This window comes from Phascolarctos cinereus, unplaced genomic scaffold (assembly GCF_003287225.1).
Source record: "Phascolarctos cinereus isolate Bilbo 61053 unplaced genomic scaffold, phaCin_HiC Scaffold_1;HRSCAF=81, whole genome shotgun sequence".
Classification (NCBI taxonomy): domain Eukaryota; kingdom Metazoa; phylum Chordata; class Mammalia; order Diprotodontia; family Phascolarctidae; genus Phascolarctos; species Phascolarctos cinereus.
This window is the reverse complement of record NW_027555514.1, coordinates 223,551,725-224,128,440: the sequence shown is the minus strand read 5'-3', so window position 1 is coordinate 224,128,440 and position 576,716 is coordinate 223,551,725. Positions and strand designations below refer to the sequence as shown.

Sequence of the window (576,716 nt, the reverse complement as noted above, 5' to 3'; positions counted from 1 at the left end):
GAGGCTTTTTTGTTGTTATTATTATTATTATTGTTGTTGTTGTTGTTGTTGTTGTTGTTATTGCTATCATTATTTATTTGGGGGAGACACACACATACATACATATATACACGCATACTATATCTGTTCATGTAGTACAAGTATATAAACATATATGTGTATACAGACATGTGTACATATTATATATGTGTAGTGTATGTTTCTATATGGACATATGTGCATACATATGTTTGGTTTTTTGTTATCATTTGCTGACTGAGAACATATCCTGTATGCTATTCCTCTGGGGTATAACAGGAGGCAATGCCTGATTGTCAGTCTGTGCAACAATCAACATTATAAAGAGACCTAGGGAAATTATAGCAGCAGGGAATCCATTCTCTAGTAAAAAGCAAGCAAACTGAGTTGTGACAAAAGTGATCCAAATAACGGTAAGTAAATGGCTCATTGTTAGATATAGGTTTGGCTTTATGTAAGACCCGGGTGTCACAGCTGTCTCAATTTGTTCCTGTATGTGTTCTGTGAAACAAATGCATCCGTGTGCATCATGCTCCTTTCATGCTGTCTTTCTGTAGTGCTACCAATAGTGTATTCTTTTGTACTTAGATAGTACATTTTTGCTTCAATCAATCAATCAATCAATCAATTAACAAACACTTTTTAAGTGCCTACTATGTACTAAGTGCTGTGTTAAGCACAGAAGTAGATGATCCCAGTACTATTAGCATAAGTGAAAAAAGATGGAGTGGGGCAATGGAGAATTCAATAGACTTATTTAGCCTGGAGAAGAGGAAGACTCAGAAGAGTACAATAACTTCTTTTTTTTTTTTGCAAGTGTTTGAAGGGCTCCCATGTGAAAGAGATATTCGCCTTTTTCTGTTGAACTCAGGGTTATGTTGACTTCAGAAGTCATGGTACTTTTAAACAGAGTCATCAGGGGAGCTGATTGGTTTGCTTTTTACAGTAGCTATAGCTATATTGAGTTAATTCATTTCTCCAGAGTTGGAAAATGGAAGAAAGGGAAAGAGAGAAGTGGGTACATACATGGTAGAAGAGAGAGGAAGTGGTGGGTACATATATGTTGGGAGAAATGAAGCATAGCTGGGAGTCACTAGACATTGTGGGCTTCTGACACATTCACCTAATAGGACAACATGGCCCAGACTAGGAGTTCCAGATCTGCAGCAAAGAAAAAAAGATTAGAATCAAAATTAGGCATAAAGAAAGAATGGTATTTCAAGACTTCAAATTATACTCTGCAGAAATAATCACCAAAATCTTGCCTCTTTTCAATTTTTACTAATTATTCTTAGTTCAGTCTACTAAATATCAACTAAATATACTCTCTCCCACTCACTGGGTCCTCCAAGAAGCTTACTTGCATTTCAAGGTACTCTGTAGGTCCATAGCCACTCAAATGATAAACTCTCATGAGTCTCCACTGATCTGTTTATTTTTATTAGACAAAGGACATTATCAGTGCAAAACCAGATTTTTTTTATTGGTTATTCAAATGCTTAAATATGAAAATGATCTTTGATCTCATTGATTCAGAAGTTCTTTCCAATGATGCAGATCAATCCAATCATACTTGTCTATCCTTTTAGACTCTTGTCCAATGACCTAATAAGTTTAACACAAGGAGTGTTATCCAACACGTCAAAGGGCTTTCTTATTTTCTCTTTGCATTATAATGGTACAAACAGAGTTCTCTGAATATCCACCTGCCATTCCTCACTTTCATCACATATTCACTCCCTCTTCTTTTCCTAATATAATTCCTTGACTGCATCTTTTTTTCTCCTTTTTTTCAAAGTTGGCTTATTGGCTATATGTTGAATCCCATCCAGATCCACCATATGTATATATATATTGCTAATTATTTGGAGACTATCGTATCCCGATTTCAGCTAACCCAAGATTAAAATATAAAAAAGAATCCTAAAAAGTTGACCTCAATAGTTCCTCCCACTTACATAAAATTCAATACAGAAGGAAAGAGAGAATGAGAGAATGAGAGAATGAAAGGAAGGAAGGTAGGAAGGAAGGAAGTATTTGGGTTCACTATAAAGATAATTTGCCTGAGTTAAATTAGCCATTATGGGTCGAAAGCTTTTTTTCCCTAGATAATTATTTTTTAAGAAAGTTTCATTACTCTCTTATAGGATAATCTGCCAAGGATTAAATTATCCATCATCTGTCAGAAGCTTAACTTGAATCCATGTCTTTCTGACTCTGAGGCCTTCTCTTTGCCATATTGTATCTCCCACAGGTTACCAGACCAAAGAGACAACACCCAGAGAGATCACATGTGATCAGAGAATAACTTTGTAGGAAATATTATAGATAGGAAAATTTCCTGAAAGGTCATATTAGGAACCTGTGTGTCCATAACACACTGTGGAGGACACACATGTAGGGGAACAAGTACTCAAGACAATATCTACCTCAGTTGCTGAAGAGCTCCCAATTTCCTGTAGTGATGTTCTCACATTTTTCTCTGCTGATCTTTGATGGGCATGGAATTTTTCTGTGCTGGATGTTGAACTTTTTTCTAGGACATTGCTTTTAAACTGTGTCATCATCTCTGTTGAACATTTCCATTAGTCTAGAATTAGAAGGATAAGTAGTTTAGAAAAGAAAGTGGTAAATATTACCCAAGAAAGGGACTCCCTAAATATCAGAAGAGACCAAACAGAAATCACTGACACCATCAGATAGTAAGAAGTAACAGAACAAAAGCTTTAAAAATTGAAAATAAATAGAAGAAAATCTAAAATGTGTGTTATTAAAACTATTGACTTGAAAACCAGGTCAAGGAGACACAATTTAAGAATCTTTAGATTCCCTGGAAGCAATGGGGAAATAAAGGGAGAAAAATCCTGGACACCATGTTTCAAAAACATTTATAAATGAAAACTACCCAAGTCTGTTAGAACCAGATGTAAAATTGAAATTGAAAGGTTAATCATCTAATAACCTCCTCCTGAAACACTAAAAGAAAAAGTCATTCATGTCATATCAAAATTCAGAACTTCAATGTCAAATAAAAATACTATGAGCATTCAGAGAGACATCACTGAAGTATCAAGGGGCTATAATCAGGAGAACAAAAGACCTGATAGCTTTTATTATGAGAAAAGATTTTAGAATTCTATTTTTAAAAGTAAAAGATTCAAGCTTGGAACCAAGAATAACTTACTCTACTAAGGTCAGTATAATTCTATAGGGGAAGAAAATGGAATTTAAATGGAAAAGAGAACTTTAAAGTATTTCTAATGAATAGACCAAAGTTCAATAACAACTTTGAGATATAAACACATAATTCTAGAAAACCTAGAAAGGCAAATGCATTTGAATAAACAACTGTATGATTCTGTAATGTTAACATTCTTAAGTGTGTCTCTTCAGAAATTTAATGCCTTCAAAATATATTAAGGGAGTTAAATAAGAAAAACAGAAGCCTGGTGGGATGAATTGCTCCTGTTTTGAACATTTTAAGAAGGGAAAGAGAAGAGAGGATAAATTAGTATAGCAAGAAAGAAGAAGGGGTTATACTTCTATTTCTCATTATTGGAGTGCATGAGAAGAGTGTGCAAACATGGAGGAAGGAACAAGATGGGAAGTGGACATTGACAAACCTCACTCATTTGAAAGAGGGAAAAGAAAGTAAGGATGAAAACACATAATGTAGAGTATGGTATAAAAATAACTTGAAGTCATCAACAGAAAAAAGTAGGAATGGAGTTAAGAGGGTTGATTCTACTGGGGAAGGAATCATTGTAAACCAAACACACTTCCTAATAATGAAGGAGAAAGTATAAAGAGAATGAATAAAATATAGAACTAAAAGCTAAAGAAGAACTTTAGATGTCTTTGGCAACTAGGAAATGGCTGCATAAATCACAGTACATGATTGCAATGCAATATTATTACGCTACAAGAAATTATGAAACAGATGATTTCAGTGAACAAAACCAGAACTGTTTTACATGGACAGAAATTTTGTAAAGAAAACAAGTACAAGTGGTTTAAGAATTCTCCTCAATAAAAAAGACCAACCATGTCTCCAAAGGACCTCTGACAAAACATGTTTTGAACTTCCTGATGGAAAAATTATGGGCATGAAGTACAATGAGACTTAAAATTTTGAACATGGCCTCACTGTGGTTTCTTGTTCCTTGACTGTGCCTATTTGTTATAAGTTTTTCTTTCTTTTTTCTCTGAATTTTTAGTTAAATGTGGGATGTGGGAGTGGGTTATCAAAAGATACAAAAAGATCTATTAGAAAAAAAACAGAAAGAAGATTAGAGGGAAACACAGACAAGCAGGGCAGTTTTGAAAGTAACATGTATTACATATTTTATACATACATATATATGTACATATATATTAAAAGAAAATCATATGAAATAGAGATCCATCTTTTGATATATTATCTTCCTTTCTGTTTATATACATATATATACACATATATATGTGTATATATATATATATATATCATATATATATATATATTCACACACATACATACATATATGGAAATGTTATTTTTTGATGTATAAGTTTAAATTTAAAAAAAATTATTACAATTCCTGTTGATCCTTAATTATGAATCTATGTCACAAAAACTACTGTATCTACCATTTGAAATCCCGTGTAATCTATATGATTGGCTGGGCAGCAGAGTTACTAAGATTTCTAAGATACTCCTTAGCAGGAAACAAGTTGAGATAGAGCTTATAGTGCTTCAAGTCACGCAGTTCTGACTTTTGTGTTTCATTATTGCCAGAACCAAATCTCACACATCTCTTTAAACTTCAGTAGGCAATAGGGAGTCAATGATGGGTTTTGTTTATTTGTTTGTTTTTTTACTTAATATAATTTTATTTTTCCAATTACATGTAAAAACAATTTTTAACATTCATTTTTTAAAAGATTTTGAGTTGCCAATTTTTCTCCTTCCCTTTCTCTCCTTCTCCATTCCCAAGATAGTGAGCAATCTAATAAAGATTATATATGTGCAATCATATAAAACATATCTCTACATTAGTCATTCTGTAAAAAAAGAAACAGAAGAAAAGGAAAACAAAAAAAGTGAAAATAGTGTGTTTTGATTTGCATTCAGATTTCATCAGTTTATGAGTCTTTTGGAATTGTCTTGGATCATTGTATTGTGAGACGAACTAAGTCAATCATAGTAACATTGTGTGATCAATTATGATTGACTTAGTTCTTCTCAACAAATACAATGATCCAAGACAATTCCAAAAGGCACAGGATGGAAAATGCTATCCACATCCAGAGAGAGAACTCATGGAGTCCAAATGAATGTTGAAAATTATCTTTATATGTAATTGTCTTTATGATGGTATGCATTGTGAATTTTTGTCTATATGTGTTAGACCACAATTTCTGCCATAGTTCCCCCACCCCAGCTTTTGTCAAATAGTGAATTCCCATTCCAGAAGCTAGAGTCTTTGGGTTTTTCAAACAGAAGATTACTATAGTCATTTACTACTGTCTCTAGTGTTACTAGTCTATTCCACTGATCCACCACGCTATTTCTTACAGTACAAAATAGTTTTGATGATTTCCACTTCATAATATATTTTTAGTTCTAGCGCAGCTAGGCCACTTTCCTTTGCATTATTTTTTTTTATTAACTCTTTTAATATTCTTGAGCTTTTGTTCTTCAAGATGAATTTATTTTCTAACTCTATAGAATAGTTTTTGGTAGTTTGATTTGTATGGCACTGAATAAGTAAATTAATTTAGGTAGAATTGTCATTTTTTATTATATTTGCTAAGCCTGCCCATAAGCAATTGGTATTGTTCCAATTCTTTAGATCTGCCTTTATTTTTTTGAAAAGTGTTTTATAGTTGTTTATAGTCATTGAGTTTGTCTTGGCAGGTAGACTCCTAAGTATTTAAAATTGTTTACTGTTATTTTAAATGGAATTTCTCTTTCCTTCTTTTGCTGCTGGATTTAGTTAGTAATATCTAGAAATACTAATGATTTATGTGGGTTTATTTTATATCCCACAACTTTGCTAAAGTTGTTAATTGTTTAAGTAATTTTTTAGTTGATTCCATCTAAAAAGAATGATAGTTTTGTTTCCTCATTGCCTGTGCTAATTCCTTCAATTTCCTTTTCTACTCATTGCTAAAGCTAACTTTTCTAATACAATATATAATAATAGTGTTGTAATGGACATCCTTATTTAACCCTCAGTCTTATTAGAAATGCTTCTAACTTGTCCCCAATACATATAATGCTTGCTGATGGTTATAGATACCTACCTATCATTTTAAGGAAGACTCCATTTATTCCTATGCTTTCTAGTGTTTTCATTAGGAATGTGTGCTATATTTTGTTAAAAAGCCTTTTTGCCTGCATCTATTGAGATAATCATATGATTCTCTTAACTTTGTTATTGATGTGGTCAATTATGCTGATAGTTTTCCTAATATTGAACTAGCCCTGATGTCCTGATGTAAGTCCCATGTGGTCATAGTGGATTATCCTCATGATAGGTTGCTGTGATCGCCTTGCTAATATTTTACGCAATTTTTTGCATCAATATTCATTAAGGAAATTGATCTACAATTTTCTTTCTCTGTTTTGGCTCTTCCTGATTTAGGTATCAGCATCATATTTATGTCAGAGAGGGAATTTGGTAGGATTCCTTTGCCTATTTTCCCAAACAGTTTATACAGAATTTTAATCAATTGTTCTTTAAATGTGTGGTAGAATTTACTTGTGAATCCATCTAGCCCCAGGGATTTTTTCTAAGAGAGCCATTGATGGCTTCTTCAATTTATTTTTTTTTAATATTTTATGTGAAATACTTAAGTTCACAACAAAAGAGAAAAATATTTAAAGAAGAATAAAGGTAATTTTTTAAAGAAGTGTAAAGGGTGAATATGCTACCAATGAACATGAAATCAAAGCACTTATAAGGACTTATTTTGCACAATTACATGCCAATAATTATATCAATTTAATTAAATTTATTTTTAAAGGGGTTATTTAGAGCAAGCATCCTCCAGTAGCCAAACCTCCACTTATTTCAGCAAAGCCCAGGGCAAGTAAGCATCCTCCAGAGGTGAGACCTCCATGTGCTTCAGTGTAGCCCCAAGGAAAAATCCCACCTTGCCTTAGCACATATTAACTGAAAAATAATTGTTTAAAAAGTTAGAATTTGGAAGTGGAAGCTAATGATTCCATGAGACATCAAGAATCAGTCAAACAAAATAAAAAAAAAATAGAATAAAATGTAAAGTACCTTGTTGGAAAAAACTGGAAAATAGATCCAGAAGAGATTAGTTTAAAAATTATTGGGCTACCTGAAAGCCATGATCAAAACAGAGCCTAAACAGAAGCTTTCAAGAAATTATCAAGGAAAACTGCCCTGATATCCTAGAACCAGAAGGCAAAAGTCATTGAAATAATCCTCTGATCACCTCCTGAAAGCAATCCAAAATCGAAAACTTCTAGGAATATTGTAGCTAAATTCCAAAATTCTCAGTGCAAGGAAAAATACTGCAAGTGGCCAGAAATAAACAATTTAATTATCGTGGAACCACAGACAGGATTATGCAGGACTTAACAGATTCAACATTAAGTGATCAGAGGGTATGGAATATGATATTCTGGAAGGCAAAGGAGCTTGGATTACAACCAAAAATCAATTACCCAGCAAAATGAGCATAATTTTTCAGGGGAAAAGATGGACATTCAATGAAATAGAGGAGTTTCAATCATTCCTGATGGGGGGAAAAAACACAGCTGAACAGAAAATTTGATCTTCAAATACAAAACTCAAGAGGAACATAAAAGATAAACAGGAAAGGAAGAAAAAAAACATGTTAAATTGTTTAAATCCCAACATGGGAAGATGATACTTGGAACTCTTAAGAACTGTATCTTTATTATGGCATTTAGAAGGTTAACACATAGATAAAGAATGTAGGTATAAGTTGACTTTTATGTGATAATAAAAAAATAATTAATTAAGGCCAGAAAAAAGGTTGTACTGTGAGAAAAGGGAAGGAAAGGCAGAGTAAGATAAATTACATGAGATGAAGAGGTGCAAAGAGTTATTATAGTATAAGGATGTAAGAGAGGAAAGAAAAGGGAAGGGGGCAGATAGAAGCAAGAGCAGATTGAGAAAGGCAGTGGTCAGGAGGAAAAACTGGAGAGGAGGGAAAGGATGAAAGGAGAGAGAGAGGTATAAATGGAGAGGGGTGGATAGAATGGAGAGAAATGCACAGTTAGTAATCATAACTGTGAATGGGAATGGGATGAACTCTACCATAACATGGGAATGGATAGCAGAATGGATTGAAAACTATAATCCTACAATGTTTTGTTTACAAGAAACACATTTGAAACATAGGGATACACACAGAGACAAAAGTCTGGAATGGAATATTTTATGGTTCAGCCAAAGTAAAAAAAAGCAGGGATAGCAATCCTGATCTAAGACAAAATAAAAGCAAAACAAAAATTGTTCTAATTAAAAGAGATAAGGAAGGAAACTATATCTTGCTAAAATGTAGCATAGACAATAAAGTAATATAAATACTAAAAATATATGAACCAAGTGGTAGAAGCATTCAAATTCTTAGAGAAATTAAGTGAGTTACAGAAAGAAATAGCAAAACTGTATTAGTGGGGGACCTCAACCTTCCTCTCTTGTTAACTAGATAAATCTCAGCCTTTCCCCACATTTTTCTCCTTCTCCTCCCATTATAATATTTTTTTCACCCGTTAATTTTTTTCATACCATCACATCAAAGTCAGCTTATACGTAAAGCCTCTGTCTATGGAAATATTCTCTCTAACTTCCCTAATAGTGATACAATTCTTAAGTTATAATTAGCATCTTCCCCAAAAGGAATGGAAACTGTTCAGCACTATTCAATAACATTTTTTTTCCTGTTTACCTTTTTATATTTCTCTTCAGTTGCGTATTTGAAAATCAAATTTTCTGTTCAGTCCTAGGCTTTTATCTGGAAAGTTTGTAAGTCCCCAACTTCACTGAATGTCCATTTTTCCCTCTGAAAGATTTTCCTCAGTTTTACTGGATAGCTGATTCTTGATTCAAGCTTCTTTGCATTCTTGAATATCATATTCCAAGCCCCTTGGTCCATTAATGTAGAAGCTACTAAGCCATATGTAACCCTGACTGTTCCTCCTTAATATTTTAATTGTTTCTTTCTGCTTGCTAGCAGTATTTTCTCATTGTACTAACAGTTCTGGAATTTGGCTATACTATTCCTTGGAATTTTCAATTTTGATCTCTTTCAGGTGATGATCAGTAGGTTATTTCAATTACCATTTTACCCTCTGACTCTAGGACATCAGGGCAGTTTTCCTTGATGATTCCTCAAAACATCTGTCCAGGCTTTTTTTTTTTTATCATTGCTTTCAGATAATCCAATAATTCTAATTATCTCTCCTGGATCTATTTTTCTAGTAATTGTTTTTCCAATGAGTTATTTTATATTTTCTTCTATTTTTTTCATTCTTTTGATTTTGTTTGATTGATTCTTGATGTCTTATAGAGTCATTAGCTTTCACTTGCCCATTTCTAATTTAAGGAATAATTCTGCTCAGTTAGCTTTTGTACCTCCTTTTCAATTTGGTCAATTGTTCTTTTTCAGGAGTTGTTTTCTTCAGTTAATTTTTGTGCTTCCTTTTCCAAGCTGTTGACCCTTTTTTCATGATTGCCTTGCATCGGTCTCATTTCTTTTCCCAATATTCTTCTATCTCTCTTACTTAATTTTTAAAATTGTTTTTGAGCTCTTCTAAGAGGACTTTCGGGCTGGAGATCAATTCATAGTCCACTTTGATGTTTTTGCATGTAGGCATTTTGACATTGTTTTCATCTTTTGAGTTTTCTTTTTTTTAACCTTCCCTGTCACCTTAGCAGCTTTCTATTGTCAGGGATCTTTTTGTTTGTTTTTTTTCCTCATTTTCTAGCCTATTTTTTGACTTTTAAGGTTGACCTCTGATCCTAGAGTACAGGGGACACTGTCTCAATCTTCTTGCACTGGGGACCAGGGAACCTAGTCACTGAGTTTCTGCACTATGGCCTCATGGGCTGGTGGCTTCCCCATTGCACTAGAGTGGCTTGGCCTAGTCATGCCTGTTGTGTCCCTCTATGTACTCTGCAATCCAACCATATTGGCCTGCTTGTTCCTCACATGAGGCACTCTATCTCCCAAATCCAGGCATTTTTACTATCTGTCCCCCATAAGTAGAAATCTGTACTTCCTCATGTCCACCTCCTGGCTTCCCTGACTTCCTTCAAATTTCAGCTTGAATTATACCTTCTATAGGAAGTCTTTCATGATCCGCCTTAATTCTAGTTCCTTCTCTTTGAATTATTGCAAATTTATCCTACATGTAGTTGATAGTATATAATTATTTGCATTTTGTCTCCTGCATTAGATGATGAGGTCCTTGAAAACGGGGACTTTTTTTTTTAACATTTCTTTGTAATCCCAGTGTTTAGTCACTGCCCAGTACATACTATTAGTTTAATAAATATGTATTGAATGACTAACTTTAGGTTCCACATCTGTAAACTAGGAGTGTTGATAGCTAAAGTTCCTTCATATATAAATCTGTTATTCTATGATCCTAATCAAAAAGACTTTGTGGAAAAGGCACCACTTGAGGGAGAATTGAGCAACAGAAAGAACAGGTAGGATTTTCTCACTGGCCAGAACCACTTTGATCAAGTAATTGCATAAGTCATTTAGCCTTATTATATTTAGGTTCACAGGTGTTTCTACTGTTTCCGTGGTTGCTACGTAAAAATAGACACTGTCATTCTGCAAAACAGAAATTGCAAAAGCCTTCTGGGCATTTATCATTCCCAAAAAAATAGCTTTCAGATTTTTATGGTTAGATTACACAGTATATGTATTTGCTTCTACTATTTTATTAAGCTCTTTATAATTAAGGAAGTAGGCTTAATATACCCGGAACTTCAATTAAGGCTGTGCTTCATAGAGCTATAAATATATTTACAATTCCAGAGAGAGATGGTAAAATTGCCAAAATAGTATTAATCAGCAATTGTCCTTTTTTATTAGTGATGACATTACTAATACTTACAACTTTCTGAAAGGTTAAAAACAAATAAAATAAATTTTATTGATAGCTCTCCCCAAGTTGATTACATATATGACATCTTCTTTATTGGCTACTATTTTCTCTACTCCCTAATTAGTAAATATTTTAGTTGACTCAGAGATATACCCTTTAATTATTACCCATCAGCACTTCCCATTGACCAGAGCCACTCTTTCCTTAGAAAGAATGATACACTGCTTTGTAAAAATTGCTTTTTTGTGGCATAAAAGGACATTGAGTCTAAAGACTTGTCCTCTGCCATGGTCAAACCATATCCATAGTGCTGTGCTTAATTCTGGGTACCACATATTGGAAGGAAGAATGTTGATTATCTGGAATACATCAAATTAACTTAATTCATTTCATTTCAATTCAATTCCACTCAACAAGTAATATGGTTAGTCTCAATATCTCAGAATTTCAGTTTGCAGGAAACCCAGAGGCCGCCTACTTCAACCTGGACTTGAACAGAATTAACTTCTTCAGCATCCCAAGAGAGTATGGTTAAGTAGTCTTTACTTGAAGACTTGACTTCCAAAACAAGGGAGATATTCCATTTTTTAGATAGCTTTAGTCATTGGAAGGTACAGCTAAGTGACACAGTGAATAGAGTGTCAGGCCTGGAATCAAGAAGACTCATCTTCCTGAGTTCAAATCTGGCCTCAGACACTTGGTAGCTGTGTAAATCTAGGCAAGTCATTTAACCTTGTTTGCTTCAGTTTCCTCATCCTAAAATGAGCTGGAGAAGTAAATGGCAAACCATTCTAGTATCTTTGCCAAGAAAACCCCAAATGGGGTCACAAAGAGACAGATATGATGGAAATTATTAAACTGCAACAACAAGAACAATAGTTGTTGGAATTTTTTTTTTAACTTATATCAATGCTGAGTATGCTTCATTGTGACTTTTAACTAGTTTTGCCCATGGGGGCCAAAAAGAATAAATCTATTCCCTTCTCTTTAACCCTTTAAATAATTAAAGTGCCTCCTTTCTCTAAAGTCTTTGCTTCTTCAAGCTGAACAATTCTTTTAGCTGATACTTACATAGCAAGAACTCTAAGCCATTTATCATCCTCATTGCTCTCCTGCAGATACTCTCCAAATTGTCAATATACTTCCAAAAACATGGGACCCAGTATTTAATGCTCTAATTGTGGTCTGACCAGGGAAGAAGTCAATCAACAAACATTTATTATATTCTTATTATCTGCTAGGCATTATGTTCCATGCCAGAGAGAATATAATAAGACTACAGTGTCACTTCCCTAAACCTACACAATAGGCTTATCAATGTCACCTAAGAATTCTTTTTTTTTTTACTACTGAATTATGCTGCTGACTCATTGACTCAGTTTGAGATTTGAATTCACTAAAAACTCCGAATCTTTTTCATATGAATTGCTGAGTAGTCACTATGCACAAATTACAGCACAAGGTATATGATTGCTAAAGATACCAAGAGATGGAGACCATGCTTTATGAGGAAAAAATAAGGGAAGCAAAGATGGAGAAAAGGAGGAAAGGGGGAGCATGGTAGCTGTTGTCAAGTATGTGAAGAGTTGTCATGTGGGAAAGGGAGGCTATTTTTTTTTTAATAACCTGAGCTCAGAAGGGGAAAAAAAGGAGAAATGAGGTGGCACAAGATAAGAAAGGCACATACTCTGTCTATTTGAGGAGACTGGCACAAACTGGTTATATGACCCCAGCTAATCCATATTATATGTTATATATGTTATATGACCTTGGTGAATCCATTGAGACAGGCAGCTCTAAGACTGTAAGCTGCACAACAATTCCTGACCTGCAATGGTAGAAGTATTTTCCTCATTAAAAGTTCCCTAAGGCAATGAGATGTAGGTCATGGTGAAAGAAAGAAAGAAAGAAAGAAAGAAGAAAGAAAGAAAGAAAGAAGAAGAAAGAAAGAAGAAGAAAGAAAGAAGAAAGAAAGAAAGAAAGAAAGAAAGAAAGAAGAAGAAGAAAGAAGAAGAGAGAAGAAAGAGAGAAAGAGAAAGAAAGAAAGAAGAAAGAGAAGAAAGAAAGAAAGAAAGAAAGAAAGAAAGAGAGAAGGAGAGAAAGAAAGAAGAGAGAGGAAAAGAAGGAGAAGGAAGGAAGAAGGAGAAAGGAAAAGAAGAGAAGAAAGAAAGAAGAAGAAGAAGAGAAAGAAGAAAGAAAGAAAGAAGGAAGGAAGGAAGGAAGGAAGGAGAGAGAGAGAGAGAGAGAGAGAGAGAGAGAGAGAGAGAGACAGGGAGGGAAGAAGGAAGGAGGACAAAAAGAAAAGGGAAAAAAAAAGCTTCCTAACAATTATAGGTGTTCCAAAGTGGAATGCACAGTCTTTGGATGTAGTAAGGTTATTGCCAGCTAAAAATCTTCATATAGAGTCTGTATGATTATTTGTTACAGATACTGTAAATGAGAATCTTGTATGACTATGTGACAACATAGAAAGCCTCTGAGATCGTTTCCTACTTTGTGATCCTATGATTTTACATGGGTTCAAGTCCTATTTCTGATTCTAGGCAAATCACTCAAACTCTCTGAACCTCAGTTTTATCTTATGTAAAATGGAACTATCATGCCACCTACCTCCCAGAACTGTTGTGAGAACCAAATACATTAGTTTAATGTATATAATACATCTTATAACCAAAACATAGTCCATAAATGTAAGCTCTTTGACTATGCGAGTCAAGAATGTTTCTACCCTAACAGCCAAGCATTGTTTCTATTATTGTCTTGTATTCCTGGTATCCTATTTTCTCCCATTACCTCATCCCCCCAGAGGGAATGAACACTAAAATGCATTTGGGTATCTTTATGTCTATTTTTTTCCTTATGGTTTGATGTTAATAAGCATAACTCAGTAGTACCCCTGATGAAATGCTGAGAAGGGATAAATGTGACATAAACACATGGAATGTAGAAAGCAAGGAGGAAAAAAAAAACCTGAAAATGGATAGAGAGGTGATAAAGATTCTACCAATTTCCCTATATTTGGAGTTATGATTTTTGTACTGAACTGAACTTGGGGAGTTAAAAAAAAATCTCTGAAAAACTTGCACTAGGATTTACTTTATCCTGCTCATACGAAAAGGGCCTATGAGGACAGATGGGCCTTTTTCATAATGTTATTTGCATAACCATATTTTAGCCTCTTTCTTTTAAGTGTTGCTAAGTATTCTGAGAACTACTTGGGCCAGTCTCTAGAAACCTCACCTCCTTGAAGTCACCTAAGCAGCACCTGCATCAGTTTTATAATGCCCTAAAGAGAGAATTGGGGGAGCAGTTATAAAGATAAAACAGGTGTTCTGCATGGAGGCTGTGAGGATTACGTACATTGCTGTCTAATTCCTGCCAAGGCAATGTCCTAACCGGTTGCACAATATAGCACACACCACCTGCAAGTTGTTTACCCTAAGATTACATTTCACCTGATAACAAGCTAAAAAACATAGCATCATTTTCATCACTATATGGCTTGCTTGGACGCTCTCTTGGAATTTTTTTTCTGTCAAATGACTAGTGCTTCTCCCCATAACTCCCCCACTGCAGCAGCCCCTGCACTTTCCCTTCCTGATACCACCTCCTGAAGTTAAATTAAAAATGCAGAACTGTAAAATAGTATTATAGTATTCCTCTTCAAAAACAGTCTAGAGTTCATTTCTATAAGTATAGCATGATAGTAAGCAACCTCTAAGTAAAAGGCCTATAAAAAAAAAGAGCAACTACCACCTTCCGTTTAGCAATCTGTACTCAGCTGAAATATAAGTTAGACACAGAGATAATGAGAACACACTTGAGAGCAACAGGACACCACTTCAAGGCAAGATCTATGAAGAATGTCACACATTAAAACTCTACACTCTTCCTTCACATCTTATGCTACTACTTAACAAGGTAAAAATCATGAGCAGACATTCAATAAAGAGAGGTAGAATGAGAGCATCATATCTAGTAATGATAATTGCATGTTAGGGCATCTTCTTGAATAGATGATAATCCAAGGGTGGTGATATTAACTAATTATATAGAATTTCAACTGTTGTCTAATTGAGAAGCAATTGGACAGTGGGAAGTGTAGTGGAATTAGGAAAACTGAGTTCAAATCCAACCTCCCATACATAGTAGGCATGTGGCCCATGGTAATTGACTTTACTTCTATGAAGTTGTTTCCTAATATACAAATATAAATAATACTTCAAATACCTATTCTCTATTTCTATTATATATCTATCTAAAACAAAGGATTGTTTTCAGGATCAAATGAGATAATTTATATTAAATCTTTGTAATCATAAGGCAATATGCACATTTAATGGATGGATCCTCCAGAGTGGATAGAGTAACAAAAATCTGGTTCAAATCCTGTCTCTGAGACACAAAACCTCTAGGGCCATATTACTTAACAAATCAGTATTCAATATAATTCTCAAAATCTATAATTTACAGAAGACTTGCTATTGTCCATTGGTGGAAAATGTTTCCATAATGAGAGCTGCCAAAACTGCTGGAGCCATCCCCTTCAAAGTTTCCAAAAGAATCCAGTGTTATTTTTTTTCTATATTGTGTTCTTCTATGACTCAGGCTTCCAATTGTGCTATAACCTTCAGGCAAAATTTGAAATGAATCTCGTCTTACCCATTGGATAATGTTCCCTACCCCTTCAAGGGTCAGAAAAGACAAAGAATGCATAATCACAAATAAACAGATCCTTCAGCAGTAATAGCAGTAAGAGCAGTAAGATCAAGATACTACATGTAGTGTGAGGGAGAGAAGAGGAAGTCTACCAAGTTTATAATAGCAATAATATCTCCTAGGTTGGGCATTTCCTGTCAATGACTAACTTGGTTAAAGAACCCCAAGGCAAAGCTTACTTCTTAAACAGTGAATAAATGATAAGGTTTTTTCTTATTGATATTTGGTAAGGTTTCCCACTAGCCTCTTTTGAAATGTATGTTCTCTATTGACCCACTTCTCTGTGTTCTCTTTTAGATAGCCTTCTCAAAAAATATACAGTTATAGATTAGTAAATTTGTGCACGAAGAAGAAGGCATGACCTCAGGAAAACATCATGGGGCACTGATAATAGCATTCAGTGTCTGAACCAAGGTGGAAACATTCACTTGAGAGGAGGAGGTAAGCAGAGGCTAAATTTCTCCACAAAATAGAATCTTAATAAAAGGATTAATTTTTATTAATGTATTAATTTTTAGTTTCAACATTCACTTTTATTAGATTTTCAGTTCAAAAATTTACCCCTTTCCTACCCTCCCCACCTCCCCAAGAAAGCATGCAATCTGATATAGGCTATATATGTACAATCATATTAAAAGTATTTCCACATTAGTCATGTTGTGAAAGAAGAATCATAACAAAAAGGAAAAACCACAAGAAAGAAAAACAAAACAAAAGAGAAAATAGTATGCTTTAATCTGCATTCAGATTCCATAGTTCTTTCTTTAGATATGATAGAAATTTCCGTGTTGAGTCTTTTGGAATTGTCTTAGATCATTGCATTGCTGAGAAAAGCTAAGTCTATCAAAGTTGGTCATCTCACAATGTTGCTGTTACTGTGTATAATATGCTCCTGGTTCTGATCTCTTCATTCAGCATCAGTTCATGCAAGTCTTCCAAGGTTTTTCTGAAATCCGCCTCTTTATAATTTCTTATGGAATGATAGTATTCTATTACATTCATATACCACAACTTGTTCAGCCACTCCCCAATTGATGGGCATCCCTTCAATTTCCAATTCTTGGCTTGCTATAAAAGGTTGGCTCACCTGTTCAAAAAAGCTGCTATGAACACTTTTGTACATACAGGTCCTTTTCTCTTTCTTATGATCTCTTTGGGATACAGACCTAGTAGTGGTATTACGGGATCAAAGAAGATGTACAGTTTTATAGCCCTTTGGGCACAGTTCCAAATTGCTCTCCAGAATGGTTAGATCACTTCACAACTCCACCAGTAATGCATTAGTGTTCAAAATAATAAAATTCTTAAAGATACAGATTCACAAGGGGAAAAAATCTGATTATTAAGAATGAAAAATGTTTCTACTCCTTATATAGCCAAGTGGGAAATTTTCTGGATATTATATGCTGGATGGTTAACTGAACAAAAACATTTACTGCCATCTTATTTCCTTATTATCTCTCCTAGTCCATGAGTAATCTACTGGTTATGGATATCTCAGAGAATATTAACATTGAAGAAATTCTCTCTCAGATTGGTTAGCCACTAACCTTACTGCGAATTGAACAAAACATCCTCTGCTTTTTGTGTTAATTCACCTTTTATCAATCCAAAATCCAAAATTTAGAGGCATGGGACCCAAATCATTATAAATTACCATACAATTTAAAAGCACTTTCAAGAAACATAAAAGTATCATTAAATATTCATAGAGGAAGGTTTTCATTTGCATGCATTATGATTGTTATCAGAAGCTTAAACCTTTTTCCCCACAAAACCTCTCTCTCCTCCCACCCATCACAGCAGAAACTGGAAGTGAGTGGTTGGAAAGGAAAATGGAGGGTGGCTTCCCCAGATAGGGATCTGGGGAGGCAGGAGGAACAAAGGTGCTATCTATCAACTGGATTCTGTCAGTCTTACCTAACCACATCTGCTGGTTCACATAAGTTTTTCACTTCAGGCTATTCTCCCTGGCCCATCTATTCCAGTCTCCACCTGTGTTTGTGTGTCTGTCACAGCCCATGATCTCTCTCCAGTATCTGTCCCTAAAGCAATCCCCATTCCTCCCTCCCTTCCACCTCTCTTCATGGTTTCTCTGCATCTCATCTGTTTGGTTTCTTAATGGAAGGAAACTCCTTCCAAAGACAAAACCGTTGCCTGGGCAGGTTTACATTGTTCTCTGCATGCATGAAGTAGAATCTTATCCACAATGACTTCTCTTGTTGAGGATTTTAATTTTTAGTACATGAGTCAAAATAGTTCCACCAAATACTTTAAAACTGAAAAATCATATCACAGGTTGTTGCCACCATCACTTTGTGTGGCAGGGCATATTAGCTAAGAATGCCTGGCCAGGTTACTTTTAACTACTGTGCGGTTCATTCAACTATTTTGAGGCCTCTACCTTACCCAAAGAGATTGGCACAGTGATGTGCTATATATGCAATGATGTTTCAAAAAATAATATCATTGGTTGTTGGTATCATAATCACTTATCTTAATGGACAGATGAAGAGTTTGCCTTGAACCCACACACTGAAAAAAAAAATGAATCCATTTGTTGTCCAAGCCAAGCAGGTTTAGGGAAATCCACTTAATACACATATAGCACGCACAGAGTAAGTGGTCTCAGTCCTCACTTCCATAGGTATTTACAGAAGGAACAGATTGCTGTCCTCCTTAGAGTACAGGACCATGTAGTCTCAGCATATTGGGTGACTGCCTGAATCACAATTCCTCAAAGGAAGAGAGGTGAAGGAAACTCAAAGATTTGACTACTTCCCATATGCTGAATGGTAGTTTTCCTACTCATACTGCAAGAATCTTTCCAATAACTGGAATGAGTTTCCCCAAGAAACTCTCAAGCTGTGATCTGATGTCAGAAGCTGGCATCTGGGAGCAATTTTGCAAAAATTCTAGAAATGAGAAGACCCACATTTGAGACTTAAATTTGACAGTTAAACTCCCTTGCCAAGTGATTGAAGCTCCCTGTGCTTGAATTTCCTCATCCTTAAATTGGGAGCAAAAATACATACAGCTATTATGTCACAGTGTTGTTGCAAAAAAAAAAATAGATATTGACCTCCTTGAAGGAAGTTACTATCTTTTGCCTTTCTTTGTATCTTTAGAACTTAGGTGGTAAAAGGATATGAGCAGGCAGTTTTCAGAAGAAGAAACTAAAGCTATCTATTGTCATATGAAAAAAAATGTTCTAAATCGCTATTAACTAGAGAAATGCAAAACAAAACAACTCTGAGGTACCACTTCACACCTATCTGATTAGCTAATATGACAAAATAAGACAATGATAAATGTTGGAGAAGATGTGAGGAAATTGGAACACTAATGCATTGTTGGTGGAGTTGTGAAATGATCCAACCATTTGGCAAAACAATTTGGAACTATGCCCAAAGGGCTATAAAATTGTGCATACCCTTTGACCTAGCAATAGTACTTCTAGGGCTGTACCCCAAAGAGATCATAAAAATGAGAAAAGGACCCACATGTACAAAACTGTTTATAGCAGCTCTCTCTGTGGTGGCAAAGAATTGGAAATTGTGGGGATGCCCATCAGTTAGTGAATGGCTGAACAAGTTGTGGCATATGAATGTAATGGAATCCTATGGGCTATAAGAAATGATCAGCAGACAGATTTTTAAAAAAGAAAAGAAAAAACCTGGAAAGACTTACATGAACTAATGCAGAGTGAAATGAACAGAAGCAGGAGAACATCATATACAGTAACAGCCACATTGTGCAATGACTGACTTTAATAGACTTGGCTTTTCACAGTAATACAAGAATCTAAGCCAACTCCAAAAGATTCATGATGGAAATTGCTATTCACATCCAGAAAAAGAACTACAGAGTCTGAATGCAGTTGGAAACATAGTATTTGCTCTCCTTTTCTTTGTTGTTTTGTTTTATTCCTTCATTTTTCATGGCTCCTCCACTAGTTCTAATTGTTCTTTAGATCATGACTTATGGGAAAATATGCTTAATATGAATGTAGAGCCTATATCAGAATGCTTGCCGCCATCTTGAGGGTGGGGCAGAGGGAGAGTGGGTGGGAGAGAAAATTTAGTACTCAAAATCTTAGGGAAGTGAATGCTGAAAAGTAAAAATAAATAAATTGTCCAACAAAAAAGAATTTAGGACAGTGCCTGGCATTTAATAAATGCTTATTGATGGAATGATAAACTGAGGTAAATAATAAAAGTATTACTATATTCATCTTCCACTTGAGGAAACTGAGACTGAAAGTTTAAGTGCCAGGCCTATGGACACAGAGTAGGCATGTTTTGAGCTCAGGTCTCCTGACTGCAAGATCAGTCTTCCACATGGCCACATAATCAATATCCTGCTTATAGTACTTGCATAAGAAAGATGCTATATGCATCCAGAGAAAGTACTGATAAGTAGAAGTTTGTATAGAATACTTATATGTATGTGTGTGTGTGTGTGTGTATATATGTATATATGTATATGTCACACATATATATACATATATATGTACATACACATACATATATACACATATATTTGTGTATGTGTGCATACATATATATATATATATATAACACATGTGTATATGTGCATATATATAATATAGTCTAATGATTACCATACCTAGCATGGAAGAGTAAGGGAAGGAAAAAAAAGAAATTTGTATGATAATTTTGTTGTATATTTGAAAGGAATAGCAACTCTTGCATAGTAGATTTGCAGTTTCATATACAATCATCTTTTTTATTATATTATGTTATAGAAATGCTTGTGTTATTCCATAAATTAAAAAAAATTAAAAATATGTATTTTGAATTAAAACATTTTTCATACACAATAAATAAATGCATACAGAATAAATAAAATCAGATTTTTAGCAGCTTGAAATAAGGTTGGAAAAATGAGGCAATGTGAGTAATGAAAGAAGGGCAGCCAGATAAATAGTTACTTCTCTTACTTAAGGTAAGAAGTTTAAAGCAGTAATTTATGATATGAAATTTGTAAGGGATAGTTTTTAATTTCTTTTTCTCTTTTCTTTGCTTCTCATTCTACATTAAGTTTTCAATCCTCTGAAGGAGGTGTCCCTTAAAATGACCAATACTTAGAAAATACATCCCCTTCCTCTCTTTGCATAGTGGAAGTACAGGTTTAGAGTTTTACATAAATGATCAGATAAAGTTAATTAACTAATCCATTTTTCTGATTTTCCCCTTTAAAAATTTTATTCTTCTTCTTCTTCTTATATTACAAGAGGTGGCTTGCTGAGTGTTAAAAACACATTCAGAAATGAAGGTAACATAAAAACAAGATTTATCCATAAAAATAAGATGTCTAAAATCCTTTAAGTTCTGCCACCATCAAATAATTGGTTACTATTATTATACAATACATGACTTAGAGTTATGCTGAAAAATCTGAAAGTTGAAGGCTTGAAGAAGAATGCTTGCTCCTTTCACCTCCCAAAGTAATGTTATGCTTGTCATACTGATGTCTATAAAGTAATTTCTCTTGCTAAAGGAGAAACAAAATGGGAGAAAGACATTCTAATGCTACTGAATTTTAGGTTTTGTGAAATTAGAGAACAACAGTGTATAAGTTACCACGAGCTTGTCTCTCCATGCCTTGAAGACCTCCGACCTAAATCCTTACAATATGCTACACCAGAGATAACTCTTGAGACCACCTAGAAACTTAAGTTGATATAAAATGCAGCTCCACATTTTAATTAAGAAGCTATGTATAATAGGTCACATTTCAGTTTCATACTATATGCTTATGTCTATATATAAATGATAGTTTGAGTTAGGGTTGCTTATTTGGAAAATGAAGAAGACATAGGATGAAAAGTTATATATATTCTAAATTATAGAACTAAGATTATTTGAAGTAATCTTTGACATTTCAAGGGATCCATGATCTTCCCCTACTTGATGATATTAATATTGGCCTCTCTAGTGACATAAGTATTAATATTGGCCTCTGCATAATTTTTTGGGAAGTACATACCAAATGCATCCTATGAGACTGTTATTTATGTCCTCCCAGAATACCATCATAATGGGCCTAGTTAATGTGCTGGAGAACTTTCTCTGAGTCTTTTTAGGTTTTATAGGTACCACTTTAGCCTTTGAGAATTCCCATCTGTTCTCCCTTATTCTTTCTACATGGTCAGGCCACCTACTTTTCTGATCATCCATCTGCTGATTAATATGCCATAAAAGGCATTTCTTGAAATTAAGTAATTAATAATATGTTGAAGTTGAAGCTCCTTCACTCCCACCAATACATCATTCAATTGCTTTTTGGCAATTTTAATTTTCCACAATTTTAATTCTTCAGAGATTGTGCTCTTCCTTTTGCCCAGAATTAATTTCTTCCTCACTTCTACCTCTTAGAATTCCTAGTTCACTTCAAAATCCATTTTAAGTGCTAAATTTTGCACAAGGCCTTTCCTGATTGCCTGTGCCCACCAGTTATTTCTGCTATGTCCTCAAAAAATTATTTTCCATGTATTTAACATTTCTTTATATTTGTTCATGGAGTTTTCTCCTAATAAGATGTAAACTCCCTGAAGGCAGGTGACTATTTCTTTTTATTTTTTGTTTTGCATCATCAGAACCTAACACAGTGCCTGGCCTAGCAGTAATGTCTTAGGAGGTGAATGAATTAATTGTACCATAACATAATTTGCAGGCATATACCACCAAAGAAATCAAGTTGGTATTAAATTTTTGTTTGTTTGTTTGTATCAATGTATAGTTTGGGAACATTGAAAGCCCTGTACAATTTCCAAAATGCAGTCCAATCTATTATCTCCCTTCTATTCATTCTTCAGTGTTGGTCCAAGAAACACACAACAATGACCTAAATCAGACCTGCACCACTTGTAAACTTCTTTGGGTCACAGATAGATTAGACTAGAGACAGACTGATGATGGTTGATTGCTGTAGGTCACGTGACAGGTTAAACTAGGAATAGTAATAACAACCCCATTTCCAAAGACATTTTCCAGTAAATATACATAGCATGGAGACATTGGTGGTTGTCCTTCATTCTCGAAAAGGCAGAAAAGGATATCACTTTGTTGAGATCAAGGTATAGTCTGTCTGACTATGGCTGATAAGGCCAAAGTGACCTGGAAAGACTACCACAGTTTGGGCACAAATAGTCCATGTGAACATTTGGAGTGGAGATGTCTTCAAATCTGTGCTTCTTTTGAGTAATCGCAATTCTGCTTTGCTCATGGAGCACAACACCTTCTTTGATGCAGGCAGCAGCGCTGGGTTGCCCTGTGCCAGTGTCTCCCATGTCTATAATTGATTCCAAAGTTCTTCAGAGAAGCTTTTAGCATGTCCTTGTATTGCATCTTCTTACCTGCGTGTAAGTGCTTGCTTTGTGTGAATTCTCCATAAAATATTTTTTCAGGCAAACGTACACTTGGCATTTGAGCAACATGGATAGCCCATAGAAGTTGTGCTCTCTGAGTAGTTTAAATGCTTGGCAGTTCAGCTCAAGATCAGTTGGGGAAATACAAATGCTCAGATATTCCATTGTGAGATCAATTATATCTCCCTATTTACATTATATTAAATTATTTTTAGTTTAATAGTATTTTTTTTCCCAGTTACGTGTCAAGAAAAATTTTAGCATTTGTTTTTACAAGATTTTGAGCTCCAAATTTTTGTCCCTTCCTCCCTCCCTTCCCCACTTCTGCAAATGGAAGGCAGTTTGATATAGTTTATGTATGCACTATCATATAAAAATATTTCTACATTAGTCACAGCTGTGAAAGAAGAAAGAGACAAAGAGAAAAAAAATCACAAAAAAGAATGAAGTAAAAAAATATGCTTCAATCTACCTTCAGAGTCCATCAGTTCTTTACCTTGATATGGATAAGCATTTTCCTTCATGAGTCCTTTATACTTGCCTATATTCAACAGATTCTGTATATTATTACCTCTTTGAGCCAATACTAATGAGAGTAAACTTTAAGCAATGTTCAATGCCCACCCTTCCATCTTCCCCTCCATTGTAATATGTCTTTTGTACCTCTTCATGTGATTCTATCTTTCCCTTTCTTCTACCCCCATCATGCTCCTCTTTTTTTCCTTAATGTTTTGCCATTCCTTTAAATATACCCCCTGTTTATGTATATTCCTATTGTATATATACATATATGTGTGTGTGTGTGTGTGTGTGTGTGTGTGTATTAAGAATTACAAGTATCATCTTCTCATGTAAGGATGTTAATAGTTCAGCTCTATTGAATTCTTCCTGGTTTCTCTACCTTTTTTACATATTTTTGCCAAATTTTTGGTTTCATTCTGATCCTCTCCTTATGGAAGCTCAAAATCCTTCTATTTTATTGAATGAAGATTTTTTTTTCCCTTGACACATTATGCTCAGCTTTGCTGGGTAAGTGATACTTGGTTGTGATCCTAGCTCCTTTGACCTCCGAATGGTATGTTCCATGACCTCTGATCCCTTAATGTTGCAGCTGTCAAGTCTTCTGTTATCCTGATCGTGACTCTGATATTTGATTTTTTTTCTGGCTACTTACAGTATTTTTCGCCCTAACCTGATAGTTCTGAAATGTGGCTATAATGTTCCTTGGGGTTTTATTTTGGGATCTCTTCCATGAAGTGATTGATAGATTCTTTCAATGCCTATTTTGCCCCTTGGTTCCTGGATATCAGGGAAATTTTCCTTAAAAATTTCTTGAAAGATGATGTCCAGGTCCACCTTTTGATAATGGCTTTCAGGTAGCCCAATGATTCCAATATTGTCTCTCCAGTATCTATTTTCCAGGTCAGTTGTTTTGTTTTGTTTTTTCTCATGCAGCATTTTACATTTTCTTCCATTGTTTTCATTCTTTTGATTTTGTTTGATTAATTCTTGATGTTTCGTAGAGTCATTAGCTTCTACTTGTTCAATTCTAACTTTTAAGGTATTGTTTACCTCAATTAGCTTTTGCACTTTTTTTTCAAATTTGGACAATTGTGCTCCTTGAGAAATGTTTTTTTTTTCTTCCTCCCAGGGATTTTTATATCTACTTTTCCATTTGGCCAATTATAATTTTTAAGCATGTTTCCAAGCTGCTGACTCTTTTTTTTAAATAATTCTTTCCATCACTCTCATTTGTTTTCCCAATTTTTATTCTACCCCTCTTGTATGGTTTTTAAGCTCCTTTTTGAGCTCTTCCATGAGTTATTTTTTAAATTAATTTATCTATTTTTAGTTTTCAACATTCACTTACACAAGATTTTAAGTCTGAAATTTTCTCCCCATCTCTCCGCTCCCCCCACCTCAAGACAGCATGCATTTTAAATATCCCTTCCCCCAATCTGCCCTCCCATCTATCTTGTCCCCCCTTCTTTTATTACCTTTCCCTTCTATTTTTCTGTAGGGTAAGATAGATTTCTATACCCCATTGCCTGTATTTTATTTGCCAGTTGTATGTTAAAATAATTTTTAACATTTTTTTTAAATTTTGGGTTCCAAATTCTCAAGCAACTTGATATAGGTTATACAGGTGTAGACATGCAAAACACTTCCATAATAGTCCTGTTGTGAAAAACTCACTATATTTTTCTTCATCCTATGCTGCCCCAGTTTATTCTATGCTCTCCTTTGATGCTGTCCCTCCTCAAAGGTGTTTGCTTCTGATTACTCCTCCCTCAATCAGACCTCCTTCTATCATCTTTTATTCCCTTCACCTCTGTTTTCCTATAGGGTAAGAGAGATTTCCATACCCAACTAAGTGTGTATGTTATTCCCTCCTTAAGCTAAATCTGATGACAGTAAGATTCACTCATTCCCTCTCACCTCCCATCACTTCCTCTCCATTGTAAAAGCTTTTTCTTGTCTGTTTTATGTGAGATAATTTACCCCATTCTACCTCTCCCTTTCTTCTTCCCCCAGTACATTCCTTTCTCACCTTTTAATTTTCTTTTTTAGATATCATCCTTTCATCTCCAACTCACCCTCTTCCTGTGCCCTCTGTCTATATATACATATATAGACAGAGGGCACAGGGTATAGGGCATGTATATATGTGTGTTTGTGTATGTACATGTATGTATGTATATATGTGTGTATATGTATATGTAAATGTATGTGTGTATGTATGTATATGTATGTGTGTATATATACATACGTGTATACACACACACACACACACACACATATATATATATATATTCTCTCCTGCTACCCTAATAATTAGAAAGTTCTGATGAGTTACAAATGTCATCTTTCCATGTAGAAATGTAAACAGTTCAATTTTAATAAGTCCCTTATGATTTCTCTTTCCTGTTTACCTTTTCATGTTTCTCTTGGGTCTTATATTTGAAAGTCAGATTTTCTATTCAACTCTTGCCTTTTCATCAAGAATGCTTGAAAGTTTTCTATTTTGTTGAATGTCCATGTTTCCCCTGAAAGATTATACTCAGTTTTACTGGGTAGGTGATTCTCCGTTTTAATCCTACCTCCTTTGACCTCCAGAATATCATATTCCAATCTCTCTGATCCCTTAAGGTAGAAGCTGTTAAATCTTGTGTTATCCTGATTGTGTTTCCACAATACTTGAATTGTTCCTTTCTGGCTGCTTGCAATATTTTCTCCTTGATCTGGGAACTCTGGAATTTGGTTATATTTTTCCTAGGAGTTTTCCTTTGGGGATCTCTTCCAGGAGGTAATTGATGGATTCTTTCAATTTCTATTTCACCTTGTGGTTCTAGACTATCAGGACAGTTTTCCTTGATAATTTCTTGAAAGATGATGTCTATGATCTTTTTTTTATCATGACTTTCAGGTAATCCAACATTTTTTTTTTAAATTCTCTCTCCTGGATCTATTTTCCAGGTCAGTTTTTTTGTTCCAATGAGATATTTCACATTGTCTTCTACTTTTTCATTCTGTTGCTTTTGTTTTATAATTTCTTGATTTCCCATAGAGTCATAGCTTCCATTTGCTCCATTTTAATTTTTAAGGAATTGTTTTCCTCAGTGAGCTTTTGGACCTCCTTTTCCATTCGGCCAATTCTGCTTTTTAAGGCATTCTTCTCCTCATTGGCTTTTTGGACCTCTTTTGCCATTTGGGTTAAGCTATTTTTTAAGGTGTATTTTCTTCAGTATTTTTTTGGGTCTCCTTTAGCAAGCTGTTGACTTGTTTTTCATGATTTCCTTGTATCACTCATTTCTCTTCCCAGTTTTTCCTCTACTTCTCTTACTGGCTTCTAAAAATCCTTTCTGAATTCTTCCATGGCCTGGGACCAATTCATATTTTTCTTGAAGGCTTTGGTTGTAGGAGCTTTGACTTTGTTGTCTTCTGGTTATATGTTTTGATCTTCTTTGTCACCAAAGTAAGACTCTGTACTCTGAGGGGTTTTTTTTGTGTGTGCTGTTTAGTTATGTTCCCAACCAATTACTTGACTTTTAAACTATTTGTCAAGTTAGGGCTCTGCTTCCAGTGTGGAGGGTGTACTGTCCCAAGCTTCAGGGGTTTTGTACAGCTGTTTTCAGAGATACTTCTAGTAACCTGTAAATTTTCAGGTTTTCCAAGGTGATATAGTCAAAGGTGAGGTGTTTATTCCTTTCATGGTCTGTGCTGTAGTCCATGAATGACCACAAGCACTCTTTTCTGACTTTGAACTGTATAAATGATTCCTTATCCTCCACTACCACAAGCTCTGCCATTCAGTCCCCTCCTTGCCCCAGGACCACCATCCAGGGTTGTAAGTGAGATCCAAACAGAGGCAAAGCAAGAGAATCCTGCCTCAGCAACTGCAAAGAGATCCCTGCCATCCCCCTCTGATTAGCTGCTCAATTCTCCCATAGTCTGTGTGCCAAAAGCTCCAGAAGCAGTTGACACCCTGGGGCTTTGCCAGGACTGGGGCCATACCAAACTCCTTTCTCACCCTGGTTTAGCAGACCTTTCCTATTGACCTTCTAAGTTATTTTTGACATTCATGGGTGGAGAAGTCTGGAAACCACTACAGCTGCTAGAGATTCAGTCCTCTGAGGCTTGCTCTGGGTTGACTGAACCTGATCTTTGCTTGGGCTGCCTACAATGAACCATGCTCCTCTCCCAGCCCAGCACAATCCCAATCATACTAGCTTGAGTCAGGAAGGTAATATAATTCTTCCATGAGTTCTTTCTGGGCTTGAAACCACTTCCCTTCTTTCTTTGGGGTTTTGCCCATAGGTGTTTTGACATTGCTGTCCTCTGCAGAGTGTATGTCTTGGTCTTCACTGTCACCATAATAACTTTCTATGGCCAGATTATTTTTTGTTGTTTCCTTTTTCCTCATCTTTTGGGGGGGGTGGCTTTTTTCTTTTCTTTTAAATTTGATTTCTTCTCTCAGGGGCTCAGTCTCAGGCTTTTTTTCTTTTTTGCCAGTGGATGCAGGCCTTAGCTGTTTACCTGACGCTTCACTGATGTTGCCTGAGGCCCACCAGGGACCCTTATGTCTGGTGTTGTGTTGATGTGGTTGGGTTGGGGGTGGCTGCCACTGCTTGATGCTGCAGTGGTCTAGCAGCTTATCTGGTGCTGAGCTAGGATCCTAGTGATGGTGCCTGGCATATGCCCAGTTGGGTGTTTCTGCATTTCTCTGGGCCTACCCTGAAGCACATGGAAGTCTGGCCACTAGGGGGTGCCTAATTACTCTGGGATGTGCTGAAGGATTTGGTGATTCTCAGAGCTGGAGTCTGCCAGCACATGTGGCATCCTGGTGTTGCTGATTGCCTGTTCCACTACACTGGGGACTCAGATTCTCCCGCTCTTTTGCTGAAGTGGGACTTCCTGCTGCCTTGCTGGCCTGCTTCCTGTCCTGGAATGTGCTCCCCTTTTGCCCAAATGAGATGGACCTTTCTTGCAGATCCACCAAGTCTCCAAGGCTAAAAGACCACTTCACGTTGTTTTTCCACCAGCTCTGCTGTTTCAGAATTTTTTCGGGGGCGTTATTTTATGGTTGTTTTGGAGACGAATATGGAAGAGCTATGGAAATTTACTTCTTATGCTGCTATCTTGGTTCCCAGAACTCCCCCTTTTTTAATTAAATTATTTTTTTAAATAATCAATAAATAATTTTAAAAATGGTGAATTATTGTATTCTCCACACTTCTCAACTACTGAAATTAGTGTAAAGATATGACTTCCTAAACAGGCAATATTCTTAGTCCACAGTGGTAAGCTGATGCTGAAGTGGTAATCAAGAGAGGCTTTTAATAGCCTTAAATCCAATATCTCATAAATATAAAATCAAAAAAGTTAAATTCAGGAGAGTATAGGGAGTAGCCTGGTTGCTTTTTAGTGGATCACCACTACATATCTCATTTTAAAAATTGAACTCATTTGTACCTAGTACCTTGAGTTTGGATTCTTGAAAGAGCCAGCTGGCTAACAAGCAGCAACTGAATATAAGGCAGACATTAAAATGTGTCCTTTTTCTTCCTATATCTGTCTAATAATTTTTGGCAAAAGAAATACTTTTTATCCTATTCTTCAGATCTCTGCCCTAAGCTTTCAGATGTTCTGAGATTAAATCTTGATAACATTATTTGGCAAAACAAAACAATGCATTACTTAAAGATATGATGAATAAACAAAAAGGAGATTATTTAGATTCTCGCCTATTCCTAAAAGGTTTTCCTCTCAACTACCTACTGTCTTTTGTGTCTAAATGGATCTGTGGGCTCAGGAATGTTTCTATGATAATGCAAGGTCACAACCTTGCTCTGAGCATCAAATTCAATTCTTGTTTGCATCTTCCCATAAATTCTTCCCATATATCACATCTTTCTTACATTTCTTCTCATACTTCTCTTGATATTTCATGGATACTGCGACATATATGAACAGTCCATCAATTGTCACTTTCATAACATATTATTGTTTCACCTTCTCTTCCTGTCAAATATCTTTCTCATTGCATCCTTTATACTCTGTTTTTTGTATTATTGTTGAATAGTAATATGTTTCACATCACAATTTGTCATTTGAATGACATTTAATCTTCATCTTCAAACAGTGTTATTCCATGATCCATCATCATACAAATTATTAATGGTTGATTAAAATTATTGTTGACCATATGATAAGTATTTATTTCAGTGAGAAGCTTGAATAATTAAAATCATCAAAACAATTTCTCCAAAGCAATCTAATTCACTTTACTGTCTTCTGTTCAATTCTTTGACAGGAATGTGTTCAAAATATATGTATTGATGGACTGACCCTGTGGATTGTACATCCAGTTGTTTGTCATAGTCTGGAGAACAGACTACCCACTTTTTCCCATAGTGGATAGTTAGGCCATATATAAGAATTCTTGAAAGATGCAATACCACCTATACCTCTGAATAACTTTTTAATTATTAATTCCAAATGAAGCATAAAACAGGGAGACCTAAGTTAATGATGCATTTGCTACCATAAAGGAAGAGATCTATCCCAGACTCCAAAGGGAAAAGAAGATTATAAGTGGTAAGGACCTTCAGGTACTCCCTTTTACAAATTATATTGAACAGTTAATCTTGAATCCCAGAATATCGTAAATTATCCTTAATGATATTGATAATTATTCAAAAAAGTTTAAAAATTATTAAAGATTAAATTAATAACAGCAATTAAAAGTTTATTCAGTCAACAAGCACTGAGTGCCTGCTATGTTTTAAGAACTGTTCTAATTACTAATGATGGAAGGAAATAAGGAAGGAAGGCAGGAAGGCAGGAAGGAAGGAAGGAAGGAAGGAAGGAACGAACGAAGGAACAAAAGAAAAGAAAAGAAAGAAATTTAGGTTTCTGTTTTCAGTGAACTCACAGTTTAATGGAAGAGGGAACATGCTATCATTTAAGCATAAATAAGCATTAATGCAATCAAATAAGCATAGATAGGATAAATTGTAAATAATTAACAGAAGTTTTGCACTAACATTAAGGGTAGTCAGAAAATTTTGTTTTGTTTTGTTTTGTTTTTTAGCATTTTATATTTCCACAGTTACATGTAAAAACAAATTTTGACACTTGTTTCTAAAACTTTGAGTTCCAAATTCTATCCCTTCCTCCCTTTCGAAACCCCTGTATTGAGGAAGCAAGCAATTTAATATAGGTTAATGTGTAAGTCATGCAAAACATTTCCATAGTAGTCATGTTGCGAAAGAAAACATAGACCAAAAAAAAAAAAACCCTGAAGAAAAATAAGGAAAGTTTTAAAAAATCATGGATAAATTTGTATTCAGAAACCATCAGTTCTTTCTCTGGGGATGGATAGCATTTTTTCATCGTAAGTACTTCAGAAATGTTTTGGATCATTGTATTGATGAGAATACCTGAGTCATTCACAGCTGATCATCACACAATATTGCTGCTGTTTTGTACACACTACATTTTACTTTGCATCAGCTCATGTAAGTCTTTCCAGGTTTTTCTGAGAGCATCTTGCTCATAATTTCTTATAGCACAACAGTAATCCATCATAATCCCATACCACAATTTGTTCAGTCATTCCCCAATTGATGGGCATCCCCTCAATATACAATTATTTGCCACCACTAAAAGAGCTACTATAAATATTTTTTGCACATAAAAGTCTTTTTCCCTTTTTATCTCTTTTTGGGAAACACACCCAGTAATGGCATTTTTATGTCAAAGAGTATGCAGGGTTTTATAGCACTTAAGACATAAGTCCAAATTGCTATACAAAATAATTGAATCAATTCACAACCCCATGAACAGTGCATGAATGTCTCATTTTCCCACATCCCCTCCAATGTTCAACATTTTCCTTTTCTGTCCTTTTAGTCAATCCAATAGGTATGAGGTAGTACCTCAGAATTGTTTCAATTTACATTTCTCCAACTAAGTAAAAAAATTTTTTTCAATATCACTATACATAGTGGGCAGCTTGGTAATGCAGTGGATAGAGCACCAGCCCCAAAGTCAAGAGGACCTGAGTTCAAATCTGGTCTCAGATCAAACACTTGACACTTACTAACTGTGTGACACTGGGCAAGTAACTTAACCCAAAAATAAAAAAATAAAATAAAATAAAATAAAAAAATATGGCTATAGATAGCTTTGATTACTTAATCTGAAAACTGTTCAAATCTTTTCATCATTTATCAATTTGTAAATGGCTCTCATTTTTATAAATTGGACTCAATTATCTATATGTTTGAGAAATAAAGCCTTTATCAGAGAAATGTGCTGCAAATTCTTTTTTTTCACCATTACAACTGCTAATTATATGTCCCTTCACTCTGTCCCCTCCCCTGTTTATTGTTATTCTCTCTCTCCTTTCACCCTGTGCCCTGTGAAAAGTGTTTTGCTTCTGACTACCCCCTCCCCCAATCTGCCCTCCATCTATCACCCCCCTCTTCTTGTCCCCTTCCCTTCCTGCTTTCCTGTAGGGTAAGAAAAAGTTCTATACCCAATTGGGTGTGTATGTTATTCCCTCTTTGAGCTAATTCTAATGAGAGGAAGATTCACTTACTCTCCCTCCCATCCTTCCTTCCCTTCCATTGCAAAATCTTTTTCTTGCCTCTTTTATGTGAGATAATTTACCCCATTCAACCTCTAATTTTCCCTTTCCCCTAGTATATTACTCTGTCACCTTTTAATTGTATTTTTTTAAATATCATTCCTTCATATTCAACTCATACTTGAGCCCTCTATCTATATATACTCTTGGCTGCTCTAATAATTAGCAAGTTCTTATGAGTTACAAGTATCATCTTCCCATATAGGAATGTAAGCAATTTAACCTCATTAAGTCCTTTATGATTTCCCTTTACTGTTTTTTTTATGCTTTCCCTGAGCCTTGTATTCCAAAGTCAAATTTTCTATTTAGCTCTCTTTTCATCAAGAATGCTAGAAAGTCCTCTATTTCATTGAATATCAATTTTTCACCTAAAGGATTATACTCAATTTTGTTGGAAAGGTGATTTTAGGTTGTAATCCTAACTCCTATACCCTCTGGAATATCATATTCCAAGCACTTTCATCCTTTAATGTAGAAGCTGCTAAATCTTGGGTTATCTTGACTGTGGCTCCATTGCACTTGAATTGCTTCTTCCTGGCTGCTTGCAATATTTTCTCTTTGACATGAGAGCTCTGGAATTTGGCTATAATATTCCTGGAAATTTTCATTTTGAGATCTCTTTCAGGAGGTGATTGGTGGATCCCTTCAATTTCTATTTTGCCCTCTGATTCTAGAATATCAGGGCAGTTTTCTTTGACAATTTCTTGAAAGATGATGTCTAGGCTCTTTTTTTATATCTTGGCTCTGAAGAAAAATAAAACACTAGAACAAAACAAAAAACAAACAAACAAAGAAATAAAATTGCTGGCTTCCCTTAATGCTAGTGCAAAGCCTCTGTTGATTATTTATAATTTATTCTATCTATTTCTTATTTAGACATATATGTTTGCATGTTCTCTCTTCTGTTGGACAATGAGTTCATTGAAAACAGAAACCTAATTTTCTCTTTTCTTTTTCTTCCTTCCTTCTCCCTTTCTTTCCTTCCTTCTTTTGCTCCTTCCTTTCTTCTTCCTTTCCCTTCTTCCTAAAATATTTTTTAAATTATGTCTCCTGGATCTATTTTCCATGTCAGTTGTTTTTCCAGTGAGACATTTCACATTGTCTTTTTTTTTATCCTTTAGTTTTATTTTATTGTTTCTTGATTTCTTATAAAGTCATTAGTTTCCTTTTGCTCAATTCTAATATTTTTTTTTAAGGAATCATTTCCTTAAGTGAGTTTTTGTACCTCCTTTTCCATTTGGCCAGTTGTTCCTTTTAAGGATCATTTTTTTTTCTTCAGTGAATTTTTGTGCCTCTTTTTCAATTTGCCCTATTATGTTTTTTTTAAGGGATTCTCTTCATTGGCTTTTTGGTCCTCTTTTACATTTGCCCTAGTCTTTTTTTTTTCTGTTATATCAAAATTTATTTATATTTTTGTAGAAATAATGGATATTAAATATCTTATTATCAAAACCAAAGCTTTTGTCAGGGAAACACCATTGTAGTCTTTCTGTATAATTTGCCAAGTATTTCTTTTCTTTCTTTTAAAATATGCTTATCTGCCCAGGGTTATTTGGATGACATTGATTAGTGTTTCTCAGTGGTTTCTATGTTCACATTTTGGAAATGTATTAATAGGGTTTTTTTAATTAAATAAATAATTTTAGTTTTCAACATTCACTTCCACAAAATTTGGAATTCCAAAGTTTCTCCCCATTTCTCCCCTCTCCCACCCCAAGATGGTGTGCACTCTGAATACCCCATCCCCCAATCTGCCCTCCCCTCTGTCACCACCCCCCTTCTCTTATCACTTTCCCTTTCTATTTTCCTGGTGGGCAGGATAGATTTCTGTACTCCATTGCCTGCATATCTTATTTGCCAGTTGCATGAAAAACAATTTTTAACATTTGTTTTTAAAAATTTAGGTTCCAAACTCTCTCCCTTCCTCCCTCCCCAACCACTCTCACTGACAAGGGAAACAACTAAATACAGGCTATATATGTATAGCCATGCAAAACACTTTCATAATAGTCATGTTGTGACTCCCTCTGTAAGTCAAATTCTATGAAAGTAAGATTCACAAATTCTCTCTCACCTTCCCCTCCTTCCCCTCCACTGTAACAGCTTTTTCTTGACTGTTTTATGTGAGATGTTTCACCCCATTCTACCTCTCCCTTTCTCCTTCTCCCAGTATAATCCTTTCTCACCCCTTAATTTTTATTTTTTAGATATAATTCCTTCATCTTCAATTCAACCTGTGCCCTCTGTGTATGTATTATATATGCATATATTTGCGTGTGTTTTGTATGTATGTATTTCCTTCCAATTTCCCTCCTAATACTGAGAAAGGTCTCATGAGTTACAAATATTTTTCCATTTAGGAATGTAAACAGTTCAACTTTAATAAGTCCCTTGTGATTTGTCTTTCCTGTTTACCTTTTCATGTTTCTCAAGAGTCTTGTATTTAAAAGTCAAATTTTCTACTCAGCTCTGGTCTTTTCATCAAGAATGTTTGAAAGTCCTCTATTTCACTGAATGTCCATATATCCCCTGAAAAATTATACTCTGCTTTGCTGGGTAGGTGATTCTTAGTTTTAATCCTAACTCCTTTGACCACCAGAATATCATATTCCAAGCCCTCTGATCCCTTAATGTAGAAGCTGCTAAATCTTGTGTTATCCTGATTGTGTTTCCACAATACTTGAATTGTTTCTTTCTGGCTGCTTGCAATATTTTCTCCTTGACCTGGGAACTCAGGAATTTGGCTATAATATTCCAAGGAGTTTTCCTTTGGGGATCTCCTTCAGGAGGTGATCAATGGATGCTTTCAATTCCGATTTTGCCTTCTTGTTCTCAAATATCAGGGCAGTTTTCTTTGATAATTTCTTGAAAGATGATGTCTAGGGTCTTTTTTTTTTTTATCATAGCTTTCAGGTAGTCCAATAATTTTTAAATTATCACTCCTGCATCTGTTTTCCAGGCCAGTTGTTTTTCCAGTGAGACATTTCACATTGTCTTCAATTTTTTCATTCTTTTGGTTTTGTTTTATAATTCCTTGATTTCCCATGGAGTCATTAGCTTCTATTTGCTTCATTCTAATTTTTAAGGAATTATTTTCTTTAGTGAGCTTTCAGACTTCCATCTGGCCAGTTCTGCTTTTGAAGGCATTCTTCTCCTCATTGGCTTTTTGGACCTCTTTTGCCATTTGGATTAGTCTATTTTTTAAGGTGTTATTTTCTTCAGTATTTTTTGGGTCTCCTTTAGCAAGCTATTGATTTGTTTTTCATGATTTTCTTGCATCACTCTCATTTCTCTTCCTAGTTTTCCTCTACTTCTCTCTCTCTCTCTTTTTTTTAGGCAATTGAGATTAAGTGACTTGCCCAGGGTCACACAGCTAGAAAGTGTCAAGTGTTTGGTCTGAGGCCAGATTTGAACTCAGGCCCTCCTGACTTCAGGGCTGGTGCTCTATCAATTGCACCACCTAGCTGCCCCCCTCTACTTCTCTTACTTGCTTCTCAAAACCTTTTTGAACTCTTCCATAGCCTGGGAGTGATTCACATTTTTCTTGGAGGCTTAGGATATAGGAGCTTTGACTTTGATGTTTTCTTCTGGTTGGATGTTTTGATCTTTGTCACCAAAGAAAGATTCTATAGTCTGAGGGTTGGGTTTTTTTTTTTTTGCATTCTTTGCTCATGTTCCCAGCCAATTACTTGACTTTCAAACTCTTTGTTAAGGTAGGGGCATGCTTCCAGTGTGGAGGATGTGCCGTCCCAAGCTTCAGAAGTTTTGTGCTACTGTTTTCAGAGATACTTCTAGGGACTTATACATTTTCACTTTTTCCAAGCTGGTATGATGAAAGGCTAGGTGTTTACTCCTTTCCTGGCCTGTACTGTGGTCTATGAGTGACCACAAGCACTCTTTTCTGCCTTGAAACTGTGATAAGAATTCCTCCACAAGCTCCACTAAGCCAAAGCTCCTCTTTGCCCCAGGACAACCATCCAGGACTGAGGTCTAGATCCAAGCATGGGAAAAGCAAGAGAATTCTGCCTTAGCACCAGTAAAGAGATCTCAGCAATCCCCCTCTGATCAGCTCCTTGATCCTTCCCCCCCCACCATCTGTGAGCTGAGAGGTCCAGAAGCAGCCATTGCCCTAAGGATGCATCAGGACTAGAGCCAGACCACACTCTTCTCTCACCATGGTCTAACAGACCTTTCCTACTAACCTTCTAAGTTGTCTTTGGCATTTGTGGGTTGAGAAGTCTGGAAACCACTACAGCTGCTAATGATTCAGTCCCCTGAGGCCTGCTCCAGGTTCATTGAGACCCAGTCTTTGCTGAATGGCCCATGCTGAACTGTGCTCCTCTCCCAGCCTGGTGCAACAGACCTTACCCATCAATTATGCAGGTTGTCTTGGGCTGGAAATTTGTTTCACCCCATCTTTTTGTTGGTTCTGCTACTCCAGAATTGTTTAGAGCCATTTTTTTACAGGTATTTGGAGGGGTTTGGAGGAGAACTCAAACAAGTTACTTCTTTTACTCCACCATCTTGGCTCCATTCCCCCCATTCTGTTTTTTTTACGGTATTATTTTCTTCAGTATTGTTTTGTGGATCCTTTGCCAAGCTATTGACTTGTTTTTCATCATTTTCTTGCAACACTATCATTCCTCTTCCCAATTTTTCTTCTACATCTCTTACTTGATTTTCAAAATCTTTTTTGGGCTTTTCCTTGGACTGAGATCAATTCATATTTTTCTTGGAGTCTTTGGTTGTAAGAGCTTTGACTTTGTTATCTTCTTCCGAGTTTGTGTTTTGATCTTCCTTGTCACCAAAATAATTTTCTATAGTCAGATTTTATTCTGTTGTTTGATCATTTTCTCAGCCTAATACTTGACTTTTAACTTTGTCAAACTAGGGCTCTGCTTCCATGGTCAAGGGCACACTTTCCAAGGCTTCAGGAGTTTTGTGCAGTTGTTTTCAGAGATACTTCTAGGGACCTGTAAGTTTTCAGTTCTTCCAAGGTGGTAGATCTAAGGAAAGGTGTTGACTACTCTCATGGTCTGTGTTCTGCTCTATGAGTGAATACAAGCACTCTTTTCTGCCCTGGAACTGTGACAAGGTTTCTTGCTTCAGTGTGGCTATAAGCTCTGGTGTGCTAGTGCTTTCTCTTTCCCTAAGACTGTACCAAGGTTGAAACCCAACTCTGAGTATGGGCAAAACAAGAGTCCTGCCCCCAGTGTCAGCAATCAGACCCCTCTACTATAATTGTTTAACCCCCTTCTCATCTGTAGGCTGAGAGCTCTGGAAGCAGTCACTGCTGATGATGATTCAGTGACTCCCAAGGACTGTTCCTGGTTTTCTGGGGCCCAGTCTGTGCTAGTGTGGCCGGCAGTGGACTGCACTCTTCTCTCACTCTGGTGCATCAGACCTTTCCTGCTGACTTTCTAATTTGTCTTGGGCTGGAAATTTGTTTCACTCCATCTTTTCCATGTTTCTGTTACTCTAGAATTTGTTTAGAATCATTATTTAAAGGTATTTGGAGGGGTTTGGGGAAGAACTCAGGGAAATTCCTACCTTTACTCTGTCATTTTTGCTCTGCCCCTACCAAATTCTTCTTATAGAAGGTCAGATTTAGCTAGCATATGAAAGAGGCCAAGGAGGCTGAGAGACAGAGATGATAAGGGAAAGAATTTCAAGGATGGGGTATAGCTAGTGAAAAATACCCAAAGTTAGGAAACAGGATGTCTTGAGCATTAAATAGCCAGGAGGACAATGTAACTAAAGTGTAGAGTTTATGGGAGAAAGTAAGGTGTAAGAAGACTAAAGAAGTGGGGGGGGGATAAGGCTATGAAGGACTTTGAACACCAAAAGGGATTGTTAATTTAATCCCGAAGCTAATAAGGAGCCCCTGAGTTTATTGAATGGGTTGCTGTTGGGAGTTGGGATGATAAGGTCATGCCTGTGCTGAAGGAAGATCAATTGAATAGTTGAATGGAAGATGCACTTCAGCAGGAAGAGAATTGAGGCAAGGAGCCCAACCATAAGGCCCAACCAATGGTCCAGGTATGAAGTGATGAGGGCTTATGCCAAAATGATAGTAGTGTTAGAGTGACAATGGAGTAAATGTGAGAGATGTTACAAAGATAGAAGCGATAAAACTTGGCAGCTTTTCGGATATGATACGTTAAAAAACTGAGAATTTGAAGATGACACAAAGGTTGTGAGTATGATTAGCTAGGATAATAGTGGTGCCCTCAAATAAGAAATAAGGAAGTTAAGAAGAAAGAGGACTTGTGAAAGAAGATGAAGAATTTACTTTTAGATATGTTGAGTCTGAATAATCTCTAGGATATCCAATTTGAGATACTTTATAGGTAGTTGAAGATGTGAGAATAAAGTTCAGGAGACAGTTTTGAGCTGGATTAGTGGATTTGAAAATTATCAGCAAAGTTGTTAATTGAATCAGCAGAAGCTGATAAGATTTCAATGGGAAGAACATAGAGGAAAAACAGGAGAGGGCCAAGGTCAGGGCCTTGGGCAACATCCATGGTGAGAGGGAATGACCCAGATGAAGATATACCAAAAGAGACCTAGAAGGAGAAATCAGATAGTTAAGAGGGGAAAACCAAGCAAGTGTAGTGTCACAAAAACCTAGGGAGAAAGGAGTAAAATGAAGAAAAATCTTTAGAAGCATTCAGCAGTATCAACATATTGAAAAAAAGAGTCAAGAAGGATGACTATTGAGAAAAGGCAATTAGATTTGTGATAAGAGCTTACTGGTAGCTTTGGAGAGAGTGATTTCAGTTGAATGATGGGACAGGAATCAGACTGCAAAGAGTGTAGAAGGAAGAAAGGAAAAGAATTGAAGGTATTGATTATGTACGTGAAACAATTTCCATAATAAGAGGAAAATACATCTCAGAAATTACTAGTCAGTAAATACCAGTTCTTCTTGCCAATTAGAGAGACATAAAAGACCTGAACAACACAAGTTTGAAATATAAAATCATTTGTAAAACACAACATAGGAAAATTAGAAGATGTATTGTCTCATAGAACATTGAAAAGTAGCAAAGGTGAAAAAATACTGCTTTGGGAAGTTTGGAAAAAGATCCAATTAAACCACACCACCTGAGAAACATTGATAGATGAAAACAGAACTAAAACAACAGTTATTGTAGATTTGCTAGAACATTTATAGCAATCCCTTTGCATCAACAATATAATACCACCACATTTACTCGAGTCCCCAATATGATAAGGCTCAATGTCAGGAAAATAAAGCACAGAATAAGGAAATATCTATGAGATCTGAAACCATCAAGAGGTTGCTTGACAAAAAAAGTCTTATGGTGGTAAGGAGGACAGGAAATTTTTTTTTAAAGGACATAAATGAGGGGCAGCTAGGTGGTGCAGTGAATAGAGCACCAGCCCTGAAGTCAGGAGGACATAAGTTCAAATGCCTCCTCAGACCAAACACTTGATACTTACTAGCTGTGTGACCCTGGATAAGTCACTTAACCTCAATTGCCTAAAAAAAAAAGAGAGATAAATGGCAATATTATGATTCCAACAAAAAGTTACTGAGAAGATATCAATAACAACTGATACGTAAGCCAAATTTTCATCCTTAAGAAATCTCTATGAGGATGATGTACACATGTACTGAGAATAGCATTGATGATGATTTGACATGGGAACAGGTAGGTTTTCAAGACAACATGTTTAGAGTACTCTGCTTTTACAACCACACAATTCACTAAAAGCATCAAAGAATACAAAAGACTATAGTGCTTATTGTTTGATTTTTTTAAAAAAATTCCCCAATTCTGGAGAGCAAATGTAGTTTTAAGAATATATTTTCTGAACTGAATTATCTCAAGCATACATTGCATTCATACAAAATTCTTTGATAAATGCAATGACAGAAATTATAACCTCATTATAAACATTAATTGAGGAAAAAAACAGTGATAAGTATGTTTAACAAAAGTATTCACCACTGTCATGGAGGATGCCAGGTTCCAAGAGCTAATTAAAGAAAGATACCCAAAAGTCCTCCAAACGCTCATATCTGCAGAAAATATCATGCTGATCATACCAAACCACAGAATGTAACAAGACTTCCTTAATGAGATCCTTAATTACTCAGAAGTGATACCTCTTACAATCCATATTTTTTAGTGAAAATAAAATCTTTCTGTCTAGCCATGGAATTGCAAGACGATTCCACTTAATTAGTATATCAGTACAGATTTTGGAACCAGAACTGTATATGAACAATACATTGTAGCCAAATTGAATACAAGTTGGAAAAGGCCTGCATTACTTGTGGAAAATTACGTTATACTTATAATGATTACAATCTGTTCTCCAGCTCAAAAACACAGTTGTGTAACTGATGATTCATGGTTGCAGTTCTTAAAATATTAAAAGCTTTTAATAATAAGATTGCCCTGAAGTTTTAACTTCATTCTCAGTATGTTGGTAAAGATGACAAAAGATGGGACATATTTCAGGGGATGTAGTGGGGAGAACAGAGAGATACATTTAGGGGGCTGTCTAGATTGGTGTTATCAAGCTAAAACAGAAATGGGAACCACTAAATATTACATAAGGGTTAAGGAAGGGGTGGGTGGGTAAGAGGGTAGGTAGATTAAGGGGGGAAGTGGTCAGAAGCAAAACAGATATTGAGGTGACAGGGTAAACAAGAGAAGGATAAACATAAGAAAATAAGATGGAGAGAAATACATAGCAATCATAACTGTGAACATGAATAAACTCACCCATAAATTGAAAGAGGATAACAAATTGGATTAGAAATCAGAATTCAACAATACATTGTTTACAAGAGACATACTAGAAACAGAAAGACACATGTAGAGTTAAAATAGGGGCTGGAACAGAATCTGTTATACTTCCACTGAAGTAACAATTAATATGACCCAGATATGAAATTTAAAAAAAAATTAAAAAGGAATGAGGAAGCGGCAGCATGTCTTAAAATAGAATTTTCCTATATGTTTTATTATTGTAATGATATATGAAAGTTATGTCCATAGAATGTTAGCTGTGAAAGGGCCTACCAAGCTGAAAATGCTTACAGTATGGTTTAATAATGGTCCATGGTATGAGAATCTGACAATTAATGTTTGGAGAGATTCTTCATCAGTTTAGCTAATGAGAGATAAATTTTTCATGCACAAGTAATATAGTTACATCATCTATTGAAAGCTAGAGTCTATCAGTCTAGTGAATACAAAACAAAAATTATAGATACAACCATAAAGGTAGATAGATAGATAGATAGATAGATAGATAGATAGATAGATAGATCGATCATATAAAAAAGATGGATTGGCCTGGGAAGAGAATGTAGTCTGAGAGACTTAAGAGATCATTTACTTAATCTAATTGAGATTTGAGGACATAAATATACTTATTTGCTTATCTCCCTTTAGATTTTGGTAACTCTGAGGGCAGGTCCTATCTTTTCTCTCCTTTTGTATACTCAGTGCTTAGCATAGTGCCCGGGAGTATATTAGCCACTTCATAAATGTTTATTGATTGATTAGTTCATGGGTTCATTACTGCTTGAGTAGAAAGAAAAGGATACATATGAACAATGTTGTCAAAGTAATGCATTTTTTAACTATTTGAATATGTGGAATGGAGGAGATTAGGAAGTTAACACTTATGCCAAAATAATGTATCTAGAAGATGTGAAAATTGTTGGTGCCTTTATTGGAAATAAGGATGTTTAAGAAAAGATTTTTGTTTGACAGGAAAGATGAATTATATTTTGGACATATTGAATTTGAGAAGTCTCCAGCACATCTAGTTTGAAATGTTCAAGACTCAAATGGGTAATGCAGGATGGAATACAGGAGAAAGAATTGGACTGAATTACATATCTGTGAATTATTCACATAGCAATGATATTTAAACTCATAGTAGCTAATGAGGTAACTAGGAAAGATAGAGTACAAAGGGATGAGAAAGACCAGGAAAGAGTATTGGCGAGCACTCAAAGTTTGATAATGTTTCTGTAGTTTTGTCAGAAACAAAGATTTGCTTATTGACTCACATAGCCTACAGGTCTCATTCTTTTTTCCTGTTTACATTTTTTTCATACTTGTGATACCTCTTGAACTCATCTCAGTATTTCAAAGATCATGGATAGTAACAACAACCAAACTGTCAGTTACTTTAGGATGTAGTTATATTGGTTCTGGTGACCTGAACTCATTAAGGAGACCTAGGTATACCATATAACTTTCTACCCAGGGTCACTTCCATCGAATGTAATTCTCTCTAATAGAAATTTGATGGACGAGCAGAGAAAAAATAAATGAAGTCACTAAGCAATTTTACATTGAAACCAGAATATAAATTGCTTTTGTACCATTTTGTAATTGTCACATCTGGCTCTTTGTGACCCCTTTTGGGGTTTTCTTGGCAAAGATGCTGGAGCAGTTTGCCATTTCCTTCTCCAGCTCATTTGACAGATAAAACTGAAGCAAACAGTTAAGTGACTTGCCCAGGGTCACACAGGTAGTAAGTGTCTGAGGCCATATTTGAATTCAGGAAGATGAGTCTTTCTGACTTTAGGCCAAGGGCTCTATCTACTGTGCCACCCAGTTGCCCTTTTGTACCATAGCTTGCACTTATCTGTTGTTGTTGTTGTCGTCATCGTCAATCACGACAAGGACAAAAAGTAATAAATAAAGTATTTTGTCTCCCGTAGGAAGGCATAGGTGGCATAATCAATTTACCCCCATTCCTTTGCTGTCCCATGTTCTTAAAAGTCTTTTTCTAGAGAAAGAAAAATGAACTAAGTGGGGAAGTGAAAGAAGGACAAAAGTGATTGAGTGAAAAATCTAACTTATGGTTTCATAGTAACCAAAATTTTACTATCATTTAAAAAAAAGTAGCAGCTCACATCTGAAGAGTCTTTTTGTTTGTTTGTTTTCATTTGGGAGGGGAGACAATTGGTGTTAAGTGAGTTATCCAGGGCCACATAGCTAGTAAGTGTTTGAGACTGGATTTCAACTCAGGTCTTCCTGACTTCAGGGTCAGTGCTTTATCCACTAGGCTACCTAGCTTCCCCCTGTATTGCCTTTTGAAGTTTATTCTAAAAAGAAATTATCATGTCCTTCTTATAGACAGGAAAACCAGGGCCCAGGAATACATAAGGTGCCTCGACCAGGATCATAAACCAGAAATGTTAAAGCCAGGTCTTAAACCAAAGACCTCTAATTGCAATAATCTTTGCAAAACTCAATTACCATTTGGAGCAAAATTTATATGTGTGTGTGTGTATATACATACATATATACATATATATATATATATGCATATATATATATGTTCTTTTTGTCAACTCAAATACCAATACACTGAAATGAAAATTCAATTGTATCTTTAAGACCTTAGTCATTTTAGTTCCCTAGAGATTACAAAAGCACAACATAAATCTACCACGTAATAAATAATGACAAAGTAGAAAAATCTAGGCATCAAACAACTATGTCCTAGTTCTTGCTCTTACCTTCACTAGCTGTGTAACCTTGGACTGCTGCCTTCTTTTCTCTAGTTCTCAGGTCTTTTTTTTAGAACCAGGTTAACCTAAGTAATCTAACATCCTTTCCACATTTAAATTTCTGTGGTTCTGTATTTCAGTACTTCAAAGGTATGTGCTTTGATCTGAACGGGGAATCCCTCTATTGACTGAAATTGTGACCCATCTCTAATTTGTTTAGATTAATCTCGGAAAATTTTTATGACTGAAAAATCCATCACTGCAGTCAAACTAGTGATCATCTTTTCAGAGCTTCTTTTGAATAATTTTCAAAGGGCAGATATATGTGACAAATTGACAAACCCCTATTCTAACCTTTTATACATAATTCAGACAGAACTTGTACACACCATTTAGTCATAAAATAGGCATTTATTAGGTGGCAACTCTGTGCAAGGTATTGGACATACAAAGGCAAAAAGAGAAAATATACCCCGTTCTCAAGGAGCTTATTTTCTCTCAGGGAATACAAAACAGGCTCCAAGAAGCTAGAATTAGCTCCATGCCATCATGGAGCACCAGAGAAGATCTTTAATTGAAGTTATGATTGGAAGAATCACCCTTTTTATAAAACCATAATTCTATAGGCCAAGATTAATTCTTTAGGGTTGTCCATTGCATCTTTTGTTATATGTGTAATTGGAATTGGTTGATACAGAGAACAAAGTTTGTCTGAGGAAAGCTGCTCCCCTTCCAACAGAAAAGGGTCATGGTTGCTTCTCCCAGAGGAATACCTCTGTCCATTTGGTGGTATTTTTCTTTCGACTTGGGCTACTCCTTTAGCTACAGACTTCTTTTTTTTTCTGTTCCCTCCCTCCCTTCCCTCATAATAGGGGTGGTGGGGTTAAAGATTACCTAACCAGTGATCAAAATATCTCAGCATACTGTAGGCAAATAGAAATTAGCTCATAATTTTATCCTGAAGCAAATTTGTCTACATTTATCTGCATTTTTTTATTCTATAAATTTAGAGAGTTTTAAAAATGCAAATTACAAATAAGAATCATAAAAGCTCATCTCTGGTCACCAGATGAGCAATGAGTATTATGCATTCAAATACCTGCAGCACCCTACATGCAGCTTCTCTATCTGGGCAAAACCAATAGAAGGCAATGAAGTGCAAAGGCCTTCATCACCGAGTATAAGCTTTATACAAAGAGAAAAACTTCAGGATAAAGATAGGGTTAAAGGGAAGGCAAGTAATGTAAACAGTACCCACTAGTACCTGCAAGAGTGGGGAGTGTATGATTGGAAGAGAAAACATTTTTTGGAGATTCTTTAGTCCTAAAAAGGAAGAAAGTTTTATTCAACCTCTCTCATTTTTATTTCTTTATTAATCCATGTATTCATTCATTCGTTCATTCATTTGGGGGATTTTATTCAAACTTTTCGTTGTATAAAACAAAATATAGCTTTGAATCCAGTTTTTCATTCTGCAGTCCCAGGGCTCAAACCACAAATCTTTTGTGGAGTTCTGCAGACTATACCTGCCTCAGTTGCATCTCTATCTCTGTCCCTATCCTGTCTTTCTGAGGTAAGTTCTGTCTCACTGCTCAAAACCTTCCCAGGGTCAATTAACCCCACCATTTTTAGTCCAAAATGCAATAGTGCCTTTCCCCACTTGGGAGAAATTACACATTTCTTATTCTCTAGATAGCCCCTGAATGTCTTCTCTATTACTGCAAAACAGTCATTATTATATGGGTGGGTGGCTTTTGAATATATGTAGTGTGACTGGACAGCTGGATGGTGCAATGGATAGAATGACTGGCCTGGAGTCAGGAAGACTTGAGTTCAAATCTGACCTCAGACCCTCGCCAGTTGGATGACCCTGGGCAAGTCACTTTACCCTGTTAGCTTCAATATCCTCATCTGTAAAATGAGCTGGAGAAGAAAATGGCAAACCACTCTGGTATCTCTGCCAAGACTATCCCCAATGGAGTCATGAAGAGTAAGACATGAAAGAAAGGACTGAACAACAGCAACATGACTTTAAAGGGAGCAGGAAAGTCCCTGTTACATGTAAGCATAGCTATGGTTTTTTTCATAATATTTTGATAGTAAACTCAAATATACTTATGAATTCAAACAACCCACACCCACAAAAGACTCTGTAAAGCCAGTTGATTAAAAAGAAGAAGAAATAAGAAAAGTAGCTCAGTTTTGCAAATGTATCTACTCTTTCATAAATAGAAATCAAGTCTCAGGGGGCAGTTCAAAATTTAGCACTCACAATTTCCTTCTAAAATCACGAATCCATTATCTCATAGCTTAATATTATTAAGAACTGGTTCTGGTCTATCAACAATTCTTTTATTGACACAGGAACTGAAGCTAAGAAATGAGAAAGCCATGTCTCATTATGTCAAACATTTTTTCAGTTTGAGTCATCCGCCAGCTTGTCAGTCCACAAACTAAAATACTTTGGAAGAAAAGAATGGGGGAGTGAGGAAAGGTCAGGTACAATTTCTTTCCCCTCACAAGTGTACTTGTTTCTTGAAATGGTTTCAATGACTCATTTCAAAGTTGAACAAGAAACAGATGTCAGTTAATTAGAGATTTGAATTTAATGACATGGTTGCATAGGTATGGCACACAAAACATCTGTGTTCTAGTACCTAGCATTAATTCAATTTCTTTACAGGAGTCATTTACATTTTTCTTCATTTCCAATAAATTGTTTTTTCACAGCAGAAAATAACACTGAAGTTGTGAAATCGTTGATGCCCTGCAATGATAGCCCACAGAAAAATCCCCTGCAGAATCTCCATGGCTGTCTAGGAGCTCACAATTCTTCAAAATTATTGGTCAGTAGCCTCAAGGGTCAAATGATGTGACCATTCTTGGCCATTACTCATCACCTGTTCACACCTCTATGAAATCACTAGGGAACTCCAGGCCTCTTTTCCTTTAATAAGCAAGCTTAGAATTAAAATATAAATTGTATACAAGTACACACACACACACACACACACACACACACACACACACACATTAGAGCTGTCCAGGTGATCTGCCTTTGGTCACATACTGATGATATTCAAAACGACTTACCAGCTCTAACTTTTATGGTGACCTCTAGTCTTTCATCTCCAACTGCCTATTAGATATCTCAAATTGGATGTCTTGTATACATCTTAAACTCGATGTGTCCAAAATGGAACTATTTCTTTTTGCCCCAAACCCCGCTCCCTTACAAACTTTCATATTACTATTAAAAGCACCACCATCCTCCCAGCACTTTAGGCTCACCACCTAGGTGTCATCCCTGGCTCCTCAATATATCTCTACTACCATATTCAGTCTACTGGAAAGATTTATCTATTTCACCTTTGTAACATCTCACCAATATGCATCCTTCTCTTCTCTGACATTACTATCATCCTAGTGCAGACCCTCTTCACCTCCTTCCTGGGCTATTGCAATAGCCTGCTTCTTGGTCTGCCTGCTACCACTCCAGTCCATCTCCCATTCAGCTACCAATGAAATTTTCCTAAAAATCAGAGCTGAACATGTCACCTCTCTACTCAATAAACATTAATGGTTTCCTATTGCTTCCTAGATTAAATATGAAATCCTGTTTGACATCAGAAGGATTTTATAACATGCCCCAAAACTGAAAATATTCTTATACCTTTCACCCAACCTTCCCCCATAGTACTCTTAAGATACTGGTCCCCCTTCTGTTCCTTGAGCAGAGACACTCCCATTTCTCAGCTCTGGGTATTTTCACTGACCTCCATGCCTGGAATGCTCTTCTTCCTCATTTCACCCTTCTGACTTCTCTGCATTCCTTCAAATTACAGCTAAAATCCCACCTACAGGAATCTTCTTAGTTCCACTGCATTCCCTCAGTTGTTTTTTTTCCTATTTATGTTGTATACACTTTGTACATAGTTATTTTTATGTTGTTTCCCCCATTAGATAGTGAGCTCCTTTAGGGCAAGGACTATACTTTGCCTTTCTTCATATACCGAGAACTTGGTAAAGTTCTTGGCACATATTAGGTATTTTTAAAAATGCTTACTGAGTGAATGACATACATATTGTAGAATTGACTGAGTCCGGGGGAAAAAATCAGCCATCTAATTGAGACAGTGCTTCTACAATGAATTTCCCTTAAAGTTTTCCTAAAACATACTTATGTTCTGAGTGCTGCATTTATTTGTAAAGGGAACATACATTAACATTTTAAAGGGTCTATCATCTTTATTAGGTAGCATCACCAAATCCAAAAGACGGAATTTCCTTTAAGTAATGTCTCTGAATAACTGTTTACAATTTATATCCTTTATCCAAAATTACACAACTAATGAATTTATTAAACAGACACTTATTCTGCACTCTGACTTTCTTATACATTTGATACAATTTGTCAAGTCAACAGGCATTTATTAAATGTCTGCTACATGCCAGGCATTGTTACGTGCTGGGCATGTACTCTTTCCCCTCTAACTTCATATTCTTGTCTGAAAGTTTGAGATTTGTCTGATTCCATCACGAATATCTGTCATAGTCTAGGCAAGTCTTTCAGAGCTTTGTCACAAACATCTGCTCCTTCAGCATCTATCACCATTCCCATCCATAATGGTGCTCAGCCTATAAACCAATGGGCAAACTTTGGATTTTCTTTTCCAGCTACCAAGGTTCAGCTCGTTAACAATTTACCATTTTCACTATACCTTTATCTATACTTTTAAGAAGCCTCCTCAACAATGACTGGGTCCCAAATGTACCCATGTGATTAGTAATCTATAAATAAATTACTCACCATACAAAAGATGACTATAACCCATTTCCAAGTATATCAAAGTTCATAGACATTCTGTTCCTTCATACACTCAGAGACACTTTTGTGAAATTGACCCTATAGGATCAAACTCATAGGGACTGTTATAATTTCACATATAAGTCAAAGAACCATGTTCTCAAAATAAATGTATATCTATATATTTATGTGTATAAATTCTGCATATATGACTTTCCTCATACATTATGAGGAAAGCCGAGTTTAGAAGGGATTAATAGTTTAAAGCGTATTTTATAAAAATGTCAGCTTAGAATTTGACTTTGTTCTGGGTAATGATACATCCAGTGCATTGTTCCATAAAGCACCAAAAAGGGACAAGAACAATTTGATGCTTTCCAGACTGACCTTGGATTGAAACATTGTTTCCCTTTTCCTCACCCACCCATCACCCAAAAAAATACTGTCTGAAGCTTATTTTCTAAGTGAGGAATCTGTAGTGACTGAAATTGCTTACGCTACAAGGACACCGATCTCTTGTCCTTGGTTCAATGCTTAGTAGATGCAGCAAAATTCAGCTGTTATTCCAAATGGTAGCCTTGTCTTTATTACTTCTCTTTGGAAGTTTGAAACTGGTTTCATTGTAGTATCTGACATATGACTCTGGGAAGAGCTACAGTGACTTTCAAAGGAGCAAGAGTTATCTGTGTACTCCAGACAGCTGAATTCTTTAAGGCAAATGCAATTTCTGTGGCATGATTAGTGAATAAATAGCCTGAGTGAAGAGACAACACAAAATGATTATTCCCTCCTTGAATTTTTCATCCTACTCCTTCTAACCTCTCCTATGTATTCAGCCCTTTTCTATCCTATAGGATATTTATCTGTGTAGGAACCCTATCACCCCCTACTCAATTCTACTCTCCCTTCAACAGAATTCAATAAATGTTTAGGAAATGCCTGTGCTACACAAGACATTTTCCTAAGCAATAAAGATAGAAAGGGAGAAATTTCTCCTGCCTTCAAGGAGTTTACATTCTCCTGGTGGAAGGGGTGAGGATTGTACAATGTGTATAAAAATGTTTCCTTATCTCTAAAATGAAGGGACAGTCTGTGTATTCCTTTGATGTCAAGATTTATGATCTTAAGTAAATACAAAATATTAAATACAAGTCACTTGGGGGGGGTGGCATCAATCCTAACAATATGGGAAAGGTCCCATGAAAGAGGTATTACTTGAATCAAAGAATTCAAGAGGTCAAGGGGCTTCCAAACTAAAGAAATATTCATTCTATACAGGACACAATATATTGGTTAAAGTGACAAGAGCACATTAAGGGAAGTGATGAAAAATGAATTTGGAAATTCAGGGGTAAACCCAGATTGTTAAAGACTAAATACTAAAAAGAGGAGTTGAATTTTAACCTACAGGGAAAAGGTTCCTTACACAGGGTATGACATGAGTAGATCTGAATTGCAGAAATAAGAATTTTGAAGCCATGTAGAGGATAAAATGGATCTTGGAGAGACTATAAATAGGATCATTTTAGGAAGGAATTGCAATAGTGAAAAGAGTGTAACCTAAGATTGTGGTTGTGTGTGTAAAAGGAAGGAGGATAGCCTATGAAGAATATTGAGCTAGAATTTTCAAAATTTAAACAATGACTCTATATTGGGATTGAATGAGTTGAGAGTAACTAAGGTTGAAGAATTGGGTAAGTGAAGGACAATGCCAACATTTAAGGAATAGAATAATTGGGAAGTAGGGTAAATTGAGGGTAAGATTGTAAAAAATAATAATTTTTAAAAAGGGGATAACACCTGTCATTCTTGTATCTTTGAGACCTAGCATAGTATCTTTCAGATAGGAGGTATTTAATAAATGTCTGCTGAGCTATTTTTTTCTTGCATTAAAAGTTAACAATAAAATTATAAAATATATAAAAATGCATTATTAAATGTCTTAGGAAAAGAAAATTTTTGTGAAGACTAGTGACAAGTGAACTTGGAAAAAACCATTCAACAACTTACTGAGCATTCACTTTGTGATAAGCACTTAACCAGGCACTACGAGAGATGCAATAATGATTAACTATGGAAATTTTAAGCTCTACGATCTTATTTTCTAGAAGAACTATTATCTGAGTTTCAGCTAACTTGATTGTTAATGCCTTGTGCAAATGGGGGCAAGGTCATGGGTTCCACCACTGATTGGGCCAGCTAGCTACTAAAGAAAAAAACTTCTCTTTTGTGATTTTAGGCCTGAGCAAGCTTGTGTAATAAGTAAAGTTCTTCAGTGCTTTTCCAATCTCCCCTTTCTTTTCCTTCTCTTCTTAAATCTCTTGGCAAAAAAAAAAAAATGTCTTTGCACTGCCTTCTGACTGTCCAGTGTAATTCAATTCTATTCTCCATTATGATAACTTGGTGATTCTAAGCTACCTCATCTTCTTCCTCTGCAATGAAGTTCACACCTCCTTTATTAGGCTTCTCTCTTATTGGGGGAAAAGTCACTAGATTTAACTGATTGAGGCTTAATGTGGTGTCTATCCCTTTGGAACTTTGACTATTTGTATGAAGGAAATATTTTGGGTCTTGATGTTTTCCAGCATTCCATAGTTCACATCCTGGGGATGTGTCTGTATTACTTCTACAGAGGATCTGTCTTGCCCTGTTGCATGGCCACAGATTCAAGCCAACTGAATCAGAAATAATCTGCTTTGGATCACAAAGGGGACTGAATGACAAACATTAAGGTTCTCAGTACAAACCTATATCTATCACTAGAAAAATAATTCAATCCAATCAATCAACAAGCATTTATTCAGTGTCCACTATGTGCATGGTACTGTGATAGGAGTTGGGGATAAAATAACAGAAATGAAACAGTCTCAGACCTTGACAAGTTTTATTCCATTGGGAAGAGATACCATACACACACACACACACACACATACACACACACACACACACACACACACACACACACACACATACACACACATAAGTATATATAAAACATAAAATTAGTAATTACTGGGTTCTAATAGTTCCATATAATTTCATCTAGTTTCATTCAAATCACATTGTTTCAATTTACATAATGTTTTACCATGAAATTTCTTTAAATAATATAATATCAGTATGGTAAAAAGTTTTAGAACTGGAACAACACTAATAGACCATCTAACAGGGGCTCTGAACCTGAGGTCTGTGACCTTTTTTTTTTTCTAAACTGATTTTTCAATATAATGGTTGTTAGGTTGTTCAGCAGATATCGAGCTGGGCTTGGAATCAAAAAGTTGTTGTTGAGTCATTTTTCAATAGTGTCTGACCCTTTGTGACCATATTTGGGATTTTCTTGGCAAAGATGGTTTGCTCATTTTACAGATGAAGAAACTGAGAAAAAGAGGGTTAAGTGACTTGCCCAGGGTCACATAGCTAGTAAGTGTTGTAGGCAAGATTTGAATTCAGTAAAATGAGTCTTCCTGATTCTAGGCCCAGCACTCTATCCACTGTGCCACTTAGGTGCCCCAGGAGTCAGAAAGACCTGAGTTCAAATACAGCTTTGGATGCTTAATAAGTGTTATGACCCTAGGCAAGTCAATTAACATCTGTTTGCCTCAGATTTCTCATCTGTAAGATGAGGATTATAATAGCACTTAACTCACAGGGTTATTATGAGCATTATAACTTAGCTCTTAGCCCAATTCCTTCCATATTAAGCACTATATAAATGATTGTTTTTGTCATTTTTATCATTATTATGATGATGATGATGAAACTTAGTACAGTGCTTGGCTCATAGTAGGTGCTGTATAAATGTTAGTTATCATCGTTAACTTCCTCATCATTATCATTGGGTTTTTTTAAATTCTACTTATTTTATTTTATTTTTGCATTTTAAAAATATTCTCTGTGAAGTGGTTCATAGGCTGCACCGGACTGATGAAGGGGCCTATGATACATTAAAAAAAATGATTAAGAACCCTGATCCAACCTAATGCCCTTGTTTTACAGATACAGAAAATGAGGCCTAGAGAAATGTAACTTTTCCAAGGTCAAAGAGCTAAGAAACTTGAAGACAGTTGCTTTGCTTTTTATGCCCCATATTCCTTACGTTATTCTTCAGTGTCCTCGTCAGAGATCTATGAAAATCCCTGTGGATGGAAAGGCCAGGACAATTACCAAATATGCTGTGCTTTTCTGATATGTGATTTAGTCCTCCCTCTCCATAACTGTCCAATTGCTATTCTGAAATCAAAGCTTCATCAAGTCTGCATTGCCCCTAGGATAAAGCCCAATTTCCTCTGTTCAGTGTCTAAAGGTGGTCACCATCTACGTCCATCCTCTTTCCAGACTGATTGCACCATACTCATCACACTCTCTACCTTCCAGCCAGACTTCCTTCCCTGCTATTCCTCATACACTGAATTCCATCACCTAGCTCTTTGCCTTTGCACAGTCTGTCCTCTAGCCTGACCCTCCCTCCCCAAATTTTAGCTACTTCTAGGTCTCAATTTCAGCCCTGTCTTTCAAGGGGACTTTGCTGATTCCTGTAATTGTTTGTCTCCCACCTACCCCTCAGAATCATTTTGCATATGTTTTATATAGAACCTACATTTGCTCACCTATGAGCAAAAGACATTCCCCCACCCCACAACAATACAAGCTTCTGGAAAGAAGAGATTGCTTGTTTTTTGTTTGTTTGTTTGTTTTTTGTTGTTGTTTGTTTGTTTGTGTTTTGTTTTTTTTAAATCCCCAGCATCTTACATTGTGTCTGACGCATAGCAGGTATTTAATACATCCTTGATGCCAGGTCTAGAAGGCTGCAGAGGTTCACCCCAAGTCTTAAATCCTGTGATTATGTGGTAGATTAATCGATTAAGTAAGAATGGAAAGCTGTTATTGAGTGTTTTATTTTCTTCAGTAGTTTTCAGTCTTGTCTGACTCTTTATGACCATATTTGGGGTTTTCTTGGCAAAGATACTAGAATGGCTTGCCATTTTCTTCTTCAAGTTATTTTACAGATGAGGAAATTTAGGCAAACAGAATAAAGTAACTTGCCCAGGATCACATAGGTAGAAAGTGTCTGAGGCCAGATTTGAACTCAGTCTTCCTGACTCCAGGCCCAACTCTCTATCTACTGCACCATCTAGCTGCCTACTGATTGTTCTAGGCGTTAGTATCGTTGCCTTGTTCCAAGAATATTTTCTTTATTTATCTCTAGAATGTCTCTGTATGGAGGGTGATTTACTCATGACCAGGTCCAACACACATATTCTCGAATGAGCCATATGGCTGGTTAGAATCTGGCTGATCATCTCTTCAAATGCAGAAGGCTGCACCTAGTCTTTCATACCAGTTGCCATCAAATAAGAAAAGGCTAATAAAGCTGTATTTCTATCCAGCATTGTAGTAAATGGGTTTCCCCCTGCCCCCTTGAAGCATTCACTCTTCTCCATACCCCTAAATCACAGTAGCTAATTAATATTACTCAATGTGACAAGTGGTTCCCTGGGAAATATAGTAATCTAAATGGACTACATAGGTAAATAACTATTAGACAGCCAAGTCAGGTCTTCCATACCTATGCTACATACCTACTTAATATTTAGAGATCAGATGTATTTGATTAGAACACTGATGCACTAGTTGGGGGAAAGGGCCTGTTAACGAAATATGAAAATGAATTTTGATTCAAAGGAAGACAAGAAAGCTTGGCTACTCGTGGTCTTAGAAGCAGAGTCTACCCTGCATCAACCACATTTCCCTCAGAATCTACTGTAGCAGACCTGTTACTCTGTGTCTACTTCACCCACATAACGCCAACATTGCATCCATCCACTTTCCACCAGACACTGAGCCAGGCATAATGAATAGTTTTGGATATTTAAACCTTTGAAAACTTATGCAACATATAGGCAGAGATATCTAACTGGCAGCTAGCAATGAGAGAGTAACAATCAGAAGAAAAAATGTGGACTGGTTACATAGATTGGGAAATCATTGGCCTCAAGATGATCAATGAAGTCATAGAAGATCCCCCACCCTCTCAGCTGAAGATCTTGCCTCATAATTTAATAAAAAAAAAAAAAGAGACCATTCTCAGTGAGGTCCCTCTTCCTCCTTCTCTTTATGTAAAAAAAAATTCTTGAAAGAATTGCTCACTATTTCTTCTTTTACATCTGATGAAGATGTAGACCTTCTCTTTACCTCTCATCCTGTGTAATATATTATCTCCATTATCATTTTCTGATAATCTTCTCTTTTCCATTCTACTGGTTCTTTGTTGTTTGCCTGCAAAAATGACCAAGACTCTCCCATCCTTTAAAAAAATAAATAAATACATGTTAAGATCCTCAAAACAAATTTTCTTTCACCCTCAGCTACAGTCATTGGACCAGGAATTAAGAAATTCACATTCTAGGGAAGGTTATCAAGTGCAAGCTAGGAGGGTGGAATCAACTTCCTCAACTTGTCTTTAACTTCCCACACTATCCCAGGGATCTTGGGGGGGAAAAATGAAATGATAACCATAGCTCATACTTAACATTGCATTTTACAGTTTACAAGGCACTTTTTTTTCACAATAATGTAAAGCTGGTCGTACAAGCACTTTACCCTATTTTCTGATAGGAAAACTTAAGAGCAGTGATTGATTAGTTGACTATCATATAGCTCATTAGTGGTTAAAGTACAACTTAAACCCAGGTCTTCTGATCCCAAGTCCAGTGTTCTTTATTCTTTCCAAGCTGTGTGATGGACATTTTTTGAAAAGAAAAAAATGGTATTCAATATCAGGGATTCTTTGACTAGAGAGGCTTTCAGGTTTCTCATTGTGGCATGCTATTTATTAGAGAGGCCACCCAACATCCTGTTTCTCAGTGTTTCAATAATGTCCCATTAAACCTTGTAAGATTCTCTACTTTTCCTGCCTTTCTTATGATTCCCTTCATTGCAACCAGTCCCTGTAGGGTAGGTTTTCCTTTGAGTCCATTAAACCATCATTCAAGCATATGGCCTTTCCTATTTTTGGTACAGAGAAATCTTTACTAGGACTTCCTGGATTGTTTGGATGTTATCAAGCTACCTTTGACCCTTATCTTCTGGCCTAGTCTCTTTTTTTTTTAATAAGTGAGTTCATACCTTGAAAAGATGGGTAGCTTATTTTTATTACTGTTCTAGAAAAATCCATGTTTGCTGATATACATATACCCACATGTATCTCCCAGTTTTGAATTCTGTAAGCCTGTTCATTATGGGAGAAAAGAAATCACACACATACATAAACATACACAAACACGCAGATAGTTAGGGGGTAGTAGAAGGAAGGGGCCAAGAATGCATATTAGATTATTGAATTTATACAGAGATACTGAGAAACAAGGGGCCCTGTGAGGCATATCCCTTCATCACTACAGTTATCAGATGCTTAAGAACAAACTCCATGTCAGAGAATTGGGGGAAGCTAATGCCTCTGGCAAAGTTTAAGTGAAGTTGAAGAAAAATGCCATGATGAGAAGAATGAGCGTTTCAAATCAGATCTGCCCATTTTCAAGTGCAAACAGATGTCTGGGATAAAAATTCCTCTCCCCTACTTACTGCCTTCTATTTAGAGTAGCTTTCAATTGCCTACTTTCTCCCACTTCTGGGGGAGAGGGGTTGATACAGTGCTAACCCTGCTGGCACTTTTTGGCAACTCAGTGAGCAAAGAGTGACATTCCACAGTATTAAGCATGATAGTATTGCAATGGGGATTAGAGTTTACTAAGGACAGTTTTGACGCAATGGATTACTTGTGCAGCTTCCACTCCATCCCTGAGCTACTGTAAAATTAATCTATTCCTTACTAAGACACCTGAACACCAAAGCCAATTTGTGGGAGCTCTGCATTCCTCGCATTATTCTGTTGTGTTATTTATGACTTTGCTATAAATAAGCATTACTAATGTTTGGGTCATTTTTAGAGTTTGCAAGGTCATTTTTTTCCCTTGCCAAATGAATATTTTATAAGATGTCTCAAAACATAAGGATGGAGGGGCAGCATAATTGTATCTTCTTGGTTTACTCATTAATGACCAGAGATTTAAATTTCTTCTGCATTTTGGTTAAGTTCCCTAGTAATACGTGACATATCAGTAAGGGACAGTTGTGATTTTTTTTAAATGAATGCATCCTATAAGTTAAGCAAAAAGAAGGAAGGAAGGAAGAGAAACAAAGAAAGAAAGAAAAAAGAGAGAGAGAGAGAGAGAGAGAGAGAGAGAGAGAGAGAGAGAGAGAGAGAGAGAGAGAGAGAGAGAGAGAAAGAAAGAAAGAAAGAAAGAAAGAAAGAAAGAAAGAAAGAAAGAAAGAAAGAAAGAAAGAAAGAAAAGAAAGAGAACCATTTGAGGGAAAAGAAACAATACCAGGAAACTTTCTGTAATGAAGCACAATGGAGCATTGCAAGATGAAGCAAAGTAATTAGAGATAGTAAAGCTCAAAATATTCAGCTCAATGAAAAATTAAAAAATAAATAAATAAATTTAGGATTTCAACCAAAGATTTTTTTCTCTCTCAGAGGTGTCTGTGATTTTCCATCCACCTCTTTGCGTAGTCTTTCAGGTATTATCAAAGTGTTTCCTATTTTGTTCTTCTCAATTCCAATCTATAATTTCCCTCCGCATCTCAGCTCTTTGCATTGAAGTAGAAATCTTAAATTCACTACTTCTTAGAATTTTTAAGGCATCTGGAATGAAATTTGAAAGATTTTCTTATTGAACACTATCAGACAAATAACACTCATTTCTAAAATAGACATTCCTATGGTTCTGAAGTGGAACTCTAGATTGATATCCTGAAGGGACAAGTCATAAATTAATTCTAGTTCATAGGTGTGATCACCAAGTGTGGCATGGGAACTGAGCCTTAAAATGTAAAGACCTTGGTTCAAAGCAGGGCTTCAGTTATGTGTGAGCTATGTGATGATAGACTGAGCCTCTCATTGCTTCTGGTAAACCTCTTAACCCCTAAATTCCAGAAAAAAGTTTCTTATCTGCATTGACAGAGGGAGTTTCCAAAAGGGCAATTCCCCATGATGATGAAATCACAGGTGTTGTTGCCTGATACTTACTATCCCTCTCCTCTCCCAATTAAAACAAAACCACAAGAAAAATCTAGACAGCTTAGGACAAAAATATAAACATTTCAATAGAAACTGATCTTTTGAATGATAAATTTTTATGACTTAAACTATTCAGGATATAGAGATTAGTGTCCTCTTCATGTGAAGATTGTCAAATTATTAAAAGGTAATTGAATTTCAACCCATGGTTTTTTTTCCCTTTGTTTTGTTTTGTTTCTAAGAAACCTGTGAATTCATTGGTGTTGAAAAACCCTCTGTTAGTGGAGGTAACCACCTTCTCTTTTCTGAGATCATATAGACAATAAGTATCAGAGGCAGTGATTGAACCCTACTCTACTAGACTTTGAGTCCAGCTTTCTTATTCACTGGATATAGCCTAAATGTTCTGGAGAAGATTCAGCCCATATCCAAATTTTATTGTATATTCATCAACTATATAAATTTGCTTCAAAGAATGGGAAAAAAAGAAAGCAATTCCCTTGTGCCCTCTCTTGAAGCAATTCTCAATACTTACATTTCATTGTGAACTTCTACCCCGATTTGGATGCTTGAATTCTCTAATATTTCATGTTTAAAAGGGCAAATAAATTAGACAATGTCATTAATGAGTCCACTGTCATTAAGTCTAAAGCCTACTTCCCTCTCTAAATCCTTGTCTCAAACTTTGCCTTGAAAAGAAGATAGAATTCTTTACAATCTCATCTGTGGATAGGATAAAAACTAATTATACATATATGTTGAAAATTTAAGTATTTTCTTATGATACTGCAGTCTAATATTGGATTAAGAGTCACATGTGCTTCTGGTGTTTTTAATGTGTTTGTTTGTTTGTTTGTTTGTTCGTTTTCCTTCTGCCATCCAACACTAGAAAAGAGATTGGACCATCAAGAGATCCAGGTGTGAGAGAGGGAGCCGAGGAACTTTGGTGGTCTCTCACTGGTTTTGGGTGGTGGGTGGGGGAGAGACAGAGAGACACAGACAGAGACAAAGGGAGAGAGAGAGAGACAGACAGAGAGAGATAGACAGAGACAGAGAGAGAGACAGAGAGACAGAGAGAGAGAGAGACAGAGAGAGAGAGAGAGAGAGAGACAGAGAGAGAGAGAGAGAGAGAGAGAGAGAGAGAGAGAGAGAGAGAGAGAGAGAGAGAGAACGAGAACTGAGGGGCTGTGGTGATTCATGGCTATTGAATCCCAGAGGACATGTGGCAGAGTGTATCCCAGAATTAGAGATTGAGTGTGTCATGCTAGCCTTAGTTTTAGCCCTGAATCTCAGAGTTGGAAGAGACCCTAGGGATTAACTCATCCAACCTGTGCCTGAACACGAATTTTCCCTGGCAATATCCCCAGCATAGCATTATGTAAATGGAAGCAATTATTAAATTAATAAGAATAAATAGGTGCATGATCACAAGGAGTTCATCTTAATGGGAGGGAGAGGTCCATAAGAAAGGGTTAGAGGATTGACCCTCCCAACTCAAACTATAAGGGCGACCATCAAGATTGAGTGGAGATAGACTTGGCTCTTCACAACAATGCAAGAATCTAAGATAACTCCAAAAGGCTCAAGATGGAAACTGTTATCTACACCCAGAGAAAGGAATACAGAGTCTGAATGCATATGGAAGCATACTATTTGCTCTCCTCTTCCTTTGTTGTTTTGTTTTATTGCTTCATTCTTGTGGTTCCTCCCATTAGTTCTAATTGTTCTTTACATCATGACTAATGGGAAAATGCGCTTAATATGAATATATAAGTAGAGCCTCCATCAGATTACATACCATCTTGGGAGGAGGGGAGAGGGAAAGGGACAAAATTTAAAACTCAAAATCTTATGGAAGTAAAGGTTGAAACTAAAAATAAATAAATTAATTATTATTTTAAAAAAGATTGACTATAGGGTATAGTGGACTAGTTAGTGCCTCAAATATAACCATTTGGCTGTAGTTAAGAGGATCTGCTCCTCTTCACACCAACCTAATTTAGGTCCTAGTGGAGAGATAGCATTGTGTAATGGATGGAATATTGGATTTGAATTCAGGAAGATGTGGATTAGAATTGGGCCTCAGACACTTACTTCGTGACCCTAAATGAATCAATTGTTCTCTGACCTTGAATACCTCATCTGTAAAACAAAGCTATTTGCCTCAATGACTTCTAAGGTCCCTTCCAGTTCTAAATCTATAATCCTGTGGTCTTAAATATTCCATGCATAAAAGAAAGGTCACTATATTTGGAATTGGGAAGGTCTGGGTCCAGATCCTGCCTCAACTGCTAACCACATAACCCTAGAATAATCGCTTAACCTCTCTTTGCTTTAGTATTCTCATGTGTAAAAAGAGATGTTTGGACACTATGACCCCTAAGGCCTCTACCAGATATAAACCAATGATACCCTGAGCTATGATAATAGCTTTCTAACTAGTCCCCTCCCTCCCCCACCTATTATCTCTTCTATCACTAATCTATCCTTCACATTACTTCCAAAATTAGCTTTCTAACCAAAAGTCTGAAAACGTCACTCTTCTGTGAATTGGAATTCAGTCCCTAGCTCTCTCTTCTAAGGCGTCAAACTGACATTACTTTCATGATTTTGCTTGGTATTATTTTCTATTATCCTATTGATGGCTTATATTGATAAGCTTTTTTTTAATTTACATATATCTGGTGACAGCAGAAGACAGATAATAGATAGCATAATTGGTACACTAGTCTCCTTAAAATATTTTTCAAATAAAATAAAAAATGTAAAGTAAAGCCTTCCACACTTGGCTGTGATTCTGCTTGTGGTTTGTCCTTTGTTCTTGCTGCTGTACAATTTTTTAGAGCCATTTTTACAGGTATTTAGAGGGGTTCGAGAGAGAGCTCAAGCAAGTCACTGCTTTTACTCTGCCATCATGGCTCCACACCATTGTCCTTTGTTGTTGAAGGGGACCATGAAAGCAGGAAGATGATGCCATGACTTGCAAGTTAGTTAGATTTAAATGACAGAGGGCTGTGCAAAGTCACCAGCTTCACTTTCTCCTCTTAAGCCCTCTGGGTACAGTAGCCAGACATAGATCAGGACAATTGGAAATGACCCAGGATGTAGTGGTAGACCTTGGTCTTTTTAAGCTAAGGTCTTTCAGAGTTCTCATTTTGACTGAGGCAACTATCTGAGGGGGCTCTGTCCAAGGAAGGTAAATTTTGAAGGCTAAAATCAACATAGGTATCTTGGGGTTTACTGGTTAGACTTTTTTTCCTCTTAAAAACCTCTTAAACTCAATTTCCTCTTAAACTCAATTCACTGTGGCTCTCATTAATTAGAAGACAATAGGTCCCTAACCAAGCTGGATGGCTGGTGTCCTTCATTCTCAAAAAGGACCAAAATGTCATCACTACGTTAGAGTCAAGTTACAGTATGTCCGATTGTGGCTGATCAGATCAACATGAGCTCCAAATGTTCTACCACAGGCCAGGTACAAATAGTCCTTGGAAATGTTTTGGGTGGATTCTCTAAATTTGTGCATCTCATGTTTCTTTTGAGCTGCTTCAATTCTGCTTTATTCATAGAGCATAACACCTTCTCTGATGAGGCCACATCATGCTGAGCAGTACTGTACCAGCATCTCCGATGTCACACAGTCCATTTCAACGTTTTTTTTTTTGCTTTAATGTGTGCACTTTTACTTGCGCTGGTGTTAAATCAGTGTACGGGGAAAGCTCCTTCCCTCCCGCGAGTACTAGCACCAAACTCATAAAACTCACACAGAGATTGTAAAGTCTTCATTTACATCTATGTTAGGGGCAGGAAGGGAATTTAGGGCTACATTCATTATGGCTGACCATTTTTTAAAAAGGAACAAGAATTAAGGCAGAAGATACAAAAACCTGTTTTTTAAAGAATTATATAATTTACATGTAAAGCAATACTAGTATCTTTTCCCCTCTCCCTCCTCATCTGGATTTTTGTTATGTAGCTCCTTTGCTCTAGTAGAGGACAACCTTCATAGAGGCTTGCAACTCTGTAATAATACATTATACAATATTTGGAATTATTATTTTAAAAAATGGACAATCAGAGTAATGAAGATCCACTGTAGAACTTTGAGGATGTTTGCCTCTAACATACTTAGACTGCTCATCACCTTAATAGTTCTAGTTTTAAAATCCTGAGTCAAGCAGAAAAACAAACAAAACAAACAAACAAATAAATAAACAAATAAATAAATAAATTGATAGATAAATAAATAAGTAAATAAATAAAGCTATGCCAAACTCACTTCTCTTATTGTGGGGAAAGCAATTATATATCACACCCTTTGACTGGAAAAAAACACACAAACAATCCATTTAGAAGCATTCTTGGTGGACGATGGATGGCCCAGACTCATCATACTCCTGCTTGCTGATCAATATCTGCTGGAAGGTGGAAAGAGATGCCAGGATGATGCCTCCAATCCAGACAGAGTGTTTGCACTCAGGTGAGGCAATTATCTTTATTTTATTGTGCTGGGAGCTAGGGCTGTAATCTCTTTCTGCATCTTGTCAGCAATTCCTGGGTACATGGTGGTACCACCAGACAATATGGTATTGGCATACAAATCCTTACGTAGGTCAACATCACACTTCATGATTGAGTTGAAGGTAGTTTCATTGATTCCAATAGATTCCATACCTAAGAAAGATGCTTGGAAGAGAACTTCTGGGCATTGGAACCTCTCATTGCCAATAGTGATAACCTGACCATCAGGGAGCTCATAGCTCTTTTCCTGAGAGGAGGTAGAGACAACAATGACCATGTCTTGCTCAAAGTCTAGAGTGACATAACACAACTTTTCCTTGATGTCACACATGCTGTTCTTCTCAGATGTGGTAGTGAAATTGCACCCTTTCCTGGTCAAAATCTTCAAGCGGTAGCTCATCAGATACAGATGGAAGTATAACCTTCATAAATGGGTACAGTGAGAATCACACCATCACCAGAGTCCATTACAATGCCAGTGGTATGACCAGAGGCACACGGGGACAACACAGCCTGGATGGCAACATACATGGCGGTGTTGAAGGTTTCAGACACAATCTGAGTCATCTTTTCTCTGTTGGCTTTGGAGTTCAGGGAGGCTTGTGTAAGCAGCATAGGATATTCTTCAGGGTCCACACAGAGCTCATTGTAGAAAGTATGATGCCAGATCTTCTCCACGTCATCCAAGATGGTTACAACACTACGTTCAATGGAATACTCCAGGGTCAGAATACCTCTCTTGCTCTGAGCCTTATTCCCCACATACCTGTCTCTTTGGCCCATACTTACCATCACACCCTGATGTCTTGGGCTCCCAGACAACCTGAGGGCATCGTCTCCTGCAATGCCAACTTGGCACATTCCAGAACGGCAATATCATCATCCATGGTAAACTTTGAAGTGGCAAGTTTAAACCCTTAAGAGAGAGAGAGAGTAGGTGGTGCCATACCTGGAGGCAGGGGGGAGGCAAGTGGACACTGGACAGAAGAGCTAACCCAATTCCAATGTTCTTAAGAGAGACGTTGAGAGTGTCCTTGTATTGCTTCTTCTGACCACCGCATGAATGCTTGTCCTATGTGAGTTCTCCATAAAATATTCTTTTGGGCAAGCAAACATTTTGCTTTTGAACAACATGGCCAGCCCATCAGAGTTGTGCTCTTTGAAGCAGACTTTGAATGTTTGGAAGTTTAGTTTCAGAAAGGACCTCAGTGTCTGGTATCTTATCCTGCAAGGTGATCTTCAGAATCTTCCTAAGATACTTCAAATGGAAGTGATTCAGTTTCCTGGCATGGCACTAACATACTGTCCAGGTTTCACAGGCATACAACAGCCTGTGGCATACAATGGAGCACAATGGCTCTGTAGACCTTTAGTTTGGTACTCAGTCTAATACCTTTTTTCTCCCACGATTTCCTTTGGAGCCTTCCAAACACTGAACTAGCTCTGGCAATGGCTGAGTCGACCTCATTATCAATGTTTACATCCCAGGAAAGCACACTACCAAGATAAATGAACTTATTAACCACAGTATTCAAAACTTCTTCAGGTCCCTACCCAAACATAACTTAATGATTATCGTTTGGGCCCAGATGGCTCAGAGTGAATGTAAATAGCAAATGTTTCTCTTTTGTCCAGAAACCCTGACGTCTTCCCGAAACAGTTTGATTTTTTTTTAAATAAAGGGGACATCCCTTGACTCACTTCTTGAACAAGCCTACCTAATCACTGAATGAGTGTTACCTCAATCCACACTTGGTTGATCCTCAATGGAAGATTAAAGTTAGTCAATAAATATTTATTAAGCACCTACCATGTGTCAGTTACTGTGCTAAGCCAAAAAGAGGCAAAAGACAAGTCCTTATTTTCTTTGTGGTTTTTTTTTTGGTGAGTCAATTAAGGTTAAGTGACTTTCCCAGAGTCACACAGCTAGTGAGTGGTATGTGTCTGAGGCCAGATTTGAACTCAGGTCCTCTTGACTCTAAGGCCGGTGCTGTGTCCACTGCACCACCTAGGTGCCCCACAAGTCCCTACTTTCAAGAAGCTCACAATCTATTTCAGGAGAGAACACATAACTAATACACACAAACTGACTACATACAGAATAATTAGAATATTAGTAAGAGAGAGAAGAGAATCTAATTAGAGAAATTGGGAAAGGCTTCCTGTAAAATATGCAGTTTTATTTGGGACTTAAAGCCAAGGAAGGTAGTAGGCAGAGAAGTTGGTAGACAGTGAACATTTCAGGCATGGGCAACAGCGAAAGAAAATGCCTGGTGCAGAAAATTAGAGTAACTTAGTCATGGAACAGCCAGGGAACCAATGTATCTGAATCAAAGAGTATGTCTTAGGGAACAAGGTTTAAGAATACTGGAAAGGTAGAAGGGAGCTAAGATATGCATAGCTTTGAATGTCAGAGGATGTTTTATTTGATCATAGAGGTGATAGGAAGCCAATGAAATTTATTATTAAATTTATTATTAAAGGGAAGACATAGGTAGGATGAGAAACCATGGACAGGTTCATATGGGCTCACAGAAAGATATGGGCTCATAGAAATGATTATTTATATTTATGAAATCATGGATCCAGAAAACTAGTAAAGTAACCACAGTTAACAGTACATTCCCTTCATGGCAACCCTGTGTGGTAGTCAGTACAAGTATTAACACCATTCTAGAGATGAGAGTCAGCAGGATGTAGTATATAAGGAATTCAAGTCCAACATAAAGAACAAATCCTGTGTTCAAATCCTACTTACACATATTGGCTGTGTGACCCTGAGTAGGTCACTTATCATTGCAATGTCCCCAGCAACTTTCTAGAACTTGCTTAGAAGGTAATAATGTTTGATAGGGTTTCCTCATCATAAGCTCCTAGAACCAATGAAATCACTCCCCTTTTTTCATTTTCAAATATATAAATATATGTCACAACCAGAAGAATTAGAGCTAGTAAAGAAAAATGTTCAGAGATTAATGTTCCATAGTAAAAATATTATATTAATTATGTTTAATAGCAACTCAGATACATCAGGATGAAACACTATGTAAATAAGAGGGGGAATAACTAAACTTTTCCATGATCCAGAAGACAAATTTTGTAAATATAGGATAGGAATATAATTGGGTTCTAACAGTAATAAGAATTCAAAGGAGGGAATCAAGGTCAAGCCTGGGTGCCAGGGAATACTGAGGGAGTAATCATCCTAGAAAATAGCTTTCATTGTCATAGTCTTCTATATGAAATATATTAATAGCTCCTCATTTTCTATTCAACAAAGACTATGTTACTGGACTGGGTAAACAATGCAAAATGGAGCACCAGAATAATATTGTTACTTATGGAAGAGGTGATGCTCAAATGCAGATTGGCTATGACTAATAACTAGATATTTCTAGAGTGCCTTTTATACCTTATCCAAGTTGAATCTCACAACAACTGGGTGAGGTAGGTAAAGGAAATATTAATTCATTACATGTATATATATATATATATATATATATATATATATATATATATACACACACACACACACATACATACACACATATATATACATACACACACACACATATATATATATACATACACACACACACACACACACACACACACACACATATATATATATGTTAGAAAACTAAGACAAAGAATTCTTAAGTGAATTGCATCATGTTCATACAACTAATAAGCATCAGAGATGGGATTTGAACCCAGGCCTTCCTGACCCCAAGTTCAGTGCTGTATTCACTGATTTATACTGCTCCTTAAGATGGAGAGAAATGTATATTTATTAGTAGGTGATATGTAAAGATAAAAAAAAACTATCAAAAAGTGTAAGCTCCTTGAGGGCAGGAATCCCATGTCCACGTGCAGTTTGTGCTTTCCTGGCTGAAGCAGGCCAATGAGGAAATCTGCTTGTATGATAACAGGCACTGGAGTGATGGTAATTGCATGAAAAAGGGTCACCACAGAAGCCACGATCTGATCAAATCATTCTGTGAGTCGACTCAAAGTCACAATCATGTCAACTTAAAGGTCCTTTTCCATTATCTTCTTCTGGAGCCCTTGAAGGTATTTACTAAAATTGGTATGGGTTTGATCAGGAGTTGAGACAAGTTCACATTCCTTGACTTTGCAGTACTCTTTGACTTCAGGTCTAACAGAATCAGAGTCTCCACTGATGTACTCAGATAAGCTCTCCTGCTCTCCTTCAGTGACATGATACAAGTGGTTAGCACCTCCATCAGCTCAGACTTTTAGAAAAGTTTTGCTCCACCTAGGATGAAAATTACTTCTGCCCATAGGTTGATTAGGGGTCAATAAGCAATATTTCAAATTTCCAGTAAGGAGTAGGTATTCCAGCAGGGTGAGGATACACTCTATATCAGATTATTAGCTTCTGCCTTCATCTATCAGCCCTTGGGAAAAAGAACATGGGAGTGGGGAAAGGTGCAAGTGGAGAGAAGATGAGAAGAATCTCAGGCCTTATACCTCCCTGCTGTCTGCCTGTTCTGATGCAGTGGCAGCCGCAACCACAGCAGCAGTGCACAAACATGCAGAGGCTGGTGTTCCATTCATGCAGCTGTTCCAAGGATTTTCTTCAGTGAGATTTTGTTCCTCGTTTTCCATTTGATCAATTTTGTTTTTTAAGGAGATCTCTTCACTGGATTTTTGTGCCTTTTTTTTTTTTACCAAGCTATTAATTCTTTTTTCTTTCATAATTTTCTTGCCTCACTCTCTGTTTGTTTTCCCCTTTTTCTTTTACCATTTTTATCTCTATCTTTAACTCTTGAAGTAATTCCTGTTTGGGTTCATCAGGATTTTTCTTTGAGGAATAGATTGCAGCTGTTTCCATATTGTTTTCTTCTTCTGAGTTTATGTCTTGATCTTCCCTGTCACTGTAATAACTTTTTATGGTAAATTTGTTGTTGTTGTTGTTGTTGTTTGCTTATTTTCCCAGACTATTCTTCAACTTTGAACTTTATCTTAGAGTTGGAATCTGCTCACCTAGGAATGGAGAAAAGCATTATCCCAAACTTCAGGCTTTTTTGTGCTGCTATTGACCAGCCAGTTCTGGGGTTCTGCACATTTTCAGTGCTTTTAAGATGGTATGATCCACAAAGAGGTGTGGTCATTGATCTCCTGGTCTGTATTCTTGTTTTTACCCAGGAAAGGACCCAGGTCCCATGCATCTCCAAGCGCTAGCATTTCTCTTGGCCCTTGATCTGTGATAAGGGCCCCTGCTCCCTTGTGACCAGCCACTAGCACTTCTTTCTACCCTTGAACTGGGACTCAGAATGTCTCTGGGCTGAGAGCTTCTGAACCTGTTGCTGTAGCCACTGTTGCCACTATGGTGTGTTTAGGCTCTGGACATGCCTACAACTTGGTGTAACAGACTTCTGCTGACAGCTTGTTTTCTCAAGCCAGAAAAATGCTCACATCAAACTTCTTTGGCTCTGTCATTCCAAAATTTGATCTGAGGCATTATTTTAAATTTGTTTGGAGGGGAATGTTGAGAGAGTTCATCTAAGTGACTGTCTTTAATCAGCCATCTTGACTGTGACGTCCTCTCCACTCTAAAATGGAAACGATTCTTTAAAAAAAAATGACTAATTATCTGAGAAGAGAGATTTGAATTCGTCTTCCTGACACCAAGTTCAGCATTGTTTCCACTATAAAACTATACTATTTCAAACATAAAATTGCTATGTTTGAAATAGAATTAAACACAGACATAAAATGATAATAAAGGAGAATGAAAAAAGTGTAGTCAAGATGTAGGCTACAAGTATGGAAGATGGGAGTAGTAGAAATGTATAGCAAAAGTGTCAGAAGATAAAAGATCAGCTGTAGGTAAACAACTCAGAGAACAAATTGAATAGGCTAACAAGATGGAATAGCAGTCTAAGACAAAAAAAAAGATCATATAAATAAAAATGTATGGCTAGTATTCAACAATGGGGAAAAATAAAGAGCCAGGGAAAATAGGTATTATATTTTCTAACTTTTGCTATTTGACTTTCACATGGGAAATGGAAAAAATAAGAAGGAAACAGAGATTCAGTGTCAGTGGAGGATTGGAAGAATTTTTAAAATTAGGCTTGGTTATAATGAAGGACGATAGAAACATTGATGAAAAATTTGCAGAAAAAAATTTTTAAAAACCAATGAATTGTGACTCTGTGCGCTACAGACCTCAAGGCATACTGGAATGAGCAATAATTCTGAAGTCAGAGGAACTTTGTTCAAATCTAACTTCCAAAACTTTATATTTGTATGACTGTAAGTTATTTAATCTCCCTAAGCCTCAGTTTACTCATCTGTAAAATGAAAGGATTGAATTGGATAACCTCTGAGGTTCCTTACAGCTTTAACTCTATGAAACTATAAAAGAACAAGTGGGTGTTTGCCAGGGATTGAATATGCAAGGTGAATAAGAGGAGAATTATTTGTGCCAGACACTTTACAAATATTATATCATTTGAGTCTAACAACAACCCTGAGGTGTAGGTGTTATAATTATCCCCATTTTACAGTTCAGGAAACTTAGGTAGCTGAGGTTAAGAGAGTTTACCAGAGTCACACAGCAAGTGAGTGTCTGAGGCTGAATTTGAATTCAGGGTTTCTTGACTCCGTGCCCAGATCTATGCACTGGTCCACCCACATTTAAACCTAGAGAAGGCCACTAAAATATATAGTTGGCTGAAGACAAGGTCTGATAAAGATTTTTTAAGGTAAAAACACAGGAGGTAGTTGTAACCTGTCCACATGTATCCATCCACAAAACCAGAGTTGTTAAGAAATAACAAGAGTAAAGGATGTAGAATATTCATATATGTGGACCAATAACTAAGAGGATATATTGTCTAAGAGAGGGATAGTGTTGAGTATCATGACCTCATGTGCCTACAAAAAATGCCTGACCATTGGTAATAAAAAGAAAAAAAAACACTTGACGCAAAAGAATACCTTTGATCTGGTGGGAAATAAAGAAATAGAGGACAATCACTGAAAATTCCTGGGGCCAAGAGATAGAGTGTCTTACTCAAGGAGGACTGTGTCATTGTATTGGAGGGCATTTGGATTTTATATTTGTTCCTGGAAGTAATAAACTGAAGTTTATTGAAGGGGAAATATAATGATATGGTCAGACTTAATTTTGGAAGAATAATTTGACAGCTAAGTACAGGATGAATTGGAGCAGGGAGAGACTTGAGGCAGGTAGACCAACCCCAAAGCTTTTGGAGTATTCCTGATGTGAAGTGGTAAAACCTTGACCCAGTATTGTTACAGTGTCAATGGAAAAATAATGGGGTGTATGAAAAAAGCTACAAAGGTAAAAACAAAAAGACTTGGCCACTCATTGGAAATGGGGGTTGCGAGTTAGGAATCAAGAATGACAAGTAGGTTACAAACCTGAGTGACTGAGATGATAGTGGTACCCTTGACAGTAACAGGGAAGTTAAGAAGAGGAGATTTGGGGAAAGACAGTGTGTTCAGTTTTGAATATGTTGAGTTTAAGGTGTCTCTGGGACATCCAGTTCAAGATGTCTCATGGACAGTTGGTGGATCAAGATTGGGATTCAAAAGAGAGGTTAGATCTGGACAAATAAATTTGAGGGTCAATGCATATGGATGATAATTGACTTCATGGGGATAGATGAGGTCACCGACTGAAATAATATAGAGGAAGAAGGAAAGATCTACAATAGAGTTTTGGGGATCCCCCCATAGTTAATGACTGTGGAATCGATGAATATCCAACAAAGGAGACTGGGAAGAAATTGTCATACAGGTAGAAAGAGAACCAGGAATGAAGAGTGAAAAGGAAAAGATAAGAGGATATCAAACAGAAGCGAGTTATTGAGAGGAAAAAGCTTCAGAGTAATCAAGAAGGATGAAGATTGATAAAAGGCCATTAGATTTAGGAATTAAGAGAACATTAGTAAATTTTTAGAGAACAATTTCAGTTGAATATGAGGAGAGAAGCAGGATTCCATTGAGAGCACCTACTGTAGATGACCTGTTTTGTGTGTTGAACTATAAAAGGAAGGAGGGATGATAGCTACTAGGCATGGATTGATCAAATTAGGATTTTTATAGGATAAGGGCAATATGAACATGTCTGTAGGGAATAAAATAACAGTCAGTAGTCATGGAACAATCAAAAAATAGTGAAAGAGTAGATAAGAGACATGCTGAAATGCACAAATGGACTGAGAACACTTGTACATATAGAGGAGTTAACTTGGCTGGAATAAAGTTGTATGTGTGTGTGTGTGTGTGTGTGTGTGTGTGTGTGTGTGTGCATGTTTGTATTTATGTATGTTTATCTTTCAAGAATGAAATGATTGTCAAAAGTGATAAGATTCAGCTCTGCTGGCAATATATCCACTGTTGGTCAAATTACCATACTGGACAAGGATTTCATATTTAGAATGCCAATAGTTAAATAGAAGCTTATTGATGGTTTAAAACCTGTATGATGCTTAGCATCATTTACACTATTTCCTATCACTTTACAACAATGATTTAATAAATGGAAGGGTACTGCAAAAGCCATTTTTATTTTTATTTATTTCATAGATTGCCATGGCCAGAAAGAAATCATCACCAAGTGGTCAATCTTCTGATGATGTTTCTTGTCATTGGCTAGATGGGTCTTCAGAAAACAAAGTCAATCTGTTGCTGTTTATAATTGAAATCTCTCTTTTTCTGGGACTTTCTAGAGACTGTCCTCTACTTGCATAGACTTTGTGAACCCAGGTTCATCTCCACACTGCAATAAAGCAATGAACAAGGACTTTGTGAGAGTAATGTTTTAAAAAGGCTGAGTTATTCATTAAGAAGAAGTGAGGATTTTGGGGGTTATTTGCATTTTTCCCAGAATAATACAGGTGTTTATTCATATATCTTCAGTATTGAACTCAAGGTTTTACACAAAATACACACATACTTTAGAAACTTACTTGTGTATGCTTTTTAACATTAACAATTCACTTTATACAGTCCTTTCAAGTCCACAAAGCATTTTACAAATGAGGCTAGTGCTTCTATATCATCTTACTTTGTAGAAATTGGAACAGCTCTTGAAGTTTCCCCTCAGACTGAGACAGGTAGAACAAAATTAGTAAGACACCTGGAGAAGGTGAATTGCTCTCTAAGAAAGAGAGAAGAGATGGGGGAGTAGGATCGCCCTAAGGAAAGGTTTCCAGAGGACAAGAAGCTACCTAAGAAGATAAGAGATCTGTGCATTGGTAAACAGGTAGGTCTAGGACCTTTTCTTGATCATTTGTCTTTGAGATAAGGGTCTGCTAGCTCAGGAAGTAGGGATCAGGGAGCTGTTGTTTACACAGGAGGAAACCTAGGTAAAGCACTTAGGTGATTTGCCCAGGGTTGCATAGAAAACATCTTTAGGAGACAATTAATCTTCAGAGGGAACAAAGGATCTCCAACTCTATGAATAATCTCTCTTTAGACCTGGCCAGTAGACCACCATATACGCAGCACTTGGTCACCCAGGTAATGAGTAGTAGAAGTCCCTTGTCTGTAACAAATGCCTAAGTTGCATACTTTGATGCAGTTTGGATAAAAAAATACTGTCCTAATCAGTTTGTTGAATCTTCCAGTAATGCAGGAAATTCCCTATATAAGGAGCCATTTAACAGAGATTCTACCAGGGTTTTCTCGAGCTACAGAAAAATGAGCTCAGTGGTATGCTGGGAAATATTTATCAACCAGCTGCCTAGGGAAAAAAACACACACTCCAAAGATTTTAAAATTTAACCTTCATTATTTATATTTTCTCCACCTCTTTTCTAAGCAGACAATCAACAGAAGAAATTTAGCCCTAATTGGTAGCATTTGTTAGTGTTCAAGCTGTAAATGCTCACACTGACATTTTTTTTTAATGACTATCCCCAGCCTCTATAAGTAGGCTTCAACACACTCCTAAGTGAGTTCTCTGCTTTGATTTTTATCATCTTCAATAAAAGTTATTTTTTTTTCCTACCATGTCATGGAATTTGTTGACCTGGAATCCTCGTAACCAGAAGCCAGGTCTATATTATAAAAGGCAGGATCTTAATCTAGGTCTTATACTAAATCCAGAACTCTGTGAATTTATTATTTATTATCATTTATATACTCTGCACAATATTGCCAGTATACTAAGATGAAAGAATATATAATAATTGAGGATTATATATAATATATAGTATATAATATAATATACAAAAATATACAATAATTGAGAATAATCTAACAATTGCATAATTAAAAAGAAAACTCTAATTAGAATCTAAGGAATAAGGATGAAATTATTTGGATGGTATATAGTAACAGAAATAGACTTACATTCACTATTTAGGATTGGGAGGAATGTTAGAAGTCATCTAGATCAGCCCCCTCATTTCAGAGATTAGGAAAACTGAGGATCTGAATAGCTAAATGGCTGGCCAAAGGTCATATAGCCACTGAATATCAGACAGGATTTGGCTTTCATTGTAGTATACCAACATGTCTCTCATTGTACCTCCTCATTGTCTTCATTAAAAGATTTTTATTGAGGGGCTCATTACGAATAAAGCTCAAGGAAAGAAAGGCCAGTATCTGCCCAGGAAGTATACATACATATATATATATATATATATATATATATATATATATATATATATATATATATATATGTATATATATATATATATGTATGTGTGTGTGTGTATATATATATACATATATATGTATGTATATATGTAATAAGCTTGAGTCACAGAAAACAAGCACCAAATGAACCATAGAGACAACCAATGCTGAGGAAGTTCAGAGGTATCACAGTGGGCTAAAATAGCTAACTCAGTATCTCCATAACGGCTCAGTTAGAACATAATTTTTTTTTAGGTTCTAGTCAGTTCATTAGTGGTAGAAATATAGATGGAATTTATTTAAAAGAAGATATGAAAATAAAAGCATGTGTTTGGTAATTGCACAGATGCTATTGATTCCTCTAAGCTAGTGTTTCTGTGGCCAGCAAGATTCAATACCATTTGTCATATTGTATAGTTAGAGTGAGGCACAAAACCTGTGCATTTTTTATGGAGTCATAAAAAAAGCTGAGGCGCCAGAAATGATAGCAGTTGAACATGAAAACTTTGCAACTACTTGTTGTTAAAATTTCATGATAATAGCTTTTTAGAATTCTTGCAAAACTCTTTTTTAAATAATAGCTTGGACAACTCAACAACAGAACTTTATTCTATTTAACTAAAAAATTCCTCCCTAAACCATCTGGGCTGGCAGGTGTTCATCATCAGATCTGGGTTGCTATGAGACTGGAACTTGCTAATGCTAATTAGTCATAAAGCAAGAAACCTCAATTCTGCTGGTTTGAAATAACTTTACATTTGCACTACCGGAAAGAAAGGAAACACTGATCTAAAATGTGGCATTTGTAATTAGAGGTCCCTAAAGAAGCATACTACTAGCATAAGCTACAAAGTAAATTTTTAATGACTTCTATTTGACTCTATTTTTAGTTTAAATTCATATGACTATTCTGGTAGATTTCTTGTGGCTAGTGGACTCAATATCCTTCCAATCCTTTTCAGTAGGAAGGCAGGGAAGAAGGGGACAATACGTATTCCTTCACATGTGTTTTATGGCTTCTCATCTATAGGGAACATAACTAGGTTGGTCTCAGACATGATACTTTTAAAAGTCTAATATTTTATTGATGACCTCTCTGAAAAAAATTGAACGGGAGCTCATTAAATTTGTAAAGAACATAAAGGCCATATTCATGTGAGTGTTTGCATAGTCTTAAAGATCAATCTGGTAATGCTATATGGCTGTGAATGATGGAATATCAGAGCTTTAGAAGAATCAAAGTTGTAGGTCAACCAAAGTTCAGTGAAGAGATGAATAGAGGGCCTCAGTAGGCTATGGTATATTACCAAGGAAGAAATGCACAGGTAAAGCAATGCAAAATACATGATCAGAAATCTATGACTAGAAAATCAGAGTTGTCGTACTGGTAATGAGGGTAAGGGAAAACTGATGCACAATTTAATTGTTACCCATATAATTTCGAGAGATCTAGAGGAAGGGCAACATGTTAGAGGAATCTACATATGTGGATTCATAGAATACAGATAAGAGTTTCAAAGAATGAGAAGATTATAATCTACAACATTGGAGAATATCATTTAGATCATGGATCTATCTAAGTATTGATATATTGAAACAGAGGTGGGGATCACTGTATGATCAAGTGAGTGGACAGACAAAGGCATAATTGGCCAAAATGTAACAGGAATCCTCATAGAAAGAAAAGAAACACATCAAAGAAAGCTTAACAAAACAGAAAACTGGTCTCACAGAAAGAAGGGGAAAGTATTGCATTAGATTATAGCTAAGGCTTTTCCAGCTCTAAAATTATATTGATTAGTTGGAGAGAACAAAATTGTTACTTATGTCCTAGAGAACTGAATATGAAATAGACAAATACATAATAAAAAGGTGTATAAAAATTGTAATGGACCACATGCTGATTATGAATTGGCAATATTCACCTCTAGTCTCATTGAGTAAAAACCAGAAGGGACCCAAAAAATAATCTACTCCAACAATGTGATTTCATAATTGAAGAAATTTGGGTTAATTGGAGTATTAAAGTAGTCCAATTAACACAGTTAAGATTTGAAGCCATGTCCTTTGACTATTGAAGAAAAAAATGGTGCTTCCCCCACCCCAAAACCAAGTTGTTGTTGTTGTTGTTGTTGTTGTTGTTGTTTTAATTAGCTTGTATTATCACAGGACTTCTTAAACATTTTCCACTCATGACCACCTCAGTGTTTCTTGAACTGTGGGCCACGACCCCTGAGTATAATGCATAGCATCAAGAAGTAATCCTCCTCCTATAAAGCATTAGTCAAAATTCAACTGCAAAACTATCCCAACATTTTAAAAAGAACATGAAAGACTTAAAGACTATCAAAAAAGTAGTAATCAGAGTATAGACAGGACAGAAAAAATATCTAGTAAAAAAGAATCAGTTGATCTCTGAGTTCCTTTGAACTCTAAATCCATGACCCTGGCACCAAAGTATTGTATTAGATATTAAAATTCAATGACTAGAGATTATACAGAAAATAATCCTGTAGGGAAATGAATACACACACACAAATACATAAACATACACACACACACAGATTTGTATTATACACATACACACACGTATGTATACACATAAATATATACACAGAGAGATTTGTATTACACATACACACACACACACACACACATACACATTTGTTTCACTGAATTAAGTAGCCTGAAGTAATTCATCAGTATAGTAGCTTTTCTAGTAGACTTTACAGAATTTTCTATGCAACAAACATGTCACAAAAAAATGATCTTAATAAGAAATTTATTACATCGTGGAATGCTTTTAAATAGTATACAATTACCTTGAAACTAAAGTCAGACTACTGTATGAGAGCTGAAATAAACTCCCAAGTCAGGTTATAGTTGATTATTTTTTTAACTTAAATTTAGAAAGATTGGGAAGGTTATAAAAGGAGTTTCCATAAACCTCCAAAATATTCTATATAAAGTATTTTTAAATAAATGACTTCTCTCAAACAGTTGTCTTTTTCTTTCTAAAAGAAGCAAATTATCCCAATAGGGATAATATAAATTCTGTTGTCTAATTTCCATAAATAAATTCAAATTCTATCTCAAACTGAGTGGTTTTCTAATTCATTTCTTTTTTTTTCCTTGATAGTCAAAACTATAAAGAGATATCACGAATAGAGCAACTAAAATGTGAGCAACAAAATTGTTGGAATTTTAATGGAAACTCTAAATTTATAGTAATGTTGAAATTATATGTCAACAATAATATTTTCTGAGAGCTTCTTTTCAAAATATAGTAATAGGCGGGGTTTTCTTTTTGTAGGATCAATCTATTAAAAAACATGTGAAGCAATTGTATCTCAACTGAAGAAGCCTACACTTAACTGAAAATGAACTGAAGCAATGTTATGTCCTTCAATTGAAAAATTGTTTGATGTCACACTAATGTCAAGAAAGCCTTGAAATCCTAGGCAACCATGAAGGACTTACTGATTCTCTGAAAACTCTATGCCTTCCTGTATTTTTCTTGATAATGCTGAAGTTAACTTAGTAGCTCTTGATTGGAATATCAGAAACCACAAAGAAAGAATTGTTTTCAAGATCCTGTATAAAAGAACATCAATTTCTACAAGTCATGAAAGACAAAATACCATGACTGTTAACATTTTTCACTCACTATTTAAAAGCCTTGTTTAACTCAAAAATCAAAGTCAAATGGCATTTGACTTTGATTTTAAAATATTCATTCCTCTTTCCCCTTAGGTAGAAGAAGCTAATATTCTTACCTGATTAAGCAATTAACTTCAAGTGAAATTCATATAAAAGACCCTTTTGTCTTTCTCTTAACTACTATAGATGAGCCTTAGAAACATTTTGGTGACTTAAGATTATTCTGTCACATCACCCCAGTATCTGTGAGTGCTTCCAGATTTGTTCCCATTACTCTCTAGAACTGAACCCCATTGGTGGAATCCATTCCAGTGTATCAGAAAGCCTTCATTAGGGGCATATGTGCCTATGCGGCATATCTTGTCATATGGGGTATTTAAACTGAGTTTAATTCCTATCAGTGAAATTTACAAAAAGCAAAATTGCCATCTAACAAAAAAGACCTCACACTAAAAACAAGTAATTAAGAAAAAGGGCAAGTTTCAACATGGATAATATCAGTTGTTTCAGAAAATACTTGTCCCTGAGAGAACTGAACACCAGATACAGAACTAGGAATTTTTGCAGCCTGAAATACTGGTACAAGGATACATCAGGGAAGGAAAAAGTGGAGGATGGAGAAGAGCTCACATAGCATCAGATCCCGTTAGCTTCCTATTTCAACTAATTACCCTGGGCAATCATCTTCCGAGTTTCTGTTGTTTCTATTTTGTTAAAGGACTCTAAATATTATCAACTCCATTTAAATATTGAACACTGGATCAAAGCCCCCATCACTTTACCACATTTTTGTTTGTTGTTGTTCAGTGGTTTCAGTCAGGTTCCACTCTTTGTGACCCCATTTTGGAGTTTTCTTGGCCCAGACACAGGCATGGTTTGCCATTTCTTTCTCAAGCTCATTTTGCAGATGAGGAAACTCAGGCAAACAAGGTCAAGTGACTTGCCCAGGGTCCCACAGTTAGTAAGTGTTTGAGACCAGATTCGAACTCAGGAAGAAAAGTCTTTCTGACTCCAGCCTCAGCACTCTAGCCACTGAATCACATAGCTTCGGTCAAAACTACAAATTCAATATTTTTCCCCATAAAACATAGCAAAAGGGACATATAGAAACAACCAGCATATGAATGAGATGAAGTTCCCTTATCAGCTTATTCAGAAATATATATATGTACACACACATATATGCTATATATATTATATGTCTACCAGCAATATTTGATCATTGATCCAGAAGTAGACACCATAATTTAAAAGAGCTCCTTTATGATTTCACGCTAGTACATAGCTTTAATTTAATATTTTTGTATTCCCTGTACAACACTTACAAACTTAGGTTCATGGATAAAACACAACGATATTTGAATCCATCTGCTTGGGCCTCTATATTATTAAATGCTATCCATTCTTTTTAACAGGTTTTTAATTGGAAGCTATTTGCTGCCCCAGGTTAGGAACTTATGACTTTTTTTACATTAATAAATTGGAGAGATTGTACTGCTGAAGTAATTAAGCAACTGGCTGTCATTAGTGTTGTGGCAGCCTCTTGCCAGCTTGGATTTTATAACTGAAATAAGAGTGAAGATTCCAACTCACTCGTTAGCAGACATTTCAAATAACTGTGCTTTATTTGGCATACCTCAGTAATTAGCTTACTCTCCAACTGTACCATTTTATCTAGTGCCTAGTCTTTTACTCTAAAATAAGATTTAAACAAAATTGGAAAGTCAACCAAACCCAAGTCTTGATCTGAATAACTAATTGTACCATGATAAAAAAAAAAAACTTGTGGGCTAATGGAAAGTGGGATAGGATTTTTAAAATCAGTGTAAATAGGTATGCATATAGACACATGGTTGGAGAGTGGTTATAGCTTTATGCAATTTCTCACTGCATGGAGATGAAATGGATTATGATGGCACCAGAAGAATTGAAAATAAATTAGAGAGAGAGAGAGAGAGAGAGAGAGAGAGAGAGAGAGAGAGAGAGAGAGAGGACGCTCTGATTCTGGAATTTGGAAGCATTAGAAGCTCCTTTATCCAATATCTTCAGAATTTTGATATATAAGAACTAAAACTCAATGAGTTTATAGAGAGGTGAGCCTTTTTTTTTTCAGTTAAATTGCATTTCTTTCCACCCCCCCACCCATAGTGATTATGGAGAAACCCACATGCAACCTGCTTGAGAAAATTAGGAGACATATACGAGGACATTTCCATTGATATCTCATTGAGCCTCTTAAAGAGAAGAGAATTCCTGGAAGGAACCTTGTGGCAGAGAAGGGGGAACTCTGGGGCAGCACTTGCATCCTGGTGAGAAGATGCTTTAGAATGTGGTACCACGTTGGTTAAGAAGCAAGGAACTGAACTGTGATATGAAGGAACAAAGATTTTGTCATCTACCACTGTATGAATTATTTTAATGGTTCAGGTTTTATGTGAAAGGGAATTGCTACTCTAGTAACTTCAAATTCATTTCCCTTAGTGAGGGAGTAGGGAGGATTCAAACTCTTAAGGCATTAGGTTATTATAAGTTTCTATAAATTTATCAGGTTAATGAAGCTTCCTTGATCAAACACCCCACGGAGAGCAATAGATTCAGTGTTTTTAGCGAACTAGATGCCATTTCAATGTCTCTTACATTTCTATTTTATTTTACAAAGGTGTGCCTGCCTCATGGTTACCCTGATATCAGGTGTTTAACTCATACATTTGGCATGAATGATTCAAGGGACCCATAGAAGACATTAAAAAGTAATGTTTAAACTACTTTGTAATTCCGCTATCAAATCTTAGCCCTAGAGAGACACTAAGAAATGTATCTTCTTCTTTTCCTTGGAGAGGTGAGGCACTTTATATACAGAAGGCTACATACATTGTCAAACAAAGTGTTTTGTTAGTTAATTGTATTTAACTTTTTTCCAATGTTACAAAGAAAGACTCACTGAGGGTCTGGGGTACATGCTAGTTTGTTTCTCTTTGAGATTACCTTCCCTCTTCTCTGAATACACACACACACACACATATATACATATATAGGCATGTGTGTATACATATTACACACACACATATATATATGTATAAATATGTATATATATTAAAGTAACTAGTTATGTATATGTTATCTTCCATATTATGGGAATAACATGAAAGAATAGAAGCTCCTTATGGCCAGGGACTATATTGGCCTCTCTTTATATCTCTAGCACTTAACACAGTGTCAAATATCATAAATGACAAAGTAATGCTTGTTCATTGACTAGTACATCTGAAAATGTCTTTGATGTGAAGAAAAGTGACATTCATAAAACTATTTTTAATTAAATAAATGTAATTACTGAAGCTATGTTCACCAAAGCCATCACATTATTTAAAACAATATCTCAAGTAAAAATGATAATAGTTATAAAACACTTTAAAGCTGACAAATTGCTTTTGTCACAAATGCCCCGAGAAGTGGGTAATGTAGATGAGAAAAAAGAAGCTTAGAAAATGACTTGTCCAAGGCCACCTTAAGAAATGTACTTATTTTTTTTCCCCTTGGAGAGGTGGGAAACTACGGGTACAGAATGTGACATACACCAGCAGACATGGTTGCTTTGTTTACTTAACTGTTTTACTTCATTACAGGAAAAGCTCATTCATTGAGTGGGATATGTGTGAGTAGTGCCTTTCCCTCTCTACTCTGTGGATATGAGCAAATTGAAAATCAAGTCTCTTGATGCCAAGTCACTACACTAAAGAAAAGTTTGGGAATAGGCTTGAGAACTTGGACAGCATCTCTAGCTATCTTAACTCCTAAAAAAAAAGGCTGCAATGTTTCAGCTTTAAAAAAAATTACGTATTTCTTTTCTGTCATTGTGGATTTCTCGAAATGTCCCTGTGCCTAGATTAGATGGTAAATCATGCTATCTACAGTTTTGTTAAAAAAAAAAAGTAGGCTACGTCTATTTGCAGCCACCAAACAGGATGAGAGGATGATGGATCTGATCATTTGGGTCATCTTCATTGCTGATATATATTACCACAGGAATGTTTCACATCCATCATTAAATAAGCAAAGTGATCAAAACAAGCAAATGCTATAGTCCTATCATTTTCTGAGCCTAGACCTGGGCTCATGTGAAAGACAAACTGCTCAAAGGAATTGGAATGGGGCTGCTGCTCATCATGCAGAAACATTATTATATATACCTCAGATTTATGGCCATTTAAATAAAAGAACCCAATTCCACACGATAAATTAGAAATGCATAATGCATACTACAGTATTTCCTTTTATACAATGATATGCTTACCACTGGATATCTGAATAGTCCATATATTTCACAATATACCAAGTCCTATGGTATTTGTGTATTTTTCATTTATTTTGTTTCAGGTAACTTTCCATAGTCTTATGAATGACAGCATGGGGGAAATCCCACTAACTAAAAGGAACTGACTGCAGATGTGTGTGCTACACTTGAATTTTGAACATGTTGATTCTATAAAAGGTATATTTTCAGTAAATAAAAATAAAAATTATCTAGCAATTTAAGTCACAAATGGGAAGATTTTTATCAATCACTTATCAACATCAATTATTTATCAATTAACTGTATCTATTTTCTCTCCTACTAGTCTAATCTTTGCCTCATTGGGGGAAAAAATCCTTATGACAAATATTCATTGTCAAGCAAAACAAATTCTATCAATAGTACAAATAAAAGAAGCACTGAAAAATCCTATGGAACAGAAAAAAAGTCTATTAAAAATACTGTCATTAGATTCTTTCCTTAAGTTCTGTAAAGATATGAATTTTCACTGAGTTAAAGTATTGTCACCAGAGGCAGCTAGGTAGCGCAGTGAGTCGGGAGGACCTGAGCTCAAATCCTGCCTGAGACACAAAGTACTTCCTAGCTGTGTGATTCTGGGCAAGTCACTTAAACCCAATAACCTCACTAAAACAAACAAACAAACAAATAGATAAGTAAATAAGTGAATGAATAAACAAACTAACAAACAAATAAATAAATGAACAAAACTAATAAATAAGTATAAGTTAATTAACTAATTAAAGTATTGTTACCTAACTGGTGCTAATATCTAAACTAATCCCTGCCAATGTGTAGGTAGCTATAGGTATTTTGATGAACTCTTCAACTTGAAAGGCGCAGAGTTTCAAAAGAATAGGGAACAGGATATCTAAGTTTTGATTAGGAGGAGAGAAATAGGAAAGGCTTATGAGTCTTGTGGAGAGCTTGATGCCCCTAGCAACTATCACAAAGAAGCTGGTTTTGACATTCAGGGGATAAGATAAGGCTTTCAGGCCTCTGAAGAGTGTGAGTGGGAAGGAAGATCATCTGAAGCTGCAGGAGATGCTGAAAACAAGCCTTGATATTTTGCGTTAGGTTAATCAGGCATGAGTGTAAGTCAGTGTCTGTTTTATGAAGGTTTACACAGATAAAAGAAAAAAAAAAGCAAGTTGGAGCTTAAACTAGCCCAAGAGAGTCAGGCAGCAGCATTTTCCTATGTGAATTCCATGTCTCTTTTCTTTTTTCTGTCTGATCCTGTAATTCTTGAGGAAATAGATCTGACTCATGGCTAATGCATCATCATTTTCTTGGTGTGGGTGTATGTTTTCTCCGCCAGGCACGTTTTGTGCCTCAGAACTCAGGGAGCAAAGTCAAACTTGTTCTACCTGGTTCAGAATAACTTACCCACCTGGAAATTTAAAAAAACAAAAACAAAAGCTCTAGAACTGGAAGAGTTGTAACAAAATGAGCATGAATTATAAAACTATTAATGCTTCTGTTTCCCAAAGAGGGTCTTAACAGGCTAGGATTTCTTCCTTTCTTCACCCTTTCACTCCCTGTTGAATAAGGTGTGCCTCTTCCCTTTACTATACAGAGCTGAGTTAGGTATATGGAAATAAAGCTCATAAAGGGAGATATAATTAGTATCTTCAAATATTTAAGAGCTACCTCATAGAAAAAGAATTAGATTTTCTTCATGGCTATACAACTACAACCGTACATAAATGTCACTGGGAGGGGAATATAACTTCACTATAAATTGAGGAGAATAGTTTCTAAAATTTGGAGGTCTTGAAAAGACATGCAGCATTAAGATTAGCCAAGGGCAAAAGGAAGCACCATCCCAGACAGTAGTAGTATAGGAGTTTAGATGTGGTGGTAGAAAATCATATAGTAATTTAGGTAAGTAGGTTTAGGTAGAGGAATGGTGAGCCATAAGAATGAACATGTAGATTGAGACCAGGCTATGGAGAGCTGAACATAGTTTCAGGGTACTACTTGTAATTGAACAACCAAGCTGGAAGTGTATGAAAGAAACACTGATCAATTGAAGGTACAAATTGAGAGATTCATATGCCTCAAAAACAGAGATTATAGACCTTACCCAGGAAGCTGATCACAGTGTGAAGCCTATATTAAATCTAAACCATCAGAAACAGAAAAATATATTCAACTGGATTATTTTTCCTAAAAGTAATTTTGTTTTCAAAAAAAAAGTTTTGGGGTTGGAAACATGTTGACAGAATACAGACTGGAACCCAGCTGAACTCTCTCAGCATTATACTCCAAACAACTTTAAAAAAAAAAGCCTCAAATCAAATTTTGGAGTGGCAGATCCCACAAAAGGTCAAAAGGAGGCATTTTTCCAGCCTAAAACAACTCAGGAGGTCCACAGACGACATCTGTAACACTGGGGTGGCCAGCCAAAGGCTTGGAGTAGCCACAGGAACATGAGCAATGGGCCTTGGAGGTCCTAGGACGGCAGCAGCTTCAAGAGCTCTCAGCACAGAAAGGTAAGGGGTCAGAAACAAGTCAGAAAGAGATCACAAAGGACCCTTCACTGGCAATGGGTGCAATTGGTGCTACTTGGTAAGTCTATTGCCCATGAGAAGTTCTGGTCACAGCTCCCGATCAGAGAGCAACACTTGCCACTGGTCAGAAAGGAGGAAGGGACTTGGTCACATTCCGGAAAGAGGAAAAGCCTGAAGACTTGCAGCTGCAGGGGAACAAGGGGCCTTCATGGGAAAAGACCAGAGGGCAGTGACCACATTGCTCCCAGATTAACATCACCTTGGGGGAGGCAGTGGTCAAAAGCAAGATAGACTTTTGAAGAAGAAATCCATAAAAAGAGGGAAAGACAAACAAAGGAAAATTGAATAGAGGGAAATGTATAGTTAATGATTATAACATAGTGAATGGGATGATAGCACAATGAATGGGAAACCACAATCCAACAATATGTTGTATACAAGAGAGACAGGTGGGACAGAAGGAGACACACAACATTGAAATGAAGGGCTGCAGCAGAGATGAAGAGGGAAGGACCCACTATAACAATCTCAGACAAAGCTAAAGCAAAAACAGACCTAATTGAAAGAAATAATCAGGGAAACCACATTTTTCTAAAAAGTACCATAAGTTATGAAGTAACGCCAAACAACTTTACAGCAGGTTTATCTGGTAAAGGCATAATTTCTCAAATATATAGGAAACTAAGTCAAATTCATAAAAATAAGAGCCATTTCCCAATTAATAAATGGCCAAAAATATGAACAGGTAGTTTTCAGAAGAAGAATCAAAGCAATCTCTAGTCATATGAAAAAAATGATCTAAATTACTATTTATTAGAGAAAGGCAAATTAAAACAATTCTGAGGTACCACCACACACCTATCAGAAATGGCAAATGCTGCCGAGAATGAGGGGAAATGGGTACACACATGAAATGTTGGTGGAGTGGTAAACTGATCCAACCATTCTGGAGAACAACCTGGAACTTCGCTCACAGGGCTATAAAACTGAGCACCTTCTTATGCAGCTATAGCACTTCTAGGTCTGCACCCCAAAGAGATCAAAGAAAAAGGAAAAATTACTTCCATGCATGAAAATATAGAAACTTTTGTTGTTGTTGCAGCAAAGAATTGGATATTGAAGAGACACGCATCAATTGGAGAATAGCTGAACAAGTTGTGGCAAATGATTGTGATGTAGCACAACTGTGCTGTAAGAAATTATGAGTTGTTAGCTCTAGCAACAAGAAAAGAAAAAGAAATAGAAGAAATTAGAATCATCAAAGAATAAATGAAGCTATCACTCTTTGCCGATAATACGATGGTATGCTTAGAGAATCCTAGAGAATCAAATAAAAAACTACTTGAAATAATAAACAACTTTAGCAAAGTTGCAGGATATAAAATAAGCCTACATAAATTATGGGCATTTCTATATATTACTAACAGAGCCCATCAGCAAGAGATAGAAAGAAAAATTCAATGTAAAGTTACTGTAGACATCACAAAATATTTGGGAGTCTCTACCTGACAAGGCAAACCCAGGAACTATATGAACATAATTATGAAACATTTTTCATACAAATAAAGTCATATCTAAATAATTGGGAAAATATCAGTTGCTTGTGGGTAGGCTGAGCTAATACGATAAAAATGACAATACTGCCTAAATTAATTTACTTATTCAGTGTCATACCAATCAAACTACCAAAAATATTTTATAGAGCTAGATAAAATAATAAAATAATTCATCTGGAAGAACAGGAGGTCCAGGATATCAAGGGGAGTAATGAAAAGAAATGCAAAGGAAGGTGGCCTAGCCATACCAGACCTTAAATTGCGTAATGTAGTAGCAATCATCAAAACTACTTAGTACTGGCTAAGAAATAGAGTGATGAATCAGTGGAATAGGTTAAGTATGCAAGACATGACTACGGTAATCTATTATTTCATAAACTCAAAGACCCCAGCTTCTGGAATAAGAACTCAGTATTTGACAAAAACTGTTGGGAAAACTGGAAAATAGTATGGCAGAAACTAGGCATAGACCAAAATGTCCAAAATCGAATGTCTGTCTCAGTCTATATCTTTAATCCATCACCTCTTTGTCAATGCTTCATTAGTCCTCTGGAATTGTGGTTTGTGATTACATTTATCAGACCTCTTAAGTACATATATATGTGTGTGTGTGTGTGTGTGTGTGTCTGTATATTCCTTACAATGTTGTTATTATATAGATTATTCTTCTGGTTCTACTCACTTCACTCTGAGTCACTTAATGCAAATCTTCCCAGTTTTCTCTGAAATTGTCTTTTATAATTTCTTTTGACATATTCCATTATATTCATATATCAGCCATATGAATGTACATAATATGTTCAGTCATTCCCCAACTAATGGACAGCTCTTGATTTTCCAGAAACTTTTGTTTTGTTTTGTTTTTGTTTGCTTGTTTGCTACTAAAACACTGTTATAAATATTTTGCTACATTTGGGCATTTGAGTGCTTTTGAGGAATGAAAGGGTATGCAATTAAGTGACTTTGGGAGCGTAGTTCAAAATTACTTTACAGAATGATTAAACCAATTCACAGCTTCACCAATGATGAATTAGCGTGTGCCTGTTTTCCTGTACTAAATTTTGTTTTTCAATTAACAAAAATTTATTTTCTCTCAGTCTCCTCCATTGGAAAAAATATATATTGGAGGTGAGTTTTGTCATTTTCCTTTTTTTATTATCTATGTGAACCTAATGAGTATGAGGTCAAACCTCTGAGTTGCTTTAATATGCATTTGTCATAACTTTACAATCCACTTTGACATTAGGTGTCAATACTATATTTAGCTACTTATAATAATTTCTATTCTTTGCAAATATAGAAATATAAGAATCTGATGTGAGTAATAATAATAACTCAGAGTCAGGCAAAGTGCTTTGCTGATATTATCTCATTTCATTCTCACTATTACTCTCTAATGTAAGTGCTTTTGACATTTTTATCCTCATTTTACTGATGAGAAAATGAGGGTGAAATGACTTCTCAGAGGTCAGATAACTAACAAAGTATTTAAGACAGTATTTGAATCTAGATTTTGACTCCAAATCCAGCATGCTGTTACAAAACCTTGCTTATAAGAAGCTTCTCTCTGCAGTAAAAGATTTTCTATCGAAAATAAGAAAGGGAAAAAAAATACTGTATCTTATAGGAAGAAGAGGGCCGTTTTCTGCTAGGACCACAATACAAGGCCTTTTTCACCTACTGTGTGACTGTGTTAAGGATACAAAGGATACAAAGAAAGGCAAAAGACCATCCCACTTTGAAAATATTCACAGTCTAATGCACAGTCAAAGCAGTGAGACTCTAAAAGACTAATACAAAAACTTATCGCAAAATGAAGAAAACACCACCAAGGAGAACAGTAACTTTTCCCTTTCTCCAAGTATCTGAAGTAGAGAGGAAAAGCAATTAGAACTAAGGTGTGTTCATTGGGGAATTTCCCCTTAGGACAAATAATTATGCTACACAATGATTTACATGAGATGTGTTGAAAGCAGATGAATATAACCTCAAGGTTTTTGCTTTTCTTGAATTTGCTGATGCTTTTTATCATCTCTTTTTTGACTCTGGATCCTTTCTCTTCTCAGACTTTAGGTCCTGCTCTTTTCTGTGATCTTTCTTCTAAACTCTGAGTAATTTGGTTTTAACATATAGGTGCTAGACAGAAGAAGTATGGTGTAGAGTCAAGGACTGGATATTGTTGGAAGGTTTGGGTTAAAATTGTGGTTCTATGACTTACTGATTTCTCTGTCATTAGCATAAATCACTTCACATCTCCAGGAGCTAGTTTTCTCACCTGTTAAATGGAGGGGTTGGACTATGTGACCTCTAAGGACTCACCTTTCTCTACAAATATACTCTAAGCTTGTTGTCTTGACGGGTTGCAGTGTTGGCTGTTGTCTTCAGTCTGGACTATACCTAAGAAAAAGCTACTCTGCAGAGTCTAGGAGGTTCCCTTAAGGAAGGGGTCAGCTGAGGCCTTCTGATATATCCACCATTTCTCAGGGTCAATCTCCTCAGTACAAGAAGATGGACAATGGGGGCAGCTAGGTAGGGCAGTGGATAGAGCACCGGCCCTGGAGTCAGGAGAACCTGAGTTCAAATCCAGTCTCAAATCAGACACTTGACACTCCCTAGCTGTGTGACCCTAGACAAGTCACTTAACCCCATTGCCTAGCCAAAAACAAACAAACAAAAAAGATAGACAATGGTTGCTATAGCCAAGCTACCTCATATTGTTGGGGCTCTCTGGCAGTGTAGTCCTGAGGGACAGTGGTTACAATGGCCTTGGTGCTATGCAGTAGCCCTAAATGAGGGGCTGGAAACTCACAGCTTGACCCTTACAGCTTTGCCCTCTAACTAGCCAGGTATTGCTAACTGAACTGTTGCTCTTTTCTCAGCCCTGTTCCTGAGCTTTTGGACTTCAGAGCATGCCTCCCGTGTGGCTAGCTTATTCTGGAACTTACCTCCGCATCTGGGCCTCCTTGCCTGGAAAAGCCTATCACTCTAGTGGTGGCTTCTAGAAAATTTCTCCATAAGTCCTGTCTCACCTCCCACTCCTTCTCCCATTGGAGCTTTCATTTTTAGAAAAACTCAAACTCTGGCTGGTGCTATTTCTATTTCTGACTTTGCTCTGATTTTCTGGATTTAAAAACCATGCCTGAGAGCTGGGGACCTTCATCCTTCCCTTCCTCTGACCTTTTCAGCTCCCTTTCGTGTGTTATCTTCACTCATTTGACTATAAGCTCCCTGCAGTCAGGGACTTTCTTTTTCTTCTAATATTATTTCCCATAACATACAGTGAGTACTTGTTAAATGCGTCTTCCTTATTAAAACTTTCATAACCCTAATTCTTGTACTGTGCTCTTCACACACCCATTGAGTACCACAGGGCCTTTCCATCTGACTTGTAGCTTCTGACTTCCATGTGCATTGTCTCCCCCAATTAGAATGTGAGTTTCTTAAGAGCAGGGACTGTGTCACTTTTCTATTTATATTCTCAACACTTATTTAGCAAATACTTTTTTTCATTCTTTCATTCAACTAGCAGAACATAAGCTCTTTCATAATGCAAGACCCTGAAGAGCACAAACTATTTGGTTTTTGTCTGTGTATTTCTGGTATCTAATTCTGCCTCATAAGGTATAATAAATATCTGTTGAACTGTTGAATCCCATGATTTAACCATATCATTTATGATTACACTAAAATGAAGCTGTTTTCCATGTCGAGCTGGAGAAAGCAAAATTATTTCCTTTCTCAATTCCAGAAGATTTTTTTTTTGTAGTTTGTGGGAATTTTTTTTTAAATAGGAATTTTCTCTTAATAAATCACAGAAAAGTAAGGGTGGGCTCTCTATAGCAACTTTCACTCTAAAAGGTAGATTTTCCAATATCTTCAGTAGCCCAAGGGAAAGTGAATTGCAGGAAAAAAACCTATCAAATATTATTGATTTTAAATTGTTAAAAAGAAAAAGCAAAGTCAAAGGCAGACAAACATCAGATAGAATTGAAAAGGAGTATAACAAACATTTTTTTTTACTTTTGCTAGTTAATTTGTTTAGTTTTCCTCTGTTAAAAGCTAGGTGTTTAAATAAGCTTTTATTCCTCAAGTTTTTTCTTTGTTCCAGTTGATTATGTGTTTTTGTTGATGGTAGTTTATTATGTGTGTGTGTGTGTGTAAGGGGAGGGTGTGTGTGTGTGTGCGTGTGTGTGTGTGTATTCATACACACTAGAAACTCAGTCACTGCCTCAGAGTAAAGGGATAAATTAAGATGCTTTCTACAAGGGATCTAAGTAGGAAAGCAGAATTGATTTCATCACAAGGTTGCCTAAAACCAACAATCTCCACAAAACACTTGCTTTGCAAAATTAGGAACTACAATTGACAGCAAATAAAGGGAATATATTTCTTAGGTTATTCAATGCTCATTTAGTGAAGATACCTATTGGGCACTTTTTGAATTCATTGGTGTTGCTGTTTCCAATAACAATGGCCTACTCATTGTTATTTAACCACTGAAAAAACTGACCGACAACCTAACATACTCAATTTATCGATAGGAGATAAAAGCAGCTACCTTGTAGTTATCCTCCTGCCTTTTTAATCAAAGGAAGTTGGAGTTCATCTTCTCTGCATAGAAGAAAACACATTTGCACAAAAGCTGGCTGACCTGGGCGCAGTTACATCAATAAAAAGATGGGGTGGGGGGCAGTTGGGCACCAGCCCTGGAATCAGGAGGACCTGAGTTGGAATCCGGCCTCAGACACATAATACTTCCTACCTATGTGACTTTGGGCAAGTCACTTAACCCCAAATGCCTCATTAAAAAAAAAGTTGGGAACAGGGGGGAAGGTTAATGAAAATGTTCTTCTCTCTGTTACAGGACAAATTTTTGCCTGGACCCACCTCCGTCCATTATCTTTGCAGACTGTCCAGCTTCTGATGGTATCTTAACCTTTAAGTATTGTGTACATGGAGAGGGACAGATTAATGCAGATTAGACTAGGGCTACATAATCTTTAGCTCCTTTCCATGCTCTGTCCAATCAGATCTTTAACAAGTAAAGAAATAGTCCTTCAAGGTAGACATTCAGATGTGGATATAGTTATCGTAACATCAATGGAATTTGTGTTGGGTGATAGAACTCAGATTATGAGTAGTCAATTTCGGCATCAACCTAGACTTGTATAGTCAAAGCTGGCATTGGGAGAAAGACAACAAGAGATTTTTATAATGTTCTTTTTTATAATTTTTAACATCAGTGTAACTAGAGATTCAGATTTTCCCTGTAGGACAGGAAAGATTCTGAAACTCTTATTGGCAAATTTAAGAGCTATAATCCCAGAGAGATAGCTTCCCTTTCCTGCCCTGAGAAAGATTGATATGCTCATGAATTCTTAGCCAGAGAAGGTATTTTGATCTCATCAAGTGTTGAAATAGTCTGCAGGAGATGGAAAGAGGGAGAAGATGGAGCCAAGAGAGGTGTTTGTTGGTATGGGAGCAGTAATATCCTATCAACACTATGACAATTACACCCTGCCTCATATGGTGTCATAGCCTAGGGGAAGCACAGTGTAGTGGATATGGCAATAGACCCAGGATCAGGAAGAAATGGATTCAAATCCATCCCCAGACACCTACTAGCTCAAAACTGATGGTCAAATCCCCCAATTTCTCACAGCCTCAGTTTCCTCATTTCTGACATGAGACATCTAATAATATCTAATATTACCTAATGTCCAATAAATATAAAAAATGAGATATCTGTCCTCATTTCTAAAATGAGATATCTAAAATGAGGTGATCTTCAAGTTTCCTTCAAAGTCTAATTCCATGATCTTATAGATCTATAACTAAGAGTGACAGTCTCCTTCAGCCACCAAGCCTCTGCTCTATAGAACCAAGAACTCAAATGGAGGCTGGCAACTATGACTGCCCCTTTAAGAACTGAGGGGAAACTGCATGACGTTTTACTCTGACTTTCACCTCCATACACATAAACTTTTTCTTCCCAGTGTCTAGCAAGATTTTCTTGGTATTTGAGATGCTTCTATTTTCTGATTTTGTTTCACATTAAAAAAAAAACTATGAGCAACCAATAATTACTTTGTGGTGCATATCTCTATATTAGTTCCATACTGGCAAAAGTAAAATGGAAGATACCAGTCAGTAGGTAGAAATATACAGATTTGAAGCCACTCAGAAATTTCCCTCTATAGAACATTGAGGTTTCTCCATAACTAGCAGCTGTACAAGGTGTATGTGTGAGAGGATTATGTGGTAATCATTTTTATTAATTATTTTTATATGCTTCTAAAAAAAGCAGTGAGATATTCATTGAAACCATTTCATCCCTAAGTTAAAACAGTCATTCGTTGTTGAAAATAGAGTCAAGTATGGCTTTTTAAAGCGGAAGAGGGTGGAGTGCTTCTGGCAAAGCTTCCATCTCTAAGTGAGGAATGGGATAGAACTAGAGTGGGAACCAAAAGGAAAATCAGACCCAGGTACCTGGACCTCCCAGTGAAAGGAGAAAGGCATGGTCAGCAAATAATCTTCTCTTTATATTTACTCACTGAGCAAAAGGAATAAAAAAAAAAGTGTCCAAGCAAACTTTGCCCTAAAATAACACCTGCTGGTTACACAAATAAGTTCCACTCCCTATAGCACACAAGGGTGTTGTGAGTCTCAAATGAGATTGATGTTTTCTGATGTTGAGTTATTTAATAGCACCAAGAAGTTTTCTGGGAATTCAATAGTGGTGACCAGGAAGACAGGGGCAATAACAGACAGAATCTTATCTCACCTGTAAGATATTTGAGTCTCCTGAGTTGTTAATAGGATTGGTGGTTTGGGAAGCATTGTTATTCCCAGGGCTCTTGTGCTCTGGGTCCTGGGCTGTTTCCACTGAGGCCCAAGAGGAAGTGGTAGTTTGAGCATCCTGTTAGATTCCATTTTCTGGCTCTTCTTTAAGAGGTCAAAATACTGAAATAATATAAATACATAAATTGATACTGGTTTTGTTGTGGTTGTTACTATTCTACACTCATCAATCCTCTAATCTGGCGATCACTTCATCCTCTAACCCTTCTACTCCTCTCATGAACTCAAGCAATGTTTAAAGAACAATATAGGGATGTGCTGATACATGTTTAAGAAACAGGCTCTCCAGACAGGAAAACAGACACACACACACACACACACACATGCATACACATACTTTTAATTTTAATCTGCATTATTAACATTTTCCTAAATCTTACTTTATTTGAATTATCTTGACAAAGACAAAAAAAATAATAAATCAAGCCCTGATTTGTTGTGATTGCCCATTTTTTGAGGTGTAAAGTCTCACATTGAAAATTTAACAATTGACTCTCACTGGTCAGAGATGATGCCAGAATACCCCTGAGTATAGTTTTTTTTTCTTTTCTAGAATAATGAAATATAATTATATATTAGCATATATAAGGTTCAAAGACTCTATTGAATAGTAGCATTCAGGGAGTAACATTTTCAAACCTTTTCCAGGGCATACAAATGCCGTATTCTGGATCTGATGTGTGACTACCATATTAAATGAATTGAATAAATATAGAACAAATATAAAGGGAAGATTTTCTCTTCTTCATACCTGGAATAGTCTCAGTTATACATATAGTAATGAGTTGTCTGTTTTTGTCTTGTCGAATTTTTGCTATGAAGCCAAATGGATTAATTCACATATTACATTTGAGGGCAAAAAGAGTCCTTTTCTACTTCCTTGATGTGTGTGTTGGAGTGGGGATAAGGGGTCAAAGTCACAGAGACATCCATCTACAGGCTTAGCAAATGATGGAGAGATTCTCTCTACCTAATATGAACACTTTACTTCGGAAGGATCCTTGATTTTATCACAGAATTCCCAACTCCCTCTACCAAAATAACCTCTATCTCTAAATTGGGCAAATTTAGAGCCATCTCCACTCCAAATGTTCATATGGACTATTTGTGCCTGACCTGTGGTAGAGCTTTCTGAGCTCTAATTGGTCTGATCAGCCACAGCCAGATGCACTGTACCTTGACCCCAACATAGTGATGCCATTTTGGTCCTTTTCAAGAATAAAAGACAAGAACCAACCAGCCAACCAGTAGATAAATACTCAGGAGTTGCCTGAAGCACACAGAGATTTAAATTATTTGACTAGGGTCACTAAACTAATAAGTTTCAGAATCAGGGACTGAACTCAAGCCTTCCTGACTTCAAGTGTATCAAGTATATAATACTCCTTCTGGCTCTAAGCATGATCCCCTGATTGCTGTGCTCTCCAAGGAGCAGTATGAAAGAACGAATAGAGTGCTGGACCTGGGGTCGGAAAAACCTGGGTTCAAATTCTGTCTCTGACATATTAACTGTGTGACCTAGTGCAAGTCATTTAATTTTTGAGTCATGTGACAAGCAGAAACAGAGAAACAAAAGCAAAGACAATTTCTGCCAATAGTAGCCAGGACAAATTATTTTGCTATTTTAGTATTTTGACATCCTAAAGAAGAGCCAGAAAATGGAATCTAACAGGATGCTCAAACTACCGCTTCCTCTTGGGCCTCAGTGGAAACAGCCCAGGACCCAGAGCACAAGAGCCCTGGGAATAACAATGCTTCCCAAACCACCAATCCTGTTAACAACTCGGGAGACTCAAATATCTTACAGGTAAGATAAGACTCTGTCTGTTATTGCCCCTGTCTTCCTGGTCACCACTATTGAATTCCCAGAAAACTTCTTGGTGCTATTAAATAACTCAACATCAGAAAAGTACATGGTTTTATCAATAGAAATAACATTAAAGAAACTTCATTACCAGTGGTTTTGCCACTGCATCTTAAAGATCACTGGGCCTTTCCATCTGATTTGACACTAATCCCTTTAATATGTGTTGCCTCCCTCAACAAAAGCATAGATTCTGCTTTTATGTTTTTATCCCCGCTGCTGAGAATAGTGTTTCACAAATGGCAAGTCTCAATACTTGCTTGTACATCCATCCACCAATCCATCCATTCATCAGTCCATTCATTTGGAGAGCACGTTAAAATACCCTTTCTAGCAGCGTTGGAAATACTGATTTTATTATGGTTCCAAAACTGAAAGGGGAATTGAAAGGAGGAAGGGGTGAGAATGCCTGGAGGAAATCAATGCACATATAAAGAGGCTGGCAAGAAGATGGCAAGATTATAAAGTTGATCACGGTCAAGATCCCAGATTTAGAGTTGGAAAGAACCTGAGAGGTCATCAAGTCCAACATCTTCATTTGACTTTTAGAGTCAACTGTTACACAGATTCACAGGTTTCAGTGTCTCCATTCCTTCCTGCAAGGTACCAAGCCATCTGGCTGTATGCTGGTTTCATTGGTTGGGAAGTCTGACTTCTCAGTAGGGGAAACAGACTCCATGATTCTCATATTCATTAGCTCCTCAGTTCCACATTAGTTAATCACAGGACAATTCAATTTTTGTCTCTAATTTAAGCTTTTCCACAAGGGGGCAGGGGGAATCTGTAAAAAGGTACTCAATATATAATGATGATTCAGGTGTAATACTGATTCATCCCACATAGAAAAGGGATTACTAAACATAAAAGAATCATAGTGGGAGAGGCTTATATTCAACACTTTGAAGGATTTAAACAATTTTTACAAGGCTGCTAATTATCCAGTTAACATTTCAACTTCATTGAACAGTCCTGTCAAACACCAAGCAACTCTCTCTCTCTCTCTCTCTCTCTCTCTCTCTCTCTCTCTCTCTCTCTCTCTCTCTCTCTCTCTCTCTCCCTCTCCTTTCTTTCTCCCCTCTCTCTATTCTTTCTACCACCCTGTTTCTGTGTTTCTCTGTCTCTGCCTTTGTGTCTCTGTGTCTATCTCTCTGTGTGCCTCTGTGTCTCTGTATCTCTATCTCTCTGTCTCTCTCTCTTCTACTCTTTTTTTTTTTTTTGGCAATTGGGGTAAAGTGATTTGCCCAGGGTCACACAGCTCGTAAGTTGTCAAGCGTCTGGTCTGAGACTGGATTTGAACTCAGGTACTCCTGACTTCAGGTCTAGTACTCTGTCCACTGTGCCACTTAGCTGCCCCTCTTCTGCTCTTTCTTGATAGAACCTACTCTTTCTACAGTAGACCAACATACTGTCACAGGAGACCTACAAAAGTCAACAAGGTATTATTAAATGCAAGCTGTGTACCAGGAACTGGGGATACAAAGAAAGACAAAAGACAGTACCTGCTCTTGAGGTCCTCACAGTCTAATGGGGAAACAATATGAAAACAACTACGTACAGAGAAGATGACTATTTGCTGGGGATGTCATAGACTGCAATTGTGACTTTGGTTAGGATTGAACTAAATAAAATACCTCTAAATTTTGAAGTAAAGTCCTTCTGACTCTACATTAATGATTCTGTGAGATACATAAAAAATAGATCCTGATAAATGTATACAGTTATCCCTTCCACATCTTGAGTGTTAGGAGCATATCACCCCCCCACTCGGTGATCTAGAAAATCTACATAAAATTTTTTGGCCCTTCCGTCATACCAGAGAAAGAGTCTGATTTTTTTTCTTTTTCTTTTATGGGGTGTTTATAGTACCTTATGTGAAATTTGGTTAATATTATACAGTACTATATATATGTATATATATTTTATGCATTTCTGTGTTTCTAAACTTGTTCTGTGTTGTCTGCTGCTCTTTGTGTGTCATCTGTGGCTTCCACAAAACTCCCCAAAAATTCCCATTTAATTTCTTATGCCAACCCATGATGTACTGAAAACATAATGGAAAAAGTCATGATGTAGAAAGGATAATTGTAATGATAGCAACTCACCTAAATATTTTACTTCATGACTATAAAACATACTACATTCATGATGTCATTGAACTTCACAATCATTGTGTGATAAAGATGTCTAAAATAATAAAATTCTCACTTTACAGATAAACAAACTAAGCCCAAAATGTGTAAGTGCCTTATTCATGACCTCTCAGCTAGTAATGGACAAGGACAGAAGTGCAAACATTGACTTTTCCACTAAAAGGTCAGTCTTTTTTTTCTGTTAGATCATACTACTTTAGCCTATACAAACTATGCCCTTGAGAGAGGTCTGTGAGTGGAGCAATTACAAGAAGTATAAAAGACTTAAAGTGTCAGCCATTCATCTTATGGAAAGTCAACCAAAAACTATATTCACTACCCATCCCCATGAAGACAAACGCTTAAGTGAAGGCAATCTATAAGTCCTTGAATAGACTGATGGTAAGAAGAGAAGAGAAACCCTTTTTATGACATGAGAGCTATAAAGTGGTGTGATTAGAACAGGAGACATATATATATATATATACATATATATATATATATATATATATATATATATATATACATATATATATATATATATATATATATGTATATATATATATATATATATATACATATATATATACACACACACACATATATATACACACATACACACACATACATATATAATATATATGTGTGTGTGCATAGTGTATGATAAATGTACATATAGACACATATGTTTATGAGTGTGTGTGCATGTATCCATGCACGCATACATGTGGGAAGTTCTTCAAAACTGCATTCAACAGACAAGGTATGATCTAAGACTGAAACTTTATGAGAAGCAAGTTTTTCCCAATCTCCATTTCATGATGTATCTCTAAAATTGCCATGTTGTACTGTCCCAAGGCAGAAAAAGTCACTGTCTAAAATACATCTGATGCTTAATGGGTTTGATATTAATTTTAAACCTTTGGGAAAATATTTCAAAAGGTTTGCCTTCCAAGACATTTTAGTGATGGGGTAAAGAATCGGTGGGTGTCACAGAAAAACTGAGCAACTAGCTTCCCTTGCCAGCAAAGTCAATCTCTATTCATAGAATGGCCATGCTACTGAGCCTTAGCAATTTATGTTTCTTTTATTCTAGGCACAAATATCACTGAGTCTCAGTTCACATATTTGACAGATTTCAATGTTATATTACAAAATAAAAACTCTACCTGTCCTTGTGCTCTCCGTGTTCAGAAGGGAGCTCTCATTTCACAAACCTATTAGTCATATTCTGCCATGGTGCCCATAGACCCAAATCTCCATTTATATGTTACACATGTAACAACAACAAGACATATAAGTTCCTAATAGTAATAGCAGTATGCTTGCTAAGGAATACACAGATTTAAAATGATTTGTCAGGCTTTCTATCCTTATATAAACATTCAGTGATAAGCTGCTATTTCATGGAAAATTCCAGAAGTGTTATACCTTTTTTTCTTTTTACCTTACTTTTTATTTTGAGTATATATTTTAAAAAATACTGTCAATATATATAACTTACACAATTTAAACATATATACATTTCAAATGAAAACTACTGAGTATGTATAAAAATATGAGGTAATATAATAGCTTATTTTTTTAAAAAGCAATGAGATATTAGACTTATATCACAGAATTTGATTCTAGAATTGTACTTAAGTATGAAAGTTCAAAAATGTTCAGAGGACTTCTCTGGAGGAATTTTATTAAGTTTACTATTTTGTTGTAGACTTAGGTGGTAAAACAGAATGCTGGGTCTGGAGTCAGGAAGAATTATCTTCAGGAGCTAAAATATGACCTCAGATATAATAATTGCATGACTCTGAGGAAGTCACTTCACTCTGTTTGCCTCACTTTCCTCAACTGTAAAATGGACTGGAGAAAGAAATGGCAAACCACTACAGTACCTTTGCCAAGAAAACCCCAAGTGAGGTCCCAAAGAGTTGGACATGACTAAAAAATAAACAAAATAAAAACAAAAAAGACCAAAAATTTCTTTGATTCCCAGGGAACAAACAACTTCTACTTATACGCATTATAACTGTTTTGCCAATTCCATTGTTAGATAGTTGTCTGGGAAACTAGGAATTGCCCAGTGTCAGACATTAAGTGATATGGCCATTAAGTATCAGAGATAGGACTTGAAGCCACAGCTTCCTGACCCTAAAGCTAATTTTCTATCATTCTTCCTGTTGTTAGTTTTCTCTCTTTTTTTTTCTGTTTATGAATGATTCAGTTGTTTCAATGGAATCAAACTCACAGAGTTCCACAAATAAAATATTGTAAATTTTGCCATGAATTGATTTAAATTCATGATTTCAATGATACCTTAATTGCCTAAGAATAAAGGATCAGGTTGAAGCTGTATTTTCCGTAGACTGCTTTTCTCATATTTTCTTAAGAGAAACCCCAGAGACAAACCTTTAAAATCTTATTCTCCGTCTTTGCCGGCACTCACATGAATAGTTATCCTCTTCAAATCCCTTAATATGGTCAATATCTAACATTTCTATACATGTCCCCCTTTTTTTTCTCTTTTCACTGCTGTGTCTCACTGTATCAAAGACCTATAGTGGGGTATCATAGAGTAGTTGAAAGAATATTGTGCTAGAGATCTAGCTAAGTGCCCTTTGTTCTGTTAAGCTGTTATTACTCTTCCTAATTTAGATGCTATTGTGTGATTGTAAAAACATGAAAATGTCTACCTTGCATTTTTTTTCTGTTGTTATTTTAATTCTTTACTCATTCAACAAATTCATCAGCTATTAATTGAATACCTATTGTGCAAAACTTCACAAGTAGCAAAAAAAGATATCAGTCAGTTCTGGGCATATAAAACCATACAAATACAAAAAAGAAAAAAGACATATAGTCCCTATTCTCAAGGAATTTACATTCCAATATATGAAATTAAAATGTAAAGAGAAGCTAGAAAAAAGGAGGAGGAGAGTAAGTCAAGACAGCTTTGTAGAGGCAGAGCAAACCAGCATGGTGAGGTCAATGGGGCTTTTTAAACTATGGTGGTTCCTGGATGTACTCCCCACTCATGAGGGAGAACTTACGGTACAGTCAAACTAGGTCAGACTCATTCTTATGTGGATAAGGTAGCTACAGGGTATGTAGAGGCAATGAAAGAGACAAAGCAGGATGTGAAATAGTATCAGGAAGTGAAATATGAATTCATGTAAAAAATTTGACATATATCACATCTAATAACTCCACATATTTGCATAACTGTTTAAAGCTTTTGAAGAGCTTCCATACTATTCGTGACTCATCAAAATAGGTAAAATTGATGTCGTTTTTTCCTATTACAGAGATGAGGAAGCAGATATTTAAATGATATGTGATACTCTGTAAGTCACTTCAATTCAATCTGTGTGTTTTCCCCTCTCTAAAATGGGAGGAAACTTGCATTACTTAAATCATAGGGCTGTTTCGAAAAATAGATTTTGTCAACCCCAAACTATTCTGTAACTATGAATTATTACTTTTGTTATTACTTCTTTATATTTATGGTATGTTACTTCTTTATGTGTACATATGTGCTTTATTGTTCTAGTCATTTTTCAGTTATGTCTAACTCTTCATGAGCCCTTTTGGGGTTTTCTTGGCAAAGTTATTGGAATGGTTTGCCATTTCCTTCTCAGATCATTTTACAGATGATGAAACTGAGGCAAAGAGGGTTAAGTGACTTGTCCAGGATCACACAGCTAGTAAGTGTCAGAGGCCAGATTTGAACTCAGGTCTTCCTGACTCCAGGACTGGCATTCTATCTACTGAGCCACCAAAATGCCCCTAGCTATAACATATGTGCATGCTACATTCCAGCAAATCAGACTGCCAGCATTTGTCTAAACACAGATTAACACTTTCTCATTTCCTCATCTTTACACATGGGATTTACATTCACTTGGGATGCCTTCTCTCTTTGTATATATTCTTCAGTGCTCAGATCATATTCCTTCCCTCCATTATGCTTCCTCTTCTACTTTTTATGCACTTATCAGATACTGTTGGGCAATTACAAAAAAAAATGCAATTATTTGTGCCTTTCATGTAGCAGGCACTCTATAATTGAAGTGAATTGGATTTATACATTTATCTTGTTTCTCTTGTAGATTTTAAAATGCTTGAAAATAGAAGCAACGTAGGGAACGTCTTTGTGTCTTACACACAATGAATTCACATTCAATATTTTTAAATGAGTGAATGAGTGGATAAGCAAATGCATAATAAACTATACATGGAGTGGTTATCCCTCTAGCTTCATTCTACCTGACAAAATCATGATATCTGCTAATAGAAACAATGGTGATGATTTCACCTATACTGCTATAAAGATGAGAATGCTTCTCCAAGAAAAAAAAAGAGTTTGTATAAATGAATGTTTTAAATCACAAAATACTTTTGCATGTGGAAATATTATTAATGCAGAAGTGAAGCAGATAGAACACAAGGCTAGGATATGGAAACTAGAATTTCCTAGAATTTCTTTCCCCATCCCACCCTTTCTCTCTCTCTCTCTCTCTCTCTCTCTCTCTCTCTTTCTGTAAAAATGCATATACACATATAAATATCTATACATATGCATATATATTTACATTCATATAGTACACAAATATATACTTATTTTTGTTTGTACATTTCTATATTTTATATATGCATATATGTAAATATGCATACATGCGTATCAGATGTGTGTAGCCTCCTCCATAATAAGATAATACCTTTAAAAGAATAAAATAATGACTTTGCATATGCCTGATACACAGTCACATTTAATTACACAGCACAGTAGATGAAGTGCAGAGCCCTAGGCCTAGAATTAGGGAAACTTGAGTTCAAAACTGCCCTCAGACACTTACACCTGTGTGAGTCTAAGCAAGTCGCTTAACCTTTGTTTGCCTCAGTTTCCCCAACTGTAAAATTCATCTACCTCCCAGGGTTGTTGTAAAGATCAAATGAGATATTTGCAAAGTGCAAAACACAGTGCCTGAAATATAATAGATGCTTAAGAAAGTCTTCTTTCCTTCCTTCCTTTTATGAGCTAGGTAATTAATTTAGCATCTTTATTTGCTTAATATCAAAAAAATCTTATTTAAGAAAAGATGGGGGAAATATGTGTGTGTGTCTGTGTGTGTTTTCAAGGAGGCCTAGCATCTCTGGTGTGAGGGCTTGCCAAGCCTTTTTCAGGGCTGCTCATCCACCTTTAGTGTCCACTTGGCACTCAACTCTCACCTGTGGTTCCAAGAAGCCCTAGCATGTGCAGCAGCTATATCTTGGTCAATCATCTTTGTAGATGGGCTAAGCCAGGTTGAGGGTAACTGATGAGCCACAAACCCATTGGCGAATTAGTAGGGTGTCTACCCTAAGAATGTGAAGACATCTCCCAGCAGAATGGGTAGATGAGAATAATTTGTTCCAAGAGCCATGAAGTTGGCTGAAGCAGGTATTGCAGAGTGCTCAGAGCTTGGTCAGGCATCTAAGACACTAAGGTCATGCACTGAATCCCAGGCCATCGCTAATGTCCTGACTTTTGTCTTGCCACTGGACTTCAATGACTCTGGAGGAGTGAGGCTGAGAACTTTGTACGACTCTCCCTCACTTAAATCCAATTTGTGCATGAGTCAAGACGTTGCCCAGCAATGTCATTAGTCTTCTTTGAAAACGAAGGACAAATAGCAACATTCTCTCCCTCTCACAATCACAGCAACAACTAGATGGCAGCAAGAACACATACATACTTACTTGAACTTGAAACTGAACTTTGCGTTTCTTTCCCTGAGCAAAGGTCAGTCAGTCATTTAGTGAATGTTGTTTTTTTTTTTTATCTTAAGCTCATACTATGTGCTAGACATTGTGCTAAGCTCTGGGGATACGAGGAAAGTAAAATTCAGACACTACTTTCAAGGAGCTCACAGCCTAATAGAGAAAACAAAAAGGAAAGAATTATATACAGAAAAATTGGAAGTGTCAGGCTTTGAAGAACCTTAAAGACCAAACAGAGGATTTTATATTTGATCTTGAAGTTGCTGGTGTGACAGTAGGAGAATTACTTCATGTGGAGGAGGTAGACTGTAAGATTAGGAGAAACGTATTTTCCCCAGGTTGGAGGGGGAGGAAGTACTCTTAGATGTCAAAGAAATGGAACTGTAGGATTGCATAAATAAAGACAGACCCACTGTCTGTGTTTTATTCAGCAGTGGTATGACTCCATGGATCATATCTTGAAGAACGCTTCCATTAGCTTACAGATTTCCTGTCCCACCAAGATATTCTGATAAGACTTTCCTCAGAGAACTGCTTTATCCCACTGGAACAAATGTGATCTTCCAATTTCCCAAGACTTTAAGGTAAGCAGTTGCTAGCAAAAATCAGCTGCCATTTTGTCTCTATTACCCAACCTCCCAAATAAGGAAAGTGGCCAAAGAACCTCTCCTGATAGGCTCCTTTTGCTTCCTGAAATGTTAGCCAATCTAAAACTCTGTATGTATTCATCTCACTTTGTTCAGAGTTACTATTCACCTGGAAACTGCCCATCTGCTGATGCTAATTAAACTTTTTTATCATCTAGCCTTGTCTCTGGATTAATTGACCTCCAGTCATAGAAATCAAAATGAGAGAAATTACGCTCTGAGAGGATCTTAAGATCTCTGAGTTGAGGAGGCCATCAACAATGGTGAGATCGAATTTTCACCTAATTGTATTGTGTATGTTGAGAAAAGGAAGGGAGTAAGTTTTTTTGTTTGTTTGATTTTGTTTGTTTTTATATAGCTCCGATTAAGTGCCAGACACTGTGAAAAACACTTTTAAAAATATTATCTCACTTGATCTTCATGATAAACCCTGTGAGGTGGGTGCTATTATCCCCATTTTATAACTGAGTAAACTGACCCAGGTGGTGGTTAATTGACTTGTCCAAAGTAATACACCTAGGCTAGATTTGATCTCAGGCCTGATTCAAGCCCAGAGTTTTATCTACTAGACTACGTAGCTGCCCTTAGTATTGGAATCTAATTCTCCTTAATTTCTACCCATTTTTTCCCAATTCCTTCTACTTCCCCTCTACCCCCCCCACATACACACACACACACACACACACACATACACACAGCCTGATGCATACTCGTTGGGGAGTTCAGTCCTGAACTAGGCAAACTCTAGGTTAATAATAATATTATTATATGAGGAAGAGAAGAACTGCTCACTTTGCCCCCATCCTTATGAAGCAGACACTGCACATAGATGTGTAATTGTGGGAAACCAAGAGAACTGGAATAGTTCCCCTTCACCAGCTCTAAGCATGTGTTTCTAAATTAATACAGTGCTTTGGGAAATGGAGAACATAACAAAAGAGAAGGGAAGAGATGTGTTCTGTAGTCTCAGAAGTAATACAAAGGAGACCATAATGAAAACCATTAAAAGAAGGAAACATCACTCTGCTTTCTAGATTCAAGCATTGACCCTGCCAATCCCTATTACTATTATTATTATTATTATTATTATTGTTATTATTATTATTATTATCATTTTCTGGCTTGATAGTCTCCTGAAGGCATATGGTCCAGGGTATAATAGGCTTGAGCAACATTTCTACTAGGGTTTCCCTGATTTCCCTTAAACTATAATTTGTATCACCACTCCAAAACCTATCCTCATCATTTCTTCCCCCCCCATGTCAGGCTTTAATAGGATACATAATTAAGCCTTTCCCATAGTCCAATGGCAGAGCTTTAAACAGTGGTTAGTCAATGGTCCCTTGATTCCAGACTGTGCTGGATACTGTGAGAATAGATATAATAGACTATAGGAGGGAGGTTCTAACCTTTTAATCTGAAGAGTACATAATAGACACCCTTTCGAGATCAAAGAGGAGCAGAGGATTAAGATTTAGAGCCAGAGATGACCTTAGAGGCCATCTAAACCAACGCCCTTGTTATATAGATCTGGAAAATTATACCCAGAAAAGTTAAGTGGCATGCCCAAATTCACAAAAAGCTAATAAATGGCAGAGCTTGGATTCAAACTCCTGTCTTCTGACTCCAAATCCAACTTTGTTTCTTTGTGCCATAATGAGTTTTATACCTAAAGGATCTAGAGTGTAATATCAGCCACCCAAAAGACCTATGTTTCAATTGTTTCATATATAATTTCTTAAAGGCCAAAGAGTTTCTCAGTTACTCTGATCCCTTTCTTCTTCTCCTTCCTCTTTCACCTATTCTAGAAACATTCTTTTACTGATCTTTTCCACTTCTCTAAGGCAGAGATATCAAATACACAGCCCAGAGGTTTCATATGACCGGACATTGCTCAAAATGGCTATAACCAGATTAAAATGTAAATGGTGAACAGTTAAAAAGATAAATAAAAATACAATAAAATATAGATAATATTGCATTTTAAAACTAAGTCAGGATGTTGTCTGCGGGATCCCCATGTATGGTTAGTTTCTATTTGAGTTTGATACCACTGTTCTAAGAGATCACAGCGGGAAAAAACATTCTTTCTTTTCAGTAATTTTCAGTTGTGTCTGACAATTTTTTACCCTATTTTGGGTTTTCTTTACTGTTCTCTTCTCATTTTACAGATGAGGGAACTGAGGCAAATAGGATTAAGTGACTTGCCCAGGATTATACAGCTAGTAAGTATCTGAGGCCAGATTTGAATTCAGGAAGATGAGTCTTCCTGACTCCAGGCCTGACACTCTATCCACTGCACCACCTAGCTGTCCCTATGCCTCTATTTTTTTCCTGTGCAGGAAAAATAGCACTTTTAAAATGTGCTTTTTGCCAAACAATCACTACTCAATGCAAAAAAGTTTAGTGACTTAAGAGACACCAATAAGACCCTGAATTTTTTTGTGGGTTTCATGTGTAGTTGAGACAGACTGGGGCACTCTCCATGTGTTTGGAGCTGGGAATGCTTTCTTTCCTTCTATGCACTACACGTGTTCTGGCCCCTTGCTAAAAAATTTTGATCCAGCAATAACACTTCTAGGTCTATATCCCAAATATATCAAATAAGAAAGAAAGAAAGAAAGAAAGAAAGAAAGAAAGAAAGAAAGAAAGAAAGAAAGAAAGAAAGAAAGAGAGAGAGAGAGAGAGAGAGAGAGAGAAAGAAAGAAAGAGAAGAAAGAAAGAAAGAAGAAGAAAGAAAGAAAAAGAAAGAAAGAAAGAAAGAAGAAAGAAAGAAGAAGAAAGAAAGAAAGAAAGAAAGAAAGAAAGAAAGAAAGGAAGAAAGGAAGAAAAGAAAGAAAGAAAAGAAAGAAAGAAAGAAAGAAAAAAGAAGAAAGAAAGAAAGAAAGAAAAGAAGAAAGAAAGAAGAAAGAAAGAAAGAAAGAAAAGAAAGAAAAAGAAAGGAAGGAAGGAAGGAAGGAAGAAAGAAAGAAAGAAAGAAAGAAAGAAAGAAAGAAAGAAAGAAAGAAAGAAAGAAAGAAAGGAAGGAAGGAAGAAAGAAAGGAAGGAAGGAAGGAAGGAAGGAAAGAAGGAAGGAAGGAGAGAGAGAGAGAGAGAGAGAGAGAGAGAGAGAGAGAGAGAGAGAGAAAGAAAGAAAATCTATGTATAAAATAATATTTATCAGCCATTCTTTTTTGTGGTAGCTAAGAATTAGAAATTGAAGGAAGGCCCATCAATTGAGGAATGGCTAAACAAGTTGTGGGAGAGAGAGAGAGACAGAGAGAGACAGAGAGAGACAGAGAGAGACAGAGAGAGTCCAATTAAGCATCTGATCATGTAAGTTTATGAATCAGACTGACTCCATAATGGCTATGGTCCAGAGCTACCCACTAGCTCCCTCATACATAAAGGCTTCAAGTCTCACGTACATCCTTAGTAAAATATAAACTCTTCAACCCAGTGTTTAAGGAATTCCGAAATCCGACCCCAGCCAACCTTTCTATCCTTATTTCACATTACTCTCCTTCATTCACTGTGTTCCATCCAAACTAACTGTTGCCCAGAACAGAAACAGAAAACAATTGCTATTACAATCAGATTGATATTTTTGTCATGGTAAATGAAGCCTTCTTTTCTCTCAATTCTCGCCTAGCCCTTAGGCATTGAATGGGTGTTGCCTCAGACAAATTGAGGCCTGGGAAAAACCTTGATTTAGAAAGGCCGAGGTGCGTCCCAGTCTTGACTTTTGTGTCACCACTGGACTTCAGTGTCTTTGGAAGAGTGAGGCTTATGACTGTGCAGCTCTCACTTAAATCCAATTAACAAGCAAGTCAAGACATCGCCCTTGTAGTTTTCTTTGAAAATGAAGGATGAACAACAGAAGAGAGAACTATTGCCCAAACACAATATTCTAGCTCTTATTCACACAATTTGGCTTACATTTTTATGGAATGAATTCCCCCCTCCCTTTTTTTTTTGCCTCTCAGAAAATTTATCTTCCTTCATATTTCAACTCAGGTTCACTTCCACTATAATGCCATCCCAGATCCCTCTAAGTCTTTAGAGTTCAGTCCTCCTCCTCAAATGCCCTTTTATTTATTTGTCTGTATAAGTTAGATCACCTAACAGTAAGTCCATTCCTTGCTTATAATAGGCACTCGATAAATATTTGTTTAATTGAACTTCATCCATGATATTCCTAGGCCTTCCTAGTACAGATACTTAAAACTAAGAGTACTCTGATACAAATCTTCAGTACTGACTCCCGATATTAGTCCCTCATTCTCTTAGCTTTGACTCTTTAAAAAGTCGGCAATGCCTCTCATGAGAACAACTGGTGTTCCCTCAGTGACCTTAACAGAATGAACACTTAGACATGGAAGGACATTGTAAGAAGTGATTGTGACAGTTATGCCCTGAAACATATGTATTTTTTTTCTATTTCATCCAGAGAATATTTCTGTACTAATGGATACTTTTAGTTCTCTTAAATCATCAAGGTTGTTCAAACAATGATGGATTTAGGAAGCATTTGATTCAATTCTCCCATTTGCAGGCAGTAAGATGCTAGTGGTCTTACTGTTTCCACAGATTGTTCCAGAAACTCCCAAAGATTTATTGATACAGGGAAGCCTTTACAGCATATGCATAACAGAATCATTTCTTTAGGGGAATTTATTGGAGTTAGAATTCCTTGATGCCTTTGTGCCTTCTCTAAATCAGTGGTGTCCACCCTTCTTGAGGCCAATTACAAGCAGATAATAAGACTTTGCCTAGAGATCCTACAGCCATATTGGAAGAAGGAGGTACATGCGAACTTTTCCTTCAAGCAATTATATGCTAGGGCAGAATGACATAGGATTATTAAATATCCTGAAACTTTAAAGAAGGTGGGGAGAGGGGAGAGAGATCAAGCTCAATCTTATTTACAATGAAGCTTAGACATTTCATTTATAATAAAGATAAAGCATCCTTATATGTACATATTTGTATAATTTATCAAGCAATATACTAAATCCAAATAATTTTTATTGATGTTTGGAATCTAGAATGTAAACTAGGGTAAATGACTTATAAAACTCAAGCCTTAAACAACTCAATCTTCTAATTCACTTTTTCTTTATTTGGTTTATTGCTACAGAAATATGTCCACAGATATATATTATACATGCACATGCACATACACAAACATGTATGATTATATGGGTATATATTTATGCATATGTATATATATATGTACATATAATCTGCTAATACATCTATTAAAATCCGTTATGTAGCATCTCCATTTTTATCTCCCAATGTAGGTTAAAGCTGTATATTTTCTCACTCTGATAACTATCAAGTAAGTTCTAAAACACCAACGATAATAAATTTAGAGTGAAGGAATAAAGTGTTCCTGTCAGTTGGCTTTCTGAATATTAATGTACTAAGCTTGTTACTAGATTGCATGATTTTTAAAACTGACTTTCTAAATAACTACAGAAAGCATAAAAGTTCATGTTCATCTGTCTCCTTGAATGCATTTATAATTTTACTTAAAGAATCTTCTATACTTGCAAATATGCAGAAAAAAATGATTATTTTACATATAAACAGGATAGACTTTTTTTTGAAGCACATCCCCCCCAACCCCCACAAAGCCAAAGCTGAAATTTAGACTATTTTTTAAAAGGTACATGCTTCACCACATTAGTGCAGAATATACTTTATGGATGTTTATATGACCTTTCAAATATCTCCATTAATACAAAATCTATACTGTCATCCAAAGTTACATTAAAGATGATAGTACTTCAGTACTTGCCAGAAACAACATTATGTGCCTCAGCATTATAAAGAGAAAAATCTTACTCTATTAAAATGCTAGCATAGTGCCTCTAATATAATTTGTCTTAAGATTGTAAGGCTAAAAGTACACATTTTCATGTGACTCCCATTCTCTTCCCCATCTAGGAAGAATGTGGGATGTGCAAGTCACGATGAAATGTTTGACTTGCCCTAAAAATATAGGAGAAGAGTGGGAAAGAGCTGTCTCCCCACTTCCCACTGTCAGTCATACATGCAGGTAAAAAGAATGAAGAACACAAGGTGACCAAAAATTTTCAGACCTAGGTGACTAGGAGATTAGGAATGCCATCAACAGAAATAGGAAGTTAAAAAGAGAAACAGTTAGGGATGGGGTGGATGATTACTTCTGTTTTGGACCCATGGAGTTTGTGGTATTTGGTGAAATGTCTAGGTTGAAATACCCTACAGCCAGATCGAAATTCACAATTAAAACTCAAGAGATAGATTGGTGCCCTGTGTGTAGATTTGTGAGTCGCCTGTACAGAGGAAATTGTAAGATCATCAATACCTTCGTTTTACAGATGAGAAGAATGAGGCTCAAAGAATTTAAGGGCCTTCATTGACCAAGATCAAACAGCCAGAAAGTGGCCCAGCCAGGTACCATGACCACAAGTTCAGCACTCTAAAGTCAGGGCTATTTCCTCAGCACCATGCAGCTTCTCCTTAATTTTATTAGATAATTAAAGTCATATCAGTTTAAAGACTTACAAAGAGATGAAGGGCAAGGGAGAAATGGAGAGAAAGAGAGGTGAAAGAGAGGGAGATGGGGAGAGAAAGGGAGAGAAGGGTAAAGAGGAAGAGGGAGAGGGAGAAAAGGGGAGGAGGAAGAGAGTTATAATTATTTATATTTATTCTCTATATACGTTTATGGAGTAGGCCTCTAGGTGGTACAATGGATAGAGTTTTGGACCTGGAGTCAGGAAGACCTCAGTTCAAATCTAGCCTCAGACAATCACTAACTGTGTGACCTTGGGCAAGTCACTTAACCCGTTTGCCTTAATCTGCTAAAAAAGGAAAGGCAAACCACTCCACTATCCTTGCCAAAAAAACTCCATGGACAGTAGGGTCCACAGGGTCATGAAGGGTAACACAAGTGAAGGACTGAATACCAGCACACTTATATAGTACTAATATCCTTGTATTTCCCATTTAAAAGTAAACATGGTATCATTGATTGTATTTGTAGCCTCAGTACCTAGCAGAGTGCCTGGCACATAGAAGGCAACTAATAAATATTAATTGATTGAATGATTAATAAAGCCTTAGGTAATGTCCATATTTAGTGTACAGGAGCAGGAAGAGGAACCAATAAAATAGATCAAGAAAGAGAAATAAGAAAAATATAAGGGAAACTAGAAAAAAACAGTGTTGGTGGAAGCTAAGGAGAGGATCAAAGAGGATAGGGCAATCAACAGTGCCAAATGCTAAAGAAAAGTCACAGTATTATTGAATGCATTAGTTACATGGGAGAAGGATTAGCTTCCTTTGTCTATATGGAAATGATAAAGAAGAGAATTTTTGGCATTATGGCAAACATTCTGTTGTATACATGATGGTCTACTCTACAGTTCTCTGGTATCTCTGCTGTAGCCATAAACAATGTTATTTATATAGGATTTTATATCTTGAATTAAATTCCATCTTCCAACCAGGTAGAAAATTGAAGAGATAGGAGACTATAATAAAATGAGGGAGGAGGAAGGAAATGGAGCAGAAGTGTAAGCAGTAAAGTAAACCGTCTATTTTAAGAGAACATTTTGTTAATGTTTTACTATTTAAATGGAGAATAAACCTGAAAATATTGCTCTTAACCCTGGTAGACCCTGTTTTAATATTATAGAGTGCTATAAATCATATAAAAGTGATTCTTTTGTGTATTTGCATCAAATTCATATTGTCCTTCATTACAAAAGGAAATATAGTTGCACAGTCCTAGAAAAATAAACATAGGGAAAACCAAGGCTCAAAAGAAACAAGATTGGCAATAAATTTCAGGAAATGTAAAAAAAGAAAAAAAAAGCAACCTTTTGAAAAAGTTATTTGGTGGAGGGGCAATATAAGATTAAAGAAAGAAACAGACTGTTATTTGAGATGGACATTATAACAGTAATGAACAACAAAGACAACAGGACTACTCAGTTATTTTATCTGTTTTCTCTGACAGAAAGAAAGATCTCCTGGAATGGAAATGGTAGGATAAAAATAGTTAATAGGAAGTTGAAACCTCAGATAAATTAATTGATAGGAAAGCACTTAGTTCACTTCAGTGAATTCAAGTCATCAGCTTTGATAAACTATGTCCCAGAATATTAAAACAATGGATGAATCTGATTCCTGAATCATTGTTGATGGTCTTTGAAAAATCATGAAGAATTAAGACATATGCAGCAGGAAGAAAGGTACATCAATATCCTTATTTCCCTTTCCTAATCTAATTTTTAAAAAACGTAGATGGGGAAATAGGTGGTGTTTTAAAATTATTGGCTTGATTTAGACTCCTGACTAAATTCTGGAGCATATTATTGAGGAGGCAGCTTGTTAACATTTAGAAAGGGAAAGAGCCAGCATCATTTAATCAAGAACAGATTGTGAATCAATATCAAATTGCTAGCCTTCTCAAGAAGGGAGAAGTGATGGGAGAAAGGTATTACGGAACTAAAAAAATTTAAAATTTAAAAATGATTATTAATTTTATATGTATGATTAAAAACATTTTATGAAATTTAAAAAGCTTTAAAAAAACAACAGATTGTGAAAAACAATTCTGATTGCTTTTTTAAAGTAAGTACACTGAAAGTACATAGGAGAATAGTATAAACATAGTATACCCAAATTTCCATAAGGCATTATAAAAAGTTTCTCACACTACCATTATTGACTAGATGGTGAAGTATGTGATTTAGTTAGGTAGACTCAGAACTAGTTGAATGACCATACCCAGAAAGAAGTCATTAATGGATTGGTGCAAGGGTATGCTGGTAAATGTGTAACATCCAATTGTCTGGGAGAAAAAAGAAAATACAAACAACACACTTTTAAATTTAATCTCAATTATTAACATTTTCTCCATCACTTTATGAAGCCTAGATAAGCAGCAAAACAATAAATCAAAACTTTATGTGTAGCATTTGCCAGTTTCTGAGGTTTAAATGTTTATATTGGCAATTTAAAAATCAATTATCACAAGCAAGTTCAAGCTGACCCCAGCATACCTATGACTTGATAAAATTTTGGAGAGAGGCCCCTGTATTATGCTACAGTGATATGTCATTTTCTTTATATTGTTAAATCTTTTTATTAATGGTCTTAATGAAGGTACTAGATGGCATGTTTAAGAGTATGCTTTGAGGGAGGGGAGCAGAGCCAAGACAGAGGAGAAGAGGTAGCAACCCAGCAGAACTCTGCCACCATTCCTCTTCAAACAACTTTAAAATAATGCCTCAAATCAAATTTTGGAGGGGAAGAGCTAACAAAAGGTGAAAGTGGGACTTCTTTTTCCAGGATAAGGCAACTTACGAGTTTGGCGGTACAGGTCTGTGACAGTAGGGTGTGCACTTGTCCAGAGCACATGGGACAGCAGTGGGACTTGGAGGCCACCACAAAAGTGTCCGCAGCTTTTGGAGTTCTCTGCCCAGAGATGGCAAGGGGATCAAACAAGAGGTCAGAAAGAGATTAATTATAAGGGACCTTTGCTAATACTGGGTGCATCAGATCCTGTTTGGCAGCTCAATTGCCCATATACAATTCTGGGTCACAGTTCCAAGATGGAGAGATGTGCTTATGATTGGACACAAAGGAGCAAAGGCCAGGGTCACAATTTCCAAGCAGAGAAGACCATTGATATTTGTGGCTGTAGGAGACCGGGGTACCTGGTCACACTTCCAGGGTCAAGAATGCTAGCACTTGTGCCTGAAGAGGACCAGGTGCTCCAGTCAAAGTCCCAGGGCAAAGTAGAGTCCTGGTGGTTGATGATAGGGGATCAGGGACTCTGGTTCCAGTTCTAGGGCCAAGCGATATGCTAGCACTTGTGCTGTAGGGGAGAAAGGCTTTCCCAGGTAAAGACCAGAGCACATACCAGGAGAACAGTGACCAGTCCTCTCCCAGGATGATACCATTTTGGAAGCACCAAAAATGTGTAGATGCCAAGAACTACCTCTGAAAATAACAGCACAAAAATCCTAAAGCTTAGGATAGTGCTCCTCACCTGCAGGTGAGCAGAGCCCAACTTAAACACAAAGTTCAAGGTCAACAAATAGGCTGGGGAAAAGGAGAAAATGACAACAAAAAGAACTTGATCATAAAAAGCTACTAAAATGGCAGGAAAGACAAAGACTAATTCAGAAGAAGGCAATAAGGTGGAAACCGCTAAAAAAAAAAGCCTCGTAGAAAAATGCTAATTGGACTCAAGACCAGCAAGAATTCCTGAAAGAGTTAAAGAAGGAGATAAGAGTGGTAGAGGAAAAATTAAGAAAAGAAATGAAAGTGATGCAAGAAAATTACAAAAGAGAATTAACAGCATGGTACAACAGGCACAAAAAATGACAAAGATGATAACTTTAAAAAAAAAAGGATTTGCCTAATGGGGTGGGGGGAGTCATTAAAAACTCTGTGGAAAACAATTCCTTAAGAATTATAGTTAATCAAGTGAAAGCTAATGTCTCCATGAGACCTCAAGAAACAATACACAAAGTCAAAAGCATGAACAAAAAAAAAGAAGGAAAATGTGAACTCTCATCAGAAAACAAACAAGTAAGCAAGTTATTTGAAAAATAGATGAAAGTTTATTTTAAAATTATTGAGCTACGTGAAAGTCATGATCAAAAAAGGAACCTAGGTATCATATTTCAAGAAATAATCAAGAAAACCTGTCCCAATATCGTCGACTCAGAGGGTAAAATAAAAAGAATCTACCTATCATTTCCTGAAAGAGATGGCAAAAGGAAAACTCTCAGGAATTTTATAGCCACATGAAAGAATAAACAAAAGGAACTCAATAAAGTTAAACTATTGACATTCCTATTTGAGAAGATGATACATTTAACTCCTAAAAAGTTAGCATTTTTAGGGCAGTTAAAAGGAGTTTACATAGATAGAGGGCATAGATGCACATTTATTATGGTGGAATGATCTCAAAAAATGAAGGGGTGAGAAAGAGGGACGCACTGGAAGAAAGGGAAAAGGAGAGGTAAAATGGGGAATTTGTTCTCACATCAAAGAGGTGCACAAGGAAGAACTTTTAGAGTAGAAGGGAAGATGGGGAGTTCCATCAAGCAATGCTTGAACCTCATTCTCATTAGAATTGGTTCTAAGAGGGAAGAATGTAGATAGATAGATAGATAGATAGATAGATAGATACATACATACATACATACATACATACATACATACATACATAGATATAGGTTCTAGATATGCACACTCTGTTGTGTATAGAAACATAATTTACCCAATAAACAAATAGGAAGGGAAAGAGATAAGACAAAGTGGAAGGGAAGGGAATAAAAGGAAGTACAGATTAAGGAGGGAGGCAGTGGTAAGAAGCAAAATCGACTTTTGAGGGGAGACAGGATAAAAAGAGAGAGAAGAAACTGAAGAAAATGGCATATAGGAAAATGCACAGTTAGTAATCTTAACTGTGAAGTTAACTGGGAGTAGCTCACCCATAAAACAAAAGCAGATAGTGGAATGTATTAGAAACCAGAATGGAACAATATGTTGTTTACAAGAGAAATGCTTGAAACAGAAAGATACACACAGGGTTAAAGAGCAGGAGCAGAATCTAATATTCTTCAGCTGAAGTAAAAAAGGCAAAGCTAGTAATCATGATCTCACACAAAACAAAAGCAAAAATAGATCTAATTAAAAGAGATAGTGAAAGAAACTATATTTTGCTAAAAGGTACTATAGAGAATGAAGCAATATAAAAAATTTAAAGCAAGTTTCTTTGATAAAGGTAGTATTTCTCTAATATGTAAGTATTGAGTCCAAATTATATATAAAAAAAGAATCATTCCCCTATTGACAAATAGTAAAAGGATATAAACAGGTAGTTTTCAGATGAAGAAGTCAAAGCTATCTATAGTCATGTGAAAAGATGCTCTAAATCACTATTGATTAGGCACACTCAAATTAAAATAACTCTGTAGTGCTACCTCACACCTATCAGAAATGACAAATGCTGGAGGGGTTAAGGAAAAATAGGTACATTAATGAACTTTTTTTGGAGTACTTAACTGGTTTAAATATTAAGGAGAGCAATCTGGATCTATGGCCAAAGGCATAAAATTGTGCATACCTTTTGAACCAGCAATACCACTTCTAGGTCTGTACCCCAAAGAAATGAAAGAAAAAAAGAAAAAGACCTATATGTACAAAAATATTTATAGCAACTCTTTTTGTGGTGGCAAAGAATTAACAATTTAGTGCATGTTCATCAATTGAGGAAAAAGTTGTGGTTTATGATTGTGATAAGTGTGCTATTGTGCTATATGAAATGACAAGGAAGATGGTTTTAGAAAAACATTGGAAGACTTAAATGAACTCTTGCAAATGAAAGTAAACAGAACCAGTAGATCATTGGACACAGTAACAGCAATATTGTCATAATGATCAACTGCGAAAGACTTAGTTGCACTACTCAATACAATGATCCAAACAATTCTGAAAGCTTGTAATGAAAAATGCTGTACTCCTCCAGAAAAAGAACAGATAAACTCTGAGTGCATACTAAACTATAATTTTCTCACTTTATTTTTCTTCTTTTTTTGTGATATGGCTAATAAGAAAATATGTTTTTCATGATTTCACATGTATAACTGATATATTGTGTGCCTTCTTGGTGAAGGGGGGAAAGGGAAAGGGAAATAATTTGGAACTCAGATTTAAAAAAAAGAATGTTAATAATAAAGATTGAATTAAAAACATAAGTAAAATAAAAGGGGAGAGAGGAAAAATTGTCATGCTTAACAAATTTGCATTTTGCACAAAACTAGAAGGAATAACTAAAATGTTAGATGACAGCCAAGATCCAAAAAGATACAGATATACTAGAAAGTTGGTTCAAAATAATTTAATGAAATTTGAGAGAAAAAAAAACCTATTCCTTCATTTCTGGTTTTTAGTTTCTTTCATAAAGGTGTTATATAACTCTAGGCAGATTATTTGGCAGTTTGTTTTTTCTGTATGCTTAATTGGCAGCTTAATGGTGTCATGGAAAGGATATAGGTCTTAAAGTCAGGAAAATCTAATTTCAATCCCACTTCATACATTTACTAGCTGTGTGACCCTAGGCAATCCACATAGCCCATCTGTACTTTAGTTTGTCATCTCTAAAAATGAAGGCATTGCATTAGTTGACCTTTAACATTACTTCCATCTCTACATCTGTGATCCTAGGATCCCTATTCTGTTCAATTCCCTTACATAAGCACTGAATGTAAAGAAGAGTTTCCTGACAATTAGAACTATGCCAAAGTGGGATGGGCTGCCAAAGTGGCTCCTCTGTACATTTCTTCAAGCAGAGGCTGTCTCCTATTGCCGTAGATACTGGAGAGGAGATTCCTGGTCAGGAGCAGATGTAACTAGATAACTTCTGATCTAGCTTCTTTGTCTCACATTCCATCTTGGATTTAAAAACAGCACCTATAACACCAGCGAAACCTAAGTATGCAATGTAGGAGGGATGACTACTGAAAAGATCAGACAAGATCTGGGATGGGGCTAGAATACTGCATGTTCAATTTAAGTAAATAATGTGCCATAGCATCTAGAACAGCTAATGGAAGGAAGGAAGGAAAGAGAGGAAGAAGGAAGGAAGGAAGGAAGGAAGGAAGGAAGGAAGGAAGGAAGGAAGGAAGGAAGGAAAGGAGAAAATGGAAGAAAAGCTATGTGCCAGACAGTTATGTGCCAGACACCACGCTAATGATAAGTACTTTGTTAGTATTATCTCATTTGATCCTTAATATTATCTCATTTGAGGCTTGATAAGGTAGGTGCTGTTACTATCCTCATTTATTCATTCGTTCATTCATTCATTCATTTATTTATTTGTTTGTTTGTTTATTTATTTATTTATTTATTTATTTATTTATTCGTTTGTTTGTTTGTTTGTTTATTCAGTTGAAGAAACTGATGCCAACTGAGGTTAAGTGTTTTCCTCAGAGTCACACAGCTAGTAAATGTCTGAGGCTACATTTAAGCTCCTGACTCCAGGCGTAACACTGTATCTATTGTGCGGTCTAACTCCCTAGATGCAATCCTGGCCTGCTTTAATGAAAACATGGTAGCCAGAACATGGGAGATGATATTCTCACCGTTCTAAATTACATTGCATCCCCTCCAGTGCTAAGATTCTGTGCTGCTAAGGTTAGGTATTTCTTTACTTGGTTTTTCTCTTACTCTCTGATCTGGGGAACTTGAAGGCAGCAGCTTCTGCCAAGTAGTCCTAACGGATTCATTGTCCCTTCTCCTTTCCAAGGTGTGGGCATCATATAAAAGCAATTATGGTCCAGGCTTGTGGGATGATTGATAGACTGGCTCTTACTTTGTGAGCTTCATGTTTTGGAAGGCAAGTCAGACCTTGCTACGGCAGAGAAGAGTAGCTCTGGGGAGTCTGGTAACCTAGGTGGCTTTTCTCTGTGGGCTTCTATTTATTTTCTACCTGTTTTGTGGATCTCTGGGGAAAGTGTCATATATTGGACTACTCTGGAAACCCCGGGAGCTCTTTGGCACAGTGCACACCAAAGAATTAATTCTATGCCACAAGATCAGAGTAACTTACGACTTGGACAACACATACTACCTGCATCCTTCCTATTCAAAAGGACAAGGGTAATCAACTAATGTTTATGAATTTATTTGTCAATATTTTATAACTATCTTATATAAATGTTTTCCTTTATAATCTTAGGTATTTTATTTTATCTATTAAAAAATTCTTGAGAATATATCCATAGGGTAGCTGGGTTGCTCAGTTCATAGAGGACTGTTCCCATTTGTCAGGAAGATTCAAGTTCAAATTTATACTCAGACACTTACTAGCTATGTAATGCTGGGCAATTCACTTAACCTCTGTCTCCCTAAGTTTCCTCAACTAACTGTAAAATGGGTATCATAACAGCATCTACCTCACAGAGTTGTTGTGAGGATGAAATAGGATATTTGTAAAAGCACTTAGCACAGTGCCTGGCACAGAGTGGGCATCTAATAAATGTTTATTCACTTTGCTTCAATAGACTGCCTAAGGGGACCAAAGTTTAATAATTCCTGGTTTAGGCCATTCCTGTTTCAGAGCTCATGGAACATTCACAATACAGTCCAAACACAGTAGGTTTATTTTACTTCTTACCTGGCTATAACTTGATTAATTTTAACCCTACCAACCAAAATTTTGCTAAGTCTATACATAAATTTCCATGGCCAAATAAATTACAACAACATTATAGTTTCAACCTGATAGCACAATCCTACATGGATCACAGTTGTTTAATAAAATTTATTGGAGTTTGAATGAAGTGAATGAACTAGAGCACTCATCAGAATAACCAAATGCAATCTCTCTCATTTGTAGGGGATGTTATCAACTCTAGAAATCCCTAAGGAAATTAAATTCTGAGAATGAAACCCTTTCTCTCTTAAGCTTTTGAATTTTCCATGCTTTTTTTTTCTTCAGTCCTGTTTGCATCATGAAGAAATTCTGTGTAAAATGTGATGCCAATACCATCTGCTAACCTTTTGACGAGTAAGGTATGCCTTGGGCTGTCTGGAGGCAGCAGCAGCAATAGTTGGCAGTGAACGAACAGGGTGGGGAAGATGCTACAGTGTCACCAAGAATGAAGTGGAAATGGAAATTGTTATGTCACACAAAGAATGTTTAAAATTGTGAACCCTTGCTCATCAAATATGGAAAGTGTTCTGTATTATTATACAGAATAATATCAACCCAACTAAATTTATTTATAAATCCTGTAGTAAAGGAAATACATTCCCTAGAATCATTTAATTGAAAACATAGTATGTATTATTACCTTTAAGATTGAGTAAAGATTTTAATGATGCATAATAAAGTTAATCTTGACCTTAGATTGGAAGGAAATAACAAATGTTTTCACTTCAACATTTTGGGCTCTTAATCTGTGGTTTCGCTGGTGTTATAGGTGCTGTTTTTAAATCCAAGATGGAATGTGAGACAAAGAAGCTAGATCAGAAGTTATCTAGTTACATCTGCTCCTGACCAGGAATCTCCTCTCCAGTATCTACGGCAATAGGAGATAGCCTCTGCTTGAAGAAATGTACAGAGGAGCCACTTTGGCATAGTTCTAATTGTTAGGAAACTCTTCTTTACATTCAGTGCTTATGTAAGGGAATTGAACAGAATAGGGATCCTAGGATCACAGATGTAGAGATGGAAGTAATGTTAAAGGTCAACTAATGCAATGCCTTCATTTTTAGAGATGACAAACTAAAGTACAGAGAGGTTATGTGGATTGCCTAGGGTCACACAGCTAGTAAATGTATGAAGTGGGATTGAAACAATCTTTCACTATTCACCCTCATGTTCATAACTGTCCTCTCAGATCAGGTGATCAATTATTCCTGGATATTTTCTGCAGCCCCTTTTCCTCAGTGAGACCAGCTCTAGGCAAAACAAAGGAAAAGAGTTAGGCAATTCCCAAAAAACACAGTCAAAAGAATATTTTCTTCTGAAGAATCCAACAACAGCAAATATGTGTGAAGATGTGAACATCTCACTTTGTTTAAGATTTAACTATCTCATAGGCACTCCTAAACACAGAGGCTGCCTTTGTGAGAATTGAGTGAACTGCACTGACTCCACGTTGTGACTCAATTCTGGATCTAGCTCATTTCCCTTTCTATTCAATTATGGGTCTAGTCCAATTTCTGTGTAAGAGAAAACTTTATTCAATCATGGAAATTGTGAGAAAACTTTACTACGTTGCTTGAACCTAGCCCTGCATGGCTGGTAAGCTGAACCATATCTACCTGCTGCTTAGACACTCTCAACTAAGGAGTTGGGTTACGCCGACCAGAAACTCAGTAGATAAAAAGATTGATATAAGGATTTTTCTAATTTATACATGTATACATCTTAAGCAACCCAAATATCGTATCTGAAAACTGGCCCCATATTGGTCAAACAGTTATTATTTCTATGTTCCTTTGACTGAATGCAGACACTTGCGGAAAACAGGACACTTCCTTTTATTATTTCAGGGAATTGTACCTGTTTACTCTCCCTTTCCCAGCTTGGAAAGTCCCTAATCTTTCCTCCAATTAGAAATCAGATTACCTAATCTTGTATCCTAGTTAATTGTTTTCTTTAATTAATTGGTCTTATTTGATTGTTTTTAATACAAAAAAAAATCTCTCTCCTCTATAAGTAGGATCTTTGTAATGATTGGAGAGTCCATTGATTCATTTATTATACCTGTTTGCTAATAAATAGAATAGCTCAGAGTGTTTCATTAGTTATTATTAATTACCCACCACATCTTCATCTGACAACATTGAATCACTGATACAGAATGTTTGGTGAAATATTTCTAAGAAGAGAGCAGATGACGTTATTCAGAAACTTTTCTGCCGCATCACGTCCTGCGTGACATTTCTTATCCTGTATTTTTATTTTCTGGATTGTTAATGTAATTTAGTTCTCTCTGTCTCTCTCTGTCTCTCTGTCTCTCTCTCTCTGTCTCTCTGTCTCTCTCTCTGTCTGTCTGTCTCTCTCTCTCTCTCTCTCTCTCTCTCTCTCTCTCTCTCTCTCTCTCTTTCTCTCTCTCTCTCCTTTCCTCCATTCTCCATTAGGAACTACCTCCTCTATCGTGCAAAATTTTTATGCACTTACAATGTAATTCTTGTTTTCAATTTTCCCCCCTCTAATTATTACCTCCAACATGTGCCCTTACAGTAAATAATCTCTATTCTTCAATAGTGCAAAGTATCATCTTTGCTTTAAATAAGATGCAAAAATAAAAAGACAAGCTAGTCATTTGTGGGAGACAGAACTCCATATCCTTTGGTCTGTTTTTAAAAATTTTACATATTTTATCATGAACTTAATGATCATCAAAAACAAATATTACATTGCACAAATAATGATGATGATGACAGTGGCTAGAATTCATATAGCGCTTTAATGTTTGCAAAGCACTTTATATGTATTAGCTCACTTGATCCTTACAACAACCCTAAAGTGTAGATGCTATTGTGACTTCTATTTTACAGATTAGAGCACCAAGGTTGAGAGGATAAGTGACTTTTCCAGGGTCACACAGCTAGTAAGTGTCTGAGGAAGATTTGAACTATATTTGAACATCTATCAAAGTTACATATGAAGTCATAAATTTTTGTTAATGAGCTAGTTACTTGATACAAAAACAATAAAACACTACTATAAATATTTTTTGTACATTTGGCTCTTTTTCTCCATCTATCTTTGACCTCTTTAGGGTATACGCTCATTAATGTTCTTACTAAGTTAAAATATATATATACAGTTTAATCCTTAGCTCTTCCAATCCTGTTTTCAGACATAGGATATATAGCTGCTCAATATTTTCACAATTTAAAGTTATATTCATTCATTCAACAAATATTAGTGTAATACTTAAATAAGGTGAGCCTCTTCCAAACTTGGGGAAATTGATGGATCTTAAGGGCAATTTATAAGAGACAATGAGATGTACAGATGTATACAGATGTATACAGATCTCACTAAACTGATTTTATAGTTTGCAAGAGTGTTAGCCCCTTTTCAGAAGTGAGTGGACCATTCTACATTCCTCTCAGAATATGTTTTCAATCCTCTTCAAATACATCATTCTGTACCTTATAAACAATATGAGACTTGGCTTGTCTCATTTGTATATAAAAAAGATACCATTGACCATGAATTTTCTCCCAGAGCACAGATTGCCACTGTAAATTTCACTGAGCATAGATTCACAGGAGAACCTTTGAGTTTAAAAACAAACTATGGAACCCTTAACCTCAAAGCTGTTTAGTGCTCATTGAGAAAAAGGTCATTGCCTGATTATGTCTTAACCTACAGAGACAAAGGTTGAAAAATGTACTGGATTGTACCCAATCAAACGATTGTAAATAATAATTTTTAATGTGTGTGTGTATACTTAACACACACATACATATATATAAATATGTGAATATATGCATATACATGTACATATGCACATGTGTGTAGGATGTCTATGTATGCTTGTATATATACATATACATGTATATATGCATATATGTATACACATATATATGCATATACATACATATGTGTATGTCTCTATATAGATATGTATGTGTGTGTGTGTGTGTGTGTGTGTGTGTATAATACATTCCAGGCACTGAGTTAAGCTCTTTACAATTATTTTCTCATTTTTATTTTCACAAAACAACCCTGGGAAGTAGGGGCTATTATTATCCTCATTTTACAGATGAGGAAACTGAGGCAAATAGGGATTAAGTGACTTGCCCAAGGACACACAGCAGTGAGGGTCTGAAGCAGGATTTAAACTCACATCTTCCTGACTCCAGGACCAGCAGTCTATCCATTGCACTGCCTAGCTGCCTGTAAAGCACTTAACACAGTACCTGGCCCATAGTAGGTCATTAATGAATGCTTATTCCCCTCCTGCCTTCCACCATGAGTTAAGGTTATGTTTCCTCACCAAGGGTCCCCAGTCTTATACCAGGAAGAACTGTTGAAAGGGGAGGTTTTATCCTGAGCATTTGGCCCAAAAGGCATTAGCTTTCTGGGATGACTGGCTCTCTCACCTCCTTCCAGAGAGGAAAAAGGCCTCAGCACCAAAGCACCAAAGGAACAGAATTAGGGAGACTTTTGCCAGATCTAAGATAAGACTCTTTGCTCTTTCTGAAAGAGAACAGCATTATGTTCAGCTAAGTAAGGGCTGCAGTTGAAACTGAGGCTAGAAGGGGTGGAGGTTATAGATAGCTATAGAGGAGAAAGCCCAAGAAGGAGGGTGACACATCTAGCAAAAATGTCATGCCCTAAGAGGTTGCTATGTGGTGCAGTGGATAGAATGCCAGGCCTGGAGTTAGGAAGAATCATTTTCCTGAGTTCAAATCTGTCCTCAGACACTTACTGGCTAAGTGACCCTGGACAAATCAATTAACCCTGCTTGCCTCAGTTTCTCTATCTGTAAAATGAGCTGGAGAAGGAAATGGCAAACCACTCCAGTGTCTTTGCCAAGAAAACCCCACATAGGGTCACAAAGAGTATTTTTTTGTACAAATATATCTCACAATCTACAGACATGTGAGTGTTTGTAGGACGGTGTGCCTCAGGTTTACCATGGTGGAAGAAGAGGTTTGTAAACACTACCCACTTGAGTATATGCCTTTGCTGAGAGCTAATTCAGTCCACGTAATGATTATTAATAAGAAACACAATTGGTGGCTTCTGAGATATGTAACCTTTGGGGTTTCCTCTCATAGAGTTAACCCTAGGACCCAAAGTAGCTTTTGTCTCTGGGGACCAAATCCATGAATGCAAGTGAAAGCTGAGGGAATATCCCAGAGGTGATGCCACTTTTATTGTGCGTAAGCCACTGTGCAAGAGGGCATAAAAAAAGAAATAAAACATTTTAAAAGCCCTCAAAGAACTTAAAGTCTAGTTACCTCTCAACTCCAAGTGTAATCTATAAAGATTTTTAACAGGTCATTAACATTTAAACCCCTTTTTATGCCTTATTCTACTCAGCAGAAAATAAATCATAGAATATCAGGGGTGAGAAGCCCCTGCATCCTTGAGGCCACATGGGGTTCTCTGCATCCTCAAGTGAGGTCCTTTGCCTGAATCCAAACTTCATGTTATTGTCTAGTCTGGAGGTATTGGGTGTTGGGATATAGGGTGCACTCAGGGAAGACTAGTACTTTGGGTGTGAAGGCTGCTGAGCCCTTTTCAGGGCTGCTTTCCACCTTTGGTGTCCACTTGCTCCTCCTAACTCTCACCTGTGGCTCCAAGAAACTATAGCATGCACAGTGGCCACACCCTCGTAAACCATTTTGGCAAATGGGCTAAACCAGATTGAGGGTAACCGAGGGGTCTCAAACCTGCAAGTATCTACTCAAAGCATGTGAAGAGTTCCTTGGAGTGAGCAGATGAGAACAATTACCTGCTGAAGCAGGTAATGTGAAGTGCTTAGAGCTTGGTTAAACATTGAAGATACCAGGGTCATCCACTTCATCTCAAGCTATCATCAGTTGTTTTGATTCTGTCCTGCCACTGGACTGTGACAATTCTGGAAGAGATAGTGAGGCCAATGATTTCACGCAAATCTGTCTCACTTAAATCCAATTTGTGCATGAATCAAAAGACATCACTCATACCATTTTATCATTTTTAGCTATTTCAAAGTCTTGTCGTGACAGGCAAGTGATGAATCAGCAGGTGAGGATATACTGAGCGTTGTAGTCACAATTCTCACACAGGTGCCCCAGGGCATAGGGTCATCTTCTCAAAAGAAGCAGCAGGGGGATTCGGCAACTCCCCTCCTCACAAATGTCTGAGTAACCTTGTAAGTATTGCACTGCTCATATCCTAGAGTGAGAAAGGTGCTAGAAAAGGTGCTGTAAAAATTGTGTGCTTGCCCAACCCTGGCCTAATTTCTGTGGCAGGTGGAGATCCCATCCTGTGGTTAAAACATACACAAAAAACAAATGTACAAAACTTATGTAAAGATGATTCCAGTCACCATCAGTATATGGAATGAGCACACACTTACAAACAATACAAAATGCAGTAGACCAGAAAGATGAACAGCTTCTGTTGCAAGACAACTTAGCAGATATCACACCCAAAAAGCAACCTTGAGTGAAACAAGAATGCGAATGAAGGCCAGCTTACTGAAGTCAGAGCTGGATACACATTTTTCTGGAGTGGCTGCAGTAAAGGAGAGAACCCTGAAGCTGGCATTGACTAATATCTAGTAAACAAACTTGTATTCATACCAAAAGGAGCAAATGACAGGCTCATGACAATGTAATTGCCACTTGCAGGAAAACATCACACCACCATCATCAGTGCCTATGCTCCCACCATGATGAACCCTGATAAGGTCAAAGAAAAATTTTGTGAAGACCTGAAGACCTGAAGACCTTTATCATCAATGGGCCAAAGAGGGAAAGTGTATAATTCTGGATGACTTTAATGCTAGAGTAGACTCAGACTAGCAAACATAGCAAGGAGTCAGCAGTCCTTAGAAGGAATGGAGTTGGAAACAGCAATAGCAATGGTCACTTACTAATGAAGACTTGGCATCTCATGATCTTCTCATCATCAACACTGTCTTCCATTTACCTAAAAGCAATAAAGTTGCATGGATGCACCCTCACAGCAAACACTGGCATTTAATAGACTATATGATTGTAAGGAGAAGAGACAGACAAGATGTGAGTGACAAAGGCAATGTGCAGTGCAGAGTGCTGGACTGATCAAAGACTTATCCTCATTAAGCTAAATATTACCATTCAATAAAAGCAGCAACCCCATGGCAAAATGACTACCAGAAGAATTAATGTCAACAGATTAGAGCTCTTCTCTGAGTGGGAACAATTTGTTGCTAATTTGGGGAAAAGTTGAGCCAACATACAGTTGGCAACAGTGGAGCAAAAGAGAAGTGGGCAGCTTTCAGATATTTGGTATACAGCACTGCATTTGTTCATTTGGGTCACAGCAATCACAAACATCATGACTGGTTTTATGAAAATGATGGGGAAATTCAGAAGCTGCTTAGCAAAAAATGACAACTCCACAGGGTTTACTAGCATGATAGTTCATCCATCTCTAAGAAGGCAGCATTTAATTCCATCAAAAATACAGTTAGAGCAAAGTTAAGAGAGATGTAAGATTCTTGGCTCAGTAAGAAGTTAGATGAAGTTTAGTTTTATGCTGATAGTAACAATCCAAAGTGCTTTTATGATGTTCTGAAGGCTATTTATGGGTCAAAGACCTATGGTGCATCTCAAATGCTCCGTGTCGATGGAGTCTTATTAATTAGTGATAAGGACATGATCCTGGACAGATGGGCTGAACATTTCCATAGTATTCTCAACAGACCATCATCAATCCTTGCTGAAGCCATTGACTATTTACCTCAGGTTGAAGTCAATACCTCTTCAGCTGAAGTTCTAATTGAAGAAGAGGTTTTGAAAGCTATTAGCCTCTTTTCATGTGGCAAAGCACCTAGTGCTGATTCTATTCCAGCTGAGATTTTCAAGGTGGGGGATACATTGTTCATACAAAAGTTGACTGAAATTTTCTGGGTTATATGGCAAAAGGTGGTTATTCCCCGTGAGTTCAAAGATGCTTCCATTGACCACCTCTATAAAGGTAAACGGTGACAATCAAAGGGGGGGAGGGTCTCTCTCTTAGTTATCACTGCAAGATTATTTCCAGAGTCCTACTTAATAGGTTCATTCTTCACCTACCTGAGAGCCAGTGTAGCTTCAGAAAGGGCCAAACAACAGTTCATATGGTGCTTGCTGCCCAACAACTCCAGGAGAAATGCCAGGAGCCAAACAGGTGTCTGTACGCAACGTTTGTAGACCTGACCAAGGCTTTTGATACTGTCAGTCATGAAGGCTTATGGAAAATTATGTCAAAATTTGGTTGCCCAGAGAAGTTTATCTAGCCTTCCTCTTTAGCAGATGCAAGAACTAAGTAGTTTCCTCACAGCACATTCAATGCCTTAGAAACCTTGCTTAGTGCTCCTTGGGTATCAGATTTAGAAGAAAGGTAAGATCCAATAACAACACCTAACCGCATGGATTCCAATTTTAACCTCTGGGGGAAAGTGCCACTGAGTGCATCATGTCAAAAATGAATGAAAACGAAACATCTATCATACTCCTGGGAAATAACTGAAAGGTTTCTGTGATATGAAGAGTGAGCCAATGTTCTGCTTATAGAAACTGAAACAAAACTTCTGGTTGTAGTTCATTGATGAATTTGTGACCTCATTAATGTGAATACTCTATAATCAAGCAGATTGCAACCCACCCAGGCCCTCTTATTATGCATGACTCTTTTCCATGCCTTATTATAAATCCTAAATAGAGGATATCTATCTGTGCCTTCCTCCTGATATCTCAGTATTATATGGATACCAGTGTAGCACATGGACTTTTCATGTGTTACCCATCATTTGTACTCCATAGCTGCCCAAAATCTTTTTTCTAGTCATATATATCTTGAATAACTTATCCCACATTTTTATCCCACATCTTCCCCACAAATTATTGTTAGAAATTTGCTACTATTTATCCCAAATTATTTCTCTTCCTATTGTTCTTTTTAAGTAATTTTAATTCCTTACATATTATAGTATTCTATGGTCTGAAAACATAACAACGCTGCAAGATATAGGCATTAAGTAGTAGATTTGTTTATTTGTTTGTTTTCAGATAGACAGTTGGGATCATTGAAAATATGACATAATTTATCCCCTCCCTCCCACCCAAAGTCAGTCTAATCCATTTTCTTTCTCTTTTTTTAATTCTGGGTCCATTGTCCATCTACTGTAACTGGCTGAGATATATAGTTGGATCAAATCAATGATCTTTGTATTTTACTCTATATAGTAGGTATGCTTCATCCACTTTTCTCCTTATATGGATTGTTATGCTGAAAATGTTTTGAGCAATTATAAAATCTCATTTAGAAAGCTAAGAGTGTTTAGGGCATGATGAAGTAAATATTTTATTCATAAATAAAAGTATTTTGATATTCTCAATTATCATAGGGAATCTTTTCAAAAGTACTCTGAACTGGACCTTCTCTATAACAGTATCAAATACCTTTGCTAACACACTTAATACTATCATGAATGGGAGACAAATTGTTGGAAAAGAGCCTTTAAGGTAGTATTTTATTCTTTCAAATGAAATGTGGTTTTGTAGTCAATAAATGATAAATGTAGCCTGTCTTTTTTTTGGCAAACAAATTTTATGACTGTAAAGTATGGTGCACTTTAGTACATTTTGAACAAAATTTTGCCTATTCATATTTTCATCAAGGATGGCCTTAATACATGTGAAGATCATTCTCTCAAATATTCTCCTGAGGTGAATTAGGCCTATAGGTCAGTAGTAATTAATACTCTAACACTCTTCCTTTTTGAGTATTAATCTAGTACGTATGCCAGACAAATTATACGGAAAGGATATACATAGAGGTTAAGCAACTTGGAGGATATCAAAGGGTTGATTCTTAAGATATATGAAATCATGAAAGACATTGAATGATTGGGAAAAAATCACATACACTATGAGAAAGCTAGAAAAGAAACTAGAAAGCTTTTCAGTGGTAAATGAAGAAACATGTCATCAAAGGATAAGGGAATCTTAAAATAGAAATTCATGGTAGAAAATTATGAGTGAAATCATTTTGTAAAATAGTGAGATGTAGTAGAAACAAAAATTAACTTATAGAAAATTTGGTGACACTCAGTTCAGCTACATCATTCAAAAAATGCTTAAAGATGAATCCAAAAAATCAGAAATAAAATAAAACATGTAAAAGATCTTTCAACATTTCTATGACCCATTATTCTCTCTAACAAGGATATTGAAACCAGCACATTTTTATTCTGTCAATTCAGGCTCCAGTGTATTGTATGAAGAAATGGAAATGGCACTAAGGAAAACAGAGATAGGAAAACATTTGAAACATGGCTAGTATGATGAACTTTTCAGTAACTAAAAGATAATTTCTGCCTCCAATCTTCCCTAGTCATAATCCCAATGGCATAAAAATCATCTATTGTATAATGGTAACACTATATGATTTAGAGATGGAAATCTTGTGTTTGAGACATGGCTTAGCAAATGACTTGCATTGCAGCCTTAAATAATGCCTTTCATCTGAACTTCAGTATGTTCATATTTATATAAGTTTTTACATTCGACAAAACATATTGCTTACAATGCTACCTGTACAGTTACCTCAAGGGATGTAAAGACTACTATTAAGTCTTGTATTCACATTCAAAAAAAATCATCATCACAAGTTAAATATGACAGAGGGTTCATCATTAATCAATTCCTTTGTAAAAGAAAAGAAAAGACCTGAGGTTTTAGTGGATTTTAATATAAATATGTGGTAAGAGTACATTATGGCAACAGAAAATATTAATATAGTTATTTGTTGCTGTTCAGTCATTTTTCAGTTCCATCTGAATCTTTATGACCTATATGGGTTTTTTTTGGCAAAGATGCTGGAGTGGTTTTCCATTTCCTTCTCATTGTATAGATGAAGAAATGAAAGGAAACAGAGTTAAGTGACTTGCCCAAGGTCACACAGCTTGTAAGTCTAAGGCCAGATTTAAACTCAGAAAGATGATTATTCCTGACTCCAGGTGGCACTGTACCACCTACCTGCCTATGTAATTTTTAGGCTTCATTAAGTATAGCATAGTGAATAGGACTAGAGAGATGGTTGATAATCTTGATATAATTTGTCCCAAATGGACCACATAGAGAACATATGTTATATTCACATCAGGACACTATACTTTAGGGAGGTAGATGAAAATTGTCCAATAAAGGATGAGCAGAGTAGTGAGAAAGACATCAAGATCACGACGTACAAGAATCCGTTATAGGAACTGGGGGATGTTTAGGCTATAGGATAGAATACTCGGGGGAAACATAAAAGTTATGTTCAAGTATTTGAAAGACTAAAGAGCAAATAGTCCTCAAAAAAAGAATTACAAACTATTCAAAACCAGATAAAAATGCTACACATCACTAATAATTAGGGAAATGCAAATGAAAATAACCATGAGGTTTTACCTCACACTCTATAAATTAGCAAAAGTTACATAAGATGGAAATAATGCTAGAAGGGTTATGAAAAGAATAAACACACTTTCATTGCTGATGAAACTATAAATTAGTAAAATCACTTTGCAAAGCAATTTGGAATTATACAAATAAAGGGCCTAAATGGTGTATACTTTTGACCCTAGACAGAGGGCACAGTAGATAGAATATTGGGCCTGGAGTCAGAAAGACTCATTTTCATGAGCTCAAATCTGGCCTTAGATACTTACAACCTGTGTAACCTCGGACTAGTCACTTAACCTCGTTTGCCTCTGTTTTCTCATCTTTAAAATGAGTTAGAGGAAAAAATGGCAAACTACTCCTGTATTTTTGCCAAGAAAACCCCAAATGGGCCACAAAGGGTCAGACATGACTGAAATGACTGAACAACAATTCCATGACTAGCCTTAATCCTAAGTAAGCCATTGATATTAAGAAAGTACTCCAGTGTAGCAAAACATTTGTAGAAACCATTTTTTAAGTGATAGCAAAGACTTGGAAACAAAGGAGATGCCAATCAATTAGTGAATGGATAAAGAAGTTGTAGTACACGAATACAGTGGAACATTACTGTGCTATAAAAAAATGGCAAATATGATGAATAGGGAGAAGGACAAAAAGATCTACATGAACTGATGCTGAATAAGGTAGGCAGAAAAAATATGTGTGTGGTATGTATGTGTATGCATATTATATATGTATATACACACATCTATCTATCTATCTATCTATTATATATATACATATTTATATGCATATACATACACATATATAAATACACAATGATCACAGCAGTATAAATAGAACAAACAACTATAAGTCCCCCAAAAAATCAAAAGCAAATATTCCAAAATGGCAAAGGACAAGCACGGCTCCAAAGAAGACATAGGAAAAGTAGGAGGTCAACAACTGGTATATTACACATAATTCCAGACTTTTTTGATGTAACAATCAGGTTTGATGATTTTTTTCTCTTCTTTACTCTTCTTTTTAAAATATCCATTACACATAATAACTCTTTGGAAGGGAAAATGGGAGAGATATTGGGAGACATTTTGGTGATGTAACAATCATACATATATGGAGAGAGAGATATTTTTTTTATCTAGAAAAGTGATTAGACAGGTTATGTTAGGCCCTCAGAAAGCAGAATCGAGGAACCAGAACTGGATGTATCAATGAAGCAAATTTAGAAGACAATTACATAGATTATTTATTAATTACTTGTAATTCTGTTGTGCACTGTGTTAAGCTCTGGAAATACAAAAAAAAAAAAGTCCTACTTCTCAATGAGCTTACAGTTTAATAGGGAAAGACAAAAGGAAAGCAAGAAGGGGGCTGAAGAGTTCCCACACTGCAATTAAGACAGCTGTGGAGGTGGGGCAAAAGAGACTGGACAATGAGTTGAAGGTGAAGTGAGCAGGGTGGCTGAGCCTCTTCAAGGTAAAGGAATCTTGGGTAATGTCTCACCAATCAGTAAGCAAACCATAAATTTCGGTTAAATATAAAGTAAATTGCCCAACTAATTTGAGCATAACAGTCTAATAATTAGTGGAATGGACTGACCTGGGAGGTCCTGAGCTCCCTCTTGTAGTAACTTGTCAAGAAAAGGCTAGATGGCCATTTGTTGAGTATGTTTGTAGAAGAAATTATTGTACAGGTTTGGATTAAACAATGTTACCTCTGAATTCCCTTCTAACACCACAAATCTGTAAATCTATGAAAATTACATGAAACTCATTCACATGTAAAATATATATTATATTGATATATGCAAATGAGCTATAAACTCCCTTAAATCCTTACTGTGCTTTTAATTTCTTAAAAGTGCCACTCTTAGAAGTTCTAACCAGACCCAGCAGTGGGCACAGTGGAAGTATTTCTGGCCTGCAAATGGCAGCGATACAATGCTGATTGGACAATGACAGTGCAGTATTGGAGTTGCCTGTTATTATCATTTTTTTTAAAGTAACTATGCTTCAGTTTTGGTTTATTTTTCATGCAAACAGAATAACAAGGGTTCAGGTCACAGGTTGGTTGATTTGGCAAATACGATACACAGCCACAAGGTGAGAAACATGACCTTTTGCTAAAGAATTACAGGAATGATTTCTAAATGCATAATGTCTGTCAGGTTACCTAAACAAAGTAAATACTAATCTTTAACTTATCACCTTGAACAGAACTATTGACCGTGAAATGTTGACAGTACATCACACTGAATTATACTCTATTTCTCAGGAAGGCAAGTAATAGAATACTACATTTAGGGAGGGGAGCTACAAATAGTAGGCTGTGCTTTCTAGGAAAAGGGAGAGGAAGATTTGTGTTTTTTTAAACATCAGGTACAAATGATATGAACTTTTTAAGTTCTGTTATCTCTGCAATAGAAGCAAGCTGAATATATAGCCACTCAATAAAATGATCAGATTAAGCAAAACACATTTAGGGTTTTAACTGTCTCAGATTTATAACCCTACTTAGAGAAGATCTTCCTGTGGTTGCCTGTTCTGTAATCCCTCTGCTAAAGATAGGTGTTTGGCCTAGGAGAGAAGTGAGGAGGAAACTGTTTCATCAAATGCTGGGTGGTCATTGGAATAGAAAAATCTATGAGGCTAAGTTTCCCTCTCATTACCACAGGTGACTGCTGACGTTCTAGGCAGACAACGGACTCTATAAAAGTGGATCACAATAGAGTGGCAAGAGGTGGAGGAAGGAGGAAGGAACAAAGTAAAGGAGAATCTGAAACAGGAAGAAGAGATAATGCAGAAAGAACAAACAGGAAAAAATAGTGCTTTATTCTTTAAAAAAATTGAATATATTTGGAATTCTAATGAAGGAGAGAATGTAGTAGAAAGATTGTCATATTTAAAGAAGACCTGAGGGGCAGGTAGGTGACATAGAGGATGAAAGCACCAACCCTGGAGGACCTGAGTTCAAATCTGGCCTCAGATGCTTACTAGCTTGTGTGATTCTGGGCAAGTCACTTTACCCTGATTGTCTCAAAAATAAAAATAAAATAAAGAAGACCTGAGTTCAAGTCATAGCTCTACTATTCACCATCTTTTAGACATTCAGGAAATCATTTAAGCTCTCTGAACCTCAGTTTCAATATCTTTAAATTGAAGGCATTTGTTCAAACTCATTTCCCATTGGATGGGTGAAAGAAGGGAGACTGAGAGGCAAAAGAATCTTGCTTACGTAGTAAGTACCAAAGGCAAAATTTAAATCCATTTTTTTTTCTGACTGCAAGTCCAATACTCTTTCAGAGGTAGCCAGGTGGATAGGGAGAGCATTGGAATTAGAATCAGGAAGCCCTGACTTCAAATCTGGTCTAAAAAACTTACTACCTTTATGATCCTGGGCAAGTTGCCTAATTTCTATTTGCTTCAGTTTGCTCAACTGTAAAATGGGGATAATAATGGTACCTTCCTTTCAAGGAGTGCTTAGCACAGAGCCTGGCACATAATAAGTGATATGTAAACACTTCATCACTTCCCCTCCCTCCTTTTTTCCACTCTGCCTCATCTTCCAACTTATTCCACATGTATGAACAACAAAAAGGTTTTATCAAAACAAAAATCACCTTAATATCCATAGCTTAATATTATAAGAAGAGGATATTAGAAATACTATTAAGAAATATTATACTATACTATATAGAAATGCTATAAGAAAAGGATATTAGATATCCTTTATATGTGATGGTTATTTGTTTTGGATTGTGCTAGTTCACAAATGAAAGTCAAATGAGATTATTCGTATAAAGTGCTTTATGACTGCAGAATTATTATATGCATATATATATACATATATATATATTATATGCATATATAGAGATTTTACTGTGGGAATTGTGTTATTTTCATGAAATGATAAAATTATTATTCAGTCTTCCATCCATTCAATAAACATCTAATGAATGCTTAGTATGAAACAAGAATAGAGTCCCTGTTCTCAAGGAGCTATAGTTTTCCTCAAGGGAAATAATACGTACATAGAAAATTAAATAAAAAATACACAAAGTAATTTTTGGTGTAGATAATACTAGCGACTTCAGCAATTAGGATAAGCTTCTTGAAAGGGTGAAACATTTGAGGTGAGTGTGAACAAAGGGAGACGTACTTGCTAATTGAGCAGGAGGTACACTCCAGAAATGGAAGATGAAGAGACGAAGGGGAGGTTACACATCCAAGGAAAAACAAGCCAGCCAATTTGGCTGAAACAAAGGGAAGAACAGTAATGCACAGTAAAAATACATAGAAAGGTTCAAGTCAAATGATGAAAGATTTTAGAAACAAAAAATCAGAGCTTCTCAAGCTAATGAGTGACATGGTCAGACCTGTCCATTAGGAATATTATTAAAATTATCAATACAACTTTGCTAGTTTTAATGCTGGATAAATATTAGCTCCAGTGGACAACTAGCCTCCCTCCATTTTGAGCAAAATGAAAACCTAACGTGTATGAGTGAAAAAACAACAAACTTAAGAGCCAGTATCTGAGCTTGCATTCTGCCTCTATAACTTATTACTCATGGATTTGGAATACTGCCTAAACCTTTCTGGGCCTCAGTTTCCTTATCTGTAAAATGAGGGGACTAAGTTAGAAAGTCTCTATGTCCTTTCCCATTCTTGATCTATGATCCCATGAAGAACAAAGGAAGTCTGAAATATCTTTCCTAGCAAAATTCTTGTGCCTGTATCAGCACAGATTAAGTATGCCTTGTAGGTATTGAGGGAGATGATAAAGATTAAGAGCTAACGAAGGGATTTTTAAAAGTAAAACAAATACGGGTTACAGTGGTACATCAGGCCAACTTGAGGTAGCTATTTTCAGCCTATATGTTACACAACAGTAAATCTATCATTGACAAATATCCAAAAGTGGATGAGAATTGCATTTACTCTTTGGAGTCCTTGGAACCAAAGAGGTTTGTTCTTCCAACATTTATTTTTCAGTGAACAGTAGATGATATGATAAGTTTAACTTAGTGCTCCAGGGACCCTTTCTCATCTTGCTCTGTGACCCATTATGTAGCTTCCAGATGATCACTTTCATTGACTTCAGAAGACATGTTCCACTCAGATGCATTCATGAGGGTATTGAGGTAGAATAACAATGATAACAATAAAACCAGGGCTTTAGAACAGTCTCAGCTGAAGGGATTGTTCCCAAGTCCCTACTTATTTGACAGGGATGCTTCATAACAGTCCTATGTCCAGTTTTCAAAAATACCTTTAAGCTTGTTTATTTAAATATTAAATCATCATCATCTTTTTGGTGATTCTGGGAGAAAATTGTTAATAAGGAAAAAGCATAATATTTCAAGGCAATAAGTAATGGGAAGAAGAGGGAAGAAATGGGAAAAGAATTTTTTTTTAGTTCACTAACTCTGCTGTTGTGAAACAACACATCCTTATTTAAATGACCTTTCATGCCTCAAGTAGGGAGAGACAAGTGCCCTGGTTTCATAGCAACAGAAAGTATTATATCCATTTCTCATCCCAATATAGCACCACAACAGTAGTGCTAATAGGAACTGATACATATCAAAGTCCTTCTAAAATATGTCCTACTGACAAATGGTGTCTCAATCCTTACACTTTTTGAGAAGTGGTCTTTCTGAATTGCTCCAGAATCTCAAAAAAAATGTTTTATGTGGTTGCATATATATAACCTATATCTAACTGCTTACCATCTCAGGTGGGGAGAAGAGGGACAGATAGAATTTGGAACTTAAAACTTAAAAAGAAATGTTAAAAAAAGTTTTACCATATAATTGGGGGAAAATAAAATATATTAAATTAAGGCAAAAATAAACAAATAAATAAACAAATAAGCTTCCATGTATAATCATAAGGCAAGGAAATCTGGTGACCCTGGTAGGGAGATGACTAGCAATGAAAAAAATGCACCTGCAATGAAAAATCAACAATGAATTAATGAGCAATAAGATGGTACTCCCTCATAGATAGTAAATGGATCATCAGGCTTTTGATAAAATTATCTGCAACATGCGTCAACAATTTAGTTCAAGTCTAATTGACATGGGGAGATCCATTTTCTGTTATACAAAGAGGGGTTTGGGCTTTTTCCTGAGATACTTGCCAGTAGGAGAAGATGGTACTGTTCTCTATTATTCTCTATAATACCTTTATGATTCTACTGACTGAACCTATAAAAATAAAATAGAGTCCCCACAAATGTGCCATGCAGTTACTTGCTTCTGTTACCTAATTCTCACCTTTTAAGTAAAATAGTTACCCAAAAATATCAGCTCTTCTTTTGTATACAGAAGAGAGTGTCCTGGAGGATAACAATAAACTGGTATTCCAGATGCTTAAACTGGTGCATGACTGGAGAGGGGGAGTAGAAAAATGATAAATATTCTAGTTAGATAACCGATTATTCTTGCACTCATGGAGTTTGTAGTCTAGGAAGACTCAATCAAAGGAGAAAGAAGGAAAAAGTGAAGCAGCTCAGTATATAAAAATCAGAGTATTACTAGAAAGAAGATTCAAAATTATAGGCCTTGGCCTCTTAAGTTGACTATAGTTAGTACCAGAATTGAGTCCAGAGTCTGGGGTACATAGAACTTTCCCCATTTAAGAAGATGATAGGCTTCCAGGGAATAAAGAAAAGAACAACTATACTTGCTGGGAGGTGAGGATAACTATAAGTAGTTAGAAGAATAACAGTCAATCAACACGCATTTATTTAGTGCCTACTGTTGCCTGGCACTGAGAGTATAAATAAAATAAATAAATTTATCCATAAAACCAGAGTTCCAGAACTATAGAAAAAAGTTCAGAAGCCAACTAGTCCAACTTCCAAATTTTAAAGATGAGAAGAAAGAGATGAGGGAGAGAGAGAGAAAGAGAGAGACAGAGAGAGACAGAGAGAAGAGAGAGAGACAGAGAGACAAAAAGAGAGAGACAGAAACAGAAACTGAGAGAGAGAGAGAATAAACAAAAATAAAATTCAGAATAGTGGTAATTTACTTTAACTAAATGTGATTTGGAGAATGAGAAGAGCACCAGTTGAGGGGATCAGGAAAGACTTCATATAGAAAGCAGAACTTGAATTTCAACTTGAAGGAAGAGAGGAATTTTGAAGCAAAGGTGAGGAAAGAGGACATTACAGGTCCAGGGGACAGCCATTGCAAAGGAATTAAGATGGAGATGGAGGCTCATGTACGAAGAAAAGAGAGAAGAATGATTTGGTTAGAACATAGAGTGTGATGGGGGAACCATGTAAAATGAGGCTAGAAAGATAAATGGGGTCAGATTATGTAGGGCCTTAAAAGCTAAGCAGAGGATTTTATATCTGATTTTCAGGGGCATTAGGGAGCCACTGGAGTTTATTGAATAAATGAGTAATGCCATCAGATATAGAGCAACAGATTGGTAGTTGTTGTGTATAGGAAAGATTAAAGTAGGAGGAAGGGAGATCAATAAGGAAGCCCATGTGATAATCAATGTAAGAAGTAATGAGAGCAAAAACTAAGATGGTTGCTGTCTGAATAGAGATAAAGGGTCTAAGGTGAGAGATGTATAGTCAGAAATAACAATATTTGGCATTACTGGGATGAAGGAGAATTAGGAATAGAGGGTAATACCATAATTAAGTATTAACCTAAGAGATTGGATAAATGGCAGTTCTTTTGACAGAAATAATGATGTTTGCAAGAGGAATAGGTTTGAAGGGAAGGATAATGAGTGCCATATTGATTCTATTAAATTTTCAGATGTGTCTGGTACATTTAGTTTGAATTGGATATTAGGCAATTGTTAATATGGGACCAGAGTTTAAGGGAGATACTGTTGATGAATATGTGAACTTGTGAGTTATAAGAATAGTGATATTAATTAAACCTCTAAGATTGATAAGGTCACCAAGAAAAAGAGCATAGAGAAAATAGTAAAAGTGGTAATAGTTACAGTATTATAGTATTATGTATATAATATTATAGCATTATGCTGTAATAGTATTATAGTAAATAGTGAAAGCCCCTTGGACAGGGAGGAGACCCAGGAGAGAGTAGCGTCAATAAAACCTAGAGAGGAAAGAGTATTCATGAGTAGAGGATATCAACCTATGAGTCATCTGACTAAAAAAATGGAAGACTAGATACTTTCTCTCATCTTCACCACTTCATAAAACTCTCTAGAGTAAGAATCAATTGCAAAAGGTAAAAGTATTAGTTATCTCTACAGGCTAAGACAACAAGGAACCCTAATAAGACAGAAATCTGATGGATTAACAATAGAGAAGGGTAATCTCTAATGGGCTTGCTCAGGATTCCCTCCTCAAAAAGCCTTTTGTTCTAGTAGACTATGCAACTAGACCAATGGGCTTGTGTTCTTGGAGTTACTCAACAATTCCCTTGCTGTAGATAAAATATTTGCCAACACACCTCATGGCCCTGGCCTCACTCTACCATTTGGTGACAACGAACAAGAGAAGTCAGCTCTGCCTCCCCTTCCTCCTAAGCCCTAAGCAGAAGCATTGGAGGTATTGAAAAGTAGAAGTAAGCTCTGCCTGAGGCAGCAGTGCACAGTATTCATATAGAGAAACTAAGGAATAAAGGGAACAGAGATACGGTTAACATGTGTGTGGGGCTCTACCAGGCCTGAAGGAAAGCAAACTGTCATCCAGTCAGAGCTGGTCCAGGCCCTTCATAAAACATTTGGGACTACTAGCTGTGTGACCCTGGACAAGTCACTTAATCCTTTTGCCCTGCAAACAAAACAAAAACAAAAACAAAACACTTTGGAAAAAGGAGTGAGGCTATTAAAAAGTAAATTTCCTAGTGTAAGAGGAGGCTGAGACAGCATTAAAGTCCAATACTCAGGGGATTGTCCATTATGATCAGTAATAGTCAATAAGCATATATTTAGTGTCTCCATAAAAAAGCAATGTCTCCAGACATTATGCTAACCAAACATTATAGAAGAATTAGTCATAAAGTGTGTGAAAGTAGAATATAAGGATAAGAGACTGGAATTACTAAAGATCTCAGAGGTAAAAAGTTAAAAAAACAAAACAAAACAAAAAACACTAAAAATTTTATTACAAGCAGGTCATCAGGGAAGTTATTCATAACAAAAGGAAAGATGGACTCCAGGAGACAAATAATTCCAAGCATCTTTGTAAAAAAAGGAAAATAAATCAGCATCTAATCTGGTAAAGTAATCTATGGATTCTCAAGAGGTCATGGAACCACAGCAATATATTCCTGAATGGTTCACAAGAAATAGAAATCATGAAAGTCCAATTTTTGGCCTGCACAGAAGAAATAATTTGCAGAAATATATATAATGCATATTTATGGATATATATGTGTGTATATATGTATGTATAGATACATTTGTGTATCTATATATTATACACACACACACACACACACACACACATATATATATAAAATACACATGTATGTATGTGGGGGGGAGTAAATATAAATCCTCCACATTGGAGGATTCCAAAGGGAAAAATAAAAGAGAGAAAACAAACGACTGGGAATAAAAATATGTAAAAGTGAAGGACAATCTAGAAGAAAAAAATAAAGCAAAAAAGTAATAACATAACAAACATGTAATTTCTATTCAAACACAACATAGTGATTTTGAAAACAGGATATATTAAGACACATTAAGAATCACAAGTCTCTCAAAATAATGCAAATCACAACTTGAACAATGTAATGTGAGAAAAAAATAAAAAATAAATAAAAACTATGTGGATATTCTGAATACAGAAAATAAAATGCTAATCAAAAGAAAAACAAATTGCCTACAGAAACCAAGCAAAAATTAGTTAATTAATTAATTATTTAGAAATAATTAATAAAAAAAAAAACTCATGCTTAAAACTTCAAAACACATAGCGGTAAAATTCAATAGTTTCTATGTCAAACTAAAAAATTCTATAAGTGACCAAGAACAATAGATTCAAATATGAAGAAAAGGAAATTCATATAACAAGATTATTTTGCACTCACCAGAAATAAAAGAAGGCAGTGGAATATGTTCTAAGGGGGAAAGGAGCTGAAAATGCAAAACTAGTGTTTTACCGTACAAACCTGAGCCTAATGCACACACACGCATGCACACACACACACACAGACACACACACACACACACACACACACACACATGATTGAGGTCAATAAAATAGAAGCATTTGAACCATTCCTACTCCCCTCCTACTCCAAAAATGTGGGCAAATAATTTGCTTTTCAAGCATTGCAAGACAACAAAAACAAAAACAGTATACAAACTGAGCAAACAATGAAGGCACAAATAATGAGAGATTACCCCAGGGGAAAAAAGGAGGAACATTAGGGGAAAAAAATGCATCTGTGGAGTTAACAATAACATCAGCAGGAAACAATAATTGTAAAGCACTTGGGTTTGGGGAATCTTTCAGCTTTCTGTTTATAATTTTATAAAGTTAAGGATTATAGTCATCATTCCATTGTGATTTTCTTTTTGCATGGCATTAAAGAGTTGAGAAATATACAGTTATGTAGAGTTTAGTAAACTGCTTCTAGATGCATCATCTCATTTCATCCTCCTCTCTTAAATAACATGAATGCTCCTATTTAAAAATGTCAACTTCTTTTATTCACAGTATTTCAACATTTTGATGGATCTATAATATCATTCTGGGTACTCTCTCTTCAATAACATTGACCCACCCCAACCTTCTTATCTTGTTTAAATTTCATTAATTCTCTCTCATAAGTTCTCCGTGGAAAGGCCACACAATGTGTCCCTCTGAATATCTTCGTATGCAGGCTGTCCACTACTTATTCCTCATTATCACTCTGTAATCACTCCACTTCCTCTTCTGGTCACATAATTCTCTTATAATGTATATTTACATTGCTTTCCTTGTACTGATTTTATTGTAAATATGCATTGGCATCTTAAAACAAATATAAAAACACTGCCATGTCTCCCTCATTTATACTTGCCTCACTATTTTTTTTAATATCCATCCAATCATTTGTATTTCACTTTAAGTGCATGTGAAGTATTACCAAGCCCAGCTACAGCTATCATATCCCTGGTCGTTGCTACCATATCTAAGCATGTTTATACCTCTGGATATTTTGGCTTGAAACAGTTCGTCTCTGACATATTTCTCCATGGTGTTTTTAGAGTGAGTTCCTTTCAATTTAGGAGGATTTGGATAATAATCTAATTAAAGTCACATTTAAATAGGTCTCACCAAATTTCCAAGGTAAGGGTGTTATGATCATACTAATAGCAAAGAACAAAGATGTCCAAAGCTCTATTATCCTGGACTTTGTGGAGAGAACCAGCCTACCACAAGCAGAATGAATAATGGATAATGGGCAGGTTGTAGGTTGTTTAAATTAACAAAAAGGAAAAGTAATTCAACTAACAATTCAGTATTACACACTTCACCAGAAAAGAATATAATGGTCTATTCTCACATAAATATATTTCATTAGAATGAAAGAAATAACCTTTTCCCTTCTGAGTTCAAGCTGTTCCTGCAATGGTTGATCCTTTATTCATTAGTTGACTAATGATGAAAGTCCATTTTTTGCTAAAAGTGTGGTGGGGCAAAATGAAGACCTTAAAGAATTATTATGGCCTGTATTCTCAGCATTATGCTCAAAATGAAGCAGAAATCAAAGTAAATGAAACTATTCATGCAAAAAGAGTATTCAAGGAATAACAGTCTCTTTAGCAGGCAGGGAATACAGTTTCTTTTTGCATCCATCTGCCCATTATTCAGTCATTCAACAAGTTATTTATCAAAAGCTTAACACTGTACCTGCACAAAGCAAGCCTTAATAAATACTCGTTGACTTGAAACTGATATATTCAAAGCGCTTCACCACTATGATGCCTTTTATAAAAGACAGTCCTTGTTCTCAGGTAGCTGATAGTCTGAAAAAGGGAGTCAACACACAGCACACATATGCTGTGACAGTCCCGCATAGGAAAATCCTTACCTCTCTGGGGGAACAGTTCTCAACATTGGTTTGGTAGATAGCAGGACTGGCTTGAACTTCTTCAGTAAGGTCAGTCTGGTCTTGAAAAGCATCTACTTTGCTCTAGTGACCTAGACAGAGAAGGTATTATTTTCTTCATCCATTTACTCTCTAGATCCAAAATTGAAAGGATCAATTGTAAGTAGTTGGTTGGGGGAGGGGGAAGAGCTTGGTATATCTAACACTTACCCATGTGCACAGTGTAGAATAAGTGGGTAAAAACTTTGTAATGTGAACTTGAGGGAAACACCCTCTCCCTAATGGGGGATGGGACCTGGACCCCCTAAAAGGAAAAGACCGTGTCTTTGCCCCTGAACTTTCCCACATCTCTCTACCTAGATACTCAATAATCCTTTTAACTGTTCTTTCATCCTGGCCCAGACTGCTTAACTACTTTCATTGTCTGCACCTGGTCCACCCCAGGCTACTTGTCATTCCTTCAGCCCATCCAGATCTTCCCACAGTCTTTTTCTGTATAAAAGCACCAATCTTATCCCCATTAAACTGCTGAGATTCTTAGAATCTCACCCACTCTTGTTGACATCACAATATTGTACAGATTTACTAGAAATCTTGCCCACCTAACCAGTGTCATAACAAACCTCACTACTCTGACTGAAAGAAGGCTTGAATGGTCAAATTCTTTCAAGGCAGACCTGCCCTGTACATTTGCATCTTGGGGTTCCCAGCACCCCAAACTGCAACATCCCCAGGGGGAAAATTGCCTTAGAAGTCAAATAAATGGAGTCTACTGGGTTGTGCAAATAAAACAGACTCTCAAACTCTATTGTATTTTGATTCTTTTTAAAGGAAGCCTCAATTGTCTGATCTCTGATCCTACACTGGATATTCTGATGGGATTAACAAGACACCACCAGCCTCACCAAGATGGTCAGACATGATAAACCATAGGGAAATACACCTACCAGAATAAATCTGATCTTTTCTAACAAAAGTAGCCTTCAATACTACAAATGGACTTTTCATTTTCCATTTAATGACATATACATATATATATATATATATATATATATATATATACACACACACACACACATGTAATACACAAATATTTTATGTATATGTATATGCATATATGTACATGGAGAGAGAGAGAGAGAGAGAGAGAGAGAGAGAGAGAGAGAGAGGTGTAAGGGATTCTAACTTGGCATTAAACATATATGTATATATTTTTGTCTATTTTATAAAAAATATAAATAAAAATAACCTTTTCCTACTAAATATATATTTAGTAAATATATTTAGCATAAACTTTCATACTAAATCACAAATATATATGTTTCTTCTTCCTTTACTTTTTAATTATATGTATGTAGTTTATGTGTGTATGTATGTGTGTGTGTGTGTGTGTGTGTGTGTGTACACTGGTGACACTGGTGTACATTCTGTTTCTCACACAAGACTCTCCATCTCCTTACTCTTTGCATATTCATTGGCTGTGCCTACATGCCTAGAATGGTCTCCCTCCTCATCTTCAACTCTAGACTTCCCTGGCTTCTTTTAAGTCTTAGCTAAAATCTCACCTTCTGTAATAAGTCTTTTCCAGGGTCTCTTAATGTTAATGCCTTCCATCTGTGATTATTTCTAACTTATCCTATGTATATTTTGTTTGTATACTGTTGTTTTCCTGTTGTCTCTCCAGTAGACCTTGATAGCAGGGACAGTGTTTGTTTCTCTTTATATCTCTAGCACAATGGCTGGCACAAAGTAGGTACTCAATTAATGCCTGTTGACTTGAATTAACTGTTTACAAACTGAAATTAATGAAAGATTATCATTTTTCTAGAACATATTTTTGGTGTTTGCATTTGTTTGGAGGCATTTTTTGCTTTGTCTTCTTTCATTCTTATTTAGATTAAAAACATTAAAGTCCCAACCTCTTATTCAAATTATTTGTCATACACAGTACAACAAAATATTCTTGTATCATAGCAGTATGGTAGATTTGTTTTACTCTCTGAATCGGGAAGAAAAAAAATTCAATAATAACAGTGTACTAAACCTCAAGGTGATAGACAGTTGCTTTTGACCTTTATGTGTCTGTCTATGAAAACAAATCATGGGTGTAACTGTGAGTAACTGACGTAGCACTATGAAAGGAGAATACTTCAGAAACTCTACTAAACATTTTTACTTAAGGGAAGATTCTCCAGTCAGGCCACCGTGTAAACACCTTTAATCAAGTCCCAGTCAGATTGTCAACTAGAAAACCAAATTAGGACCTATTATATGAAAAGTTTGGGCTTAGACAGAAATTCTTAATGAGAGAACTCCTCTTCAAAGGATGGGAAGTATAGAATAGGATTTAACAGCCATGAAAGTGGATTCTTTCCCATAGGGAGAATACATGCCCCTAGACTGTGAAGAAAAATCCATCCTTCCAAGCAAATCTCCTACACTACATTCACATGACTTGAAGTCAGGACTTTATGGGAAGGACATTGTAAGATAAGTGATTGCAATTCTCTGACATTTAATCAAAAAGAAATGCATATACACAATGAAATCTGGGTCTTGAAAATAGCATGTTGAAATGTTATATTAATTTTCTGGAAATCTGGAAGAGAAAAATAACAGAAGTAAATATTTTAGAAGCTAGCATGAGACATGTTTAGAAGACTTTCTGACCAAAACTAGGACACTTGATTATGTATCCAAGTGTGATTCTTTACCAAGATGACAGGCAGCAACTGGTCAGAGATCCCAAAACCTTGGAAACGCAATTAGACAACTACAACAGATATTTAATATGAAACTAGACCTAAACAAAGAGCGCAAGAAAAGACTTATCTTCCTCATAGGAGGAAACTGTGGTGAATCAGAAAGCTCAATGAATTTTGAGTTGGAGGCCCTGGAATCAAATCCTGACTCTGCCACTTCAAAACTTCAGCAAATCATGAACTTCTCTAGACCTCTAAGAGTTGAACTTCTAAGGACCTTTCCAGCTCTAAATCTATAAGTCTTATGTAATCTATAATGGAATGAATTTGAAAGCTGAAAAGAAATATCTTTTAAATCGTCTACTATGTTACTCCCTTCCACTGCTTTAGATAGTTGACTATTAAACCGATTTGCAAAATTATAAAAACCTTCCCATGGCCCTAGTGTATGACCCTCATTTTTCCCATTATGGAAAGTACCATTACTGAGTGTTTGATCAGACTCACATATGAAAAAAATTTCCATTTGAAAAAATTGCTATCTTTCTCCAATTCCAAAACTTTAGCATTTACATGTATAGTAAGCCTTAATTGGTGCTTCCTTTTTTATATCTTTGTGAGTTTGCTCCACATGAATATATTATAGCACTGTCACCTCATTTTAGAGAAAATTGCCCTTTCTATCCCTCCATCCCCATGAAGTAAGTAGGTATCCATCAAAGTTCTATCCTGGGACTTCTTATATTGTCATTCTATACTCTCTCACTTAGTAATTTCATCAACCCCCTTAGGTTCAATTATCACCTCTATTCAGATAACACCCAGAGGAATATATCTAATACTTGTTTCCTAAATTCTAATACCACATTACCAACCTTCTCTTAGACATTTTTAACTAGTTATCCTGGAGGCATCTCAAACTCAATATTTTCAAAACACAATTCTTTATCTTTCCTCCCGGATCCATCTTTTTCTGAACTTCTCTATTACTGGGTAAAGCACCACAATCTTTCCCTTCACAGAGGTTCCCAACCTTGGTCTAATACTTAACTCTTCATTTTCACCCATCCAATATATCTACTCATTTAACAAATCTTGGTTTTTTCTACCTCCACAACATCTGTCTCTATCTCATGATTCATACAGTCACCATTCCACCTAAAATCCTTATCATAACTCACTTAGACTATGGCAATAGTTTTATAATTGGCTTCCCTACTTCAAGTCTTTCTCTGCTCCAATCCTACTACCTCTTAGCCACCCAAGTTATTCTACTAAAGTACAGGTAAAGTCATGTTTCAACTCTATAAATTCCAGGGGCGCTCTGTAATATCTAGGATCAAATATAACCTCCATTTTTGTCCATCAAAACACTTTATAAGTTGGCCTAAGCTTCATTTCCAGCTTTGTTGCACATAATTTCCCTCCTCAGAATCTACGGTTCAGCCATACTGATCATCTTGCTTTTTCTCACATATGGCACATCCTCTTTAATGGCTATGCTTTCTTGCTGAGTGACCCCAAAGCCTTTAATATATCCCCTCCTTGACTCTACCTTTTAGAATCTCTGATTTCTTTTGAGCCTCAATTCAAGCATAATTTTTGCAAAAAGCCTTTCCCAGCATTTAGTGCCCCAGTAGTACATGCTTCATGCCAATCTGTTGTGTATGTATTTTGTATGTTTTCTTGATTCCTATATATGTACATGTTTTCTTTGTGTTCTTAGAATTAAAAAAAAAAACCTCTACAAGGATCATATTTTCTGTTTATTCTCAATCTAATGGAATGCTTGGCACACAGTGGATGCATAATAAATACACACTTGATTGATTAATTGACATATTTTCAGTATAAATCCTATAACCTGTTAGAAGGTTGGGACTACTGCCCCAAAATGTACATAAAAAGAGGTTTATAAACATCTAGAGTTTATTATAACCAAAACAAAATCTTTTTAGTGCCTGAGCATATCAGTTTACTAGTGATCTTGATTTAAGCTTCTGTAGGTTCCAGTTTTCTTTTTTTGTTAGCCTTACCATGGTTTGACTTGGCTTGAACTTTGCAAATTGGATGTTCTCATTTATGTCCCTCTTATCTATTTACTCAGATCCTTCTGTAAATAGGGCCTTAGCCAGCTTTCCTGGTAACAACAGCAAGTTAACCTGGCAACTATGAGTTTTGACACACGCCAACTCCCCATGCAGCTTCCCAGCTGGCCTTCTTTAGTGACTCACAGTAGAATCCAGTCAGCCCCAGCTTTACTGCTCTCTAACCATAAATAAAATGGTAGACAACCAATTTAACCCCTCGTTCTCTGATTAGTCTTGATGTTGTTGCAATGACATAGTCATTGGTATAGAGAAATTCTATTTGAGAAAATTCCCTTTATCATTGCATAAGTCTCTACAATTTAAAATCTTTTTTTATTAGTTTATTTTTTTTAATTTTTTTTCCATATGCTTTTGAGTTGAAAATTTTTTCTCCCTTTTTCTTCCCCCCACCCTCCCCAAGACAGCGCACAATCTGACATAGGCTTTATATTTACATACCCATTAAACATATTTTCACATTAGTGAAGTTGTAAGTAAAAATTAAAACCAATAGGAGGAACCATCAGAAAGATGAAACAAAACTCAACTGAAGGTAAAAATAAGTGATAGCGATTTGACTTCCATAGTTCTTTCTTTGGATGTGGACAGCATTTTCCATCCTGAGGCCTCTGGAGATGTCTTAGATCCTCATAATGCTGAGAAGGGTTCAGTTTAACATTCTTAGTCATTGCATAACGTGGCTGCTATTGTATACAAAGTCCTCTTGGTCCTGCTCACTTCACTCAGCATCAGACCATATAAATCTTCCCAGGTTTTTCTGAACTCAGCCTGTTCATCATTTCTTATAGAACAATAGTATTCCATTACATTCATATACCACAACTTGCTCAGCCATTCCCCAATTGATGGGCATCCTCTCAATTTCCAATTCTTTGCCACCACAAACAGAGCTGCTATGAATATTTTTGTACATGTGGGTCCTTTTCCCATTTGTTTGATCTCTTTCTGATATAGCCGTAGAAGTGCTATTGCTGGATCAAAGGGTACACACATTTTTGTAGCCCTTTGGGCATAGTTCCAAATACATTTTAAAATCTTAAAGATTTGTGTATGACAATGATACATTAAGTGTCTTGTCCAGGATCATTGAGTTGGAGTGTCAGAAGCTAACAATATTATAACCTAAACTCTATTTTTGTTCACAATGAATGTTTTCTTTTCCAGGAGCAAGATTCATGCCACTAAAGTTAGCATGATAAAGGACAACAACAACAACAACAACAACAAAAGGCTGAGGGAAAAACCTGAACCTTAATTCTACCCATGAAATTACTGAATTACACAGCTATTCATCAATTCAAACTAGAGAATTAGGAAGATATCACCAATCAAAGTTTTCCTCCTCTGAGTCATCCTCTGCTATTTTTATCATAATATTAGAAGCTGACTTTAGAAAACATTGCTTTATTGTGTTTCTTCCCTGTTCAAAATATTTCAAAGCTTTCTCCTTGTCTATTGGGTAAAGTTTAAACTCCTTTCATATTAGTCACTCTATACCATGACTCAAATCTACCTTTCCAATCACATTCCCTGTTCATCTGAATCCACAAATACACATTTCAAGTAGACCGGTCTACAGATGATATATTAAATACATATTGCTCATCTCTGCTTACATGCTTTTGGTCATGGCATTTCTAAGACATGAAATACCCTAATTCATATTATGCCTTTCCATCACCTCTGCTAAGGGGCAGTGAATTAATTCTCCTGTCTGGATATTTTCTTAAAATATTTCTCAATAGTGGGAAAAGATTAGTTTCCTTTCAAGTCAACAAATCTCTTAGGATACATTCTAGGCATAGTCCTGTTCTTAGGAATGAAATGGTAATAGGTCTGGGAATTAGAGGAGAAGGGGCATTAAGCCTGACTGTGTGAGCTTAGGAATATGAATTATGATTGCCAAACCTCAGAGTTGGAAAGCACCTCAAGAGTTCACCCTGTAAGTGAAATGGAATTCCCACTGTAAAACCACCAATCAGTGGGCAGCCAGGACTGCCTGAAGATTTCCAGGGACATCTTACTTTCTTAAACAGTTTTGTACAGTGCTAATAATTTGGAACTTTCTTCCTTGTAACCAGCCCAAATCTTACTCTATAACTTTTTTTTCCCCATTGTTAAATGTCTGGGACCGAATAGAACAAGTCTTATCTTCTATCCACATGATACTGCCTTCAAATACTTGAAGAAAGCTATCCAGTATCTTGCAAATCTTCTCTTCTCTAAATTAAATATGTTCATTTCCTTCAGTTTATTCCTGTATGACATGATTCCAGGCCTCTCAGCATCCTGTTCCATTCCTCTAGGTAAGGGAGTATTAACATTTTGCCTTTGCTGTTGACCTCTTTGACAATCCAGTAAAATCTACAATCATTATCTGTAAATAACATTTTTAAATAAATAAAGTTAAATATACAACATCACAAAGGAAGTCAAAGCCTTGGCAGGAAGTTTCTCAATAAACATTTATTAAGTGTCAGGCACCGTGCTAAAAGGTGGAGATACAAAGAAAGGCAAAAGACTTTCAAGGAGCCCAGGATGTAATGTGGGGAGATAACATGTAAACAATTATGTACAAACAATGCCTGAGATAAACTGGAGATAATCACCAGAGGGAAGGTACTAAAAGTAAGGGTGATCAGGGATAAAGATGTGTTGCTGGTGCTGTTGTTGTTATTATTATTTTTCCTCTCTTAGGTTAACCCCTAAAATCTATTCATGGAGCCCAAGTTAAAGAACCCCTCCTCCAAATACACTCCATTTTATGAATGGAATTGCTACATGTCATGCTCAGAAACAAACACAATCTTTTCCTTGTGGTTTTGCCAGAGCATAGAATGGTACTCTCTCATTCTGGATGGTCTATTCCTATATCAATACTGTCTGTAGTTGTGTTAGATTTTGGGGGCTGCCATGTCAGACTATTGACTTGGTTTCATTTCTCAGTCCACTAAAAGTCCAACATGTTTGCACAGGAGCTATTACTTTGCTACCCCTCTCTGATTCTGTTCTTCTAGAGTTGATGTTTTGAACCCAAACAGAGGACTTTGCATTTAACCATAATTATATCATCTTATTATGTTGTTTAATCACTCTAGCCTGACAATAAGGCAGACTAATATCATCTTTCTCTGTCTCTGTCTCTGGCTTTCTCTGTTTCTCTTTGTCTCTGTCTATCTCTCAGTCTTTACCTCTCTGTCTTTCTCTAGAGAGAGAGAGACAGAAAGAGAGAAAAGAAAGAGAAAGGACAGAGATAGAAAACAAGAGAAAGCATGTATATGTGTGTATACATTATATATATAGTATACATATATGTATATGTATGTATGTGTATATATGTACATATGTATACATCTTTTGTGTACTTGGACTTGTATTAAGTAATTATATGACTTCTCAGAGTAGAGATGTGAGAAGAAATTATATCCTCCAATTAGGCAAATTAATTTGGAAAAGCACATGATGCAGTACTTCTTACCACGTTGACCTTTATGTTGCTACATTTAATGAACTTGTTGCAACATTACCAACTTCAGCTACTAAGATCTTAGTTTTTAAAAGTTAAAAATGAAATTGGACTTTGGGAAGAATGTATGAGATGACAGTCCAACCTTTATTCATGTGAATGGACATAAATAATACAATTTTTAAAAGGGCACATCCAAATGAGTTAATGCCAGAAAGTGAGCTCATCATTTGAAGCTCACTCAAGTTCCTGATTTTTCTTACACAGTTTTAAAGATACCTTTAAAGCTATTGAATTTGATCCTAAGGCAGCTTTTAAAAAGTCTTCTAAACGGCATGGTCTTAAATTTTTAAACTTGCCTCTCCTATTTGTCACATTCCTTTTAGTATTTTTATTGAACATCTGAAAGTTAATAGTTTGCTTTCTGTTCCAAGAAAAGAAAGGGCATCATGCCAAAGATTATTTGGCTTCTCATCAACAACACACACACACACACACACACACACACACACACACCCTTATTGTCGGGTGGGATACAGCTTTGAATTTCTACAGCAAATTTTCTCTTTCTCAGGTTGGAAGAGTGAGTTGATATGTTTCTGTCTTAGTCATTCTGCTGTTACATAGATGTGAAGATAATCCCCTTCTCTGCCAATTCCAGGCTATATTAAGTGTTACCCAAAACAGAGAAGGAGAGAAATGAAGCTATGTACAGCTACAAGAATTCCACAACTGCGTTTCTTGGCTCTTTATACACCATCCCAATGCTTAACCTTAACCCATAGTCTTCGTTTATTTACACTGAAAATGACAAAATAAAAAAAGGTCATTCTCACAGTTACCTCATAGTCAATTTTTCCTAACATCAATCGTTTCTCAACATTTGTTCCACAACCTGGACAACTAAAGCAGAATACAAGTAACTGTCCTTGCAGGCCAGATTTAAGCCAATATAACTATGAACTGCTAATATCATAATTATTTTTAATAACAGCTAAAACATGATAATAATACTACTGCATGGATTGTTAGAATATCTCCCTATAAATCTTAAAGCACTTATGTAAATGGAAGACTTTATTATTAATAATGATGATAGTGATGATTAAAATAATTAGCTTTGTAGTTATGTCTTAAAGAGTCTGATATAAGCACAGAGGTAGGAGGGAAGGGAAGGGAAGGAGAAGTGGATAAGCATTTACATAGCTATTCCTATGTGCCAGATACTATGATAAGTGATTGTTAAAAGTATCATTTCAGGGGGCAGCTAGGTGGCATAGTGGACAGAGCACTGGCTCTGGAGTCAGGAGGACCTGAGTTCAAATTTGACCTCAGACACTTGACGCTTATTAGCTGCGCAACCCTCAGCAAGTCACTTAACCCTGATTGCCTCAAAAAAAAAGTGTCATTTCATTTGATCCTCATGTCATTTTTGAGTTAGGTGCTGTTATTGTCCCCTTTTCACAGTTGAGAAAACTAGGTAAACAGAGATTAAGCAACTTGCTCCAACTCATACAGCTAGAAAGTATCTGAGACCACATTTGAACTCAGGACCTCAAGGCTCCAGGCCTTGCCCCTTTTATCCACTATATTGCCAGCTGTCTCTAATATGCCAATGTGCTACAGAGGACATGTTGCTGATTACACAATCTTAGAGTTGAGAAGAGATATTAATATTTCTCTCCCTCACTTTGCCAATAATGAAGCTGAGGCCCAGAAAGCCTAAGTGGCTTGCTAAGATTCACACACGCAACTTACGGGAGAATCAAAGCTAGAATCTACATCTTCTGTCTTTGCCTTGCACCATAATCAAGCTCCTTATTATATTTAGGCCTACTGTGCTGAAAATAATTAAGACCTCCTAAATCTGAAGGACTCCTACAGCAATAATCTTCCCTAATTAGGGCCCTTATCAGCTGATGCAGATTCAGAGAATCACAGAATTTGGGAGTTGGAAAGGATCTCAGAGACCATCTAGTCCAAGCTAAATATAAAAGAAATGTCTACTGTAACACATCCTCTGTCCCTCTTATATGACCATTTGTTTACCTGGAGGGCAGAGTCATGAGCTCCCAAACCTCCATTTAAGAAGGAGGCCCAGGAAAATCATTTTCTCATTTATTACCATTTCCCATTAGCTGTTCTACTTTCTGATTTTTTTGAACTTTTCCATCATGCTCCCACTCTGGGAACTGTCTTTTCCCTCCTCCTTTTAGCTTTTTTTGGTACATTACCTTCCTCTATTAGATTATAAACTCGTTGAGGCCAGGGACTCTCTTTCTTTTTATTTGTATTTGCATCTCACAGTGCCTGGCACCTAACAGGTACTTAATAAATATTTATTGACTGATTTGTCTCGTTTCTGTTCTAAGAATCTATCACTTCTTAAGGTAGTTCATTCCACTCTTGTGAAATTCTAATTATTAGAAAATATTTACTGACACCAAGATTAAATTTGCATCTTTGTAACTTCTACCTATTGCTCCTGGTTCTGCACTGCTAATACCAAAAGGGAAAAAAAAAAGTCTTCTCTCTCCTCTGCATTAAAATCCTCCTAATATTTGAAGACAACTATCTTGAATCTTTTCTTTCCCAATTTCTTCAAGCAGTCCTTATATGCCATGAACTCAAAGGCCTTTGCCATCCTGGTTGCCTTCCTCTTGACACCCACCAGCCCATTAAGATCATTTTTAGAACATGCTTTACAGAATGGAACATATTACCCAGTTGAGGTCTTGAGAAACTACTAATATAATGCGATTATTATCTCCCTATTCCTGAAAACTCTGCTTCTCTTGATGAATCTCAAAACTGAATTAGTCTTTTTTGTCACTGTATCACATTACTAACATGTATTGTTTATCATTTGCCAAAACACCAGGTGTTTTTTGTTTGTTTTTAGAGTAGTAATCTATCTCTACTCAGCAGCCATTTGCCTTACCAGTTGCCTTGCAAGGTATACTAGAAATAATGCCTTGGATAAGCTTCTGCCCTCAGCTCCATTGAGCCAATTATTGACTGTTTTCCTTAGACTACTGTATCAGGAAAGCCTCAACAATGTTTCACTTCACTCCCTACTTTTGCTTCATCTCCTCCCCAGCGTGTACAGTTAGGAAACCATGAACTATGATTAAATCAACTCTGCGTAGTTTCTGTATAGGACATAGCAATCTACTCCCCTATTACCCCCATTCACCATTTTTCAAAATGTTTTAAAAGTGTGCATTCTTATAGAGCAAAGGTAGTGCTACTTGAAAATCACGACCACTGGACATTTGCATTCCAAGCCATCTTGAAACCATCTTGGACCATCACTATTGTTTTACAGAAATACACTTTATTTTTCCTTTCATTGTAATATTAGGGATGTTTTCATATGTAAACTTCTCCTCCACTTAACGTTTTTTATGCTACTTTTGTTTGGTAGATTTTGAAATGAACTAGATAGCAATACTAGTCAGTTCAGTATAGGTTTTGTGAAAATATAGCCCAGAGTAGACAGAAAATCACTTCTGAAAATATTATTTCCTTTCAAATGTCAGTTTATATATAAACATTGCTAAAAAATGAAGCAATATATTCAATTGAACTTTTAGTATAGTTGCCATTTGACAAAGTAATTTTTTCACTTATTAGAAAAGTAAATGATTTATACTGAAACCAGCTATTATATTGAAACTAGCTATTCATTTTCCTTGATTGGTTTGGAGGCTAATGTTTCTCAAAAATGGATTTTCATCTCTTTGCAAGAGAACTTTTAAAATTTTCTGATTATTTTTCACTACATATTTGTGTGAGTATTTTCACTTCAATCTTATTTTAAATCAAAATGCAGAATAAAAATCAATTATGAAACCAGATTTTGCACTGTGTTTGTCTGGTATTGAGCCAAGAACTGCAAACCTTTGTTCAAATAAAAAAAAATTCCAACAGAGTAATTGACTTATACACATTTATAATATTATGTTAAAATCTTCAAAGTCATTACTTATTATATCACAATTTTATTTATATTTAACAAAATTTGTGAAATTTTTTTAAAATGACATTTGAAGTCCTTTAGATAACATCGAATATGTAAAGTCTTTCTTGATTACCTCTTTTAATTCAAATAGAATGTACCACATGAAATATTCATAATTATTTTATATTGGAGTTCTATAATTTCATGTGCATAATTTTTATAATCATAGGCAGAATAAAATTTATATTTTATAATTATGTGTTATAAATGACAATTTGAGCTGGGGGGGTAAAAGTTATCATTATAGTTATTATTTTAAAAATCCAAAGGAATATTATGTGTAGTGTATTAAGTTACCCTAGAAGTTCACAATACATTTTGTTATTGTTGTCCCAAGGGTTTATGGAACAAAAAATTTGTGGAACTGCTACTGTAACTTATCAATATCTTTTTAAAATTTTGATATTTTCTAGTATGTTAGGTATTCCTCTAACCCTCGTATCACCTGCAAATCTGATAAGTATTCTATATATGTTTTTATCCAAGATATTGATAAAATATTAAATAGCAGAGGGTCAAACATAGATCCCTAAGGTACTACACATGACATTGCCTGCCATATTGACATTGAACCATTAATAACTACTCAACAAATCTGCTCATCTATCCAGTTCTCAATAATTCTGAAATGCATCCCTAAACAACAACAATAATAACTATGATGGATACAGAGATAACTTTTGGTAAAAATTGCCCTTTTCTGGAGAATGGGAAGTAAAATAATGTCACTAGGAATGGAAAGGAAAGGAAAGAAAAACTCTACACTTGGAGCTTTAAAAAAAAAAAGAGACTGTGAGGGGGAGCTAGATGGCCCAGTGGATAGAGCATTGGCCCTGTAGTCAGGAGGACCTGAGTTCAAATGTGGTCTCACACCAGACACTTGACACTTACTAGCTGTGTGACCCTGAGCAAGTCACACAATTGTGTCACTTAAAAATAATGAGACTCTGAAGAAAGGAGAAAAGGATATTCTCAGGAGGAAGCAATTCCTTATGCTCCAAGGAAGAATTAGGTAGAGTTACAGAAGCTAACCGTTTGGAGAAAAGTAAAGGTCAGAGGAAGAATGGTTAGAGATACCCTGCTCAGGGGTACAGAAAGAGCTACTTGTCAGCCTGTTAACAGCACTAAAGTAGTCTGTTACATATTCAGGATATGACAGATCTCCCAAGACATCAAAGCAGATGAATAATACTCACTTCTGCTTTATGTAGGCACAAATTACAGTGACAAAAGGAACCCAGAAAGTATTGCCAAATACTCTTGGCAAAGATACTAAAGACCATAGGGGCACAGCTTATGTTTACTTCACTGCTTCTCATTGAAATCAGAGGATACAGAAGACAAAAAATGACTTGAGAAATTAACAGATGACTAAATAAGTGGCATCTGAAAATGAGATTTGGATTTTTATACCATGGATTAAAATACAGGCATGGCAAACTCTTGACAAAAGACTGAGTATACCTAACAAAGGCTAGTGGTTGAGGAGGAGGCGGAGAAGGAAGAAGAAAAGGAGGAGTATAATTGTAATGATTATTAATTTTTATAGCACTTTAAGCTCAAAAGGCTTTACAAATATCATTTCATTTTCTCCTCATAAAATCCCTGGAAAGTAGGTGGTATTATTATCTCCATTCTACAAATAAGATTACATAGGCAGACAGATGTTGAGTGTCTTTCCTGGGGTCACACATCTAGCAAGTGTCTGAAAATGGATTTCAACTTGGACTTTTCTGATTCCAAGTCCAGTCTGTTTTGTGTTTCACCATCTATATGCCACGTGTCTTGCAAATTTAAACAGAAGGACCTTAAACTAAAAAGGATGGTGGAAAGAAGGAACCTTTATATGCATCCACCAAGCTAGAGAGTAGTTTCAATGCAAAGAGAAGAATTCCAGCTGATACGTATAATACATCACACAATACAAAATCCAAGAAATGGCTTAAACATGAATGACCAAGGTTTAAGCAACAAACAAGAAAAATTAGAGGCCCAAATACAAGGAGGCAAATTTTATTTTATAGACATCACTTATACTCAGTGGAATAAAACCCATGACTGGAACATGGCTCTGAGTTGTTATACATTAATCAAAATAAACAAACAACATATTTACCACGCAAGAGTGATTCCGTGATCAAGAAGGTGGTTTTGCCAGGGCAAGGCTTATCCATTGTATTCTCAATGGATTGACCCCTGTGATTTCCCCAAATGTGTGAAACTTGGCTTCATAATTTGTGGTAGTGGGGGACTGTGTTTGCACTCTCCCCTTTAAAAAAGAAAGAAAATAAACAAACTATAACAAAAAAGTTCATAAGTAAAAAGAGGTAGGAGGTTAGAATCATATTTTATATTGAGAGTATATGTGTGTTAAATATATAATTATATACATATATATGTGTGTATATATATATATGCAATAAAATAGCACGCTACAGAATGCTTAGATGGAGATTAATGTGGTTAATTAATTAATGAAAAACAGAAGTAATTTTGTTATTGGAGCATACTACAGATCACCTAAAGAGAAAGAGGAAGTAAATGTGCAATTCATTAAACAGATCACATATATGTCAGAGAAATAATAATAATAATAATAATAATAATATAGTAGTACTTCATTTATCCAGATATCTGCTGGAGTTCTATGCCAAAAACAGGGAACCCAATTACTTATTAATATGACAATGATTATTTCATCTTTCGAAAGGTGGAATAAGCGTCAAGTGGGAATTCTATCTTGGATGTGACTTTTACCTATAGGAAGAAATTGGTTGCTGAAACAAAAATGTTGAGAACTTGGAAGGGAAGTTATTACTCCCTTGTAGAGTGTTTGATAGAGGCTCTAGATTCTAGGTGTGGAACCTACCTAGAAGAACAAATTTCAGAGAGTTCAGAATAAGGTTAGGAAAGAGGCCATGGACTAAAATTCTACAAGAGAAATCAATTTAGTAACAATGGTAGACTCTGAAGAATGAAACTCTGAAGACACAAAGGGAAATAATTCCATTGGGAGTTGCCTAAAGAGACCAATGTATATATAAAAAAGAGTTCACTGACAAATTGATAACATGTGTATAGAAGGTGAGAGGAAGGGTAGGTAATAAGGAATGTATATATCAAAGTGGCATGGTCCTATAAAAGTAATGTAATGAATGTGGAAACTCAGAATGAGTTGAGTTGAGGCAAGCTAAGGAAAATTAAACTTTTGGTTTTGTTTTATTTTGTTTTCACATACATGGAGGAGAAGCAGATGACTAAAGAGATAGGACTGCTTATTGTAATGATAGGATAGTGATAATAGACAGTAAAGAAATGACCATTGCTCAGTTTGGTTTTGTTTTTGAATTTGCTTTGTTTTTGCCTTTCCTGTCAAGAGTGACCTTTGTACAAGAAATGATGGCATGAAATGTTTAATAAGGAGTTGATACCAAAGGTAGGTAAATCTAAAAAAAATTAAAACAAACAGCTGCCTTTGATAAATTCAAGTCACCTGGTCCCTGGTGGACTACTTACACAGGTACTGAAAAACTGGTACATGTCATTACTTACCCTCTGTTGGTGGATGTTTGAAAAATCATAGAAGAGGACAGAAGTGCCATAAGATTTTAGAAGGGCAAATGGCATACTGATTTTCAAAAAGGGAAGAGAAGTGATTCTGTAGAATTTGAATCAGTGAGCTTGACTTCAATTCCTGGGGAAATTCTAGAATAGATCATTCTGGAAATGCCTAGAAAACATAAAGAAAAGAAAACAGCAAACAACAATTATGACTTCAGGCCAAACCAATTTTGTTGCATTCTGTAAAATAGTATCAAAACTTAGAGATCAAGTGAGTTCTACATGGTTTACCTAGGCTTTTGCAAAACCATTTTAAAGGCATACCATGATAATCTTATGGAAAAGAAAAGATAAAGACATGTAGAATAGATGTGGATATATTCACCTCTTTTACACATGTCCCTTTCTCTGCATTTACACAACAACCATCCTCATCACCTCTCATCTCTCCTGTTGGAGTATCTACTTTTCTGATCTTCCTATTTCAGGACTTCCCCCCATTGTAATCCATCATTCACATAGCTGACAATTATTTTCCTGTAATGCAGATCTGAACATGTCACCCCTCCCACACTTAAATAATACAGTGACTGTCAGGCAATGTATTAACTACATTCTGTCCTTGCTGCCCTCCACTTCTCTACAAAGAGGAGATAGGTAAGTTGCATTATAAATTCTACTTCTAGAATCAAATATAAACTCCTATGTTTGGCATACTATGGTCCCTTTCTACCTTTTCTATCTTCTTAAATAGTAACTCCTTTATACACATTCTTTTATCCAGTCATACTGGCCTCCTTTTTGATCCTTACAATGATGACCTAGGTATCGTTTCCTTGGTACTGGTTTGCCCCTATACCTTGACATATTCTCTCCTTTACTTCTGCCTCTCAAAATCCCTGGTTTCCTTCAAAGGCTAAGATCGAGCATAGCCTTCTACGTAAATTTTTTCCTGATCTGCAGCAGTTTTTAATGCATGCCACCCAAAGCCACCTTATAGTCATTCTGGATATATTGTATGTATACTTATAATAATGATGATAGTTATCATTTATACAGGGCTTTATCATTTGCAAAGGACTTCATATGTTAGCTCATTTGATCTTCACAACAAGCCTGAGAGATGGGTGGTATTATTATTCATTTTTTATAGATGAAGAAATTGAAGCTGAGAATAATTATCTGCCCCCAGATCAAAAAGCAAACTGGGTGACTGATATAAGATTTGAACTTGTCTTGCTGACTCCAAATCCAGGGTTCTATCCACTGTGTCACTTACCCAGCTATCTCCTCTATAAAAGTAAGCTCAATCAGGTCAAGGGACTGTTTCAATTTTTTTTGCTATTATTATTCTTAGAACATAGTAGAGTGTACATGGCAGGTATTTAATAAATTGTTGAGTAAGTGACTGAATACAAACTGGACCTCTATGAGACCACAGTGAGTAGGAGACTAAGCCACTTGGCTCTGAACACTTTCAGACTGTGCATCATCATCTTCACCCAGCCATTTTTACCTTATTTAATGTGTATTCTCTTCTATCTACTCCTTGCTTTCCACATCTTGCTCTTAAACCTATAATCAAATTAATACAGCCATTACATGTAGAAAGAATGTTAGTGGACATTCACCAACCCTGTGCCCAATCCAAAATCCTCTCCCTCCACTGTCACTCCTATATAAGTATCCCCTTTCCCTTAACTAGCATATAAACTTCTTTTGTATTTTTGTCCCTAGGTCTTAATATATTGCCTGACGTATATTAAATAATTAATAAATGATCTGCCATTCATTTGTTCATTCATAGATGGATTCAAAAACGATTGGATGACCAGACGAAAAAAATAGTTGCTAGTGGTTCAGAGTTTATTTTGAAGATCTCCAGGTCAGTGTCTGAAAGATCTGTGCTTAATGTTTTGCTGTTTAACGATTTAATCAGTGAACTGAATAAAAACATAGGGATGGCATGTTTATCAAATTTACAAATGAGCAAATCTAGGAGGAATAGCTACACACTGGATGATATCCAAGGTCCACCAAGATTTTGACATACTAGAGAAATGGGATGAATCAAATATAAAGAAAAATAATGGAGATTGGTGTCAGCTTTCATAATAAGGCTCAAAAAAATAGGCCTTCTTAGTATAGGATGGGGAGGCATGACTAAATAGCATTTTATCTCTACCAGTCTAGAGATTTTAAATGGCTAGATCATTAAAAGCTCCACAGTGTAATGTGACAGCCAAAGAAGCAGATATGATCTTGGATTTCGTGAATACTGATGTAGCATCTAGGTGATAGTGCCTCCATGATCTGAGGTCATCACACTTCATCTGGGTTATAACGTTCAATACTAGACACAGTTTAAGGAAGGCATTGATCATTTAGAATATATCCGTAAGAGGGGAACTGAGATGGTGAAAGACCTTGAGTCCATGTCACAAGTGGGTCAGTTGGAGAAAGAAAAACTTTGGATACATAAGCTGGAGAAAAAATTGTGGGGAACAAAATAGCTGAGTTTAAGTGTTTGAAGGACTATTCATGTGAAGGTGGGATTATATATTCTCTTTGGCCTCAGAAAGCCTGATGGGTGAGAAGATATAGATGTTGCCAAGATACAAGTTTATACAGTGTCAGAAAAAAAAATTCTACAATTGGACCTGTCCAAAAGCAAAACTGTGATCTATTCTAGTTCTTAAACCTTGTGATTTTCTGTGATTCTGTAATTGATTAGGACCAGTATTAATTTTTACCATAATTCAAAATGGTTTCCTTTTCTTTAGTTATTATGCATTCTTTAGTTATTATGAATACTATTTTCCTAGTTCTGCTTATTATACTCTTAGAATCCCTACTTTCCTTCAAACCTCAGCTAAAATATCACTTCTTATATGACACCTACCTTCATCATCCCTGTTGCCCATGTATCCCTCTCAAAATTGCCTTATAAATTTTTTGCGTGTGTTTATTCATGTAGATATTTCCTAGGATAAAATGTAAGCTCCTTGAGGATGGGAACTGCTTTCTTTTTGTTTTTACAATCCTTATCTATTATTTATGTCCACAAAAAAGGGATACTGCAAATATTTTAGCTAAATACTCAATTCAGTTTTAAAAGTCTTTATTAAGCCATTACTTACATGTGCCCAGTACTTTGCTAGATGCTGGAGATATAACAATAAAACTGAAAACTCTTCAGTTTCTCAAAGAGCTTGTATTTCACTAAAAAACTTAAATATTAAGCCTTACTTCCTATGTCTTTCTTACTGTATATGGCCAGCAAGATTGCTGGGTCAGCTTATGGATCTTTCCATGAGATCAGTCTCCTCTTGATCAAGAAAATAGCTCCATTCAGCCATTATATATCTTAAATATTCTATGGTAGGATTTCAGAGATGACCTCAATTTAAAATTGGTCTAGAGCTGCTAACCACTGTAATGAGGCTTGTCAGTGACTTTAAAAATAAAAGGCCTGTATACATGAATTAGCATATGACCTAAACCTTGAGCTACCCTTTTACTAAGCAGATATTCACACACAAATTGTATGTAATTTTCCCCCAACTCTGTGTGCTCTTTCTACCCTTTTCAGAAGTGAGTGAGTTCTTATTCACTTAAGCCATTGAGCTCTTCCTCACCAAGGTTTAATCAATTAAGAGCAATGTAAAAAATGGCCTACTTTGATAGGAATAATTGAAATTGCTTATGCATACACCTAAAAAAAATAGCTAAAGTGCATTCAGAACCAGATGAATTGAAAAGCATTTATTATGTGATTACTAGTGGCTAAGCACTATCCTGAGCACAAAATACAAAAGTAGAGATAGCCTCTGACCTCAAAGAGTTTATAATCCAATGAGAGAGGCAACTGGCTTACAGAGAAATGGTGGCCAGGGAGGGTATTTTTGTTTAGAAAGTTTTAAGAATGGTGAATGGAGCCATAGAGAAAGATATTGACAGATCCATTCCAGTACCAAATGGCAGTATTACCTTTGATGTGAATAATAAATTAAGAGTAAGCCTCAAAGCCCAGTAGTCCTGCCTCTGACACATATTGGTTAAATGCCACTATGGTCTCATGGAGGTCGAGTTTGTAAATTGGTACATTGGCTCTGCTAATTGTCTTATTTATATATCTTCTTTGTACAAAGTTACTTGCATGTTTTCTCCCCGATTAGACTGTGAGACAGTAGGAACATTTTGTTTCTCTTTGTATTCTCAGCAATAAGCATAGTGCCTAGCACATGCTAAGTGCTTAATAAATGCTTGTTGACTTATCAACAGTCATAGCTTTCTGGAAGTAGTACTAGTAGTAGTAGTAGCAGCAGCAGCAGCAGCAGCAGCAGCAGCAGTTGTAGTAATAGTAGTAGATTGGTGGTCTTTGAGTTAGGAAAGCCTGAGCTCAAATCTGGCCTCAGTCAATAGCTAAATGATCCCGAGAAAGTCAATTAAATTCTCTCAGCCTCAATTTCCTCATGTGTAAAAGGAAAAGTTTAGATTTGATGGCTCCTTAGATCCCCATCTATCTCCCTTGATCCTATGATCGTTAAATCACTCAGTCTCTCAAGGATAATATCATCTAATTAGTGCTACTTAATATCTGTTCAATATCATCAATGTGATTGATTAGTACTCTAATATCATTTAACCAAATAACATCAATGAGCTTTTACAAAACGCAAATTTTCTGAGAAAATATACAAGAAGAGAAATGCAAACACAACTCCCTTTTCCAAAGTGGGGACATATTCTCCCCTATGCCATAGGAAAAGTGACCTCAAAGTTAAAGTGGTGGCCTACAATCTATCAAGTTCACTTCCAAATGTGGCAGGCATAGATAATGGAAAGAGTCTATCCTTTGTTTCTACAGGATACCACTTCCCAAAAGGTAAGCCGCTGCTGAGATGGGTTAAGTAGCTTACTCTTGCCTCTATGGCACCTCGTTTGTCTTATCTGAAAACAAAATCTGGTGTAGGCTTCAGTTCCTGGAGCCCTTATAGCTCTCTTGAACTTTTAAAACTCATGTGCTCCTACTAGGTCTATATTCCAAAGCAATAAAAAAAAAAGGACCTATTTGTGCAAAAATATTTATGGCAGCTCTTTTTGTGATGGCAAAGAATTGAAAATCAAAAGAACTTCTATCAATTGGAGAATGGCCGAACAAGTTGTGATGCATTATTGTAATGGAATTCAATTAAGCTATAAAAAATGGTGAGCAGAATGATTTCAGAAAGACCTGGAAAGGCTTACATGAACTGATGCAAAGTGAAGTGAGCAGAACCAAGGGAATATTGTATACAGTAATATTATATGATGATTAACTGTAAACGACTTAGCTTTTCTCAGCAATGCAAAGATCCAAGGCAATTTTGAAGGATTTAAGATGAAAAAATGTTTGCTCGCCCCCAGGAAAAAAAAATAAATTAAGTTGCCTCCTGTCCCCATGAGACTCTTTTATATGGATGCTCACTTTGGGCTCAGAAGCCAGTTGAAGTGGTACTTTTTTCATCACATGGCAAGCAGACGAGAAAGTAATAAAATATTTGCACATGTGCTGAAGTTCTCGAAGGAGATTGCATCTGAATGAGCATGCTACACAAGCCAATAAAGTCTGAGCTTTCATTGGTCAGTCTCCAATTACATTATATTTGATTCTAAAAAGAACCCTACAAAACAGTATGAAAATAATTATCCCCATTTTACAGATCAGAAAATTAAGAGGCTATGCACTGCCCACAATCACATAGCAAGTCTGTGACTGAGCCCAGACTTTGACAGAGCTGTGTCTTCCTGGGCAATGGTCTTTCTAACACAATCACAGATATAGAGGATCTTTACTATCTTACATATTCTTAAATTCATGTTTTACTCAAAGTCTTCTTTATTTTTGAAGGGCCCTCTTAATTTCATTCTTTCTTTAAGACCTACTTCTCGCATCACAACCCCCATGAAGACTTCCTTGAAAAGACCATCTACTGTGATCTCTCTTGCATCTAGACTCCCTCCTAAATCTCTAACACTCATTTGGTACTTTTCTTACATATTTTGTTATATGTATATGTATATATACATGTGTGTATATATAATATTATATGTTTATATGTATGTATATGTGTGTATATATACACACACATATATATATACATATATATACATATGTGTATGTGTATATATGTATATATGTATGTATGTATGTATGTATATGCATAGTTTCTTTAGGAAAAGAACCACAATATTATTTCCTTAGATTCCTCCTTGACCCTAATATGTAGAATGAGAAACTGCAGGCATGTTTAAAATACTAAAGTGAGAACTGAAATGATTATCAAATATTTTTTTTAATTCTATAAAATCACATAAATGATTTTGATTAGATCTTGTCATTAATCAGTCAACAAGTTGATATGTATTTGGTATCAACTATTGAGCTAGCACCAACAATCAAAAGACAGAAAGAGTCTGCTCCTGTCCTTGGGGAGGTTCTATTCTACCACAGGAGATAGCATTTACATAAATAAGATTCACTTGCCATGGGTAAATTTCTTTGCCTGCTTCCAACCCATTATGTATGCTAGACCAATGCTTGGGCACGCTGGGGATGAGAAAATGCTTGGCTGATTCTACCTGGTTATGTGTATCTTTATTTTAAAATTTATATTGTTATAGTCATTGTGTATATTATTCTATTGGTTCTATTTATTTTGATGTGCATCAGTTCATATACATATTTTCATGTTTCTCTGAATTATCGTATTTATCACAATTTTCTCCACCCTTGGTAGTTTCTTTAAAATTAGTTCAATCTTCTTTTCTAAAAGTGGAGACACTAGCTGGGTAAACCACAGATAAATCTTAACCTCTCAGATATTAATTTTCCTTAGCTATAAAATAAGGATGACAATAGCACTCACCTCATAGGATTATTGTGAGAAGACTCAATTGACATAATATTTGTAAGGTGCCTTGCAACCCTTAAAATCCTATATAAATCCTAGCTTTTATTATTATTCCTTAAAGACTGTTTTAGCTATGCCAGAAATTTTGGTATAGTGTCTCATCAATATCATTATTTTTCATATACTTACTAATTGTTTCTATGATTTTGTTTCTTCAACAAGAAACAAAAGATAACAGTACCGAGTCTTTATGTCTGTATCTTTTGTTTGTTTCCCCAATATTAATTACTATATTTACTGTGTTATGGTTTATAAAAGATATATTTAGTTTCTGATACTATATGTTGATCTGTAATTTCTCCATGCCCTCACAATGACCTTTTTTTTTGTGAACACCCCAAGTGTAGAGAGGCCCATGTACAGTGAAGGACTGTGTAGTGATGAGAACTGTCATTGTGTGGCTGGAAGAGAGACAGAATAGATGGCTGTAGCCCCTTCTTCCTCCACCCTTCTCTGAGACTTTAATTCCTGTCAGCAGAAGCAGAAGGTTGAGGCTAGAAGCCAATCTGCTTTCCTTGGGGAAAGGAGGTACCAGGCTAGAAATATTTCTATTTGCTATCTTAATCTTCATTAGTCAAAGGGATATGATCCAGTTCTAATTTTTTAATCATCTTGGTATTTTGTAGGGTAAAGAGGACCCCAAGCTCCATATCCCTTGACCCCTTTCCCAACAAATGCCACTTTCACAATGAACAGACATGGAGAATGAAAAAGAAAACCCATTTATCCAAATCAGTGACAAAACAGAAATCAGAGCAGGCATACAGGGGAACATATCCACCAGACAATATAGAGTGAAGAAAATCTCCTATTGGGAGTGAGATAACTCAGCTCAACCAAAAGAGATGGTTTTGGATCTCACAAGGGAAAAATCTCTGAAGTGTATAATGTACGAAGCTGAAAGTAGAGATATAATGGATATTGCTGGGCATTATCAGCTGAGGAGTTCAGAAAAAGCTTCATGTGGAAGGTGACATGGGAGTTGAGTTTTGAAAAAAAAAGTGAAAAGGTTTTTTTTTAATCAAATATCACCAAATTCTAAAATTCATAAGGAATTGACAAGAATATATAACACCAAGAATACGTATCCCCCAATCTACGAGCAGATTTTTGTTTCCAATTCTTTGCTACTACAAAGAATATTGCTGTGATTGTTTTATAATATGTTTTGAATTATATTAGACCTTTGTTTCTAACATTGACTTTCTAGGTGTATGTGCCCCACATGGTAAGATTAGTGGGTCAGAAAGCATGTATAGTTTTATCAGTTTTCATGCATAATTCCAATTTGATAGCCAGAACAGTTCTGCTAAATCTAGATTGGTATGCTTGGCATTTGTCTTCCCATAGCCCTACCAAAACTGATTGTTCATATCTTCAGTCATCTTTGGCAATTTTGTATTGGAGACTAAACCATAGAGTTGTTGTAATTTTTTTTTTACATTTTTAATATTAGTGATTTGGAACATTTTTTTTATGTGATCATTTAAAGTTTTCAAGTTTTCTTTTGAAAATTCCCTTATATAATTTATTTGATTTTGCTTTAAGGGTACTGATGTGGTTTTTTTTTTTTTTACATTTTGAAATTCATGCTCAGTGGATTAATATATATATATGTATATATATGCATACACATATACATATATGCACACACTTATATGGATGGATAGATAGAGAGAAATAGATAGATAGATAGATAGATAGATAGATAGATAGATAGATAGATAGATAGATGGATGGATAGATGGATGATAAATTTCTCTTAGGACTGCTTTAATTGCATTCTATTTGTTTTGCTATGCTATTTCATAGCTCTCCTCATATATAACATATTTACATGTTGATTCAATGTTTGGGGGGGTTTTTTGTCCTGTTTAATATTCAGAATGTCACTTCTTAGTCTTTATTTTGGTCTGAATCTTTTGAAAATATTTATTTTGTTCATTAGTAGATTCATTGTAATATAATCTATAAATGCATTCTTTGTATAAACTTTACATGTGTTTATGCATTTAATACTCGTTTGTGAGAAAATGTAATTTTTTTTGTAAAGACACCAAATGCTAAAAAAAGAAAAGAAAAATATGTTATTCAATATTCTTAATCAGAATTCCCTATATGTCAGATAGGCCAGGCAAATCTAGTTTATCTAACAACTTGATCATCCTTATATTTTATTTAGTATTTAGTTGTCTTTTAAATTTCTCTAGTTCTGAGAAGTAAATATTAGTCTGCTCATATTGTTTTATTAGTATCATAAGATTATAGATTCAGAGTTGAAAGGGATCTCAGAGGATATTTAATCCATCTTTTTCTCATATAAGAAGAAGCAACTAAAGCCCATGGATATTAAATGACTTGTCAGAAATTACATAGGTAATCTAGATTCACTGAGTCCCTAAACCAGAGATGGGGAACCCGTGGCCTAGAGGCCACATGTGGCCTTCTAAGTCCTCGGGTGCAGTCCTTTGACTGAATCCAAACTGAATCCAAAAGGGGATTTGTTCTATGAAGTTTGGATTCAGTCAAAGGGCCTCACTTGAGGACCTAGAGGGACACATGTGGCCTTGAGGTTGAAGGTTCCCCACCCCTGCCCTAAACCAATGCTCATTACAATGAATGTTGATGCCTCCCAATGCCTTTTGATGAGACAAAATGAGACAGAATCGCATAGTGTATAGTATGCTGGAATAAAGGTCAGGGAGCCCTAGGTTCACCTCTTACCTTTGACAGTGTGTGATTCTAGCCAAATAATTTAACCAATAAATTCATCAGACAAACCTCTGCATTAGAAAGTGATGTCTTTTAAGTCAGGAACTCTTAATACCAAGAAATCACAGATTTGGACCAATTTTCCCACCCATTGTCTATGGTGTCTAAGTACATAACGAAATTTGCCTATTTATTTCTCTTCATTATATCAACTTTTTTTTTTCTGAGACCGTGATTGTGTCTCCTGGTTTGTTTGTTTGGTTGGTTGGTTGGGTTTTTTTGGGGGGAGGGGTTGGTGTCTCTTGTTTTTTTCAGTCTTCCGAAGCATAATATTTTGTTCTATCTCCTCATCTTCACTTTGAATGTCTCTATGTTTTAAATGTTTTGTTTCTAACAAACTGTTAGTTTCCTTCTCTATTTGGCTATTTTATGATTTTTTTAATTGAACATTTTTTATTAAAAGTTTTGAATTCCAAATTCTATCCTTCTCTCTCCCTCTCCTCCCCTCTCCCTGTGAAAGTAAGCAATCAAATATAGGTTATACATGTGCAATCATGTAAAACATTTCCATATTAGTCATTTTGTACAAGAAGATGCAAATGAAAGAAAGAAAGAAAGAAAGAAAGAAAGAAAGAAAGAAAGAAAGAAAGAAAGAAAGAAAGAAAGAAAGAAAGAAAGAAAGAAAAACAAAGAAAGTGACAAATAGCGTGTTTCAGTCTGTATTCAAACAATATCAGTTCTTTCTCTGGAGGCACATAGCATGCTTCATCATTAGTCCTTTGGGAATGAATTGGATCATTGTATTGCTGAGAATAGCTAAGTCATTCCAGTTTTCACTTCAAAAAAAAGAATAATTGTTTAGAGAATTTAACCTATTCACATATTGTTAAGTTTATGCTTCATTCCACTAAATGCCTGCCCACACTCATGAGCACTCACACAGCCACACACACATAAACACATACACATATAAATATACATTTACCTTTGCTTTTATGGTAGCAATTAGGTTTTGCAATCTGTTTTGTCTCTACTAATATGAATCCAGGCTATTTTCTCAATTCCACCTTTACCCTTTCTATCATGATCAATTTCTAATTTTTAAATTTTCTTTTATTTCTATTTACTCTTTTTTTTACCCTTTTCTTTCCCAGATCATGCAAAAATTATACAACATTCTTTTCTCCATTCCTCTCCATCATCTAATCCATTCTTCTATGTCCATGATATTAATTCATAATGCCACTATCCAAGAAATATTGTTCTCATTTAATCTCTTTCTTTTGCCTTTTCCTCCTAGAATGCTATAGAATCTATAACCAGGATTGCTAACTCTTGACAAGAGAGAGAGAATACTCTGCATCCCTATTTTGGGGAACCATTCTTGTTGCTTTTCTTTCTCTTCATTTTTTTATGCTTTTAATGTCATGCCTTCTCTTTAAACCAATAGCCCTTCTTCACTTTTCTCTGAGCCTGCCTAATAATCTAAAATCTTTCTCCCCAACAGTGGGAATTAGTACCAAGATGCATGATCAGCGTTGTGAAAGCTACTGTGAAGAGTATGAATTTCCCAAAGAGATTTATTTTCAGACACTTGTCTTACTCCCTCTATGATGTCCCTTTGTGCTACTGTTAAGTCATTTTCTTTCTGCTGGCTACACTGCCCCCACTGAATACGGACTGTTTGTGCCCAACCTATAGAGCCTTCTGAGCTCATATTGGTATGATCAGCCACAGCCATACATGCTGTATGCTGACCCTGACATCATGATGTTATTTTGGTCTGCTCTGAACATGAAGGACAAACAGCAACACATGCCCCAACTATCCACCCCCAAGATTCTTGGCTTACTTTCCCACACCCCTAAATGCAGAGGAAGAAATTGAAAGTTTCTCATGTAACTCTCTTCTCAAAACCTGACTAGGTTTGACTTCTTTCTGCTTTTCGAATCTGATAGGCATTCCTCTACATATCATTCGACTATCAAGTTATATATGAGAAAATAATCTTGTTTTGCCTAAAATATTATTTTGCTTTTTTCCCACCTATTCTTCTCTGGATTTTTTCTCACATATTTTTCTCTTATGTTCTTTCACCCATATTCTCTTTACCTTTTCAAGCTCACCCAAACAATGAAATTTGCTTTAAAATAAGTTAAACAAACATGAAGTTTACTCTATCCCACCAATATGCACTTGTCAAGGCCTCAACTTATTCAACTAAAACTTTTTTCTAAAAATATTAAACATTTTTTGTTCCAGTTAATCATGTAGAATATAGAATATCTGGTACATCTATGAGTTCTTCTATAGGAATGTAATATTTCAATTGTTTCATTTACTTCCATTGATTTATTGTAATGATAATACAATTCTTTACTATTCTACTTGTTTCTACTTGGAATTTGAAGGGTGTTTTTTTTCTAGCTACCAGCAAATTTTGGGTATGTATTGGTTAAATTTGTCTGTGATATTTTTAAGTGAGTTGAACTTGGAGGTTATTTCTATGAGTGTTTTGTGTATACTTTGATCTGAACTTTTCTATGTGCTTCCAACATTTGTATCCAGTTTTTTTTTCAATATTTCTTGTAGTGTAGTATTGAGTTTACTTTGTAATAATGATTTTCTGGAACAATAACTAGGGCTTAGATTTTCCTTTTTGCATTTTATCATCAAGTTCTATAGACTCATTTTGTCAAGCAGCCATGTATTCTTCCCATTTTTTTTGAGGGAAATTGCATTAATTTTCATTCTGTTTCTATATTTTTTGCCTTCTGTCTGATATTCTCTTTTTCAGATAACCCCCTATAATAAAAAATGTCCCATTTTTGTCTTTTGTTCTAAATGTTCTTGTCTCATGCTGTACTTTCTGATTGCTTTCTTAAAAGCTTTCTAATTGCTATCATTTAAAAAAAGCTTTCCGTAACTATTTAATTATTTTTAAATTATTGAGCAGATCTGGAAGTTTGTAGGAGTTCCTCCATTGTCATTTCAGGGGAGCATTTAGGAATATGTTATACTATCTGCTTGGAAGGCAAGGTCACATAATGAATAGAGTGCTGGCATTGGGTTTAGGAAGATCTAGATTCAAATATTGCTTCTGACAATTATTATCTGTATACCATCAAACAAGTTACTGGACCTAAATACCAACTTCTTATCTGTGAAATGAAAAGGTTGGAATAGATGGCATCTAAATCCGTGGTCCTATAAACTTATTTTTGGTGAATTTTGGCTCAGTTTCCTTTATTTAGAATTATTTGAACATTGTAATAGCTATTTTCTCTGAATACTTGTTAATTTCCCATTGATGTTTTTTTTTTCCTCTGCCAATCACTCTGTAGATTTTTCAATATCATCCTTACTGGAAAAAAAAAGTTACCCTGGTTATGATCAACACTTTTCTTACAAAAAATCTAGTGTTGTATTTTCTTCTCCCCATCATTCCTGTTATTACTTATTCTCAGACCATTCAGGTTGGATGATAACTGTTTCAGAAGATAAGGGTGACCAATAGAGACACTGCTGTAGGGACAATCTGGTTTAGTACTGTACTAGGGCCTATTCTAAATCTTTACCACTTTCACTCATCTGTGTTCCACCATACTCACTGAAATTGACTCCTCCCCCATCCCTAAAGTGTCCCTGGGAGCCACATGTACAGAGATTGGGTTAGACCCCACATCTACCTGGGACATTGCTAAAAAGAGTGTTCCCTGAAATATTTTCACTTGTTTTCCATCTTTCACTCTTTCTGCCACTGTGGCTCTTAAATTTACTTTATGACAAGTATTCCCTGTGTATTCTGGTGAAACATATAAAGTCTTTGTTCAGAATGATAATGTTTTTAAATACATAAATTAATATATATCTGCAATACATATGCACATATATGCTTACATACATACATACATGCATACACACAGACACACACAGCATACACATGCTAATGAATAGCCCCCAGGTTAAGAATCTCCATTTTACCCTTTGTTGTATTAAATACTTGTAATCAGCGGTGCATTCATGTATGCTTCTTTCCTTCAATTTCTTGACGCCCAGACTCCGTACAATGCCATACTTTCCCCCTTTTTTATTTGCAGTGATTAGTCTGTATCCTGGAAACTTACCTCATCTTGGTCTTTGAGTCCACAGCGGGTTAATTCTAAAAGTCAACACCTAAACTCATCTAAATTGTGAGGGTTGCCATTCCTTGAATCAGATTACATGCCTTGGGAGGAAGGAAGAGAACTGGTTGTGGGAAGTACCCAGAGCCTCCATTCAACCATGGGTATAGGTTCCCCCAAAAGAGATTGCCAAGGGATTTGCATCAAAAGTGTTTTTCCTAAAGTTGTCAAAGCTAAAAGAGTTGAAAGGCTACTCTAGGGGTAGTAGGTAGACTGTGGGATTATGGAAGTAACAGGGAATGGAAATTGATTAAGCAACAGGAAGGATAAACTAGTGAATTGGTCTTTTTTTATTGCTGTTTTTTCTGTAAGAATTACCTTGTGTTAGGTCCTTTCACATTTCCTCTTCATGTCATTGATGCATTTTTCACTATTTGGAACTCTTAATTTGCATTATTTAGTCCTGTAGGGGAAAACGAAGTATATTATTTAGTGTGCTATAATAATTCTCACTCTGCTATCTTCTCAAAATTTTGACCATCAGATTTTAGAAAGAAAATATAGAATGATGATCACAAGGGATGATCAAAGAAACTAACAATGGTTAGCCCAAAAGAAAGAATAATTTCAGGGTTATATGGAGCAGAAATTGAGACTTGTTTTATATGTGTGTGTGTGTGTATGTATATGTATAGTTATATATGTGTGTATATGTATGTATGTGTTTGTATGTATGTGTGTACACACACACACACACACATATATATATGTATATATATATATATATACATATATATATATATATATATATATATGTTCAACATCCATCCATCCACATACTAGTGAACAACCCCCAGGTTAAGAACCTCCATTTTACCCTCCATTATATTAAATAGTTGTAATCTCTAGGGGCTAGAACTAAGACCCTTATACAGAAGGTACAATAAAGTAGATTGTTACTCAAAAGTATAATTTGCCCAAATTTGAGTATTCTAAAAGTGGAATGTCACAAGATAGTAAGACCTGACCCTGTGGTGATGTTTAATCATATGCCAAACAACCACTGATCATGAATATTTTGGATAGAATTTAGGCATCATGGTTCCCCAGTCTCTCTTAGTTTCTATGATTTAATAAACTCTTCTATAATAATGATATCCCTTAGGATCTTGTTACAACTGAGTCCCTTCAAATAGTTTTTCTTCCTGTTTTGCCTGTAATGGGATCTATTTCATATTATTTTTAAAAGGAAGCACTTGCTCATAAGAATAGTAATATAGTTTGGTAAATTCATAATTACAGGACACAGATAAGGATGAATTCACTTTATAGTTGAAAGTGCAGTTGAAATAAATTATGAAATAATACTGCTCTCCCACATTACTGCTCATTTAGAAATTGTTCTTTTTTTTACTAAACATTTCATTCTAAAATTAAGTTGGATTGTAGAGTAAAAATGAGGGCCATTGTTAAATTCTAATAAGTAGAAGATGCATACATTCCGATAGGGGAAGAAGAAACAAGTGTCCCTTGAGAATTGCACTAAATACAAGAGTTACATGGAGGTAAAAGAAAGGCAAACATCAGGCCAGAATGTAGTTTTTGTGTGTTTGTGTGTTTTAAGATGGGGGAAGGAATGGAGGGAGTAGAAGATTATACTATAGAACAAATGGGGAGAGGGAATTCAATATTGCTCGTAATTGGGGTGAACTATATGAAATGTATACAAATGTGAAGGAAGGGGTGAGATGAGAAGGCATTTTGTGAACTATATTCTTATCCAAAGTAGTCAAAGGAGACCTGAACTTATATACAGTTCAGCATAGAAATACATTAATTTCAACAAGGAAATAGTTTGGAAAAGAGAAGGGGAAAAGTGGGATTTAATATGGAGGGCTGATCTTAAGACAGGGGTTAAAATTACAGAAAGAAAGAGGCAGCTAAGTGGTACAGTGAATGGACCACTCAACTAGTAGCCACAAAGATCTGGTTTCAAATATATCCCCAGACACCACATGTGTAACTCTGGGCCAGTCTATAGCTTTCAGTTTTTTTATCTGTATATTGAGTGGGTTGGGCTGAGTGGCCCCTAAATTATCTTCAAGTTCTTAATCTATAATCTATAATCTCATTCATAGCTTTTCATGGATCATTTATAAAAAATAACCACATACCATGACATAGAGAACTAATAAACAGATGTAGACAAATAAAACTATTAAAGATATCCTTTAATAATCATAATGAAGTAAAAATTATAATCAGTAAGAAGAACAAATTTGAAGAAAGGCTTCCAAATCAAATAGAAACTAGATAATATAATTCTAAAAATGTTTGGATCAAAAAACAAATCATAGAATAATAGATACTTTTTTATTTAAAACATATGTATACATATATATGTATATATACATTTTGACAATGTGGCAAAACTTTTAGAAAACTTTTAGATTTTAGGAAATTTTACATTTCTAAATGTATACAACAACAAAGGAGAATAAAGAACAAATAATTAAGGATACAATTAAAATACTAAACACAAGCATATAGACTATAAAAATTAACAGATTAACAAAATTTTAAAAAATCAATTGATAAAATGAAAAGCAGATTAAAAAACTAATAAACTGTGGAAAGGATTGTTCACTAATTTGATAAAAGAGGGGAAATTCTACAATCTGTGAGCATATGATAATATAAAAATAAAAAACTAGAATTTATAACAACTGAAAAGGTATCAAGGAAATTATTAGAAATTAGTTTGTACAGTGTATATAAACATAATAAATAGAAAACTATATTGATACCTATATTGATACCCATAAATGAAATGAGAAATAAAGAACTTAAACAACCTCAACTCAAAATTATAAATTGATGAGTTAAGAATTAACTCTCAAGGGAAAAAAAATACCCAGGTTCAGATGGATTCACTGGGGAATTCTATCAGATTATCAAAGATCAATTAACTTCAGTATGTTACTTGCAAAAATAGAAGATAAAGGCATCCTTTCAAACTCTTTCTTTGAGACAAATATGGTTCTTTTACCAAAACTGGAATAAAGCATGGAAAAAAAGTCTAAAGATATCTCTAATGAATACTTCTGTAAGAATATTAAATAAATTATTAGACAAGAGTTTACAGAAACACATAAAAATTATGCAACATCATCATATGAGTTATACCAGAAATTTAGTGTTTGTTCAATATTAAGAAAACTTCAAGTACTATGAACCATATTAATAAAAATAAAAATTCCATGGTTATATTATTTGCTTTTTACAAAAATGCAATACCCATTTTTATTAAAATCCTTCTGATTTACGGACCTTTCCTTAATTTGAAAGGCACTATTTAAAAACAAAAATAGCTTTGCTTGTAATGAAGAAATGCCAAAGGCCTTTAAAATAAAATCAGGAGCAAAACATGAATGTCTATTTTTACCACTATTAATTACTCTACTTATAAAAATTCCAATAATACATGCTAAAGAAATTGAAAGAAAAAGCAAAGTAAATAAGAACAAAAATTATTACTTTTTTATAGATTATCTGGTACTTAGAAGACCTTAGAAATTAAATTAAAAATGGTAACCAAAACAATCAGTACTCTCTGTAAGGTAGTTGAACATAAAATAAACCTATAAATATTATCAACCTTTTTGTAGAGCACCAACTGAATCCAGCAGGAAGGGATAGAAAAATGAATTTCATTCAATATGTCTATGGGATATATAAAATATATGGGGATCTATCAATCAAATTCACTCATAAATTATATGAAGATTTAAGTCATGTATCAGTCAAATAATTCATTACATTCATAAAATATATAAATAATATAAATGTTATAAAATTGATCCTTTTAATTATATAAAATCGAAAAGAGTTTGTACAAAGAAAATCAATACAGCTAATTAGAAGAAAAACAGTTATAACTTAAAAAAAATCTTTGAAATAAATTTTGCTAATGAAATTCTGATATATAGGAAGTTAATACAAATATATAAACACAAAAGCCATTCCCTAATAGTCAAATTGTACAAGGTTATAAATATTTTCAAAAGAAGTGTAAGGTACCTTCAGCTATATGAAAAATGTATTCTAAATCACTATAAGAGAAATACAAATTTTAGACGTTCTGAGTTGTCACTTTTTTACCCATTTTATTAGCTAAAATGATAATAAAAGAGAAACAATGATTGTTGTATTGGGTGTGGGAGGTAAGTAACACTAACTGATGCACTGCCGGCAGATCTGTGAGATTACCCAACTGTTTTGGGAAACATTTTGAAACTTTATTCCCTAAAATCCTTAAGTTATGTATAACCTTTATCCCAGTGATCCCACTAGTAAACATATAATCAAATATGATCAAAGGCAGTGGGAAAAGATTCATATAAAAATATTCATAGCAGCACTTTTGTTAAAATACCCATGAAGCCACAACATGACATTGAGTTATTTATGATCAAAAGGTGGGAAGATGCTCACTTCTAAACCTTCCAACAAAAGATAATCATGATCTTTGCTCCAATATGACTATACAACACCCTACAACCATCATTGTTCAGTACGCCTCAATTCTGCTGCCTCCCGCTCCTGGTCTTTGTGGCTGTACTTAGGCATTGTACCTGGATAGAGTTATACTCTAGCCATGACCTCGGTCTGACAGCAGTTTTAAGGCAAAATTACTGAATCATATTTAGTAACATTCCCAGATCATCATCTAGATCTGATAGGCACTCTGGTCTGCAATATAGGGCAGCAGCCTATGAGTATGAGCCCCTTCCCCTCCCCCTCATCCCTTTTTATTTTGTTTGAAACAGAGTAAACTACATGGGATAAACAGACTTGGATGACTTGAAATATAAATCACAGATATCATTAGATTATTGCTCTAATCCCCAAACTTACTCCTCTTTGGAGGAGTGAACCATCATTCTTACAGTAACCTATATTTATAACCTCAGTAGCATCTTCAACTTTTCAAATTTTTTGACTCCCCTTATTAAATCAATTGTTAAATCTCATCTTATCAATCTTCATAACACCTCTCACACCTGTCCCCATGGTTCTCCTAATACAGCCACCTCTCTAGTTCAGACCTTCATCAACTGTCACATCAGTTATTGCACTAACCTCCTAATTTAGCTTCCTGCCACTAATCTGTCTCCTCTTCAATAGATCCTCTGAGTAGCTGCCAAATTGCTCTTTTTTTTTTCCTAAAGCACAGGTCTATCCATGCCACTCCTACTACTCAATAAACTCCAGTAACATCTTATTGACTCTACAATCAAATGTATAGTTCATCTTTATGTCATTCTTTTTAATTTCCAATTTTGCATAGATTTTATAAGGTACATATTTATTAGCGTCATGCTAAGAGAGATAAAAAAATCCTATGTCTGAGGTCTGTAAACCTGGGTCTTGAAGCTTCAAATCCTTGATGTCTATTGGATTATAAGAGATGAAGAAAGAGCTCATATGAATATATTTTAGCAAATATGAGTATGTAGTGGGAGATATGTTTGAGATGTTTTAATGCTGGGTGGTTTTCAGACCAATGATGTAGAGGACTCGGATTTCTCTCTCTCTCTCTCTCTCTCTCTCTCTCTCTCTCTCTCTCTCTCTCTCTCTCTCTCTCTCTCTTACTGTGTGTAACCTTGGGGAAATTATTTAAACTTGTTAGGCTTCAGGTGTCTTGTAGCTATAAAGTGCCAGAAGAGATATCTTTTGATTATTAATGCTTAGGATGCAGGTCATGAGCTTTTGCCCTAATGAGGTCCTTAAAATAGCAACCCTAACCAGTATTAAGGTGTTTAGTGGAGCTGCATCTACTCAATATGACCCCGTATTTAAATTAGATACTTACTATTTTCTAATCTACCAAAAGACACAATTCTTGCATTGAATTGAACATAGGCAAAAGGAAGAGAAAGAAGATTATAAGGATCTAGAGAGAGAAGGAGAAAGAGAGGGAGAGAGAGAGAGAGAGAGAGAGAGAGAGAGAGAGAGGGAGGGAGGAGAGAGTGAGAGAGGGAGAGGGAGAATAAAGTAGGGATTATTGAGGTCCTGCAATATTACGGAACTTGGTTTTAATCGTTGTTCTTGATTGTACTGATTACATTTACTCAGCAAAGATCTCATTTATTTTTTTTTTCATTGTAACTTGGAGATCACTTAAATTAAAACTTTCATCCAACTTTAAAATTCCTGTTAAGATAGTTTTGAACTTGTTAAAATTGTTCCTCTTATTTACTCCTCAAAACAATAAAACATGATAAGGATAATTACAGATTGTGAAACTGCTCTCTTCAGTTCCAGCCTGTGCTTTCTCAATTAAAAATGCAGCATTTGCTGATTTTCTCCCAGGAGGTTTCACTTTGCAATTCCTCACAAACTAGGCAGCCATGTGAGCAGATATGAGTTAAGTGATGGAGCTATAATACACAAACCAAGCTAGGAAGCAAATTGATTCTTATATAAGAAAGCACTTTTACCTCAACATTGTTTTTAGCTCCAACTGGGTCATCAGGAAAGGGCTTAAGTAAGGTAAACTTTTGCTGCCTGGAGTTCTCTATAAGAAAAAAGGATATTGTATAAAAGCAAGTCCGTATGATGTCTGGAACATAGTATTCCAGATCCAAGGTGTAACCACAAGTTGCAATATTTTATGAATTCATAACATGGCTGAAATTTGCTCTCTTTTCAGATATGATTTACAGTCCTAAATTTAGGTTTATTCAAAAGTTGTAGGAGGGGTTAAATATTTTCTAAACAACACTTGAGAAAATGCAAAATTTCTGAATAGTTCTCACCCAAAGAAGCTCATTTACAGTTTTGGGTCTTCCAAAGGGGAGAAAAAAGACTTCCTGTAAACTGTAACTGTTGAGTTGCATGTTACCTAAGAATGTTTAGTTCTACAGAATATTAATTTAAACCTCACTTCTTAGCCCATAATACTCTTTTAAAATAAGGTTTTATATTTTTCCTAATTGAATATGAAAACAATTTTGGCATTTTTTTAAATTTTGAATTTTAAATTCCCTCCCTCCTCTCCCCTCTCACTGAGAGGGCAAACAATTTGATATAGGTTTTACATGTGCAATCATGCAAAACATACTTCCATATTAGTTATATTGTTAAAGAAGACCAAAAAATGAAAAAAAAAAGTAAGTAAAAAATAATAAGCTTTGTTCTGCATTCAGATTCTTATCAATTCCTTCTCTGGAGGTGGATAGAATTTTTCATCATAGATCCTTTAGAATTGTCTCAGATCTTTGTATTGCTGAGAATAGCTGTTATTCACAGTTGATCAGCGTACAATATTTCTGATACCATGCACTAAGTTCTCCTGGTTCTGTTCACTTTTCATCGGTTCAGTGAAGTCTTTTTGGGTTTTTCTATAATCATCCTGCTCATCAATTCTTATAGCACAATAGCATTCCATTAAAATTATATACCACAATTTGTTCATCCATTCCTCATACCGAGAGGCATCCCATCAATTTCCAATTCTTTGCCACCACAAAAAGAACTACCATAAATATTTTGTACATATAGTCCCCTTTCTCCTTTTTAAAAAAAATCCTTTTGGGATATACACCTAGTAGTAAACAATAATAGTTTTTGAATATATTTATCCACTGGCATCAGGCCTTTTCTTCCCACCCCCAGGCCTCAGTTTGGTACCTATTGGAAAAATAAATCCATATAGCTTATTTGGCTAGTATAATCAGGAAGAGGGGCAACTAGGTGGCTCAGTGGGTAGAATGCCAGGCCTGGAGTCAGGAAGACTTGAGTTCAAATCCATCCTCAGACTCTTGCTAGCTCTCTGACCCTATACAAGTCATTTATCCTTGCTTGTCTCAGTTTCCTCATCTGTAAAATGAGCTATAAAAGTAATTGGCAAACCACTCTAGCATCTTTGCCAAGAAAACTTCTAAAAGGGGAAATGAAGAATTAGGCACAAATGAAAATTACTATCCATAAACAGGAATACAAAATTTAACTCTCTGCACAGGCTTCTGATAGTGCACTTCTTAAGGTATTTAATGCTTATAGTGACTATATTTTCCGAACTGTAAACCAAAGCACTCAATTTGTTATTAATATGATCAATTATACTGAAAGTTTTCCTAATTTTGAACCATCTCTGCATTCCTGGCATAAATCCTACCTGGTTGTAGTGTATTATTCTCCTGATAAGTTGCTGTAATCTTTTTGCCAATATTTTATTTAAAATTTTTGCATCTATATTCATTAGGGAAATTGGTATATAATTTTCTCTCTGTTTTAACTATTCCCAGTTTAGGTATCAGTATCACATGTATATTACAAAAAGAATTTGGTAGGACTCCTTCTTTACCTATTTTCCCAAATAGTCTATATAGTATTGCAATTAATTGTTCTTTAAATGTTTGATAGAATTCACTTGTAAATCCATCTCGCCCTGGAAATTTTTTTTTTTCCTAGGGAGTTCTTGTTCAAAGATGGCTTGTTCCATTTATTTTTCTGAGATGGGATTATTTAAATATTTTACTTTCTTTTCTGTTAATCTGAACAATTTATATTTTGGTAAATATTCATCTATTTTACTGATTGTTATGTTTATTGGCATGCAGTTGGGCAAAATAGTTCCTAACTATTATTTTAATTTCCCCTTTGTTAGTTCAAGGCACTCAATCTGATAAATCAAATTGCTTTCACAATGTCTCATTAAAAGTTCATTGCATTTTCCTGAAACCCATGTTATGCCAGAAGAACTCACTCATAGAAGCGTAATAGAGATACTCAATTTCATTAATAGATGCATAAATTTTTCATTTTGGAATTAGAAGGAACTTCCAGTGGTCATCAACATCCCCACTTCACACCAGAAAGGAATTCTCTCTACAACAGATCAAATTTGATCACTCTGTTTGATAATCTCCAGTGAAAGGGAACATCCCACTTCTCAAAGGAGTTCATCAACCCACTCTGATTTCAAACAAGTCTTTACTGACATGAAACCCCAATTTGCCTCATTGTAACTTCCACTCATACACATCAAGTCTAATCTTTCATTCATATGACAGCCCTTCAAATAGCCATCAGATTGCCTAGGCTATTCTTTTGTACTGGTCAGAGTAGCAAAAAGTCAACAAAAGGACCATCTACAGTTGTCCTCATCCATATCTTGCCACTGGACCCAGATGGCTCCAGAGGAGAGAGTGAGGCTGGTTCCTTTGTACAACCCTCTTTAACTTAAATCCAATTCACTTGCCAGTCATGGTATCATCTTCCTGATGTCATGGTCCTCTCCCAGAATGAGAGACATACAACAACAAAAAGTCAACAATCATAGAAAATAGAGATGATAGCCTTAGAGCTTGCTGAGTCCTCAGAGTTCATTGAGTTCACCTCAAACATTTTGTAAATGAGGAAGCTAAAAACAGTAAAGTTAAATGACTTGCTCAAGGTGACATGGTTGTAAGTATCAGAGGCAGAATCTGAACTCATGTCCTCTGGTTCTAGAAGTTAGTGCTCTTTCCACTATGCCACAAATGTATACTGGATAACAACTATCTTATTTTATTTTATTTTATTTTATTTTTGCTACATGATGTGAAGAATGTAAAGATGCTTAAGAGGGGATACATGGGGGTGGTTAGGTAATAAAGTAGATAGAGCACCAGCTTTGGAGTTAAGAGGACCTGAGTGGGGCAGCTAGGTGGCACAGTGGATAGAACACCAGCCCTGGAGGACCTGAGTTCAAATCCAGCCTCAGATATTTTCTAGTTGCATGATCTCAGCAAGTCACTTAAACCCACTTGGCCAGGGAAGGAGGATATCTGACCTCTAGATATTTACAATTCAGTAAGGGAAATAAATGTACATAAAATACGTAGAATACAAGGCTCTGCATGATAACATGCCACATTAGTCATAGGTTGCACAGTGGATGGACTGCTGGGCTGGAGTCAGGAAGACATGAGTTCCTATCTGTCCTCAGACACTACCTGTGCAATCCTTGGCAAGTCACTTAACTTCTGCCTCAGTTTCCTCATCTCTAAAACAAGGATAATAATAGCACCTACCCCCATGGGTTGTTGTGAGGATTAAATGAAATAATGATTGTAAGATGCTTAGCATAGTTCCTGGCACATAGTAAGGGTAGTAAATGCTATATAAATATTGTGTATTATTATTGCTGGTATTAATCATAATAATTATAAGAATTCAGAGTAAAAGCAACCTGCGGGCTGGGATTATCATATCTGTGGATAGGAGAACAATCCTTAACCAAAAAAAAAAGGAATAGAGAAGATCATTGAAGATAAAATGGATAATTAAAAAACTTTTTATTTTAATAAAATTAGAAAGACTTTGCACAAATAAATCTAATAAAACTAAGATTAGAAGGGAGACAACTGGGGTAAAATATCTGCAACAATTTTCTTCAACAAAAATCTCATTTCAAGGATGTATCAGAAACTGATCAAAATTTAAAATAATAATTCACTTCCCAATTGATAAATGTTCTAAGGATATGTACAGACAGTACTTTAGGAAAAAAATCCAGACTATCAATAGCCATACAAAAAAAAAGTGTTGGTCTGGGTCTTGAAATTTTTTCAACTTTATTAAATGGGAATGGAAGGAAAGTATTTTAGAGAGTGGATATAGTATAAGCAAAGAGAGGTAAGAAAATATATATGTCTTCAAAGGATTGGGTCGTAGTTCAGGAAATTGATTAATAACTGTTAGTTAAATCAAATTGCATTGAATTTGGCTGGAAGAAAAGGTTCATCTAAAGAAAGAGTTCTTAATCTGTGGTCCAAGGACCACCAAGGCAACCATAGATAAATTTCAGGCTACCTTTAAATTTGGATGCAGAACAGAAAAAAAAAATGTGTGTGTGTGTGTGTGTGTGTGTGTGTGTGTGTGTGTCTCCAAATTTTAATTAACCTCCACTTGGAACTCACCATTTCCTCCAATTATAAATGTAGGTTTAAAAAAAAAACATTATTTTGAGTTCGTAGGTTTTTTTCTAGTACCAAAGGGATCAATGAAAAAAAAAAGTAACATATTTGATCTAAGAAATGAAATAATAGCAGAGAAGGATAAGGCCAGAAAGGTAAGTTATGAGCAGCTTAAACAGGGCCTTCAGTGCCAGGCAAAGAAGTTTGGACTTCATCTGGTAAATTATGGGTAGGTAAACCTTGAAGAATTTTGAGTGAAAAGGATTAGGTAGAGGGGTGATTATTATGATTGTTATGAAAGTGATAATGTAAGATTACTAGGGAAGTAGTGATCAGAAGGGACGAAGACAGTGACATCAGTTAGGAGTCATAGGATTATAGATTTAGAGATGGTCTAAGGGTTAGGGTCATCTAGTTGGATCTATTCTAATTACTTAGGTTAGAAGAAGCAAAGATCTCAACCACACAACTGTGCTATATTAGAGCGATCCCTCCACTTGGAATCAGAATGTCCTCAGCCAAGTTAATTTCCCATTTAGACTCATTTTCCTTATCAGTCAGGTGAGGGGATTAGACTAACTTGATCCCAAATGTGTCTTCCAGGTCTCACATTTTATCAGGGCAATGATTGAGAAATTGACAAGAAACCTGATTATTTCACTTTCTCAATTTTTTTTTCTTGTTAGAGCTGGGCAAAGAAATATTGAAGCTAAAAATTCACATTTGCTCTTTCAGAGCTGAGTTCTGCAATCTTTGAAAAAGTAAAATAAGTTTCATAAATTTCGTATGAACTCATTAACTTCCTCAGTGAAGGTGTGGAAGGCTACACTCTTACTTTTCCTGGACAAGTGGGCTGCATATAATAAAACACCTATCACTTTGGGGACTTGAAATTAGCAAGCCATCTGCCAGAAAAAATTAAAGAGGACAGCATTACTCATGAGGGAGGACTTGGGTCTGACTCACAGGGCTAAACAGTACTGAAAATGATCTAATTTTTTTTCTTTTTTCATTTTCTTTTTTTTACAAAGTCAAAGTTTCCATTCTTACTAAAATGTTACACTCCTAAAGGTCAAACCTTTTAAATAGGTTTCTGTGTTGTGATATCAAAAAAATATGCTGGTAAGAGTACTAAAGGAATTATTAATGAGACGTAGCCCCATTTTCTCAGATCTACCCTACATTCTAGCACTTGGAGATTTTATGTAATGGTATATATCAATCTCCAAGTGTTAGCATTCCTTCCTCACAGACAGGACTTCTACCCTAGCACAGTTGCTTCCTAGTACAATCATGTAAATGGAACAGCCTGTGCAGGTTCATGTGTCAAAGTCAACCTCAGTGACAAACCTAGAAAAAGTGCTGGACCCTTGGAAAAGATAAGCTAAAGTAGCACTTTAGCTCTCTCCACTTTCATTTCTTATATACAGCACCACAATGTAGGACATCTAATAATAAGCATCCTCTTCTTGCAAATGACAGATGGACTTTTTTCCCCAAACACTTTCTGACTGTCCAAGTTATTATGTAATTTTCAACTTTTTTAAATAGATGGGATTTTGTAGTTTTCATCCTTTTTGGTCCTGTAGAAGCCTGTTATGTGCTCCTCCCCCCTCCCCCCCCAATTCCAGGGCTTATCTCATTGTTTTCTCAAACAGCATAAGGACAGATCTCTAAAAGGAAGCCACAAAGTGATCTAAATAAAATTCACAGCGCAAGGACAAAAATGCCTTACACAACAATAGGATTCCAGATTTAGAACTGGACAGGACCTTGGAGATCATATACACTATAGCACTTACTTTGTAGATAAAAAAAATGTCTTGGGGTGAAATGAATTGCTCTAAGCTACTAAGTGACAGAGACAGGACTCAAATGCAGGTCCACTGGCTCCAAATCTAGTCTTCTTTCAACTCTAATACTTTCCAGTTGTAGAGTACTTCATGGGTTCAAAGCTCATAGTCTGATGTAGTGCTGAAATGGCCTTCCAAGGTCATCTAGAGCAATTCTCTCATTTTAGAGATGAAAAAGCTGAAGCCTAATGAGGTTAAGTTACTGGCCCAAGGTCATAGAGGTGGTGAACATCAGAGGTGTCATTTGAACCAGGGTCTTTACTCCAAAGTCAGTACACTGTATGCTAATATCTCATTTGATCCACAGAAGTCAGATGGGAGAGGTATTATCATTCCCAATTTACAGATGATGAAACTGAGGCCCAGAGAGGTTAAGAGACTTTTCAAGTTCTTTGGTTAGGAATATAAGAGATGATATGGCTAACGCAGAACTGCTTTACTATTATTACAGTTCTGTTTTCTCTTCCAAGGAAAATGGGTCTATAGAGCAGAAAGGATAAAAAAAAAGTTTAATATAGAGTTTGAATCCAGGATAAGAATGAAGATAGTAAAAGAGCCATTGTAGGGTTTGTGTCATGAGGGCAACAATAAAACGTATCCCATGGTACTCAAAAAACTGGCAGATATGATCATTTTTGCTGTCCTCATTTTTAGTAAAGGGAAGATATAGTGGGCTCTTTTCAAGCCAGTGAGCTAGAGTTTGATTCCTTAAAAAAGTACTTGAATATTAAAGCAATGATTTTACATACATATTGTCTACTTTCTCCTATTCTAATGATAAGCCAATTCAATCAATATAAATATTACAATAATAAAGCAATAGCAAAATTATTAAAAGAAAAAAAACCTCTTGGTCCAAGCGGCAGCATACCAGTTGAGTTATTTCTAAATAGTTTTAATGGTTGTTACAACATGCTGGCAAGGGCTGAGCCTAAACATGGGCAATATTAGGACACAGAATGGTTCCTTACAGAAGAATGGAGGAAATGATTTTCAAGGTTAATCATATGATGTATCATTATTTGTTATGTCACCAGTGACAGTTGTATTACTCTTTGGAATCCTTATGATACTTCAAGTCTTTTGCTTCTTTTCTGTATCCCCAGCATTTAGCATAGTGCCTAGCATAGAGTCGGTGCTTAATAAATGTTTATTGAATTGAATTGTATACAAGCAGCTGAGGTGCAGTTGTTACTACCCAGAAGCAAATGTGATGAGTTTGACCAAAATGAAATAATATCCCGTTACCATCTCTCTAGAGGTTCTAAACAGTAAGAATTAGAGCAAGGATTATCCTTTAGTGACTATGGAGTCCTATATTTGGGGAAAATGAGGGAGTTCTTATTTTGTTTTGCACTAAAAGAATAGACCTGTAGCTACTAGCCACATTTATGTGGACCAGCAAAGCAAGTCAATAAATCCAATTTTCCTCTGTTTGAGAGGCATGGTATAGGGAGTTGGACTCAAAGCCAGGAAGACCTGGGTCAAGTATTGCCCCTAACACATATTGACCATCTGACCCTGACCAAGTCACTTAATTTCTCAGTCCTCTATGTCAGAGGTATCAACCACACAGGATAGCTAAACCAGATCAAAATGCAATTGGGAAATATTTAGCAAAATAAATAGATAAATAAAAATACAATAAAACACAGATAATTTTCCAATTTAAAACTAAGTCAATATGGGGCTTACAAGGATCCTTATGACGGATTAGGGACCCATGTTTCTGAGTTTGGGAACTCTCCAAAATTAGAAGTTACTGAGAGAGTGCTGAACTCTTCATGTCTTCATTTTCTGCCAGACTTCATTCCTTTGGACTTTACCATGCCCAGGCATTGGGTAGCCTGAACACCTTCAGCTTCCTTTCAAATATTGGCTTCCCCATTAGGATGTAAACCTTGAGGTCTAAGACTGTTTTTATTTTTGTTTGTTTGCTTGTTTGTTTCATTTTGCTTCTTTTGGTATTCTCCACACTTAGCTCTGTCTGCCACATAGTAAATTCTGCATACATCTTTGTTGACTGAACTGATTTGATAGGAGTTTCCTCTCTCAAAAGGTCCCTAAATTGATGAATCACAGGTCCAATCTCTGTATATATCCCTTACTTCCATCCTGGATCCATAATGAAAGCAAAGTCAGAAAATAGCATGCAAGTCATTGGTCACTATTGTTTCTAATTCCTAAACCATTTTTCCCCTAAGAGTTTTTACTATCTTCTCCTATGATCAACTGAAGTTACTAAGTATCAAAGAATATGTTAAATAATTTTAGAAGACAATGTCAAGGACTTTGTAGAATTTCTATACTTCATCTTCTGCAATTGATATTCATACTTAAGCCACAAATATCAAAATGGCAGTCTTTTTTTATGCTGAACAAGGAAACAATCATATGATATGACCAAGTATCCCATGAAATTGTCCACACTGATACAAGTCTCAAGCATCTCCCTAATTTACTGCTATGGTATTTACATCAGTACTTTATAGACATCTGGCTTTGTCTGTGTGGGTATTTCCTTTAACAATGCAGATCACAAGCCCGCCACACTCATAAAGACTAGTTCATGAGTTGTTTTTGCAAAAAAAAAAAATACTCATCACTCTAAGTGCAACCTCTTCAAACCTAATTAGACTGATTATTTTAAAATAAACAGAGTCAGACACTAAGCCTCTTATTGAAGGTTTTATTGCTCATGGTGCCTTGGAATAAAATTGTAGAGGATGTCTAAGATTCTACAAGAAAAAATGTTAAATGAAGTTAGTTTGACATGACTTTTTCTAAGTAAACCTATGCTGGCTTCTGGTGATCACTGCTTCACTGCTTGCATGCTCACAAGCACTCCATTTGACAGTCTCCTTCTTGAATTCTGCCTGGATTAATGCCAAACTCACTGGGTTATATAGCTTGTGAATCATAATATGTCCCATCTTCATTCCTGATTGGTGAGAAAGTGAAGAGCACCTAGAAGTCTTCAGAACTGAGATACTGGAGTGTGAATAAATGATCTCTTTTCTCAAATTTCTCCAACCAATATGGACTATATAAACTATGAAGATTTTTTGCTTTTAAAGTGCAAGTCTGCTCTTGTTATTACTATTATTATTATTTTCTACTCAAAACCGTTTATTTAGGGGCACTTAGGTGACACAATGAATAACTAGAGCACTAGCCTGGAGTCAGGAAAACCTGAATTCAAATTCAACCTCTGACACTTACTAGCTTTTTGTGACTCAAGTCACCTAACATCAGGTTGCCTCAGGATCCTCGTTTACAAAATGGGGATAATAACAGCACCTATCTCCTAGGGTGGTTGTAAGGATCAAATGAGATAATAATTAAAAAGTGCTTAGCATAGTGCTTGGCACAGAGTAAGTACTATGTAAATGTTAGCTACTAGTATAAATTATTGCTAATTGGCTTCCTCTTGCCCCAAACTCCTTTGGGTGATACTTACAGTTTTCCGCAGTCTTTCTTCTATATCTTTGCAATCTTATCCCACACTTCTCATTCTCATATTCTACACTTCATCCAAGTGATTTTGTTTTTCTCCAAAGTAATATTGAGTGTTTTCCTTCTTCCATGGCTTTGTTCATTCCATTCCTTTCTCCCATAATGTCTTCTTCTATGCCTCCAGCTATTGAAATATTTTTACACTTTCCGAGGACCTACTTCCAATACTACTTGCTCCATGAGTTCACCCATATACTAATCGCTTCTTCCAAATCACAAGTGCTTGTTACTTCCTTTATACCATCTAGAACTTAACCTCTTTCTATACTATATTGTAATTATTTCTATGTTGGTCTTAGTTATCCTATCAATTAACAGGGTAGAGATATTCTCTCATTTATATTTGTTTTCCTTTCAATGTGTTTGTGTTTCATACGCAAACACCAATCATAATATGAATGAATGAATGAATGAGTGAATGAATGCTATTGAGAGAAATTTGAATGAAAAAGATCTGATTTCAGTGGACTGAAGTTTAAGAAGAGCTAGCTGTGCAAAATGGGAGCCAAAAGACAAAAGTCTCCACTTCCTAACTCTTCTTTTCAGTTATGTCCCTCTCCTCCCATTTGAATGTAAGCTACATGATGGCAGTATATGCATTCCTGGTGATGGATTGGGGAAAAGAAAGGAAAAAGCATTTATTAAGCCCTTAATATGTTCCAGGAACTGTGCTAAGTAAGCACTTTACAAATATTATCTCATTTGATTCTCAACCTATGAGATAGGGTATATTAGTATTGCCATTCCCAGGTGAGAAAACAGACAGAACACCAGCCTAGGAGTCAAGAAGATCTGAGCTCAAATCTGGCTTCAGACACTTGACACTTACTAGCTGTATAACCCTTGTCAAGTCACTTAACCCTGATTGCCTCGAAACAAACAAACAAACAAAAAAACAGATAAAGGTTAAATGACTTGCCCAGGGTCACATAGCTAGTAATTGTAAGAAAGAGGGGACAGATTTGAACTTTCAGCTTCCTGACTTCAGGCCTAGGGATCTGTGCTGCCTAGCTGCCTAATCAAGTAATCAGTTGATTGATCAATGAATAAGAATCAATGTATTATTACATTTTGGGTACTACATCTTAGGACAGACATTGACATCTGTGAGATTCTGTGAATAACATTTTTCTTTCACTAAATGTTGATCTTGTCTGGGAATTGAACTTTATTCTTTAAGATTGAACACAGTTTCAAAGTGTTGTTTTGAGATCAGTTTTCTGATTTTTTAAATGTTCCCTCTCAGAAACAAAATGAGTTGTGAGAGCAAAACAATTACTTGATGGTTCAGTCCCTTTCTAACTTTGACAGATGTATAGCAACGTTAGATAGGGAATTAAGGTAATTATTAAGATAATAAAAGCAAAAATGTTACTTTTGTCTCAATTACCAACCTATTTTCAGTGAAAGGTCTTTTTTTTTCCCCCCACTTCTTCTTTCTGTAATTAGGTAGATAACTGCCCCTACTCATCATTTGACTTTGCTAATGAAATTGGGCTTTAAGTTACTGAGTTATTGGGATAATTGCCTCAATTATTCAGGTAATTGGCTTGAATCCTGATTCTCTTTGGCATTAGAATTTTTTTTCTTTCTTTGGCTCATAAAAAAAATGCATGGAAAATGGCTATTGCAAATGCATTGATCTAAGACCTAGATAGTAAAGTGGAACACTAGCTAGTATTAAATTGTGACATTGTGGAAACATTGTATGTGATTACAACATTGTCCTTATGTCTTGTCTCTAAAGGAAATAAAAAACTTGAAGTAAATCTTCATCAGAACAGTTATTTGAATAGGGATCATTGTTATCTCATTATATTTCCAGTTTAAATTTAAAATGTTCATCACTGATTATAATTTTAAATGAAAGAAATAACATTTCCAAGCTTCAAATGGCCTGTTTCATTTTAATTTAAATATACAAACAATGTTCACAAAGAAAGATTTGGTGAGGAGGAAAATGTGGGAAAGTGTCCTAAATACATTTTAATGTAGATAATTATGCATGAATAGTAAAGCACAATTTGAATGTTAGACTTTGTAATACTGAATATGCTTGTATTTCATATTCCATTTTTACTGAAAAATAAAATAGTTATTATAACATTAGTTCCAACTTATGAAAATTACTGTACAGTGCAATAAGCAGAAGACTTCATTCTAGCATCTAATTAGTAGGATGGTAATGATCATTGATAAGGAGGAGGGTGAGAATTTTAATTCTTAGCCTTTTTTAAATGTTACTTGTCCCAATTGAAGTGAACCAAAATTAAAGGATTAGCAGAAAGGAAGAAAATTTTATTTTCATATTCTCATCCTGAATATATGTATGTGTGTGTATGTATATATATATATGCATTGAATTCTGTATTCTGTGTAGTTCTTTTATCTCACTTATAGTTTCTCTATCTTAACTAGGATACTTGTATTAACCATCATATCTCATACCCCACGGCAACTATTACTATTTTTCTAACCTATCCTTTTTCCTCAAAATCCCATCCACAAGGTGCACTTATAGCAAATTGGGTGCAATTCAATAAATATTCTTAATCACCTATTATCTTCAAGATATGCGAAGTTTAAGTATAACCCAGAATTGTACTTGAGGGGAAAAAAAGCTCCATTTTTTTCCTGATGTAGTCTTCCTCTGTCCAAAATAAACAGTCTTGCTCTATTTCCTAGCCTTCCCCCCCTCATCCTACTTGATATCTCTTCCTTTCTGCTTGCTCCTTTTATGGAACCCTACATATCTGTAATCTTCTGTTTTGGGGTAGGAATTTATGGTTTCTTAGCTAGCTAGTGTTGCCTTGCCTGTCTTGCAGCACAACAGCCCTCTCTATAAAAGACCTAATCTGGGGCAGCTAGGTGGCGCAGCATGGGTCCTGGACTCAAGAGGACCTAAGTTCAAATCCGGTCTCAGACCAGACACTTGACACTTACTAGCTGTGTGACCCTGGGCAAGGCACTTAACCCTAAATGCCTCACCAAAAAAAAAAAATTAATAATATCTGAGCTGCTCTGATATCAGAGTTCCTATAAACCCCCCACCTAAACAAACTGCCTTCATCCCATAGTTGCCTGAGCTTCCTAGAAGCAGAGACTCATAAGCTCTAGAGACCTTTATGTAACTATGCGCTAAGTCTGGGGAGCAACCTCTCCTCTGCCCTCTAAACTAGAACAATCCATGTCAAACTGAAACAGAAATGAGGCCAACTAAATGCTACCTAAGGATCTATTAGGTAGCATACAGACTTAGAAAACCATAAATTAACAGATCTATATTGTAATGTATTTTTATTAATTTTGTTTAATATTTCCCAATCATATTTTGGGGGGCCTAGGCAATGGGGTTAAGTGACTTGCCCAGGGTCACACATCTAGTAAGTGTCTTGTGTCCTGACTCTAGGGTCAGTGCTCTATCCACTGTGCCACCTAGCTGCCCCTCCCAATTACATTTTAATATGGTTCTGGCTTCACTTTGGAGTGTTGCCATACCTCTGAACTAGGATATCTTTTTTAAAAATTAATTTATTAATTTTAATTTTCAACATTTGCTTCCACAAGATTTAGAGTTCCAAATTTTCTCCCTATCTCTCCCCTCTCCCCACCCCAAGAGGGCATGGATTCTGAATACCCCTTCTCCTAATCTGCCCTCCGTTTTAGCACCTCCTTTTCTTATTCCCTGCCCTTTCTATTTTCCTGTGGGACCAGACATATTTCTATACCCCATTGCCTGTATATCTCATTTCCTAGTTGCATGTAAAAACAATTTTTAACATTCATTTTTGAAACTTTGAGTTCCAAATTCTCTCTTCCTCCCTCCCCACCCACCCTCATTGAGAAGGCACACAACTAGATGTAGGTTATAGACATGTAGTTCTGCAAAACACTTCCATAACAATCATGTTCTTAAAGACTATAATTCCTTGCATCTATCCTGCTCTCCCGTTTATTCTATTCTCTCCTTTGACCCTGTCCCTCCTCAAAGGAATTTGCTTCTGATTACCGCCTCCCCCAATCTGTCCTCCCTTCTATCATCCTCCCCTCTCTTATCCCCTTTCCCCCCATTTTCCTTTAGGGTAAGACGGATTTCTATACCCAATTGATTGTGTATGTTACTCCCTCCCTAAGCCAAATCCAATTAGAGTAAGAGTCATTCATTACCTCTCACCTCCCTCCTCTTCCCCTCCACTTTAAAAGCTTTTTCCTGCCTCTTTCATGTGAGATAATTTACCCTATTCTACCTCTCTCTTTGTCCTCCTCCCAGTACAATTCTCTCTAACCCTTTAATTTTATTTTTTACATATCATCCCTTTGTATTCAACTCACCCTGTGCCTTCTGACCATATATATATAGTCCCTCCAACTACATACTAATCTGAGAAATACTAATCACTTCAGTAGTGTCCCACTTGTTACTTCATTGGGGGTTTTCTTGGGAAAGATACTGTAGTGGTTTGCTATTTTCTGCTCTAGGTCATTTTACAGATGAGGAAACTGAGGCAAACAGGGTTTAGTGGTTTGCTCAGGGTTACTTAAGTTTCTGAGGCCAGATTTAACATGGGGAAAAAGAGTCTTCCTAACTCCGGGCTCTTTGCCTCTATCCACTACACCACCCAATTACCCTATGCACATCAATAACAAATCAATTTCTCCAGACCTAGTCTCTCCCCTGAACATCAGGACCATATCATCGACTACACACTGGAAATTTTAAATTGAATGTCCTGTAAATATCTCAAACTCAACATGTCTAAACAGAGCTCATTATCTTTTCCAACAACTCCATCCTTTTTCCAGATTTCCCAGTTATTTTTGAGGGTCCTCTATTCTTCTAGATAACAAGGTCTGAAACTACAAATCATCTCACTTGTTAATCCCACATGTACAATTTTTCCAAATCGTGTGATTTCCCTCATTTTATATTTCTCAAATATATTTCCCTCTCTTCTTCCACAAGGTCATCATCCTTTTTCAGGCCCTCATTGCTTCTTCCCTGAAATATTTAGCAATTCAAGTCTTCTAATTGGACTCCATGTCTTAAGGATCTCCCTACTGCAATCTACCCTTCACAATCTGCCACAGATTTCCCTAAAGCAATGGTTCTCAAAGTATGGTCTACAGATACCTGGGAGTCCTCAAATCCTTTCAAATCATCCATGGGGCCAAAACTATTTTCATAATAGTACTGTTTTGTTTTTCTTTTTTCGCTCTCATTCTCTCATGAATGTACAGGGGAGTTTTCCAGAGGCTACATGACTTATAAATTAAAGATGTAGATACTAACGTGAAGAATAACTTAACGTCTTATCTGCAGAATTGTACTTTTGAAGTATAAATGAACTAGTCTATCAGTGTGGTTAAACTTGCTCTCTTGCTTGTATTCATCCTGAATAAGCACATCAAAGATCTTTTTATGTTCATGCTTGGCAACAAACGCAAGTTGTGCTGAAATATTTAAAGTGTTGAATGACTTTTTTTGAATCTCAGAGTTTATCCTGAAACAACTGTGTTGACATTTGCAACGATGATGCAAAAGCAATGTTGAATAAAACTGCTGGTGCTTCAGCCTAAATTAAGTCAGTAGAACCAAACTGTACAAGTAAGTATTGTATTCTGTCATGAACTCACAACAACAGCAAAAAAAAAATGCCCTTTGCACTTAAGAATGTCCTCGAGAAGCAATAAAATAATAATCTTAAATCTTAACTCAAGTACATTTCAAAAAGAGAAGAACACATAAAATGCTTCTACTTTTGCTTCTGCTATGATGGTTGTCTCAAAGGAAAACACTTGTACAACTCTGTGAGTTGTGAGCTGAACTGGCTGTTTTTTTGTTTTTATGACGCACCATTTTTCTTTGAAAGAATAACTGAGAGGAAAAGTATAATTATTCAGATTTGATTGTTTCTCAAAAAATGAATGAAGTGAGTCTGACACTTCAAGAAAAACAGCTATTAGTTGCCAATGGTAAACATTCAAGCTTTCAAGCAAAAATTAGAAATTTGCAAAACTGAGTCCACTCTTGTGATCTGGACAGCTTTCCAATACTTAAACACTTTTCTGATAAGCTTGATAGTGATATTAGTGAATTTGTTTTTTCTCATTGCTGTTGTTGTTGTTGTCACATGAAGAAATCTGTCAGCATTTAAAGGAGCTGCATAACTCAACAAATCCATTTATTTATTTATTTGTTTGTTATTTTTGCAAGGCAATGGGGTTAAGTGACTTGCCCAGGGTCGCACAGCTAGAAAGTGTCAAGTGTCTGAGGCCAGATTTGATCTCAAATCCTACTGAGTCCAGGGCTGGTGCTCTACCCACTGTGCCACCTAGCTGCCCCAATACGTTTTTTTTTTAATGACTGATGAATGACATTACAAAATCATGCATGGTGCAGGAGAAATCAATGTATTCTAATGTAACAGAGTATGAAAAGTTTATTAATATGGCTCCATTTTCCAAACTGCTATTAATCTTTAAGAAACGTGTTCAGGTTTGGTGTACTATTCAGGAAGAATATCCAAGATTATCTGAGAAGACTATTAAAATAAAGCTCTCTTTTCCAACTACATGTATGTGGATGGCTGAATTTTCTTCACAGACTTCAACTAAAAAAAAGGCGTTGCAACAGATTCAATGAATGGACAGATATGAGGTATTTTCTTTTAAGCTAGACATTAGAGATATTTGCAAACACGTAAAACACTGTGACTCATTAAATTTATTTTGTTTTGGAAAATATTATTATTTTCATAAAACTTTTATTTCTTAACATACAAAGAGTTTATTACTATCTTAATTTTAATTAGTAATTTTTAAAATTGAGTTTGAATTTTAATATGACGTATGTACATACACACATACTTATATGTGTGTGTGTGTGTGTGTATATATAAATATATATATATACATACATATATATATATATATGTATATATATATACACACACACACACACACATATAAGTATGTGTGTGTGTGTGTGTGTGTATATATAAATATATATATACATACATATATATATATATATATATATATATATATATATATATATATATATATATATATATATATATATATACACACACACACACATAACACATAAACAAAAGCACTTTGGGGTCATCACTAACTTTTAAGATTTCAAAGGGTACCAAAGACCAAAGTGTTTTGGAACCACTACCCTAAAGCATAGGTCTAACCAGGTTACCTCAATACATAGGAACCACCAATTATTCCCGACTACATTTCCTATCAAACATCATCTCCTCTGTTTATTATTTAAACTTCTTCCTATTCTAGTCCCTTTTTATTTCCATTTGTAGGACTTTCTTGGCAGGAGGTTAATGGGAAATCTATCTGTCTGTCTGTCTATGTATCTATCTATCTATCTTTCATGTATCTATCTATCTGTCTGTCTGTCTTTCTGTCTATCTGTCTATCTATATTCCTAGCTGGAGGAAGAGACTGAAGGATCATAGAAGATAGAAGCTTGGGCATTGGCGGTAACAAGGGAAGCTCAGTATTTTTTAAGCCTTTGAGAAGAAAAAAAGGCACTATGAATTGAGACACTTGCCAGCAAAAGTACCAACAGTCAGCTAATTGCAAATCAGAGGGAATACTACCTCTGAATCGTAAGCAATTGGAGCTTTGTTTGGCTCACTGACCCATTTAAAGAATTATCTAGGGGCAGCTAGGTGGCTCAGTGGATAGAGCTCTGGCCTTGGAGTCAGGAGCACCAGAGTTCAAATCCTGCCTCAGACACTTGACACTGTGTCAACAGTGTAGCTATGTGAACCCGGACAGGTCACTTAACCCCAAATGCCTCAGCAAAAAAAAAAAAAATTGTTTTTTGGGTTTTTTTTTTTATCTTTTTGTTTGGTTTGTTTTGCTTTACTATTGTTGCTATTGGAACCTAATGAACTTATACTCTCTATTCTTCTTCTCCCTCCCTTACTTCTTCACTTCTGGTGAGCTGGCATTGTTTAAACTCAGGAGTTTCATACTGTCTCTAAATTTGGTTTATTTACTGTAAGTATTTTTATGATGAATTTTGTCTAATTGTTATAAAACAAGCATGTTTTTATTGTACTCTGAATGTTTGGTATAAAACATTGGATTCACATACTAGAAAAGGGAACTCAAAGACTAATATTTCTAGACTGAGACTTTTGAAGCTCTCCCTCATCCCACTCCTCTCACTCCTCTGTGAAGAAACAAAGAGGGACATTACAATCTTCAGATTACTAGCATCTATGCATGGTATGAGATAGCAATATTGGGACTACTTGCTATTCCTTGCATATCAGCTCCTGTTTCTGTCCCTTTTCGCTGGCTAACCCCTATGCTTGTAATGTTCTTTCTCTTAAGCTGCGTCTCATGGAATTCCTAAATCTCTTTAAGACGCAGCAGAAATACTATCCACTGCAGAAAGCCTGTTCTATTCCTTTTAGCTGCTAATGGCTTCCTAGTCACTCTAAGGCCACCTTCCATTTGTTTGTATTTATATTGCATATGTTGATTTATGTATAGATTGTCTCTCCAATTATAATATAAGCTCCTTGAAGGCAGGAACTATTTTTGCTTTTCCTCTGTACCTCTCAGAGCTTAGCACAGTGTCGCTTGAGGTTACTATGTCTTGGGCTTTTAAATATTTGCTTATTAACTGAATGGTATCAGTTTATAATAAAAAAGGGGGAAAACATATTACCAAAAACTGATTATTTGTAATAGAATTTAGGAAAGTGTTATTTTTTTTAATTATGTTAATGTTAATCATTGGATATGATCATATTTTCTTGTCTCTCAATTCTGACTATTCTAGTCATTGTGTATTTTCCTCTTTTGGCTTTTCTTTCTTCAACCTCAATTACTTAATATTAATGATCCTTGTGTTTCCATGAATTCTTGATATTTGCCATTCCTTAAGTCATAGTAATATTCCCTTGTATTCACACATAATTTCTTCAATCATTCTCTAATTTCTGTGTATACTTTTTCTGCTTTATTTTAATCACAAATAATGCTGTTATTAACATTTTTGCACACATGGATCTTTCTATTTTTACTGTCTCTTATGGGCTTATCCTAGAAAAGGAAATTCTTGGTCAAGGAGTATGAAATGTTTAGGAAATTTTCTTGTGTAACTTACAAAATAGTTAAAATAATTCATAGCTCAATTTAAAGGCAGCAGTAAATCAGCATGATTGTCTTCCATATTTCTTTCAATAACTAGTTTTCACATATTTCATATTCCTTGTTAGTTTGGCGTGAGGCAATATCCAAAGATGGTTTTAATTCTTACTTCTCCAATTTGGGGAGTATCTGAACTTTTCTTTTTCTCCCTAAAGTATTTATTTTGAGTCTCTATTTTTCCAGCCACAGTCGTACAATTTAATCACGTCTTTGGGGCTGGGGTGGGGAATAGTACTTGATTTTATCTATTTATTCAAATGTCTTTGCAGGCTAAATTAGTTTAGGGTTCAGAGTATTTTCATTAGCTCCTCCTTCTTCCATCTTTCCTTTGTAGTTTTTAATGAGTAATCTTAGATGATCCTGAACATTGTCTTTGGGTATATTATCTCTATCTTCCTGATTGATTTCAATACATCTTTTCTAGCCTGGAAGCTTTGCAGTCTGTTCACAGCATTCCTGAAGGACAATAAACATGGGGTCTGTTCTGGTGGTGTTGAATAGATATTATGAATCTATACTTTTCCCTGTGATTCTGATGCTTCCAGCCAATTTTCTTCAGTGATTCCTTAAAACATGTAATTCATGTTTTTGGTTCATCATATATTGAGAACCTAGTGATTCTTACATTATCTTTCTGAACTGTTACTTCCAGGTTTATAAAACTTTATGATGTTCAAATGTTTTTCCAATTGCCTACCTTTTGACTTTGCTCTAATGATTTTTGTCATATCATTGGATATTTTTTTATTTCCATCTTCCAAATTATTTTTCTTGTCCAGAGTGTCGATTGCTTTGCTATGATTCAATTCTAATTCATGAGCTTTTCAAGTTTTTTGATGAAAATATCTAATTTTCTGTCCTTATATTTTCCTTTAGTTCTTTCACTAGACTTTACAACTATTCTTAGCATTTTATGATGACTCCTGGGGTTCTACTTTTAGTTAGTGCAAAACTATTCATGTCTGAATAGTTCTTTCATTCTCTTACTTAAGGCATTTCTTCATTTTAGACAAAGGTTTTCTTTCCTTGCTTATTTCCTCAGTTGCTTTTTCTACTCTTGAGAATTTCTTTCTTTTCCCCTATTCTAACTTTCTTTCTATTAATTTAAGTTAGAAGTTTCTAAGTTTTTTGATGTGTTGAGTGGGGAGCTAGACTTACCACCTCTCTGTGTCAAGTTCTCTGTCAAATTTCTTAGACACGTTGATTATATCTGTTCTGTTTCCTCACGACACAGTCCCTCCTTTCCCCTTTCAATTTAGATTCAATATCAGGTATTCGACTGAAACTTTCCAATAATGATGTCTTAATCGCAAATCCAATGATCTCTTTTCAGCCTTCAAGAGCCATGATGTTTATAACATTTGGTACTGTTGATCATACTATTATTACTATTATTATTATATTTCCTATTTGACTTCGGGAGATATTGATTTATTTTGACTTTTGTTTTTGTGTTTTTGTTTTCTCTGTCTCTTTTAACACTTTCTACTTTGCTGTTTCTTCCTGATTTGCTAAGGGTGTACCTGGTACTTGTCTTTAGCACTCATTTCTTTCCTCTTTATATCCCTATGTAATATGTTTCACAAATGCCACTAATTTGTACTTTATCTTATAGTTTCACTACTTCAAGGCAATTTATTTTATGATTCCTTGAAATATAGAATTCAAACTTCATTTATTTTTTCTTTTTTTGAAGCCTATTAATTCCTAAATTGTTTTTGTAAGTTGAGTCTTCCAGGTAATTCCCCCCAAAAAAATTATAGATAGCTATGTGTTCCTCCAATTTTACTGTCTTTTGATTTAGTTCTAAATTTTCTTTTTTTCCTCATTGTTAGTTCCATTTTCTCCATTTTCAGGATGTGCTCATTACTTTGTCAAGGTTCAACTCTAAGTCATCAACTCTTCAAGTTATTTATTTAAAGGTATAATATAGAGATAACATCCTTCCTTATATCTTCCTTCAATTAGAATAGTAGACCCTCCAACTACTCTCATGATCCTTGTAACAATTCATGACCTAGTTTTCAACTATCACCTCAAAGCAGATTAATAGAAAGTCTATATCAATTTCTAATCAAGCATCTCCAAGTGCTCACAGAGCATCTCTACCTGGATGCCACAGTAGCACATTAAATTAAACATTTCCAAAAGCAAAAACAGCATTTTCTGCCATGAACTTATTCCTACACTGAATTTATTATTTGTGATCTTCCCCTTAGTCTTCTTTGCTTGAGACTTTGAAGTATGTTAGAATGTGACCTCCTTAAAGGTAAAGATGGTTTTCATTGTGGGGTAGGGAAAGGTGGAGGAATAGTCCTAACTATTAGCACAGTACTTTCAAGAAGTACTTACTAGTTGATTGATTGCAATTTTCTTTGACTCTTCAATTTACCTCAACTTTAATTTGTGATGTTGTCAAATTTTGTATAGCTACCTAAATAATACCTCATATCCATATCCATTCCTTTCTATTTCAGTGGTGGCCACCTTAACATAGACCTTCATAATCACTCACCTAGACAGTTTCCTTAATCTCCTAATAGGCTTTCTAATCTTTACACTTTCCTTTTTTTTTCAATTTCAATATATCCCCTCTTTTTCTTTGTCCACATTGCTCTCTAGAAATGGGGTTCACTCTCAAATATTTTTGTTGGGTTCCCCCTACCTCATTTCCAATTATTAAGTACCTACCTTATGCATAACACTATGCTAGGGGACTGAGGGAGAAAGACGCTTAGTTCTTTCTGCAGAATCTATGGGGTTCTTGTCCTAATAGAGCTTACAGTGGAGCATATGGAAATACACTATTGAGGAGGAAGATATCATTCTCTTTTAATTCATATCCATATTTTAAAACAACTTAACTGCCTTATCTTTCAGGAAACCCTCTTTGGTGCTCTCACAAGTCCTAATAGCAGTTTGCTTTCATGTCTCTGAAGTATTTTCCATTTGTTATTTTGTGTTAGTCATTGATTTGTATATATGCCTTATTCTCCAACTAGACTTAATAAATTCTATCCTCTCTGAGAGCTGATACCCTATTTTATCTAAATTTTCTGTCTCTCTCATAATCTACCACAGTCACAGTGCTCCACACACAGAAAATGTGTTGTGGTTGTTAATATTATTGTTACCGTTATTATCATCATCATCATCATTATTTTTAATCTAGACATGTAATTTCAAATGTGCAAGGAGCTCCCTGGTTAGGGATCTCCCTCACCCAATGTAGATTAGCCATTTCTTTCATTTGTAGTCTTAGAGAATTGCCTGTGGATACTGAGAAGTAACAACTTACTTAGGGTCAGACAGTCAGTTTATCAGAGTGGGGAACTGTACCAGTATGTACGTCTCTATCCTAACACCAGCTCTCATTCATTGCATCATGTTGCCACTAATAATAAATGTTTGTGAATTGGCTTATCATATATCCCACCTCTGTCACTAGCATTGTGATCCCAGGCATGTCACCTAATCTCTATGTGCTTAGTTTCCTAATCTGTAAAATGAAGGGGTTGGACATTGGTATCACTATCATCATCATCATCATCATCACTAGTTGCATCATTGTTAGTATTTATATAGTTTATAAATATATTGTATAGAGTAATATTATATTAATAATATTGTATTCGCATTATAATTATATCATATTAATTAGCATGTATTTATATAGTTTACATACTTTACATGATCTCATTTAATCCTCACAACAGTTCTGTGAGTAGGGTGCTAATATTATCCCCATTTTGCAGATGAGGTAACTGAGAGTAAGAGAGATCAAAGGACTTGTGTCTGGTCACACAGTCAGGAAGTTTCTAAGGCAGGATTTGAATTTGATGGCCTCTAATATTCTTTTCAGCTTTAAATCTACTATCTTCTGAAATACTTTACATATCTTAAATTGTTATATAAATATACATTATATTATTTAAGAGTTTTAAATAATTTTGTAGCTTTAATAAACAAAAAAAGGCTTTGTGTAAAAATTATGAAATTATTTTCCTCCCTATGCCCTTCAACAAGTGAGTGTCTCCTGAGGATATGGATTTTTCTGAAGAATATTCTTATGCTTCTATTGTGGCATCATGGAAGCCACTATATCTGTAAGAGATTCAAGAAACTAAAAAAAAAAAATCTGCCCTCAAAGAAATGCAGCTAAGTCTTCATTAGTAAAAATAACACAACCCATAAAGTGTAGCATACATTTGAATTTGAACAATTTGAAGCTTATTAGTATGCAACATATAGCAATTGGTTCCAACTCAATGGAAAGACGTAGTGTGAATTAAAATAATGCAACACATTCAGGGGATTAATTATATGCACTGATCAAGACCTAGTTGTCATCTAGTTGAAGAGAGAACACAAGCTTGTATAACAGAATTGGAGAAAAAAGTACTACATAAGCAAGAACTAGAATATGTGGCAAACACTATAAATATTATATTTGTACTATATAGTACATATCTGTAAAATTCCTGGACACCTGAGTCTTTGTTTTAACCCAAGTAATCAGACCAAATAAAGATCTATACATATGTACATATGCATGTGTGTATACATAAACATATACACACACATATATGTATATGTTCACATATGCGAACATTGTACATACACATGCATGGATTCGTTCGCACACATATATGTATATATATGTATATATACATGTATTTTTTATATATATATGCAGAAGCTGGAAGTGTCTAACTCATGGACTCATTCAGACAAAAGAGAAATATCCTTACATGTTGCATACTTACTTGACATGGTATATCATAATTTCTCTTTAAAGGTCTTTTAGAAAAAGACAGTAGTGACTTCATTTCAGAAACTTAATGTGGGGCTTTCATCTTAATTGAATAACCTAAGAGATAATTGTCTTAATATATAAATATATATATGTATATATATATATATATATATATATAATGCATAAACACCATCTTAAACACCAACACAGGCTTGCAATAGGATTTAATAAGCAATCAAAGAAAGTACAATATAGTAGTATGCAAAAAAACATATACAGTGTTAACAATATGCAAAAAAGGCAAGGCAATAGGCTTAGTGCATTACAAAAATAAATTTCTGCAGATAAAGAGTTTATTATTAAAGTCAAGATTTGGGAAAATGAGTAGCACCCTTAGTTAGTCAAATGATTGTCAAAATTTCTCTAGCATAAGCTAAAATAAAGCACTGATAATTTAGCAAATAAAATTAGCAGTAATTCTAAATGTATTATCAAGCATAGCTACTTCATATTTCAATATTTGCATAGCATATTTGGCTGACAGGATAGAGAAATGAGGAATTTCAGAGTAGAATATGAGCTAAGGAGTAGAGGAAGTCTTATAAAAGCTAACTATGTATTACTTTGGAAATTGACCACACAATTTCCCTAATGTACCTCCTGCCTGGATATAATTGAATACTATTGATATCTTCTAAAGGCATCTGAAAAGACATTGTAAATTCCATGCAGAGCATACACCTTCTGCCCACACTTTGGGGACCCATGATTTCATCAGTGTGGATATTGCCTCCATGAACAGAGATCATAACACTTTCTTGCCTTTTCCTTTGTGAATTGTGATATAAGAAAAGAATACCTCTTATGGCCAATCAGCTAGTGATGATCACATCTCTGGATTTAGGTAGGTGTTCCCTCTCTTGTAAGACATTCAGTCTGTCTTTAGCCTTGAGATTGCCCAAACTATACATAGATTCAAAGTAAACATTGAATAAACCTGAACTATGTCAAATGGGATTTTCTAAAATATCAATGTCTACAAATTATTGTCCTGCAAGGGTAAGTTCAGTGAGCAAAGGTACAACATTCTTATAATAATTGCTTAAGGAAAAGGTTGCTCAGGAATACGTAACAACATAATTATATAGCAGTTTACAGTTTATAAAGCACTTTTCTCTCAACAACCCTGTGAGATAAGTAGTGCAAATATTATTATCCTCATTTTCCAGATGAACAAACAGCCTCTTAGAAGTAAAGAAATTTGCTCAAGGTCACACAGATAGTAAGTGTCAGGGCTGAGTCAGAACTGAGATTCAAATCTTCCACATCATCATGGTGATCCTCTTTCCATTATATAAGTAAGAGGTTTAGGACATGTTGAACAGAATTATGTATAATAAGAGACCAGTGAAATATGACATTGTAGTTCTCTGAATGAAGTGTATTCCTAATAGAAATCAAATGGCAATAATTTTAGTTAAATAATAAAATATGTTACTATAAAAAATTCATTCTTTTTTTGGCAGATCTTTTTCATCTTTTATTTACTAAATGCAGAAACTATTATGTACATATAAAAATTCTAGGAACAAATAAAAATATATTTCTCCAATGACACAAATAATGGGACTTAAAATACATTCAACTGTAGGAAGGTGGAGGAAAGGGAAACTTTTATTTCCATCATAAACTATAACAGGCAATGAGGCTAAAGGAGAGATAATCTACTCTGATCATTTATTTGAGGGGAAAAAAATAGTTTAAAAGGATACAAATCCATGACAGACCAGGTAAATCTATATAACTTGATCAATTCTTGGCTACTTTCCCAGCAAAACAGTACTTCTGGCTATTTCATTCAATTGAAATTGATTGGTCACATGACCATCTGATTAGTTTTTTTCAATGATGAGCAATTAAGATGTTGGAAAACCCTAGCAACAAAAGTCCTCTATATTTTTGTTTAAACTACATGGATTAAGTCATTAGGAATAATCCAACTTAGGGGGAAAAATTAAGTACAAGGAATATTCTGAATCTAATCCCCCCCCCAATTTTTTTTCTATAAATGTTAGCCATATATCTCTTATTGCTGAGGAGTTTTTCGTGGTAAAATAATGATCATGAATTAGGGACCTTGAATCCACTTTCTACATGTCAGGAAATGTTTAGGGAAGAAAAGCTTGGTGGGAAAGGTGCTGAGGCATGAGTTCATTAATGTTGTAGAGTGACCTTCACCAGGAAATGTTTTATCAAGACTTTGGTTTAAAATAATCATTCTCTGTTGTGCTGATGGGATATTTCGATTTAAACAAGAGTAAACAATTCCTTTCAGATCTAAATCTTATGGTAAATAATAATGGATAAGGACTGTTCCTTCCACCTCTTCTAGGATGAAAGGTTAAGGCAGGAGGTAAAACTTTATACCTGGTTTGAGTTCTGAGGCCACCCTTCTGAACTCACATCTGGTTAACATGTTGCCTATTCTGAATACCACTTTTATGTTTTGCTTTAGCAATTCTCTTTTTCTAACAAACAAGAACAGAACAGGTGCTTTCTTTCTGGGCAAAGTAGATGAGCCACTATAGAACAATGGTTGCTATTTGGTATACTTACAGAAAACATGGAAGTTAAGGCACAAATTATATTAACAAATTGTCAATGAGAAATGAAAACATCTGAGCCCAAACACAGTGATTTTCCATAAATGTCTAGAGCTATCTATATATGTCACTATATTTTTATATGTAATTTTGTCTAGACATCTTATCACATTTGAGCTGATGTAGTAATTATTTCTGTGCATTCTCCCTTCTCCTGAATTAGTTTATTAAATGCTTGAGAACTGAGGGGTTTTTTTTTTAACCTTTTCCCCCATTGCCTAGCACAGTGCCTTGTCCCCAGAATATGTTTCATAACCATTTGTTGAATTGTAAATGTTTGTCCCATAAAGACTATCTATAAAATGAATTCAATAGTAACTAACATGACTCATTTAATTACCTTGAGGAAGACATGCCTCTCATGCACATTTAATTATATATGTATACACATACACACATACATATATATTTTTTGTCATGTGTGCACATTTAAATGTATGCTCATAAAAAAAATTGTTAAGAAATTTTTGTATAGTGGATACTCCATCATCCAAGAACCATGAGGTCAACTTTAATTTTTTAGTTTCAAAATTCCGTAGCTGAAAGAGATCATCTAAACCATGCTCTTCATTTTATAAAGCAGAAACCGAACTCCCAAAAGTGAAGTAATTTGCCTAAGGTCCTTAACCTAGGTAACAACAACAATAAGAAGAAGAACTAGCATTCACAGAGCACCTACTATGTACAAGGAAAAGCAGGGACTAGAACTCATGTTTTTGTACTCCAAGTTCAATGTTCTTTCCACTAAGCCAAACTTGAATGTCTCTCTAAGCAAAGCAGGTACCCTACCAGAGAAAACAATGCATAGTCACAGGAATTTTCCTGATGACATCTACTCTCCCACTTTGCTCCAGAAAGAGATGATTTTACAATCACATTTTTCTCTCAGGAAGACAAGGATCATTATAGACTAGAATGAATACAGAGGTCTTAATCTAATTCTTTCATTTTATAGATGAGGAAATGGCAAAGCTGGCATTGGAACCCAGATCCTATGACCCTAGACCATCATGGCCTTTCCTGTATACCAAGCTATCACAAGGACAGTGGGCAAGCTTCACGACAAAGCACCTATTGTGAAGCTGGGGGTGGGTATACTTCCTTAAGGACAAAAGGAGCTAGTTTTGCAGATTCTGGGAGCAGCTAAGTCAAAATTCAACATCTTTTTTTTTAACTTTCAACATTTTCAATTGGGCTTTGACTTACAGAGGAAGTTAAAAGAGTAGAAAATTAGATATTGACAAATTACTAGTAAGCAATAAAGATTTAAGTTAAGTGACCTCTTTCTGAATTATTTTTTTTATTTTTTCTTTAGCCCTCTACTTTACACGTATTACATTCTATCTTAGATCCTGAGATGAGCCCAATCCTGATAGTAGACATTATTCCATCAGCAAGTTCATAAAGTGAATAGTGATGATTTTTAATTAATAATACTTTTAGCAAAATCATCTTCATTGGTTTTTTTTTTGGTTATTTTTAGTTTTCTGCTACAAAATAGCAGGAAAGAAATTAAATTTAAAAAGTCACTGGGGATCCTCTAAGCAGACATTTCACTTAAATATACTAAGTAAAGGGATTTTTTAAAATGCACATAGTGTGTCTGAAATTAGATGACTTAGTGTTGGGATTCTCTCACCTTGTGAAATTTTTGAGAGCTCTCAAATGACACATACAGTGTCACTTTATCTTATCTTTAGACCTTCAGAATGTGCTTGGGGATTTCCACAGGTTCTTTGTTAGGGAAAAATGGTTATCCCTTTGGAGTTCTATACATACACTAGACAATCCCAATGTGTCTACTAATAGAGTCCATAGAACTCTTAGAGATAAGGTATTAATGTACCTTGGAAGATTATCCAGATTTTTAATATCTGTATTATGTCTGATTCTTCCCAATCCAGATATGTGATATTATGCTATATTTCTATATACATGTTTGAATAGGCTGAACCACTTAAGGATATGAGACTTTGAATAGGCTATCTATGTATATAATATTATAGGTACACATTTTTGAATGTAAACCAAAAGTTAGAATTGTTGCTATATTAAATGCACTACAGTTCTAAGTTTCGTTAGCTAGTTTACCTGTTTATTTAGGAACAGCATCCATTTTATCTGAGGGAACTAAAAAAGTCAAAGACAAAGTTTTGTTTTTGTTTTTTCAGAACCTCTTCCATTCACCATTTTATCTGTCTTTTTATAACTGTGTTACATGAGAAAAGAAGCTTGTCCTAATTCTAATTTCTAAAATGTTCCCAGGATTAGCTTCTTACATAGGAGTAGGAAAAATATTCCTTACATTGGAAAATACCCATTGCTTTATAAGCAATCCTTGGTGATGTTCTTCTACTGTCTCAGCTGATCTGCTCCTTTGAATGGCAGAAAGAAACAGACAAAATGAGAGAGAGAAAGAGCAAAACAGAGGCCAAAACAGAGAACAAGAGAAATAGACAGGTGATAGTGAAAAACAGTTTAAGGATTGTGGTTAGGGATTATTTCAGGAAATACAATTCATTATTTGAAGGAAAATTATATTGGTCCAAATATAGACCAGTCTTCTTTCCTATACTTTGTAGAAAGTATTAATGAGGCCTGTAACCAATATTTTATTCAGAGTATGCCTAAGTATTCTTTTTTTTCCCCTTCCAGAGACCTCATGCTAAGAGTACAGTCTTTACTTACTAACAACCTATATATGAATCAATATAATGTCCTCCTCTATGAAGTCAAAAATTTGCAAAGCAGTCTGTGTTTCCAGGATTATGTTTTTCTCATCTCAGTTAAATGGTATGTGATAACATACATACTAAGAATATGTTTTACTACTTCCATAGGCTCCAGATAATGAAGACAGCATTTATCATGAAAAATCAACATTTGCACCTTTTAAGTAGAAAAAAGAATGTTGGCCATGGAGAAAAAAAAAGTTCATATGCAATGTAAGTCACTTATTTTAAAATTGTGGCTTCCACATTTTAATAGAGGAAAATAAATATATGTATGTATGTATATTTGTGTATATGCATATATATGTATATATGTGTACATATATGTGTGTGTGTCTGTGTCCATTGAGGCAAACTTGTTTCTGCTATATAAAAAATACTGAATTGGGACAATATATCTTTAGAGAAAAGCATATTCATGCAAAAGCTTATTAATTATTAACTGAGTTTTACCATATGTGAGTTTTTTTCCTCTTATACAAAGCAAACAAAAAGAGGCAAATTAACTAGAGGAAAATTCATTCTATGAATTTATAAGATTTCCATAATATATATGGTACATATAGATAGAAAAATATGTTAAAAAAAGTTACATATTAGCTTAAAAACATTTTGGGTACTAGAAAACATTACCCCTCCCACCTCAGGAAACACTGTAAAGGGAACAATAGCCGTTTTCCAAGATTTGAAGGGTTATCATGGGGACAAGAGATAAGATTTACTTTGTTTGACTTCAGAGAACAGCACTAGGGACAAAGAGTGGAAGTAGTAAAAAACAAACTGATTTAGACTTAATGTAAGGAATTATTTCCTAACTATTTGAACTAACCCAAAGTGCAATGAACTATCAAAGAAGGGAGCATCTTCTCTCTCTATATAGGTCTTTCTGAAAATATACAAGCTGGATTTCCGCTCCTAGGGTATATAATAGAAGGGATTCTTGTCTCATTTATATGGTCTGAGGTTACTTTTATCGCCAATATTTCACCACAAAAGAACAGCAAAATCTTTTAGCCAGAGGGGAAAATATTGGATACTTAAACAGCAATGAGAACCTATCATAGTAAAAACTGAATGGGTACAAATTGCCCTCTGAAAAAATTGTTAAAAAGACATCCAGATTACAAGCATTTCATCTCATAGGAAAAAAAAATTTAACTAATGAAAAATTTTCAAATGTACCAAAACATTTTTTATCAAATTTGAAAATAACTTCTATTAGAGGCAAAGAGTTCCAGGACATGATATTATTAACAGACCATACTTTAGGCTGTCTTTGATAGCTTTTTCCTACCTGAGGACATTCAGATGCACTGGTGAAAAGCAGGGACTTTTTCATTCACATTCTAACTTGACCCCATTTTAAACAGCATAGCATTCTTTGTATTAACAATTAACTAGTGAAGTAAAGTTTCAGTAGAGTGTCAAAATAAATTCAACAACCCTGATGCTTGAATAAAAGTAGTTACATCTGTAACTAAGGAAAACATCTTCAACACAATACCTCTAAATTAAACAATGTAAAGTTTAAAAACATTCAGACAGTTGGTTAGGTTAGGAAAGAAAAGTAGAAAGATATAGTTTGGGACTCAATTTTCAAATTTTATCAATTAAAGTAAATTTTTACTTTGGTAAATGACATAATATTTTTATATGGCTTCTCTAATTGGAGTTTTCAGCCTTCACACTGATCTCCCACTTCCCATCTTCAGACCATTAGGGATCATACTTGTCCTTAAAATTGGAGACAATTTCCATCTAAATGTTTAAAAAAAAAGATGAAAGATGAAAGAGGAGAGGGACGAGGTTACTGCATGGATATGCCACTGTCTCTTTGGTATAAACATACTTGAAATTGTGTGCTTAAGGTAAAAACATTACTTCAGCAGACAATTTCATCGCTATCACCCAATAGAAAATAACTTTCTTAACAAAGTCTACTTTCATTTTTGTCTTTGCAGCTCCAGAGCTCCACATATATGCTAAGTGTTTAATAAAAATTCACTGAAACAGAATTGAAATTGAACTACTCCATGTCTCAATGATACTACTACATGTAATTATACCTTAATACATTATTCTGTATATAGTGTGTACTTAATAAATATTTGTTGAATTAAAACATTCACTGAATTGTATTCTTTTATAGGTGATTTTTTTTGACCCTAAGTATAAAATTATATATTAGTTTGAGGAAAATACTGTAATAGAAACAACAGCAAGTCCTATGAACAGACAAGCCATAGAACATTATTTTAAGTATTTTAATAGTATTTTAAACCACAAGGGCAGGGGTACAGTGACTTTTTTAATACCCTGGAGCCAGGATAGGCTATTGGGAAGAGAGATTCAGGAATTAGAGGTTCTAGTCCTGAGTCTGTCATTAAATTAGCTATATTATTTTAAGCAAGTCATGTCATAAATCTAAGCCTGAGTTTTTGTTTTTGTTTTTTTTATCTGAAATTTGGAGGGTAGAGGCAGAACTGGACAATGTTTAAGGTCCCTTTTGAGCTCTAATGTTTACATAAAGTTAACAAGACAACGACAAATGAAATTTTCAGTTTCAGTGAAGCAAATTTTTAAAAAGAGAGAGATAGATACATTCTAAAGAGAACATGAAAACTGAGCTGCGGCATAAGGGATAAATTGTGCACAACTATTGAAAACTCATGTATCCCAGAAACATGAATTAAATTGCCTAAATCACATATCCTTTTCCTGTTATGTTTGTTGCTAGAAAGAGCACCAAACATGGAGCTTATCAGCACAACTTGGCATAGAAGATAACACATTCTTTAATGAGCAGATTTTATTTTTTTGCATTACAACAAACAGCTAATGAGCTATTTGCCATTAATATTGAGAATTAGATAATCATAAAAATTAATAACATTTTCTTCTAAACCCAGCCCCAGGGAAATTTATGATGCTTAAGTTAAGTAAATACAAGTCATTATTATTAATGAGGAAAAAGGAGTTACATAAAAAATGACATGGCTATTTTTTCATCATTAGCATTATTTGGAGACTGGGGCAGGAACATTTGCATTTCCTAGAAACGCTAGCAATTAGAAATGATATGTTTGGGTTACAGCAAATCTAGTTTCCAGCAAACTTCTGAGTAAAAACATAATATAAATTATTGCAGAAATGTGGGGCATTTGGGGCACATGTTTGCTAATCATTCTTTGCTGTGTAATTAAATGGCTTCCATTCAATTTTAACCTATCATTAGGTTTAGATACCCTGTGGTTTGGTCCACATGAGGACTAAATTCTCTTGTACTCAGACTGCAATGCCTAATGCAGTGAGCCTAATGCTATGATCAATTTTTATAGCATTTTTTTTTCTTATAGCTGCTCTGGGATTTTATTCTTGATGTTCCTAGAGAAGACATATTTCTTTAAATAGGGAAATTGCCATAAACTTTTCCTATACTTAAATTCTCATGGTGTTTTCCATAGTTTCACTGAAGCAATGTTGCTTATTCAGATATTCATAAGTGAAATGGGTTTATAACATGATTAACATAAACAGCTTAAGCATATCACTATTTTGAAGGTGTTTAAAGTCAGGTATATGGGTATATGGGCTCAGAAAGAACATGATGCTGAGGTAAAGTTTGTGAACCAATTAGCTTTAAACAGAAGGGGGGAAAAGACATTTCTTTCTATATTGCAGTCTTGACTACCTGTCTCAAATTTGTGCTGTGGGTCACAAAAAGGATTGGGCAGGAGCATACCCAATGGATTGATCAGTGCAACCAGATAAAAAGACACAAAGTTCTTGTCTTACAATTCAGCTGACAGTAGTTCATTTGTGCCATATTTGGGGAGGGGGGAGCAAGAAAAATACAGCACATCATTAAGGGGAGGTTTGTGTGTGGTAAAAGGGTTATTCATGAAAACATAGATATGGAACTAAATTCTTTCACATTTTTTCCAAGCCTAAAAAATGAAACTCCTTTCCATAGCAACTCTGGAAATTCCATAGCACATAATTCTCCTACTTGGTGCAAAGAGATTGCATAAACAGAAATCATCTATGTTTCTGGTTTATGACCTTTTGTTCTTATAACATAGCATCAGAAGCTTTCAGAATAATGCTAAAATGGGACTCAAAGAGAATTTAAGTAGTTCATTTCACATGCTATTCGGCAGAGTTGAAGCTTACACAACCTTCAAAATAGGGGAGAACTTTGTCTAACATGTATTGCTCCATTTATATAAAATCTTACATGTGCCCTCTCATGAGACATATTATGATGAATACCCTTGGCTTAAATTCTTCATTCATCTTGGTAAGATTCTGACAGAGGCAATAACTAGACTAGAAATCAAATAAAACAAATCAAATCCTGATGGAAAAACTTTGGGCTACCCTAGCACAGGTCTGGCCCCAGTGGGTATATCTACACCACTATTTCAAGTGTGTTCAGTTTTAACCCCCATTACAATTGTGAGTGGGGATTATATGTGCATATTTGTACTGTTGTACAGTTCAAGTGTGCCACTCTAAGAGTTTTTGCAAGCCCATCTGTTGGGCAATAGTTATATTCTGTTTCTCATTTGAAAAACAAAGTTTAAAAACAAAAACAGTACTAGGAACTGGGAATCAATGACTAAAACCAACAAGCGATAGAACGTCAGCTTAACCAGAAACTAATCAGTGGGAGCAGATTCTAAGAAGTTGCTCCTTTCATTTGGTGAGAGAAAAAAAGGAGCAATGAAAATTTAGGCCACTGCAACAGAGGCCACCTTCAGCTGATAGGAAAGATGAGGATCCCATACTTTGGGGTTATTTAGTTCCTATACATGAGGCTTAAGATCCATATTATTTTAATCATATATCTTCAAAGATTAAGAATTAGGTGTGTTTTTTGTTTGTTTGTTTGTTTCTAGAAAAGGTGTTTAAGTCTAGAGAGGGGAAATACAATTTGTGATTCTGCCCTGTTATGACAAATCAGAGTAAAATATAAAAATATAAATCTATGAAAATAGCTAAATTAAGCATCAGGATCAGACACAACTCACTTAAATACACTCCTGTAGTTGCCAAATTTTCCCTGATTTGTTTACCTGTGATATTGGCACATTTTGTTCTACTTAAACTTTTTTTTTGGTATTCTAACACTTTTACATGTTATTTTTAAAAGGCGAAAGGTAAATGAAATGTGAAATTTCACATATCTTTCTAAACATGTATAAGTATCTTGGATAAACAGTACATAAATATTTTATGAATCAGATCCTCACTGTTTACAATTTCAAAAGGATTGATACGTGTTCTCCTACTGTCTATCAGAAGAGCTACCTTCCCTTAGTGCAAGAAAGAAAGAAAGGGAAAAAAAACAGCAGCAAGAAAGAAAATTCCATTTGACATCATTCAGGTGATTTCATCGCAGTAAGAAAACAAAATATTTTATTAATTATAATACTAAAATTCAAATCTATAGAAGTTAATATTTACAACTGAAATTGTCAGATTATTAATGTTTTCTAATTTAAAATGTTATTTTTTTAATTTGAGACTTTGAAAGAATACGGTTAATATCTGATTTTCCTTAAAATGGTGTTATAGAGTTCCAGAAATCCTACAAGGGTTCAAAGATGAGAAACTGGTCCCTAAATTTGAAAAGCAGCAACACAAGCTTCTCATCATTATATTCCATGCTATAACTATAAAGTAAAAATGGGAGAGCTGAAATGGTCAGAACCCAACTTGACACTGTTTCACTCAGTTGCCTCCATAAGTTGTCCGAGTGTGATTGGCTACAGGATTTGAATTTTCCGGTACTATCATGTTGAGGCATTTTAGGTTAGCTACCTGTGTGCCCAGGACACTGGGAAGACCCACTGGACTGGACCCACAGTAGAGCCAATCAGATTGCTCACCTTCAATGCAGGCACTTCTTCCAGGTATAGGGGAAAGTCATAATTTAGACTCAATAAATGTCTGTCAACAAGAGGGCCAGCTGGTTATACTATATAACATCAATGGACTGTCAGAAAACAAAAATAAAACTCTAACTTGAGATTACTAATATATTCAGCAGAAATCCCTAATTGCTACTTCTTGTCATTATAGACCTAAACCTGTTTTAAATGTATTACTTTAGGTGATTCCTAACCACTTTCCTTGACTCCCTGTCCCTTCTGATTCCTTTATCTAGGATATTTTAATGACTAAAAATCTTCAAAAATAAAATTTGTTTCTTTAGGTCATATTCAATCAACTGACACAAGAAATATTTGGATTAATCATATGGCCTCAAAGATAATGGTTTTAGCGTATCAGTTTCATCAGTTTTCACAAAGTTTACTTTATATATATATATATATATATATATATATATACATATATATATACACACACACACACACACACACACACACACACACACACACACACTATCATTTAGTCATTAATTGCATTTAGAATAAAGACCTACTCATTTAATCTCCTGATTTAACATCGTACTGTAAAGGCTAATGTAAAAATAATACATCCATTTTGTCCCCCTGGGCATACTGTAATTTAAACAAACAAAAATCCCACAAATAGTATGTTATTGGTTGTATTGTACATAGGTCTGGTGTTGGTTTTATCCTCAATACTCTTTGTAGCATTCTTTTACTCCCTTTAGTTGATTCCATTCTTTTTGTCAAGCATTAAACAAACAAACAAACAAACAAACACTGTGAAATGGAGAGATCCATAGGAATAAATATCATCCTGAGGGTTCAGACAAATATTTTCCTGTAGCATATGAAGCAGATAATGTAGTAATGAGAATTTACTTCTGTATTTGTGACCAAGTTCACTTGTCACTGGAAGACTTTAAATCAATATCTAACGCCCAGAGTTCAGAATCATGGTTGAGACTGGACTCCTTTGCATATTCGCAACTCAACAACAACAAAAAATCTTACCACCACCACAATCATAAAAAAACCCATCAATAGCAAACAGATTAGAATCTTGTCGTTGAACAAAATTCTATCTCCAACAATAACTATGGCTGATCATTATAACTAAAAAAAAAAACTGCCTTATGTTTTAAAGGAAGTTGGAAACATTGATATCTGAGTGATGATTCCCATTAAATATTTGTTTCTCTTTCTGAGGGATCATCAAGTACTTTGGTAGCTTGGACAGAAACTTCATCATTTTCGTTATTGGTCAAAGGCTCTACTTCCTTGGAGTCAGCATGGTTTAGGGCTTTCTGCTTTTCTTCTTCTAACATTTTTTCCTTTGCCAACATCTTATAGTTGATAGCATTGCCAACGAACAGCCATATACTAGCTATAGTCACAATCACCCCGCAGCAAAAATACATGTACTTATATTCTCCAGTTTCATCCACCAGTTTACCTGAAACACAAAGAATATGTGTGAGACGAGATAAAGACTAATTTGAAAATTGCAACACTTTCAAATTCAAGTTTTTTGCAGCTATAAATACTGGGTGCCCTGGAAGTTTTAATGTGCAGGTTTAAAGCTTAAAATTTCAAATGCACTAAGATTTTTAGAACATCCTTTATATGGATATAGTCAATTTGAACTAATACTAAGAAATGATGATACTTTAATGTAGAAATTCTTTCATACATCTTCACAGGGCAAAGATGCTCTACATAAATTAGGCTATATTTACAAGAAATTAAATTTTAGGGTTTAATATTATTATGAATTCCTAAAAAGAAAATAGACATACATAGAATATTGTTATGTATAGGTTTCTCCAAAGTGCTTCCTCCTTCCTAAGCTTTCTTTTTCATTAAATAAGAGGGTCCTTAAATGCCATGTTAAGTACCTTTAGACTTGCAAGATACCTCCGTCCTTACATTCCTGGTTAAATGGCATTTTATGCTATAGGCTAATACAATTCTTATTTAGTTTACATGACTCTGGTCAGCCAAATAAAACTAGAATGAAAATATCTTTTTCCCCAAACTTAGGTGCAACATTAATGGAACATATGAATATATGTGAATATGTATGAATATGTATGTATGTATATACACACTAACATATATACACATATGTATACACACATGTAGATAAATAATTTTGAATTTATGTTTACTTACATTATTCCTCTTTCCTTTCTTTTTTCTTCTATAGTTATCATAATGCAAAAAAATAGAGCTAATCATAGACGACAGCGTATTACCATAACTGACAATGGAAATCATTATTCAGTTCAACTTATTGTGCTTTGGTGATTCTGTCCCATTTCTTGTGTTTTCCCCATCTTCTCTTTCATTGATTTAGACTCTAATATTGATATAACAGTTCCCATTATTAGTGAGTCAGATCCTAAGACTATACTTATGTGATGCCAAATCAACAAAGTCATTCCACTAGAGTCAAATAAATTGTTTGGTAATGCATAAAGAAAACAAACAGACTACTGATTTCATTTTTTACTGATATTTTGGGGGTCACATAAGTCATAGTAAGAGCAAAATCAATAAAGAATACATGTGATAGTTAAGGTCTAAACTTGATGAGCAGCTAGGAGCTATACCAATAGATTATAATCAACCAGGCCATGTTACTGAGAGAAATTGGAATTCCTACTGCATGGAATACTGGAAGAAGGAAATTAAAGTTCGGATAACTTGGTTTATTTAATTTTGTTTTGTTCTTACACATTTTAATTTATTCTTCGATGCCAATTAGATCGGAAACTTAAAAATGCAAAAGCATGTGACAATTTAGATGAACTAATTTGCTTTGTGGGCTTATAGAAAGTGACAGATACAATAGGTGCAATAAAAATCTTTCCTTCTCCAACATCAATAAAAGAGAGACAATGGTCTAAAGAAACAGAGACAGATAGGTGTAACTATTTCTTTTGTGCAGTTTTCTACAATCATTCAGTATATGAAATATATCTTAGGAATTTTTTTCCACTTTTTTTGAGGAATCACATATCAAATATGCTTTGAACACTAGAATAATTTAGTGAAAATTTTAATAAAATTGAAAATATAGAGCATTCACTAATCATAGAACCAGATGCCTTCAGGCTATCTGTGTTTATTATTCAGCAGAAGGTGAGGGAAAGGTTAATGAAACTATTCATGGACTGCTAACATCATTTTTAGAACAAAAGTGGTGTTTTTGAACTTTTCTGCAAGGCTATAGTAATGGATAGAAATGTCAAATTTCTCTTCTTTGGAAGAATACAATTATGGAATATGCTATAATAAGGTACTGAACTAGGACTGAGAAGGAATGATTCTAGCCCCAGGTCTGCTCTGAATTCTCTGTGAATTCTTAACCAATTTACTTACTCTTTTGAATCTCAATTTTCTGCATCTGTACAATTAGAAGTTTAAAGGGATCTCTAAGACAATCACTCTTCTCCTTCTGCAATTCTTTGGTTTTCCAAAAATGAACTTACCTGCCAATGGAGGGCCAATCAGAACAGGGCAGCATTCCACAATGGTGACAAGTCCCACTGCACTGGAGAATCTTGTGGCACCGACAAGATCCATGAGGGTTTCAAAGAGGACACTGCTGACCATGCCAAAGGAAAAGCCAAAAAATACAGCATATACCACCAAGCCAGTGTAGCTTTCTGCCAGAGGGCACAATAGATGACAGATGCCATTATACAAGACTGCAAAACTGAAGAAGTACTGGATACGAGGCCGGATCAGCTTGGTGTTTGCCAATAAACCCATGGAAGGCCGAGCAAACATATCCACAAAGGCCAAGATGGACAGCAAAAGGGCTGCAGAATATTCATCAATTCCTTTGTGTTTTGCATATGGTGCCAGGAACACAATTGGTGCAAAAAAGCCAATAAACATAATGACATTTCCTGATAGGTAAATCAGGAACCCTCTGTGCTTGAAAAGGGACAGGTCTAAATATTTATTGATGGTTTCACACGCTGATTTTCTCTTGATGTCTTTCTGTGCACTTGTCTCTCCCACTACTTTCTCAACATCATTTCTAGCAGGAGCTTGTTTAGGTCCAACAGGTCTCATGAGTGAACCAGCCACACAACAGTTCAAAAGGAGCCCTCCTAATATCAAGAAGCTCCCTTTCCAGCCAAAATGATTGAAAAGAAACTGATTGAAAGGTGCCAATGTACTTAAGAACACAGGACTTCCAGCCATGGCCAATCCATTAGCAATGGGTCTCTTCTTGTAAAAGTACTTGCCAATCATGGTTAAGGCAGGTTGTAGGTTGAAAGCTAAGCCCAAACCTGGAGGAAAACAAAATAAAACTAAATGTAAATTATTTTCATAAAATGGGTAATTTTGAAGAACATTAAATTTGATAAGATGACTGAGTCCTGAATATTTGTGATGCTCATTCTCAAATGGAATAGAATTTTTTAAAAAATGTTTTAATCACTAGGTATATAATGCGACAATTCAATATTATGCACTCATCATCTTATAGTCTTACTGTTTCATATGAAGACAGATATAAGAACACAAATTTTTAGTGATATTTGAATGATGTTACCTAGAATGAATTAGAACAAGGATAATGATACCCAGTGCTTCAATACTGCAAAATATCCCTAACTTCCTAACTCCTCTACACTTCAGACATGTGCATGAATGAGTTACTTCAATAAAAAATGAAAATAAAACATCTTTAGATGACTTATCTTCTGATACTGAGCTTCTCCAAATATATGGGTCTTATTCTGAGATAAAAGACCCGGATTCTGTAACCTTTACCATGCATGAAAACTTTCCAGCATAATAAAGCCCACTAGAGCTTATTATGTTCTGTTGGCAAAGCCTTCAAGGAGCTGAGAGCAACCACCCCCTCTTGCTGTTATGAGGCATCTGATATATTTCTAAAGTGTCATTAAACTTAATAAGTGTATGGTACTCGTATGTATTGGTATGCTTTCTTGTGATTATTGTTGTTAATTTTAAAGAACTGCATTAAAAAAGTATTCTTTAAAAAGTTGTAATCATTTTATGGTTCTTTTAGAGAGTAGAAAATATATGGGCTGATTATTCAAAGGTGTCAGTTCCAGAATCATCATCAGGGTGTCATTCACACATGCTTACATGATTTACATATGAGAGATGATCACTATGTAAATGTAAGTGTAAATATAAATCACGTAAGCATAAATAAATTATATTAATTCAAACCTTTTAAAAATACGCTTTACGGATTTTTTTATTTATACATCACTTACATTTTCCATTATATGTCTCCTCTAGTGCCCTCCCATCAAGCTACCTTATTAAAACACACACACACACACACACACACACACATACACACACACACACACACACAACATAGAAGGGGGGGTGTTCAGCAAAACTACATATATGTGTGTGTGTGTGTGTGTGTGTGTATATATATATATATATATATGGAGAGAGAGAGATATTGATAGCAAATACAGTCTTCCATACCCATATACCACCTCTAATACTTCTCCCCACCAAAAAAGATAGGAGGAAGACTGCTGTCATAAGCCAGTTCAGGTCAATCAGGAGTTTTGGGTTCAAGGTTAGTATGAAATGAGATACTCAGACAATCTAACTTTTAAAGGATATGCAGCAAGGATATAGCATTGATTCAGTTAGGTACAACTTCCCTGCCTTTTGTTAGATATGGTGGTCTCTTGGTCTTCTGACCAAAGGAAGAGCCTGTGGAAGGTATTTCTAATTCTTTGTGTGCTAGCTTTTATGTTTAGATCACCAGGAAGCTATACAAGATGGTTTGAGTCCTAAACCTTTAAGCCAATTAAATCTTAAGGATAACTTAAATATATTTATGTCTGTCTGTCTGTCTGTCTATCTATCTATCTATCTATCTATCTATCTATCTATCTATCTATCTACCTCTTACTCATCTGTGTGGGATAGAGTCTTTAAGATACTTCTATCCCACCCTGCCCCTTTCTTTAACAGCAAGGAACTAAGGATCTCATAAAGGAGATCTAAAGCCATCATTTAAATGGATCAAGAAGCTTGTTGTAGGTGACACTGAAGAAGAAGCTTAGTTAAAAGTGAGAGGGAAAGATACTAGGAAGAAAAAGAGTTTTTTTTAAAACAATGTTACAGTCCCCTGAATCACAATATAGAGAAGAAAAATAACAGAAATTTCAGGTTTCACTATACCCTTGAGAAAGAATGAATCTCAGATCTTGATTATATGGCTCATGTGGTAAGTGATTCCAAATCTTTATAGTTCCTAATAGATCCCCTGATGCAAAGCAGTGACAATGACCAGGAGCAACTCCAGGAAGACCAGGACAACAGGACATAGGATGAAATCTTCATCACAGTTACCAATCCTTATCACAGGTTAAGATGATCTTTGCAGGCTAACCAGGCCAAAGAACACTCTTCAGGGGCACATGTTATTGCTCACTCCACCTCCATTTGAGCCTGCATTGCTACTTACTCTTCTTCCTGTCGACATTGGGGTCAAAGTTATAGCTCACCACACTGCCCATCATCACTGGAGCCCCTGCTACTGCCCACTCTTCTGTTGGGCCCCACACTACTGCTCATTATACCAGAGCCAAGTACTAACTTACCATGCAACGGCCAAGGGATGCCAAGTGCTTCCATTGCCCCGCCATGCTGGAACTCATCAATATTCCAATGCCAAAACTTGATCACTCCCCTGTGCCAATCTAAGCTATCACCTATTCCATGCCTCACACACTGCTTTTGCTCCCTGTGCCAAGACCTGAATGTTGTCATCAGCACAACCTCTTCAGTAACTGCTGCCCATCCCTCTAAGCCAGAGAGTTACTTTTCGTGGTGGTTCACCATATTAATAAGGTCATGAAAGGCCACAGAGAGTGGTTCAACCAACTCTTTAGGGATTCTGGTCGGGCAATTCATGGCTTCTTTTCCTCTTCCTGTAACTGACCATCCTCTCCCAAATAGGAAATCCATCTTACCACCAGTCACTCCTAAATGAGGGCCATCTCAAACTCATAATATATTTGCCATGGGTAAGTATATCCAATTCGGGTTCACTCATCAAAGCTCAAATAAAGACACACAAAGTGAAAAGGAGAAACCAGAGACTCTTCTAGGCCAGCACATGTACTTTAGCTGAGATATATGACCAAATATCACATTGTCCAGGTTATGGGAGGGAATCTGGGGGATTGGGGGCTATGTGGGGGCTCACTTTTCAGAGACCTCTTTCCTCTCCTTCATTTGAAGGTTTCAGAAAGAGTTACATCTTTCAGGAATGAGAGTAGGGCTTTGTTTCCTTTTAAACTGATATAGCCCTGCCTTCCTAAGAAAAGTCATCTGGAATACATTTAGCAAATTTGTTCATATCCTTAATTCCAGAAATGTCTCTAGAGTATTGGAGAGGATCAAGCATTATCCTTTTAAGTAACTCAACCAGGACTTCCCACTAAAAAGTCCCCCCAACCAAAAAAGAAAAATCTGTATGCACAGTTCCTGATGGTCTCTCAAATGTCATAAGAAAAAGACCAAGTAGTTTATTCAGCAAAGTTTCAAGGAAGATTCAGGCCTAATACAGCTGGTTATCCCTATAAATCACAATCACTTCCTAAATGCGGCATTATGCAGGTCCAAAAAGTGATAGTTAAGCTTTCTATACGACAGAAACTGTACTAAGCCCTGACAATATTAATAGAAACAAAAATAAAGATGATTCTTGCCCATAAAGAGTTTGTGTTCTGATAGGGGAAGACAAGGCATGAAAGGAAGCCGAAAAAGGAGGTTGCTAGGTACCTAGTACAAAGGTATAATAGAGAAAGAAGTTTGAGAGTGTAGATAGATAGACAGATATAGATATAGATATAGATATAGATATAGATATAGATATAGATATAGATATAGATATAGATATAGATATAGATATAGATATATACATACAAGGCATTATGCTATATGCCAGATTTACAAAATAACCATGTAACAGACACTGCTTTTGAACAGCTTTAATGCCTTAATAGTTTCCTGAATAAATTATATTTGTATCTACCTTGTCTTTCCTTACATTTAAGCCAACAAGAGTAAAGAAAAATTTTTTAGATAATAGGATTTTTTTCCCCAAAATAGAAAATATACTTCTTATCTGATGCTTCAAGGAATACCTTTTGGCTTGAACCAAGCCAAAGATGTAATATTTAGAAGGAGCATTGATCATGGAAAATTAGTAGAATAACATTTGGTAAACAGATAGTTGAGGGCAAGAACCTAGATAGCCTCTTGCAAGTAGAGAGGTAGGTTGGGAGGCAATTTTTTCCTCAAGTCACAGAAAACATCATTGCAAAACTGTTAGGTTTTCTCCCTTTTCCATTCAGACATTTTGACCTTGTGGTTATAAAAAATATAAACTAACAAAAATTACAAATATGAAATGTTTGAGGGCATTTTTAAAAATCAGTTAAAATAAATCCTCCCATATATGGGTTTGTTTCAAAGTACAGACACAGAGTAAGAGCTGGGAGCAAGAAGAAGCATGCAATCCCAATAGTCTACTCAACATCATGCTGTGAGGCACATGCCTAGAAAACACTGATAAATCCAAAGAAAACTCAGGGCTTTTATGGATGTATTTAGGTATTTGTTTCCTACGATGCCTAAAAGAACTGCAGACTACTCGGTTTTGTTTCTAAAATGCTAATTTTCTTGATATAATTTTTTATCTTTAGAGAGTGATCTCCTTAAAACTAGGAGTCAAATCAAAAATGGTCTTAACTTTTTTCTCACTTATACACATGAAATATACACGCAAGGGAAAGATTTAGTTAGAATCTCTGGAAGCCACAAAGTCTAGTTTGTATGTCAACTAATAGAAATTTTATACGTCAACTAATAGAAATTAATAATAATAATAATTATTATTTTATTTGTAGCAGGCACCATTATCGATTGGTATTATTGCTTAACCTCTCTGTATTTGTTTCCTCATTTCTCTAAAATCTCTTATTAGTTCTAACAATCTGCAACTTTATTGACTCATAGAATACTGGGACTGCACATTCCCATGACATATCTCAGTTAAGCTCCCTTTCAAAAGAGATATTCCTAGATGGTTAAGTATAGCTTTTAAAACAACAGATTTTTCTTTGTATCTTTTGCTTTTAGATTGCCTAGATTTTCCCCTGCATCTCTCTCTTCCCCTTCCCTCAGAAAGCCTTTTGAAGTATTTAATGAGAGAGAGAGAGATGGGGGAGAAGAGGGAAAAAAATTCAGCACACCTGATCGTTACATTAAAAAAATACATAATGTTTCACACCAATGGGCCCCCACATCTATAAAGGATTTAGAAGGAGGAGAAGTTGTCTTTGTTACTTTCCTAACTCCCTTAGGAGCACTATTTTAATTTTCATCTTAAGGTATTAATTAATAAAATGCGAGTATAGTAGAAATGGTAGTGGCTTAGGAGGTGGAGGTTCTCAGTTTGAATCTTGGATCCATAAATGAGGATTTATATTTCTGTAAATTTACATTTACATTTTAAATTTATACTTTACATGCCTGGCACTCAGTTTCCCCACCAGAAAATATTTCTACAGCTTTTTCTAATTCTAAACCTTAGTAACCTAAGAGTTAAAAGTGTGCCCTTTCTCCTAGGTATGTTGTCACTTTAGTAAGAGATCATAATCCAAAGTAATTAAAGTATAATAGCAAAGTAATAACAACAACAACTAGCAGTGCTTTAAGGTTTGTAAAGCACTTCACAAATATTTTCCCATTTTATCCTCCCAACTTTAAAAAGTAGCTGATGTTATTATGCCCATTTTACAAATGAGGAAAATCAGACAGGCAGTGGTTAAGAATCTTCCCAGGGTCACAAATTTAGTATGAAGCTAAATTTGAACTCAAGTCTTCCTGATTCTAGGTTCAGAAGTCTATCCACTGCCCTATCTAGCTGGCAGTCAGAGACTATATAATTGATATTGTAGTTGTTGTTCAGTCATGTCCTACTATCCATGACCCTATTTGGGGTTTTCTTAGCAAAGATATTGAAGTGTTTTGTCAATTCCCTTTCCTGTTCATTTTCTAGATGAAGAAACTGAGGCAAACAAGGGTAAGTGACTTGCCCAGGGTCATGCAGATAGTAAACATCTGGGACTGGATTTGAAGTCAGGTCTTTCTGACCTCAGGCTTGGCGCTCTATGGAGTGCACCACCTCACTGCCCATGATTGACATTAGTAAGTCAGTAAACATTAACTAAGCATCTACGATGTGCCATGCACTGTACTAAGCTCTGAAGAATCAAACACTAAAAGGAAAGACAGTCTTTGCCATTAAACAACTCACAATCTAATGGGCCATCCATTTTAGAAAGGAAAACTGAAAAGGCATTAGCAGAATTTACAGAGCAGAGGGACATGATGGAGCAGAGTCCACTGGGAAATGAAGAGATAGCTGCCCTGTGTTCCCTTATTAAATGGAGGTTTAGGGAGGAACTCTTCACTTTGCTCTGTAATCAGAGGGCTCCCAAGGTCAGAGGTTTAGTACTGATGAGGTTTAGCACTAAGACTGATGGCATCTTTCATGATGATAACATTAGGCAAAGGGCCCAGAATCATCCCAAAAAACATTACGTGAGTCATCTTCCACCTTGGAAAAAGAGCTAGGGGAAAGGCACAGGGCAGAAAATGGCCTGGTAAAGTTGAAGAACTGAATATCAAAGTCTTGGTGCAATTTAGAATATATTGCTTTTCATGATTCAGTTATAGTTCCATCCCCCAAATCAAATTCCCATGTCTGGGAGAAGCTGAAGGCCAATTCTAACAATTCATCAGCAGAAAGTGTAGGAGGCTCTGAATATACTAGGTTGGTGGGGGAAGGAAACTCTGCATTTGCCTTGTGTTCAATGATGTTAAAAAGGCTTTAATTCAATATTGTAATTTAATTAATGTTGACTATATTACAGATGAGATTTCACATTCTTTTGTGCTTTATTGAAGGAACTAATATACTAGGACTTTCAAAATTTACAAGTTCAGGTAACTTTGAGTCCACAAAGACATGATGAGTGAAGAAACACAACAATTAAGTGAAAAATACCTTTTTAAAAAATTAGGTAATAACTGCAAATGAACCCTCCTAGTGCTTTTAAAAAATTAGAATCATTCCTGTAATGAAATGTTGTGACACAATCATGCAGATAGAATGTTCATAAAGCAGTCCCAAAGCTACAGAGTTTATTTGTGTTAACTCAGGATTTAGTCAGCAACAATTTTAATATTAATGTTAAGTAAGTGTAACCAGAATATATATTCTTTGGACACATTTGTTTTTTCATGAACATGTGTTTTAAACTGCAGGTGGCCTGAATGTGAATGAAGAGAAAAATGGAAAAAAGAGAAAATAGATACTCCTTGGCATGACCATAAAGTCAAATTCAATATTCCAACACAACTGGCTGAAGAATAAATAACTTTCAATTAAAAATATTGTTTTTGTATGCATAGCATATTATGCCAAATAACCACTTTCACAGATTTTTCTTTTCAGTTAATTGAGGGTTTTGTCACTGTATCTATATAACTTTTGAGTGGAGTGTGGGTTCAGAGGAATTTAGGGTTTGGAGTTAAGAAGACCCAGCTTCACATCTCACCTCTGGCAACAGCTGTGTGACTTAGGCTCTTCATTTAAGATGTAAATGTCCAAGGCAGCTACCTAAAGTTTAGAGTACATGCTTATCTGTTTGGCATCTACAGTCCTTCTTCACAAGAACATGGTTCTAATGTTCACTTTCAATCTTCAATTATGATCTTCCACACACTTTATGGTTCAGGCAAACTTGACTTCTTGCTGTACTTCAATATGACATGCAGTCTAACATCCCTGTGTCTTTGAATAGTCTTTCCTTTCCTTACTGCCTTACTCCTTCCTGATCTCTCTCTGTTAGAAGCACATTCAAGTCAGCTCAGTCAATAAGCATTTACTGCTTGTTGACAATTATGCTTAGGGCACTGTGCTAAGTACTGAGGATACTAAGAATGGAAAAAGGGAGAAAAACAGCCCTTGCTCTCAAAGAACTCATAATTTAATAGGGCAGACAACATACAAATATCCATCCATCCATCCATCTATCTAAAGAACTTGGGAATCAATTATATGATATGGGAGACACTGGCAAAGGACTACCCAGCACATAAATCAAAGGCACTTAAGCTCTTATGAGTGAAGCAGGAATGCAGTAGCTCAAAAGAAATGAGAGATGTGCAAATTTAGAGATATCTTGACTCCAATTGTTCATATGGACTATTTGTGTCCAACCTGTGGTAGAGCCTTCTGAGCTTATAGTGATCTGATCAGCCATAGCCAGACTCACTGTACCTTGACTCCAACATAGTGTGGCCATTTTGGTCCTCTTTGAGAACAAAGGACAACAACCAACCAATCTATACACCCCCCCCGTATACATATGTGTGTATATATATAAACTTTTGCTGTCTCTTTAATATATATACATATATACATACACGTATACATATATATATACACATATATGTGTGTGTGTGTATATATATATATATATATATATATATATATATATGATAATATATACTTAATCTCAAGGGGAAGGCACTAGCATGAACAGGGTTTGACAAAGGCTTCTTAAAGAATGTGGGAGAGACCTGAAGGAAGCCAAGGTAGACAGGAGGTAGAGATGAAGAGGGAGAGCATTCTGGATATGGAATGACCACGAAAGAAAATACACAGAGGTGGGAGATGAAGTGTCTTGTGAACAGAGGAACAAAACCAGTCACTGCATGGTAGAGAACCCTAGAAAGGTAGGAGGTCAGGTTATAAAGGCCTTTAAAAGAAAGAATTTGACATGTGATCCTGTAAGTGATAGGGAGACACTGGGGTCTAATAATGAAGAGATGACATGGCCAGATGTACACTTTAGAAAGATCACTTTGATAGATGAGTGAAGGATGGACTGGAGTGGGGAGAGATACAAGGCAGAAAGAACAAACAGAAAACATTTGTAGTAGTGTAAGCATGAATTTATGAAGGTCTGCACCGGGATGGTGGCAGTGTTGGAGGAGAGAGGGGGGTCATAAGTGAGAGATATAATGAAGATAAAATCAACAGGCATTCACAAGAGAGTGATGTAGAAGATGCAGTAGAGTGAAGAGTTGAGGATGAGATCTAGTATGTAAGTCTAAGTTCCTAGGAGTATGGTGGTGTCCCAGACAGTAACAGTAAAGTTAGGAAGAGAGGAAGGTTTGGAGAGAAAGATAACGAATTCAGTTTTGGACTGATTCCATTTGAGAAGTCTACAAGACATCCACTTCAAGATGTCAAATAAGCAGTTAGAGATGTAAGATAGGATGTCAGGAGAGACATAAGGGCTGGAAAGTAGAATTAAGACTTTATTGCATAGAGATAATTCAATCAATGGGATCTGATGAGACTACCAATTGAGGTAACACAGGGAGAAGAAGGCCCAGGACATAGTCCTAGAAGACCTTCAGAGATATTGGAAATGTGGAGGATGAAGATACAGGAAAAGAGACTTAGAATGAGCAGTCAGGTATGTTGGAAGAGAATCAGGAGAGAATAGTGTCACAGAAACCAAGAGAAAAGATAATATCAAGGAAAAGAACAGTGTTGAAAGTTAAAAATTGCAAAAAAAGGTAAGAAGGAGGAGAATTGAGAAAAGTCCTTTAAATCTGGCAATTAAGATATGGCTAATTTTAGAGAGAGTAGGTTTCATTTGAATACAAGGTTGGAAGCCCCATTGAAGAGAGTTAAGAAGAGAAGGGAGGAAGAAAGTGAGAAGAAATGAAGTGAAAGCACTAATGATAAATAGTCTTCTTGAGGAATTTAGCCATGAAAGGAAGGTGAGATACAGGATGCTGGCTGATGGGAAAGGAAGATTATTTGAGGATGGGGGAGATATGAGCATGTTTGGAGATAGTACGGAAGCAGCAAGTAGACAAGGAGAGATTGAAGATTAGTGAGAGAGTGGGGATAATGGAGAGAGTGATCTGCTGAAGTAGATAGGAAGGAATGGATCACTTGTGCTCATAGAAAGGTCTACTTTGGCAAGAATGGCCACCTCTTCATATGCAGTATGGTAAAGCAAGCAACATATAACAGGGGAAAAAATCTGTGTAATGTGAGATGAAGAGGATGTGAAGAGAAGGAGCCCACAAAAAAATGGCCTAAATTTTTTCGGTTAAATATCAAGCCCAAGATCATGGGATTATAAATTTAGGTCTGGGAAAGCAGGTTTTTGTTGTTGTCATTGTTGTTGTTCAGTTGTTTCAGTTGTATCTGGACTCTTTGTGACCCAATTTGGAGTTTTCTTGACAAAAATACTGGAATGGTTTGCCATTTCCTTCTCTAGTTCATTTTACATATGAGGAACAGAGGCAAACAGGATGGAGTGACTTGCTCCAGGTCACACAGTTAGTAAGTGACTGAGGCTGAGTCCGTATTTGAACTCAAGAAGAAGAGTCTTCCTTACTCCAGGACTGGTACTCTATCCAGTGGACCACCGAGCTGCCTGAAAATATTTGTTAGGGGTTATATATTAAAAGTGCCTTGTTTCACAGATGAAGAAACTGAAGTATGGACAGGTTGAGTGACTTGCCTAGGATCACAAAGATACTCAAGTATCAGAGGCAGGATTTAAATTCGGTATCTTTCTGAATACTTCTTTTCCTTCAAACCTCAGCTGAAACATCACTTCTTACACAAGGCCTTTTCTGATGTGCCCGCTGCTTATACCTCCCTATGAAAATAACTGATGTTAATTTTGGATATATTTTACATACAGTTACTTATGTAGAAATCATCTCCCTTGAAAGAATGTAAATTCCCTGAGGGCAGTCACTATTTCATTTTTGTCTTTGTATCTCCTGTTGTCTATCATAGTGTCTGGAACATGGCAGATACTTAATAAATCTCTTGTGCTTGGTTGACTGACTGACTGACTGACTGACTAAGTCCTGTGATCTTCCTCCTAGTATCATTCATTGGGCTAATGAAATCACTGATCCTTCCCAAAGTCCCATATAGGACCATACCAAGATAGCTCCCAAAATAAAATAAAACAAATCCAATTAAAACTATTAATAATGGAAAATTCCCAGGGATAAACACAGTAATTGAAAACTCAATAACTGACAGCACCTTTAGAACAGCAAAAAGTAAAATATAAGCATAGTGAACTGAACAGAAATTTGAAAAATAGGCTTACCTCCAACAAGTCCCACACAGAGGTAAAGTTGTATTACACTATTACAAAAAGAAGCAGAAATCATTCCCAAAGAACATAGTATACCTCCTGCTATCATTACTGGCCGGCTGCCATATTTATTCACCAAAATACTGCTTATTGGACCTAAAGGAAAAAAAGAAGATAAAGAAATTTTCACTTAAAAAAACCTTTTTTTTAAAATTTAGTTTTGAATTTCAAAGAGCATATTGTTTATATTCAAGAAACAATTTTACTTCATAAAATATAATTTAGTACAATATCTTGAAGTATCTGTATTGTTACTATCATATTTTTAAAATGTGAAAATTCTTGAAATTAATATTTTTCCTTAAATCTAATTTAGCATACATTTATTAAGCATCTCCTATATGTGCAAGGCATGGATCTAGGTGCTATCTATATAAAACCAAATCCTAGAGACTGGTAGATAACTACAACAATGATGTGGTTAGGGAGACACACATTGAAATACTGAATTTCAAAAGAGGAAAGATTATTTAGTGATGGAAGGAGAGGAAGGATCTAGAAATGTCAATGATGAGCAAGGAATATCCTGACCTCCTTTAGCCCAATATGCTGGGGGCACGAGTAAGATAGTCCATCTACTACTGGAAAAAGTAGTGAAGGATAAGTCCTCTAGAGAGAACCTAGTTTCCATGTGTGTAAGATGGAAAGATAAGGAGAAAAGGTCTAGGATGGAGGGAAATTTGTTAGTGATAAAATGGGGCTTCCTGAGGGCAGAAAGGTAATACCTTCCTCCTATCCCTCCCCACCCATGGAGAAGGCAAACAATATGATATCAATCATACACATAAAAGCATCCATGAAACATATTTTCATGTTAGCCATATTGGAAAAAAAAGCAAATATGTAAAAAACTTATACTTTAATTTGCACTGTGAACTCATCATATTTTTTTTTATGACCAATACTTTGTAATTGTCTTGGAACATTTTATTGAAAAGAGCACTCAAGTCTTTCATAGTTGATCATCGCTACAACATTGCTGATATTGTGCACAATGTTCTCCCACTTCTTCTCACTTCACTTTGCAGCAGTTCATATAGGTCTTGTCATGTTGTTTTGTTTTTGTTTTGTTTTCTTCTGAAAGCAACCTCCTCTTGCAATTTTTTTACAGTATAATGATATTGTCACAATCATATGTCACAACTTGTTCAGCCATTCCACAATTGATGAATATCCCCTCAACTTTTAATTCCTTGCTAGCACAAAGAGAGCTGCTTTAAATATCATTGTATATATTGTTCTTTTCCTTTTGCTTTCATCTATTTGGAGTACAGATCTAGTAGAGGTATTGCTAAGTCAAAGGGAATATACACAGTATAATAGCCCTTTGGGCATAAATGCAAATTGTTCTCCAGAATGATGGGACAGTTTACAACTGCACCAACAGTTTATTAGTGCACCTATTTTCCCTGATCCCCTCCAACATTTGTCTTTTCTCCTAGGGGTAAGGTGATGCTTCAGAGTTATTTTAATTTGCATTTCTCTAATCAATAGAGATTTAGAACACTTTTATATGAATATAGATAGCTTTGATTTCTTCTGAAAACTGCCTGTTCACATACTTTGACCATTTATCAATTGGGAAATGACTTTTATTTTTATAAATTTGACTTCATTCTCTATGTATTTGAGAAATTAGGCATTTATTGGAGAAACGTGTAAATATTCACACATACATATCATATATTACTTCACATATCATTTATGGTACTTGTTAGTAAAATATAGTTTTCCTGATTATCTCTTTTAATTTGGTCTATTTTTGCTTTTGCTTTGTCTGAGATCATAATTGCTACCTCTGACTTTTTTACTTTAGTGGAAACATATTGGATTGTGCTCCCATACTTTACTTTAACTTTGTGTGTGTCCTTCTGTTTCAAGTGTTTCTCTTATAAACAACATATTGTTGGATTCTGGTTTTTAATCCATTCTGCTATCCACTTCTGTTTTATGGGTGAGCTCATCTTATCACATTCATAATTGTGATTACTAAATGTGTATTTCCCTCCATTCCATACTCTTCTGTTTCTTCTCTCTCTCTCTCTCTCTCTCTCTCTCTCTCTCTCTCTCTCCTCTCTCTCTCTCTCTCTCTCTCTCTCTCTTTATTTCTCTGAATAAATCTACTTTTCTTCTAACCAGTGCCTCCCTTAATCTACCCTGCCTTATTTATTCATTCATTCATTCATTCATTCATTCATTCATTTATTTATTTATTGATGAACGTATCCTATTGGATAAGATAGATTTCTACACACAACTCTGTGTGTGTATGTGTGTGTTTTTCCTCTTTGAACCAATTCTGATAAGAATGAGATTCAAGCATTGCACATTTTCCACACATTTTGTCTCTCCACTATAAAAGCTCTTTCTTTCAAACCTCTTATATATGAGAAAAAGTTCCTCCTTCTGTCTCTCCCTTACCCCTCTTCCCAACGCATCCGTCTTGTTCACCTCTTCATTTTTTTGAGATTATTCCAACATAATCAACTCACACCCATGCCCTCATCTATATGCAAACTCCATTTAACTTCCCTAATAATGATAAAGTTCTTAGCAGTTATGTGAATCATCTTCCCATATAGGAAGTTTAACTTCATCAAGTCTCTCATGATTATGAATAAATCACTTGAGAAGTCATATTTTCATATCTTAAACACAAAGGGAAGTGAATCTTTTCCATTCTTCCATGGAATTACTAGTTAGAATAATACATGATAGATACAACCCTTTGCAAAATGTTACCTTGTACTAACAGGACACACATAAAACATTCTTGTCAGCTCACTGAAGTTTTGTAATTGCATCCATTAACAGTTGCTTTTCATACCTACCCAGTATCTAATATTCAGAGCCAACCAATAACTACTGTACTGTGCTATATTTGTTGGCCCTAACAGTAAAAATATGAACCTAGAAAGGAAAATCATTTGGTTCCATGGACATAAAAGTAGAGAATTTAAGATACTATAGTTTTAAGAGTGTCTGAAAACACTCAGAATTTTGTTATATGATCTGTTGATATGGGTATATTCAACAGACTAGGGAGAGTTGCAGAAGGTGTTCTAAATGATATCTCTGATTTTTTTTTGCTTGATCTCATTATTTTACAATCTTCTGATATATTTTATGTCTTCAGAGCCCAATACATATGACTTTACCTAAAGCAAGGGTTCTTAACTTGGAACTCTCAGAAAGGAGTCTGTACATAGATTTAAAGGGATCCATGGAATCCGAAGGGGAAAATATTCTTTATTTTAACAAATCTCTAATAAAAATTTGACATTTCCTTTAATTAAGAATGTAGGCAAAAATAAAATTCAAAGAAAGGGTCCATAGGTCTCTTCAGACTATCAAAATCTCTCAAATACTATATAACACAAAAGAAAGTATTTTAAAATATACAAGGAAATATAAACACAGACATCCTGGGGGAAAGAGGAGGAATACTCAGGTAGCTATATATCCAAAAGTTGCATTACTTCACCTCAACAAGATTTCATGTGGTTTTCCATCCTTCAAGAACACAGTTCAACAACTACAGTAAAATTGGTCAGCCTTAACTAAAGACCCAGGCCTTTCTTGGATTTATCTGGGATGTCACAATTCAATAGCTCTACCTTCATTGTTTATGATAATTGATGTGACAATGATTCAGCAACTTGAACCCTAGAAAATTTTGAATCAAAGATAGTTTTCAGCACTTTTCTCTAAAAAAAGATATGAACTGCGGCCAAATCTAACTGAATCTATAGATATCACTATCAATATCAGTTAAAATAGCATTTAATAAGTTTCTAGTATTCCAGGTCTTGAGGGATCTCCAGACATAAAGATAAAATATATTCTTTGTCCTCATGGAATTTGAAATTTATAATCAGAGGACACAACATATACACACATATGTATATTACATACATATTATATAAAAATACAGATGTATGTACATAATTAAACACATCTCTATGTACATATATACATCTCTATATACCCATATACATATGTATATGTATAGATTCATGTACAGATTCATGAAACACAAATGCACACAGACGTGTGTGCATAATAAGTAAATCTTAATGGTAAAAGGAAAGTATTATGTAATGTCATAGAGGAGGCTATTGTTAACTTGGGAGTTTGGGCATTTTTTTTTTAGAAATAGGTGTAATTAAATTGAGCTTTAAATGTTAGGTAGGAATTCAACAGTTGGAGAGTGGATGATTTAATGCATAGGTATAATATGGGCAAAATGAAGGTATTAGGAGAGTATATAACGTATACAGATTAAGGTGAATAGTCCTATTTGGCTGGAGCATTGAGGACATAGAAAGTGGTAGTGTAAGATAAAACCTCAAAAGTAGAATGTTCATCAATAAAGCATTTCTTTTTACAGAAAAAAAAAACAACTGAAGGAAAGGTCAAGTGTTGGCAGACTGTTGCCAGGCAAAGAAGAAAATAATGAACTATTGAAAGTTTTTGAAAGAGGAATGCCTTGACCAGATCTATAGATAAGGAAGATATCTGGCAGCTGGAGGTTTTAGGAAGAATGAGTCAATCAGAGGAAGGGGCTACAGAGGCAGACCATGTGTGAGAAGTGAGAGCATGAAGTGAACTTCAAGGGTGACAGTCATTCTGTAGCATGGTAGAGAAAGTCTGCAGGGTCTTTTCCACAGGGGAAAGAAATTGAGGCAAACAGGTTAAGTGACTTGCCCAGTTCACACAACTGGTAAGTGTCTGAAGCCTGATTTGAACTTGTGCTTTGAATCTTCATATTTCCAGGCCCAGCATTTTATCCACTGTACCACCTAGCTGCCCTAGAGGGTATTGAATACCCTTGCTAAAAGATAAACCTGGGTGTGTGTGTGTGTGTGTGTGTGTGTGTGTGTGTGTGTGTTTTGGAGGAAATGACACATCAAACCCTTACCAGTCATTAACAATAGTTAGTGGTCACCTAATAAGACAATGAGTAAATGGGACATGGCTGGCAGTTTTTTGTTTTGTTTCGTTTTGCTGGAGCCAGCATTCAGACAGTGAGTGACTGAAGTATAAATTATTCACCAAGAGCACCCAAAGAGGGCAAATTAAAGTTGAATGAATGCTGGGCAAGCAGAGGGCAGTGAAGAACTCTGGATGGTTGGAAGAGGAATGGATCTGAATGAGAATGTTTGTGTCTGAAGATAGAAACACAGGGATGGAGGAGATAGAAGAAGGGGAAAAAAACTTTACCATCTTCAAAATCAGTTTGTTTTTAAAGTTATCCTTATAATCAATATAAATAAATGAATACAAATATATTTCCCATAGCAATAGATAATGGTACATGTGATGACCTCCATTTAAGATTTTCTCCAAAAAGAAAAAAAGGCTAATTCTATTGAATTTCAAAGGTATACCCATATTTTAAAAAATTTATTGGATTTTATAACTTGAGGCTAACTCAACCAACACTTTCTTTGTAAACAAATAAGGAAAATGAGGTCTAGAAATGTTAGGTGATTTTCCTGAGGTCACTAGGTCAACTAATGGAACACTCAGGACTGAAACTAAAGAGTCTGGTATCAGTCAGTCAGTCAGTCAGTCAGTCAATAAGCATTTATTAAGCATCTATTATGTGCAACGTGCTGGTGATACAAAAAGAAGCAAAAGATAGTCCTTGACTTCAAGGACCTCACAATCTAAGGAGGGAGACAATGAGCAAACAAATATGTAGAAACAAGCTATGTACAGGACAAACAGGAGATAATGAACAGAAATACCTTAAAACATTTAAATAACTATGTACAGACAAGCTATTTACAGGATAAATTGGGTGTAATCTCTGAGGAATGGCAGCAGCATGGAGAGGAATCAGGAAAGACTTAAAATAGAAGAAGATGGGATTTTAGTTGGGATTTGAAGGAAGCCAGGGAAACCAGGAGGTGGAGATGAAGAAGAAGATCCTTCCAGTTTGGGGAATAGTCAGGGAAAAATTCTCTGAGCTGTGAGATGAAGTGTCTTATGCAAGGAACAGCAAGGGGGCCAGTATCACCAGATTGAAGAGTATATGGTAGGGGAAGGCTGGAAACGTGGAGAAAGGGGAATAGGAAGGACTTTGAATACCGAATAGAAGATTTTGTATTTGATATAGGAGGTGACAGGAAGTCACTGGAGTTTATTGAACAGGGAGATGACATGGTAAAACTTGTACGTTAGGAAAATAACTTTGGTAGTTGAATAGAAGATAGATCAGAGAGGGAAGAGGCTTGGGGTAGGCAGACCTACCTGCAGGCTATATTGGAGGGCCTGCAGTGACAGTATCAGTCAGTGACAGTATCAGAGGAGTCAAGGATGTATTTTCGAGAAATGTTACAAAGGTAAAATCAATAGGCTTGTCAATAGTTAGGATGTGGGAGGTGAGAGATAGTGAAGAGCCAAAGATGGTATCCAGGTTCTAAACCTGGGGCACTCAGTGAATAGTGTTACTTTTGACAGTAATAGGTAAGTTAGGATCAGGGAGGGTTTATGGAAAAAGGTAATGAATTCAGTTTTGGATATGTCTAGCTTCAGATATCTATTGGACATCCAGTTCAAGATGCCTGAAAAGCAGAGATGCTAGCCTAGAGGTCAACAGAAAGGTAAGAGCAGATAGGCAGATTCAAGAATCATCAGCATAGAGATGGCAATGAAATCCATGGGAGCTGATGATATGACCAAGTATTGTAGAGGGAGAAAAAAAGACTCAGGCCAGAGTCCTATAGGAAACCTACAGTTAGAGAAAGTGACCTGGATGAGTATTAAGTAAAGGAGACTTAGAAGCAGAGGTCAGACAGGTAGGAGGAAAACCAAGAGAGTCCCCAGAAGAGAGTGCCTACATCCCAGGAGTGGGGAACCTGCATCCTCAAGGCCACAGGTTCCCCACACCTGTGGGGAAAGCCCCACTGGCTTTGGGGCACATTGCTGAAAGCATTCTTATTCAGGTGTATTTTGTAATAGTTATTCTACAAGGTCACATCTAGCCCTGTGATTCTGGGGCTGTATTTCGTTGCGTGTGTCAACTAAATGATGCTTCTCACGAAGGAAATATTTTCTAAAAGTATCAAAGTCCCATAAGTTTTTCAGCTTCTACTAGAAACCCCAAATAAGAATTAAGATTCTCAGCCAAACTTATTGTGCAGTGTTTTAAAATCTAATAAGTCTCATTGTTCACATTTCAGTGAATATGAATCTCTCTAACTTCCAGGTGTGAACCTGTACTTATCCTTTTATGAACATACCTAGATCAGATTTTACATTTAACTCCATTTAAAATAAGTTAACACTTCCCATCTGTCTGCCTATATACAGGAACATATAGCATCATATTCCTCTTATCTTTAATCAGAAGAAAAATGAACACCAAAATGAAAACCATATATCACAGGACCAAGGACACTAATATGCATTTTTAAAGGCAAAGGGAGAAGGATAGAAGTGGAAAAGACAACACTTTACCTGACCTACTGACAGTATTTTTTTCTGATTAATAATTGGAGAAAAAGCTTTATTGATTCTGTTAAAAAAATAAATTCCCCTTCCCATTTTTAAGATCACTCTACAATTTCTACTTTTGCTATTATCAAAATAATAAAAGGATATGTTGCTATTATTACAATTATTATTTCTACTTTTACTGTGATCACCACTATCCCTCTATAAATGAGTTTCTTCCCAGCTTTTAAAAAACTTGGAGAAAGCAATCACCTGCTCTGGAAGAGAGAATTCTTGTGGGGAGTTCCCCATACCAAGAAAGTCACAGCTCTAGTCTCTATTTCTGTCCTAGGCCTCATGTAATTTCTTTCCTCTCACTGTACCCACTTATTCCTTTCTTTTCTCTTTTCCTATCTTTTTAGTTATATTCTCTGTCTGTCTCTGTCTCTCTGTGTCTCTGTCTCTCTCTTACTTTCTCTCTTACTCTCTCATTTTCTCTCTCTTTCTCTCTGTCTCTGTCTCTGTCTCTCTCTCTCTCTCCTCTGTCTCTTTCAATCCACTTTTCCCTTTCTGCAGTCTGTTTTTTGATGATGAGGTCAAATGATACTGCTCTCTCCAAAGTTACCAGGGATTTCTTAAGTGTTAAATCAAATAGCCTTTTCTTACTTAACCTCCGCAGCTTCTGACAATCTCAATCATCCTTTTCTCCTTGATACTGTCTTTTCTCTGGGTTTCCATGACACTATTCTCTCCTTGCTCTCTTCCAACCTATCTGTCCCCTCTTCATTATCCTTGTTGTAACTTCATCCCCCTCATTGCTCTCACTGCATTTTTCAAGCAAGCAACTGCCCTGAGGCTTATTCCATTTTCCCTCTATCCTGTTTTGCTTAGCAATCTCATCAACTCCCATGGATTCAATTATCATGGTAATGCAGATGATTCTTGGATCTAGTTCCCAGTCCTAACCTCTCTCCTACCCTCCAGTCTTGCATCTCTAACTACCTATTGGGCATTTTGAACTAGATGTGTTGGCCACACCTCAAACTCACTATGACCAAGGCTGAACTAATCATATTTCCATCCAAATCCTCTTCTCCTTCTACCTTTTCTATTATTATCTAAGGCACCACCATCCTCCCAGGAACCCGGACTCCCTACCTATATGCCATGCTAGACTTCTCCCTCACTCTCACCCTCCAAATCTAGCATCTTATCAGAACCTGTCAATTCTATTTTTGTCACACCTTTCATTTTTCTGTTTCTCTTATTTAACACTTTGCTACCACCTTAGCCCAGACCTTTTATCACCTCAAGCCTAAACTACTGGAATGGTTTTCTTCTTCTTACAGATGCCTATTCACTGAATGGGTGTTGCCTCACTCAGAGTAAGAACCTGAAAAGACTTTAGCTTAAAAGCGCCAAGGTTTCCTTTGCATCCTGAGCCATCTCCAGTTGTCCTGATCAATATCTGGCTGCTGACACAAGCCATTCCCCAACTGATAAATGGTCAAAGGATAGGAACAGACAGTTCTCAGATGAAGAAATTAAAGCCATCTATAGTCATATGAAAAAATGCTCTAAATCGTTATTGATTAGAGAAATGCAAATCAAAACAGCTCTGAGGTACCACATCACACCAATCAGATTGGCCAACATGACAAAACAGGAAAATGATAAATGTTGGAGAGAGGTGGGAAAATTGGAACACTCATACATTGTTGGTGGAGTTGTGAAATGATTCAACCATTTTGGAGAACAATTTGGAACTATGCCCAAAGGGCTACAAAAATGTGCATACCCTTTGATCCAGCAATAGCACTTCTAGGGCTATATCAGAAAGAGCTCAAACAAATGGGAAAAGGACCCACATGTACAAAAATATTCATAGCAGCTCTTTTTGTGGTAGCAAAGAATTGGAAATTGAGAGGATGCCTATCAATTGGGGAATGGCTGAGCAAGTTGTGGTATATGAATGTAATGGAATACTATTGTGCTGTAAGAAATGATGAACAGGCTGACTTCAGAAAAACCTGGAAAGACATATGTGGTCTGATGCTGAGTGAAGTGAGCAGAACCAAGAGAACTCTGTACACAATAACAGCCAGGTTATGCAATGACTAAGATTGTTAAACTGAACCTTTCTCAGCATTATAAGGATCTAAGACATCTCCAGAGGCCTCGGGATGGAAAATGCTGTCCATATGCAAAGAAAGAACTATGGAAGTCAAATCGCTATCACTTATATTTACTTTCTGTTGAGTTTTGTTTCATCTTTCTGATGGTTCCTCCTATTGATTTTAATTTTTACTTACAACTTCACTAATGTGAAAATATGTTTAATGGGTATGTAAATGTAAACCCTGTATTATATTGTGTGCTGTCTTGGGGAGGGTGGGGGGAGGAAGGGTAAGAAAAATTTTCAACTCAAAAGCATATGGAAGTGATTGTTGATAAATCAAAATAAATTAATAAAATTTATATATATATATATATATATATATATATATATATATATATATCTGGCCACTGGACACAGATGGCTCTGGAGAAGAAAGTGAGGCTGGTGACTTTGCACAGCTCTCCCTCACTCAAATCAAAGTCAGTTGCAAGTCAAGTCATTATCTCCCTGATACGTTCCTCTTCCAGAATGAAGGACAAAAACACAATCACTCTAGTCCTTCCTCTACTTAAATATCAAAGTGATCTTCCTAAAGTTTCTGTCCTTATTCAATAAACTTCAGTGGCTCCCTGTCATCTCCAGGATCAAATATAAAATTTTCTGTTTGGCTTTTAAAATCCTTCATAATCTATTTCCTTTCTTTCTTTTTAGTCTTCTTCCATATCACTCCCTTGCATATGCTTTACAATCCAGTGACACTGGCCTCTTCACTGTTCCTTGTGCAAGATACTTCATCTCCTTACTTTATGCATTTTCATTGGCTGTCTCTCATGCATGGAATGGTCTCCCTCCACATCTCCACTTCCTGGGTTCCCTGGCTGCCTTCAAGTCTTATCTTAAACCCCACCTTCTGCCTCAAGTCTTTCCTGATCCCTCTCCATGCTAATAGTGCCTCCTCTCTGAGACTATGTCTAATTTATCCTGTATCTACATCCACTGCCCAAAGCAGTTTAACTGTTTTCTCCCCCATTAAACTATAAGCCCCTTGAGGGCAGAGATTGTTTTTTGCCTTTCTTTGTATTCCCAGCATTTAGCATAGTGCTTGGTATAAAGTGGACACTTAAATATTTGTCATCTTGATTTTAATATCTTCATTTCCATGTTACCCAGGTTTCCAGGTAGCTAGCTTGGAGTAAAGGAAAGAGCACTGAATCCAGGAGCTTAAAATCCTGGCTTTGCCTCTAACTAACCATATGACCCTGGGATAAGTCACTTAAACCCTTCGAGTCATTATTTCCTCATTTATAAAACTGAAATAATAATAATGGAAGCGATCACCAAGTCAAGAGTTTTTACTGTTGGTGTTGTTTCTTTTCTTTTTGTTTTCTAGCCAAAGGGAATCATGAAATCCTCTACTTTGGCTTGGCAGAGGGTCTTATGTGTATGGTATATGAAGGGGGAGAAAATACCCCCCTCTGGAAAAATACTTCAGGATGCTTTATAGGTGTTCTTAACCTGGGTTCCTTGAATTTGTTTGTTTTAATATTTTGATAACTGCACTTCAATATAATTGGTTTTTCTTTATAATAGTATTTTATTCTATATATTTAAAATACCATCCCCAAAAGGGATCCCTCTATATACCCCCGAAAGAGGGAGGCTTTCCCAAATAAGTCCATAACAGAAAAGAGGTTAAAAACTCACACTTTAAATGCTGAAGTAATACTATCCATTTTACTGCACTATTGTGAGAACTGAGACAATTATGTGTAAAGTGTTGTGTAAGTATAAACCAAAATGTGTAACTAAGTTATCACCATAAAAGAAGGGGCAGAAACTTGGTTACTTTCAGTGATGAATCTGAAAACAGTTATTCCATTTCACTATATATTACAAACAAGTTTGAGTCTACTTAAACTTGCTTAAAAAAAACACAACACCTTTATGATACTAGAGGAATGAGTAAGAATGCTTTTGGCTGTGATCAGGATTATCTACAATTTTTTTCCCTCTTATGTATTTAAAAAATAATTTCCAAATGTGCTAATTATACTATTTAGAAATGCTTTCAGCTTAAATATTTTACATGTAAATTTGAATATAGTCTATGAATCAACACCTAATTTGCAGAATTAATGAAATTACTGATAATCCACAGTCTACATTTTCCCCATTAGCACTGAATAATTAGCATTAGCCACTTAACCAAATGTTTGAGGGGTTCACCCTGTTTTCTTCTTTTACTGAGCCTGTTAATGCAATTTAAATCAAATTAATAAAATGAGAACTGTGCTGTTTTAAAAAAATATTTTTACATGATAATATTAAATGATTTATTCCAAGTGCATGCTGAAAGAATTTTGTATTTCTCATAATTTTTCTACAGTAAAAGAGGCCTTTGCATAATAAATCTAACAAAAATGCTAAAATAGCTTTGCTCTCATGGTTTTTAAGCATTTAAAGATCATTTAAGTAATAGAGCCATATGTCCATTTCATATTATCCAGAAATACTGTTAGGAGATAAGTTTCAAAGCAATAAATAAAAATGAAAATAATTTTACAATTTCTTCAAATGTGTTTAACAATAGGTCATTGCCTAGAAGCCCACAACACTAATATTGAATGTAAATCAAAATTTCAATAAATATCTCATTTCCCAAACAAAGCTAGTGACAATTTGGTTTACCAAGTCAATCAAGGAAAAAAAAAGTTTTGAATCCCAAATTACATTCCCTTGTCAATTGTTTTCTGGTATTTTCATTTAACTTTAGAAAAGGCCTCAGGCTAATGGAAATTAGTCGCGCGCCCCCCCTCCACATCCTGATCCCATCTTCTTCCATTTCCTCTAGGACTATTTTCTACCCAGTCAATGATTTTTTTTTCTTTCTCTTCTTCAATCTGTCCCTTCTACCCACTCCTCTGCCTATAAACAAGCTCAGGTTTGCTTTGTTCTAAAATTGGGCAGCTAGGTGGTTCATTGGCTGGAGTGACAGGCCTGAAGTCAGGAAGACTCATCTTCTTGAGCGTAAATCTAGCCTCAGACTTTTACTAGCTGTTTCACCCTGGGAAAAGTACTTAACTTTGTTTACCTCAGTTTCCTCATCTATAAAATGAGCTGAAGAAGGAAATGGCAAAATATTCCAGTATCTTTGCCAATAAAATCCCAAATGGGGTCACAAAGTGTCGGACACCGACTGACTGAAAAACAACTGAACAACAACAAAAATTTGAAACTTTAAAAATAATTACTCCCTCACCAAAATCAACAAAACTAAAGTCCCAGTACTTACCCATGCATGACCTTGTTCTCTCTTCAAGTTATTCATATAATTCTTTAATTTTGCTGCTAAACTCCTATAATAATGTACTCTTACTTCATACACTATCTCACTTACTTGTTCATTCTTTTACCGCTTGATAGACTGAAACTGCTTTTTTGAAGATTAACAGTGACCTGTAAATGGCCATATTCCAAGATTTTTCTCAATTTTCATGCTACTTGACTTTTCTGAAGCATGACACTATTGACCACCTCTTCATTCTTGATATTCTTTCCCTGTTTCGTGACAGAACTCTCTTCTGTTTTTTTTCCTACCTGTATGATCTACTCAGTCAGAGTCTACTTTGTTTCTTAATCTTCCTCTTCCTTCCCCTAAAATATGAATGCCCCACTGCAGAACTCTTTCTTTATAGTAACTCCATTGACAATTACAGATCTATTGGAGTGATGAAGTGTGTACAAATGCATTAGTCTATATTTCTATTTAGATATACTGATGCACATTTAAGATATAAGAGATTGGATTTGTGTTTTCACTGGTACAGGGATCTCCAAGATAGAGGAGCTACCAATGACCTTCTCCACAATTTATTTTCATAAGAATTTGCCTCTGACACTGAGAGATTAAGTGACTGACTCAGCAGTCATTCAGTATGTCAGAATTGAGATGGGATTTAAACCCAGGGCTTCCTGACTTCAAAGCCAAGTCCTTATCCACAATGCCACATATCTGTATATTCTGTTATATTATGTTATGATGTCATGTCATGTCAAATCATATATAACATAAACATATAGTATATCATATCATATAAGTCATATCATTCCTTAAAAGACTTACCTCTACTATGCTACATCCAACTATATGTCTCTATTGAGCAAGGATCTAGGAAGGGACCTAACAGGCCATCTAGTCCAACTCCTCTTTTACATATAAAGAAGCTAAAGCCCAGGGAAGTTAAGTGATTTGCCCAATATTACAGAGGTAGTAAGTGCCAAAGGTAGGATTTGAACCAGGTCCTCTGATTCCAGAACCAGTGCTATTTTCCATTGTACCACCAGGATCCTCCAAGTTAGGAGGCTGGCAACTTTGGAATCACCTTTTACTCTTGGTCTCTCTCAATCCCTGCCTGTCACTAGGTCCACACCTAAGATCTTTCCAATGCATAGGACTTCTCAGAGCTCATAGTCCACTGATAGAGTTTTTGAGACTACTAGGTACCCACTATGATGAAATACCATAGATACAGTTTTTTTTTTTGTGTGTGTGTGTGTGTGTGTGTGTGAGAGAGAGAGAGAGAGAGAGAGAGAGAGAGAGAGAGAGAAAGAGAGAGAGAGAGAGAGAGAGAGAGAGAGAGAGAGAGAGAGAGAGAAAGTGTGTAGATCTAACTAATAGTTCTGCAAACTATTTCTCAGATTATCTTTATTTTACATTCTAACTCCCATCTCCCTTAGTTCAGGTGCTCATCAACTTATATTTTTATTAGTGAAATAGCCTCTGGCTTATCTCTCTAATTCTTATTTCCTCTCTTTTTAATGAATCTTGTAAACTACTGTCAGATTAATCTTTCTCCTACACATTAGGTCTATCATGTCACCTTAAGTCTCCCTCTTGACTTTGCCATCATGTCCAATCTCCTCTGCTTAGCTATATTGTTGTTGTTTACTCATTTCAACCATGTCAAATTCTTTGTGACACCATTTGGGGTTTTTGTGGCAAAGATACTGGAGTGGTTTGCCAATTTCTTCTCCAGCCCCTTTAACAGATGAGGAAAATGAGGCAAAAAGGTTAAGTGACTTGCCCAAGGTTACAAAGCTAGTAAGTGTCTGTGGCCTGATTTGAATTCACAAAGATGAGTTTTCTTGACTCCAGGCTATGGATTCTGTCCTTTGTGGCCCTAGTTGTCCCAGGCATTGCTTTATCCTATCTAACAAATGTTTTCACCTTTGATCCTCAATATGAACTCTGCATCCTATACCAGTTAGGTAACAGAATGATTATGCTTCCATTTTCTTTCTCATGTGGTGCTGTTAGGAAATTTTCTTTGGCAGGTTTTATCCCTCTCCATTGTCTGTTCAGATTCCACCCATCCTTCATGACTATTTTAAAACTCCATGTTATTTATGTAGGCTTTCTGAATTATTCCAGGGCTACGATCTCCTTTCCTGAATATAGGAACTCTATTTGCAATTGTAGTAAATCACATGTGGTCTGGAATGTGTTTGCTCTCTAACTGCTTCATGTAATTGTGTTAGCCTTGGCAGTCTTTGCTGGAATTAGATTGCCACAGTAACCATGTTTTATACAGTGCTGGGTACATGATGAATACTCAATAAGGACTTGATAACTAAGTAACCAATTTTGCAAAATAGATTTAACTCTAGATGTAGTGAAAAGACCCCTGACTTAGAGTCAGGAAACACAAATTTGAATTCTGGCTCTGCCATTTACTAGCCATGGGACCACTAGGCCTCAGTTTTCTTATCTATATAATGTAGATGATTATATGTTCCTCGCTTATCTCTCAGGATCATTATGGGGAAAAAACCAACACTGTAAATTTTAAAACATCATATGAATGTGACTCATCCTTTTCACTCTTAATAAAGTATGACCTACATATAAATAGAAGAAAAAACTTGACAACTACCTGATGGTAACTTACAAGAGATCTTTAAAAACTGTTGTCATAGATAAATCTTGATTTAAGATTAAATAATATTTTTCAATACTTAGCAACTTCCCTTCATATCATGTGATATGACTTTGCTTGAGGATATTCACAACTTATTTTTGTTGTGAATACTTATTCATGACCTCCTATTTTCTCTTCCCCACTCCCATTCTATGGAAGAAAGTTTGGACTGAAGGCAGAATTTAGCTGTTAAACTTTCTCAGATATGTAATAAACATCACTGCAAGACAAAATGGATCCTTCAAGTTTGTGGTCTTTAGAGATCTAGCCAAGAATTTTAAAGAAATCTCTCTATGCAGGTTTTGCTTTGAGACATGAATTCAAGGTCTTATCCTGTATTTCTCTTCTCTTTCTCAAACAAACTATTTGAAAGTCTTCCACACTCTAGATTGCCCCTTCTTCCTTCCTTCTCCTTAGTCACTTCTTAGTGATATGGCTTTCAACTCCTTACTAAACTGAAATTTCTCTCCCAAAGCTGTCAATGATACCTTAATTGTCAAATCTTTTTCAGTCTTTTCTCAGACCCAATACTACATTTGAGATTGTTGACCACCTTCTCCTCTATTCTTCTGGATACTCATTCTTCTTTGGTTTTCCTAACACTATTCTAACTGTTATTCACCTACCCGTCTGAATGTTCCTTCTCAGTGCCTCTGTTGGATTTCCATCTGTATCATTCTCTCTGAGTGTTCTTCAAAGTTCTGTCTTTGTTCCTCTTCTCTCTTTGTAATCTCCCTTTAGGAAATCTTATAAGCTCATATAGGTTTAGCTATCATTTATGGGGATGTCTTCTGTATCTACATATCCAGCCTCAGTATCTCCCCTGAGTTATCTCCATATCACCACTTTGCTAGTGAATATTTCAACTGAATGTCCCAAGGACACCTCAAACTCAATATACTAAATCTGAACTCATTATTTCCCCCTCCTAAATCCATCCTGCTTTTAAACTTCTCTTTTCTTTTGAAGCCACCACAATCCTTCCAGTGTCTCAGGTTCATAATCAAAGACTTAACTTAGATCCCTCATGCTACATAGCCACTCGGTTTCCAGATCTATCTGATTCTACTTTGACAACATCTCTTGCATATGAGGCTCTCTCTCCATTCACAAAGCTATCATTTGAATTCAATCCTTCATCTCCTCACATCTAGATTACCACAACTGTTTTCTAAATGATTACCTCTGCCTCAAGTCTCTCCCTACTTCAGTGCATCCTACACACTGCTGTCAAAGTAATTTTCCTTAAAGCAGATCTGAAGAAGTTACTCCCCCTACTCAATAAGCTCCAGTTACTTCCTCTAGGTTAAATACAAAATCTCCTTAGCTTTTATATAGCCATATACAACATGATATAAACACTATATTTCAGACTTCATTGGATATTTTTCTCTCTCATGCATGTTGCAACTCAAAGAGTTCTCTCCTTCTGTTATACAGGACATTCTATCTGCCGTCTCTGTGCCTTGACACTAGCTATCTGTCCCTCATACCTGGAATACCATTCTTCTTACCTAGGTCTCAAAGTCCCTCTCTTCCTTTAAAATGCAGCTAATACATACCATCTTTTGAATGAAGATTTTTTTCATCAACAAAATGCTAATATTCTCTTTCTCTTAACACCTTGTATTATAATAATACTTTGCACATAATACTTTGTATGTGTGTATAAAATCTATACCTATACTCTCTATATATTTATATGTACTTGTCATCTCTTTCATCGGGAGGTAAGTATCCAGTGAGTAGGGATTATTTCATTCTTTGTGCTTGCAGCCCCAACACCAAGCACAGTGCCTGGTACACAGTCAGTTGGTTAGTTGAAGATGGCCCAATACCCTGTGGGGTATCCTGGAACTATTTTCAAGATGCAGTTGTCAAAGAGATATTCCACACTCGTAAGTGGTAAACTTCACTTATCTACCTAGGTCCTTAGAAAAACAAAATAGGACTTTAGTTCATTTATGTTATTGTCATTATCATCATTGTAATGTGTGATAAAATGTCTTTGCATTTAAAAAAGACCATATTAACTTCCTATCAAAGATTAATCACCCGTGTTTATTTTGGAAGATGCTTATTTTTTGCCTACAAAGGCTGTTAGAATTTATCCAATTCTTTGCCCTACTGTTCATCACTTTACTGGGATACTTTTAGGTGTTTCTATCTGCAGGTTATAAACTAGTCTCACTTGGATGTTGGTTCCTCTAAAAGGGAGTTTCTATGGACTGTAAATCTTGATAAGGGTGTTGGCTTGGAAGTTTTCTTTTTCTGTCACTTAGTCATTTTTCAGTCATGTTAGATTTTTTTTTTTAAAAAAGTACTTGTCAGGGTCACAGAACTAGTATGTGTCTGAGGCTAGATTTGAACTCAGGTCCTCCTGACTCCAGGGCCACTTCTCATGTCCAACTCTTTGTAATCTGTGCTGGAACGGTTTGCCATTTTCATCTCCAGCTCATTTTACAGATGAGGAAGCTGAAGCAAACAGGGTTAAGTGACTTTCCAAGGGTCACACATTAGTAAATATCTGAGGCTTGGACTAGAGTCAAGAAGACTCAACTTCCTGAGTTCAAAACCATCTCCTGGCCCAGAACTCCTATCTATTGCAACAACTTTATTGATTATTGCTAGAGCTCTAGACCTGTTACCCAAACCTATTAGCTGAATTTGTGATACTTGATGCTTTTTCAGCTTTTGTGTTTATTCGCATTCTGCCTCTCTCACAATTATGATGACCTTGTTTGCAATCATTTTGCCTGGTTTCAAGATTCTGGTACTTACTTGACCCCTTGTCTTTCTACCAGGCCCTGACTCATAGATAAAATCAATAGCATGACATGGAACACAAAAAACAACCAAAATAAAAAGCTAATGTTATCCTAGGCTGCATTGAAGGAGAATTTAGAATATGCTTATGGATAGAATCACAGTAATGAAAATTTCAGGAACAAATACTAGATGTGTTAATATTGTTTAGTAATATAAAACAGAATTCAATACAGCAGAGCTCAATGGTGACTATAATAGTAAGCACTATATAAATGTTAGCTATGATGATGAATATATTTCTTCTCCTCCAAATATATGTACATACATAAATACACATACACACATACACACACACACACACACACACACACACACACACACACACACACATATATATGTTTATTTGAAATCCATTCTTACTTCCACTATGCCACAGAAGTATCCATGTGTTTGTAGATGTATAAACTTATGTATATTTACATGTCTACTTTTAGTCTTTGAGTATCCCTTCTTTTCCCCTTCAACCTTAAGACACAAATATATACACATGATGCACTTACACATGCACACAAACATTTACGTATGGAATAGTGGGAAGAAGAATAGTTTGAAGGCAGGGGATCTGGGAAGGTGAAAACCTCTGTAAATCTCAGTTTCCTAACCTGCACAGTGATTGGGTTAGAGGAGATGAACCCTAAGGTCTCTTCCAACTCTTAAGTGACAATCTAATGATCCTATGACCACAAAATTTAGAGGAATCTTATACCAGATGTCTTTGTCTGTGTCTGTGCATGTGTGTGCTTTTAAAACTTAAAATCATTTAACAGGTGCTGGTAGGAGTCAGATTTGGATGGTTCTGGGGTAATTAGAAAAACAAAAATGATTAGGTTCAATCTGGCAACAAAGTGTAGGGCTGTTATAAAATTTAATTTGAGGTAAGGTGTTTTGTTTGTTAGTTTGGGTTTCTTAAAGAAGAAGCATTCATAAATGCCACAATAAATTTAATGGAGCTTAGGTGGGCAAAGAGAGTGCAGTGGGTTTTTTTTGAACTTCATGATTTCACATTGAGGAATTGGGAAAATTTATGACAGTATCAGGGTTTCATTTCACCTCCACATAATAAACTACCTCTACTATTGTACTTAAATGTGCAATAAAAATTTATAAATAAGGCACCTACATTCAAAGATATCTCTTTCTATATGGCATACCAATAAGAAATATATCCCATCCTTAGCATCATTTCCATCGGTCTGGAAGAAAACAGGTTGAAAAAGGGGGAAACAATTTTAATTGAGCTAGTGCTTATCCAAAAACACCTACAAGAGCACCATATGGTTTCCTCTGGGATAAACAGTTTAAAAAAAGAAAATGAAAAAAAAAATCTCTAAAATCTTAACAATACATGCAAAGCTCTATATAGACCTAGATGTGCTTTATAAATACTATAACTTTATCATCATCATTATCATCATTTCTTATTATTAATTACTGAAAGCAAAAGGTAATGCTTATGCTGAACATAACTATTCAATTCATTTTAGCAAATACTTACTGAACACCTAATGTGTACAGACTATGGTGATAAATGGGACAGCTAAGTGGGGCAGTGGATGGAGTGTCTGGCCTGGAGTCAGGGAGATCATCCTCCTGAGTTCAAATCTGGTCTCAGACACTTAGTAGCTGTATGGCCATGGGCAAGTCATTTAACCCCATTTGTCTCAGTTTCATCATCTGTAAAATGAGCTGGAAAAGGAAATGGCAAACTACTACTGTATCTTTGCCAAGAAAATTTCAAATGGGATCATGAAGAGTCAGACATGACTGAAAAGACTTAATAATAATAACATGATGATAGGTACTATGGAAAAAACTATTTGGTACTAGCTAAAAAATAGAGTGGTGGATTAGTGGAATAGAGAGGTACACAAGACATGATAGTAAATGACTATAGTAATCTACTGTTTGATAAATCAGCTTCTGGGATAAGAACTCACTATTTGACAAAAAAATGCTGGGAAAACTGGAAAATAGTAAGGCAGGAACAAGGCATAGACCAACATCTTACACTGTATACCAAGACAAGGTCAAAATGTTACATGATTCAGACATAAGGGGTGATCCCATAAGCAAACTGGGAGAACAAAGATGATTAACCTGTCAGATCTATGGAGAAGGGAAGAATTTATGACCAAACAAGAAATAGAAAACTCTATGAAATGAAAAATGGGTAATTTTGATTACATTAAATTAAAAAAGCTTTTGCACAAACAAAGCCAACACAACCAAGATTAGAAGGTAAGTAGAAAGTTGGGAAACCATCTTTACAACGTTCTTTGATAAAGACCTCATTTCTCAAATATGTAGACAACTGAGTCAAATTTATGAGAACACAAGCCATTCCTCAACTGATAAATGATCAAAGGGTAAGAACAGGCAGTTTTCAGATGAAGAAATTAAAGCTATCTTATCCATAGTTATATAAAAAATGTTCCAAATCACTATTGATTAGAGAAATGCAAATTAAAACAACTGTAAGGCACCACATCACACCTATCAGATTGGCTAATGTGACAAAAAAAGGAAAATGATAAATATTGGAGAAGATGTGGGAAAGTTGGGACACTAAAGAACTGATCCAACCATTCTGGAGAACAATTTGGAACTATGCCCAAACAGCTATAAAAGTGCATACTCTTTGATCCAGCAATACTACTACTAGGGTCTATATCCTAAAGAGATCATAAAAAAGAGAAGAAGACTTACATGTACAAAAATATTTATAGTAGCTCTTTTTGTGGTGTGAAGGAATTGGAAACTGAAGGAATGCCCATCAACTGGGGAATGACTGAATAAATTATAGTATATGAATGTAATGGAATACTATTATGCTATAAGAAATGATGACCAGGTGGATTTCAGAAAAACCTGGAAAGACTTATATGATCTAATGCTGAGTGAAGTGAGCAAAACCAGGAGAACATCGTACATAGTAACAACAAAAATGCACAATGGTCAACTGCGATAAACTTAGCTCTTCTAAGCATTATGATGATCCAAGACAATTCCAAAAAACTCATTATGGAAAATGCTGTCCACATCCAGGTGAAGAATTATGGAATCTGAATACAGATCCAGACACAGGGTTTTCAATTTTTCTTTCTTTCTTGTGGTTTTCCCCTTTTGTTCAGATGCTTCTTTCACAATATGACTAATGTAGAAATGTGTTTAATATGATGCAGATGTAAAGATCTATTTTTACATGTAATTGGGAAAAAATAATATTTACAAAAGGAAAAAAATAGTTGCAGATACATATAAAAAGAGGCAAAAGATAATCCCTGCCTTCAAGGAGCTTACAATCTAATGACTCTTTTGTGTTTCAGCATTTCTTTTGTGGTGGAAGAAATAAATAGTCTTAAACCTGGTCAACTTTGTATATTGAATGATTTGCTAGAAGGCTTAATTCATTCTTTAGGCCATATCTTAGACATGATTCATTACTAAACTCTGTTTTAGAGATTTTGCCAGAGTTATGCTCTGGAATGGGAGTCATAATGAATCAGAGAGCTTGAGAACAACCTGATCCTTTCTGTTTGAGGAGAAGGCTAATCCTAAATCCAGAGTCGTAGATTCATGAAAGGTAAAAGTAAATTGCTTTTCTTAAAATTGTACATTTACTCTGCTCTTCAGTCAATGTCATAATCATGTTACAAAGCTGAAGGGAGTATGCCAAGGAAGTCGTCTTGCTACTTTCTTAATGAAATAAAGATAGAAAAAATAAAAGTCTGAGAAAACTCATTTAGTCCCATTTTTGCGTTCAGTTTTCACGGGACAAAGCAGCTTAGGTAAGAAACTTTCCCATTGACGTAAATTTTGTTGAATCTTCCCTCTGCCATATCAACTCAAATTTAGATAGCCTATATTTGTTAGTCATTCCAGTCTTTTATCTTTGGCCAGGAAAGTCTGCTTAAATAAGACACAAAGAATGGAATAAGTACCAATTTAGACAAATCCAATCTGTTTATAAAGTGTTTTATCATCAGCTCAGATTGTCTTAAAGTGTTTTAACAATTCCATTTGACCCAACTGTCTATGTTATTCAAATGCCCACTTTTGCACGAAGGACAATGCTGTTGCAAACTCAATCAACACATTTGCTTGTAACCCATGTTTGTCGTTGGGTGTCTTTTGTGAATATGCAAGTTCTCAACTGCAGACTGTGCTACTTTCTGCTCTACTGAAACTGTATTCTCAATGTCACTAATGGCCTTTTAACTTTTTAATATTGTGGCCTTTCCTCTGTCTTTAGCCTCTTTTACATTTTTACAGTACTCACACTATTGTGGAAATCGTTTGCATGGCTACACATGTATAACCTATGTCAATTTGCTTGCCTTCTCAATGGAGGAGATGGGGTAGGGAGGGAGGAAGGGAGAGAATTTGGAACTCAATTTTAAAAATTTTTGTGACTCTCTTAACCTAGCAGGCACCTAGCGGCCACCTTAAAGGAAGAATATGACTCAGTAAGATACAAATAATGACAGAGTATATTCTAGGCATTGTGGATGGTCAGTGCAAAGGTGCAAGGGCAGGAAATGGAGTCCTTTGGGTGAGGAACAGAGAAAAGTCCAATTTGGCTCAAACTCAGAAGAGTTTAAAAGCTAAATAGATGAGTTTTTATCTTATTCTAATAAATAAGAGACTAGATTTGATTAAGGAGGGATGGTAAGCATGGTTAGATCTGCATTAAAGCAAAATTACTTCAGCAAAGGATAGACTTTAGTGGTTAAAGGTTATTGAGGCCAATATTCTAATTAAGAGGCCATTGTAATAATCTAGGTGAAAAATGTGGAGTTTCTGAATTAAAATGGTAGCTGTGTGAATGCAAAGAAGAAGTGGACATAAGAGATATTGCAAAGGTAGAAATGCAAAATTTGGGGTGAAGGAGAATGAGAGTTGAGAATATTACCAAAATTGTGAACCTGAGATAATGGAAGGATGGTAGTGTGTTCTGATGTAATCGAGGAGTTTGGAAAAGATGATGAGTTCAGTTTTAGATATATTGAGGCATTTAGACATGTTCTCCTAGGAAATCCAGTTTGAAAAATCTAATAGAAAATTGGCAAGGAAGTTCAGGTAGAACAGAGCTAGACTGAATATGTAGATCTAAGAATAGTACACATAGAGACAGTCAAATCCTTTGGAGGTGAAATTACAGAGAGAGGGGTTGGAGAATATAGGGAGACAAAGGGACCTCAGAGAGAACCTTGAAGAATATTCACAGTTAGGGAGCATAACGTGTATGAACCAGCAAAGGAGACTGATGGAGAGCATCATGAACCAAGAGAGAGCAGTGTCACAAAAACCTAGAGGTGAGAGGATGCAGGAAAAGAGAGGTGGTCAAAAGTATCAAATGAACTAGACAGTTGAAATGGTTTAGAATTGAGAAGACTTTTATTTGGGGAATTAAGAGATCACTGGTAAATTTGGAGAGAGTAGTTTCAAATGAATGATGGAGTTCAGAAGCCAGACTGAGAATGAGAAGAGAGCATTGACAAGTTTTGTTTGTTTTTTGTTTTTATTTTTTAGAACTTGACCTACAGGACAGTAGAAGGGGAAAGGGATAAAAAAGAGGGGAGTGTTAAAAGGGAGGGCAGATTGGAGGAGGGGGCAGTCAGAAGCAAAACACTTTTGAGGAGGGACAGAATAAAAGGAGAGAGAAAATAGAATAAATGAGGGGGATAGGTGGAGAGAAATGCAGTTGACAACATTAACTTTGAGAAAAAAATAAAGCAAGGTGTTTTGTTTTGTTTTGTTTTGTATTTTTTTCCTGATAAAGGCCTCATTTCTCAAACATAGAGAATGGAGTCAAATTTACAAAAAAAAAAATGTAAATAAGAGCCATTCCCCAGTTGATAAATGATCAAAAGTTATGAACAGTTTTCAGATGAGATAATCAAAGCTATCTATAGCTATATGAAAAAGAAATGTAAATTAAAACACATCTGAGGTACTACCTCATACCTATTAGATTGATTAATAAAACAGAAGAGGCAAATGACAAATGTTGGAGTGATTGTGGGAAAAATGAGGCATTAATATTCTGTTGGTGGAGTCGTGACAGTTCCAAAGGGCTATAAATCCATGCATACCCTTTGACCTAGTAATACCACTGCTAGGACTGTATCCCAAAAGAGATAATAAACAAAAAGGAAAAGAACTGATATGTACAAAATATTCATAGCAACTCTTTTCTGGGGGCAAAGAATTGGAAATTTATTGGGGAATGGCTGAACAAATTGTGATACGTGATTGTGATGGAATACTGTTGTGCTATGGAAAATGGTGAGCAGAATGCTCTTGGAAAACCTGTAGAGACTTGCACGAGCTAATGCAAAGTAAAATGTGCTATGTACAAAGTAACAGCAATATTGTAAGATTATCAGTTGTGAATGAGCTGTTCTTAGTAATACAGTGATCCAAGACAACTCTGAAAGATACCGTAAACCCTTGAAACATGCTATCCATCCCCAGAGAAAGAACCGACGGTGTCTGAATATAGATGGAACCAAACTTTTTTTTTGCTTTTTTCTTTGAGGTTTTTGTTGTTGTTGTTCTTGTTGTTGTTGTTGGGGGGAGTGGGTCTACATTTTCTTTCACAATGTGACTATTGTGGAAATCATTTGCATGGCTATACATGTATAACCTATGTCAATTTGTTTGCCTTCTCAATGGAGGAGATGGGGTGGGGAGGGAGGAAGGGAGAGAATTTGGAACTCAAGTTTTAGAACTTTGAGAAAGGGAGGAGAGATAAAGGATGAAAGTTTGAGGGAATAGTAAGGTCTAGTGAAGGTTTGTTACTTAATGATGGAGAAAGTTGGGCATGTTTCAAGGTAGGAAGGAACCATTTGTAGGTAGAGGTTAAAGTTTTGTTTTGTTTTACTTTTTCATTTAGTGTTTTATTTTTCCCCAGTTACATGTGAAACTTTTTTTTTTTAACATTTCTTTTTCATATAGCTATAGATAGCTTTGATTATCTCATCTGAAAACTGTTCATATCTTTTGATCATTTATCAACTGGGGAATGGCTCTTATTTACATTTTTTTTTGGTAAATTTGACTCCATTCTCTATATTTGAGAAATGAGGCCTTTATCAGGAAAAAATACAAAACAAAACAAAACAAAACGAAACAAAACACCTTGCTTTATTTTTTTTCTCAAAGTTAATGTTGTTAACTGCATTTCTCTCTACCTATCCCCCTCATTTATTCTATTTTCTCTCTCCTTTTATTCTGTCCCTCCTCAAAAGTGTTTTGCTTCTGACTACCATCTCCTCCAATCTGCCCTCCCTTTTAACACTCCCCTCTTTTTTATCCCCTTCCCCTTCTACTTTCCTGTAGGTCAAGATACATTTCTATACCCAATTAAGTGTGTATGTTACTCCCTTTTTGAGCCAATTCTGATGAGAATAAGGTTCACTCACTTCTCCTAACCTCCTCTATCTTCCCCTAAACCTTTTTTCTTGACTCTTTTATTTGAGATACTTTATCCATTCTACTCCTCCCTTTCCTTTGTCCCACTACTTTCCTCTCTCACCCCTTAATTTTTTTTTAGATATCCCTCCATATCCAACTCACACCAAGTCCTTTATCCATATATACTCCTTCTAACTGACCTAATAATGAGAAAATTCTTGTATCATCTTCCCATGTAGGAATATAAACATTTAACCTTATTAAGTCCCTTATGAGTTCCTATTCCTATTTACCTTTTTATTCTTCTCCTGAGTCTTGTATTTTAAAGTCACATTTTATATTCAGCTCTGGTCTTTTCATCACAAAAGCTTGAAAGTCCTCTATTTCATTTAACATCCATTTTTTTTTCCCATGAGAGATTTTACCCAGCTTTGCTGGGTAGGTGATTCTTGGTTGTAATCCTAGCTCTTTTACCCTGTGGAATATCACATTCCTAGCCTCCTGATCTTTTAATATAGAAACTGATAAATCTTGTGTTATTCTGACTGTGGTTCCATGATACTTGAATTGTTTCTTTCTGATTGGTTGCAATATTTTCTCCTTGACCCAGTTCTGCAATTTATTATAATATTCCTGGGAGTTTTCATTTTGGGATCTCTTTCAGGAGCTGAGCAGTGGATTCTTTCAATTTCCATTTTACCCTCTGGTTCTAAAATATCAGAGCAGTTTATCTTGATAATTTTTTTGAAAGATGATGCTAAGCTCTTTTTTTTTAAAAAATCATGGTTTTCAGGAAGTCTAATTTCTTTTTTTTTGTTTTTGTTTTATTATCTCTCCTGGATCTCTTTTCAGGTCTGTTGTTTTTCCAATAAGATATTTCACATTATCTTCTATATCTTTTTGTTTTGTTTTATAGTTTTTTTTTATTTCTCATAAAGTCATTCACTTTCATTTGCTCAATTCTAATTTTTAAGGAATTATTTTCTTAAGTAAACTTTTGTACCTCCTTCTGCATTTGACCAACTCTAATTTTTAAGGAGTTTTATTCTTCAGTGAATTTTTGTGCCTGTTTTTCCATTTGGCCAATGCTGCTTTGTAAAGTATTCTTCTCCACATTGACTTTTTGTACCTCTTTTGCCATTTAGCCTAGGCTGTTTTTTAAGGTATCATTTTCTTCAGTGTTTTTTCACGTCTCCTTTACCAAGCCATAAATTTGTTTTTCATGATTTTCTTACATCACTCTCATTTTTCTTCCCAATTTTTCCTCTACCTCTCTTACTTGATTTTAAAATCCTTTTTGAACTCTTCCATTGCCTAAGACCAATTCATATTTTTCTTGTAGGCTTTGGATGTAGTTCCTTTGATTATTTTTTTTATCTGAGCATGTGTTTTTATCTTCCTTTTGTACTATAGTAACTTTCTATGGTCAGATTTTTTTTCTGTCATTTGCTCATATTCCCAGCCTATTACTTCACTTTTAACTCTTTGTTAAAGTAAGGCTTTGCTTTCAGGGTGAAGTGCACACTGTCCCAAGCTTTAGCAATTTTGTGTAACTGTTTTCAGAGATGCTTCTAGGGACCTATTAGTTTTGAGGTCTTCCAAGGTGGTATGATGTAAGGAGAGGTGTTTACTCCCCTCCTGGCCTGTGCTCAGATCTGTAAGAGACCACAAGCACTCTTTTCTGTCATGGAATTGTGAGGAGGGTCCTTGTTCCACTGCAGACACAAGCTCTGGTATGCTAGTGCTCCTCATAGCTTTGGGACTGCTACCCAAGACTGCAACCTGTATCTGAGTATCAGCAAAGTAATAGAATCTTACCTCCGGTGCTTGCAAATGGACCCCTGTAATCTTCTGAACAGTTGTTTGGCTCCCTTACTGTCTTTGGACTAAGTGTTCTGGATGCAGCTGCTGCCACTGCTGATTCAGTGGCTCCCAAGGCCTGCTCCTGGGTTGCTGGGGCCTGGTCTGCCCTGGAATCTGCACTGGACTGTGTTCCACTTTCATTCCTACTACACACCTTTTCTGCTGACCTTTTAAGTTGTTTTTGGCATCTGTGAGCTGAGAGGTCTAGAAACTGCAACCACTGTCACTAATTCAGTTGCCCTGAGGCCTGGTTTGCCAGGGCTGTTGTCTTAGGCAAGGAAATGATTGAGATAGCATCAAGTGAAGATTTAGAGGCCTAGGGAAAGAGAAGAGTCAATTCTATTGGAATTTGGGAAATGGGAGAGAGTAAAGGATGATGTGAAGGTATTTTGTGATAAAGAAAATTGTAGATAAAAGAGGTGCCATTAAAATAAGAGGCAAGAGTCTCAGCTGACAGTATGGAGGAAAAGGTGAATGACTTCTGTAGAGAGTCAGAAAGGGAATCAATTATGAAGGAATAAAAGGATTGTCTCATATCAGTAATTTACTTTGGGATGCATGCCCAGGAGTGGTATTACTGGGTCAGTTTCATAATTTTGGGGAGATTAAGTTTCAGATGTCTTTCCATAATAGATAGATCAATTCACAGTTCCATCAACAGTGCATCATTGCCAATCATCTCATATCTCCTTCAGCAATTTTCATTTCCATCTTTTTTTGGTCAACTTTGTCAATTTGATAGACATGAGGCAGAACTTTGGTTGTTTTAACTATCCAGTTGTTTTAATTTGTATTTCTCTTATTACAAGGAGTTTGGGGCATTTGTCATATAGTTGTTGATAGTTTCCGTAAGAACTATCTGTTCATAATCTTTGACCATTTACATATTGGGGAATGACTATTATTCTTATATATTTGCATCTATTCCCTATATATTCCTCTGCAAATTATTGGGATGAAGTAAAATAGCTTATTTACACATGCTAAAATTTACAACTTTTTGTATCTCTGCAAAAATTAATATGAAAAATTTCCTCCTTTTACTAAAATCCATTGGTTTTTATTGTTGTTGTTATTGTTATTATTACTATAATTATTATTATTTTGTTTTTTACTTCCCAATTTGGAATTGTGTTCATAAGATTTGTACAAATATACTTTAATTCTTCATCATGAAGGCACACTTTTATAACATAGCTGTGAAACTAATCTTCCACTAGCACAGGCCTAATGATATACCTTCTCATTTTACTTTCTTTCTCTAGGAGAAAATATAAACATCCTGGCATTTCAGATATTCCATAACCTGACTCCAAACTGCCTATCATCCTTATTTGGTATTATCATCATCCATACACTCTATATTTTATAGAAATTGTACTTCTAACTAGTTTTCTAACTCAAAACTTTATGCTTGCTCATATACCATCCCTATGCTGATAACGTTCTTTCTCTTCCACAACACCTTTCTGAATTTCTATCTTCCTTCAAGGCTTACTTTGCACAGATACAAAGTCCTCCATGAAGTTTTTCATCATTCCCAAAGTTCAGGGGTTCTTAACCTGGGGCCCATGAAATTGTTCATACATATTCACACATTTTATGTATATATGCATCTATATTGGTAACTATATTTCAATATAATTGGTTTACTTTTTAACAATATGTATTTTATATTATCCCTTTTAAAACATTATTCTGAAATGGAGTTCATAGTCTCCTACAGATAGCCAAAGGGACCCATAACAAGGGGGAAGGGAGAAAGAACATATATTATCTGTCCTATTTACTAGTGTACACTCTCCTCAAATTATCTTTTATTTATTTATTTGTCCATATGTTATAATTCAAGTAAAATATAAACTCACAGAAGTCATGAATCATTTCATTTTAGTTGTAGTAGTGCTAATGTTCAGCACAGTGCTTTTCACAGAGTAGACCCTTAAAAAATGAGAAACTTATCTTGGGATATAGGAAAATGGGTAGCCATCTGTTCCTACCGCAATATGACCAATGTCATGAACCCTTTTAGGTTCATGAGTACTGGAGCCATGCCTTGAAACAATGTCCTAGTATTTTATTTGCTCATTGAAGAAAAATAATACTGTGTGTGGGGAAATTTGGGAAGTTGGAGAGGTGGAGAGGCAATAAAAATGTTAGGAAAAACAAAGTATAAGCCCGTGGATCTGTCAATATTGTCCTTAGACAGCCTGAACCAATCCATAGCTAGGAATTATGTCCAGGGAAATCAAGGATAGTGTTTGCTGCCTGTTTATTGTAATGCATAAATACTAGTCTTTATCAACAGCAAAGACTTCTTAGTTTGCAAGAACAAATGGCATGGTGGTATGTAAAACAGAATTTAAAATATTTTGCCATGAAACAGTAATCCTATGTGTTTCTCATCATTGTGGTGAGTTATGAAGAAAAAACGTTCTATATTAGCCAAACAATATCAAAAGACTTACAAAAGAGATTTGTATAGATTTATAATAGTGCATATTGAATCAAAGTGTCCTATGCCCTTTTGTATTACAAACTGCTAGAAATAAAAGCAGCACATGATATGAGATTTGCACATGTCCTATTTGGATGATTCCCAAGTGTAACTTAACTGCTAAATATTTTCAGTTTGAACATTAGAGAAAAAAAAAAACAACTAGCAAACAATATCAGAGATTGAGAGATATTCATATGTATTAAAACTAGAAAACATTTATCAGAAGCTGAGAGATTTTTGTATGTATTAAAACTAGCAAATATTTATCAGAGGTGAGAGATATTTGTATTTCTGAAAGAGTGAAAGAGTGACAAAATCTCAACTACTTAGAATGTAACAATGCTGAATTTCTTTTCCCTAGGTCTCATGAAATTAGGTGTCTCTGCATTCTATCTGTAGCTTTTAAAGATTATGAAAAAACCTGGTATCTTAACTCTGCAAAAGTGAACTTGGAAACAAGACACTGCCCAGAAGTTATATCAAGTATGAACCAAGTAAAAGTCAAAAGCAGAACCAAAAAAGTACATGTGATAAAGGAGCTATTAAATAATTAGTGAAGTAATTCAAATGGTATGTAGTACAAGTTTTAAATAACTTCACCACTACAATTCGCTGATTTAATTCTCTATTTATTAATCCAATCCTACTGGGTGACCATCTAGGCAACAGTCACAAGGCCAATCTTAATAGAATTTCACACCTGAGCTGAGGATATTTTGTTTGAGAAAGGTGTTACTATAAACATAGGGCCTCATCTTATTTGTATACCTGTTGTCCTTGTCCACTGAATACTATTGTTTTCAAATTAAAGACATAGTACTATTAAAAAAAAACTTGGAAAAAATCCAGAGTTTTCAATGATATATGACATTAAATTTCTCTCCAGCTATAAAGAACATTGACTATCTTGATTCACCTCTTAATCTCATTAGAAAACCAGTATGACTAGAGCTTAGGTTATGTTATTGTTAGAAAATAACAAAGAAATCTCTGTCATATAATGACATTATAACGCTAAAGGAATTCAGTCAGGAGGATATAAGTCAAAGTCCTCTTTCCCTCCTTCCTTCTAAAAGAGAACCAATTACATCAGGAGGGTAATGTTTTGACTTGCAATTGAATTGGATTCAAGTGAGGCAGAGCAATGCAAAGTCATCAGCCTCACTCTCTCCTTCAGAGTCATCTGAGCCCAGTGGCCAGATAGGTCAGGATGACTGGAGATGATCCAGGAAGGAGAACTTGGCCTTTTAAAGCTAAGGTCTTTCCCAGGTCTCAGTTCCTCTAAGGTAATACTGGTTCAGTAATTAAAGGCTAGGTAAGAATTGAGGCAAAAAGATGGCCTAGTTTACCTTCACAAAATAATTAGTCTGGGAGGGGAAAATGCTCAAAGTTTCTGGCCACAACAGAAACAATAGCTGTATACATACACTCTCTCTCTCTGAGCCATCAAAACCCAAACAATGAACTAGTGCAGCTAGGGTTGGGACCTTTTATTGGCCAATCAGTGAGAGTCAGAGTGATTTGGGTTTAAGACATAGTCAAGTAGCTCCATTTGAATTCCAGTGGGCCTTATTAAAGTCTGGTTTTCTAGAACTATATTTCAAGAGTGGGGCAGAAATTAAATGTAAAGGGACTGCTTGAAGGTGATACAATGAGTAAATTAGAGAGTCAAGCCTTATATTCTATTCTTCTGACTACTGGCCCAATATTATTTCTGTTACAATACCATACTTCTAAGGGAGGCAAATAGCTTTGGTGATATCTCCTCTCATATTCATGCTACACTACTGTATAGTTTACAGTTTACAGTAAACTAAATTATAAAGAAAGCTGCATTTAAATAAGGGTTATTGTAATCTACCAATATAACCAATCATTTTAAAGCAACGTGGAGCTAATTTAGAAAGGATATTAATTAATCTAAAATATTATTTAAAATATATTTTTAATATAAAAATAAGACAAATAATTCCTTAATTTATACTGAAATCCTTTTTTTTTTTTGGTGGTGGGGGCTATAATGTAATATAATGTTGTAATGTTAACTTCTGATTGTTCTATTATTCAAACATTGCCTTTACCAAAATTCAGTCTCCTTTTATCATTGTAGTGCTAATTATTAGTGGAGCATTATGAATCACTTGAGTAAATGTTCAGAAGTTTGTGCCCCCGTATCTCTAATAATGTGTTCTGTGGCCAATCAACCATTATTCCCCTCCCAACACAGTCTTTTACGTATTAAACTCCATTCTGAACAATTGCTTGCATTTTTGTGGGTGTAATGTCTGTGCTTTCAATCCTCTGCATGTCTAACTAATTGCAGACACAAGTCATTTCTTGTGGGAGGAGAGATCTTCATGCATCCTTTCAATATGAGGTAAGTAATGGAACACAATCAAAGTGAGAAACTTCTGAATGAAACTGAACTAAATAAATTGCATATGTAATTTTACAGAGAAAGTAAAAAAAATCACCCACCTATCTCTTTCTCTATTTAGACACAGCCCACTGAAAGGCAGCATGACCTACAGGATAGAGCACAAGCTAACAAGACTTAGGTCCAAAACCTGCCACTGACACATCTCAGCTATATGACCCTAGGCAAATCACTTAACCACTTTGTATGCTAATGTTAACATTGCAATATGTACATCGATTGGTAGATCCCTATGAAAATTGATTTATTGGCATTCTCTACTCAAATGAAATCACGCGTCCAGTCCCTATCCTCTATATTGCACAAGAGAAAAAAGGAAGACCCTCCCTTGCCACCCCTGCAAGGAGGATCTGCTTCCATTTCTATTGATGGGGGAAAAAAATTACTGGTCCCTCCCCAAACTATAATTTATTGTTGTCGCTTACTTTTAAAATATAATTTTTTGAGAGAAAAGCAAGTAATATAGTTCCCAGTCCTATACTCATATTACTGAGTAATCTTTGTGTTTTCCTGCTACGTTTAGAGCTTTCTTTCCCACTTAGTTTTGCTTTCAGGCCAGACAGTTCATAGCAAATTCATAAGAAAAATCTTAAGCGCATACTCATCAGCCACCTGGGGCTCTCCATAATCTACCAGCTCACTTTACGATTTTTATCCTCTGACGTTATTTTTCTCTTCCCCGGCCTGTCCCCCCTCACTTTTTGTTGTTTTTGTTGTTGCCTGTTACTTCAAACGCCTGCTTTGTTTTTCTAACCTCTGAGGTCATTTCCCTGTATTCCTTTCCAACCATCTTCTATTCAATACCTCTTGGTGTGGGAGGTAAGGAGGAGATCTGTGATGGTTGGTAACAAAATGAGCGCTGCCTGGAATCCCCTTGCTGCCCTGTAATTAACTAATTGCATGTGGTTTAGCACAAAGTGGCAGTCTTTAGTCCACTGAGTCATTGCAAGAATAAGAGAGCTTCAGAGATCCCTGGGGATATTGCCTGCTAAATGAATGAATGAATCTGCTTAGGCTGACAGAGGAGAGGGCAGGGTAGGATTCAAGGTTCAGGTCTGGGGCATTTGGCTGGAGAAAGATTCTTAACATTCAGAGTTTTCTAGTCCTGAAAAAGAAACAGTGTGTCTGTATACCTCTTTGCCTTTCTCTGCTTTCAACCTATATCCAATTGAAGACTCAAGAACCTTAGAAAGAGGGACAGACAATGTGATTTGAGTAAAATACAGAAACAATTCAGTATAACCAAATAAATATACAGTTCTATCATAAAATGAGCTACATGGTAGAGTAGATAAAGCACTAGGCCTGGAATTGGGAAGATATCAGGTCAAATCCAACCTCAGACATTTACTAATTATATGACCTTGGGTAAATCACTTATCTGTTTGCCTCAGTTTCTTCTACTGTAAAATGGGGATAATGATAGCACCTACCTAGCAGGGTTGTTGTGAGGATGAAATATGATAATATTGTAAATGCCTAGTATTTAGTAGGCACTATATAAATGTTAGTTATTATTCAATTTGTCCTTAGACTGTGTGCTATGTGACCCTGGGCAAGATTTTTTTTTAAATGAGAATATACATATATAATAACTGTATATACTTTAATAATTAAAAACACATAGTCCCAATCTCAGAGTACCAGCTGGGAGAAGACTGGCCCCAGTCAATCATACTACTATTTTGCAAATAGTATCAAATGTCCATCAAGCCTCACCTCCCTTCCTGGGTACATTCATCCCAATATCACCTGCCTCCATGGTGCAAGTCTGCTTTCTGACTAGGTCCTTGATGTGTCAACATGGCAGAGTACATATAGCCACTCCTTCAAATGATCAAGGTCAAAAGGTAGAAACATTCCATTTGCTGCTTTGAACTCTTTAAGGGAATGATTCAATATAACTGAATAAATCAGTGATGAATCAAAATGTGATGGTGAATGGTAAGTATCTCATATAATGAAAGCATTACTTTGTGTATTCTCATGTGTGCTATTATTAGGGCAAATAATGACTTGTAGAATGGAGGCAGCTAGGTCATGTAGCACATAGAGTGCTGGACCTGGAGTCAAGAAGATCTGAGTTCAAATCCAGCCTCATATATTTTCTAGCTGGCCAAGGTACAACCTCAGAAGCTTCAGTTTCCTCAGGTGTACTATGGGGATAATAATAGCGTTTATATCCCAGAGTTGTTATGAAGTTAAAATGGGATAATGTTTTTAAAGCACTTTGTAAACCTTAAAGTGCTATATAAATGCTAGCTACTGTTCCTATTATCATTATCATTATTCCAAACTGAGAGATCAAACAACCAAAACACAGGTTGTAAATGGTAAATGGAAGAGAAGAGGACCAGAGTCAAAGGACCTGAGTTTTCTAGTCCTGGCTTTGTCATTAATTAAGTATGTGGCCTTGGCCAAATCACTTGATTTTTATGCTCTGTAAGGTGCCTTCCAGACACTGGGTCATGGGAGAGGGCCACTACTTATGTGGCCATTTTGGATTTTAAAATCACCTAGTCCAGTTCTAATTTCACGGATGACTGAACTAAGACCCCAAAGTGAACCAACATCCCAAAGGTCACACAGCTATTTAGAGTCAGAGCTGGATCATGAATACAGGTCAATGTGCTTTCTATTATGCAACACTATGATCATGAGTGTAATGTTAATGAGAATAGAAGTGATAGTGATATTGATCATGCCTCTTCACTTTTGATATGCCAAATACTACATAACATAAAACAGTACCTTTACTGTTTCAAAAAGGGATCGCATTTTAAAGGGCAAACTAGGTGACCAAGAAGATAGATTGCAGGGCCTGGAGTCAAATGTGTTCAGATGTGGCACCAGACTCTTACTAGCTGTCTAGTAAGTGACCATGAGCATGTCACTTAACCATGTTTGCCTAAATTTCCTCATTTGTAAAAGGATTTGGAGAAGGAAACAGCAAACTACTCCAGTATTATTGCCAAAAGAACTCCAAATGGGGTCACAAAGAATCAGACTTGGCTGAAATAACTGAACAACAGAACATTTTAAGAAATACAAATAAATTTACTGTTTCTTATGTCTCAGTTACTATGCCAAGAACTGGAGACATAAATGTAAGTAAGCAAGATGGCCCTTGCCCTCTAGGATCTTACATTCTAAGTACCAGTGATACAATTCCTAGGAGGCCAGAGGGAATGAATAATGGATAGCCTGCACTGAGGAATCAAAAAATAGAGATCTATTTCCATTTGCCACGACTTTTAGCAACTCATTGATTTGTGCCTCATAAATCCATCTATATATTGAATTGTAAATCATGCTGAGCAGCTACCACAGTACAGCTAAAGCTAGGCAACCAGAGAAAGAAGGCAGTTCATAGGACAGGTGCTCCACCTCTGGAGATTTTTTTTTTTAATTTTGCAATTTAAGAAAGGATCAAGGGAGCTCATACCTAATGTGGGAGAAATGTTATGACGCCATGTTACGGTAAGTTAGAATGGCTGTAATCACTGGGTGGAAGAAGTGCATCACAATGAGAAATGATTGGAAAGTTGATTTGGAAGGGCCCTTTATCCTTCTCCATCTTTTGATTTTCTTTCTCCTTAAGTTGGCAGTGGAGGTATTCTGAAAGCATGCCCCCCCCCATTATCTCTCCAGCCATATCTCTCCTTTCCTTTATGAATACTTGGCTTAAGACAAAGTGACATAATCACCCTCCTGGGGCACTTTGCCCTTTCCACCACTGAGCTTTTGCTTTTGCTGTTCTCCCTGCCCAGAATGCCCCCTCTAAATCTTAGATTAAATCAAAACCCAGCTCAAATCTCCACTTAAAGCCTTCCCTGTTACTCTGATCTGGTGTGATCTTTCCCTCCTCTGACCTTTGGCAGTACTTCACTGGTACCATTCCTTTGGAAATTAATCACTGCACTGCTTTGGGACAGCTCATCAATCATGGCCTTCAACTGTGCAACACTTCTCTTGTGTATTTCATCATATGAATGTATTTTCTAGCAAACTAGACTGTAGGTTACTTGAAGACAGGGACTGTGCCTTGTGTTTTATTGTATCCCACACTGTACCTAGTACAGTAGCTGACATAGAGAAGATGCTCAATTGTTTACTGCTTTGATATTATTTTGAATGTGCTTAATATATGTCTTTCTGTTACAACATGGTTCCATTAGTTAAAATGTGAAGCGTTCTAATCACACTGCTAAACTCCTCTAATTCTACTCCTCTTATATACTAAATTGATAATTGAAAAGAATGTAACACTTACAATGACAGCTTTTCATTTTAAAATCACCTATGTGGTCCTATATGGTAAGTCACGGGGAAACAATAAATGGAAAGGTATGGGGATAATTGGTAGGATACTGCCCTAATCTCATTCTATTGTAGGCTTTTGCTTTTTTTTTTTTGAGGGGGCAGGTTAAAATGGGGATCTTTTCCTATTTGACATCAAGAAATAAAACAACCCACCACAGACAGGATTCATATTCCCCATGAATGCATGTAAAGCAGCTTACATCTAATGGCTGCAATGCATCATAAATTCAAAATAAATTAGTGGCTATTAAGCCACAGGCTCCTCATCATTCCTGTTACAAATGATGCCAAGACATCATACATTACTGGAACTACCTTTCATTGGAGGAGCTGTATTGATATACTTTAGCCATAGCACATGAAAATGATATGGTGAAATATACCAACTTTAGGAAGGATGTGATTCTTACATTCTCTTTATGAGAATATTATTTAGGCTTCCTAGAAGAAAACACTATTTTCTTCCAATATAAAAACTGTATTTTCTACGTAGAGATTAAATATGCTGCAAATCAAAATGACAACCCAGTACCCCAAGAAGTAGCATGCTATTTATACCCTAGCTGTTTGCCACCTAAATTGCCTAGCACACAGATAGCATTCACAGTATATTCATGAGTTGTAAATGACAATATTGCTTCCTTTCCCTTTTCTTTCCTGTATCATGTATATATTTTTTTCAAATGATTTAGTTGTGATACAGGATGGGGCATTGTGCTGTGTTATTGGCATTACAGAAATGGAAATTTCAACCTGGATATTAAGAAACATCATAGAATTATAGAACTTAATGAATTTATATATTAGAACATGATTCTTTAAAACCACAAAATTGTAATTTATTAAAATAGAAAGCTTTGGCCCTTTTATAGTGTTTCTTGTGAATTCCACCTTTTAATTTGTCTCCACACAAATTTAAATGAGGATTAAGACCATGATCTGTAGATCTCGACAAATTGGGCAAAAAAAATGCCTTTTTGTTAAAAGGACATGACATTTTGAGAAAACCATTGTAATTCCTTTTGCTTGTGTAAATATGGCTAGAAAGTCACAACTGGAAGACAAGCCCTTCAGGTTCTAAAAGTGTAATTGTTTTAGCCAAACAACCGGGCACTCAGATGTATGGAGGATTTGACATCCAAAGTGCATATAAGCCTTGTCTTACCTAGATAATCTTTCTGAATTCTCCCTTTTGTTTAAGTTGTTCTTGGAGACATTCTTATGTAACATTGGACACTCAATTACTTGCTCTTCTCCCAAATTTCCTGCCTACTTAAAGTGACATCTGTTCCCCCATGTAAACTACTGAAGAAGTCAGTCCTTCATGTAATAGAGTCTCTTTCAAAACACTTCTACTGGACTATGTGGAGGGAGAAGAGGAGATTGTTATATTTACTAGAGGGTAGGTGTAAGCAGAACTAGCTCAATGATACTGTAAATTTAGTAAACAACTTATACTAACTCTCCCAGGGGACATTTTGCCCAGCACTAATACGCATTGCTCATTCAACTTCTAGACAGTCTTTAGGGAAGTAATAGAAGGAAGTTGAGTCCATTTTCCTACTAATTATCTCTTCTAACCCCCTCCCAAATTCAGGTTTGTATTTAAAATGTTGGGACAATAGGAGAAATTACTGGTCCTGATGTGGAAGTGCAACCTGAGATAGTCTTCTATTAACACTGAACATAGTAATTTTTCTTCTGCTCAGATTTCCCTCAAGTACACTTCATTTGTAATAATAACATTCAGTTAACATTTATGCAGTACTTAATATGTGCCAGGCACTCTGCTAAGCACTTTACAATTTGTATCTCCTCTGATCCTCACAACAGCCCTGGAAGGTTGGTGTTATTATAATCCACATTTTTCAGATGAGGAAACTGAGGCAAATGGAGGTTAAGTGACTTGTCCAGGGTCACACATTTGTGGATGTGTTCTCTGGGATATTTCAGGGAAAATATGAAATAATGTAACTCATTTTATAATAGATGTTCAAAAGAATTAAACATTTTGAATCACAATTTCTTCAGTGGAAAAAAGAGGGGTTAGTAGATAAATTAAAGACAATGACCAAGGTGGGAGATTTTTGAAGAGGTTGAATAGGCTAACTTTTATTTTAGCCTAAGTCTTAACATTTACTTTCAGCTTAAGAAATAAATTACATGCTGTATCTCTCTTCTGAGAAACTCTATTTTTTAAACATGGGATAAAAGTATAAAAAATTCCATAAATATACTTTTAAGTATACAATTTAATTTTATGTGCACCATAAGTCACAAGATAAGTTAAAAAAAGAAATCAGGTCAAGCCACAAGGAAAAGAGGCAGCTGGCACACATAAAGAGAGGGACCAGAATAGTAGTCCCTACTGTCATTGCTAAGGTGCTTCCTTTGTTAAACAGTACCTAACACATGTACATAACAAATGCTATATACATATACATTTGCATATATATTCACATATATTATATATACATACATATACATATAAATATATGTAAACTAAATGAGTGAATGAATGAATGCTGTCAATATTAACTATCACTGATACTAAGGTTTATTCTTGGCTACATGAAGGGAAAGGAAGAGAGCAAGCATTTATCAAGCACCAACTATGTGCCAGGCATTGTGTTGAGCCGTTTACTAAAACCATCTCATTTGATCCTCATAATAGTCATGTGAGGTACAGACCAGTATTATCCCATTTTACAGTTGAGGAAACTGAGGCAGGCAGAAGTTGTGACTTGCCCAGTGTCAAGCATCAAGAAGGGTCAGATTTGGACTCAGGACTTCTGACTCCACTATCTTTTGCTGCTCAGTCACTTCAGTTGTGTTTGACTCTTTATGACCCCATTGGAGGTTTTCTTGGCAAAGATACTAGAGTAGTTTGTCATTTCCTTCTTCAGCTCATTTGACAGATGAAGAAAATGAGGTAAGCAGGGTTAAGTGAACTGCCCAGGGTCACACAGCTAGCAAGTGTCAGGGTCAAATTTGAACTCCGGTTTTCCTGACTCCAGGCCCAATTGTCTATCCACTGTGCCATTTAGCTACCAACTATACCACCTAACTGCCTCTATAGTAATGGGTTATATATTAACATATAAAATATTTTAAGCAAGTTATCATATTTTGGAGTAAGGTCAAAAGGAACCTAGGAACAGGAAATGCTGGTAATGTGGAAAATTACATAATTAGAACTAAAAAGATATGGTAAGCAGTTCCTTGAAACTCTCAAATACAAAGCTTCCCTTCCCATCTTCCCATGAGGAAGAGTTTCCTTTCCTATATCTTTGGTATTACTGATGATGGAAACTGGGGGAGAGGGTTGGGAATGGGGGAGACCTGAGAAGTTACTGAACTGGGAGTAGAAAAGTAGGATAGAGAAGTTGTTGAGTGTAAGTTAGAGTCTATGCTCGTAATTCTCTCCTTATCATAAAGAACTCTAACAAACTGAGAAGAGGAGGGTGTGCACCAGAGGGAAAAATTTTCTACAAAGATAACTGACTTGGGAAATGAGCAAGTAAGCCTCCAAGATCTACAAGTAATACCTGACTTTCTACTTGAGGGCCTTTGCCCTAGGACTCAAGTCTACATTCTCACAGACACTTCTGATTTCATAAACCTCTGTAAGAAGCAAGTAATCAACAGATCCTAAAAGAGGTATTCTGCAGGCCAAGAGGATAGGGAGGATTCCAATGGAATTAAGTCCCGGGGTACAGTGGGAGATTGTCTAGTCCTGCAAAAGAACCTCTGGGAAAGAGAAACAGCTTTCCTATTATGCATTTCTAATAATTCAACTAATCTGTCAGCCTTCAAGGTCTGTGTACCTTCCATCCAACTGTAAGGATGATACAACTATTTTCCTTAATGGTCTTTTTAGTAGCTAGAAACTGAACAGTTCCTCATCTATACCTCTGGCTTAACAATAATCTTTCATGCGTAGCTCCCTGAGGAAAATCAAAATAGTATTCACGATCTAGCCTAAACAGAAATTGGGAAGAGAATCTGATACAGACTTACAGTTGTAGGACCTAGCTCTCTCCCAATTTATTTCTATTATTGTTGTTGTTATTATTAGACAATAATAATAACAGCACATATTTCTTAACTACCGTAAAATTTACAAAGCACATGTACACTACCTACCTCTTGCTACCCAAGGGGTAGATGGCATATGTGTTAAGAAATTCACATAACTTTGTCATATATTTAGAGGAAACAGCAAGTTGTACATGGGAGATTTTCAGTCTCATGTGCAATTATCTTTTTTGTTGTACTTTTTGTTGTACCGTTGTAATAGTCATTATGGAAATGCTTGTTTTGTTCCGTGAATTGAAAATAAAATAAATTTAAAAAGAAAAAACGCATGTTATCAGCAAAGCACCATGTTGAGTTCCTGGAACATAAGTAAGTGCTTAATAAATGTTTATTGAGGTGAACTGAATTGCTGGAAGAGATACAAAGTTTAGCTAAGATGTAGTTCTTGCCCTCATGGTGCTTTAATCCCAGTAGGGAAAAAAATACTGACACCAATGTCTATGATACAGAATTACATGGTAAGGGAATTAGAAAATGACTAGACAATACAAAACAAAGCAGCAGCAGCAGCAACAAAAGCAAATGTAGTGGAGTGGATTATGTGACATCTGAGGGGAAAGTTGTTGCTACCCCAGGGGATATCAGGGAAATCTTGACTTATTGTTGGCATTAAAAGATAAATAGGGATTCAGGGAGAAAGGAGGAGATATGACATTTCAGTCACAGGGTGGTCCTCAGAAAATTCACAAATTTGGAACAGTGCAATGTGTGCTCTGGGTAAAGAGCAATTAATTCATTATACATGGTTCATAGCGTGTGTGGGAATAATATAAGAATGCCTTGTGTTTGCAAGGGAGTTATAACTGACAAGTGAAAATTTCTTCTGTGGTTCAATTTAAAGTGGTCAAATATTTAAAGGGCAAGATCCCTTCATTTTCCTTCTGTATTATTTTAAAAATTGAGGAAAGTTTCCCAGAACAGTAAAAACTGGGCCCTATCATGACTTAGTTTCCTTATTTGTAAATAATAATCATAATGATAATAATCACATCTACTCCATAGGGTTACTGTCAGTATCACATGAGATAACATATGTAAAGTGCTCTGATAACCTTAAAGTGTTATATAAATACTTAACATCATTATTATCACTATTATTATCATGATAATCTTCACCACCACCACCATCATCCTCATCAATAATAAAATGAGATTTACTCTACTATCATAAAATTGACTTTGGAACGCTATCTTGAACTTATGGAAGCTGTCATTGCATAAGTGGAGCATAAATCTATTGGCAATGGACAGTGGCACATCAGACAAATTAATAAGCATCTTTTGGGGGGCAGGAGATCACAAAAAGTAATTGGTTAAAAACAATTTTCCTCAATAATGGCTATGCTTATTATGTCATAGACAATTGCAGATTAAATGAAATTATATAACTTTCAATATGGACATGACATTTAAAAGATGTGTTGTTTGGGGCAGCTAGGTGGCTCAGCAGATAGAGCACTGGCCCTAAAGTCAGAAGGATCTGAGTTCGAATCTGACCTCAGACCAAACATTTGACACTTACTAGCTGTGTGACCCTGGGCAAGTCACTTAACCCCACTTACCAAAAAAAAAAAAAGAGAAAGAGAGATGTGTTGTTTGATAGGATAATGTGGGCTATTCAGTTATTCAAACTCTCCATATAAAATGTTAATAATAAAGTAGACAGTTCAGGGCAATATTTGGCATAACCCTGAAGAGAGACCAGGTTAGATCATCCCCAGTTTCTCTAATAATTTGGGGATGCAAACAAAAGAAATTTAATTTGGAAACAATTTTTAAAATTTTTTAAATTGATGAAAGCTTTGGAAAATGAGACAATTTGTAAGGGTCATGTTAAAAGATTGTGTTTCTAATTATTGAACTTGAGATTTGACCTATTTTTTAAAATGGTCCATGTTCTGACCTCCTTTTCTGGTGTTCTGAGGAAAGGGATGCTAATAATTTCATTCACTGTGGGCATGGGGTAGAGGAGAAACTCTGATTGCCACCCTCTATTATGAGGCTTTTCCTCCACCCACACTTATCACTCTCTTCCTCAAAATCTCTTGTTATCACTTTCTACATACTTGTATTTCTCTATATTCAAATTGTCTCTTTTAGTAGATTATCAACTCTTTAAGGGCAGTGTCACTTTGTACCAGTGCCTGGTACAGAGTTTTGTAAATAATGGATGCTTAATATTTGTTGGGTTGAAATCAATTAAATTGAACCTGTTTTTTTAACTACATAGACATGATTATCTGAATCCTGGGGCAGAAAGTAACATTTAATCCTTACTTGAGTTTAAAACTACTTAATATTCAATATGTACTGGAAATATTAACCTTCAGACATAAAAAGAAGCTCAGAATTGTTGATTTTTTAAAAATCACCTTGCTTAATTAATGGCATTGATGCTCTTTGTTTATATTGCTTTCCTCCAAAGCATCTTACATCTCAGTCATATCTCAGTGAAAATCATAGTCTCCTTCTGCTAGTTAGCTGTTACCAAACAACACAAATTAGTTATGGATAATAACTATAATTATGTTTAAAGTTGATTTTTAAAATAAAAAAAGCAGGAAGGAAGGAAGGAAGGAAGGAAGGAAGGAAGGAAGGAAGGAAGGAAGGAAGGAAGGAAGGAAGGAAGGAAGGAAGGAAAACAGAAGACAAAACATAAATGACAAGGGATTTTGCTGAATCTAGAAAACTGAAAAAAATGGTTAAAGCATTGCAACAAATCCTGAGTCTGATAGGGTTAGTTTGGTCCAGTGTAATTTCTATTGCCTGCTGAGACCACATCAGGCACAATATGGCCATTTTAGTCAACTCACTGAAAAGAAAGATGTTAGGGTTTGAACAGAGCCAAATAAGCTGTCAACATTCCAAAAATAAATTACAATAATAACCACATGTAGGAGGCAGTTCAGGGAAAAACAACTGAAGTGTCTAAGAGGCTAAAGGGGCTGATTGATGAGGTAAGATTAAGAGAACAAAATATAAGTAATGTGGCCAAATAACACCAAAGAGAACTATAGAATAACTGAGCATGTTTTTTTAATGGTATAGAATAGCATAAAAAGAATGGAAATGTTTAGACAATCCAGAAGTATAAAGAAAGATATTATGCAGAAAGGTATATGGCATGTGCCTCTAATCTACTAGTTTAGCAACCATTTCAAAAAAAAAAAAAGAATAAGGTTAGTATGGCATAACTTGTTCTTGATGAAGCCATGCTGGCTTTTTTGTAATCAATGCTTTCTTTTTCTAGCTGTTTATTAACCAGCTTTTTAATGCTCCATTCCAGAATTTCCTTACATTTGAAATAAAGAATTCTAGCCTATAATTTGAAAATTTTGTTCTCTTCCCTTTTTAAATAATTGAGACATTATTTTTTTCCTGCTCCAGTTCTATAGTATTTTCTTATATTCTGTAACAGTTCAAAGATCATGAACAATGCATCAGTGATCACATGCACAAATTCATCCAGTTCAATTACCAACTCTAAGCAGATGATGCACAAATCTATATTTCCAATCCTGGTCTCTCTTCTGAGCCTCAGACCCATACCACCAACTGCCTTATGGACATTTCAAACTGTATGTCTGTAGGCAACATAAACTTGGCATGTTCGAATCGTAACTCATGTTTTCCCTCCAAACTCTCCCCTCTTTTGAACTTACCTTGAAGGCACCACCTTCATTTTGCCAGTCACCCAGCCTTTCAACCTTGGTGTCATCCTTTAATTTTCACTCAAACTCACCTTACATATCCAACCATTTGGCAAAGTCTGTCATTTCTACCTTCCCAACATCTCTTGCATATATCCTCATCTCTTCACTCATGTGGCTATCAATCTGGTTTAGTTCCTCAACACCACTCACATGGACTATTATAATAGGCTTCTAATTGGTCTCCCTCCTTCTGTTCTCTCTTCAGTCCAATGCATTCCATACAGTTGCCAAAGTGATTTTTTCCAAAGTGTAGTTCTCACCAATTAACCTTCATGCTCAATAAACTCCAGTGGTTCTCTATTACTTCTGTGATCTACAAAAGCCAAGTTCTCTGTTTGGCATCCACAGTTCTTCACAACATAGCCTCTTCCCATCTTTCGAGTCCTCTCATGATTATTCCATTCTATATACTGACTTTATGGTGCAATGATACTGGCCAATTTGTTATTTCTCACATACAATAAATACATCTCCTCCAAGTCCCATTTCTACATGTAACAGAAGACTGGCCAATGATCCCAGTCCTTCTGAATGTCACAAGAGTGTATTGATGCAATTCCCCGTGTGTGAGAGACTGGGAGGTCTACTTCTAGGAGGGTTGTAATGGTGTGTAATGCAATTGCCTTTGAGAGACTTTGGAGCATGTGTAGGCATTTTATAATTAGTATTGATCTGCTAACCATGTCGTAGAAAGCAGCCTCTTTGATTGATTAAAGTTGTGGAACTGGGAAAAAGGGGTGAAGTTGCCCTCAAAAGGCTTTAGTGAGCTTTCAACTTTTCTTCTCTAGCTTGTATCTCTTCTATTGATTTGACTGTGGTTAGAGAATTCTGTGAGGCAAGACCAATATGTGACCCCACAAATAGGGGCCTTGGTTTTCCATCTTCGCATTTGTTCTTTGGTTTAAATGAAGCTGGAAGGTATGACCTTATAAATTTCAAAGATTAGGAGAGTGAGCCATCTGAACACCTAGTAGTCTCGGAGTCTGGGAGTTGAGCTCATCCTGGGTTTTCAGCCAGGCCACAGCACAGATGCCCCAATGACACATCTGCATTCCTTTGGGACTCAGGCTAGGTATAACTGAGATGAGGTCTTATTTATCAGTGATATTTCAGTTGGATATTAACTTGGTGGGATCAATTATATGTAGAGATGTCATTGAGTCTGAACCTACTCTCCCCCAGAGACCAACTTAATATAGCAGACATTGTGTCCCTGAGCTAACAGAGGACATGTTTATCCCATTGTTCTCACTACAAATTTCAAAGTAAATATGCCTTTCTAAAAGCAAATTTCTGTTAGCTGTTTAAATGGAACTAGGGCAATAGTCACTTTTGGGTAACAGTAAAGGGACTCACTTGGAATGTTGGATCAAACCAGAGGCATTTGAAAAAAACCCAACTCCTCATGAGTATATCTCAAAATCTAAGGAGATTTAGCCAGTCTTGCTCTGGGAGATATATTGGCCTTATAATGTTTTTCATCAGTTGTCCCTCATTCCTAGAATGCTTTCTTTCCTTACCTCTGGCTCCTGGCTTCCTTGTCTCTCTTTAGGAATCAGCTCAAAGCTTCTGTCCTGCAGTAAGCCTTCCTGGTTCATACAGCCAGTTATCTCTTCCTTATTAATGTTACCTTCCTCATACTCTGAATGGATCTATTTTAACCCTTTTTATGTGCATGTTGTCTCTCATTTGTATTTACAATCTTTAAGAGCAGGGGTAATTTTTAGGTTGTTGTTTTCTATTTTGTTTTGTTTTGGGGTTTTTTGGCTTAATTTTTGGTATTTTTGCCTTTCTTTTTATCCCCACTGCTTAGCACAGTGCCTGGCATAGAGGAGGTGCTTAATAAATGCAGATTGATTTAAGATTAAATTTATATGACCCAGGTCACTTGACCCCATCAAAAGCACTGAAGGCACTCTTACACAGCCATTGACCAGGAAACCAGATGACACGGTTGCAATCTAGGGGTTCTGGGTATGCTGAAATGCAAGGGCATAGTGAGTGAGTCTGCCTCAAAAGAGTTTGACCACTAAAGCCTTCTAGTCCAAGTAGGGAGTATTATTTGTGACACTAAAACAAGCAGGCCAGACTCCTAGTGAGTCTGTACATTCGATGAGGTTAAAATGGATATTTTTATAGGGGAAAAAAGTCTGTAGGAAGATTTGGATGGGATTAAGGAGTGGGAAATAGTCTTGGGTGGTCCAGAGGTAACAGAATGAAGGTCTGGGCTAGGATGGAGGTAACAGAGAATGGAGGGTTGGGGGGAGTACAATGAAAGGACAACTGAAAGGATTATACTGGGATGAGCTTGATGCTTCAGGTGAATGATAGGGATCTGGGTTCAGGGGCTGGGTTAAAGTTGGGGGTGAAGGAAGGCTCTGATCCCATACCCTGGCAATACCAGACAGCTTTACATTTGGCCTGATACTGACCACCTCATCTTCATCTAGAAAAGCCGCCTTTATACACTCAATCTCCAGACACCACGCCCTGACCCTGAATTTAATCTACTAGGAAAGTCACTCTGCACTGGAGTTAAGTTGTCCTGCTTGAATAAATATAAACTCACTAAACTCATTACACCTAGGTGTTTCCTGACCGTGTTTCATATCCCACTCAGCCATCTAACAGGAACCCCAGGTATCTTGATGTGTGTGCTGCCACTCCATCCCCTCCTTTACCCCTTTCCACCTCTCTTTTGGGAATAGTAATCAAAGTTAACATTACTACCTGAAAAGGTAAGATCACAAACTCTGGGACTCTTCAGACCAAAACTCTTTTCTCTACATACCACTATGTGCACAGCCTCCCCCATTAGAATAGAGATGCTACGTAGGTAAGGACTGACTCAATTTGGTATTTCTGTTCTCAGCGCCTAATTCAATGCCGAGCACATACCAAGCATGTAAATGCTCTTCTTTTCTTCCTGTTAATTATGAGACTGTGGAAGAATCTCTGTAATATAAAAATGTCATATGTCTTTAAAGGAAATGTGGAAACCAAACTAATACAGGAATGTGAACCTGCAGGAAGAAGGTATTATGTAGTTTTGAAAGTTTGAGTATTTTTCCTAAAAGAAAAATATTGTATACACATATGAATATGTATATATAGATACATATTTTAGAATGTAATTATGGTATTTTTAATGATCAGTAACTACAAGAAGTCATGAGCTATACGCACAGTGGGTCTGAAAAGTCTGGGTAAAGTTTTAATCTATTAAAGCTTGAAAAGTTGAACATTTATGATATGAAGTCAAATGTCTGACTCTACCTGTGTGTGGTTAAGGTGGAATGAAGGCATAAATCCTTCAAAGTGCAGCGAGGTTGATGAACTGGTAAGCAAAGGTATTTAAAGGGACATCAACATGTAATTTGAAGTCCCTAAGTGCAATGACAGGGTGGAGGGGAAAATGGCGAAGCAGATACTGCACTCCTGGAGAAATGAGGCATGAATCCATTAAAAGTACCTAATGTACTCTCCTACTTTGCTGTCCACCAGGAAACTAGATGTTACTGGGGCATCCATCAATAGGTTATAGCCACCAGGATCTGGTTAATGTGCTAAATTGGAATGAATGTTTGCTTACATCTATCCATGAAAATAAAAAAATTCAACTCATGAGTCTCTTTGGAAGACTGTGAGTCAATTGGGGCAGGAAGTGATTTAAATAAATGAGAGAAGGCATTTCCACCTAAGAAAATGGCACACTTGTCAAGTTCCCTGTCATGCTAAATGTTAGCCATATGTATAGTCCTTTTCAATACCTCCAACTTTGAAAGAAAACACTCCTAAAATGCCAAGCACATTTTCTCAGTTTGAAGTATGTTTTTGATGTAATTCTTCTGACTGCCATTTATTAATCAGTCACCAATGCTTCATATAATTAAGTCCTCTATAAACTCACAGCTTAATTCATGAAAAGCTAGCCATATTGCATGGTGCAGCTTGGCAAATATTTCATATATGCCCCCCACTTAGCACCAGCAACTCTATTTTCTTAGCTGTTTTATTTCTTAAAATACAACATATGTTTACTTCTTTGAGTTAACTGAAAAATAATCAGTCAAATTAGAGAGTTCGGTTAAAGTGACTTATTATTCACTCATAGCCAATCAGCAGCCTTTACATTAACCTCAGTTAGGAGACTGAGTTTATGGGTTTTCAGCATAATGGTTTTGACATTGATATGTGATTGGGTATACACATATATGTTATTTTCTTATAGATATATGCTCCTGAAAATTAACACAGCACATATGATGAAAAGCTTAGCTTTCAGGTAAGACATTAGATATGCCCTTTGGCTACAGTGAGAGGTGAAACACAACACTATTTGACTGCAGTACCATATTCTCTATTCCACTGTAAACTAATCCTCCCTGCTTGAAAGAAAGATCTAGGAGAAAGCTGTATTCCAGTGAGACTTAAACACAGCTCACTCTTTTGCATTTCAAGGACTCCAGAGCCCCTTTTTAATGCTGTTAAGTTAGCTCAGAATATTAATTTGAATTCTCACCAAGGTGAGGTGGCACAATAAATCAATAATTTTCAAGCAACTTTTTTAAAGATTTCCTGACATTAAGATTTCCCTTTGAATATGGGTATGTATATATATATATATACATATATATATATATATATATATATATATATACATATATGTATCCTTGTAAATATATATATCTACACATACATATGTGTAGATATATATATATGTATATATATATATATATATATATATATATATATATATACACACACACATATATTATATTTAGCTGAGGAATGAAGAAAATGGAATTGTTATATGACCATATAACAAAAGTAGGAAAAACAGTTGTCAAAATAAAGGGAAAGAAGTGGCAGGAAAAAAAAATAATTGAGATGCAAATAGTGAAACAGGAGATGAAAACAAATGACTCTGCTTTTAATCTATTTTAGTAACAACTGGTCTCCAGAATTTTTCAAAACAATATTTCCTACTTGTTGCACAATATACGTTCTTCATGGAGTCATATGAAGCAATTCTTTCCCCCCTAAAACTTCCCACATTGCACAATTTGTGCTGACATATGCATGTACAAGCTTTATAAATCAGTATGTATTCAAACATGACTAAACACCCACTGTCTAGAAAGCACTGCCTACTTGACAGGGTCACAAGTAATGAGATTCCTTAACTCATTATCTTCTTGAGAGAGGGACAGGCAAAATAATTTGAGGAAGGAGAGATCATTTCTGATGAAGAGGATAAAGTAAGACTTTGGGAAAGAGAAGGCATCCTGGCATCTCTTATAGACCATGAATGATGGGAAAGATATCCACAGATGAGAGGAACATGAGGGAGAGTGTTCCATGAAATATGTGAATAAAGACATAGACATAGGATACAGTGGCTCAAGTTCATTGAACAGCAATTATATCATCTTTAAGTTTATTGAAGCTCAATTTGGCCTTTTTTTATTTATATTTTTATGTCTATACCACCTTTTGGAATAATGAATTCTCTCATTGTCTACCCGTCTATGTAAAGCAGAATTACTTTTTATATGTTCTAAATTTACTTTTTTCAAAGTTCAAGACACGTTTTGATTGTTGTCCTGCCTCCTGCTATGACCACTTCCCCTCTTCTAGGATTTAGGGAAGAGGTCTGTGGTTACTTGATTTGTACCCTTCATGCCTTAATGGATTTTGATAACAACCATTGTGACTCTTCAACTTGCCAGATTAAAAAGTGATCACCTTTATGGTCTGTTTCCATAACCTACTTGATTATATAAGTTGTCCTTCTCTGCACATTCTGCAACAATATTCTGCTTTGAGATACACTATCTTGCATGTGTACTGTGACAACACTTATTCATTCAGATGAGGCAGGTAGATGGTACAGTGGATAGAATAATGGTCCTGAAATCAGAAAAACATGAGTTCAAATTCATCCTCACATACTTATTGCTTGTATTATCCTGAGTAAATTACTTAATCTCTGTCTGTTTCAACTTCCTCAGCTATTAAAAAAAATTGGGATGATAATAGTGCTTTCCTTTCAGGTTATTGTGAGGAGCAAAGGAAAAATTATAAAATGCTTTGCAAACCTTAAAGCACTTTATAAATGATATTACTATTATTATTATTATTTACTATTTACGAGCAAAGAAGAAAAATTGGATTGGTTTTTCAGAACTATTTGTTGTCTTTACCACTGGGGATGCTCAAATCAGACTGCTATTTTCAGTCATTTGTTAGGGAAAAGATGAAAAGAAACTCACTAAGATGAGGAACTGAAGAGACTACAATTAAATAACAAAAGGAAGAATTAGGATCCAGGGATGGCAGCACTAGAGGAATTATCACTAATACCTATGAGATGATAGAGTCTAGTGAAAAAAATTTTTTTTTAAATTTGGATAGGCAATGGGGTTAAGTGACTTGCCCAGAGTCACACAGCTAGTAATTGTTATGTGTCTGAGGTCAGATTTGAACTCTGGTCCTCCAGACTCCAAGGCTGGAGTTTTATCCACCGCACCACCCAGCTGCCCCTCCAATTTTTTTTTTTAAGAATAAGTGAGAGTATATTTTGTGGCTAACAGAGAAAGAAGAAGTAAGTCAGCAGATGGCGAGAGAAAATAGAGACACAGAGAGAGGGAGGAGGAGTGCTGAATGGGAAGGGGAAAGAGGCAGAGAAGGAAATGCAATTAAGAGTTCATGCAGATTGAATGGCCTTGGTGAGGAGATACACTGCTTCACAAAAGACTTGAATAAGACAGGGGATGATGATAGCAAGGCAATGTGAGAGTAGAAGTTAAAAGAGGGTACTCATGGTGAATGACAGTTTTCTCACAGAAATTCTCAGATGTGAGTGGGGAGGAAGAGGTGGTGGGAGGCTTAAAGAGAAAAGAGATTTGGAGTAACCTCCCTAGGGAGTGATATAGGGAACCTATTAGGGAGGAATAAGAGAAGGGATAAAATTCTATCTGAACCATGGGAATCCCCAAATGCCCCACTGTGCTTGGAGCCTTGATGACAATCTACTTCTCCAATCTATGGTCCAAAAATTAATTTTTCAGTTGATTGATAATTCTGATTTTTCCAAGAGTTAAAATATCAATTCTTAGGACATTCCAGCTACCAGACTAAACCTATAAAGGTCTAGTGAGTTAGACAAATATACCACAAAATCATATTTTCTTTTCTTTTTACTCTTTCATAAGAGGTTATAGATTCAGATAGTCATAGATATAAAGATATGTATCTATAGTTATAGAGAACCAATACAAACCTTGAAACAAGGTCTAGAGGCAAATAACACCAAAAAGCTCATATGCACTTGCCTCAGGTAGGAGGAATCAAAATATTCTTTCTTTTCTCTAATCCACATCCTCTCTGTTGCAAATAAGGTCAAAATAAAGTTAAAGTTTGGGGAGTGAAGGCTACATGTGAAAAAATACAGCCCCATTATTCGTTACTCTCCTCTGACTTTTGAGTAAGCTTCAGAATAAGAATAGGAGTCTTTTTGAGTAAGCCTTTGTTTAACCATTTAGGGTTATCAACTAGTCTTCAGGAATAAGCAAAATATGTCAACACTTAAAATAATACCTCCTGTGATAACCACAGCAAATATAAAGTTAGATTGAAATAAATTGATGTATACCACAACATCATTCAAAAATTAGTTTAACTTGAAAGGGCATCAAAGAAGTTCAGTTCAGTTTGGATTTGCTTCTGAAAAGTCAATGATATACAAATATTTATGTTTTAAATATATAGAAATATATATTGAGGTCAAGCCTGAGGTAGAAATTTGACCTCTTTTCGAGAGGGGGGTTTCCATAAATGAATTATCTTAAATTCCCAAGGGAGGTAGAATGGCAAAAGATGACACGTGTGGTTGGAATAGGAAAAGTTTTATATATAAAGACATATATAGATATAGAGATAAATATGTAGATAGATATACACACAGATATACATATACATATGCATGCACACATTTATATTTAGCTTGTTTTCATACAATTAGACTTTTTTTTAAATCACCCACTCAACTGATTCATTAAGTCTATGTGAAAATAATCACCTAAAAAGAAAAATTGAAAGGATTTGGGAGCATTAAAAAAAATAGCTTTCTAAATTGTATCATTTTGGGGGCAGCTAGGTGGCATAGTGGATAGAGCACCGGACCTGGATTCTGGATGACCTGAGTTCAAATCTGGCCTCAGGCACATAACAGTTACTAGCTGTATGACCCTTGGCAAGTCACTTAATCCCATTGCCTAGCCAAAAAAAAAAAAACAAAAAAATTTGTATCATTTTTTAAAAGAAATACAAATGTAAAAAGAAATTTTCCCCTTCTTTCTCACATGCATATTTTAAAATGTTTATAGTGCAAAAGCCCAAGTAATTTTGTTTTGTTGAGAAGGCTATTTCAAAAACACTCATGAATAGCCTCTAGCTTTGAGTTAAGTAGTATTAGAATGAATAGCAGAGTTATCTTTAAATAGCAAAGGTTATGCTGCCTTTGAAGTGCTTTATCTAGTTCTTATGACATCTTATGTTTGATTTAAGGAGCAACTCTATTATTCTGGGTATTCCAGAAATGCATATACATATATATACCTTTTCTTTCAAGATGCAGTCATAAGCCAAGCTTACAGTTCATTACTTCTGTGTCATTTCATTATGACTGATTTTTCTTTATCTGAAAACACCAAATTAACTCTATGTAGATGTTTCACATATATTTTAAACTAAATGTGAAATATTCCTTCAAGCCCAATAGGCATTTAGAAAGTTGATGATAACTTGTGCATGTTCAAGGATGCTCTAAATGAAGTTATTAAAATTCAACACTTTGCATACTCTGATTGGGGAAAAAAAAAGTTTGTCCCTGACATCAAGGAAGAGGGGAGTCAGCAAAGTTCAAAAAAGTTGATCCTTGCCTGCCATGTTTGAGGTTGACAAAAACCTGCCATGTGAAGAAAGGTACCCATGCATTATAACAAAACAATTTCTGTATTCCAATCCTTGTGCAAAAGTCAAATAAACACCCATCTGTTATTTGTGTTTCATGGATTTAATGAGGGCAGAGACTATCTTTTCCCTCTTTTTGTATCCCCAGCACTTAGCACAATGACTGGCACAGAGTAGGTGCTTAATGGATGCTTATTGATTGATTTCCATGGCCTCTATCATTCCATCTTACTGGCAATATCACTGAAACTTTCACTCTGAAGTTCCAAATATTTTGATTTTATTGAATAACATCTTCTCCAAATTCACATATTTGAGAAGAGGACACCAATTACTTGCCTATAGGTCACTCTTGTACCTTCACATGATTGTGAACCATGAGGCCTACTCTACTTGTAGGATAAATGGAATAAGTTAAAGGAACTCCCATCTGTTTACACAAATATTTTTCCCCCATTTGTTTTCTTCTTCTTCTATCTAAAAGTCAATTATATTCTTCTCTTTGGATTCTCCTAAAACTGGTCCTTTCCTCCCTGATTGTCTGAGGGCTTTCAAATAAATCTTGAGTACTTTGTAGCTTTATCCTTTTGTCCTTCCTCTTTTCTAACTTCACTTTTAGGTTTTAGTGACTGGGGAACTCTCATTGTTCTACATTTGGTTTGCTGTAGGGGACCACTGCCTTAATCATTAATCATACTCTACACTAGGTGTGGAATACCAATCAATAGGAAACTATAATCATTAGACATTGCCTATTTACGTGGCTCATGTTTGATTCTGGGAAGTCCCTGGTGGCCATAATTTCAGGACTGTGAGTCTTAAGTTCAGAATGAGTCTTCTAAAAACTAAGGTCTCATATTGTAGCTAATATTTTCCATAGAAAAAGCTCTGATTGAGCAAAAGGAAATTAAATCAGAGTATAAAATGTTATTTAATAATAAAAATTTGTATCATCATGATAGTAAAATAGATAAATAAGGAAAGGATGGTCATGTAGGACATATCATAATTATGTGCATGTAAAAACTAAAGAATTAGAGATTTAGATGGTTACTCATCCTTATAATTGTGCATGCTAAGTTAACAAAGCCTCTGAAATGGTAGAAAATATTGTTTAGACCCAGATTGGAATTTCATCTATGTGATGATAAGACAATTCCTTCCATTGATATAAATCAGCAACTCACCTTTAACTTGGAGACACAGAGAGCTTTCTGGGACACTAAGAGATTAATTATCTTGCCTTAGGTCACACAGCTAGTATGCTCCAGGGGCAGGACTTGAACCCAGGTCCTCCTGACTCCAAAATCAACTACTATTGCTACCTCAAATAAAGAACAGAATAGCTAGGTAGCATGGTGCATAGAATGCTGTACTTGGAGTTGCAAAGATCTGAGTTGAAATACAGACACAGAAGCTTATTAGGTATGTCAGCCTCTGACTGCCTCCATTTCCTCAACTGAAAAATGGAGATAATAATAGCACCTTCCTTTCAGGGTATTTTTGAGGATAAAACGGGATAATATTTGTACAGCATACTATAAACCTTAAAATGCTACATAAATGTGTCTTCTCCTCCTTATTATTGTTATTATTATTATTATTTATTATATTGATTATTTCAAAAAGCAAATCCAATCCTGGTAAAAAAATATCTAGACTCAAGTTCATATATTATATACCTTGGGTGGAGTTTGAGGGTGCTACTCTGTGTTGCCATTCTTCTACCTTGGAGTCCTCCATTCTCATCTTCTCATTTCATCAGTATGGATAACAGTTTGTGAGTTTTTACTGTTTTCATATACATATATAGCACAAGCCATCATTTCTGGTAGGGTTTGTATTTGAATTGTTTTTCCAATTTTTATGATAGATTACATTGGGCTATCACTGTTCTAAACCAATCATTCCAAGGTTCACACATTCGTGTGATGTCTGGAAATGGTTGAATGTTCGGCATATGCACTGGAAAATACCATTAGCCTATCTCAGAAGCAAATATATAGACTTGACTTCCATTAACATATTGATCTATCCAAGTGAGTTGTATCCCACCTTTATAGTAGATCTAAGAAGAAATTAAGGATAAGATGTCTCTCTTCATCTATTTAATTTATTCACTAATGCCTCTTCTTCTGAGGAGACAAGAATAAGGCTCCAACATATACAGGCTGTTTCCTGCCATAATCCCCAAAGTACACAGCCATGATGACTGAAAACACACTGTACATGTTTGCTCCCATCAGGCCTTTTAGGAACATTTAAGTGAAAATTATAAGTGTTTGGTAATATAGATGCCAAAGTCTAGTTACCTTTCCTATTTTAGCATTCAAAACATGAAAGATAAATAATACAGAAATGGAAATTAGCATTTATAATTTACAAGACAGAACCTGAAAACATTCATCTCTTTATACAGTATACAATGTATACTATACTAATTGTTTTTGGACACATACATACATATAGATAGATAGATAGATAGATAGATAGATAGATCGATAGATAGATATACATTTAATGTGTGTATATATATATATATACACATACCTACATATGTGTATAATATGTATTCACATATATAGGATAGTGAAATTCTTAAGCTTTAATAACTTAAAACTGACAATTGAGGTGACATATATGTGTATATATTGTATAATATGCTTATTCAAATTCTTTAGTAAAGCCAGAATCAAGGTCACTTATTACCCCAATACACTTATGCACATTCACACACATATGTGCATTAAAAAGGCTTTCTAATATATTTACATAGGTTTTTAAAATACTAAAACATAGCGTAAGCAATTCCTGAAATCTGTTTAAGAGGGGCAGCTAGGTGGTGCAGTGGATAGAGCACCAGCCCTGAAGTCAGGAGGACCTGAGTTCAAATCTGGCCTCAGACCAAACACTTGACATGTACTAGCTGTGTAGCCTTGGGCAAGTCACTTAACCCTGATTGCCTCACTAAAAAAAAAAAGAAAGAAATCTGTTTAAGAGTTACATAAGATAAGCTTAGTTTTGTTTGGTTTTCCTCTAAGAAGGCAATATTATGCAAAATATTTCAGTCATGACCACTTTTCTACATATAGAACATAATGTCGCATCATGAAATGAAAGTAATACACACAATTAAAACTAAAGAATGTGCTTTTCACTCTGACCTCCTATGCCTATAACATCCTGTTCCTTGGCCTCCAGGAAAATAAGTTAGGTGGTCTCATGCTCAGTCCCCTGGGTGGAGGAGCCCATCACAAAACCATCTCCCCTAATTTAACACAATTGGCAGGCACTACTCAAGAGAGGCAGAAGAATGGGTTACCATGGAGACTAAGTTACCTCTCCTCTCCAGAGAGGCTGATTCTTCCAAGTCAGAACAGAGATCCTGCTAAACAACATGAGGAACTCACACTGCCACTGGCAGCCTGATACCTGTGCTCAATAATTACGTGGCAGACTATTTCCAGAGCAGACAATTCCATCAACTAACAACAAATATTAAAGCAAAAGATAATTCCTTGCAAGAACTTGAAATCTGATGAAAATGTTCCACCTCTGCTTAGTGCTTTATTAATGGGGTGATCACCGTGCTTGACCGATTTGCTGAAATTAACCAAAACTCCAGGAGTCCATATGGATTGCCAGATGGTCTGCTATAATTTAATGGCATTATTCTAAGTAGGAAGTAAGTGATAAGCATAATTTGCATTCTTTTCTGTTATTACTAGGGGTTTTTATTAGTTACATTTTTATTCATACAGTGGAAGGTGATACCTTGCTACTAAAACACAGATGCCAGCTAATTACAGTGAGGGGCTACACCCCTCTAAGCATAGGCCAGCACTCTGCATATACTCCATCTTGCCCAGCGACCCCGCCACAGTGATTAATAAGTGGAATGCTAAGCCCTAATGAACATGTCAGATCTTCGATGTTCTTCAGGTTAACTTAATTAGCATTATGATGAAGAGAGGATTTTAGTTACTTGTTAGATAGACTCATTACCCTTCATAGAATTCTATGCCTTCTCACCTTGTGGGCTTCTGGCTTATTTCAGCCTCAGAAATATGAAAGCTTAGCTATCAATGGAAATCTTTCAGACAGTAAGAGTTATTCATTCTGCACTCAATCAAAATGTGCTTCATTTATAGTCATTGCTCAGTTTTATCCTAGATCAGTAAAGCTATCTGAAGTCATTATGGCAGTGCATCACAGGTACAGTACTAGCATTAGGTAACAGTTCTAACACTCACATATTAGACTGAACATGTTATATCAGGCTTTTTACTAAGTATAGTTATTATGTTTCAGGGAAAGTTATTTGACTGGCACCATATTCCAAGTCATATAATAATCTACATTCTATTCAAGTTCTGCTAAATTTCAGTAATCATAAAGCTGTTCTGAATGTTTAGAGCTTAGCCAGCTATTGTGGTTAAAATATTAAAACTCAGTATCTCAGTAGTCAACATCTAGTCCCACAGTTGAGTAAACCATTGAGTAAGAAGACAACTGTTCTTTGTTCAGTAGCTGAGTTGAGGACTAGTTTGTGATGTCTCAAACCTGGAGGCCATTGTTCAGTGATAACAGAAAAGTCAGCAGTGCAACAGAATTAATGCAATCTCTGGTAAGCATTCACTTTACATCTCAGATTACAAATATTCTGTCACCACCCCACCATTTTAGATCTCCAAAGTCTGAGAGCAGGTCAACACACTTAAAATCTTCAAACTGGCTTCCCTGTACTTGTTGAGATCTAAAATTTATGGACTTGTCACTGTGTGATGGTATGAAACAGTATAGCTGCCAGATTAAAAGTTCTTGTTGTTGTCAAGCTATAGGAGATTTTAACCATTTATTTTGCTAAAAGTTTTTGAGTAATCATAAAAAAAGAGAATACTGTACTAAACTACCACATTCTTAGAGAACTCTGATATGAAGGACTTTGATGTTGAAAAACTCTGGTAAAGACTATGAAAATTAAAATTAGTATATGACAAATTATGCATACATGTCTATTATGTTCAGCAATATTTTGATACACAGAATTAAGTTTTATATGCATTTAGGTATTGTACACTCAATCTACCCTATCTCATGGTAGAGGTTATAAAAGAAAATTACCATTACTTCATTATGATATTGAGAAAAATGAGTATTAATAACCAATGATCTGAGGATACCCAGAGTTCTCCCATTTTTCTAAAGTCTTGGTTTTTAAGAAGTTCAGGCTCTTCAAGGACATTGCTAATAATGAGATTGGATTAATTTTCTTTTACTGACCCCATTCAAATGGAGTAGCCATTGTGTTCTGCTCAGGCTTTGGTAGGGTACACAGTTTTGAATAGGTTTTTTCCAAGGTTGGGGACGGTTTAAGTCTCTCTGTACAGGGGTTACATGATGTCACTCTCAGCCCCTCATTGAACACCTACTCTTTAAAGAGAATACAAATTATCAGCAGTTGCCATAATTGTCTTTGGTCAAAGAGAATTGGCCTAATGGCCATCCTTTTATTAATAATGAGCTGGCCTTATTAATAAAATGATTAAGTTACCCAGAAACTATATCTCTTAACCTTTTTAAGCATCACAATTAAAGAAAAATAAAAGAGTCATCATAATATGACAAAGATAGCCTTGAGTCAGGAAGACCTGAGTTCAAATTCTTCCTCAGACACTTAGACAAGTCACTTCACCCTGTTTGCCTCAATTTCCTCATCTGTAAAATGCTCTGGAGAAGAAAATGGAAAGCCACTCCAGTATCTCTGCTAAGAAAACCCCAAATGGGGTCACAAAGGGTCAGATGCCACTGAAAGATCTGAAGAGAAACAACAAAAAGGTATGCCTCTATGGCTGTATATGAAGGATGGTGGTTAGGTGTTTGGCCTGCAATAATACCTAACATATATAGAATCCTTTAAGATTTATGAAGAACTTTTACATGTAAAACCCATCAACAAGCATTTAATAAGCATATATTATGTGCTAAGCACATTGTTATATGTTAGGGGTGCAAAGAAAGACAAAAGGCAGTCCCAGGCCAAAGGAGGTCATAGTCTAATTTGGAGTGTGTGTATGTGGGGGGGGAGATGAAATGTAAATAACCAGGTAATATAAGATATATACAGAGTAGATGGAAGGTAATCTCAGGTAGGAAGGCACTAGGAGCTGGGTGGGGCATTGGGGGGGGTGATACACAGTAGAAAAGGAATTTTGAAGAAAGTCAATTTGAGCTGTCTTAAAGGAATCCAAGGAAACTAAGACTCAGAGGTGAAGAGCAAATGTGTTCCAGTCATGGGGAGCAGCCAGTGCATGAGAATCAATCATTAATCACTGTTCATCCTCTACCATTCCCACTGACCCCCTATTAAAAAAAACCTGATGAATTTTACTCAACTTAAAGAGGTTCGTCCTTAGATGACAGAAACAGCACATAATGCTAGGCCACCCTCAAAGACTTTTTGAGTTTAAATAGAGTTTTCCAGAGCTTACACCATACGGGTATAGTGTTTGAGAACTTAAGATCCCCTCCATGCCATGATAAAGCATCAGAGTGAGGACTGTGAATAAGACTTGAAGTGTGAGTACTTGGTGGTGATCAATAGCTTTACTATGGCAGCATTGTATGAGCTCTAGGAAAAGTCCTGTATTTGGCATTTAATGTCTTTCACAACCTGACCCCTTACTACCTCTCACTCTTCTTACCCTACTATCTTTTTACATACTCTCCATTCCTACTTCCTACTTCTTACACTGACCTACTTACTATTCCGTGCAGATGACATTCCATTTTTTACTTCTAGCTTTTCAGCTGTTGGTCCTCCATGCCTAGAATTCTCTCTCTCCACACCTCCACTTCTTACTTTTCTCAGTTTCCTTCAATACTCATCTCAAATCCCTCTTTTTGCAAGCATTTTCCAGTAGCCAGCTGCTAGTGTTTTCTCCTTTGAGGTTCTGTTGTTGTTGTTCAGCTGTTTCAGTCACGTCTGAGTCTTCATGACCCTATTTGGGATTTTCTTAGCAGAGATACCTGAGTACTTTACCATTTCCTTCTCCAGCTCATTTTACAGATGAGAAATTAAGGCAAAGAAGGTTAAATGACTTGTCCAGGGTTACAGCTAGTAAGTGTCTGAGGCCAGATTCGACCTCATGAAGATGAGTCTTCCTGATTCCAAGCCCTATGCTCTGTCCACTGGGTCACTAGCTGCCATTCTGTGAGGTTAATATCCATCTATTCTGTATGTATCTTGTATGTATTACTTACATGGTGTCTCCTTCATTAGAATGTGATTTTTTTTTTAAGGCAGGGACTGTGGTCTTGCCATTCATTGTATCTCTAGCACTATGGTGCTGCACATGGCACCTTGAATGGGAAAGATCTTAATTTAGAAAGGCCAAGGTCTCCCACTGTATCCTAAGCCATCACCAGTCATCTTGACTCTTGTCTTGCCATTGGACTTTGATGACTCTGGAGGAGAGTGTGAAGTTGATGACTTTCACAGCTCTGCCTCACTTAAATCCAATTCACTTGCAAGTCAGGACATCACTCTTGTGATGTCATTGGTCCTTTTTGAGAATGACAGATGAACAACAACAACAAAAACAATGTTTAATAAATGTTTGTTGACTGACTCTCTTCATAATCTTTTAATAAATCACATTTTGAAGATTTGCAGAGGGGGTGGAGAGTCTTATATCCCAAATAAAAAGTTAGATTACTACATGTGGTCAGTTTCACCTTCGTAGCACATGTGTGCACTACACACACACACACATGCATGCACGCACACACATACACACACAAATACACACACACCTCACAAAGAGGAAGCTGCAGTATTTAAAGAATAACTCTAATATGCCTTAAGATCAATGACTATGAGAGAAAGGGCCTGCATTGTGTAATGAATTTAGGAAATCTGTGTCTTCATGCCAACTTTGTCCCTAGCTACCCATCTACATTTTGGTAATTCATTTTAATTCCTATTCTGTGCAATGTGTCCTAGTTTGGGGCAGCTAGGTAGTGCAATAGATAGAGTGATGGCATTGGAATCGGGAAGAACTGAGTTCAAATCCAGTCTCAGATACTGTGTGACCCTGTGCAAGTCACTCACCTTTGTTTGCTTCAGTCTATAAAAACATTAATAATAATAACACCTACCTCCTGGTGTCATTGTATGGATCAAATGAGATTATTGTAAAGTGTTTAGCATAGTGCCTGGCACATAGTAAGTACCATATTAATATTATTATCACCATCATCATAATTAGTATGCATGGACTCTAGTTCTAATTCTAAAATGATGTGATTTTATATCTGTCTATATAAAATAATTTATATACTTCAATACATCCAAATTAAAAAAAAAATCAAAGAAGTTGTCACTTGAACAATTCTAAATATTCAGCTATTTGGCATTATGTAAGAAAAATACGCCCAAATAATTTATTTGGGGGTACCTGGGTATGTATTTTAATATTAGCATTTAGCATTTTTAAGACATTTTGGTTCTATGGAACCATGGTCATTTAGAGAAACCAATGTAATAATACGCCGATGTTCAGGGCTGTGTTCTTTTGATATTCAGTGAAATGTATCAATAACTATATACACATTACAGAATGTATTCATTTTGCGGAATGGAATATAGCTATATAATTCATAGGCTCCTATTTTGGATTTTCAGGGGCAACTAATACACAAAATGGTAGCAATCACAAAAATGAGAATGAGACCTAGTAGTAAGTGCTAACACTCCAATTTCATCACTAATAACAAAGAACTTTGTATGCATGGTAAGTTGACCATGATCTATGAAGTCCTTTTTTTTCCTTCCCTCCAAAAAACAATTACTTTCTAGGCTAGTTATACTCTGACAGTACTTTGCTTTAAAAAATGAGATTGCACAATTAATAATATTTTGTGTTTCAGTCATTCAGTCTTGTCTGATTCTTCCTGACCCTGTGGACCAATTGTCCATGAAGCTTTCTTGACAAAGATACTGAAATGGTTTGCCATTTTCTTCTTCAGTTTTATGCAGATAAAGGCTAAGTGACTTGCCCAGAGTCACACAGCTAGTAAGTATCTGAGGTCAGATTTGAAATCTGTTCTTTCTGACTCCAAGCCCGTTGTTCTATCCACTGCTCTTGCCTAGGTGACCTAATAACATCTGTTGTTGCTCAATCATTTCAGTCATGTCTGTCTTACTCTTTATGACCCCATTTGGGGTTTTCTTGGCAATGATACTTCAGTGGTTTATCATTTCCTTCTCCAGCTCATTTTACAGATGAAGAAACTGAGGGAAACAAAGTGAAGTGACTTGGCCAAGGTCACACAGATAGTAAGTGTGTGAGGCCAAATTTGAACTCAGATCTTTCCAAATCCAGGCCTGGCACTCTATCCACTGTGCCACCTAGTTGCCCTAAAAATATTTAGTTCTAATCAAATAAATTTGTTTTAAGAGAGCATAGAATTACAGTACGTTATTTTAAGATAATGTGACATGAGAAGGGATCGAAGGCTATTTGTTCCAAAGAATCTTACCTCCTCCATACATAACAGCAAGCATAATGGATGATATCCATGCTATCTCACTGTAAGTACTGTGAAATATCTCCTGAATTTCCTTGAAGAACACTGTGATGGCTTTGGGAAATGCATAGGAAAATCCGATGGAAATGAAAGCACCAAGGACCACAACCCAGCCCCATCCTCCATCTGGGGGTGAATACTGAAGTGGACCACTTGCTGCTGGTGGCATTTTGGTGTCCTTTTCTGTAATTCAGATACCTAGAAAAAAAAATCAGAAGCAATATCTTAAAATTATCTTTCAATTTCCCATAGCTAATTAGAATCACTAAAAGAAAAGAATAGCATTACCTAATAATAACCATAATGTGGTTTAGCCTGCATACTTGGCACCTGGGATGTCTAAAAATTTCAGTTACCAAAAATAGGATACCACAAGCTTACCTGAGTATTATGTTTTTGAATGTGATAAGCTAATGAAATTTAAATGATTTACTTTGCATTTAAAAAAATACCTAATTGAAATTAAGAATTAAAATCTGAATCAAAGTAGCTCTCTTGACCCTAAGCAAGTACACAAAACAAGTGGAGATATTCATTCTAAAGTATGTTTTACTATCCTAAAAATTATATTTTTATGTTTTGGAAAAGGCACAAAAGTAGCACAAAGTAATGTTGATGAATTATACATTATTAGACACTTTTTAAAACTGAAATTCTTACCATTTTTATTAAATGAGAATATTCAATCATTTTGGACCAAATATTTTACCAAAATCTATATTTTAGAAGTTTATGCTCCCATGAAATCAAGAAAATTTTAATGTACTTTCAAATTTAGTGTTAGCTGATCATTTTATAAATGGTGGATGACTTACATATTATGTAGTTGATTAATCTACATGTTATATAATTGATTGAATCCTCCACGTCAAGGAGTAAAATGATTTTATCAATATGCCTATTGGGTATTCAACCTCAGTTTTATTTGCTATGTGAGTATCTCAGAAAAAGCATTCTTCTGCAGGAGAAACATATAGAACCCTAGATTTTTCCAAAAGGATATAGCTTGAATTCTACTTAATATCACAAATATTTTAAAGCTTATCAATTCTTCAATAGGTGTGTGATTTTAAAACACACTGTAAATAACAATTAACAAAAGAAAGTCAAGAAAGATATAGTTTCCTTGGAATTGCTTTGGTTTTTCAATATCAATATTGCTTCTACAATCCTACTCCTCACCATTTTTTTTCAAGCTAACTTCCTTTAACTTGCAGATGCCAGTGGGTTCTCATACACTTGCCCCCTCCCCATTCCATTTGTGGACATTTCTCAATGGGAGTGCTATTACTTGTGGCAGGAAGAAAGAACGCTTTTAGTGCAAGCTAATGCTTCAAATGTGTCAATGCCAATTTATTTTGTCAGAATTTGTCTTTAGAGGCCTAACAGTAAAGCTAAACAGATGGCTATAATAATAGAAACAAGGGGACTTTTGTTGTTGTTATACATCTAAATATGTCCAAGGTATTTGCAGTAATCTTCAAATCAGCCTGAGGGATGCGGGGTCAAATATTATTTTCCACATCAGAGTTTGCTTATTTGCCCAATGATGAAACATGGAAGTAGCTTCTTTAATAGCTCAAGAAAGGAAAGTAAACACTATTCCTGAAAAAGCTTTTAAAGGATCCATACATCCACAAAGCATTATGACAGCAAATTGTGATTATGATAGTAACTACAGTGATATTTATGACTCATGATGCTTTTAAACAAGAAATTTAAAATCACTCAGCATAAAGTATTTCAGTGATTTATGGAGAGTACACAATGATTATCCCCATTTTACAAACAGATATTGAGATTTTAAAAGAACTTATTTGTATTCACTAAAGTTTCAAGTACCTGAGGGAATAGAGAATTATAAATATATTCTACTTGAATCCTTCAAAATTAAATTAATTAAATACTATTGACCAGTGACTCTCTTCAGAAATAATCTTTCTTCCCATCTTTATAGATACTACTCTATTTTGGTTCTCTTCTTGCAAATTTACCTATTCAATCTGTTTCTCCTTTACTTATTCTTGACCCCTTTCCATCCTCCTTAAGTGAGGGATTCCTTAAGGTTCTACCCTCTGACACTCTTTTTTCCCTTGATATTTCTCGTCATGAGAATCTCATTTATCCTAATACTTCAAGTATACTTCCTAAGCAGAAGACTGAGCCATGAGCTCAGAATCAGCATTACCAACTACCTACAGCATGTATGTATATATGCATGTATGTGTATGTACACGTACACATGCACACTCACACACACACACACACACACACAACACACACACACACACTCTTCTATTATCTTTGAAATGTAATCTCCTTAAAGGTGGGTACATTTTTAGCATTGTCTTCATATCCTTAGCACTTAATACAGTGTTCTAGATATAGTGGAGGCTTAAACGTTTTTGTTTTGGAATTGTTTCTTGTTTGTTTATTTTTGAAATGCAAGAACCTATTTAAAATATTGTTTCTTTAGATCACACTATATAAGGAAAATAACTGATACTTCTGGTTTCTTTATAGTCAGTAAGAAAAAAGATTTTTTTTTTCAGGGCATTGGGTTAATTTTTCTTATGGACTATGATGAGTGACATTCTTGATATCTCTCTTAAGAGGCGATACTAATTTTAAAACTGTAGGATCACACTGCATCTTTCCTTCTCTCTACAAAACTAAAGAAAAAGTGTTTACCTTCATTCATTAACTCATTTAAAAAAAAGCAGGGACTGATTCAAAGAACATACTCTTGTCTTTTCAGACTCTACAGGTGTGGAATGGAGACTCTATGAATTGGTTAAAGGAGAGGGGCAAATCTACCACCTGGAAGCAATCAACCGAAGAAAGAAAGCTGCAAGATGCAAACTATTGTCCACGTGAAGGAGATAGTCTGTACTATCAGTGCCAGTCTAAGCATACTATCTTTATCATTCTAAAAAAAAAATCACCAACCACCCATTATGCATTGTACTGGGACAGGCATTGTGGATAGAGCATGGACCAAAAAACCGTAGAATAGAAATTAATGCAAAAGTCAAAACTACCAAGATTTTCTGAAATGTTTAAATTGAGGCACACTGAGAAGGATAAGAAAACCTTAACGGTTTTCTCTAACTGAAAAGGCAGGTGTCACAGTATTTTCTGCATTTGAGAACTTCCCTCCAGGCTCCAGATGACTGGTGGCATCCTTTGTGCTTTCAAACATCTATGCAAGAAGGGAAGTAAGTATTTTACTTCTATGCCCACACTTTGCTGCCATGGTCAAAGAAGAGTACTGATAAACAAGGAAGAAAACAGAAATAGGTTGACTTTTGTTGCTGTTCTGGAAAGAAAGTAGTATGTACCAAACCAAAAAGGGCAAAATGGATAAAAGAAAGAAAATACATTTCTACACTTCTAAGAAGAAGAAAGCAAACTATGAAAACTCCAAAACATAAAAACAAGTACTAACAAATGTCTCTGTCACTCCATATTTAGGTGGCATTGTGGAATTATTCAGTATCCTCTAAAGTTAAAATGACTTACTTTAAGATTTCTTCTGTTAATAAAAATTAGAATAAAAATTATTAACCTGATTGGGTAAGAAATCATAGCCTGAAATTCTCATAAAATTAAATTTTTCATATTTAAACTGTAAATATTTAGATGCCTAGTTTAAGTTAAATTGAGTCATTGGTATCTAATTTCCTACAAATAAGAAAATTACTCGAGGCAGCTAGGTGGCACAGTGGATAGAGCACCAGCCCTGGAGTAAGGAGGACCTGGGTTCAAATGTGACCTCAGATACATAACACTTACTAGCTGTATGTCCCTGGCAAGTCACTTAACCCCATTGCCTTGCCAGAAAAAAAAAATGACTTGTAATGTTCATCTTTATTACTGATTGTCAGGTTTATAACATGCAAAAATTAAAATGTTTAAAATTGTGAATTTCCTGTTTGTGGAAGTATATTTGGAAGCCAAAGATTATCCCTACTAAATGCTACAAAAAATGAAAAGGAAGCTGTCTCTAACAACAAGGTCAAATGAAGAGCTGTGAGTAAAGACAAATCATGTCTCTTGGTATCATGCACTGCAGATTCCAGTCAGTCACGATCAGTCTGGTAGGAATTTTTTCTTTGCCAAATGCATCATTAATATTCTGTGATCACCAACAACCAGAATTAACCATCAATACAATAGCATGTAAAGAAATGTTGTGAAGAGGTTTTTTTATATGTTCCTCACATTTATAGAGACTTCAATTTGCAGATTATTGTTCCCTGAAAACTGAATGTAAAATTATTATTTTTTAATGGCAAATTTGTCTGGCCTTTGCTTTCCATATGCCAAGTAGCCACCTGACTTAATGAGCAGTCAGTGGATTGAGTAAAGAGTATTAATATGAAAAATAGGAAATAATTTTGGAAGAAAAAATAAGGGAACAACAAGGGTATATATCGACCATGGGTTAAGCCAGCTGGAGGGAAAAAAAAAAACCCTCTCCTGTCCAGAAAATTCTTTTTTATATGCAACTACTGTATAAGTACACATACTTCTGATTGCTTGAGGTTAAAAATAGTTTTACATCTTTCCAGAAATGTGCTAGTGAAACTTTAAAGAACATTTATACATTATATGAGTTTTTGTAGTGTGATTAGGGCGTAAACAGTTAGTTGAAGTTTAAACTCCTCACTCTGCAATTTTTTCCCTGCAACCACAAAGAAAAATAAACTGTCTTTTATTATTAATTCATGAGTTTAAACTACATTTTAGAATTTTTTAAAATTATTTCTACTATAGTGAATATTTAGAAATACTACCATCTGGTTTGTTTTCTGACCACTACCCCAAAAAAAGTTAACATAACTAAGGAATCTTCAATCCAGACTTTCAAAATGCTATAAATATTAATGTTTAGCACACCAGCAATCTTGGTCAATATTGTTATTGTTTTCATTTTACAAATAGGAAACTAGGGCCATGGCAAGGTTAAGTGATTTATTTAAGTGTGCACAATGAATTAGTGGCAGCATTGGAAATAAACCCTATGAATCTGAGCTATTAAAGTATGGCCTGGCATACTAAAGTAGACTTTACTCTTTGCCTTTTCCAGATTACTTTAAAGATTTAGAGTCCTTTTAAACATTGAACTTAATTCTTCTGTCAGAAGGAGAGTGATTAAAGAGAAGAATAACACTGATTTTTTTTAATGTTAAAGTCTTAAAATCTTTTATATCCTTTTCTATACCCTCACCATACCATGGGGGATATAGATACATACATACACATACATACATATATACATGCATACATATATACATATACACATACTTATATATTATATATAGTTGTAATAATTGTTATCAACTGACATTTTTATATAGTAATTTTTATAGCTTTGGAAAATTTATTTTTCAGCTAAGTTAGATGATTGAAGAGATCTGGTGCTTAGTAAGTCTTTATTGAACTATTTGTTTCCTGGTTATTAAAATATAACGAACTCAATTGATCAACAAGCCAATCGCTAAGGTTTTATTACATATGTGTGAGTGTGTGTGATAAAAGTAACATGATATAGAAGATAGAAGGTCTATGCTATAGTCAAGAAGACTTGGGTTCACTTTCTTTTTCTGATATACATTGACTGTGTAAATATAGACAAGTCTTAACAACTCGGACCTCCAGAAAATTCTAAAACTTTGTTACAGATAAACTGCTAATCTGAGTTGGGGAAAGAATTTCCATACCTGAAATTTCCATCATTCATGATATCGTAGGTCTAGATAGGAGTGTGTATTTGTGTGTGATAAGAAGTTAGGTATGGAGGATGTGTAGGATTAGGAATACAGGTAATTGAAAACTTGGAAAAAGTCTGTTGTGTTAAAGATCTTTCTTTTAGTTATAAAAATCATTTATTCCACACACTAGTATGTGTGATCTCTTTGTCCTACTCACCAGTTTGGTTGGACTTGCCTTGTTCATGACTAGGACCTGTGTGAGGGATGAGGGGAGACCCTAAGACATGTGGTACTCTCCATCCTGATAGGTAGGGCTAGTAACCTTCAGCTCTGCTGTATTTGGATATAACTGATTAATCTTAGGTAAGCTAGACTCCATGAGCCATTGTCAACAAGCCCTTTCCTCCTGTGCTCTATCGTAAGGAAGGTATATTTCTTTTGGTCATTGTATTCCTTCATGGTTCTAAAGCCAACATCACTCACTGCATCCCAAGCCATCCAGTTATCTTGACATATCTTGCCACTGGACTTTGATGACTGTGGAAGAGAGTGAGGTTGACTACTTTGCTCAACTCTGCCTCACTTAAACCCTATTCACTGGTAAGTCCAGACATCACCCTCAGAATAGCTTTGGTCCTCTTTGAGAACAAACATCTACCCAACAAAGGAATATCTACTACTATCAGAAGCAAAATGTCACTGAGTTCCTCTATCCCATAAAGTATGTCACAAGGAGATGGAACCTGACAAAAGGTCTTATTTGGGAAATGCAGACTCTGATGAAAAATAGCACAAGAAAACCGCAGCAATGTTGCTTGTCCCCAGGGCCTGGTGATGAAACTGGAGATTAGGTTAAAACTAAAGTCAGCTGGAGTAGAGCCACTTCAAAAGCCAAGGACCTGGCCAAAGTCTTTCTGAGTAGGTGACCACACCAGGAAAATAGTCATACCTGGAGGAACAGAGATCTGAGAATGTCACAAGGGACCAGATTAAAACCACTGTGATCTGGTGTCAGGACAACTTTGGAGCCTAACCCTGAACCCTCCAACTTCCAATAGATAATTGTCCCAGGATATTGACCAGGTCAGAGCAACTAGTTGGGCAAGCCCTCAAAGAAAGAAGGATGTTGTAATCCATGACAGTGGGTTGGGTGAGGTATGTTGGTACACGACGTGATGTCATGTGTCTAAACCTCAGCCCCAGCCCAATGATCCCAGGTCAAGGTTACGGAAAAAGGCAGGGCCTGACTTGGAAGCAGCTACCCACTAAAAGAAAGTAGTACAAATATCTCTAGTCTAGACAGTCAGCATTTCACAAGGCTTGCTATGAGGAAAAGAAAATCTTTCAATATTAGATGCCGAAAGGCCAAAGAAAAAGGTTACATTCAGAGATAACTTACCTTTTAAAACTGAGTATACTTCAGGGGGAAAAGTGGATCTTAATTACACACACACACACACACACAACATGTATGTGTGTGTGTGTGTGTGTGTGTGTGTGTGTGTGTGTGTATATATATATATATATAAAATGTATATGTATATGCATGTATATAAATATGCATATATACACACACATATTCATACATACATTTTGACAGAGGAGAAAAGAAACCTAGAATGGAAATACATTTAAGCAATCTGAAAAATCTAAGTGATTAGGTTCTTATATCCTAACATGGGGAAAATGGTACTGACCAGGGGTGTGACCCAGCCAGCTAAAAGATATTTGTGATAGCCCATTGTTAAATTTGCATTGTATTTACACTTCAGAGATCAGCCATCAGTATAAATCAGGGTTTGAGTTGTTTTTTTGTCGATTTCTAGACTTAAGTGTTAATAATAAAGATTAAAATGTGGGGATAGATAGGTAGATACATAAATAGATAAATAGACCTATGTAGAGAGATATATTATGTGCCAGATACTGTGTTGAATGGTTTAGGAAATCCAAAATTATATGTGTGTGTATGTATGTGTGTATGTATGTATGTATGTATGTGTTGTATGTATGTGTATGTATGTGTGTAAAAACATGGTCCCTTCCCCAAGGAGTGCATTCTAAAGGGTGGATACAACAACATGCTAATAAGTATTACATAGAAGATATGTACAGTATAAATTGGTAAGCAATCTTGGAGGAAAGGCATTAGCAGTGGGGGGAAGAAAAGGATAAGGGATCTGGAAAGTCCTCTTGCCAGTGGTGTGATTTGAAGAGGGAAGGAAGCCAGGGAATTTGTCAGGTTAAGACAAAATGAATTGCAGGGATGGGGGACAGCTAGTGAAAATACATAGATTTAGGAGACAGGGTGTCATACATGAGAAACAACAATAAGGCACGTATTACTGGATATGAAAATAGACCAAGGGGAGTTAATTATAACAAGACTGGAAAAGCAGAAGTGGATCAAGTTGTGAAGGAAATTAAAAGGCAAACAGAGGATGGTGTACTTGATCCTATATCTATTAAAGAATCACTGGAGTTTGATGGGGGGGGCGGGGTTTGAGGCAAGGGTGGTGGGTTTGGGGTTGGGAGGGTGATGTGATCAGATCATACTTTATGTAATTTATTCTTTCCTAAAGCTACCCAGCCTCTTTTGTCCGTCAAGCAGAAGAAAGAAGAAACACCTCAAAAGCAACAAAAACAATTATGCTTTATGTGATGCCCTGAGCAAAAACACACCTGTGTCTCTTTGTTCCTTCATGCCTCCCTCCTTCCCTCATCTGCATCAGGGAACGGATTTTTTTTCTCCTTTCACCTTCTACCAGCTGTTTCTTGACAGAACTATTGGTCAAATGTAGCTAGAAGGGTACCCTTTAAGGAACCTGATGCTACTAGCTATAGCTGAAGACAACCAGAAAGATCTACTGAAAAATCAATGACCATGAAATGTTATCTAATTAAAAGGCTTACCTCTTCTGGGGTCTATGAACTTATTATTATTATTATTATTATTATTATTATTATTATTTTGCTACCTGTTTTTCAATATGACTGGTTTCTCCTTAATCCTATGTATTTTATTCTGTGAACTTAAAAACATGTTTCTAATAGGCTTCACTAGACTGCCAGAGGGGCCTGTGAACCACAAAAATAATAAGAATCCCTGCTCTGGAGAGAGATCTGACACTCAAAGACAAGAAATTGTAATTTTTAACATCCCTGGCTATCAGGAGTCTTCTCTAACCTAAATTTCTAATGCTAATAGTTCATTTATTTATATTTTGTTTTATTCTAAGACAATATCAAAAATAGTAGAATAATTTGCTTTTATATAAAATGGTCTGTCACATAATTTAAAACTATTAACAAATTGGCCATCTAATCTCTTTTCTGTGATCAATAGCATCAGTTTCTCTCACCTTTTCTCTGTCTACTTACTTTACAACCATTTAATACTCATCTCTTAAGGTATTTGATTTAATTTAATACTTGCTGAATGCAAACTACATGTAAGGAAGTAGGACTCTCTAATAAAGATTTCCCTTCTTACATTTTTTCTCTTTATTTTTATACAACATGATACAGCATTCAAAATTAACATTATACTACTGATTTGGCATTGTTCTCCATTATGATCTTTCTATTTTTCCTAGGTTTTTTTTAAACCTAGCCAACAAAGAACTTTATTTCTGCAGGTTTTCCCTCTTTTATGTATTATCTTGGACTATTATTCTATGCTTATTAAACTTTATTTCAGAACATGCCACTGATTTATTAAATTAATTCTAATCTTACTCTCCAAGGTGTGTGAGCCAACACCCAGAATGATTAGTTTTATAGGCCCTTAGAGGTCATCTAATGTTTCCTTCCTCTATCCAGCATGAAAATACTGACTAATAGTAGCTCTGGAACCAAAAAACCCTGAGGAAAATCACGACTTATAATATCAATGATTGCTATTTGGTTTTTAATACCCATTAGACTTTGAGCTCTTTGATTGTAGAAATAGTCTTGTGCCATTGTTTATAAACCTAGTACTTAGCACAGTATTTAGCTTATAGTAAGTGCATATAAGTGCTTACTGACTAACTGAAAAAGCATTTATTAAAAAGGCATTGAATGTATTGCACTCTCATATGCTGAAGGAAATTTTCCAACCACTGGATACTCCTCAGCAACTGTTGTGACCAGAACATGATTTTTTAAAAATTTTGAATAAAGTGTGATGAATATGATTCAACATATAGTTTTACCTTCTGACAAATGTTCATTCAATGAATTTTTTTTGGATCTAAAGAAATGGCAATGGTAAAAGGCTGGTATATGGGAGTTTCTTGGCTATCTAAGAAAATGAGGGAACAAGGTAGAAATAGATACTTAAGATCCACGAAGTCTCACAATGGTCAATATCTTCATACCACCAGCTTGCGATAAGGTACAAAACTGACTTAACAATACAAGTTTTTAATTGAACTTTATTTGTTTGTATTTACATTTTGTTTAGCCATTCTCTAATGGAAATGATGAGATGCTGGGACATGGACCCCTAAAAGAAAAAGACCATGTCTTTGAAGGCAATCCAGGGGCAACTAGGTAGCTCAGTGGATGGAGCACTGGTCCTGGATTCAGGAGGCCCTAAGTTCAAATCCAGTCTTAAACATTAGCTGTGTGACCCTGGGCAAGTTATTTAACCCCAATTGCCTTAAAAAAAAAAAAGCTAGCAATCCAGTCCCTGAATTTTCCCACACATCTCAGAAGCCCAGATCAGTGGTGTCTTGCCCAAGGCATCTGGCCCAGCCCAGCCCAGCTAGATACTAGACAGTCAGTCCTTTCACAGTAGCTCTTGACCCACTCCAGGATACTTTACTCCTTTCACGATTGCTCCTGGCCCACCTTAGGCTATTTACCACTCTTTAATCCCATCTGGATCTTTTCAAGGTCCTTTTTTCATGTATGTAAGTATCAGTTTTACTCCCATTAAGTTATAGATTCACTAGGAATATCACCCACATTATAAAAGCTTGCCACTTTGACTGGAAGATAGTTTGAGTGCTTGAATTTCTTCCAGACAGACTCCCCTGTACCCTGACATTTAAGGGTTCTCAGTAACCCCAAACCACATCAGAAATATTACTCAGTAGCAAATTGGCTGTAAATTTGGGCTAGCTAGTGTGAGAAAACAGAGCAAAAACAACGCAAAACAAAACAAAACACAGAAGGCAGGTTTTAATGTCACAATATCTTATTTAACTAGAGAGATTATCCAGCCAACTACAATAAAAATTAAAAATTCCAAGTACTCCACTAGCTTTTTTTCTGTCACTTCCTATATTTTCTTCTAAAGATCTGCTCCAAAGAAATAAATACAACATTCATTTAATAAGCCAAAGAAATAGAAGCTTTAATGTCTAGCTTTTAGAAATAATATTAGTAATATCAGATCAAAATTTATATCTCTAAAAACTTATTTTATCAAAATATGAAAAGATTATAGCAGTGACATTAGTTTTGAAGACTGGAAAAGCAACAAATTAGCAATCTTAAATGAAGTAGAAAAGAAGAATCCTTCAAATTAAAGGAGAAATAAAGAAACATGAAAATAAAAACTTTAGAACTAATGAGCAAAACTAGAAGCTATTTTTTAAAGACTAACAAAATTAATAAACAACCAACTTAAGCAAGAAAAAGAGAGGAATATCATATTACTAAGCTAAAACTTAAACAAGATGACTTCATAATTAAAATGGAGAAAATAAAACAAATAATTGTTGGAAATTATACATGATTATGCTTTTCCCTCTATACCATCTTTCTTGGTGATCTCATCAGTTCTAATGGCTCCAATTATTATTTCTATAATAATGACTCTAAATCCTGTATATCCATACCTCACTTCTCTCCTAACCATTAGTGTCCATCTCAATTACCTCAGTCTTTATGGCCCATAAACATCTTAAACTCAACATGCCCAAAATTGAACTCATTATTTTCTCTGACCTTCCCCCAGCCCTCCCCTCTTCCTAACTTTCCTATTACTATCCTATCATCCTGCAAACAGATTCACAATCTAAGTGACATTTGGACTCCTTACACACACATACACACACACACACACACACACACAGATAGAGACAGAGACAGAGAGAGATAGGAGGTGGGGCAGGAGAGAAAGTGTGTATGTTAGGGAAAGTGTATTGGAATGAAAATGTTCCAGTACCAGATGAACAGCAGTCCTGTCCCACATACAGGACACATGGAAAATTTGTGCTTTGTTCAGTGACTTGTAGCTATGGTTTCCTGATACTGTCTCCACAACACATGGTAGATAGAAAACCTGAAGCCAAGAAGTGTAGCTCTATTCTTCATAGGTAGTGGGCCAGAATTGTTAGTCAGCTGCTACTGTTTCACAGACATTAACAGTTACAGACTGTCTGAGCCATGTTTTGGTAAAAACGATACCTTCCTTTCATATACAATTTTATAGTTTTGAAAATTCTTTCATATATATGAGCTCATTTGATCTTCACAGGATAAGTTAAATTATCTCTTTGCCAAATTAAAAGCATTAAGAATAGTTTTTTTTTCTCTAAAGAAAACCAAACAAAATAAAAATAAATGGAGGTTCCAAACAGCTAAATATTCCATCTTTGGAAGATGACAGGGAGACTGTGCTGCCCAGATTGGCATGTGGTACATGAGCCGAGAGAAGACAAGGGGTTTCTTTGTTTGTTTATTTGTTAGTTATCATCAGAGATATATAATAAATATAGACAAATGGTCTTATTTATCTTTTGTTCCTATTCCATTTCATTTGCATGTCAATCAGATATGATTTGAGATTAATTGCTCTAAATGCTGCAAAGTTCCTGTGCTTTATTTTTCCTTTTACAGAGCCATTCCAAAATGGCTCAGAGGTGGAGCATAGAACCCCATATAGGAAATTAAGCAGCAATTTCAAGGAATTTCTAACTCTAGTCAGAGAGGTTCCAAGTGTGGGATTACAGGTTTATTATCAACATCAAACACAAACATTCAAAAGAATAGAAAACATATTAGTCTAGAGTATTCTGTCAAGTTTTTTTTTGGCTTCACTTTGCTAGATGAGGTTGCTCATAGCGTTTGCTGTATATTGAAAAGCTATCTGCCTCCCCTAGTTGAAAGGGAGGAGGAGAGAGAGGGAGGTTCTAATAATTGACACACAGAAGAGCTTGAAGAGCTGAAGCACATGGCAGAGAGAAGCTTAGCAACCATGAGATAGGTAGAGATGTGCAGCACAAAAGATGAGACCAGAAGACATGACACACTCAGGAAAGAACAAAGATGTGATACCCATTAAAGAACAAAACAAGGAAAAAATCAGAGACCATCAAAAGCCCTGTAGCATCACAGATTTTTATTTTTTGGCTAGGCAATAGGGTTAAGTGACTGGCCCAGGGTTATAGAGCTAGTAAATGTCAAGTGTCAGGAGGCCAGATTTGAACTCAGGTCTTCCTGACTCCAAGGCTGGCACTCTATCTGCTGCACCACCTAGCTACCCCAGCATCAAAGATTAGTCTACACACATCTTCTATATGTGTACCTTCTACATGTGTTCCACAGTAATGTGTTATTTTTAGCATATATCATAACACTTATGATTATTGGCCAAAGATGGAGCTTAGATGTGCCCTCCATGCATGCTCCCTATTAATGCATATTTTCTAAATGTGTCCCCTACCTAAGTGGTGGTGTGGTAAGCTATGGAAATATGTATGTATGTATGTATATGCATGTGTGTATACACACACACACACATAATATTGGGGAGGAGTGCCATTTTTTTCTTTTCACTATAATATTTGATATTTTGTGTCCTCCACATGGATAGCAAAAATTAAATACATTAGTAGGGGTTTCTGAGCTATGATTTTGAGTATGTCCTAATCCATATCCTTAAATCTGGAATAACTTTTTGTAGTGACACATGTGAGAAGGCTTAATAAGAGGGGGTGCTCCAGTTTACTATTTAGCTGATAAACATCACAGCCATAAATAGAATTCAAGTCTTTTAATGCATAACCCAATGCTCTTTTTACCCTTCCACATTTTGTCTGACATCTGTTCTCTGTGTCTATAATTACCCTACTTCTTTTTATGTGACAGCTGATTGGTTCCTCGCTGTTGTATATTCTTCATAGACGTCTTAATTCATGAAGCGAAGTACTAAGTGAGCACCACTTCCACTGGCTGCATTCTCAAACTTCATCATTATAGATATGAACATGTCATTTTTGTCTATTCTTTTGAGAGACTATGAAATAATAGTAGCTCAATTTATTTATCCAGTAATTTAAATGAGAACAAATGAGATAATATTTGTAAAGCACTTAGTACTGTGTCTGGAACATAGCAGGTGCTTAATAAGTGATGAAATTATGGTAGCTCACATTTACATAGTACTTTAATGGGATCAAATGATATAATGTTTGTAAAGCACTAGCAGAGTGTCTAGCATATAGTAGGCATGGTACTGTTTGAGTTAAAGATGGCTGCATGGTATTTTGAGCCATTATCTCATTTGTAAATTTCAGTGGTATCAGAATTTTGCTGACTATAACTGAAACAATGGGAGGATTTTATATGGACTCAGGATCATATCTGACAGAAAGGTGGATTTTTTTAGTATAACATCATAAGTTAGAGATGGTTCATTGCTTATAAGAAGGTCCTAATATGAAGCTTTAGGAGGGGTGGGAGAAGACTACATGAAGAAAGAAGCAGGGGGCCAGCTAGGTGGTGCAGTGGATAAAGCATTGGCCCTGCAGTCAGAAGGACCTGAGTTCAAGTCCGGCCTCAGACCAAACACTCAACACTTACTAGCTGTGTGACCTTGGGCAAGTCACTTAACCCCAATTGCCTAAAAACAAACAAAAAAACCAAACAAGCAAAAAAAAAAGAAGCAGGAGTAAAAGCAGAGACTATATATATAAAATATAATATATATACAGAGAGAGAGAGAGTTGAAGACAAAAGGCACAGGAGGCAAAAAAAGGAGTTACTTATAGAATGCAGAATACAAAACTGAGAGCATGTGATCAAAGCAGGTAGATTTTGCTGGGAGCTTTGATGATTGGAAAAGAAGTATTGCTTTGCTGAGAGCTGATGGTGTCACTGTGACTGATTTTGTCTAAATAGGAAACATACAGGTGGGGGCTTCCCAATGGTATCTTGTGAGAGTCTATCACTCCAACATTAAAATTACACCCAGTACCCTGGGAGAGGGAGTTTCAAGTAGTTTCAAATTTCAAATTGTCTCTTGACTGTTCTTCTTGTGACACATCACACTAACTTATTTAAGTGGTAAGAAGCCCTCTAGAAGATCTTTATGACTCTAAAACCAAGGATGGAGTATATTAGGAACAATATATTTCTTAGGGCCATGCTATGAAAGCTGGGTTAGCTTTTCCTAAGGCCCTATTGCATGTAGGTTCAGCTAGGTCTCTTCCTTAAGAAATATTGAAACTTTCCTTGAGACTTGATTCAATCAGTGAACTAGCTTAGGGTGTTGTTTTGGCTTCCTGGTCACCTAAGTTAAAAAGGCCGTATAAAAGGAGTTCCATCTTCTCTGAATTTTCTAAATTTCTTATTACTTTTTAATCATGGAAACTCCATTGGATCATCCTACATTTCCACCATCCGAATAACTCTTTGCATAGCTCCAGAATTGAAAACTACTCATTGATGAAATGGTGTGCACCACATATACTGAGCTGGAAGTAGCTTATCTGAAGCTTGAATTAGCATAGCTTCAGCAACCTTCTGAGACATAGATTTCTCTAGGGCTCAGATCAACATTATGACCAAAACCAGGCAGCTTTGCTCAACTGAACTAATTTGTTGTCCTCACTGAACATATTTATTTAATATTTTTTTATTTTATATGGCTAAATAAATATTTTAACTGCTGAATGATCCATGTGTCTTATTACGTTGCGTTATTAGCCTGAACTACCTATCAGGTATCTATGAGGTATTCAGGTACCTGAAATACCTATCAGGTATTTAGGTCTGAATTAGGCCCAGTCCATGACACCTGAGGTTCTGATATAGCTTTTGTTACCACTTGGGGCTTTCCATCTGCTTCAGAAGGCAGGAGTGAACTTCGAGGATAGAGTTTGAAAATTAAAAAAAAAAGAGACTATAACACAATGGAAGCTGAGATGTATTTGTCCCCTTCTCCCACCCTTCACTTCTCTTAGCATTAGATTTGGGACTGTTGGGGCGTTAATTTCTGCAGCATTTGAACAATTCATTTCAGGCTGGAATTGAAGGTACATTCCAGTTATGGACAGACCTTGGAGCAAAGTTATAGGATCCCAGAAGAGGAGAGATCCTAGGATCCTTGAGAAGTGATCCAGTGTTCCTCTTTGTCCACATACCTGAGATCATGAGAATTACCAAAGTTTCTACTATACTCTTTAAATCAATTCCCATTTAATTGTATATGTCCTTTTTCCATTTTGTGTAGACACAGGAGGAGTGCAAGATTAAGATGGAATTCCTCATCAGCTTTTTTGTTCCCATCATATGGCCAGGAAGACTGTACAATGGTGAAGCATACTCCAGCCTAAAAAAAGGGGGGGAGGTTGTCTTTAGGAACAGTGAAAACAAAGAATTAAGTGGAATGAATGGTTTATGTTACAAGTGATTAATGTTTGGAGTTTTACTCTGCTTTTTCTACAAATCTGTTTCAACTCTAAAAATTATGACTTTGAGTAAAGGCAGATAAATGAAGCAACTCAAAAGGAATGCAAAGGAAGGGGCATTGGCTAATAGGTAGAGGGCCAGCCAAAGATTGAATGAATCATCCTTCTAAATACAAATGCAAGGCAGAACAGCAAGATTGAAGAATGTTGTTTTGACAATTATATGTCCCAGGGTCCTGACTATGGACAGGATCCAAACTGCTACTGTTAGCATACTTGTCATACAGGGCAGCCAGATGCTAAGATACACCAGTGTCCTGTGTTCTCACACAAAGGTACGCTCATGAGAACAAGGGGAAGTCTCAGAATGTCTTGTGGCACAACATAGGCAGAGTGTTGTCACGGCACCTTTGTTAAATGTTGAGTCTTAAGGTCTCACTCTTCCTTTCCTTGCAGAAATCACAGTAAGCTTTGTTGCAGGAGGGTCAGCTCAGGGATGACAGCCCAGAAGCCAAGGCTAATTTTGCTTTTATAGGCTGGCAACAAGAAACCTCAGAAGGAAACAGGTCTGAGCTCTCTGAAAATATAATTACTGGCAAGAGGCATTGCCCTTTTCCTCCACAGATCAATTTTGTTCTGCCTTCTGTATTATGGTCCAGTAGCTTTCTCTGTACATTTTAAGGCACTACATAAATATTAGTAATGATTAATACTAATCTTGAAATTTGTTGTGGTTGCACAAGGCTATGTAGTAGCTCCTAGATGTGTTCCTCTTTCTCCTATCACTTAAAATGACCTTCTGAGGCCTTAGAACAGCCTGCTCCTCTCAGGAACAGGTAAGAATTCTGATTCTATATAAAATAATTGTGGATACAGAAATTCAATTTGAATCAGTGGAGGTTTCAAGAATAGAGGAATTTAATATTGGATTTTCCAAATGTCTTTTAGATACCACATAGGTTTTTCAATATGCTCAGCAAGGGGTCTGAAGTTTTATTGGAATGAATTTTTTTCCCCTTCAGTGAGCCATCATTTAGTTTCTTTACTCTCTGTTTTCACCTTTCCCAAACAGAAAGGAATGTCAATGTCAAACTCGTGTGTAATATTTAAGTTCCAGTGACAACTAGCCAGGTTATGTAATGGGAATTAAACTGAGACAGATATTCTCTTTTCCAACACATAAATGAATTCAAACTGGACTTTAATCCTGGAAGGTTATTTCATCTCCTAACTTACAATCTTATAAAGCTATTTATTTTAAAAATAATTTTGATATTTAATTTTACCTAAGAAGCCTACCAAATAGGCATAACTCACAAAATATCAATAATACCAACTTTAGATTTAGTAATAAATGCTAGTTCTATCATAAGAAAAAGAGCAAATGTGCACTGAACTAGCAAACAAAAAAACAAACAAAAAAACACACTAAAGTCTAATCACATCTTCATCACCAATTTAGCTGGATAACCTTAACCATTCTAATTTTCAGTTTCCTCATCTGGAAAATAATGAGTTTGGATTAATTTATCTCTAAAGTCCTTTTCTCCATTTTTTATTTTAGAATTGTTAACTGAAAAAGGATAATCAAGGGTATTAAAGAAAGGGAGGAAGAAATTTAGATGAGACACCAAGTTTCCAACCCTTACGGATTTTACAGTCTTAAGTAGCATGGTACCATTAAGCACATATAACTAAAATAATTAATATTACATGATAAGTACACTAAAAAAAAGTACAAAACAAAGTACTATGTGAAGTCTACGGGCACAAAACATTAGAGAGAGCAAGAACTCAGAGTAGGTGCCATGGAGAAAGTAGGAAAGTAAAAATGCAATGAAATTTCATTTGGGTTTTAAAGGAGACTCATTAGAACATTCTCAAGTTAAATAACTTGCTGAGAGAAATGAGTAAAACTGCCTAAGTACTCATCTTGATAGTCACTGCTATGGGCTATAAGTTCTTTAGAAAGACAGCCCAGAATTCTTCTCAGTCAGTCAACAGGCATTTTTTTCCTACCATACTTAGTGAATGCCAGAGATTTCACTTTTATTTTGCCCTTAGTCTTCTCTTTATTTTATATATAATCATGTTGTACTTGCTGTCTTTCCAGGAAGTGTATAAGCTCTTTGCAAGTAGAGTTTTCATTATTTTACTATGCCTGGCACAAAGCTGATAAATGCTTTGTGACTGATTAAGAAATAGATATTCTCAGTTTTATATGCAGTCCTCTTTCTTTTCTTATTTGCTTAGGGAAACTTTTTAAAAATATTTTTTAAAATATTTGAACAATTCATAATAACAAAGAAGAATTCAAGCCTTAAGGGCACATTGACTAGAATTAGCTAACTTCTCTTAAGCAAATTATTTGGTTTCTCTGGGCCTCAGTTTCTTCATCAGTAAAATTAATGGATTATTCTTTAAAGTCTCTTCCAGTTCAAAAATTTTATGATTCTACAATGCTTTTTGTATTATTGACTTGTTCATTGCATGACACCTAAGGGAAAAAAAATATTCCATGGGAAAATGCCATTCAATAATAAACAAAAAACAGACAGCCATTGTTTGAACAATTTTGTGCTGATGCTCAAAAGTATGAGTTAAACGGAGAAAAAAAATTCACTTGAAGTAGTGATATAGAGAAATTTAATTATATAAGCATAGAGACCTGTGTGTTTAACATTCATCTATTAGAGGCTTTTAAAGGCCAAATCTTAGTTTCTTAGGAGTAGCTAGAATTTTCTTTCAATCCAAATCATATTTAAATGCCATAAAAGTCAGATTACAAAATCCTTTGTGGTTTTGGTCAATTTTGTAGCACTTTTCTCACATATCAGGCACTAAAAACATTGAAGTAGATTTTCATACTCTTCAAGTAAAAGCAAGTTTGCATATGAACACAAGAATCTATCTCTATTTTGAAAAAATTGTCTCTAGTATGAACAACAAATGCCATTAAAATTCTTTTAAAAGTCAAAGTGAAAATGTGGGCCATTATTTATAGTACTTTATATGCCATTTTATTTCTTCAGTCTGTAGATACTAACATAGGTATGACTGCTTATATGCTTACAATGTATTTGCAAATATATGCAAAAATATAAATTGCAAAGCTACCAAATAGGAACTCTATATTTGTCTACCAGCGCATGTTTCATAGCAAAGTATGCTAATGCTATCTATATAATTTGATTTTTTTAAATTCTGATGTTTTCTATATTGATATCTATTTCAATATCTATTGATCTATTTGAATCTATTCAATCTATTTCAATCAATACATCTATTGATCTATTCAATATCTATTTCAACATCAATATCTATATTGATATCTATTTCAATATCTAGAAATAGATATCTAGATGTCTGAAGCAAATTATTTAGCTTCTCTGGGTCTCCGTTTCTATGTCAATAAAATTAAGAGATTGGCCTAGATATTCTCTAAAGTTATAAAATTTTGTGATTTTGTAATTCTATGATTTATGATCTAGACATCTAGATCTGTCTGTCTATCTATCTATCTATCTATCTATCTATCTATCTATCTATCTATCTATCTGTCTATCTACCTATCTATCTATCTACTTCTCTGTCTCTGTCACTCCATCTCTCTCTGTCTCTTTCTCTGTATCTCTATCTCTGCCTCTCTCTCATCTATGTTTTGTTTTAAAAAGCACCTTAAATACAATGTTTCATTTGAATAACTCCAAGAGCTAAGTAAGGCAGATTGTTTTAAAAATCTCCATTTTAGAGATACAGAAACCAAGATTCAATGAGGTATTATGGTGTCTAAGAAAGCAGCAGAACAAGAATCAGAAGACCTTGTTCAAATCCTGGCATTGACACTTACTGCCTATACGACCTCATAGAGGACAACTCATATCCCAGAGTCTCAGTTTCCTCAAATGAGATGGTTGCCTTAGATGACCCTTCAGATCTCTTCATACTGTAAATGTATGATTCTAATACATAGTGTCTAAGTATCAGAGAAAATATTTGGACCTGTAGTTTTCTTGACTTTCCATGTACAGCACTCGTTGCACTACTACACACTGCAGCACTTTAGTGCTAGATAAATACTAAATGTCACTTTAGTACTGGATAAATGTCACTGATGAGGATCTCTTCTTGTCAGAAAGCCACACTGTGAAATATCATGGACCTCATAATTAAAATCTCTTTAAATTCAACTTAATCATTGATGATTGGATGCCTGCTTTGTACATGGCCTAAAGAATAAAGTAGCATAGTCCCTGTGCTCAAGATTAAAATCTAGCAGCAATATACTAGATATGCCCATATGACTACAAAAAAGTTAAAAAGACAATCAGGAGTAGAGGAAGAGTCATATAGTAGAGAAAGGGCTGACCTTGGAGTCAAGAAAACCTGAAATCAGTTGCTGCTTTTCACATGTACTATGTTACCATAAGCAAATTACTGAACCATAGAGGGTGCCCCAGGGGAATTTTTTTTTTTGCCACTGTGACTGACCTATCACTTAAGATTTTTTTTTCAGTCAGAATGGTTCATTACATCACAGTCACTTAAGATGGCTTTGTAAGCTACAGATAACTCCACAAATTGGTAGAATGAGTTTTCATGCTATAGGAGATCCCTATAGTGATGATGGAATCAGTTCTGCCCTGCTACCCCCCTCCCATGCCTGTCTTCCCTTTAAAAAAGACTCCACAGGAAAAGCGTGTGGCAAAAGAGATTCCAGAAAGGAGAGATCACTTTTAACTGGGGTGAGAGAGCAGAGAAGGGAGGATCAGGAAAGAGCTCATGGCCTTTGAACTTGTTCTTGATGGAACAGAAGAATTTGAACAGCCTAACATCTTGGGAGAGATCATTTTGGAAATTATAAATAAATACTCAGAGTCAGGAAAGGGCAGGATGAGTTGTGATGGTATTATTCTCTAATATCAATTGATCATTTAGAATAAATTTAGTGTTGACAGGCATAATGAATTGAAAGTTAAATATAACTCAAAACTCTCCCCACTATAGTTCATCCTCCTCAGTATTGCTCTCAAGTGATTTTCCTTAAATATAGATCTAACCATATCACACTCCTCAATAAACCCCAGTGGCTCTATACTGTTTCTATAATAAAATATGAACTCTTAGGTTTTTAAAGCCCTTCACTACCTGATCCCAGCCAAATTTTTCCAACCTTATTTTATATTTCTCTTATAATGAATCCTATATATTAATATTGATTCATTTTCTATTTATATCATACATACTTAAACGTTCCTATTTTCTCACTCAGAATATAAGCTCCTTGTGAGTGGGGTGATTTTTATTTATTATATTTCTATCTCCAGTACACAGTAAAATGGCTTCAACTCAAGGACATATCAACTAATTGATGAATATTTAAATAGATATATATTTAAATAGATATTTAAATATTCATCAATTAGTTGATATGTCCTTGAGTTTTGCCCATTAAAATACAAGTTCTTTAAGAGTTGGGATAGTTTCTTTCTTTGAACTTTTATCCCCAGCACCTAGCACAGTGCCTGACAAATGATAAGTGCATAACAGCTTCTCGACAGATCAAATGATTGATTGATAAACCAAGTGACTATTTCAGGAAATGAAGAAGAGAAAATAAATTATCTCAATTCGTTCTTCCATATCTACAAAGGTCCATTCTAATATCAAAATCTTAAACAGAGATCATGGGGGGAAAAAATTTCCCTTTCACCTTTGCATTGCTTTTTCTGCTTTAGTCGAGATTGCATCACACCGAAGAAAAGGAGAGTTCAGTTGCCCGCAATGTGGTAAGCTTTAGCAAGATGAGACCTGACAGGGAAGGACAGAAATGTTCTGTGCCCACACTTGACACATGCTACCACATGCTTTTCTCTGTAGACCTGTAGCTTATTTACATTCAAACAGTACTTTTCACATGTGGGAAAACACATAATCTAGGGCTGAACCCCTGAATCTAGGCCTGAAGAATAATCCTACTGCTATCAAATACAGTTTCATCTGACATCATGTTTTTTTTTATTTATTGCTCATTTACCCAACCTATGTGTCTGTTACTCTTCAAGTTTCCAACAATAGTGAGGTCCTTAGGTCTGACTGTAGTCTGGATATGATGTTCAGTTATTTATCATCTTAGACCCTAATTATGCAAACTCAGTCAGGTCATTTAAACTCCCAGAGCCTCAGTTTCTCATTTTTTCAAAAAGTGTAATCAGTACTTACTCTGCCAAGCACTCTGGGACTTTGTGAGGAAAATGTGAATCACTATAGAAATATATGTTGCTGCCTTCTTCTTTTCTTCTTCTTCTCTTCTTCCTTCACCTTTCTTCTTCATTCCATTCCTGTTGCCACCAATATTCATGTATTTCTAGCCTGTCTACTACAGCAGGCTCCTAACTGATGGTCCTATTTCTATTCTTCCTTCTGCCTGTGCTTTTTACTCCCAACTCCCAAACTATTCTCTTCACCATGACTAAATTAATTTTCCTAGAGCTCTCCATTTATTGTGTCACTTCTCTCCACACTAGGTCAGTGGTTTCTCATTATGTACTGAATAAAGTCCAAGATCCTTAGTTTGCCATAAACGGCTCCTTGCATCACTCAGTATTTTATCTACAGATTTTTTTAAACTTTCCCACCTCTAGCTCTCTGCTATTTCTACCTAACATATCTCCTCTTATTAATACCGTCTGATGAGATACATTCTATGTATCCTTCAGGTTTTATTGTTGTTCAGTTGCTTTTCAGTTGTGTTCAACTCTTTGTGACCTCATCTGGGTTTTTTTGTTTGTTCATTTGTTTGTTTTTGGCAAAGACACTGGAGTGGTTTGCCATTTCCTTCTCCAGCTCATTTTACAAAGGAGGAAACTCAGGCAAACAGGGTTTACTGATTTGCCCAGGGTTACACAGCTATTAAGTGTCTGAGGCTGGATTTGAACTCATGGAAATGAGTCTTCCTAACTCCAAGCCCAGAGTTCTACCCACTATCCTTCAGAGCTTAACTCAAATGTCACTTCTTTTTTGAATCTTCCCTGATCCCTTCTCTTCTGAATTACTTCAACTTCCATTTTTTGTTACTCTTTTGATACATCAAATTCTGTCTTATGTTGCTATTATTTTAAGACTATGTTTCTGGGCAGCTAGGTGGTACTGTGGATAGAGTACCGGCCCTGGATTCAGGAGGACCTGAGTTCAAATCCAGCCTCAGACACATAACACTTACTAGCTGTGTGACCCTAGGCAAGTCACTTAACCCCTTGACTAACAAAAAAAAAAGACTATATTTCTCTCCTTTTAGATTATTAACTATTTTACTTCCTGGAAGAAGGCAATGTGGTACAGCGGGTAGAACAGTGGCCTTTAAGACAAGAAGCCCTGAGTTCAAGTCCCAATACTGGCTCATATTATCTGTGTGATCATGGGTAAGTCATGTCACATTTTTTTAATTGTTATTGCAGGTAACTTTCTAAGACAATAAGTTGCAGGGAAGGTGCAAACCTGAATTGGTAGATGGAGTTCCTCACCCATGAGGTCATTATCCCAAAGAAATAATAATTTTACTTATTCCCTATCACTTCTGGCAACAATGGTTATGTGAAAGATTTCAGATAAGTCCAGTTCCCCTGGAAAATGCCAAAGTATGGAGAACAGTGTCATGAAGCAAAGATCAAATAAAATAGAAAAGAAAGAACAAGTGCTTTTATCTAAACCTGAAATACATAAGTGGACCAGAAGCCTTCAGGTATTCTGTTCAGGCATTAGGGAGGGCATCAAACCAGTGCACTCTCTGGAAATTGGATCCCCTCTGTTAGCAGAATATCAGTTCCCAAACTGTCAGAGTAGCAGAAGAGGACAAAGTCAACCACACAATCAAATAGAGGGGCTAAGACACCTCAGCAGCAATGGTCCTTGAGGGGTACTCCATGATATCTGAAGCTAATACATTGATAGCAAATTGGAGATGTTTAACACTATACCAGGGGACAAAATTGACTCTAAATAGTTGACTGAATAAGGAAACAGAGAGGGGAAAGAGTCCAGAAATAGCGTTAGGTCACAAGGACACAGGTCAGATGCAGAAACTGGGAATTAAGGCTGAAAGTGGATCCTAGTTCCAACACAAGGACCAGATCCATGCAAGGCCTTTGTTGTTGTCTAGTAATTTCAACTGTGTCTGACTCTTCATGACCCCATCTGGGGTTTTCTTGGCAATGATATTGGAATAGTTTGCCATTTACTTTTCCAGCTCATTTTACAGATGAGGAAACTGAGGGAAACAAGGTTAAGGGACTTGCCCAGAGTCACATAGCTAGTAAGTGTCTGATGCCAGATTTGAACTCAGAAAGATTAGTCTTCCCAACTCCCAGCCTAGTGCTCCATCCCCTGAGCCCACCTAGGTCATAAAATAAGGAAGGGAATGAGTCCAGTAATCATATCTGGAATTGTGGAATGGCAATGGCACCAGAAACAACATTCAGACAGCAGGACAGACTGGATCTGGGCCTGTCCATCCAATGGAGCCTGCATAATGGCAAAGCTTGCCTGTTCCAAGAGGTCCCAGGCTGGAGATAAGAATAAATAGAAGTAAAGCCCAAACACTACGAAGAAATCTGTATTTTAAGAGAGTCTACAACTTAAACCCAGAAGAAGAGACTACTCTACAATAATTCTAAGCAGAACCTCAGAGAAAAGAATTGCTTACCAAAAGGACTCTGAGAGTGAATGGAATAAAAAGTGAAATTAGAGTTGTGGAAGAAAAGAAATGGGAGGATAATAAATATCTTAGAAAAGAATGTGGATAGAGGCAGCGAGGTTGGCATAGTGGATAGGGCATGGGCTCTGGAGTCAGGAGGACCTGAGTTCAAATCCAGTCTCAGACACTTGATACTTACTAGCTGTGTGACCCTGGGCAAGTCACTTAACCCTATTGCCTGGCCAAAAAAAAAAATGTGGAAAACTTAGCCCAAGTAAAAGACTACTTAAAAATATAACTTAAAAAGATAGACTCAACAGTTCATTGGGACAACAGGAAATATGGGAACGAAATTAAAAGATGGAAAAAATTAGAAGAAAGTACAATGTATCAAAAGCAACTAAGATAGAAAAGAGGCTTAAGATGAGATTACCTGAAAATAATAACCAAACAAACATGAACTTATATTTCAAGAAATCATAAAAGGAAACTGCAAAAACCTATTAGAACCAGAAGACAAGTGAAAATAGAAAGAATTCAGGAATTACCTTATGAAAGAAATCCCAAACTGAAAACATATAAAATATGACATACCAAGATACAGTTTCAAATCATATATATATATATATATATATACATACACACACACATATTGCAAACACCTAGAAAGAGTATAAGTACTAAGTATCAATTTTAAACATCTTACAAAATTGTGCTGCCACTATGATAAAGAAAAATAAAACCAAACAACCTTGGAATACTATATACTAAAAGGTTAAAAAAAAAGTAAAAACCAAAACCAAATAAACAAACAAGCCCCCACTTCTTCCCCCAGGGAAATACACCATAAATAATATCCTACAAAAGTAAGCATAATAGTATAATCCTACAAGGGAGGGATTAAATAGAATAGAGGACTTTTAATCATTCCTGATTTAAACACACACACACACACACACACACACACACACACACACACACACACACAGAACTAGGAAGCACCTTTGAAATGGAAACACCATTAAGTGAAACTTGACATGGCTAGATTCTGATGAAGGTGATAAAAATCCCCATAGAATCTCTTTACTTTTGAGGTTTCAGCTATCAAAAGAAGGAGAAGAGGGAGGAAGAAGAAGGAAGGAAGGAGGGAAGAAAAGAAGGAAGGAAGGCTGGCTCAGAGTCAGTATAAGTAGCAATTGTTTCTGTTTTGTCCAGAAATCCTGAGGGTCTTCCTCTCCCAGTTTGATTTTTTTCTTTTAAACTAAGTAAAAGAGGCCATTCTTTGCCTCATTTCTTAGCTAATCTTAATCACTAAATGGGCATTGCCTCAGGGAAAGTGAGACCTGAAAAAGACCTTAGCTTAAAAAGGACAAGGTCTCCCACTGCATCCAGGGCCATCTTCAGTTCTCCTGATCTATATCTTGCCACTAGACCTAGATGACTCTGGAGGAGAAAGTGAGGAGGCACATGATTTTGCACAGCCCTCCCTCACTTAAATCCAATTCACTTGAAATTCATGTCATCACCATCCTGATGTCATGGTCCTCTTTAAGAATGAAGGACAAACAACACTTTCAAGGTTACTGAAGGAATAAGGAAAAATAAACATAAGACGTGGTTATGGTTTTGTTCTGTTATAGATTAAAAGGAGGGAGTGGCTAGTTGTGTGACTCTGGACAAGTCACTTTACCTCTGTATGCCTCAGTTTCCTCACCTGTAAAACAGAGATAATAATAGCACTCACCTCCTACAATTGTTGTGAGAGGAAATTTAGGTAATATTTGTAAAGTGCTTTACCAACCTTAAAGCATTGTAAAATGCTGGTTATTATTGTTATAATCTCATATATTTGTAAGCTATGTGCATGTTTATATTAATAATTATATATTTTGTAAAACTTTCCCAGAAATACAAATTAAAGAAGGATAAAATAAAGATGAAACAATTTTTGGTCCTGGAGGTAGCAGGGAGACACTGGAGTTTATTGAATTAGGAGAGTGATTTGGTCAGATCTGTGATTTAGGGAAATTACTTTGGCAGCTGCATGGAGAATGTGTCAGAGAAGGGAAAAAACTTGAGGCATGGAAACCAATTAGGAAACTAGTTCAATAGTCCAGGTGAGAAGTGATTAGGTCCTGATTTGGCAACTGATTTTACTCGGAGACTGAGAGAGACTGGGGAATGTGAGGATGGTGTGAAGGTTATAAATCTGGGTGATTGGAAGGATGCTGGTGCCCTGAATAGTAATAGGGAAGTTTGAGAAAGGGGTGGGTTTATGGGAGAAGGATAATTTAATGAGATCTCCAGTGAAGCTCAAACAGTCCCACCCAAAGTGAAAGAGAATGGGAAAAAGCTGAATTCTCACTCACCACCTCACTGCACAAGAGTACCATACCTATTCTTCAATGGTTCTGCTGCAGGCATGAGGTAATCTGGGATCAGGGGGCTGTGTCTGCTGGGGTGAGAACTGTCTGTAGAATTTTCCCAGTCTTACCTGTGCATCTGATGTAATAGGGACCTGGAAAGTGTCTAGGTTATAACTGCCTTGAGGAGCCAACTCAGAATGGGGAAGGTTGGGAGTTTGCACTGTGGAGGAAGGTGTAGAATTGGGGGTATACAGAATGGGCTAGGGAGGGTGGGAAGGTAGGGGTGTGCCATACAGAGAGCCAGCTGAAACTAGCTCTAGAGTTGATTGTTAAATTTTCCCTATAAACATGTACACTTTTGGAAGTCCAAAAAAGCTAGGAAATTGGCAAGGCTTAATTATTGATTGTCTTATTTGAGAAAGTAGATTAAACTTAAAAGCAGGTATGTTGCATACATCCCCACCCCCAGCCTGGTTCTTAAACATTTATACAAGTAGAGTGAAAGGGTCAGATGTGAGAGATGTTGTGGAGGAAGAAATGGTAAGATTTGATAATTGATGATGGAGAGTGAAAAGTCTAGGATTTACTCTGATGTTATGAGACTGGAAGAATGGTGGGACTTTCAGCAGAAATAGTAAAGTTTGGAAGAAGGAAGAATTTGGGAAATCTGACCTTCAATTTTCTTTTTTTTAAATGTTTTTTTTAATTGATTTCTTCTTTTTTACATCATCATAGTGTCTCTCAATATCCCTCACCCTATTTTTCCCAGAGGGCCATCTCATATAACAAATAGTATTTTTTAAAGAGTTAAAAAAGGGGGGGAGAGACATCAGCACAACCAATCGACACATTGAATTCATCATGATGAAAAATGCTATCTGCCTCCAGAGAAACAACTGATTTCTGAATCTAAATTAAGCATAGTATTTTTCTCCTTCCTTCCTTCCCATTTGAAACCCAATCACTGATTGGGTGTTGCCTCAGACAAATTGAGACCTGGGAAAGACCTTAGCTTAAAAAGGCTAAGGTCTCCCCAAATATCTAGGCCCATCTCCAGTCTTTCTGATCTATAATTTGTCATTGGACCCAGATGGCTCTGGAGAAGAGAGTGTGACTGGTGACTTTGTACAGCCCCCCCTCACTTAAATCCAATTTACTCGCAAGTCAAGACACCACCTTCCTGATGGCATTATTCCTCTTCAAGAATGAAGGCCCAACAACAACAAAAGAAGTGAAGACTAGAGAGGAAATGAGGAAGGTGCTAATTCATCTGTTTTGGAAGAAGAAGAATATATAAAGATGGAGGGGGTAGAATAATAACGTATGAATTTCATTCTTATTTGGACATACCAAAGGACTACTGAGCACACACACACACACACACACACACACACACACACACACACACATTCACTGTACAAATATATTAAGACAACAGGAAAATAGATGGGGACAGAAAAAGAAGAGAAATGGTATTTTTAAAAGAAGGTTGAGGGGCAGCTAGGTGGTGCAGAGGATAGAACACTGGCCCTGAAGTCAGGAGGATCTGAGTTCAAATCTGGCCTCAGACCAAACATTTGACACTTACTAGCTGTGTGATACTGGGCAAGTCACTTAATCCCAGTTGCCAGGAGGAGGAGGTTGAGTTGGGAAGGGTAAAGTAACAAAGAAAACAAGCTTCAACTATAGAGGGAAGATCATAAGAGTAAGGAAAAAGTCTGGTTCAGGGCTAGACAAAGAGGGGAAGGGCAGAGCTATGGTATTTTAGACCATACTAATTATGGATAACTAGTATTGGTCACATTCCCCTTCTTTCCCCACTTTCTGTTTCTTTGTAAAGTGGGAAACAGGGGGCATTGATAGGAAACATAAAATGGGCTACCATGAAGGCAAAATCATAACTAAAATCATAACTACAAATGGGAAGGAGGTGAATTCCCTAACAAAACTGGGGAAGGTGACTATTACTTGGAGGATACATAATTAGAATGGAAAGAAACCAGGTACTGAATTCACTGAGGAAGAAAGGAGACTATCCTGGAGGTGGGTAAATAACAGTTTCTGGAATCTTAATGTGGTAGTAAATTTGGATTAAATGAACTTCATGGCAGGAGAGATTTACTTATTGATGGTGGTAGAGAGAGGCTAGAAGTGGCATGTGGATCAAGGAGTAAACCAATTACTCCATTGCAAACCAGTGGGTCAGGATTATGAGTGAAAGGACAAGTCTTGGAAAGGGTAGCCAACTACTGTGTTGGTAGAGAAAACAACTAAATAAAAGTTGGGAATGCTTATAAAAGACAAAATGGCCAATTACATTTACATAAAAGTGAAAATCTTGGCATAAGCAAAAATTAATGTGGTTAGAAGGGAAAATACTGAACTGGGATAAATATTTGCAGCAAATTTCTCTGATAAAAGTCTGATATTCAAAATGCATAGAGAATTGATACAACTGTTTAAAAACAAAAGATATTTCTCAGTAGATAAATGACAGAAAGACATTAAACAGGTAGTTTCAAAAGAAGGAATGTAAATTATCACCCCTAACATTAAAAATCTTCCAAAGTCACTAATAATAAAAGAGATACAAATTAAAGCAATTATGAGGTTCCACTTCACATTCATCAAATTGCCCAAGTAGAAAATGTAAACAAAACAGCAATTGTTAGAGAGGATCTAGGAGGATAAATGCAATAATGCATAGTTAATGGACTTGTTAATTTGTTAGAAAAATAGTTTCTATTTAATTCATAAAATATTTCCCTATTACATGTAAACACATTTTAACAATCAATTTTTAAAATTTTGAGTTTCAAATTTTTCCTTCCCATTCCTTCCTTCGCCTTGAGAAGGCAAGCAATTTCATATCTATTATGCGTGTGAAGTCATACAAAACATATTTCCATAATAACCAAGTTGCAAAAGAAAACACAAAATAAAACAATAAAAATAAATAAATTAATCAATAGATTAAATAAATAGACAAATAAATAAATAAATGAGTGAATAAATAAATAGATGAATGAATAAAGGTATGCTTCAATCTGCATCCTGATTGTATCAGTTCTACCTCTCTCTCTAGAGATAGATAGAATTTTTTTTAACGATGAGGCCTTCCGAATTTTCTTGGGTCATTGACAAGCTCTTTCACAATTGATCATCCTTACAACATTGCTGTTACTGTGTACAATATGATATTCTCTTGGTTCTGCTCACTTCGCTTCACTTCATGCAAGTCTTCCCAGGCATTTCTTATCACACACACAATCCACAAAAATCATATGCCACAACTTGTCTGGCCATTCTTCATTTGATAGGCATCCCCTCAATTTCCAATTCTTTATCACCACAACAAAAAAGCTGCTATAAATATTTTTGTTCAAACAGGTCCTTTTCCCTTAGATGTTTGTGGGATAGAGAACTGGTAGTGGTATTGCTGGCTGAAAGGGTATGCACAGTTTGATTGTCCTTTGGGCATAGTTGTAAATTGTTCTCTAGAATGGTTGGACTAGTTCATAGCTCCATCAATACTGCATCAGCATCCCAATTTTTCTACATCCCCTCCAGCATTTGTCATTTCCCTTTTCTGTCATGTTAGCCAATCTGATCACACAATCACACCTATGAAGTGCTCTCAGAATTTCTTTAATTTCCATTTCTCTAATCAATAGTGATTTAGAGTGTTTTCTCCTGTGATTATTGATAGCTTTTATTTCTTCTTCTGAAAATTGCCTGTTCATATACTTTGTTCATTTATCAACCTAGGAATGGCTCTTATTTTTAATAAATTTGACTCTGTTCCCTATATATTTGAGAAATGAGGCCTTTACCAGAGAAACTTGCTGTGAATAGTTTCCTACTTTTCTGCTTTCCTTCTAATTTTGACTGTTGGTTTTATTTATGCAAAATAATTTTTAATTTTGTGTAATCAAAATTATCTATTTTATTGCTTCCCCCCCCACAAATCCAGCTGCTAGTTGTATTGATTAGTTCAATGGACTTTTTAAAAAAATTTGGCAACTCTTCAAAGCAATTGGGAACTACAGCCAAAAAGTCATTAAACTTTGCACACCTCTTTGATCCAGCTATATATGTGCCCTCAGGACATTGAGACAGAAAGGACACACATAAAACACAGTGTACATCTATGTATGTGTATACATGTATATAATACACATGAATGTATATAATCACACTTTGTGTATTATATATACATATAGGTATGCAATGTAAAACTCACATGCTTCTAGGTCACATATCTTTTTGGAACTTATTGTAGTAAAAGTTGTAAGATATAAGTGTGCCACAAATGATATAGATCTACACATTTTACATGTTTAGATATACATATCTACACATGTAGATGTTTCTATATATGTGTGGCTGTATATACTCATGCCCACACATACATGTACATATTTCAGCATTTTGGGTTGTAACAAAGAACTAGAAGCACAACAGTTGTCTGTTAATTGGGGAATTGATAAACAGGTTATGATATACGTTAGCAGTGTAGTACAGCGGAAAGAATATCAACTCTCTAGGATCAGAATGTGTGGGCTCAAATATTACCCATGATGCTAAACATCTGTGTGACCATGTACAATAATGTTTCCCTTCTGTTACTCTATTTCCTCACCTGTCAAATCAGTGGGTTGAATGATATCTGAGGTCCTTTCCAGGAATAGATCTACAATCATATAAATGTAATTAAATATCATTGAATTATAAGAAATCACAAACTTGACACATTCAGAGAAACCTGGAAAGACTTTTATGAACTGATACAGAGAAGGGAGTGAAATAGGAAAGCAATCTATGTAATGAAGCCATAGTATAAAGGAAAGCAATTATGAAAAACTTCAGAACTCTGATCAATGTAATGACTCATCATAACTTCAGAAAATCAATAATCACCACGTTTCTCTCCTAACAAAGAAGTGATAGACAAAAAGTATTATGACTTGCTTGGCTATATGAATTTGTTACAGGGAAGGAATTTTTGTTTTGTAGTGGTGAGGTGTTGGTGGACAATGATAATTAAAGAGAAAGAAAAAATATAAAGTCTATGAAACATTAAAAAATATGGAGGAGAAAAAAATGAAGGGGGTAAAGATAAGCTGGGAGTTTTGTCACTACAGTGTTAAAATTCATATTCACTTTAAAAACTGTACAAAGAAGTTTATGGTTTCTTAAATAATCTTTCTCATCTTTATATTTTAAATATTGATGTTTGAGAAATTCATGATGAAAATATATTTAAAATAGATTTTCATTTTTTTTTAAATGCTTCATGTTATACTCATCTTTGATTACCCGTTGCACCTAATCTTGTACAGAGCAAACATTCAATAAATATTTCTTACATGAATACAGAAGTCTACAGAGAGATCACCAGAGCTTTTATCCAAGAGTTTATAATAGCTCATTTCCTCCAGACAGCATCATGGTGGAGTATGCAAGTTTAATTATAGCAACAAAGCATTTAAAGTGGTGACCCCTATAGAGAACTTGCTGTTCTTGCAATTCTAAAACAGAGATTGGGGCTATAAATTAAATCACAATCTGCAGGCCATGATAAGGTCATAAGAACCACTTATTAAATTCAGTTTAAAATAATAAATTTTATTCAGTTCAATAAATGGAGTGAAGCAACAGATGCTGCCTTACCACAGAAAGATCATAGAATTAGTATTAAATACAACTAGGCAATGAGCCATTTGACTCTTCAATGAGGCTGTCCTGAATGAGACTGGTACAATTCCAAAACCTTTGGAATTCCAATTATATTACTATGTGGCAGAAGAAGAAACAGAAAGATGTTCAATTGGGTATGGAAATCTGTTTTACCCTACAGGAAAATAGGGGGGAAAGGGGACAGGAGAGCAGGGGGATGATAGAGAGGAGGGCAGATTGGGAAGGGGGTTAATCAGAAGTAAATACTTCTGAGGAGAGACAGGGTCAAAAGAAAGAATAGAATAAATGGGAGGGCTGGATAGGATTAAGGGAAATAGAGTTAGTTTTTCACAACATGTTACTATGGACGTGTTTTGCATAACTGCACATGTACAACTTATATTGAGTTGCTTGCCTTTTCAATGAGGGAGGGTGGGGAGGGAGGAAGAGAGAAAATTTGAAACCTAAAGTTTTAAAAACATATGTTTAAAAAAAATGTTTCCACATGCTACTGGGAAATAAATATAGGAAATGGGGTACAGAAGTCCATCCTGCCCTACAGGAAAATAGAAGGGGAAGGGGATAAGAGAAGGGGAGAGAGACAGAAGAGAGGACAGAGTAGGGGAAGGGATTTTCAGAACGCATGACATCTTGGGATGGGGGGAGGGGGGAGATGGGGTGAAAATTTGGAACTCAAAAACTTGTGGAAGGGAATGTTGAAAACTAAAAAGAAATAAATTTATATTAAAAAAAAGAAACAGGAAGATGAAGACTAGGAGGGAGGAAGAGAAGAAGAAAACACAGGAAGAGAAGGATGGGTAGGAATTGGACCCATGATTTCACTGGTATGGTGAACTCCCAAACAAGGAATCTCCTAATAATGCTGATTGGTATCTTTTCTGTAACTTACAACTGTTGAGAGTTTGCCTAGACAACTGAGAAGTGAGATGACTTATCCAAACCAGTGTATGTCTTTCTGGTTTCAAGGATACCTCTCACTGTAGTGAGGAGTAGAAATAGTAGTAACAGCAGCAGCAGTAAGAGTACAATTTCACTCAGTTTTATAGAAGGTTCATGCTTAGTGTAAAATAATATGCATGTGGCTAGGTGAAGGCTATGAAAATGGGTCCAAAGTAGCCTCTTAACCATCTCTGTTGCCAAAGACCTAGGCTTTCCTTTTTTTTTCTTTTTCTTATTTTATAGGACTCCATGACAAAATTTGGTGCACCTAGTCTTAAGAAGAGTCATATATAGTATTGGACCTCTGGGTACCTTTGAACATAATTCTAGAATAGCCTTATAAAATCCTAATGGGCATGGCCTTTGCTATTTTAATGTCTATTTCTATAGCACCTAGGACAGTGCCTTTAATATCGTACAGGCTTATCAAATGACTGTTGAACAATTATGATTGAGTTACCTTCACTGGAGAGGTTTTCTTGAGTTTTTAGCTGGCACATGGGCTTTCAAAGTTTCAAAGGATCTTAGTGACATCCTATAGTTCCCTGATTTTATAGATACGGAAAATGATGCTCAGCATTTAAGCAGCTTGCCAATGGTTACATAGCTAGGATGTGGAAGAACCAGTCAGTTTTATGGATGTAATTTGAGTTCTTTTTGCACTACACCACACCTAAGGATAGATATTGCTAGAACCAGTCTGGCTCTTTGTAAATGCAATAGGAGTAATCTTGAGAACTATGTAGGTTGAAAAGTCATTTGACTGAAAACATTCAGCTCCACCCTAAGTCAGCTTAGGTGTGGCAGCACACAAGAAAAAAAAAACTACTCAACACTATGCATGATCTTTCTAGCTTCTGGCTTCCCTGAACAAGAATTACGAGGGAAGGAAAAAAAAGTTCATGGCTTTGGGAAGTGTTGGAAGAGCAGAAAGATTCATGGCAGTTCTGAGAACCATACTTAAAATAAGGGCTTCTTTACAACTGACTATAGGCATCTATGGTCAAGGAAGAACATCTCTCCTCAAAAGCAATGTAGCATAATGAGGGTGGGGGGGAGGGGATGGCCAGGGGAAGTTGCTGGATTAACATTAGAAAACTTTTTTTTTAAAGTGTGATCAAAGTTGGTTTCATCAACTAATTAATAAGCATTTGCTAAGTGCCTGCTATGTGCCAGGGCTAGAAATACAAAGAGAAAATAAAGCAGCTCCTGGCATTGAACAGCTTACACACTGACTAGGTGTGTGGTTACTGGCAAGTCACATAACCTCATCACTCTCAATTTCCTCCTCCATAAAATAAAGACAATACTATTTGCCTGTTTTCCACTTCACTGGGCTGCTCTGAGGATCAGATAACAAACTATATGTAAAATGTTATTTAAATGTAAGGTTGAAGTATTAGTCAGCAGTAACCTGCTTACCTAAAGAGTATGGGTTAGAAGAAAGTTTCCCCTCTTTCAAGCCCAGTAAAACCCTCTTCAAACCAAAAAGGACAAAATTCTAGAGACACTCATTTAGAACCTGATGTCCTGAGAGTATTCTCTAAGGCACTTGGAATTATAGCAATAAATGACAGGCAATAATACACCCGTAGAGCTGACAACCAAACTGATTCATTCTCAAAGAGAAATGGTGCTAGATGTACTCATTTATTATGTAGTCAATCTTTGATTATTCATGAAATCTGATAAGCTGTTAGCACTCCTTATTTCTACTTCCTTACCACCCACTGGCTTCTCATTCCTTGGCAATCTGGCTTCTCTTTCCTGACTATTGAAATAGCTCTCTCCAAGGTCACAAATAACATCCACATATTATGAAGTCCAATGACCTTTTGTTTTGTAGTTTTCTTCAGTATCTGTAAAGAATCTCAAGTTGTTGCTCTTCCTCTGCTTCTGGCACTCTCTGCTTCTTTGACTTCCATGACTTTCTATACACAAATGGATCTCCAGCTACTCTCTATCTCTTTTCCTTATTCTTCTTCCTCTACTTTTAAAACATGGATAGTCCTTTTGTAATCCTAGTCACTGTATGGGTAAGTTTTCTACTCTTGGTCCTGTGGCTAAATAATTAAATGCTTATAATGATTCTATGATTCCTCAACAATTATAGACTTGGGTAAATTTAAAGTTAATTCAAAACAATAACAAGGACAACTCAAAAGATCAAAGAGAACAGATCTGACTCATGTTGGCCTACACATCCATAGAAAACATTTTCTCCAATGAAGTAGAATTTAATAGGATTAGTTTTGACAAAATTTCAAATGATTCAATATACAACCATTTGTATTATTGTTTTGCTCCCATTAGTGCAAAATAACTACAATAAAACCTAACTAAGAAATCAAGTAAATCACCTAGAAGCCTAATAAATCAGGAGCAAATGCTATTGAATGCATATGGGGCACTGAGAACATCAATCTTTCCAGTGTTTCAGCTATCATCTTTAAGACTGAGACTTAATCAGTTCAGTAGCAAAAAGTCATGAGTCATGCTTTTCCCCAATGATACATAAATATGTATATATAGGCAGCTGCTCTAAGAAAGTGCTTTTTACTTTCTCCTGAAGGTCATTTTACAGGAATTATTTTGTAATATGTTATAAATATAGACAAAGTGTTTAACAGTATTATTGTTTGACTTCCTGTTTATGTAATGTGGACACCAGATAAAGCTTGTAAAGTTACAAATGACACATATGTACAAGAGATAAAATGTTCCCAAGACTTAGAGAAGTACTAATGTACAAAGATAAAAACTCAATGGCATTTGAAATTTGTCCAACCTTAAAGCATATTTTTTTTTTTTAAAAATTCATTAATTAATGATCCATAAATCTAATTCATCACATCAGAATATGCCATCTTTTTGATATATGAAAATCAATAGTAAGAATTTCTATTTATCTAACAATTTATGATTTTACAAAGCCTAAAGTAGATCCATGAGGTAGGTAGTATATTATTATTATCATCATCATTATCATTATTGTTACCATTATCATTATTGTTACTATTGTTATTCCCATTTTACTGATGAGGAAACTTTGAGATTTAAAGAGTTGCCCACAGTCACATACCAAGCTAGATAAGTTCATAGGTCTATAGATCTAGATTTGGAAAGGCTATCTAAGCAAACACTCTCATTTTACATAAGAGAAAATCAAAGCTCAGAGGGATTAAGTGATTTGTGCAGGATCCCAAAGGGATTCAGCCCAAGGACAGGAATTGAATTCAGGTCCCCTGATTCCAGAACAAGTCATCTTTCCATATACCTCAGAGTCAGCATTTGAAATTAGGTCTTACTGTCTATGCTCAAAGTGCTGATTTATTGTTTGAATAAAAAAAATCATATTCGCTTCAGAATAAGTAGATGTCAAATATACTGTCAGAAAAGGATACAAAATGTGTCAAAGTTACTTAAATCATTCTAAAAGCAGCCAAAAGCATAGTACAAGGAGTTTTTATTGACTAGTGGATAATGCTTTGCCCTCATATTTTAACTTTAGCTTAAAATTCTGGTTTTATTGTTACAGAGATTTCCCACAAGGAAACACCCTCTACCAGTCTAGTTGAAAATTGTTCTGCAATCTAGATTCTCAGAGAGTTATCTGGGTCACAGAGTCAATGTGCATGCACATACACACATATATACATGTATACATGTGTGTATATGATGTGTATATATATGTGCATATAATGTGTGTATGTATATGATATGTGTGTAAGTATTTATGTGTGTGTAGATATATATGTGATTATGTGTCTTGTAAACATATACATATATATATGCATGTGTGTGTGTGTGTGTGTGTGTGTGTGTGTGTGTGTGTATGTGTACATACATATGGATGGATGTATGGATACAGGTGGGGGAACAGGTAGGTGGTATAGTGGATAGAGTGCCAGGCCTGGAGTCAGGTATACTCATCTTCATGAGTACGAATCTGATCAGATATTTACTAGCTGTGTGACACTGGACCAGTCACTAAACCCTGTTTGCCTGTTTCCTTACCTCTAAAATGAGCTGAAGAAGGAAATGGCAAACCACTCTAGTAGCAAACCCCAATTGGAGTCTTGAAGAGTCTGATGGAACTGAGATATCTGAACAACAACAATTTTAATTATATTTATATCTAATTGATCCATCTCAGCGGAAAGACTTGAACTCATCACTTCCTAACTCTGAGGTCAGCTCTCTATTAATTAAATTAGGCAGCGTCTTTCCTTTAGGATAATGTATCAAAATAGGGGGAAAAAATAAAATACTCCATCTTGCCAGATAGTGAAACTGAGGCACAGAACGGTCAAGCTTAATGTCACAAAATCACTAAGTCAAAGAGATGATAGTCAAACCCAGGTATTCTGACTTTAATCTTGGTAAATTGTACCACTACAAAGCACTGTCTTGTCTGAATTTTGGAGGATATTAAATATTGTAGAGTAAAAATTATAAAATTTTAGACAAATGTAAAAAACTAGCTTCAAGGTGTGATATCCCACCTTTACATATTTATAAATTATGACAACCTCAGAAAAGATGTTGCGACATGCAATACTAGATATTACATGTATGTCAGAGATTTGCTACAATTCAAGTGACTCAATATTCAGTCACTCACAATACAGAACATAAGCCTGTTTTGTATCAAAATAAAAGAGGTATTAGTTGTTAGATGTCCTATAAGGACATTCACATTTAATGTTAACCTTCTGTTACATTGTTATAGCTAGACCCCAATTAAATCAGTCAATCCCTCAGTAAGCATTTATTAAGTACTTACATTGGAATTGGCACTGTGGAAATAAAGAGAAAAAATGAATTATACTTTTATTTGTAAATAACTAATGAACCAAGTATTCATTGTAGTCTGTGCTCAGCAGATCTCTGACTAGAGTGGGGTCATTAAGGTTTTGCCCTCAGTATGCTGAAATTTAGAAGACAACCATTCTTCAGTAACATAGAAACAACAGATCTTTGTACCTAATTAACATGAAAAAATTAAAATAAGAAACTGATTGATATCCCGGAGTGACTCCCCTCACCTAGTGGTCTTATGTCTCACATTAGTTTTATAACTTCTCAACTGAATTTGTCCCCAAAAAAGGAGTTGTTTTGAGCATTTACTTCATGATGATTCCCTCAGGCACTTCCTAAAGCTTGCCCTGGGCACTAAAATTGCCAGTCAAGGTTTCAGTTGAAGTTGAATCCTATATCCTGTCTTCAAGCGACTAAGCACATCTCGGCTCAGGAGAAACTAAATGCATGTCCCTTAAGTCTGCACCTGTCTCAATACATGTGCACAAGCACAAGATCTCTCTCTCTCTCTAAGACACACACACACACACACACACACACACACACACACACACACAATTTCCTGCTTTAACTAAATTGAGCAGTCAATTCAGTCACTTTTTCCATCAGGTTCTAGAATTGTTTTGCCTGGATTAATCATTCAATTGACTACTATTTTGTGATTGAATTGATAGTACAGATTTCTTGTTTGGGTTTCATTTAAATACAGGCTATTTGTTCAGGAAGTCATTGCCACCTTGAAAAATTGTCTATAAAGTGAATGACACATTTCTTTTTTTAGTACCTTCATGATTTAATGCTAAGTGCCCATTCCTTAGAATCAGCAGATTTTGTGATTTTATGCATCATGCTGGTGACCTTCTGTGTAACCTTAGAAAGTCACTTCAATTTTCTGATTTTTCATTCTCAGATATATTTATTGACCTTAGCACTGAGAATAAAGTATTTTTATGAGAATAAATGGGTAATGGTAAGCCAAACAGATGTTAAATGCAGAAAAAAAATACTGAGTTTATGAATAAAGAGACCTTCAATGTGAATTTCTTGTAGTATCTTATCTTACAATATCTTATCTCCTCGATTAATTTACAGCATGCTTATCTTGCTGAGTTTACATTGCTTCTAGATAGAAGACCCACGCAAATCTTCCATTTGATATTCATTGGTATTTAATTTTACCTTCAATGATTTTATCTACTTTTATTGTGCACATTTTCTTCCACCAAGTATACTTCTGCTGAATTAGCAATGATTTTTATGTAATGGCATTAAAAAGGAATTATGCAACTGAGTTCCACCAAATCAGTTGAACTGAAATCCCACAGAATGCATTTTGTACACAGGTGACAGCTATATAACTAATAAGGGTTTGTTTGGGGACCAAGAATATATGAAGAAAAGAAACACAGAGTTAGGAAATAAATGGGGAACCAATATAAATAAGACAGCTTCTTCGAGAGTACTGGATGAATTCTCTTTTGTAATCTTAGTCCCTGAATGGGGAAGTTTTCTACTCTTGAAAAGCTTTATGGGGGCAGCTAGGCAGCACAGTGGATAGAGCACTGGCCACAGAGTCAAGAGAACCTCAGTTCAAATCCAGCCTCAGACACATAACACTAACTAGCTATGTGACTTCGGGCAAGTCACTTAACCCTAATTGCCTCACCAAAAAACAAACAAACAAAAAATGAAACAAAAAAAAGCTTTATTCTAGAAGAATGAGAATGCATAAGAAAGTTTCAGTCATCTTCAAAACTAAAAGTTTTTTTATTTTTAAGAAGGTTAATCATATGAAATTTGAAATTGAGAGGGTTGGATCTGCTGACCTTTAAAGTCCCTTCCAGATCTAAATCAGGAATATTAGGATCCTAAGCATTCATTAAAAAAAAAAAGAATAAAAATATTTTGCTTCATTGGGCAATAAATAGGATACCTATTTCTAAAGGACTGATTGGACTAGTAGGCTTCAGTGAATCACTGAAGAATCTGTCATGGCTTCTCCATAGAAAGCATCACACACATGCACACACACGCACATACACACAACACATAATACATATCTATCATATAGATACAAATAGATGTAGATGTGTATATATGTGTGTGTGTGTGTGTATATATATACATATACACACACACACATATAGATAGATATAGATGTAGATATATAGATATCTCACTACCTAGGTTGGTAGATTACTTCTAGGGTTTCATGACAAAGAAAAAGTGACTGAGGCAAGAGGCAAACTGCAAGTAAGTGTTAGAAGCATTATTTGAAGCAAGGTATTCCTAACTTTAAAGGCAGTTTGCTTTAGTGTATAGAAAGCCAGCCTCAATACCAGAAGACCTAGGTTCAAGCCTTGTCTCTTACACATATCAGCTCTGTAACCCTAGAAAAGTCATTTAACTTTTCAATGCAAAGAATATTTACATTTTGATGAGAAGATACCAATCTGCGTTGGTAGAGGGATGACCTCACTTTGGAGTTCCTTGCTATAGTCTCTAATCCGTATTGCTCACTTCAAGCCTAGAATTCTACCCATTCTGTCATCTCAGACTTTTGAAAGACCCAGTAAAACTCTTACACTAGTACTGTGTTTAGTTAAAAGTAGAAAAAAAAACAAAAAAAGTATGTGAGAAGCATTGTGCTAACCCTGAGTCTGGAATCTTGGAGTCACCAGTGCAGGGAAATGGATAATTTCCTGTTATCTTCTTTTTCTACATTACAAATATGTGGGTTATTGAATTCTGTTGAGAATCTTTACACACAAACCTCTAATATGGTCAGCAAAAGCCTGGGAACCTGAGAGGGGCCCTAATGTTTTTGTAAGAGATACTGGATCTCAAGGGGAAAAAAAAGTTGGTTTTTTTGGAATAAGCTACTGTCCTAGGCTGATGTGGGGAAATAGGTTAGAAGTCGAGATGAAGAGATTTGATTTATGGATATGGCACCCTCAGTCAGCATCACAAACCGACTCTAATTTGCTATTAAATTACCTATGGCCAGCTTTCCAATCTGTCAGCATCTTTGCCTTTGAAGGGCATCCTTTCTCTCTGGTATTCTCAGAACCTACTCTATCTCTTTCTCTCCTCAAGTACTTTTATTAAGGGACTGTTCTTTTTTTTTTCTCTTTCTCAGAAATGTTTGTGTTGCTTCAAACTACTTTTTACTGTGTTTCACACAAAAAGTCTTTTTTTTCTGTCCCTTTTACCAAATAAGAAAGGGCAGTCCCTTACAAATGTAAATGAAGAAAACATTAAAATGAACTGCTTCCTTTTTCAGACGAGGAAAGAGAAGTTGAGAAAGATAAAGTGATGTTGCCAGCATTGTACTAGGTCCCAGGCAGTAGAGATTGGAACAAAAATCCTTCAGTGCCAAACAGAGCACTTTTCCCAATGTACAACACTAATAAGGATGAAAAAGCCCAATATTTTTATTCATTCTTTTATTAGTGGTTTGAAATTTACTGCATTACTTTATTTGTACATAGGTGGGTATAGTGAATAGAGCACTGGGCCTGGAATCAGAAAAGGCCTTAGTTTTAAAGTAGCCTCAGAAACTTGCTAGCTGTGTGACTCTGGGCAAGTCACTTAACCGTTGTCTGCCTTGTTTTCTTTAACTATCAAACAGAGATAATAACAACTACCTCATGGGGTTGTTGTGAATATCAAATAAGATCATTATAAACCGCCCAGCACATACTAGGTGCTTAATAGGTGCTTATTCCCAAAAGATAATAAAAAGATCATTGATTTCATATCATATCAATAGTGATTCCATGGCCACCCTTGTATGATATAAGCTGACTTTTGATCCAAACTACCCCAATTTGATGAAGAAAACAAAACAATAATGCTAACAATAACTGTAATTTTATAGCACTTTGAGGTTTGCAAGGCACTTTTCATATGTTATGTTACTTGATCCTCACAGCAACCCAGTAGAGAGGTGTTATTATAATCCCATTTCACATGAAAGAAATTAGGTAACGTATCCAAAGTCATACAGATAATGAATGCCGGACACAGCATTTGAACTCAGGTTCAAGTCTAGTGCTTTATCCATTGGACAACCTTGTAATATGAGCTTCTTGTGGCCAAATATCATGTTTTTAACTTTCCTTTATATCCTCAGCACATAGACTAGTGTCTAACAGATAGTAAGAGTTTAATAAAATTAATTTACTATTTCTACTTAGGAGAGTGGTTCTGAACTTATGCAAGATTTTATTCCCTTTTTTAATGTCAAAAAACTTTTATAGAATCCCACATTATAGTAATTTCCTATTAGCATCTAAGAAAATAAAGGATAACAAGAAGTTATTTATCCTGAATTCAGTAACAATTTTAAATGAATTTGTTTTTTTTTCTTATGAGACACAAATTAAGCATCAGTAGTCTAAAACTGCCAAAATAAAATTCATTATTCTTAAACATAATTTAATGAAGCTAAATAAAGACCAAACTGGGCAGTTCAGTGGTGCAGTGAACAGAGTGCTGGGCCTGAAATCAGGAGGACTTATCTTCCTGGGTTCACATCTGGTTTCAGACACTTCCCACCCCAACTCACCAATGGGTTTGAGGTCCATCAGTTAGTTACCTTCAATCTGGGTTAGCCAATCCATCCAGACTGTTTACTAGGTTGTGGCCACTGTGCATGCCACAGCTTCTTGGAGCCACAGGTGAGAATTGAGTGTCAAGTAGACATCAAAGGTAGATGAGCAGTCCTGAAAAGGGCTCAGCAAGCCCTCACACCAGAGGTGCTAGTCCTGCTTGAACACTCCATTTACCCCATGTGTATATGTATGTAGGCATATAAATATAAATTCACACACACAGTATCTTTTTATTTCAATTCTCTTAATTGTAGCATTTTTACCCATTGAAATTTTTAACTAATAAAATAGATTGATGTCAACTTCCTTTGGTCCTCAACAGAACCAGAACTGACCTGATTACTCTATCTAGTCTTGCTTAATCCTTCTTAAGAATAAAGGGTAGATAAATATTAACATGGTAATGTACAGCTTAAAGGATACGATTATAGGAATTGCATTCTATTGACAAGTTTAAACTATACTAGTTGTACATTAAGAAGCAACAATGCACTCATGTATTAAAAACCATTAGGTTCATAATTTTTCTTAATTACATTTTTACTTTTTGCTATTCTAAATCTGACAAGCATCAATAAATATGAACATTTCCATATACAAAGAACAGAAAAAAGAGTTGCATATGAAATTGTGAATTATTCATGTACTTTTTGGATTTTTTAAAGTCTATTGAGTACTTAATTACAAATTAATTCATTACAAAGCTACATGCAAATTATATTTAATTATAAAGCTGCCCTGCTAGTTTGTTTCTCCTCTTAAACTATCTTTGCTTCTCTTTTGTGCATTTAAATGCTTCATTGATGTGCTTTCCTTTTTATTTTTTCATCACTCTCTTATCCTTCCAATTCTCTAGCAAATAAATAATCAAATGAATAAATAACCAAATATTCTCCCTAGAAAATATCAGCATAGTCAAGCAAAATAAACCTATAAATTCCTCCATGTACAAAAAAAAAATTCACAGATTTTTAGAATAGGAGTGGATCCTAAAGGCCATTTAGTCTAACTCTCAATTTTTTTTTTCTCCAGAGCATATTTCTCCAAAGCATGTTTCTCTTTTGGCTAGCAACCCTGAAGGTCTTCCCCTCCCAGTTTGATTATGATTAAAGGGGCCATCCCTTGACTCACTTCTTAAAGAAGACTATTCACTGAATGGGTGTTGTTGCCTTACTCAAAGAGAGAAACTGAAAAGACCTTAACTTAAAAGAGCCAAGGTCTCCCATTGCATCTTGGGCCGTCTCCAGAGGTCCTGATGAATATCTGGCCATTGTACCCAGATGACTGTGAAGGAGAAAGTGAGGTTGGTGACCTTGCACAGCCCTCCCTCACTCAAATTAAAGTCAAATACAAGTCATGTTATCACCTCCCTGATATCATGGTCCTCTTCGAGAATGAAGGACAAACACAACAACCACCTAATTTTATGGATGGAAAAAAAATGAGGCTCACAAGGTTGTAAGTCATCTGTCCATTATTAACTAACTAGTAAGTAGGAGAGTCAAGATTTAGTCCCAAATCTTCACTTTCCAAATCTAGCACTCTTTCTTTTATACTGCATTGCCTCTCAATTACTCTAAGTATATCTGTAGATAGAAGCAGACAACCTTTATGGTCCCATAGAGTTTTAAAACTATTATTTCATGAATTATAAAAGATCACATACTTTTTTTCCATTAACAAGAATAGAGGAGCTCCCTAAGAAACACATTTAACTACATTTGTCTCCTGGTAAATTTAAGAATTAATAATCATTATTGTTGAAATTATATTTGAAAGAAATATAATTGGAGAAGTATGGGTGGAACCACTGAGGAATTAACATTACTACTGAGCTTCTAGTGTTTTACTTGCCTTTGTTACCCAAGGCTAAATTCAGTCATAATAAGATCTTTTTATCCTTGGGCCCTTGCTGAATGAGTCAAGGTAAAAATAGTCAAGTTTGGAACATGCTTAACTCTTCATAAATTTTGCCAATTGACGAGTGTATTTTGCCCATGCCTTGGAGACAGGTATCTACAGGCATTGTGAGCTCAGAAGACAATGAGATAGCATTTATAGACAGACTTTTTAGCTCTAAAGTATAAGGTTAGATATAGATATACACACACACATATACACATATACATATACATACATATATACATACACACATATACATATATGTATACATGTATAGGTATATGTGTATGTATAGATAGATAAAACATCTATTTAATAAAAGCACATAAAAGTATATCCTAGGTAAAGTAGGGAGGCCCATTATTTCCTTGTCAGCTTTGACTATCATATTTGTACTCCTTATCTTTTTTCCCTGAAGCTGATAGAGACATATATTCAAGCATTTTGCCTGTCTTGAAAATGTTTTCTCAGATATTTCTAGAATTACAGAACCCAAGAATTTGGGAGAACTTGTAGTTTATTCTCTTCATTTTATTATGGACACTTTAAAGGTAATAGAAACCAAGCTCTTCTCTCTGTCTGCCTCTGTCTATCTCTGTCTCTATCTGTCTATTTCTGCCTGTCTCTCTCTGTCGCTGTCTGTCTGCCTGTGTGTGTGTGTGTGTGTCTCTCTCTCTCTCTCTCTCTCTCTCTCTCTCTCTCTCTCTCTTTGTTTGTCTGTCTGACTCTCTCTTTACCTCTCTCCTCTCTCCATCTCCCTCTCTCCCTCTCCATGTATGTATATATGTATACACACATGTGATAGCTTGGTGTCTGTTACCTTTAGAGTTCTGTCACTAATAAACCATGTTGTTAATAACATAGAAAAGCTGATATTATTTACTCTCTAATCAGAGTAAATGTGTGGGTGACTCTCTAATTGGTAAAACCAAATTATCTGAACTGTCATTTAAACTTAATTGTTTTTGTTACTGTTTATCTTTACCATTGTTGAGCACAATTATTTATTCAATATTATAAGATGTGATTTAAAATGGAACAAATTAGGTAAACTTTTTAAAATTATTAACCAGAATGAAATACAAAGCAAATATTTCAAGTCAGGGAAGAAAAATCACTCTTCTCTACAGAAAGTTCTGGGATAAAACTCTTTTGGTTCTTATCCCAAACAAGACTTGACAGCTAAGCAATTCAGAAAATTATTTTGTACTATTTATATACACAACAGCTTGTGCTACAGCTGAAACTCAGAAACTTACCTAAACAAGAATTGCAGATTCCTGCCCTTTACCAGAGCCTTAACTCTGACATTCATATATCATAGAACCTATAGGATAGAGAGAGTTTTTAGCTAAGTCAGATACCCCAAAACTTACTGACACTGAATGTAGGTACTTTCCCTCCACCATATCCTTACCTGAGTTTGAAAACAAAAACAGACAAAAAACACCCAAATCAAATCTCTTGTCTATTAAGTGGAAAATAAGGAGTTGTTTTATTTTTTTCATAACAGTAAGGAAGTTCAGATGAATTGAGTGCAAAGCCAAATAAACACCCAAAATCCCAACTTAGTTCTAATAAGAGCATGATCTGTAGAATTCAAAAGTTACCTGAATGAAGAGAGCTCTCCAGAGACTGCCACTTTTCTCAGCTGCTCAAAGCTAAGGACAAAAGAAGCCAATCATTAACCTTTAGCCAGCAGCAAACTTACATACATTTCTCAAGAGCCTCTGTGCCCTTCATTCTCTTTCCCTTCAGATAGGGGAAAGGTGGTAAACTTAGCTTTTTCAAGGACTTGTCCTGGCAAGTACTATTAGTACATGCTTCCACTTTGACAAACTCAAACTTAAATTATATCCTAGGCAAAGTAGGGAGGCCCATTATTTCCTTCTGTCAGTTTTAGCTACCATATTCATACTCTTTATCTTTTTTTTTTCCTTGAAGCTAATAGAGACATATCTTTAAGCAGTTTACCTGTTATATAAATGCTCTCTCAGATATTTCTAGACTCACAGAATTGAAGAATTTGGGAGACCTTGTAGTTCATTCTCTTCATTTTATCATGGAGGAAATTGAAGCCTAGAGCAATGACATAACCTTCCTAAGGTCACAAGGAAAATTGCACAGCCAAGACTGAAATCCAAATCTTCCAGTGCTGAGTCCAACATCCTTTCTACTGCTCTACTGTGAAATGTATTACAGTTCATTCATTTTCCCCCAAATAGCCTTTAAAATGTGTGTGGCAGGTTAACTCTTGGAGTATGCATGCACTAAAGAGACCAAAGTTTCAGGGCTAGTTTGCTCTGTGCCTGGATGCCTTCAAGAACAATTAGCTTCAATCCATTCCACAACATCTAATCTCTGGCATCTATGTTGCAAATGCATGACTTTGGTCACAGTGGCCTTTTATCTGTTCCTCACACATGACTCTCCATCTCCTGCCCTGGGACTCTGGTACCAGCTTGCTTCCATGCAAAGAACGCACTTTCTTCTCACCACTACTTCTGAGACTCCTCATCTTCCTTCAAGATACAGATCAAGAACTACCTTCTACATAAAGCTTTTTCTGATTTCTTCAACTACCAGTACCTTCTCTCCCAAACTATGCACACCCTATTCACATGCTACATTATATTATCTGAGTCTCACAATGATCCTTAGAGATGGGTACTATACATATTATTATACTCTTTTCAAATATGAGAAAACAGAAAGCTAAAATGTCTCATTCATTGACCACCTGGCTACTCAATGTCAGAGACAGAATTTCAACTTTGATCTTCCTTATTTGGGAATTAATTCATGATGCCATATTTCCTCCTATTATATGCTATACTCCCCCCTCCCATACAACATACTCCCTCTCCCTATAATTATAAACTCTGTAATAACCGATATTCTTTTTTTATTCTTCTTTGCATCTCTAGCACCTATTGCTCACCATACATCTACTAAGTAGGTACTTGATAAATACTTAATGAATTGAGAAACTAACATCAATAAGGACATTATGAATGGAAAAAGAGGTGATCTGGACATGTAATAAGAGGGGAGGATGGATAATCAAGGAGCAATCTAAGAGCTTCAGTGCCACCATAGATGATTTTTAAAATGGAGGGTTTATGGAAGGACAATAATGAGAATGAGAAAGCATGGAGTTGGAAGGGCTTGCGATCTAAACTGGAAGAATTTGAACCTATAACAACATCACAAGTCCTCAGAATGTAGGAAAAACATTTCTAAGTAGTTTGTACCTCTTTATCCTTCCAGTTGATCCTTGAAAGCTCAGGTATTAGTCACAGAAAAGGAGCTGATAACAAGGTGTTAAACTAGCTAAAAATGCAGCCTCATCTTCCAGAAGAAAGAAACATTTGACAAATCCTTGAGTGTTTTAGAAAGTAAACAATCAGGTATGACTACGAACCAATAATAATAGGCTGTGCCCCCAGATAACCCTTAGAAATCACTCCATGTGGAAGCAAGAGAAGAAGAGAAACCTGATTTCTTAGGACCTTTGATGAAAAAGCATAGATCTGGAAAAAGGAAGATCATGAAAAGTGATGCACACAGCATGATCAGAAGTAATTACTAGAAAGAAAGGGACCAAGCCTGAAACTTAGGCTTGATTGGCCCATTGAGCCAATGGGAATGAGGAATGTTGGTCCAGATGTGGTATGTCTAAAACCTCCATGGACTACAGACTCCAGGGCAGTGATACACTATTTTTTTCCCCCACCTTCTTAGGCTTTTTCCTGGAAACCTTAAAGCTTTCCCTCTGGTCACACGGAAAGTCTGTTTACTTTTCTTGGTTTTAGACATTTTCTCTCTCTCTCTCCCCAAATTCTTTGAAACAGTTTCCAAGGACAGAGATGTAGAAAATCATGTATACAACAAGTCTTTGGGGGAGAAGAAAAAAAATGAGTAATTGGACAACTCTGCTCACTACATATCCTCACTACTATTACGTTAGCAAAAGTTAATGTTTTCTCATTTATCGTTTGGAGGGAATTACTGACAATGAAGGTGAAGGGAATAAGCATTTATATAGTGCCTACTATGTGTCAGTAAAAGTGCTGAGCACTTTTAAAAATATTATTTCATTTGATCCTCATAACTCACTCATAGGTGCTCTTATTATTGCCACTACTTTCTTACAGTCAAGGCAAATGCGGGTTAGGCAGTTTGCCCAAGGTCATGCAGCTGGTGTTTGAGGCTGGATTTAAACTCAAGTTTTCCTAATTCCAGACCCAGCACTCTCTATCAACCATGCCATGAGCTAAACAATTAAATTTTTTAAGGTATTATTCCCAAGTCCTATGCCTCATTTCTGTCTTCTTTAATGAGATTTTGAATAGTTATTACATTGTGTCTAAGTAGGGGGAAAAACAGGAAATGATTTGTGCCAAACAATAACAACAACAACAATAAACCCTCCTGTCTAAAAAATACAAGAGTTTTTAGGACAGAAAAACCTAGGGAATGTGGTTTGTATCTTGAAGTTTTGGTCACCATTGTCAAAACTATGAAAGTTAAGTAAAAACAGAGGGAATATCCTCAGAAAAAAAGTAACCTATGATGAAAATTTCTCATACTTTTTGTCAAACTGATCACTTGCTTTTATTTTCCTAGGAAGACTATTATCTTAACAGCCATAGAATGATATGAGCCCAGAATCCATCTTCTTTTTTAAAAGATAGTATTGAGGTATGGGGTAGAGCCTAGGACTCATGGTCAACTTAAACAACTCAAGTTTTGTTTTGATTTATTTTCCCCTGATGTCATGAACTAATACTTCCTCAAATCTCTGCCAGAAAAGGGAAACTGATTGCTTCTGTTGTTACAGCTATTGATGAAAAAACAGAAGGAGGGAAATTTTTTAGTCAAATTCCCTTACAAAAAGAAACCCATCCTCAATAAACAAGTTGCCCCGTATAGAAAGCACTGAGTTTCATTTCACCAAAATGCATATGTCCAACCATTTGCAGTCATTTTCCTTTTTGCAAACAACAGAAACATTAATGGAACTGATCAACTAAAGAGGTACTTGGTAAGCACATCACCCACTTTGGAACTTCTGTGAAACAGGCTGTCATCCAGTCTCAGAAGAGAATGCTAAAGAGTTAATACAGCAAGTTTGTACAAAGAAAAGCAATTTAGCATATCTTTAGGATTAAGGATGCTAGATCCAAATCTGAGCAAATCTAATACTCTGCCATTATCCCTCTCCAGCCAGGTTTCCATAGACAAAATGAAAAACTTTGAAGGAATTATTTGGGATATTCAGGTAAATTACGTAATTAATGAAAATTAAATCAAGGCCCTTCTATAAAAAAAGGGTTGGATCAGATGTTAAGGAATTTTTAAAAAATGATGATAGAATTTTCTTTCTGACACTGACTTATGACCCTTAAATGACTTAACAAAAACCATAAAGCTTAGAATAAGGAAAGCTCATTGCTTCCCTGAGCTTTTTTATGATGTGAGCTCAAGCACGTCCCTAAAGTTCCATGGGCGGTACAGTTTCTTCATCTGTGAAATGAGATTGTACTATATGATTACTGAAGTACCATCCCTCTTTGGAATTTTATAACTTTAGGAAAAGTACTTTCGTAAACTTGGCTTGTATGTGCTTGAAACAGGAACAATAACCATTTTGACCAGGTTATATAAATTGAAGAAATATTAACATTTGCTGATGAACACATAGAGAAAATTGAGAAGAAGAAAGGTTAAATTACTTGCCCAAGGTCACAAGGTGCTGAGCTAAAGGGCTTAGATTTGAATCTATGCTTCTAACTCCAAATTAAGTTGTTTAATGACAATATGGGATATACTGCTTTATCATTATTAATGCTCCGACACTTGAATAGAACAGTAACCTCATTGTTATGAGCACACCTTCCAACAATGCAGATTATTTCCCATCCATGACTTCTCATCTAGTGTAACTTTTACTAATGATAAATACTAAATAGGAAATCTGCCCTATATACAACCGGGCTTACTCTGGAGCTCTTGATGCTATTTGTAAACCAGTGATGTAAATGAGTTGTTTATTGAATGGTTATCATTCATTGTCACTACATTACTGTACTAAGTTTTGTTCTAATTTTTTTTTAAATTCTGGTAATTTTTTTCCTGACATTTTATGCTGCTTCTCCTGTCCAGTTCTTCATTAGTAATATGTTGTCACTTATTCATGACTACTATATACCTTTCCATTGCCTTTTGGGCAACACAAAGCTTTAATTTTTGGGAGACTTAAAAATTACATTTTTCACGGCTATATTGTATCATTAATGGGAAGGGGGATAAGCATTAACACAGCACCTACTATGTCCCAGGTACTGTGCTAAGCACTTTTTACAAATATTGAAAACATTTCCAGAGAAGAGGGGGAGAGAAGTCTATTGCTGTCAGGTTTTGTCAGAGCATTGTCATTTAAAAGCAGAGAGAGGGGGGGGGGGAGAGAGAGAGAACACACTACAGATTCTTTGATAGAATTTCCCATGTCAGAAGAAGATTTATATGGAAAAATCACTCTATTCAACAAGTCACTGGGGATAAGGAGATGGAAAAAGGAGTAGTTGAACAACTCTGCTCACTCTACATCCCCACCACTTGCGTTAACAAAAGTTAACATTTTTTCCTAACCTTATGCCAGTGAATTACTGGCAAGCAAGGGGAAAGGAATAAGTATTTAGATAGTGCCCACTATGTTCCGGATGTGGAACTAAGCACTTTTACAAGTATTATCCTCGTCAATCCTCACAACAACCCTGCAGGGTAGGTGCTATTACTATCTTCTTTTCACAGATGAGGAAACTGAGATAAACAGAGATTAGGTAATTTCACCAGGGTCACATAGTTAATGAGTGTCTGAGGCTGGATTTGAACTCAGGTTGTCTTGACTCTAGGCCCCATGTTATATCTAGTGTGCCACCAGCTGCCTCAATGTATAGAATGTTGGTATTTTTTTTTAAATGAGATCTTGCTTCAGAAAAAAACAAAGTTAAGGGTCTTTAAAAGCTATGTACAGTTTCCAAAAAGCAATACAGGTTTTTCTGTACTATGCAATTTGTTGTGTTTTTGCACAGTCTTATAATTATTGTGATGGACCAGTTCTGTGGGCTATCCATCATACACATATACATATGCAGGTGTGTATGTATGTATATGTGTGTGTGTGTATATATATATATATATATATATATATATATATATATATGTATATGTATGTATATGTATGTGTATGTATATGTATGTGTATGTATATGTATGTGTATGTATATGTATATGTATATATGTATGTGTATATATGTGTATGTGTATGTATATATTATATATACACACATGCATGAATGCATACATGTGTGTACATGTACATATATGCCTGTATATATGCATATGTGTGTGTATACACGTATGTATGCACAGGTAGGTGGCCTGGTAGATGGAGCACCAGACCTGGAACTAGTAAGACCTCAGTTCTTATCTGGTCTCAGACACAGAGAAGGAAATGGCAAGCCATTCCAGTATCTTTGCTAAGAAAACTCCAAATGGGGTCATGAAGAGTTGAACACGGCTAAAAAAGAAAAAAGAACAGCCCTCCTATGTGTGTGTCTGTGTGTGTGCATGTGTGTACGTATGTGCATGTATGTGTATATATACATGTATATGTGTGTATAATCTATCAACACATGTATGTGTGTGCACATGTATGTATATGTGTATATTTACCTTTCTAAGGCTCAGTTTCCTTATCTGTCAAATAAGGTGGTAGGCCTAGATTTTATATAAGGACCTCTCTGGTCTAAAAAGTATGATTACAGAATAACCATTAATGAAATCATACAAAACTGGAAGACAGAATTCATACACATGAAAATGTGCTACAAGTGGCTAACCTGAAATGACTTCATAAACATGGACTCTGAGATGGTGACCTTTACACTACAAAGGCCATTTTAGGCAGGATGCCAAAGAGCATTGCCCTGGTGAACAAAATTTGCTGAAGAAGGTCCTAATCTAGGCCTTTTTGTAACATCTGTAACCCATAAAATAAAGAATCTTCATTGTTTCTGTAAAATTTTGCAAGACTGAATACTTCTGAAAATTGAGAAAGAAGGAATTCACTGACTTTACCACATGTTTGTACCAATATTTTCAGTGTGGAAATAGATACATAATTACGCTTACGCGTTAAGATTGTGGTTTTTATCACTGTGTGATATGTTACAAACCTGCTGCTATAAAGTCTAAGAGAAAGTGACATATCCTACAAAAAGAACCTTGCCAATATCAGTGCAGACATATGACTAAAAAACCCAGCAAATATCTAAATTTTACGAGTCTATTCTCTACAAAGTTCAGCAGAACACTATTACTGGGAAACACAACCCATAGTATTTGATATATTCATCTTTTGTGTGCTCTTGTTTGATTTATAATGGTGTGTGAGTACCAAGTTAAATTCCTAGGGCATGGTATAGTCAGAATACCATCTATCTCCTATGAATCATAGAGTTTTAGAATAGAAAATAATTTTAAAGATAATCTAATCCAGGTCGTTCATTTTGCTGAAATGGAAACTGAGGCTCAGCAAGGTTAAATAATTTGCCCAAAGTTACACTGAAAATTAATGATGAACTTGAAAACAACGTTTTTGGACTTTTGATAAGGAACTTTTCACACTTCAACATTCTCAGAGGTCACTCTGAGAGGCTGCCTTGCTTTGGCCTCTCATTATGTTCCCACTAGCAATCCTTTCGGGTTCAACTCAAGGGGAATTATTACATCACACTTTGAAGGTACATTTAAGGCCACCCATGTTTACAAGGTATAGAATATGTGATTTAATAAAGCAAGTATTCCCTTTAAATACTTTTTTTTTCTCCATTGTTTCATGGTAGAGACAAGACAACATAATGTAGAGGATAGGAAGACAGCTTCAAATCCAGTAAGACCTAAGTTAAGTCCCATCTCTAACATATCCTGGGTCTATGTCCCTGGGCAAGACATTTAACCTCTCAATGCTCTCAGCAAACTTCAGATACTGTAAGTGGCAGAGACGTAGCCAATTTGCACTGATAGAGTTTTCTCATCCCAGGAGCTCTCCAAAGTAACAAAATCATAGGTCTAGTCCGTGTTATTCACCTTCATGATAGAGAGAAAAAACTGTTCTGCCCCTCTATTGAAATATTAGTCAAATATTAAGTAAGAATTTTTTTCACTATGTTTTCTACTATGAAAGCTATATATCATTCACTTTGGTGAATCAACAAATTTTTGCTTTATTAATTCACAGATATCCTGATGGAAGAAATGAGAACCTCTTATTTAGGGGGATATGCAATAGTGAGAATCTAGTGTTGCCTAAAAAATGCCATTTAGGATTGGTTAACATACTGGAAAAAATCTTGAAAATAAAAAGGTAGAGTTCTAAAACCTTCTCTCAAAACAAAACAAAATGGGGCAGCTAGGTGGTGCAGTGGATAGAGGACTGTCCCTGGATTCAGGAGGATCTGAGTTCAAATCCAACCTCAGACACATAACACTAGCTGTGTGACCTTGGGCAAGTCACTTAACCCCATTGCCTAGCCAAAACAAACAAACTTAGTCCCTTCTTAGGTTTTCCTCATAGAACTTTTTTTTTTTAGGCAATTGGGGTTAAGTGACTTGCCCAGGGTCACACAGCCAGTAAGCATCAAGTGTTTAGTCTGAGGCCGGATTTGAACTCAGGTACTCCTGACTTCAGGGCCGGTGCTCTATCCACTGTGCCACCTAGCTGCCCCCTTAGAACATTTGTTGATAAAAGCTTCTGGTGCCATTTTCAGGTGATGATGAAACATTATTTTTGAGCAAAAACTTAGACTTCATTTCAAAAATTTTATTCCCTGTCTGCAATGTTTTCCCCACTCCTATTCAAATCTAGCCCATTATTCTATGTTCACTTGAAGTTGTACCTCCTCCATGGATCCTTCGCTGACTACCCCTGGCCAAATGGGCATCTTAGAGCTGCCACAGAGATAACCACTTGACCCACATAATTTTGCTCCTTACTACATATATTCATGAGGGGGAAAAAAATCAGATTTTTTTAAAACTAAAAAATTAACTTAGAGATCACTTAGTCCAAGATCTTCATTTTATCGAAGAGGAAAGAGAAACACATTGGTTAAGTAATATTCGCACTGTCATACAGCTAGTATGTGGCCAACTTGGACTAGAACCTAGGTCACTTGATTTCCAATTCAATTAACTTGCCAGTGCAACAAACTACAAAATATTTAGACCCAAGATCCATAGGTCTATTTTAAATGCAAGAGGATGAACTGTATAACCTTACATTTCTTTCAATTATGCTTAATTTTTTTTAAATTTAATAAAATCTATTATCTTTCCCTCTCACCCTCCAACTGAAAAAAAACAAACTCCTATAAAAGTATGTAGGTGAGCAAAAAGCAACAGCAACAAAAACTTATATTAGCCATGTCTAAAGAGGTGCTAGGTGGTGCAGTGGACAGAGTGCCAGGCCTGGAGCCAGGTAGACTTGTATTTCTGAGTTCAAATCTGGCCTCAGACACTAGCTGTGTGACCCTGGGCAAGGCACTTAACCCTATTTACCTCAGTTCTTCATCTGTGAAATGAGCTGGAGAAGGAAATGACAAACTACTCCAGTACCCTGCCAAGAATACCCCAAATGGGGTCATGAAGAATTGGACGGGACTGAAATGACTGAACACACATACACACACACACACACAAAACGTATATCCATCCATCCATGTATGTATATATGTATATACACACACTGTATGTGTGTATATACATATACATACACACACATATATATATACATATATACGCACACGTACATACACATACACACATATGTATATGGAGAGAGAGAGAGAGATTCAATTCTGCACCTTGAATCTATCACCTCTCTATCAGGAGGTTGGTATCATGCTTCATTATCAGTTCTTTATAATCATTTTTAGTCTCTATGTTAATCAGAGTTAAGTCTTTTAAATCTATTATGTATTTACAATGCTTATTATTATATAAATTATTCTGATTCTGCTCACTTTACTATGCACCAAATCATATAAGTCTTCCCTAAATTCCCTTAAAGCATCCATTTCATCATTTCCTATAGCACAATAGCATTCCATTATATTCATATGCCATAATTTGACCAGACATTCTCCAATTGATGGTCATCCCTTTCTTCTTCTAGTCTTATGGTTCCACCGTTGATTACCAAACATTTGAAAAACAGCAAAAGTTCACAATTATCTAGCACACTAACATTCACAGAGCACTTTCTTCACAATGGTTTTATGAAACGGGTGGACAAATTTTAAACCTGAGGCTTAGGAAGATTGAGTGATATGCTCAGGGTCAAATATCAGGTAAGCTAGGATAAGCCCAAGACTTTTGTTTTTAAGTCTGGTACTCTAAAGCAAAGGGCTTCCTAACTGTACCTCCTCATTATGGTCTGTTATCTAAGGGCTAAGGTCATATCATAAGGTTATATTTCTGCCCTCAAACATTCTTCTCCATTTAGGAACCTGGTAACAGAAAAGGGAAAAGTGACTAAAAACAGTGAATACCAGTAGGGTTTGAGATGGACAGGTAAGTTGAAGGTACAGTTTAGAAGAAGAGGATGCAGGTTACTACACACTTCCATCATAAATAGTTGATTCAGAAGGAGTGACATTATATTCCAATAACTGTCATGAAAATCTCCCAACTTGTGGGTTATACTGTAATAACATGATTAAGTGTATTGTGGCTGTCTGTTGCTATAGCCACTGGAACTATTAAAGGCAGCTTAATGTGCTGTGGATTTTTCATTACCATTTGTGAAATCAAGAGAGGTTACCTCTTTTGGTTCTAAAGACATTACAAAAAAAACATTAGAAATGCACAAGCAATGTGGTAATGGTGTTTAAGGGAACATTAAATCTACTGGCTAGACCAGCGCTCACATGAGATAATGTTTGATATTCTTCTTAAGAAAATAAGAATCCATCCAAAATAAGGATTAATTGAAGATATAAAAAGTAAAGCTTCTACAAAATAAAATTGTCTAATTCAAATCTACGGAGTCCTCCACAGAAAATCATAACCTTTTATAATAATTCCAAGACATTGGCATGTGGCATCAGTCCCAAAGCACTGTCTTCCTTTACAAAAAGATCACTTTATTATTTGAAGTAGATTTTAATCATATATTCATCCCCCCCCCAACAGTCAGCATTTTCCCTAGGTAAAACAGACTTCTTCAAATTTCTTCCTGTAAAGTGGAGCCCAGGAGCTTCATTGTCCTTTGTCTGACCACCTGCCCACAGGTTCCACCCTTATCAGTGAGCTCCCCTCTCCTAGAGATCCAGCTGAACTCACAAAGGGGGAACGTATGCCCACTCCTATTTATATATACTACCCAGGTGTACTTCATTTTCCTGTTCCAGTGGACATTTTTTTTTAAAGTCATCATCACAATAATCTCTCCAATTTACTTAGGGTTTGTACTTCATCTCTTCCACTTTTAAGTTCGTAGAAATATGGTAGAACTTTTTAAAACATGGCATTTTATTACGTGAATTCAAATGTAATGAGCCCAATAATATCTCTGAGCCTTAAAAGGCTGATACAACATGGTTAGTCTATGGCATCTCTATGAGATAGTTTTTAGTCTGAACTTTAAACACCAAAATTAAACAGGGTTGTACAATATTTTAAAAAGACTGTGCCAACTGCTATTTTTTGACACTAGCATAAAAAAAGAGGAAGCATGGCATAGTGGATGGGATGAGTAGACGTCCATCAAGAAGACCTAGATTGAAGTCCTGCCTCTGAAATAAACTGGTTATGTGACTTTCTAGGCAAGTCATTCAACCTTCCATGTCCCAGTGCCTGCCCCCACCCCCGACAACTCTGTAAAGTTGCAAGTTTTTATCTGCACTGGTAGAAGGATACATCCTAATAGGAGTTGCCTAGACCAATGAAATCACGGGCCTGATTAAAAAAAATGAAAAGAAAAACATCATGAAGACTCTGACTCCCTCTCCCTCTCCCTCTCCCTCTCCCTCTCCCTCTCCTCTCCCTCTCCCTCTCCCTCTCCCTCTCCCTCTCCCTCTCCCTCTCCCTCTCCCTCTCCCTCTCCTCATATACATATATATATACATATATATATATATACATATATATACATATATATACACATATATATATACATATATATATACATACACACACACATGCACACACATACTACACACACACACATGCACACACATACTACACACACACACATATCAGTATATAAGTCAACACATTTGACTCAAAAGCATGTGCAAAGGCTTAAACTTTATATGTAGGCAATAGGAAAGGTAAATATTAATCTGAACATTAACCAATCTAGAAATAAGAACAGTTCTGTTCCCTGGAAAAGACATCAACCTATCCTAGAAGGAAACTTGAGTTGCCAGTAAGTAAGGAGGAATAAGTAACGAAGAAGTTCATGATTTTGCCCAACTCACTTCCCTGCCACAAGTAGTTTTGAATGCATACACACACACACACACACACACACACACACACGTACGTACGTGTGTGTGTATGTGTGTTTATGTTTTTATCTCAATCTTTAATTTCATTAGCATAGAGAATTTATGGCATCAAAACTCCACAAATGCAAACCAGCAAGTCCTCTACATTTTGTGGTCTTAGATTTGCCAAAAACACTAAGGCATTGTTATTAGTCAATGGTTACAGAGTATAACATCTTCCTGACTGACAATTCACTATGGCATTCTTTATCTCTTACTCTCTCTCCCCTCTGCCCCCCTTTCTCCATGCCTCCCTCCCTCTGTCTCTCACTCTGTCTCTATATTCCTGTCCCTGTATGTCTCCATCCAGCTCTCTCTATCTCATTCTCCTTTTTTCTCTTTATATATAAACATATAGTATGTTTGCGTACATACAAAGAGAGAAGAGGATACATGTATATCTATATGTGAATATAAATGTGAATACATATGTGTACATGTACATATATATGTGAGGATGCATGTGTGTGTATATAATTTTCCAAGATCTTATAACCACACCCACGTATGCCAATCAAACATTGTTTATTGGATAGAGAGAACTAGTTTCAGAGGTAAGAAGACCTGGACTCAATTCCTGTCTCTGTCTTAGCCTGCCTGTGTGCCCCCAGACCAGGCTCTTAAACTTCTCAATGCCTCAAGCAACTCTCCATTTTTAAGTAAAGAAAAGAATGATTTGCATTTGTTCCTGACAAAGAGGACCCTAAACCTAAACACAGATGTGTATCTGTGTGTACATGCTGTTAAATCTCGCTTCAGTGTCAAAGGATCACAGACTTTCAAAGTTCCTCCTGGAAACAGACACTGACTCAACTTATTTGGAGGGGCTTACCTTTATCAGAAGCTTTGCCACAGGACAGAAAGTGATTTGTGCCATATAAATACTTGTGAACACAATATACTTAGGCATATCAGTGCTGTGATTTACCCTTGTAAAAGTATATCATATATCCTCAAACTATACATAACTATGCCTATGTAGAAAGCTAGATGAGTCTGTGGATAGAGAGCTGGGCCTTGACTCAGGAAGTCCTGATTTCAAATCTGGCCTCAGATTCTGACCAGCTGTGTGACTCTGGGCAAATCATTTAACCACCATTTGCCTCCATTTCCTCATCTGTAAAACCTCCCAGGGTTGTTGTGAGAATCAAATAAGATAACAATTGTAAAATGCTTGGCACAGTGGCTGGCACAAGTCGTTGTTCAGGCATTTTTCAGGCATGTCCCACTCTTTGTGAACCCATTTGTGCTTTTCTTGGCAAAGATACTGAAATGGTTTGCCACTACCTTCTGCAGCTCATTTTATAGATGAGGAAACTGTGGTAAATGGGGTTAAATGACTTGCCCAGGGTTACATAGCTAGTGTGCACCCAAAGCCAGATTTGAACTCAGGGAGATGAGTTTTCCTGACTCCAGGCCCAACACTATGCACTATGGTGCCACCTATATGCCTTGGCACATAGTAAGCACTACATAATTGTTAGTTGTGATGGCTGATGTTTATTATTATTATGAAACACATATATACACATACATGAATGTGCATGTACATATGTTCAGTTTTTGTATACATATTAACATCATTGGCTGCTGCTGTCAAATAAGTAATAAAATAAAAAATTCCAAATGCATCGGCAACTCTCGTTGAGGATGTTCAGTGAAAGAGGAATTCCCTAGATATAATCAGGTCCTTTTGATTCTACTATTTTCAAATGATATTGTGTGAATTACTTCATGCCTCAAAACATAACAAGACAAGGCAGGAAAAACAACAACCACCACCTCTAACTGAACCCCAAATGCCTAAGGTCCAGATTATGAAATCATAAAGTTGGTTGGTCAGTTTATTAAGTTAATACATCATTATTTGTGGCAGGAACTGCATATAGACAACATGATTCTAAAAGAAAGTGAGGAGCACCAAAGACTAAATAAGAGGAACAGTCCAGGCAGCTTTGCATTTGAGAAAACAGTGCTTTCAAGAAGTCCAAGCTGTTCCAATGTGTAAAAACACATTGGTTAACCAAAACAAACAAACAAACATTTTTCCCAGTGATTCTGTGTGGTTGAAAATATTGGAACATCAAAATTTCTAAAGTTGCAACTGACCCAAAAAGAGTCAGAGAGACTACATGATACACACCCAAGTAAATGGCTTCATATTTTTGACAGTTATCAATCCACAAAAGGTAGCATCAGGAATATCATCGACCAAAGATGCAGAAAATGTTAGCTACCCATTACCAAGAGCACTGGAAAATGGAGAGAAAGCCTAAGCTCTATAATAAAGGCACCATAAGGCATGGAAGCCTAGAATGAAGCCTCTGTCACTCTAGGTAGATTTTCTATGCTTGAATGCATGGGAGAACATGAGCAGGAATCACCTGAGATACGTTGTCATCTGAACCAAATGAGAGAACAACTACATCAATGAGTTTACAAAGTCAAAAAAGCAGCAGTTTGGCAATATCTGTGTGTTAACATAGGTATGTATGTTAACATATATGTATTTATGTATGTATTAGTATTTATGCATGCATTAACATACACATTTTTTAAAGGTATGCTGTTTAAAAAATGTTTTAGAACATGCCAAAAGTTCCTCAAGCCAAAGGGTTCCCTCTATAATCCTTCACTGACAATAATCTAGTTGGGCAGTTCTAGCTCCTACTTCTGGAGGCCCAATCTGGAGCTATTTTTAAGACAGCTGATCTCAGACTTTCACTCATCTGGTAAATATCTGTCAGGCCAAAATAATCCTGGACACGTGAGAATCCACTTGAGAGGAGAGTTCTGGGATATAGTCTGTTTTCCAATTAGCTTTTAATATACACTTGTTGCACCCCTAGGAATTTGCCATGTAATTCTTGTTAACATGTCAATGTATGTAGCCTTTACTGAGGCCTCACATAATAAGTATGTGAATATACAAATATGATTTGGTTGATTCAGGACACTGTTTATGGATTAAAGAGCTTGTATAAGAATATTGGATCACCTCTTTGTAAAAAAACATATATATATGTATATATGCATACACATATATATGAATAAAAGTTTACTAATCACAAGAAAAATGACAATTAAACTTGGTATGTTTATGGGTTTCTCAACCGTTATCACCCTATATTACCATGGTTCAACTTCCTAAGTTAGGCCAAGAATGCCATTCATTTGTAGACCACTAATTAAGTGGAGAACCGGATTCAGAAAAATTAGATAAAAGAACATCATTGTAACAAACCAAAAGGACATACTCACAGATTAGCTCTCCAGGCCCAAGCAGCCTATTCTGTTCCAAGATTCAGCTTGAATGTACTTCATAGGAAAGCATTGCACTAGGATAAAGGCCTGCAAAAATAAAAAAAAAATCAAAGAACATAATAAATGAGAAAGCGCTATGATGCTGGAATGAAATGAAAAGCAGAAAAGTTTATTTCTTCTGATGTGCAAAAATGCTGAGGGAATACACATATCTGTAATAGTTGATCGCTCTTACTCATCTCCTCTGTACTCGTCATTCTCTGCTTAGCCTGTGTCCTTTCTGTTTCAGATATTAAAATGGCTTTAGTGAAGGGTGCCAGGGGATTTAGTTGTAGGATTTGACACCAGCACTAAGGTCATCACTGGCCTCTTGTGACTTGAGCCTTGGCTCACCTCCTTCCTTGCACACATCCTTGTGCTCTAGGTGAGATCCCATGACAGTACAGAAGACCTGAGGTACAAATATTGAAGGCTGGATTTATGCTAAAGCACCAGTACAGGAATGTCAAAATATTAAATTAATTCACTTTTTAAATGTTTTTTTTACTCTCTTTTATTCTTATTATCTGTTTTTATCTATATACACATGTGAAACATTGATCACATTACTTTCACCTGAAACAAACATAAAGCTCTTTCCTTACCTTATTTACATTTATTTAATAATTTTATAATTTAGGCTGTTGCAACTGTCTCCTAAATGGTTCCCCTCACCTCAAATCTCTCTCCCTCCAGTCCAGCCTACACTCTGCTGACAAAGCAATTTTCCTAAAGCACAGATCTAACCATGTGACTCCCCTATTCAATCAATTCCAATGGTTCCTATACCTGTAGGATAAAACATGAACTCTTCTGTTGAGCTTTGAAAGCCCTTCATAACCTGCTGCCCTCCTATCTTTTCCAGTTTCATTGGGCATCACACCCTCTTCTGCACTCTGTAATCCAGCTCCTCTCTCAGCTCCTCACACAGGACACTCTCTACCATCTGCATGCATTTGCACTATCCCCTCCCTACTCCATGCCTGAAATTCCTTCCTTTTCACGTCTGTCTCAGAGAATCCTGCTCTTCCTTCTAAACCTAGCTCAAATTTCATCCTGTGCATAAAGTTGTGCCTGATTCCCCCTAAATGTTAGTGCACTCTCTCCTTAACTATTTTGTGTTTAATTAATATGTGTACATATGTGTATGTTTACATTTATTTTCCTGTTACTATATACAGATCTAGTTATATTTAATATGTACATATATGTGTGTAAAAATATACACAGAGTGTGTGTGTGTGTGTGTGTGTGTGTGTGTGTGTGTGTGTATCCAGGTACTAGGCACTGGGACAGGAAAAACAGATCCAACTTTGAAAGGAGTTTACATTCTAATGGAGAGGCAACAGGAACATATACACACATGCACATAAAGGTATTTATTTAACCATATCGTTTATTTAACCATATCGTATATATTTATATTTATTCTTTTTTCTGAGTATAGAATGTGTAGAGAGGATAATATACAATATAAATAAGTAAATATATGTATGTATGTGTGTGTATATGTACACATGTGTGCACACATATAGTGCCTGGCACATAGTAGGTGCTAAATAAGTGTGAGATACGATATACAAACATACATATTATATATTCATATACCCCTATTGCCTCCCCATTAGAATGTAAATTCCTTTCAAAGATTTTCTCATTACTCCTACTTCTAATCTCAGTGCCTATTATAGTGCCTGGTACATAACTGACGTTTAATAAATGCTTGTCAGTGGATAACAAATTCCTCATTTTTATTCATATATCTGTAAAACATAGTGTAGAGTACACTTGCATCTGAGTTAGAAGACCTGCATTCAGAACCCATATTTACTTACTGGCATGTTGAGCAAATGGTTTAATCCCCCTGAGTCTCAGTTTCCTCATCTATAAAATGGTAAGAATATTACTACACTATTCACCTCCTAGAACTATCATTAAGATGAAATGAAGAAACACATATGTTGTAAAGCAATATCTAAGCATATCATGGTGATAATCTTAAGATCCATTTAGAACTACAAGGGATGTCAGAGAGCTTCTACTTCAATCCCTTTACCCTCCAAATGAGTAAACTGAAGTCTAGAAAGATTAAGTGACTGGCCCTGGATGACAAAAGTCTGAGACAGAATCTGTATCCAAGTTCTCTGAGCCCAGAGCCAGTTCCCTTTCCAGTGATCATGACAATTATATATTCCAACTACAAAAAGATTTTTCATGTTTGTTTTGGTCTTCTAAAGTCACCAAGATGTCTCTCTTAATAATTACTATATGTACAAAAGCCAGTGCCTGTAGCTTTCTGATAATTCTTTGGGAAATTTTCTCATAGACAATACCTGGGTAACCTCTCCCTTACTGAAGAAAGCAACTAGCTTTGTAGTTACTTTAATGGAAAACCAATAGCACAAACATAAGCTTTATTGCACAATTCTGGAAAAGTTTACAGGCTTAAACACGTTATCTAGAAGATTAAAGTAGAAATCAACATAAAAGAAGAGCAACAAGAAAGCAAGAATCTGGGTTTCTCAAGCTCTTAAGATCTAATTAAATGTCTAATCTCTTATCCAATTGTGGTTGTAGTTCAGTCTTGTCTGACCCTTTGTGGCTTCAAAAGGGGTTATCTTGGTAAAGATACCAGAACGGTTTGCCATTTCCTTCTCCAGTGAATTAAGGCAAAAAGAGGTTAAGTAACTTGCCCAGGACAAGTGAGTATGTGTCTAGGATCACATTTGAACTCAGGGCTTCCTAACTCCAGGACCAGCACTCTATCCACTGAAACATCTAGCTGCCACCAGTTATGACTGAGTAAAAAATATGATGATTTTTTTCAATCTTTTGCAACCAGTATACAATAATATAGACTTCACAGAGGAGCAACAGAATTATTCTCCATAGTTTCAAAACCCAATGGTGACATGAAGTTCTATTCCTGAAATGTACAATAATTTCCTTATAAGTCAAAATCTAAGATTTCTAGTTAACAGCCTAACTTTACCAGCATTTTTCAATCATTTAATGATATTCTCTGCCTCACAAGTGAATGATTATAAAGACATTTAGATAAAACTCTACTTATAGATACGTATTTTTGAAATATGCTAAATGAGCATGTTCAAAAAAAAGTATGATTAATGACATAAATGTCCTATTTAATTACTGAGGGAAAAAAGACAAAGAAAATAATACTCTTATTAACAGAAATAGGCACATAAGTTCATTGATAAAGTTTAATTTATATCAATTCTCCAAGACAAAGATGTATTTTAAGTAACCACATCAACGTTGAAAGGAATATTTAAAATTCATCATCACACTGTTTCTCAGGTGGGATAGAAAATAATTATGCTGCTTACAAGCTGAGATTCTTGCCTTTAACCTAGCAGCATTAGCAAATCATGTCTGTGAATTCTCAGAGCTATTTGGGCTTTGGGAATAATTAATTTCTTTGGACAAAATATTCATTAAAAGTCTCATCCATGATTAGGCATTTTGTGGTAGTTGTGAGCTTAGTAATAAAGCTAAAAATAACTTAATAAAACTCACAACCTTGTATTTTTAAATACCTGCCCCTATTTTCCTTTCCTCAGATTCAATGTGTTTGTTTTGGAAGTAAACTGCCAACACTTGACTGAGCTGCACTTAAAATGAGTGACTAATGGTCTAGAAAAACAAACAAGAATGTACACCTTGTCAGATGAATAAGTGGTCAGACTCTACCCTAGGCCTGTTTCATCTGGACCAGGGAAACATGGGGCATGTGATACTCTTATGGCAACCAGGAATAGCTTTCCTAGTGCTATTTAAATGACAGACATGTGGCCTAATGTACCTTTAGATATCTACTAACAGAACCATTATTTCAACTGTACACAGAAACTAAAGTTGTCTCTACACATCACGAGAAACAAAGGTTTGTTAGCCAGGACTACCACACGAGTGCCCATTTTGGTGATCACATGGACAAAAGTATTTCTATGACCAATTTCAGCAGCTCTATCCTATAAAATACAAAGGAAAAAGAAATCTGGCAATTTCAACCCAGTAAAACTCAATGTGCCAATAGCCAGTCACCTATTAGTAAGAAAGGCAAATTTGTACTCTCAGCAACTCTAAGCAAATGCAATAAAGTTATATGAGATGCCTATTTCAGCTGAAGAAATGCCTTCTTAAAAAGCAGACTGTGAAAAGCACCTTGGAATGAAAATAGAGTAATAAAACACCCAAGCAAATTGTGATTTCACTTGTTAAGAACTGGCACATATCCCATAAAAAATTGGTAAGATGTTGTTCATTTCTGAAAGTGAAAAAGGTGCTACTAGGATTCAGTAGGACAAGAGTTCAAGGGAAATGACCAATTATTGAAAGTTAATGGAATTGAGATGACAAATAAAGAAATTTGTTTGGAATGACTATACATATTTGTAATAAGTATTGTTTTTCTTGCTTTCTTGTTGGGTAGGGGAGAAAGGAGGAATAGGGAGAAAACTTGAAACTGAAAGAAAGAATAAAAAATATCTGTTTATTATTACTTATTGATCTCTGTTATTTAAAAAAATTAAAAGACATAAAAAATTTAAGGATAAAAAAGAAATAAAAAACAATTAATGTAATTAAATCATGGTAGGAACTTTTTAGTAACTCTTTGGCTAGGCAAGCAGCCAAAGCATCCTGTACAAGAGTAATGAGATATTTCTGCTAAGGTGTCCTAGTCTCATCTTTCCTTTTTTTCCATGATGGGGAACACATGTGACCTACACACAGAACCTACTCTTGCTTCTGTCTTTAAGGGAAGAGAGTTTACACTTAATTTCCACTCAAGTAAAGAGAACTGCATTCCCTGAGCCTACAACTGACTCATTTCCACATCAAGGTTAAAGTGGAAGAATTTGGACTTTCACTATACAAATTGGAAAATACTTGTAAGTCCTTCCTAACTTCTTGTATGATTGGAAATATATAAAAAACCTCAATTTTAGTAAAATTAAAAAATATTAAGAAATAATAATTCACTGATCTAAAAACTGTTTCCACACTCCCAAGTCTAAAACTGAACTAGGTGAAGGACAAAAGATCTTTTCCTGGGGAAACAGATTAAAGGTGTAAGCAAAACTTGGACCAGACAATATAGTAATTCTTGCCTTGTTTCAGATCATCACCATCCACCCTGAAGTGATTTAGGGTATAAACTCTTTCAAAGAGCAGTCTGTCATCTTCTCCAACTCCTAAAGAAAGGGTTGTGATCCACCCTTCTTCATTCAGAGAGGATTATATTGATCACAAGGAAGAGGTCTCTCTATTTTCTCCCACTTGAGTGGAGTAGTGGGGGAAAAAAGGAACTACATAGTGATTATTATTCTAGTATGTTAACTCCAAAATCATATTTTAATATATAAAGTACTTGTTCAAGAGTTTTATAGTGTTACTTCAAATCCTCTTGGAGGGACAGTCATGTTGAAATGCATGGGCAAACTATACTAGTTTGGATATCTCTCTCTTCAAGCCAAAAATGGCTTAGATATTAGATTAATTTTGAATACAATTATTTTCATAGACCTGCCACATAGCATTAATATTTTTTTTCTTTGACATATCCGTAGAAGAAGAACACAGGAATCATGTGAAGGCCTGTAATGGAGTTCTGTTCAATTCACATGTAACAACGTGTAAATATACTTTATAGAGCTGATCCTGAGCCCTGGATACCTCTGAGGAAAAATGTGGCACAATAATGAAATGACTTGAAGCTTTGAAAGCATGATGCAGCAAAATCTGGGTGCTATCTTATTCCTCCTACATCCCATGACAGTACCTGAGGGATGGGAAGCCTGAAAAGGAAACATAGATTCTCGCTCAGTCTTTTCCTTCAGTTCTCATACACTGCCATGCTTCTAGTCACCCCACTTCCTAGCCTCAGTGTCTTTCTTGGCTCTCACTCCCCATACCTCATCAATTGCCAGGTCTGAACAACTATACCTTTTCAGCATCACTCATCTTTGTTCTCTTATTTCCTCTCACATGACAATTACCCTGATTCAGACTCACACAACTTTTCACCTAAACTTTTAATTTAATTTTTATTTTAATTTATGAAATAAAACAAGCATTTCCATACCACAACTTGTTCAGCCATACCCCAATTGATGGGCATCCTCACAATTTCCAGTTTTTTGCCATCACAAAGACAGATGCTGTAAATACTTTAGAACATATATCAATTTGACTATTGCATTATCTCCCAGTTGGTCTCCCTGACCTAAGTCTCTCTGCTCTCAAACCCATTCCCCATGGAAGTTGTCAAATCGATATTCTTAAAACACAAGCCTAACCATATCACTCCTCTTCTTAGGAAGTTTTAGTGACTCCTTAATGCCTTTAGAATAAAAAGACAAACTCTTTTGGTTGACACTCAAAGTCCTTCATGATAGGGTCTCAACTTATCATTCCAGATAAATTTCATTCACTTTACAGCTTTTTACACATTCTAAGTTTCAGCTAAATGAGCCCACTTGCTATCCCCTATACCCAACATTCTGCCTCCTGAGACCACACCCTTGCATAGGCTGTCCACTATTCCAGAGATATATCACTTCCTCATCTATGCTTCTTGGAGCTTCTAACTTCTTTTACAACTCACCTCAAGTTGTTGTTCAGTTGTTTTTCAGTCATGTCTGACTCTTCATGACCTCATTTGAGTTTTTCTTGGCAGATACTGGAGTGGTTTGCTATTTCCTTTTTTTTTTTTAGCTCATTTAACAGATAAAACAGGAAAACAGGGTTAAGTGACTTGCCCAGGGTCACACAACTAATAAGTGTCTGAGTTCATATTTGACTCAAGAAGAGTCTTCCTTATTCCAGACCTGACTCTTCCCATAGCACCATGTACCATTTCTTAAAAAAGACCTTTTCTATTCTCATCCTCCTCTAGTCCCACCCCATCATTTTATGGATAAGGAAACTGAGACCTGGAGAGCTTAAGGACTTGCCCAGGATCACAAACCTAATAAGTCCCCAAAGTAGGGTTTGAATCCAGGACCTCCTGACTTAAGATTCTTGATCTCAGCAGCATAGGATTTAGAGCTAGTACTATAGGTCATTCAGTCCAAGCTCCTCATTTTACAGATGACAAGCCCAGAAAGTGTTAAGTGACTCTCCCAGGGTTATAAGGCTTACAGCTGAGACATTAATTTGAAGCCAGATCTTCTTAACTACTACTTTAGTTGCCAATCTACTTCAGTATTTCTCCTGCCCAAAAAATATATTAGTTTCTATTTGAATCATTTTAGTTTTTCTATTTTATTTATATTTTCTATTTCCTTCTCCGTGTACATGTTGTCTCCCCCCTACTAGTTCCTAAGGGATTGGGGAGTGGAAACATTTTGTTTATACATTCCCTTCACCCAGCACAGTACCTTGCCTATTGCAAGCATCTAATGAAGAGTGATGAATTCATTTTACAAACAAAGAAACCAGGGCCTAAAGAGGCAGGGACTTGCCCTAGATCAGACCATGAATGTGTTCCCCATATTTTCAAACTATACATCTTAAAAGACGTATACATTTATCTGTAGACTTACAGAGCACAAAGGGTTTATAAATACATAAATCTCCATTCACCCATTCAATATTGAGTACATTCGACTCATATATAATACTGTAATTAGGGCTAGACAAAGAACTATGAAGATTTTTTTTTCTATTTAAGATGACCATATCAGCAAAGGCCTGACCAAAAAAAAAAAAAGATAATTAAATCAAACCAGTAGATGGTGATAGGTACAAGAACTGTACTTTCTTTGGTATAGGGGACTCCCAAGTGAGCCAACTCCCTCTACTAATACAGGTTCGCAGCTTCTCTGCAGTATATGTTCTTAGAGAGTTCCCCAGAGCACTGAGGTTAAATAGCCATCTCACAGTTACAGGGTCAATATGTGTGACAGAGGCAAGATTCAAATCCACATCCTTCTGGCTTCAAGGCCAGCTTTTCATCTACTATCTTAATGGTGTCAAATTCAGTTAGAAAGAGGAACCACCAAATCATATATGAGGATCCCTGTGGGGATGCATATTGACTTAGAAAATGACATATTGTGGGGCAGCTAGGTGGTGCAGTGGATAGAGCTCTAGCCTTGGGAGTCAGGAGGACCTGAGTTCAAATCTGACCTCAGACACTTGACACTTACTAGCTGTGCGACCCTGGGCAAGTCGCTTAACCCTGATTGCCTCACCAAAAGAGAAAGAAAGAAAGAAAAATACATAATGGGGCAGCAAGGTAGTGCAGTGGATAGAGTACTGGCCCTAGAGTCAGGAGGAGCTGAGTTCAAATCCAGTCTCAGCCCAAACACTTGACACTTATTAGCTGTGTGACTCTGGGCTAGTCACTTAACCCCAATATCCTTGCCAAAAAAAAATGATGTATCATCTTCTTGTTATATTTTATATGTTGTTATCGTATTACGTTGTATTTTTAGTTACTTTGTTAAATATTTTCCAATTACATTTTAATCTGATTCAGGCCACAATTGAGGGTGTGATAGGCTGCATAGGGCCCATGGGCCATGTCTTCGACACCTCTGTACTACATCATAAGAGAAAAGAGTAAGACAACCATGTTTAAATATGGGTTTTGTGTGACCTTGATTAAGCTGACAATCATCCCTCTAGTCTTCAGTTTATTTACAAAATAAGGTGATTAGACTAATAATCTCTCTAAGATTTTTTTTCAGCTCTAAATCCTATGATTCTGAGCAACACTAGCAAACATCCAACAAGGCAAGTATTTGGGAAAATAATAAAGATAAATAAATTAGAGGAATGAACAGAAGTGGGGAGCACAGTAGTAACCAATGAATTCAAGTTCAAGGTGAATTTTTTGGACAAGTTAAGCTAATATAAAATAGATTATATTTTCTTAGTAGTAGATATCTTTATTTTCCTTGTCTGATCTATTTTTTTGCCTCATAATAAATCACAGAGTGACAGATTCACCAAAGCACAGAATTTCAGAATCAGAAGGGACTTCAAGGGTCATCTAGTCTAGCCCATACATGATAAAGAATTCCCTACACAACATCCTTGATAAGTAGTCATCTAGCCTCAGTCTGAAGACCTCAAGTGAAAGAAAAGCTTGACCTACCTTCCTGAGGCAGCCCACTCCTCCAAAATAGCTCTGCTTTTTAGAAATGCATTTCTTACATAAAGTCATAATCAGCCTCTGCAGCTTCCTGCCATGGTGCTTAGTTATACGATCTGGGGCTAAACAAAACAAATAGTGCCTCTCTTCCATAGGAGCATTCAATTATTATCACTATTCTGATGGTTCTCAAATCTTTAAATCCAAGCTTAGTTTCTCTGTTGAGCTGTAATCACACATCTCCAATCGTCTCTTGGATAGATCAAACTGGATGTCCAATAGACATCTCAAACTCATTGTGCCCAACATAATCCTTCAAATATTTTAATATAATTATCATTTTCCCCTTAAGCCTTTTCCAGGTTAAATATCCTAGGTTTCTTTCATCAATCCTCATTTAGTAAATCTCCAGCTCCCTCACCATACTGATTTGCTTTTATCTGTACATGTTCTAACTTGTCAATGTCAGGGCACTAGGTGGCACAGTAGATAGAGTGCCAGGCCTGGATTCAGGAAAAATCACACTCCTGACTTCAAATCTGACCTCAGACACTTACTACCTGTGTGACCCTGGGCAAGTCATTTAACCCTGTTTGCCTCAGTTTCCTCATCTGTAAAGTGAGCTGGGGAAGGAAATGCCAAACTACTCCAGTATATTTGCCAAGAAAACCCCAAATGGGGTCACAAAGAGTCAGACATAACTGAAAAAATGACAAACAACAACAAACTTGTCGATGTATTTATAAAATGCATTACTTGGGAAGAAGATGATGTCATAAATATGTTTGGGCTAGAGCAGAGTACAGTGGGACCTTTCTTATTCTAGAAACTTTACAAGTTAGTATAGATCTTGAACTTTGAAATTTCTCTTGTTGACCACTATGTATTATGTCTTCATGAGCCTACTCTTGGGCTCATAATGATATCTGGTCCTGCAAAACCTCCCTATTTCTTTTTTAAGGAGCTATAGCATATGAAATATGCATGACTGAGAAAATAGAGGAGGGCTCCAGAGGAATTTTGGTAGACTCAGCTATTGTTGCCCTTGGGGTATTAAATCATTATCACCCAGAGTTACTGCTCAGGTGGATGAAAGTGAGCTTTTCCCCCAAGACACCAAAGTCCCAGGAACTACACATACTTAGAATGGTGGGCCAGTCATGATATGACCATCTCCACTCTCTAATTCAATCTGTGAAAATACTCCAGAGTCTAATAGCCATTCCAATGATACCTCATTCCTGCAATCTGTATTCCTTCTTTGTCTTTAACCATTCATGCACCCATTGATTCAGCTGAGTAAAAGGTGGCAATAGTTGTGAGTCTGTTATTCTAGCAAGAAAAATAACGGGAATAACAAGATGAAATTGTAATGTTATTTACCCAAATATATAACCTGTTGGTTCTCACCTTGAATACCCTTCAAACTCTGAAGAGCTTGGTTCACTATTATGAAATCTGAAAAATGCTTAATTTTTCATAGACTGTACCTTCATTCTTCATTTTAGGTAGTACAGATTTATGTCACATTTCATGACTGAGTATACGTTATAGAAAATGTTCAGATACCCGTCCATGTATTTGTGTGTATACACAGAGGTACGTATACACATATATCTACATATCTGTATGTATATATATATATATATATACATGTATGTAATATATATACATAACTTTTGTTTTACTGAAAACTTAACAAACTTCAACAAATTTTTTTGCAAATGTAAAGAAAAAAATAAGTGTTATATGAAACTATGAATCTCTATTACATACAGCTTATTTTTTTCAAGTATATATTAAATTTAGCACTAAGAGAACCCATAATGCCCTGCTTTTCTCTGTTCCTTCTGAACCTTCTGATGTTCACTACCGTGTATTTTTCAAATGTTTCATAGATGATACTTTTTTCTTCTTTTGCAGGGGGCATTACTATCACTATACCCTGGCTGCTTCTACAACTCCCTTCCCCCTTAAATGGAGGCCTTCCCTTATAGCAAATAAGTAGAGGCAAGCAAAACAAATGTTCACATTGTTCATTTCTGAAAATGCTTATCTCATTCTGAACCTACAATCTATCATCTTCCTGCCAAGAAATGGGAAGCATGTTTCATCATTAGTGCTTGGGAGCCATAACTCACCATAGCACTGATCAGAGACCTGAAGGTTTTTAGAGAGGTTTTCCTTTATGATATTGTATTCATTGAATACATTGTTATTCTGGTTCTAATCACTTCCCTCTGCATCAATTCCTATATGTATTACCACATTCTGGCTTTCCTGACATGATGCCTCTCTCAGGACTCACAGGCTTCTCTTTATCCTTTTATAAAGTCTTGGACTCACCTTGGTTTCTCTTTGGTTTCCTTAATCATTGTTTTCTCTGCTGCTCTTTTTAGAATTTTGCTGGGGTGTATGTGGGAGAGCTGACTTCTCTGTAGCCTTTCATATCACCATCACATTCAGAATTTAACCCCTTCGTGTATTTTTAAAACATTATGGGAGTGATTGATATTACTCACTTGGCTTTTTTCTGCTAAACCAAGGAGCAAAGATTCAAAGTGCAATTAGTTATGATAGACACACTTATATCCCAAGCACCATGTGTCAAGGGCATATCTTTGCTCCACGTTTTGAAACAAGTAGAATTTTTTTTTAAGAGAAAGTCATATAAAGGCACCTGAGTTTCAGAATCTAGAAAATTAAGAACCCATCTTTTTAGGTGATCAAATAATAAGCGAGTATAAGAAATGAGTTGGATGAATCTTGATTAAAAAAAACACCTTAAAAATGTATGTTAGGACTGTTGGAACATTTTAAAATATCTTAAAGCAGAGATGTCAGATATGACCCCTGGTACTCTCAGATTAAAAGGTAATAGGGAAATATTTCAGAAAATAAATAAAAATACACTACAACATGGATAATGTTAACATGTGGTTTTTTAAGTCAATATGTGCCAGGGGATCTTTAAGTACTTTTAAGTATGGTTTAGTGGTCCTTTCATTTTATATGACTGTCTTAAAAGAAAAGATGATTGGAGATTAAAAATGAAAGGTTTAATGTTCTGCAGACTACATGATACAGCAACATTAAATGGAATAACAAAAGAAATGAAATATCCTCTGAAATCATAATGTGCATTACAAATGCTATATTATACCAACATATTAATATAAATATTTTTCAGGAAAAAATGGAAATTTAGAATTATCAGCCATTGTATTTATAAAGCTTTTTTGGTTATTTTAATGTGGGACCAGGAATGTTTTATATATAATATATATTCATATACAATATATGAATATATATTATATATTCATTTAAATTGTTCTTAAGTTTGAGGCCTTGTATTATTATTGTTATTTTTTAAGGAATCAAGGTTACAATCTAAAAAAAGATTTGTTGCTGTTATTGCCTTTCTTCTACTAAATCATTTCAAGCAAATCCATCAATCCTTGTCACTTGGCTACATGACAATTACCAAAAGGTACCCAGATATGTCATATTTTTTCCCTCAAATTCTAGGCTACAGTTATCAAATGGTCTAAAACTAGTAACTTTTATACTGCACAGTCTTTGACTGCTTCTGAGTTTATTATATACTGGCAATGTCACCCCTACTCATAAACCCATGCTTTGGGAAGCATTCAAATCTCCCATAATAGTTCTACTGTTCAGAAACCTTCCTGAAACTCGAGACAATCTGGATGAGACCAATCCCCCAAGGCTGGGCCTGTTAGCTATCAAAGTAATAGAAGGCAGGTGATCTAGGGATGAATACCAATTCTATGACTTACTACCTGTATGACTTTAAGCAAGTCACTTGGCCATTCTGAAATTCAGTTTCCTCAAATGGAGGATAATCCCTCTTGCACTATTTTCCTCCCAGGGTCATATAAGAAACAAACACTAGGATGGAAATGAAATATATCTGTCTCCTCCATCCTTACAAGCCCCTCACTTCATCCAATCATCCCCACTAATTACGATCCTTTCTCTCTCCTCCCTTTTATGAAAACCATTGATAAAGCCATCTTTAAAACAGTGGTTCCACCTTATCTCTTTTCACTGTCTTTATAACACTCTGCAATCTGTCTTCCCAACTCATCATTCAACTAAAACTGCCCTCCCCAACAATCTATTACCAACAGTCTACTGACTGCTTAATCTATGGTTTTTTTTCAATCTGATCCTTCCTGTCTCCTTTCAAACAGTTGACACTGTCATCTACTCCTGGAAACTCTCTCCTATCTAGGTTTTCATGACATTGCTCTCTTCTGATTCTCCTCTTATCTATCCAACCATTCCTTTTCAGTTTTCTCTGCTGGTGATTATATACATATACATATACATACATATATGTGTCTGTGTGTATATACATATCTATATATACACATACATACTTGTGTGTATGTATGTGTGTATTGTTGTATGTATATTTATATGTATATGCACACATACATATATTCACACACACACACATATGCATATACACACATCTTTCATTTTGTCTCTAGCGTTTAGCACTGTCCTTGGAAATAGGCAGTACTTAATAAATTCTTGTCAACTGATTGCCTAAATGACTAACTGAATGATTATTTAGTAACCATAAAGCTTTATGTAAATAACATTATTGTTATTCTTTCCTTATGACTAACTATATTGGATTCATTCCTAACACTTTAGTTAACTTAAAAAGCTATTCATTATAATCCTGGGTAAATAAACATATCCCTTATATACTCTGTAAGAGGACTTCTCGACAAAATCCTTAGGCAAAATGTTCAGAATTTAGAGACACACTGACGCTACTATTTGTGACCTGTGTGACCTTAAGCAATAATTAATCTCTCTGAGTCTCCATTTCCTCACCTATAAAATGAGGGGGGGGCTAGACTGATTGATTTTAAGGTCTCTTCTATCTCTATGAGCCACACACTCTACTGTGTCTAAAACTGTCAACAGTGTCACTCAAGTATAACAAGTACAAAAGCAGCTAGCCTTGTGTTAACTAATGAGGCAAAAGGCAGGATGTTTGCTTCTGATGAGGTTAGTAGCCAGGCTTTGGGGACCCTAGAGAAAGCACAGAGGGACTTGAGAGGTGATGACTTCTATTGGGCCTCTGAACTCCCTGGAGCTCTAATTTGGCAGGCTTAACTGAAGTGAGCCACAGATAAGGACCAGAAGGAGGAAGGGCACAAAGGGAAACATGATCTTGAGAAAGAGTGATTATAAGAACACAAAAAGGTAATGGGAGGTGGGCAAAGGAAGCAGGCTGACATGAGAGGATGAGCTATATGGTCTTAATGGATAGGGTGCTAGACTTAGAGTGCCTGTGTGGCCTTGGATAAATCATCTAAACTCTCAGTCTCAGTTTTCTCCATCTGTTAAATGGAGATAGTAACATCTGTAACACTCATCATACAGGATTGTTGTGAGAAGCAAATGAGATAATGGATAAAAAGGCATGTATTAAGTGCTTATTATGTGTCAAGAGCCTTGTTAAATACTTCAGATACAAATAAAAAAGTAACAATGAGCCCTGCCCTCAAGATGTTCATGTTTTAATAAAACATACAGAATGGTTCAAACAGAACCTTTCAGTTTGGAAAGTAACAGAGATAGTGAGTGAAACCAAAAGGGAGTAGAATTATAGCCCTTTTGTGGAAGCAATGAAAGTATTGATTATGGTTCCATAACAGGAACTCCAGGGCCAGGGAGAAGAGAGGATAGCCAAAAGGGTGCGTGAGGAGATGGCCAGGGAAGAAAGTGAAGCATTGCTGGACTTGTCCTGGCTGAGTGTGGTGGCCATTCCAGGCACTCAACGATAAGGACCATGAGGCTACAGGGAGAGTATGACAGAGATGAAAGAGTTAAATTATGCAGGATGTGGTCTGGTTCAGCCAACAAGGTGAAGACAGGCAACGCTACTAACAAATATAAATATCATCTCTAATCTAGTTAAAAACAGATATACTGAAGATGAGAATGGGGCTAAAGTCCAATGTTCTTAGGAAGATCACAGGGAGAAGGGCATGAGAAGGGTTGACTGAAGGGACTATTAAGAAAAGATGAGATAATTCTGGAGAAGAGGTATTGAAATATAGTTCCCTTTTCTCAGTAGAGGTGGAGAAAGAAGGGAATAATATTGCATAGGTTATGAGATATGGTTATATTGCCTCCTTCTTTCCCTAACTCAGGGGTGGGGAACCTGCAACCTCGAGGTCACATGTGGCCTTCTAGGTCCTTGGGTGTGACCTTTTGACTAAGTCCCAAATTTTATAGAACAAATCCTTTTATTATGGGGATTTGTTCTGTGAAGTTTGGATTCAATCAAAGGACTGCATTTGAGGACCTAGAGGGCTATATGTGGCCTCAAGGCTGCAGGTTCCCCACCCCTGCTATGTATTTTATTGTTATGAGGGAGATGCTTATGAGAGGAGGTAATAGCAGGAAAAGATTGTTATAAAGATTAAAAGTGTTAAAAGTTTAAACGATATATTTATCATGACAGGTTAAAACAAAATATAAAGAGTACTATGAGTGGCAGGGAGAGGGTTACAAGAAAAGGATGTGGTCTATAGTTACATGTTACAATTATAGCATCAGGATTCCGGCACATGTGTGTTTTTGTTTTCTTTTCTTTTTACATTTGCTTCATGATGAATCATTTTAAATGTTGCCCAGCACCCTGGGAGGAAGAGGTTTTTTTTTCCCCAAAAAAACATTACTGACTTACAGACAGAAATGAAAATAACCAGGTTTTTTTGTTTGTTTGTGTGCTTGTTTCCATGAACAGGAGTTGGAAGGTGAAAGGATCTGAGACAAAAGCCTGGTATGCTTAGAGTTTATAGATAGGAGAGAACTTAGAAAAGATTGCCTAATCCCCTTATTGTACAAATGACGCCAGAAAGGAAAGGAGGGTTGTCCAAAGAAACACAAGTGGCAAGTAGCAGACACTTCAATGCAAAAGCCACGTTCATTCCACAACGCCACTTGTCTTCCACCCCAATACTCATTCAAGAAGACTTTTCAGTCAAAAGCATCATCTGGTTTAATACAGGTCTTTCCCCTTAGATTTCTCGATTTCTTTCCCAATATTCTTCCACTAGCAACTACCCCTAGTGCCTGCAAAGTTAGCCCTTCTACTTCTAAAATATAATGTAATTTTCTATGATCATTATATGATTTGTTTTCTGTGGCACAACACTACTTGAATTGTTACACCTGGGAAAAGTTATATGATTTCTGGGTTTTTCCCTCCTCTTTTAAAGTTTTATTTTATTTTGTTTAAACTGCTACAAGAAATTAAGTACATCAATATTTTTCATGTTATTTTTTAATTCAACAGCAAATTTAAATACGTATTTGTAATATAATAAATTTACACCTTTAATGCACTTGATGCATCAGCTGTATTTGAGGACGAAGAGGAGGAAGAAAAGGAGGTGGAATAGGAGGAGAGCTTTTACAGTATAGTGCTTTAAGGTTTGCAATGTCCTTTTAAAATATTATCTTGTTTGATCCTCATAACAATCCCATAAGGTAGATTCTATTACTATCTTCACTTTATGGATGTGGAAATTGACTCAAAGGTTAAGTGACTTGCCCAGAGTCACACAGTGAGTAAGCGTATGGCTAAATGTGAACTCAAGTCTACTTGACTTTAGGGCCAGTACTCTATCCATTTCATCACCTAGCTGCCTCTAATACTCTATAAAAGATCAACATTTCTCTCTGTGTTTGTATTTCCTAAAGGGAAACATCTTATCTTCATCATTGGCACTGTTGCTATTCCCTCAAGCAGCTTGGACATCACGACTGTGATCACTCCGAAGTCACTTTTCAATGCTGAAATATGACTGTGAACTTTGATATATTCTCAAAATCTATCAAGGGTGGTAAACATGATTTCTCCAAAAATACCAAACAATCCTGCAAAATGTATTTTGTCAAGGGAAAAGGTTATAAAAGGACCAATGCTTTCATGTAGTTCAGCTTGATTTCCTTAATGTAGTACCACTTACCTTTCAGTACCAAATATTGTAGAGCTAATTACACGTGCCTGGTGAAGTGTCTCAAACTAACCCTTCTGTTATTTGTTCCATTAGTTCTATGTAAAAAGCCTTGTTGCTAAAACTTAAATAAAATACAGTTATACTTTTGTTGGTCCTCTGCATCTCATGCTGTAAACAGGCATGTTTCAGACACACTTTGTAATCAAATTATGTGATGATATTTATCTAAACCATTGCATGTGTTAAAAATAGATATTATTCCCAACAAAAGTTCAGAGTAAGTTTACAAGATTACAGAATTATAGGATCCTAGATTTAGAATTATAAGGGAACTCCTTCATTTTACAGATGATGAAACTGAGACCCAGACAGTCATTTGCCTAGGGTAACAGAGCTTGTAAGATTTTTTTTAAGGTGGGATGATTGATTCTCATTAACTAAAAATTTGAGTGTTTGTTTTTAAGTCTTCAAATTAAAATCTAATCCTCCCTTGGGCCTGTCTTTCCACTTACAATGGGCAATAATGATAATAGTTCATATTCATATAGTATTTTGATGCCTGTAATGTTTTTTGTTTGTTTGTTTTCTTTTGCCATTTAATGCTGACAACAACCCTATGAGGAAAGCTGTATAACTAACCTTCAGAAAGGTTCAGAGACTTGTCCAGGACCACAAAGGAAGACCATCATATATCCACAGCCCTTTGAAACAAAACACCTTTAAGAAATTGTCAGTTTCCTTCATTCCATATCCTCAATCTGCTCTCAAATTCCATACTTCATTCCCAATATTGCCCAAATCTATCTCATTCTTCAGCCCTCTAATCATAATATAAAGCAATGGCCAGCTCTACTCTAGCTGACTACTGAGGCCCCTTCCAGCTATAAATCGATGACACTAGGAACCCCTACCTAGACTACTACACCTTCATTTTCCTAGTATGCCTACCTAGAGCACAATCCACACTTTGATATACACATTGGACAATCCTAGATTTTTAATTGTAATAGACCTCATTGACTCCAGGCTCTTTATTTACAGGTGAGGGAGCTGAGGCTGAGAGAGGTAACTAACTTACCCATGATTACACAGCTAGTAAGTTAGAAGCTCAATAACATTGCTGCCAAAACTGGCTTCTCTGCACAGTTGTAAACATGATACTACTCTCCCTGAGGCAACATGGTGCCTTTCAGTATCTTCCAAAGACAAAAATCAAACATTGATTTAAGTGCCTAATTTATGACAGGATATGGTTGAAAGCTATACCATATATATGATGTGGCACATAGAACCATCTTTGGAATCACATAGTTGCCGCCTTGGTGCTTTAAAACTCTCTCTGTGTTTATACACATGTGTATACAATATACATATTTGTGCATCGTGTGTGTGCGCATGTATATACACATATGTTCTACATATAAACATGTGTGTATACATGTAAACATGCACTGTGTGATATATGCTTATCTTGTACACATGCATATTTATACAGGTGTGTATACAAATGCGTATGTGTGTAACATATATGTTATGTATTATATAATACAAATCAGCACATTCTAAAATATTATTCTTTGTTTTTTTTCTCAATTTCACAACATCCTTTACATATCCCCCTCTTCCCACTCATACAGCCATCACCCATTTCAGGCCCTCGTCGCCTCTTGTCTAGATAGACTTTTGCAATGAGCTTTTGATTGGTTTCTTTGCCTCACTCCAATCCATCCCCCACCCCCCAGCTGCCAAAGTGATTTTCTTCAAGTATATGTTTGACCACATGATTCCCCCCACTCAATGAACTCATGAATCTCCTATTATTTCTAGGATAAAATAGAAAGTCCTCTGCTTAAACCTCTTCCCAGACAGGCCCTTTGCTACCTCGACAATCTCCTTGTTCTTTATTGCCCTCTACACATTTTATGGTCCAACTATACCAGCCTACTTGTTGCTCCTCACATAGGACACTTTATCTCTTATTTTCATGCTTTGCACTGGCTGTCCTCCATGTCTCCCTTTTCACTTCTACTTCTTAGAATCCCTGGCTTCCCTCAAGACTAACTTCAAATATCACATGCTGCAGAGAGGACTTTCCATTCCTTCACTTGCTAGAGTTTTCCCCACTAAAGTTATCTTCTATTTCACACACACACACAACACACACACACACACACACACACACACACACACACACACACACCCCATATTATATACAAATATATGCATATGATATATTTACTTATATGGATGCATTTATATGCATTGCATTTCTTCCATTATACTATAAACTCCTTGCATGCATGTATATATTTTTGTCTTTGTATCTGCAGAGTGGCTGGACATAGTTAACAATAAAAAATACTTAGTATTCTGTTTTATTTAGAATAAGACTGCAGAAAGCTCTGTGAAATCAACAGACAATGTGATGAAGTAGAAAAAACATTGAATCTGGAATCAAAAGGCCTTGAGATTGAAACCTAGCCCTGTTACTTACTAGCCATATGACACTGAGCAAGTCATTTCAACACTCTGGGCCTTAGTCTCTTTATTTGTAAATTGAGAGAAAAGGATCATTCCTCTTTCTAACCTCTTAAATTTTTTTGAGTACTACCATTCTCAGAGTCTTCCTTCACAATTCACTCTCCCTTCATCCCCATACACAATCAGTTGCCATACCTTACTGATTCTAGCTCTGTAACATCTTTTAATCTGTTTGTTTCTCTCCATGCACACTACCAGAGTTCAGGATCTCATCATTTTTTTCACCTATGTGAAAATGCCCTCAAATATGCTCCAAATATGCACTTCAAATGTCCAAAATATCCTCTTAACATGTTTCCTTGTCACAAGTCTCTGTCCTCTTCAACCCATCTTCTACACCAGTGGTGCCAAACTCAACAAAAATGGGGGCCACTGAATTGTGCATAAGGATGCCGGCAGATAAATAGTACTTAGAACACCATGTTAGCATTATTTATGTCTTATTTTTATTTATTTTTTTAAAGTCCCCAATTTCATTTTAATTTGGCATGTTTGATACCTCTGTTCCCTCCAGCTTACAAACTAATATTCCTAAAGCTCCGTGTTGACCATGTCACTTCCCTACTTAGGAAGCTTCAGTTGCTTCCTATTATATCTAGAATAATACAAACACCCTGTTTTGCCCTACACTACCATTATAGTCTTATTGAACATTAGTTCCCCATAACAAACTCTTCTTTAAAGTCAAATCAGCCTAGTTAGTATTCCCTTCCATGACATTTCATCTCCCACCTTCATTTCTTTGCACAGGTACCCCCCCCATCTATGCCTTGGCATTCCCTCCCTACCCAACTATCTCTCTTAAAATCCCTAATTCCTTCCAAAGGTTAGCTTAGCAATCACCTCCCACAACATACCTTCCCTAACAACCCCAGTTACTAGTGCTACCTCTTAATTATGTTGGATCTACTTTGTCTATCAAATAACTAATATACATTTATTATCTGCTGGGCACTGCACTAGCTGCTAGAGATACAAAGAAAATCATTGATAGCTCCTGACCTCACATTTTAATGGAGGAGGCAAAATATACACAAATAGCTATATATAAGATCTATATAAAATTTATTTCCCCCGGTAATAAGTTCCTGAAGATCAGGGACTATTTCATTTTTTTTTTATCTCTTTGTATTCAAAGCACAGTGTTTGGCACATAGGTGTTGCTTAATAAATGCCATTGACTGAATCAATGAATCTAAATTTCTCTTTCTTTGAGAAACTCCTCAATGATTGGGTGAATTTGGGCCCATGTATAAACTAGTGCTGCCTTCCTATTTCTTTCTGCCCCAAATTCCCAAGTTATTTTCAACAACACAGTTACCCTCCCATCAGATTGCTCAGCATGAAAATGAAGGGTTCCAGAAGGAACTTTGTATGAGTACCAGAATATCCTTTTTTAGACAACATGTTCAGAATATCAAGCTCAGGTTGCCAAAATGAAAAGTGGTCAATTAAAGCTGTTCATACATGGCAGGGCTTACTTTCAATAGACACTGCCAAATAACCTTCAGAATACCTGTCAATCACGTGGGAAAAGGGACAAAACCTTGAAAAACCTTCACAAGTACAAATAGTTGGCATGCCTAAAGGCATTTTGGTAACTGAAGGTGACACGGAAGCCCTTGTTATTTGCGTGAGTAGCATCCAAGTCTATTTAAAGACTAGCAATGCACTTTTAGAGACTTTCAGCCATTTAAAGCATGCAAAGCAGTCATTAAAATGTGTCAGAAAAATGAAGCTGTGAAGAAGCGATCCTGTATTTACAGAGTGCTCAAGCTGATAGCAGTTATCATTCCAAAAGGAAATAAGGACATACTTACCAAAATTAACAGAAGAAAACCTGTGATCATCAGAATGGCCTAAATTACAAGGAAGAAAGAAAGAAAAAAAGAAAGATAAGAACAAGCAAGAAATAAAATTTGTCTTCAAGTTTACTTCCTATTTTGAGTATTTGAATCCCATTTCTCCTTTCCTATCAAGAGTTCCCTTGAATTGGCCAGTAACTATTCTGGATCTGGAGTGCCACTGAGAAATAGTAGCTCCACCAAGAATGGCTCCCATAGAAGATGTGATTTTAAACCCATATGGAGAACTCTATTGTATAACAGTACAATGAGAACTATTATCCTTTATAACAAAAGTTTTTAACCTGGGATCTACGAATTTTTTTTTAAAAGCCTATTTTGAGAACAATATTTCAATACCACTAGTTTCCTATGTAATCCTATATATTTTATTTTTTGCATTTAAAAAGTGTTATTCTGAAAAGGGGTCTATAGACTTTAACAGAACATCAAAGGGGTCTATAACACACACCCCAAAAAATGGTTAAGAAGTCCATCTCAGTAGCCAAGATGACTGCCTATTGCTGCGTACTTGAATAACATGAAATCCAAAATATTAGCTTCTATTTGCCTAACACTTCAATAATAGTAACTGAGGATGGTGAAAAAGGAACAAAAATAATGAGAGCATTGAAAGAGGCAAAAAAAATGTGGGGGAAAAACACGTTCTTTCATCTCAATTGGAAATTGATAGAACAAAGAATTCCATAACAGAGACAAAATGATTGATGCAATAAAAAACTATAGCAGATCTTAAATGATATTTCAATTAGTCCTGAATTTAGTCCCAATATTGCAAATGAACAGTAGACTAGTATCAACATGTATCTGAAGAGGGGTGAATCGAGGCCAGAATATATTAGCCAACAGGGTTATAAAACTTGATCATACATAGATTACTGAGTTGTTGCCTCTTCAACTGCAGCCCCAGACTGAATAGTAGTGTATGCCATTAAAATGGTAGCAGAGTTTAGAACATAGAATAACTCTTCTGACTCCAAGATTAACAGCAAATGTGCAGTTCAACTCAAATGTTAATAGAAAAACTTATGGAAGCAGGAAGTCACAACCCAAAATGCAAAAAAAAAAAAAGCTAAAAATATATATTGTTTTGTAATCTGATAACTATATGTGTATGAAATCAGAAGCAGGTGTATCTTTCAGGAATTTTTTGGGGAGTGATATATGATTCAGTCCCTAGGATCCTTTTTATTTTCTTCGAAATGGAATAGACTCAAAGTGATTGATTTTAACTATGATCCTCACCCACATGTAAATGTGAGTCTCCATTTTTTTGTGTGGGAAAAGACTGACAGAGAGAATGAGAATATGTTTCTGGGGACTCTCTGAACACTGAGAAGGTCTGAGAATAAAAAGCAGTATTTGTGAATTACAAGTAGTAAGGATCTATTACCCTATTATCTGAAGTAAGCCACTTTTGACTTGAACTAAGTATAAAATACTGAAGCTGGAAGCATTAATATTATCACTATCATAGTGCTTTATGCTCCACAAAACAGATACACAGCCATATACCCTGACTTAAGGAGACTACATAACTAAAATATATAAGATGCATACAAAGACACCTGCTACCTACTGATACTCTAACTCAAATTCCTCCTAGAATTCTGCAAGTGGCTGCCTCTGATAAGATACAGTAGTCACAATATGTTACCCACTGATATTCCCTTCACATAAACTAAGTTAGTCAATTTGTCTGGCATCCTAAAGGCTTTCTAAAAAATAAAGATCTTAGGATGTAAGGCCGTTATTCATTATGATACTTTAAAATCTCAAAGGCAAGCACTGTTTTGTTTTGTTTTGGGTGTGTGTGTGTGTGTGTGTGTGTGTGTGTGTGTGTGTGTGTGCTAAGGGTCATTCTTAATTGATTTAAAATTTGGGTTCCTGATGGGTTTCTTTTTTTTTTCTTTTTTTCATTTTAGAACAATTTAAGTTCTTAGTTTTCCATTTTAAAAGCTGTGGCACAGTGTACTAAGGTCAAATGAGCAACTTTGAATAAAGACCTGAACACTCCTGGCTGTGTCAAGGAGAATGATTTCATTCTTTTATTACTTCCTAAGAAGTTTGGGTATTTATATAGGACTTGGGACTAAAATAAAATAATACCTTGAGGTTTTATTGAGTTACACATTTGAGTGACATGAGAATTTTCTATTCAGTTAATGATAATATTATTCAATTCAATTAAAAGCATTTATTAATCACCAACACTGCACGAATGCTATACTAAGCACTGTGAATATCTCTCTCTTTCTCTCTCATATATATACATATATATATGCACACATATATATATATCTATGTGTGTGTAAAATACATATTATTTGCATAAAATAAATATGTGTATAAAATGTATTATATGTATGCACATATACATATAACATACATATATATCACATATTTATACATATGCATTACATACAATTCCCACCCTTATGGAACTTACATTCTATCATATCTAGATTTCCTAACTTGAGATCTATGAATTTATTTGTAAGATTTTGATAACTGTATTTCAATATATTTAGTTTCTTTTGTAATCCTATATATCTTATTTTATACATTTAAAAATATTGTTTTAAGGATTCCATAGGCTTCAACCAACTGCTAAATGTGTCCATCATACACACACACACACACACACACACACACACACACAGAATTTAATGACCCCAGTACTAGAGGGATACAGCATGCACACCTGTAAGTTATATGTGTCTGTGTATGTATTGATGCATGCATGCACATGTGTGTTTGTGTGTGTGTGTGTGTGTGTGTGTGTGTGTGTGTGTGTGTGTGTGTGTGTATGGCAAACACTGACAACCAGGAGGAATCAAGAAATGCTGCCTGTAGGAAGTGTTACCTGAACAATGGGATTCTAAGAAGCAGAAGGAAGAAGAAAGATGGAGGATAACTTATGTAAATGGATGTTGTACAAAAAGAATAGCTAGGCCAATTTGACTGAAATGAAGAGTGAATGAAAAAAAATGTAACAGGAAATAAGACAGGAAAGGTGGGTGGAAGTAGAACATATTTTTGTTTCAGAGCCAATTTTAATGGATAAACAGTGTGTATAGTGGAAAGATCACTGGATCTGAAGTCAGAAGACTTGGATTCAATTCTGGGTAGGCTGCTTACTAGCTATATGACTTTGAGCAAGTGGTTTTCCCTCTTTGAGTCTCAGTTTCCTCATGTGAAAAAAAAGAGGATTAAATTAGGTGATTTCCAAGGTCCCTTCTGACTCGATCAAAGTGTAAGAAATTTAATTATATTTTTCTTTCAAATTAAAAATCAATGTGGCCCTTAATAAATTGATATAGGCAGAATTGTTATGTATAAATCATTATTCTATAGAATTGTTCCATAGAATAATTTATTTTAAAAAATCAGCAAAATTGTGTCTGCAGATAAGATTTAGATTGTCAGATTATTTTAGTGATAATAATTTTTAATTAACTTCTCCTTAAAATGAGGTTTCTTTGAAAAGAAAAATACACATATACATACATAGGCATATGCCAGTTATGGAGTACAGAGATTATACTCTAAGCCTCAGGAGTAGATATGATTTCTAAGTTTCTGAAGTTTACACTAGTAAGGTATAAGCCCTGGCATGTTGTTCCAAACTGGAAAGATTTCAAGTAATACCTGTTGCCCAGGAATCAACAGAGCTAAGTTCATAAAAGCTTCCCACAAGGAGATTGGCTGCTACAATGTGAGCTATGGGGACTCATAAAAAAATCAAAAGAAAAATATGAACTGACACTAAGGAAGGCAATGTAGGGTTTCATTCCACTTCTTTGGTGAGAGTAAGGAGAGGGAGAAAATGGATCAGAGAATACTGAAAATAAATATTTTCAGACTATCAAAAAGCACTCATTTAAAGCTTGGTACTTTGAAAATGAGATATTTGGGCCATGACCAAGTATATGCTGAATTGAGTACTGGACTTGGAGTTGGAAATAACTGAGTTTGAATCCTGCCTCAAACAATTACTGGCTTTGTGACCCTGGACAAGTCAATTAATTCTATCAGCCTCAATTTCTTCATCTATACAGTGGAGATAATACCTCCCAGAGCTGTTGTAAGGAGCAAATAAAAACAGTAATTTTAAAGCACTAGTACAATGCCAGGCACATATGAAGTGCTACAAAAATGTTACTTACAATGATAATTTGTGTGCATGCGCGCGCGCACACACACACACACACACACACACACACACAGAGAGAAGGGGGGGAGAGACAGAGACAGAGACAGAGACAGAGACAGAGAGAGAAAGGGTTTCCCAAAATACGTCAGTGCAGGCTCAGATTTTTATAATCTAGCCAAGGGCTCAGAGTCTTAAGATCTGGCCTGCTTGCATTAGCAATACAAATGCTTAGATTACTTAAGAATCTGGCCAATATGGTCGATGTTCTAATAAACCTTTTCTTTGGTTGAAAGAAGGTGTGGGTCGAATTCACTTGGGCAGCACCTGTGTATCATGATTTTGGGGTCCCAACACCCGTAAACCACTAAACCACAACATTTTGGCGGCCTGTACAGGGAAGCTGCCTAATCCCAAGCTCTTCTCCAGCCAAGACTGGAAGCTATATAAGCCTCTCCCTCCTTCTTTCTTGCCCTGCAGTTGGGGTTGTTCTACAAGCACCTGGAAGGCTTGGAGATGCTTTTCAGGCAGACAGTTACAAGGCTATCTCACACACAGCCTGAGGCTCTCAGGCTCTCGTTCTGCTGGTTCAGTTACAGGTCATGGACCTAGGTATACCCTTCTGCAGTATAGAAGACAAGGACAGAACACCCTATCCAGAAGCTTACGCCCAATTTTGTCGAGTCTCTCAGTGCTGGGAATTGGGAAAATTGCATGTGCTTTTTGGTTCCCTGAGGCTTACTTACTCCCTTCCCTCTACACCCCTGAATCTTCCTTCATGGAGGTTACATGGAAAAAGTTAGAACTACTGAAAACATCTTAGCAGATTCTGGAAATTTTGTAATCAATCATTGAGAAGTTTTGAAACACCTCATTACAACTCTGGTCACTCTCTTCTCCCACTCCCCTTGAATCAAAGGATATCTTTGTTAACCCTCTCATAGGAGAAGACAGTTTCATCCTTCCCCCCCTCACCTTCTAATTTGCCCTCCCACACCTGGCAAAAGGAAGGAGGGGGGAGGGGCAGCAGCAAGAGCATGGACCTCACTGGGAATGGCCTTGGGCCCTGGGACAATATTTGCCTGAAAGCATCACCCAGGTTCAGCACATCCTGCTCAAGGTAAAGAAGCCGGCCTCTGAACTTGGGTAAGCATGCTCTTTTAAAGTTGTAGTTTTAACTGTTAACGATGAGATGTTGATTCTCTGTGTAAAGTAATTTGGAAATGCATTTAATAAAATTGAAGTCACCTGATTGGTAATAGGTTTGTTTCAAGTTTCAAATTGGTGAACTTTTTGTATCAGTTATGTCAAGCAACTTTTTCATAATTCGGTTACTGCTAGAACAATTTGGTAATTTTTGGTTATTGTTCTAATGTGTAAACCTGCCAAAAAAACTTGTTTCGGTTATGAGTTGCTGAGAATTTGCAAGTATATAGAAAGAATCTCTAATGATTGGCTTTTTACACCAGGACAAATTTAAATTTGAGATGTAAATCCTGGGAAAGTTTTTCCTAACTGGTGATTCATGAAACTTGCTGCTTGAGGTAAAAGCTCATGGGACCACAAATTATTTTAAGTTATCTGATGGATTATAATAATCCATCAATAATCAATAACCCATCATCTCTGAGAGAAATGCTACAAGCTACTCAGAGAATGTGATACTAATGGGAAGTCTACACTGGGAAAGGCTGAGAGGACAATTTGAGCCTCAGTCTAAGATGGTATCCTCCTGGCTCAGTTTCCCCATTATGTTCCTTGGAAAAGAAATGCTACCCACCTGTCTATTCCTGAGACTGGCTATGAGGTGGATTTGATACTACATGTTTGGAAAACTGTGAATTATCTGAATACAAACAGAGCTAAGGATGTTTTATCCTATCATATTTGGACCCTAAATCTTGTCCCTGTTTTATCCTTTTATAGCAAATTTCTATAATCAGAGCAAGCAGTCAGTAAAAGAACAATGCAAGTGTGTGAGATCTTGCTGTTTTGACTTGAATGTGTAGTCATTCAATACCTCCAAACAACTGAAATATCTGGGCCTTGCAATCTTTTCTGTCAGATTTGTGTCTTTCAGACTACGGGCAATTCACCTATGGTTGGGAGCAAACAGCGGGGTACCAGCCAATGCCCCCTTATAATTCCCTGGATGAAGCTTATTCTTGGTTCCAGACACCTCCTCTTTGGGATCCCCTTGAGTCAAAGATGGTTCTACACCTCTTACCAGCAGGAAGCTGTTTCAGAAGCCAAGACCTTTGCCCCTTACCCCAAAAGAATTTGGTCCCATTTGTGATGGAGATGGGATCTGCACCCCTAAAAGGAAAAGACCATGTCTTTGGGATCTGGACCCTAAAAAAAAATATCCCTGGACTTTTCCCAAATCTCTGGCATTTGTCTGAGGCTGTAATCCACTCAACTGGCCTTTCCTTGTGGCTATGCCTTATTTCCCAATTCTGTTCTACCACCTCCCAATTGCCACTGGCCACTTCCCATCCTTAATCCTATCTAGACTCCATTCTCCTTGGGCCACATGGTCCAGGTCCCCAAGAGTTCAATTCACCCCAACTTACTGGGATGAACCCATCCAGATCCTCCTTAGACCCCTCTTCCAGTCACCCAAACTGCTTGGCCACTTATAGATCCCTCCCACAGTCTTCTGTATATAGGTCCATCTTGTCTCCATTAAGGGGCTGAGATTCTTAAAATCTGGCCCACTTGTATTAGTGATGCAAATGCTTATATTCCTTAAGAGTCTGGCCAATATGGCAGATCTTTAACAAACCTTGTATTTTGCTGAAAAAAAAAAAGTCAGTGCTATTAAAGTTGACAACTACATGAAAAATTTTGGCACACCTTATTATACACACACATATACAGATATAGAATTGTGTTGTTCCCCCCCCCATATAAATTACATGCCTAGGAGTGGCTTGTAAGGAGATATCAATAGATACCTGTAGAGTCTCCTTTATTAATCTTTCTCTAATGGAGACTTTGATTCCAACAAAAGGGAAAGCAGGAGGTTAGGGCCAGAGGCTGGGCACTCTGCTCTCCTCAGAGAAAAGGAGTACTGGGCTAGAAATATATCTATCTGCTCATTCCTTCCATAAATATTGTTAGTCTAGAGGAAATTTTTTTTAGGTTCAAGCTGAGCTCCTGATTACTATCCATTAATGGGAAAATAGTCCCCCAAGCCACATATTCCAGGCTTGACTCCTTTCCCATCAAATGCCAGTTACACAAAGAACACACCTAGCAAATAAAAAAAAGCCACTTATTCAAGCCTGTAGCAAACAAATCAGAGAAGTTATGCAATATGAGAATATACCAGATAATTCACAAAGTGAATGAGCTCTGTCATTGGAAGTGAGGTATTTCAGCACAACCAAAAGAGAAAGTCCCAGATCTCTCCTGAAAGGAAATTCTTCAAAGACTCTACTATAGCAAATTGGTGATAGAAACCTGCTCCTCTATATATTGGCTTCTTCCCAGAGCCTTTCTTTACCTTCAGTGAACTCTCTGAGAAAGAATTCTGATACAGATTATCATCTCTCTTGAGGCTGGCCAACTCTACCACCATCATGGACTTGGATCATTGAGTAATTAATCTCCACCACCAATGAGAAAAGTCTTATTCAAATGGACTTTAAGATGAGGGTTTTCACACACACACACACACACACACAGTGCTTTGCAAACTGTAAAGCCCTGTTAGCTATTCTTATTATGACATAGGATATTAATATCCTCACTATAAATAAAGCCAGAAGACATAAAGAAATGGAAAAGAAATGGGAATGATTGCTCATAGGTTTTCCTTGGACAGGTGAATAAAAAAGTTGCTCAAGTTGGTTCCACCATACATCCAAAATCAACAACAACAACAACAACAAAAACATTAGAGTCATCTTTGCCTCTTCCTGTTCACTCTCTCCACCCCCTATTTAATCAGTTGTCTAATCTTGTGGATTCTGCTCATTATACCATATTTTCCATCAATTCCTTTTTCTCCACTTACACTGTCACCACCCTGGTTCAGACCTTAATCATTTCTCATCTATACTTATCTCTTGCTTAGTCTCCTAACTTATAGACTTTCCTCTATAGACTCAATCTTCTACAAAGCTGCCCAAAGCAAAGGCCTAATCTTACTACTTCTTTGTTCAAAAGTGTCTAGATGATCCTTGTTGCCTTCTCACCAAGCTAGATCTAAGCTAGCTTTACTTGTTTCATGTTATTCAGCTTCCTACAATCTACATGACAGTCAAATTCTACTTCTCCCCTATACAACCTCTTAGAGATAGGGAGTAATTCAACATTCTATCTTTTGTCTCCATATTTAATTCATTTTCTAGCTGCTTGAACTTTCAAAAATTGTCCCCTGATTCTCTGAATACCTAACATCTCTCTTGGAATCCCCACCTCCCTTAAAGACTCAGTCAGATGCCACATCTTAGAGATTTTCCCAATTCCCCCAGTTAGTTTTCTCCTTGAAATGTGTGCACACGTGTATATGTATGTGTATATAAACACATACACGTACATATATGCGTATAAAACAGAAATGTTTGCATGCATGTATACATATGCATATATGCACACATATTACTTGGGTCATATACACAGATGGGTAAGTACATAGTGCATGCAAACACACATATAGACATATATATAGTGTAAAAATAAGTGTTGATATTACACAGTACATATGTATGCATATGGTATATATAAATACACATATGAGATACATATGTATTTATATTGTGTACGTGTATAGTACTTATTCATTTGTGTACATGCTCCAAGTAGCTCCCTTAGTAGGGACTTTTTAAAAAATCTTTTGCCAGACTAAAGAATGAGGCTAAATTTAATAATGATATGCAATCAAAATGTAAAGTTTACTTTAGGGATTAAAAAAAAACTACTAAAATATTGTATAACAAGAAGCATACTTAGAGAGGAGTTGGTTCCCCCCCCAAAAAAAAAAAGATTTGGAGAGTTTGTTCTACTATAAATACAAATCAGCAGCAGAATGTGGTAGCAAAAAAAAAAAAGCTCATGCAATCATAAGCTGCATTAAGAAAGATGTAGCTTCTAGATATAAGGATGTGATAGTCCCTCTGTATTCTACCCAGGCAGACCACATTTGGATTATACTGTTCAGTTCTGAGTTCTACATCTTATGAAGTATATTGCCGTGCTAGAGATTATAAAGATGCTGCCAACCAAAATAGTGAAGGGATCTGAGTTCATTTCATATGGAAATCAGTTGAAGGAATTAGGAGCATTTGGTATAGAGTACAGAAAACTCAGGTAGAGGGAGGGAATATGATAGTAATCTTCTAGTAACTGAGTAGATGTTGTGTGGAAGATCAATTAGACTCATTCTATTTAGATCCAGAAGAGAAAAAAGAAGTTGAAATATATGGAAGTTATAAAAGACAAATTTAGTCTTGATGTCAAGAAAGACTTCAGAATTAGAAATTGGCTAAAAGTAGAATAATTGCCTTAGGAGGGAGGTCTATCTTTGAAGGTCTTCAAAATAGAATCTCAATGACCACTTGTTAATTACCTGATTTTGGAGACTCTTTTCAGGTATGGATAAGAAAAATTCTAGCTGTTTTCTTCCAAATCTTAAAATTCCTTAATTTTCTTTGTTGCATTCACACTAACTAGTACAATACTGTGACCTTTGTAGTGTGGATTATTATTTTTCATTTCTTTATATTGTGTGAACCTAACATTATGTGCTCAGAGACTGTTTGCATCCAGAATATTACCCTGACTCAGTAACTGTTTTAGGAATGCTGAAGAAGGCTACAAGGAATTGTGGGTTCCCCACATCTTGGATCTACTCAAAAACCATTCTTTTTTGGGGGGAGAAGGGGGCTTCTACACCCAGATTTTATTTTGGGTCCATTCAAGCTTTGTTTTGGATTTCCTTCATGTGATTCATATGTGATTCATGTGTGATATCTCTGTCAAAATCCTATATAATATAAACCTTCCAGAATCTGGAGAGGGAGCTGCCCCTTCTTTCTGGTGCTTTCTTCCTACCAGATGACCTAATAAATTTCTTTCTAAAAGTATTTCAAATTTCAGGGTTTGTTCTTGTGAACAACAATAGACATTTATTAAATGGCTTGTTGAGGTTTTTTTTTTGTTGTTGTTGAATTAAATTATTGCCCAGAATTTTTAGCCATTTTGTCCTGAAATATTCACAATGATCACAAAAAAAGACCACTATCATAATCATCACAACCTATATGACAACATTTTTTACAGAAAATGAAGAGGTAATGAAATTTTATTAAGAAATTCACAAGATCTTCCAAATGATGTCAAGGTAATTGATGACTCCAGTGTGAAGTGAGGCATAAAGAAAGATGGAAAATACTGGAAAAATGATTTGATATTAAAAACAAAAGAAGTAAAAACGTACACATCAATCAGAAGTTACTCATTTGTTTATCATGAATGTTTCGTTTAAGAAGAGACTCAGAAGGCAACAGATGAGGCACTGAACAACCAGTATCCTAAAAGAAAAATAAAATGGGTTATATGGTAAAGAGAGTAAATAAATGTTTATTAATTCATAAGTCAATTCCAAATGAGTCCTTGGTGTGCAATCAGAGCACTAATTAGAACAAAAGTTAAAAAATCAACACCAAATTAGAGGAAAAAATAAGGATGAGAAAAAGATATTGTGCATAATTCCAACCGTTCTGATGTGATTGATTAATACAAGCTGCCAATTTTGAAAAATGAGAAGTGGATAAGGGATAAGACTTTAACTCTGATGGTAACTATTTCTTATGTAAGTTAATATGAGTATAGATTTAAAATCAGAAGTATCCTTAGATGTCACCTACTCCATCACCACAGCACCCTTTTTTTTCAAATAAAAACACTAAATTAGGACTTCTCAAGGCATCAACTGGAATATAAGCAGTCTGTGTGCTTGTATTATAGAGGCTTTTAAAAGTGAAAATGTCTTGATCAGTTTCTTCAATTCCATTTGGCAGCCAATACCTCTCCAAATGTTTGACTGCAGTATGACATAAAGATGGCAAGAGAGAAGTGTATTTGCTCCAGATATAACTAGAATTAAATTATGGAGAACCCTCACCAAAAAGGAGCCTATGGCTTCTAGGTGGGAATTGTAGTAATTGAGTATGAATAAGAGATTGGAGCAAGAAGGCCTGACATAAAAAATAAAAATGAAAATGGTGTTTTATGAAGCTATCTTTGGTACAAAAGGGGAAAACATTCTGGGCTGGTTTCAGGTACCAAAACAAAAGACAAGAAGCATTTAAAGTGAATTAAGTAGTCCATTATTATGGATGTATTATAGCTGTGAATTGACCTTGTTCTCTTTGAGTGAAAAAGTGTCTTATGACCTTTTCCCTACATATAATTGCTAATTCAGATTCCAAAGGGGAAATGAAATTCCAATATACAAAGCACCTAATAAAGGGAAGAAGGTTTTAATTAGGAATATAGCTTTGGATATATCTGTATATGCATATATATATAATATACATATAAAAACATACATGTGTATGCGTATGCATTCATGCATATATGTATATATGGCAAGCAATATCAATTCATTTACGTTATCCACTGAAGAAGGATAGCACTAAAATTTTAAAAAATTCTAAGAAGAAAACATATCCTTATACATACAGGGAACTAGTTGGACTAAGGAAGATCTCAGCTCAAATCTGGCCTCAGACACTGACTTAGCTATGTGACTCTAAACAAATTACTTAATCTCCTTGTTCCTTAGTTTCCTCATCTGTAAAATGAGAATAATACTAGTGCCTATCTCTCAGGGTTGTTGTGAGGATCAGATGATATTTATAAAGCATTTTGCCAATCTTAAAGCACTATATAAATGCTAGGTATTAGTGATATATTAAGAAGGGTGATAGAAACCGCAAACCAAACACTAGGAAATTAATTATGGCAGTTATAGCTTAATAGTTTCCAGAACAGAAACTGTTTCAGTGACTTGTTGAAAGACCTCTAGGAAGCATGTAGCAGAAGGATTTGAACTCATGCCTCTTGATTTCAAAGCTACACTTTTAGTGTGGCACTAGTGGAACTTTTTCTACCAGCTGATTAGGCAACATTCCCTTCACTATGCCTTTAACACATTTGCTCTAAATTTGGTCAAACACTATAACAATAAGTTTTAATGAAACACCAGGATGTTCAGAAGGGCAATGACTTTCAGTCAGATGTACATAGGGTTCTCAGAGCTATATTATGACAAGCAACTATTTCTTTAAAGCTACATGGCTTTCAATTCTCTAAACAATTTACTTTAGCAATATCTCCTGAATGGAATGTTAGTATTGATGAAGTGTGGCCCAAGCTGAGGTCTTGGCCCCTTGTACCAAAGGGAATCTGGCTCCCCTTGTCTATAGACCCCAGCCCCTCATCTCCCTTTGAAAAGCCTTAGCCTACCTTTTAATCTTATTCAGATATGCCTTTGCCCCTCTCCCTAAAAAGGAATCGGGCTCTCATTTTTAGGTTGCCTCTCAGTTCCTTCATTATCTATTCCCATTGTCTATTCAATCTCTTAGACATTCCAATCGGAATTCTCACCCAGACCCTTTCCCCAGGACATTTTCCCAGACCCTTCCCTGGTCACCCAAAGTCACTTTAATATATAAGATCTACCCTGGCCCCCATTCAGGGCTGAGAATCTCATGCCCAAAAGGCTGAGAACTTCTCATGCCCACTCGGCTAAGCCTTTCTCATGCCCCCTCGTCCTTACAGGAGTCACCTGGCCTATGTGATTTATCACTAATAAACTTTTCCTGTGGCTGGAAGAATATTTGAGTTGAATTTTTCAGACAGGGCCTGGTACTGTGATCTTGGGGTTCCAGCAGCACCCCAAAGTCCTAGACCTCTTCAGTATGATCAGAGCCATAACTGAGGATTCTGATGCCTAGAGCAAAGGGTGGGGGTGGGGGAATGTGGGAGAGACCAGGCAGTGAGCCAAAGGAAGGTAGCAGAGTTAGTGGGGGTATGGAAAATTCAGGTTCCCACCCCAGAGAAGCACTGGTCTCTCAGGTTATGCCTCCAATCTTCAGTTGCCTCAGCTCCTTCTCTCTTATTTTTATACATGGTCCCTATTGAGGTTGCTATGATAGTCTCTCTATTGACAGATATCTTGGGCATACCACTGATAACTAAAGCTATTGAAGGTATTCTGGAAATCTCTACAAGCCTAGGATGTTTATACTTGGGTGGCTGGGGGAAATTTTACAAACGTTCACCTAGCACTTGCAAGGAGCAAAAAGGCAAAGATAGCTCCCTCCCTGAACTAATTCATTCTCAAAGGCTTAGTTTAGAAAGAGAATAAAGCAATTAGTAACTTTGTAGTAGAGTCTCTTGGGGAATTACACTCAATGTAGATGTGACACATGTTTATTATTCAAGCAAGCTGGGGCTTTGCCTCCAAAATTTTGCCCTAAGATGTGTTGATGAGTACAGATGTGTGTGTTTACAGTGTGTTCCAAAAGTCTTAATGCAGTTTTTATCTAACACACATACGCACACTTGTACTTATATAAATATATATTTGTATATTATGCACATATACATGAATGTATATACACCTATATATCCTTTACTCTTCTGTTATAGTAGCACATTACATATATGTAACTACATACATATATATTGTATATATGTAAAGCATTTATATGTGCATGTGTGTGTAGTGATATCAATATCAATGCTGATAGTGATATAGTAGTACTAGAACAGAAGAATAGAGAAAATCGTCTTAAGGGTTTTCAGAGTAGAAGTTATGGCTGAGTCAGAGGGAGTCTCACCTACAATAGACAGATGGTTTGGGAAACAGAGGGGTAAGACCCTTGGTGATATGAATGCTTTTATATTTGATGTTCATTGTCAACTCTTCTACGATTGTGCGCTATGGGAGAAAGTAATGCCGCTATAATTTCAGCACCCAAATTGTTTCTAAGGGCAGCTGGGTGACATAGTGGACAGAGTGCTTAGCCTGAGGTTAGGAAGACTCATCTTCCTGAGTTTAAATCTGGCCTCAGACACTTACTACCTGTATGACCCTGGGCAATTCACTTAAAACTGTTTGCCTCAGTTTCCCCATCTATTAAATGAGCTGGAGAAGGAAATGAAAACCACTCCATTATCTTTGCCAAGAAAACCCCAAACAGGGTCATGAAGAGTTGGACATTACTGAACAACAACAAAAAAATGTCTCTCCCTAATTTGGACTCTGCATTTGATTAAAAGGGCACACTATCCTCAATATGTCCAGAAGGAAAAAAAATGTTTTAAATATTGTCATTTCCCCCTTTACTATTTGCTTAAACACCCAAGTTGTATGTTTAAATAGTACAATTGTAATCAATGGAATAAGTGTCATCTGAACCTCAATAAAGCTAAACCTGTCAACTTTGTAAAACAACAGGCCACATGGACTATTTGGAAAAGCATCATTGGACTCCACTCTTGCCTCCCTACATTGATGCTTCTATCCATTATCTCCCATCTCTGAGACCATTTATAATAATAAAATGGAATACAAAATAAATCATCTTTAACTGAAACATAATAAAGGGAAAAGAAAAGCAGTTAAATACCTGAGTTCACGGAAAATGCTGGAATGTTATGGTGTTTTCTTGAATGACAGGAGTATGAATAATCTAAAACTGAACTTCTACACTGTTTAGGAAAAAAAATTGTTGGGCAGAGATGATAAGGTCACAGAAAAATCCTTGCCCCATAGTTTATCATAGGGAAGTGAAAGCTGGAGGGCCTACAAGCCCAAATGAGTGGCAGCCCAGTCTGATGTGCAGGTGACAGCAAAGGTTTAACTAATGCAAAATAATCATCATAACAAGGAGACCAAAAGAACAGAATCTGGACTAAGCAGCAAATACATGTTCTCTTTGCCAAACAGAGTAGAGACTTATTCAGAAAACATTATGAAGACAGAGGATAGAGAATTACAAATAGTATCACCTCACAACATGGCCCCAAAATGGAGAATATGAGTCCTTTGAAAAGTTTGTCATGAAACTCAAGAAAGTCATGGTCATACAAAGAAAAATTAAAGCTGATATGTGCAATTAAACATATCAAGGGTATCACTGATCAAAATATACCAAAGAAACAAAGAAAACAGGGGAGAGCCTTTACATATACTTCTCCATACCAGAAAATCATTTGTAGATGAAAGGAGACAAAAAAAATGGAACAAATTTACCAGTGTCTTTTTAGCAACATAGTCTTATCATTGAAAATAGGAGAATCACCAAATTTGGCTTATAACAGGCCAGTATAAAATGCCCTTAAGACGAAATTAGAAAAAGAGTCTGCACCTAATAAAATGTATGAAGAAAAAATTGTTTTAGAAGTGATAAAATGCTGAATAGACTCATAAGCAACAGGAAAAGTATCTAAAAATATCTTTTGTTCATTTCAGTCGTGTCCAACTCCTCGTGACCTTATTTGGGGTTTTCTTAGCAAAGATACTGGAGTGGTCTACCATTTCCTTCTCCTGATCATTTTACACATGAGGAAACGGAGGCAAATGGGGTTAAGTGACTTGCCCAGAGTCACACAGCTATAAGTGTCTGAGGCCAGATTTGAACTTAGAAAGACGAGTCTTCTTTACTATAGTCCTGGCACTCTATCTACTGCACCACCTAGCTGCTCTAAAAATATCTACCCATATGTATGCTTTCTCACCTCCATAAAATATTCATAAAATGATTTATCTACATATATGAAGGAGAATATGCAAATAATAGGCATAATAATAGGCAAGTTTTAATTTTTTAAAGCAAGGACATTCTCACATATACGTATTTAGCTATAAAGTATAATGAATATAAGATCCCACTGTGTTTTCAATCTATTGATGATCCAGAAAGCATTTGACTCAGTAGAACAAAATGCGTCATTAAACACTCTCCCTCAACAATGTGTCCTCCATATGTTATGATCATGTAAGATTCCCTGGCAAACACAGCAATAAAGATATCTTTGTTCAGTGGTCCTCAATTATTATTATATAAAGCATAAAACAGGAAGATTTATGCCTGCCAGAGGCTTTCAATACTATCATGTTGACATCCTGCACAGAGCACAAAGGGAAGACCAATAGGTGGTAAGGTCCACCAGGTACTCCTGATATCACCCAGGAAATGTATCATCAGAAAAAGAGGCATTGAAAGACCATGGACAGGAGGAAAAGAACCAGGTATGGGGAACCTGTGACCTTGAAGCAACATGTGGTCTTCTAGGTCCTCGGGTGTGGACTTCTAAGTCCCAGTTTTACAGAACAGATCTTTTTATTTTATTTTATTTTTTTGGCAAGCCAATGGGGTTAAGTGACTTGCCCAGGGTCACATGGCTGGTAAATATCGAGTGTCTGAGGCCACATTTGATCTCAGGTCCTCCTGATTCTAGGGCCAGTGCTCTATCCAATGCACCACCTAGATGCCCCAACAAATCCTTTTTATTAAGGGGATTTGTTCTGTGAAGTTTGGATTCAGTCAAAGGAATGCATTTGAGGACCTAGAGGGACACATGGGGCTCTAGGGTACAGGTTCCCCACCCCAGTCTAGGCTATGCATTCTCAGACATACTCCCTGCACTAATTTGTTTTGCTAGACTATACATATTTGTTAAAAGGGAGAGAGTCAACCAGAGGTATTGTTGAGGTTTAAGGGTTTAGAGGTGCTGGGAACCCAAAAATCACAATATGCAGATCCTGCCCAAAAGAATTTGACCCAAGCCTTCTTTCAGCCAAAGACAAGGTTTATTAGAACATCCATCATATTGGGCAGACTCTTAAGGAGTCTGAACATTAGTGAGCTAGTGGCTACATTATAAGAATCTGAGCCTTTGGCTAGATTATAAGAATCTGAGCAGTGGCTAGATTTTAAGAATCTAAGCACCTTTGGCGACAAGATGGACTATGGGAGGGATCTAGGAGTGGCCAAATAGTTTGGGGTGACTGGAGGAGGGGTCTAAGAAAGACCTGGATGGCAGGGGCCAGTAAACTGGGGTGAATAAAACTCCTGGGACTTGGACCAAGTGGCCAAGGGACAATAGAGCCTAGCTAGGATTAAGTGTGGGAAATGGTCTGTGGGAGGGGTGGGGCATAGGGAGGTAAAACAATGGAGAGCTAGGCTACATTAAGGTTAACAAGAGAAGTGGCAGACTGGGTGTAGCCACAATGAAAGGCCAATTGATGGGATTATAGCCTAAGGCTAATGCCATTTTTGGCCACATGGGAACCTCCAGGGTTTTTCTTTCCTGGGGTCCAGATCCCAACCCCATCAGTATAAAAGTTAGTATTTAATGATAGACATACGAAAAAGATTATCAATAGAACATTTTTAATGCACAAAAGAAAGCAAACAGTACAGCAAAGAACACAAATAGAGCTTTTGTTACTCTTCTAGTAAATTTAATAATTTGTTTTAAATAAACTACCTAAGAGAAGTTCATATTTCACAGCATAAATATCTTCGATGTTCTTTGTATTTTGGAACATTTGTGTTTGTTGGTGACCATTAAGTTTAAAATAAAAATGAAAACTCAAGAAAAAAAAGGAAGAGTGAAAAGTTTGATGGGAGCCAAGAAGAAAAGATAAACAAAAATGTAAAAAGATATAACAAAGGCCTCCAACTGGATTCAATCTAATTAACTTTTTTAAAGCTCCTGACGTGCAAGGCTAGGCACTGGAAATATAAAGACAGTGCCCCCTCACTCTCTTGGTCTCACCCTCTCCATACTGCTAAGAGAAAGAGGAACTTTGATGGATGCAAACTTTGGACTTTGATGGATGCAAAGAAAAAATTTGATGGAACTTTTTCTGACTAACGCAGAAAATGGAGAGACATCATAAGGGCAAGAAAGGGTGTATTCAAGGCTGAAAAGAAACACCTTTTCACAGAGGTAGTGCTGCATATCATCACTCTTTATGATTAGAATGTGATCTAGACCCCAAAAAGCAAAAACCCTGGATTTTCCCACATGGCCAAATCTCTGGAGGTCACCTGAGGCTATAATCCCATCAAGTTGCTTTTCATTGTGGCTACATCCAATCTCACAATTCTCTGTTACCCTTCACCTAGTTCAGCCCTCCATTGTCTTCTTCCCTATGGCCCCAGGCCACTTCCCACCCTTAATCCTATCTAGGTTCCATTGTCCTATGGTCCAGGTCCCTGGAGTTCTTGGCCCTCCTAGATCCCTTCCATGATCTTTCTATATGTAAGGTCCATCTTGTCTCCATTAAGATGCTCAGATTCTTGTAATCTAGCCACTGCTCAGATTTTTACAGTGTAGCCAATAGCTCACAGGTGCTCAGATTCCTTAAGAATCTTGCCAATATGGTGGATCTTTAATAAATCTTGTCTTTCTTTGACTGAAAGAAGGCTTGGGTTCAATTCTTTTGGACAGGACTGACGTGTCATAATTTTGGGATTCAAGTACCCCTAAATTTCTAGACCTTATCAGTTCCTCTCACCCTACTTCAAAATGCGCTAGCAAAAGTCAAAAGTGGTCAGTGGTCCCTACTAGTGACAAGGGAGCTAAGACCAAAAGAAACACCCTAAGCTCCATTTCATGCCAGATGCCAAGGTCCTCAATTATATGTTCTCCAAAGTTTCTACCCCTATTTCTGATGTCTGATTCTATTGACATCTGATTCAACTATTCTTTGGGGGTTGTGATGTATACAGTGTTTGGTCCTTTTGCAGGGGGCAAAGAAGAAATTTACATTGTGCTTTTTTGATAACTTCTATTTCCAATCTGACCCTCGGTGAGGAGGCCAGTTTAACTGGCTCATAGCAGCTTGGTAGATGTTTCAATATTTTATTATGCATTATATTCTTAGTATTATGTATTGTTTGTTTGCACAGAGATTCTATGCTAAGAGTAAATGCTGCACACAGTAAGCAAATAGAAGCATCTGATTTTGTGGAAAGCCAATTCCTTTGGACCAAGATCACATCACTAGTGCTCACTGAAATACAAAAGTTCAAGAAAGAGGAGCATATGCTATGAACTAGTCAGAAAGATCTTGGAGCTAAATGCTGCTGGGTAGAGTCACAAATCACTATCCCCTTGAAGACAGAAGAGAGAGAGAGAGAGAGAGCACGCTTAGCTCATGGTTCACAATAATGGTCACTGGTACAAGCATTAGGTTAAACAAAGAAAGAAAAAGCAGCAGCCTATGCCCTCAAGGAGCTTCCATTCTCCTTATACAACATTCAACATGTTCACAACAAAGTAAATATAAAGTACACACACAAAAAAAATTAAAGAGAGAGTAAGTGCTAATAAAAGTGAGAGGAAGGATTTGGAACACTCCCCCACACTGCACCCTCATTTAGGGGGCAGCACCTAAATGCTTTGAAAGAAAAAAACAACAACTAGGGATTCCTATAAGGCAGAGGTAAACATGGAGTACATCAGACATGGTGGGTCATTTGTCCAAAGGCATAGATATAGGAAATGGAATGCTAGATAGAGATTGTTGGATAGATCTTCCACATAGGATTTATGGAAGAACACAGTAATAATCATACAGGTTGAGGTATAGATAGATTAACTTCTATACTAGGGGAGGGAGTATTCAAATCAGTAAAATCAATTATCCATCAGAGTATGAAAGCATAGGCCTCATTCAGACATTAGAAAAGCTATACTTAATTCAATGTTTGAAAGAGTCATTATTTCATCAGTATGAGTATTCCTTCTACACACAAACATATATACAAACAACTTTTCTATGTCTCAATAGACAGTCTTCATGAACAACTGTGTCTGAAAAACTCATGATCTGATGGACAACCTTTTGATGATTAGATCTCTGGAAACTCAGCCAGGCTGGTTTTTACATAATAAACATGTGACAATGGGGACCACTTAGCAACTTCATAGGATCTTCAGTAACTTATTCTATCCCTGTAAAACCTTTGAGAATCCAGTGACCCTTTTCATTCCAAAATGAAGCATATATACAAGCCCATATTGTGAAGGGAAAAGCACACCCTTATTTCAGAACAACATGATACTCTTTGAAATTGCTTTTTAGGGGCAGCTAGGTGGTACAGTGCATAGAGCACCAGCCCTGACGTCAGGAGGACCTGAGGTCAAATCCATCGTCAGATGAAACACTTGACACTTACCATCTGTGTGACACTGGACAAGTCACTTAATCCCAATTGCCTAAAAAAAATTGCTTTCTAGAACAACAGGATTTTATTATAGCGAAAGAGAATAAAATAGCACAAGTTCAAGATCTTAGAGAGAACAAAATCCTGTCTAAAGTTTTATTTTGGAACCTTCAAAATATTTCTCAATGATCTACATTAATCAATGTTCTATACGAGTATAATCCATCAGAACCTCCTAAGGCATGTAAATCATTTCATATCAGTAACCTTATTACAAATGCTGAATCTCTTGGGTCTATGTTCAATGGAAATGTTATGCAGGCAATTTTATTGTTTCTATTTGCTCAGCTGATCAGTTCTTAATAGGACTATGTAGAGCAAAACATATAGTAAACATAGTTTATCAGAGTGTGAAAAGATTATTTCCTAATATTGGGGAAATATATTTCTAAATATCTATTAATCTGGTAACAGAAAATAACTCCAATTATTCTTTTAAAATATTAAAAAAGTATAATATGGATTTTTAGTTTGTCCTTTACCTTGGAATGGTGTACTTTGTTTAAAGCATGTCTCCTCCATTCATTAAGAGAGTTTCAGTATTTGCTAGGTAGTACAGTCATGAATTATTGCTTAACTTAGATTCCCCTGGTATTGGGATATATCTCTTTGACTGCTTCTCTTCCTTTGACCAGCCTTTAAATGTGAATATCCCCCAAGAACCTAGGCCTTCTCTTTTTCTAAAATCCATACTCTTAGTCATCTCATCCATTTTCTTGGCTTCAACTATTCTAGTACCTAGCTCTTCCCAAAACTCCAACCTCCCATTACTAACACCCTGCTGGACGTATTCAACCAGATGAATTTTCATTTCCTTCAACTCAATATGTCCAAAAATAGAACTCATCAGCACAACCTCTACTGCTCTTTAAAAAGCTTAATAGTGTAAATTCTCTATCAGTTAATAGCATTTTTTACCTCCAAGTCACCTAAGCTTAAAACTTTAGAGCCATCTCTATATTCTCCATCTTAACTCACTTCTCACATACAATTCAGTATGTTGCATTGTGTCTAAAACAAAGAAGGTGTATAATTAATGCTTATTGATTGCTAGATTAAATTAATTACTAAACTCTCTCCATCTCACTTATACAATATCATTCACATTCATCCTCTCCAAATTCAATATCCCTGAGATTCCATCCAATGAACTGCACAAACTTTGGTTCTCATCACCTCTGCCCATATAACTATATTAGCCTCCTTCGTAATCTTCCTATTTCCAATATACCACCTCTATAATTCATTTTTTACATATTATGGAGTTATATCAGCTCTCTAGTCAAATCTTTTGTGGTTCCCCATTGACTAAAGCGGAAAAAAAATGAGTTTCTAGTTTTGGCATTCGAGGACTTCCCTCTATAGTCTAATTGCAATCTACTTGCCCACTCTCATCTCACACTACTCCCATTCATGTACTCTGTGTTCTAATTAAACTGGACTACTCACCATACTCCACTTTTGTCTTGCCCCCTTTATTCTCCATATATCTAATCATGTTGTCGCTAAGAACAGAATATATGCCTTCTTTCCCTCTTTTCCATTTGTTGAAAACTTTCTTTAAGGTCCAATTTGGGTACTTCTTTCTCAAAGCCTTCTGCAATCTGCCTTTCTCCTCAAATGCCTTTGTCTAGATCTTTCTTGTGCACTTCTGTCCTGCCTTATATCACAGTTATCTTATCCCTCCCCCGTTAGATAGCAAGCTGCTTGAGAGCAATATGTCTGACTATACTCTTTTATGCCAAGTTTCTAGCAAAATATTTGGAGCTCTTAGTTAATATTTAATGAACTAAATAAAATATTTCTTACAATGGGTAAAAGAGAAGGGATGTCCAGGGCAACTATTGGTCAAGTGACCAGGTCCCATCTGCTGCCATAGATATGCAAAGAAGTCATTTTAGAATAGCTATCAGGCATCCAAAGAACTTGCAACTCATGTATCTTCACCCTATGGAATTTATTCCTACTACTTAGGCACCAACTTTATAAGGTATCTCCAAACAGACGACAGATCCATTAAGCCACCACCAGGTGTTCTGGTAAATGGGGTGGGGGGAGAGGAAGGCAGTAAGTACAAGTAACAGTAACCATGAACAGCTCTGAATTGGAAAAGGAAGCTAAGAGCTAAGCAATCAGTGGGTAGACCTAAAGATCATTTCAATTCTTCTCAATGGCAAAATTATTAAGATTGTTCTTTTGGTTTAGTGCATTATATGATATGTATGTCTTGGACAGCAGATCCCTTTATTAAAAACAAAACAAAACAAAACAGAAGTATTTGTTTCAATAAGATTTCCAACAGAAAGCGAATTGGGGAAATAAGTCACAAAAGCAATGTTAATAAGGAAGAAAATCTCTGATTCTGATAGTTCATTTTGTACTTGGAAATAACTGAGAATTTTTCAATTAAGACCAACAAGTAGTAAGCTGAAAACTCCAAGTCCACAATTTTTAGGAGGAGGTCACCAGTATGTAATGAGAATTTGGAGCACATATATCCAGTTATAACACCTTTAATGCAAGTGTAGCTTCTAATGGCAAAAGCTAATGGCTCCATGACCATGATAAATAATGGGAAAAGAATATTCTAGCCTCAGGCCAGAATAACAAAAACTGTAATCACATTACACAGTTTTCACTAACACCAGGGAATAGGAGTAAGGAAGAATTACATTGTTCCAAATATACCAGCCAAATCAAAAATATAGAAACTCAGTCTGCCAAACAAGCTTCAGTTTAATCTCATCTTTCTGTAGAAGGTCATATTATTTTAGTCTTATCTCTACTACCCAAGAATAATCATTATGGCTAATCCATTCCAATCAAAGGTCTAAGCATAAAGAGAAGGTAAAGAACTGTGAGGGAAGTGAGGTGGTACAGTGGATAGAGTGCTGGGCCAGGAATCAGACTGAGTTCAAATCCACCTCCAGGTAGTTAACAGTTGTGTGACCCAGGCAAGTCATTTAACCTTGATTGCCTTAATTTCCTCACCTGCAAAATGAGCTAGAGAAGGAAATGGCAAACCACTCCACTGTCTTTGCCAATAAAACCCCAAATAGGGTCAGAAAGAATCAGATATGACTGAAATGACTGAACAACAAAGAACTGTGAACATTGACTAATTAGCATTTCCAACAGCAATGATGAAAAAATAATCATTAAGTCCATAGCAAATAAACAGCAAGATGTGACAAGAGTAGTTAACTAAAACATCAAAATCTAGTGATCCTGTATCTTTTCTCTCCACTGGTAGCTTTTCTATCTACCTTTTAAGAGGTCATATTTCACTCAGGCAAGTCAGGTGATTGAGGTTGGGGACCAGAACAAAATTAGACACTTGTAGATCAGCTAAGAGTTAACAACAAAACTTAATCATACAACAGAGCGTATATTCAGCAAAAAATGCAGCATTGATTTTTTAAGGCACAGCTTCCTTGATTACCTGTTGGCTATACTGGCAGTATGTTAGCCTGAGGGAGGAGATCTTGATTCTTCTTTCAATGATTCTTTTTACATAGGCCACCAGGAGGCTACATCACCAGTTTCAGCCTTAGTTTCTTGAGCCAATTATGTATAAAGGATAGTCTCAGTAGCTTTTAAGGAAAAACCAGCCTAACGTTTATGGAAGCTTAGAGACTTAGGAAAAGCCTGTTCAGCCTATGTGTCAGGGTTCATTTCATTGAAATATTTCTCCTACCACAACCTTGGTCTCACCATTTCCCTTTGCTTCTCTGTGCTTTAATCTTCTCTGTGGCAGTCCTACCATATTTCACCACATAATCATTGCCACTACATAATCATTGCACCCTGTTTTTTTAGTCCAAAAATTAGTTTATAACCTTTCATAGTGTAATTATCACATGGTATAATTATTTAATTATCACATAGTATAATTCTGTTCCTCACGCCACTAGAATTCTCCAGACACATGAATTGTCAGTATTCAATTTTAAGGTATACTCACAAGTATTCCATGTATCTTAATCTTGCATCAAAGATAGCTTAGTAATAAATGATTTTTAAGTAATATTGGTACAATGTTTTTTAAAAAGCTTCACATAATGATTCCACCCCACTATTTTGCAAAAAATAAAATAAAATTGGCATAAAATCTGCAACAATTATGCAGTGAAATACGGTACTTATTTTTCCATTTCTCCTCTTCCCTCTTTTCTTTTTCTCTGTCCCTTCCACCTATGTCTCTTTTATTTCTATTCCTCCTTCAGTACCTTTTAACCAACTATAATATGCCACTGAAGCATGCTTTAAAGTATTTTATCGACTAAAATTTTATGTAACCTGTTCTGAACTTAAATGGTCTACTGAACTAAGTGTACAAAAACCTGGATTCTAGTTCAAATTCTACCACTTATTATTGCCTTTGTGACTATGGCTAACCAACCATTGAAACTTTTTGAGCCTCATTTTTCTAGTTAAGAAATTAAAGATCATAAATGATAGGATTTACAGCAGGAAATCATCTTAAAGATCATCTTTATCTTTCAGAATAGGAAACAGGTACGATGTGGTTAAATAACTTGTCTAAGGTCATGTATCTAGTAACTAACAAAGTCAAAATTTGAATTCAAGTCTTTTGATTCTATCTGTAAGGCTCTTTTGACAAAATATACTTCCTCATATTTGCCTTCCTGATTTCAGAGGAAGGTCAAAAGGATAAAATGATGCAACGTATATAAAAGGTTTGGTTTTTTATTATAAGCTATAAAATACTATTAACAAAATATAATCTTTTCTACTAAGATTTCCAGTTCTTTTTTTTTAAAGCACTGAGATTAGTGCTAAAATTCAGTGTATGCCATAGCTATGACACATTATAGATTATGGGTCACCTAGAATTTTCAAATTGAAAGACTCACTAATAACATAATGACCTATGTAAACTAGGCCTGATTTCAGTCACCCTAATGAATCTGTATTATGGAAAGATATATAGGCAGCTAGGTGGCGCAGTGGATGAGCACCGGGCCTGGATTCAGGAGGACCTGAGTTCAACTCCGACCTCAAACACGTAACACTTACTAGCTGTGTGACCCTGGGCAAGTCACTTAACCCCATTGCCTAGCCAAAAAAAAAAAAAAGAAAGATATATGCAACATATTAGAGTCATAAAACTAGATCTAGAAGTGATCATAGAATAACAGATCAAAAACTGTTACAGGATTTCTTATTAAAGTGCCTCATTTTATGATGAGGAAACAAAAGCAGTTAAAAGATTACACAGATAGTATCACAGGCAAAAATGTGAAATCATATCCTCTGACTTCATGGCTAAGTGTTCTTTTCCTTATAACACTCTACCTCCCTTAGAACAGAGCCATTATATCAAATTGCAAATTGCCTAATTTTATTGATGAGGAAACTGAAGGCTGGAAAAGCAAAATCACTTCTGCATTGTCAAAAAGTCACAATTCAAACACAGGCCTTCTATGCCTAGCACTTTTCCCACACGTCAACATGTTTATTTCTTGATACAAATGCAAATCTGTATGATAAAGAGCATAATGGGAACTTTGCCTTCAAAAACCCAACTAGATTTCCATATGTTACAGTGTCTGGAATACTGTAGCAATTTGCAAATTAAAAGATTAACACAGGAAATACCTCCCCACCTTGAGAAACAAAATATGCCTAGAATATTATATAGAAATATTATGTAGAAAGTCTATGCCATTTTTCAAAACTAAAATAAAACAAATCTGCACTTTGCCCAATTTCTTGGTACAAGTAGGTACAGGCCTGTCTTGCATTATCAATTTATATGGAAGACATTTTTAGAGCTACTGTTGAATTGTTCAAAAGCCCAGTTAGGCCATTGCCAGACAACAGCAAAAATGGCATTTCTCCAGCATCAAATATTTTCTAATATAAGCTTTCAGAGTAGAGATCCCATAGAGGATGGACAGGTTGTCTAAGGTGACACAGATAGCAAGCAGCAGACTTGGGATTTGAACCCATGTTGTCTTTGTTCGTTCCGCCATTCTACACTGTCACCATTTGGTGTTGTTTGTCATGTATGCCCAGAGGTAGCATCTTCTCTGATTCCCCCACTCTCAAAATGAGCCTGCTAGTTTATAAATTTCTCAGGGTCTACCAGTGCCTAAATAATCCTCCAAACTAAGAAACAGCTTTATTGCTAACAACTGAGAGCACTCCTCTTATGTATCACAATGTGCAGGGAACACTGGGAAACACAAAGAGAATAATAGAAACAGGGAAAGCAGGCCCTGTGGCCCCTTCTCTACTCCCCTTTATTTCACTGTTCAATGAATTAAATGTGCATGTTAAACATTTTCAACAGAAAAGTGACTTCAAATACCAATATTCAGCCTTATCTTCCCTTATCAATCAATCATTCAAAAAGCATTTATTAAACACATGGCCTTATGTGCCAGATACAGTACAAGTTACTTGAGATTCTGAGACAAAACTAAAAGAATCCCCGTCCTCAAGAAGCTCACATTGAAGAGGGAGAAAGAAAATATGTAAATGCATATGAAATAAATGGGAAAAGGAAACTAGTAGCTGGGAGGATGAGGAAAGGTTTCATCCAGAAGGTGGCTCTTTAGCTGAGTTTTGAAGGAAATAAAGGAATCTAAGGAATGGAAGTAAAGTAGAAGTGAAATACAAGAATGGACTAGAGGACAACCAAGCTGAAGGCACAAAGACAAGAGATACAGGGAGCCACTGAAGGTTGTTGAGTAGGAGAATGACATGGTTATATCTACATTTTTGAAAAAATCACATCACAAATGTCCCTATACAAAACCTATATATTCCTACCTTCCATCCATTGCCCATGCCCCTCTCACTACCTGGAATATCCTCTTTATTTCACCCTGCTTATCAAAACCCCACCAATCTTTTAAGATTCAGCTCAAATACTTAGAATCACAGAGTATCAATGCTAGAAGGAGTCTTAGAGACAATCAAGTCCAAATCACTCATTTTACAGATAAGGAAACTGAGTCATTGAGGGGTTGAAGTTCTTTGTCACTAATCACAGAGTTGGGATTAGAATCCAGGTATCCTGATTCCCAGGGCAGTACTCTTCCCACTATACCATACTGCCTATCATGAAGGAGGAAGGAAGGGAGAGAAGGAATGAAGAAGGGAAGAAGGATAGGAATGGAGGGATAGGGGGAGGGAAGGCAAGAAAAAAAGGAGAGAAGGGAAAAAAGAAGGGAGGGAGGGAGGAAGGAAGGAAAGAAGAAAGAAAGGAAGAAAAGAATGGAGGGACAGGGGGAGAGAAGGGAAGGGAAGAGAGAGGAAAGAAGAGAGAGGAGAAAGAAAGAAGGGAGGAAGGAAAGAATGAAGAAAGGAAGGGGGAAGGAAGGAAGAAAAGAAAGAAGGAAGTAGGAAAGGGAGGAGAGAAGGAAGCAGAGAAGGAAGGGAAGGAGGGAGGTATGGAAAGACAGAGGGACAGAAGGAGGGAAAAAAGGGATGGAGGTAAGGGAGAAAAGGAATTAAAGGGAAGAAGGAGAAGGAGGAAAAGAAGAATTGATGAAAAATCTATATCATATTATATATCGGTCAGCACAAAATATGACTTTCACAAAAGCTAACATTTACTAAATATAACAGTACACTATAGGGCTTTCTTATTTCCAGCTTCAATTTTCTTTCTACAGCAAGATGCCTCTATCTGTTGCCAGTTTGATGTCCCAAAATACTATAGGTTTGTCTTCAGTTAGTAACAGCCTTGACATTTGCTACAAACAAAAGCACAGCATGGAATGTATTTTCTTCCCAAAGGCCTATTCTAGCTAGAGAACGGCTCATCTCTTTGCCTGAGCTATTGAACCCAAATTCAGGAAGAAAATAAATCCAATTACTGGTAAGAGTTGAAAAAAATAACCTTGTGGCATGTCAAGCCTCTCCAGGAAACCAAACTGATTGTATTTGGAGACACTGTGCCAACATTTTCCATTTCACCCTGAATCTTGAAATTCTTCTAAAATGATTCCACATTTATATTTTTAAAGCCAAAATAAGCTAAAAATTAATATAATAGGTTAATGGCTATAGAAGAACATTTCTAAAATGCATTTTTTACAAGCCTTGTCTAGTTGAATGAAATAGGTTTACAAACGTGCTCTTAAAAATCAGAGTAGCTTGGATTTTTAGGAGGTAAAAAAAGCCTGCTATTTGAGTAATAGAAGTTTTTAAGATTTAGAAAAGAAATCCAATATACCTAGAGACATTCTTGCAGCGTTTGCCCTGGAAGAAAAATGTACTTTGTGTTACTAACTACATGATAAAATACTCAAGACCTTACCCCTTATAATACCATGAAAGCATTGAATTTAATCATCTAACTTTCCTATCAGACTTAGTTCAACCTTCAACTAACCTCTGAAAAGGTTACATTCCACACTTAAAGGTTTAATAAGGAAAAACATTATTATGGGCATACAACATCCTTGGTGTGAATTAAATGTGTATGCATTAAATCTCAACAATAGCTTACACAACTGAGGGTAATAATTTAGGGAGTATTGGTTTATTTTTTTCATAGCATTTGATTCAGCCTAGACTGCTTATATCTAAAGCAAACAAAGTTGGAACTTTTCCAAAATTTTGTTAGTGGAGGGGAGAGGTATAAAGAGGAGGGGCATAGAGGGGAACCTGTGTGGCAAAGATAAGATTGACTGGTTTATTTTTTCAGCATGTAGTCTTCAGTGGGTTAGAACTGAGCTCTAGTAGATCTCAAGGTCCACATTAAGGAGACTAAGCCTTTGCTATGATGAATCCATCAAACAATAAGCTTCATGAAGTAAGAGGGTCTTTTGTCTCTTTTTGTATCCCCATTGCTTAGCCTTGAACTTATTGCACCAAAGAAAACAAACTAAGAACAAAGATACATCCTGACCTTCACTGAGACGAAAGAGGAAAAGCTGTGATTACTTATCATGGCCCTAACCTGGTTCAGATTGTTTCATTCAATCAACAAGCATTTTAACATCCTGTTATGTTTGCAAATAACTGTAGGAGGAAGCACAAAGAAACATAATACAATTTTTGCCCTCAAGGAACTTACAAGCAAGTCAGGAAATTAGGACATGTATACAGATAATTATTAGAATATGTAACAATATATTAGTGCCAAGTGAATATTGTTAAAAGAGTTCTGAGGAAGAAAACAACCCCTTTCTAGATGTGAACACAAAACTTACCTGGAAAGATTATAAGGTAACTTCAACTGCCTTCATTCTGGATCCTATACTGCCTGAGGCATTCTAAATTGTTACTACATTTCTTTGGTTAAAATGTTTTACTGTTCTCTTATACTAAGCTAAATAAGCCACCAAAACTGCAAGATCTTTTTCCAAAGAAAACTTTTTAAATCAAGTGTAAAATTTCCAGCCTAATGAAATGTCTTCTTATATGTACAAATATATATGTACATATATACAAATATTCTTATATATATACAAATTATATATGCAATACAATCTATTTGTTCTCCTTCCCAGCTCCATATCATCAACAAATTTGACATGTCAACTTAGATCAACACTGTCAAATGTAACAAAGATTAAATTGGGGTAATTATGTAAAAATAACTTGAAGTTTTACAAATATAAGATTTTATATTATTATTATTATTATTATTATTATTATTATTATATAACAAGATGTGTAAAATAACATCTGTTGATGAACACATAAAAGCTTATGTGTTGTGCAAAATGCATTTGTCTTAGTATCTCGCCATAGAGAATAGTAAATTATTTCAATATATTAGCTGTATGGATCAAGATCTTGATATAGAACAATAAAACCTATACAAAAAAGAAAACATGCATAATCATATCATGGGTTAATGTAAGACTTATAGCATAGTTTAAGAAATGTCACACTATAAATAATAGCCAAGGGTAAACTACAAGATTTGCATTCCTAACAGAGAGAAAACTTCTGTTTAGAACTTAATTCAACTATGAAAGTAAAATAGCAATAATAGGAATTCATTTATACAGTCTACATTTAAAGATCAAGCAACTTTCATGACTTTCCTCTTTGTCCTTGAGGATAAAAAAAAGAAAACACATTTATTGAGTAATACTTGTAAATATTACAAGATCAGCTTCCTGCTTATGCACTCTTTGCATGTGTGTGTATGTGTGTGTGTGTGTGTCTGTGTGCGTGTGTATGTATGTGGAATTCTCACTTAAGATCTAGGCAAAAAGAAAATTATTACCTAGTATGCTTCTATGCTTAAATAGATTTGTGATATAATCATTGTAGATATTCCTTCCAATGAGGCAAATAACAATCCATTCTGTTCAATGGTCATTCATATTCTAACTAAAGATCACATAATGGAATATATCTAATATGTTGGATTTAGGGGAAGAGGTAGGGAAGAGGATGCCTTCCTCTAGATAAAATATATCCTATCTCCCTTGGTCTGAACATAATAAAAACTGTCATAAGCAAAGAAAATGATATTAAACATTCCCAGATTGGGAGACATAATGTGTCCGCTTCCGAGCATTGTCTGAAATAGCTGATCCAATAATCTCTACCCTAATTTCAATATACACACACACACACACACACATACCAGTTAGTATCTCCCTTTGAGTTCTATGTTCATATTAAAAGTACAATCTTTGCCTCATTAACTTAGGCTTGCAGTTTCATAATTTGTCTTTTCCCTCTTTCCTAATCCCCAAATCCAATTAATCACACAATCCTTGCAAATCTTACCTATTCCTTGCTTTCCACTCTCTTTGCAGTCATTCTAATTTAGATTGTATTCATTAACTCTTACCTTGACTAGTATCCTCCTAAATGGTCTTTCCACCTCCAGTCTTTTTCACCCACAGTTCTTCTTGTACACGGCAGCCAGATTAATATTTCTAAAGTTCAGCTGTAACTGACAGTCTCCTGATCAAAAATGGATTACTTCCAATTGCCTTAATAAAGAGGCAAGTACTAAGCCTGTCATTCAAGGCTATACACTATTTGGTCCCAGCTAATTGGTGTCTAATAGAAGAAAAAAAAATTAACATAAGGAGACATGGGTTCTACCATAAATTAGCTCAAAACATTTAACCTTTTTATGCCTTAGTAAAGTCAACTATAAAATGGAGCTTAAGTTGTTGATTGCTAAGAGCCCTTCTAATTATGAAATGTCATCAATTTATAGTTGCTCTGCCTTATCTCCCACTACCCAGCTGTCTCCAGTCTTTACATATCAAAAGCTCCACCTAAATTTTACTCTTTTTGCCTCCTTCATTAAACCCTACACTCCCTCAGCTCTATTTCTTTGCTTATGCTCTCACCTTTACTTGGAATTCCCTTCCCATCATTTCTACTGCTTGAAATTCTATCCTCCTATCAAAGCCTAATAATTCAAATGTCAACTCCTCCAAGAAGTATTTTTGATCCCTACCACCACCCAGGTAAATTTTCTTCTGCCATGCTGTCTCATAATATTTTATAAAATTCATATGGAAACTGTCTTTTATCTTATAACCCAATTATCTGTGTATATGTCCTATCTTGAATAGCAGAGCCAGATTCTAAATCAGTTTTGGTACTTTGTGGTTTTCCAACTTCCAAAACATCAAGAATCTCCCTTTATTCATCTTGATATTCACCACTGATTCTAGAAGAATGCCTTGAATGGATCTGCAATCTATATTTGTTCAATGAATAAATGAATGTTGTTTATATTAGGAGGCAGTTAGGTTGTGGATAGATCACTACGCTTGGAAATAGCAAGACTCATCTTCATGAGTTAAAATTCAGCCTCAGACACTTAACTAGATGATTGACTCTGGGCAAGTCACTTAACCCTGTTTACTTCAGTTTCCTCATTTGTAAAATGAGCTGGAGAAGGAAATGGCAAATCATTCCAGTATATTTGCCAAGAAAACCCCAAATGGAAAATACAGATATGACTGAAATGACTCAACTTGTGTTCATATTATCTTTTAAAATACTTCAAGACCAATTCATAGGACACACTTTTTTCTAAATTTTCTAATAATAGCAATAATATCTAAATACATTTTAAAATAAGAAACAAATTATAATTATTTTATTTTTAGAATATCTGCTATAGCTAATAATTCATTGATGAAACAGAAGCATTTTTATTTCACCTAAATGAGTTATGTTGAGCTAAATTCTTCTGTCCACATATATTTATCCTCAATGTTTATAATGTGGAATTAGAAAATAATTCTAGTAATAATAGACCTGATATTTTCTTCAGGGGAGGATTAATTTATTAAGAAAATTGAGGGGGGGCAGCTAGGTGGTGCAGTGGATAAAGCTCCAGCCTTGGAGTCAGGAGGACCTGAGTTCAAATCCAGCCTCAGACACTTGACACTACTAGCTATGTGACCTTGGTCAAGTCACTTAACCCCAACTGCCTCACCAAAAATAAGTAAATAAATAAAGAGCCTTACATTTAAAAAAAGGGGGGGGGCAGCTAGGTGGCACAGTGGATAGAGCACCGGCCCTGGATTCAGGAGAACCTGAGTTCAAATCTGGCCTCAGAACCAAACACTTAACACTTACTAGCTGTGTGACCCTGGGCAACTCACTTTACCCCAATTGCCAAAAAAAGAAAAAAAAGAAAATTGAGTAGAAGTTACAAACCTATGAAAACATGAACATTTCTCAGTATTATGTTTACTTAATTTTCTTTCTTTTTTTTCTCCCTCTAGAAGAAAAGAATTTAATGATGCAAGGTCAGTTTAATCTTGGGATGAATGAAACCATTTTCCCTGATCCCATTCATGACCTTGCAACAACAAGAAATGAACAAATTAAATGCTGAATCAAAAACTGAATGTGCCTTAGATCAGCATTATGTAGCTGTACCCAAGCTTTTGTTTTTCCCCAACTGTACTATATATAATTAACTTTTTAACAACATCAAACCCTGTGTATTTTATTTAAATTATTAGAAATTCCCTAAGTGATGGGTCAAATGACAATCAATAATGAGCTACATTTACCTAAGCACTTTAAGATTTAGAAAGTGTTTTCCTCATCCCAATACTGATTAATAGATGGTAATAATATTACTATCATTATAATTATTATCAATTGAAATACTAGGTATAGGATTTCAACATGCAAAATCAGTCTTCTTTTAAAACACATTACCAAGGGCAGCTAGGTGGTGCAGGGGATAGAGCACCAGCCCTGGAGTCAGAAGGACCTGAGTTTAAATCCAGCCTCAGACACTTGACACTTAACTAGCTGTGCGATCATGGGAAAGTCATTTTACCCCACAATTGCCTCACCAAAAAGCAAAAAAAAAAAATGGAACTGATGTAAATTGTAGTGTATTTCTGAGGGACAGGTTAAAGCCCTTGTGGATCTTCCTAGTTTTAAAACTATTACCACCTCTCATAAATAGAATCAAGTTAGACCCATTATCAGCTCTCCTAAGCAGAACCTCTTCCAAATGAAAGGAGTTGTACCAAAATACTTTATTGATTACTTGATGTAAATGCATGACATCAAATGATGTTTCTCTACCAAAAAAAAATTACCATCTCTGTCTTATGGAACTTTCTTTAATAAGAACAAAATGTCATTTGGACCCAATGAATATGAAATTCTTGATCTACGCAGTTGAATGAATGGAGACATACCTTAGCATTCTTCAGGTAAGAAACACGAAGCAAAATGTCGTGGAGGAAAAAGCTGAGGCAGTCTATGTCAAGAGACTTATTGTCATACAAAAATCAAAGCTGAGAGGGCAGAATTGGGTAAAGCAAATAACAACAAATGCCTTATCAACACACATCTTGGAAGCTATAAAATAGACCATAATATAATTGGAAAGTATCTTAACTAAAACCTACACAATATTAATGAAATGTAGGGCTCATCACCTGAAGACAATTATGGAATGATTAACACTTTAATATAAAAAAAAGGAAGAAGAAAATTGATAGACTTTCTTGAAGCACGTGAGAAACAAAGGGAAGGGAAGTAAATAATCATTTATATAGTGCCTACTTTATGTCAGGCACTGTGCTAATTGCTTTTTACAAATATTATTTAATATGATCAGGTTAAAAACTTACAAAAATATTAGTGGACTAAACAGATAACACTTTACTGGACAACAGAAAACAGTGACAATAAGTACACACCAGTAGGTTTGTCAAATGATATTAAAGTGGTTATCTCCAGATGAAGTCTATGAAATAATTAAGATCCAAGAGCAGAATCAAAAGGCTTTCCATGAGTGACATTCAACAATTATATATGTGTGTGTGTGTATGCACATACATACATACATATGTATACACATTTATGTGTATTTTAAAATCATTGATCAAATAGCTAAGCCATGCAAACTTATTTATAGAATCAGCAGTTTATAATAGCAAGTTAGGGCCACATCTTCATTACCAGAAATTCCTGACACTGAATCCTTAAGAAATTCAGACATTACTCAATATAGATTACGCAAGGAAATGTTAGAAATCATGCAAAATGTCACTGCTGGCTGCAAAAATGTATCACCTACCAACTTCCCAAAAAAATATCATGCTGGCTAGAATTACATATCAGAAGCTTAACAAAGATACATGACAAATATCTGTTTTACGAATATCTTTGAGAATTCAAGAAACTATACTAAAACTGGACAATTATTACTGATCTAACTTGCCTGAAATAATGTGCATATAAAACTGATACATAAAAAAATTTAAGATAAAATTATTTTTCTAGATAATGTCATGCCAAATATTTATAACCTCCAAGCTATGTGGAATGGAAAGCTTTCCAAATTAGAGCCCTAACAGAAGAAAACAAAATCATATGAGTATGTGAGGAGTTATGTATCAATCTTGTCATGCTTTCTGCAACTAGAATGGGTCTTGAAAATGCTTTCAGTGAGCCTACAAAAGATGAGTTAGCATGCCAGTACAACTGTTCAAAAATAAATTATTTTATCTACATGTGTGATTAACCATAGAATTACAAAATTTGAAAGTGAAAAGGTACATCAACAGTCACATAGTCCAAATCATACACCAAAACATGCATTCTAACATACATGACAAGTGATTGCCCAACCTGTTGGAAGACCTCCAAAGATGGGGAAGGTATGATCCATTTTTTCCTGATATCAAGCTTAAATTTAATTCTTTGCAATATCCACTCTTAGTTCCACATTCAGCCCTCACTCTATCCTCCACATGACAGTCTTTCAAGTACTTGAACACAGCTATCATATAATCTTTGAGCCTTCTTTAAGGCTAAACATCCCCTGTTCCTTCAACAAATCCTCAGATGAGAGAATCACGATCCTTCCTTACCCTGGTTGCTCTTCTCTGGAAACTTTGCAGTTCATTAATATTCGTCTTGAACTGAACACAATAATGTTGATGAGGCTTGACAAGATCTGAATACAATTGGCATAGCACCTCTGTGTCCCTGGAAGGTATGATACTGTTAAGGTAGCCTGATATTGTATTAGTTATTTTGGCTGTCATACTAATGACTCAATTATCTTGTAGTCCATTAGAACCCCCAAATCCTTTCTAGAAAAAAAATACTATCTAACCTTGCCTCTCCATTTTATATTTGTGAAATTGGTTTTTGTTCCCAAATTTGATTTTATATTTATCCCTATTGAATTTAATTTTATTTGTTTTAGTCTAATGCTCCAGTTCCTAAGTTCTTAACCTTTTGTGTCATAAATTTTTGATAGTCTGATGAAGCTTATGAATCTCTTATCATAAGTAAGTTTTTAAGATTCTACAATAAAATACATAGGATTACAAAGGAAAACAATTACACTGAAATAAAATTATCAAAACATTAAAAAAAATTATCTACCCTAGATTAACATAATGCTATCAATACCTTTTGGATCCTGTTGCTACTATCTTGTGTTTTAGCTGTCCTTCCCAGCTTTCTGTGACCTACATATTTCATGTGCTTACCCTCTATGACTATCCAAGTCATTGATAAAAATGTTATCAGTGTTATTAAAAATGTTGTCACAGGACCAAGCACTGATTCCTAGAATACTACACTGGGTACTTCTTGCCAAGATGATTTCCCACTCCAAGTAGAATATTTCTGAGAGTAGCTACTTTAAATATTTTATCTTTGTATCTCCAGTTTCTCCTATATTGCTTTCCACATGGTAAGCATGGTTTGACAGAATTTTACTGGTAAATGTTTTTTCTTTATTTTTTGTCTTTTTTTTTCCAAATGAATAACCCATGAGGTAGATAATACAGCTAATTTTACCTTGATTTCATAGATGAGGAAAGTGAAGCCCAAAGATTTTAAGTGAACTTCAAAAGTGTGAGAGCAAGGAATTGCATTACACCATAGTGTCTCTCAAGTAATGTTTTATGTAGGAATTTTTAAGATAATTTTGAGGTCTGTAAAAATGGAAATATTGTAGAGGAGGAGCCACCAAATGGAATGATGGTCCAGTGTGGTTATGATCCTGCAAATATATATTTAGTTTATCCCCACACCCTCATAAAGAAAATTTGCTATAAAGAAATACATACTCAAGGAAACACAATATAGAAATATCTTAATCATACTTAATTATATTAATTAGAAATATATTTTCTTTAATTTTATGAAACACAATTACATCAAATAGAAATTGTATTGTCTGGCTCATTGAACTTCTTTTCAAATGCTTAGTGCGTAAAGTGATGGACTTGGAATCAAGAATACCTGAGTTCTAATTCAGTCTCAGATATTTACAAGTTGTGTGACTGAGCAAATCACATAAACCCTCTTGGCCTCAGATTCCTAATCTGAAAACTAACATTCCTTATTTGGAAAATAAGTGAGTTGGAATCAGTGACCTATAAAATCCTTTATAACTCTAAATCTATGATCCTACAATTATCTGAAAGTACAAAAGATAACAAGAAACTCATCAATTCAGTGAACATCCCTTCAAGTACTAACAGGAATATAATTATTTCAATAATTGACAGCATAATTTCAAAAGAAAATCTAAAAACCTGGCTAAATGTAGGCTAAACAGGCAGCTAAAAAATTGGTATCTTAAAAAGAAATATTAACATTTTCATGGAGATCTACCACTTGATTTTCATGGATCAAGCAAAAACATATTCTTCTCTTCTACATATAATGCCAAAACACTCTTTTTTTTTATTTCAGGAAAATATTATCATTTTATGGTTTATTTAAAATAGTATTCATGCTTTACTTTTGAAATATATTCTTTTTCATTTGAATTCAAGTATGTAAACTTTAAGGTTTTCTGCATTTATTCAGGAGTACTTTTTATCAGCCACCAATGTCAATGTCTTTTATTATAGGAACAAATCAATATTTTTTTTAATAGAAACCAATGTCAAATTATAATTACTTTTGTGGTAAGTTTTTTGAAGCATCCTTTTTTTAAAAAATTGTAATGTACCTAATATTGTATTAAAAGTTACATGGCCCATTTCTCAACCTAGCAGCTGAAATTTCATAGAACATAAAACATTTCTCCTCTCTATGAATAAATTACGAAACCTGCATATAAATAACATTTCCTTGTAATTTTTTTTTCTGATCTCACTTTTATTTTTTGTATATTTCTTGGCAAAATGATAAGATCATTTGTAATCATGGATAACTGATATATGTAACCACCATATGCATCTATTTGAAGACAGGTTCAATCATCAGATCCTATGAGTATTCTCTCTGTAGTGCCTCAAAATGTAATTATTTAGCATGGTTACTTTTACAGTGTGTTTACCTTCCCTGCTGAGTCACTAAAACTTTTAAAAATAAATAAACAGGGGCAGCTAGATGGTGTGGTGGATAGAGCATGAGCCCTGAAGTCAGAAGGACCTGAGTTCAAATCCAGCCTCAGACACAGAACACTTACTAGCTGTGTGACTCTAGGCAAGTCACTTAACCCCAATTGCCTCACCAGGTAAATAAATGAATGAATAAATGAGTGAATGAATAAATAAATACTTGAATGAATAAATAAAGCACAACTTCTTTTTGTGCCTGGAAGGAAAGTCATACTGACTTAGACAGGTAGATGGCAACCTGTAAGTAGAATGATAATGTTTGCGCATGGAATTAGAGAGAAACACTTTTAACATTATCTTATTCTTCAAGAAAAGTTTGAATTCTAGCTCACATGCCAACCTTACTTGATTACATTTGAATCAAGCCATATGACTTTTTAAGGACTCATTCATACATTCATACACTAAGGGAGATCAGACACTGTCAAGGTTGCATGATCACACCATTCTGAGGTATGCAAAATCAAGGAAAACTGAAGCACTATACCATGCTAACAAATGCTTGATCATCCCCAAATTTATTTGATAGAAATTATAGGAGAAAAAAGAGAGAATATAACAGAAAATCAAATTAAAGCTATATTTCATTGGTTTTCTACAGATGCAAAGTGGGAAAAAATAAGTCATTAAATAAATCATGAAAAGTTAATGAAGTACCTTCTATATGCCTAGCTCTATGTTAAGAGCTAGGAATGTATTTTTTTAAGCTAAATAGTCCCTATCCTCAAGCAGCTTACATTTTAAAAGGGGAGAAAATTTGCATACATACATAAGATATAGAATATGCAGAATATATATAGACATAGATACACACACACACATATATACACACATATTTAAATGAATAAAAGTATGATTTGAGGAGGGAGGACATTAGCACATCTGAGGATCTGGAAAGGCTTCATAGAGAAAGCTGATTCAGTACAATCTTAAATGAAAACAGATTCCAGGAGGCAGAGGTGAAGACGGAGTACATTCCAGGCATGAATGAACAAGATGAGACAGAATTGGGAGAAATGGAGTAGCCTACTTAGAACTGGTGTATTTGGGCCAGTATAATTATGCCATAGTGTTTATGGAAGGGAAAAATGTGCAAGAAGATTGAGGATGCAAAAAGAGGGAATAAGTCAAGAATTGTAGATAAAATTCAAGATGGAAGCAAGAAGATTTGGCAAATTATTAGGTTGATGATGAAAGCCAAAAGCTGAAGCTAGAGACTAGGGGTGGATTTATACATCTGGGAATCATCAGCATAAAGATGAGATCTGATGAGATCACTAAGTGAATTAGTATACAAAGAAAAAAGAAGAGAACAGACTCTCAGGTTACATCCACACTAGTTGAGACATGGACAAAGATGTAGAAAAAAGGAACTATACTAAAAAAAATAATAGACTCTATAAACTTTTGGATCTCAAAGAAAGAAGAAAAGGTCCCATATGTACCAAAGTATTTATAGCAGCATTTTTTATAGTGGCAAATAATTGCAAAATAAGCTCCCATCAATCAAGGAATAGCTTAAAAAATTATGGTATATAAATCTAATTGAGTATCATGTTGCCATAAGAAATGATGCCAATGATGATGTTCAGAAGAACCTAGACTTAAATGAATTATTGTTAAGTGAAGTGAGCAGAAACAATAAAACAACATATTCAGTAACTATAATAATGTAAAAGAAGACTCTGAATGACTTCAGAACTAATCAATATAATCATAACTCCTACTTTTCACAACTTGGTAGAGAGATGAAGTATCTATAGGTAAGGAATGAGACATAAGTTTTCAGACATGAGCAATGTAGGAAATTGTTTTGATTAACTATCCTTCTTTGTTACAAGGTAGGCCTTTAACTGATGAGCAGTAGATAAAATGGAAAGTTGTGGATGGAGAGTGGTAGGTTGGTAATGACAGTGTTTGAAAAAAGAAGAAATGAAACAAGCTTTAATAAAACACTTAAAGATACACAGAAGATAGCAAACAAATTCAGAAGGGACACAAATAAACATGGCAGTGTTGGTACTATCATGCTTAATTCAATATACATTATAAAAGCTGTGCATAATAGAAATTTACAATTTCATCTAAAATTCTTTTTCTATTCTTTTTGTTTGTTTTTAGGCAAGTGGGGTTAAGTGACTTGCTCAGGGTCACACAGCTAGTAACTGCCAAGTGGTTGGTCTGAGGCCAGATTTGAACTCAGGTCCTCCTGACTTGAGGGTTGGTGCTCTATCCACTGAACCACCTAGGCTCCCTTCTTTTTCTATTCTTTTGTATGTGGAATAACTATGCTAAATTAAGAATAAAAATGTTCGAACATCAAAATGTGACCCAAAAAAGCCTAATAAAGAAAAATGAGAAAAATTGTCAGAGAATGTGGAAGAAGCAGTGCCAAGAAAATGCAGAGAAGAAAAAATATCTAGGAGGTGAAGGTGATGAGTAGTGGAAAGAGTGCAAAGAGGTCAGGGAAGAGGATTAAAAAAAAAGACATGAGATTTGTCCATTACAAAATTGTTAGTAACTGTGGAGAGAATAGTTCTAGATGTGTGAGGAGATTAAAAGGCAGATTGCAGAGGTTTAGAGGAGGGGAGAAGAAAAGCACCAGCTGTGGAGGGAATGAATCAAGTTTTAATTTTTAAAAATGCATTTCTACGTATAGAATCAGCATATATACTATGCAATGTACAATGTGTTTTCACTGAAAAATTAATGTGACAATTTCCATATCTTCTATAGATTGCTGAGAGAAGGGTAAATTCTAGATGAAGATATCCCTTGGTTTTCAGTATACATACACACACATAGTTATATGTGTATATGTACATGTATACATGTATATGTATATATGTATAGACTTTTATATATACATATGTATATACACATACACAAAAACCTACTGTATGCCTATTCAGTATATATGCATACATAAGGATATATGTATATGTGTATATATTTTATATTTGCATATGCTGACTTTATATAATATATATACATATACAGATGTGTGTTGATTGATAGATACAAACACAACATTTAAAATTGGAAACAAGGCACTTCACTCATTCATTGTGAGTGATTTAATGTAAATGTCTGAAAAAAAGTATTTGAATGTTTCAAATGGTATTTTTTTAAAAAATTTCATTAACCTTTCAGGAAGATTTACTACCAGTGGGTAGTACAGTGGCTGACTCATAGTAGGCACTTAATAAATGCTTTTTAATAGATTGATTGAGACAGGATACAATATAGAACAGACTCTACATGTTAATAAAACAACTTTGTTCATGTGGTTAGTATAAAACAGTTGTCAATTATAAGTTTTTATGAAAATAAAAAGCATAAAATTTTCTAAGTCAATTTTTGGGTTATGGATATCATTTGTGCATATATATGTGTCTATGTGCCTGCGTGTGTGTGTGTGTGTGTGTGTGTGTGTAGGTGCATGTAGGTGTGTGTGCATTGTAAATATCTGTAATTACTTATTAAGAATAATACTATCTACTACAGTTTGTTCTCCAAATCTGGAAGTATAAATTTTGGTATTTAATTTCATCTGTCTTCAAATCCCTGCAAGGGGATTTCAGAGATCTAGAGAGCGTAAGTGGATTGCCCAAGGTGATGCAGTCAGGTTTTTTTTTCCATAATATGTTTTTGAAAATTGCTATACTCAAAAAAAAAAGTGCTATAATAGTGCTATACTCATGTAAAGTATTGTTGTTGTTACTGCTATTGTAGTTTGTTTTCTTCTTAGGTCAAGGGCTTATGCAGTGAAGCTGTCTCAGGCAAGGGTATACTTTCATAAAATGTAGAAGTCTGACTGGGACCTTTTGTATTCTTTACTACTGGATTTGTTGATGTTTAAATTATATAATTTCAAACCTTCAGCCTAGGAATTATTTATGTAAGGAATAAAATCCAAATAATGGAAGTTATGCCTCCTATCTTCCTTGAATTTAGTTTTCCCATGTCTGATTCCAAGTCAGTTTAATATTCTACTATGCCCTTTGGAATTCTATTCAATAATGAACAATCTTCCCTGAATTTTGCATCACTTCCTCTCAAACTTCTTCCATATATGTGCATTCACAAAAGACTTAACTTTCCCCACATAACACTGCATCTCTGGCCATCCTCTTCATAACTGGCCATACCTATTATTGTGCTATCTTTCACGCTAGCTCTGACGGGAAAGGTGTAATCCTTTTTACTCTCCACTTCTACTTCCAGACTCTCCCTTTGCCATCATCGCTCAGCAACCTCTCCTCCACTGAATTTCATTCTTAAAATCTTCCACCCCATACAAATCATAGTAGCAGTTGTCTATCTTTTCATTCTCATGTAGTTTGGTACTTGTTTCACTGTCTTTTCTACTTCCCTTTCACTAGAGGTGTTAATTTTCATGTTGATATGCCCCTAAACAACCTAACCTCACAGTTCCTCTGTCTCCTCAAATTTCATGACTTTTGCTCCACTTTGCTAATGAACAGGGATGATCACTGCCTCTCTCTCACCATTTTCCATAAGTATTCTACTTCCATGACCAAAAATTCTGATGTCTTTTTGATGAGGCAGATAGAAGTGTTCAAAGCAGATGGAGCAAACAGGATGCAGGATGTAAGATATAAGATAGAGTGTAAGATGTGACCAGATAGGAAGTGCTCAAGAAGACTATACATTGATAACCTCCACCGGGGACTTATCTGCATACATTCACAAAGCATCCTCTGACTACCTGACATTCCAGAACAGCTTTTACCCTCCCCTTTCCTGTCCCCCTTGCTTATCTGTATGCATTCACAAAGACACTCCAGATTACATGACATTCCAGGCATTCCAGGCCCATGTTTTTCCCCTCCCCTTACCCCTATCCTGTCAAACTGTTTACAAACTAGACACAAAACCCATCTGGGCACTCTGGCCTCCCATAAGGAACAGAGTCTACTGGATGCATCATCCCAATAAATGCCTTACAAGACTTGGAGGTGGTCTAAGCAAATTCCCTCAAGACAACACATGCATCTATTCCTTGTCACATTTGTCTGAACATAATTTTATGTTATTCTATCTTTCCCTTGGAAGTCAAGAGGATTTTGTATTTTATCTGGCATTTATTCACTTTTCTTTGTCTTGTCACTTTTATATTTAATGCCTCAGTCTCCCTCACTACACATATCCAATCAATGACCAAAGAGCATCATTTCTGGCTTAGGAGCATCTCTCACATTCAACCTCTTATCTCTACTCACACAGCTGCCACCTTAACTCAGGCTCTCATGACTTCTCACTTTAACTATTTCAATGGCCTCCTATCTTTTTTTTCCCCCTTGTCACAAGTCTTCCCCTATTCCAATCCATACTCCTCACAGGTGCCCAAATGATTTTCATTCAGTGCATATTTAATCATGTCACTCCCCTACTCAATAAACTCCAAAAGCTCCCCATTGCCTCTAAGATAAAACATAAATTTTTCAGCTTGTCTTATAAAACCTATCACAATCTAGCTGCAGTCTATATTTCCAGCCTTATTATAACCAATTCCTCTTTCTCCATGCTGTGATCCATCCAAATCTGATTTCTCTCTGTTCCTCAAATACAGCACTCTATCTTCTCCCTCCATGTATTTGCAGTGGCCATTCTCAATGTGTGGAATTCTGAACACCTCTCTTCACTCAAAATGCAGCTCAAGCACTATTTTCTACAATTAGTATTTCCTGATTCCTCCCAATTATCAGTGCCATCCACCCGGTTAACAACCTTACTTTTAAAAATTTATTCTGCAATTATTTGGTCTGCATATAAATGTATATTTATGTTTACATTTGTACATATGCATAGATTTGTATATGTTCATATTTACATATATGTGTATATATGTATGTATGTGTTTATATACATGTATATACATACATATTTATGCATACAGACACTAAATTGATTTTCCTAAAATGCAAGTCTGATCCTGTCTTCTTCCCTACTCAATAAACTCCAGTGATTTCCAATTGTTTCTAGGATCAAATATAAAATGTTCTGTTAGATATTCAAAGCCCTTCATAACCTAGCTCCTGCCTCCCTTTCCAATCCTTTTATGCATTACCTCACCCGTGCTCTTTGATCCAGTGACACTTACCTCCCGGCTATTCCATGAACAAAACCCTCCATCTCTCACCTCTGGGTATTTTTACTGCCTGTACACTATACCTAGAGTGATGTCCCCCCTCCACTAAAGATTACTGACCTCCCAAGCTTCCTTTAAGTCTCAATTAAAATCCTACTTGCTATAGGATGCCTTCCCCAAAGCTCTTAATTCCAGTGCCTTCCCTTTGCTAATATTTCCTATTTATCCTGTTTATAGCTTGCTCCGTTTATATGTTTGCCATCTCCTCTATTAGATTGTAAGTTCCTGGAGGGCTGGGGCTGTCTTTTGCCTCTTTGTGTATCCCCTATGCTTAGCACAGTGCCTGGCACATGGTAGGCAATTAATAAATATTTATTGAATTGAAATTGTATGTATACAGATGTTTACATATACAGATGTGTGGAATTTAATCTCCTTGAGAGCAAGAACTATTTCATTTTGTGTCTTTGTATCCCCAAAATGCCTAATAGGCCTTAAAAATATTGATCATTAACTGATTTATGAGTTCCTATTCTTTTGTCCTTTTATTCTCTATTTTCATCTCCAAACCAAAGCAGGAACAGTGTTACTGCTTGATCTGGTGTCAGGAACAATTGGGTACAAATCTCACTTGCTAGCTGTATGACCCTGGACAAGTCATTTCAATTCTCTGTGCCTTAGTTTTCTCATTTATAAATGGGGACAAAAGTTGTCTCTGCTTCGTAGAGTTGCTATGAGAACCAAATAAGATAATCGATATAAGATGTGAAAACCTCACGGACTATATAAATGTGAATTGGTTTTGTATACATACAATGCATCTTGATATTTTCATATTCCAGCTATACTAAGATAGAAATACTAATAGTGATGTTTGCCCTAGTCAGTAACATCCTGTAGGAAGGTGAAAAACACAAGCAAATGTGTTTTTTAAATCTGAAGATATTGTTGACCACACATTAGGGGAGTTATAATTCAATATTCCATGACCTGTCTGGTGTATTACTGAATACAGTGTGTTCTTTACAGACTGTCTATATGTACAAAGTTAAATGGAGACATGAGAACATAATCCAGATAATTGTATCCAAATAAATGGAATTTCATAGGAAAGGGTTATTTATTCTAAATTATGTAGGAGGTACCTTGATTACCTACTCCTTACTTGACTTTGAATTTTCAGTCACATTCAATGGGAAAGCATCCTCAAGAGCATTTCCATAAGCAAAACTTTGGTAGATTCCCAAGTATGTTGTGAACCATTTTGAGACCCCAAGACCTGAGAAAGGCCTTAAACCTGGGTTGGCCAATCAGAAGAAAGACATTTTGGGCCCACTCTGAGCTTAACCTAGCCTCACATGCTCTGGCATAACAGACATGCTTTGCTTTGCTCTCTGAGTGAACCCAAAATGTCCCTTCCTATGTCAACAACTACAAGGCCAGATGAAGCTGATCTGGAGCCTTCTTCTGTTTATGACTATCCATGGCAGGGTGGCTTGTACCAGAAACTATCTTAAATAATGGGACTTTTTCTTATCTTGGTTTTTTTTTTGGGCACATGTTATGCTGTGTAGAGAGTCATGTTAATAATAAAAGAAACAAAGATATCCTGGATCTATAATTCAATTGACACCTTGACATTCTCTTATCTTATTGTATTTATAATCTATCCAATTAAGAAATTCATTTTTCATATTATGGTTAACACATCTGGAGACTATAATTTTGGCCAACACAGGCATCCTGAGCAAAGAAGGGAGGGAGGAGTGGAAGGAAATTAGTCTGAAGATATAAGATTCCCTTTGTCCATTCTTCCTTAGGCTCATTTTCCACAATGAACTCCCATGAATATCTCTATATGCATGTTCCGTCAGCTTTGAGAGAAATAAACAAGCACATGCAGCCTAATTTTATCTTTCTTAGAACTAACTCAGTAATGGTTGACAATGTCAAATACCATTCTGTGTTTCCAATTTTCATATTAATAGTAAGAAATACAAGCACATGACATTTTTTTTGTGGGGAGGGTTAGGCAATGGGGTTAAGTGACTTGCCCAGGGTCACACAGCTATTTAGTGTTATGTGTCTGAGGCCACATTTGAACTTATGTCCTTCTGAATCCAGGGCCAGTGCTCTATCCACTGTGCCACCTAGCTGCCCCTTAGCACATGACATTTAAAAGTACAACCTTTGCCATGTAGTTTTATATTAAAAGAGCTATTTCTATTTTTCAATAATATTGTGACACAGTAATCTTAACATTTAAATCCAGACTCTCCTGAAAATCTTTTTGTTTGTTTGTTTGGGGGATGGGGGGGAGATATCCTCTATATCAAAAAAGCAAAAGGTATTCCTGGTAAGAATGAAATGAGTGTGCTGAAATAAATTTTCATTTGAATAGGGAATAGTTTATATAATCTTTCTTTTGGCACATTAAGTGATTGTTTACAATGTATCATTTAGTCATTTTATAGATTTCTAGGTAGAGTTTTGAGATCACATGAAAGGAATTTCCCTGGGGCCATACAGACAATGGCTTTAAATAAAAATAGGAAGACTACTGGTATAATTGCATATGATTAATATGTGCTTATGCAGTTTACATTCTCAAATAATTTTAAAGTTAGAATTCTGTTGCTTTTGTAGAGGTAATAAAAGTGTAAAGAGAATCTGTAGGGGAAGCAAGACCTAGAGGAATAGATAACTCTCAAGAATAAAATTCTTATAATATTAGGAGGAAAAAAATGATTAAATAAGGAAGTAAAAGTAGAAATTGTCTAAAGAAACTGATAAGGATACACAAAGAACTTATCAGCCAACTTAGATTTTAATAAATACACGAACAGAAGATAGAACCAAGGACAGGTAAGAAACGATAAACAGATGACATAATTCTACAGAATAGTAACTGAAGTGCTAAAGGTCAGAATGAGCTAAGGTTAACAAGTAAAATTACAGATAACAAAAAAAGGAAATATTTAGCTATTCGGGGTAAGAGGATAATAAAAAAAAGATATGACAATACCCCAGAGTCGAAAAGATGATAAAAACTAAAGATGGCTGGAGGGAAGAGCTATTCAATTTTTAATTTTTCTTCTATTTTCTCAGCCACAATTTTTGGACTAGAAAGGATAGAATAGATAATGTTAGTAGGGTGTTAATACCTAAGTTAACTAAGAAACTAGAGAGCATCTACCAATCTTTGAGGAGTTTGAGTCACCTGCTTCAAATGACGTACAACTTCATATCTTGAAAGCAGATGTGATTGCTAAATTGCGACTGTCAGTGATCTTTGAAAGATGCTGGAAAACAGAGAACTACCAGAGGACTAGAGAAGGACAGATGTCCCAATTTTCAAAAAATGGAAAGAGAATGGAGCTTATAAATTATAGATGAGTGAGCTGGATGTTTTTCTGGTAAAATGTTAAAAGGTGGTATTATTAAAGCAATGTTTAGAGAATACCTAGACAAAGAAACAGTGATCACAAAGATTTGGTGAGGCTTCATAAAGAAGAGGTCAAATCAGACTACCTTTATTTATTTTTCTTACAAGGTCATTCAATCAGTATGTTATGGTAGTGCTCTCTAAATTTCATCAAAGCATTTAACAGTCTCAGAATTGGTTGTATATCTGGACCCAAGGACTAGTCATTATTAACAAATCAAAGGCAATCTATGTGTAGTTCTCCAGTAGAATATCCCAGGGATATGCACTTGCCCCTGTACTGTTTAACATTTTTTTAATCAGTGATATATATAAATGCACATATAGAATTCTTACAAGATTTGAATATGACACAAACCTGAGAGAAATAGACAGCAAACTGGATGACTGCATCAAGATTCAAAAAACCTTGACAGGCAAGACAACTTAGTCAAATCTAACAAAATCTAATTGAATCAGAAAAAATGTAAAGATAATAACATTTGTATAGTGCCTACTATGAGCCAGGCACTATGCTAAGCGCTTTCCAAATATTATCTTGTTTGAGCCTCATAACAACCCAGGGCAGTAGGTTAATCTCATTTTACAGGTAAATAAAGTGAAGGGTTAAGTGACTCACCCAGGGTCATAACTAGCTAGTAAACGTATGAGGGTGGATTTAAGGTCAGGTCTTCTAGACCTAGCACTCCATGCACTGTATACCTATCCACCTTCTACATAAGTTTTATGCCAACATTGAAAAAAATGGACTTCATGAGAATAATATAAGGGATGGCTCAATTGTTTGTCAGAGAAATATTCATGGGTTTTAGTAGACTGCAAGATAAATATGTGATTGATATTGTAAAATAGCTCCCAAGAAAGCTAACATGATATTGAACTGGAGGGTCAGCCTCCAGAAAAAAGGAAGTGATATTTCTGTAACCAAGATGGTCTCAAAGTTATGCCATATGACAATGGTTATAATGACCCAGAAATGATTATATAGACTAGAGAAGTGGGGAGAAGGGTGAAAGTGTGAGAAAAATAATAATGCTTTTCATGTATTTGAAGGATTGTCATGTAAAGGAGGGATCAAATGTGTTCTGCTTTTCCCCAAAAGACCAGAACTAAGAGCCAATGCATGGAATGCATAAAGAGGACAATTGGCATAAGTAAGGCTTACTTTAAATAATTTTTCTGACAATTTTAAGGGAATAGAGACTAAATCTCTGATTTCTTTGAGACAGGAAATTTCTGGATAAGAAAACTACCCCTGCAGTTTGGTATCCTCTTTGGAATTTAGAATCTTAGGGAGTTGCTTAGGACACTGAGACTTTAAAAGACTTGCCTAGGATCTCACAGATAGTATATGTCAAGAGGTAGGACATTAACTCAGTTATTCCTGTCTTCCAGAGTGGTTCTCTATTTACTATGAAATGCTAGACTGAAAGATAGTGAGTTTTTTTCTCTCTTGAAGTGTTTGAGCAAAGTATGTATGTATGTATGTATGTATGATGTATATATGTATAAATACAAAGTATACATACAAAATATGTATGATACATACATATCATAACTCCAGCATGCTATCTGCTACCCTACATGACAGGTTTTGGGGATGCTTGTTCATATATGGGTTATACCAAAAAAAATATAAACAAAAAGTGGGAAAAACCATACAGCCTGATAGAGTTAAGTTGGGGAGAAGTGAGGTGAAATAGGGAAATGAAAGAAGGATATAAATATTTTCTTGATTACTAATGGTCCCTGGGCCACAATTTGAAAAACATTGTACAAAATATCTACATCCCCAATTACTATGGCAGATGTGTAATAGGATCAGAGATTTCAAATTAGAATGCACCATTGAGGTGAGCAAGTACAACCCCTCAGTTTACAGACAAAGAAACTAAAGCTCACAGGGGTCAAAATGTCCCACAACTTCTAAGAATCTGAGACAGAATTCAAACTCAGGTCGTCATGACTCTAAGTTCGGCATGCTATCCACTACCCTACGAAGGCACTGTAGTAATGATAGAGATACAAGCATTCATACAATCATTCAAAAATTATATATATGTGTATATAAATTTGGAAGCTCCAAGGTCATTTCTATGACATTATGAGGCATCTGAAGAAGACTTTAACTAAGTATATTTGACATGTAATGAGTAAAAATATTATAAAAATGAATACTTATGCATCATAAGTTTTTATTGATTTTATATTCATTTTAATGCTCTGTTGTATAGTCTTTTTTTCTCTTACAAACAAAATAACCTCTCATAAATTGACCATGCCAGAACTATCTTTAAAAAAAAGTTTGTTTAATCCAGGATTGACTATACTCTGTCAGTATACAAATGTACCTCTGATCTCATTAATTTAGAAATATCCTCCATGTATGCAAATCTCTGGCCATCTGTGCTCACCTATCCAGTTGGCCCATAGTCATCCTAAAATTTATGAGAAGCCCATCAGTATCCTGAAAGCCCTCCTCGATTTATCCTGAAATTGTTAAGATACCAATGGAATACTCTGACTCTCTAGGCCTTTCCATGTGACAAGTTCATCCTCTCATCATGCAATGTTTGATGATACCATCTACCCCTGTTATTTGCAGTCCTCAATGTTTATGTATGGCAGCATGTTCACATTTCCTTTCACCTCTCTACTTAACTCCATATGATCCTCATCTTTAATTCTTTGGAGGTAATGGTGTTTTATGCTTCACTGCCATATGGCAAAACCAACAAAATATTAGTATTGAAAAGATGGGCCTTGGCTTTCATGGGAAGCTTGGGGTCAGTAAAAGAACTTTGCAATTTCCTGATGGAAACTCGGGCAACTCGCTTCCTCCTGTTCTGGGCTCAGCTTATTGTCCATCTGTACTGTCTTTCCCAGATATACATACTGTTGGACAAGCTCTATAGTCTCTCTATCCAAATGCATGTCAAAATCTGAACAAAAGATATTTTTATCCATTTGGTCTTTGCTTTGTGGGTGGACAGGCCAAACTACTTGATGAATTATTATCAGTCTTTTCCAAGATGCTCTGAAATGTTCTTGGGCTTGATTCAATGAGAACAATGTCATCTACAAACAAGAACCTCTGGAGAACCCAACTATCCACAGGGAATGCCTTCTCGACTTGGTCTCTGGACTGGATCTCCTCCTCAGAGTGACAGATAGCTTTGGATACAACTTTCTGTTTTCTGCTTTGCTTGATCTTTACTATCAAGGAGTCACTGAGCAGGATTACATCAATTGTTACATTATCTTGATGTACAGATGAGAGACATCTTGTACAATAGTCTGTAAAACTACATTTTTTCTGCCTAATCAAATGGTTTTTTTCATAATTAACAAACAGTAAGCACAATGTTTTCTTATATTTTCTACAACTTTCAGTTACTTATGAGACGATAAAGATGAGGTCCATTAATGAATATCTCTTGTAAAAAGTGTGTTTTATCTTCACAAATACCCTCATAGAAGATTTACTCTGAATTAAACATAAAACCTAAACTAATATTGTGGCAAAATCTGAATAATCTATCTTATCTAAATCTTTAATAATGTAAAACATCAACGAGCTCACTAGTGTTATCAATTTTCTGTTTTGAAATTATTTTTGTTTGTTTTCCTATTTCAGTTATGAATTATATAGAAAATTAAAGTTGTGAAATTAAAGAAGCTAATGGAATAAAGTTAGTGGAAGACAACAGAGTTTAGAGGAAATATTTGTATTCTATGAAATCAACCAAAATTTCAGTTTTCCCTATTTCCCCCTATTCAACAGTGTGCACCAAATAAATAGAGGTAAGGATAGATGAAACACAGAGGGGAAGGAAGGAAGGAAAGGAAAGAGGGAGGAGGGAAGGGACAGGAAAGAGAGAAAGAAGAAGGGAGAGAGGGAGGAATAAAGGAAGGAGCCTTCTTCAGAAAGGATCATTTATTTCTAAGTAATTTTGAATGATAGCTCTGAGTCACTGTAGCATACTTTAACAGCAAAGATCTAATTATGATTAGCACACAATACATAATCTGTTCTTTTTGGCTTAGAGCAGATTTTAGAAGCTAGAACAGAAAAATACAGAGGGATTGTCCTAGAGGTATAAGAGCCTATGTTCATATCAATTATACTTTCAATTCTACCACTAACTCTGTAATCTTTGAAAATTTCACTCTTTCTTTATCTATATATACATAGATATATAGAGAGCTGATAATATCTGTTTACTATGTATGAGAGGGGAAAAATGAATTTCTTTTATCTTCTACATGAATCAAGACATATCCGTTCCAATTCAACAGACATTTATTAAGTGTCTACTATAAGCAGAGTGCCATACTCAAGGCACTGGAAGACATACAAAAACAGTTTAGACAAAAATGTCTGGCCTTGTGGAGCTTACAGGAAGCGACATATTGCTGTTGAATATATACTTATTCTGTAAACAGATGACCTATGTTCAGATGCCCCCTTTATGCTTACTACCAATATAACCTTAAGCAAATCACTTCACTTCCCTGGGTTTCAGTTTCCTTATCTGTAAGGTGTGTATGTGTGTGTGGAAGGGGGTGAGAGACTCCCTTCTAACTCTAGTCTAGATCAATAAGCCTATGACTTCTACACTGTAAGATCTGAAAAGTATCATTTAGTCTCCTCATTGTACAAATGAGGAAACTGAGACTTGCTTATACCTAAATGAAGAGATGACTCAGGATTTTAGAGAGAAGAGCCTTTTCTTATAATGACATTACTGACATACTTTCTGGACCCTCTTTTCTCTGGGAATCAGTAATTGCCCAAGAATAGTTTATCATATATCACACTAAGATAACCAAGAAGTATTGTACCAATGCAGGTGAGGATCAATACCAAGAGTCAACAGGATTATCACAGCTAAGTCAAGGAGCAAGAGTCAGAAATCTAAGGGTAGCCACAAGAAACAGGAAATATAAACAATTGAGTGAAGCATAGAAAGACATATAAACTGATAGAGAATAAAGTAAGCAGAAGTAATAAGATAAAAAGTATAGAAAAGGACTAAATAAAAATGGAAAGAACAACAAAAACTCTTAAGTAGTGTATAATTTTAATAACCAAGCCTGACATCAAAGACATGAAAAAAGTGTACTCTGCTCTGATCTTTGAAGTGGTCAAGGACTATGAGTGTAGAATATGGTATATAATGTGTGAATCTATTTCCAGCACTTAGCACAATGCCTGGCACATAATAGGTGCTTTAAAAAGTTAGTTGTTACTTAGTTTTGCTGAATATTATATATCTGTGTATACACATATATATTTATATACCTAAATCTGGATTGCTAAATTGGGGAGAAGGATAGGATATATTGTGAAATAAAGGTATTATGAAAATAAAATATCAATAATTAAAAAAAACCAAAAGGAGAAAATGTCAAATCCTATTATCATATATTAACATGTGAACATTTAGCAGTAATCTGCAATGACCTGAGGATTTCTGGGATCAGTTGACATTAGTTCTAGATAAATCAGTAACTAGAGTACTCTAACAGTAAGAAATGAGCTACAACTCCAAGGCTGAGCAAGCCTTCCTGTCTGGCAAGCCTGGAAAGACATATACTGGATTAATTGAAAGCCCAGTCACTAAAGTACAAATGGATGACAATTGAAGAAACTACCAAACAGAATGCTGACTATTTTTTTTAAGTTTATTGATGAGTTACAAAGTCCACATGGTCCCAAAGAAGTTGAAAAGTTGCCTTACTTTCATGTCTGTGTTGGAATGTGCTGTCCATTATGCATGGTGCTGAGGAAGATAGAAAGACAAACAAGATGGACTCATGTCTTAAGAAGCGTACAGTCTCATAGGTGGAGATAAAATATACACCCAAAGAAAACAAATCAGAATATAGTAAAAGATAAATATGAAGTGTTCTAGAGATGAGGAGTTGCCAGTATATAGATGAACTACAACTAAGACTTATTTTATATAGCTTTTGTTATAGTATGCTTAAAAGTTTATTTATTTGCATTACCCCATTATCTACACATCAAACCTATGAGACAAGTAGTAGCTAATATTATTAATTGCTCCATTTTACATATTGAGAAACTAAGACTGAGATGATTGACTCATAGCCAAATAGCTAGTAAGAGAAACAGCCAGAATTTGAAAATAGTTTTTTCTGACTTCAATAGCAAGGTTCTTTCTACTGCAGCACCTTGCTTCTATAATACTGCTAGCCTTCTTTCTTCTCAATTTTAGTTGCATCAGATATTCCCTTTTAATGCATTTTAATCAAGTCCTCAAATGAGGCAAAAAATGCTCAAAGCCAGATTAATTTAAACCCATTCCTAGTTCAGATGGTATTTTAAGCTACCTGATTTGAGGGTTACCAGTATCAGTCTGATCATTCACAGTTCATAGAATTAACCTCACACAGAGGAAGATTACACACAATGAAGTGTTAAAAAAATAAAACACTGTTGACATCTTTCTCATCCTTTTAATTCTGTTCTTAGTTGTTGTTGTTTTCTTAAAGGGCCAAGCTTTTATTTAGTTCCTACAGAATATGCTGATCTGTTCTTAACTAACACATTTTAATTCAATTCAATCTAACAAATATTTATTAGGTACTTACTAGAATAATAACTCAAATTTCTTTGATGTTCTAAGGTTTTTATAGTGCTTTCTTTAGAACAACACTTTAAGGAAGATAATACAATTAATATCATTCCCAGTTTACAGATGATGAAACTGAGACAAAGAAACATGAAGTGACTCACTCAGGGCCAAAACAACTAAAATGTAAAAATTAGGAAGATTTAAACTTAGTTGCTTTTAAGTTCCAAGTTCAGAACTCTTTATTCCACATTGTCTATATTCAAAGCAATATACCATGAACTGAAGAAGATACAGAATAAGCCACAAGTTCTTGCACTCAAGAAGGTTAGAATGTGGTATTGAAATTTTATATCTATGTTTATATCCATGTACCTGTATCTAGACACATATACACATATACACTTATATCTAGTCACATGTACATATGCATACATATGTGTTGTGTATACTTATATATACCCATGTTTATTTAATTAATTAGACTTTCTTAAGTATGGAGACCAGTTGTAAAGTGTTAGAGTATAGAGGATAGATGACTTCTTGCAGTGAGAATCAATGAGTATTTCATGGAAATAGTGGCTTTTGAGATGCATGAATGGATAGATAGATGATAGATACTTAGATTTTATTAGACAGATACATAGATATAGATAGATAGATAAATAGATAGATAGATAGATAGATAGATAGATAGATAGATAGATAGATAGATAGATGGATAAAATACTGAACTATTACTATGTGCCAGATAATGTGCCTCCAATAATGGCTATCATTACAGCAGGCAGAAGTGGGCAAAGAAAACACAGAGAAGAAAACAACATGAGGAAAGACACAAAGGCAGGAATGTATAAGAAATGTTTGGGAAAAGACAAGTAGCATTCTTTTGCCTTTGGTGAAAGGTTATATGAAGGGAAGTAGTATGAAATAAGGCTAGAAAGGTAGGTTGAAGCTATAAATAGGTTCTGAAAGTAGACTAAGCAAATTTGATATGGTAGATATTAGGGAACTATTGAAAGTTTTTTTGGGGTTTGTTTGTCTTCGAGCTTAGATGTTATATGAGAAATATGCTAACAGTACACTATGAGAGCAGTGGGAATAGAAAAGAAAATATGAATAAAAGCAACAGAATATTATAAATGAGGAGGGGAAAAGCAAGCCAACCAGCCAAGCTGAAGCAGCAAGGCAACCTGAAGAAGACCAGAAGCATCATGTGCCAATCAAGTCAACCCACCACCACTTCAACCACCATCTCCCTGAGATTTTGATGGAGACATCCCAGGATCCTGAACTCAAGAGTTCTAATAATATCAGTTTTCCCCACCCTCCCAAAAAATTCCTGTAGGTGTTGTCTCTCCCAATTGGTAAATGACTTCCTTGAAAGCAGGTATTCTTTCCTATTTTCTGCTTTGTATCTCCAGTGCTTGCACAGTGCTTTGACCATGATAAACATTTATAAATGTTTTTTTCAATTTATTTAATTCATTCATTTGAAAATAAGTAGAAGAAAACAAGTTGGAAGAGCTATAAATAATGCTAAGGTTGAAAGCCTAGGTAATTAGCAAAATAGTGGTGCCATTAACAAAAAGGTAATGAGTTCAATTGTGGACATGTTGATTTTGAGGTATCAAACACACATCTACATGAAACTCTATAATACAGGTAGAACTGTATACCTATAGCTATGAACAGGTTAAAGATAGAGATAAAATTTGGGATCATCTCCATAAAGGTGATTTTTTTTTTTACATCTTGGAAATGAATGAGATTGCTAATAGAGAGAGTATATAGAGATGGAAAAGAAACCCTAAGTCAGAACCCTGGAGAATACCTATATGAAAAGCCTGAAGATGTAAAAGAAACCATTAAGATAAAAAAAAAAACCAAAAAAAAAAAGAAGAAATGGTTTGGAAAGGTAGAAAATAATCAAGAGTGGGACTTTATGAGTACACAGAATGACTATTTCAAAAAGCTAGAAAAAAAACAGTATTTCTTTTTAAAAAAATCAGTTGTTTCAAAAAAAAAAGTCATCTCACCTCTCTTGGTAGGAATTCCTGTGTCTGTACAATGAGAGCATTCAATTAGGTGACCTCCAGGATACCTTTCAACTCTAAAATTCTATAAAGGATCATCCTGCTCAAATCTTTAGGGTCCTAAGAAGAAAAAAAAAAGTCTGGCATTCTGATAGTTTTTACACAACATAATCAATTACCCTGAGGTATTTCTATGTAGATTCCAAGTATTTCTGCCTCTAGAGACAAAGCTATTATAATTGATGGAGAAAGCAAAATAGGAAACAACTTAAATTAGCTGCTAGAATAGAAAGTTGGAAAGAATGTAGTTTTTGTTTTATTTGAGATCTGGTCTCCCTATCTTTTGTCCTGTTTTGTTTGTTTTGTTTTGTTTAAGACCTGATCTCTGTGTCTTGTCCAGGATTGAAGAGCTCCCAATACTGACAGTACAAAAGCTTTAACCAGTTGTTTTTTTTTTCTCAACCAGTTTGCCCCTTCTTAGTCATCCTCGTGGCCCTCCACTCTTGGAAACTCACCATATTGGTGTTAGAGGTAGTGTATAGACCTGATCAGCTTTAGCCTCACCAGAACTCAGAATTCCTGAACTCAAACAATCCTCTAGTCTCAGCCTCCTTGGGAGCAGATATTACAGACAACCATAGCAGGCCAAGATTGCGGCTTTCTAAGGAAAAGTTATGAGGTAAACATAAGTTTTTGCTTTGGTCATAAATACATATGATTTACTAAGACAAATTTTTCTAATTACAAGTTAAAATGTTGTTTAAAAGATTTAGTTTTTTTAATTGGCTTGGCCAGTTATGAAGCTATCACTTTTCCTTTTTCAGGGAATTTGAAAATTAATGTAACTAATGTCATTACAGAAACAAATCCATATGCAACTACTAATTTGAATGTCTCTTAATATGCATCTTTCTCAGAAAAAGGAAAATCTTAGTAAAAAATTATAATCATAAATCAGACAAACAATGATGATGGAAAGAAGGGATTAGTTTCAACTACGTTTAAAACTCATACCTGAAAATCTTCTTTAGCAGACCATTAATTAAGGTGTATGTGGCCAAATGTCCATTGAGACTTTAATGTGGTCTATAGGGAATGTAGCTACATTTTCTTGAACTCCCTTGATTTTCATCTAAATCTTTCACCCTTTCCTATCTATTCTTTTGACATGTCCTTCAGAAACAGGGAAGCTGTTCAGCTGTATCCACTCCCTTTCACGTCAGCAAAAAGCTGAAGATAAGTCTAATTTTATTGCTTCCTCCTCCTTACAGGCAGCATTGCTTTCAGGAAAATATATTTAAGCATGAGGAGTCCCTGCTACATCAAAGATACAGTGTGAGTGAGGCCTTCAGAGGAAATAGAAAGAGCTCCTAGAGACATAAGCAACATATCTGGGGAGAAATGGAGAGAAGAGATGATATGCATAAAAAACAATCAAAAAATGACTAAGAAGGGAAAGAAAAAGAAAAGGGAAAAAGACAGAAAGGCAGAGGGAAACTAGAAAAAAGGGAATATTGCAAAATGTGTTATTAAAGTACAAAGGGTTTAAGCAATTGATTGAATGAAAGTATGTATTTACATTTTACATGGACAGTTTGGTTAAAAGTAGAAAGGTTCCATTCCCTAAAAGATAGCTTCCAAGGATAAGAAATTTTGGCCTAATCAAACTAATTTCAACTAATGAAAATAGTTAAGGCATAAAGAAGTTGGAATTTGAGTCATGCAGGGAATTTCCACTGAATGAAATCACAAAGCTCTTTAAGTTATTCTAGTATCATATATATTTGTACTATGTTTCCTTTTACTGTTATTTTAATTAGTATATCTATATATATGTATATATGTATGTATGTGTGTGTGTGTGTGTGTGTGTGTATATATATATATATATATATATCTTATTATCTGATAGATAGATATCAGATAATTAGAGAAATAGATGGCTCTTACAAGACAGATAGATATGCAAGGATCATGACAACACTTTTTTTAATCCACAGCATCTAGTGGAACATGATATTCATAATAGAGATTTAGAAATATTATTTGATTTTAATCAAATTATATTTGAGGAAGGTTTGGATCACCTTTCACAAGCTTACTATGAAGAGAGTGATTATCATGAGTCTGTCTACAGCTGCTACTTAATGTGTCTGTCCACAGCTGATATAAAAACCCAGTGTGAACTAAAAAATTCCAATCTGATAAATTCCCTTGTTAAAGATGATATTCCCAGAGGCACATTATTAAATTGTGTAAGTGAAGTAGATATTTAGATCTCCATGCCTATGCAGCAAAAATTTTTCTCAATGTGTTTCACCCCTTCTGTGCCACAGAACTTTGTTCTTAACTGTGAGGTCCTTTTCATCATATTCAGTCAACAGTTAACCTAGCATGTGCACCAACAGTGTTCTAGACTGTACTGTAACCCAATACAAGTAATGTTTTGCAACTGAAAATGTACCTGTCCCAGAAATTCCTTTAAAGATAAACATCTGACATAGGCAGGGGAGAGAACTCAAAAAGAGGATCATATATGGCTTTACAGCCTACAACAAAACTTGGAGATCTAGCACAACTCACTCATTTATAGAAAATGAAACTGGGGTTTGAAGATGTTAAGTGATTTCACCAAGGTCAAACAGTTCAAATGTGACAGGTTAAGAAACATGGGTAAGTAAAATAGAGGAAAGACAGAGTAGGAAAAAGAAAGGCAATGGGATGGAATTGAAGGAAATGAAATGAAATGAAATGAAATGAAATGAAATGAAATGAAATGAAATGAAACAGGATGGAAGGAAGATAGAGCAGAAGGGAAAGGGAATGGAGAAGAGAGAAGGGAAGGGGAAGAGAAGTAAAGGGAAAGAGATTGGACTAAAAGGAGGGGGTTGGGAGAGAAAGGGAGAATAGTAAAGTACCATCAAAAATTAGGGCTAGAGGAACAGCTAGGTGGTGCAGTAGATAGAGCTCCAGACTTGAAATCAGAAGGACTTGAGTTCAAATACCTGAATTCTCAGACATTTGACACTTATTAGCTGTGTGACCCTGGGCAAGTCACATAACCCCAACTGCCTCACCAAAAAGCAAAAAAAAAAAATTAGGGCTAGAGCTATAAGCCTGTTCATACAAATGGTCATATAATGCTCATACAAACGAGTTCCCTAAGATATCACTGTCTCATTATCATCATCATCTTCATCATTATCATAGCTAAGTTTACATTGCACATACTATGGTGCCAGGCACTAAGCTAAGCATTTTATGACTGTTATGTCATTTGATCTTCCCAACAAACCTAGGAAGTAGGTACTATTATTATCCCCACTTAACAGATGAGGAAACTGAGGCAAATGGAGCTTAAGTGACTTGCCCAAGGTCATACAGTTAGTGCCTAAAGTTAAATTAGAACTCAAGTCTCCCTGACTCTAATCCCAGTGCTCTATTCACTGCACCATCTAGCTATGTAGTGCAAAGTGACCCTGATGACAGAGTTGTATGAGTTTTACCAGAAACACAACTTTGTTAAAGATTTAAATGTTTTCCATATATTTAGTAATGTATTCACACACCTCCTTATTTCAAGTACCTCCTGAGTATTTCACTCCCCAGATCCTATCTCTCCCTCTCTAGGAAAGCCCAGAGATTCTCCTTCCTTCAAGCCAGAGGAATAAAGCACCTTTAGATACTTTCATACACATTCTTTCTTTGATTTGTATGTCTAGCTTCCTAAGTCACTCAAACCATGGTTTACTGATAATAATTATTTTCTCCAGGCCTCTTGACTGAGCAAGACTTCCCAGGGTTGCCTTTGTAATCCAAGGGAGGATTCTCCCTTCTGAAAGAATCTGAGTTTTGTGCAAACTCAGATAATTCTGGTGCTTGGCCTTTTTGTAGCTCAGATCCTTTTTTTTTTTTTGGCCAAGGCCTCTTACAAGCCAGGGGAGATCCTCTGACATAGAAATGCTACTCTATGCATCATTAAATATCATATATTTACATATGCAATTCTTTAGCAGCCAAAATACTAGGATTGTCCTAAAAATTAAGGATAATTTAATTAGCTGGTTAAATGGTTATCATTTATCATGACGTAATTGAAATATTAAATCTGAGCTTTGTACTACTTCAAAATTAAAAAAAAAAAAGCCAGACCTAAAGGGAAGTTGTAAAGGTTTTTTTTTCCTATTACTGAACAAGGATTGCAAGTCCACTAATATTTATTATCTACTATGTGCAAGGTACTGCATTATGTACTAAAATATAATTGCTCATATGAATACAACTGTTTTTTCTAAAACAAAGCACATTATATATATATATAGTTTGATACAACCATGTTAAGTAGGCCAGGTAAGTATTACTATCCATACTCTACAAATAAGGAAATTAGGGGTCAGACTGTATAAGTAATTGGCCCAAGGTCATGTAGTTATTAAGTTTTTGAGCTAGAATCTGTCCCCAGGTATTACAACAAATCTAGAAACCTTTCTACTACAATATGATGTCTCTCAACTAAATTTCTCATTATATTAAAAGAAAATGGTCATTTTTTTTCCCTTTTCATAATGAATGTTTCTCCTTTGGAAGTGATCTATCCTCAAATACAGTGAACTTAACCTTGACCCTTTTTTTCATATATTGCTAAATTTTTTATTGCACATTTAATTTTATATTGCATAATTATTTGATAACAACCCAGAACTTTTTAGTCATTAATAATAAATAATATTTCTCCTAGAAAGCATTCCAGTATCCTAAAATGTTTGCAAATCACTTTATCAAAACATCAATTCAATAAATGTTTATTATATTATAACATTTATTATATCATAAACACTGTGTTCCAGACACAGTGAGAAAAAGATAATCTTTGTTCTCCAGGAGCTTATAAACTAATGGAATGTCCTTATAATCTAATGGAAAATGTCCTGCCTTCACAGAGCTTGTATTTTAGAAAACTTATGCAAAATTACTTTTCTTTTCTAGCCTCCTTTTTATACAAGGTGGAAGGCAATTGGGGTTAAGTGACCTGCCCAGGGTCACACCATTAGTGTCAAGGTCAAATTTGAACTCAGGTCCTCCTGGGTCCCCAGCCAGTGTTCCACCCACTGCACCACCTAGTTGTCCCTTATCTAGCTTCTTCAGATTAATCCCACCTCTTCTATGCTTTAAATAGACCAAGGATAAGGAAATTTCCTCCATCAAATTCAGAACAATTTACCTAACTATAATTAACTATTATTAAGGAGTTCCTTGACACTCAGAGGAGATAAATGATTTACACATGATCACACAGATAGTAAATAACAGAATTTGGAAATTAAATTAGGCCTTTCTTCCTCTCCGTTAGAGTCTCAATTCACACCACCATGTTGCTAGAATATATTAGCTTATATTAATAGCAACATGATATTAGATGTATTAGTTATCATCAGAGATCTGTAACCAGAGTAGAAATTGGTTCTGAAAATTTCATTCTACTGTGCTGTTAAGCTGCAAGACTCTCTAAAAGAAAATAACTGTTTTAATCTCTGACCATTTTTCAAATATGCATTAAAAAAAGGAATGACTTAGTTATATGAACATTCAAAATCTGACCTTTATTTTCCATAGAAAAGGCCTTTAAAAAAACCTGGCATTTCCAAAATGGAATTTCTAGTTTAGAGCATTGCAACACATATACATTTTGTTTGGGGGCTGGTTGAGCTAACTGCTCAAAAGTTTTGGATAAAATTTCCCCAGACCAGCTGCCCAAAGCTGCCACTCCAATGCCCTGCAAGGCTTCCAGGAACTTTTCTGGGATTTCAGTGATTGCCCAATAGAAACATTTGCAGAAGCATTTTTGTAGTTAAGTCAGATAAGTCATTTTCAAAAATGTATATGTGGCCAATCCTTCCCTGTAGTATAGATTCTTGCTCTCTCACCCTTTCTAAATACACCCATACAAATCTCCCCTTGTTTCATCATGATCCAGTTAACTTGTATTGACTTGTAGTTAATTTCTTTTTCACCTAATATTCACAGCTTGTTTTTTGAATCACTTTTATCCCTTCACTGCTTCCAATGAAGCACTTCATTATATTCCAGATGTAACTGTGATTTCTTAAAAGGCAGCTAGCTTGTACAATGGTGAGAGTTCTGAGACTGAAGTCAGGAAAACCTGAGTTCAAATCTGTCCTTAGACATTTACTAGTAGTGTGACCCTGCCCAAGTCACTTAGTTTGTGTTGGTCTGAGTTTCTTTATCTATAAAATGTGTATAATAATTGTATCAACCTACAGGGTGGTTGTGAGTATCAAAAGATACTATAAAGTGCTTGGTTAAACTAAAAACATTATGCAAATGCTTGGTGCTGCTGCTGCTGCTGCTACTGTTGAAAACCACAACAAAGGAGCACAAGATCTATCAGGTCTTACCAAGTAGAAGTCTTCAGCAGGTGATGGGGCTGTATGTCAATTATTCTTATGTCAATCTAACTAAACTGGGGGGAGTTCCTTAGTAAGTTCTTCTGTTGTTTCTCAGTCTTGCCCAATTCTTCGTGACCCCATTGGGGATTTTCTTAGCAAAGATACTGGAATGGTTTGCTGGTTCCTTCTTCATCTCATTTTACAGATGAGGAAACTAAGGCAAATAGGGTTAAGTGACTTGCCTAGGGTCACACAGCTAGGAAATATCAGACACCAGATTTGAATTAGGAAGATGAGTCTTCTTGATTGGAGACCCAATGCTCTATCCATGGTACCACCTAGCTGCCCTACTTAGTAAGTTGGCTTCAGGGTAATAGATGGTTCAGCTACATATAGCAACACTTGAAGACCATGTGCTAGGTTATGGAGGGATTTCAGTAGGCACCCATTGGCATACTGCTGGCACCAATGAAATTACAGACCCTTGAAGTGCTTGTGGAAAACTGAATTAGGCAGTTTGAATGATTTTATTAGACTATTCACTCTATTATGATTTGAGTAAAACTGTGGTTATTTACTTAAGACAGAAACTTGGTAGTTGTTCCAAGGGCATTACATAGGTTACCATGCATAAGAAAAGTTTAGTTACTACATAGAGGCTTAAGGCTGTAAGTTCTTGTCAGCAAACACACACACACACACACACACACACACACACACACACACGTGACAACTATATGTGCTGGCTTGATCCAGTCCAAGCCAATAACTAATATTTGAGAGTGCAGTATGCAGGTACTGTGTCCTGGGTAACCACATCAGTGAAAGCATACTTATTGAATGGCTCACTGCACAATACAACACCCTGTGATAGCTAATGAGAAAACTATGATTTCAAAAGTACTCAGTTTTGTCAAAAATCAAAAATCAAGCAAATCACAAAACAGTGATCATTTTTTCAAACTTACCTTGCATATATTAGGCTTTTATTTAATTAGTCAGCACACTTGGAGCACAATTCTTGCCTGTGTGCCAAACAATATTTATTCCCAAATCCCAAGGTGAAGAAAACCCTCTGAAGAGCCTTGGAAACTCTGCCCTGAGGCCAAGCTTTCACTCAGTTTCAGGCCTGAATCAGAGTTCTCCAAAGAGATTTCAGGCTCCAACTCAGCACATCTTTGAAAAGGAAGTGCAGTCATGCAGTGAGTTGCTGACACACTTAAAGTGAGGATGAGAGGGGAAAAAAGTAGTTCTCCCAAGTTTTAGAGGTTACAGCAACTAAGGATGGGAAGTTTGCTTTAGAGGGTTAGGCAAATCAGAAAGATTCATGGAAAGTACCTTGTTTTCTGGCATCACAGTACATATTCCCCTGAGACACAGAAAACAGAAAATTTTCTATCTTGTTGTTTCTATTAACTCCTAAGGGTCTCCTGCTATAATTTGCTTCACATAAAGGTAAAGAATTGGACTTAATATCTGTAAATTTCCAGCTCTCTGAAGCTCACCATTTTGTGCACTAATTCCTATACAAACTTTGCTTACAAGGGATGTCCAATGGATTTTTAAAAAAGTGTTGAATTAGACATCTGAAAATCTTATTTTGAATAGCAGTTTCCTTGTTTAACTGTTTATGTGATCATGGATCACACACAGCTTAACCCTCCATGACTCAGATTCTTTATCTGTAAAATGGGAACTATAATAATTATGCTGTGTACTTGACAGATATATTTTTAAAAAATCATAATTCTTAGAGTGCTACATAAATGTAATTTATTACTACCGCTGCTTATTTCCTGCAGTGACTTTTGGATAAGTATCACTTTGAAAAGATGAGGAAATGGGTTGAAAGTTCAATAGCATAAGAGACAGGACCATTTGGTAGATATCAAATTGAATTAGCAATCAGGAAACCTCATTCTAATTCTGTTTTTATCCATCACTGACTTTTGAAGCACTAGTGAGATGTGTTCTGTCAAATTGGCTCCTCTGCAAAATGGATATAGTATTTACCTCTCCTTTCCTCCCAAGGTGTTTTGTTTCTGTTTTTGTCTGGGATTATATTGGAGATAATATTTGACTCCTATATTAAAGTTCCGGCTTCACTGTAAAAGGGGAATTTGGTAAAGTCATATCAAACTCATCTAAATCCCTAGGGTACCATTTGGCATAGTAAAAGTAGGGGCAGTGTTCTATCCACAGTAGGTAATGTTAGCTGAATTGAATTGAATCTGGAAGGGAAAAGCTACTCTTCTGACTTAGGATTAGGTTATGGAGGGAAGTTACAAAATCCCCTTTTCCAGAAGTCATTTTCAAATGCCTTTTGGGATTAATATGGCTGAGCATAGTCATACCGTAGAGGCAGAGGACTGGACTAATTGCCTAACTGAATTAATTTGACTCGGTGTTTTCATTCCTGCTCTCGATTTGCCCTAGTATTTGATGTCTCAATGACACAGCAAATCCAGCTCAACATGCCTCTTACAAGTTTGCTGCCGTTTGAACTCGGCGGCTGTGCTGATAGCCACAAGGCTCCCCAGTCTAACTGCCAGGAAAAGGGCATCCAGTGTCCCGCTCTCCCTCTTTCCCAACCTCTGCTCTCATGTCCTCATCATCCTTTCCCCCCTAACTCCCATGGGCCTCTTCCTATTGGCCAGCCCGAGGGAGGGGTCCATGAGATAATAACCTACAGCGAAACTCATTGCTTGTTGCGCACTCCCGCCCTTGGCCTGGCCTAGCCCTGCCTCTAGAGCCAGGAAGGGCAGGCAGATAGCGTGTGTAAGGAAGGCGGGAGACGGAACAGCCTTCCAGAAACCTTTCCTCATTTGCCCTCTCTTCTATCTCCCACCCCCTTCAGTGAAATCACAAAATCCCCGTCCCAGCCTTAACGGAAAAAGGCGGCCACCGGAATGACTCGGCGGACTTGTGCCTTTGCCAGCCAGGGCCAAGGCACCCAATATCCCATTTGGCGGAGCAAAGACGAGACAGACTGGGGGGAAAAGGGGCGGAGGCAACAGGCCTCGCGACAGTCGCCTGAGAGATGAGGACACTCGCACGTGAGAGACACAGCCACCTGGCCGGGACTCGGGGGCAGCCAGCTCCACACAGCTGGACCCAGAGCAGCGCGTGGTCCTGGTTGGGAGGAGTTGGCGGAAGCCAGCCCTTCCCTGCCTTAGCTATTGCGACAGCTGCTGGGGTCCATCTCAGTAGTCTTTTCCCCTCCTCCCCTAGCCCCTCATTAGCCCTCCAGCCCATTGGTGGAGTCTCTTTCATCCCAGGCACACACCTTCTATACCCCTCCTCCCCTTTGCTGCACCAGCGCCAGCCTCGTGAGCAATCGCCCTTGCCGGCCTAAGTCCCAGTTTCTGGTGTTAAGATGCTTGAGAGATGCAAGCTCGGGATACACAATGTCAAACTAGCAACTGGGAGACAGACGATACCAGGAGTCCTGAGGCGAAAGCGCTAGGGAATCTCCTGTGCAAAATACCACAATTCCACCACCACTTCCTAACCAAGAAGCGATCCGGGGCCCAGTCCTTACTCCAAACATACGCCCACAGAAGCACCCCCAAGATTGGCAGGAGTTCTTGTATGGGACCCTCCCTCCCAACCCCTTGCCTCCCACTCACAAGCGCGCCAGTTCAAACAGTGCAGGAGACCCCCGTGCCGGGTGTGAGCGTGCCCATCACACACACACACACACACACACACACACACACACACACACACTCCTCTGGGGGCAGCTTCAGCTTTTTGTCTATATATGGACTCCCCTCTCAGCACTCCAGTAGCATGTATGTTACATCGTGCACGCAATGGGCATTCTTAGTACACACGAGCGCACCCTTTCTCCTTAAGGGCATCTGCGAGCACCGCAGATCTCCGTTCACATCCTCCTCCTCCTCCTCCTCGTCCTCCTCTCCCCTCCTCCTCTTCCTCCTCCTCCTCCTCCCCCCTGTTCCACCCGGTGTGTACTTACTTTACCTGGTCTCTAGCTCGGGGTGAGTGGGTGGGCGCTCGGCGTTGTGCGTGCCCCCCCGCCGCAGCCGGTTCTTTTCGCTGTCACAGGGTGAATGGATTTATTTATTTATTTATTTCCCTTGACGTGTCCTCGCCAGCCGCAGCCAGAGTAGGAGGAGGCGGCGGCGGCGAAGGCTGGGAGGGGAGGTGGAGGACTGATGAATGCCCTTGTGTATGCCTCCCTGCGTATATATGTGTGTGTGTGTGTGTGTGTGTGTGTGTGTGTGTGTGTGTGTGTGTGTGTGTGTAAGGGAGGGGAAAAGAAGGGCAGGCGGCAGGAGGGAGGCAGAGAGAAAGAGGAAGGAAGAGAGGCTTCATGGGCCAGCCGGGCTACAAAGTAAAAGCTTCCTACTAGCGCCCCAAACCTGCCCCTGACTAACTGAGCATGCCCAGCTCAACAGTCATACAGACTTTCCACGGACTAAGGGCATTCGCTCCCGCTTTTTCCGGATTTTAGAGGTGACCTGAGAGCTGAGTCCCGGGGAAGTCCCAAAGCAGGTAGAGAGATCACTAGAGCAACCGCAGTCCTGACCTGCTTGTTCTATAGCGTGGGAGACAGGTGTATTGTGGCACCCCCTAGACATCTAGGTGAATAAGGCAGGGCCATCAAGATCAGTAAAATATGCAGTCTGAACGTGAAGGCGGCTGGAAGAGGAGACACCTGGGACCTTGAGTGGACGTAAGAGTTCTCCTTTGTAGAAAGAATTAGTGGTTATTTGGGCACTAGGTTCTTCAGGTAACCAACCAAATCATTCTAGTGGAGGACAGTGGAAGAGAGCTGGAATAAAATAAAATACAGGAAAAAATGGAGGTAGTTTGTAAAAGTTTCCCTTCATGTAATTCTGAGGTCACCAAATTATAGGATTCCCCCAAAGGGCTTTTTTTTTTTTGAGTGAGGTGTCTAAGTCTGGTTTAAATTCCCTGTCCTGAGAGAGATCAGAGGCTAATATGTAACTTTTAGTTTTAGAGTTCTCCAGGAGTACTGAGGAGTTAAGTGACTTGTACACAGCTAATATATGTCAGAAACAATACTTGAACTCAGATCTCCCTTATTGCAAAATTGGGGTACTAGTAGAAATACCATTTTTGATGCTGCCTAAACCTTAGAAAAGTAAGACATTTAGTTAAATAGAAAATGAATAATTATAAGGACAATAACATTTATTCACATTTTTTGTTTAGTTCGAAAGCAACCTCCATGCTTTCCGATCACTTTTTTTTTCCTAATGAAATAAACTTTCTGTAGAATTTGTCCTGACTGAAGGAAAGCTTCTTTTAGAGAAGATTGGAAATTGAAAGGATAAATACAACTTTCTACAACTAAGAAAGTCAGGTTTTCCTGTTTTTAATATAAAATTGATCCTTAAAGTTGTTCAGAAGACAAAATATGGAAATTTAATTAAGGATGTAGTTCCCCCACCAGTTCCTTTCAAAGAATGAGTGGTTTTGCAAACTCCTTAACAATGGTTCATCATGATCTTAAAATAAAACTTTGGACTAGCTTTCTTTCTGGTTTGTTTCCAAGAGTTCAGAAGGCATCCTCTCTCAGCACTTTGAAACAGCAAATAAATAAATAAATAAGCGACCAGGCAAATAAATAAATAGATACATAAATTATCTAGATTTGGGAAAACAACTGCAAAAAAAATGAAGAGGGGAAATACAATCCTTTTAAACAGGATTGTCAATGCAGTAACTTCTCAAGTCCAAGACTTTCTATCTAGGTAGATTAAAGGGCAGCAACAGTTGCTTTCCATGGAACTGCTGTGCAAGAATATTGTATTTTCTTAGAAAACAAGAGGACAACTAGAATGTCAAGATGTGCTTTGTAAACATTCAGTGCAATAATTCAAAGAAGAGCTTGCAAGGTCAGCTACATATATGCGTGTATGTATATGTATATGTGTATATATATGCATACACACATATATACACTTATGTATATGTATACACCCATGTACATATACAGATGGATACACATATACACATGCATATGCATATATAGATATATGGATACATATAATAAGGTGACATAGTGCTTGTTATGTGCCATATTTTATGTATAAATGTGTCTATATATGTATACAACTTTGTGTAGTTTTGTATACATATACGTGAGGGATTATTAAACTTTTTTCTCTGTTTTCTCTAGCCCATTTCCTTATATTTTTTCCTGCCTCTCTTGTCCTTTCTATCTCTTTAAAACATTTTTTCTTTATTCTCTTTCTTTCCCAGTCACTGCCTAATAAATCCTCATAATTCTTTACCTATTTGGAGGCAGGTAGGGACATAGAATATAAAGCACTGGGCCTATAGTCTGAAAGACTGACTTCAAATCTGGCCTCAGATACTTACTAGCTATGTGACCCTGGGCAAGTCACTTAACCTCTGTTTTTCTCAGTTTCTTCAACAGTAAAATGAGATAATAATATAGCACCTGCCTCAACAAGGGTATTGTGAGGATCAAATGATATAGTATTTGTAAAGGCCCTAAGCACAGGGCCCAGTACATAGTAGGCACTATACAAAAGCTGATTCCTTCCCCTATTGAACTCTGAAAAATTACCAATCACATCTAGTCAACCTTTGGCTACTGTCTTAGTGTTGCTGTCCTAGGACTATTAAGCCTTTATCCATTCTACCTACTACTGGTCCAGAAGTAATGGAAGACTCCTTTGGACATTCCCTTGTTAAGATGACGTGTCAAGATGAAATTTGTAAGAAAATTAAAAAGTGAAATCTAAGCATATTGATTTATTAGCAAGGATAGCAGTTGCATAACAAATCTGGTCCAGGGCCCCATAAGAACCCTAAATGGCAATGACTAAGGCTTTCTGATAATTATGAGATACAAGTAAAGTTACATAATCTTGAACAAAAAAAAAATGTTTCTTCTCTCTGATTAGCCAAAGCATGCCAAAACTAAAAGGGACTGACCACAAGCTATTCCAGAACATTTTATGGTATTTCCAAGAACAGTTTTGATCAACACTACAGTTCTCTATTCCTGGAAAAGCTTAGCACTAGGTGAGTGAAACCAAGATGGCCAAGGAAAGTCAAGGATTCACCTGAGTTTCATCCACCCCAAACAACTTTAGATTTGTGTTTTAGACACAATTTTACTGTGTTTTAGAGTTTGTGTCAAAACAAATTCTCTAGTGGCAGAACCTACAAAACGGGATGGAGTGAAACAATTTTCCAGCCCAAGACAACTTAAAAGATAGGCAAAAAGAGGCAAAAAAAAATATCTGCTGAAGAGAAGAACTCCCTAAAAAGCAAAATTGGCCAAATGGAAAAGGAGGTACAAAAGCTCATTGAAGAAAATAATTCATTAAAAATTAGAATTGTTAAAAAAAAAAAAGCTAATGACTCCTTGAGACATCAAGAAACAATTGAACAAAACCAAAAGAATGAAAAAAATAGAATGTGAAATATTTCACCAGAAAAACAACTGACCTGGAAAATAGATCCAGGAGAGATAATTTAAGAATTATTAGATTATCTGAAAGCCATGAGCAAAAAAAGAGCCTAGATATCATCTTTGAAGAAATTATCAAGGAAAATTACCCTGATATTCTACAACCAGAGGGTAAAATAGAAATTGAAAGAATTCATCCATCACCTCCTGAAAGAGATCCCAAAATGAAAATTCCCAGGATTATTATAGCCAAATTCCAGAGTTCCCAGGTCAAGCAGAAAATATTGGAAGCAGCCAGAAAGAAACAATTCAAATATTGTAGAGCCATAGTCAACAGATTCCAAGACTTAGCAGCTTCTACACTGAATATTTGGAGGGCTTGGAATGTGATATTCCAGAGAGCAAAGGAGCTAGGAATACCACCATCATAACCAAGAATCACCAAAAATAAGCATGTTCCTTCAGGAGAAAATATAAACATTCAATGAAATAGAAGACTTTCAAGCATTCCTAATGAAAAGACTAGAACTGCACAGAAAATCTGACTTTCAAATACAAGAACAAAGAGTAGCATAAAAAGGTAAACAGGAAAGATAAATAAAAGGATTCAGCAAAGTTAGGCTATTTGCATTACTACATGGAAAGATGATAGCTGAAACTCCTAAGAACTTCCTCATTATTGAGGCAATTAGAAGTATATATAGACAGAAAGCACAGATATGAGTTGAATATGACTATATGACATAAAAAAATAATAAGGGATGAAAAAGAAGCATGCATTGAGAAAAGGGAAAGGGAGATATAGAATGAGGTATATTAACTCACAAAAAAGGCAAGTGTGAAAGGAAGAGTTTTACAATGGAGGGGAAGATAGGAAAGGTGGAAGGATGCACTGGAACCTTATTCTCATTGGAATTGGCTCAAAGAAGGCCTTATTTCTCAAATATGTAGAGAATTGAGTCAAATCTATAAAAATAAGAGTCATTCCTCAATCGAGTAATAGTCAAAAGAGATGAACAGGCAACTTTCAGATAAAGTAATCAAAGTGCTCTAAATCACTTTTGATTAGAGAAATTCCAATTAATAAAACAACTCTGAGATACCACCTCACACCTACCAGATTGGCTAATATGACAAAAAAGGAAAATGATAAATGTTGGAGAGGATGTGGGAAAATAGGGACACTAATGCACTGTTGGAGTTGTGAACTGATCCAACCATTCTGGAGAGCAATTTGGAACTATGCTCAAAGGGCAATTAAGATGTGCATACTCTTTGATTCAGCAACACCACTAATAGATCTGTATCCCAAAGAGATCATAAAAAACGGAAAAGGACCTACATGTGCAAAAATATGCATAGCAGTTCTACTCATGGTGACAAAATATTGGAAAATGAGGGGATGCTCATCAATCGAGAAATGGCTGAACCAGCCATGGTATATGAATATAATGGAATATTATTTTGCAATAAGAAATGATGAACTGGCAGATTTCAAAAAACCTGGAAAGACTTGTATGAACAGATTCAAAGTAAAATGAGAACAGGAAAACATTATACACAATATCAGCAACATTATGTGATGATCGACAGTGAATGACTCAACACTTCTCAGCAACACAGTGATCTAAGACAAATATAAAGGACTTGAGAATGAAAATGCTATCTATATCCAGATAAAAAACTGATGAAGTCTAAATGCAGAATGAAGCATCTTTTAAATTTACTTTATTCTTTCTCCTGCTTTTTTTTCTTTTGCTCTGTTTCTTCTTTCACTACTGTGACTAATATGTAGATATTTTTAATGATGGCACATGTATCAAGTACATCACACTACCTACCATTTTCAGAAGAGGGGAAGGGGGGGAGGGAGAGAGAAAAATTTGGAACTCAAAATCTTGTAAAAATGAATGCTAAAAATTTTCTGGACATATAACTAGGGAAAAATACTATTAGAAAACAAACAAACAAAAAGCTACCTAATGAACCAAATTTATTCCTTTTTTTTCTCAACCTAACCTAACCTCACAGAGTTACCTTAGGAGAACAGATAAAAGGGAATTTTCACTTTACCCCAAGGCTTTTCAGTTGCAACCCAAGGAAGGTCAAAGAGGACAGGAAAAAAGGGTACTTATTTTTTTTACAAAGGTTTTTAGCATAACTACCTACACCAGACCCCCCCCCCAAATTATCATCTTTACCAGTCAGCTAGTTAATTAGAATTTGTTAAGCTTATACAAAGTGTCTTATCAGATGAGATTAAAGAGAAATGGCTGAGTTCTTAAAATGATTGAGGGTGGGGGAGGAAGGTACTGAAGAACACATTCTGCACTTTTCAAAGAGGCATTTTTCTCAAAGTTTCCAAAACTTCTCTTATTTTCATAGAATTATCCTTTCTCAAATCACTTTCACAACTCTAAATCTTTCTCTCACATTATTGTTTACTCACAAAATCAGTATAAATGGCTCCATCTTCCTTTCCCTTCTGAACTCATTCTCCTCCCATCTTTACTTACTTAAACTTTCTTTGTTGCAAATATGTATATATACGTGTGTGTGTACACATATAAATTTTGCCTGCTTGAGTTCATCTCATTTCCAGCTATGTACTAGTCTAACATTCCACTGAATCTACACCATATTACTTTACCTAAACAATTAAATTCTACTGAATTATTCCAAACTAACTTTAGGTCTGTTTATACCCTGATACCTCTATTGTGCTACAGGAAGTTGAGCAAGACTATACGAATTTAACTTCATCTTCAAACTTCCAAAATCTAAGATGTTTTGGCAATTAGCATAATTTGGAAATCTACAACAAAGCTTTTACAATTTAATCACAGATTTTTGTCTGTAGTTCATAATGCAATAAATTTCTACAGAATGGTATTAAAGATGCCCTTCCTTTTTTATCTGAGTCTCTTGTATACTTCCCCAACTTAGCCAGAACTAGAAATGGAAAGAGGGAGAGAGAGAAAGAGAGAGAGAGAGAGAGAGAGAGAGAGAGAGAGAGAGAGAGAGAGAGAGACAGAGAGAGAGAGAGAGACAGAGAGAGAGACAGAGAGAGAGAGAGAGAGACACAGAGAGAGAGAGAGAGAGAGAGAGAGAGAGAGAGAGAGAGAGACAGAGAGAGACAGAGAGAGAGGGAGGGAGGGAGAGAGAGAGAGAGAGAGAGGAAGAGAGGGAGAGAGAGAGACTATCTTTCTGAAGACTTAAAGTTTCTCAAAAAATACACTCTTCTTCCTTTGGCTGATGAGGCCACAGGAAGAAGTTAGTAGCATTTGCCAAATACAAAATGCAGACAATATAAGACAGGCACATAGATGTACTAGCTGGAAATTTTTTTCCTTCTTGTCTCCAGCTGAAAACTTAATCAAAATTAGTGCACACAAATTTCTGTAAGCAATATCAAAACCTTTAATTTAGGTCATAGTGAGGGTGTGTTCAATGAATAATACCCTTAGGTCTTTCCATATGAATAATCTGATCTTCTTTATCTTGTATTTGTGCTGTTGCTGTAAGTGTTTTTAAACTTGTCCTTATTGTGTGAGTTAAAACTTCTGATGTTTTAACCTAAGTGCAAGGCTTTATATTTATTCTTATTAAGTTTGATCTTGTTATAGCAACACTATAAAGCTTCCATCTTAATAGAAGTCTTCAATTAAAAATGTATGATCCTTTGCCAGCTATGATACAGGGGCTGTTGCTGATTAGGTCTAAATTAGATTAGGTTCATAGATCATATATATTGATCTTGAATAGTTCTTAGAGATCATCTATTCTAACTTTCTACTTTTACACAAAGAGCAACCAAAGCCTGGGGGAGTAGAACGGCTTACCCAAGATAACAGAGGTGGGATTTCAAAGAGGGTATCTGGATTGAAATCCATTCTTTTCCCCATTGTAGATGCTCTCTGATGTCTCTTCTGAATTTCATTTCATCATTTGATAAATTAACAACACCTCAATCCTTCAGATTTTTCGCATTTGCTATTTTTGTCTTATGTTCTGCATTTGGAATTAGTGTATTTGATTAGATTTTCTTAATTTTTATCTTTTACATTAAATAATTCTCCCTCAAAGTCCTTTTCACTGCTTGTTTCTTCGAGGCACAGAAGTGAACATGGTTTCTCAAAGTTGATGCTAATATAGAATAACCTCTGAAAAACGTGGAACTCCTTCAAAGATGGATCCAGTGAAATGAATGTTTATTGTCCATGTTTATTATCCACTAGCTAAGTTTAGAATGACTCCTAAATAGAAGTTTAGCCCCCACACAATTTCTTTTTCAGCCACAGGAACTCACAAAGGCCATCTACAAAGTCAAAGAGGGATTTCATCCTGTACCAATGCAGAGTACCCACACTGAGAAAATCGGTGTGGAGGCAACTCCATATAATGGAAAGAACCACTGGGTCTATAATCTTGAATTCTGTCTCTGGTGCTTACTCCTTATGTGACCTTAAACAAGTCATTTAGCCTTCCTAGGTCCCAGTTTTCTTATTTATAAAATGAGCAAATTGGATTAGATGGCCTTCAGAGTCCTTTCTAGCTCTAAATCTAAAGAGGTATGAATACAAACATACAAAAAGAAAAGTGTGGGGGGGGAATCCTTATTTTAAAATAAAGAATTTCAAGTGACATTTTGGTGACATTAAAAAGTTATCTTCACTTGTGTGGCTTTATTTATAATTTGTCAATATAATGGAATAAGTAATAATTTGAGTCAATTGGAAGATTCCAAAGGACAATTAAAGAATGAACCTACATTGTCCTGTACTTCATGAATTCCAATAATTCAGTGACATATTTGCCCACTGTGAGTAAAAATATGTTAGCATTTGATGTTGAAAAAATTTTTGATTTGTCACAAAATGCTAGAACATATCATTAAAGGGGTTTTTATTGAACATCTAGAAGTACATGTGGATTGTAAAGAGTCATAAAGAAATATAATCTGAGGTGTGGCTTGCCTCTTAGGAGAAGAGGAGGGCCAGCGAAATAAGTGATAAGACAGCTGAGGAGATAGTAAGCCTCAGAGTACCAAAAGGCTGGACACTAGGCACTCTTTTCCCCAATTTCTGAGAGAGCACCAGAATAGTGTTATGTCTATCTGTACCCTAAATATTGTTGGCCTAGGAGTACAACAGATTTAAACAAAAACTTTTTTCTTGGTTGCTATCTCTTTAAGGGAAAGTTGCCCTACATTTAAACTGGCAGACTTGACTCCTACCAAATGAGAATTACACAAAAATCTGTTACAAATAGTGATTATAGAGTAAACTCATTTATCTAAGCAACTAACAAAACAGTAATTTAAGTTTTAGAATATACCAGAAAATATACGGTGTATGAGCTCTTTAGGCTGACATTAGATGAGATCTCAACTCAATAAAGAGAGATGATCCAATCTCACCCAAGGGGAAATTTCCTTAAAATCTCTGGGGAAGCAAACTGGAAATCAGGTACATGTTACAGAGCCTGGCTTCCTTTTTATATCTTCAGCTTCAAGTATTTTTCTGTCTCTCTCTTTCTCTCTACACACCTGGAGTAGGTTCCCAGAAGTCTGCAACCACCCATTTCTTTCTTAAAGAGGAAAATGTCTTTTCTATCTAATATTCTCAAACTAACTCCTCCCCTCATGTAGGTACAATATCATTTTTAGCATTCTTTCCACCAACTGGGAGAATCTCATGCATAATGTCTCAGAGTTTTCTAGTGTTATAGGAACAATATCCCAGTCATTGACCTCATATAAGTTAGACAAGTTTTCCTTAAAAGTTATTAAGACTATCCTAAGGACTTAATTTTCTTAGAGGATTAAAGATTTAGGCTTAGGACATCACTCACTCATCACCTGAGTACAAAGCAACCACAGGGAGTGCTAGTAGCTCTATTCTAATTGGCTAGTGGATTACAACAGGCAATTTAGGCAAGGGAGCTTCACTCAGCTAAATTAATCTGATTATCCTCACTGTCTATCCCTGTAAAACATCATTCTCTTGCTACAGCTAAATAAATCCCCTTTTGTAAACCATTGAATAAACAACATATGTTTATCATTTTGTTCCAGTATTGATTGATAAATTACCAGGGGACTGACCCCAAGGCTAGCATGGTTCACAGTTGCTAAAAACTTGGGTTATACTTGTAGGCAAGATCAAGAAATACGGCATAGATGTGGGCAGGTAAGTAGATTCAGATAGACTAAATGGCTGAAACCCAATTTTATTTATTAATGCTTCAAAGTTAAAATAAAGGGAGGCTGGAGTGCCCCCAAAAGTACTTGTCTCTGGGTTCTTTAATATATTAATAAATTTTATTTTAAAGACTTGATGAATTAGCTAACTAGCTTTCCTGAAGCATTTACTGTGTACCAGACACTATGCTGAGGGCTAGGTATATAAAGAAAAGCAAAGACTATGCTTACTCTCAAGAAACTTGGAATCTAATATAGGAAACAGCATGCAAACAGCTGAGAATAGAAAAGCCCTCTTGTAGGAGATGGGATTTTTAATTGAGACTCGAAAGAAGACAGAGAATCCAGGAGGTATCTAAAAAGAAAAGAAATTTCTACGCATGGGAGACAACAAGTAAAAGTGCCAGTGGCTGGGACAGGGTAGGGTCCAAACCTAGAGCTTTGCCTCTTACCCTGAAAAGAATTTGGATCTCATTTGTGTGGCCCTGGAAAACCCCACCTTGGACTCTCCATGTATTCACCCACTAGATCAAGTAAGTCTCAGGCCTATCGACCGGTCTTTCATTATCTTTAAGCCCAATTCTCTGTTACCTTTAATCTAGCCCAGCCCTTCTTTGTCTATTTCATATGAATTGCCTCAGGCTACTTCCCACTCTTGATCTTATCTAGACCCATTCTCTTGGTCAAGGCTTTGGCCTCCAGTCACCCCAGCCTACTGGCCTCTCCCATAAAGATTTCCCCTAGACCCCCTCCTCCAGGCACCCCAGACTACTTGGCCCTAGATCTTTCCCACAGTCTTTCTGTATATCTCAATTAAGGTGCTCAGATTCAATCTAGCCCACTTGCCGATAGGAGTATCACAAATGTTCAGATTCCTTAAAAGTCTGGCCAATATGAAGGATCTTTAATAAACCTTGTCTTTGGCTGAAAGAAGGCTTAGGTCAAATTCATTCAGGCAGAACCTGCCCTGCTATTTTGGTGTCCCAGTACCCCTAAACCTCAACAGTTGGAAGATGGAATACCTAGTGTGAGGAAGAGCAAGGAATTCAGTGCCTCTAGATCATTGATTACCTGGCAGTATGGAAGGCAGAAGAAAAATGGATAGATAAGAAGGATTCAGATTATGGAAGATTTGAAAGGCCAAACTGAGGATCTTATATTTGATCCTGGAGGCAATTGGGACCTCCTGGACTTGACTGAATGAGTGGTGGTGGCATAATCAGACTTGGACATTAAGATGAATTTGACAGCCAAGTGGAAGATAGACTACAGCAAGGAGAGACTTGAGACCCAAAATCAGGCTATTGCAAGCACAGTTACCAATTCCATATCATGGGGTTTAGGGTCAGGTGCCCCTGGATCTGGAAAATCCACATAAAATTTTTTGGCCATCCCTTCATACCAGAGAGGTCTATTCCCCCCCCCCCTTTTTTTTTAAATGAGTGTTTACAATACTTTATTCTAAAATCTGGGTTAAATATTTGGTCAGAGGCTCTGTGTCATTTGCTGGCCTTCATGTGTCACCTGTATCTTCCACAAAGCTCCCCCCAAATTCCCATTCAGTTGTTTAGGCAGACCAGTGATATATCCAAACTGTGATGGGGAAAGTAGGTGATATGGGCCTGCACTAGCATGTTGGTAATATCAATGGAGGGAAAGGGGCGTGTGACATATGTTACCAAAGTAGAAATGTTGACATTTGATATTAGGGAATGAGATATTGGTATGGGGAATCAAGGATGACACCTAGGTTTAGAGCCTGGGTGACTGGGAAGAAGATGGTGGTGACCTGAAAAGTTATAGAGAAGTTAGGAAGAAGTGATAGTTTTGGGGAAAAGATAATAAGTACAGTTTTTTTATATATTAAATGTAAGCTGTCAACAACACATCAAGTTCAAAATGCCAATCTTGCCCACGCTGGAAGGTCAAGGGCTATTCATACAGCTGCTACCACTACTGATCAGCTTTCCCTTACTCTATTTCTAGCCTGAGCTAATTTCCCTCTCCTTAGGGAATCTCCTTAGTATGTGGTCCCAGTGGATCACCAAATTCATTCCGGACTTAGTGTAAAGACTTGATTAATATAGCCTACCCCAACTCAGAACTCCTGCATTCAAGAGATCTGCCAGACCCAGCCTTCCTTGTAGGTGCACACCACCATGGTGTGTGGTACTATGCTTTATTGACATTTTTTTATCAATGATTTAGATAAAGGTTGATATGGCATTCTTTAAAAATATACGGGTGATACCCATCTAGGAGGATCATTAAAACATTAGGTGATTTGAAAAGATTTCGCTGCTGGGCCAAATATGAGAGTACTTTGTAAGAATACATATGAAATAGGATTTTAGATCTCTAACTCAAAAGAAAATCAAAAGCTATCTAGTCCCAGCCACTTGTTTTATAGATAAAGAAATGGAGGTCCAGGGACATTATGTGATTTGTCTCTAAAGTTATACAGATAGTGTTAGAGGCAGGCCTTAACCCTGGTCCTCTGATGCCAGAGCCAGTGACCCTTTTTCTGTACTATATACGTGTGTGTGTGTGTGTGTGTGTGTATGTATATGTATATAGTGTGTGTCTATTGTGATTTGGGATTTTAAGGGTGCTGGGACCCCAATATCACAACACATAGGTCCTTCCCAAAAGAATTTGACTCAAGCCTTCTTTCAGCCAAAGACAAAGTTTATTAGAACATCCACCATATCGGGCAGACCCTTAAGGAATCTGAACATTAGTGACCCATTGGCTAGATTTTAAGAATCTAAGCATCTTAATGGAGACAAGATGGACTTATATACAGAAAGATCATGGAAGGGATCTAGGAGTGGCCAAGTAGTCTATGAAGTAATAGAACTCCAGAGACCTGGACCATGTGGCCAAAGGAGAATGAGGCCTAGATAGGACCAAGGGTGGGAAGTGGCCAAGGGACTTAGAGAGGTCTAGGCTAGGTTAAGGGTAACAGATTGGGCATAGCCACAATGAAAGGCTAGTTGATGGGATTATAGCCTCAGGGGAACACCAGAAATTTTGGCCGGGTGGGAAAGTCCAGGGTTTTTCCTTTTTGGGGTCTAGATACCATCCTTATCATTTGTACTTCATTGATTTCACGAGTGCAAAATAAAGAATCTGAGTTGGGAGTGAGGAGGTACGACAACAAAAATTTGAGAAAACAATCTTGTATTATAACCTACATGAGCCATATCTGAAGTATAACATTCTGCTTTTGTCATGATATTTTAGTAAGGATATTGACAAATTTGGAATGTGATAGTGAAGGGCCTTAAAGCATATTATGGTTAAAAGGCATTGGAAGGGGCATTATCCTGCAGAATAGAACAGACTTGTTAACTTTAGAGGGCAGATCTAGGAACAACATATACAAGTCGCAAGGGGGCAAATTTAAGTCTGATATAAGAAAACATTTCTAAATAACTAGAGCTATTGAGAAGTGTAATGAGCAGTCTTTGGAGGAAGTATATTCTTATCTTACTAGAATTTTTAAATCAACAAATGGAGGATCACCTTTAGGGCTATAGTAGATTGGATTCTTGTTCATCTCCAGGTTGGTCTAGATGGTCTCTGAGGTTCCTGGCTACTCTGAAATTCTGTGAACCTGCATTTATGACAAGACCTTATAGGAGCACAGTAGGCATAGATAAGTAGGAAATAACATGAAAATGTGTGAGTTCCCATGTGTGAATAAGTGGGAGGTGGGGAAGAGAGAGGAGAAACAAATTGATCTTGGGTAGTATGTAGTGGGGCAAATGTCCCAAATCTCCAACATTCTCAGCTAGAGTAAAAACAGAACAGTACCAGCCATCCAGTGGCAGCCCACTGTGAGTGAGATTGTAGCAAGCTAGCAGCTGTGAACAAGATTGCTGTGACCTGATTTTACAATTTATATACACAGGATAAAAAGTCTTTTTCCCCCTACTAGATTCAAACCTTGAATAAATTTATATGTATAGCTTTGGAAGTGTTATCTCTGTAAGTCCTCTCATAGATTTTGGAGGAATCCAAAAGTTTTGTGTTTTGTTTTTGGGGGGTTTGTTTTTGGAATATAAAACATAAAAAAAGACAATAATTGTAATAGATGCGGCAATAGTCTGTTTTTCTATAACTACAGAAAGGCATAGGGACTTGAGAGTTATTTGATCAAAATATATAACTATTTATACTCAGAGAATCTCTTTACGGATTCTCTTTCCTTCTGAGCTTTTCTTGTCTTCTCTTTATATCACCTGTGGCATGAAATTTATTCATTATGAAAGAGGCAGGCATTGTTTAATCTGTTCAGTTTTATGAACATTTATTAAGCAACTAGGTGGACTTGGCATCAGGAAAAACTGTGTTCAAATTCAGTCTCAGAAACTTATTAGGTACGTGATGCTGGGAAGTCATTTAACATCCTTCAGCCTCAGTTTTTTCGTTGGTAAAATGAAGATAATGATAGCACTTGCCACACAGAGTTATTGTGAAGATCAAATGTGATAAAATTTATAAAGAGGTTTTCAAACAGTTTGTTATATAAATGCTATTATTATAATTATCATTTTCTATTACTACTCCATGTAGGGTACTATATTAGGTATTAAGGATGCAATAATAAATCTTTCAATTAATGAGTGGTCTAGAGAGAAGAGACATATAAATAAATAACAATGATACAAGGGGGAGTGTCATATAATAAAAAAGATATTCAGACACAATTCTATCAAAAATATAAGGGTGAGGGGGAAAATTTTCATCTGGGAGGTGGGATAAGAGAAGTATTTATGTAAGAAATGGCAATCGATTTGGGCCTTGAAAGGAAGATTTCAGTGGAGCATGGTGGGAGAAAATCTATTCCCAGTATAGAAGCAGGAAGGCATATACAAGGTGGACCTAGAAATGGGTAGGATAAGAAAAGGGGATGAAGGGCAGACTAACTTAAATGGTATTTAGAGCATATCAATGGGAATAACAAGATACAAAGCTAGAAAAGTAAATTAGAACCAGATTATGGAGTACCTCAAATACCAGGATCAGAAGTTCCTACCTTATAAGCAAATGAATGGTATGCTTGGAGCAGTATTTTAATATTACTCAAGCAGTGGTGAGCAATTTGCTACAAAGAAGAGACCAGAGATAGCATTAGAACTCAACTCCTCCATTATTTGAGGCATTTAAGGTGAGGTACTTGGGCATATTCAGGATTGGAGAGAAGATGTAAAAGCACCTGGAGATCATGTTTCATTTATCTTTGTATCCTCTTATGATATATAACACAGGGCATTGTATTGAGTAATCTAATAAAGCTTTATGGAATGAGCACTGAATTAGGAGTAAAAAATCCTGGGTTCTAGTCTTGGTTCTGTGATTTATTGGTTGTGTCACCTCTGCCAAATCATTCAATCTCTCTAAAGCTCATTTGCAAATATAAATTAAGGGGATGCAAATAAATAGTCTCTAAGGGCCCTAAACAATATTGATCTTGTTTCTCTTTATATTTAAGCTGAGTCTAAATATCTGTTTCCTTCTGACTTTAAGATAGCAGTACTAATAATGGAGAGTCTGTGGAACTCAGAAGAATCTAACCTTGCCAGATCATTTAACCTTGATAAATCACTTAAACTAAGCCTCAATTTCTTCCCCTTGAAAATAGGAATAATGTCAGACTTACCTACCTCAAAATTTCAGTGGTATGAAAGTATTTGGAAAAATGTAAAACATTAAATAAATAAGGCATTACTATGACACCATTGCTTTTTCACAGAGTGAGTGCTAATTTTTAACTTACAGTACTTTCCAAACCAGAATCTTTCTTCTGTGCATGTAATCAGCTTGGTAACATGTCTTGCAAGGTCTATAATTATTTGCCAGTTTGATTCTTTGCTCCCTAGATCTCATGATGCTTTGGTTCAAAAAGAGCTGTGCCAACATTTCATCATGGCGTCACTCATCACCAACCCCAATGAACAATATATCCATTACTTAATGTTCTTAATGAATTCTTTATTCTGGCTACCCATTCCAATTTGAGCTTGTTGGACAGGAGCTACTTGGCTGTTAAGATATTTCCCTGGTCTCCAGATATACATCATATTGACAGAATGGTGGACTGTATTGAAGAGTTGATTGGTTGTGTTATAGATAAGACTTATGGAAGTCCTTAATAACTGAAAGTGATGGAGCCAAGATGGAGGAGTAATGGGCAGGACCCAGCTCAACTGTCCAAACACTTCCTTCTAAACAACTTTAAAATATTGCCTCAAATCAAATTTTGGATTAACAGAATCAGCAAAAGGTCAGAGGCGATTATTTTTTTCCAGTATAAGATAACTTGGGACATCTGCAGCAGAAGTTTGTAACACAGGGGTAGGTGCAAGCCCAGAGCACAGAAGGAGCGTGAGGGGTGAGCCTTAGAAGAGGCCATGACATCAGCATCAGTAGCTTCAGGAGCACTCAGCCCACAGACTAAAAAAGGTGTCAGAAAACTGGTCAGAAAGACATTATAGGGGAATCTTTGCTGGCACTGGGTGCAGCTGAAGTAGATTGGCAACTCCATTGCCCATAAGTAGTTCTGGGTTATAGTTCTAGGGTGGAGAGGGGTACTAGCACTTACAGCTGCAGGAGGGCAAGGACCCACAGGGATCCTAGGTAAAGACCAGAGCGCAGACAAGGAGAGCAGTGACCACATCTCTCATAGTATAACACAATCTTGGAAGCTGCAGAACTAGCTCTAAAAAACAGCAGCAGGAAAAAAAAAGCCTGAAACTTGGTATACTGCCTCCCTATCCTGAGGTAAGCAGAATCAACTTTAACATAAAGTTCAAAGTCAAGAAATAGAGTGGGCAAATGAGAAAAAAAAAGAACGTGACCATAAAAAGCTATTACGGTGGCCTTATAGTAATAAACAGAGCACTTCATTGAGTAGTCTAGTAAAGCTTTATGGAGTGAACACTGAATTGGGAGCAAAAAATCCTGGGTTCTAGTCTTGCTTCTGTAATTTTTTGGTTGTGTCATATCTGCCAAATCATTCAATCTCTTTAAAGCTCATTTGTAAATATAAATTTAGGAGATCCAAATGAATAGTCTTTAGAGCCCTAAATATTGATCTGTCTATTATTATTACAGAGAGTATTTGAATATTTAAGAAAGCCCACTTGCCCTCCAGGCACAAAGGAGGAGAAAGGAAGAAATAAGGAAGCTGATCAGTTTATTCCATAATCTGATGCTTTCACTGGCATCTGAGATCATCTAGTTTGAGCTGTTATGGCCCTGCTCTTCATCATGGCCTGGTCTTTGTGACATTCCTTAGATTTGTTGGAGAAACACTGACCTTGATTATTATCATTGTGTATCCTTCATTCCTCTTTCATTCATTCACAAATTTCAAATGAATACTTAATGTAGTCTATTTAGTCAAAACATTTAAGATATTTATAATACCTTTCAAACACAAGCTTTAGGCTAGTAGCAGATACTTGAAAAACAGCACTAGAACAATGGCCAAATATGGTGCCTGGGGCTTCTCTGTTGCTTCATTAATCCTTGCAGCCTTTATCCCAGCTGTGGGGAACTTTTTCATGTTGGAAGACTGCATTAATATTTAGCTGTGATCAAATAAGGCCATATTCAAGAAACTTCAATTAGATATACTTAAAAATGTATGTTATTTTGTAAAAATCTAACTACTATGCACAATTTTTTTATTAATTTATTTTGATTTATCAGCAATCACTTCCGTAAGCTTTTGAGTTTTAAATTTTTCTCCCCTTCCCTCCCCACTTCCCTCCCCAAGACAGTGCGCAATCTGATATAAGACATACACCACACACACACACACACACACACACACACACACACATATATATATATATATATATTCCTATTAAACATGTTTTTACATTAGTGATGTTGTAAGTAAGAATTAGAACCAATAGGAGGAACCACCAGGAAGAGGAAACAAAACAAAACAGAATTAAAAAAAAAGCAAATGGTATGCTTCAATCTGCATTCAAACTCCACAGTTCTTTCTTTGGATGTGGATAGCATTTTTCATCATGAGACCTTTGAAGATGTCTTAGGTCCTTGCATTGCTGAGAAATGCTAAATCTATCAAAGTTAGTCATCACACAATGTGGCTGTTACTGTGTACAATGTTCCCTGGTTCTGCTCACTTCACTTAGTCTTTCAAGGTTTTTCTGAAGTCCCCCTGCTCATCAATTTTTTCTTTTTTTTCCTTTTTTGGCTAGGCAATAGGGTTAAATGACTTGTCCAGGGTCATACAGCTAGTAAGTGTTATGTATTTGAGGTCAGATTTGAACTCAGGTCCTCCTGAACCCAGGGCCAGTGCTCTATCCACTGTGCCATCTAGCTACTCCATCATCATTTCTTATACCACAACAGTATTCCATTACATTCATATACTACAACTTGTTCAGCCATTCCCCAATTGATGGGCATCCTCTGAATTTCCAATTCTTTGACACCACAAAAAGGGCTGCTATAAATATTTTTGTGCATGTGGGTCCTTTTCCCATTTGTCTGATCTCTTTGGGATACAGCCCTAGAAGTGCTATTGCTGAGTCAAAGGGTATGCAAATTTTTAGAGCCCTTTGGGCATAGTTTCAAATTGCTCCCCAAAACAGTTGGATCAGTTCACAACTCCACCAACAATGCATTAGTGCTCCAATTTTCCCACATCTTCTCCAACATTTATCGTTTTTCTGTTTTGTCATGTTGGCCAATATTATAGGTGTGATGTGGTACCTCAGAGTTGTTTTGATTTGCATGTTTCTAATCAACAGTGATTTAGAGCATTTTTTCATGTGACTATAGATGGCTTTAATTTCTTCATCTGAGAACTGTCTGTTCATATTCTTTGATCATTTATCAACTGAGGAATGACTTCTTTCTTATAAATTTGACTTAATTCTATATATATTTTAGAAATAAGGCCCTTATCAGAGGCACAGGTTGTAAAAATTCTTTCCCAGTTTTCTACTTTCCTTCTAATCTTGGTTGCATTGGCTTTGTGCAAAAACTTTTCAATTTATTGTAATCAAAATTATCCATTTGCATTTTGTAATGTTTTCTGTCTCCTGTTTGGTCATGAATGCTTCTATTCTCCATACATCTGATAGGTAAATTATTCTTTGCTTTCCCAGTTTACTTATAGTATCAGCTTTTATATCTAAATCATGAACCCATGTTGACTTTATTTTGATATATGGTGTAAGATTTTAGTCTATACCTAGTTTTTGCCATATTCTTTTCCAGTTTTCCCAACAGTTTTTGTCAAATGGTGAGCTCTTATCCCAGAAGCTGGGGTCTTTGAGTTTATCAAATAGTAGATTACTATAGTCGTTATATGTACTTAATAATTTTAAAAACTGAAAAATTTTTGTTAATTTTAAAGTTAACTAACCTTTTAATGACTCTGTTATATCTGCTTTTTCTTGGAAAGCATTGGAGTATTTGGTTGCAGGATGGAGTTCTGCAGTTTCATTTGCTCCTGTAGGTGGGTATCAGTCATTTGTAACCTTCATGGCATCTTGATTTGGGTTAGAAAGGAGAATGTAGATTTACAGCAATAAGTGGTGGAAAAGCAAGAAAGCATTTTGGGGGGATTTTGCCAAAGGTGCAGGTATTCTACTGCATTTTTCCATATTTCAATTGGATCTTTCTTAGCACCAAACAATTACTTTAAAATGTCATCTACTAAGAGCTCAATCAATTCCATCTATAGTTCTCTAGGTACCTTGGTGATATCAACTAGGTGAGGCTGAAATGCTAATTTGAGTGTGATGTCAAGATTCTCAGTCAGTGAGCCTTTCATTGTAGGTCTATAACAGTAATGTATTTTTTAAATGGCTCACATATCATCCTGCTCATTAATGACCTTTGCTACCTGGGGAAAATTTTCATCCAAAATTTCCTTTTGAAAAAGAAGTGTTTTGAAAAAAAAAAAAGGTGTTCTTGAAATGCTTGGATTTTTGCCACACATCATGTATAGACTTAGCCTTACCTTGCCAAGAAATATTCAAGTCATTTAAATTTGACATGACATCACACAGAAATGCAGCATTCCTATAGAAATCTTTCAATAATTCACAATGCTGATTCTGTTCTTCATAAAGTTTAATTATCTGTTCTCACAGAGACAAAATTTTGGCTAACACCTGTCCCTGCAATAGCCAATACCCTTTAGAATGATAAGGCAAATCTACACTGAATACCTCATCATTCAACTTCAACATGTTATGAAACTAACAATGCTGTGTTGCATTTGCACAGATACAGTTAATAATACTTATAACATTGCAAAGTGTCACTTAAAATAGTAGCTTTAGCACAAAGATTTTACTGATGCAAGATACAATGAAAGAAATGAGAGAATCTGGATCAGTTAAGTAAAAAAAAGAGGTATTAACAGATCCAGATGCTTTCATTGATATATTATTGGGGTCTAAGCATCCTACAACTTCAACAGTGCATTCTTTCATAATGCCTACATCACTGAATGGCTTCCCTTTTTTCCTGAGTATATAAGCTATTTTATAAGTTGCTTCAGTGGCATTATTTTCAGGTCTTATTGATGCTTGAAAGAATTGTCTTTGCTTTTGCTTTTTGTTTTTTTGTTTTCTTTGTTTTTGCAAGCCAATCAGGGTTAGTGACTTGCCCAAGGCAACACAGCTAGTTAAGTCTCAAGAGTCTGAGTCTGGATTTGAACTCAGGTCCTCCTGATTCCAGGGCCAGCACTCTATCCATTGTACCACCTACCTATCCTCACTTTTCATCTTTTAATTTCTGCAATACAATCTTTCATACCTCTCCCTCTAATTTGAAATATTTGTGGTCCTTATAAGTGTTATAATGCTGATGAGCACTGAATTTCTTTAATGTTGATATTGCAGTATCACAAAACAAGCAAATCATCTTATCTTTAGCAGAAACAAGATAATATTGCAATTCCCAATCCTCATTAAAAAAAAATCTGTTTTCTTCCTTCAGCATTCTCTCAGTTTTCTTTGACATGATGAAATGTTAAACAGATAGAATTTCAAAATATTGTTGAGCTATGCAGCTATTCACAAATTCTACTTCAAACAGAAACACAGTGCACCATTATCAAAAGCTGATAACAGATTGGCATACTCAACTCCCATGAACTCTTGATGACCAGCCAAGTGTGGTAGTAGTGCCAGTCAGGCAGGGGGAGTTAGAACTGAATAATGAGCAGAGCAGCCATCAATTTAGTCCTTATGGCTTACTAATATTCTAAATGTGCCAGTCAATCTGGGAGGATTATTTCATTGAAACTTATTTTATTCTTTGGTATCTAAAATATGTTCATTTAAAAAAAATAAAAATAAAAAATATGAACAAAAAGGCATTAATAATAGAATTTGTTCTGTAAGATTTAGATTCAGTCAAAAGGCTGCACTTAAGGAACTGGAAGGCCATATGTGGCCTTAAGGTCACAGTTTTCCCACTCCTGATTTATGCATTGTACTAGTACATCTACTTCTTTTACCTTCTTTACTACAAGTTGAGTATGGTATTTACTCCTTCCATATTCTACCTCTCTTTTCTTCTCTACAGGAAAGGAAAAAGGGGCAACTATGCTATGTCATTACCAATTTGACCCCAAATACATAGGCTAAGAGCTTTATTGCATGTCCATCCACACATTCTACAATTCTTGTGTTCCAGCTTGTCATTCTCTTTTGTTATTCTATTCCATGAATAAGCTGACAGGCCTATGAGACCTACCAGGTGTTCTAGAGAAGTATACTCTGCCAAATGATCTAGAAATTCTATTTAAAATTTATTTCAGCATTGTTTCCTCCCAGACCAAACTGGATCTCAATGGAAAAAAATGGATTAATTTATGCATAAAAAAAACCTCATGCAATGATACTTAGCATTTGAATTTAAGCATACAGCTTCCTATGAGTGAATATCATAGTAACATATCTCTGCTTTGATATGCTGATAAATTCACAAGCTAAAAGTTACTGTCCTCTAATATGATAATTATGGAATCAATGTCATGCTCTAATTTCTTAATAATAGAAGCTGCTTTTGCTTGATGGGTTGCAAAGTTATAGAGAAGTCTTTTTAAAATTAGTTGAGTCTATGTGACAAAGACTAATATCTACTCCAGTTGTTTGCAAAATATAGTTAGTTGGGCAATTAGCCCATTAGGATTTGATAATATATAGCCAAATGAAATCTTAGCAGTCTTTTGGTCCATTTCTTTAATTTTACATATAAGGAAAACAGGCCCAGAGAAGTTGAGTGATCTTTTCAAGGTTACATAAATAAAAGCAGCAGGGCTGAGATTTGAGCCCATGCTCCCTAACTCCATATCCAAGGCTCTTTCACCCGAACAATGTAGTCCTCCTAATTCAACAGATAAAGGAATTGAAGCCCAGAGAGGTTATGACTTGCATAAGATCATACAGGTAGTAAGTAAGTAGCAGAGAGAATATCAAAACCTAAGTCTTCATACTCCAAATTCAATGTGTAACTGCTAAAATAAGGTTCTCACAATTGAAACTTATATAATTATCCTCCCTCCAAATACACACACACACACACACACACACACACACACACACACACCCCTCAATAGTATCCTTATTAAGACCTACAAAGTACGAGAGGAAAAGAAAGCCATCTCCATGAAATTTTGTTATGGTTTTAAGTCTGAAGTCTTCAGATACCTCTCTTTGGGAATACACAGAGTAAATTCAATTGGTACAGCTTTGATTTTTAGCCCAAGGCTGACTCTGATTATCACTTTCATCTTTACTTTTTCCTACACTTCTGTGTGAGAGCTCAAGGATGCTATTTGTCATGAATAAGAAACTGATGTAGACACCTATGAATAATCACATTCTCCATAATGATTACACAAGGTGGAAAAAACCCAGGACCAAAAATTCTGGGTACCTCAGCTAAACTGATTTTTCCATCATGAACCTTTTCTTCCCTACACTCAGTCTACTTATTCTTCCCACACATTCCTTTTAACCCCAATGTTGTGGCAGGGCAAATAAAACCTTAACTGTCACAATGCTTTCCATAATGTCTAGTCTTTGTTTTTCTATACTCCTATTAATAATGTATACAAGAATCTGTTTGTTTCTTAGAATTTTGTAATTGCTAGCATTGTCCTTCACTCTGAGGAATATAAATAATTGATATTGTTTACTATAGAATATGTACATGCATATACATTTATACATAGCTATATTAATAATTAAGACCTCTTGGTATCTTTATGTAATAGAAGTTTATTCTCTCTACCATATGAATTATGAGCTAGGATTCCCGTTTTGTATTTCTAAGAGGGGAGGAGGAGGATGAGGGCCTGCAAGCATCTTAGTAAGGCTATTGATTTCTGTCTCTGAGACAACAATGTGAGGCCATCCTACAGGCACCAATCACATAATTTAAATATACACACACACACACACACACACATACACACACACACACACACACATATATATATATATACACGCACACACACATATGTATATATGTATGTATCTTTTGTTTTTGCTAGGCAATGGGGTTAAGTGACTTGACCAGGGTCACACACCTAGTTAGTGTCAAGTGTCTTGTCTGAGACTGGATTCGAACTCAGGTCTTCCTGACTCCAGGATCAGCGCTCTATTCACTGTGCCACCTAGCTGCCCCAAAAAATAACTTTTGACTAACATTTTCTGTTGCTTACATCCCCATAGTTATCCCAAGTATTCCTCCCTTTTCCTTCCCAGAAAGCCATCCCATATGACAAATAGTATTTTTTAGAGATAAAAAAGCACAACTGATCTATATGTTGAAAAAGACCAAAAACATGTGCAATGGGCAAAACCTGTAGACCTCCCATCTCCACTAAGAGGTAGGTTTGAGGTGTCTTCTCATATGTCATCATCCAAGTCCTATTTGATGTTTATAACTTTGTTACATTTATTTTTTTAATTTTGATACATTGTTGTTCTATTATATTGCTGTAGTTACTGTATATATTGTTTTCTTGGTTCTGCTTACTTTACTCAGTTCAGTGGAACCTTTCTTAAGACAACAAATATGTATTTAAAACCAAGAGCAAGCATTATCTGTAATGAGGATAAGCTAGAAGCCTTCCTAATAATATTGGGAATGAGCAAGGATATCCATTAGCACCACTATAATTTAATATTGTACTAGAAATACTAGCTATACCAAGAAGAGAAGAAAAAGATTAAAAAAAACAGATAATAAGGAAGCAAAACTATCAACTTTTTCAGATAATATTGTGGTACATTTTGAGAAACCTAGAAAATCAACTAAAAACAAGTTGAAAAAACAACTTCAGCAAAGTTTTAGGATATGAAATAAATTCTTATTAATCATCAATGTTTCTATATACTATCAACAAATCCATCAGGAAGAGACAGAGAGAGAAATGTCATTTCAAATACTGGAAGACAATATAAAACACTCGGGAGTCTATATGTCAGGAAAAACCCAGAAACTATAAGAACACAATTACAAAACACTTTATATAAATACAATCAGATCTAAGCAATTGGAGAAACATTAATTGCTCATGGGTAGGTAGAGCCCACATTAAAAAAAATGACAATTCTATCTAAATTAATTCACTTATTCAGGTCCATGCCAATCAAACTACCAAAAATTAATTTGTTCACTTACAAAAAAATTATAACAAAATTCAATTTGTCAAGAATAACACAGACATCAATGAAAAAAAATGTAAAAGAAGGTGGCCTAGCAATACCAGATCTTAAACTTATAAAGAAGCAATCATCAAAACAATCTATTACTGGTTAAGAAATAGAGTGGTGGGGGGGCGGAGCCAAGATGGCAGAGTGAAAGCAGTGACTTGCTTGAGCTCTCCTCCAAACCCCTCCATATACTCATAAAAAATGGCTCTAAACAAATTCTGAAGCAGCAGAACCCATAAAAACACAGAGTGAAACAAATTTCTAGCCCAAGACAACCTGGATGATTGATCAGAAAGGTGTATCTCGCTGGGCGGGGAGTACAGCGCAGCAAACCTGGAGCAGGCTTCAGAGGACTGAATCATGGGCAGCTGTGGAGGTTTCCAGACTCCTCAATCTACCAATGCCAAAGACAACTTAGAAGGTCAGTGGGAAAAGTCTGTTTCTGTCGGTGCTGAGAAAGGAAGGTGGGGTTTCAGCTCCATTCCACAAGAGCATGGCCCTGGTGGGGGGGGGCAGCTGCTTCCTGAGCTTCTGGCCCACAGACTGAGGGGGAATCCAGTGGCTGATCAGAGAGGGATCACAGTGATCTCTTTGCCAGTGCTGAGGCAGGAATCTCTTGCTTTGCCCATGTTTAGATATGGGTCACAGTTCTGGGCGGCAGTGCTGGGGTGAGGAGGAGCGCTGGCATGGTGGAGCTTGTAGTGGCTGTAGAGAGAAAACCTTCCTCATAGTTCCAGGACAGAAAGGAGTGCTTGTGGTCACTAATAGACCAGAACACCTTGCCCCTTATCATACCACCTTGGAAGAACTAACAATTTACAGGTCCCTACAAGCATCTCTGAAAACAGCTGTACAAACCCCCCAAAGCTTGGGACAGTACATTCTCCACATTGGAAGCAGATTCATACCTTAACAAAGAGTTTAAAACTCAAGTAACTGCCGGGATCATTAGCAAGCAGTGCAAAAAGAGTCAGACTATATTATGTTACTTTGGTGAAAAAGAAGATCAAAATATACAACCAGAAGAAGACAACAAAGTCAAAGCTCCTACATCCAAAGCCTCCAAGAAAAATATGAATCAGTCCCAGGCCTTGGAAGAGCTCAAAAGGGAACTTGAGAAGCAAGTAAGGGAAGCAGAGGAAAAACAGAGAGTGATGCAAGAAAATCATGAAAAACAAGTCAACAGCTTGCTAAAGGAGACCCCCAAAAAATACTGAAGAAAATAACACCTTAAAAAATAGCCTAACCCAAATGGCAAAAGAGGTCCAAAAAGCCAATGAGGAGAAAAATGCCCTAAAAAGAAAAATTGGCCAAATGGAAAAGGAAGTCCAAAAACTTACTGAAAAAAATACTTCCTTAAAAATTAGAATAGAGCAATTGGAAGATAGTGACTTTATGAGAAATCATGTCACAGTAGAACAAATCCAAAAGAATGAAAAATTAGAAAACAATGTGAAATATCTCATTGGAAAAACAACTGACCTGGAAAATAGATCCAGGAGAGAGAATTTAAAAATTATTGGACTATCTGAAAGCCATGATCAAAAAAAGAGCCTAGACATCATCTTTCAAGAAATTATCAAGGAAAACTGCCCTGATATAGTAGAACCAGAGGGCAAAATAGAAATTGAAAGAATCCACAGATCTCCTCCTGAAAGAGATCCCCAAAGGAAAACTCCTAGGAATATTGTAGCCAAATTCCAGAGTTCCAGTCAAGGAGAAAATATTACAAGCTGCCAGAAGGAAACAGTTCAAGTACTGTGGAAACACAATCAGGATAACACAAGATTTAGCAGCTTCTACATTAAAGGACTGCAGGGCATGGAATATAATATTCCAGAGGGCAAAGGAGATAGGATTACAACCAAGAATCACCTACCCAGAAAAACTGAGTATAATCCTTCAGGGGAAAAAATGGTCATTCAGTGAAATAGAGGACTTTCAAGCATTCTTGATGAAAAGACCAGAGCTGAATAGAAAATTTGACTTTCAAATACAAGACTCAAGTGGAACATGAAGAGGTAAACAGGAAAGAGAAATCATAAGAGACTTATTAAGGTTGAACTGTTTACATTCCTGTAGGGAAAGATGATATTTACAACTCATTAGACCTTTGTTAGCATTAGGGTAGTTGGAGGGGGGAAAATTATATGTATGTATGTATAGATAGATAGATAGATGGATAGATGGTACACGGTGAGTTGAAGATTAAGGGGGTCATATCTGGAGAATAAAATTAAGGGATGAGAGACGATTATACTTGGAGAAGAAGAAAGGGAGAGGTAGAAGGGGGTAAATTATCTCACAAAAAAACCCAGAAAATAAAAGTCTCTTACAGCACAGGGGAAATGGGGGGAAGGTGAAAGGGAATGAGTGAAACTTATTCTCATAGGATTTGGTTGAAGAAGGGAATAACATACACATTCAATTGGGTATGGAAATCTATCTTACCCTACAGGAAAATAAGGGGAGAAGGGGACAAGAGAGCAGGGTGATGATAGAGAGGAGGGCAGATTGGGAAAGGAGGTAATCAGAAGCAAATACTTCTGAGGAGGGACAGGGTCAAAAGAAAGAACAGAATAAATGGAGGGGCAGAATAGGATTAAGGGAAGTAGAGTTAGTTTTTCACAATATGTCTACTATGGACATGTTTTGCATAAATACACGTGTATACCCTATATTGAGTTGCTTGCCTTTTCAATGAGGGTGGGTAGAAAGGGAGGAAGGGAGAAAATTTGGAACCCAAAGTTTTAAAAACACATGTTTTAAAAGAAATGTTTTCACATGCAACTAGGAAATCAGAAATACAGGAAATGGGGTACAGAAGCCTATCTTGCCCTACAGGAAAATAGAAAGGGAAGGGGATAAGAGGGGGGCTGGGAGATAGACGAGAAGGCAGACTAGGGGAAGGGATATTCAGAATGCATGCCATCTTGGGGTGGGGGAAGGGGTGATATGGGGTGAAAATTTGGAACTCAAAATCTTGTGGAAGTGAATGTTGAAAACTAAAAAGAAATAAATTTATATTGAAGAAAAGAAAAGAAAAAGAGAAATAGAGTGGTGGATCAGTGGAATAGATTAGATACAAAATACACAGGAGTGAATGACTACAGTAATCTAATGTTTGATAAACCAAAAGAACCAATTGAGATAATAACTCAATATTTGTCAAAAAGTGCTAGTTTAGCAGAAACTAGGTATAAACCAACATCTTGCACCATATACCAAGCTAAGGTCAAAATGAGTACATGATTTAGACAGAAAGAGTGATGTCATAAGAAAATTAGAGGAGCATGGAATAGTTTAGCTATCAGATCTATGGATAAGGAAGAATTTTGACCAAATAAGAGCATTATGAGATATAAAATGGATAATTTTGATCGTATTAAATTAAAAAGATTTTTGCACAAACAAAACCAATACAACCAAGATTAGAAGGAAAACAGAAAACTGAAAAAAATATTTTACAGATGATTTCTCTGATGAAGGTGGTATTTCTCAAGTATGTAGAGAACCGAGTCAACTTATGTAAAAAAAGTCATTCCCCAATTGATAAATTGTTAAAGGATATGAACAGTTTTCAGAAAAAGTCAAAGCTACATATAATTATATAAAATTCTCTATATCATTATTGATTACAGAAATGCAAATTCAAACAAGTCTAAGGTACCACCTCACACCTATCAGATTGGCTAATATAACAGAAAAGGAAAGTGACAGGTGTTGGAAGGGATGTGGAAAAATTGGGACACTAAAGCACTGCTGCTGTGGAGTTGTGAACTGATCCAACCATTTTGGAGAGCAATTTGGAAATATGCCCAAATGGCTGAAAACTGTTCATACCCTTTGACCCAACAATACCACGACTAAGTCTCTATCCCAAAAAGAGCAAAGAAAAACTGAAGGATTTAGCTAATCTCAGCAATATAATTATCTGGTTGGTAGTTGTCCTTTGTTTTTGAAGAGGACCAAAATGATATCCCTATGAGTCAAGGTACAGTGTGTCCAACTGTGGCTAATCAGACCAATTCAAGCTTGGAAGGCTCTACCATAGGTTGGGCACAAATAGTCCACATGAATATTTGCAGTGGAGATGTCTTTAAATTTGTACATCTCATGTTTCTTTGGAGCTACTACAATTCTACTTTGCTCATAGAACACAGTGCCTTCTTTGATGCAAACATACAATATTGGATAGTCCTTTGCCAGTATCTCCCATGTTATGCAATCAATTCTAAATTCTTCAGAGAGACCTGAGAGGGTCCTTGTATTGCTTCTTCTGACAATCATGTTAGCACCTGCCTTGCATGAGTTCTCTGTAAAATAGTCTTTTAGGCAAATGCATATTTGGCATGTGAAGAACATGGCCAGCCTATCAGAGTTGTGCTCTCTATAATAGAATTTGAATGCTTGGCAGTTTAGCTCAGTAAAGGACCTCAGTGTCTGGTATCTTACCTTGCCAGGTGGTCTTCAGAATCTTTTTAATACAATTCAAATGGGAGTGATTCAATTTCCTGTCATTGCATTGGCTCACTGTCTAGATTTCACAGGCATGCAACAATGAAGTCAATACAATGGTTCTGTAGGCCTTCAGTTTGGGAGGTAGTGTAATACCTTTTCTCTCCCACACTTTTCTTTGGAGCTGCCCAAATACTGAGCTAGCTCTGGCAAAGCATGTGTCAACTGCATTATTTATGTGTACATCCATGAAAAGTGTACTGCCAAGGTAAATGAACTCATCCCCATTATTCAAAATTTCTCCATTTATTGTAATCCATGGTTCTGCATATGGATGGTGTGGTGCTGGCTAGTGGAGAACCTATGTTTTTTGGTATTAATTGTTAGGTCAAAATGATCAAAGGAAGCAGGAAATCAAGCTATACTTTGTTGCATCTTATCTTCAGAAGCTCTATTGAGTGCACAATTATCTGCAAACAAAACGTCATGCACCAACTCTCTCTTCATTTTCGTCTTGGCTTATAGCCTTTTCAAGTTAAATAACTCACCATCAGTGCAATATCTGACCTTCATGCTGTTTTTGAAGTTGTCTGACAATATTGCTGAAAAGATCATTCTAAGAAGCATGGAAGCAACTACACAGCCTAGCTTCATTCCATTGGTAACTGAGAAAGCATGAGAACATCATCCCTTATACAGAACCTGTTCAAGTATGCCATCTTGGAACTGGCATACAAACCGATGAACTTCTCTGAGCCACCAAATTTGACCATAATTTTCCACATCCCATCAAAATTTACACTATCAAAGACCTCGGTCAGATTGACAAAGTTCTTGTACAGATCTCTGCTCTGCTCCTGGCATTCCTCTTGGAGTTGTTGGGCAGCAAACATCATATCAACTGTTCTTTGGCCCTTTCTGAAGTCACTTTAGCTCTCAGCTAGATGGCCATCTTCTAGGTGAAGGATCAGCCAATTGATGAGGATTCTTGGAATAATCTTGCCAGCAATGACTAAGAGAGACCCAACCTGTGACTGTTGCAGGACAGCCTATTTCCTTTACCTTTATGAAGTCAGATAATGGAGGCATCATTGAATCGCCTCTTGCCATGTAATCCAGAAAATTTCAGTCAGCTTTTATATGAGCAGTGGACCTCCTGCCAGAGGAAGTCTTCACATGTTTGTGATAGACACCCTTCTCCCACCCCTGCCTCAGCTCACCAAAGAGTTGGAGACCCCCCTTGGTTACTCTCAACCTGGTTTAGCCCATTTGCCAAAATAGGTTACTGAGGTGTAGCCCCTATGCATGCTCCAGCTTCTTGGAGCCACAGGTAAGAGTTTGATAGATCAGGTGTCCATCAAAGGTGGAATCCTGAAAAGGACTTGGCAGTCCTCACACCTGAGTGCTATTCTTCCCTGAACATACCCTATACTCCACAATGATCTAAGATAATTCCAAAGGACATATGATCAAAAATACTATTTATCTCCAGAGAAAGAACTGATGGGATCTGAATGCAGATTGAAGCATATATTTTTTTAAACTTTATGTTTCTTGGACTTTTTGTCTAGCTTACATTCTAGCTCTTCCAATAACTATTTCCTTGCATAAATTCATGGAACTCTTTGTGCTTTAGTTTTTTCATCTGTAAAATAGAGTGTTTATTCTCTTGTTTTTAAGGTAGGTAGGATCAACTCAGACATAATTTAATTAGTGTGGGAATCTTTGGGTATAGAAATTCCCTCCGGACATAAGTAGTTCATCATTTTTTTTTAAACATTAAAGCAATATTAAGCCATTTGGCTGTGGTCATACAGCTAGCGTTATATCAGAAGAAGAACATCATTCCACAGCCTGTCTGCATTTCTATTAAAATTGAACTCTTTCCCTCTGCAATCACATATTATTTTAATTTATACTTCACTGATATATTTATTATATAACAGTATGTATTATAATTAAAATCACAGTAGTTAATAATAGCTAGCATTAACACAGTGATTTAAGGGTGGAAATCTCAATCCTCAAAACAACCCTATGAAATAGGTGCTATAATTATCAACCCTGTTTATAGAAAGCTGAGGTCAAAAGGCATTAAGTGACTTGCCTAGGTCACATAGTTCAAGTGTCTGAGGTAGTCATTGAACACACATATTCTTGACTGCAAGTTTGATATTCTTCTCTGTGTCTTGTCCTTGTATTAAAGCTCTTAGTACAGTGTCTGGCGCACAGTAGATCCTATATAAATACTTATTCCCTTCCTCCTTCTCTTTCCATACAAATTAGACTGTGCTAATTAAAACAAGGATGTCACCCACACTTATACCTCTTCCAGTGCCCAGTGTGACATTCTGTACACAGTAGGTACTTAATAAAAGCTGATTTGATTGAATTGATTTTTTCTTAATGACTCTCAATGCGTTATCAATTAATTCACTGGAAATTAAAATGTCTTCATTCTGCATATTAAAATGATATTTTTACACCCCTATCTCTATCACTAAATGTTTAACCAAAATTACAATTAGTGAGTACAACTTTAAGAGAATTTACGCTACAGTGTATCTTAGGTCTAGATTCCTTTTTTAATTATGTAGTTCTTATGCTATTCACTGACCAAGACGTATGACCCTGTGATGTTTTAGAGGAAAGAGTAATTGCATTGAAACTTTTTAAAACTAATGACATGGAACCTGCCCTGTAATTTCTGTTATCACATCAAATCTGTGGATAAAGTGATATTTTTGTTTAACATTAAGGATTTTTTATCTTGTTTATGCAGATCACTTTACAAATGTCTAATAAAACATGACATGATGTTCAAAGTGGTCTAAATTGATTTCTACCTAGCCCCATTTCTGTTAATTTCTTATTTCCCAGTGAGGATTCTTAAGTAAAGCACTTCTGGTGGCACTAATACAGCTACTCTGTTGAAAATCCATTGAATTTGATTCTGTTTAAAAACAAGATTTTAGGATTAAAGTATGAGATACTTTAATATCAATTTACAAGTTTTGTTATAGTGTATATTGTCTAGAGCCACATGAGTGGGTTTGACTAACCTGCATCCACTTTACAGGATTATGGATATATCTCATTTCCAGAAAATTCAGTATATAAAAATGTCAAATGATAAAAATAGATACATTTAGGTGTAATTACTGCAAACATATGCTATACATTTTGGATTTCTTGTAGTGCCTACCACAGTGTTTCACACACATCAGGAGTTCAGTGAAATTTTGGTAGCTTTTAAGCTATGTAAAGCTTCCTGACTTATCAATAAGATTCATTGCACTCCTTTCTTTTTTTTTTAGATTTTATTTTATTTTTTTAATATATATTTATTTATTTTTAATTTTCAGCATTTACTTCCACAAGATTTTGAGTTCCAAATTTTCACCCCATATCACCCCTTCCCCCACCCCAAGATGGCATGCATTCTGAATATCCCTTCCCCTAGTCTGTTCTCTCTATCTCTCCCCCCCTCTTATCCCCTTCCCCTTCTATTTTCCTGTAGGGCAGGATAGACTTCTGTACCCCATTTCCTGTATTTCTTATTTCCCAGTTGCATGTGAAAACATTTTTTTAAACATGTTTTTAAAACTTTGGTTCAAATTTTCTCCCTTCCTCCCTCACCCACCCTCATTGAAAAGGCAAGCAACTCAATATAGGGTATACATGTGCAGTTATGCAAAACATTCCATAGTAGACATGTTGTGAAAAACTAACTCTATTTCCCTTAATCCTATCCTGCCCTCCCATTTATTCTATTCTTTCTTTTGACCCTGTCCCTCCTCAGAAGTATTTACTTCTGATTACCCCTTTCCCAATCTGCCCTCCTCTCTATCATCCCCTGCTCTCTTGTCCCCTTCTCCCCCTATTTTCCTGTAGGGTAAGACAGATTTCCATACCCAATTGAATGTGTATGTTATTCTCCTTAAGCCAAATCCTATGAGAATAAGATTCACTCATTCCCTTCACCTTCCCCCATTTCCCCTCTGTAAGAGACTTTTCTTTTCTGTTTTTTTGTGAGATAATTTACCCCATTCTACCTCTCCCTTTCTTCTTCTCCAGTATAATCCTCTCTCATCCCTTAATTTTATTCTCCAGATATGACCCCTTAATCTTCAACTCACCCTGTGCCATCTATCATCTATCTATCTATCTATACATACATACATATAATTTTTTCCTCCAACTACCCTAATACTGACAAAGGTCTCATGAGTTTAAAATCATCTTTCCATGCAGGAATGTAAACAGTTCAATCTTAATAAGTCTCTTATGATTTCTCTTTCCTGTTTACCTCTTCATGTTCCACTTGAGTCCTGTATTTGAAAGTCAAATTTTCTATTCAGCTCTGGTCTTTTCATCAGAATGCTTGAAAGTCCTCTATTTCACTGAATGACCATTTTTTCCCCTGAAGGATTATACTCAGTTTTGCTGGGTAGGTGATTCTTGGTTGTAATCCTATCTCCTTTGCCCTCTGGAATATTATATTCCATGCCCTGCGTCCTTTAATGTAGAAGCTGCTAAATCTTGTGTTATCCTGATTGTGTTTCCACAGTACTTGAATGTTTCCTTCTGGCAGCTTGTAATATTTTCTCCTTGACCTGGGAACTCTGGAATTTGGCTACAATATTCCTAGGAGTTTTCCTTTGGGGATCTCTTTCAGGAGGAGATCTGTGGATTCTTTCAATTTCTATTTTGCCCTCTGGTTCTACTATATCAGGGCAGTTTTCCTTGATAATTTCTTGAAAGATGATGTCTAGGCTCTTTTTTTGATCATGGCTTTCAGATAGTCCAATAATTTTTAAATTCTCTCTCCTGGATCTATTTTCCAGGTCAGTTGTTTTTCCAATGAGATATTTCACATTGTTTTCTAATTTTTCATTCTTTTGGATTTGTTTCTACTGTCTTGATTTCTCATAAAGTCACTATCTTCCAATTGCTCTATTCTAATTTTTAAGGAAGTATTTTCTTCAGTAATTTTTGGACTTCCTTTTCCATTTGGCCAATTTTTCTTTTCAGGGCATTTTTCTCCTCATTGGCTTTTTGGACCTCTTTTGCCATTTGGGTTAGGCTATTTTTTAAGGTGTCATTTTCTTCAGTATTTTTTGGGTCTCCTTTAGCAAGCTGTTGACTTGTTTTTCATGATTTTCTTGCATCACTCTCATGTTTTTCCTCTCTTCCCTTACTTGCTTCTCAAAATCCCTTTTGAGCTCTTCCAAGGCCTGGGACTGATTCATATTTTTCTTGGAGGCTTTGGATGTAGGAGCTTTGACTTTGTTGTCTTCTTCTGGTTGTATATTTTGATCTTCTTTTTCACCAAAGTAAGATAATATAGTCTGACTCTTTTTGCACTGCTTGCTCATGATCCCGGCAGTTACTTGAGTTTTAAACTCTTTGTTAAGGTATGAATCTGCTTCTAATGTGGAGAATGTACTGTCCCAAGCTTTGGGGGGTTTGTACAGCTGTTTTCAGAGATGCTTGTAGGGACCTGTAAATTTTCAGTTCTTCCAAGGTGGTATGATAAGGGGCAGGTGTTTACTCTTTAGTGACCACAAGCACTCCTTTCTGTCCTGTAACTGTGAGGAGGTTTCTCTCTACAGCCACTACAAGCTCCACCATGCCAGCGCTCCTCCTCACCCCAGCACTGCCGCCCAGAACTGTGACCCAGATCTAAACATGGGCAAAGCAAGAGATTCCTGCCTCAGCACTGGCAAAGAGATCCCTGCAATCCCTCTCTGATCAGCGACTGGATTCCCCCTCAGTGTAAGGGCCGGGAGCTCAGTAGGAGCCACCACCCATTGCCTAAGCTCTATGCTCTTGCACTCTGGAACTGGCTTTGAGACTAGCTCCTCTCTCACCACAGAAACAGATTTTCCCCACTGAACTTCTAAGATGTCTTAGGCGTTCGTGGGTTAAGTCTGGAAACCACCACAGGTGCCTGTGATTCATTCCTCTGGTGCCTGCTCTAGGTTTGCTGTGGTCTGCACCCTCACACCACATTGTACTCCTCTCCCTGCCTGGCATGATGCACCTTTCTAATCAATCATCCAGAGTGTGTTGGGCTGGAAATTTGCTTCACTTTGTCTTTTTGTGGGTTCTGCTGCTTTAGAATTTGTTTAGAGCCATTTTTTTATAGGTATTTGGAGGGGTTTGGGGGAGAGCTCAAGCAAGTCACTGCCTTCACTCCACCATCTTGGCTCCACCTCCACTACACTCGTTTCAGTGTGTTCTACTGGCATACTTTAATATTTATATGAAGCAGGATTTAAATATTGACCACTCTCAGAGGTGGCCTAATGAGGCAGTTACCCATTAGCTTACCTCAACCTACTGCTAGAGTGCTTACTATATTCATTTTCATAACCCTACAGTTCTAAGATAATCTGGGGATATGATTGGTTATTTCTTTATTAATTATTAACATTTCAACTTTGGTTTCAATTCTGTAGTCACATCTACCATATTTTATTAAATATTAATCATTGTTAATATTGATTAGCTAATACTGAGGCAACTAGGTAGCAGAGTGGATAAAGAACAGATCTTTAACCAAATACACAAACATACAAATGTATTTGTATATGTTCATGTGTATATTGCACACATATATGTGTGTATCTTTGTACTTTGGTGTGTATATGTAATGATATATAAACATACATGTATATATGCATATATTATGTATACTGATATAATATATAATATATAAACAAGTGAGTGTTTTCTAGTTGATGACATTAACATGCAGCCTGTTAAGGGTGGTTACCCCACAACCTGCAACTTGACTCATTACCATGCTCTTTCTCATTGCTCCCAGTATCCTAAGGCAATCTAGGTATATGTTCGAATATTTATTAATTACTAAAATGTCAACCTCTTTCTCATTAATCAGTTAGCATCATGTGAGCACCCTATTTCATCAAATTATTCATTTCATCAATTGAAAAAGAACTTTTTCGTAAGCAGTTGTTCATATCTCTGTCTCCACCCCCTCCTATTTTCTTTAAACACACACCACACACACACACAAACACACACACAAATTAGAATTCTTGATCTTTGTTCTCTTGAAGAAAAGCTATTGAATGTCCAATGCAAATCAAATAAAGGATAGATAAAATGTAATTGGGGAAAGAGGGAGGCACCAGTAGCTGGGGTAAACAAGAAACGCCTCCTATAGTGCTAAAGTCTGAATTGAGGTTTAGAGGAAACTAGAGAGTATACGAGGAGGAGGAGGCGAGGAGTGCCTTCCTGACATGGACAGAGACTGTGCACAGACAAAAGAACAGAAGAGATCTCTCTAAAGCAGTCTTTTCTCTGCAATGTTTCACAGATGGCAAGTCAAGTTGTGGCTAAACTTCTCTGTGTTCCTTTTTAGGGTAGATAGGCTTTTTCTTTCCTCATTATAAAACTACATTTAACATACTAACACTCTTATATTCTCCTCAACATAGGGAGTTTTGCCAAGCATAGAGCTGGTTAATTGTATGTTAATGTGGTAAAAAAAAATTATTATATGTCAGGTGATGCTGAGTACATCAATAGCCTAATGCCATGCTTTGTTATTACTGCAAACTCTTCATGAAGAAAGCAAAAGGATGGTTTTCTTTGCTTTGTGTATGAGGTATTGAGTTACCACTTCTCTGTTCCATGAAAGGGAAAACCAGAGTCAATATTTCAGCTATTTCAAAGTCATTTGATTCTTGTTTCTTTTTGATATAACTCATCTCATTCTGAGCCTTCATTCTTCATGTGAAATTGGCTTGGGTGATTGGGGTTCTTTGGGCCACTGTGAGAAATGATCAGTGACTACACAGAGCTTGAGACCTTTATTAAATTTTATGTAAAAAGAAATGTTTGGGATAATGTAGACTTTAGATGGCAAACATATTGGTCTGTGCTAGAAATAAGTCATATCTCATTGTAATTTCCTCATCAATATTTTGTGCATTAGACCTGAACATTATTTTGATGTAATATTTTCTACTGAGTAGAGGTATGAGGTATAACACACCTGATGTGCTTGATGAGATCCTGAAACGTCAACTGCTTTTTTTGTTTTGTTTTCGCTTTTTTATTTTTGAAAACTGAAATTTGTTTTCTCATGGAATTACATTATAATTTCAGAGATGTAGCTAGGTAGAGTGCAGGATTTGGAGTCAGGAAGTCATTTGAACAGAGTTTGAATTCAGCTTTAGACATTTACTAGCTATGAGACCTTGGTCAGGTCACATAAATTCTGACTTCCTGAATTTCTTAATCAGTCAGTCAGTCAAAAAAAATGTATTAAACACCTATTATGTACTATGTGCTGTGCTAAATGCCGGGGATACAAAAAGAAGTAAAAGATTGTATTGCCCTCCAAGAGCCCACAATCTAATGGAGGAGAAAACACACGAATAAATGTGTTAAAGCAAGTTAGATACGGGATATATAAGGAATAACCAACAAAAAGAAAGAACTAGAATTAAGAGAGATTAGGAATGACTTTCTGAATAAAATGGGATTTTAGTTGGGATTTAAAAGAAATCAGGAGGGGCAGTTAGGTGGTGTACTGGATAGAGCACTGGCCCTGGAGTCAGGAGGACCTGAGCTCGAATCTGGCCTCAGACACTTGACACTTACTAGCTGTGTGACCCTGGGCAAGTCACTTAACCCTGTTGCTTAGCACACACACACACACACACACACACACACACACACACACACACGAAATCAGGAAAAGCAGCTGGCAAAGAGGATGAGGGAGAGTATTCCAGGCATGGAGGACAGTCAGAGAAAGTGCCAAGAGCCAAGAGATGGATTATTCCGATAGTAGCAAGGTGACCAGTGGTAATGGATTGAAGTTTATGTGGCACGGAATAAGATATGAAAAAATTGGAATGGTAGGAAGTAGTTAAGTTATGAAGGGAAGTAAATGCCAAGTAGATAATAATTTTTTTTTAAGGCAATTGGGGTTAAGTGACTTGCCCAGGGTCACACAGCTAGTAAGTGTCAAGTGTTTGGTCTGAGGCTGGATTTGAACTCAGGCTCTCCTGACTTCAGGACCGGTGCTCTTTCCACTGCACCCTTTAGCTGCTACATCCAAGTAGTTGATTTTGCATTTGATCCTGGAGTTTATTGGGAGCAACTAGAATTTATTGAACAGGAGGAAGATACAGTCATATCTGGGCTTTAGGAAAATTACTCTGGTGGCTGAATGGATTGTATGAATTGGAGTGGAGAGAGATTTGAGGCAGACCCATCAGCAAGCTATCACCATTGTCCAGGTGTGATGTGGTTAGGGCCTGCACCATGGTGTTGGCAGTGTCAAAGGTATCATCAGCATAGAGATAGATGGTAATTAAATCTATATAAGATGTTGAGATCACCAAGTGAAGTGATAATAAGAGACAGAAGAGAAGAGGGCTTAGGACAAAAACCTGTGGGAAACATATGACTAAAGTGTGTGAGCCAGTTGAGGATCCAACAAAGGAAATTGTAAAGGATTAGTCAGATAGGTAGGAGGAGAACCAGGGAAGAGTGTTATTCAAAAAAACCAAGAGAAAAGAGAGTATCAAGGAGAAGAGGGTAATCAACAAAGTCAATAGCAGCAAAAAGATTGAGAATAACAAGGATGAGAAGAGGCCATTAGATTTGGCAACCAGAGCGTGTAAACTACCCTTGAGTAAATGTAAAGAGGAAAAGAAGCTCCAAGTATCTCATGGGAACACTTTCCAGTGACCCTGAACCATCCCCGGAAATATGCTTTCTTTGTTTGGTTTCTATATAATATTTGACATGGGCTAGGGTTGGTGTGAGGGTCCATTATACCATTCTGTTTGTCACAGTTTCATCAACATACACTTTTATGTGTTTATATATATTTCCCCCTCTATCTTTCTCTTGACATCATGAGGATAGCAGTGGAATACTTAAATTGTCAGCTTGTTTTTTTTCTCTCTCACCCTTGCCATGTGACCAGCCCATCTTCTTTACCTAATATAAAGTACTTCTATCAGTATTATTCTCCCTCAATAATATCTTCTGAAATCTTCAATACAAAGTCAGATTGTGCTTACTTAAATTAGGGTAAAGGGACATCTGTTGGGCTTGGAGAGACTGGATAGAGAATGGGCAGGCAGCATTAATTCACAAATGCCTGAACTCACATGCTAGATCTGACAGCCATATTTCCTTCTGCTATTATCGTTTTTCTTGCTGATTTATCTTTTTATGCTTAAGGTCTTTGTGTTTTCTTCTTCCTAAAACTTTTGATACTTTCTGTCTTTTTCTCCCTTTATTTTCCTTATCACTTTTTTCCTGACACCCTCTCCTCTGATTGTGGTTCCACTGGGGGCTTGATCTCAAAGCATCTCACACTCTTCCCACACTGAGTAATTCACGGTTCATCAGTTTAGCTCTCTGACCCAACTGGCTTTCGGATGGTCAGAACTGGTCCCAGCTGGATACTGTGCTTAGGCTTGGTGGAAGATTGCATAGCTCCACAGCTCCCAACACACATGGTGGTGTGTCCTGGTTAACAATTCCTACTGTTCCTCAGTTCTCTGCCCTGGCACCAGCAGTTCAGAGTCTGTTTTCTCTGGCACCACCACTTCAAAAATTTTCGGGGGCTTCTTGTTTGCAGTCCCTGGCAGGCTTTTTTCCCCTGAGGGGCTATGACCAAGGTGGTTGTTGAGGTTTGAGCAAACTTCCACAGTGTGGAGCTGGAGTCTATATGGCACTAAAGATAAGGAGTTTGGACCAGGATGCCAACTGACACCCTGCAAAACTGTGTTGCATCCTTCAGTCTGCCTTGGTAGCCTTGAACTTGTAGTATGAGAGGTGGGGGAAGAATATTGAGTGAGCTAAGGGGAAGTTAGCATCAGTTCTTGAATTTGGGGGGATTTTTTTAATCTTCTTTTGGATTCTGGGTAACCTAGACCACGAAAAAAGCTGAAATTGCTTTATTTTTGGTGCAAACTTTCTATTTTGGAAAGGTTCAAGAGATCATGGGGATTGGAGAAGATGTATAGTCCACCATCTCGTCCCCGGATAACTCTTACATACTCATTATTGCCAGCTTTTTATGTAAGGGGGCTTTACAGCAAGAAACTACATTTTAAAAAAAATTTTTAGGCAGTTGGGGTTAAGTGACACAGCTAGTAAGTGTCAAGTGTTTGGTCTGAGGTCGGATTTGAACTCAGGTCTTCCTGACTTCAAGGCCTGTGCTCTATACATTTTTTTTAAACCTGGTTATTTTAACGATAGAACTCTGAGATATATTCAATGTGAAAGTATCATATAAAGTGCCATTTTGCCACATCCTATGCATAAAGATGCAAAGTGACATTTCTAAATTTTGCACAGGCAGGGAAAAGTCATGTTTAGATTTATGTTCCTCAGTTCTCATTCAAATGAAGTCATATTCTATCCTCCAAAGACCCAGAATGCACTTCATACATTTTCAGGTATTCTAATTGTATAAGTGTAAGTTCTTACTATCATTAGTGATAAAATAATAAAAAATACTCTAATTAGAATACCATTTGTAGCATTTCTTGACTTGTAATTGCTCTATGGAAAATAGCATACTTTATGATATTCAGATTATTAGAAACATAAGTTCTAAAAAATAAACATGCCAGTATTGACCAACAATTCCATTGTTAGGAATGTACATTGAAAATATTGTCAGAAAAACAGACAAAGAAAATAAAAGCTATCTGCTTATAATATTTCATAGCAACATTTTATATAAGTGCAAACAAAACAAAAAACCCTGGAAACAACCTAAATGTCCAATGATATGGGCATGTTTAAATAAATTTTGGTACGTTGATGGAATGGAATAGCATACTGCAAATGTCAAAGCATTAATTTAGTTCTCAGGATTTTTCTGGCTTAGCATTTTTATTACTTGTGTACACAAAGGGGAAAATGTACCTTCGACATACAAGCAGGTCTTACAGCCATGTTTTCCAAATGACCAATTTATAATTTTACAGCTAGGTTGAAGAGATAAAGAATGCAATGGAGATGAAAAATAGTTGATAGATGAGTTAGGGATAGTATGACAGTGGGAGAAGGAAATACATGGGTGATAAAGTTATGGTTAGGGTAAAATACTGACCCAGTTGTAATTGAAATATTTAAATGTTACAAATGCTTTCAATGTCTTGCCTAGAGACAGCATTCTTAACCTTGACTTCTTACAAAAGGGATATTTATTGAGAGAATATAGCAAGAACAGAAATTTAAATATACCCTCTCCAAACATCTTCCTCTACTATTTTAGTCCTGGTGGAGAATAAGCCGCTTAAAGTGGCTGCTACAAATATTCTTCCAAGCACTGATTTTACTTCTAGAAGCAATATAGCTGATGGATGATTTACTCCCTTACTTGAAAAACACAGCATTAAGACTGTCAGGCCAGTCTACTGGTGGGTTGGATCAAGTAAGTTGCCTCTCAGGTTGTGGCAAGTATGGATGTGTTGGCTAAAAAAATCTCTGTTGTGGAATCCTATTATGAAATCTCTGGTGACTCCTCCAACTTTTTCAAGTCTCACAACAAGGAATCCAAAAGAGCCTAGCAATCACTCAGGAAGCAAACAATTGTTTTCCTTGACAAGCAGAAATATATGACATTCAATGACAACTCTGGTTTAGCATATTACTTTGTAAGACCTTAAAGACAAAATGGTGAAAGCCTGAGAAGTATGTCATAAAACTGATAAGCAGTGAAGGGGGAAATATATATATTTGCAGAAAGCTTGGCAAGAGAACTTAGCCAAAGTATCCTCATAATATTTTTAGGATTAAAACTGAAGCATAATAATAATCCAACTAAAAAAATAAAAGTTTTAAAGTGTTTTAGAACAAATTTTCTTCCTTATCAATGAGATACCGCATTTAGATTCTAATATCAAAGGCCTAACCTATAACAAGAGGAATAGGCACTGAAGCAAACAAAGTTGGGAAGGGCAGTACATTGTGGAGGGAATATAATTTGTAATGTAATTTTTAAGGCCTTGAGGGATCAATTGTCTAGTTAACTCAAAAAATGGAGGAATACAAAAGACTTGGGAAAAACAAACTTTTGGTTAACAAAAAGAGAGAGAGAGACAAAAAGAATGTTAACCTAGATGTCTACTTTTCTTTCATTTCTATGAGAGACAGACAGACAGAGAGAAAGAGAGAGAGAGAGAGAGAGAGAGAGAGAGAGAGAGAGAGAGAGAGAGAGAGAATAAACTTAATATGCATCAAGAGCAATCTTGATAAAAGTTTGAGAGAGGAATAAGGAATAGTCAGGGTATTCCAAAACTCTTCTCCAACAGACCATATCTTTACAATCACATGACTGACTAAATATATTGAGAAGACAAAATCCTTCTGTATTTATTCTTTATTGATTATTAAAGCATTTGAATCAGGAGAGTAAAATGCTATCTCCTACAAATTGATTTTCCTACAATAATATACCTCACACTTTTATGTTAAAATTATATGAAGATTTAGCAATAGAGATAATGACCCTCTAGTTATTAATATCATGCAAGATATTAAGTGGGGAAAAGGTGTGCTTAAAAAAGATGACTGACTGTCTCATAAAGAATGGACAGTGAAGAATCTAAATGGAAGAGAGATTATGCAAAGATGTAAGGTCTTCCAGATAATCTTATTTGGTGATGATATTGTGTGAATTGTGTCAAGTCCTGGAATAGGATAAAATCTCTTAAATTAGACCTTCATAATCACTCTACATTATGACATATAGTTAGACGGGAAACTCTGTAGAGCTATTCATTAGGAGATAGATGGTTGGATTGATAATTATGAATTAGATATAGATACGGATGATAGATATTGATATAGCTATGTGTCTAACTAAATTAGATATATAAAGATATAGATATCAGTATGGTTATAGAGAAGTATAGAGATAGATATTGATACAAAAAGACACTATACTTGTTCCAATAATTGAACATTAGATTAGTGAACTGTGTTATTTTTTGGAAATTCTGCAGTGCTTCTCCCCCCCCCACCATTTTCACTGTTTATTTTTGTTTTTATGTCATTTCCATTTTCTCCTATACTTCTAGCCTTAACTTTTCCAGAGAAATATTCCTTTCAATAAAGAATTTTAGAAGAGGACTGAAAAAAAATCATCAAATCCAATCAACAAATGTTAAATGCCTGTTGGTAAAGACAATGTTCCACATTCATGTACTTTTATATCTGCAAAATCATCAAGAGGTAAAGATATCATTTTATATCTATTTGGGACCCAACTTAGTCATTTTGATTTTAAATCATTCAGGTTATACTGTTTTGTCATTTTTCATTGAATTTGTTATAGTTTTTTTTTGTATATTGTTTCATTGGTTCAATTTATTTCATTTTGTATCAGTTCATCTAGCTCTTTCTATGCTTCTTTGTATTACATCAGTCAATCAGCAAACATTATTAAGTGCTTGTTATGTATAAAGCACTGTGCTAAGTGTTGGGATATAAAAAAGAGCAAAAGACAGTCCTGACCTCAATGAGCCTGTAATTTAATGGGGGAGACAACATCCAAACAAATATATACAAAATAAGCTATATACAGGATGAATGGGAAATAATTAATGAAGAGAAAGGAGTGGAAATAAGAGGCATTGGGGAAGCCTTCCTGTAGTAGGTAGAATTTTAATTGGGACTTAAAAGAAGCCTGGGAGGAGAGTAGTAGGAGCAGAGAAGGAAGAACATTACAGACATGGGAGACAGTCAGAGAATGCTCAGAGATGAGAGATGGAGAGTCTTCTTTGTGGAGTAGCCAAAAGACCAATGTTACTTGATCAAAGAATTCATGTCAGAAAACAAGGTGTAAGTTAGGAGGGGGTTAGGTTATAAAGGGTTTGAATGCCCAAAATGTTTATTTGATCCTGGAGATAATAGGAAGCCACTGGTATTCAGATTGGGGTGGGGGGCATGAAATGATCAGATAAAAACGTTAGGAAAAATCACTGCAGTTGCTGAATGGATGTGGGGAGAGACTTGAGGTAGGAGGGACATCCAGCAGGCTGATGGACACCCACTTTGAGATGTTTGAAAGGCAATTGGAGATGTGATTTGATTTGAGGTAGATTTGAGAATCATTAGCTTCAAGATAATGATTAATCCATGGGAACTGATAGGATCACCAAGTGAAGTACTATAGAAGAGAAAAGGGCCCAGGAAAAAACCCTTGAGTGACACCTACAGTTAGAGAGGGTGATCTGGAAGAGGATCAGCGAAGGAGACAAAGAATGAGTAAGTAGTCAGGTACGAGAACCAGAAAAGTGGAGTATTTCAAAAACTTGGCGAGAAGAAAGTATCAAATAGGAGAGGATGATCAATAACGTCAAGGGTCATTGGTTTTGGTGACTAAGAGATCTTTAGTAACTTTGGAGAAAGCAGTTTTGGTGAAATGATAATGTTTGAAACTGGATTGTAAGAGTTTAAGTAAACAACAAGAGGAGAGAAAATCAAGGCATCTACTATAGATGGACTTTTTGAGGCATTCCCTACCAAAGGAAGAAGAGACATAGGATGACAGCAGGGATGGAAGGGTCAAGTGAGGGTTTTTCTTTTTTTTTTCCAGAATATTGTAAAGACATGGACACATTTATAGGCAGTAGGGAATGAGTCAGTAGGCATGGAGAAATTGAAAATAAGTGGAAGAGTGGGAATGACAAAGGGGGAAATCTTTTGGAGGAGATGGAATGGAATGTGATTACTTGAACTCATTTCATCATGTGAGATGGGGTGAAAGGTAAAGTGATAAAAGCACCTGAGTGATAAGAGATGAGAAAGAAGTGAGTAGAGGGAGTTCACTGTGAATGACTTCAATCTTACACACATACACACACACACACACACACACACATTTCTATTAAATATGAGGCAATATTGTCAGATGAGAGGTCAGAGGAAGTGGGAGCCATGAGAGACTTGAGGTGGGATGAAAAGGTTTGGAAGAGCTTCTGTGGAGAGTGGGAAAGTGAGTTGATAAAAGAGGTAGAGTACAGAATTGCCTAGCATCATTGAGGGCCCATTGAGGTTATGTAACATAATTTTGTAGTGGATCCATTGAAAATGGTTACATAATTTTCTCTACCTTTGTTCAATAGCATGTATAAGATGAATGGTAATTACGTTTGAACCAGGTTCAAGCTTGGCTGGGTAAAACTGGCACTATGACACAGAGTTTAGGGATTCAAGAGAAGAGGACAGTTTTGATATGAATTGGTTCACCAAAGGGTCAAGATTGAGAGATGAGAAAGTGGTTATTACCAGGGAGATGGGCAGGAAAAGAATTGAGGAATCAAAAGACTGGGGGTCATGGTGAGGATGAAAAGTAGAGTTTTGTAAAGGAATGCAGAGGGAGATGTGAAAAGTCAATAAAATATGGTTGGATGAGGGAATTTCAGAATATCTCCACTGATTCAATCAGTTAAATTAGGTACAACAAATCCAAAACATCTGGTAAATCAATTAATGAAAGACTTTATACTAAGTGAAAAAAATATTTGATCAGTTTATAAATCTTTGAAAACCAACGGGTGAATTAAAATAAAATTGCATATCATGTATATTCACATTGGTTGTATAGACTTGGTTTCACCTTGTAGATTTTACATAAAATAAGAAGCTAGTTCAGAATTCAGCTATTTAAATGTCTTGAAGCTTGGTAGTAGATGCCTTATTCCAGCCCCTAAGAAGGAATTACTTGGGGAAGACGAGAGGATTTCAGCCTCCCCCTACCCTCCTTGATTACAGGAGGAATTTGTGGATATTAGATAGTCAGAGGAAGGGCGCTTTCCATTAGTATCTAGTTCTAGAAACATCCCCAGAAAAGTAAAAATGGTGTCACCACTAGTACCGAAAAGACAAAACATATTTCCCCACAAGGAAAAAGAGCTTTTGAACTCTACAGGGGCCCAGAACAAGAGGTATACCATGTATAAGGAGAACTTTATACCCATGAAGGGGAGAAAAGGACTTATAATAATCAGGAGCTGGGAGGTACCCCTTTGCCAAGTTTAACCATGGACTCTATGTGTACTAGTAGGAGAGTGTGGAATAGACTTTTCTGGGGGACATTTTATAACTGTTGTTACTATGTCGCCTTAATAAATACTTCTTTCTAAAAACCAAGTAAGTCAGCTAATTGATATCAACTGAGAACTGGGGAGGAGGAAACATACCATGAGGGGCTGATGAGAAATTGCATTATTAATAAATCCCTTAACCCTTCAGAATATCTCTAAAACCCTGAGAGTAGATACAGCAGCAACCTATACTCAAGGTATCTATCCTGTCAGTGCTACTTAACGTTGGGGTGGGGGGAAGCTCCAGAATGTGCAATATAAATGATTTTGAAAATTCTTTGATATGTTTGTCAATGGTTTGTAATTGTTTTGGAAATTGATTATTCCTATCCCTAAGCTATTAGGAATTAGATTTTGATTTTACAGGTTACTCTTAATTGTCTCTATCTATTGGATATAAAAATCTTGTCAAATATATTTAATACATTTTTTTTCCCTTAACTGATTGCTTCTCTTTTTATTTTAGATGCATTTATTTTGTCTGGAGAAAACTAAGTTTTTCAATTTCATGTAATCAAGATTATCTATTTTACCTTTTGTAATCGAATTGCCTTCATTCGTTTTTTGGTTAAGAATTCACCTGCTACTAATAATTATGAAAAGTAAGAGAGTTTTTTTTCTAAATTGTTTTTATAGTATGGTTTTTAATGTTCAGGCCATCTATTGATTTTCAGTTGATTGTGGAAGATGGTGAAAGAAAGAAATGCTGAAACCTAGCATCTGGAGAACTGAGTACTATTACACTCATTACTTACACATTTTGTGATCATGAGCAAGTTTACCCAACCCAGGGGTGGGGAACCTGTAGTCTTGAGGCCACATGTGCCCTTCTAGATCCTTAAGTGTGGCCTCTTGACTGAATCTAAATTTTGCAGAACAAAAGACAAGGATCTAGAAGGCTTCCAGGCCTCAGGTTCTCCACCCCAGAGTCTAACCTCTCAGAGCCTATTTCCTTTTGCAAAACTTTCACTACCTACCTCCCAGTGCTGTTCAGAGGAAAGCTCATTGTAGGTCTTAAACTGCTATATTCATGTGAATTATTATTTTACCTTCTCAATAATAAATATCCTTTGATTTAAACCCAGTTTTCATCCCTGGTCTTAAAATATACCTAAGCAATAGCAAAGGAAAAGCTGTTGCTCCAAGGATCAAGCAGCTCATGAAAAATAATAAAATCATTAATGAACCTAAGAAAGGTTAATGATTCCTGGTAGAAGATTACTATGCCTAATCACTAAGCAGAAAAATTCTCTCATCATATTTGAGACTCTCCCATAGGCAGTGTTGACATTTAAAAACCATCAACTATTTTGACACTAAAAAATAGTGATCTATTCATATTGTATGAGAATTAGTTTTTTTTAAGCTGCTAATATGATTATAAATTCTGAGTATAGAATTGTAACAAATTTGGTCTCATATTGACAATTCAAAATATGTACAGTGCATAAATTTTCTTACTAACTCACAAATATTTTTTTTTCTAAAATCCCATGTTTTTTTAGCCAGAAAGTGTATCAGGCAGGATTGGAACTCAGGCATTTCCAACTCCAGGCTCAGAGCCTAAGAATAGTCAATCAAGGCAAGTGTTGAAAACCTCTTGATTGATTCAGCTGAATGACATTCCCATCACAATCCACCAGTCAGGCAGCTGAGATCCCCTTGAACCTCTACTGGTTTATTTATACTCACCCTTTAAGAAAGTAAAGTCAATAGTCTGAGTTCTTAGTTGCCTAAGTCAATCAAGTCTCAATGAATGGCTTTAATACTGTTTAAGGAAAGATGAGAACAACCTAATTGGGGACATACTCAAGATATCACTCTTACCACACATGTGCAGTTAAGCCTGGAACCAGATGGCTGTAGCCATCGGTAGATGAACACAGCACAAAAACTGACATTTTTTTAATCTTCATATCTCTAATACTTAGCATAGCTCCTTGTACATAGAGACACATACACACTTAGAACACACATATTTTAAAGTAATCATAATACTCCCTACATCCCATCACATTCCACACCGTACAAAAAAAAATTCCTGCCATTTTAGAGGATGAAGTAAGATGTATATATGGATTTCATTGTATGGATGGATGGATATATGCATAGATGTATATATGGATATCAATATTTATATACGTGTATTTACATACTATATCAATATCTATATTTAACATCTATATATCTGTATATAGATATACATAGAAATCTCTTTATATATTTGTAGATATCAATATCTCTATACCTCTGGACAGATACTGATATATACATACAAATGCACACATATGTGTACATATAGACACTGATACATACATACACATATACACATATACATACATACATAAAATACTGATATATATATATATACATATATACATATGTATATACATACATCTCTATCTCTATCTCTATCTCTATCTCTATCTCTATCTCTATCTCTATCTCTATCTCTATCTCTATCTATATACGTGTGTATATGTGTATATCACACATAAGCATATATCTGGACCTATGATTTTATATGCATGGGGAACTATCAATATATAAACTCCTAACAATGTGTATCAACAACCCTTCCGTTACTTTTGGTTTTAGAGAATTGCAGAGAGCTGCTAGGAGATTGAATTACTTGCCCACGGTCAATGGCTATAGTACCAAAGGGCTTGAATCTAGGTCTTCCTAATCTAGGGTCACTTGTTACCCATTATGTCAAGTTGCCACAAGTATGTGTCTATATTATCCATAAAACACATACATTCAATTATTATAGAGCAATTTTATTCCAAATTTGCATTGATTTTCATTTTTTTATTATTTTATTTAACACGTATGTATTTATACAGGCTAATAAAACAGAAAAAAACAACAACCTGATAATATACTGCATATTCTCCAGCAGGTGACTTTGTTTCTATTTTCATAGGACACCTAGAAACTAGAAGGAAAGAACTAAGAAGGTACTGTTGCCCTCTTCATTAGCACATTAGTGAAATGTGTTTATCAGATTATCTACTTTTTAACCACATAAGGCAAGAGGAGCCTGGATTAATAAAGGTAGCATTTTTGTTGAATGGCTGTAATAACTATGAGGAAGAAGCCCAAGTGGAGCATCCCAGGTTGGGGCACTGTATTGAGGTCTCTGTGAATGGGGCAGCATGAGGGCTCTGCTTTCCATCAAGATTGGCAGTACATTGTATAAATTTTGGATCAGTCCTGAAATTCAGGCTCAAGATTAGAAAGCAATGAGGAAAATTCATATATATATACAAATATATATATATATATATATACACACACACACACACACACACACACATATATATATAAATTCCAATAAAACTACTTTCTTTAGAAAGTTAAAAATATGTAATTTTTGAAAGTAAAAAGAATACTAATAAAAAAAAGGAAAAAGAAACCCCATTACTTCCCTCTAGCTCTTCATTCAACCTGGCAACCGACAACCACACTATGTCGGAAATAAAGGGCAATGGGAATCCAACTAGATGCAATCATAAAGGCTGGGCCTTTTTTGCCTCAGGCAGCAAAAAAGCCAGACCAAAGTTAATCCTGAGAATGGCTTCCCCATCTCCTTTTAAAGATAAACCAGTCCAGCCAAAACAGTTGCTGCTCCAACCACATTAGGTAACACACACATTAAAGACAGTTGTCAACAATAATCACATACTTTCACTACAAAAAAGCTATAATTATGTATTCTCAAACTGTGTAACTTGTAACCTCAAGTAATACCCAGTGTGACATCCTCAACATGCTGGACAAAGCTGTGAGCAGTGTGAAGCAGCAGAGACTCAAGTTAAGGTCATTGAAATTTAGCGCTGATGATCCCTTGCTCCCCTTTAGCAGCTAAGTATAATTGAGTTTAGCTCTTAATGAGTGAGAATAACCAGTTAAATAAGAAGCAAGACTTCTTTCTGCTCCTACCTAAGTGACATCAAAGGTGACCTTCCCCCTAGTCCTGGACCCAATCCACTCTCACTTAAAGAATGATGCCCTATGGGGCCTTATACCAAGGCCTTCTGAATTGCTTGTGCCACATAGATTTTGTTGTGATTACTTTTGATACCAGGATTTATAGCTTCAAATTTGGTGGTAGGCATTCAACAAAAGCTGATTTTTTTAAAGGGATGAGCGTGGGTGGGGATGTGAAAAAACCTGTGCTTTTATTGATATATGAAACTCCCAATGAGTAAACTCCCTCTACTGATATAGATCAGTATTTGCTCACAACTCATTGAATGCTTAACGACAAGTATTTACTAGTTGCTTGGGACAGTTAGAGGATAAGTGATTTACCTTGAATCATTCAGCCAATATGTCCCAGAGCTGAGGCTTGAACCCAGATTTTCCTCACTCTGAAACAAACTTTCTACCCCACTAAATCATGCTGTTTCTCTGATACTACCTTGAAAACTGGAGCTTTGAATCAAATAAATGGAATTGCCGGGGGGAGGCATAAAATACTGGAGAGGATGAAGAAAAAGGATACGGTGGGGGCAGTGTTCATAGCTGGTAGAATAGAGAAAATCTAGCCCTGCTTATATTCCAATCTCCTGTAACTTTTTTCCTTTTCTTTCTTTCTTTCTTTCTTTCTTTCTTTCTTTCTTTCTTTCTTTCTTTCTTTCTTTCTTTCTTTCTTTCTTTCTTTCTGGCAATTGGGGTTAAGTGAATTGCCCAAGGTCACACAGCTAGTAAGTGTCAAGTGTTTGGTCTGAGACTGGATTTGAACTCAGGTCCTCCTAACTTCAGGACCGGTGCTCTATCCACTGCGCCACCTAGCTGCCCCTCCTGTAACTTCTTTAAGCACATTATAACAAATTAAATTTAATATTATTCTTTTCTACAATAATTAATTAAATCATAACTTTTTATTGGTCATTTATTTGTACTTTTTTTAAGATCAGTTTCAGTAATTTTAAAGAAATCCTTCAAGTCTTGTCTGTTCAAAAATTTCAATATCTCTAGTCTGGTTACTGAATAAAGGACAGTCTTACCATGATCCTTAGAGGCCTCTAAAACCTGAGCTCAGTCTATGTTTCCAATCTTGCCTGACTTTTCCCCTTTATGTACATTGTGCCCCTGCTAAACTTATCTACTCATAATTCCTTAACTCTTTCCAGGTTTTCCCTACCTTTGTATATTTTTTTTCATATTTTACATTGTTTTTGAGATGTATTTCTTTACCTCCACCTAACGTACACTTCCCATTGCATTAGTGCAATGAGTGTTTATTAGCCATTTACTGTGTGCCAGGTAATGTGCTAGAGATACAAATACTGAAATAGTTCCTGTTTTAAAATACCTCACAGTCTATTAATGGGGAAACAATATTTCCATCATCCAAGGCCAACTCAGTTGTTTTGGGTTTCAAACATGACAAAACCCATAGGTGCCCATAACTACATAAATTCAACCCTCCAAACAAATGTTCTTTCTCTCCTTGATTCTTTCCTAGCCCATGGTAGGGAAGAATAAAAACTCATTTTTAATTCAATTAGAAAAAAAGAATGTAATTTCCTTAAGGAATTCTCTCTCTCTTTCTCTCTCTTTCTCTTTCTCTCTTCATCTTACCCTCCCTCTCTCCCTCTCTCTGTCCCCTCTCTCCCCTCTCTCTCTGCATTCCCAGTGCTTAACACAGTACCTGCTTAACAATATCTTCAATAAATGTGCAAAAAAAAAAAAAGGAAACCTAGATCCCTTTAAGGACTGCCTCATTTCTCACCCCTCTTCTATGCCATCATTCTTGTTTCCTCCTCCTTTTCAGTTTTTGACAACTCCTTCCCTGTCCTCTTCCCCATTGAAAATGTTACTTTGTATATTCTTTGAAATAACTTGTATTTTATATATATATATATATATATATACATATATACATATATATATATATATATATATATATAATATATATATATATATATATCATATCTCCCAGCAGAATCTCTATGGCGTTTTAATCTAAAACACAAAATAGGAAAACATCTAACAGTTCAAGAAAAATGTATGTCCAAACAGTTGAACTTTATCCAAAGATATACATTTTTAAGTGGCCTCTTCCAATATGATGATTATGTTGAGACCTAGGTTTGGGCCTACCCCTTCTCCCTTCTCATTTTGAATGAACATCAGCTGTAAAGAGTTCCTGCCTACTGCAGATATTTGCTTTGTGGGAAGCAGTTCTCTTTCTGTTTAATTTGGTTAAGAAAATAATGTGAAAATGTTGAATCAGAATTAGTGTCACATGTAGGAAGAAATATGTTTTCCACCTAAGGAACCAAAACCATTTTCTTAAGAGCAGCATGGATTTCATTCATTCTTTTACTATTCCTCCAATTTATTCTGTTTATAGTTTTCTTGTACAGATTTTTTTTTTTGCATGTTGTCTTCCTCACTAGACTGTAAGTTTCTTCAGAGCAGGGACTACCTTTTGCCTTTCTTCATGTCCCCATGATTAGCACAGTGCCTGACATATAGTAAGCACTTAACAATTATTTATTGACTGATGAGTTGATTTAATTCATTTATTCATTCAATAAGCATTTATTACATATCCACTATGTGTTAGCAACTGTGATAGGTTTTTCAAGAAAAGAATCAAAAAGTCCCATCAGTCACTCAATAAACAAGAATTTGTTAAGCACCTACTATCTGCCATTACTTTCCTAGTTTCTGGAGATACAAATACAATGAATGAAGCAATTTCTGCTTGTGTGCAGTTTACATTCTTCTGGGAGAAGCAATAAATATTATATTTGAAATAAAAATAAAAAAATAAATAGAAATAAGCCACAGTAGTTTACTACAAATATGTGGGAAGAGAATGTAGTAGCAGTTGGTTGGATTAGGAAAGGCCTCATATGGAAGCTGGTTTTTGAATTGTGTCTTCAAGGAAAAGAGGGATTCTATGAGAAGAAGGTGAAGAATGATGACATTCCAGGTATTGAGATGGCAGATGGAATGACATGTGTGAGGAGCAGAGAGAATATTTGGGTGGCTGGATTGCAGAGTATAAGGAGATGAGCCTGGAAAAAAGCCAAAGGCTCACTGCTAAACTAAATATTTAAGTCACTTGATAAAATCTTTAAAAGAGTTGGAAATTAATAAGATGAAGGTACTCATATTTAATTGCAAACAGCATTCCCAAATTTAGATAAAAATCATAAATATCACTTTTAGAACATTTTCCCAATGACTTAAAAGAGCATGCATCTCAACACTAGCTAGAGCAACAGACAAAAACAAGGTTTTTTGTGGAAATAATTATTAAGTTGACTACTAAGAAGATAGTACAATAGTGTGAAAGATGAAGGTTAAATACAACAGATTCTAGTCAAGATAGCAACATAAAATCATCTAGCCATACCTACCTCCCCTGAGAAACACTCCAGCAAAAATGAAGAAGACCGGGACAGCTAGGTGGCACAGTGGATAGAGCACTGGCCCTGGATTAAAGGGGACCTGAATTCAAATCTGACCTCAGACACATAACACTTACTAGCTGTGTGACCCTGAGCAAGTCACTTAATCCCATTGCTTAGCCAAAAAAGAAAGAAAGAAAGAAAGAAAGAAAGAAAGAAAGAAAGAAAAGACTGACAGATGAAGCAAAGATGTAATAAAAAACCAAAGAGAAACAACACACTCCTCTGTTGAATCTAGTATGGCACAAGCAGATGTCAGGAAGTTAATGGATATTTTGGTCAGGAGCCCTTCAGAGGGGCCTGAAGCCAACATCAATATTGATAAATTAGGTTTAAAGTCAATAGGATTTGAGTTTCAAGGCATTGAAGTCAGAAATCAGATCCAAGTAAGTAAACTTATACCTTGGGCCCATTCAAAAGGTCTGAGGATAACTTGATTTCTGATTTCCATATCAAGATTTATCAGGGTTCCAGGGCTAGAGGAGAAACTCATGGCCTTCATGTAGATATTAAAAAACCAGGAATGGCAATCATTATCTCATCCAAGACAAGAGTGAAAATAGAAATTATTAAGAGAGATTAGCAGCAAAACTATATGATGCTGAAAGTCACCACAGTTAAAAAAAATATCATTATTTAAATTTTATGCAATGAATGACATAGCAGTGAAGTATTTAAGAAAAAAACTAATTGCAGAAGAGAGTGATAACAATCCAATAATTTGGACATGCAATTAAAAAAAAAACAAGAAAAGCAAAAAAAAAATACAAAAATAGAAGTTTGGAGAATCAATGAAGAGATAAACAAAATTGAAAATAACAAAAATTTCATTGAATTGATAAATTGAACCATAAACTATTTTTTTTGGGGGGGATTGAGGGAACTAATAAAAACAATGCTTAGACAACTTGATTTTAAAAAGATGAAAACAAAATTACCCAAATCAAAAATTTTAAAGGCAAGTTCACAAAAAAATTAAGAGGAAATGAAGGAAATTTTCAGAAACATGCTCAATTAAATACCAACAAAGTAATAGTAAGTAAAATGGATGAACTTATAAATACTCACTAACAATATAAAATAAAGTTATTTAAAATAATCTAATGGGGAAAATGAACAAATATAGACGAGTCCTCCAAAAAGGCAATCCCAGGACTAGATGTTTTTTTTTAAAACATTGAATTCTTTAAAAATATTTTTTTGTTTTGTTTTTACATCACCTCTAATTCTCACTATTATTTTTCACCTTCTCTTCTTATCTGTTATAGTAAATATTTTGTTTAAAAGCATAAAAGAAAAAGAGGAAGAAAAAAATCAGTATAGTTAATCAGTATGTTAAAAATATAACATTATATTAAGTCTACGTGGATTATTAGATCCGCATCTGTGGATTCCATCTTCCCCCCAACCACCTGCAATTTAATTGTCCCAGGCATTCAAAGATAAATTCACTTGATTTTTAATTAAATTGATTACAAAAGTTAATAATGAAGACAGCTTACAATTATACACCAAATCCTCATAGGCTGGGATTTTTATAACTCAGGCATCATGGAAACCAAACCAAGGATGATCCTGAAATAGTCCTTTATTCTCATACTGCACTCAAGCAAATGAGCTTTGAGCTGTTAGTATAATTACACTCCAGTTTTCAATTACAAAAATAGGAGGGGATCACATATATTATAGCCTACCATTTTAATGTAAAAGGAGAAAACACAAGCAATGACCTACTCAAAATAGGAGGGAAGTAACGGGTGGATTTTGTCTGCTTTTTTTCTTTAACCTTTACTCCATGCCTATTATGATGCCTTTACAATGTTCAAACCTCGATCAGATATCATCTTCTGTATGATAAGATTTCTCCTTCGACCCATTTCTGATAGTATTTAGTTTTGACTTCTTCTATGCATTATCACTGAGGCAGTTAGGTGGCTCAGTGTGTAGAGCACTGATCCTAGGATCAGAAAAAACTGAATTCAATTCCAGTGTCAGACACTTATTATCTATGTGACTTGGGCAAGTCACTTAACCTCTGTTTACCTTAACCCACTGGAGAAAGAAATGGCAAACCACTCCAGTATTTTGCCAAGAAAACCCAAAGGACAGTACTAAAATGATAAAAGACATGACATCATAAGATGAGCTTCTCAAATCTGAAGGTGCCCAGGGGCAGCTGGGTGGTGCAGTGGCTACAGCACAGGCTCTGAAGTCAGGAGGACCTGAGTTCACTTGGGCAGGTCACTTAACCCCAACTGCCTAAAAATAAAAAAAAAATAAAAAAATCAAAAGGTGTCTAATACACTACATACTTTGAAAGACAGTAGAGGATAGAAGAGCATGCAATGGTCCATGGGATCATCAAGAATCGGACATGATTAAAGAATCACACGCACTATAGTATCTTGATTGGCATTGTACTGATTGGTGTTCCTATCTTTGCCCAAGTACATTACAAGGTAGTGGAGTGAAGGTACTGTATCTTCAATAATCTTAGCTATCTTTGTAAATGTAGTATTTAGCGTAGCACCTTGAAAAGGTAGGCACCTACTAAATGATTATTGAATTATTAAAATGAGGCTTTTCCTTCTCTATCCACTGTCTGTTCACATAATAGTTCATCCATGGAAGGTTCACTAATTACTCCTAGAGGACACTTTAACTTTAATCTATCTACTATAGAGATAATAAGTTAGGTAGCTGACAAGCATTTATTATTTAGGGACAACTCCGTAGACTTCTCTTCACTTAGGAGCACACTAGACTTCAGTTTCATGCCAACAGCTAGCATTCTTATATAGACACTAGTATGTGAATATCTTAATTTGATCGTTGACTAAATATGGCATGGGAATAGGGAAGGGAGAGAAGATAAGACTTATATTTTGCCGCTGAATTTAATTTTTCATTATTAAGATTGTGATGCCCAGTGTCTTTATTTCATAACCTTCCATGTTTTGAACATTTTTAGCTATAAATCTCATTTTGAGGCATAAACCACCTTAACCACTTCAACTAGCAGATTGGGAAAATGAGGTACAGAAAAGTGAAGTTCTCAATATTCATCAATGTCTGAGTAATTGCTTTTTTGTTGTTGGGTTCTTTCAACTGTGTCTGACTTGTCTTGACCTTTTTGGTGTTTTCTCTGCAAAGGTACTAGAGTGGTTTCCTGCTTCAGCTTATTTTACAGATGAGGAAACTGAGGCAAACAGGATTAAGTGACATTATCTATGGTCCCACAGCAAGTAAGTGTCTGAAGTCATATTTGAACTCAGGAAGATGAATCTTCTTGACTTGAGGTCTGGCACTCTACACCACTGTACCACCTAGCTGCCTAGTTTTGCTTTAATATGTTATATTGACTAGAGTTCACCAGGAAGGAAATTAAACAGTATTTCTGATTCATTAAAATTTAGGATACTGAGGTATTTTCATGATTACAAACATAATGCTCTACACATTTATTCTCAGCTCAATCAAATCCTTTTCTTAAATATTTAAATACAATTCTAGAAAATTTTAGTGCTTGAGAACAGGCCATAATACTAAGTTCTACATATGTACTTTCCTTTTTATTTGTAGGTAAATCTTTGTTTTTAATACAAATCCTAATTTTAGCAAGCACACAAAAGCATTCTGGATAGAAACCAGTTATTGCCAGTAATCAGTTAGCATTCCATGAGGAACTCATATTATGTGCCACAGACTCAGTGAACAGTTTCTCCATGATGCAATCAGTTTAAGATATTGGCATAGTTCAACTTTTTGTTGTTTGAATTACTTGATAAATCAATTTCTAGGGTCCACTTCATTCACAGAACAAGACTACTTACCTGTTCAAAGTACATCACTTTTGTCCTCTAGTTGCCATATTGGCTTTCTGTCAGGTTTCACATTGATTTCAAAGTTTTATCGTTGGCTTTTACAGCACTTAATGGCTTGATACCTTCTCACATTAATGATTTGCTTATCCCTAAGGGCCCAGAACAAAATTTGAAATCTTCATCTGCTGTTCAGATGTCAGTCTTAAATATCACCTTGAGACATGGAGTTTGAAGGGATACTGCCTTCTGTGTACTTTGTCTGCTATTCTACTGGGACATTAGAAAGAAAACATCTCTTTTCCCAAGTTCATTGGGGCATCATGACAAAAATGAACTTTTAAAAGATCTTTGGAAAGATGAAGCAAATAGATACTCTTCATTTTCTTAATTGAGTATATAAAAAATAAAATCAGCTGGCCAAATGAAAAATAATTGTAAGATGATAAGCTATATTGTGAAAAATGATTGTATTATTATGTTGATACCTTCTTATACTGATAGGGTAGCTAGGTGGTACAGTGGACAGAGTGCTGGGCTTGGAGTCATGAAGACCTATATTTGTGAGTTCAAATCCTGACTCAGACTCTTACTAGCTGTATGACCCTGGGCAAGTCAGTTAATCCTGTTTGCTTCAGTTTGTCTTCTGTAAAATGAAAGAAAAAAATGAGCTGGAGAAGAAAATTACAAACCACTTCAATATTTTTTGCCAAGAAAATCCCAAATGGGGTCACAAAGAGTTAGACATGACTGAAAAATGACTGTATAACAACAACAATAACAACAATAATATATTGATCTCAAATAATGGAATTAAAAAAAAACCTTAATCCTCATGGTAGCTAGGTGGTACAGTGGATAGAGCATCAGCCCTGGATTCAGGAAGACCTGAATTCAAATTTGGCCTCAGACACATAACATTTACTTGCTGTGCGACCCTGGGCAAGTCATTTAACCCCATTGCCTAGCCAAAAAAAAAAAACCTTAATCCTCTAAATGAAAGAACATTTCATTTATTTTTCTTTTTAGTATTATTCAAAGTATCTGTGGTTTTTGACAGCTTTGGAGAAGTTAGACTGTGGGAACTTTCCACCAATTCGATGTATCACTTATTGGTCAGGTCTTAGGGAATTCTTTGATGTATGTGACTTGCCCAGGGTCACATAAGTAGTAGACACTAGAAGAGGATTTGAACCCTGGTCATCTTGACTCTAATGCCAGAAACTCTATTTACTTCATCATGTTGACTTTATAGTCAGTATTGTTACAACAGTGGAAAAAAATGTAATTTTAAAGAGGAGTTCCCTTTCAGGAAAAGAAGTTGTTTTTGTTCTCAAAAATATTTCTGGTGATTTTTTTTTGTGTGAGGCAATCAGGGTTAAGTGACTTGCCCAGGGTCACACAGCTAGTGAGTATCATGCATCAGGCCAGAATGGAACTCAGATCTTCCTGAATCCAGGGTCACTGCTGTATCCACTGTACCATCTAGCTGCCTCTCTGGTGAATTTGAAGTTTGGAAAAATATTGCAATAAGCATTCTTAAATTCACTCAGATATGGTCCTTTTCAAGTTTCAACTAGATTTTTCATTTGCTCATAAAATACTTTAGAAATGCATAGCATGTTATGATTGTTTTATTTTTTATTTGTATTTATTTATTTTTTTGATTGCCAATATATTCCATGTGCACAACAAGTCAAGGGGGAAACTGATTGCTGAATGGGGATGTTAGTGTAAATTTCTTAAAGTGAGAACTTGTTCTTCCCCAGGTAGAAAAGCTCCTTGAAGTCAGAGATTGTGCTTTGTAAATGGTCTGTGTCCTTCATAATGCCTAGCAGATTTCAGGGAGCAAGGAAGAAAAGCAAGCAAACAAACAAAAATAAACCAAAAGGGGAAAACAAACAAACGAACAAAAACCCTATGAAGTCCATTTCTCTATAAAAGGACTTTTCCCTACCAAAAAGTAGCTACTTGGTTATCAATAGAACTGAGTCATGCTCCCTACCTTATCCTTTTTATAATGTCTCTATCTATAACAGATGGACATATGTTATTCTATTGTATGTAGATCAAAACAGAAAAAAAAAAGCTTTTTTTTTCAAATCCAAAAAAAACATGGCTCTTAACCTGGGTTCCACAGACCTCTAAGGAATCTGTGGGCAAGATTTCAGGGAGTCCTTGAGCTTGTATTGGGGGGAAGGAATTATACCATTATCTCAATATAATCTATTTTTAAATAATCTTATTAATTTTATTTTATGCATTAAAAATAGTATTTTGAGAAGGTAGGCTTTACTAGACTTTAGCAGTCAAAGTCCAAAAAATAGGTAAGAGCTTCTGCCACAGAATGAGGAAAATCAAAGCAGCTGTGGCAGAGTGGCTTTAAAATAAGAAAGCAAGACAAAACTGGATTTGGGGTCAGAAAAACTAAGTTTACTTTCTCACTATATCATCTACAATATACAATAATTAACAATCTGAGTAAAGTCACTTAATTTTTTTGTGTCTCAGTTTTATCTCCAAAATTGGGATACAACACATACCTGTGTTTACTATCTCAAAGGCTTGTTGTGAACATACAGCAAGGTATTATTGAGGTTTAGGGGTGCTGGGACCCCAAAATAGCAGATCCTGCCTGGAATGAATTCGATTCAAACCTTCTTTCAGTGAAAGACAAGATTTATTAGACTACTAATTGAAGGTGGGCGTGATTTTAAGAATCTGCCATATTGGCCAGATTCATTTTTTTTTTAAGTGAGGCAATTGGGGTTAAGTGACTTACCCAGAGTCATACAGGTAGTAAGTGTTATGTCTGAGGACTGATTTGAACTCAGGTCCTCCTGCCTCCAGTGTTCTTTCCACTATGCCACCCAGCTTCCTTTATTGGCCAGACTCTTAAGGAATCTAAGCCATTTAATGGAGGGCATGATGGACCTTATATACAGAAAGACTGTGGTAAGGACCTAGGACTGGCCAAGTGGTATAGGGTGACTGGGAGGTAACAGAAAAGGTCCTGGAAGGTCCAGGTGCCCAAGGCAAGGGGGGGGGGTAAGGGGAAGGTAATAGACAGTGAAGATTGGGCTGTGTCAGAGGTAACAGAATTGAAGATTGGGGCAGGGTCAAAGCCACAATGCAAGGACAGTTAACTAACAGAGAAGGTCCCAGGCAAATGCCAGGGGCCTGAGCCAGGTGGGAAAGTGCAGGCCTTTTACTTTTTGGAGTTCAGATCCAAAAGATGTGGTCTTTTCCTTTTAGGAGTTCAGATCCCATCTCCATCAGTAAAAAGCTCTGTATTCCCTAAAGGGCTTTTAAAAAGTCAGTTTATAGTATGTGTGGGAAATGTCTATTTTTCACTTAACATAGCCTTTGTAAAAGATATCTGAAGTCAAACCATAATAGTAATAATTATACAATAGTACTTATAACAACATAACATTATTAATAATATATTAACTGATTAAATGTGGAATTATATTTATAATTCTATATTGCTTGTTAAATAGCATACTTTGTATGATTAATTATTCTAAGATAATTATAAATCCTACATTATAATAAATGATTATATGTTGTAATAAATATAATCAATTAAATTTAATAACAATAAATAATAATAGCTAGCATTTACACAGCATCTACTACATACTAGTCACTTTCTAAGAACTTTACAGTTATCTCATTCAATTTTGGGAGGTAGGTGCTATTCTTATTGTGGGAGGTAGATGCTATTGTTGTCCCCATTTTACAGATGAGGAAATTGAGTCAGACAGAGCTTAAATGACTTATACAGAGTCACACATGTAGTAGGTATCTGAGGCTGGATTTAAATTCAGGCCTTTCTGACTCTAGGACCAGTACTCTATCCACTGCATTAACAGATTAATTGGGGAAATATCTTTATTGTTATGGAGGGTAAGAAATTCCAATTTTGCTTCCTACTTCATTATCCCAAAGATCAAACTTCAATTTTTAAGGGTCTTTCCCTACTTTTTTCTCTTCTTTTTTTTGTAAATGGTATTTTATTTCCCAATTATATGTAAAGATAGTTTTTAACTTTCATTTTTATAAGTTTTTTAATTTCAAATTTTCCTCCTTCCCTTCCTCCACTCCCCCTTTCCCAGGATGGCAAGCAATCTGATATATGTTATATATGTGCAATCATGTTAAACATATTTCTACATTAGTCCTGTTATGAAAGAAGAAACAGAACAAAAGAGAAAAACCGTGGGAAAACACACACACACACACACACACACACACACACACACAAAAGTGAAAACAGTTTGCTTCAAACCCATTTAGACTCTATAGTTCTTTCTCCAGATTTGGATAGCATTTTCCATCATGAGTCCTTTGGAATTGTCTTGGATCAGTGTATTGCTGGGAAGAGCTAAGTCTATCATAGCTGATCATCACGTAATGTGCAGTAGTCTCCTGGTTCTACTCACTTCATTCACCATCAGTTTACATAAGTCTTTCCAGGTTTTTCTGAAATTCACCAGCTTGTCATTCCTTTCCCCACTATTCTTAATGTGAAAGGCTTGATTTGGCCAATGGTGATTTACCATCCATCTTGGCTTTTACTATTGGTATCATGTTTTAGTTTTTTTTTTTTTTACATATTTTGCTTGAAAACTGTTGATGTGATAGATTATTTCTAACATTGGAATTCTCAAAGAACTGTTATTTTCATCATTAATCAAAGTGGAAGCACTAAATAAATTTAGACTCCACCACTTCAGTGACTGCTGTGAAGGATCAATGGCACCTAAGGAAAGGTTGTGCAGTAGAGTTGAAAAGTCATTGGTTGTAGAGGTGCGGGGTTTGGGTTTGAATCCTGCCTCTGGTATTTACTACCTTCATGATTTTGGGAAGAGTAATGGAAATTCTTTGGGCTTCATCTTTCTAATCTATAAAATGAAACTTCAAAAAATATCCGAGAGTAGAAGGAAATTCAGAAAGGACCACAAACAAGCAATGCAGTATCATTGCTACTGTGTTGAATTTAATATACTCTTGAAAACTGAGCTGTAAATATTAGTGAGTCATTGATTCATACACAATCCAATTTTCTTTTCTTTCTAAATTGAAGCATCCATGTCTATTAAGTTCCTAGTAATAATAAACATAACTGATATTTGAATAGCACTTCAAAGTTTTCACTGATTTTGCTTGAATTATTTCATCTGAGCATAATGAAAAGGGAACATTTAAAAAATTAAAAATATATATTAAATAAAATAAAAGGATTCTACTAGATGATTTCTGTGGTCCCCCTACTTGTATATCTCTGTTCCTGTGATCTAAAGTAAAATTGGGAAGAATGGCTGGACCTAAAATATAGACAGAAGAAATCTGTGTTGAAGGAAGCACAATCTAAAAACATCTTCAGGGATCGCATTTCGAGATATCACAAAAATATTCAAAAGAAAGGAAATAGATTATAGACCATATTGATAATTAAGATGAAAGCGCCTGAGAAGATATCAGCAACTGTTAAATCTTACACTTAATTTTAAAAAAAATTTCTATGAGAAAAACTTTATGACAATGTATTTCACATCCATTGAGGGTAGCCTTGATAAAGACATAACAACAACAAAAACAAGCTAGCTTTTATGGATTTTTTAAAAAACAAGACAGTGTTTTAGCATTGTTTTTAATGTGCTTGACATTATAGTACCAAACATATTAAAAACTATTTAGCACTACTAATCTACTTAGTTATATAATACATGTTATCTGAGCACACCCAATTTACAGGGAGAGGATTTCCAGTATGAATTAACCAGGGTATAGAATTTCAATGGTGAACTTAAAAAGTGGATGTGATTCTGGAAACCAGAGTCCAAGAATTTAGGACAGAATTTTAAAATTTACACTATTTTAAGTGTCTTGAAACACATTTTGTAAAGCTTTAAAAACTAATTTTATTACTAAGACCCTTTAGACCAAAAAACTCACTTGTAAAATCTATAATATAAAATAGTAATGACATTTATGTTTAATTATCACTTAGGTCATGTTAGAAATTTAGATGGAAATATAACTTTCAAAATCAAAGTTTAATTTTTTATATTTTATTTTTCCAATTACATGTAAAAACAATTTTAACATTCGTTTAAAAAAAATTGAGCTCCAAATTCTCTCCTTCTCTCTATCCTTCTTCCCCTTGTCCTCCTCAAGAAGGCAAGCAGTTAAATACAGATCATACATGAGTAGTCATGCGAAACATATGTCCATATTTGTTTTAACACATTATAGGAAATTGCACATCTAAAAATTCAACATGACAAGGATAGGGCCACCAAGCACAACAAGGTGCATTGTAGAGTATCTTTTTGATTTGCACACAAATTAGATCTTTGGCCTCACCCTCTTTCAGAGTCATCAGAATCCAGTCACAAAACAAAAGTCAAGATGCCTGGCAATGACCCAGCATGCTGTGGATGACCTTGGCGTCTTCAATGTCTTACCAGGCTCTAAGCGCTCCACAGTGCCTGCTTCAGATGCCTTCATGGCCATTGGAACAATTTGTTCTCTCCCACCCATTCGACCAGGGGAAGTTTTCACATGCTTTGGGTAGACATCTCCCTAACTAATGAATAAGATTTAAGACCCCTCAGTTATCTTCAACCTATTTTACTAAAATAGTTTACTGGAGTGTGGCTACTGGGCATACTACAGCTTCTTGGAAACACAGGTAAGAGTTAGGTGAATCAGGTGGACACCAAAGGTGGAAAGTAGTCCTAAAAAGGGCTCGTCAATCCTCATGCCAGAGGTACTAGTCTTCTCTGAACACCCCACAGCCCTGTAGAATGTACATCTCAAGAGAAGACAAACCAAAAACCGAAGTACATTGATCTTGTTTAGTTTAATTAATGGAATTTAACTAATACTTAAGTTGGGCAGAGAATCCTTGGAGTTTAATGGAAACTTCCAAAAACTAAAAATAGGCCTAGGAATGTAGAAATTTAAGCAACAAGACATCTTGAGTATACACATGGACTATGTTGTCCTTGATATGTGTCCTACCTCAGAAAATAAAACTATTACACAATATTTTAAATTATATTTGGCATAGTGCATAATGAGACAAGTTTCTTATTTTTGGAAAAATGTACTGTGGAAATGATAGTATCAGAAATTCCAGAATTAGTCAATCATCCATGAATATTCAGTACTGCTTTTACAATGCTCACATTTCTATCCAAGGACTCTCCCAACACAACATAATATTCACTCTTATTTTTAGTGCACAGATGGGAAAACTGAAGCCGATAGACATAAGGACACTTTCTCAAGTTCACAGAAGACAGTGATGGATCTGCAGGGAAAGTCTTGCTCCCATGTTCCCAGCCTTCTGTTCTGAACACTAGAATATACAATCTTATGTTGCCTGCTGTGATAGGTGTGTTGCAAAAGAAGCGTCTTATTAAAATTCTAGACAAAAAGTGAAACAAAAATATTTTAAGATGTTTGTTTTGAGTCCAAATCATTGTCCTTCATCTAGCTCCTGCCTCATAATGGGAGAATCCATTTTAGTCATAACCATTTTGTGACAATTACCCAAATTAATTTTTATCTTGTGTTACCTCAAGCTCAAATCCTGCTTAAATTGTACACATATTGCCTTCATTTGGGAGATATCAGCCACCGAGGATCTACAGTGTGCTCAGATTAGTTTGTATTATATTGTCACTGACACATTTTATGCATTCATTTACTGAAGTCACATGAAGTTAATAAATTACATAATTAACTGCTATATTCTTTCTCCTTTTTTCTCCAACTAATTATATAAATGATTCTTAAATTTTATAATTCAAACTTAAATGTCTCTGAAAACTTTTTTTTTATTTTAGGCAATTGGGGTTAAGTGACTTGCCCAGGGTCACACAGGTAGTAAGTGTCAAGTGTTTTTGGTCTGAGGATGAATTTGAACTCAGGTCCTTCTGACTTCAGGGCCAGTGCCCTATCCACTATGCCACCTAGCTGTCCCTGAAACCTCCTAAAAGCACATAGCTTAGGAGGAAGTAAAATGAAGGATTTCATATCATTTCAAAGATTTTTCATCAAAATAATGGGGGATTATAAAACATAGAAACTGAGTTATGTAAATAAGCATACTAGAACATCAGATTCTAAATTATTGCTATTCTTATTCAAGTAAAGTTAAAAAAAATTTAATTAATACCTACTATGTACCAGGTACTGTGATATATTCTGGGAATGTAAAGAAAGGCAAAAACAATTCCTGTCTTCAAGGAGCACATGTGCTAGTGGCAGGGGGCAATATGTGGACAAGAGTGTGCAAAATTATATATACATATGTATGAAAAATTAAATACATATAAATTAACAAATATAATTAATTAAATTATGTAATCTAATTAATTGACATATAATTAATTAAGTTAATAAATGTAAATTATCTATAGGATAAAATAAATATATATGATAAATTAGAGATAATCTCAAAGGGTACACATTAACATTAATAAGGATCAATAAGATTTCTCATAAAAGGTGAGATTTCAGGTGGAACGTAAGTATGCCAGGGAAGTCAAGAGGTAGAAGCGAGGAAATAGAACATTCCAAGCACAGGGGACAGTCAGAGAAAATTCATGGAACTGGACATGGAGAGTCTTGTGTTAAGGATAGTATAGAAGCCAGTGTCACTGGGTCACAGAATACGTGAGAAGAAGTAAGGTATAAGAATGCTAAAAGTTTAGAAGAGGCAAGATAAAAAGAGTTTTAGAGTTAAACAGAAGATTTCATGGAAGCAAAAATTAAGGGAATGATGGAGTTTATTGAATAGGTAGGTTATATGGTCATACTTGCATTTTAATAAGATCAGTCTAACAGTCATTCAGTCAATAAACATTTATTAAATATTTCCTATGTCTCAGGCACTGTGCTAAGTGCTGGGGATATGAAAAATTAGCAAAAAAATTTCCTGCTTTCAGGAGCTCAAAATCGGATGAGGGAGATAATGAGCAAACCAATATGTATCAACAATCCATGTACAGAAAAAAAAGGAAATACTTCAAAGAGGGAAAACACTAGAATTAAGAGATGTTGGGAAAGGCTTACTATAGAAGATGGAATTTTGGGGAGCCTCAAAGGAAGTAAGGGTAGTCAGTAGGTAGAGATGAGGAAGAAAATCACTTCAGACATGCGAGACAGCCTGAGAAAATGCTTGGAACAGAGAGATGGAAGATCTTGCTCATGGAACAGCAAAGAGGCTCAATTTCACTGGTTTGGAGTATGTGGCAGGGAGTAAGATTTCAAAAGATTGAAAAAGTATGGGAAGAGAAGTTTATAAAGTGCTTTAAACACCAAAAATGCAAACATGAAATTGAGAGGCTTTGACAATATATTGGATATGGGAGTGATGATGAGAGAGAGAGGAGTTGAGAACCACATCTAGATTGTGAGTCTGAGGGACTAGAAGATAATGTTTACCTCTACCATAATAGAGAAGATTGGAAGAAGGGAGGGTTTGAAGGAAAGTTAATGAATTCAGTTTTGGACATACTGAGTTTAAGATATTGAGTTTAAGATATCTACTGAATATTCAAGATCTCTGAAAGCCAGTTGGAAATGTCAAATTGGAGACTGGCAGAGAGGCTGGTGTAGGAAAAGTAGATTTGAGAGTCATCAGGATAGGAATAGTTAGAGAATCTATAAGAGCTGATAAGATTACCAGGTGAAGTAGTATAGAAGAAAAAGACAAGAGGGCCCATGAACGGTGGGTCAAGGCATCAAGTGACGAGTGCCTGCACTAGGGAAGCAGCAGTTTCAGATGAGAGAAAGGGGTAATATATGAGAGATGTTATAAAATGGAACTGACAAAATTTGGCCACAGGTTGAAAATGAGGAGCAGTGAGAATGAGAGGTCAAGGATAATACCTAGGTTGCAAGCTAAGGTAACTGGGAGGGAGTCATGACAGCACCCTTAACTAATAGCAAAGTTAGAAAGAAGAAGATTGTAGGGGAAAGATAATGAGTTCAGTTTTTAACAGCTTGTTTAAGGTGTCTATAAGACACTGATTTTGAGATGTCTAACAGGAAGATGCCAAGAGCTGAGGTCTGGAAACAAGTCAAGTCTAGAAAATAAATCTGAAAATCAGTGGCATAGAGATAATACTACAGTCCATGGGAGGCGGTGAAATCACCCAATGAAATTGTATAGTGGGAGAAGAAAAATCAGAGAGAGCTTACAGGATATCCTCAGTAAGTGGAAGTGGATGAGAACTGAATGATGATCCAGCAAAGGAGAATAAGGAATGGCCAATGCATTTAATCATTCAATCAACAAAAATTTATTAATTATTTACTACATGGTAGGCACCGTGCATTAACAAGTGTTTGTTGATTGACATGGCGGTGACATCCTAGTCACATTCCTTCCTTACCCAGCTGTGGCAGAACATCTAGGCCTTATAGTATAAATATCACTCAGAAAAGAATGTCACTAGGCTATGAATGATCATTTATTTTTTGAATGGTTCCTAAAGCTCCTTAGTTCCAACCTCTTTATTTTCCAGTGGAAGAAGCTAACTCCCAGAGGGGGGAAGCAAAGTCACAGGGAAAAGAAATTGGAAATTCAAACTCTTCTGACTTTGAGAACCATCTCTTTCTATTTAATCAGCATATTATATTTTCATAAATGTGGAGAAGTTTTAAATCATTATTAACATTATTTTTAAAATTTGGATTTGATAAGATTTGACGAAAATATCTTTTGACATATTACCCAAAGGCTTAAACATAAAGGCTTTTCTATTATTGGCCAGACTAGGAATATTAAGCATATTTCTCAGTCTTACTACTGCTATCCAAATATCCCTATTCTTAATTATTCTTCTGTTGGTGAATTTCATAATTTGACACTATGTGAATTGAACAAGAAAAACTTTAACAGATGTCAAAATAAAGCAAGCAGCGCATTAGGAATCTAAGGTGGGGGAAATTGGCATGGCTGAAAATTTAAATGAAATGCAAAATAGCTTTCTACCCAGAAAGCCACAGAATTTTATGAAGAAATTCTTTGAAAGTAATCTTCACTATATAGTTACCTAACATGTGTAGGTACAAAACTCTGTGTGTTCCTTATGAGCAGGAATTCATTCATTACATGTATGTCCCCAGTGCATAGCACAATGCCCCACACATAAAAATGCATAATCAATACTTGTTGATTAAACAATCATATATTTCCTCATTTGGAAAACTTTGAAAATCAAAAGGGAAATTTCTATTAGTCAATTGGTTCACTTTCCATGGTGTATACGGAGTCATTTAGGAACTTCGGCAGGTGTGCTTATTATTCCAAGCCACCTAGGTACTATTATATGAATTACAGCACCAATACACTTAATGCTGTAGAGTGGCATGAACTTGTAAATGCACTTTATTAAGAACATGGATTACTCCCAGGTAGAGTATTTATGGCTACTATGATGATATATTTCAACTATATTGCTTTCTTTTAGTTAAAGTAACTCAGAATCAACTTCAGAATTATAATAAGACTTCATTTTTTTCCCCATTTAAATCAATAATTCCCAAATGATTCTATTTTCCTGCCTTGTTCTTCCTGATATCTCTGCAAACCCACTTTTAACAAATGGTTCTATCACATTCTTCCAGCCACCTGGTGGTGTCTTGCATTTTTTTCTTTTGCATAAGAATATTCAAGTTGGTCCTGAGTTTTTGTCTCCTAAAAGACTTCTCAGGCATTTGTAGGGAATGGGGTTGGTGATGGGAGATGAGGACAATAAAGGCCAACAGATAATCCATTTGCTGGGTTCTGAGAAAGCCTGAATTCTTTTAGCTATAGATGAGACTATGTGGCAAGTTGCCTCATTGATACTAAAGATTTTTAATTCAGTTTGTTTGCATCATTTTGGGGACTTCCTTATCTCTCATGTGTCTTAATTTAGTTCATTTTGCATTCTAGTTTCCTTTCATGTTATTCAAAGATACTTTCTTTTCTGATTTCTACTTTAAGTAAAACAAGTGTCATTGTTCTCAAACTAAAAAAGATATGAATATAGAAGAGCCATCTCCACTCATTTATTTCATTGCTAGTTAACAAGTGTTTTAAAGCATCTACTATTTGTTTTACACCTATATACAGAAGAGAAAAAAGGTAAGTCTTGCCCATGGGTTTACTTTCTACTAAAGGATACAATATGTAAATGTGAGATCACTTGAGAACTAAACACCGGTGGATTAGGAAAGGCTTTCCATAGGAGGGGACTCCTGACCTCAGTTTGAAAGAAGCCAAGGATTCTCAGAGGGGGTGGTGAATTGGATGAATTCACTCGTGTTGAGGGAGTCAGGGATATTGAATCCAAAGGTACCAAGGTGGGGGATAGAATGCTGAAATCACCTATAGTTACTATAAATGATTTGTGAGACTCCTCCAAAACAATGTTCTCTATGCCTTTTGGCTGTGGAAAAATTTAAGACAGAGAGATAGTGATGAAATGCATAAACATGAGTCTGGGAGGTCGGGGGGGGAGGGGGGGGACAGAAGGGATGGAAAATGTGTCTCCAGGACAAAATGAGAGTACCAAAGTCTTAAAACAAAATAGACAAAGCAGCCTGTTTTATGCCTCCTCCCCCTAATGGCCATGTAATGAGGATTTTTGATGCATACAAAATTTAGTGCTTAAAAATTTTAAAGAGAAAATACTTTTGCTTGGAATATCTTCTCAAAGATTCCCAATTTATACCCTGTGGTTGGTAAATATTTCAAGGCAGCTAATGGTTCAGAGGACAGAAGGCTGAGCCAAGAGTCAGGAAAGCTTAACTTCAACTCCAGCCTCGGATCTTAGTAGATGTGTGACTTCAGTTTGCCTCGATTTCCTCACCCATAAAATGGTGATAGCACCTACCTCCCAGGGTTATAGTGAGGATCAAAGGATACATTTTTTTTAAAGTATATAGTACAGTGCCTGGCACCTAGTGCTGTATAAATGCTTATTTTATTCCTTTCCTTTGAATACCAATTTGAGAAAGATTATTCTTGTCTTTGTTCAGCAAATAAAAGAAACAGAGTGAACAATATGCAAAAGTTTTTAAAATTGTTGTTTTGTTGACAAGTCATGTCCCACCCTCCAAGACCCTGTTTGGGGTTTTCTTGGCAAAGATACTGGAGTGGTTTGCCATTTCCTTTTCCAGCTCATTTTACAGATGAGGAAACTGAGGCAAACAGGGATAAGGGACTTGCCCAGGGTCATAGAGCTATTAAGTATCTGAGGGTGGATTTGAACTCAGATCCCTCTGACTCCAGGGCCAGCACACTGTCCACTGTGTCACCTAGCTGTTTTAAAGTAGGGACATAAATAATTTGGATGGTCCCTTCTGCAACTTTGGGGCATTGTTCAAATCAATTTAATTCAATGCGGAAAACATTCATTAAGTATCTAATATGTTCTAATATATAATATGTGGTGTTTGGAATATAAATAACACATATAAAGTAAATAAATTATTAAATATGTTTTTAAAGCTTTAAGTCACTTACATTATAATGAAGGATACAAGGATACATACTGAAAAGTAAATTTGAGGCAACTCAGGAGGGAGAAAACTAAAAACCAGCAGTTTCAAGGAAGGCTTTGTGGAGGGAGTGATCCCTGATCTGAATCATTAGGGAAGACCAAGGTTCTAAAACTAGAAATAAGGATCTCATTCCAGACATGGAGGGCCAACAAAAAGGCACAGAGAAGAGAAGGAGCCTAAAGTAGAGCCTTGGGAAACCATTTTACTTGTGGGAGATGAATAATAATCCAACAGAAGAGTTTGAGGAGTTACCAGATAGGTATATGGAGAATGAGAAGAAAGCAGTGACATGAAGCCTATGAAAAAAAAAAGATCTTGAGGGGAAGGGTTTTTGACAGTTTCAGAAGATGAAGAGAGGTCAGAGAGGATGATTTACAAAAGAAATGCTTTGTTTTAATTTTTTCAAGAAATATCTATTGGTCACTCACTAGTGGAGGTCACTCTGCTATGTGAAGCATAGGACATAAAACCATATAAGATGTATAACACTAACATGGTTATGGATATTCTTCAAGGCCTTGTGTGCTGTAATCCACCTGGTATAAATGCTAAAGAAATTCAGAATACAGATAAATCCCTTCCAAATGCATTAGCCAAAGACGGAGTTAACTTCATTGTGATCAGCTAATCTGGCTGGTTTTAATTTTACGAGGATCACACAAGAAGTACTCTCTAGTGGTTTCTCCTCTTCCCCCATACTTTCAGCTTCCTTTTTTGTATTGTCTTCACCCATTAGATTGTAAACTCCTTGAAGGTAGGGATTGTTTTTCTATTTCTTATTTGTATCTGCAGTACTTATGAAAGTTCCTGGCACATACTAGGTGATTAATAAATTATTACCGATTATTGAATAATTTGACATGGGTCTTACAGAATGAATACAATTTCTTATAGGTGAAGAAAGAGGGAGTACATTCCAGGATGACAAAAAATGGGAAAGGGAGAATGTATAATGCATATTTAGAAAAATGCTAAGGAATTCAGATGAGGGGAGTGGGTTGTTGGTTAAAGGGGAAGATCAAACTGGAGAGGAAGATTGGGGTTTTAATTAGTAGCAACAGCTTACAATTAATTTGGCTTAATCCAGTCAGATATGTGGTTGTTATTGAATTCTTGAGTATCATATCTCCATAGGCAATCATCATTTTCTGGACTTCAATTATTTTAGATACCCTTGATAAGAACTGCCCAACTTCTAAACCTTAAGTATAATTTCCAATTCAAACTAGTTGCAATCAATCAGTCAATACACATTTATTAAGCACCTATTATGTGTCAGATGCACTACTAAGTTCTGGAGATGCAAAGAAAAATAAAAGACATGCCCTGCTCTTAGGGAGTTCAGTCTAATAGAGGATAAAACATGTTAAAAAAAAACTACGTACAAACAAGCTACAAACAGGATAAACTGAAAATAATCAACAGAGAGTCATTAGAATTAAAGAAAACTAGGAAAAGAGTCTTGAAGAAGGTAGAATTTCAGCAGGGTCTTCAAGGAAGCCAGAACTGTCAGGAAGTGGAAAGGAAGAAGTAAAGTATCCCATGCACTGGGGATAACTAGTAAAACTGCCTGGAGATGAAGTATTTTGCTCAAGGTGCATGAAGAAGGCCAATATCAATGAATTGAAAAGTACATTGTGGGTATAAGGTATTAGAACACTGGAAAATTGAGGCAGTTAGGTGTTGCAGTGGATAGAGCACCAGCCCTGCATTCAGGAGGATGTGAGTTCAAATCTGGCCTCAGACACATAACACTTACTAGCTGTGTGACCTTGGGCAAGTCACTTAACCCCATTGCCTAGCCACAAAAAAACAAACAAGAAGAAGAAGACTAGAAAATGGGAGAGGTAGGTGTTTAAGGGTTTTGGCTTCCAAAAAGAGGGTTTGATATTTGAATATTTGATCCTGGAGGTGATAGGGAGCCACTGGAGTTGAGTACAGGAATGATGAGGTCCAACATATGCTTTACGAAGATTATGTTAAGAATGAAGAGGAGAACACACTGGAGTGGCAAGAAAGTTGTGTCAGGGAGACTGAACAGTAGGCTACTGCTATAGTTTAGGCATGAGGCGAAAAGAGTTTGCATCATGATGGTGCCAGTGTCAGAGGAGAGAAGGGGGAGTATATGAGAGATATTATGAACTTAAAGTAGACAGGCTTTGGCAAAAGATTGCATATTTCTAGTCATTCAACCTCCATTCCCATAAAGATGTATCTTACTGCAGGCAAATTGTACCAAAAAAAAAAAGATCACCCTATTAATGAAAGCATCTAAATTTCTGAATTGCATTTTTGAGCCTCCCCAGTATCACTCTTCCTATTTGTGTGGTGTTAAGATGAACCATGAAAATGTTTCAGTTCTGGTCTAATTTGTTCATAATGATCTAGATATAGCCAAGTATGAGACTTAAGTGAACTGACAATCAGCCTACTCCTATGGTAACTACGTTGTCCCCGAGGATTCCTGAAACATGGACTTCATTCCTTCAAGCTGTGGAAACATATGGAAATCTCCTTGCACTAGAGATATTAAGAAATAGTATTTCTCCAACCTAAAACCCTTTCCAGAATTTTCCTTTAGGAAAGTGAGAATGAAAAACCTTTAGAGTTGGTCTTTTTTTTTTCTTATTTGTTTGTTTGTTTTAGAAAGCCCTAAGGTTTCTTTTTTTTCTTTAAATTTGATTTTATTTATTTTGATTTATCAATAATCACTTCCATATGCTTATGGGTTCAAACTTTTTCTCCCCCTTCCTCCCTACTACCCTCCCCAAGAGGGCACACAATCTGGTATAGGCTATACATTTACAATCCTATTAAACATATTTTCACATTAGTGATAATGTAAGTAAAAATTAGAATGAATAGGAGGAACCATCAGAAAGAGGAAACAAAACTCAACAGAAGAGAAAAAAAATATCAATTCAAATTTCATAGTTCTTTCTATGGATGTGGATAGCATTTTCCATCACAAGACCTCTGGATATGTATTAGATCCTTGTATTGCTAAGAAGGGTTAAGTTTATCAATATTAGTCATCGTACAATGTAGCTGTTATTGTGTGCAATGTTCTCTTGGTTCTGTTCATTTCACTCAGTTCAGACCATACGAGTCTTTCCAGGTTTTTCTGAAGTCTGCCTGCCCATAATTTCTTATAGCACAACAGTATTCCATTACATTCATATTCCCCAACTTGCTCAGCCATTCCCCAATTGATGGGCATCCTCTCAATTTCCAATTCTTTGCCACCACAAAAAGAGCTGCTATGAATATTTGTGTACATGTGGGTTCTTTTCCCATTTGTATGATCTCTTTAGGATATAGCCTTAGAAGTGCTATTGTTGGGTCAAAGGGTATGCAAATTTTTGTAGCCTTTTTGGCGCAGTTCCAAATTGTTCTATAAAATGGTTCAATCATTTCACAACTCCACTAACAATGCATTAGTGTTCCAATTTTCCCACATCTGCTCCAACATTTATCATTTTCCTGTTTTGTTATCTTGGCCAATCTGATGGGTGTGATGTGATACCTCAGAGTTATTTTGATTTGCATTTCTCTAGTCAATAATGCTCCAACATTTATCATTTTCCTGTTTTGTTATCTTGGCCAATCTGATGGGTGTGATGTGATACCTCAGAGTTATTTTCATTTGCATTTCTCTAGTCAATAATGATTTAGAGCATTTTTCCATATGACTATTGATGGCTTTAATTTCTTCATCTGAGAACTGTCTGTTCATATCCTTTGACCATTTATCAGTTGGGGAATGGTTTGTATTCCTACAAATTTGACTTAATTCTCTATGTATTTTAGAAATGAGGCCCTTATCAGAGAGACTGGCTGTAAAAATTCTTTCCCAATTTTCTACCTTCCTTCTAATTTTAGTTGCATTGGTTTTGTTTGTGCAAAAACTTTTCAATTTAATGTAATCAAAACTATCCATTTTGCTTTTAATAATGTTCTCTATCTCTTGTTTCCTCATGAATTCTTCTATTCTCCATAGATCTGATAGGTAAAGTATTCCTTACTTGCCTAGTTTGCTTATAGTATCAGCCTTTATGTCTAAATCACGAACCCATTTTGACTTTATTTTGGTATATGGTGTGAGATTTTGGTCTATGCCTAGTTTCTGCTGTACTCTTTTCCAGTTTTTGCAGCAGTTTTTTTTTTCAAAGATTGGTGCCCTTAGGCTTTCTTAAGGAAATAGATTAAGGATGATAATTAAAATTATTTCTTGTGTAGATAAAATAATTGCTTCCTCAATATCTCCTAAAATGATTGTTGGCAGGACCCACTGGTCTACATTGAGAGAGGACTGATCCAAGGAAATAAATCCCTTTGTTTACCCCTGGGGTATTGGGGTTGAAGGGAGTGGTGCAATAAGGAATATAATGGTGACTTGCATTGGTTACTCAAATCTTCTGAAATGTTAACTCCAAAACTATTTTAAATACAGAAAGATCAGGATTAACTGACACAAAATTTTATTGTACTTTTGTTGAATTAAAATTTTTCTTTTCATTCTATCTTTATTTTCTTTGCCTTGAAAAATTAAATTAAAAACTAATTAAAAATATGCAGTGTCAAGTGGCAATTTGTCACTTAAATTCCAGTCCATCTAGCTTAACATGTAATGATCTTTTCCTAGTCCAAGATGCCTATAAACATTACGTAAAATGATCTATATAGAGAGATGATTCCAGTTTGGGTATCTCTTTCTCCAAGCTAGAAATATTTATGAGATTATTGTCACATTAAATAAAATTGTTCCTGGTAGACTTGAACCTAAAATTCATGGAGATTAATATTTTATTTTTCTTCAGCAAAGCTAAACTTCTTAAAATGCAGTCCATAAACATAGTACATTGCATATGAATATAGGTCAATTGTCCTTTTGAAAAAAAAAAGATTTTTTTGTACTTTTCTGAGTCAAAATGATTATAACTTTTTTTCACTGAAAGTACACAGTGGCTTAACAAGGGTAGAATTTGTCATAAAACAGAAATACGTCTTTGCGAGAGTCACAAACTTAAGAGTTGGAAGGATATTTGAGATTATCTAGTCTTTTACAGAGAAGGAATCTGAGAAGTTTATGGAGATAGTAAATTGCCCAAGAAGAATTCAATCCTATGTGCTCTGATTCCAAATCCAACAAGGTACAAAGGGATGTACTGTATTTCCAAAGTAAAGACATAACTAAGGTGGATCAACTAAATCTACGCCTCAGGGCACTAAAATAGCAGGTATAAAAATGTAATAAGTGCAACTCAACAATGTAAAATTGCATAGCTATTAATGAGAAGTCTAGCAGTTAGCTAAAAAAATTCTAACTGGAAGCCACCTGATCATCAGGTTGCAAATAATGACAGTTTGTGAGTATAGCAAATAGTTACCCTTTTTATTAATTAGCATCAATGTTATTTTCACAATAATAATTATAAAGTTGAATTGAGGCTGTACTTTGTGCTGTTTGTCTAAGATGCCAAAATTACTATATATTTTCTACTAAAATATGTCTTCCCAGGGCTGGTGTACTCATTAACCTTGTAGGTAAAAGAATGTAGGTACATTTTCTCCCCCAAGACTTAAATATTAAAAGTTAAATACACAATAAGAAAAGAAAAATATATTATAAACTTAAATATAGCAACTTAAACACAAAATAAGGGCAAAAAAAATTGCTATGTTCACACCAGGTGTACGAGAGGATTCAAAATACACAGCAATAAATTTCCATTTCAAGAAGGCCTGTATGGTAAATACTATGAATTGTGTTGAGAACTGCCCATCTTTTCTTTGGCTTCCCTGTAAGCTTTCTTTTTTCTGCTGTGCACTTTCTACTTTGTTCTTTTCACTTTCCTTCCCCCCACCATACACATATATTTATATGCATGTATGCATACATATACATACATAGCATACATAAACACAGGCACATATACACATGTACACACAAATACACCCACATATATGTATGTATATATATGTATACATGCATATACTTAGATATCTATAATAATACTAATATATAGACATATATATTCATATGCATCTATGTAAGGCTGTACTGTACTTATTTTCTGTCTGTTTCTCTGCCAGTTGATAACCTCAGTCTTTCCATATTTTTCCAAATCCAACAACTTGTCATTTCCTGCACACAGCAATATTCCAACCTTATACTATCTAATTATTTTAAATAGACCAAAACAAACATTGATGAATATGGCTGATACATACTGTAGTTTCCCTATTTTGTTTTTGATTAAATCTATTTTAGCCTTAACTTTGCATGAGATTGTGATTACCACCCCTACTCCTTTTCCCTAACAAATTCTGCTCCTGATCTTTATTTTATGTTTGTGCATATCTCTTATTTCCTATCCCTCCTAACTCTTCTACTTTATTTCTACCTACTACCTTGCTCTCCTGTTACTTAGCCTACCCCCTCAAGATCCTTCACTTATCCTCCCATTCCCATTAACCTAAACACCCTTCTATATCTCCCTTTAACCTATTTTCTCACCCTCTCCTCTAGAGATCCCTCCTATATTCTCTCCCCCTTCCCTATCCCCTTAGCATTTTCTTTCTGAATTTAGAAGATTTCCATACTTTTGTGTGTGTATATATATATATATATATATAAAAGTGTTGTTCCCTCTTGAATTCATTCCTGATGAAAGTTGGTTTTCAGAACTATCAGCACTCCTCCCCCATCTAATTCCTCTGTTGGTTCTTTCTCTCACACCTAATTTGTATAAGATAATTACTCTTCTTAGCTGCTCCTAAATGGTTTTACTTTTAAAATCACACCATACTCAGTTCTATTCCAATCTTTCTTATGAACTAACCAATTACTAATAATAATCTTAGACATTTTTTTTTACATTTCTTACTATAAAAGGTAAAGAGTCTGTCCTTATTGAGTCCCTTGTAAATCATCTTTGGTTTGTACCTTATATTCCTCTTGGTTCTTGTATGTCAAATCTTTAAGTTCAGTTTTTTTTTAATGAAATCCTGAAAGTCTGATAATTCATTAAATATCCTTTTTTTTTCATTCAGGATTATGCTTAGCTTTGCTGGGTATGATATTTTTGGTCAGAACCTCAGTTCTTTTACTCTTCAATGTATATATAGTGTTCCAAGATCTGCAGTCTTTTAGTGTCACCACTGCTGGGTCTTGTGTGATTCTAATTGTGGCACTGCCACATTTAAATTGTTTTTTCTTGTTGCTCATAATATTTTATTCTTGAGCTGGGAGTTTCCAAATTTGACTGTGATATTCCTACGGGTTTTCCTCATAGGATCTCTTTTAGGTGGTGATCAGTGGATTTTTTTCTTCTATTTCTACTTTTTCCTCTTGTTCTAATGCTTTAGGACAATTTTCTTTAATTATTTCTTATATTATTGTACCAAGATTTTTTAAAAAAATTATGGCTTTCAGGTAGTCCAATTATTCTTATATTTTCTCTTCTTGATCTGTTCTCCAGATTACTTTTCTTATGAGAGGTTTCATGTCCTCCTCTATTTTTTCATTTATATATTGTTTTGTTATTTCTTGGTTTCTTATAACTTTACTGGGTTCCCCTTGCCCTGTTCTGATTTTCAAGGAGTGTTTTCTTCCTTAAAATTTTGAATCTTCTTTTCTGATTGGTTGACTTTCTTTTCATAATCTTCTTGTTTTTCTTGGATAGTTCTTATTATTTTTTTTAGTTTTTACTAAATTTCTCTCATTTAATTTTAAAAATCTTTTTTTTTTAAGTTCTTCTATGAATTCTTTTTGGGCAGGTGACCATTTGTTATTACTCTTTGGGATAGAAAAGGATTTCTTTGTTTCAGTATCCTCCTCTGAAGATGAACCCTAGTCTTCTTTTTACTTGTAGTAACTCTATCATCAGATTTTTTCTCCTTTGCTCATTTTTTTTTAATTTGTGGCAGCTTATTTTTTGTAATCACCTCTAATCCTGGAGTATTGGAGATGGTGTCTCTGGCCTCAGATCCTTCTTCAGTTCTCCTCTCTGGCCTAGAACTACAATGCAGACCTTTAGCTTACTCTAGGTGCCCAGATCCAGCAGTATCCCTGTCCTACTTTTTTGCACTCACCAAGTATATCCTGGCTCCTTCTTGCCCAGGGCTGGGTCTCTTGCAGCACAGCTGGATTAGGCATTCCTTGTCATCAGCGGTTCCCTTGATATTCCTGGGCTTCTACACGCAAGTCGGCTGACTGCCCTAGGGTAAAAGTTCCTGTCTGTGGCTGGGCCCAAGTCTGCCTCTCAACCCAGCTAACCCCAGGGCTCTACTTGTTGTTTAAATGGAGTTAGCCTGAAGGTATTTATCTTTTATGGAAGCCAAACTTGTCCTGGGATTTTTTTCTTCAGAACTTCTCTGTCCCAGGAGGACCATTGTTCTGCCCCAACTCTTGCTTATTTTATTTTTAACCTTTCTATGTTTGCTCTAAAATGCTATTTTATCTCATTTGTGGGGGAAATATGGAGAGCTTGGAATTTTCTTACCTACTCTATCATCTTCCCACAATCCTCCCTCAAGGCACATTGTTAAAAAACAAGTCAATAACCATACTATTGCATTAATGTTGGAATGGGAATCATGGGGGCGGGAATTTTACTACAAAGATAAGATTTGAGTGAGATATTGAACAAAAAATACTTGATGATAACCCATGTCTTTTTCTCATTATGACTTATAGTTCAATCTTTAGATACATTTCACTATTATGAGCTTTAAAGGGATGTATTGCTATCTTATGACCAACATTTTGATCACTACTTGAAGAATGTGTTCACATAAAATTCTTAGAAAATAGAAAGCATTTCAAATATATGAGAGCAAAGAAAGGATTTTCTTTCTTTTTCCTATTGTGCCCCCCCCCCCGCCACAGGCATATACATATATATATGCATACATATGTGTGTATATATTCATAAGTATGCATGTGTCTGCATGTGCATATATGTATATGTGCGTGCGCACATACGCATGCGTGCGCACACACACACATGTATGCATGCATGCCTGGAGTTAGGAAGATTCATCTTCATGAGTTCAAATCTGAACTTAAACAATTACTAGCTGTGTGACCCTGAGCAAGTCACTTAACTCTGATTGCCTCAGTTCCACATCTGTAAAATGAGCTGGAGAAGGGAATGACAAACCACTCTAGTATATTTGCCAGGAAAACCCCAAATGGGATCAGAAAGAGTCAGACACAACTGAAATGACTGAACAACAAAAATAAGAAATATGTGTGTATCATTCTTAATTATAAAAAAGGTAAAACTCTTTGTACTTTTTGTGCTATATTTCTATTTCTTCACCCCGATCATGTTCAGTTCTACATGGTTTCATATAAGTGCCACTCCCCTCCTTCTCTTTTTCTCTCTTTCCCTTTCCCTCTTTTATGAATTAAATTTTTGTTACTTAATTGTAATATATTACTTTTTATTACCTGTTGGGAGAAAATTCTTATACTGTAGTTTTCTAACTTTTCACTTTGCATCCTTCCAAGTTCCTTTTAAAGTGTGCAGTAAGTTTGATAAACTACTGAAATGTGTTGTATGCAGAGATACCTCTGGGAATAGAGTGTGTGAACAGAAGAGCCCAGAAATTGGTCCATTATTTATGCTTAGTCCAATATTTTAAGACTTTGAGTTACCTTAGAATCAACTTAGGGAATTCTCTTCCTCTCTACTTCTCTTTCTCTTCTCTGACTACTTTTATTATTAAAAATGGAAAACCTAGTTAAAACAGAAGATCCTAAATAAAGACTGAGAGGTGATGTTTTTACCTTTCCAAGGAAGGGAAACTTTCTCCATATTTCTCCATTAAAAAAAAACAATTTGTAAAGAAGGAGATCAAGTATACTATGAAAGGCAGAAAAGGCACTTTAAGTGTTAAGAAAATAATGTATTTTTTTATCATATGCCCAACAAGATGGAGGACTTCAAAACTTCTCAAGTATCTCTAAAATAGGAATTATGTTCCAGAAATAATGCCATTTCAGTTGTTTCCATGATCTAAGACAACAAGAAAACAAGATAAAAAATAAGTGAACAGAAAAGAGTAATCTCTAACTCCTAATGCACGTGCTTAATATCCCCTTTTACCCTTATTATGTTTCCAGAAGCAGAGCTATAAAATTTGAGCTACGCATCGGAAAAAAGAACTTAACAATTCTTTCTCCCCCCAACCCACTCCAATATCTTGGGTATCCAAAGGGCAAGAAATTGCTCAGACTGTGACAACAGCAAGTATTGGTAATGATTTATGGTATAACGAATCTCAGCCATAAAACTGAGGAAGAGTGAAGTGAGGTAGGACGTGTGTGTAGAGCTATTTGGCACTCCATTGATCTAGAGGGAAAGAGCTTAGCAATCAACTGTGGGCAGTTTTGTTCTCCCAGAAGTCACTTTGGGCAAAGACCTAGGATGGTAAACCATAAAATTAATTGTACATAATTAGAGGAACCTGAGAGAGTTTTGAGATCCAGACCACAGGGAAACTCCCACCAAAGGAAAGGGAGTCAGAAAGTGAACAATAGGAAAAAAAAGACTGAAATTATCAAAGATCTCAGGAGGAAGAAAGTTGGATTAAAAATCTTGATCATAAGCAGATAAAACATTAGAGAATAGTACCAGAAGAGAAAATGTCTTTGAGATCAGGAAAAGTTTTCAGACATCTATGAATAATTATTTTTTAAAAAAAAGGACAATGAATCAACATGTGATGAGACAGGAAGATCTTATGACTTCTGAAAGAGACCATGGGACACAGACATGTATTCTTGAATATTTTAAAAGAGAGATGCAAATTTTGAAAGCAAAATCCATGATTTGAACAGCAGAAATAGCTGGCAGAATACAAAAAAACTTGAATCCATGGTGGCAAATCTCAACAAAGAAACAAAAGAGAAGAAAACTAACTAGGAATTTAAATTTAAGGTAGCAAAAGGCAATCTTGAAGAAGAGAAGGAAAAAGCAATACCATCAAAGAAAGCATCTTTTTGTAAGCAAAACATGTTGATGTCAAGGAAAGGATGCATAGACAAATTAAGGATAATAGGGTTTTTTCCCAGAAGAACATAAGGCAAAAACAAAACAAACAAACAAAGAAAACCTGAACACTATAATGTGAGAAATAATAAAATAAAACTCCACAGAACTTCTGAGTACAAAAGCACCTACTATGTGCTACTGAGGCTGGTGGAATGGGGAGATAGATGTAAAATGCAAACTTCTTATACACACATCTCTACAATTGGACCCCTCAGAGAGGTGCTTTAAATTTGAACTTTACAATATAAAAATTATTGCTTATTAATAGGCCAATGTAAGTACATAATACTACTTTGAAGGCAAATTTGTCTTAGCTACACTCACTCCTCTTACCAAGGACTCTTCATAGCTAAGAAGTATTATGTCAGGGAGAACTGGGGCTTATAACTGTTTGAAGAAAGCCCAATATACCCCAAGTGAGCTGACACTACACTACCTGGGTTAGTCCCCTAAAAGAAAGAATCAAGAGCTATGCTCCATCAGGGACAAGACACTGCCTGACTTTACACAGAAAAGCCCTGGAAGAGACAGAAGCTGATATAGATGTAGCTCTGTTTAAATTCACATGTCTTTTTTTATTTGGTAACATTCCTGATGAATTTTAATCTAATGCTTAAAGTCATTGAGGCAATGCATATCCACATAAACCTGTTACAGTGTCTTGACTAATTGAAAATAATAAATTAAGTAAACCTGATTTTAAAAAAATAGTGCATGTAGACTGTCTACTATGGTATATGCATGGGAATTTTTGTTTGCAAAAGTTGAAGGTGGTGGATGTGGTGCCATTCAATGGTTAAAATGACACCAAAAATGTTTTCATACACAGACACACACACACACACACACACACACACACACACACACACACCCAGAGGTTCCAATTGCATAAAGCCTTTAAACACATTTCTCTTTTTGCCTAAGCACTTAGCTTAGAACTCACTTGAATAGAGGCTGGTTGGTACTGATTGTCAATGACTCAGGGAAATTTCTTCTTTTTTTAAAAATTTAATTAATTTATTTTTAGTTTTGAACATTCACTTCCATAAGATTTTGAGTTTTCAACTTTCTCCCCCTCCCACTTCTCCCCCAACCCAATAAGCATACAATCTGATAGAGGCTTTACATATACATTCATTTTAAGCATATTTTTGCTCATTAGTCATGATCAAAAGAACAATTAGAACTAATGAGAGGAAGCACAAGAATGAAGCAATAAAACAAAACAACAAAAGAGAAGGAGAGCAAATAGTATGTTTCCCTCTGCATTCAGACTTCATATTTCCTTGTCAGGGTGACTCAGGGAAACTTCTAAAAGGAATTGGTAGTTATATGAATCACATATTTGTTCTATTGGAAATACCTGAGGTTAAGCACCTACAGCCTTCTCCCAGGTGAATAATTTACTAGACTCCCTAAAGAAAAGGACAGAGTGCCTTTTTTGCAATTTGAAAAAAGCTTTTAACTCTAAATGTATCCATTTACCCCTGAAAAAGTTTAGTTGCTAGCACTAATTCTTTCTTGAAGTTACTTAGTATGACTTTAAGAGTGTAGTTCGTTATCAGCAAGGGGCTGACAGGAAGTGTAATTTTTCCCAACTGAGAGGAGGACACATTGAGGAAGGACAAAAGGAAATTCATGGATGAATAGCCTTAGATATAACCATAAGACTGTATCGAAGTTTCTCCCTCTCTTCTCACTCCCATCTCTACTGGCTTGATATAGATAGATACATACATATAAATACAGATAGAGACAGATATAGGTAGATATGCAAACATACACATGTATGTACACACGTATATAAATAAACATACACACACTATAAATGTGTGTGCCTGTGCTTTACTTAAATTTTATATCTTTTCACGGTAGAATATGAACTTATTTATGGCATAGACTATTTCTTTTTTTTTCTATTTGTATCTGTTAGCTTAGTGTCTTCCACATCCATGGTATTTATTATTTGTTGAACTAAATAATGTAAAAATAATTTAAAACCAAAAAAAATTAATTAATGATTTTATGTATATACATAGCATTTACATGGTTTGATTCATGCCTAAATTAATTATTTTTGAAACATTTGCAAAATAAGCTATGATTTTTTTTCAACGTTTAGGGAAAAGTCACAAAACCAATTGCATTAATGAAATATTAACTTACGATAGGGGTGTAATTACCATCTATTGACATAAATTTAGTATAAAATTATAGGGATTGAATATTTTGATAAGAAGAACTGTAGAATAATATGTGCTACTCTGAAGTTCACCTGATATCCTTAAAGTGAGCTCTCTCCATGGTATATGTAATTGTGAATAAGATGGATATTCACCTCCACAAGCAAATCAACAATTCCGAAAAATACTGCATCATGTATGCAAAATCTCTTTTCTATTTGGGCCAATGCTATGTTAAATGACATTAAGAATGTTCACCAGAACGTTTTCAAAATGCTACTTGGACTTAAAATTCTGGTGTTTGTTTTCTGGGTATAATTTTTATTCAACGTCTGCCAGCTTAAATTACCAAATCATTCAATTCTCTTCCAAGAAGAGCAACTCTTATTACATCTAAATTATCAATATGCAAAATACAGTGATCACAATAAAACTTTATGCTTCCAAACCTATTACCATTTCAAATTTTGTTTCATTGACTAAAACTAAAGGTCTCTTTTTGGGATATTGCTAACTAGTATTTATGTTCAGAATTATACTCCTCTAGATATAAAATTATACCATTAAGCTATGAAATAAAAGAACAAAAGACATTTTAGACCACCATATAACAGAGGATGACTGGATTTAGGACTGAAAGGGACCTTAGAAAGACATTTGGTTTATATCATCATTTTTGTAGTTGAGCAAACTGAGACCTAGAGGATCCAAGTTATTTGTCCGAGGTCTTACGAAAGAGTTCAGTAAAAAGAGTGTTAACTCTATTCTTAGGTGACTTGGATGTTAAGCCTTACTTGTAATATCTCTGTGACTTTGAGCAAGTCAGTTAACTTCTCTGGGCCTCAGTTTCTTCATTTATAAAATTATAAGACAGGTTAGGTCTAAGGTCACTTCTAAGGTCACTTCCAGCTATATAATGATGATGTCAAGTGGCAGTGCTGGGATTTGAATCTAGTGTGTTGTGGGGCCTATGTCATACTTAAATGGTAGAGAGGGAAAGGCAAAATGTGCCATTGGTTTACATTTTTCCCAGAAATTAAAAATCTCCTTTTGGTTTATAATACTTTAAAAAGTATTATAAATTCTTTTCTTGTTAGTTAAAGATAAATCATTAAGAAGGGGAACTAAATGACATTCTTAGTTTCCCATAGCCAAATTTAATTCTACAATGAGATTTTGCTCTTAAAAAAATATAATTGTGTGTGTGTGTGTGTGTGTGTGTGTGTGTGTGTGTGTTTGTGCAGGAGAGTGTGGAGCCAAGATGGCAGAGAAAAGCAAGGAAGTTGCCTGAGTTCTCCCCAGTTTGTTTTGGAAACAATGTTAAATCCAACCTCTAAAGAGATTCTGAAGTGACAGAACCTACAAAAAGATGGAGGAAAACAATTTTCCAGCTTCAGATAACTTAGAAAGACTTCAGGAAAGGTCTGTCTCAATTGGGTAAAAGGGAAGTATAGCCTAGAGAAGAAGGTATCTGGGCAAGTCAATTGGAGGCCTTTAGCCATGGCACAGGTCAGCAACCAAGGACGCTCCATCCTGGCACAGCAGGCCAGCTGTGAGGTCTCCAGCCCCAGAATAGAAGGCAAACTGTGAGCCCTGGAGCCACAGCATACCAGATACTTCTAAGCCAAGCCACCTCAATGCATTGGGCAAGCTGCCAGTACCTGAGGCCCTGGTGCAGAAGGCCAATAACCAGGCCCCTTGCCCCAAGTACAAGGAGCTTGAGACAGTGCTCCCTGTGTCCCAGGAATAGAGCTCAAATTTAAAAGTCATGAAATAGACTAAAACTGAGCAAAAAACAGTAGATCCCTGACTGTAGAAAGCTACCATAAGATCAAAACACAAACTCAGAAGAGGACAACATCAAAATGCCCACATGCAAAGCCTCAAAGGGGAATATGAATCGGTCTCAAACCAAAAAAAACCTCCTTGGAAGATCTCAAAAAGGATTTTAAAATCAAATAAGGGAGGTAGAAGATAAACTGGGGAAAGAAATGAGAGGTATGCAAGAGAGAGTCAACAGCTTGGAAAACGGACAAAACTTGACTGAAGAAAATAATTCTGATTTACTACCTTATGCCTATTAAATTGACTAATAGGACAGAAAATAAAATTGACAAATGGTAAAAGGGAGTTGGGAAAAATGAGACATTAATGAATTGTTGGTAGAGTTGTGAACTGATTCAACTATTCTGTAGAGCAATTTGGAACTACGTCCAAAGGGTTATAAAACCATGCTTTCCTTTGACCTAGCAATACCACTACTAGTTCTGTATCCCAAAGAGATAAAAGAAAGAAAAAAAGGAAAAGGACCTATATGTATAAAAATATTTGTAGCAGTTGGGGGAATGGCTGAACAAATTGTGGTATGTGATTATGATGGAATACTGTTGTGCTATAAGAAATGATGAGCAGGATGCTCTCAGAAAAGGTCTGGAAAGACTTCCATGCGCTGATGCAAAGTGAAATGTACTGAGTACAAAGTAACAGCAATATTGTAAGATGATCAACTGTGAATGACTAAGCTATTCTCTACAATACAAAAATGACAATTCTATCTAAATTAATTTACTTATTCAGTGCCATAACAATCAAGACACCAAAACTATTTTGCAGAGCTAAAAAAATCATAACAAAATTCATCCAGAAGAAGAAAAGGTCAAGGATATCAAGAGAATTAATAAATAAAAAATATGCAATAGCCATACCAGATCTAAAACTATATTATAAAGTGGCCATCTAATGTGGAAATATTGTTATCATGATTATACATGGATAACCTATATCAGATGGCCTGCTATCTTGAGGAAAGAATGAAGAGGGAAGGAGGAAGAAAAAAAAAATCACAACCTCATAAAAATGAAAGTTGAGCATGAATCTGGGAGCAGCAGTCTCACATTTAACTTACCCAAATGGCAACTACTATCAAGGATCAGCTGATTGTGAACCTCCTAAAGGAAGACTAGGTTCCCCATAACAACAGCACTGTTGTTGGGGTTAATGCAGTTAGTATGGCATGTGCCATCGGTATTTTAATGAAGGATTTGGTAGATGATCTTGCCCTAGTTGATGTAATATAAGACAAGCTAAAGGGAGAGATGACGGATCTCCAACATGGCAGTCTTTTCCTCAAAACACCAAAGATTCTTTCTGGCAAAGACTATAGTGTGACTACAAACTCAAAGCTGGTTGTTGTTATGCCTGGGGCACGTCAACAGGAGGGAGAGAGTTGTCCTCATTTGGTCCAGTGCCATGTGAATATCTTTAAATGTATCATTCTCAATATTGTTAAATACAGCCCTAATTGCAAGCTGCTTATTGTTTCCAATCCAGTGGATATTTTGACATTATGTGGCCTGGAAGCTAAGTGGCTTTCCTAAGAACCATGTTATTAGAAGTGCTTGCAATGTGGATTCTGCCCATTTCTGTTACTTAGTAGGGGAGAGACTTGGTGTCCAATCTTCAAGTTGTCATGAATGGGTCCTTTGGGAAGATGGAGACTCCAGTGTTCCTGTATGGAGTGGTGTGAATGTTGCTGGTGTCTTTCTGAAGAATCTTTATCCTGCTTTGGGAATTGATGCTGATTCAGAGGATTGGAGAGATGTTCATAAACAGGGTGGTTGAAAGTGCTTATGAGGTGATCAAACTGAAGGTCTGTATTTCCTGGGCCATTGGCTTGTCTGTGGCAGATCTGGCAGAAAGCATTATGAAGAGTCTTGGGAGAGTGCATCCAATTTCCACCAGGATTAAGGGCGTATATGTCATTAATGAAGATGTCTTCCTTAGTGTCCCATGTGTCTTGGGGCAGAATGACATTTCAGATATAGTGAAGGTAAACTTTAATCCAAAGGAGGAGCGCCATTTAAAGAAGACTGCAGATACTCTTGAGGAATCCAGAAGGAACTGAAATTTTAAAGACATTTAATGTGTTGACATTTTACTATCAAGAACATAACAGTGGTTAAGGGGCTATGTATGCTTCATTTTTCAAATAGGTCAAATCCTTCCTCTGATTAGGATTGAACACCAGACAGGTAAAACATGTGAACACACACTAGTCTCTTCCTAAAGTTAGAAATATGGAATAGTACAGTGTGACTACTATTTGTTAAACCCTGTTGCTGTTTGTGTATGATGCTGGATATGATTTGTATAGTCTTAGTATTCGGTGTCAAGCAGAGCCAGGGCCCCATAAATATATAACTGCCTGCCTTTTATGTAGGTGCTACAGGTTCCTGTAGATCAAGAAGACAAGATTCCTGGATACAAAACACCATACAGTAGTAATACTTTATTGACACATTGATTACCTTTGTGTTCCCTCCATTAAGGCTCTACACCATGGACCCATGTATCACCTTTCCAGAGGACTTGATTTTGTTTATATATGTGTGTGTGCATGTGTGTGTGAGTGTGTGTGTATGCATATACATGTATATATCTCAATAGTTGTAAATTTCCATATTATATAAAAGATCTATGTATTTACAATGATTCAACTGATTCCTCAAGTGTTATACTAACCCTAAATACTAAATAAACAACAGATAACATTAAAAAAATGAATTGTAATTGGACAAAATAAAATACTACTAAATGCAAAAAAAACGTGCAGCATGACAACCTAAAATACTCAAATTGGTCTTTGATCTCATTGAGTCAGGAGACTCCTCAGATGACACATTTAGTGACCTCTCCATGTTTGCAGATCTTCATTCTTGTCCATGTTCACCCAAAATTTTGCCACGAAAGTTTGGTACAATGTGCCAGAAGCTTTCCTGGATATCGCCTGACATACTGAGGGTTCCACTGAAGTATTACTTATCCACCTTTCAATGCCTTTCTTGCACTATCACCAGCCCATATTAATTTCTTATCATATAATTCTTTGATCACAGCCCTATTTTTTTTGTGTCTTTCTCATACCAACCACATGCTCTCCATTATCCTCTGTGAGGTGTTCACCTTTAGTCTTTTCTAAGTCAGTGGAGTTGCTTGTCTCATTATCATATTACAACCCTAGTAAAATAATAGTATTTAAAATATAGGCCTTTACTTTCATGGGAATCTTGGGGTTGCTAAAATAACTTTGAAATTTCCTGACAGTAGTATAGCCCACTCTCCTCTTCCTGTTCAACTCTAGGCACAGTTGGTTGTCTGTCTCTATTATTTGTCACCCAGAAACACAAACACATATATAATATATGTTGACCATCCCAATGTGCATTATTAAATTCCATAAACACTTATTAAATACTTTATGATGAGGTGATGAGGAAGGCATTATGCTAATTAATACAAAGAGAAAAAAGAAACACACTTCATTACTGAGGAGATTGTAGTCTATTGATAATTAATGTGCATAGTTATCTGTGTATACGCACACACACACACACACACATAAATGTGGATGTAGATGGCATATATATGCCTTTGAATGGTCATCCCTGATATGCCAAAATTGTTTGAATGATTATGGATTTCTTCTAAGAGGTTCTATTGTGTCCCAGGGATTGATGCAATCACTTTCTTGTCTTCCACAAATAGGAACTTTATGCTATGGTACAGTGTATAAAGCACTGAAATTAGAGGCAGGAAGACCTGTGTTTAAATGTGCCTCAGACTTTATAGCTCTATAACCTTGAATAAGTTGCCTTACCTTAGTGCTATCTATGTAAAATAAGAAAGTTGGACTTGATGACCTCCAAATTCCTTTCTAGCTTTAAATCTATAATCTGATGGCTTCACCATCCACAAAGCTGACCTAGTTTCTGCTCTGAATATTCCCCTTCATTGCAGTGGATATTTTTGATGAGCATACATCCCTCTGTTTTATATATCACCTGACATTTGTTATCAGAATGTCATTGGCCAAGATTATTTCAGTTGTTTCATCTTCCAAAGGATCCTGAATTATCTTGTTACATGTCTGGGAGAAATTTCACTATACAAAAAACTATAAACAAAGCATAAACACAATAGTACAATGGATTCAAACTCTAGCTCTCCCACTTAGATCATATATTTATAGCTTGGAGGGTTATATGACTTCATCTAGTCCAGTCCTTTCATTTTGCAGATGAGGAAGTTGAGGTTATGACAAGTAAAGTAGCTTACTCAAAATCATAAAAGTATTAAGCACAGAGCAAAGTTTAACCAGGAGGTTCTCTGATAAAGGTAAACATTCTTTCAATTACAAAACTGTGTGAACTTGGCCACATAAGTTGATTTCTCTAGATCTTAATTTTCATCTCTTATATAATGAAATAATTAATTTTCTTTAGTGTGTGAAGTTTTGTTTTTATGGGTTCATATTCTGCGAGCTTTATGAAACCATGTATTTATGATTCACATAAGAATTACATATATGTATATTGTGTGTGTGTGTGTGTGTGTGTGTGTGTGTGTGTAATTTAAAGGTGTAGTAGATAGAATCTTAGATTTGATTTAGAGTTAGAAAAATCTGGATTAAAATCCTGCCACTGATAACATTTATCTTGTGATGAAGAGAAAGTAACTTAATCTTGCCAAAACTCTAGCAATTCTCTAAGAATATAAGTTAGCAGCAAATTAGGATTTGCATTAACAAAAAGAACACTCACATACACAAAAATATGGCTCCTTGATGTCTTTCTACACATATATGCAAGGAATTTAATGACTGATTACTCTATATGCAGGCTTTTGGGGGGAATCATCTCTCTCTACCTGTTACTGGCTTACTGTCTTTATTTGTTCTTATTCTGATTTCTAAGGCAGTTAAGAGTATGTTCTGATATATTCTAATTAATTGTCCAAATGTAACATCTCTTTCATTGATTAATCAATAATATCTAAGTGGTTACCCCACTTTATTAAATATTATTTGGTTTAAAAATATGAACATCCTCTTTTTCTTAGAAGCATTTGTTCATCTATCCTAGACTGAAATAAGGACCAAGTTTGCTGACTGTAAAATTTATTTATTTATTTGTTCATTCATTTAATCATCTATTTATTTATCCATCCATTTATTTATTTATTCATTCATTCACTTATTTATTTGCTTATTCATTCAATCATTAATTAATTAATTAGTTTATTTATTTATTTATTTACTATTTTGTGAGGCAATCAGGATTAAGTGACTTGCCCAGGGTCACACAGCTAGTAAGTGTTATGTGTCTGAGACTGGATTTGAACTCAGGTCCTCCTGACTCCAAGGCCAGAGCTGTATTCACTGTGCTACATAGCTGTCTCAACTATATGATTTGTATCAGTATAATAATTGACAAAACAAAGGAATAATATTTATTTATAATTACTTAGCTGGGAGAAAGATTTAAGGCAAGGCTACCTTTAACCTCTGCTACAATTGTTGACTTCTATTCTAGAAACACAGTCCTACTATTCTGCTCTCTCAGGACACCAATTCAAATCTTTTTGTTCCTGCATAAAATAAAATTTAAGCCTGATTCTCACAAGAAAGATATTCTCTTACTTCTTTTTATCTATCCACTCATAATCTCTCTTCAGTTGCTACAGTTAACAGTGTCCCAAAGCATGGTTAAACTCCCAGTGTCATCATAACTCCTTGAAGGATGAAGGATGAAAATCAAACTGTAACTGCTTAGGTTTCCATTGCCATTTAGAGATACAATAACATGCACACACACATGTACACACATACATACATATAGCTTCTGTATATATATGTATACATACATATTAACACACACACACAAATATAGGACATATATACAAGACAGAGACAGAAGGAACACTATAGTTTCCTTGGAACCTGTTATATATATATATATATATATATATATATACATATATAAATGTGTGTGTTTGTTCACATACATCTTCAGTCATCAACAATTAATAGTATTTGAGAGTTGACTGATAAATATTTTGGAAAGAACTTAGATGATAATAAAAAAATCCAAATATCACTTTTGATAAGAAGTTAAAAGAGTTAAGTTTGAAAGATGATTGAATGAAATTTTTAGAAATCAAAACACATGAAATGCTAAGGCCAGGACTGCTATGGAGTACAGAGGAACTTTGTGTGACAGAAAGAGATCTGAATTTTGAATGAGGATATCTAAGCTTAAATCCTACCTTGCCAATTTAATCATTATATGACTATGGACAAGTTACTTCTCTTTGAGCTTCAGTTTCCTCATTTTGAAAATTAAGGGGCAGACTGGATAATTTCCAAGTGTTCCTTTAGCTTTGAAATTCTTTGATCTGTCCATATAAGTTTAATTTTAAGTTCTTTTAGGGTAAAGATTTTGTTGCTTTTCATCTTTGTAATATCGGCACCTAGCAAAGTAGCTTGCCCACATCCTATACTCAGTCACTCAGTCACCCAACACAGGCATATAAATGGATACTACATGCAGAACACTGTGCTATGCACAAAGGTAGAATGGTTCTTTCCCTCAAGGAGGTCATATTCTAATGGGAAGACATATTAAAAACTATGTATATAAAATATAAATACAGAGTATATGGAAGGTGGTCTTAGAGGGGAAGACCCCAGCAGCTGGAGATCTGGGAAAGTCCTTCAGAAGGTGAGATTTCACCTAAGTCTTGAAGGAAGCTAGAGAAAAAATAGGAGGTGAAGATGAAGAGAGTACTCCAGGTAAGGGGGACAGGCAACACAAAAGAATGGAAATAGAGATGGGGAAAAGCTTTGTCCTATGTAAGGAAGTAGGTATGTATAGATGGATTATAGAGTGTGTAGAAATAAAGTATAAGAGGACTGAAAAGGAATAAAGGGATCAGGTTTTGAGGTACTTTATATGCCACAAAGAGGACCTAATTCTTGATTCTAGAGATAACATGGAGACCCTGACATTTGTTGAGTAAGGCTATTACAGTAGGATTAAATATTACAAAGAGGTCAAGAAGAATGAGACCAGAAAATGACATTGAATTTGATGATTGAAGACATGTAATCTTGGAGAGTGATGGCAATGGAAGTCATGAACTGTGAAAGGGTCTATGACAATTGAGTAGGTACTAAGGAAGTGGAGCCATCTTTTTGAAAAGGAGTTTGGCATTTAAATGGAGAGTTGGATAGAACTATAGCTGAATGTAGTAAAAGTTCCAAGGAAGCAATTTTTAAGGATTGGGAGACTTGAGTATATTCACAGGCACATAAACTGTAGTCAGTTTGATGGAAGAGTAGTAGAGGATTTAGAGCTGAAAGAAATCTTAGATACCATTTAATTCAACCTCCACATAACACAAATAAGAAAACTGAGACTTGTAGTTGTCAAATGATGTTTTTAACAAGGTAAAGGATACATTACCCCTTGAAGGCAACATCTCTATTTCTAAGTTGTATGGTCATGGAGCTAACCATTTTCCACTGGCACATGGTCCTGGAGGAGTGAAGTGGGGTGGCAAATGAGGAACAGATAGAGGGATTGGCCTTTCCATGTGGTAGAGCTAATTTTGAGGCAGGAGTGAAGTAAAGGAGAATAAGTGATGCTGCTGAGATATTTTGAGGTACACAGTTCCAAATCTGTTCACTGCTGCAGACGACTAAATCATCTTCTACCTATATAGTGCCTAGGGTTGTTGCTGTGTATTTGAAGAAAGCAGACAAATATTTTCAACACATGTAATAGATTATACTAAGGCTTTGAATTTCAAGATAACTTCTCTAAGTTCAAACTTTTGTTCCAGCAATATAAGTACTAAAAACAATGAGGCTTTGGATCATCTTAGTTAAAATTGCACAAGCTCAAAACCTTCCCCTCCACCCATCCATCTGGAGGAAACCTTACCTCCATAGCAAGTCTGATGGGTTTAAATTTTGTCTTTTATGAGTCAGGATCCAAATTCATATTTATCAATGTAAGCATTACATGTTTATGCATTTTAATCATCTTTAAAAAGCTGCTTTATAGAGGAAGCAGAAATCAATCATGCATTTAAGAAAAGCTAAAGTAACTTTGAGATGTTCAATGCCTGCAGACACGTTCTTTACACAGCCTTCATAATGCTTCTTATGCTCTGGATATATTACTTTTATGTCTTTAATTTTCTTTTTTTTCCATTTGTTTAAAAATTCCCAAATGATCTGTGTACATAGAATATGAAGATACTTGCTTAGGCCAAATGTATTTCCAAGTTCTTCTATCAAGTATTTCTAAAAGATGAAAAGTAGAATCTTTGGCACTAATCATATTAAGTGCAAGCAAGATATTTTGTGAATACCCTAAAAAAGATGGGTAATTTATACAATTCCCCTCATTTTCCATTGCACTTAGAAAATATTTTGTTCCTGATCCTTTTATTAACCTGTAGAAGATGCTAAATATCAATGCCAGCTTCTGAGTAGCTAGGGCATTCCTCAAATATGAGGCTTCTGAAAGCTATCTCAGGTGAAATGCACAATTTGGGCAAGTAGCCACCCAGAATCATAGCTCATAGGAATCCTTTGATGTTCCTTTTACTAGATCAATCAGAGGACACATTAATTCAACGGACATTTACTTGAAATAAAAAGCAAGGCAAACGAAAGAGGGCTAAATGAAGCAGACATGTTCCTGATACCCATTACTAAGATAGTTGCATACTGGTGAACCAGTTTGAACTAACACCAGAGAGCTGACTATTAATTTTTTGGTGTGAGCATTTATACCCCAGAAATGGGCAAAACACTACAAACCAAGGATTGATTTATCATCTTGTCGGTTGTCTAGACTTCAGAAAGTGGTGGAGAAAATGCTAATGTAGATTAAACTTAGAAAGGTGTCAGACCTACTTTCTCATTTTTATTGTTTTTATGGATAGCTAGGTGTTAAACATTTACCAATATATACCCTGACCTTTCCCCCATGCGTGTCTCTTGGGAGTGGGGACATGAGCATAAGATGAGTACTGGTTTGTCCTACTTCCACATTACACTAGAACAGAAACTGAGAAGTCACTCTAGCAGAGTGACTTCTTAACCTGGTGTTCATGAACTTGTTTAAAAAATATTTTGATTACTGGATTCTAATGCAATTGGCTTCTTTTATAAGCCTACTTATTTTTCCTGTGTACATTTTAAAACATTATTCTGTGAAGGGGTCACAGGCTTCACTAGCCTGCCAAAAGGGGTCCATGATGACAGAAAGGCCAAGAAGTCCTAACAAGATGTTAGTGAAGTGATCTTAGCACCAACACTACCTCTAGATTAGTTGATGTCTCTCTCTCTCTCTGTCTCTCTCTCTGTCTCCCCCCCTCCCTCTCTCTCCCATTCTCTCTCTGCCAGTCTGTCTCTCTGTCTCCCTGTCTCTGTCTCTCTGTGTCTCTGTCACTGTCTCTCTCTGTTTTCTGTGTCTCTGTTTCCTCTCGTCTTTGTTGCTGTGTCTGTTTGAGTGTCTGTGTGTGTGTGTCTCACACACACACACACACACACACACACACACACACACACACACACACACGGTGAGAGGGATACTGACATCTTGCTGTTGATCTTTTGCTGTAACTTGGAGCTAACCTGCTCTGGGACTGGCTCAAATTCATTTCACCTGATATTACAAGCTAGTGGAGCAATTCTGCAATCTGAGGAATAACGAGGGAATATTTCTCTCGTATCTTTGTTTCTCTCCCTGGCTACTATATCTCAATTTATTTCTTCATCTTTTGGCTCTGATTCTAAAAATCTCTCTCCTGGGCTCCTGAAGGCATCTCCATGATATAAGTCTATGCATACCACCCTGGGCAGACAAAGTTACCCTGGTCACAAAGGCTTCTTCTGCAAATGTGGCAGAACTCTGGTGAGGTTAGTTCTGCTGTAATATTTTATATAGGAAATAAAGGCTCACACGATAGATTGAATCACGATATCATCCCATTACTCTCTCTTTCACTGCTAAATTTCTTGAAAAGTTACCTCAAACTTTTGGGTGGCTATGTGGTATAATGAACAGTTCACTGCATTTAGAGACAAAAGGCTTTGGTTTGAATCTTAGATCAGACACTTACAAGATACTTTATATCTCTGAACCTAAATTTCCTTCTCTATAAAATGGATGTAAATACTATTAACTCTTTAACCTCAAAGAATTATAAGGGAGGTATAAAAATGGAATCTATTATTATACCTCCTGCTGGTGCTTCACAGGATTGTAGAATGAGGTCATAGGGACTTTAGAGGTCATCTAGTCCAACTTGATTATTTTACAGATAAGGAAACTGAGGTCTAAAGAATTTAAATAACTTGCTCAGTGTCACATAGGTGGCACATGGCAGGGCTAGAAAAATTAATATATGTTCTCTGAATCCAAGTGTAGCATTTTCTCCCATTTCACCAAGATGTCTTCTTTCTCATCCTCTTACAATCTAATGCTAACAAGGCAGGAGGTCACCAGTGGGATACCCAAAGAACTAGGCTTGATCCTAAGCTGTTTACCATTATTATCAACAACTTACATAGAGGTATAGATAGCATACTCATCAAATATGCAGATGATTGGCTAAAAGTAATAGTTAGCACACTAAATGACAGAATCAAGAGTCAAAAAGATCTTGGACAGATTGGAATATTGGGCTGAATCTAATAAGATGAAATTCAATAGAGATAAATTAATAAATAAATCTGGTTATATGAAAATTAATTGCACACATAGAAGATTAAGAAGACATTGTTAAGCAGAAAAGATCTGATGATTTCATGGAATGCAAGCTCAACATGAGCCCACAGTCTGATGTGCCACTAAAATAAGTTGGTATGATCTTGGGCTGCACCAAAAGAGGAACAGCTTCCAGGAATAAGGAAGTGATGGTCCCTCTGGACTCTGCCCTTGTCTGTAATATTGTTCTTGGCACTTCCGTTTAAGAAGGACTTTGATAAATTAGAGTGTGTTTATAGGCGAGCAACTAGGATCTTGAGTCCATTTATTATGAATACAAATACCTCCTTCTTGGAAAAAAAAAATGACTGACAATGGAAGGATTACCTCAAATGGTGGTCTGGGTTGCCAGAAAACATGAGCCTAAGAGGAGATATTCAGATAGTTCAGAATCAAGGTGAAGGTGAAGTGGCTGTCGAAAAGTCCTAAAAGCCGTATTCTGAGGAACGAGGAATGTTTAACCTGGAGAAGCTGAGACTCAGAGGACATTATGACTGTGTTCCAGTATTTTAAGATCTATAATGTGGAGTAGGGATTACATGTGTTCTCTTTGTCCCAAGAGTAATGGGTAGAAGTTTCAAAGAGGAAAATTTAGACTTGATATCAGGAAAAAGTTTTCCTAAAATAAAGTTGTCCCAGAGCACAATGAGTTATCTCAAGAATTGGTGGAACCTTTCTTCTTAGAGATATTCAGACAAGAGGCTGGATAATCGTTTATTGGATGGGTGACAGTGGGGATTCCTTTTGTGCATATGTTAGACAAGATGGCTGATGAACAATTATTAGACAACCAATCAAGTCAAACAAGATTTAATAATAATAATAATAGTAATAGTTCTTAGATAATGAGCTGAGTCAAACAAGCATTATTATTAATTAATTGTAATAATAATAATTAATAATATTTAACATTTATATAGTGCTTACTTTGTACCAGGCAATGTGCTAAGCACTATACATATATCTCATTTGATCCTATAATAACCCTAGAAGGTAGGTGCTGTTATTATCCCCATTTTACAGATAAGGAAACTGAGGCAATCAGTTTAAGTGACTTGTGCAAGGTCACATAGCTACTAAGTGTCTGAAGATGGATTGATGAGTACTTCACCCAGTAATTAGGTTTTTGCCCTCATTTTTCTTCTCAAGTTCTTTTTTAAACATCCCCAGTATCTTCCAATCCAAATTAAATGGCCATTAAAAAAAAACACTCTTTCTCTATGATTTCTTTGCCTCATTCAACAATACTTAGCCATTTCATGCCTGACACACAGGAGGTGCTCAATGAGTGCTAGGGATAAAAAAAAAAGCCCCCTCCCCCCAAAAAAGTCCTTGCTCTCAAGGAACTCACAGTCTAGTTGGGGGGAGGGGACAACAGACAAACAGTTATGTACAAGCAAGTCCTACACAGCATAAATAGGAGATAATCTCAGAAAGAAGTCACCAGCAAAGTGAGAAGCAAAGAGTTCTTGCAGAAGGGACATTTTATTTAGGACATGAAGGAAGCCAGGGAAGTTTGAGATGGAGAAGGTAAGGGAGAGAATTTCAAGAATAGAAGACAGCTGGTGAAAAGGAATGGAGTTGTGAAATGATGTGCCATAAGCAAGAAACAGCAAGGATTTCAATGTTCCTGGATCTTGAGTCCATGGGAATATTCTTTCATCTTTTGTCTTCAGAGAGGCCACATTCACCTGACTCTTCTGGCACTACTCCAGCCCCTCTTTCTCTATCTCCTTTATTGACTCAGGTCCTATTCCTAATCACTTAAGATGAGTGTTCCTCAATATTTTCTCCATGAAACTTTTTTCTTGTCTTTGTACTTTTTTCCTTTGGCAACCTCATTTACTCTCAATAATTCCAACTACCAGTTCTATGTAGATGAGTCCAATTCCCTTTCCAGCTCTGAATTCTAAGCTCTGGAGCCATGCTTCCAATTGCCCTCAGAACATCTCTATCTGGATATCTCCTTGATGTCTTAATCTAAACATTTCCAAAACTAAGTTAATTATAGCTCCTTTGCTTGACTCTTCCTTCTCACTTTACTATGTCTGTTAGGGATATCCTCATTCACATTGTACCATATTTGAAACAATGAGATTATTTTTGTCTTTTAGCTGTTCCTCCCATCTGATATCAAAGTGGTACTAATTCTACTTCCAAAATATCTCTCCTATCATTCCCCTCCTCTTACCAGAGGGAGCTGGTACCATGGACTGCTGGGCCTGAAGTCAGAAAGATCTAAATTCAAACCTGGCATCAGATACTTATTAGATATGCAATACTAGGCAAGTCATTCAACCTCTGTTTTCCTGAGTTTCTACAACTATGATATGGGGCTATAACAGTACCTAACTTGCAGGGTTGTTTTGAGAATCAAATGAGACAATAATCATAAAATACGTAGCACAGTACATGGCACATAATGTCATTCAGTCATTTTTCTATGTTGTCCAACTCTTCATGACCCCATTTGGTATTTCCTTGGCAAAAATTGCTGGAGTGGTTTGCCATTTCCTTCTGCAGCTTATTTTACAGATGAGGAAACTGAAGTGACTTGTCCAATGTCACACAGCTAGCAAGCGTCTAAGGTCAGATTTGAACTCAGGAAAAGGAGTCTTCCTGACTCCAGGCCTGGCACTCTATCCAATGTGCCACATAGTTACCCATGAAACACAATAAGTACTATATAAATGCTTATTCCTTTCCCTTTCCTATCTAGTTTTATTACCACTACGTTGCCATTCACATGAACAATTTTAGTAGACCTTAACAGTCTACTTCTTTGCTCTCTACATTCCTAATCTATTCTTTGTACTAGTGATAGAATAACATATTAATCCTTTCTTTGCACATAAATTTGGTAATGTGTCTTTTCTGTTAAAAAAAATTAATGTATCTCCATTGGCTACTAAATCTTTGTATAATATTTAGGACTTACTTAGATTCTTGTGAGGAAGCTTGAAGCAGTCAAAGGCCTGTACTTTTAGAATTTCCTTTAATAACTATCAGGTGAAATATGCCAAAAAGACCATTCCATTTATTGAGTTGGGAAAGAAATATGGGCAAGAAGTAGGTTTCATAGAGGGAATAGACACTGGATCTAGAGTCTGGAACACATCTGTTCAGATCTAGCTCCAGACACTCACTATCTGCTTCTGAGCAAGTCATTTGACCTTTGACTGCCTCAAGTTTCCTCATCTGTAAAATAGTGATAATGATAGCATCTAACCCCCAGGTTTATTGTGATGATAAAGTAAGTCAATATTTATAAAGTGCTTTACAAGCCTAAAAGTGTTCTACAAAAACATTGTACAAATAAATTAATGTTGTTATTATCATTGTTCTGATTATTATTATTTCTTCTACTGACTGTGTTGTATTAGGTAAATAAACAATTGATAGATGTTTCCAAATTGTAAATCTTTGAAAGAGGAGAAAAATTAAATTGAACACACACACACACACACACACACACACGCATAAACATACATACACACACACATATACACTCACCCCCTCCCCCCAAATTTGGTTTTAAATATCAGGTCTTCTACTTATTTCTACTTCTAATGTGAGATTTTATGTAAATCATTTCCCCTTTCTAGGTCTTAGTTCCCTCATTTATAAAATGAGGGGGCTGTTCTAAATCTCCAAGGTCCCTTTTTGTACAGTTCTAAACACAAAATACTATATAGATGAAGTCAGACCTTCCTCTTTTCCTCCATACCTTCATTTTGAATGCCTCTTCCTTTTCCAGATCCTGTGATCATAGGAATGTTCAAATGCTACATAGAAAATTTTGCTGTATTATCATGACCTAGTTGGAGAAATGCTATATTGACTTCAGTTCTGCTACAGAAGTTGTTTAGAAAATAAATGTTTCACTCATCTGTTGTCTACCTTTGCTAACAATGCCAGTATCCTTCATCATTACACTAAATTGGGGAGGGGCATATTTTTTAAAAAAAATGTTAAATGTTTTTCTATTGGAAACGGAAGCATTTCTTTCGTTTTGACTTTTCTTTTCTTTGCTCTTTGCTTTGTTAAAAAAAAAAAACCCAAACACTTTTGTATCCTAGCTCTGGCAACAGTACCCTTCCTTGAAAATGAATGTTGATTAAAATGGATTTTCTATCATTTGTTCAGAGAAGACACGATACATAATTGGTTGTGAAATTTAGGCAAGAGTGGTGTGTAAATTGATTCCTTAAAGAGAAATGTGCTTGTTTAAGGTCACTACTTTATTCATGCATCATTTATTACCCCTGGTGACACTATATTACTTTTTCAAAGTTATTTCAAAGCCAGAAGCCAATAAGGAGGAAGGCTCAAGTTGATCATGTATATGCCTTATTAGCATTCTTACAGGTTTTTTAAAAGGAAGTTTCACTAAATGAATTCACCAGGGAGTCTCCTGTGCATGGATCAGTTTCTCTACAAATCTTTTGCTGTAAGACTTGGAATTATGAATGGTCTAACCAATAGACACTTCTCAAAGATTGATTTTATTCTGATCTCAATATACCAGTTTATTTCACTGGGTTTTATGCAAAATCAGCTCCCATATGTTATAAGCAATATCGTCCCTGAGTTTTAAAATGTGGAATGACCCACAGACCCATGCCTGAAGAATAGCTGTAATGCAGAGAATCAGAATTCAATATGGAAATTACCTCAATTATGAATTACTGGAACCAATTTCTATGTTCCCAAACTACATGGTGGAATTAACAAGGATGGAATACCTTAATAGTTTCTGAAATTATCATTAAGAAAATATTCCCAGGTGGTTCACATAAGCAATGTTATTAGACTAATGTTGCTCTTGGCCTTGAGGAACTTTGGTATTTCTGTTTCGGATGCAGGTTAAAATATTCTCTCAGAACCTAGAGTTTAGAATCTCTCACATGAAAATATTTTTGCTTTTGCTGTTCTATATTACAATCTTCTGTAGAATTATTTGCAGATCTCATCAATTTGATATCATATACAAAAGTTTTTTTTCATTTCTTCATTTTTTTGATCTTTCTATTAAATTAGTTTCCTAAGCCTTCTAACATAAGTAACTGTCCTATGGAGAAAAATAGCCTTATTGAGAAAGGAGAAAGTTCTCCTCAACTAACTCTAGCTGATTCCACAATCAAATCAAAGATGTGACAGAGGAATGTCCAGTGGCTAAGTTTAGACTGTATCAGAATCAGTTGTGCTTTCTCAGAGAAATGAATGACAAATAAGTAGATTAAGCCTGAGTGAATCACTTAACCTCTCTAATGCTCAGTTAACTTACATTTAAAATGAGGCTAACAATACACACTCTACCTATTTTACAAGTTGTTGTAAGGGAAGAATTCAGAGAAAAATGAAAGTGTTAGATGAATGTGAATTGTTAGTGTTATCATTTAATTTTTTATCATCTTTACTTTCAATGGAACATAAAGAGAAATAGTCCCAGGATGAAATACAATTTTTGATTATTCTTTCAAATGTGTTGTTCAGTGAGCAGTTGTGCAGATACATGTACTTGTGTACATGTATGTATGTATGTATATATATGTATATATGTGCACATATGCATAATAATTTTCTAAAAATTGAATAAAAGTATTATTAGGGTGTAGGCTTATCTGCTATAGAATACTTAAAGAATCATCACAGCAACTCCACTAGGAAAAAGGACCATTGGGATAATATGTGTATCTTCCTGCCCCAATGTGGTTTTAATTTCTTCTGCTACACTCCTAAATTGTTTTACATTTTACATACATTCTCATTCTACATTCTACATAGATTAGAGTTTTTGAGAGTTTGATATGGAAACAACTACTAAAAAATTCCTTATTAAATATGTTTGGATCATTGTTTTGCCTGGCTAATTATGGGAAATAACTGTTTCTTAATACTCTGGTTCTCACACGGTTTGTCTGTTGAATCTTCAAAGATATTATATTTTCTCACACCGTTTTGTATAGTTTATATACTCATTATTTCTTTCACAGTAACAATAGCTCATTACATTCACGAAACAAGATTTAATTCTCCATTCTCCAATGAAGGGCATCCATATAGTTCATTGCAAAAAGAAAAAAAAAGTGCTGGTATAAATATTTTGGTGTTTTTTGGAACTTTTCTTTCTATGTTTGACCTTGATGGGGTATGTGCTAGAAGAAAGATCTTCTAACTCACAAGTTAATTTCTTAGTATAATTCCGAATTGATTTCCAGAATGTTTGAATCAATTAACAGCTCCACCAAGAGTATCTTTTTTTTGTGTGCCAATTTTCCCTAAGTGTTTTGCTTTGTATTTCTCTAATTATTAGACAATTGGAGCAATACTTATGTGGCTTTTAATACTTGAAATCTCTGCTTAGATCCTTTAACTACATATTGGTCAGGGAGTGACTTTATGTCTAATGTATTTTTATTACTTCCCTATATCTCTTGGCTCTTAGTTCTATTTGACACTCTTCCTCATGTAGCACCATTTCATAAAGCTCTTTGCACATTGCTCATTGCACCTCATATTTGTCCATCTGAAATGCATTATGGTATTCTATTATATTTACAGTCATAATTTAACTGTTGACCAATTGTTAGACCTTGAAGCAGCTTCCGTGTTTTTTGTTTCTTTTTGCTGTCAAATATTATGTTGCTATTGAGGTATTTGAACAGACAGCTCTTTTGATTATTATCTTTTATATTACTGTAACTGTATATTACTAACATTATAATTATTGGGTCATAAAATGATTATTTCTGCAACTTGTTATATATTACCATATTGTTCTCCAAAAAGATTTTTCTAGTTTACAATTCCACCAATAATGATTGAGAGCACTTGAATGAATGTACTTGCTTCTCTTACATTATTCTTGGTACTTAAAATTAATTTTGGAAATGTGACGCTAGTCCATCTTTGCCAATTTGATAGCTGGTACATACTGCAAAGTATTGAGCACAGTGCCTGCCACATAGTAGGAGCTTTGATATTTGTAATGTTGATAATTCTTTCAAGTGATTATTAAAAATTTGTGTTTTTCCTTTTCCACAAGAATTTGTAGAAGGGACCAAAAGCAGAAACTGTCTTCCTTCTTACCTTCACTCTAATAAGGGAAACCTCCTTTCTGGCACTCGGAACATTGTTTTGCTGTCTGCCCAGGAATGAGTTTCTAGCACTTTAGATCTTGTCTCTACCCAATTTCTTCTCTCTCCCCCACCCCCATCCTCTCCTTCTTGAAGAAAAGGTTATACAATCATTAGACATTATTAATTTCAATTTTGTTATGGGGGCAGGTCCCTCTCAGCAAGTGAAGTTCCCGAGAGAGAAAAGTTTTGGTTTTACAATTTCAAAAACCCTTTCCATCAGCAGTTCTAATTGCCTTTTGAAATATATGTACGATACGTTAAATATCATTTGTGCCATGTTTATAATCAGTGTTTTATATTTTTGTACTAAAGTATTGGAGCACTTCAGAAAAGTTTACTTTATATTTGTTTGCTCTTGGAAGCAAAACTTCTTGTCTGTAATTCTATTGCTGTGCTCACGTAATAGTTCTTTACTGAGCGGTGGTAGAGTTTGATAGTGTTTAGTCCTAGGGCCAGTCCAGTGACTTTGTGATCTAGTGATCTCATGAATAATCATGATAAGAGGTTCAGGGGATTTCAAGCCAACCACATGGTGTGGGAGAGGACTGCCTTCTTCCCTGGGGTTGGGGAAATTCCTCAGTTCTGCCAGAATGGCAAGGTTATAAATAGTTATTACCCTGCCAATGTTAGTATCTAATTTTATTTGTAAAACTTATGGTTAAGCACATGTTAATATTTCTGTTGATTCATGCACTTCAGTAATTGTACTGTGATTTTAGTTCACTTCCTGGTTTATTGTTTTATTTTTGTTATTGCAATGATTGTGCTGCCTCTTGACTGCGTGATTTCAGAACAGCTCTGGAACCCGAGTACTGATTTCTAGCAATAAAAAAAATTACTAAAACAAAAAAAAGTGTTTCTTATTTTGAAAATTATCTATGTATTTAACCATTTCTCTCTTGTGTCTTTTTAACAATTCATTACATATTGTAGATATCAAGCTTTAATCCATCATATATGTTTTCCATAAATATTTTCTCATTTTTAGTAAATTCAATAATATGTTTTAATTTTCATACATACATACATAATTTTAATATGATTGAGCATATATATTTTCCCAATAATACCCATCATTCTTGAACTGAAATAAATTCATCTGCAATCTGCAACTGAGAATAAATTATTCTTTCCACTTTCATCTTTTCTAGAGATAATTGTTTTGATATCTAAACTACTCATCCATCTAGAATTTGCTATGATATTTAGTGTAAGAGATAGGTCCAAATTCCTTCCCAAACCTCTCATTTAAAAGGAGATTCTTCCTGAGAATCCTATTGAAATCTACTCTCTGTCCATGACTACTCTTCCAAATAATATAATAAAAATCAAATAATATACTTAATATATTAGGTACTCAGTATATATGCATATATACACTCAATATAACACATTCAAAACCAAACAATATACTCAAAAAGAGAAGTAATGGAGATAGAAATGAGCAGAATGAGAACATTTTATGCAATAACAGCAATATTGTTTTAATAACAACTTTAAATGAATAAATCATTTTGATTACTATAAATACTCAAATTAATTGCAAATGAGATATAACGAAGATACTACCTTCATTGAAAGAACTAATAGGGGTAGCTAGGTGGCACAGTGGATAGAGTACCAGCCCTGGAGTCAGGAGGACCTGAGCTCAAATCTGGTGTCAGACCAGACACTTGACACTTACTACTCTAGGCAAGTCACTTAATCCCAATTGCCTTGCCAAAAAAAATATGATAAACAGGTGTAGGTATAGAGTGATATATTTGTGTCTAAGGGGGGGGGCAAAAAAGTGGGAAAAAAGAAATTTACACAATAGCTTTATCATATATTTAAAAGAAATAGCAAATTGTACATGACAATTTTGCAGTTTCGTGTGTGATCAGTTTTTTATTATATGATGTTATGGAAATTCTTGCTTTATTCCATAAATTAAAAATCAAATGAATGAAAATTAAAAACAATAGTCAAAACTGAAGTCATTTTTGAATGTGAGTCAGAAATATTTTGCTGTGTAGCTTTCCACATCTCTTGCAGCTTGAAAATCAGTGACTCCAGTTGGGCCAAACAAAGGAAATATTCTTCTTCCATGGCTTCTTGTAATGGAGAATTTTTAATAAGCAAAAATTTGTGTTCTATTTCAAGCACTGGCAATTAAGGTAGTCTTAGAATAAAGAACATAGTCTATTGATGGTTTCTTCTTTTCCAGTATCAACACTATTCTTTTTGGAGAAAAAAATGCATTGAAAAGGCAATAGGAAGGATAATACATGTGATCTAAATACAATGAATGTCAAACATTAAAATTCTTCACTACTTAAACAACTCTGGTAGAATACTGTAGCAAAATCTCCTCTAGTTCCATAAAATCAGTTCAGTTGAACTAAGAGAACATTTCATCACATTAACATCTATTTTAGAAAATAAGAGCAAAACCAAATGAAGGAGAAGATCATTTGACTAGTAAAACCAAGGAAATGACCATCTCATTGAAAATAGCATTTAAAAATATTATACAAATTGAATTTGATTAGGCTGTTTGCTGTCTATGTGTTATTAAAAGAAATGCTCAAAGGTAAATGTATCCTCAGCTTAATTCTTAATGTTTTAATTGCAACACACAATTGCTTGGATCTAAGATGTTTTCTTATAACAAATCTCAGAATGATATTGGCTTTAAATTAAAAGAAATTAGAAAGAAGAAAAATTAAACCCAGGTAGACTCTAATAAAATAAGAAACAAATGAACTCCTTAGATGGATTTGTTTGCTATTCTGCTGATCTAACACTTAATAAATTGCTCAGAGATAGGAGCTGTACAAAAATGACAGTTGGCAAGGAATACAGACTACTGTTCAGCTGCAACCCTTTAAAAGGAAAACAATTGCCATAAAAGTGTAAAAATGCTTCCTTGTTCTGAACCTGTTTATACAAATCATCACTATCCTTTAAGAAATAGGGATTTCTTTCAGATCTGTGGGTAGGCACTTAAAAATTGGCTATGGCTTTGCATACACAGTTACCATAAAATTCAAGAGGTCCTTAGAGAGAACTTTGCCTCAAGTCCTGGTCCTCTAACACACAAGGACAAGGCTATTACCACTGTGCTATACTGTTTGCTTGTTTGTTTGTTTTTTTTTAACAGCAAGATAAAGGCTATGCCCCTATAGTTTTTGCTTTGGAGTTTCTAGCTATTCTATTGCTCCCAGAATTACCATAATGCATATATGTAGAGATCTGATTGCATGTTACTAAAGATTGAGAAAAATGACATACTGTTTTTGATAATTGTGTGAAAATCCAATATTATTTGCCTAATGATTTTGATGTCCTTGATGAGTGAAGATATTTTTATTTCATAAATGGGAAATGATTGTAGGGAAATATAATTTAAGTTGAAGTAGAAAAGCTTGATAGAAAAGTATGTTTGTACCAACATATTTATGTAGTGCCTTTTATAAAAAACAAAAAATTTGGAAACAAATTGGGTGCCTATTAATGTAAATAAGGACATTCTATTGTATTGTAAAAGCAATGACTGCGGAATTGAGAGGAACATGTGAAAACATGTATGAAATGATTTGGAATGGAGAAAAAGCAGAATAAGATACACAATGAATATAATAATGTAAATGCAACAACACTAAGATGAGCTAAACCAAGATTAAGTGCAATTATCAATACTGTTTTCAGAGGATAAGTAATAAAACACAGGTTATTTCTTCCTCTTGGCCAGAGAAGTTGGGGTGCTATGAGTGCAGAATATCAGTTATGCAGTCTGATGGAGTCCCTTTGCCATATTATGTGAATCAATTTGATTTTGTTACAAGAGAGGATTCTATTGAAAGGGATGAATGGGAAATTACTGGTTTTAAACAACAACAAAAATAAATAAATGGAACTTTTAAAAATGAGACTCACTGCAAAATAAATATCCTTGTACAAAAACCCCTAATACACAGATAGCACCAAAAATATAAAAAAATTAACTTTAATGATAAAGAAAAGATGATCAAAATTGTTTTATAATAATTTTGTCAATTTTTCTAACAATCTAACAGTATGAGACAGGAGTTTTAAAGATTGCAAGCTTGCTTATAATGCTGAGGGAATATCCAAATGCAAATAGAAACTAGCGATATAATAACATCACAAATTAGGGATCTTGAACCGCAATTATCTTCTTGAGTAGTATGAGGGGAGTTGTAAAATACGTGACAGCATGATGGTAACCCAGGCCATTGCATGTTTAACTTTCATTTGCATAAGTATAACAAATAAGCTGCTAGACCATAGAGTTCAACAGTTAATTGCAATATCACTATTCCAGTGAGTGGCCATTGCCCCACAAGAGCATTATATGCAGTTTATGTGTCCTTCTTTAGTAATATTTTGGCATGCCAAATTTATTTTAAGACAGCAGAGAAAATTTTATAAAATTCAGAAGGAGAAAAAGTTCATACCATCATTTCTTCTCCCTAGAATGCTTACTTTCATTTCTCCCTCCCTCCTTTTCTTCCTTCTTTTCCTCCCTTCCTCCCTCCCTTTTTCACCTCCCTCCCTTTTTCCCTCCCTCCCTTTTCCCCCTCCCTCCCTTTTTGCCTCCCTCCCTTTCTTCCTCCCTCCCTCCCTTCCTCCCTTCCTTCCTTCCCTCCTTCCTTCATTCCTTCTTTCTTTCATTTCTTCCTTCTTTCCTCCCTTTTTTCCTGCCTTTTTTTCTCCCTTCTTCCCATCTTCCCTCCCTCTAGTGTGCAAATAAGATATGTACAGGATAAATTGGACATAATCTCAAAAAGAAGACATTAGCATTAAAAGGGACCAGGAAAGACTTCTTGCAAAAGTTGGGATTTTATGTGAGACTTAAAGGAAACTAGAAAAGCCAGGAGATGGAGATGAAGAGTGCAGTTCTCTCTAGACATGGCAGCCAGGCAGTGAAAATTCATGGAGTCAGGAATTGGAGTGGCCTGCTTGAGGAAGAGCAAGGAGATCTTTATCACTATTCTAGAGTAGCTAGAAGAGTAAGGTTTAAAAAATATGGAAAAGTAAAAAGGAGCAAATTTAGGAAGGACCTTTAAAACCCAAACTGAGGGTTTTATATTTGAGCCTGGAGATAATAGGAAGCCATTGGAGTTTATTAAATAGTGTAAATGCTGTAGGATGTATAGCATGGTATGACCTGCACTCTAAGAAAATCATTTTGACATAGAAAATAGACTTGAGTGGGGAGAAATTTGAGTTAGAGACACCAACCAGCAGGTTATTACAGTGGTACAGACATGGACTATTGTAGGTGATATGTGTCTATGCCAGGGTCATTCCAGTATCAGAGGAGGAAGGTTTAAACATGAGATATTATGAAGGTATACTACCTCCTCCATGACTACATCATCTGAGCATGCTATTATAATTGTCTTTTCCCTTTATAGATACTTATTGTCTTTACTATCTATTGTCCTGTATAGTAGTTATCTGTAAATATTATCAATAGATTATGGATTTCTGGAGGACAAATGTATATTCTACATATTTGTAAAACCCATAATACCTAATTCCTGGTTTTATATATATTTAATAAGTACAATATTTATTGGGTGACTGGATGCATTCAATTCAACTCTGCAAAAATTTGTGAATGAATTGATTTTTACTCATATTATATTAAATTATTCAGATGATTTCAGTTTTGTCACTGTTTCTCATAAAAACCAGTAGGCAATTGAAAACTGGTTCATTTAAACTTTTTTACCTCTTTTCTTTTTTCTGAGTGGGTGACATTCCATGGCTTCTTTTATTAATGCTATATGAAAATAGTTTCTTCAAAATGGAGGTATTCTTATTTTTTTCTAACATTTCAAGCTGTTATTCACACCTATGGCAACTTTTTTTATTGAATGAATGAAGTGAATGAATCTTCTTAAATTTAAAGTTACTGGTTTACTGTTCTTATTTTTCACATAGTTAAAATGACCTCACTGGAAACATGGATATATGAATGCATATGTATATATGCATGCATGTCTGTATATGTATGTCTACACACACACACTAAATATATGTACACACACCTATATATATGCCCATATGTATAACATATACATATATGCAGGTATATATGTGTATTTCTGTATTTATATAGATATAAATGTGTTATATAGTCCTTTATACAAACATGTATATAAACAATAGATATATTATGTAATTACACATAGTGTGTGTGTGTGTGGAGATAGACAATAGATAATAGATAGATATCTACATGCATGCATGTACAAATATACAAATGGCATGAGTGCTAGGTTGAAAGAGTGACCTTGCCTCATAAATTTGTATGCCAAAGCTGAGAGAATCTTGGGAATTGGTAACTCTAAGCCAGATATTTGCCTGGAAACAATACTGTGATCATAGTCTAAGACATAGGGTAAAGAAGAAAAGACTTAATCTTAGCCTAAGTGCACTCTGCCAGACTTGGATTTGCTAGGCATGGTATGTCTAAGACAAAAATTGTTGATCAACTCTTATCAGGGAAGATTTTTCTAGTTACCATGCCTAATGATATTGGAAAGGAGATGGCGGACAAGGAGTCTTTAAGAGGTAAAAACCAGAAGTCGGTAGTGATGATTATTGCCCAGAAGAGACCATAAGACCAGTAGAATGGTATTCCTGGTGTAGGATAGCTATGCTAAGGAGAAAATAAGAGGCAGGGAGCTGCAGAATCAGTACAACCTGTAAGGTATCAGGAGAGATAGGATATGATGCTCTGGTGTGTGACCAGAAATGAGTAGGAAACATCAGCAACTCTATAATGTCAGAGGCAACCTGCCCCTCAGCTTGTGTGCTTGGTGACACATGTTTTCTCTATAAGTATATCCTGGTGACATGCTTACCACATATATGTCACATGAATGTACCCATGTATGTCAACATTTTCTCACAATGTATGCATCTGTGGGACAGTGCCCTAACTTTGTAATAGGAAACATTCTATTGTCACTTTTCTTATTCTGTCATTTTCTTCTCCAGTTCATTTTACAGATGGGGAACTGAGACAAACAGGGTTAATTTATTGACTTATTCAGAGTCACACGGCTAGTAAGTGTCTGAGGCCAGATTTGCACTCAGGAAAATAAGTCCTCCTCACTCCAGCCCTGACACTGTATCTATTGCACCACCTATCTGCCATTCTAACTATTTAGTAAAAGCAAACACATTGGTGGAGCCATGAGCTATGGTTCTGAGTTAATGTGGGCCCTCTAGAATGTCTTGAATCTGGGGTGGTTTTTCCAGGCACCACTCATGCAAGGTGTTCCATAGGTACCACCTAAAAATATAAGTAATCTTTGTTCTCAGGTTGAATGAGTATTATATCTAAAACTAATGCTGATACAGTGCCCAATCTGTCACTTTCCACAGTTATTTGTCTAACAACCACAACTATAGAGCATGGAGCTGAAACCATCAAGGAAGCAGAATAAATTTTCAAAAGATCTTTGAGCAAGTAAGATAGATGTTAGAAAGTTCTTGCATCAAAATCATGCACTTTCCTCATGAGGATTGTAAATTGCACTTATTTGTTGTCATTCTAGCTGCAGTTCTAATAAACCTGATTGTATCATATCTCATCCTACAGTGGAGTAGAAGGCATTAGTTAGGACTGGGCCAATGGAAGATTAAGCAATATGGGGAGTTATGTGGAAAAGAGTAGGAAGTTATAGTTTATATAAATGTTCTCTTTCAGAATATGAAACAAAATGCTAAAAATAAAAGGCACAAAAACATCAAAAAGAAAAAAGAAAAAAAATCTGATAATAGTCTCAAGGGTCATTTAGATTTAGGGACAAATCACTCTACTCATTTTTGTTGCCTTGGTAGAGGGTTTTATTGTATTAAAGGATAATAACAGTAACTGATGCTTATAATGGTGACCTGGCATCACCAAGAAAAGATTAAATTATGTTGAGTATACTCAGCTAAGACGCAGCATGCCATAGTGACTAGGGTGCTCAATTTGGAGTGAGGAAGACCTATGTTCAAGTCCTGCTATAGATATTTAAATAACTTGGGTTTGTGTGGTTTGTTCTTTAGTCTTGAAGAGGACCGGGATGATGCCATTACTTGCAAGCAAATTGGATTTGAGTGACAGAGGGCTGTGTAAAGTCACCAGGTTCATTTTCTTCTCTGGAGCCATTTGGGTCCAGTGCCCAGATATGTATCAGGACAACTTGAGATGGCCCAGGATGCAGTGGGAGACCTTGACCTTTTTAAGCTAAGGTTTTTCTTAGGTTTTCACTTTGACCAAGGCAACACCCATTCATTGATAAAGGCTGTTTAAGAAGTGAGCTTAACTAACTATGGCATCTGGGCAAGCCTCTGAGCCTCTCTCTCCTTCAGGCAATTCTTCTAAGGCTCTTTGAAACTAAGTTGTAGACAGTTGTAATCTCTTAGTGGAGAATATGTCAATACCAGGAGCTCTCCATTCTGAAGGATCATGGATCATTCATATCTGCTCTCTTTAAGAAGGTAGAAAAATATATAAACACATTCAGGATAGATTTTCACCATAAATCATTAAAAAATAACAAGGTTCAATGCTTATAAGGTTAGAATAAAATTCAGTTCCTAAATGTTTAGACATTATTGGTGGAGGGGGCTACCACACTAGTAAGTCCTACACTGATGAAAGCACAATTACTTAATATATTCTGCATACATGGATTGAGAAGACAAGAAAGTTGATTATGTATTTTGGAAAGATTTTAATTATAAATAATTAAAACAAAATTCAGTACTTAAAATGTAAGTTTTAATTTTCTAGAAAACTCATTTATGTGGAACACCTTTTTAACTCTTAGCCTAGGAGGCCCCATTCCTACTCGGGATTCTTAACATGAAGTCACATGGTTTGAATCCATGCAGAAGGGGCTTAGTCCATTAGAAGAAGGAGGGTCAAATATCTCTGTCTTTCCAGCTCATTGTCTGCCTTCCAAGAATAATTCTAGAAAAATATCTAAAACAAAATGTAGGTAGATTGTTTGCCCTTCAATCATGTCTGACTTTTTGTAACTCCTGGGACACTACTGTCCATGTTCTTGGCAAAGATACTGGAATGGTTTGCCATTTTCTTCTCTAGTGGATTAAGGCAAACAGAAATTGAGTGACTTGCCCACAGTCACACAGCTAACAAGTTTATTAGGCCGGATTTGAACCCAGGTCTTCCTAACTCTAGGCCTAGCACTCTATCCACTGAACCATCTAGCTGCACCCTAGGTATTATGTTATTATTATTATTATTAGTTATATATTATATGTATAATATATTATAGAAGTAGAATGTATATAATGCATATTATGTAATTAATATTAATATCACACAACAATGTCAATATTATTAATTATTATTATTATTATTTTAGCAACCTCCCAAAATTGCCTTTATCCTTTGGGAGAATATTATGTAAGTCATAATTGACTGTTTTATGTTTCTATATTTCTTAATGAGTGCTTGGGAGTCTTTTGAGCATTAAGCATTTTTCTGTTGTAGGGGAAAGAAACTGCTATCTAACCCCTGATATCCATACATACATTGAGTACCTTTTCTGAAAGGAACCAGTCTTAGACAAGAAAATCACACAGACAGTATGTTCCACAGAGTCACAAAGATTCAGACATGTCTGAAGGACTGAACCATAATAGCAATATTTAAATAGCATTGTAAGGGTGTGTGTGTGTGTGTGTGTGTGTGTGTGTGTGTAATTTGAGCCTCACCACAACATTGGGAAATAGATGTTATGATTATCCTTATTTTACAGATGAGGAAACTGAAGTTGAGAGTGGTTATTACTTGTTGAGGATCACACAACTAGTGAATGTCTATAGCAGAGTTTGAACCCCAGTCTTTCTGAGGTCCATGCTTTACTGACCATTCTACACAGTTGTCTCACAAATAGCTATTTTACTTTCACTTCAGGTCTGCATTATCTAAATGACTAACACAGTCCAGATCTCCTGGACTCCTCATCAAGACATCGTTTTAGCTTTCTTGGTTATGTGGGCTTTAGTAGCGTTCTTTGCGCTGTGTTTCTTCTCAAAGAGGTAGGGCTATTGTGAGAATCCTCAGTTGGGTAGCTGGCACCTGAATTGGAAAATCTTGGCCTTTCAGACTCATGAGGTTATGGCCAGGGTTGTAAACATACATTTCTCAGGATTATTGGCTTCAGGCCTATGCTCCAGTCAAATCAACAAGCATTTCTGAAGCACTTGATATGTTCCAGGCCTGAGCTAAACACCACAGATACAAATACAAATGAAAAAGGAAAACAGTTCAAACCCTCAGGGAACTTACATTCTAAGTGAGGTGAAAAGAGGGCCGAGAAGGTATCAACTGGGAAGCATTGTAGTAAGGTGAGAAAGGTAAGAAATATAGCTATCTTGGGTCCTTCCTTAAAATTGAGGTTATAGGAGGCAATCACATGCTCAGGAAACAAACAGAAATAGAAAGCAGAATACAGTATCTAGGAACACAGACTTTTCCAGGCAAGCTGATTTTCTTGAAGTCATATGCTGTTGCTAAAGAGTATTTGGGTTGAGAATGGGGTTGGAAGTAGGGGAGAAATCTTCTTACCTCTCCTTGTGGGAAATCCAAGGAAGAAAAAGTGCTAGAGCAGGCCCAAAAGAGAGGGCTTGAGCTGTTTCTCCTCCTTTTCTCTTGAGATCCAGTGAATGCACAATTCTGACAGAACATGGTTGTCAATCACTTTTGTTGCAACAACCATCGCTGAACTTTTTTTCCTGATAATAAAGATTAAATATAATGTCACTGGGTGATTATATGTGGGACTAAAATGCCATTAAACGAAGCTCATGTCTTTTCCCCAAAAGCCAGAGCTCACATCCTAAAGAAAGGGAGCACAGCATGTGCTCATCTCCATGGGAGGTGTCCCAGGCTAAAGTTATAGGGGATTTCCCAGATGGCCTCATTCTCTGATGATGCTGAATAAGAGATGTGTGATTGTCAAGCAACTCAAAATTTAAAAAAAGTTTGAAAAAGGCTGGAAAGAATAGATCTTTGTTCAAAATGAAAACAAGAAACTTTTTAAAAACATAGGTCCAACCTTGACAATCAAGTTTATAGCTAATGTTTTAAGTGGAAATGTAGGCATTTGAAAAATATTTCTCTTTGAACTTACCAGAGACTAATGATGCACCACTTTTAAGGTAGTAATAGGACATATACCCCATGCATAAGCACTCAGCAAAATGATATTCAATTTTTGTAATCAGGCAAAATTCTCAGTGTAGGCCATCATGTGTAAGATGTTTCCATTCTCTGATTCATAAATGTGTGTCTAAAATTGTGACTAAATTAAGTACCCTTTAGATTTTAATAGCATGAATCTTTCCTCACATGGAAGTAATTTTCTTATATTGTCCAAGGTATTTGTAATATACTTAAATTCACATTGAGAGATAGTAGCATTTGGAACTTTAATCCTTTGTGGTCACCCACATAATTGGAGCTTTTGGTGCAGTGGGAAAGAGCTTTTTGGAAGACAGTATCTGAGGGATCCTGCAGGAACAAAGGCTTGAATCTCAGAGCTACAGATAGGCATTGCTCTTCCCTTGGCCCAGGAAAGATACTAAAAATTATGGCCAGAGCAAGCAGCCCAAAGCCTTCAACTGATGGGGGGAGTAGGAGTCTGACCCATGGTGGTATTGGTAGGGAAGAAACACAAACCCTGGAACTGAAAGTCCCTTGTGGGGAGGCTGCCATGGAGGAAAGGGATGCAAAGGGCAGATCAGGAAGTGAGAGAAGTCCAGTGCAGTCTAGTATCTGGTAGTTTACTTGCTTAACTAATTATTCTTAAAGAATCATAAGTGCCTCAGTCTCCTAAATGTCCCTTTATTTCTTTGTTACTCTATCTCAAAAAAAAATTGACTGGTGGCTCAGGTTTCGGCGATGATGCCCTAGAAATTTAGCTATGTTCTTCATAAAATGACAAATGTCTTTCTCCAAGCTGACACTGGAGAATTCCCCAGCCTTTAATGCTTAGTATGACCTACCAATGCTTTTGCAATTGCTGATCTAGTCTTCAGCAATGTAGGGTTGCTTCCACACAACCATATTGCTTTGGGACTCTTGGGAAACAATGTTATGGTACAACAGTGATAATATATAGTGCTTATGGATGGTATTCTTCCTTCCTCTACATGCCACTTTAAATTCATAGTAAAGAATAAATTAAAAGTATATGTTGGTGAGAGATACACACATACATATATACATTTATGTGTGTATATCTCACCAACTTACATACATATGTATTTGTGTATTCCAGTGTTGTTACATAGATGTGAAACAGAATATTACTACAGTCTCTGAAGAACTGAAATAGAGAATTAGCCAAAGAGCACTGGAGAGGCACATGACATGTGTGAGCAGAATGTGATACATTAGAAACAAGGGATTAGGCAGTAGACACATTTTAAAACATTTCATCAAATTAATATATAAGAAAAAAAATTTGTCACACAGTGAGATCAAAGGATGTCTTATAAACAAATGATGCCCTCTGTTGTATCCTCATGATGTCAAGAAAAAGCTAGGAAAACCTCCAGACTGTTTGGTTGGCACCCTACGTGTTACAGACTTTAGGGAACACATAGAAAAGAGTTGCAAAGGGTGAGTAGGTATGGATGAGTGATGATTTGCATCACTTAAGGAAGTCCCCACCTGGGTGAGACCACAGATCCATTTGAACAAATATGTGTGTGAGTTACTTCTGCTGTGAAAAAGTTATCAATAAATATTTATTAGGTGCCTATTATGTGCCAGGCACTGTACTATGTGCTGGGGATAAAAAAAATAAAACAGGCAAAACACAGTCCCTGACCTAAAGAAACTTATAATTTAGTGGAGACAATATGAAAGCAAATAAAAAAAAACAAGTCATATATTTAATAGATAGTAAATAACTAACAGAGGGAAGGAACAGGAAGTGAGAGGGATCAGGGAAGGCTTCCTGTAGAAAATGAAAATAACCAAATTATGATAAGACTATCAATAAGCAGGAAGGAGCAGGAATTATAATATGTTCCTCTGAAAAGTATTATTGCCTACAGTTGTAATTACCTTCTGGAGCTGGAAAACGAAGCTGGCTACAACCCGGAACACATTTAACTAAAAGCCAGCAGAATCGGTTAATTGGTTTGATGAGAATATTACCACTGTCAGCTTCTATTGGCATTTCCAGCCAAACAGCACACTTAAGACTATTGTACTAATAGGCAGCACTGATGAAACTTGTAGTTTATTAAAATTTCATCTTGCGAAATTTGACTTTTTTAATTTATTGGAAGCAATAGCTATCCATGCTAATACTTGTTATCCATGATTCCCTCTCAAAAACATGTACATGAGAAAGTTTTTTAGAGTACAGCATATTTTTAGAAGACTAGTACCTTTGTCTACCTTTTTATGCCTGAAATACTTTATGACAAAGAAGTTATTCATTCTTGACATGAGTTTGCTGGTGCCTCAATGTAGCAGGTAGGTATCTTTGGTTTCTCAAAAGCTTTGACAATTGAATGAAATCTCTTAGATGTTATAGAAATCTGGAAAGGGTTTAAACAGAATACTGAGAACAGACTATGCCCCTTAACCCTCTCCCACTGATGAGCCATACTAGCTAAGACTAAAGATGTTCATCACCATGCTGGCCACAAATTGATGAATTGTGCAGGTCAAGCCACTTATGAAGAATGGAAAAAGAGAGGGAACATGGATATACATGAAAACCATCTCTCCTGAAAATACTCTCATCAAGTGCTTATAGAAAATTCTACACTGATAATTTAGTGGTAAAAGGCAGTGGTAAGGACATCACTTTCATTTTATTTTGATTTTAATTTCTTTGAGTGTAGGGCATAAGAATGAGGGATATGGCATGAAAAGAAGTAAGAAAAGAGGAAGAAAGGGAAGAAAGAAAAGACTCTGGTAAGAAAAGTTTTGTGTGGAATATTCAAATGTGGGTATAATTGAAAGTAGTGGTGTCTTGGTCTAAGCTACTAGCCTGAAAAGATTCTTTTGGTTTTGAATCATATTTATAGTTAATTTGTATAGGTTTTGCTTAAAGATACATGGGCATAGAGAGATGAACCTAAACACTGACAGCTGAAAACCCATACTACTGCACTCACATGTACATAATAGCCAGCACTGAGACTCTGCTCCATCCAAATCAGAGAATTTGTGGCTTTAAAAGATCATATGCAAAGAGTAATCAATTATTATCTCTACCCTGGGATCAAGAATTGCTTTGTATATGGAACATTTTGTATGATAGTATGGATGGATTTTAGAGTATATGGGGGAGAAAGACATAAGAAGATTATAATAGTAAGAAATAACAGAGGAGGTTATATTGACAGAAGAGTTTTAGTTGAATGCTCAGATCGGAAGGCAGATTGGAAAAAGCATAGAAGACAATGAGAAGAGGGGAAGTAGAAGCATCCATTGTAGATAGATTCCATTTTCAAGGTTTTAGACTAAGGAAGCAAAGAGAGAAAAGGTTGAATCTACTGAAGGTTTTATTTGTTTATTTTAAGAATGTAAAATACTAGAATGTATTTATAAGCAGCAGAGAAGGAACCAATATATATATGGAGAGGTTGAAGATTAGATTGAAGGGGGATGAATAAAAGGTCAATCCACTAGAGAAGAAAAAGGAGAGTGGCATCAAGTATGCATGGAAAGAGGTTGGCCTTGATGAAGAAAAGGGACATGTTTTCACTTCAAAGACTGAAGTAAAGGAAGAAGTAGAAATGGTATCTAGGAGATGGAGATAAAGAAGGGAGAAGAGGGAGTTCTAGGTGAATGGCCTCAATTTTTTGGGGAAAATACGAGTATAGGACTTTGGCTGAAAGGTTGGTATATGATTGTGCTGGAATACTACTGTGCTGTAAGAAATGATGAGTCACTGATCTTAGAAAAGCATGGATAGACTTGCATGAAATAATCAAGAGCGAAAACAGCAGAACTAAGAGAATGTTTTATACAGTAACAACAATATTATTTTAAGAATGACTTTGAGTTGTTTTGACTATTATAAGCACCCATATTAACTACAAAGGACATATAAAGGAAGATGCTATCTGCATCCAGAGAAAGAACTGATAAATAGAAGTATGTCTAAAATTATTTTACACACACACACACACACACACACACACACACACTATATGCACATATTTGTGTGTAATAGTAACATCTCTAAGGTGGGGGGAGGTAAAAATTACGTGATAGCTTTATCATATCTTTAAAAATAATAGCAAGTTGTACATAATAAGTTTGTAGTTTCATGTACAATCATCTTTTTATTTTGTCATGTCATGGAAATGCTTGTTTTGTTTCATAAATTAAAAATAAAATAAAATTTTTAAAAGAGAGAAAGGGAGGAAGGAGTACTCCATGATGTTGAGAAAAGAAGATAAAATTTGGAACAACCAATGTGGAAAGCAGGATAGAGGATCAATCAGAAGTAACAAAAGGATTGCCTTGATAACAGTAAAGGCCCAATTAAAACGAGATAACTTAAATTTGTAGTAAGCTCAGTCAGCACAATTTTATGATTCCATTTAGTTCTATTCAGCAGTATGGGTATAAGCAGATGGTGGGAGTAATCTGGATTGGGGGTTTGGCAAGACATGGAGCAGAGGACAAAAAAGCAAGGGATTTTAAAATAGAGAACAGGGTAACATCGAACTGGTTCAATCAGACGTCAAGATTGGGAAGTTAGAAGACTGTAGTTAAAGCAAGGGTGATACCTTCAGACAATAATGAAGGGTGGAGGAATTGCAGGTTGTAGAGAGGACAAAGAATAGATAGAAAAGTAATGGACATAGGAGAAGATGGAATGATAAGAGAGAAGGAGTGGATAAAGGAAGTTCAGAGTTCTTGATAAAGGAATTAAAGTAGGTGTGAATGATGTCAAGATCAAGGAAGCTGAAAAGTGGAAGTAGGGACAGGTGGGAGCCATCCAATCAGAGGGAGGTGGAGAAGGTACTGATGAGGAATGAGTACCAGGAATGATATGGTCTTGCAGGATGATGAGATTACTAGGGCATAATGGAGTAGTCCACAGGAATGCAGACAGGTAAGACTTGTAAATATAGCTCATCTGGGTACCCTCCTTAATGGAAGTTTCTTCCAGATTAACATTCTTGTCTCATCTTCTACCCACATAGTCTTGCCCTAGCTGTTCCCAGTACTTGATATGCACTCCATCTTCACCCTCTTTAAATGGAGCTTCCTGTAAGGAATTCCCCAGCCTGTCCTCTAATTAGGGGTACCCCAGGAGCAGAAAACACTGATGACAGAGGTGAGTATGGAGTACATTTCAAGTATCTGGGACAACTAGGGCAAAAGTATGTAGTAGAAGATGGAACAAGAATGCCAATGCAGCAGGACCACTGAGTGCATGGGGAGAAATAACATATAATTAGACTGGAAACACAGATTGGGATCAGATTGAGAAGTGTTTTAAATACCCAACATAAGAGGTTTATATTTGATTCAAGAGGTAACGAGAAGTCATTGGAGTTTGTTAAGCGGGGGGTGACATAATTAGAAATACACTTCAGGAAATTCACTTTGGCAACTGTAAAGGATCAGGGAATGGATTGGAATGGGGAGACATTTGGTGCAGGGAAACCAGTAAGGAAGTATTTCAATACACCATGTGAGATGAGGTAAGGTTCTGAACTAGAATGGTAGCTCTGTGAGTCAAGAGAAGGGAATGTTCACAAGAGATGTCAGGGAGGAAGAAATGACAAGTTTTGGCAGTTGATCAGATATGTAGAGTCACTGAGAGTTAAAAGTCAAGAGTGACACTGAAGTTGTAAACTTGAGTGACTGAAAGAAAAGTGGCAGTCTTTCTTCTTTTTTTTTTTAGGCAATTGGGGTTAAGTGAGTTGCCCAGGGTCACACAGCTAGTAAGTGTCAAGTGTTTGGTCTGAGACCAGATTTGAACTCAGGTCCTCCTGAATTCAGGGCTGGTGCTCTATCCACTGCACCACCTAGCTGCCCCAGTGGTAGTCTTCCTTGACAATCATGAAGAAGTCTACCTCAAATTTATATAATGAGTTGTCACATTACTAAATGTTTCAAAAATCATCATAGTTGTAAATAATAACTCATATTTGTCTAGTGCATTACAGTAAGATGACACTCTTCATACATTATCTCATTCAATTATTTCAATGATGTGGGTGGTAAAATTGAGATTATCATCCCTATTTTATGTTTGTGGAAACTAAGGTTCAGAGTGATTAAGATAATTGCTGAAGATCACACAAATAAGTGAAAGAATTGGGACCTAAACCCAGGTCTTTTGACTCCAAGTTCAGTATCATATAATATTGTGCTTGTTTTCTACTAAACTACAATGCAAAGAGAAGTATTTTCATCCCTACTAGCCATGTCACCATCCCTTAATACTTACTAAGCCCCTGAAACCTAATCTTACTGTGAAAAATTGGGGAAAAAAAGAGCCAGTGCTAGAAATGCCTTCTTTTTCATTGACTCAATAACAATTCTTCTCATATACATTCAGTGATGATTATAAGTTTATCATTTATGTTAATTTCCTAGATATTAGAGGGCACTTCTTGTTTTACGTTGAATGTATTGAAGATGCATCCACTAAGGCTCTACTTGAACACCTCATCACTGAGACTAGGTGATCCTGGACTATTTAAGGCTATTATATCTAGTGGGATGTAAGTCTTGGCTGGTTCTCCCAGGTCTAAGAACATAGGCCTGACGATGGTCTTCATGTTTATCTTTAGAGTAGCAGCTCACATCAGTTTGGGGAAACTCATCTTTAAAGGGCTAGCCACCATGTCATAAATTCTTTTGGCCACAATTAGTCCAGCAGACTATCTTCTACAGCAGAAGCGTCAAACAGACTGCCTGAGTGGCTTAAAACAGATTAAAATGTAATTAGAAAATATTTGACAAAATAAATCAAAATACAATGGAACATATATAATGTTAATATGTGATTTTAAAGTCAATATGTAGCCTGCATGGGTCCTTATGCATGGTGTAGTGTTCCTGTTTCTACTTGAGTTTCCCACCACTGTTCCACCACATGGAGAGTCATGATCTGTATTAGTGAAAGGATTACTCCATCTGAGAATGTCCTAAATTTGTTTAAGTACTGAAGTATAAGCAGACAAGGAAGTAGCAATGTGTTTAATTTCATGGCCACAGTGAATTTTTTAAAAATTCAATTGAATTTTAAAAATTCACTTTTTAAAAAAATTCAAAGAAATCAGTGATAAAACTTTATAGTGGCTTTTGACTCACTGGCAGCTTTTTGAAAAAGGGCTTAAGCATTCATTAATATAGGGAATTCCTAATGGAGAAACTTCTATGAAGGCAAATCAGTGCCTTCATGGAAACTTTTAGTGACTACCTGGGGGCACCAAGAAAGTAACTGACCTAACCAGGGCCTCACAGTCAATATGTGTCAGAAGCAGGGCTTGAACATCCAGGTATTCCTGATGCTGAGATCAGCTCTAAATCAACTACACTAGTGGTATCAAAATCAAATAGAAATGGGGCTGTTAAACCATTCGTGAGGGTCCCTGATGGCTGCATACTGACTTAGAAAATCACATGTTAACATTGCCTATGTTTTATTGTATTTTGATTTATTTTGTTAACTGTTTCCCAATTACATTTTAATCTGGTTGAGGCAGTAGGGTGCATACAGCCACTGGCCTCATGTTTGACACATTTATACTGCATCATACTGCCTCTTCTGCTTTCCAAAACCCAATGGAAAATATTCTCAGGAACAAAGAGCGCTATAGTTTTTGGTTGTTGGTTGGTTTGAGTGCTTTCCCCTCTCTTGTTCAGGTTAGAAGTGCATGGGCCTGGTCCCACTATAATCAACACAGAAATTTTAGCTTGCTACATTTTTCGAATTTAAATCTGTTTGTTTCTCCTTAGACAACCTGGTGGTGCCACCCCTCCCTCCCCCATCACTGGAGGTTCACCACATTAATGCTGAACTTAGTTTGGATAGCCAATTTGCTTTGCCTTATTGAAGCTTGGAACTACTGAACTCAAGAGATGCTCCAGCTGGGACTGAAGACAAGCACTACCATGGCCAGCTATAGTTCTCAATTAATGATTCGGAGCTTCTAGACATATCGGTGGGAAGGCATTTAGTAGATTTGTGGTCTGTTGTTTATATGTGGGATGCCAAATCACATGATGAATGGCTATCAAACCATGTGTGAGAGCAGGTGTTTCCTGCACAGTTGCTCTTGTATTCATCTTTTTAACATAATCTGAAGCCCTATGAAACTTATTTTTTGTCCTTTCAGAGATTTGAAAGAACAAAGCATATTGTGTTGTCTACAAAGAAAGCAGAAAGGGGATTAATAAATTGTGACCAAGTCTTCTATTTATGAAAGCTTCTATAATCACACCACATGAAAGGAAATTTTATCTAGATCTTTAAAACAAAACGAATGTCCAAAATGTTAAGATAATTTCTGAAACCCTTACTGTATCCATCTCTCTGTACCAGAAGTTCTTAATCTGGGGTCTGTTTGCTATTTAAAATTAATATTTTAATAACTATAATTCAATATAATTGTCTTGTCCTGTGTCCTTATATATTTCATTTTATGCATTTAAAAATAATATTCTGAGAAGGGGTCCATAGGCTTTACCAAACTGTAAAAGCCATCCTGGATACTATACAAAAAGGTTAAGAATCTTTTTTGTATACTTAGTCACAGATAATAAATAAAAGTGGAAAGGAAATATTGTATCCAGATATGCTTTTGCCATTCAGTCACATTACTAATCACTGGCACTTCAACCACCATTTGAATTTAGGTGAAATATTTGACTTAGTATCCAAATAGACTTCAGTAATCAAAGCTGGACACAGAATATTGGTTTAGATTTCTGGAACATCACATTTCATTACATCATGTTGAAACATAACATATCTTGGCCAAAAAAAAAAAACCCTTTCTGAAGCTTTGACATGAATAAATAGTGATTGGTATCCACTGGCCTCAGTCACTGCATTCATAATTACTAAGAGCAAATTCCAAAAAGTTATGGATGCATCTAATGTGGTCTAAAAAACAGTGAAAAAATAGTAGTTTAATTTATTCAAGTTTCACACCTACCTTAGTTGAAGGCCTTATCCTAACTCATCTCACCTAGTAATTTAGTATCCTAACTATCTTTACTGATTGTAGGATCTCCTGTCCTTCCATTCTACCACTGCTCTATCTGATTCATCTTCCTATTACAATAGTAGGAACATGTTACTTCTCTGCTCAGAACCTTCAGTTGAGAATGTAAATCTCGTTGTCTGGGGAAAAAAAGTATTAGCTACTGATATTCAACATCTTCTATATTCTGTTTTAACCCTTCAGTACAGCCTTATCACATACAAATTGCATGTATATGATGTAAGGGGCTATTTCTTGGCTCACTTCTTAAACAGTCCTAACCTGTGAATAGGCATTGCCTCGGTCAAAGTGAAAACTTAGCTTAAAAGACCTTAGTTTCAAAAGGCCAAGGTCTCCTGCTGCATCCTGGGCCATCTCCAGTTGTCCTGACCTATATATGGCCACTGGACCCAAATGGCTCCAGAGGAGAAAGTAGGCTAGTGACTTTGCGCAGCCCTCCCTCACTTAAATCTAATTCATTTGCAAGTCATTGTGTCATCTTCTGAAGTCATGATCCTCTTTGAGAATGCAGGACAAAGGAAAACCACAACCACACAACAAAACAAATTGCTCTCCATTTCCACTTCTCTTTCTTTCCTCCCCCATCTCTGTGTCTTTGCTACCATTGCCCCTTCAGTGTGGAATTCTCCCTCACTTTACCTTCTACATGAAAATCTTTTTCTGTTAAAGGCTTTTCCTTCTTTTAAGTCTCAATTTAGATGTCACTGAAGCCTTCCCTAACCTCCATATCTTAAGTAAAAATGGTCTGGCCCTCCTCAATTTTATCAAAAGCAATGTTGCCTGGATTGTTCCTTTGCGCTTACCTTACTCTCCCTTGGATTACCTTTATTTGCTTTGTCTCTCCCTTTAAATTGTAAGCTGTGATAGAAGAAGGCCTATATTATATCAATCTTTGTATTCCTAGAACAGCACTTTGTACAAAGCAGACATAGCACAAATTTTCTGAATAAAAGTTTTTAATGAAGACAGGAATCTAGAAGTAAATTATCTCTGCACCAACAAGCTTCCATTTCTTTACTACTGTGCTCCATCCTCTGGTTTTGCCCAGAATCCTATTTCATGAAGAAGTACAGGACATTCATTCCCATTCCTCTCTCAGAGATGCTTTTCACTCTCTGGACTTTTCCTCAGAAGTCAAATGTGCCAACGGTATTCTCATCTTGAAGATGCCTCTTCTAACTGGTGAGTTTATTCCTAGAACTCTTTACTTTTGACTCTCCAGACTTTTTCATCTTCTCCCTGAATGGACACTGTTACCTCATTTTCCATTTCCTTTTTAAGTATTGTCTTCCCCCATTGTAATGAAACTGCTTGAAGGGAAGTACTGTCTATATTGTTCTTGTATTTCATTCCCAATACTTAGCACGATGTCAGTCAATAAACATTTTTTGAGTATCTATTATGTGTCAGTCACTGTGCTAAGTGCTAGGAATACAAAGAAAGGCAAATGAGGTAACTAGGTTGTATAGTGGATAGAGTATTATTCCTGGAGTTAGAAAGACCTGAGTTCAAATGTGACCTGAGAAGGAGAATGGTCAATCGTGTCAAGTGGAACAAAGAGGTTAAGAATGATAAGAAAAGCAGGTAAAAGAAGAAAAAGCTCCATCAGATTTGGCAAGCTGGAGATCATTAACAATTTTAAGATAATAGTTTTGGTGGAGTGATAAGGTCAGATGTCAGATTGCAGTGGGTGTGGAGGGAATGAGACAAAAGGAAGTAGAGCCAGTGAACATACACAGATTTTTCTAAGACCACGACTGAGAATGAGAGGAGAGATGCTAGCTTGAGAAGATGATGGAATCTAGTGAAGGTTTTGTTGTATTTGTTTGTTTGAAGGTAGCTGGGATAACAAGAGGTTGAAGATTGGAAAAAGACACAATAAGTGAGGTTTCAATATGCTGGAAAAGACCAGAAGGTTTTGGATCAAAGGTTCAAGTGGAGGAGCTTGCCTGGGTAAGGAGAAAAAATTGCTATCTCATTGTCAGAGACTGGGGGAAAAGAGGATAAAAAGGGGGTGATGTCAAGGGATAGGATGTGAAGATAGGAAGGGAACAGAAAGTTCATAGTGGATGGTAGCAATTTTTCTCAGTAAAAGAAGAAATCTTTAGCTAAGAGAGTGGGGAAAGGAGAAGATTTGTGGAATGAAGAGAAAGTCTCTAATAGTTTATGTGGGGAGTAATGTAGTGAATCAATTAGGAAGGCATAAAAGGATTGCCTTGCTGCAATGAGGACCTAATTAATATTGGATAACAAATTTGTACGAAGAAACCCTCAATTCAGGAAGAATGAAGAACACAAAACAGTAGAAATTCTAGATTGCTTTCATCAACAATTCAATGAAAAAGTCAAAACTTTAAAGTGAAACAAGAAATCACAGCACTATAAAGAACCAAATAATTCAATATAAATTAAAAAAAAACCTATTTCAATGGCCTAAGAAACAAAAGAGACCACCAAAAAGAATGTCGAAAGTTAATGTAATTTCAAGAAATCCAACACAATGAAAATACAAGTTGAATCAAATAAGGAATAGAAAGCTTGTGTACTCTTTATAAATAAGGAAGAAACAGCTTCATCAAGTGAAGTGACTGAAATTCTAACTTCTCCACTCAACTGGAAAGTGGTAGGGCTAGATAATATATATATATATATATATATATATATATATATATATATGTGTGTGTGTGTGTGTGTGTGTGTGTGTGTGTATGTACACACATATCTATATAGAATTATTACATATTGTATATAATATATATCGTATTATAATTATTAGCTCAAATACTTATATATACATATATAATTATCAAATATTATATATTATATCATAATCATTAGCTCAAATACTTATATATGCATATATAATTATTACATATTATATATAACATATTATATATTATAATTATTAGCTCAAATACTTCACTATTGCACATAAGATTTAAGCAAAGTCTTTTATCAACTTCATCTCAAATGTGAGCCTGATTGCATTTTTCTTAATAGAAAGCATCTCATAAGTACATTATTGCTAAAAATATGAGAACAGTGCTAGCTACTTCAAATATATCATTTATAAGTCAACAATATATGGGTTGAGGAGCAAAAGTGCTTTTTTGAGTATCAGTTTGGTGATCATCGAACAAGTTACCCAAAACCATCATAGCATTTATACTTCTTTTTATTATTACAAAGCTCGTGACTCATTTTATGTTTATGTCTTTTATAAATATATGAAACACGTAGTATATTGAGACTTATGGAGTTTTTTTTAATTTCTAAATGGAAGACTTTTCTTTATTTAAAAAATACTGTAATTATGATAATGTTAAAAAAAAATTCAAAATAGATAGAAAGACAGGCAAATTGATAGAGAGAAATAACATTTATTACTTTGTTTTTAAAATGAACTTTTATTGTTATCCTTTTTTATATCTCCAAAATTTTTCCATGCAACCCTGTCAGCAAACCAGCCTACGAAACAAATAGTAATTTGACTAATCATTTATAAAATACTTACTATGTGCCAAGCATAATTGATAGGAAATTAGGTACTTTTATGGATACCAGATTTAAGCCCATTATGATTCTAGCTAGTCTTAAACCCATGATTATTTCTTCTTAGAAGTAAGTATGGGGGTGGCTAGGTGGTGCAGTGGATAGAGCACTGGCCCTGAAGTCAGGAGGACCTGAGTTCAAATCCAGCCTCAGACCAAACACTTGACACTTACTAGCTGTGTGACCCTGGGCAAATCACTTAACCCCAATTGCCTTTAAAAAAAAAAAAGTAAGTATGACTTCCCAGTTAAAGAAGTTAAACTAAAATAAATTGTTACGCACTTGATGTACTTGGATGATATCACTCTACATGACTCCACCTAAAATGCATTAAATAGAACTTTCATCTCAAGGAATTTTTCCCCGTGGTTTCAAAATGTCACCTGGATTCAGTAAATCTAAAATTCTTAATGTATGCCATGCAAAGATAGAGCCCATCATTTCTGAGCTTGAATTCAGAGGTCAAACTGAATCAATGAACAAAGTTGAATTTACTAAGCCTCTTGATCATAGTGATTGTTTCCTTGTTTTTTTGTTCATTGGGATCCCTAGCACAATATTAGACATATAATAAATATATGTGGTTTGAAACTATTTTAATAACCATCACCATGTCAAATAGTCACCATTTCCAAGCCATGTGAATCTTTAATGCAAGTAAGTTGAAAAACTTTATAGAGGCCAAGCAGAGAAAATCAAAATCAGGTGAGAACAGGATGAGGTACAAGTCATTCCTATTGTCCTGTCTGATATTTGAGTGTTATTATGATACTTCCAGTGATCCTACAGAAGATAAGCTTATAGCCTAGTTCTTTTATTCAACTATGGAAATCATTTATTTATCTGTACAACTGTTTGTATAACATTAAATATACAAGAATAATAGCAGAATAATGACTTGATCTAGACCATTTCTAACTGGACTACATTGGAAAGATGGGGGAGAAAAAGAATCATATAATGAAGGTGATGGTGATACAGAGCAATGTGACCTAGGGCTTAGAAGTTGGCCTTAAAGCCATGCAAAAGTTCATTTTTTCCTCTGACATACCAGCTGTGTGAAACAATGCAAGTCAATTCACTTCAGTACTCTAGGTTAGAGATGTCAGACATATGGTCCGCAGGCTGCATGCAGACCACAAAACTCCCTGAGTATGACCTAAACAGATTAAAATGTAATTAGGAAATATTTAATGAGATCAATAAAAATATAATATACTTTGCATGTGTCATTTTCTAAGTGAGGGAATTATGGGAATTGAGTGAACCACACTGACTCCATCTTGTGATTCAATTCTAGATCTAAATCAATTCCTTTTCTATTCAATCATGGGTCTAGTCCAATTTCTGTCTCGTGAGAAAACTTTATTCAATTATGGGAATTATTGCATTGTTTGAAGCTAGATCTGTGTGGCTGGAAGCTGGACCACCTCTACCTATTACTTAGAGAACTTCAATTAAGGATCTAGGTTATGCTGACCAGAAGGCCAGTCAGATATGAATATTGATGCAAGGAGTTTTATCACAATTATACATCCTGTACTATCTCTCAAAGTCTATCCAATTTTATGTTTATTGTTTCCGTGACATTGTTTATCCATCTTATTCTCTGTTGTGCTATTTTGCTTTTGCCTTTGATGTTTTCCAACATCAGGGTCTTTTTCAATGAATCTTGTCATCTCATTTTGTGGCCAAAATATTTAAGTTTCGCTTCAGTACTTCACCTTCCAGTGAATATCCCGAATTACTTCAAGTATTGACTGATTTGATCTCCTAAGGGATTTTCAAAAGTCTTCTCTAGCTACATAAATCAAAAATATTGATTCTGTAGCACTCAGCTTTTCTTATAGTACAACTCTCACAGTCATATGTTGAAACTGGAAAGACCATAGCTTTGACTACATGAACCTTCGTAGGCAAGGTGCTTTTCGGTATACTGTCCAGATTTGCCACAGCTGGCATGCTATGGTACATGGAGTTCACAAAGAGTTGGACAGGATTGAACAACTGAACAACAAAAACAACAGAGCAATCCACATATCTTCTCTGAAAATTGGCCTGTCCTGGTCAATAACTTATTGTTTCCATGTTCCTTTGATTGAATAGACACATTTGTGGGGAGTGGGACACTTATTTTTCTGATTTCAGGTAATTGTGCTTATTTGCTCTCTTCTTCCTAACTTGCAAAGCCCTTAATCCTTTCTCTAATTAGAAATCAGATTGCCTATTTTGTATCCTGTTTAATTGTTTTTTATTAATTGGTCTTATTTGATTGTTTAAATGCAAAAAAATCTGTTACCCCTTATATTCAGGGTCCATTGCCAAAGCTGAGGAGGCCTGATCCTGATTTGTTATGCAATTAGCATGTATTGTTTAATAAACTGATATACTCAGAAGCTTAAACCTTTGTTTCCTCAGTCATTTCATCTTTCACCTTCCACATGAGCCAATAGGTAGCCTGCAGTTAGTGGCCTCTCTTTCTCTTTTGGTTTGACACTGCTACTCTAGGCAACTGCCTAAGATGATAAATTGCATAAAATATGCCAAATTGCATTGGCATCTGGAGCTTCATCACTTAAACATTTTATGTACCAAAAATAAAAAGTCCAGTAGTGCTGATGATAATTATAAATAATAATAGTGATAATAGCAATAAACCTTAGCTTAATTGCTTACTCATGGTTATAAGCTGAAAATATTAAAAATAGGTTTACATATAGGGACAATACCAGAATTTTTGATAAAATGTGAAAATTGTATTTAAAACATGCTACCAATACAATAATGTCAGGAACAATAGATAAAAAGTGTCTTTCAGGGAGATGTTTTAATCCTGTTATGTCTTTGCACTTCCTTAAACTCAATTCATCACTCTTGAAAAGACCTGAATATGGTTTTTAAGTCAAAGAGGAAGTTTTTCAGAACATCATATTGGTTACTTGATATATGTGAGTAGCATGAAGTTGTGTGGCTCGACTGGAAAGTAAATTAAATGACTACTTCATCTAGACACATTTCTTCCAATGATATCAAAATGTCATTTGCATGCAAGTGGAAAATTCTTAATGTGGCCGAGGCAGAACAGAGACTGAAGACTTTGAGCCTGAGAAACCAAACTAAATCAATGAGTTAAGGCGATTCTTTAAAATATCTGATCTCTAGGTGAGATATGCTGATCATAAAAGCATCAAGGAAAAAAACTAATGTTGAATATTTTCCAATACTCATTTGTCTATACCAATGAAATAAAAGGTCCAGGATAATGAGGATACTGCTGCTGCTGATGAGGAAGAGGAGGAGGAGGATAATCATGAAGTGAAAATTTAATGAGTATAAACACATTTTGCAATTGTAATATCAGTCTTAACATATACCTTTGATAGGTAAAACTGGACGATAACGGTAAACTGTGCAATGTTAATGAAATGTATTGTTCAATATTGCAATATAACATTCACTTGTCAAAAGGGAGGGAAGTGATTGATAGATGTTCTCAGAGCACAGGATAAATAAACAGGGTAAAATTTCCAGAAATATTTTTTGAATACACTTCCCTTAACAAGGCAAGAGTAAAGGCTGACAACAATTATACAACACTAGAGATGGTAATTTTAACCAAAAGTATCTTTCTCTGGATACAGCCTATGAACCAGCTAGGATCCAAAAATGAAGTCATAAGTTTTACTTGAGTAATAACCACATAAACTTAGCCAAAATATGATGACAAAGAATCATTGAACAAATAATGGAGTTCTATTGAAATGGGTGGCATTTATGATTATGACCCAAGATAAGGTTATTTTCCACCAGAAGTTAGAAAAAGGTTATCCTCAAGGAGATAAAATTTATTAGCTAATTGAGATTGCATGAAGAAGTGGTTCAGGTCCTTGCAATAGAGAACTGCAGGTTGGAAAATTTTAGCAACTACCAAACAGTTAGACAGCCATTATCTGGTGGTTGGAACTATACACAAGAAATTCGGTATCCTGTATAAACCAACAAATGACAAATCCCTCTATTACATATAAAACTCCAAAAATATCCTTGAGAATTTGGTGAGTAAACTATCCAAGAACCAGAGTACCATTGTAAATAGAACTGTTGCCCAAATTTACCCAGGCATAAAATTGACTCATAAAAATTTATGAGCAATGTTTTTATAGATATTGACATACTGAATACTCATAATCCCTAAACTACATGAAATGAAAACTTTCTTAAAATAAGAAGATCTAGGGTAAAAATTGAAAATTATGTGAGAACAAGATGAATTATGTCTTCTCTGATACTGGAGTCGCATCCAGGATACTTTCATTGAATCTATCAAAGAGGAGCTTATATCCCAATACTCTCATTCAATTTAAAAAGAATAACTATTTTATTCACTAATACAAGAATAGTCATTTATCATTATGCCATTTTTTAAAATCAAGTGCTTATTATGGAATAACATTATATTTCTCCCAGCTGAACATTACCAAAAGATAATTTGTGAGAAGTTTGGTTTCACTCCTTCCTTGAAGCAGAGCCCCTATATAGATGGCCAGTTGAGCTCCCTCATTGCCCCCTAATTTTGTAACATTTTTCAAGGGTAAATTTCCTACAATTCCATTTACAAAGACAAAAAGAATAAATTTTCATTTTACAAAAACAATCCTAAAGTATATGGTAGAAATACCAAAGCATAAGAAACCATGGATTTAAATTTTGGTTCTAAGACATACTAGCTATGTATTCAGGGACAAGTTGCTTAACTTCTCTAAGTTTCAGTTCCCTCGTGTTGAAGGACAATAATGACATTTCATTACCTATGTCACAAATGTTTAAGAGAATCAAATGAGATAATGCATCAAAATAACTTCAAAGTAATATAAAAAATGGCAGACATCCTCATCCTCATAATAAACATCATCCTTGTCATTATTCTTATCATTGATTTATCAAGGAGTTTTTATTAGATTTTTTCATCTGTAAATTTTAATTTTTTTAATGTATTTTGGTATGTGTTCTAAAATGAAAAGCAAGTGATTTTGATAATTGCACGCTATTTTTTTCCCTGTGGCATATATGCATGTGTTGTGAAGAGAGGAGGCATAAAAAAAACAAAGGAAAAAGATCGCTCCCTGGTGTAAAGGGAGGTTTTGGCCTACATTTTATAAGTAATTGAACAAGTCAGCTATCTAGTAGGAACTAGATAATGAATTGCTGTAAGTCCTTGAAAAGTTTTAATTAGGCTATTTCAAGCTTTCTCTTCTTTCCCCAAGTCTCTAAAATCAGTTTCTACTCAACTGAGGCCTTTGCCTTATAATTTACTGGAAAAATTGAAATTATTTGCTGAAAATGTTCTTCTTCCCTTTCCTTAGCTCATAACTTCTGCTCTGGCTCAAAAAAATTTTTTTTCACCATTCTCTACCATTTCCTCTTTTCCTCCTGCCTCTGATGAAAATATGAATCTTTTCTTTACCAAAGTTAACCTGTTTGCAAATACCTCGATCCTAGCCCCTCCTCAGTTCTTCAGCAGATTGTCCACACTGCAATGTACTCTTCCACCCTAATCTTCAATATTTCCTTATATATCGGTTCCTTCTTTGCCACATACAAAATATCCAAGTTTCCCTACCAAAAAAAAATAAACCTCTCCAGATTAGGTTTCCTAACATGGTATCACAAACTTCATACATGTATAAGGCAGCTAGATGGTTCAGTGCATAGAGTGCTGGGCAAGAAGTCAGGAAGACTCATCTTCCTGAGCTCAAATCTGGTCTCAGACACCTTAGCTGTGTGACACTGGGCAAGTCACTTAACCCTGTTTGCCTCAAAGTCTTTATCTGTAAAATGATCTGGAGAAGGAAATAGCAAATCACATGGATATATAGATAATTGGAGATCAGTATATTAGTTTCCTTTGCAATCCTTTATATTTAATTTTATTAATTTCAAAGCAATATTCTAAGAAGAGATCCATAAACTTACACAGAAAAAAAATTGAAAATCCCTACACTAGATCCTGACACCCATATCTCACCTTCTTTTCTTAGCCGAACTCACTGAAAACTCTTGTGCCTCCAATTTTTCTTTTTTCCTCTTGCTCCTCTTCTCCTTCTCCTTCCTCTTCTCTCTTCTTTTTTTAACCCCCTATGATCTTGGTTCTAAGCCTCTCACTCAGCTGTAACTGCTTTTTCAAAGGATACCAATAATCTCTTAATCACTGATTTTCCTTAATCTTCATCACACTTGACCCCTCTCTTCAGAATTTCACACTGTTCACTATAGTATTTTCCTGAATATTCTTTCCTTTCTGAATTTACCTATCACTGCTCTCCCCTGTCACTTCTTTTACTTGTCCAGCCTCTCCTCAGTCTCCCTTGCTGGCTTATTATCCATGCAATTCTCACTAACTGTGCCCATACTGCAGGCTATAGTCTGGGCTTCCTAGTCTCTTACTTTATTTTCTCTTAGTGATGTTATTAGGTTCTAGGAGTTTTCATTTCCATGCAGATTACTCCCACAACTAGGTATCTAGCCATAATCTATCATTTGAAGGTCAGTTCTGTATCTCCTATTGGACATCTCCAAACAGAAATCCTTTAGAAAACATATCCAGATTAGAACTCATTATTTTTTCCCTAAGCTACCATTATTCCCAACTTCTCTAAATTGGGCAAGGATAACACCATACTTGAAGTCAACCAGATCTTCATTCCCTCATATCACATTCCAAATTTCCCTATTTCCATGTGATGGAAGCATCGTTTTTTCCACTCACCTAGATTCACAACCTTAGCATTACTACTGATTTTTCACTATTCCCTAATTTATGTTTTCTAATATATTCTAAATATTGTCCTTTTTATCTCCAGAAAATCTCTCAGTTATCCTCTTCACTGGATGTACATAGCCACTATCCTAGTTTAGGCCCCAGTTATCTCTTACCTAGACTATTCAAATAGTCTTTTATTTTTCTTTCCTTCCTCAAGTATTACTCCACTCCAACACATTCTTCATGTAGCTTCTAAAGTGATTTTCCAGGGACAGCTAGGTGGTGCAGTAGATAGAGATCTGGCCTTGGAGTCAGGAGGACCTGAGTTCAAATCCAGCCTCAGATATATAACATTTACTAGCTGGGTGACCTGGGCAACTCACTTAACCCCGATTGCCTCAACAAAAAGCAAAAAAAAAGAAGGGGATTTCCTAAAGAGAAAATCTGACTTTGCTATTCACTTGCTCAATAATCTCCAATAACTTCCTATTGTCTCTAGGCTCACATATAATCTTTTCTCTTTTTTTTGGCATGTAAATTTCATCAAAGACTTCCTCCTTCCTGTATTTCCAGTCTCCTGGCATATCACCTCTTCTTCACACTGTAATACAACCATGCTGGCCTATCTGCTTTTTCCACACGGAATACTCCATCCTTTGTCGCCATGTTTTTGTATTGATTGTCCCCCATTCCCAGAATCAACTCCCACTTCATCTCCAACTCTTGGAAGCCCTGATTTCCTCCATGAAT

At 35.9% G+C, this 576,716-nt stretch overlaps 1 protein-coding gene, 2 long non-coding RNA genes, 1 other non-coding gene and 2 pseudogenes across 14 annotated transcripts; 3 read left to right on the top strand and 3 right to left on the bottom strand.

The window, feature by feature from the left end:
• Positions 1-66,063: 66,063 nt before the first annotated feature.
• On the bottom strand, positions 66,064-66,897 carry LOC110211136 (thiamine pyrophosphokinase 1 pseudogene; annotated as a pseudogene).
• An 88,492-nt stretch (positions 66,898-155,389) lies between these two features.
• Positions 155,390-155,553, top strand: LOC144455227 (U1 spliceosomal RNA). The gene has a single exon (XR_013483942.1). It is a non-coding gene; the product is annotated as a U1 spliceosomal RNA (small nuclear RNA).
• A 45,578-nt stretch (positions 155,554-201,131) lies between these two features.
• SLC16A7 (solute carrier family 16 member 7) lies at positions 201,132-441,848 on the bottom strand. 9 transcript variants are annotated; one of them, XM_078146080.1, is made up of 9 exons: positions 370,937-370,998; positions 353,108-353,197; positions 337,838-337,888; positions 337,487-337,554; positions 306,925-307,112; positions 290,799-291,044; positions 227,510-227,653; positions 215,735-216,547; positions 201,132-213,693 (listed from the first exon to the last, which is right to left on the bottom strand). In XM_078146080.1, exons 6-9 carry the CDS (start codon positions 291,013-291,015, stop codon positions 213,422-213,424), a joined length of 1,446 nt encoding a protein of 481 aa, XP_078002206.1. In that variant the 5' UTR covers positions 291,016-291,044; positions 306,925-307,112; positions 337,487-337,554; positions 337,838-337,888; positions 353,108-353,197; positions 370,937-370,998; the 3' UTR covers positions 201,132-213,421. The 9 variants fall into 9 exon arrangements, with proteins under 9 accessions (XP_078002206.1, XP_078002200.1, XP_078002204.1 ...); XM_078146074.1 differs by lacking the exons at positions 306,925-307,112; positions 337,487-337,554; positions 370,937-370,998 and adding exons at positions 374,659-374,697; positions 441,537-441,848; XM_078146078.1 differs by lacking the exon at positions 306,925-307,112.
• Positions 428,189-432,322, bottom strand: LOC144455735 (uncharacterized). The gene is made up of 3 exons (XR_013484441.1): positions 432,165-432,322; positions 431,154-431,270; positions 428,189-428,298 (listed from the first exon to the last, which is right to left on the bottom strand). It is a non-coding gene; the product is annotated as an uncharacterized LOC144455735 (long non-coding RNA).
• Positions 441,849-441,862: 14 nt separating the features above from the next.
• On the top strand, positions 441,863-506,547 carry LOC144454332 (uncharacterized). Of its 3 annotated transcripts, XR_013482724.1 has the most exons (5): positions 441,863-442,256; positions 460,655-460,708; positions 484,493-484,646; positions 487,989-488,124; positions 490,449-490,562. It is a non-coding gene; the product is annotated as an uncharacterized LOC144454332 (long non-coding RNA). The 3 variants fall into 3 exon arrangements; XR_013482723.1 differs by lacking the exons at positions 460,655-460,708; positions 490,449-490,562 and adding an exon at positions 506,035-506,547 and having other exon boundaries at positions 441,867-442,256; XR_013482722.1 differs by lacking the exon at positions 460,655-460,708 and having other exon boundaries at positions 441,868-442,256.
• A 22,157-nt stretch (positions 506,548-528,704) lies between these two features.
• LOC110211110 (L-lactate dehydrogenase A chain pseudogene) lies at positions 528,705-529,531 on the top strand (annotated as a pseudogene).
• Positions 529,532-576,716: the final 47,185 nt, after the last annotated feature.

Excerpts from the sequence above, each read along its gene's own strand:
- SLC16A7 (XM_078146074.1), bottom strand. The coding sequence starts at position 291,015 with ATGCCACCAGCAGCAAGTGGTCCACTTCAGTATTCACCCCCAGATGGA. Across the intron at positions 227,654-290,798 it reads TGCTGTTATGTATGGAGGAG|GTCCAATAAGCAGTATTTTG; the intron begins GTAAGATTCTTT and ends TTTTTCCTTTAG. Across the intron at positions 213,694-215,734 it reads GATTGGCCCTCCATTGGCAG|GTAAACTGGTGGATGAAACT; the intron begins GTAAGTTCATTT and ends TTTGTGTTTCAG.